The 576,716-nt window shown below is 47.3% G+C and overlaps 3 protein-coding genes across 7 annotated transcripts; 1 reads left to right on the forward strand and 2 right to left on the reverse strand.

The window, feature by feature from the left end:
* Nucleotides 1-17,940: 17,940 nt before the first annotated feature.
* TSNARE1 (t-SNARE domain containing 1) lies at nt 17,941-366,855 on the reverse strand. Of its 5 annotated transcripts, XM_069731986.1 has the most exons (13): nt 366,771-366,853; nt 310,418-310,500; nt 269,351-269,476; nt 247,421-247,498; nt 245,152-245,221; nt 222,790-222,880; nt 221,843-221,917; nt 220,108-220,164; nt 188,785-188,940; nt 182,859-182,931; nt 178,575-178,657; nt 170,852-171,299; nt 169,739-170,551 (listed from the first exon to the last, which is right to left on the reverse strand). In XM_069731986.1, exons 3-13 carry the CDS (start codon nt 269,433-269,435, stop codon nt 169,986-169,988), a joined length of 1,782 nt encoding a protein of 593 aa, XP_069588087.1. In that variant the 5' UTR covers nt 269,436-269,476; nt 310,418-310,500; nt 366,771-366,853; the 3' UTR covers nt 169,739-169,985. The 5 variants fall into 5 exon arrangements, with proteins under 5 accessions (XP_069588090.1, XP_069588091.1, XP_069588087.1 ...); XM_069731989.1 differs by lacking the exons at nt 169,739-170,551; nt 170,852-171,299 and adding an exon at nt 17,941-18,245 and having other exon boundaries at nt 366,771-366,849; XM_069731987.1 differs by lacking the exon at nt 310,418-310,500 and having other exon boundaries at nt 169,745-170,551; nt 366,771-366,855.
* On the forward strand, nt 280,448-286,950 carry LOC138643472 (filaggrin-like). Its single transcript, XM_069732378.1, has 3 exons — nt 280,448-280,465; nt 282,252-282,970; nt 283,020-286,950. The coding sequence occupies exons 1-3, from the start codon at nt 280,448-280,450 to the stop codon at nt 286,948-286,950; spliced, it is 4,668 nt and encodes a 1,555-aa protein (XP_069588479.1).
* A 3,604-nt stretch (nt 366,856-370,459) lies between the features above and the next one.
* On the reverse strand, nt 370,460-372,169 carry LOC138643473 (collagen, type I, alpha 1a-like). Its single transcript, XM_069732379.1, has one exon. It carries the CDS (start codon nt 372,167-372,169, stop codon nt 370,460-370,462), a length of 1,710 nt encoding a protein of 569 aa, XP_069588480.1.
* Between the last annotated feature and the right edge of the window lie 204,547 nt (nt 372,170-576,716).

Here is a 576,716-nt window from a genome sequence, read left to right on the forward strand (position 1 = left end):
AGCCTCTGCTGCTATATGTGTCCCTATTACTGCCCCTGATACCCCAATACTGAGCCGCTGCTGCCGTATGTGTCCCTATTACTACACCTGATACCCCAATACTGAGCCGCTGCTGCCGTATGTGCCCCTATTACTGCACCTGATACCCCAATACTGAGCCGCTGCTGCCGTATGTGTTCCTATTACTGCACCTGATACCCTAATACTGAGCCTCTGCTGCTATATGTGTCGCTATTACTGCCCGATACCCCAATACTGAGCCGCTGCTGCCGTATGTGCCCCTATTACTGCACCTGATACCCCAATACTGAGCCGCTGCTGCCGTATGTGTCCCTATTACTGCCCCTGATACCCCAATACTGAGCTGCTGCTGCCGTATGTGTCCCTATTACTGCCCCTGATACCCCAATACTGAGCCGCTGCTGCCGTATGTGTCCCTATTACTGCCCCTGATACCACAATACTGAGCCGCTGCTGCCATATGTGTCCCTATTACTGCCCCTGATACCCCAATACTGAGCTGCTGCTGCCGTATGTGTCCCTATTACTGCCCCTGATACCCCAATACTGAGCCGCTGCTGCCGTATGTGTCCCTATTACTGCCCCTGATACCCCAATACTGAGCCGCTGCTGCCGTATGTGTCCCTATTACTGCCCCTGATACCCCAATACTGAGCCGCTGCTGCCGTATGTGTCCCTATTACTGCCCCTGATACCCCAATACTGAGCTGCTGCTGCCGTATGTGTCCCTATTACTGCCCCTGATACCCCAATACTGAGCCGCTGCTGCCGTATGTGTCCCTATTACTGCCCCTGATACCACAATACTGAGCCGCTGCTGCCATATGTGTCCCTATTACTGCACCTGATACCCTAATACTGAGCCGCTGCTGCCGTATGTGTCCCTATTACCGCACCTGATACCCCGATACTGTGCCGCTGCTGCCGTATGTGTCCCTATTACTACACCTGATACCCCAATACTGAGCCGCTGCTGCCGTATGTGTCCCTATTACTGCCCCTGATATCCCAATACTGAGCTGCTGCTGCCGTATGTGTCCCTATTACTGCACCTGATACCCCAATACTGAGCCGCTGCTGCCGTATGTGTCCCTATTACTGCACCTGATATCCCAATACTGAGCTGCTGCTGCCGTATTTGTCCCTATTACTGCACATGTTACCTCAATAATGAGCCGCTGCTGCCGTATGTGTCCCTATTACTGCCCCTGATATCCCAATACTGAGCCGCTGCTGCCGTATGTGTCCCTATTACTGCACCTGATACCCCAATACTGAGCCACTGCTGCCGTATGTGTCCCTATTACTGCCCCTGATACCCCAATACTGAGCCGCTGCTGCCGTATGTGTCCCTATTACTGCACCTGATATCCCAATACTGAGCCGCTGCTGCCGTATGTGTCCTTATTACTGCACCTGATACCCCAATACTGAGCCGCTGCTGCCTTGTGTCCCTATTACTGCACCTGATACCCCAATACTGAGCCGCTGCTGCCGTATGTGTCCCTATTACTTCACCTGATACCGCAATACTGAGCCGCTGCTGCCGTATGTGTCCCTATTACTGCCCCTGATACCCCAATACTGAGCCGCTGCTGCCGTATGTGTCCCTATTACTGCCCCTGATATCCCAATACTGAGCCTCTGCTGCCGTATGTGTCCCTATTACTGCACCTGATACCCCAATACTGAGCCGCTGCTGCCGTATGTGTCCCTATTACTGCACCTGATACCCCAATACTGAGCCACTGCTGCCGTATGTGTCCCTATTACTGCCCCTGATATCCCAATACTGAGCCACTGCTGCCGTATGTGTCCCTATTACTGCACCTGATACCCCAATACTGAGCCGCTGCTGCCGTATGTGTCCCTATTACTGCCCCTGATACCCCAATTCTGAGCCGCTGATGCCGTATGTGTCCCTATTACTACCCCTGATACCCCAATACTGAGCCGCTGCTGCCTTATGTGTCCCTATTACTGCACCTGATATCCCAATACTGAGCTGCTGCTGCCGTATGTGTCCCTATTACTGCACCTGATACCCCAATACTGAACTGCTGCTGCTGTATGTGTCCCTATTACTGCACCTGATACCCCAATACTGAGCCACTGCTGCCTTATGTGTCCCTATTACTGCCCCTGATGCCCCAATACTGAGCCGCTGCTGCCTTATGTGTCCCTATTACTGCACCTGATACCCCAATACTGAGCCACTGCTGCCGTATGTGTCCCTATTACTGCACCTGATACCCCAATACTGAGCCACTGCTGCCGTATGTGACCCTATTACTGCACCTGATACCCCAATACTGAGCCGCTGCTGCCGTATGTGTCCCTATTACTGCCCCTGATACCCCAATACTGAGCCGCTGCTGCCATATGCGTCCCTTTTACTGCACCTGATACCCCAATACTGAGCCGCTGCTGCCGTATGTGTCCCTATTACTGCACCTGATACCCCAATACTGAGACGCTGCTGCCGTATGTGTCCCTATTACTGCTCCTCATACCCCAATACTGAGACGCTGCTGCCGTGTGTCCCTATTACTGCCCCTGATATCCCAATACTGAGCCGCTGCTGCCGTATGTGTCCTATTACTACACCTGATACCCCAATACTGAGCCGCTGCTGCCGTATGTGTCCCTATTACTGCACCTGATACCCCAATACTGAGCCGCTGCTGCCGTATGTGTCCCTATTACTGCACCTGATACCCCAATACTGAGACGCTGCTGCCGTATGTGTCCCTATTACTGCTCCTCATACCCCAATACTGAGACGCTGCTGCCGTGTGTCCCTATTACTGCCCCTGATACCCCAATACTGAGCCGCTGCTGCCATATGTGTCCCTATTACTGCACCTGATACCCCAATACTGAGCCGCTGCTGCCATATGCGTCCCTATTACTGCACCTGATACCCCAATACTGAGCCGCTGCTGCCGTATGTGTCCCTATTACTGCACCTGATACCCCAATACTGAGCCGCTGCTGCCATATGCGTCCCTATTACTGCACCTGATACCCCAATACTGAGCCGCTGCTGCCGTATGTGACCCTATTACTGCCCCTGATACCCCAATACTGAGCCACTGCTGCCGTATGTGTCCCTATTATTGCACCTGATACCCCAATACTGAGCCGCTGCTGCCATATGCGTCCCTATTACTGCACCTGATACCCCAATACTGAGCCGCTGCTGCCGTATGTGTCCCTATTACTGCACCTGATACCCCAATACTGAGACGCTGCTGCCGTATGTGTCCCTATTACTGCTCCTCATACCCCAATACTGAGACGCTGCTGCCGTATGTGTCCCTATTACTGCACCTGATACCCCAATACTGAGCCGCTGCTGTCGTATTGGGGTATCATGACATACCTCATTACAAAGAATGAGGTATATACAATAGCCAAACAAATAGATATAATAGTCATGAGATCGTATAGCATAGGAAAATGTGGGAAAATATAAACACATTGCTCAAAGCCACAATAAACAGGCGTTATGCTTTACAGAAATCAGAAAAAATGTTTTTCCAAAAAATTTCAAAACAAGGGTTTTGGTACGTAATGTCAGGGAGGGAGAGATGAAGAAGGAGAACAAACACCTACCAGACTGCACAGTATGTGCGTAGTCTTGTCCAATTTAGTGAGTTGAGCAGTGGTAAAAGGATCTATAGAGAAGATGGTATAATTATTTAATATTAAATAATATTAATATTAGTGGCCACACATAGTTAGAAGCAAATATAGCTTCAAAAATTATAGACAAAAAAAGTGGCCTACACTTTAAATGAGCGCTGTGGAAACTGTGACTAGATCCTCTTACCACTGTCCGACTCACTAAATTGGACAAGACTACGCACATAGTGTGCAGTCTGGTAGGTGTTTGTTCTCTTCCTCTCTCCCTCCCTGACATTAGGTACTAAAACCCTTGTTTTGAAATGTTTTGACATTTTTTTTTCAGATTTCTGTAAAGCCTAACGCCTGTTTATTGTGGCTTTGAGCAATGTACCGATTTGTATTTTCTCACATTTTCCTATGCTATACGATCTCATGACTATTATATCTATTTGTTTGGCTATTGTATATACCTAATTTTTTGTCATTTTGTTATTTATTTTTGTTTCACTTTATTCTAATTTATGTATTATGAATTTCCATTTTGTAGTAACTGATGAAGGCCAAACCAGGCTGAAACGTCTTGATTTCTGACTGGATTAAACACAAAATAATCTTCCAAAGTTGAGTGCCAAGTATACTTCTTAATAGTATACGGTGTGGGAACCTACCTGAGCACCTTCCCTAGTAGTGCATACAGTATTCTCTTCACTGTGTAGTATAATGCACCCCCATTAGGCAGCCTGTATAGTATAATGCACCCCCATTAGGCAGCCTGTATAGGATAATGCACCCCCATTAGGCAGCCTGTATAGTATGATGCACCCCCATTAGGCAGCCTGTATAGTATAATGCACCCCCATTAGGCAGTCTGTATAGTATAATGCACCCCCATTAGGCAGCCTGTATAGTATAATGCACCCCCATAGGCAGCTTGTTTCCTTCAATTGCAACCAGTCGTCCTGTCCCTGCAGCTGAAAAACACCTCCATAGCATGATGCTGCCACCACCATGTTTCACTGTTGGGATTGTATTGGTCAGGTGATGAGCAGTGCCTGGTTTTCTCCACCCATACTGCTTAGCATTATCACCAAAAAGGTCTATCATTGTCTCATTAGACTAGAGAGTCTTATTTCTCATAGTCTGGGAGTCCTTCATGTGTTTTTTAGCAAACTCTATGTGGGCTTTCATATGTCTTGCACTGAGGAGAGTCTTCCGTCGGTCCACTCTGCCATAAAGGCCCGACTGGTGGAGGGCTGCAGTGATAGATGACATTGTGTAACTTTCTCCCTACTCCATCTCTGGAGCTCAGCCACAGTGATCTTGGGGTTCTTCTTTACCTCTCTCACCAAGGCTCTTCTCCCACGATTGCTCAGTTTGGCAGGACGGCCAGGTCTAGGAAGACTTCTGGTGGTCCCAAACTTCTCCCATGTAAGGATATGGAGGCCACTGTGCTCTTAGGAACCTTGAGTACTGCAGAAATTCTTTTGTAACCTTGGCCAGATCTGTGCCTTGCCACAATTCTGTCTCTGAGCTCCTTGGCCGGTTCCTTTGACCTCGTGATTCTCATTTGGTCTGACATGCACTGTGAGCTGTGAGGTCTTATATAGACAGGTGTGCGCCTTTCCAAATCAAGTCCTATCAGTTTAATTACACACAGCTGGACTCCAATGAGGGAGTAGAACCATCTCAGGGAGGATCACAAGGTAATGGACAGCATGGGACTTCAATATGAGTGTCTGAGCAAAGGGGCTGAATACTTATGTGATATTTCAGTTTTTCTTTTTTAATAAATTTGCAAAAATTTCTACATTTCTGTTTTTTTCAGTCAAGATGGGGTGCAGAGTGTACATTAATGAGAAAAAAATGTTCTTTTTTGAATTTACCAAATGACTGCAATGAAACAAAGAATGAAAAGTTTAAAGGGGTCTGAAGACTTTCCGTACCCACTGTACTTATATTTATTAGTGTAGTATCTCCATATTTATTATTCTCAATATATCGGCTTCCACTTATCACCGTAGTACGATGCTACATTATTTTGTGGTACATTTTTTGTATGCAAAGACATGATGTCACATTATGTATTCTTTTTAGAAAAAAAACATTGCATTGCTTTCACACTTAGTGCATGTCAGAGGAAGGTCGGCAAAAGCGAAACATCAATAACTGTACAGGGTGATTCAGGCAAAAATAATATATTTATCATTATCCAATCACAGACTGACCTGCTACATAGACTGTGACCTCACTGCTCTCACTGTGACATCATCCAATCACAGACTGACCTGCTACATAGACTGTGACCTCACTGCTCTCACTGTGACATCATCCAATCACAGACTGACCTGCTACATAGACTGTGACCTCACTGCTCTCACTGTGACATCATCCAATCACAGACTGACCTGCTACATAGACTGTGACCTCACTGCACTCACTGTGACATCATCCAATCACAGACTGACCTGCTACATAGAATGTGACCTCACTGCTCTCACTGTGATATCATCCAATCACAGACTGACCTGCTACATAGACTGTGACATCACTGCTCTCACTGTGACATCATCCAATCACAGACTGACCTGCTACATAGACTGTGACCTCACTGCTCTCACTGTGACATCATCCAATCACAGACTAACCTGCTACACAGACTGTGACCTCACTGCTCTCACTGTGACATCATCTAATCACAGACTGACCTGCTACATAGACTGTGACCTCACTGCTCTCACTGTGACATCATCCAATCACAGACTGACCTGCTACATAGACTGTGACCTCACTGCACTCACTGTGACATCATCCAATCACAGACTGACCTGCTACATAGACTGTGACCTCACTGCTTTCACTGTGACATCATCCAATCCCAGACTGACCTGCTACACAGACTGTGACCTCACTGCTCTCACTGTGACATCATCTAATCACAGACTGATCTGCTACATAGACTGTGACCTCACTGCTCTCACTGTGACATCATCCAATCACAGACTGACCTGCTACATAGACTGTGACCTCACTGCTCTCACTGTGACATCATCCAATCACAGACTGACCTGCCACATAGACTGTGACCTCACTGCTCTCACTGTGACATCATCCAATCACAGACTGACCTGCTACATAGACTGTGACCTCACTGCTCTCACTGTGACATCATCCATTCACAGACTGAGCTGCTACATAGACTGTGACCTCACTGCTCTCACTGTGACATCATCCAATCCCAGACTGACCTGCTACATAGACTGTGACCTCACTGCTATCACTGTGACATCATCCAATCACAGACTGACCTGCTACATAGACTGTGACCTCACTGCTCTCACTGTGACATCATCCATTCACAGACTGAGCTGCTACATAGACTGCGACCTCACTGCTCTCATTGTGACATCATCCAATCACAGACTGACCTGCTACATAGACAGCGACCTCACTGCTCTCACTGTGACATCATCCAATCACAGACTGACCTGCTACATAGACAGCGACCTCACTGCTCTCACTGTGACATCATCCAATCCCAGACTGACCTGCTACATAGACTGTGACCTCACTGCTCTCACTGTGACATCATCCAATCACAGACTGACCTGCTACATAGACTGTGACCTCACTGCTCTCACTGTGACATCATCCATTCACAGACTGAGCTGCTACATAGACTGCGACCTCACTGCTCTCACTGTGACATCATCCATTCAAAGACTGACCTGCTACATAGACAGCGACCTCACTGCTCTCACTGTGACATCATCCATTCACAGACTGACCTGCTACATAGACAGCGACCTCACTGCTCTCACTGTGACATCATCCAATCACAGACTGACCTGCTACATAGACTGTGACCTCACTGCTCTCACTGTGACATCATCTAATCACAGACTGACCAGCTACATAGACTGTGACCTCACTGCTCTCACTGTGACATCATCCAATCACAGACTGACCTGCTACAGACTGTGACCTCACTGCTCTCACTGTGACATCATCCAATCACAGACTGACCTGCTACATAGACTGTGACCTCACTGCTCTCACTGTGACATCATCCAATCACAGACTGACCTGCTACAGACTGTGACCTCACTGCTCTCACTGTGACATCATCCAATCACAGACTGACCTGCTACATAGACTGTGACCTCACTGCTCTCACTGTGACATCATCCAATCACAGACTGACCTGCTACAGACTGTGACCTCACTGCTCTCACTGTGACATCATCTAATCACAGACTGACCAGCTACATAGACTGTGACCTCACTGCTCTCACTGTGACATCATCCAATCACAGACTGACCTGCTACAGACTGTGACCTCACTGCTCTCACTGTGACATCATCCAATCACAGACTGACCTGCTACATAGACTGTGACCTCACTGCTCTCACTGTGACATCATCCAATCACAGACTGACCTGCTACAGACTGTGACCTCACTGCACTCACTGTGACATCATCCAATCTCAGACTGACCTGATACATAGACTGTGACCTCACTGCTCTAACTGTGACATCATCCAATTAGACTGACCTGCTACATAGACTGTGACCTCACTGCTCTCACTGTGACATCATCCAATCTCAGACTGACCTGCTACATAGACTGTGACCTCACTGCACTCACTGTGACATCATCCAATCTCAGACTGACCTGCTACATAGACTGTGACCTCACTGCACTCACTGTGACATCATCCAATCTCAGACTGACCTGCTACATAGACTGTGACCTCACTCCTCTCACTGTGACATCATCCAATCACAGACTGACCTGCTACATAGACTGTGACCACTGCTCTCCCTGTGACATCATCCAATCACAGACTGACCTGCTACATAGACTGTGACCTCACTGCTCTCACTGTGACATCATCCAATTAGACTGACCTGCTACATAGACTGTGACCTCACTGCACTCACTGTGACATCATCCAATCACAGACTGACCTGCTACATAGACTGTGACCTCACTGCTCTCACTGTGACATCATCCAATCACAGACTGACCTGCTACATAGACTGTATACTATACTATTGTATAATCACATTACTCTATCATAATGACTTTTATGATTAAGCTTATGTTATTTTATATAAACAATTGATATAGTAACACCACTGAGACTATGTTGTCCGTTTTATATTGTGCTATGTACCTATTATTATACTGTTTATGGTTATATATTATGTGCTATCTATAGTGTGATTTATGGCATGCGCAGCCCGATACACCTCTGTCATCTATCCCTTTTGGCCTGGTACGTGGTGGTGTCTGGGCGTCAGCCTCTCCGGCGTGACCAGCCCCTTAGGGTGGGTGTATGGGTATGTGTGCCCCATTGCAGGCTGTGTCTGCCATTAAATATTTGAACAATGGATGAGTTCTTGATATCTATGCTGGACTCTTTTCTGTCCCGGTTCTACTCATTGACATACATCATCTTATGATTAACTACATTTTGCATCTCTGATGCTGTTTTTATATTATTATATTGTGGCCATGCGCTTTAGGCCCTTGTGTCTGCTTACTTTCGCTCTCCAGTGTATCTTCTCCGCTTGCTCTGCCCTGGAGCGGGTCTTGATGCCGGCCGTCCCATGAGACTTTGCAGCAGTGACGGTGATGTGGATGAGGGGCTGCTTGCTGGTGCTGGGTGGTGCACCTGTGGAGCGCCCCCAGACACAGGGCCCCGGGTTACACGGTACTGGTCCTCACTGTCTCAGTTCTGGGGTTGTCACGGTGGCGGGAACCAGTCTGTGACCCTGCTAAGGGGCGTCCAATGAAAGGGTTGATGGTAGTTGGTCAAGGGTTCGTGACGCCACCTGTGGTGTTCGGTCAGGGCGACCGACGCTGCTTCGGGGTCTGCTGGGGTGATGGAATGGCAGCTAGATGGTATATCTTCCCATAGGTGAAGTATGTCCTCAGGGCTTCCCAGTAGTGTAGGTGGCGATGGTGTGAGGCGCAGTTAATAACGAGGACACAGTGTTGCAGTCTCTTTACTGAAGACTTCGGGGTCCTCAATCCAGAGCACTGCTAACAGGGCTGTCTGAGACCGGCCGGTCCGAAAGCACATCCAGAGTTCCCTTTGCAGGTGGAAATCAGTGCCTACCAACTAGCACCTGTGTGTTGCAGTCCTTCCCTGCTGAGCATTCGGGATAGTCCTCACAACTGTCATTTCTATTCTGATGTTCTGCTTCGTCCCCCTGTTTGTTATGGCTAGGACGCACCCGTTTGACGGGAAGGCTCGGAGCTATTCTGGGACCCTAGAGACGCCCCTCTCCACGCTTGCCTCCTATGTCTTCTTAGGTGATGTATGTTAGACAGCCAACCTGTAATCAACTGTCCTGCCTCTGTTTGAAGTAATGCTTGGAGTCAGTTACTTCCTCGGCGTTCTGGCCACCAGCTACGCGCCTCAGTAGGATGTTGCCGATCTCGGGGCACGACTCCTATTGGTTCTCCTTTGTGCTTTGATCTCGTTTCTCACTTCTCCACAATATACTTCGCTTCATGTCCTTCCTTTAGATGCCGCCGCAAGGTAGTGCAGGCGCGGCTCTGTAACGATCTATCCTTGTCGCTAAGTCACTGCCAGGTTACCACGCCTGACAGGGACCCCTCTGAATCTTCCCCGCAACACCCCCTGCCACGGGATGTTGCCTGGACAAAACCCAGCCAGCTTCTGCCTAACGTCCTATCCAACCCCAAGTTTTACCAAAGTGTGAGGAGTGGCCTAGTAAATAGTGCCTTTTGCTCCCCCTGGTGGCCGGAGTGTGAAGTGTAATGTGTGCTTGTGATACCTGGTCAGGTGAACTCCTTTAGTGCCATCAGACGTACCATCACTCCCCTTAGTGGCAGAGCGACATTACTGCAACGACCAGGTCTCTGGGGTGCTGCACTCCCCCCCGGTTAAATCCAGTACTCCTGGACTGGGAACAACAACAATACATGTTAGCAAAAGACATGCAAATTTTTGAAATGCAAGGAACAAATAAATATAACAATGCTTCCCTTTATGGGAGGTGAGAACACTTGAACGTTACAAATGAAAACAAGGTTAAATATCTTAAATAACACTCTGACTATAAATAACTTCTGGTACCCTGCCGGGTATTCTACTAAGTGCAAATTCTGAACAATAATTTAACTCCTCCTTTAAGGGCGTATAGCCTGAACCCACTAAAGGCTTACTATAAAATAGTATAATGCAAACTTAACTTTTTCTTTATTTTTCTGACTTCACAAATGCAGGACCGCCTAGCTCCTTGTCTGGGCCTACTGCCATTGTTCTTCTATCAGCGCAATCAACCATCTCTCTATGGTTCTCAGGAGGATGCTCTAACCCCTACGGGTTCACTGTGTTGAAATCCGGCTTCCAACTTTTCCTGTCCTCAATCTCTAGTAACATTATTAACATTTCCTAAGTCTCAACACTATTACAATTTAACTTTCTTAAGGCAACATTATAATTAAGTGCAACACGTGAACATTCCCTTTAAGAGGGAACTAAGTCTCTTTGAGGTAGTGCAGATTCTCTCTATCTACAAGTCCTTTGGAAAGCAAGAACTTCTATGCTGTATTCAGAAACAGTCTCTTCACAAAGTCTTCTTTCTTTTGTAAAACCAGTAGAGGGCACCTTTAAGAAGGTGCAAACTATTTACAAAACCAGTTTGTGAATCATTCACCGTCCATGATTCGGCAGTCTTTGGAAACATTGATGAACTTTGTACAAAAGAAAACATAAAACAATAGGGATCCCGGGTCAACGAAGGGAACCCGTTAAGAAATAACCCTAGACGGGTTTAAGGCAGCAAAAGCAGGAAACAGTTAACTATGTACAGTTGTCAGGGTTTCGAGGTTTATTCTCATAGTAGATGACACAACATCAGTCGGAAGTGAACACTTCCTGGCCGGGGAAGGTCTGGATCCGTGCTCTCATCTGATGCCGTGTGGACGTCTCTGGATTGTCGCTTAGGCACAATCAAGTCATTAGTGGTCTGGGTACGGACGGCAGTGTCAGTGGCAGCCTCCGCCAGCAGGATGCTACACGCAGGGGTAGTAGTACTGGGTCCCGCGGGTTCGGGGATCGTCGGGATACCGTCATTAGTTTCGGACGTGACAGTAGATGGCGCTACCACAGGCTCATATAGTCTGACTCTCTTGGCATACCATCCCCGCTCACTCCAGTGGCGGGTGTAGGTCACATGGTCCCCTCTGTACAAGTTTCGAATAGGGGGTACGCTGTAGAATTGGGCTTCCACATTACAGCTAGTAACAAAGACTTCGGTCGGCAGCCCGGGTTCCAGTATGAAGCCGCAACCTCTTCTGGGGTGAAAGGCTAATACTATGCCCTGTTTCACTGCTCTCTCAGGGCAACAGCTGCAGGGGAACAATTGCACCTCTGGTCGGGCGGTCTGTTCAGCTCGTTCCCGGTCTTTCCATTGTGAAATTAAGCATCGTCTATACTGTTCCCAGGTGAGCCTGACGTAGGAGCCCTCCTGTCTGGACCCGTCTGGTTGGATCCTCGGAGCATCCCATTCAAAGATCACCCCCTCGGGACTCACGTCTAACGGTTCACCCATAGATGTCGGTAGCGGGGGCAGTATCCCCTTCATGGCGTAAAGGGCTGCTACCACGATCTTGACAGCAGGAGGCCGGTTATAGGAGGGATGGGGAGCGGTCGCTGAAGCTGGATCGGTCGGCAGAGCAGGGTCGTTTTTGGTACCTGCGTCTGATGTGGTTCCACCGATGTCGATCGACTCCACTGACGAGGACACTGGAGTCTGCTGCGGCTCTGACCACGGTTCTCCCTGTGCTATCTTCTTGCACAGCTCCGACTTCCATTTCTTCGCCGTCGCCGACCCCACGTCCGGAGTTGGGTGGTCTGGCGCCTCCAGCAGCGGCAGGCTCTGGTTCGCCTCCGGTGAGCATGAGCGATCCTGGATCACTCCGTCGTCATCCTGGCACCCGCTGGTCGTCATCTCTGCTCCTTGATCTGCGGTGGCACACACACGCTGCTCCTCCATTTTCTGGGGTTTGAACTCCTGCATTCCTGAACTCGTCATCCTGTAGCTGTAGTCGGAGAGGGCGGTCGTCACTTTTGGCGCCTCTTTGGCAGTCTCCTCCCATGGGACGCCCTCCTTCTTCTCCTGCGCTCCTCGTGGCACGGCAATGGCAGCGGTTTTGGCGGGAATCTTCGCGGCAGTTAGCAATACAGTCTTTGCACTAAATCACAGTTCAAACACGTTTCAATCACAGTTCCAAGGCACACATGACCCAATTCTTCAGGCTTAAGTACGATCCTGTTCGTGACTCCAAGTTGGAGCGCCCCCAGACACAGGGCCCTGGGTTATTCGGTACCGGTCCTCTCTACCTTAGTTCTGGGGTTGTCACGGTGGCGGGACCCGGTCCGTGACCCTGCTAAGGGGCGTCCAATGAAAGGGTTGATGGTAGTTGGTCAAGGGTTTGTGACGCCACCTGTGGTGTTCGGTCAGGGCGAACGACGCTGCTTCGGGGTTCGCTGGGGTGATGGAATGGCAGCTAGATGGTATAGCTTCCCATAGGTGAAGTATGTCCCCAGGGCTTCCCAGTAGTGTAGGTGGCGATGGTGTGAGGCGCAGTTAATAACGAGGACACAGGGTTGCAGTCTCTTTACCTCTTTACTGAAGACTTCAGGGTCCTCAATCCGGAGCACAGTTAACAGGGCTGTCTGAGACCTGCCGGTCCGATGGGCACATCCAGAGTTCCCTTTGCAGGTGGAAATCAGTGCCTACCACTAGCACCTGTGTGTTGCAGTCCTTCCCTGCTGAGCATTCGGGATAGTCCTCACAACTGTCGTTTCTATTCTGATGTTCTGCTTCGTCCCCCTGTTTGTTATGGCTAGGACGCACCCGTTTGACGGGAAGGCTCGGAGCTATTCTGGGACCCTAGAGACGCCCCTCTCCACGCTTGCCCCCTATGTCTTCTTAGGTGATGTATGTTAGACAGCCAACCTGTAATCAACTGTCCTGCCTCTGTTCGAAGTAATGCTTGGATTCAGTTACTTCCTCGGCATTCTGGCCACCGGCTACGCGCCTCAGTAGGATGTTGCCGATCTCGGGGCACAACTCCTACTGGTTCTCCTTTGTGCTTTGATCTCGTTTCTCACTTCTCCATAATATACTTCGCTTTGTGTCCTTCCTTTAGATGCCGCCGCAAGGTAGTGGAGGCGCGGCTCTGTAACAATCTATCCTTGTCGCTAAGTCACTGCCAGGTACCCAGGCCTGACAGGGACCCCTCTGAATCTTCCCTGCAACACCCCCTGTCATGGGATGTTGCCTGGACAAAACCCAGCCAACTTCTGACTAACTTCCTATCCAACCCCCAGTTTTACCAAAGTGTGAGGAGTGGCCTAATAAATAGTGCCTTTTGCTCCCCCTGGTGGCCGGAGTGTGAAGTGTAATGTGTGCTTGTGATACCTGGTCAGGTGAACTCCTTTAGTGCCATCAGACGTACCATCACTCCCCTTAGTGGCAGAGCGACATTACTGCAACGACCAGGTCTCTGGGGCACTGCACCTGTGCTATTTGATGATCTGTATTTACATTGCTGGGTCACTGTCAGCGCTGTGTGCGCACTGAGACACTCTGTAGGCGCATGCGCGTCATACTTTTACACTTATGAGCCGCCGCTCTCCGGTGTGTCCTCTCCGCTTGCTCTGTTGTGGGGCGGGTGTTGGCGCCGGCCGCCCCACATGACTGCAGCGGCGATGATGACGTGGATAAGCGGCTGCCTGTTCCTATTGGTTTGTGCAACAGCGTCAATACTTTATTTCTATTGGTACAATTGTACCACATGATCATCTATGCCGGATATATAGGGAGGGTGTATTTACCATCAAAACCACGCCCCCTGAAGAAGGTATACCCGCACCGAAACGTGCGTTGGGGAGTTAGGTCCGATCACGCCAGCCTGTCACACTATGGGTAACTACTGTTTGTAATCTTCCTGCTACTGTGGTTTACTTTGTGGATGTTAGTAGTCCTTATCAGAATGGCTATTACTGTCTTTGATATGCTTTGGGCTGTTTGGAGTGGGTAAGATTAGGAGCGACAGAGGTCACTGAGACCTGTTTTGCTCTCAAACCCCTCCCTTCCCTCTATGCAGTATATGATTCAGCCTCTTTTACTAATATAACTGCATACATCTATGCTGTACATATTGTACCACAGTTACTTAGGATACTTTGTTCACTATATTCTACTATGAAAACCCATCTGTGCAGGCATGCTGTATCGGTACCTATTTAATTGGAGTTCTGTCCTACACCTCTTACTGTCATGTTGTTACATTATACATTGATTGCTCTAAGAACTGTATATATGTACATTAACAGTTCTGTTTTTATCTATTTTGATATTTAATAAAGTTTGTTCACTTTTGTAAAATACTAGCAGTTTTGACTCATTTTCCTCCTTTATTAATAGACTGTGACCTCACTGGGACATCATCCAGTCACAGACTGACCTGCTACATAGACTGCGACCTCACTGCTCTCACTGCGACATCATCCAATCCCAGACTGACCTGCTACATAGACTGTGACCTCACTGCTCTCACTGTGACATCATCCAATCACAGACTGACCTGCTACATAGACTGTGACCTCACTGCTCTCACTGCGACATCATCCAATCCCAGACTGACCTGCTACATAGACTGTGACCTCACTGCACTCACTGTGACATCATCCAGTCACAGACTGACCTGCTACATAGACTGTGACCTCACTGCTCTCACTGTGACATCATCCAATCACAGACTGACCTGCTACATAGACTGTGACCTCACTGCTCTCACTGTGACATCATCCAATCACAGACTGACCTGCTACATAGACTGTGACCTCACTGCTCTCACTGTGACAACATCCAATCACAGACTGACCTGCTACATAGACAGCGACCTCACTGCTCTCACTGCGACATCATCCAATCCCAGACTGACCTGCTACATAGACTGTGACCTCACTGCTCTCACTGCGACATCATCCAATCACAGACTGACCTGCTACAGACTGTGACCTCACTGCTCTCACTGTGACATCATCCAATCCCAGACTGACCTGCTACATAGACTGTGACCTCACTGCACTCACTGTGACATCATCCAATCACAGACTGAGCTGCTACATAGACTGTGACCTCACTGCTCTCACTGTGACATCATCCAATCACAGACTGACCTGCTACATAGACTGTGACCTCACTGCTCTCACTGTGACATCATCCAATCACAGACTGACCTGCTACATAGACTGTGACCTCACTGCTCTCACTGTGACATCATCCAATCACAGACTGACCTGCTACATAGACTGTGACCTCACTGCTCTCACTATGACATCATTCAATCACAGACTGAGCTGCTACATAGACTGTGACCTCACTGCTCCCACTGTGACAGCATCCAATCACAGACTGACCTGCTACATAGACTGTGACCTCACTGCTCTCACTGTGACATCATCCAATCCCAGACTGACCTGCTACATAGACTGTGACCTCACTGCACTCACTGTGACATCATCCAATCACAGACTGAGCTGCTACATAGACTGTGACCTCACTGCTCTCACTGTGACATCATCCAATCACAGACTGACCTGCTACATAGACTGTGACCTCACTGCTCTCACTGTGACATCATCCAATCACAGACTGACCTGCTACATAGACTGTGACCTCACTGCTCTCACTGTGACATCATCCAATCACAGACTGACCTGCTACATAGACTGTGACCTCACTGCTCTCACTATGACATCATCCAATCACAGACTGAGCTGCTACATAGACTGTGACCTCACTGCTCCCACTGTGACAGCATCCAATCACAGACTGACCTGCTACATAGACTGTGACCTCACTGCTCTCACTGTGACATCATCCAATCACAGACTGACCTGCTACATAGACTGTGACCTCACTGCTCTCACTGTGACATCATCCAATCACAGACTGACCTGCTACATAGACTGTGACCTCACTGCTCTCACTGTGACATCATCCAATCACAGACTGACCTGCTACATAGACTGTGACCTCACTGCTCTCACTGTGACATCATCCAATCACAGACTGACCTGCTACATAGACTGTGACCTCACTGCTCTCACTGTGACATCATCCAATCACAGACTGAGCTGCTACATAGACTGTGACCTCACTGCTCCCACTGTGACAGCATCCAATCACAGACTGACCTTCTACATAGACAGCGATCTCACTGTGACAACATCCAATCACAGACTGACCTGCTACATAGACTGTGACCTCACTGCTCTCACTGTGACATCATCCAATCACAGACTGACCTGCTACATAGACTGTGACCTCACTGCTCTCACTGTGACATCATCCAATCACAGACTGACCTGCTACATAGACTTTGACCTCACTGCAATCACTGCGACATCATCCAATCACAGACTGACCTGCTACATAGACTGTGACCTCACTGCTCTCACTGTGACATCATCCAATCACAGACTGACCTGCTACATAGACTGTGACCTCACTGCTCCCACTGTGACAGCATCCAATCACAGACTGACCTTCTACATAGACAGCGATCTCACTGTGACAACATCCAATCACAGACTGACCTGCTACATAGACTGTGACCTCACTGCTCTCACTGTGACATCATCCAATCACAGACTGACCTGCTACATAGACTGTGACCTCACTGCTCTCACTGTGACATCATCCAATCACAGACTGACCTGCTACATAGACTGTGACCTCACTGCTCTCACTGTGACATCATCCAATCACAGACTGACCTGCTACATAGACTGTGACCTCACTGCTCCCACTGTGACAGCATCCAATCACAGACTGACCTTCTACATAGACAGCGATCTCACTGTGACAACATCCAATCACAGACTGACCTGCTACATAGACTGTGACCTCACTGCTCTCACTGTGACATCATCCAATCACAGACTGACCTGCTACATAGACTGTGACCTCACTGCTCTCACTGTGACATCATCCAATCACAGACTGACCTGCTACATAGACTGTGACCTCACTGCTCTCACTGTGACATCATCCAATCACAGACTGACCTGCTACAGACTGTGACCTCACTGCTCTCACTGCGACATCATCCAATCACAGACTGACCTGCTACATAGACTGTGACCTCACTGCTCTCACTGTGACATCATCTGAGCATCAGTTACTTGTGATTTCTGGTGATGGATATTTTCTTGACTCAGAGACAAATATCATTTTATCTATTTTTATTATTTTTAATGCAAACTTCACACACAGATTCATGAGACACAGATAGTAGTATATTCAGTCACCGCGAGCAGGCGGCTGCGTATCACAGTGCAGGCGGAGGTGTAGGAAAGCTGAGAGGCTGCGGGAGACACCACAGGCCGAGGATACATTCACTCCAGCGGGAAGCGTGGAAGAGAATCTTCATATTTGTCTATTTTCTAACGCAGACAACAATGATGATTATAACCACCAAAACTACGACGATCCCGGTGGAGATGAGACAACACTTCACCTTCCTGGCACGTCTCTGAAAACACAAAAGAGACAGTTACACATACTGCGAGACCATCTTTACATATTCCTTGTGAAGAGAAGTACATACAGTACAGAACAAAAGTTTGGACACACCTTCTCATTTAAAGATTTTTCTGTATTTTCATGACTATGAGAATTGTACATTCACACTGAAGGCATCAAAACTATGAATTAACACATGTGGAATTATATACTTAACAAAAAAGTGTGAAACAACTGAAATTATGTCTTATATTCTAGGTTCTTCAAAGTAACCACCTTTTGCTTTGATGACAGCTTTGCTCACTCTTGGCATTCTCTTGAGCTTCAAGAGGTAGTCACCGGGAATGGTCTCCAACAATCTTGAAGGAGTTCCCAGAGATGCTTAGCACTTGTTGGCCCTTTTGCCTTCACTCTGCGGTCCAGATCACCCCAAACCATCTTGATTGGGTTCAGGTCTGGTGACTGTGGAGGCCAAGTCATCTGGTGTAGCATCCCATCACTCTCCTTCTTGGTCAAATAGCCCTTACACAGCCTGGAGGTGTGTTTGGGGTCATTGTCCTCTTGAAACAAAAATGATGGTCCAACTAAACGCAAACCGGATGGAATAGCATGCCGCTGCAAGATGCTGTGGTAGCCATGCTGGTTCAGTATGCCTTCAATTTTGAAAAAATCCCCAACAGTGTCACCAGTAAAGCACCCCGACACCATAACACCTCTTCCTCCATACTTCACGGTGGGAACCAGGCATGTAGAGTCCATCCGTTCACCGTTTCTGCATCGCACAAAGACACGGTGGTTGGAACCAATGATCTCAAATTTGGACTCATCAGACCAAAGCACAGATTTCCACTGGTCTAATGTCCATTCCTTGTGTTCTTTAGCCCAAACAAGTCTCTTCTGCTTGTTGCCTGTCCTTAGCAGTGGTTTCCTAGCAGCTATTTTACCATGAAGTCCTGCTGCACAAAGTCTCCTCTTAACAGTTGTTGTAGAGATGTGTCTGCTGCTAGAACTCTGTGTGGCAGTGACCTGGTCTCTAATCTGAGCTGCTGTTAACCTGCGATTTCTGAGGCTGGTGACTCGAATAAACTTATCCTCAGAAGCAGAGGTGACTCTTGGTCTTCCTTTCCTGGGGCAGTCCTCATGTGAGCCAGTTTCTTTGTAGCGCTTGATGGTTTTTGCAACTGCACTTGGAGACACTTTCAAAGTTTTCCCAATTTTTCGGACTGACTGGCCTTCATTTCTAAGGCTGTGTGCACACGTTGCTGATTTTTCGCAGCTTTTTCGCTATAAAAAGGCTATAAAACCACAAAAAAAGCATACATTATGCATCTCATCATTTAGAATGAATTCCGCAATTTTTGTGCACATGGTGCGTTTTTTTCTGCGAAAAAAACGCATCGCGGTAAAAAAACACAGCATGTTCATTAATTGATGAACGCAGCATGTTCATTGATTTTTTGCGGATTTCCCACTAAACAATGCATTGGGAAATGTCCGGAAAAAAAAAACGCACCAAAAAGGTGGTAAAAATGTGCAAAAAACGCATGCAGATTTCTTGCAGAAAATTTCAGGTTTTTCTCAGGAAATTTCTGCAAGAATTTCTGAACATGTGCACATAGCCTTAAAGTAATGATGGCCACTCATTTTTCTTTACTTAGCTGCTTTTTTCTTGCCATAATACAAATTCTAACAGTCTATTCAGTAGGACTATCAGCTGTGTATCCACCAGACTTCTGCACAACACAACTGATGGTCCCAACCCCATTTATAAGGCAAGAAATCCCACTTATTAAACCTGACAGGGCACACCTGTGAAGTGAAAACATTCCCGGTGACTACGTCTTGAAGCTCATCAAGAGAATGCCAAGAGTGTGCAAAGCAGTCATCAAAGCAAAAGGTGGCTACTTTGAAGAACCTAGAATATAAGACATATTTTCAGTTGTTTCACACTTTTTTGTTAAGTATATAATTCCACGTGTTAGTTCATAGTTTTGATGCCTTCAGTGTGAATGAAGAAATTTTCATGGTCATGAAAATACAGAAAAATCTTTAAATGAGAAGATGTGTCCAAACTTTTGGTCTGTACTGTAGGTGTCCCTGAATCCATGCTGAGGTGTAACTTCAGTCTTGTGGGCCTCAATGTAAATGCTCCGAAAAGACCCCATCTATCTAAAGGCTTTAGTGGAAGTGAAATCCACCATAGATATACCTCTAATGCCGTGGCCAAGGCTGAATAGTTCTCTGATGCCCCTCCCCTTTCCACACCCTCATGCATGGACCGCCTCCCTCTAGTTACACCCCTGAGGATCTTGATCTGGTTTATCTTGTCCTGTTAAGTTGTTACAATTTCTGCCTTAAAGGGGAGTTGCCGTCTCAGGGTTGACTGCTAAGAATCCCACCATCCTGGAGGGGCTTTGGTGTGCTGTGGCCCCTGACAAAGGAGCGAGCTGCAGTATGGCCACATTTCATGTGAATGAGGCTGTGCTGATACACAGCGTAACAGTGGGAGTGATGCTATACTGGAAGATACAGCATCTGGGACGAATACCCCTAAATTGTAAGATCGTGGGGGTCCTGACAGTCTTCCAATTATAAAGGCTTCTTAGCAAAATGGGAACCCTTTATTCATTTTGAAGTGTTTTCCATTTCTTTTTCCAAATATCTGTTTCTACCATTGTGACTTCACCAAGACAAGCTGAACTTTTCCGTTACGGAGCTCGAAACTCTCTAAACAGTCAATAGATTTACATGCTAGCATTCTCATTGCTTACATCCACCACTAGGGGGAGCTCACTGAACAGTGGTGTACACAGATTCCGCTGTACTCTTCAGGATGTCTTCAGTAAGCTCTAAGGCTCCCTCTAGTGGTGGCTGCACTCAGCCAGAACTTTATCATGTTACTCTAGCTAGCTGTAGGAAGGAAAACAGGAGATATTTAGATGTCTCAGAAAATTAGAGCATTGCACCCTATAAAAAAATATAAACTAAATCCATTTCCGGATTAGGTCTTAAAGGGCTCATTACATATTCTGCAACATCAGCTACAGCCCAAGTCCATGGCTGAAGCGTAAAAAGGCCGCGAGTGCTGATTTCACTGCTCGGAGGGAATGATTTCTGTGCACATTACTGCCATGTAGCGGATGAGAATGTAAATCAGCAATGTGCGATGTTTATGACGGGAGACAATAAACCTTATGTCACCTCCAAATTGGTTCTGCCTCCGCAGCAGTAGCTACAGTGCAGGGGACATACGTCTCCATAAATCCCCGTTATAGGCGCTGAGTGGGACTATGATGGGGTCACCACCTGTTCCCGGCTCAGTTATTTCGGAAACTGCGGCCGTTTGTTGTTGTTGCTTGCGTTAATTATGATTTGGCACGCAAGGGGTGAACCTGTGAGTCATCGTAGACCCCAGTATTCAGGACGCCTACGGGCATTTATACACTCAGCAGCTGCCAAGATGTTAAAGGGGGTTTCCAGGTTTTATAAAGAGCAGGGAATGGGTTAAATAAAATAAAAACAACAACAACAAAAAAAAACATCTATACTTTATGCTGACTTCCTTCTGTGAAGGCTGCACTCAATCACTGATCTCACTTAGCAATGATTGGCTGCAGTGGTCTGCAAGCAGACCGTGATGGCAGCAGAGGGTCGGAGGGTCGAAGAGGTAAGTTCAGTCTCTTGGCAAAAATCTGTATAAATCCCTGAGAGCCCCTTTAATATGGCCATACGCTTCAGATCGATTTTGGACTACAGCTATTAATCCCAACGCTCTAGCGCAAATGGACGCTCACATCTGGTGTGTAGTGAATGAGGAAAGTAAGTCACTGCCACAAGGCAGCTCTGGGGGCAGCTTATCTCCCTTGAGCAGCAAACGAACGGGCATGTTGAAATCCAACTGACCGATCCTCCTCTTCCATCAAGGAACAGTGAGGAGGTCCTCATACATTGGATGGTCTTAACTGGCCCACTGATTTTGGACTACAGCTATCAATCCCAACCCTCTAGTGCAAATGGACGCTCACATCTGGTGTGTAGTGAATTAGGAAAGTAAGCCACTGCCACAAGGCAGCTCTGGGGGCAGCTTATCTCCCTTGAGCAGCAAACGAACGGGCATGTTGAAATCCAACTGACCGATCCTCCTCTTCCATCAAGGAACAGTGAGGAGGTCCCCATACATTAGATGGTCTTACCTGCCCCACTGATTCTTTTCCTACAGTGCTATCATATAACTACTGCTCCTAACATGCCCCCGGGGTCACTGCTTCATTGGGCAGATCACTTGTGTTTAAAGGGGTTTCCCGTTGGCACCACCATAAGGGATGGTGGTGGCAAGTGGCAAACCCGTTACATTCTAAGGTTTTGAGCATGAAGTCTCTCCATTGGGTGGCTCTGAATCACTAGTTAACCCCTTTAATTGAATCAGCATTTAAACCACTGAACGGCTAATGTATGGCCATCCGCGTCTTCCCCTGGGGTTCCTTTATATAAGGCAGGGTTGTCCACAAGTGGGAACTATACTTTTCTCATTGCTTTGCTCGTAACCCTCTAAGATGTCTAGATTTTTCCCAATTTTGAGGCATCAATTTTTATTTTTTTGATATTTCCCAAAAACGTTTATGCTAAAGGTCTTGTTGACTAAGTCTCCCCCATGTTAGTCAGAAATGGAGTGGGCAACTAGTACAGCGATTTGTCTCCGAGATAAGGAGGATGGAGACTTGGTCCTCTTGGCATGGTGGCCCTCTCTACTCTATGTCACCGGTTCACCCAGTTTTGCGGTATTTAGGGCAGCCAATCTATGATAATTCAGATGTTCCAGGAGGATAAATGTACATGTCTAAGTTCTCTCTTCCTCGTAGTCATCTTTTTAAAGACCTCGAGAATTGCTCCATCAGCTGAAAAAAAATAAATTACCATTTTAGACGTGAAGCGCTGCCATATGAAAGGCTTTTATCAGTCCGGGGGAGGACGGTGACTTTCTGGATTAAGCATCGAATCCCTCATGAAAGTAGGGCTGGAGAATAAGTTATTTATCCTGTAACTCTTTCTAATCAGCGACTTTGTTATCGCGGCTCCTCAGGCGTCTTTAAGTGATAAGCGGTTAGCATCTCCTTATCCCTCCGGTCTTGAACTCATTGATACGTGGACATTCGGGAAGGCGCAGCGTGGAAGGGGCTCGCGGCTGAGTGACGTCGGCTTTGTGAATGACAAGTTGGAATGGAAGGATTCGTGGATGTAGGGGACTCCTGCAACTCACAAAGATCCCCTGACCCAATTTTCCTCTCTTAGGTATAGCAAGGAAACTGGAGGCTCAGAGAAGATTTAAGGTGGACGCCGTGGTCCATGGAGAGTGATGAATTATCTACAGTTTTCTGGTTTTGTTTCTTTCTCTCCTTCAGCCAAGAATCATATTTTTTTTTTTGTTCCGACTGGTTTCTACCATATTGAAAAATAAAATTTGAATTGAAAAAATGCAAAAATGGAATTCTGCCATTGTCTTTGGGTTTTATGTTTATGGCGTTCATTATGCAGTGAAAATGACCTGACGACATGATTGTCCCGGGGAGTAAATTATGGCGATACCAAACATGGGTATTTTTTTATTACATTTTAGTGGTTAACAAAAAATTTGAACTTTATGAAAAACAATGTGCTTTGTGTTACCGCAACTTCTTAATTTTTTCGCTGATGGATTTGCGTCCTGAGCTGATGGGTCTTTGGCGGGACTATTTTGTGGTGTATGTGATGATTTTGATTTAATTTTGGGGGGGGGAAGCTACGGTGACCGAAAAGCAACAATTCTGTCGGTTACATTTTTTTTTTCTGCTTTTAAGCTCTAAATCATTTTAAATTTTTATATTGAAGATTGTACAATTATAATAGGGAATATTTATTCAGTTTTTTTTAAATTGTTTTTTTAATCTTTGAATTTGGAAAAGGGCAAGATTTAAACTTTTATCCTTTTTTAATATTTCTTAAAACATTATTTTTTGTTTTACTTATATTCTTAGTCTCCTTAGGGGACTTGAACCTGTGGTCTTTTGCACGTTTGTACTAAACCGCAAATCAATGGCATTACAGTAAATAGTTAAATTGACGTTCTCCTGCAGACTGGGACTTAAAGAAGGACCAACGTGACAGCAATGCTCAGTGCCTGACGATACCAACAAATTGCAGGATAATTGGGTTTTCTCCTTCATGATGATTCACAGAGGTGAAGGGAACATTTCCCTTTTTATTATCCAGAGACTGATTGTAGTGATTCGATTTTATTGCTACATGAACAGTTGTGATGACGAAGATCCAAAAAGCAGAACTCACGAATGAGACCTGCCTTAGGGTTGACCACCCTGGACAATCCTTTTAAGTGATGTCATAATGCAGGTGTGGTCATGTTTTTTGAACAGGTCAGGTTGCTCAAGCATCCAGAAGCTAAACTGTATAATGGAGCATCTCACCTACTATGGGTCACTTCTAACACTAGACCCCAGGGTTTGGGGGGGGAAATGGCTACCTCTTTAACCACCCAAAGTTACATTCCTACTAAAACGAGTGGATCTCCTGTCAGGGTTAGAAGACTTCTCTTCTGTTTTTCTTGTAGGGGCTTTATGCTCTTCAGGACTTCGATAGGTGTCTACTTACTCTTCGAAAGTCGTCTCGAAAGCTTGCAATTTGTTACCATCTTTTCAGTTAGCCATTAAAAGGTATCAACCACTGAGGACTCTCAATTCTAAATATTTTTCCATCTACTGGCTAACACGGTACCAAGATATATATCTTTCCTGTACTTACTCTTCAGCACCAGAGGAGAAGCAAGGCCATCCTGACTAATGGACCAAAGAAGACAAAGACGTAGGTAGAGGGAGCAAAAATAATCAAACAGTAGAAAGCTTAAAGTGGGTCATGGCCGTCGCAACGGATGGACAATAGAAAATAAATATAAGACCTCCTAGTGATCTTGGACCTTAAAATCTTGACCTTAAAATCAATTTTTTGACCTTGAAGCTGACAAGTCAATTTTCTATGCAGTTGGGCTAAGCTGCGTTCTGGGAGAGCGCCATTATTCTCCATAAAGTTGGCAGTTCTGTCCCCGAGCGAGCACCGTATGTTACCGCAGGTAGCAATCATCAGGAATATCGCCGCCATCAGCTCACCTCCGTGTATAATGAAACCGTTACACCCGCCGTCCCCTCGCGTCTGACAATGCAAAGCTGACATTAATTGGGCTACAATCAAGACAGTAATTTGGGATAATTGGATTTCCGCAGTCAGAAGCTATAAAGCTGTTACGTTATGACATCGTTACGGTACAACAATAAACCGCCAAATGTCGGAGATACGTGGAATTTACAGCACTGGGGGAGGAGGGGACGACGGGTCCGGTCCCTGGGTAGCTTAGAAGGATGACATAATGTAGAAAAGAGAAAAAAGTTCACCGGATTGCCAACATGTCCAAATTTAGTCCTTCACCGCCTGGAACAAAGCCGCTGCAGGGCGGTAATCAGAGGAAAGGATGAGTGGTTGTCCAGTCTAGTCCAAGAAAATAAAATCACTTGTTTATTTGAAACAATTGAAATCCATATTAAAGAGGGGAATGAAAAATGCTCATCAACGCGTTTCACATGCTGTGTGAGTTCCTAAGCATGAGGAGACCTCAGTTTCTCGCCTTTTGACCATGCCGTCAATATCCGCTCTGACCGCCGTCATGAGAGCCTTGACTTATCTGCTCTTGATCTGACGATTAATGCTTAGTTTGGCGTTCCAGCCTCCAGGTGGGAGTTGCAGCTTCTCAAGAGAAGGCGAGATCATCTATCAAATTTTTGTCTCCTTTCTATCTCCCTTGACCTCCTAGATTAGTCCCATGACTGTCCTCTGGTCTTTCTCCTTGACCTTTCATTCTTCCATTCTTGGCCTAACCTCAGGTATTGCCCAACTATACTTTTTCTCCTGCCTCCTGAATTCACTCAGAAAACTGCTAAAATCCATCCTGCTAACTGTAAGATCAGGTAACAGCTGTTTATTGCAGACTATGGAATTGGGAGGATTAGTAGAGAGAAAGAAAGAGGCATAAGGAGGCAGACATGCAGAGATTTTGCTGCAATTTTCTAGTGATTATTTTATCTCACCCCAGAGCAGGATTCACAGCTACATTCCTCACTACTGCTGTATACTGCACTCCCAGCTGTAGTTTTCTAGTAAGTTTGTTACCTCTCCTGAAAGCTGCATTTATAACTGTACTGCTCATTACTTCTGTATAATGTTCTGCATTGTAGTGGAGTGCTTTATATCAACCTCCCTGTCACGATTCCCCTGACCGCTGTCACCAATTGGTCAGGATTCCCACCGTGACCGTCACCCCTACGTCACGGATTGAGGTGACTTTAGGCCAACAGACGCCTATCACATGTGCAGGGGGGCTTATCTTAGTTATCCCTCCACTCCACGATGTGATGAAAAAACAAACACAAGGCTATTGACCTCTTAGTTTACAACAGGGGCTTATTCTAGGTATCCCACTGCTTTCAATATACCACAAACTGCAGGGATTTATGTATATCCCACTTACAGTTCCACTTAACACTTGCAGCTCTCTGGCGCCCCCCTTACTCTCAGGTCAGATTAGGTACTGCACCCTGGGTAATTAGTCGCCAGAAAGGCTGCCTTCTATGTACTGGCTATTGGGCACGCTGCAGCGACGCGATAACTACTCCCACTCAGGCAGGAACAATAATTATCAACGCCGCAGTCACTGCAGCATCACTCAACAGTCTGCACACGGTATCGCCGCCACCAGCTTCGATTAAACGGGTCCGAAGCTAACCCAACACAACAGTAACAGTAGCGTATTTTCCCTTCAAGAGACTTAGGGTACGGTTTAGAACAGGAGAACGGACTAATATATAATATTATATCCCATAAAAAATCAGGCAGTGCTTTATCAAAAATATTTTATAAAGATGTTATAAATGAGACAATTGCAAATATGTACAAGGGTAATTATGAAATAAACAGGGAGTAAATAAGAAAAGGTAACACTCACATGTTCTCAGTTCAGGTCAGGCAAAACCATGCTGCAGGCAGACCCCCAGATGTCCCAATGCATAGTACAGATCAAGTCCTCAGGCAACAAAACTCCAACTGCTGGCTGGGTTAAGTGTGGGGGCTTATATACTCCAGCCTTGGGGCATCACTAATGATATTCACTGAGGTCTCCGAGATATTTACGTTGTGAGACTCTCAGGACAAAGACATTCCTGACTAAGAAGGGAGGGACCACAGGTGGCTTTGCATGATTGGTCACCTGCAATGTAAGGCCACACCCTGCTCACACACAGCTTCAGGTTACCCAGTGTTTGTCCTAGGGCTGATTGGTTGTATTCAGGAAGGGAAAAAAGAGGGGGGGGGGTTTACAGCGACCATGTGTTTCACAGCACCATGGTTAGCGGTGCCGAATTCCCTCAGCTATGGTGCTAAAAGGCAGAGAAACTACTACCGATTTTATACATTGTCCTCACACCTCCCCCTTTTGGTCTGCGCTAGGGAGGCAGAACCCCACGGTATGCCTCCATGAGCACCTCAGTAGGTTCACCCTGGCGGGACAGTCCATCTGCATTCCCATGCTCTTTGCCCGTTTTGTGTTCAATGGTGAAGTCAAACTGCTGAAGGGCAAGGCTCCAGCGTAGCAACCTGCCGTTGGTTCCACACATGGCGTTTAGCCAGCGCAGAGGGTTGTGGTCGGTCACCACAGTGAAGGGGCGACCGTACAAGTAGGGCTGCAAGCGCTGCAGGGCCCAGACTATGGCCAGGCACTCCTTCTCGATGGTGGAGTAGGCCACTTCCCTCGGCAAAAGCTTCCGGCTCAGGTATAACACGGGGTGTTCTTGGTCCTTCGAGTCAACCTGGCTGAGCACAGCACCAAGGCCAAACTCGCTAGCGTCGGTCTGCACCATGTACGGTCGACTGCTGTCGACTGCTTTCAACACAGGGGCGTTGCACAGTGCGGTTTTCAATGCCTGGAAGGCCCCCTCACAGCCATCTGTCCAGTTGACGATGTGGGGTAGCTTCTTCCTGGTGAGGTCCGTCAAAGGTTTTGCCAGGCTACTATAGTGCTGTACGAAGCGCCTATAGTACCCTGCAGTGCCCAAGAAGGACATCACCTGTTTCTTGGTCACGGGAGTGGGCCAGTTCACGATCACTCCCACTTTGTCAGGCTCTGGCTTCAGGGTGGTCCCGCCTACCCGGTGCCCCAGGTGGTGAACCTCCCTCATGCCCATCTGGCACTTTCCGGGCTTGATAGTCAGTCCTGCTTGGTGAATTCGCCTGAGCACCTCCTCGAGATGCTGCAGGTGTTCCTTCCAGGAGGGACTGAAGATGGCAATGTCATCCAAGTACGCCACGGCGTACGTCTCCAGTCCCTGAAGCAGGAGGTTGACCATCCGCTGGGAAGTGGCAGGGGCATTCTTCATGCCGAAGGGCATGACCGTGGACTCGTACAGTCCGAAGGGCGTGATAAAGGCGGACTTCTCCTGCGCCTCGGGGCTCAGGGGAATCTGCCAGTATCCTCTACTCAAATCCATTATTGTCAGGTATTTTGCGCCAGCTAACTTCTCAAGCAGCTCCTTGATGCGCGGCATGGGGTGCGCGTCAGAGGCTGTGATGGCGTTGAGCCCCCTGTAGTCCACGCAGAAACGGGTGGTCCGGTCCTTCTTTGGCACGAGAACTACAGGTGAGGCCCACGCACTCTTTGACCGTCGAATCACCCCCAGCTGTAACATCTCATCAATCTCTTGGCGCACAATCTGCTGCACCTGGTCAGAGATTCGATAGGGTGTTCGCCGTAGTGGGGCGTGATTCCCGGTGTCCACCTCGTGGACTGCTAACTCAGTCCTCCCAGGTCGGTTGGAGAACACGAAGTGGAAAGGTTCCAGTGTGGTTTGCAACTGCACCCGCTGGGGTTCAGTTAACGAGGCGCTTACCTCCATATCCTCGATGGACCCATTGGCCTTGGCTTGGGCCAGCAAGTCCAGGAGGATGTCTTCCTCACCGTTTTCGGGCAAGCTGCAGACCGGTAGGACGAAAGGTTCATGTTCGTGATGAGCCTTCATCATGTTGACGTGAAAGGCCTTTCGCCTACCCCGAGCGTGGTCAAGCGTGACCACGTAAGTGACCGGGTTGAGCTGTTGGTGGACGACGTACGGGCCCTCCCAGGCGGCCTGAAGCTTATCCGTTGGTACGGGGACCAGCACCCACACCTTTTGACCCACGTGGTAGGTCCGCTCCCGGGCGTTCTGGTCGTACCAGTGCTTCTGATCAGCCTGAGCCTGCGTCATGTTGTCATGCACCAACTGCGTCAAGGTCTGCATCTTGTCACAGAAGTGCATGACATACTCCACTATGGACACTTCAGAAGGGTTCAGCTCCTCTTCCCAGGATTCTCTTACCAACCCAAGGGGTCCCCGGACTCGCCTGCCATACAGGAGCTCGAAGGGGGAGAACCCTGTCGAGGCCTGCGGAACCTCTCGGTAAGCGAACAGCAGGTGTGGGAGGTACCGCTCCCAGTCGCGCCCTTGAGTCTCAACCAGCATGCGTAGCATCTGTTTGAGGGTACCATTGAAGCGTTCACACAGGCCATTGGTCTGTGGGTGATACACACTCGATACCAGGTGCTTCACCTGCATTCTCTTACAGAGAGCCTCCATTAGGCGAGACAAAAATTGGGTCCCTTGATCAGTAAGCATTTCCCTGGGAAACCCTACACGTGAAAAGATGGCCAACAGGGCATCCGCCACCTTATCTGCCCTAGTTGACGACAGAACTACTGCCTCTGGGTACCGGGTAGCATAGTCTACCACAGTAAGGATGTATTGCTTTCCAGAGCTGCTGGGGACGGCCAGCGGGCCCACAATGTCCACCGCGATCCTCTGGAAAGGCTCCTCTATCACTGGCAAAGGGATCAGGGGAGCCTTAATAGCAGGTCCCGCCTTCCCCACTCTTTGACAGGTGACACAGGAGCGGCAGTAGTTTGACACATCTGTCCCCATCTTAGGCCAATAGAAGTGTTGAGACAGCCGGGCCTTAGTTTTGCTGATCCCCAAGTGTCCAGCTAGCGGGATCTCATGGGCAATCCGCAACAACTCACCCCGGAATTGCTGTGGGACGACCAGCTGTCTTTCCCTCAACCACTCCTTTTGTGATTCTCCGGGTACTGTCTCCCGGTACAACCTTCCTCGTTCCCAGAACACCTTCTCCTTATCAGCCTCGGAGAAGTGCGTCCCGGCAAGCTGTCTCAAACTCTCTAGGCTCGCATCTGTGTGCAGAGCGGCCTTAAACTCCTGGCTAGGGGAAGCCAGAAGCGATGTCAGGGTCCCTTCCCCACGGGAACCCTCTTGGACCTGCTCTGGGTCCACCTCTGGGTCAGTCACAGTGGTGACTGAGGAGGGTCCGGAAGGCAGACAGCTATCTGCGTTCCAGGCACTCTGACTGCGGGTGACAGCAGCTACGTAGGCTGTCTCCCCGGGGGTTTCTACAGACCCATCAGCCGGCGCTGCTATGGGCTCTACCTCCCCATCCACCCCCAACACTCCAGGGGCAGTGCTACTTATGGGCCAGTTACCTTCCTCGGTGGCACTGGTCACTTTCATGGCATCACCTTCCTCACGGTTCCCATGCATCTCCCCATTTCCTGTAGCACCGATACTTGCCCCTGTTAGGGGTTCCTCAGCCGTCTCACTCCGCAGAGCGACGTGGCTGGGCACGCCTGTACCTATGGACACATTAACCTTCACAGAAAAATCATTATCAGGTTCAGCTGGCACAGGTACAACATTTTCACCATCAATCCTAGGGAAAAAATGGTTATTAGATGCATCATTACAAGATAAAGCATGGTCAGGTAACACATGCGATCTCCCATCATCATCATCAGGGTTAACGTTACCCTTATTAGTAGATTGGGGAGGGGTATCAGTGACGTAGTGGGCAACCAACCTCCCCAAATCAGTCCCCAACAAAACATCAGTGGGCAAATTATCCGACAGCCCCACTTCCTTCACCCCGCTCCCAGCACCCCAATCAATAAAAACCCGGGCCATCGGTAAGGGACAGCTGATGCCCCCAATCCCAGTGACAGTTAGGGTTTTCCCCGGAATGATTTCTTCAGGGGCCGCCAGTTCGGGTCGGATGAGGGTTCGTTCAGCCCCGGTGTCCTTGAGGCCTGTAGCAACATGGGCTCCCACAGTGACGGGCTGTACGTTGTCACACACCCTCCCAACCACACCACCCACCAAAAGAACTGCTGCATTAGGCCCTGGGGCCTTGGCTGGGGTGTTCTTCTGCTTGGTTGGGCAGGAGGGACTGATATGACCAGTCTGATGGCAGGTGAAACACGTGCGAGGTTCGGTGGTAGGTCTGGTGCTGTTGGCTACAGGGCCAGGACCTCTGGTGTGTTGGCTGGCAGGGATACTGGCGTTGGTTGCAGGCTTACCCCCTCTCCAGCTGGTGGTGACTGGCTTCCGCCCTTCCGATCTACGGTTGGCCTCATAGGCATCGGCAATCTGCGCTGCTTTCGTCACATCTTTGGGTTCTCTGTCCATCACGAACTGTCGCACCTCAGCTGTGCAAAGATGAAAGAACTGGTCTTTGATCATCAGGTCTCGCAGCTGTGCAAAGGTGGTCACTGACAGTCCTTGGGTCCACTGGTCAAAGTGGGTCCCCAGTCCATGCACCACATCACTGTAGCTGTCGTGTGGGCCACGTTGGAGGGTCCGGAACTTTCTACGGTACACCTCGGGTGTAAGCTGGTACTTGGCTATCAGAGCCTGCTTGATGGCCTCATAGTCACCATCTTGTTCTTGAGGGAGGGCAGCAAACGCCTCCAGAGCTTTACCTCTCAGCCCTGGTGTCAGGTATCGTGCCCATTCATCTGTAGGCAGCCGGTACTGTCTGCAGGCTTTCTCAAAGGCCCGCAGAATAGTGTCCAAGTCTCCGTCCTTCTCCATAACAGGGAAGTGATCGGGCCGGAGCTTCGGTATCTGAGCGCTGCTGGGCTCACGTCTCTGGGCGGTGGAGGGCATCCCCCCCTGCCGGAGCATCTCCAATTCATGTGCTCGCTGGGCTTGGCGCTCGGCTCTCTCAGCCTCCCGCTCGGCTCGGGCCTCTCTCTCGGCTCGCTCCTGGTATTGCTGGATCAGCTGCAGACATCTCTCTAGGTCATCTGCGGAGCATTGTTGCAGAACCAGCTGCAGGAGGAGGTCTGCACCCCCCTGGTTGCCAGTAGGGCCCGTATTCAGTGGTTGGACCTCTGCTGCAGCACCATGTTCGCTTGTGCTGGCTTCTGCGGCCTCTGGGCTCTGTGGCCTGGCTTGGTCTGCTTCAAATTGCACCAGTTCAGCGACCATTTGAGTCTTGGTCTTGCCCTGGGGGTTCAGGCCATGGCACGTGCATATCCCAGCAAGAAAGTCCTTCTTCTGCTGGTTGTACCAGGCTTCCCCTTTCGCAGCCATGGTTGCCAAATAAAAGATAGGATAGAAAAACGAAGAGAAAGGGAAGGGATAATTACCAGTACGCAATTGACTCACAACTAAAAAGCACTGAGTTCGTTCTCCAAACTTATTTGCGCGGAGTCCTCGCAAGAACTTTCTGCAAGTTTTTAGTGAGAGGAATGATTACTCAAACCAAATCACTAATGCTCTAAGATATCCCACCGCCTTGCCACCAATTGTCACGATTCCCCTGACCGCTGTCACCAATGGGTCAGGATTCCCACCGTGACCGTCACCCCTACGTCACAGATTGAGGTGACTTTAGGCCAACAGACGGCTATCACATGTGCAGGGGGGCTTATCTTAGTTATCCCTCCACTCCACGATGTGATGAAAAAACACACACAAGGCTATTGACCTCTTAGTTTACAGCAGGGGCTTATTCTAGGTATCCCACTGCTTTCAATATACCACAAACTGCAGGGATTTATGTATATCCCACTTACAGTTCCACTTAACACTTGCAGCTCTCTGGCGCCCCCCTTACTCTCAGGTCAGATTAGGTACTGCACCCTGGGTAATTAGTCGCCAGAAAGGCTGCCTTCTATGTACTGGCTATTGGGCACGCTGCAGCGACGCGATAACTACTCCCACTCAGGCAGGAACAATAATTATCAACGCCGCAGTCACTGCAGCATCACTCAACAGTCTGCACACGGTATCGCCGCCACCAGCTTCGATTAAACGGGTCCGAAGCTAACCCAACACAACAGTAACAGTAGCGTATTTTCCCTTCAAGAGACTTAGGGTACGGTTTAGAACAGGAGAACGGACTAATATATAATATTATATCCCATAAAAAATTAGGCAGTGCTTTATCAAAAATATTTTATAAAGATGTTATAAATGAGACAATTGCAAATATGTACAAGGGTAATTATGAAATAAACAGGGAGTAAATAAGAAAAGGTAACACTCACATGTTCTCAGTTCAGGTCAGGCAAAACCATGCTGCAGGCAGACCCCCAGATGTCCCAATGCATAGTACAGATCAAGTCCTCAGGCAACAAAACTCCAACTGCCGGCTGGGTTAAGTGTGGGGGCTTATATACTCCAGCCTTGGGGCATCACTAATGATATTCACTGAGGTCTCCGAGATATTTACGTTGTGAGACTCTCACTACAAAGACATTCCTGACTAAGAAGGGAGGGACCACAGGTGGCTTTGCATGATTGGTCACCTGCAGTGTAAGGCCACACCCTGCTCACACACAGCTTCAGGTTACCCAGTGTTTGTCCTAGGGCTGATTGGTTGTATTCAGGAAGGGAAAAAAGAGGGGGGGGGGTTTTACAGCGACCATGTGTTTCACAGCACCATGGTTAGCGGTGCCGAATTCCCTCAGCTATGGTGCTAAAAGGCAGAGAAACTACTACCGATTTTATACATTGTCCTCACACTCCCCCACAGAGCTGGATGCACAGTAACACTGCTCAGTGTTGCTGAATCATATCCTACATGCTGCTGCTACAGAGCATACAGTACATAGAGACAGTAGGGCAGGAATCCTTGGTGTCTGTGTGTTTTGGAGACATCATAGCAGCTGTTCTCCACCCACTAGCTCAGACACAACTGAAAATCAGAGATGGAATCAGCAGAGGGGAGAACTGGTGAAACATGCAGGATACAAGTCATATAATGGCCAGATAGAGTGTTATATGATGATGTAGAAATAGTGTTAGTCTTCATCCACACACAATAACTTAATTTTAAAATCTCCAGGTTCCGTTTAACTCTTGAGTGACGGCTGCAGTCATATTCAGTGTATTCCTTTGAATTGAAGATGTATTTCCATAGTTAAATCGGTCAAAAATTCTATATAAAGCCTTAGCCCTTGTCTAAAAGTCTAAAACTCCCATGAAGGGTCAACGCTGAAGGCTTGGGAATCCTGTAGCAAATGTAGATCAGGCAGGCACATCAATACCGAGCTATGGGACTGTATGGAGATATCCCTTCCCCCGAGGTAAGAGCTGGCGCATACGAGCCCTGGTCTATGTGCGGCCGCCGTCTGGCTGTGTTCAGGTTTACTGCCTTTCATTCATGGCCTGAAGCAAAGAGCTCCGAGCACAAAGAGAATAATTCCCTGACAGAAGAGGGATCGTTTAACCTGTGTGCAGCCGCCAGAGCTTCCTCCGTCGCCATTTCTCTAGAATGTCTAAATTAATAGCGAGGAATCGCCGTCTGAAATCATTGGCACCGCGCTCTGGTTCTGGATTTTGACAGTTCTGTATTGATGCAGGGTTTGTAGCTCCAGCAGGAGTGGAGCACGGGCTTCAATGACTCCCTAGATAGAAGCCAGGCTCCTCGGGGGCGGGTCTAAAAGGGCAGGGCGTAAAGAGGAGGCTTCAACAGACTCAATTTCGTCATGTCTGGAGCTGCATTTACAATTCTGCTTTTTGCTGCCGACTTTTCTCTAGAGGCAGCTGTCATGTGACCAAATACGAACCAATAAAAAACACTCCCTTGGGATTTGGGTCACGTGGCTTCCAGGACTTGAAATGCGAGGTCACGGCAGACTGCACTCACGTAGCGCCAGGCTTTACGCAGCCTCCTGACATCTTTATTTTCCATTCAGAAATACAAGTTTCTTATTTGATTTTTTTTTGTTTCTTTCGCCGTCCGATCGACGTCTCAGAAGAGAAAACGAGGCAATCCATCATCCACTTACCCGAGGAAAGAAAAAAAAAACGGAAAGAACACAGAGAAGTAATTGCGCCAATTTAAGCGTTCCAGTTGACGACCATTTGCATAATAAGGTGTTTGCCGCCATCAGATTGGTAATTTTCAGCCGGGCGGGCGGAGAGGATGGCGGTTTCGGAGCAGGTCGCTCGCGGTTCTCTGCTGGGTAATGGATTCTGTCAGTCTGGATGGCGGCGGCCGTTCTGCGTCCTGAATATAAAGCTGCAGTCACTTCTTATTACGAGAGGAGACGCATTTCCATCCGAAGCTTTCAGACACTTCCGAGCTTCGCTCACCTCGTCAACGCCAATTGATCCGTCCGTCAGATTCCTTGTACGAAGACGTTTCATCTCCTGAGCGGTTGCATTTTTTTTTTAAAGGTGACGGTGATGTCAGGTTGTCTGATACAGGACACCGGAAACGGGGGAGAAACAGTGCAGGATCTCGGGGAACGGTCATTTTGGTAACAGGTCTGAATTCGGCAGCGGATAATAGTCCAGGGGCGACATAAGCCGTTATCTCAGGGGCACAGGAAAATGGCAATGTCTCAGCCGGGCAGAGTAGGAGTAATGGATTGTAGTCTCCTACCCCAGTAATGGCTGATAACAGGGAGTCATAGATTGGAGTCACTGATCTTGGGCACAATTTATTTCTTGGATTTCACAAGGTTCCAATGCAGCGCCGTGCTCCCTATGATCCCCCCGTGCCTCCAGCAGATGGTCCTGCGCCTTGTAGAGTTCATGGAGGTCACATCATTACTAAACCGTAACACTAAATAATTGATGCATTTCAATTGTAATACCACATCTGGCCATCGGGAGTGCTGCAGAGAAAGAGTCAATCCTATCGGCGCCGATCTGATCAGTGATCTCGGGGGAGGAATCCATGGTAGACCTCCATTTCTCCAGGTGGGGAGATGGGTAATTGGCATGCCCAGAACTCACCCCATCCAAGAATATGGAGACAGACAAGTTCTTCTGATAGATGGGGTCACAGAGAGGGAATTCCTACCTACCAGATATTGCTATTATGTATATATAATGGTATATAGATACATCTATATTGTATTAAGGGTTGTAAACGCTTATCCAAGAGATAAGTACAGCCTGGTCACGTGTAACTCTGCAAGATTCTATTACTTTGTCTTAATCTTGGTCACTTTCAACTCATCATGTAATAACTAATAATCAAACTAGGGCATTTGCTAAACTTAACTTGCAGTACCACTAATAATCAAACTAAGGCATTTGCTAAACTTAACTTGCAGTACCACTAATAATCAAGCTAGGGCATTTGCTAAACTTAACTTGCAGTACCGTGCCTGACCACATGGTGTGCTGATAAAAAGGTTGGGCGTGCCATAAATATCTTAAAGCTCCACCTAGTGGTGGAAACATGTAGTGCGGCAATTTACATGATTTCACCCTATGAATTACAAACACTTCAATGAGAATTTTTTTTTAATTATTCCCCAAATATCTGCAATTATAAATCAGAACGTTTCCCTTTGTTCAAGATGCTGAATTCTATGCATGTTCGTATCTAACAACCAATAGGGCGGCTGCGACGCAGGGTTGTCCCCAAGCCTTACTGGACGCCTATATGGGAAAACACTGCAAAATTAATGAAACCTATAATCATTTTCAATTACTATTTTCCAAAAGCAAATCATAAATGTGATCTAATTAACCTAATGCCTGGCGGATCATCAATGGATCTGTCAATTGTTCGATCGTCCGCCCGCTGTGCTCAGCGTCTGCTTCCATGATGTGGAGTTTGCACTTTCTTTTTCAGATCAGTTTGATCTCATTACAATGTTCCCATTTCCAGTAGCGATGAGAAAATGGTCAACAAGCTGCTGTTGATGGATCTGAGTCTGAACGGCTGCTATGGAACATTTCACTGTCTGTGATTGATTGTCCACTATGAGTTAACCCCTTCACCCCAGAGCTTTTTCCGCTTTTTCCGCTTTTTCATTTTCGTTTTTTGTTCCCCTATTTCCCAGAGCCATAACTTTTTTATTTTTCCGTCAATATGGCCATGTGAGGGCTTATTTTTTGCGGGACGAGATGTACTTTTGAACGATACCATTGGTTTTACCATGCCATGTAACAGAAAACGGGAAAAAAATTCCAAGTGTGATGAAATTGCAAAAAAAGTACAAAAACTTGTTTTTTGTTTGGCTTTTTTGCTATGTTCACCAAATGCTAAAACTAACCTGCCATTATGATTCTCCAGGTCATTACGAGTTCATAGACACCAAACATGTCTAGGTTATTTTTTATCTAAGTGGTGAAAAAAAAATCCAAAATTTGCTTAAAAAAAAAACAAAAAAGAAAACACGATTTTCCGATACCCGTAGCGTCTCCAATTTTCGTGATCTGGGGTCAGGTGAGGGCTTATTTTTTGCGTGCCGAGCTGGCGTTTTTAATGATACCATTTTGGTGTAGATATGTTCTTTTGATCGCCCGTTATTGCATTTTAATGCAATGTCGTGGCGAACAAAAAAACGTAATTTTGGCGTTTTGATTTTTTTTCTCGCTACGCCATTTAGCGGTCAGGTTAATCCTTTGTTTTTATTGATAGATCAGGCGATTCTGAACGCAGCGATACCAAATATGTGTATGTTTGATTTTTTTTTAATTGTTTTATTTTGATTGGGGCGAAAGGGGGGTGATTTGAACTTTTATATATATATATATATATTTTTTTATATTTTTAATCACTTTTTTTTTTTAAATTTTGGCATGCTTCAATAGCCTCCATGGGAGGCTAGAAGCATGCACAACTCGATCGCCTCTGCTACATAGAGGTGATGCACAGATCACCTCTATGTAGTAGAAATGCAGGGTTGCTTTGAACGCCGACCACAGGGTGGCGCTCAAAGCAATCGGCCATCAACAACCATAGAGGTCTCAAGGAGACCTTTGGTTCTTATGGCAATGCACTGCTGACCTCCGATCATGTGATGGGGGTCAGCAGCGCGAGGCGTCCCGGCCGCGCGGCCGGGAGCGCTAGTTAAATGCCGCTGTCAGCGCTTGACGGCAGCATTTAACTAGTTAATGGGCGCGGGCGGATCGCGATTCCGCTCGCGCTCATTGCGCGCACATGTCAGCTGTACAAAACAGCTGACATGTCGCAGCTTTGAGGTGGGCTCACCGTCGGAGCCCACCTCAAAGCAGGGGATCTGCCAGCTGATGTACTATTCCGTCAGCTGGCAGAAAGGGGTTAAACTTAATGGGCCAATGGCGGTAAACAAAAAAAGAACATTAGACTCACCACCTGGACTGCCCCTCCGCACTGGTCCACCAAAATCAAACTCCCCTAGGGTCATCACGTGATCACAGTAACCAATCATTTGTGATGGAATGTGAAGGCTGCAGACAATCAGCAGCTGCAGCAGTCACTAAACCTCCTATACTGGTGGGAGACACAATATGGAGTGTGAAAAAGTGGTACTTTACCAGGAGGGGCGTATACATTTTTTTCTTACGCTGCCATGAGCCCATTAAGTTTAACTCAAATAGCAATGGATAGAATGGGAGGAATAGAACTAAGCAACGGCACGTGTGAAAAAGACTTGGGTATATTATTAGATAACAGACTACACATGAGTCAACAGTGTGATGCAGCAGCAAAAAGGCAAACAAAGTTCTAGGATGTATTAAGAGAAGCGCAGAGTCTAGATCACATGAAGTCATTATCCCCCTCTACTCCTCCTTGGTCAGGCCTCATCTGGAATACTGTATCCAGATCTGGGCACCAAAGTTTTAAAAAGGCATAAAAACTGGAGCAAGTTCAGAGAAGAGCGACCAGAATGGTGACCGGTCTGCAAACCATGTCCTATGAGGAGTGGTTAACGGATCTGGGAATGTTTAGCTTGCAAAAAAAGAAACCGAGAGGAGACTTAATAGCTGTGTACAAATATCTGAAGGGACGTCACAGTGTAGAGGGATCATTATTCTCATTTTCACATGGAAAGACGAGAAGCAATGGGATGAAACTGAAAGGAGGAGATACAGATTAGATATTAGAAAAAACTTGTTGTCAGTGAGGGTGATCAACGAGTGGAACAGGCGGCCACGAGAGGTGGTGAGTAGGGTTGAGCGAAACGGATCGTTCATTTTCAAAAGTCGCCGACTTTTGGCAAAGTCGGGTTTCATGAAACCCGACCCGATCCCTGTGTGGGGTCGGCCATGCGGTACGCGACTTTCGGAGGGGACGGAGCCCGATCCCTGTGTGGGGTCGGCCATGCGGTACGCGACTTTCGGAGGGGAGGGGAGGGGAGGGGAGGAGAGAGAGAGAGAGAGAGAGAGAGAGAGAGAGAAAAAAAAAAAAAAATTCCCATTGACTTTGCATTGGGTTTCGGTCGATCCCCGACTTAACGCCATAATCGGCCGATTTCACTCGACTCGACTTTAGAGATAGTCGGGTTTTGCGAAACCGGACTCGACCCTAAAAAAGTAAAAGTCGCTCAACCCTAGTGGTGAGTTCTCCGTCATTGGAAGTCTTCAAGCAGAAGCTGGACAGATAATCTGTCTGAGATGGTTTAGTGAATCCTGCATTGGGCAGGGGGGGTTGGACACGATGATCATCCAATCTTAAAGCGGCTCTCTCTCGCCAACACCTTTGTACAAACTGGACAATGACAATAAACTTGCAGATGTAGATACTAGAGTGGAGGGCGGCCTGGCCGGGCGCTTATTGGCCATGGCTTTGTCTATGTAGGTCTGCAGACTCTGGGTAACGGGACGATAAATCCTGCGCCGGACACAGTGTTTCACTCTTTGTGCCTAATTACGAATTTCATCATATATTGAAATGTCTCCCAATGATTTGTAAATGGCAAGTGATCCATCTCGATGAAAGGTTGATGTGTCCGGGGCCAATATCTTCACCCCTCGCCGTGCCAATAAAAACATTCCTCCTGATTTATTTGCTGCAGTTTACGGCCATCGGCATCGGGACAAACATGTCTGCTCTGAACCGTAGGATGAAGGAGAGATTGCCAGGAGCGCTTCATCTTCCTGTCTCCTGCGACGCGCTCACACGTGTCTCACAAGCCAGGTTGGGTCGGTTTTGTCTTCTTCAATCAATGAAATTTGCCCATGAACCAAATTCTAGTCTCGGCATTGCGCCAAGTTGTTGGGAGCAGTTCTCCGGGAAGCACCTAACGTAGGACCCCACCTAAAAGGTCAAGACAGCCATATAATGCGACAGACCAGGGGTCCGTGCGACTCAAGATTGTCCCCACAACCACAAGACGTCAGAATTCTTGTCAATGTTGGGATTTGCCAATAATTTTTTGCCTCCATAGCAAAAAATGCGATTGGTGGACAGTGGTGGAAACTCATCAAATTAACAACATTGTCACAAAGTCACCATGGAGTCCTGGCCTTAAACAATCTGTGCACCTTTTCCTTTTCCAAAAGAAGCAGCAGCTGCAGCATCTTTGTCTTGTTTTTCTTCCTTAGCGTCACTTAAAGTGGGCACACGTGGATTCTGCTGGAGTGGACTACATGGTGGTGAACATTGCTGGATTCTGCTGGAGCGGATTACAGACTACAGGATTCTCATATAGACCATGTCAATGCATTCTCCCCTAGTGGCCTAAAAATGGAAAATATTTCTATAATTCGTGTGAATAGATCCTGCTGGAGTGGACTACAGAGTACAAAATATTTTCAAAGACTATGTTAGAGGATTCTGCTGAAGCGGACTACAGGACCTAGTGCAGTATGACCCTATAGTCCATACCAATGTTTCTCCTGGAGCGGATTACCAAGGGCAGAACATTCCTATAATCCATGTCATTGGATTCTGCTGGAACGATCTACATAGTGGAGAACATTCTTAATGGCCAAGCCTGTGGATCCTGCTGGAGTGGACTACAGTACCTAGCGCAGAATACTCTTATAGTACATAGCAGTAGTTTCTATTGGTACGGACCGCATAGTGCAGAAATCTCCTGTAGTTCACTCCATGCCGTTGTATTCTGCTGGAGCAGACTATATAGCATAGAAATTCCTACAGACCACGGCAAGTGATCCTGCTGGCATGGATGACATGCAGAACATTTCTACTAGTCAAGACTATGGATCCTGCTGAAGTGGACAGTACAGAGTCAATACAGAACATTCCTATCGACCATTTTAGCGGTTTATGTTGAAGCGGACTACATCAGAACAGTCTTACAGATTACGCCAGTGGATTCTGCTGGAGTGAACTAATGAACATTCCTATAGACCACACAGGTATATCCTGCTGAAACGGACTACAGTTCATAGTGCAGAACACTTCTATAGTCCATATCTTTGGTTTCTGCTGGATTGGACCACAGAATGCACATTTCTGTAGACAACACAGTGTTCCTACTGGAAAGGACTACACAGAGCAGAACATTCCTATAGACAACACAGTGGATCCTACTGGAATGGACTACACAGAGCAGAACATTCTTATAGATAACACAGTGGATCCTACTGGAATGGACTACACAGAGCAGAACATTCCTACAGTTCACAGTGCATCCTACTGGAACGGACTACACAATGCAAAATAATCCTATTGACCACACAGTGGATCCTACTGGAAAGGACTATGCAGAGTCTCATTCCTATAGACTACACAGTGGATCCTACTGCAAAGGACTACACAGAGCAGAACATTCCTATAGACCACCCAGTGGATCCTACTGGAACGGACTACACAGTGCAGAACATTCCTATAGACCACACAGTGGATCCTACTGGACCGGATTACACAGTGCAGAACATTCCTATAGACCAAATAGTGCATCCTACTGGAACGGACTACACAGTGCAGAACATTCCTAGAGACCACACAGTGGATCCTACTGGAACGGACTACGCAGAGGAGAACTTTCCTATAGACCCCACAGTGAATCCAACTGGAACGGACTACACAGAACAGAACCTTCCTATAGACCATACAGTGGATCCTACTGGAATGGACTACACAGTGCAGAACATTCCTATAGACCACACAGTGGATCCTACTGGAACAGACTACACCATGCAGAACATTCCTATAGACCACACAGTGGATCCTACTGGACCGGACTACACAGTGCAGAACATTCCTATAGACCACGCAGTGGATCCTACTGGAACGGACTACACAGAGCTGAACATTCATATAGACCACACAGTGGATCCTACTGGAAAGGACTACACAGTGCAGAACATTCCTATAGACCACACAGTGGTTCCTACTGGAACGGACTACACAGTGCAGAACATTCCTATAGACCACACAGTGGTTCCTACTGGACCGGACTACATAGTGCATAACATTCCTATAGACCAAATAGTGCATCCTACTGGAACAGACTACACAGTGCAGAACATTCCTATAGACCACACAGTGGATCCTACTGGAATGGACTACACAGAGGAGAACATTCCTATAGACCACACAGTGGATCCTACTGGACCGGACAACACAAAGCAGAACCTTCCTATAGACCAAACAGTAGATCCTACTGGAACGGACTACACAGTGCAGAACATTCCTATAGACCACACAGTGGATCCTACTGGAACAGACTACACCATGCAGAACATTCCTATAGACCACACAGTGGATCCTACTGGACCGGACTACACAGTGCAGAACATTCCTATAGACCACACAGTGGATCCTACTGGAACGGACTACACAGAGCAGAACATTCCTATAGACCACACAGTGGATCCTACTGGAACGGACTACACAGAGCAGAACATTACTATAGACCATGGTAATGGATCCTGCTGGAACGGACTACACAGAGCAGAACATTACTATAGACCACACAGTGGATCCTACTGGAACAGACTACACAGAGCAGAACATTACTATAGACCACGGTAATGGATCCTGCTGGAACGGACTACACAGAGCAGAACATTACTATAGACCACGGTAATGGATCCTGCTGGAACGGACTACACAGAGCAGAACATTACTATAGACCACAGTAATGGATCCTGCTGGAACAAGCTATATATTACTGGTGCTGTTCCGCCATTAATTTATATAAGGGATTTACAGCCTTTGGCAATGATGTCTTCGTTTACGGCGAAGCATAAAAGAAGGTAAGCAACATTAATAGCAGCTGGGACAATATATTTCATAAAAATGTAAGAAATCATAGCAGCAGATGGCTGGAGCGGCTGCGCAGAGAATGACGGCACCAGATGGGGCAGTATATTACCTGGAAAGACTCAGACACCAGGCAGAACATCAGTCAATATCAAAATGTTAATAATGTGAAAAAGTCATTGGTGAATTGTATACAAAAACAGTTACAGCGTGAGAGATGTGGTGGCCGGGGTCAAGAGGATCTCTGACATCCAAAGCTGTCCACATCTGAGCTAGTGGCAACTGAAGCCCTCAACATCTGGCTCCGGCCATAGCAAGTGTTGGCTGTAAGAATCCAAATGGCCGGCATGCTTGACGGGGACGATGTGTTGGATTATCAGACATTCCAATCTCCTGTTCCTCAGGTTTCTACTAGAGATCCAGCCATTGGTGGACACTCATTGTCATCTTGGTGGACACGTGTATTGTGACTTGGCTAGTCAGCCTCAACTTAAAGCCATGGTCAAAGCCATGATCAATCCAGATACGGATGCATGTGGCCTTCACAACATCTAGACCTTTCCACCAGGACGACGCAGCACATGTGGTCACATAAAGTATCCTTAGATATGGAGTGGAGACCAATGTGGTCTTCTGTTGCTGGAGTCCATCTTCTTGTTTTTGGAAAGATGTCTTAGGTTGCATTTCTTCCTCCTTCTAGGGTCTAAGCAATGACTAACGTTCTTGACCATGTCCATAGCTTTCATGGACGGGTCGATCAGACCCCGGCAGGTGCTTAGTTAGGTGGTCGTAGAACAATTAACCATAGTGATTGTACATCTGCACATTCTCCTGTTCATCACACTAGTCCCGCGAAGTGGAGAACATCCATCTTGATTTCGTACAGAGCGCGTTCAGCTTGATACGCGGGGCCGCGAGTCTCCTTCTAATGACACCGGCCGGGTATTATTGGGTCTGCAATATGTTTGTATAGAAGAGACAAGGCATATTAATCATCGCTCTCCCTTGTAGAAATGAATATGATAATGCAAAAGATGTATTCATTACAGGAAGGGAGATGTCAGAGACGTTCCCTGCAACAATGGATCGATGAGCCGGCATTTCTCCGATGAAGCCGGCGCTGCTGAGCGCGACAAGAAAAAAAGCCTTTTTTAATATTTTTTTTTTTTTAACAAAACAGCATTATTTACTGTGTAAGAGTTCCGGGGGATAAAGGTCTCTACAAGAAAAGGGATTGACGTTAATATATTGTGTTCTTCACTTGCAAGTCAGGGGAGCACGGGAGGGGAAACGAAAAAAAAAAAAGACTCGTTCAAGGATTTCTGAGAGTCTGGAAGGAAAAAAAAATGTTATCGCAGATTAACCCCGCGTGCTTCCGAGGCGTAGGAATAAGTAAAAAGTAGGACAGCAGGAAAGAAATGACCCAATTGGTACAGAACTATAGCAAAAACTGTGTTCACAACGAGGCCCCAAGCCTGGGGTGCCCCATGTAGGAGAATAATCGGTTCCAGGACACCAGCTAAGGTCAATAACCTACGTGTTCTAAGCTGGTCCCATGTTTGACCCCATGATAAGGTCCAGTGGAGGTGGAAGAAGAATAAACTGGAATGGGTTGGAAGTTATGAGGGGCTACGACAACATCAAGTCAATATTAGGAAAGTATCAAGGAGAAAGAAACCAGAGATTCTCAGGGGCAATGGTGGGTAACGGAGGGCAGGCATTACCGTGGAAAAGTAACAAGGTAAGAGTCTGGTAACGGAGCTAAGTCACTACCATATCAAAGATGGATCCTTAATCCAAAGAGAGGACAATGTAACTATATCAGAAAAGAGCAAAAAGATTTGGCAGAACATGGCCGCCGGACCAGAGCCCTGGAAACCTTCTACTGCCTGCGGCATCCCCGGTTCCTCTTCTCGTTAGTAGACCCAGAAAAGTCATTAATTTGCAGCATGACACACGCATGATGCGCCTACTAATGAGAGGAGGCACCATGGGTGACGCAGGTGGGAGAAGGTTCTAAGTGCTACAGATTTCCAACGTGGCCGCTGGACCAGGGACCTGTGAAGCTTTTTGCCCAACTCTATGTATTTTAGGAGAACATTCTTAGCAACATGTATAAATGGTGTCATTCCAAGTGTTCAATTAAACATAGAAATAGCATGACTTCTTCATGCTCCAGTTTTAGGAAACATGACTGGACGACATGAAGGATCTGAAGCTTCTTAGTTGACCACCTTAGTTGAAGACATCTTAAAGGAGGATTCATGGTCAAATATTGCCTTTTTTGTATCACAGCAGTCATATTAATAGTATTTTTCCAAGTCTCAGTCTTCTTGATGGTCTCCATCCGTATTCTTGTTTGTTATGCTCTTCCATCGATCCTCGATTCTTCTCATACTATGCCCAGCATTAGCTAAAGTTTCAGTTTGAGAGGGATTCATGGCTTCTCACCTGACACCAAAGTTCAGAGGCATCAGTGCTCTTTCTTTATTGTCCATCTTTATAACTGTGCAGTAGCTCTTACATCTTGGCAGATTGGTATTGTGCATTTTTCACCAGTTTTCCCCTCTTCAGGCTGCTACCTTTAATTTTCGGTTATCTCTGAGCTAGTGGGAAGACTAGCTGCTATAATGTCTCCCATACACAGCATCTACAGACATGAGATATTCCTGCTCTCTTGTCTCTAAGTAGCTCATTTTCAGAAGTATCATCTGCATGGATGACATTTTATAGCAGTACAGAGCAGTGTAGCTGTGAAGTTATCTCCAGAGCACGATAAAAGACTTACTAGAAAGCTGCAGCTCTTCTGTTTGTGTCTTTCTCACTTTGTAACTACTGCCTTCCTCCACCAAGATCAGGCAACAGGAGAGAGAAGAAGTGGCTTATAAGTGGAGAAAAACACACACGCATTTCTCTGTTAAGATAAAGCTTCTTATATTCACTTGTACTACTGATTTATATAAAGCTTGTTGAAATTATGGAAACTTATCTGGGGCTTATAATTATGCAAGGTTTGTTATGCTGATCTGTTCACTGTATGGCCATATAAAGAGGAAGTGGAGTGCAAACAAAGGGGACCGCAAAGGGCACCATCTCCAATGCCAGTTTGGATACCAAAAACATTTTAAAGTTCCAGTCTGTGACATGATTATATTATAGCAGAAAATAAGAAATAGGAAAGAGAATCACACACATCCCGATGGTGAAAAATACAAATCTTCTCCACATGGGACTCTGAGGGGGCAATCAGTGGCATAAACTCAAAGATGCTGCTGCCAGTTTTGGGCTTCCATGACCAAGATTGGGGATTGACTTTGGAAACACTGGACCCTTTGGTGTCTTTGTAGCTGTGCAAATAGGAAAAATTTTTCCTACTGTAACAATTTCCTTACGGTTAGATACAAAAAATGTTTATTTTTGTGCAAACACTTATTTGAACAGGGAATGAGTCAGTTGGTGGATTTACATATCTAACTTTTAGTCCATATGTGGCAATTGTACGGGATTAGTCTTCTGAAGACATGTTCTGGCATTTATGTGCGGCGCTATCATTATTATCACAGATGAAACATTCGCGAAACACAAAAGATGATAATCGCAGCCATTTGTGATCTTGGAAACATTAGAGCGCTGACTCGAAGGATACCTCCAGCGAAGCTGTTGTGCCGAGCAGCCACAGCCGTAATTATCTACTCTGCACAGATGCCATTGTGTGCGCTCTGTCTGATATCCCCCTCTCCTACCAAACCCCGAAATGTGTGGTCTAGACAGAGAAAATGCACTGGGCAATAGTGGGAAGAGCACGGAACGCTACAAAGCGTCTCCTTCATGCTGCATAATAGGCCTGCCGCGCTACTGAACCCTCCCAACGACAACGTACGACATACTGTGCATTAAGGTGCGTTCGTTCGCTCTTTAATATGCTCCCCGCTGCGCCATATTGTCGCTTTGAGAAGCCTCAGAAGCATGAGAACAAAAAAATTTAAAAAAAATAAAAATAATAAAAAAATGAACGTCTTGCCTTCGGAAATGTTTTCTTTCCAGATAAAGCGAGCTTCTCATCAAACTTACGTCAAAGGATCGCGCAGAGACGGCTGATGTAACCGCCAGCTCCTGCAACCAAATGACCAAATTCGTAACGACAAAAATAATAAAACAAAATCATGGGTAATGTGCAAAAGCAAAAAGAGACGTCATCCGTAGGAATACAACTTACTGTTCCAAGGAGATCAGCTTCTAATACTGTAGCTATATACTTACATCAATGGAAAAGCAATTTGAAGCAATAGTATTCATAAAAAGGTAAAAAAAAATTTTATTTTTTTTTGTCATTTTTAATGGATATTTTTATTTTTGCATTATCAGGGGAAAAAAATGTTGAACATCAAAAACAACTTGTCTGTTTTCACATCATTTTAGCTTTTCTTACACATATTGCTCGTGCAATAACTTCATAAAATACATTTTTGGACATTTTAAGATATTTTTTCATTGCTGATTTACTATACCCACTACACCTGGGGTAGGCATATCATCTTGTCTTATGAGCACTGGGTCCAGCTACTGATTGCAGGGACTAAATCAACTTTCTGAACTTTAAACGTTCCACTAATTACTAAAGATGTCCAGGTCTAGACTAATATGGCTGCCTTATTTCAGCTGTAATATTTTTTAGCTGCCATGTTTTCCTTGCACAGTCTTCACAGATATGACAAATTCATGTTCTCTTGTATCTATGTAGAACATGTTTAAAATCAGCTGCATGGAAAGTATTATACAGCATTGTTAATCAGTGTAGCTGTGAATCCAGCACTGGGTGCAATAATATACTAGAAAGCAACAGCTGGGAGGGCACTATAGAGCAAAACTGAGCACTGAAACTTTGAAGCCAGCACTGGGATGTGATAAAACACTAAGAATTCAGCACTCGGATAAGACAAAAACATTTACTAGAAAGCAGCAATGCAAGCTAAATTAGAGGACTGAGCATTGTAGCTATGAATGAGGCTCGGGAGCGAGATAAAATGCTAGAAAGTTACAGGACAGAGAAAAGTTATACAGCAGAACAAAGCAGTGTATCAGCAAAACTGAGCACTGAAACTTTGAAGCCAGCACTGGGATGTGATAAAACACTTACAGGATAGAGGAAAGTTATACAAAAAGTACAAAGCAGTGTATCAAGGAATTCAACACTTGGATAAGATAAGTTTTGAGAAAATTACACAGCAATATTGAGCAGTGTAGCTGTGAATTTATCTCTAGGTGAAATAAAATAGTTAAAAGAAATCAGGAGTATGAAAGGACATTACACGGCAGTAAGGAGCAGTGTAGCTGTGAATACAGCTCTGAGGACAAAAAAATACTTAACAGAGTACAAAACCAACTCCTCTCTCCATAGACTTTAATAAACAGCTGTAATCTGATCTCTCAGTTCTCTTTTTATTTTTTTGCAAAATAGATTTTAACAGTTTTTCTGAGTGAATGGGGTTCAGGTGTCAGTCTCTACTGTAGGATTAGGATTGTATTCGCCATTCAGGATACTACAGCTATAGAGCTGAGCTATAATGGGACTGCATGGTGGCAGAGGCCGCATACAGGTGGTAATCTACAGTCATTGTATCACCTATAATGTACGGGGCCCCTGGGAATAGCCCGAGAAGTAACGCACTGAATGAAGCAGATATGGAGCCTTGAATATTTTTACTTCCAGCATTGGTAAAAATGAATGATTTCATCTGTGGCCCGGGGGGACGGGCGGTGGGGGTCACCTGCTATTCTGCATTTCCAAACATTTGGAAGGGTTTTATATTCACTGTTGTTTCCTTCTGGAGAATCAATGGGAATCGATTTATACAAACAGTGAACACGGACGAGATGAATGCGGGAAGAATCTGAATGCGATGGCGCACAATGAACCGTTCCGCTGTGTCATTTCTGTGGCAACATGGGCGCTGTCACCGAACAAGCCGAATGCATTCAAAGCCCCTTATATTGTGCGCGGGTCAATGCTGGCACCCTGTGCTCGGGGGGGCATCCTCCTGTACAGCCCTGCAAATCAGAAGCACGGGGGCAACGGGGCAAAACAAGAAACATGGGACCCCTGTGCCTCACAGACCACCAACCACTGCGCGTACCCCCATATTCAGGATCGCTGTAAGTGAATAGATACATGTCTGTCCTGGATCATATAACTTTGGGGTTAGATACTATTGTGTCCAGCGGAGACAATGCTCTGTGATACAATGTAACAAACCAGCAGTACAGGACACACATACAAAATGTCAGCAAGTATCTGAGCGCCGCTGCGTCTCCTGGATCTCCATATTACAGGCAGTCTGCTTGTGTCTATACATTATCTCTATCCATCTCTGCAGGGTTTACACTGGGGGGCTTACACATAGGGTCCCACAGACCAATAACATTAGCTATAAGTGTATTCTCCCAGCACAGGACCTGATTGCTGCCCCCCGTCATTAATAAACCACGCAGCATCTATCACTCAGCGGTCTCTCGCTGTGGATCAGCGGAGGATGATGTGACAGTTCTTGGCTTATAAGCTCTGGAAGTCCTCGGCCGAGAACTAAGAACTAAAAGGGTTAACACAGTCCTGGATTTTGCTTTCTCCTCTGCCTCTTCTCTATGACTTCATCACAAGGCTGAGTCATGTAGCACGCACCCACCAGCCACCAGCCAAAAAGAAGAATCAGCGCCGCGGAGGTTGGTTAGGAGAGGTGAGTATTTTTTTTTTCTTAATACCAAGTGAGAGGCTGTGGGGGTCATCATACTGAGTGGGGGACTGTGGGGACAATAATACAGAGTGCGGAGGCATCATACTGAATGAGAGGCTGTGGGGGTCATCATACTGAGTGGGGGACTGTGGGGACAATAATACAGAGTGAGGAGGCATCATACTGAATGAGAGGCTGTGGGGGTCATCATACTGAGTGGGGGACTGTGGGGACAATAATACAGAGTGAGGAGACATCATACTGAATGAGAGGCTGTGGGGGTCATCATACTGAGTGGGGGACTGTGGGAACAATAATACAGAGTGAGGAGGCATCATACTGAATGAGAGGCTGTGGGGGGTCATCATACTGAGTGAGGACTGTAGGGACAATAATATAGAGTGAGGAGGCATCATACTGAATGAGGGGCTGTGGGGGTCATCATGCTGAGTGGGGGACTGTGGGGACAATAATACAGAGTGCGGAGGCATCATACTGAATGAGAGGCTGTGGGGGTCATCATACTGAGTGGGGGACTTTGGGGACAATAATACAGAGTGAGGAGACATCATACTGAATGAGAGGCTGTGGGGGTCATCATACTGAGTGGGGGACTGTGGGGACAATAATACAGAGTGAGGAGGCATCATACTGAATGAGAGGCTGTGGGGGTCATCATACTGAGTGGGGAACTGTGGGGACAATAATACAGAGTGAGGAGACATCATACTGAATGAGAGGCTGTGGGGGTCATCATACTGAGTGGGGGACTGTGGGGACAATAATACAGAGTGCGGAGGCATCATACTGAATGAGAGGCTGTGGGGGTCATCATACTGAGTGGGGGACTGTGGGGACATTAATACAGAGTGAGGAGACATCATACTGAATGAGAGGCTGTGGGGGTCATCATACTGAGTGGGGGACTGTGGGGACAATAATACAGAGTGAGGAGGCATCATACTGAATGAGGGGCTGTGGGAGTCATCATACTGAGTGGGGGACTGTGGGGACAATAATACAGAGTGAGGAGACATCATACTGAATGAGAGGCTGTGGGGGTCATCATACTGAGTGGGGGACTGTGGGGACAATAATACAGAGTGAGGAGGCATCATACTGAATGAGAGGCTGTGGGGGTCATCATACTGACTGGGGGACTGTGGGGAAAATAATACAGAGTGAGGAGACATCATACTGAATGAGAGGCTGTGGGGGTCATCATACTGAGTGGGGGACTGTGGGGACAATAATACAGAGTGAGGAGACATCATACTGAATGAGAGGCTGTGGGGGTCATCATACTGAATGGGGGACTGTGAGGACAATAATACAGAGTGAGGAGACATTATACTGAATGAGGGGCTGTGGGGGTCATCATACTGAGTGGGGGACTGTGGGGACAATAATACAGAGTGAGGAGACATTATACTGAATGAAGGGCTGTGGGGGGTCATCATACCGAGTGGGGGACTGTGGGGACAATAATACAGAGTGAGGAGGCATCATACTGAATCAGGGGCTGTGGGGGTCATCATACTGAGTGGGGGACTATGGGGACAATAATACAGAGTGAGGAGGCATCATACTGAATGAGAGGCTGTGGGGATCATCATACTGAGTGGGGGACTGTGGGGACAATAATACAGAGTGAGGAGACATCATACTGAATGAGGGGCTGTGGGGGTCATCATACTGAGTGGGGGACTGTGGGGACAATAATACAGAGTGAGGAGGCATCATACTGAATGAGAGGCTGTGGGGGTCATCATACTGAGTGGGGTACTGTGGGGACAATAATACAGAGTGAGGAGATATACTGAATGAAGGGCTGTGGGGGTCATCATACTGAGTGGGGGACTGTGGGGACAATAATACAGAGTGAGGAGACATCATACTGAATGAGGGGCTGTGGGGGTCATCATACTGAGTGGGGGACTGTGGGGACAATAATACAGAGTGAGGAGACATCATACTGAATGAAGGGCTGTATGTATTGTATTTATTTTCTGAAAACAAGAAATGGTCAAAATGACAAATAAATGCATTGCTTACAACCTCAAATAATGCAAAGAAAACAAGTTCATAATCATTTAGAAACAACAATATTAATGTTTTAACTCAGGAAGAGTTCAGGAATCAATATTTTGTGGAATAACCATGATTGTTAATTCCAGCTTTCATGCGTCTTGGCATATTTTCCACCAGTCTCTCACACTGCTTTTGGGTGACATTATGCCACTCCTGGTACAATATTGTAAGCAGTTCTTCTTGGTTTGATGGCTTGTGACTATCAATCATCCTCTTGATTACATTCCAGAGGTTTTCAATGGGGTTCAGGTCTGGAGATTGGGCTTCCCATGAGAAGGTTTTGATCTGGTGGTCTCTTAATTTTTGCCAGAGCTGTAGTTAGGGGGCTATCATACTGAGTAGGCGACTATCATGCTGAGTGAGAATCTGTGGGGATCATCATACTTAGGGGATGAGGGGGCTATCACGCTGAGTAGGAGACTATGGAGGCCATAAACATTAATGAGGGGCTGTGGGGGTCATCATATTGAAGGGTTATGGGGACTATCATATCAAATAAAGGCTTTTGGGTTTATCATATTTATTGGGGCATCATACATAGTGTGGGACTGTGGGGGCCATAATACTGAGAAAATGGGCTATGGGAGCCATCATACTGAGTGGTGGACTGTGGGGGATATCATACTGAGTGGGAGACTATGGGAAGCATCATACTGAGTGAGGGTTGTGGGGGGCATCAAACTGAGTGAGGGTTGTGGGGGGCATCATACTGAGTGAGGGTTGTGGAGGGCATCATACTGAGTGAGGGTTGTGGGGGGCATCATACTGAGTGAGGGTTGTGGGAGGGCATCATACTGAGTGAGGGTTGTGGGAGGCATCATACTGAGTGAGGGTTGTGGGAGGGCATCATACTGAGAGGGTTGTGGGAGGGCATCATACTGAGTGAGGGTCGTGGGAGGGCATCATACTGAGTGAGGGTTGTAGGGGGCATCATACTGAGTGAGGGTTGTGGGGGGCATCATACTGAGTGAGGGTTGTGGGAGGGCATCATACTGAGTGAGGGTTGTGGGAGGGCATCATACTGAGTGAGGGTTGTGGGAGGGCATCATACTGAGTGAGGGTTGTGGGAGGGCATCATACTGAGTGAGAGTTTTGGGAGGGCATCATACTGAGTGAGGGTTGTGGGGTGCATCATACTGAGTGAGGGTTGTGGGAGGGCATCATACTGAGTGAGGGTTGTGGGGGGCATCATACTGAGTGAGGGTTGTGGAGGGCATCATAATGAGTGAGGGTTGTGGGAGGGCATCATACTGAGTGAGGGTTGTGGGGGGCATCATACTGAGAGAGAGGGTTGTGGGGGGCATCATACTGAGTGAGGGTGGTGGGAGGGCATCATACTGAGTGAGGGTTGTGGGGGGGCATCTGTTGTGAATTCCACTCTTGGGCTCCCTCCGGTGGTTGTAAGTTGCACTTTTGTGAGTTCTGCTCTTGGGCTCCCTCTTGTGGTTTCTAGTGGTATGGCTGCTCCTTGGAGATAGCTGTCATCAGCTGCCTCCACTTATCGTCTCTTCTGCTCTGCTATTTAAGTCTGGCTCTATCTTCAGCCAGTGCCACTTGTAAATGGTTCCTGGTTGGATTCACATCTCTTTGGAGTTCCCTGTTATCCTGACCAGTTCAGCTAAGCTAAGTTTTTGCTTGCCCTTTTCTGTTCATAGATTGTGGACTTATCCATTCTGTGCTTTCTATGTTTGTCCAGCTTTTCAGTGTGAATTAATTCTGTCTTGCTGGAAGCTCTGGGAGGCAGATTTGCCCTCCACACCTTTAGTCAGGTGTGGAGATTTTTTGTAAACTCTGCGTGGATTTTTGTAGTGCTTTATACTGACCGCACAGTATTCCATCCTGTCCTATCTATTTAGTTAGACTGGCCTCCTGTGCTCATCCTGGTTTCATTCTGTGTATGTCTTTTCCCTCTCCATTCACAGTCATTATTTGTGGGGGGCTAATCTATCCTTTGGGGATTTTCTCTGAGGCAAGATAGCTTTCCTGCTTCTATCTTTAGGGGTAGTTAGCTCTTAGGCTGTGACGAGATGCCTAGGGAGAGTTAGGAGCATTCCACGGCTACTTCTAGTGTTGTGTTGAGCTTAGGGACTGCGGTCAGTACAGTTACCACTTCCTTCAGAGCTCGTTCCATGTTGCTCCTAGACCACCGTGTCATAACAGTACAAGTGGCCAAAAATGAATTAAATGCATCTCAAAAGAAGGAAAAGAAAGTTCTGAACCATTTTTTTTTCTGTGCTCTAGTTTGTCTTTTTTTTTCTTTTCCTCTTGATATCTGGGTGGTTCAGGATATATGCTTTGGCATGGATGTTCAGGGTTTGTTTTCTCGTGTGGATCAACTTGCTGCAAGAGTACAGAGTATCCAGGACTATGTTTGTCATGATTCCAATGGCAGAGAATCACAAAAGGACAAGCACCAACGAGCTCTAGGGTGATGGAACCTGAGCTGACCGCGACCCTAAACCTGAACACACAAATAACAATAGCCGGGGAACGTGCCTACGTTGATCCTAGACGTCTCGCACCAGCCGAAGATCTAACTTCCCCTATTAGAAGAAACACAGACCTCTCTTGCCTCCAGAGAAATACCCCACAGAAATAGCAGCCCCCCACATATAATGACGGTGAAATGAGAGGAAGGCACATACACAGTATGAAAACAGATTCAGCAAAATGAGGCCCGCTAAAACTAGATAGCAGAGGATACAAAAGTAAACTGCGCGGTCAGCAAAAAACCCTTCAAAAAACCATCCTGTAATTACTTGAACTCATGTTCCAACTCATGGAACATGAGGAGCAATTACAGCCCACTAGAGCAACCAGCAGCAAAGAAACAATTACATGCAAGCTGGACAAGACAAAAATAAAGCAAAACGTGGAACAAGAAAATCAAAAACTTAGCTTGTCCTGAAGATTACTGAAGCCAGAAGCTGAGGTAACAAAACACTCTGATAACCTTGATAGCCGGCGGGGAAATGACAAGAAAGCCCGGTTAAATAGGAAACTCCCAAATCCTAATAGAACAGGTGGACACCAGAGACAGCAGAACACAAATCACCCAGTACCATCAGTAACCACCAGAGGGAGCCCAAAAACAGAACTCACAACAGTACCCCCCCCTTGAGGAGGGGTCACCGAACCCTCACGAGAACCACCAGGGCGACCAGGATGAGCCCTATGAAAAGCGCGGACCAAATCATCAGCATGAACATCAGAGGCAAACACCCAAGAATTATCCTCCTGACCATAACCCTTCCACTTGACCAAATATTGGAGTTTCCGTCTGGAAACACGAGAATCCAAGATCTTCTCCACAACATACTCCAATTCTCCCTCCACCAGCACCGGAGCAGGAGGCTCAAGCGAAGGAACAACAGGTACCTCATACCTCCGCAACAACGACCGATGGAACACATTATGAATAGCAAACGATGCCGGGAGATCCAAACGAAACGACACAGCGTTAAGAATTTCCAAGATCCTATAAGGACCGATGAACCGAGGCTTGAACTTAGGAGAAGAGACCTTCATAGGAACAAAACGAGAAGACAACCACACCAAGTCCCCAACACGAAGTCGAGGACCCACGCAGCGACGGCGATTAGCAAACTGCTGAGCCTTCTCCTGGGACAACTTCAAATTGTCCACCACATGACTCCAAATCCGATGCAACCCATCCACCACCATGTCCACTCCAGGACAATCAGAAGGCTCCACCTGACCAGAGGAAAAACGAGGATGAAAGCCCGAATTACAAAAGAAAGGAGAAACCAAGGTAGCAGAACTAGCCCGATTATTAAGGGCAAACTCGGCCAGCGGCAAAAAGGTAACCCAGTCATCCTGATCAGCAGAAACAAAACACCTCAAATAAGTTTCCAAGGTCTGATTAGTTCGCTCCGTCTGGCCATTCGTCTGAGGGTGGAATGCAGACGAAAAGGACAAATCAATGCCCATCTTAGCACAGAACGTCCGCCAAAATCTAGACACAAACTGGGATCCCCTGTCAGAAACGATATTCTCCGGAATCCCATGCAAACGAACCACGTTCTGGAAAAACAGAGGGACCAACTCAGAGGAGGAAGGCAACTTAGGCAAGGGTACAAGATGAACCATTTTAGAAAAGCGGTCACACACAACCCAGATGACGGACATTTTTTGAGAGACAGGGAGATCCGAAATAAAGTCCATGGAAATGTGCGTCCAAGGCCTCTTCGGGATAGGCAAAGGTGACAACAATCCACTGGCTCGAGAACAGCAAGGCTTAGCCCGAGCACAAACCTCACAAGACTGCACAAAAGAACGCACATCCCTCGACAAGGAAGGCCACCAAAAAGACCTGGCCACCAAGTCTCTAGTACCAAATATTCCAGGATGACCTGCCAACGCAGAAGAATGGACCTCGGAGATGACTCTACTGGTCCAACTATCCGGAACAAACAGTCTCTCAGGCGGACAACGATCGGGTTTACCCGCCTGAAACTCCTGCAAAGCACGTCGCAAGTCTGGGAAGACGGCCGACAAAATCACCCCATCCCTAAGGATACCAGTGGGCTCAGAATTTCCAGGGGAGTCAGGCACAAAACTCCTAGAAAGAGCATCCGCCTTCACATTCTTTGAACCTGGCAGGTATGAAACCGCAAAATTGAAACGAGAGAAAAACAGTGACCAACGAGCCTGTCTAGGATTCAGACGCCTGGCAGACTCAAGGTAAATCAGATTTTTGTGATCAGTCAAGACCACCACACGATGTCTAGCACCCTCCAGCCAATGACGCCACTCCTCAAATGCCCACTTCATGGCCAAAAGTTCCCGATTACCCACATAATAATTCCGCTCAGCGGGTGAAAATTTTCTAGAAAAGAACGCACATGGCTTCATCACCGAGCAATCGGAGCTTCTCTGTGACAAAACCGCCCCCGCTCCAATCTCGGAAGCATCAACCTCAACTTGGAAAGGAAGCGAAACATCAGGCTGACGCAACACAGGAGCAGAAGAAAACCGGCGTTTAAGTTCCTGAAAGGCCTCCACAGCCGCAGGAGACCAATCAGCAACATCAGCACTCTTCTTAGTCAAATCCGTCAAAGGCTTAACAACACTAGAAAAATTAGTTATAAAACGACGATAGAAATTAGCAAAGCCCAAGAACTTCTGCAGACTCTTAACCCTGCTGTTCTGTTGGTCAAAAATGACCGACTTTGAACTTCAATATTCTTTAAAATATTCAAGATGCGGCTCTGAAACCCGTGGCCGACCGACCCATCCTCATTTAAGTCAATCAACCACAAGTTTCAGAACCGCATCTTGAACACCCCAAAAAATACCAAAGTTCAAAATAGGTCTCCCCAGACCGAACAGAACAGCAGGGTTAAGAGATGCAGGCTGCGTCCAGTCACAAATAGCCCGAACCTTGACGGGATCCATCTCAATAGTAGAAGGGGAAAAAATATACCCCAAGAAAGAAATCTTCTGGACTCCAAAGAGACACTTTGAGCCCTTTACAAACAAGGAATTAGCCCGCAGGACCTGAAACACCTTCCTGACCTGCTGAACATGAGACTCCCAGTCATCAGAAAAAACCAAAATATCATCCAAATACACAATCATAAATTTATCCAGATATTCACGGAAAATATCGTGCATAAAGGACTGGAAGACTGAAGGAGCATTAGAAAGTCCGAAAGGCATTACCAAATACTCAAAATGGCCCTCAGGCGTATTAAATGCGGTTTTCCACTCATCACCTTGCTTTATTCGTATAAGATTATACGCACCCCGTAGATCAATCTTAGTGAACCATTTAGCCCCCTTAATGCGAGCAAACAAAAAACGAAAAAAAAACCTGCTCCCAAAGGGGACGAAGATGGACGGATATGTCCCTTTTCCAAGGACTCCTTAACATAATCCCGCATAGCAGTATGCTCTGGCACTGACAGATTGAACAAACGACCTTTAGGAAATTTACTACCAGGAATTAAATCTATAGCACAATCGCAATCCCTGTGAGGAGGAAGCGAACTGAGCTTAGGCTCCTCAAAAACATCCCGATAATCAGACAAAAATACAGGAACCTCAGAAGGAGTAGATGAAGCGATAGAAATCGGAGGTGCATCATCATGAACCCCCTGACATCCCCAGCTTAACACAGACATTGTTTTCAAGTCAAGGACTGGATTATGAGTTTGTAACCATGGCAGACCAAGTACTAGAACATCATGTAAATTATACAATACCAGGAAGCGAATCACCTCCTGATGAACGGGAGTCATACGCATGGTCACTTGTGTCCAGTACTGAGGTTTATTCATAGCTAAAGGTGTAGAGTCAATTCCCTTCAAAGGAATAGGGACTTCCAGAGGCTCAAGACTAAACCCACATCGCTTGGCAAATGACCAATCCATAAGACTCAGGGCAGCGCCTGAATCTACATAGGCATCGACGGAAATGGATGATAATGAGCAAATCAGAGTCACAGACAGAATGAACTTAGACTGTAACGTACTAATGGCAACAGACTTATCAACCTTTTTTGTGCGTTTAGAGCATGCTGATATAACATGAGCTGAATCACCACAATAAAAGCACAACCCATTTTTCCGCCTATAGTTTTGCCGTTCACTTCTAGACTGAACTCTATCACATTGCATTGTCTCAAGTGCCTGTTCAGAAGACACCGCCAAATGGTGCACTGGTTTGCGCTCCCGTAAACGCCGATCAATCTGAATAGCCATAGTCATAGACTCATTCAGACCCGTAGGCGCAGGGAACCCCACCATAACATCTTTAATGGCCTCAGAAAGGCCATCTCTGAACTTTGCAGCCAGGGCGCACTCATTCCACTGAGTAAGCACTGACCATTTCCGAAATTTTTGACAATATATTTCTGCTTCATCTTGCCCTTGAGAGAGAGCTAATAAAGCTTTTTCAGCCTGAATCTCCTGGTTAGGTTCCTCATAGAGCAAACCCAATGCCAGAAAAAACGCATCCACATTAAGCAACGCAGGATCCCCTGGTGCCAATGCAAATGCCCAATTTTGAGGGTCACCCCGCAGGAAAGATATAATAATCTTAACTTGCTGAGCAGGGTCTCCAGAGGAGCGAGATTTCAAAGAAAGGAACAGCTTGCAATTGTTCCTAAAATTCAGAAAACTAGCTCTATCTCCAGCAAAGAACTCTGGAATAGGAATTCTAGGTTCAGATATAGGAGCATGTACAACAAAATCTTGTATATTTTGAACCTTAGCAGCAAGATTATTCAAGCTGGAAGCTAAACTCTGGACGTCCATGATAAACAGCTAAGGTCAGAGCCATTCAAGGATTAAGAGGAGGAAAAAAAAAATCAGCCAGGCTGCAATTAAGGCTAGGCAGCAACTTCAGAGGAGAGAAAAAAAAAAAAAAAAAAACTTCCTCAGACTACTTTTCCTCCTACTTCAGCCCAAACATTTTGGCCAGCTATACTGTCATGATTCCAATGGCAGAGAATCACAAAAGGACAAGCACCAACGAGCTCTAGGGTGATGGAACCTGAGCTGACCGCGACCCTAAACCTGAACACACAAATAACAATAGCCGGGGAACGTGCCTACGTTGATCCTAGACGTCTCGCACCAGCCGAAGATCTAACTTCCCCTATTAGAAGAAACACAGACCTCTCTTGCCTCCAGAGAAATACCCCACAGAAATAGCAGCCCCCCACATATAATGACGGTGAAATGAGAGGAAGGCACATACACAGTATGAAAACAGATTCAGCAAAATGAGGCCCGCTAAAACTAGATAGCAGAGGATACAAAAGTAAACTGCGCGGTCAGCAAAAAACCCTTCAAAAAACCATCCTGTAATTACTTGAACTCATGTTCCAACTCATGGAACATGAGGAGCAATTACAGCCCACTAGAGCAACCAGCAGCAAAGAAACAATTACATGCAAGCTGGACAAGACAAAAATAAAGCAAAACGTGGAACAAGAAAATCAAAAACTTAGCTTGTCCTGAAGATTACTGAAGCCAGAAGCTGAGGTAACAAAACACTCTGATAACCTTGATAGCCGGAGGGGAAATGACAAGAAAGCCCGGTTAAATAGGAAACTCCCAAATCCTAATAGAACAGGTGGACACCAGAGACAGCAGAACACAAATCACCCAGTACCATCAGTAACCACCAGAGGGAGCCCAAAAACAGAACTCACAACATATGTTGTCCAGACTCCGGCTTTAGAGCCCAGAATTCCTACTCCTGATTTGTTCTTTGGGGACAGATCCAAGTTTTTGAACCTTAAAAATAACTGCAAATTGTTTTTTGCTTTGAAACCCCGTTCTTCTGGTGATCCCATTCAGCAAGTAAAAATCATCATATCCTTGCTGCGTGGTGACCCTCAAGACTGGGCTTTTTCTCTTGAAACAGGGGATCCGGCATTATTGAATGTAGATGCATTTTTTCAAGCGCTCGGATTATTGTATGACGAACCTAATTCTGTGGATCATGCAGAAAAAACCCTGTTGGCCTTGTGTCAAGGTCAGGAAGCGGCAGAGTTATACTGCCAGAAATTTAGAAAATGGTCTGTGCTCACTAAATGGAATGAAGAGGCTCTGGCTGCTATTTTCAGAAAAGGTCTTTCTGAAACCCTTAAAGATGTTATGGTGGGCTTTCCTACGCCTGCCGGTTTGAGCGAATCTATGTCTCTAGCCATTCAGATTGATCGGCGTCTGCGCGAGCGCAAAGCTGTGCACCATATGGCAGTATCCTCTGAGCAAAGTCCTGAACCTATGCAATGTGATAGGATTTTGACTAGAATAGAACGACAGGAATTCAGACGTCAGAATAGGCTGTGTTTTTACTGTGGTGATTCGGCTCATGTTATCTCTGATTGCCCTAAGCGTACTAAGAGAGTCGCTAGGTCTGTTACCATTAGTACTATACAGCCTAAATTTCTCTTATCTGTGACCCTGATTTGCTCATTGTCGTCCTTTTCTGTTATGGCATTTGTGGATTCAGGCGCTGCCCTGAACTTAATGGACTTAGAATTCGCCAGGCGCTGTGCTTTTTCCTTGCAGCCTTTGCAGATCCCTATTCCTTTGAGGGGCATTGATGCTACACCCTTGGCCAAGGATAAACCTCAGTACTGGACACAGATGACTATGTACATGGCTCCTGCACATCAGGAAGATTGCCGTTTTCTGGTGTTGCATAACCTGCATGATGTTGTTGTACTGGGATTTCCATGGTTACAGGAACATAATCCGGTGCTGGATTGGAAAACTATGTCGGTGACTAGTTGGGGTTGTCGAGGAGTACATAGTGACGTTCCTTTGATGTCAATTTCCTCTTCCCCCTCTTCTGAGGTCCCTGAGTTTTTGTCGGATTTCCAGGATGTATTTGATGAGCCCAAGTCCAGTTCCCTTCCTCCGCACAGGGACTGTGATTGTGCTATTAACTTGATTCCTGGTTGCAAGTTCCCTAAGGGCCGACTTTTCAATCTGTCTGTGCCAGAGCATGCCGCCATGCGGAGCTATGTTAAGGAATCTTTGGAGAAAGGGCATATTCGGCCCTCTTTGTCACCATTGGGAGCGGGTTTCTTTTTTGTTGCTAAGAAGGATGGCTCCTTGAGACCCTGTATTGATTATTGTCTTCTTAATAAGATCACGGTCAAATTCCAATACCCCTTGCCTTTGCTTACTGATTTGTTTGCTCAGATTAAGGGGGCTAGTTGGTTTACTAAGATTGACCTCCGAGGGGCATATAATCTTGTTCGTATTAAACAGGGTGACGAATGGAAAACTGCATTTAATACGCCCGAAGGCCATTTTGAATACCTTGTGATGCCATTCGCGCTCTCTAATGCTCCATCTGTGTTCCAGTCTTTCATGCATGATATTTTCCGCAATTATCTTGATAAATTCATGGTCGTATATTTGGATGATATTTAGATTTTTTCCGATGATTGGGAGTCTCATGTGAAGCAGGTCAGGATGGTGTTCCAGATCCTTCGTGATAATGCTTTATTTGTGAAGGTGTCTAAGTGTCTATTCAGAGTTCAGAAGGTCTCTTTTTTGGGTTTTATTTTTTCTCCCTCGTCTATAGAAATGGATCCTGTTAAGGTCCAAGCTATTCATGACTGAATCCAACCCACATCTGTGAAGGGTCTTCAAAAATTTTTGGGTTTTGCTAATTTCTATCACCGTTTCATTGCCAACTTTTCCAGTGTGGTTAAGCCCCTTACTGATTTGACGAAGAAAGGCGCTGATGTGACGAATTGGTCCTCTGAGACTGTTGAGGCCTTTCAGGAGCTTAAACGCCGATTTACTTCTGCCCCTGTGTTGCGTCAACCGGATGTTTCTCTTCCTTTTCAGGTTGAGGTCGACGCTTCTGAGATTGGGGCAGGGGCCGTTTTGTCTCAGAGGGAGTCTGATGGTTCTTTGATGAAACCGTGTGCTTTTTTTTCCAGAAAGTTTTCGCCTGTGGAACGCAATTATGATGTTGGCAATCGGGAGTTGTTGGCTATGAAGTGGGCGTTTGAGGAGTGGCGACATTGGCTTGAGGGAGCTAAACACCGTGTTGTGGTCCTGACCGATCATAAGAATCTGATTTACCTCGAGTCGGCCAAGCAGCTGAATCCTAGACAGGCTCGATGGTCCCTGTTTATCTCCCGTTTTGATTTTGTGGTCTCGTATCTTCCGGGATCTAAGAATGTTAAGGCTGATTCCCTCTCTAGGAGTTTTTCGCCTGATTCTCCTGGAGTCCTTGAGCCGGTTGGCATTCTTAAGGAGGGGGTGAATCTTTCTGCTATCTCCCCTGATTTGCGACGGGGGCTTCAGGAATTTCAGGCTGATAGGCCTGACCGCTGTCCAGTGGGGAAGCTGTTTGTTCCTGATAGATGGACAAGTAAGGTAATTTCTGAGGTTCATTGTTCAGTGTTGGCTGGGCATCCTGGGATTTTTGGTACCAGAGATTTGGTTGCTAGGTCCTTTTGGTCGCCTTCCTTGTCGCGCGATGTGCGTGCTTTTGTGCAGTCCTGTGGGACTTGCGCCCGGGCCAAGCCTTGCTGTTCCCGCGCTAGTGGGTTGCTTTTGCCTTTGCCCGTCCCTGAGAGGCCCTGGACGCATATTTCCATGGATTTTATTTCGGATCTTCCTGTTTCCCAGAAGATGTCTGTTATTTGGGTTGTTTGTGACCGGTCCTCTAAAATGGTCCATCTGGTACCTTTGCCTAAGTTGCCTTCCTCCTCAGATTTGGTTCCATTATTTTTTCAGCATGTGGTTCGTTTGCATGGCATTCCGGAGAATATTGTTTCTGACAGAGGTTCTCAGTTTGTCTCTAGGTTTTGGCGGGCCTTTTGTGCTAGGATGGGCATTGATTTGTCTTTTTCTTCGGCGTTTCATCCTCAGACTAATGGCCAAACTGACCGAACTAATCAGACCTTGGAGACCTATTTGAGATGCTTTGTGTCTGCTGATCAGGATGATTGGGTGTCTTTCTTGCCGTTGGCCGAGTTTGCCCTTAATAATCGGGCTAGTTCGGCTACTTTGGTTTCACCTTTCTTTTGTAATTTTGGTTTTCATCCTCGTTTTTCTTCTGGGCAGGTTGAGCCTTCTGATTGTCCTGGTGTTGATTCTGTGGTGGACAGGCTGCAGCAGATTTGGACTCATGTGGTGGACAATTTGACGTTGTCTCAGGAAAGGGCTCAACGTTTTGCCAACCGCCGTCGGTGTGTTGGTCCCCGGCTTCGTGTGGGGGATTTGGTTTGGTTGTCTTCTCGTCATGTTCCTATGAAGGTTTCTTCTCCTAAGTTTAAGCCTCGGTTTATTGGTCCTTATAAAATTTCTGAAATTATTAATCCGGTGTCTTTTCGTTTGGCTCTTACTGCCTCTTTTGCCATTCATAATGTTTTCCATAGATCTTTGTTGCGGAGATATGTGGTGCCCGTTGTTCCCTCGGTTGACCCTCCTGCTCCGGTGTTGGTTGAGGGAGAGTTGGAATATGAGGTTGAGAAGATTTTGGATTCTTGTTTCTCGAGGCGGAGGCTTCAGTATCTTGTCAAGTGGAAGGGTTATGGCCAGGAGGATAATTCTTGGGTTGTTGCCTCCGATGTCCATGCTACCGATTTGGTTCGTGCTTTTCACTTGGCTCGTCCTGATCGGCCTGGGGGCTCTGGTGAGGGTTTGGTGACCCCTCCTCAAGGGGGGGTACTGTTGTGAATTCCGCTCTTGGGCTCCCTCCGGTGGTTGTAAGTGGCACTTTTGTGAGTTCTGCTCTTGGGCTCCCTCTTGTGGTTTCTAGTGGTATGGCTGCTCCTTGGAGTTAGCTGTCATCAGCTGCCTCCACTTATCATCTCTTCTGCTCTGCTATTTAGGCCTGGCTGTTCCTTCAGCCAGTGCCACTTGTAAATGGTTCCTGGTTGGATTCACATCTCTTTGGAGTTCCCTGTTATCCTGACCAGTTCAGCTAAGCTACGTTTTTGCTTGCCCTTTTCTGTCCATAGATTGTGGACTTATCCATTCTGTGCTTTCTATGTTTGTCCAGCTTTTCAGTGTGAATTAATTCTGTCTTGCTGGAAGCTCTGGGAGGCAGATTTGCCCTCCACACCTTTAGTCAGGTGTGGAGATTTTTTGTAAACTCTGCGTGGATTTTTGTAGTGTTTATACTGACTGCACAGTATTCCATCCTGTCCTATCTATTTAGTTAGACTGGCCTCCTGTGCTCATCCTGGTTTCATTCTGTGCGTGTCTTTTCCCTCTCCACTCACAGTCATTATTTGTGGGAGGCTATCTATCCTTTGGGGATTTTCTCTGAGGCAAGATAGCTTTCCTGCTTCTATCTTTAGGGGTAGTTAGCTCTTAGGCTGTGACGAGATGCCTAGGGAGAGTTAGGAGCATTCCACGGCTACTTCTAGTGTTGTGTTGAGCTTAGGGACTGCGGTCAGTACAGTTACCACTTCCTTCAGAGCTCGTTCCATGTTGCTCCTAGACCACCGTATCATAACAGGCATCATACTGAGTGAGGGTTGTGGAGGGCATCATACTGAGTGAGGGTTGTGGAAGGGCATCATACTGAGTGAGGCTTGTGGGGGCATCATACTGAGTGAGGGTTGTGGTGGACATCATACTGAGTGAGGGTTGTGGGGGGGCATCATACTGAGTGAGGGTTGTGGGAGGGCATCATACTGAGTGAGGGTTGTGGGAGGGCATCATACTGAGTGAGAGTTGTGGGAGGGCATCATACTGAGTGAGGGTTGTGGGGTGCATCATACTGAGTGAGGGTTGTGGGGGGCATCATACTGAGTGAGGGTTGTGGGGGGCATCATACTGAGTGAGGGTTGTGGGGGGCATCATACTGAGTGAGGGTTGTGGGAGGGCATCATACTGAGTGAGGGTTATGGAGGGCATCATACTGAGTGAGGGTTGTGGGGGGCATCATACTGAGTGAGGGTTGTGGGGGGCATGATACTGAGTGAGGGTTGTGGGAGGACATCATACTGAGTGAGGGTTGTGGGGGGCATCATACTGAGTGAGGGACTAAGGGGCAATCATTCTGAGTGGGTCTATTATACTCTGAGAAGACCATCATATTGTGTTGGGTCTGTGGAGCCATCATACTACGTAGGGGCTATGATACTGTGTTGGGGCCATTATATTGTGTGTTATACTGTAGCGACATCATACTTTTGGGAGCACTTCAGTGGCATCATCCTATGAGGGCATTATACTGTGTGGGGGGCACTGTGGGGGTGTTTTACTTTGCTGGAGGCTCAGTGAAGTAATCATCCTCTACGTGTGGTGAGCAGCGGGGTATGTGGGGGGCTCACTGTGCGGATACCTTATGTGTGTGAGTGGGGGGCTTTTTTAGGAGCCTCATACGCTATAACAGCCATGAAATGGGTATCGGTGGTGAGATCACTAATGGTCCCCAATAGGGGGCACAATACACGTCCCTTTCCCTGCAGTTGGGAGATAACACCCCGCCCTACACCTCCAAATTTTTTTTACAGGAGAGGGGTCCCAATTAGAACTTTTGCGATGGGGCTCCATGATCTATATTTTTGCCCCGGGGGCACTCGCAAAGAATTGTGGACGGGAGAAAGGACACAGGACAGGACATGTACTGAATTCTGGGGCAGAGTCCCAGCGGCTGATGAATGTGGGGGTATTACTGGGTGGTGGACAAGTAACTGATGGGGCACAGCGCCGGCTCCGCACTGTATACTGGGAATGGTGCCTGGCTGATTGTAGACACCAATCTCTCTCCTGCCCTGATGTTGCGTTACAGTGTGTCAGTGCAGAGTCCTGGCTGTTGGTCTCGCAGAGCATTGCCGGCACTGGACACTTCCATATTCCATCTTTATGGGTTTAAGAATATTATATCAGAAATCTTCAGAACAGAGCGTTGTAGAGCGCCGCTGCGATCATGGCTCCGCTCACCCGCGTCACCAGAGACATATAGGAAAGGCAAAATAAATCCGCTAAAATGCCAACATGGGGACGGAGAAATACCAAGTGGCCCCCAGCAGACAGCTGATATATGGCCAGCAGGGCCGCAGCGTCAGTGCGCAGCGGAGCAGAGAGCACACGTAACTGCCTGCCCCATACAGCACCCGCCGCCTGTCAGCACCGACAATGTAGGGAAGCGAGAAATCCATCATCAGCATCAGCATCCATACTGCACCGGCCACAGCTTCTCCAGACAGTCCGGGGAGAACGGCAGTCCCATGTAACACCACAGAGAACACAGTGATCGCTCTCCGAGTACAGATGTCACCTGCAGTCCTATGTAACACCACAGATAACACAGTGATAGCTCTCTGAGTACAGATAATGTAGTAGATGTCACCTGCAGTCCTATGTAACACCACAGATAACACAGTGATAACTCTCTGAGTACAGATAATGCAGTAGATATAACATGCAGTCCTATGTAACACCACAGATAACAGTGATAACTCTCTGAGTACAGATAATGCAGTAGATGTCACCTGCAGTCCTATGTAACACCACTGATAACACAGTGATAACTCTCTGAGTATAGATAATGTAGTAGATGTCACCTGCAGTCCTATGTAACACCACAGATAACACAGTGATATCTCTCTGAGTACAGATAATGTAGTAGATGTCACCTGCAGTCCTATGTAACACCACAGATAACACAGTGATAACTCTCTGAGTACAGATAATGTAGTAGGTGTCACCTGCAGTCCTATGTAACACCACAGATAACACAGTGATATCTCTCTGAGTACAGATAATGTAGTGTATGTCACCTGCAGTCCTATGTAACACCACAGATAACAGTGATAACTCTCTGAGTACAGATAATGTAGTAGGTATCACCTGCAGTCCTATGTAACACCACAGATAACACAGTGATAACTCTCTGAGTACAGATAATGTAGTAGATATCACCTGCAGTCCTATGTAACACCACAGATAACACAGTGATATCTCTCTGAGTACAGATAATGTAGTAGATGCCACCTCCAGTCCTATGTAACACCACAGATAACAGTGATAACTCTCTGAGTACAGATAATGTAGTAGGTATCACCTGCAGTCCTATGTAACACCACAGATAACACAGTGATAACTCTCTGAGTACAGATAATGTAGTAGATATCACCTGCAGTCCTATGTAACACCACAGATAACACAGTGATAACTCTCTGAGTACAGATAATGTAGTAGATGCCACCTGCAGTCCCATGTAACAGCAGATAACACATTGCTGAGCTATGTTTCAGCCTCCATGCCGTCGCTCTTTCCACTCGCAGATGTAGAAAAGCTTTTGAGGCTTTGTCATGATAATGCGATGGTTTTATCTGCAGTCCTATGTAAATTCCCAGATAACACCTTGCATTAGCAGCGTGAGTTGTGCTCGGTGACAATCCCAGCTCTGCTACACCCCGCGGTGCTGATGGGGCGGACACGCTTACAATGAGGCTATAATTGCGGTGAGGGCAGCGACGCGGCTGCGGAGGAGATAAGGAGTCGAGCGGTTCTGGATACGAAAATCAATTTGCTCGCGCTCCTCCCTCCGTCTTTTCATTTCCCCATTTGTCCTGTCCTTCCTTTCCTACACGGGCAGCGTCTCGTCGCGGTTCTCGGGCTCCGGCGCAAAAAGGAAACATTCACAAAACTGCGGCTTTAAAAGAAAATCCCCTACGGCTTATTCGGCTACTTTCACACTTGCGTCGGTACGGGCCCGTCACAATGGAGGCAAGTGCGCGGCTTATCAGCACAACGTCTCCAACCCTCCGAGCTTACATGCTCTGTGCTGCGGCCGAAAACTCCCGCCAAATCCTGAGAGCAGAGCGGTCATGGCGCCACTTCACAAGAGAAAAGCATAGAAATAGCGCCACTACTGTTTACAGGTCATGTGTGGTATTGCAGCTGTGCCCCGAGCTAACAAAGATAAACCGTAATACCAAACCCAACCTGTGGTCAGGCGTGGCGCTGCTCCTAAAGCAAAAACTAAAATAATCTACACACACAAATCCGACCCCCATCTATCTGCCAGAATAAAGAGACGCTACGAGGAGGGTCTCTCCCGCTCCATTCACCCAGGCAGCCCATTGATTTTCATCTTTATAGTGTAATACTTTTTCTACCCTGTGGAGGCGCTGCAGTAAACGTAAATAGTTGTATTAATTACAGACAAATCACTGATGTTCATATTTACAGTGTAATACCTATTTTCCCCAGCGGAGGCAGTGCAAGAAAACTGAACACTTGGACGTATCACAGACTGTTATGCACCTGTCCCGGATCTGTGGCTTGTCTTACTTTCCCCGGTCCTCTAGACTCTGTTGTGCTCCACGTCGGGCTTTGCTGTTGACCCAGCGTGATCCCATGTGAGCGTCAACCTGGGGCTTTATAAGGCCCCCTTCACATGCCCGTGTGGTATCCTCAGGCTCACTGAGACACACCCTGGAGTCTTGGTATTGCATTAAGACCTCCATTTTCCTGGACCTTGCTTGGCTATACACCTGTGCCTCCAGCCTGCAGTTTCATGATATTCTCCACCTGCCTACCATTTCTTGACGTCCTCCGCCTGACTGCGGTTCCCTGTAATTCTCCACATGCTTACGGATTTCTGACATTCTACACTTTCCTGCGGTTTCCCAGAGCCCTCCACCTGCCTGCAGTTTCCTAACATTATCCGCTTGCCTGCGGTTTCCTGACGTCCACCACCTGCATGTGGTTTCCTGTACCACCTGCTTGCGGCTTTCTGACGTTGTATGCCTGCCTGCAGTTTCTTGGAGTCCTCCACCTGCCTGCAGTTTTCTGATGTACTCCACCTGCCGGCGGTTTTCTGTAGTCCAACACCTGCTTGCAGTTTTCTGACGTTCTCCACCTGCAGTTTCTTAACATTCTCCACCTGCCTGTGGTTTCCTGTTGTCCTCTGACTGGCTGCAGTTTCCTGACATCCTCCACCTGCCTGCGGTTTCAGACGTTCTCCGCCTTCCTGTGGTTTCCTGACGTCCTCCACCTGCCTGAGGTTTCCTGACGTCCTCCGCCCCCCTGCGGTTTCCTGACATTCTACACCTGTCTGTGGCTTCCTGATAACCTCCACCTGCCTGAGGTTTCCTGACGTCCTCCTCCTGCCTGCGGTTTCCTGACGTCCTCCACTTGCCTGAGGTTTCCTGACGTCCTCCACCTGCCTAGGGTTTCCTGACATCCTCTGCCTGCCTGCGGTTTCCTGACATCCTCCACTTGCCTGAGGTTTCCTGACGTCCTCCACCTGCCTAAGGTTTCCTGACGTCCTCCGCCTGCCTGCGGTTTCCTGACATTCTACACCTGTCTGCGGCTTCCTGATGACCTCCACATGCCTGCGGTATTCTGCTGTTCTACTCCTGCCTGCAGTTTCCTCATATCTTCCACCTGCCTGTGGTTTCCTGACATTCTCCAACTGCCTGCTGTTTTCTGATGTTCTAAGCCTTCTTCCAGTTTCCTGATGCCTTGCACCTGACTGTGGTTTCCTGACAAGGTCCGCCTGCCTGCAGCTTCCTGATGTACTCTACCTGCCTTCAGTTTACTGACATTCTGTGCCTGTCGTGTCCTGACGTCCTCTGCCTGCTTGCGGTTTCCTGACGTTCTACGCTTGCCTGCAGTTTACAGATGTCTACGTCTACCTGCCTATGGTCTTTTGTCCCTTGGCTAGCCATATCCTGTTTGCCCCGCCTTCTGGCTGTGCTGACGCCAGTGTTCTGCGTGCCCACCCGGACCTGGTGCCTAGAGGATCCACTTCATCTGGTGACAGCCAACTGATTTTCATTTTTATACTGTGATACCTTTTTTTTACCCTGCAGAGGTGCTGCAGGAAAACAGAACACTTCAAAGCATTACAGGCAGCCCATGTTTATAGTGTAATACCTTTCTGTCCCCTGTGGAGGCGCTCCAGGAAAGTTGCACAGTTGGCAACATTACAGGCAGCCCATTCACTTTCATATTCACAGTGTAATACCTTTTTTACCCTGCGGAGGCACTATAGGAAAGTGAAATACTTGTAAACATTATAAGCAGACTATTGACTTTCATATTTACGGTGTAATACCTATTCTCCCCTGTGGAGGCACTGCAGGAAAGTTGCATACTTGGAAGCATTACAGGCAGCCCTTTATTTCATATTTATAGTGTAATATTTTTTTGACCCTGCGGAGGCGCTGCAGGAAAACTGAACATTTGTTGCCAGTTTCATTAACAGATTAGAGCAAATCTCTTTGGATCCCAGAAGAAGAGGATCTGGCGCAGCACAGAGACCAGAAGTTAACACTTTGTTAATTAGAACCTGTGCAGATGTACCGAAGTCAGCGTTTGTCACAATGTGTCAGGATATCACAACGTATGCACTGGTCTCTGTACACACAGGTCTATGACTAAGACTACAGACGTCTTCTAAGTGTTCGTCTCCTTTCAATGCAGTGAAAATATGGCACGCCGTCACTTTAAGAGTCGGCTCCAAGCCGGTGAATGGCTTAAAAGACATCATGTGAAGTGGCAGCTGGAAAGTGCAATCAACCTCTGTGCCCCGGCCGCGTCTTACGTGCACACACAAATCCGCGTTCCATCGAGCCGCCGCTGTTTGAAGGCTATATCTGTCACTTATGGCCAAAGCTTTAACATTCGGACCTCGTGTAATTATTACGTTTGGTCTCGGCGACTACAGCGCGGCTGACTCGAGGTGAAACCATTTAAGCAGGATGTATAATGCGCGGCTCTATTACTCTATCTTAATGGAAAATCAAACATGGCTCACAGCTCGAAAACGTCTGGGTTCTACCCAATCCCTTCAAGAAAGAAAAATGGGTCTTAAAGTGCGTAGACCTCATCCGAACCGATTCTTGGGATTACGTCTCCAGGGGCAGGAAAAGAGATTCTTCAAATGTACAAAAAAAAAGTAAAAATAAAATGTATCATTTACTGAGTAAATGTAAAATGAATTTGTAAAATATATGTTTGTATTTTATGAAGAAGTCCACCATTTTGCCACGCGGTTTCTCAGCACCTTGCTTGGAATCATTTCTGAGGCCTCCATAAAGGCTTTCACCTCCGACCTTTTTGGAAGACGTTTTTCCAAGGCTGATTAAGAATTTTGAAGCTATTTGCACACAGGCTATTTCTTGAGTTTTGGGAGCAGAAACTTGAGCTAAATCTTTCCAAATCTTGCTCTCAAAACTCTTCAAAAACGTTCTGCTCCGAAAACTCAGCAAAAAGCTTGGTGTGCACATACCCTTACATTAGGTGATCTGTATCTGATCAATGGGGGACTGACTCACATTTTTATTTATTATTATTATTTAATGGCCTTCAGCTCGATCTCGAGCCATGGCGCCTTGATGGATGAATGCTGTGTAGAAAGAACGATCTTGTACAAGCCTAGATAGGTCCACCAAGGTCTTCTCTGCCGTTATCTTGATAGTATCAAGCCATCTTGTTACTGGTCTTCCTCTTCGCCTTGTTCCTTCTATGCTTCTGACCATGATGTCCCTCTCTGGTGATTGCGCTCTTCATACAATATGTCCACGGTAGGTAAGTCGTAGCTTGGTGATCCCTGCATCCAGGGACTTCTCTGGCTTTACAGCCAATTACACAGGTATGGCCAAGACTGTTTGCGTGGCCCAAAAGGATCCTTTAGTCACCTGATCAGAGGGTGTCAGAAGTTTGATGCCCACGGATCAGAAACTGACGACCAGTTTAGCCGTATGGTAGATGTTGGTTAAAACCAGGGTTGCGATTTCAGAACTTGTTACTGGGGGTTAGCATGAACATGTTTTTATACCGAGGCAACCCCAGGAATAACTGGGGTCATACTGGTCCGCTGGACACTTGTATGGCTGACCGCTATTCCTCCCAACTAGGGATTAATGGACCCGTGGATGTTCGGGTTAGACAAGAACTCTACCCGAACTTGAACCCGAACCTCAAAGAAGTCTCTCACTTGGCATCCGAAACGGATATCTGGGTGAAGTCTGTGTTCAGAATTTTCCGGTACGAAAACCTAAAGTTTACAGTTCTGTCAGCTCTCCTCCCAACCACTTTCTATACACGTGCACACTCACTTCAGCTGAGCATGCATATGTCCTCAGTAGGAGAGGAGAACATTTTTGTATCTACCATCAGAACACAGAATAGGCCATACCGAAATTCAATATACCCGATCCTTTTTCTTTCTCTTGCTGAAACAGTACATTGAACTTGCCCTACTGGGTACTGGATGTATTCAGGATGGCTGCAGTTGATTGTTATTGCCCTAAAAACAAGTAGCATCACTGCCCCCGAAGGAAAGACCAGCAAGAGTCACAAACTATCCATAGAGACAAAATAATTACAAATAAAGTCACATTTTTAGACTACCACTGGACCACATCATCGAATAACTGAGGCACCTTGTGGGTTGGCCGATAGTTTACTCCACCTTTAAGAAAGCACTTTATACAATTATTTTTTTTATTGGCCGTTTCATTGACCAAGTCATGTCCAGAAGTAACGACAAGTCTTCACTTGAATGAAACTGATCTCCTAAAATGGAAAAGAGTTACTTTCACACTGTCGAGCCAAGAAGTAGGGAGGGACCTCATGGGCCATCAGATGGTTGACTCTGCCCTTGAGGAACTACAATTATGTTTTTCGCTGGCCGTTACATTGAACAAATTGTGTCCTGAAATGGGACAAGCCATGTCTCAATGAAGTTTGATCATTCATGGTGAGAAAGTGGAAGCACCGTCCTCCATGAGGATCAAGATAGCTTAATGGATGCAGAGTACTGCTTAATTTTAGCGCATAGAGATTGTTAAGGAGTCGTTGAAATTGTCTGGAGTGGTGACTACTTGGTTAACCAGCTGAGTGAATGAAAAATTATCATCTTCAATGATTGCGTCAGTAGATGCACCATGGCTTGGCTCTTGGAGCAATGAGAAGTTGACTTGATTGACTATTGAAGGGTCAGAACCTGTTCCTGGAATGGAAGTAATCCTTCCCACTAGGCCTCAAAACTCCAGTGTGGACCTCATGGGCTTTCTGATATTTGACTCAGCCCCCGAGGAAGAACAAATATATATTTTTTTTCCTCGCTGTTCCAGTCAACAAAATGTGCCCAGAACAAGGACAAACCATCTCCCAATATAAACTGATTTATTGTCGTGCAAAAGTGGGAACTCCATAGATGTATTGAATAGTTTTAAGATATGGTGACTGCCTTGGAGCAAGTGAGCTACAAATATTTGGTTGAAGAGGTGAGTGAATGGAAAATAATCATCCGCAGTGATGGTATCAGTAAACTGACCATCATGTGTCTCCAGCTCCACCGATAAGAAGGACCTTAATCCACCACAGAAGCAGTGAGAAGTTAACTTCAAAGACTTGGTATTAAACCACAACTGAGCTTCATCTCTCTAGAAGGGAGAGACCTCCTAGGCTGTCTGATGATTGACTCCACCCCTGAGGACCAACAGTTACAGTTTTTCTTGGTTCTTTCATTGTGTCTCAAAGTGGGGAAATCTATCTCTTGCTCCATCAACCCTGATAACTTGATGATCCAGGTAGTATAATTGGATGTTTGGGAATGTACACTTTTACGACATGGAGATTACTTTGAAACAAGGGACATCACCTAAAGTGGTGACTACTGGAGAAATGAAATATTGACTTGATCGACTAGTTGAGGATCAAAAAACGTCTGTGGAATGGAAAATAATAGTTTCCAGTAACTATCACTATGCCTCATCACTTAAATAACAAATGAGCTAGGGGAGTGTCTGATGGTTGACTCCACCCCTGAGGAAGCACAATGAAAAGTTTTCCACTGACCAAATTGTGTCCAGAAGTGGACGTTTCCTCCACCCCGCTTACCCAGATAATATAATTAGACCCCTGGTATTACATTGTTATGAAAGGCAATTCAGAATCACAATGGACATGGAGGTCAGAGCACATACAGTGAACTGACAATAACCCAAAATAATAGAACGAGCTCTGAGACGTGGGAACTCTGCAGACCGCAATCCCTAAGCCTATCAAACCACACTAAAGGTAGCCGTGGAGCGCTCCTGACCAGAACCTAGGCGCCTCGTCACAGCCTGAGAAACTAGCTAATCCTGAAGATAGAAAAATAAGCCTACCTTGCCTCAGAGAAATTCCCCAAAGGAAAAGGCAGCCCCCCACATATAATGACTGTGAGTAAGATGAAAACACAAACATAGAGATGAAACAGATTTAGCAAAGTGAGGCCCGACTAGCTGAACAGAACGAGGATAGGGAAGATAACTTTGAGGTCAGCACAAAAACCTATAAAAAACCACGCAGAGGGGACAAAAAGACCCTCCGCACCGACTAACGGTACGGAGGTGGTCCCTCTGCGTCTCAGAGCTTCCAGCAGGCAAGAAAAACCAATAAAGCAAGCTGGACAGAAAAATAGCAACAAAATAACATAAGCAAAACTTAGCTTTGCAGAGCAGCAGGCCACAGGAATGATCCAGGGAAAAAACAAGTCCCACACTGAAACATTGACAGGAAGCATAGATCAAAGCATCAGGTGGAGTTAAGAAGAAGAAGAAGCTAACGAGCTCACCAGATCACCTGAGGGAGGAAACTCAGAAGCTGCAGTACCACTTTCCTCCACAAACGGAAGATCCCAGAGAGAATCAGCCGAAGTACCACTTGTGACCACAGGAGTGAACTCTGCCACAGAATTCACAACAGTACCCCCCCCTTGAGGAGGGGTCACCGAACCCTCACCAGAGCCCCCAGGCCGACCAGGATGAGCCACATGAAAGGCACGAACAAGATCGGGAGCATGGACATCAGAGGCAAAAACCCAGGAATTATCCTCCTGAGCATAACCCTTCCATTTAACCAGATACTGGAGTTTCCGTCTTGAAACACGAGAATCCAAAATCTTCTCCACAATATACTCCAATTCCCCCTCCACCAAAACCGGGGCAGGAGGCTCAACAGATGGAACCATAGGTGCCACGTATCTCCGCAACAATGACCTATGGAATACGTTATGTATGGAAAAAGAATCTGGAAGGGTCAGACGAAAAGACACAGGATTAAGAACCTCAGAAATCCTATACGGACCAATAAAACGAGGTTTAAACTTAGGAGAGGAAACCTTCATAGGAATATAGTAACATAGTAACATAGTTAGTAAGGCCGAAAAAAGACATTTGTCCATCCAGTTCAGCCTATATTCCATCATAATAAATCCCCAGATCTACGTCCTTCTACAGAACCTAATAATTGTATGATACAATATTGTTCTGCTCTAGGAAGACATCCAGGCCTCTCTTGAACCCCTCGACTGAGTTCGCCATCACCACCTTCTCAGGCAAGCAATTCCAGATTCTCACTGCCCTAACAGTAAAGAATCCTCTTCTATGTTGGTGGAAAAACCTTCTCTCCTCCAGACGCAAAGAATGCCCCCTTGTGCCCGTCACCTTCCTTGGTATAAACAGATCCTCAGCGAGATATTTGTATTGTCCCCTTATATACTTATACATGGTTATTAGATCGCCCCTCAGTCGTCTTTTTTCTAGACTAAATAATCCTAATTTCTCAAATCTATCTGGGTATTGTAGTTCTCCCATCCCCTTTATTAATTTTGTTGCCCTCCTTTGTACTCTCTCTAGTTCCATTATATCCTTCCTGAGCACCGGTGCCCAAAACTGGACACAGTACTCCATGTGCGGTCTAACTAGGGATTTGTACAGAGGCAGTATAATGCTCTCATCATGTGTATCCAGACCTCTTTTAATGCACCCCATGATCCTGTTTGCCTTGGCAGCTGCTGCCTGGCACTGGCTGCTCCAGGTAAGTTTATCATTAACTAGGATCCCCAAGTCCTTCTCCCTGTCAGATTTACCCAGTGGTTTCCCGTTCAGTGTGTAATGGTGATATTGATTCCCTCTTCCCATGTGTATAACCTTACATTTATCATTGTTAAACCTCATCTGCCACCTTTCAGCCCAAGTTTCCAACTTATCCAGATCCATCTGTAGCAGAATACTATCTTCTCTTGTATTAACTGCTTTACATAGTTTTGTATCATCTGCAAATATCGATATTTTACTGTGTAAACCTTCTACCAGATCATTAATGAATATGTTGAAGAGAACAGGTCCCAATACTGACCCCTGCGGTACCCCACTGGTCACAGCGACCCAGTTAGAGACTATACCATTTATAACCACCCTCTGCTTTCTATCACGAAGCCAGTTACTAACCCATTTACACACATTTTCCCCCAGACCAAGCATTCTCATTTTGTGTACCAACCTCTTGTGCGGCACGGTAACAAACGCTTTGGAAAAATCGAGATATACCACGTCCAATGACTCACCGTGGTCCAGCCTATAGCTTACCTCTTCATAAAAACTGATTAGATTGGTTTGACAGGAGCGATTTCTCATAAACCCATGCTGATATGGAGTTAAACAGTTATTCTCATTGAGATAATCCAGAATAACATCCCTCAGAAACCCTTCAAATATTTTACCAACAATAGAGGTTAGACTTACTGGCCTATAATTTCCAGGTTCACTTTTAGAGCCCTTTTTGAATATTGGCACCACATTTGCTATGCGCCAGTCCTGCGGAACAGACCCTGTCGCTATAGAGTCCCTAAAAATAAGAAATAATGGTTTATCTATTACATTACTTAGTTCTCTTAGTACTCGTGGGTGTATGCCATCCGGACCCGGAGATTTATCTATTTTAATCTTATTTAGCCGGTTTCGCACCTCTTCTTGGGTTAGATTGGTGACCCTTAATATAGGGTTTTCATTGTTTCTTGGGATTTTACCTAGCATTTCATTTTCCACCGTGAATACCGTGGAGAAGAAGGTGTTTAATATGTTAGCTTTTTCCTCGTCATCTACAACCATTCTTTCCTCACTATTTTTTAAGGGGCCTACATTTTCAGTTTTTATTCTTTTACTATTGATATAGTTGAAGAACAGTTTGGGATTAGTTTTACTCTCCTTAGCAATGTGCTTCTCTGTTTCCTTTTTGGCAGCTTTAATTAGTTTTTTAGATAAAGTATTTTTCTCCCTAAAGTTTTTTAGAGCTTCAATGGTGCCATCCTGCTTTAGTAGTGCAAATGCTTTCCTTTTACTATTAATTGCCTGTCTTACTTCTTTGTTTAGCCACATTGGGTTTTTCCCATTTCTAGTCCTTTTATTCCCACAAGGTATAAACCGCTTACACTGCCTATTTAGGATGTTCTTAAACATTTCCCATTTATTATCTGTATTCTCATTTCTGAGGATATTGTCCCAGTCTACCAGATTAAGGGCATCTCTAAGCTGGTCAAACTTTGCCTTCCTAAAGTTCAGTGTTTTTGTGACTCCCTGACAAGTCCCCCTAGTGAAAGACAGGTGAAACTGCACAATATTGTGGTCGCTATTTCCTAGATGCCCAACCACCTGCAGATTTGTTATTCTGTCAGGTCTATTAGATAGTATTAGGTCTAAAAGTGCTGCTCCTCTGGTTGGATTCTGCACCAATTGTGAAAGATATTTTTTCTTGGTTATTAGCAGAAACCTGTTGCCTTTATGGGTTTCACAGGTTTCTGTTTCCCAGTTAATATCCGGGTAGTTAAAGTCCCCCATAACCAGGACCTCATTATGGGTTGAGACTTTCCATGGTTTCTGTTATATTTGGGGGTTTGTAACAGACCCCAATGAGAATTTTGTTACCATTTTTCCCTCCATGAATTTTGACCCATATGGACTCGACATCCTCATTCCCTTCGCTAATATCCTCCCTTAAAGTGGACTTTAGACAAGACTTTACATAGAGACAAACCCCTCCTCCTCTCTGATTTTTACGATCCTTTCTAAACAGACTGTAACCCTGTAAGTTAACTGCCTAGTCATAGCTTTCATCTAACCATGTCTCGGTTATTCCCACTATGTCAAAGTTACCTGTAGATATTTCTGCTTCTAGTTCTTCCATCTTGTTTGTCAGGCTTCTGGCGTTTGCGAGCATGCAGTTTAGAGGATTTTGTTTTGTTCCAATCTCCTCGCTGTGGATTGTTTTAGAAATGTTCTTACCTCCCTTCTGACGAGAAGATGACGAGAAGATAACCAAACCAGATCCCCAACACGAAGTCGGGGACCCACACGGCGTCTGCGATTAGCGAAAAGTTGAGCCTTCTCCTGGGACAAGGTCAAATTGTCCACTACCTGAGTCCAAATCTGCTGCAACCTGTCCACCACAGTATCCACACCAGGACAGTCCGAAGACTCAACCTGTCCAGAAGAGAAACGAGGATGGAACCCAGAATTGCAGAAAAACGGTGAAACCAAGGTAGCCGAGCTGGCCCGATTATTAAGGGCGAACTCAGCCAAAGGCAAAAAGGACACCCAGTCATCCTGATCAGCAGAAACAAATCACCTCAGATATGTTTCCAAGGTCTGATTGGTTCGCTCAGTCTGGCCATTAGTCTGAGGATGGAAAGCCGAGGAAAAAGACAAGTCAATGCCCATCCTACCACAAAAGGCTCGCCAAAACCTCGAAACAAACTGGAAACCTCTGTCAGAAACAATATTCTCTGGAATGCCATGCAAACGAACCACATGCTGGAAGAACAAAGGCACCAAATCAGAGGAGGAAGGCAATTTAGACAAGGGTACCAGATGGACCATCTTAGAAAAGCGATCACAGACCACCCAAATGACTGACATCTTTTGAGAAACGGGAAGGTCAGAAATAAAATCCATAGAGATATGTGTCCAAGGCCTCTTCGGGACCGGCAAGGGCAAAAGCAACCCACTGGCACGAGAACAGCAGGGCTTAGCCCGAGCACAAATCCCACAGGACTGCACAAAAGCACGCACATCCCGCGACAGAGAGGGCCACCAAAAGGATCTAGCCACTAACTCTCTGGTACCAAAGATTCCAGGATGACCAGCCAACAACGAACAATGAAGTTCAGAGATAACTCTATTCGTCCACCTATCAGGGACAAACAGTTTCTCCGCTGGGCAACGATCAGGTTTATTAGCCTGAAATTTTTGCAGCACCCGCCGCAAATCAGGGGAGATGGCAGACACAATTACTCCTTCCTTGAGGATACCCGCCGGCTCAGATAAACCCGGAGAGTCGGGTACAAAACTCCTAGACAGAGCATCCGCCTTCACATTTTTAGAGCCCGGAAGGTACGAAATCACAAAGTCAAAACGGGCAAAAAACAACGACCAACGAGCCTGTCTAGGATTCAAGCGCTTGGCAGACTCGAGATAAGTCAAGTTCTTATGATCAGTCAATACCACCACGCGATGCTTAGCTCCTTCAAGCCAATGACGCCACTCCTCGAATGCCCACTTCATGGCCAGCAACTCTCGATTGCCCACATCATAATTACGCTCAGCGGGCGAAAACTTCCTGGAAAAGAAAGCGCATGGTTTCATCACTGAGCAACCAGAACCTCTCTGCGACAAAACAGCCCCTGCTCCAATCTCAGAAGCATCAACCTCGACCTGGAACGGAAGAGAAACATCTGGCTGACACAACACAGGGGCAGAAGAAAAACGACGCTTCAACTCTTGAAAAGCTTCCACAGCAGCAGAAGACCAATTGACCACATCAGCACCCTTCTTGGTCAAATCGGTCAATGGTTTAGCAATACTAGAAAAATTGCAGATGAAGCGACGATAAAAATTAGCAAAGCCCAGGAACTTTTGCAGACTTTTCAGAGATGTCGGCTGAGTCCAATCATGGATGGCTTGGACCTTAACAGGATCCATCTCGATAGTAGAAGGGGAAAAGATGAACCCCAAAAATGAAACCTTCTGCACAGCAAAGAGACACTTTGATCCCTTCACAAACAAAGAATTAGCACGCAGGACCTGAAAAACCGTTCTGACCTGCTTCACATGAGACTCCCAATCATCCGAGAAGATCAAAATGTCATCCAAGTACACAATCAGGAATTTATCCAGGTACTCTCGGAAGATGTCATGCATAAAGGACTGAAACACTGATGGAGCATTGGCAAGTCCGAACTGCATCACGAGATACTCAAAATGACCCTCGGGCGTATTAAATGCAGTTTTCCATTCATCACCTTGCTTAATTCGCACCAGATTATACGCACCACGAAGATCTATCTTTGTGAACCAACTAGCCCCCTTAATCCGAGCAAACAGATCAGATAACAATGGCAAGGGGTACTGAAATTTAACCGTGATCTTATTAAGAATGCGGTAATCTATACAAGGTCTCAGCGAACCATCCTTCTTGGCTACAAAAAAGAACCCTGCTCCTAATGGCGACGATGACGGGCGAATATGCCCCTTCTCCAGGGATTCCTTCACATAACTGCGCATAGCGGTGTGCTCAGGCACGGATAAATTAAACAATCGACCTTTTGGGAATTTACTACCAGGAATCAAATTGATAGCACAATCACAATCCCTATGCGGAGGTAGGGTATCGGACTTGGGCTCATCAAATACATCCTGGTAATCAGACAAGAACTCTGGAGCCTCAGAAGGGGTGGATGACGAAATTGACAGAAATGGAACATCACCATGTACCCCCTGACAACCCCAGCTGGACACCAACATGGAATTCCAATCCAATACTGGATTATGGGCTTGTAGCCATGGCAACCCCAACACGACTACATCATGCAGATTATGCAACACCAGAAAGCGAATAACCTCCTGATGTGCAGGAGCCATGCACATGGTCAGCTGGGTCCAGTATTGAGGCTTATTCTTGGCCAAAGGCGTAGCATCAATTCCTCTCAATGGAATAGGACACTGCAAGGGCTCCAAGAAAAACCCACAACGCTTAGCATATTCCAAGTCCATCAAATTCAGGGCAGCGCCTGAATCCACAAATGCCATGACAGAATATGATGACAAAGAGCAGATCAAGGTAACGGACAGAAGAAATTTTGACTGTACCGTACCAATGGTGGCAGACCAAGCGAACCGCTTAGTGCGCTTAGGACAATCAGAGATAGCATGAGTGGAATCACCACAGTAGAAACACAGACCATTCAGACGTCTATGTTCTTGCCGTTCAACTCTGGTCAAGGTCCTATCACACTGCATAGGCTCAGGTTTAAGCTCAGGTAATACCGCCAAATGGTGCACAGGTTTACGCTCACGCAAGCGTCGACCGATCTGAATGGCCAAAGACATAGACTCATTCAAACCAGCAGGCATAGGAAATCCCACCATGACATCCTTAAGGGCTTCAGAGAGACCCTTTCTGAATATTGCTGCCAGCGCAGATTCATTCCATTGAGTGAGCATTGACCACTTTCTAAATTTCTGACAATATACCTCTATCTCATCCTGAGCCTGACACAGAGCCAGCAAATCTTTTTCTGCCTGATCCACTGAATTAGGCTCATCGTACAGCAACCCAAGCGCCAGGAAAAACGCATCGATATTACTCAAAGCAGGATCTCCTGACGCAAGAGAAAACGCCCAGTCCTGAGGGTCGCCGCGCAAAAAAGAAATGACGATCCTAACCTGTTGAATTGGGTCACCAGAAGAGCGAGGTTTCAAAGCCAGAAATAGTTTACAATTATTTTTGAAACTCAGAAATTTAGTTCTATCTCCAAAAAACAAATCTGGAATAGGAATTCTCGGTTCAAGCAAAGAATTCTGGACCACAAAATCTTGAATATTTTGAACTCTTGCCGTGAGCTGATCCACACATGAAGACAGACTTTTAATGTCCATTGCTACACCTGTGTCCTGAACCACCCAAATGTCTAGGGGAAAAAAAAGACAAAACACAGTGCAAAGAAAAAAAAATGGTCTCAGAACTTCTTTTTTCCCTCTATTGAGAATCATTAGCACTTTTGGCTTCCTGTACTGTTATGATAAGGTAATTCAGAATCACAATGGACATGGAGGTCAGAGCACATACAGTGAACTGACAATAACCCAAAATAATAGAACGAGCTCTGAGACGTGGGAACTCTGCAGACCGCAATCCCTAAGCCTATCAAACCACACTAAAGGTAGCCGTGGAGCGCTCCTGACCAGAACCTAGGCGCCTCGTCACATCCTGAGAAACTAGCTAATCCTGAAGATAGAAAAATAAGCCTACCTTGCCTCAGAGAAATTCCCCAAAGGAAAAGGCAGCCCCCCACATATAATGACTGTGAGTAAGATGAAAACACAAACATAGAGATGAAACAGATTTAGCAAAGTGAGGCCCGACTAGCTGAACAGAACGAGGATAGGGAAGATAACTTTGCGGTCAGCACAAAAACCCATAAAAAACCACGCAGAGGGGACAAAAAGACCCTCCGCACCGACTAACGGTACGGAGGTGGTCCCTCTGCGTCTCAGAGCTTCCAGCAGGCGAGAAAAACCAATAAAGCAAGCTGGACAGAAAAATAGCAACAAAATAACATAAGCAAAACTTAGCTTTGCAGAGCAGCAGGCCACAGGAATGATCCAGGGAAAAAACAAGTCCCACACTGAAACATTGACAGGAAGCATAGATCAAAGCATCAGGTGGAGTTAAGTAGAGAAGAAGCTAACGACCTCACCAGATCACCTGAGGGAGGAAACTCAGAAGCTGCAGTACCACTTTCCTCCACAAACGGAAGATCCCAGAGAGAATCAGCCGAAGTACCACTTGTGACCACAGGAGTGAACTCTGCCACAGAATTCACAACATTACATAGTCTTAGGATAAAACGTGCTTAGGAATTAGTGACATTACCAGCTCAGGAGTGGTTACTATTTTATTGACCAGCTGACTGAATGGGAAAAAGAAAGAATTTACAGTGAGACCATAGGTTGGCTCCATCTCTAGCTTCATGATGGACATCAGCTTACTGGACCTCTTGATGACTGCCCATGAGGATATCATCACTCTTGTATAATCATACTATATTTACCGGATTGTAATGATGCGGGCGATCAGCCATTAGTATTTATCCCGCTGACATCTGGTTAGCCTTTACCATGAGGAACATTGCTCACGCACATCAATTCTAACTTGTTTAGTAGACATCATCTAATGACATCGGGCCATTTACGTAGTGATCTAGTATGACTGGTGAGAATTGCTCTGGGCCTCTTCTTCAGAGCATCTACTAAATATTCATCTGGAGAGCTTATTAACCTTTATTTTGCTGTAGTGTGCAGATCGATGGCAGTGCCGGCTATAAATCTTAGTGAAGGTGCATGCTTATATAATTGTTTGCGCCGAGTATAAATGAGAATGGAGGATGCACATTAAACCTTGAATGTCTGCATTAGATCTGCACCTCACTGCTGCAGTAACCGAATGTGAATCTACTGTTACAGTTTTCTAAATAGATCCTAAATACATTTTTATAAAGTTTGGAGCTCTGGCCTTCTGTTACAAATCCCCTGAATAAACAGAGCTAAATGATTAAATGAAGGTTATCTGCAGCCACCACTAGGGGGAGCTCACTGAAGACAGATGTATTATTGTGGTCAGCAGGACTTGTATACATCAGTATGCAGTGAGCTCCCCCTAGTGGTGACTGTAGGCAGGCTCAATTTTTTTTCACTGTATTTTATGCAGGAGATGCTGCACTGATTCAGCTGGAAGGGTAGCATGCGAGCAACTTCAGAGAGGAGCCAAGACGGAGAATGCGACCTCCCACAATGACACTATGTGCGCTTGGCCTGGCTCAGGCAGTGTCAATCACAAAAGGGAGAGGTATGCAAAATGCAAATCAACTTGGTCCCAATTAGTATACCGAAGCCTCCTTCATTTGCATTTTACATTAAAAGTACCGTAATTTTATTAAAAAAAAACCATAACACTAACAGATACAGTGCTAGTATAATTTTTAAGTCCCCCTATATCACTGCACAGCTAGTTTAATATACTTTTTGGGGGGTGACAGGCTCCCTTTAATCTCAGCACTTTACAAATATATATTATTTAACGAATCAGCAGAGAATTTTGTACTTATTTCAATAAAAAAAAAAATTGAAACAACAGGGGCAGACACGGACAGTTCAGAAAGCTTGACATGAAATGAAATAATACAATTATATATTCCTGCAGCCACCACTAGAGGGAGCACAAGAGCTTACTGTATACTGTCCCCATACCCCGTATTGAATTCATTGTATATAGAGGGTGCACTAAGGCTTCTCTCACACTAGTGTCCGACGCTAGCGTTTAGCGCATTGCACAATGGAGGCAGCGGATGCATTTCTCCGGCGCATCCGCTGCCCCATTGTAAGGTGCGGGGAGGTGGGGGCGGAGTTCCGGCCGCGCATGCCCGGTCGGAAAAAGCGGTCCGTCAGGAGCAAAAAACGTTACATGTAGCGTTTTTTGATCCCGACGGTCCGCAGAAGCACGACGCATCCGTCGCTCGACGGATGCGACGTGTGGTAATCCGTCGCATATGCGTCGTCAATGCAAGTCTATGGGGAAAAAACGCATCCTGCAAGCACTTTTGCAGGATGCGTTTTTTCTGCAAAACGATGCATTGTGATGGATTGCAAAACACGCTAGTGTGAAAGTAGCCTAAGCTCCCCCTGGTGGCGACTCCAGGTACATAGAAAGTTATCTATGTCTATTTGTACACAGAAACAGGACACTAAAAATCCAATAAAGTTACAGGAATTTATTAGGAAATTGAAAGGTGTAGAGCTTTTGAGCTATTTAGGCTAACCCCCTTTCACCTGTATTGTGTACATGCCCTTTAAGGTCAGAATTTGTATATATGTTATATATAATGAAGGTGACCCCTAGAGTTGTCTAGAGGACCAGGTCACTCAATGGTTATTTCATAGAGGCTTCTTCAGAGAAAATAACAGCCCCCCATCCTCCAGATTCCAATCCCTAAAATTCCTGCAGAACATCAGTCTGTTCTTGATGGTTTCCTTGGAAAGAAGTGTCATTTTTGCTAGAAGCCTCACTCCACCTGAAGATACACCCCCCTGCTGCCATTCCGGAGCAAGCTCTGCACTTGGGCTCAAACAATCCCGTAACAATCTGTTTTAGGAGTCGGTCATTGCACTTGCTGGATTTTCTTGGCTCCCTTGAAGTTTCTTTCAAAGCAATTCAACCTCTCTCTTCGAAGTTCTTGATTATTCGATACATTGTTGTTGACTGGTAATCTCACAAGCAGCAATGTCCTTGCCTGTAAAGCCTTTTTGATGACGTGCTTCCTTGGAGGTGACCATGGTTAACAGAGGAAGACTGTTTACGAAATCTCAATGAATGATGGTCTGGAGAATAGAATGTGAGCGCTACTAGAAATCCTGTTCATGCGTGGGGGCTTCTCAAGCATGGAGGGGGTTCACCCACAATTTTGCCTAAGAATACGACCATTAATAAAGAATGTGGTGTTTTACTTGACATGTGCGTGACTCTATTGGGAGCCAATAAATCCAAAAAAGGTGCTCGTTCAAGAAAACAAGGGGGTAGGAAATGGAGAAGCACAGCAATTGTTTTCAAAATAGCAAAAGTATCCCGACATTCTACTCCACATAAATAAGAACTGATTAGACACATTGGTTTGAAACGCGTAGGTTCAACCATTGTTATTTCTTCAGGAGGTCCCGTGTTTGTTTTGACACTATTTTTTTAATAACATTTTTCCATTTTAATTCGTTGTGGAGTGCCGGACCACTTAGTCTTGGTCTCTTGGTAACAATTTACAATCTAAACATCCTCCAAGAGCAACTCCTCCCATCATCCAGGACAAAATGGTGGTGATGATGGACATGATGGAGACCGTGTCACAAGGCAAAAGTGACAACTAAGTGGCTCGGTGAGCAAAACAGTGTCATTTTGGGTCAACGGCCAGGTCTCAGTCCCATTGAGAACCTCCGGTCAATCCTCAAATAGCAACAAACAAAATCCAGAAACTGTGATACATTCCAATGTCTGATGAGACAAGAAGGGGCAGCCAACACTCAGGATCTGCCAGGAGCCGGAATCCAGCTGCCGGGGCGAAGGGCAGAAGTCTGAAGAATAAGGGGCAGAATTCTGGAGAATAAGGCGCAGAAGTGTGGAGAATAAGGGGCAGAATTCTGGAGAATAAGGGGCAGAAGTCTGAAGAATAATGGGCAGAAGTCTAGAGAAAAAGGGGCAGAAGTCTGGAGAATAAGGGGCAGAAGTCTGGAGAATAAGGGGCAAAAGTCTAGAGAAAAAGGGGCAGAAGTCTGAAGAATAAGGGGCAGCATTCTGGAGAATAAGGGGCAGAAGTCTAGAGAAAAAGGGGCAGAAGTCTGGAGAATAAAGGGCAGAAGTCTGGAGAATAAGGGGCAGAAGTCTAGAGAAAAGGGGGCAGAAGTCTGGAGAATAAGGGGCAGAAGTCTGGAGAATGAGGGGCAGGAGTCTGGAGAATAAGGGGCAGACGTCTGGAGAATAGGGGGCAGGAGTCTGGAGAATAAGGGGCAGAATTCTGGAGAATAAGGGGCAGAAGTCTGGAGAATAAGGGGCAGAAGTGTGGAGAATAAGGGGCCGAAGTCTGAAGAATAAGGGGCAGAATTCTGGAGAATAAAGGGCAGAAGTCTGGAGAATAAGGGGCAGAAGTCTGGAGAATAAGGGGCAGACGTCTGGAGAATAAGGGGCAGGAGTGTGGAGAATAAGGGGCAGAAGTCTGGAGAATAAGGGGCAGATGTCTGGAGAATAAGGGGCAGGAGTCTGGAGAATAAGGGGCAGACGTCTGGAGAATAGGGGGCAGGAGTCTGGAGAATAAGGGGCAGAATTCTGGAGAATAAGGGGCAGAAGTCTGGAGAATAAGGGGCAGAAGTCTGAAGAATAAGGGGCAGAATTCTAGAGAATAAAGGGCAGAAGTCTGGAGAATAAGGGGCAGAAGTCTGGAGAATAAGGGGCAGGAGTCTGGAGAATAAGGGGCAGGAGTGTGGAGAATAAGGGGCAGACGTTTGGAGAATAAGGGGCAGAAGTCTGGAGAATAAGGGGCAGATGTCTGGAGAATAAGGGGCAGGAGTCTGGAGAATAAGGGGCAGACGTCTGGAGAATAGGGGGCAGGAGTCTGGAGAATAAGGGGCAGAATTCTGGAGAATAAGGGGCAGAATTCTGGAGAATAAGGGGCAGAAGTGTGGAGAACAAGGGGCCGAAGTCTGAAGAATAAGGGGCAGAAGTCTGGAGAATAAGGGGCAGAAGTCTGGAGAATAAGGGGCAGAAGTGTGGAGAACAAGGGGCCGAAGTCTGAAGAATAAGGGGCAGAAGTCTGGAGAATAAGGGGCAGAAGTCTGGAGAATAAGGGGCAGAAGTCTGGAGAATAAAAGGCAGAAGTCTGGAGAATAAGGGGCAGAAGTCTGGAGAATAAGGGGCAGAAGTCTGGAGAATAAGGGGCAGAAGTCTGGAGAATAAAAGGCAGGAGACTGGAGAATAAGGGGCAGAAGTCTGGAGAATAAGGGGCAGAAGTCTGGAGAATAAGGGGCAGACGTCTGGAGAATAAGGGGCAGACGTCTAGAGAATAAGGGGCAGAAGTCTGGAGAATAAGGGGCAGGAGTCTGGAGAATAAGGGGCAGACATCTGGAGAATAAGGGGCAGAAGTCTGGAGAATAAGGGGCATAATTCTGGAGAATAAGGGGCAGAAATCTGGAGAATAAGGGGCAGACATCTGGGGAATAAGGGGCAGAAGTCTGGAGATTAAGGGGCAGAAGTCTGGAGAATAAGGGGCCGACATCTGGAGAATAAGGGGCAGAAGTCTGGAGAATAAGGGGCAGAATTCTGGAGAATAAGGGGCAGAAGTCTGGAGAATAAGGGGCAGAAGTCTGGAGAATTAAGGGCAGAAGTCTGGAGAATAAGAGGCAGAAGCCTGAAGAATAAGGGGCAGAAGCCTGGAGAATAAGGGGCAGAAGTCTGGAAAATAAAGGGCAGAAGTCTGGAGAATAAGGGGCAGACGTCTGGAGAATAAGGGGCAGAAGTCTGGAGAATAAGGGGCAGAAGCCTGAAGAATAAGGGGCAGAATTCTAGAGAATAAGGGGCAGAAGTCTGGAGAATAAAGGGCAGAAGTCTGGAGAATAAGGGGCAGACCTCTGGAGAATAAGGGGCAGAAGTCTGGAGAATAAGGGGCAAAAGTCTGGAGAATAAGGGGCAGAAGCCTGAAGAATAAGGGGCAGAAGTCGGGAGAATAAGGGGCAGAATTCTGGAGAATAAGGGGCAGAAGTCTGGAGAATAAGGGGCAGAAGTCTGGAGAATAAAGGGCAGAAGCCTGAAGAATAAGGGGCAGAAGTCGGGAGAATAAGGGGCAGAATTCTGGAGAATAAGGGGCAGAAGTCTGGAGAATAAGGGGCAGAAGTCTGGAGAATAAGGGGCAGAAGCCTGAAGAATAAGGGGCAGAATTCTAGAGAATAAGGGGCAGAAGTCTGGAGAATAAAGGGCAGGAGTCTGGAGAATAAGTGGCAGAATTCTGGAGAATAAGGGGCAGAAGTCTGGAGAATAAGGGGCAGAAGTCGGGAGAATAAGGGGCAGAATTCTGGAGAATAAGGGGCAGAAGTCTGGAGAATAAGGGGCAGAAGTCTGGAGAATAAAGGGCAGAAGCCTGAAGAATAAGGGGCAGAAGTCGGGAGAATAAGGGGCAGAATTCTGGAGAATAAGGGGCAGACGTCTGGAGAATAAGGGGCAGAAATCTGGAGAATAAGGGGCAGAAGCCTGAAGAATAAGGGGCAGAATTCTAGAGAATAAGGGGCAGAAGTCTGGAGAATAAAGGGCAGAAGTCTGGAGAATAAGGGGTAGACGTCTGGAGAATAAGGGGCAGAAGTCTGGAGAATAAGGGGCAGAAGCCAGAAGAATAAGGGGCAGAAGTTGGGAGAATAAGGGGCAGAATTCTGGAGAATAAGGGGCAGAAGTCTGGAGAATAAGGGGCAGAAGTCTGGAGAATAAGGGGCAGAAGTCTGGAGAATAAAAGGCAGAAGCCTGAAGAATAAGGGGCAGAATTCTGGAGAATAAGGGGCAGAAGTCTGGAGAATAAAGGGCAGAAGTCTGGAGAATAAGGGGCAGAAGTCTGGAGAATAAGGGGCAGGAGTGTGGAGAATAAGGGGCAGAAGTCTGGAGAATAAGGGGCAGAAGTCTGGAGAATAAGGGGCAGACGTCTGGAGAATAAGGGGCAGACGTCTGGAGAATAAGGGACAGAAGTCTGGAGAATAAGGGGCAGACGTCTAGAGAATAAGGGGCAGAAGTCTGGAGAATAAGGGGCAGACGTCTGGAGAATAAGGGGCAGGAGTGTGGAGAATAAGGGGCAGAAGTCTGGAGAATAAGGGGCAGAAGTCTGGAGAATAAGGGGCCGAAGTCTGAAGAATAAGGGGCAGAAGTCTGGACAATAAGGGGCAGAAGTCTGGAGAATAAAGGGCAGAAGTCTGGAGAATAAGGGGCAGACGTCTGGAGAATAAGGGGCAGAAGTCTGGAGAATAAGGGGCAGAAGTCTGGAGAATAAGGGGCAGAAGTGTGGAGAATAAGGGGCAGAAGTCTGGAGAATAAGAGACAGAAGCCTGAAGAATAAGAGGCAGAATTCTGGAGAATGAGGGGCAGAAGTCTGGAGAATTAGTGGCAGAATTCTGGAGAATAAGGGGCAGAAGTCTGGAGAATAAGGGGCAGAAGTCTGGAGAATAAGGGGCAGAAGCCTGAAGAATAAGGGGCAGAAGTCGGGAGAATAAGGGGCAGAAGTCTGGAGAATAAGGGGCAGAATTCTGGAGAATAAGGGGCAGAAGTCTGGAGAATAAGGGGCAGAAGTCTGGAGAATAAGGGGCAGAAGCCTGAAGAATAAGGGGCAGAATTCTAGAGAATAAGGGGCAGAAGTCTGGAGAATAAAGGGCAGGAGTCTGGAGAATAAGTGGCAGAATTCTGGAGAATAAGGGGCAGAAGTCTGGAGAATAAGGGGCAGAAGTCGGGAGAATAAGGGGCAGAATTCTGGAGAATAAGGGGCAGAAGTCTGGAGAATAAGGGGCAGAAGTCTGGAGAATAAAGGGCAGAAGCCTGAAGAATAAGGGGCAGAAGTCGGGAGAATAAGGGGCAGAATTCTGGAGAATAAGGGGCAGACGTCTGGAGAATAAGGGGCAGAAATCTGGAGAATAAGGGGCAGAAGCCTGAAGAATAAGGGGCAGAATTCTAGAGAATAAGGGGCAGAAGTCTGGAGAATAAAGGGCAGAAGTCTGGAGAATAAGGGGTAGACGTCTGGAGAATAAGGGGCAGAAGTCTGGAGAATAAGGGGCAGAAGCCAGAAGAATAAGGGGCAGAAGTTGGGAGAATAAGGGGCAGAATTCTGGAGAATAAGGGGCAGAAGTCTGGAGAATAAGGGGCAGAAGTCTGGAGAATAAGGGGCAGAAGTCTGGAGAATAAAAGGCAGAAGCCTGAAGAATAAGGGGCAGAATTCTGGAGAATAAGGGGCAGAAGTCTGGAGAATAAAGGGCAGAAGTCTGGAGAATAAGGGGCAGAAGTCTGGAGAATAAGGGGCAGGAGTGTGGAGAATAAGGGGCAGAAGTCTGGAGAATAAGGGGCAGAAGTCTGGAGAATAAGGGGCAGACGTCTGGAGAATAAGGGGCAGACGTCTGGAGAATAAGGGACAGAAGTCTGGAGAATAAGGGGCAGACGTCTAGAGAATAAGGGGCAGAAGTCTGGAGAATAAGGGGCAGACGTCTGGAGAATAAGGGGCAGGAGTGTGGAGAATAAGGGGCAGAAGTCTGGAGAATAAGGGGCAGAAGTCTGGAGAATAAGGGGCCGAAGTCTGAAGAATAAGGGGCAGAAGTCTGGACAATAAGGCGCAGAAGTCTGGAGAATAAAGGGCAGAAGTCTGGAGAATAAGGGGCAGACGTCTGGAGAATAAGGGGCAGAAGTCTGGAGAATAAGGGGCAGAAGTCTGGAGAATAAGGGGCAGAAGTGTGGAGAATAAGGGGCAGAAGTCTGGAGAATAAGAGACAGAAGCCTGAAGAATAAGAGGCAGAATTCTGGAGAATGAGGGGCAGAAGTCTGGAGAATTAGTGGCAGAAGTCTGGAGAATAAAGGGCAGAAGTCTGGAGAATAAGGGGCAGACGTCTGGAGAATAAGGGGCAGACGTCTGGAGAATAAGGGGCAGAAGTCTGGAGAATAAGGGGCAGAAGTCTGGAGAATAAGGGGCAGACGTCTGGAGAATAAGGGGCAGGAGTCTGGAGAATAAGGGGCAGGAGTCTGGAGAATAAGGGGCAGGAGTCTGGAGAATAAGGGGCAGAAGTCTGGAGAATAAGGGGCAGGAGTCTGGAGAATAAGGGGCAGAAGTCTGGAGAATAAGGTGCAGAAGTCTGGAGAATAAGGGGCAGAAGTCTGGAGAATTAGGGGCAGACGTCTGGAGAATAAGGGGCAGAAGTCTGGAGAATAAGGGGCAGAAGTCTGGAGAATAAGGGGCAGACGTCTGGAGAATAAGGCGCAGACGTCTGGAGAATAAGGGGCAGAAGTCTGGAGAATAAGGGGCAGACGTCTGGAGAATAAGGGGCAGAAGTCTGGAGAATAAGGGGCAGAAGTCTGGAGAATAAGGGGCAGAAGTCTGGAGAATAAGGGGCAGACGTCTGGAGAATAAGGGGCAGAAGTCTGGAGAATAAGGGGCAGGAGTCTGGAGAATAAGGGGCAGGAGTCTGGAGAATAAGGGGCAGAAGTCTGGAGAATAAGAGGCAGAAGCCTGAAGAATAAGGGGCAGAATTCTGGAGAATAAGGGGCAGAAGTCTGGAGAATTAGGGGCAGAAGTCTGGAGAATAAGGGGCAGAAGTCTGGAGAATAAGGGGCCGAAGTCTGAAGAATAAGGGGCAGAATTCTGGAGAATAAGGGGCAGAAGTCTGGAGAATAAGGGGCAGAACTCTGGAGAATAAGGGGCAGAAGTCTGGAGAATAAGGGGCCGAAGTCTGAAGAATAAGGGGCAGAATTCTGGAGAATAAGGGGCAGAAGTCTGGAGAATAAGGGGCAGAAGTCTGGAGAATAAGAGGCAGAAGCCTGAAGAATAAGGGGCAGAATTCTGGAGAATAAGGGGCAGAAGTCTGGAGAATTAGGGGCAGAAGTCTGGAGAATAAAGGGCAGAAGTCTGGAGAATAAGGTGCAGAAGTCTGGAGAATTAGGGGCAGAATTCTGGAGAATAAGGGGCAGAAGTCTGGAGAATAAGGGGCAGAAGCATGAAGAATAAGGGGCAGAATTCTGGAGAATAAGGGGCAGAAGTCTGGAGAATAAAGGGCAGAAGTCTGGAGAATAAGGGGCAGAATTCTGGAGAATAAGGGGCAGAAGTCTGGACAATAAGGGGCAGAAGTCTGGAGAATAAAGGGCAGAAGTCTGGAGAATAAGGGGCAGACGTCTGGAGAATAAGGGGCAGAAGTCTGGAGAATAAGGGGCAGACATCTGGAGAATAAGGGGCAGAAGTCGGGAGAATAAGGGGCAGACATCTGGAGAATAAGGGGCAGGAGTCGGGAGAATAAGGGGCAGACGTCTGGAGAATAAGGGGCAGGAGTCTGGAGAATAAGGGGCAGGAGTCTGGAGAATAAGGGGCAGAAGTCTGGAGAATAAGGGGCAGAAGTCTGGAGAATAAGGGGCAGACGTCTAGAGAATAAGGGGCAGGAGTCTGGAGAATAAGGGGCAGAAGTCTGGAGAATAAGGGGCAGACGTCTGGAGAATAAGGGGCAGACGTCTGGAGAATAAGGGGCAGGAGTCTGGAGAATAAGGGGCAGAAGTCTGGAGAATAAGGGGCAGAAGTCTGGAGAATAAGAGGCAGACGTCTAGAGAATAAGGGGCAGGAGTCTGGAGAATAAGGGGCAGAAGTCTGGAGAATAAGGGGCAGACGTCTGGAGAATAAGGGGCAGACGTCTGGAGAATAAGGGGCAGACGTCTGGAGAATAAGGGGCAGAAGTCTGGAGAATAAGGGGCAGAAGTCTGGAGAATAAGGGGCAGCGCTGGAAATATGGAGGCGTCACAGAAACTTCATGAATTTGTCTCTAAAATGTAACAACCGTTGGAATGTTTATAATTGTAAGTAACCTGGAGGATGCATAGTGGAAGCAGCACAGAGTATTTCAGGAGAGGAGTGTGCAGATCTTGTGTTAGGTCACAGACTTAATGGCAGGAGCAGAGTCTCCAGCAGTGCAGAGTATTTCAGGAGAGGAGTGTGTTGATCTTGTGTTAGGTCACTGACATAGTGGAAGGTGCAGAGTCTCCAGCAGCACAGAGTGTTTCAGGAGAGGAGTGTGCTGATCCTATAGGAGGACACATTGTGGAAGATGCAGATTCCGCCAGCAGCACAGAGTATTTCAGGAGAGGAGTGTGCTGATCCTATAGGAGGGTACATTGTGGAAGGTGCAGATTCCACCAGCAGCACAGAGTATTTCAGGAGAGGAGTGTGCTGATCCTATAGGAGGGTACATTGTGGAAGGTGCAGATTCCACCAGCAGCACAGAGTGTTTCAGGAAAGGAGTGTGCTGATCCTATAGGAGGGTACATTGTGGAAGGTGCAGATTCCACCAGCAGCACAGAGTATTTCAGGAGAGGAGTGTGCTGATCCTATAGGAGGGTACATTGTGGAAGGTGCAGATTCCCCCCAGCAGCACAGAGTGTTTCAGGAGAGGAGTGTGCTGATCCTATAGGAGGGCACATTGTGGAAGGTGCAGATTCCTCCAGCAGCACAGAGTATTTCAGGAGAGGAGTGTGCGGCTCTTGTGTTAGGTCACTGACATAGTGGAAGGAGCAGAGTCTCCAGCAGTGCAGAGTATTTCAGGAAAGGAGTGTGCAGATCTAGTGTTAGGTCACTGACATAGTGGAAGGAGCAGAATTCCCAGCAGTGCACAGTATTTCAGGAGAGGAGTGTGCAGATCTAGTGTTAGGTCAGTGACATAGTGGAAGGGTCAGAATTCCCAGCAGCGCAGAGTATTTCAGGAGAGGAGTTTGCAGATCTAGTGTTAGGTCATTGACATAGTGGAAGGAGCAGAATTCCCAGCAGTGCACAGTATTTCAGGAGAGGAGTGTGCAGATCTAGTGTTAGGTCAGTGACATAGTGGAAGGAGCAGAATTCCCAGCAGTGCAGAGTATTTCAGGAGAGGAGTGTGCAGATCTAGTGTTAGGTCATTGACATAGTGGAAGGAGCAGAATTCCCAGCAGTGCATAGTATTTCAGGAGAGGAGTGTGCAGATCTAGTGTTAGGTCAGTGACATAGTGGAAGGAGCAGAATTCCCAGCAGTGCAGAGTATTTCAGGAGAGGAGTGTGCAGATCTAGTGTTAGGTCAGTGACATAGTGGAAGGAGCAGAATTCCCAGCAGTGCAGAGTATTTCAGGAGAGGAGTGTGCAGATCTAGTGTTAGGTCATTGACATAGTGGAAGGAGCAGAATTCCCAGCAGTGCAGAGTATTTCAGGAGAGGAGTGTGCAGATCTTGGGTTAGGTCAGTGACATAGTGGAAGGATAGGAGTGGGATGATTTTGTGGGAGGTATCAGAGTACGAGTTACATAGAGAAAGGAGGATCCTTAGCAGCACAGAGGATTTCAGTAGTGGGTTGTGGTGATTTTGTGAGAGATCACAGTGAAAGTTACACAGTGGTTGGATGTTGGGCCTTTCAGCAGTACAGAGGATTTTGGAAGCGGAGTGTGCAGGGAGCCGTCCATACGTGAGACCGGCTTATTTTATGGAGCTGTTCCCTGTAGTTGTGCAGGGCAATAAACCACAGCCGCTCAATCTCTTCAGGCCTTAAATCCGGACAGATTTTTATTTTATTATGCAATTTTTCTTTTTCATCCAAAAAAAAAATTATTTTTAAAAAAAGTAGTGTCCTTAGCCGTGTGCAGTATGGAGCTCCTGCCCAGAAATATTGCGCCTGCTGCAGCAACACAGAGAACAACAGTGCGAGACAGGAGGATCCTGCGAAGATCCCAGATCTGGTGAGCAAATATGGCTCCTGGAGGGGAATAAGGAAAGTCACAAGAGTCTACAGGCCTGTAAACATGTGCACATAGGGGAGAGAGACCGCACACACTGACTGCGCAGGAGGAAAAGACTGCACACACTGACTGCGCAGGAGGAAAAGACTGCACACACTGACTGCGCAGGAGGAAAAGACTGCACACACTGACTGCGCAGGAGGAAAAGACTGCACACACTGACTGCGCAGGAGGAAAAGACTGCACACACTGACTGCACAGGAGGAAAAGACTGCACACACTGACTGCGCAGGAGGAAAAGACTGCACACACTGACTGCGCAGGAGGAAAAGACTGCACACACTGACTGCGCAGGAGGAAAAGACTGCACACACTGACTGTGCAGGAGGAAAAGACTGCACACACTGACTGCGCAGGAGGAAAAGACTGCACACACTGACTGCACAGGAGGAAAAGACTGCACACACTGACTGCGCAGGAGGATAGAGACCGCACACACTGACTGCGCAGGAGGAAAAGACTGCACACACTGACTGCGCAGGAGGAAAAGACTGCACACACTGACTGTGCAGGAGGAAAAGACTGCACACACTGACTGCGCAGGAGGAAAAGACTGCACACACTGACTGCACAGGAGGAAAAGACTGCACACACTGACTGCGCAGGAGGATAGAGACCGCACACACTGACTGCGCAGGAGGAAAAGACTGCACACACTGACTGCGCAGGTGGAAAATACTGCACACACTGACTGCGCAGGAGGAAAATACTGCACACACTGACTGCGCAGGAGGAAAAGACTGCACACACTGACTGCGCAGGAGGAAAAGACTGCACACACTGACTGCGCAGGAGGAAAAGACTGCACACACTGACTGCGCAGGAGGAAAAGACTGCACACACTGACTGCGCAGGAGGATAGAGACCGCACACACTGACTGCGCAGGAGGAAAAGACTGCACACACTGACTGCGCAGGAGGAAAAGACTGCACACACTGACTGCGCAGGAGGAAAAGACTGCACACACTGACTGCACAGGAGGAAAAGACTGCACACACTGACTGCGCAGGAGGAAAAGACTGCACACACTGACTGCGCAGGAGGAAAAGACTGCACACACTGACTGCGCAGGAGGAAAAGACTGCACACACTGACTGTGCAGGAGGAAAAGACTGCACACACTGACTGCGCAGGAGGAAAAGACTGCACACACTGACTGCACAGGAGGAAAAGACTGCACACACTGACTGCGCAGGAGGATAGAGACCGCACACACTGACTGCGCAGGAGGAAAAGACTGCACACACTGACTGCGCAGGAGGAAAAGACTGCACACACTGACTGTGCAGGAGGAAAAGACTGCACACACTGACTGCGCAGGAGGAAAAGACTGCACACACTGACTGCACAGGAGGAAAAGACTGCACACACTGACTGCGCAGGAGGATAGAGACCGCACACACTGACTGCGCAGGAGGAAAAGACTGCACACACTGACTGCGCAGGTGGAAAATACTGCACACACTGACTGCGCAGGAGGAAAATACTGCACACACTGACTGCGCAGGAGGAAAAGACTGCACACACTGACTGCGCAGGAGGAAAAGACTGCACACACTGACTGCGCAGGAGGAAAAGACTGCACACACTGACTGCGCAGGAGGAAAAGACTGCACACACTGACTGCGCAGGAGGATAGAGACCGCACACACTGACTGCGCAGGAGGAAAAGACTGCACACACTGACTGCGCAGGAGGTAAAGACTGCACACATTGACTGCGCAGGAGGAAAAGACTGCACACACTGACTGCGCAGGAGGATAGAGACCGCACACATTGACTGCGCAGGAGGAAAAGACTGCACACACTGACTGCGCAGGAGGAAAATACTGCACACACTGACTGCGCAGGAGGAAAAGACTGCACACACTGACTGCGCAGGAGGAAAAGACTGCACACATTGACTGCGCAGGAGAAAAAGACTGCACACACTGACTGCGCAGGAGGAAAAGACTGCGCAGACTGACTGCGCAGGAAGACTGCACACACTGACTGCGCAGGAGGAAAAGACTGCACACACTGACTGCGCAGGAAGACTGCACACAGTGACTGCACGGGAAGAAGATTGCACATTGATTGCAGATAATGATGCCGGAGCAGCCACTCTTGTTTTGCCAGTAGATATTAATGACATCTTCAGAGTCACGGGGTGGATGAGACGTCACCTCGGTTCTGTGCACGGAGGAGACATTACGTTACTTGTATCTATTAATATAATGCGACCCGGCTTGTTTTGTGCGTCGATAGATCCAGCGAGTAAACAATGTGACGGGCCACGTCCCGGCCGGTGGGGGTCAGACCCTCCAATAGCCGATGCAAGTTCTGGCTGCGAAAAAAAGACAACGCAAATCTTCAGTGTCTCCGGTGTAAGACTCACATCCGGAGCCGATACACCATCAGTGACAAGAGCGCCCAGAACCTCATGGGGGTACCGGCCCGATCCTCCAATACTGGTCTTGAGGAGGTGAGCTGGAGCCAGACGCACCCGATTCATTACGAGGGGCGCGTTTCTTAATGAATCAGTCGCGTGTACACAGTGGTGTGCGCCTCCGTGCCTGTGTCCGAGACTGGAGAAAGGTTTCTGGAGTTCAGAAACGCCACCACTTTAGAGGAGCTTTGACGCCCCCATCTCATTTTGCCAGAACTGGAACTTGTGCAAAAATGTAACAACTTTAGAAAAATGGCAAAATTTGAAAAAAAAACTTTTTTGCAACTCCCTGTTGTGAATATAGTTTGCAACTTTCCAAAGTGATTTGCGCCACAATTCCGGCAGAATCGCTTTGATGAATTGATGCCACAGAACCAATGGCAGAATCCCTGAGTCCTGCTCCACCCTTTACATCAGTTTTATGGTGCCAAATGTTGCGACAATGGAAAGGAACGTGAGATACTGTGGAAGCTTTCTTTAAGGACTTCGACAAAGCCACCATAAAGCTAATGTTATGTCCACTGAAAGAGACCATTATTGGGCACCATTCCTTCGCCCCCAGCCAGACTGACACTGTCCTTGGTTGAGCGGTTTTCAGAAATTATGAGAATGGTGCTCTGCAAAGCCTGGTCTGAATGGAGCAGAGGTCAAGCATGTGCATCTCTGCACCACTCCTTGCCTATGGGATTGCCGGAGGTACCCAAGTACAACGCTCATCTACAGGAACCTATCTCATCTCCTACCATGTAAGAAGCCCAGATGATTGATCATAGGTTCTTCAAGCCCGCTGCTCTCAGCTGAAGGACACTACTCAACTTCGTGCACCCACCCGTACCTTCATCTGTAGCCACATCTGGTGTCCTCACAGAGACCATCAAAGACCAGATATTATGCAACTCTTCTCAGTCCAGCTACTCCCAGCTACAAACTCTTGCTCCTGCCTACCATCTGAGCCATCTAGCCATCTCTGGTGACATTGGACCAAGTGGTGGACTGAAGAAGGTCGAATACTTCTATATTGCGCTCTCTCTCTGACATTTGAAGTCCTTGAGCTGGATGAGATGAGTCCTGCATTGAGCAGGAGGTTGGACACGATGACCCTGGAGGTTCCTTCCATCTCTAACATTCTAGGATTCCTTTCCACTTGTTATTGACCTCTTGTTTAAGTCTTGGGTCATTCCTCTGGCTTGTCGCATCCTCTATTCTGGAGACTTCTAGGTTGAAGATGGAGATTTCTCCCATTCTACATCTTGCGGTTTCGCAGTCCACACCTCCGGTGAAAGCTATTGAACCAGAATTCTACTTCCAGGGGACCATGTATCACATGCAGATTTACGTCGAGTCCTCTATAACCTCTTATAACTTGGCTTAAAAGCTTAAACAAAAGCAAGTAGACGAAGAAAGTTGTCGAGAAAGGCTTAATTACAAAGTGTATAATTCTGGTAACGTACAGGAGAATTTTTTGCATGGGGTAAATGAGATCAGGTTTAATCAGGACTTTTCTCCCGCTGAGTATAAGATTTCGCCAATTTCCTCCCCTCTTTGCTATTCTTGTAATGATTGGTTCATAATTACATTCATACAAATTTTCCAAATTAAGCAGAGTGCTAACAAGTCGGTAACAAATAGCTCTGAGTGCCCTTGTAAGCGGCACAGGAATATTACATTGATTAACCGGCTGACTCCGACAAAACCTTTGAATTTTTGTTGTTTTTTGAGACGAGGAATAAAACTGGAGAAGTGGGACATGAATGACAGAACATTTCTGAGTTCAAAGAAACATTTCCTAAGATATTGGCTACAGAAATGGCGGCCCATCCGCGGTTCTGACCTCTCGTAAGGGCTTTGTCTCATGAGTTGCCCCTTTGTACTCATCACACAAGTATATTTGGCCGGACGGTTTTCTGTGTCAGGAGAGGGGAGTTATGTGATGCCAGACAACTCTTGCAGGAGGTGACCAAAAAGACTGGACATGTTGAAAGCCAACCGCCCCATCCTACTCCCTTGATATCTGTCTACAAAGGAGAGCTGGGAGGCCCTCATGCGCATTAGATGGTCGTACGATTATGCAACCACTGGAAGGATTGTCTGTCGTTAATCTAATGTGTGTGCAAAAAATAGACATGGCCTTTGTTAATTTCTCTTACTCAGCACCTCCAAATGGTTGAGCAAAATGGGAAATCTCTTCCCAAAAAGAAGCTATCCTCCAGCTCTGATCAGGCTGCCCAAATTCCCCATCTATGTGGCCAATCAAAAGAACTGGAGAGCAGTAAATACATGACTCCGTTGGGTCTGTCTGTGTAGATGCAGTTTGACATGTTTCTGGGAAATGCTATTGTGATTTTTCATAGGGTTTTAGAAAATCTTACAGGTATTTATGGCCAATATTCAACCATGTACAAAGAGAGAATCCAACCACTGGCCTGAATCTATGGCTGTGCTGTGGACTGAATCTATGGCTGTACTGTGGACTGATTCTATGGCTGTACTGTGGACTGATTCTATGGCTGTACTGTGGACCGACTCTATGGCTGTACTGTGGACCGAGTCTATGGCTGTACTGTGGACCGAATCTATGGCTGTACTGTGGACTAAGTCTATGGCTGTACTGTGGACTGAGTCTATGGCTGTACTGTGGACTGAGTCTATGGCTGTACTGTGGACTGAGTCTATGGCTGTACCGTGGACCGAATCTATGGCTGTACTGTGGACTGAATCAATGGCTGTACTGTGGACTGAGTCTATGGCTGTACTGTGGACTGAATCTATGGCTGTTCTGTGGACTGAATCTATGGCTGTACTGTGGACTGAATCAATGGCTGTACTGTGGACTGAGTCTATGGCTGTACTGTGGACTGAGTCTATGGCTGTACTGTGGACTGAGTCTATGGCTGTACCGTGGACCGAATCTATGGCTGTACTGTGGACTGAATCAATGGCTGTACTGTGGACTGAGTCTATGGCTGTACTGTGGACTGAGTCTATGGCTGTACTGTGGACTGAATCTATGGCTGTACTGTGGACTGAATCAATGGCTGTACTGTGGACTGAGTCTATGGCTGTACTGTGGACTGAGTCTATGGCTGTACTGTGGACTGAGTCTATGGCTGTACTGTGGACTGAGTCTAAGGCAGTACTGTGGACTGAGTCTAAGGCTGTACTGTGGACTGAGTCTATGGCTGTACTGTGGACTGAGTCTATGGCTGTACTGTGGACTGAGTCTAAGGCTGTACTGTGGACTGAGTCTATGGCTGTATTGTGGACTGAGTCTAAGGCTGTACTGTGGACTGAATCAATGGCTGTACTGTGGACTGAGTCTATGGCTGTACTGTGGACTGAATCTATGGCTGTACTGTGGACTGAATCAATGGCTGTACTGTGGACTGAGTCTATGGCTGTACTGTGGACTGAATCAATGGCTGTACTGTGGACTGAGTCTATGGCTGTACTGTGGACTGAATCTATGGCTGTACTGTGGACTGAATCAATGGCTGTACTGTGGACTGAGTCTATGGCTGTACTGTGGACTTAGTCTATGGCTGTACTGTGGACTGAGTCTATGGCTGTACTGTGGACCGAGTCTATGGCTGTACTGTGGACCGAGTCTATGGCTGTACTGTGGACTGAGTCTATGGCTGTACTGTGGACTGAGTCTATGGCTGTACTGTGGACTGAATCTATGGCTGTACTGTGGACTGAGTCTATGGCTGTACTGTGGACTGAATCTATGGCTGTACTGTGGACTGAGTCTATGGCTGTACTGTGGACTGAGTCTAAGGCTGTACTGTGGACTGAGTCTATGGCTGTACTGTGGACTGAATCTATGGCTGTACTGTGGACTGAATCAATGGCTGTACTGTGGACTGAGTCTATGGCTGTACTGTGGACTGAATCTATGGCTGTACTGTGGACTGAATCAATGGCTGTACAGTGGACTGAGTCTATGGCTGTACTGTGGACCGAGTCTATGGCTGTACTGTGGACTGAGTCTATGGCTGTACTGTGGACTGAATCAATGGCTGCACTGTGGACTGAGTCTATGGCTGTACTGTGCACTGAGTCTATGGCTGTACTGTGGACTGAGTCTAAGGCTGTACTGTGGACTGAGTCTAAGGCTGTACTCTGGACTGAGTCTATGGCTGTACTGTGGACTGAATCTATGGCTGTACTGTGGACTGAGTCTAAGGCTGTACTGTGGACCGAATCAATGGCTGTACTGTGGACTGAGTCTATGGCTGTACTGTGGACCGAATCAATGGCTGTACTGTGGACTGAGTCTATGGCTGTACTGTGGACTGAGTCTAAGGCTGTACTGTGGACTGAATCAATGGCTGTACTGTGCACTGAGTCTATGGCTGTACTGTGGACTGAGTCTAAGGCTGTAGTGTGGACTGAGTCTAAGGCTGTACTGTGGACTGAGTCTAAGGCTGTACTGTGGACTGAGTCTATGGCTGTACTGTGGACCGAATCTATGGCTGTACTGTGGACTGAGTCTATGGCTGTACTGTGGACTGAGTCTATGGCTGTACTGTGGACTGAGTCTATGGCTGTACTGTGGACTGAGTCTAAGGCTGTACTGTGGACTGAGTCTAAGGCTGTACTGTGGACTGAGTCTAAGGCTGTACTGTGGACTGAATCAATGGCTGTACTGTGGACTGAGTCTAAGGCTGTACTGTGGACTGAGTCTAAGGCTGTACTGTGGACTGAGTCTAAGGCTGTACTGTGGACTGAGTCTATGGCTGTACTGTGGACCGAATCTATGGCTGTACTGTGGACTGAGTCTATGGCTGTACTGTGGACTGAGTCTATGGCTGTACTGTGGACTGAGTCTATGGCTGTACTGTGGACTGAGTCTAAGGCTGTACTGTGGACTGAGTCTAAGGCTGTACTGTGGACTGAGTCTAAGGCTGTACTGTGGACTGAATCAATGGCTGTACTGTGGACTGAGTCTATGGCTGTACTGTGGACTGAGTCTATGGCTGTACCGTGGACCGAATCTATGGCTGTACTGTGGACTGAATCAATGGCTGTACTGTGGACTGAGTCTATGGCTGTACTGTGGACTGAGTCTATGGCTGTACTGTGGACTGAATCTATGGCTGTACTGTGGACTGAGTCTATGGCTGTACCGTGGACCGAATCTATGGCTGTACTGTGGACTGAATCAATGGCTGTACTGTGGACTGAGTCTATGGCTGTACTGTGGACTGAGTCTATGGCTGTACTGTGGACTGAATCTATGGCTGTACTGTGGACGGAATCAATGGCTGTACTGTGGACTGAGTCTATGGCTGTACTGTGGACTGAGTCTATGGCTGTACTGTGGACTGAGTCTATGGCTGTACTGTGGACTGAGTCTAAGGCAGTACTGTGGACTGAGTCTAAGGCTGTACTGTGGACTGAGTCTAAGGCAGTACTGTGGACTGAGTCTAAGGCTGTACTGTGGACTGAGTCTATGGCTGTACTGTGGACTGAGTCTATGGCTGTACTGTGGACTGAGTCTAAGGCTGTACTGTGGACTGAGTCTATGGCTGTACTGTGGACTGAGTCTAAGGCTGTACTGTGGACTGAATCAATGGCTGTACTGTGGACTGAGTCTATGGCTGTACTGTGGACTGAATCTATGGCTGTACTGTGGACTGAATCAATGGCTGTACTGTGGACTGAGTCTATGGCTGTACTGTGGACTGAATCAATGGCTGTACTGTGGACTGAGTCTATGGCTGTACTGTGGACTGAATCTATGGCTGTACTGTGGACTGAATCAATGGCTGTACTGTGGACTGAGTCTATGGCTGTACTGTGGACTTAGTCTATGGCTGTACTGTGGACTGAGTCTATGGCTGTACTGTGGACTGAGTCTATTGCTGTACTGTGGACCGAGTCTATGGCTGTACTGTGGACTGAGTCTATGGCTGTACTGTGGACTGAGTCTATGGCTGTACTGTGGACTGAATCTATGGCTGTACTGTGGACTGAGTCTATGGCTGTACTGTGGACTGAATCTATGGCTGTACTGTGGACTGAGTCTATGGCTGTACTGTGGACTGAGTCTAAGGCTGTACTGTGGACTGAGTCTAAGGCTGTACTGTGGACTGAGTCTATGGCTGTACTGTGGACTGAATCTATGGCTGTACTGTGGACTGAATCAATGGCTGTACTGTGGACTGAGTCTATGGCTGTACTGTGGACTGAATCTATGGCTGTACTGTGGACTGAATCAATGGCTGTACAGTGGACTGAGTCTATGGCTGTACTGTGGACCGAGTCTATGGCTGTACTGTGGACTGAGTCTATGGCTGTACTGTGGACTGAATCAATGGCTGCACTGTGGACTGAGTCTATGGCTGTACTGTGCACTGAGTCTATGGCTGTACTGTGGACTGAGTCTAAGGCTGTACTGTGGACTGAGTCTAAGGCTGTACTGTGGACTGAGTCTATGGCTGTACTGTGGACTGAATCTATGGCTGTACTGTGGACTGAGTCTAAGGCTGTACTGTGGACCGAATCAATGGCTGTACTGTGGACTGAGTCTATGGCTGTACTGTGGACCGAATCAATGGCTGTACTGTGGACTGAGTCTATGGCTGTACTGTGGACTGAGTCTAAGGCTGTACTGTGGACTGAATCAATGGCTGTACTGTGCACTGAGTCTATGGCTGTACTGTGGACTGAGTCTAAGGCTGTAGTGTGGACTGAGTCTAAGGCTGTACTGTGGACTGAGTCTAAGGCTGTACTGTGGACTGAGTCTATGGCTGTACTGTGGACCGAATCTATGGCTGTACTGTGGACTGAGTCTATGGCTGTACTGTGGACTGAGTCTATGGCTGTACTGTGGACTGAGTCTATGGCTGTACTGTGGACTGAGTCTAAGGCTGTACTGTGGACTGAGTCTAAGGCTGTACTGTGGACTGAGTCTAAGGCTGTACTGTGGACTGAATCAATGGCTGTACTGTGGACTGAGTCTAAGGCTGTACTGTGGACTGAGTCTAAGGCTGTACTGTGGACTGAGTCTAAGGCTGTACTGTGGACTGAGTCTATGGCTGTACTGTGGACCGAATCTATGGCTGTACTGTGGACTGAGTCTATGGCTGTACTGTGGACTGAGTCTATGGCTGTACTGTGGACTGAGTCTATGGCTGTACTGTGGACTGAGTCTAAGGCTGTACTGTGGACTGAGTCTAAGGCTGTACTGTGGACTGAGTCTAAGGCTGTACTGTGGACTGAATCAATGGCTGTACTGTGGACTGAGTCTATGGCTGTACTGTGGACTGAGGCTAAGGCTGTACTGTGGACTGAATCAATGGCTGTACTGTGGACTGAGTCTATGGCTGTACTGTGGACTGAGTCTATGGCTGTACTGTGGACTGAGTCTATGGCTATACTGTGGACTGAGTCTATGGCTGTACTGTGGACCGAATATATGGCTGTACTGTGGACTGAGTCTAAGGCTGTACTGTGGACTGAGTCTAAGGCTGTACTGTGGACTGAATCAATGGCTGTACTGTGGACTGAGTCTATGGCTGTACTGTGGACTGAGTCTATGGCTGTACTGTGGACTGAGTCTATGGCTGTACTGTGGACTGAGTCTATGGCTGTACTGTGGACTGAGTCTATGGCTATACTGTGGACTGAGTCTATGGCTGTACTGTGGACCGAATCTATGGCTGTACTGTGGACTGAGTCTAAGGCTGTACTGTGGACTGAGTCTAAGGCTGTACTGTGGACTGAGTCTAAGGCTGTACTGTGGACTGAATCAATGGCTGTACTGTGGACTGAGTCTATGGCTGTACTGTGGACTGAGTCTATGGCTGTACTGTGGACTGAGTCTATGGCTGTACTGTGGACTGAGTCTATGGCTGTACTGTGGGCCGAATCTATGGCTGTACTGTGGACTGAGTCTAAGGCTGTACTGTGGACTGAGTCTATGGCTGTACTGTGGACCGAATCTATGGCTGTACTGTGGACTGAGTCTAAGGCTGTACTGTGGACTGAGTCTAAGGCTGTACTGTGGACTGAGTCTAAGGCTGTACTGTGGACTGAATCAATGGCTGTACTGTGGACTGAGTCTATGGCTGTACTGTGGACTGAGTCTATGGCTGTACTGTGGACTGAGTCTATGGCTGTACTGTGGACTGAGTCTATGGCTGTACTGTGGACCGAATCTATGGCTGTACTGTGGACTGAGTCTAAGGCTGTACTGTGGACTGAGTCTATGGCTGTACTGTGGACTGAATCAATGGCTGTACTGTGGACTGAGTCTATGGCTGTACTGTGGACTGAGTCTATGGCTGTACTGTGGACTGAGTCTATGGCTGTACTGTGGACTGAGTCTATGGCTGTACTGTGGACCGAATCTATGGCTGTACTGTGGACTGAGTCTAAGGCTGTACTGTGGACTGAGTCTATGGCTGTACTGTGGACTGAGTCTATGGCTGTACTGTGGACTGAGTCTATGGCTGTACTGTGGACTGAGTCTATGGCTATACTGTGGACTGAGTCTATGGCTGTACTGTGGACCGAATCTATGGCTGTACTGTGGACTGAGTCTAAGGCTGTACTGTGGACTGAGTCTAAGGCTGTACTGTGGACTGAGTCTAAGGCTGTACTGTGGACTGAATCAATGGCTGTACTGTGGACTGAGTCTATGGCTGTACTGTGGACTGAGTCTATGGCTGTACTGTGGACTGAGTCTATGGCTGTACTGTGGACTGAGTCTATGGCTGTACTGTGGGCCGAATCTATGGCTGTACTGTGGACTGAGTCTAAGGCTGTACTGTGGACTGAGTCTATGGCTGTACTGTGGACCGAATCTATGGCTGTACTGTGGACTGAGTCTAAGGCTGTACTGTGGACTGAGTCTAAGGCTGTACTGTGGACTGAGTCTAAGGCTGTACTGTGGACTGAATCAATGGCTGTACTGTGGACTGAGTCTATGGCTGTACTGTGGACTGAGTCTATGGCTGTACTGTGGACTGAGTCTATGGCTGTACTGTGGACTGAGTCTATGGCTGTACTGTGGACCGAATCTATGGCTGTACTGTGGACTGAGTCTAAGGCTGTACTGTGGACTGAGTCTATGGCTGTACTGTGGACTGAATCAATGGCTGTACTGTGGACTGAGTCTATGGCTGTACTGTGGACTGAGTCTATGGCTGTACTGTGGACTGAGTCTATGGCTGTACTGTGGACTGAGTCTATGGCTGTACTGTGGACCGAATCTATGGCTGTACTGTGGACTGAGTCTAAGGCTGTACTGTGGACTGAGTCTATGGCTGTACTGTGGACTGAATCTATGGCTGTACTGTGGACTGAGTCTAAGGATGTACTGTGGACTGAGTCTAAGGCTGTACTGTGGACTGAATCTATGGCTGTACTGTGGACTGAGTCTAAGGATGTACTGTGGACTGAGTCTAAGGCTGTACTGTGGACTGAATCAATGGCTGTACTGTGGACTGAATCAATGGCTGTACTGTGGACTGAGTCTATGGCTGTACTGTGGACTGAGTCTATGGCTGTACTGTGGACTGAGTCTATGGCTGTACTGTGGACTGAGTCTATGGCTGTACTGTGGACTGAGTCTATGGCTGTACTGTGGACCGAATCTATGGCTGTACTGTGGACTGAGTCTATGGCTGTACTGTGGACTGAGTCTATGGCTGTACTGTGGACTGAGTCTAAGGCTGTACTGTGGACTGAGTCTAAGGCTGTACTGTGGACTGAGTCTAAGGCTGTACTGTGGACTGAGTCTAATGCTGTACTGTGGACTGAGTCTATGGCTGTACTGTGGACTGAGTCTATGGCTGTACTGTGGACTGAGTCTATGGCTGTACTGTGGACTGAGTCTATGGCTGTACTGTGGACTGAATCAATGGCTGTACTGTGGACTGAGTCTATGGCTGTACTGTGGACTGAGTCTATGGCTGTACTGTGGACTGAGTCTAAGGCTGTACTGTGGACTGAGTCTAAGGCTGTACTGTGGACTGAGTCTAATGCTGTACTCTGGACTGAGTCTATGGCTGTACTGTGGACTGAGTCTATGGCTGTACTGTGGACTGAGTCTATGGCTGTACTGTGGACTGAGTCTATGGCTGTACTGTGGACTGAGTCTAAGGCTGTAGTGTGGACTGAGTCTAAGGCTGTACTGTGGACTGAGTCTAAGGCTGTACTGTGGACTGAGTCTATGGCTGTACTGTGGACCGAATCTATGGCTGTACTGTGGACTAAGTCTATGGCTGTACTGTGGACTGAGTCTATGGCTGTACTGTGGACTGAGTCTATGGCTGTACTGTGGACTGAGTCTATGGCTGTACCGTGGACCGAATCTATGGCTGTACTGTGGACTGAATCAATGGCTGTACTGTGGACTGAGTCTATGGCTGTACTGTGGACTGAATCTATGGCTGTACTGTGGACTGAATCTATGGCTGTACTGTGGACTGAATCAATGGCTGTACTGTGGACTGAGTCTATGGCTGTACTGTGGACTGAGTCTATGGCTGTACTGTGGACTGAGTCTATGGCTGTACTGTGGACTGAGTCTAAGGCAGTACTGTGGACTGAGTCTAAGGCTGTACTGTGGACTGAGTCTAAGGCTGTACTGTGGACTGAGTCTATGGCTGTACTGTGGACTGAGTCTATGGCTGTACTGTGGACTGAGTCTAAGGCTGTACTGTGGACTGAATCAATGGCTGTACTGTGGACTGAGTCTATGGCTGTACTGTGGACTGAATCTATGGCTGTACTGTGGACTGAATCAATGGCTGTACTGTGGACTGAGTCTATGGCTGTACTGTGGACTGAATCTATGGCTGTACTGTGGACTGAATCAATGGCTGTACTGTGGACTGAGTCTATGGCTGTACTGTGGACTGAGTCTATGGCTGTACTGTGGACCGAGTCTATGGCTGTACTGTGGACTGAGTCTATGGCTGTACTGTGGACTGAGTCTATGGCTGTACTGTGGACTGAGTCTATGGCTGTACTGTGGACTGAATCTATGGCTGTACTGTGGACTGAGTCTATGGCTGTACTGTGGACTGAATCTATGGCTGTACTGTGGACTGAGTCTATGGCTGTACTGTGGACTGAGTCTAAGGCTGAACTGTGGACTGAGTCTAAGGCTGTACTGTGGACTGAGTCTATGGCTGTACTGTGGACTGAATCTATGGCTGTACTGTGGACTGAATCAATGGCTGTACTGTGGACTGAGTCTATGGCTGTACTGTGGACTGAATCTATGGCTGTACTGTGGACTGAATCAATGGCTGTACTGTGGACAGAGTCTATGGCTGTACTGTGGACCGAGTCTATGGCTGTACTGTGGACTGAGTCTATGGCTGTACTGTGGACTGAGTCTATGGCTGTACTGTGGACTGAGTCTAAGGCTGTACTGTGGACTGAGTCTAAGGCTGTACTGTGGACTGAATCAATGGCTGCACTGTGGACTGAGTCTATGGCTGTACTGTGGACTGAGTCTAAGGCTGTACTGTGGACTGAATCAATGGCTGCACTGTGGACTGAGTCTATGGCTGTACTGTGCACTGAGTCTATGGCTGTACTGTGGACTGAGTCTAAGGCTGTACTGTGGACTGAGTCTAAGGCTGTACTGTGGACTGAGTCTATGACTGTACTGTGGACCGAATCAATGGCTGTACTGTGGACTGAGTCTATGGCTGTACTGTGGACCGAATCAATGGCTGTACTGTGGACTGAGTCTATGGCTGTACTGTGGACTGAGTCTAAGGCTGTACTGTGGACTGAATCAATGGCTGTACTGTGGACTGAGTCTATGGCTGTACTGTGGACTGAGTCTAAGGCTGTACTGTGGACTGAATCTATGGCTGTACTGTGGACTGAGTCTAAGGCTGTACTGTGGACTGAGTCTAAGGCTGTACTGTGGACTGAATCAATGGCTGTACTGTGGACTGAATCAATGGCTGTACTGTGGACTGAGTCTATGGCTGTACTGTGGACTGAGTCTATGGCTGTACTGTGGACTGAGTCTATGGCTGTACTGTGGACTGAGTCTATGGCTGTACTGTGGACTGAGTCTATGGCTGTACTGTGGACCGAACCTATGGCTGTACTGTGGACTGAGTCTATGGCTGTACTGTGGACTGAGTCTAAGGCTGTACTGTGGACTGAGTCTAAGGCTGTACTGTGGACTGAATCAATGGCTGTACTGTGGACTGAATCAATGGCTGTACTGTGGACTGAGTCTATGGCTGTACTGTGGACTGAGTCTATGGCTGTACTGTGGACTGAGTCTATGGCTGTACTGTGGACTGAGTCTATGGCTGTACTGTGGACTGAGTCTATGGCTGTACTGTGGACCGAATCTATGGCTGTACTGTGGACTGAGTCTATGGCTGTACTGTGGACTGAGTCTATGGCTGTACTGTGGACCGAATCTATGGCTGTACTGTGGACTGAATCTATGGCTGTACTGTGGACTGAGTCTATGGCTGTACCGTGGACCGAATCTATGGCTGTACTGTGGACTGAATCTATGGCTGTACTGTGGACTGAGTCTAAGGCTGTACTGTGGACTGAATCAATGGCTGTACTGTGGACTGAGTCTATGGCTGTACTGTGGACTGAATCTATGGCTGTACTGTGGACTGAATCAATGGCTGTACTGTGGACTGAGTCTATGGCTGTACTGTGGACTGAATCTATGGCTGTACTGTGGACTGAATCAATGGCTGTACTGTGGACTGAGTCTATGGCTGTACTGTGGACTGAGTCTATGGCTGTACTGTGGACTGAGTCTATGGCTGTACTGTGGACTGAGTCTATGGCTGTACTGTGGACTGAGTCTAAGGCTGTACTTTGGACTGAGTCTATGGCTGTACTGTGGACTGAGTTTATGGCTGTACTGTGGACTGAGTCTAAGGCTGTACTGTGGACCGAATCAAAGGCTGTACTGTGGACTGAGTCTATGGCTGTACTGTGGACCGAATCAATGGCTGTACTGTGGACTGAGTCTATGGCTGTACTGTGGACTGAGTCTATGGCTGTACTGTGGACTGAGTCTAAGGCTGTACTGTGGACTGAATCAATGGCTGTACTGTGGACTGAGTCTATGGCTGTACTGTGGACTGAGTCTAAGACTGTACTGTGGACTGAGTCTAAGGCTGTACTGTGGACTGAGTCTATGGCTGTACTGTGGACCGAATCTATGGCTGTACTGTGGACTGAGTCTATGGCTGTACTGTGGACTGAGTCTATGGCTGTACTGTGGACTGAGTCTATGGCTGTACTGTGGACTGAGTCTAAGGCTGTACTGTGGACTGAGTCTATGGCTGTACTGTGGACTGAGTCTATGGCTGTACTGTGGACTGAGTCTAAGGCTGTACTGTGGACTGAGTCTAAGGCTGTACTGTGGACTGAATCAATGGCTGTACTGTGGACTGAATCAATGGCTGTACTGTGGACTGAGTCTATGGCTGTACTGTGGACTGAGTCTATGGCTGTACTGTGGACTGAGTCTATGGCTGTACTGTGGACTGAGTCTATGGCTGTACTGTGGACTGAGTCTATGGCTGTACTGTGGACCGAACCTATGGCTGTACTGTGGACTGAGTCTATGGCTGTACTGTGGACTGAGTCTAAGGCTGTACTGTGGACTGAGTCTAAGGCTGTACTGTGGACTGAATCAATGGCTGTACTGTGGACTGAATCAATGGCTGTACTGTGGACTGAGTCTATGGCTGTACTGTGGACTGAGTCTATGGCTGTACTGTGGACTGAGTCTATGGCTGTACTGTGGACTGAGTCTATGGCTGTACTGTGGACTGAGTCTATGGCTGTACTGTGGATCGAATCTATGGCTGTACTGTGGACTGAGTCTATGGCTGTACTGTGGACTGAGTCTATGGCTGTACTGTGGACCGAATCTATGGCTGTACTGTGGACTGAATCTATGGCTGTACTGTGGACTGAGTCTATGGCTGTACCGTGGACCGAATCTATGGCTGTACTGTGGACTGAATCTATGGCTGTACTGTGGACTGAGTCTAAGGCTGTACTGTGGACTGAATCAATGGCTGTACTGTGGACTGAGTCTATGGCTGTACTGTGGACTGAATCTATGGCTGTACTGTGGACTGAATCAATGGCTGTACTGTGGACTGAGTCTATGGCTGTACTGTGGACTGAATCTATGGCTGTACTGTGGACTGAATCAATGGCTGTACTGTGGACTGAGTCTATGGCTGTACTGTGGACTGAGTCTATGGCTGTACTGTGGACTGAGTCTATGGCTGTACTGTGGACTGAGTCTATGGCTGTACTGTGGACTGAGTCTAAGGCTGTACTTTGGACTGAGTCTATGGCTGTACTGTGGACTGAGTTTATGGCTGTACTGTGGACTGAGTCTAAGGCTGTACTGTGGACCGAATCAAAGGCTGTACTGTGGACTGAGTCTATGGCTGTACTGTGGACCGAATCAATGGCTGTACTGTGGACTGAGTCTATGGCTGTACTGTGGACCGAATCTATGGCTGTACTGTGGACTGAGTCTATGGCTGTACTGTGGACTGAGTCTATGGCTGTACTGTGGACTGAGTCTATGGCTGTACTGTGGACTGAGTCTAAGGCTGTACTGTGGACTGAGTCTAAGGCTGTACTGTGGACTGAGTCTAATGCTGTACTGTGGACTGAGTCTATGGCTGTACTGTGGACTGAGTCTATGGCTGTACTGTGGACTGAGTCTATGGCTGTACTGTGGACTGAGTATAAGGCTGTAGTGTGGACTGAGTCTAAGGCTGTACTGTGGACTGAGTCTAAGGCTGTACTGTGGACTGAGTCTATGGCTGTACTGTGGACCGAATCTATCGCTGTACTGTGGACTGAGTCAATGGCTGTACTGTGGACTGAGTCTATGGCTGTACTGTGGACTGAGTCTATGGCTGTACTGTGGACTGAGTCTAAGGCTGTACTGTGGACTGAATCAATGGCTGTACTGTGGACTGAGTCTATGGCTGTACTGTGGACTGAGTCTAAGGCTGTACTGTGGACTGAGTCTAAGGCTGTACTGTGGACTGAATCTATGGCTGTACTGTGGACTGAGTCTATGGCTGTACTGTGGAATGAGTCTATGGCTGTACTGTGGACTGAGTCTAAGGCTGTACTGTGGACTGAGTCTATGGCTGTACTGTGGACCGAATCTATGGCTGTACTGTGGACTGAATCTATGGCTGTACTGTGGACTGAGTCTATGGCTGTACCGTGGACCGAATCTATGGCTGTACTGTGGACTGAATCTATGGCTGTACTGTGGACTGAATCAATGGCTGTACTGTGGACTGAGTCTATGGCTGTACTGTGGACTGAGTCTATGGCTGTACTGTGGACTGAGTCTATGGCTGTACTGTGGACTGAGTCTATGGCTGTACTGTGGACTGAGTCTAAGGCTGTACTATGGACTGAGTCTAAGGCTGTACTGTGGACTGAGCCTATGGCTCTACTGTGGACTGAGTCTATGGCTGTACTGTGGACTGAGTTTATGGCTGTACTGTGGACTGAGTTTATGGCTGTACTGTGGACTGAGTCTATAGCTGTACTGTGGACTGAGTCTATGGCTGTACTGTGGACTGAGTCTATGGCTGTACTGTGAACTGAGTCTATGGCTGTACTGTGGACCGAGTCTATGGCTGTACTGTGGACTGAGTCTATGGCTGTACTGTGGACTGAGTCTATGGCTGTACTGTGGACTGAGTCTGTGGCTATACCGTGTACTGAATCTATGACTGTACCAAGTAGTAAATCTATGGCTACAGGGTGGACTGAATCTATGACTGTACCTTGGACTGAATCTATGGCTTTACCATGGACTGAGTCTATTGCTGTACCGTGGAGTAAATCTATGACTGTAGGGTGTATCTAATCTATGGCTGTACCTTGGCCTGAAGCTATGGCTGCGTTAACACGAGCATAAGTGAGATGCACAAAAACATTCATTTCGGCAAACCCCGTCTATACAACTTGGCTACAGGTGGCACCTGATGGAGCACTCTTGTGAGCACGGTGGTTGTTGGTGACCCTGTAGCCAGAGGGCTGGTATTGCTCATATCTAGAGTTAATGCCTTACTCATGTTCTGTACTTCAGCCAAACCCAAAAGTGAAGAAAGAAGCCCAAATACCCGTACCGCACTGAGCTTACAACATTCGGCACTATGGACATCTGATATGCCGAGTCTCTGAAATGCGTCAGTGCATCTGAACCTACCAACCACCCAAAGGGCTCTGCCTCCGGCAATCAGGCGTCTTTTCTTACTGATGATCATGCCTTGCCTTGACTGAATCTATGTGTCACTTTCGTTAACATTCGGCAAAATGCCCGGCTTTGCCTCTGTTGGCATTCGCACATGGTGCTGCCATAGGTCATGGGAAGGATACGGCTATTGCGATGCGCGGCTCGGAGAGAAGCTTTCACATACAGTGTGTAATTTCTCATCTATCAGCTTTATATAAATCTCATTGTGACTGTTCCACTGTGTCAGATCGTATCTCCGAGCGGTGCAGAGTTTAAGTCAAGAGCTGCCAGATTCTCTCTTGTCTCTCTTGTTGCTCCGGAGGACGTTTTGGTTTTTCCCCGACGCGCAATGTGACTGCTTCACCCCTGGTCATATCTTTTGTCTTAATGACACAAAATGTGCTTTTCACGTGAGCTTCTATAACGTGGAGGATTCGCGTTAATCTCGCTAAATAAACCCACGGAACACTGGAGATATTTTTAACACGCGTTTCAGTCATTTCTGAAGCGCTCTCTGCTGTCTGTCACATTGACAACCCTTTTTATCTTGAATATTTATTTCTAATACTAAAGGATTCGTAGGAGAAGAAGAAAAAAAAAATATTCGCGGGAACAAAACGTCCTTCTAAATATATCGCGGTGAGAGGAGAATTTTCAACATCAAACACTAAATTCAATTGAGTACGTAAAATATGATAATGGGAGGAATGGAGGACGGGTGCGCAGGGAGAAAAATTCAGGCGGAACATAAAGGTAACACTCGATGCCCATAATAAAAAAAATCCTCAATCTTATTACATGACTCATGTTCCGGGCCGGCATCGTGTGATCTTCAGAAGTGCTAGTAGTCCAAACATGTACAGCCAGATCTCTCAAGAACGTGGACATCCATTATTGTCACTTCTCGCTAAAGGGGCTTTTACCCCGGGCGATAATTGATCGTTGCGAAGTGTAAACAGGTCAAGAATAATAATTCTCTCGTTCGTCATCGATAGCGTCTTTTACGATGGCTTCAAAGTCATTGTGTATTGGTAGCACAAGCCCTGTTCACTTCATTAGGAACTGAGCTTGATATCTGAGAATTCCCACTACGCAGTGTACGGAGTTATGCAGTTGTTTCACCCCAAACACTGTACACATCCAGCTTCTCCCGGCAGTGTAAACACCCGAGATGTGTGGGATCCCGGACCCCCACTGATCGGATATTGATGCGCTATCCTAGGTAGTGGACAGCCTCGTTAAGCATAGTGGGTGCGCATCTATTAAAAGCGTCTTTCCCACGCGTTTCAAGCCATTTCAAAGTCCAATTTAATTCGGTGTAAACTTTTCTGAAAAGTAAGTGATCACTGGAGAATAAATAGCAAAATATACAAAACTATTTCTCCACTTTGAAGCCACGTCTTCGCCTCTCCCTTGTCTGCCGAATACATCGTTCTCAGCTAAAATCCATTTTGTTCAACAAAAATGACTGCCAGCTCACTGGGCGATCAGGTTACAGTCCCCTACTGAAGTCTGAGAAAAGTGGGATGAGCATAATGAAAACTTAAACTTAGTGTTTATTTCGAACCGCAAAGCTGGATTCACAGCTACACTGCTCAGTACTCATGTATATTGCTTGATGCTACTTCTGAACATGATCTGCATAGAGACAGGGGAATATGAATCTCTAAGGTCTGTGTGTGCTGTTTATAGGAGACATCATTGAAGCTTGTCTACACTCACTAGCTCAGAGACAGCTGAAAATAGGAAAGAGAGAATGCAGAGGGGAAAAAATGACAGATACAAGTCATCTCATGGCCAGAAATAGTGTTATTACTTGTGAAATGACAGATATACTTTACCAAAGTGACTGCACATGGGAAACATACAATGTATGATCGGAAAGCAATCAAATTACAATAAAACAACTTAAAACAATAGCCTAAAGAGTTCGGGAAAATACATAGAGACAGGAGAGTAAAAAACTGAAGCAGGGACACACAGAGACAGTGCTGCTCTATAGTAAGATTCACAGCTGGATTCACAGCTACACTGCTAATGTCCTCCATGCTTCTGCTGCACATGTATTATATGGAGAATAGATGGTGGCCCGATTCTAACGCATCAGGTATTCTATAATATGTATGTAGCTTATATATGAAGATTTAAGAATAATGCAATGAATACACAGGATTTTCCGGGTAAAATATATACATTATCAGTGAAGTGGTGTTTAAATCCCGCGCCAATATCACTGGTCGCGGCTGGCCGGGCGCGACCAATCAGCACAGCGGGGTTTAAATCCCGAACCAATATCGCTGATTGGTCGTGGCCGGCCGGGCACAACCAATCAGCGAAGCGTGGTTCAAATCCCGCGCCAATTCACGGCCGGACTGCGCCTGTCGCTGATTGGTCGCGTCCGGCCTGGCACAACCAATCAGCGCAGCGGGGTTTAAATCCCGAGCCAATATCGCTGATTGGTCGCGGCCGGCCGGGAAGTGTGGTTCAAATCCCGTGCCAATTCGCAGCCGGACTGCGCCTGTCGCTGATTGGTTGCGGGCAGCTGTTGATACCAATCGGTAACACGGGTTTTCCGTTACAGACAGACAGAATTAGACGATTATATAGTAGATACCCGATGCGTTAGAATTTGGCCACCATCTAGTATTCATATAAACATTGGTGCTTACATTTATGTTTTAACTTATTGGACACAGTGCCATTGTTTTTCTCCTGTCTTTATTTTAAGAGTCAAAACTTTATTAGTCATCTATCACTGTATGACAGCTTGTTTTCTACAGGATGACTAAGGCCGGGTTCACACTGCGTTAACAGCAGCCCGTTCAATACATATGTTAACGAGCTGCTGTTAACGCAAGTGCCGATGTGTCATCACACTAGCGCAGATAGAGCTAGCAGATGCTCTATTTGCGCTAGCGGTGACCCGGAAACGCTGCAGCCCGCGTCTCAGGGTCAGTCACTCAATGACGGCACATCGCTAGCACACGCCCACTAGCGATGCGTCCGACATAGGACATAATGGCGGTGTTAACGGACTGAGTTACACCGCGGTGTAACGTAGTCCGTCTAACAAACGCCACAGACGCAGTGTGAACCCAGCCTTATAGTTTTCAAAGGCAACATTTATTTTACCATATGATAAACTTAAAAACGGGGAAAATTTTTATTCTCTCCCTTACACACTGTCCTCCATGTTGTTCTCTCCCTCACACACTTTCCTCCATGTTGTTCTCTCTCTCACACACTGTCCTCCATGTTATTCTCTCCCTCACAGACTGTCCTCCATGTTATTCTCTCCTTCACAGAATGTCCTCCATGTTATTCTCTCCCTCACAGACTGTCCTCCATGTTATTCTCTCCCTCACAGACTGTCCTCCATGTTATTCTCTCCTTCACAGAATGTCCTCCATGTTATTCTCTCCCTCACAGACTGTCCTCCATGTTATTGTCTCCCTCACAGACTGTCCTCCATGTTATTCTCTCCTTCACAGACTGTCCTCCATGTTATTCTCTCCCTCACAGACTGTCCTCCATGTTATTCTCTCCCTCACAGACTGTCCTCCGTTATTCTCTCTCTCACACTGTCCTCCATGTTATTCTCTCCCTCAGATTTTCTTTCAAGTTATTCTCGCCCTCAAAGACTGTCCTCCATGTTATTCTCTCCCTCACACACTGTCCTCCATGTTATTCTCTCCCTCACAGACTGTCCATGTTATTCTCGCCCTCACAGACTGACCTCCTTGTTATTCTCTCCCTTACAGATTGTCCCCCATGTTATTCTCTCCATCACAGACTCTTTTCCATGTTATTCTCTCCCTCACAGACTGTCCTCCATGTTATTCTCTCCCTCACAGACTGTCCTCCATGTTATTCTCTCCCTCACAGACTGTCCTCCATGTTATTTTCTCCCTCACACACTGTCCTCCATGTTATTCTCTCCCTCACGCACTACCCTCCATGTTATTCTCTCCATCACACACACTGTCCTCCATGTTATCCTCTCCCTCACAGACTATCCTTCATGTTAATCCCACCCTCTAAAACTGTCATTCATGTAATTCTCTCCCTCACACACTGTCCCCCATGTTATTCTCTCCCTCACAGACTGTCCTCCATGTTATTTTCTCCCTCACACACTGTCCTCCATGTTATTTTCTCCCTCACACACTGTCCTCCATGTTATTCTCTCCTTCACACACTGTCCTTCATGTTATTCTCACCCTCACAGACTGACCTCCATGTTATTCTCTCCCTCACAGACTGTCCTCCATGATATCCTCTCTCTCACACACTGTTCTCCATGTTATTCTCTCCCTCATAGACTGTCGATGTTATTCTCGACCTGACAGACTACCCTCCATATTATTCTCTCCCTCAGACTGTCCTCCATGTTATTTGCTCCCTCACACACTGTCCTCCATGTTATTCTCTCCTTCACACACTGTCCTCCATGTTATTTGCTCCCTCACACACTTTCCTCCATGTTATTCTCTCCTTCACAGACTGTCCTTGATCTTATTCTCACCCTCACAGACTGAGTTCCATGTTATTCTCTATTCTCTCCCTCACAGACTGTCCTCCATGTTATTCTCTCCCTCACAGACTGTCCTCCATGTTTTCTTCATCACACACTGTCCTCCGTGTTATTCTCTCCCTCAGACTGTCCTCCATGTTATTCTCTCCCACAGACTGTCCTCCATGTTATTCTCTCCCTCACACACTGTCCTCCATGTTATTCTCTCCCTCAGAGACTGTCCTCCATGTTATTCTCTCCCTCACAGACTGACCTCCATGTTATTCTTTCCCTCACACACTGTCCTCCATGTTATTCTCGCCCTCACAGACTGACCTCCTTGTTATTCTCTCCCTCACACACTGTCCTCCATGTTATTCTCTCCCTCAGAGACTGTCCTCCATGTTATTCTCTCCCTCACACACACTGTCCTTCATGTTATTCTCTCCCTCACAGACTATCCTTCATGTTATTCTCGCCCTCACAGACTGTCCTCCATGTTATTCTCTCCCTCACACACTGTCCTCCATGTTATTCTCTCCCTCACAGACTGTCCTCCATGTTATTTTCTCCCTCACACACTGTCCTCCATGTTATTCTCTCCCTCACACACTGTCCTCCATGTCATTCTCTCCCTCACAGACTGACCTCCATGTTATTCTCTCCCTCACAGACTGTCCTCCATGATATTCTCTCTCTCACACACTGTTCTCCATGTTATTCTTTCCCTCATAGACTGTCCATGTTATTCTCGCCCTCACAGACTGACCTCCATATTATTCTTTCCCTCAGACTGTCCTCCATGTTATTTGCTCCCTCACACACTGTCCTCCATGTTATTCTCTCCCTCACGCACTGTCCTCCATGTTATTCTCTCCCTCACACACACTGTCCTCCATGTTATTCTCTCCCTCACAGACTGTCCTCCATGTTATTTTCTCCCTCACACACTGTCCTCCATGTTATTCTCTCCCTCACACACTGTCCTCCATGTCATTCTCTCCCTCAGAGACTGTCCTCCATGTTATTCTCTCCCTCACAGACTGACCTCCATGTTATTATTTCCCTCACACACTGTCCTCCATGTTATTCTCTCACTCACAGACTGTCCATGGTATTCTCGCCCTCACAGACTGACCTCCTTGTTATTCTCTCCCTCACAGACTGTCCTCCATGTTATTCTCTCCATCAAAGACTGTTCTCCATGTTATTCTCTCCCTCACAGACTGTCATCCATGTTATTCTCTCCCTCATAGACTGTCCTCCATATTATTCTCTCCCTCACAGACTGTTCTCCATGTTATTCTCTCCCTCACAGACTGTCCTCCATGTTATTCTCTCCCTCATAGACTGTCCTCCATATTATTCTCTCCCTCACAGACTGTTCTCCATGTTATTCTCTCCCTCAGACTGTCCTCCATGTTATTCTATCCCTCACAGACTGTCCTCCATGTTATTTTCTCCCTCACACACTGTCCTCCATGTCATTCTCTCCCTCACAGACTGACCTCCATGTTATTCTCTCCCTCACAGACTGTCCTCCATGATATTCTCTTTCACACACTGTTCTCCATGTTATTCTTTCCCTCATAGACTGTCCATGTTATTCTCTCCCTCAGACTGTCCTCCATGTTCTTCTATCCCTCACACACTGTCCTCCATGTTATTCTCTCCCTCACACACACTGTCCTCCATGTTATTCTCTCCCTCACAGACTGACCTCCATGTTATTCTCTCCCTCACAGACTGTCCTCCATGTTATTCTCTCCCTCACAGACTGTCCTCCATGTTATTTTCTCCCTCACACACTGTCCTCCATGTTATTCTCTCCCTCACACACTGTCCTCCATGTCATTCTCTCCCTCACAGACTGACCTCCATGTTATTCTCTCCCTCACAGACTGTCCTCCATGATATTCTCTCTCACACACTGTTCTTCATGTTATTCTTTCCCTCATAGACTGTCCATATTATTCTCTCCCTCAGACTGTCCTCCATGTTATTTGCTCCCTCACACACTGTCCTCCATGTTATTCTCTCCCTCACGCACTGTCCTCCATGTTATTCTCTCCCTCACACACTTTCCTCCATGTTATTCTCTCCCTCACAGACTATCCTTCATGTTATTCTCGCCCTCACAGACTGTCCTCCATGTTATTCTCTCCCTCACACACTGTCCTCCATGTTATTCTCTCCCTCACAGACTGTCCTCCATGTTATTTTCTCCCTCACACACTGTCCTCCATGTTATTCTCTCCCTCACACACTGTCCTCCATGTCATTCTCTCCCTCACAGACTGACCTCCATGTTATTCTCTCCCTCACAGACTGTCCTCCATGATATTCTCTCTCTCACACACTGTTCTCCATGTTATTCTTTCCCTCATAGACTGTCCATGTTATTCTCGCCCTCACAGACTGACCTCCATATTATTCTTTCCCTCAGACTGTCCTCCATGTTATTCTCTCCCTCACGCACTGTCCTCCATGTTATTCTCTCCCTCACACACACTGTCCTCCATGTTATTCTCTCCCTCACAGACTGTCCTCCATGTTATTTTCTCCCTCACACACTGTCCTCCATGTTATTCTCTCCCTCACACAGTGTCCTCCATGTCATTCTCTCCCTCAGAGACTGTCCTCCATGTTATTCTCTCCCTCACAGACTGACCTCCATGTTATTATTTCCCTCACACACTGTCCTCCATGTTATTCTCTCCCTCACAGACTGTCATCCATGTTATTCTCTCCCTCATAGACTGTCCTCCATATTATTCTCTCCCTCACAGACTGATCTCCATGTTATTCTCTCCCTCACAGACTGTCATCCATGTTATTCTCTCCCTCATAGACTGTCCTCCATATTATTCTCACCCTCACAGACTGTTCTCCATGTTATTCTCTCCCTCACAGACTGTCCTCCATGTTATTCTATCCCTCACAGACTGACCTCCATGTTATTTTCTCCCTCACACACTGTCCTCCATGTCATTCTCTCCCTCACAGACTGACCTCCATGTTATTCTCTCCCTCACAGACTGTCCTCCATGATATTCTCTTTCACACACTGTTCTCCATGTTATTCTTTCCCTCATAGACTGTCCATGTTATTCTCTCCCTCAGACTGTCCTCCATGTTCTTCTATCCCTCACACACTGTCCTCCATGTTATTCTCTCCCTCACACACACTGTCCTCCATGTTATTCTCTCCCTCACAGACTGACCTCCATGTTATTCTCTCCCTCACAGACTGTCCTCCATGTTATTCTCTCCCTCACAGACTGTCCTCCATGTTATTTTCTCCCTCACACACTGTCCTCCATGTTATTCTCTCCCTCACACACTGTCCTCCATGTCATTCTCTCCCTCACAGACTGACCTCCATGTTATTCTCTCCCTCACAGACTGTCCTCCATGATATTCTCTCTCACACACTGTTCTCCATGTTATTCTTTCCCTCATAGACTGTCCATATTATTCTCTCCCTCAGACTGTCCTCCATGTTATTTGCTCCCTCACACACTGTCCTCCATGTTATTCTCTCCCTCACGCACTGTCCTCCATGTTATTCTCTCCCTCACACACACTGTCCTCCATGTTATTCTCTCCCTCACAGACTATCCTTCATGTTATTCTCGCCCTCACGACTGTCCTCCATGTTATTCTCTCCCTCACACACTGTCCTCCATGTTATTCTCTCCCTCACAGACTGTCCTCCATGTTATTTTCTCCCTCACACACTGTCCTCCATGTTATTCTCTCCCTCACACACTGTCCTCCATGTCATTCTCTCCCTCACAGACTGACCTCCATGTTATTCTCTCCCTCACAGACTGTCCTCCATGATATTCTCTCTCTCTCACACACTGTTCTCCATGTTATTCTTTCCCTCATAGACTGTCCATGTTATTCTCGCCCTCACAGACTGACCTCTATATTATTCTCTCCCTCAGACTGTCCTCCATGTTATTTGCTCCCTCACACACTGTCCTCCATGTTATTCTCTCCTTCACACACTGTCCTCCATGTTATTTGCTCCCTCACACGGTCCTCCATGTTATTCTCTCCCTCACACACTTTCCTCCATGTTATTCTCTCCTTCACAGACTGTCCTTGATGTTATTCTCACCCTCACAGACTGAGTTCCATGTTATTCTCTCCCTCCCAGACTGTCCGCCATGTTATTCTCTCCCTCACACACTGTCCCCCATGTTATTCTCTCCCTCACAGACTGTCCTCCATTTTATTCTCTCCCTCACAGACTGACCTCCATGTTATTCTCTCCCTCACAGACTATCCTCCATGTTATTCTCTCCCTCACAGACTGACCTCCATGTTATTCTCGCCCTCACAGACTGTCCTCCATGTTCTTCTATCCCTCACAGACTGTCCTCCATGTTATTTTCTCCCTCACACACTGTCCTCCATGTTATTCTCTCCCTCACACACTGTCCTCCATGCTATTCTTTCCCTCACACACACTGTCCTCCATGTTATTCTCTCCCTCACAGACTATCCTTCATGTTATTCTCGCCCTCACAGACTGTCCTCCATGTTATTCTCTCCCTCACACACTATCCTCCATGTTATTCTCTCCCTCACAGACTGTCCTCCATGTTATTTTCTCCCTCACACAGTCCTCCATGTTATTCTCTCCCTCACACACTGTCCTCCATGTCATTCTCTCCCTCACAGACTGACCTCCATGTTATTCTCTCCCTCACAGACTGTCCTCCATGATATTCTCTCTCACACACTGTTCTCCATGTTATTCTTTCCCTCATAGACTGTCCATATTATTCTCTCCATCAGACTGTCCTCCATGTTATTTGCTCCCTCACACACTGTCCTCCATGTTATTCTCTCCCTCACGCACTGTCCTCCATGTTATTCTCTCCCTCACACACACTGTCCTCCATGTTATTCTCTCCCTCACAGACTATCCTTCATGTTATTCTCGCCCTCACAGACTGTCCTCCATGTCATTCTCTCCCTCACACACTGTCCTCCATGTTATTCTCTCCCTCACAGACTGTCCTCCATGTTATTTTCTCCCTCACACACTGTCCTCCATGTTATTTTCTCCCTCACACACTGTCCTCCATGTCATTCTCTCCCTCACAGACTGACCTCCATGTTATTCTCTCCCTCACAGACTGTCCTCCATGATATTCTCTCTCTCACACACTGTTCTCCATGTTATTCTTTCCCTCATAGACTGTCCATGTTATTCTCGCCCTCACAGACTGACCTCTATATTATTCTCTCCCTCAGACTGTCCTCCATGTTATTTGCTCCCTCACACACTGTCCTCCATGTTATTCTCTCCTTCACACACTGTCCTCCATGTTATTTGCTCCCTCACACACGGTCCTCCATGTTATTCTCTCCCTCACACACTTTCCTCCATGTTATTCTCTCCTTCACAGACTGTCCTTGATGTTATTCTCACCCTCACAGACTGAGTTCCATGTTATTCTTTCCCTCACAGACTGTCCTCCATGTTATTCTCTCCCTCACACACTGTCCCCCAAGTTATTCTCTCCCTCACAGACTGTCCTCCATGTTATTCTCTCCTTCACAGACTGACCTCCATGCTATTCTCTCCCTCACAGACTATCCTCCATGTTATTCTCTCCCTCCCAGACTGTCCTCCATGTTATTCTCTCCCTCACACACTGTCCCCCATGTTATTCTCTCCCTCACAGACTGTCCTCCATGTTATTCTCTCCCTCACAGACTGACCTCCATGTTATTTTCTCCCTCACAGACTGTCCTCCATGTTATTCTCTCCCTCACATACTGTCCCCCATGTTATTCTCTCCCTCACAGACTGTCCTCCATGTTATTTTCTCCCTCACACACTGTCCTCCATGTTATTCTCTCCCTCACACACTGTCCTCCATGTCATTCTCTCCCTCACAGACTGACCTCTATGTTATTCTCTCCCTCACAGACTGTCCTCCATGATATTCTCTCTCTCACACACTGTTCTCCATGTTATTCTTTCCCTCATAGACTGTCCATGTTATTCTCGCCCTCACAGACTGACCTCCATATTATTCTTTCCCTCAGACTGTCCTCCTTGTTATTTGCTCCCTCACACACTGTCCTCCATGTTATTCTCTCCCTCACGCACTGTCCTCCATGTTATTCTCTCCCTCACACACACTGTCCTCCATGTTATTCTCTCCCTCACAGACTGTCCTCCATGTTATTTTCTCCCTCACACACTGTCCTCCATGTTATTCTCTCCCTCACACAGTGTCCTCCATGTCATTCTCTCCCTCAGAGACTGTCCTCCATGTTATTCTCTCCCTCACAGACTGACCTCCATGTTATTATTTCCCTCACACACTGTCCTCCATGTTATGCTCTCACTCACAGACTGTCCATGGTATTCTCGCCCTCACAGACTGACCTCCTTGTTATTCTCTCCCTCACAGACTGTCCTCCATGTTATTCTCTCCATCACAGACTGTTCTCCATGTTATTCTCTCCCTCACAGACTGTCATCCATGTTATTCTCTCCCTCATAGACTGTCCTCCATATTATTCTCTCCCTCACAGACTGTTCTCCATGTTATTCTCTCCCTCACAGACTGTCCTCCATGTTATTCTCTCCCTCATAGACTGTCCTCCATATTATTCTCTCCCTCACAGACTGTTCTCCATGTTATTCTCTCCCTCACAGACTGTCCTCCATGTTATTCTCTCCCTCACAGACTGTCCTCCATGTTATTTTCTCCCTCACACACTGTCCTCCATGTTATTCTCTCCCTCACACACTGTCCTCCATGTCATTCTCTCCCTCACAGACTGACCTCCATGATATTCTCTCTCACACACTGTTCTCCATGTTATTCTTTCCCTCATAGACTGTACATATTATTCTCTCCCTCAGACTGTCCTCCATGTTATTCTCTCCCTCACGCACTGTCCTCCATGTTATTCTCTCTCTCACACACACTGTCCTCCATGTTATTCTCTCCCTCACAGACTATCCTTCATGTTATTCTCGCCCTCACAGACTGTCCTCCATGTTATTCTCTCCCTCACACACTGTCCTCCATGTTATTCTCTCCCTCACAGACTGTCCTCCATGTTATTTTCTCCCTCACACACTGTCCTCCATGTTATTCTCTCCCTCAAACACTGTCCTCCATGTCATTCTCTCCCTCACAGACTGACCTCCATGATATTCTCTCTCTCTCACACACTGTTCTCCATGTTATTCTTTCCCTCATAGACTGTACATGTTATTCTCGCCCTCACAGACTGACCTCTATATTATTCTCTCCCTCAGACTGTCCTCCATGTTATTTGCTCCCTCACACACTGTCCTCCATGTTATTCTCTCCTTCACACGCTGTCCTCCATGTTATTTGCTCCCTCACACACGGTCCTCCATGTTATTCTCTCCCTCACACACTTTCCTCCATGTTATTCTCTCCTTCACAGACTGTCCTTGATGTTATTCTCACCCTCACAGACTGAGTTCCATGTTATTCTCTCCCTCCCAGACTGTCCTCCATGTTATTCTCTCCCTCACACACTGTCCTCCATGTTATTCTCTCCCTCACACACTGTCCTCCATGTTATTCTTTCCCTCACACACACTGTCCTCCATGTTATTCTCTCCCTCACAGACTATCCTTCATGTTATTCTCGCCCTCACAGACTGTCCTCCATGTTATTCTCTCCCTCACACACTATCCTCCATGTTATTCTCTCCTCACAGACTGTCCTCCATGTTATTTTCTCCCTCACACAGTCCTCCATGTTATTCTCTCCCTCACACACTGTCCTCCATGTCATTCTCTCCCTCACAGACTGACCTCCATGTTATTCTCTCCCTCACAGACTGTCCTCCATGATATTCTCTCTCACACACTGTTCTCCATGTTATTCTTTCCCTCATAGACTGTCCATATTATTCTCTCCCTCAGACTGTCCTCCATGTTATTTGCTCCCTCACACACTGTCCTCCATGTTATTCTCTCCCTCACGCACTGTCCTCCATGTTATTCTCTCCCTCACACACACTGTCCTCCATGTTATTCTCTCCCTCACAGACTATCCTTCATGTTATTCTCGCCCTCACAGACTGTCCTCCATGTCATTCTCTCCCTCACACACTGTCCTCCATGTTATTCTCTCCCTCACAGACTGTCCTCCATGTTATTTTCTCCCTCACACACTGTCCTCCATGTTATTTTCTCCCTCACACACTGTCCTCCATGTCATTCTCTCCCTCACAGACTGACCTCCATGTTATTCTCTCCCTCACAGACTGTCCTCCATGATATTCTCTCTCTCACACACTGTTCTCCATGTTATTCTTTCCCTCATAGACTGTCCATGTTATTCTCGCCCTCACAGACTGACCTCTATATTATTCTCTCCCTCAGACTGTCCTCCATGTTATTTGCTCCCTCACACACTGTCCTCCATGTTATTCTCTCCTTCACACACTGTCCTCCATGTTATTTGCTCCCTCACACACGGTCCTCCATGTTATTCTCTCCCTCACACACTTTCCTCCATGTTATTCTCTCCTTCACAGACTGTCCTTGATGTTATTCTCACCCTCACAGACTGAGTTCCATGTTATTCTTTCCCTCACAGACTGTCCTCCATGTTATTCTCTCCCTCACACACTGTCCCCCAAGTTATTCTCTCCCTCACAGACTGTCCTCCATGTTATTCTCTCCCTCACAGACTGACCTCCATGCTATTCTCTCCCTCACAGACTATCCTCCATGTTATTCTCTCCCTCCCAGACTGTTCTCCATGTTATTCTCTCCCTCACACACTGTCCCCCATGTTATTCTCTCCCTCACAGACTGTCCTCCATGTTATTCTCTCCCTCACAGACTGACCTCCATGTTATTCTCTCCCTCACAGACTGTCCTCCATGTTATTCTCTCCCTCACAGACTGTCCTCCATGTTATTTTCTCCCTCACAGACTGCCCTCCATGTTATTTTCTCCCTCACAGACTGTCCTCCATGTTATTCTCTCCCTCACATACTGTCCCCCATGTTATTCTCTCCCTCACAGACTGTCCTCCATGTTATTTTCTCCCTCACACACTGTCCTCCATGTTATTCTCTCCCTCACACACTGTCCTCCATGTCATTCTCTCCCTCACAGACTGACCTCCATGTTATTCTCTCCCTCACAGACTGTCCTCCATGATATTCTCTCTCTCACACACTGTTCTCCATGTTATTCTTTCCCTCATAGACTGTCCATGTTATTCTCGCCCTCACAGACTGACCTCCATATTATTCTTTCCCTCAGACTGTCCTCCATGTTATTTGCTCCCTCACACACTGTCCTCCATGTTATTCTCTCCCTCACGCACTGTCCTCCATGTTATTCTCTCCCTCACACACAATGTCCTCCATGTTATTCTCTCCCTCACAGACTGTCCTCCATGTTATTTTCTCCCTCACACACTGTCCTCCATGTTATTCTCTCGCTCACACAGTGTCCTCCATGTCATTCTCTCCCTCAGAGACTGTCCTCCATGTTATTCTCTCCCTCACAGACTGACCTCCATGTTATTATTTCCCTCACACACTGTCCTCCATGTTATTCTCTCACTCACAGACTGTCCATGGTATTCTCGCCCTCACAGACTGACCTCCTTGTTATTCTCTCCCTCACAGACTGTCCTCCATGTTATTCTCTCCATCACAGACTGTTCTCCATGTTATTCTCTCCCTCACAGACTGTCATCCATGTTATTCTCTCCCTCATAGACTGTCCTCCATATTATTCTCTCCCTCACAGACTGTTCTCCATGTTATTCTCTCCCTCACAGACTGTCCTCCATGTTATTCTCTCCCTCATAGACTGTCCTCCATATTATTCTCTCAATCACAGACTGTTCTCCATGTTATTCTCTCCCTCACAGACTGTCCTCCATGTTATTCTATCCCTCACAGACTGTCCTCCATGTTATTTTCTCCCTCACACACTGTCCTCCATGTCATTCTCTCCCTCACAGACTGACCTCCATGTTATTCTCTCCCTCACAGACTGTCCTCCATGATATTCTCTTTCACACACTGTTCTCCATGTTATTCTTTCCCTCATAGACTGTCCATGTTATTCTCTCCCTCAGACTGTCCTCCATATTCTTCTATCCCTCACACACTGTCCTCCATGTTATTCTCTCCCTCACACACACTGTCCTCCATGTTATTCTCTCCCTCACAGACTGACCTCCATGTTATTCTCTCCCTCACAGACTGTCCTCCATGTTATTCTCTCCCTCACAGACTGTCCTCCATGTTATTTTCTCCCTCACACACTGTCCTCCATGTTATTCTCTCCCTCACACACTGTCCTCCATGTCATTCTCTCCCTCACAGACTGACCTCCATGATATTCTCTCTCACACACTGTTCTCCATGTTATTCTTTCCCTCATAGACTGTACATATTATTCTCTCCCTCAGACTGTCCTCCATGTTATTTGCTCCCTCACACACTGTCCTCCATGTTATTCTCTCCCTCACGCACTGTCCTCCATGTTATTCTCTCCCTCACACACACTGTCCTCCATGTTATTCTCTCCCTCACAGACTATCCTTCATGTTATTCTCGCCCTCACAGACTGTCCTCCATGTTATTCTCTCCCTCACACACTGTCCTCCATGTTATTCTCTCCCTCACAGACTGTCCTCCATGTTATTTTCTCCCTCACACACTGTCCTCCATGTTATTCTCTCCCTCAAACACTGTCCTCCATGTCATTCTCTCCCTCACAGACTGACCTCCATGATATTCTCTCTCTCTCACACACTGTTCTCCATGTTATTCTTTCCCTCATAGACTGTACATGTTATTCTCGCCCTCACAGACTGACCTCTATATTATTCTCTCCCTCAGACTGTCCTCCATGTTATTTGCTCCCTCACACACTGTCCTCCATGTTATTCTCTCCTTCACACACTGTCCTCCATGTTATTTTCTCCCTCACACACGGTCCTCCATGTTATTCTCTCCCTCACACACTTTCCTCCATGTTATTCTCTCCTTCACAGACTGTCCTTGATGTTATTCTCACCCTCACAGACTGAGTTCCATGTTATTCTCTCCCTCCCAGACTGTCCTCCATGTTATTCTCTCCCTCACACACTGTCCCCCATGTTATTCTCTCCCTCACAGACTGTCCTCCATGTTATTCTCTCCCTCACAGACTGACCTCCATGTTATTCTCTCCCTCACAGACTATCCTCCATGTTATTCTCTCCCTCACAGACTGACCTCCATGTTATTCTCGCCCTCACAGACTGTCCTCCATGTTCTTCTATCCCTCACAGACTGTCCTCCATGTTATTTTCTCCCTCACACACTGTCCTCCATGTTATTCTCTCCCTCACACACTGTCCTCCATGTTATTCTTTCCCTCACACACACTGTCCTCCATGTTATTCTCTCCCTCACAGACTATCCTTCATGTTATTCTCGCCCTCACAGACTGTCCTCCATGTTATTCTCTCCCTCACACACTATCCTCCATGTTATTCTCTCCCTCACACACTGTCCTCCATGTCATTCTCTCCCTCACAGACTGACCTCCATGTTATTCTCTTCCTCACAGACTGTCCTCCATGATATTCTCTCTCACACACTGTTCTCCATGTTATTCTCTCCCTCATAGACTGTCCATATTATTCTCTCCCTCAGACTGTCCTCCATGTTATTTGCTCCCTCACACACTGTCCTCCATGTTATTCTCTCCCTCACGCACTGTCCTCCATGTTATTCTCTCCCTCACACACACTGTCCTCCATGTTATTCTCTCCCTCACAGACTATCCTTCATGTTATTCTCGCCCTCACAGACTGTCCTCCATGTCATTCTCTCCCTCACACACTGTCCTCCATGTTATTCTCTCCCTCACAGACTGTCCTCCATGTTATTTTCTCCCTCACACACTGTCCTCCATGTTATTTTCTCCCTCACACACTGTCCTCCATGTCATTCTCTCCCTCACAGACTGACCTCCATGTTATTCTCTCCCTCACAGACTGTCCTCCATGATATTCTCTCTCTCACACACTGTTCTCCATGTTATTCTTTCCCTCATAGACTGTCCATGTTATTCTCGCCCTCACAGACTGACCTCTATATTATTCTCTCCCTCAGACTGTCCTTCATGTTATTTGCTCCCTCACACACTGTCCTCCATGTTATTCTCTCCTTCACACACTGTCCTCCATGTTATTTGCTCCCTCACACACGGTCCTCCATGTTATTCTCTCCCTCACACACTTTCCTCCATGTTATTCTCTCCTTCACAGACTGTCCTTGATGTTATTCTCACCCTCACAGACTGAGTTCCATGTTATTCTTTCCCTCACAGACTGTCCTCCATGTTATTCTCTCCCTCACACACTGTCCCCCAAGTTATTCTCTCCCTCACAGACTGTCCTCCATGTTATTCTCTCACTCACAGACTGACCTCCTTGCTATTCTCTCCCTCACAGACTATCCTCCATGTTATTCTCTCCCTCCCAGACTGTCCTCCATGTTATTCTCTCCCTCACACACTGTCCCCCATGTTATTCTCTCCCTCACAGACTGTCCTCCATGTTATTCTCTCCCTCACAGACTGACCTCCATGTTATTCTCTCCCTCACAGACTGTCCTCCATGTTATTCTCTCCCTCACAGACTGTCCTCCATGTTATTTTCTCCCTCACAGACTGCCCTCCATGTTATTTTCTCCCTCACAGACTGTCCTCCATGTTATTCTCTCCCTCACATACTGTCCTCCATGTTATTCTCTCCCTCACAGCCTGTCCTTCATGTTATTCTCATTCTAGCATATGTATGTAGCTTATTTATGAACGCGCATCTGATTGGTCGAGGCCGCCAGGTCATCTCCCTTATATATAGTATACACCTGTATGTCATCTCCTGTATATAGTATATACCTGTATGTCATCTCCCCTGTATATAGTATATACCTGTATGTCATCTCCTCCTATATATAGTATATACCTGTATGTCATCTCCTCCTATATATAGTATATACCTGTATGTTATCTCCTCCTATATATAGTATATACCTGTATGTCATCTCCTTCTATATATAGTATATACCTGTATGTCATCTCCTCCTGTATATAGTATATACCTGTGTGTCATCTCCCCTGTATATAGTATATATCTGTGTGTCATCTCCTCCTGTATATAGTATATACCTGTATGTCATCTTCTATATATAGCATATACCTGTATGTCATCTCCTCCTGTATATAGTATATACCTGTAGGTAATCTGCTCCTGTATATAGTATATACCTGTGTGTCATCTCCTCCTGTATATAGTATATACCTGTATGTCATCTCCTCCTGTATATAGTATGTACCTGTATGTCATCTCTTCCTTTATATAGTATATACCTGTGTGTCATCTCTCCTGTATATAGTATATATCTGTGTGTCATCTCCCCTGTATATAGTATATACCTGTGTGATCTCCTGTATTAGACCTCGTTAACACGTTATTTGCTCAGTATTTTTACCTCAGTATTTGTAAGATAAATTGGCAGCCTGATAAATCCCCAGCCAACAGGAAGCCCTCCCCCTGGCAGTATACAGGTCCTTCTCAAAAAATTAGCATATAGTGTTAAATTTCATCTGTGGGATATTGTGAAGAGAAAGTTGAGAGACGCAAGACCCAACACTCTGGATGAGCTTAAGGCCGCTATTGAAGCATCCTGGGCCTCCATAACATCTCAGCAGTGTCACAGGCTGATTGCCTCCATGCCACGCCGCATTGAAGCAGTCATTTCTGCCAAAGGATTCCCGACCAAGTATTGAGTGCATAACTGAACATTATTATTTGTTGGTTTTTTTGTTTGTTATTAAAAAACATTTTATTTGATTGGATGGGTGAAATATGCTAATTTATTGAGACAGGTTTTTTGGGTTATCATAATAATAATAATAATAATTTTTATTTATATAGCGCCAACATATTCCGCAGCGCTTTACAAATTATAGAGGGGACTTGTACATACAATAGACATTACAGCATAACAGAAATACAGTTCAAAACAGATACCAAGAGGAGTGAGGGCCCTGCTCGTAAGCTTACATACTATGAGGAAAAGGGGAGACACGAGAGGTGGATGGTAACAATTGCTATAGTTATTCGGACCAGCCATAGTGTAAGGCTTGGGTGTTCATGTAAAGCTGCATGAACCAGTTAATTAATTTTTTTTTTTTTTTTTTTTTTTAATATAGGCCACACAGGGATTGTTAGGTTAATGCATTGAGGCGGTAGGCCAGTCTGAACAAATGAGTTTTTAGGGCACGCTTAAAACTGTGGGGATTGGGGATTAATCGTATTATCCTAGGTAGTGCATTCCAAAGAATCGGCGCAGCACGTGTAAAGTCTTGGAGACGGGAGTGGGAGGTTCTGATTATTGAGGATGCTAACCTGAGGTCATCAGCGGAGCGGAGGGCACGGGTAGGGTGGTAGACTGAGACCAGAGAGGAGATGTAGGGTGGTGCTGAGCCATGGAGTGCTTTGTGGATGAGGGTAGTAGTTTTGTACTGGATTCTTGAGTGGATGGGTAACCAGTGTAATGACTGGCACAAGGTAGAGGCATCGGTGTAACGGTTGGTGAGGAATATGATCCTGGCAGCAGCATTCAGGACAGATTGGAGCGGGGAGAGTTTGGTAAGAGGGAGGCCGATTAGTAGAGAGTTACAATAGTCCAGACGAGAATGAATAAGTGAAACAGTAAGAGTTTTTGCAGAGTCGAAAGTAAGAAAAGGGCGAATTCTAGAAATGTTTTTGAGATGCAGGTAAGAAGAGCGAGCCAGTGATCGGATGTGGGGGGTGAATGAAAGGTCAGAATCAAGGATGACCCCAAGGCAGCGGGCATGTTGCTTTGGAGTAATGGTGGAACCGCAAACGGAGATGGCAATGTCAGGCAAAGGTAGGTTAGTAGAGGGAGAAAACACGAGGAGTTCAGTTTTTGACAGGTTTAGTTTCAGATAGAGGGAGGACATGATGCTAGAGACAGCGGTAAGACAATCACTGGTGTTTTCTAATAAGGCAGGCGTGAGATCAGGAGAAGAAGTGTATAGTTGGGTGTCGTCAGCATAGAGATGGTACTGGAAGCCAAATCTACTGATTGTTTGTCCAATAGGGGCAGTATACAAAGAGAAGAGGAGGGGGCCTAGGACTGATCCTTGAGGAACCCCAACAGTAAGGGGAAGGTGAGAGGAGGAGGAACCAGCGAAACATACAGTGAAGGATCGGTCAGAGAGATAGGAGGAGAACCAGGAGAGAACGGTGTCCTTGAGGCCGATGGAGCGGAGCATAGTGAGGAGGAGCTGATGATCCACAGTATCAAATGCTGCAGAGAGATCCAAGAGAATTAGCATGGAGTAGTGACCATTAGATTTAGCTGTTAGTAGGTCATTAGAGACTTTAGTGAGGGCAGTTTCAGTAGAGTGTAAAGAGCGGAAACCAGATTGAAGAGGGTCGAGAAGAGAGTTATCTGAGAGATAGCGGGTAAGACGGGAGTGGACCAGGCGTTCGAGGAGTTTAGAGATGAAGGGAAGATTAGAGACAGGTCTATAATTAGCGGCACAGTTTTGGTCGAGGGATGGTTTTTTAAGTAATGGATGTATGATGGCATGCTTAAATGAGGAGGGAAAAATACCGGAAGTGAGGGAAAGGTTGAATATTTTTGTTAGGTGAGAGGTGACAGCCGGGGAAAGGGACTGGAGGAAATGTGACGGAATGGGGTCACTGGTGCAAGTGGTCGGGCGAGAAGATGCAAGGAGCCTGCTTACTTCTTCTTCTGTAACTGGTTCAAAGTCAGAGAGTGAACTAGATGCAGTGGGGGAGGGAGGACAGTGCATGGTATGAAGAGATTGGGAGATGATTTCCTGTCGAATATGGTCAATTTTTTCTTTGAAGTAATTGGCCAGATTGTCAGCACGGAGATCCGTGGTTGGGGCCTGCGCTCTTGGGTTGAGTAGGGACTGGAACGTGTCAAAGAGACGTTTAGGGTTATTGGACAGGGAGGTGATGAGGGTGTTGAAGTAGGTTTGTTTGGAGAGGTGAAGGGCAGAATTGTATGTCTTTAGCATGAACTTATAATGGATGAAATCTTCGGGTAGATTATATTTTCTCCACAGACGTTCTGCGCACCTGGAGCACCGCTGCAGGAAACGTGTTTGCAGCGTGTGCCACGGTTGTTGCCGTCTGTGCCGAGTTCTTTTATGTATAGGAGGAGCAGCTTCATCCAGGGCACTTTGCAGGGTTTCATTGTAATGCTTCAGAGCAGAATCAGGACATGAGATGGAGGAGATTGGGGCCAATGAGGACTGCAAGTTCTTCATAAGTTCCTGGGTCTTAATGGCCTGTATGTTTCTATAAGTGTGGAAAGTGGGGGTGACCTGAGCGGGATGGCAGTTCTTGATAGAGAATGAAAGAAGGTGGTGGTCAGAGAGTGGGAGAGGGGAGTTTGTGAAATCATCCACTGAGCAAAGCCGGGAGAAGACCAAGTCAAGGGAGTTTCCATCTTCATGTGTTGGCGAGTTAGTATGCTGCGAGAGGCCGAAAGAGGAGGTTAGAGCCAAAAGGTGAGAAGCAGATGGGGAGAGGGGAGAGGCAATAGGGATGTTGAAATCACCCATGATAAGGGTGGGGGTGTCACAGGAAAGAAAGTGTGGAAGCCAGGTGGCAAAGTGATCCAGGAACTGATGAGAGGGGCCGGGAGGACGATACACCACCACCACTCGCATGGAGAAGGGGACGTAGAGTCTGACCACATGGACCTCAAAGGAAGGGAAGACAAGTGAGGGTACTTGGGGGATAACTTGGAAAGTACATTTTGGTGAAAGGAGCAGACCAACGCCTCCACCTGCTCTGTTGTCCGATCTTGGGGTATGAGAAAAGTGTAGTGCACCATATGAAAGAGCAGCAGCAGCGGTGGTGTCTGACTGCTGGATCCAGGTTTCAGTAAGAGCCAGGAGATTAAGAGAATTAGAAAGGAAGAAGTCATGGATGAAGGAGAGTTTATTACACACAGAGCGAGAATTCCAAAGGGCACAATTCAAAGAGACAGAAGGCATGCAGGGAATATTAATAAGGTTAGAGGGGTTTCTGGGTGTAGCAATTGGGAGGTTTGACTGGCTATAACATGGGGGGCCGGGGTTTGGAGAGATGTCTCCAGCAACTAGGAGGAGGAGGATCGAAAGAGTGAGCAGATGGTTAAGTGATTTGTGAGAGCGTCTCTCTTATCAGGAGTTGTATGCCAAAATCATCAGTATTAAAACAATAAAAGACCTGACAAATTTCAGTTGGTGGATAATGAATCTATAATATATGAAAGTTTAATTGTAATCATTAGATTATGGTAAATAATGAAATTTAACACTATATGCTAATTTTTTGAGAAGGACCTGTATATTAGCTCACATATACACATAATAGACAGGCCATGTGACTGACAGCTGCCGTATTTCCTATATGGTACATTTGTTGCTCTTGTAGTTTGTCTGCTTATTAATCAGATTTTTATTTTTGAAGGATAATACCAGACTTGTGTGTGTTTTAGGGCGAGTTTCGTTTGTCAAGTTGTGTGTGTTGAGTTGTGTGTGGCGACATGCATGTAGCGACTTTTGTGAGATGAGTTTTGTGTGGCAACATGCGTGTAGCAACTTTTTGTATGTCGAGTTGCATGTGACAGGTTAGTGTAGCAAGTTGTGTGCAGCAAGTTTTGCGCATGGCGAGTTTTGCGCGTGGTGAGTTTTAAGTCTGGTGCCTTTTGAGTATGTGCAAGTTTTGTGTGAGGCAACTTTTGCATGTGTTGCAAATTTTGTGCATGTGGCAATTTTTCCGCATGTGCAAGTTTTGCTTGTGGCGAGTTTTCCATGAGGTGAGTTTTGCACTTGTGGCGAGTTTTGCGTGAGCCTATTTTTTGCATGTGGCGAGTTTTGCGCGTGGTGAGTTTTGAGCGGCGACTTTTGTGTTTCGACTTTTATGTGGCGAGGTTGGTGTATGTGTGGTGAAATGTGTGCTGAGGGTGGTATATGTGTTCAAGCACGTGGTAGTGTGTGGCGCATTTTGTGTGTGTTCATATCCCCGTGTGTGGTGAGTATCCCATGTCGGGGTCCCACCTTAGCAACTGTCCGGTATATACTCTTTGGCGCCATCGCTCTCATTCTTTAAGTTCCCCTTGTTCACATCTGGCAGCTGTCAATTTGCCTCCTACACTTTTCCTTTCACTTTTCCCCATTATGTAGATAGGGGAAAAATAGTTTGGTGAATTGGAAAGCGCGGGGTTAAAATTTCACCTCACAACGTAGCCTATGACGCTCTCAGGGTCCAGACGTGTGACTGTGCAAAATTTTGTGGCTGTAGCTGCGACGCCTCCAACACTTTTCCTTTCACTTTTTTCCCCATTATGTAGATAGGGGCAAAATTGTTTGGTGAATTGGAACGCGCGGGGTTAAAATTTCGCCTCACAACATAGCCTATGACGCTCTCAGGGTCCAGACGTGTGACTGTGCAAAATTTTGTGGCTGTAGCTGCGACGGTGCAGATGCCAATCCCGGACATACACACATACACACACACATTCAGCTTTATATATTAGATAGATGGGAAAGCATGAACCACTCACGTCTACGTGATCTGACCAGGAGAGACATTATAGCAGCAAGTCTTTCCCCACCAGCTCAGAGACAATGGAAAATTAAGGATTGAAAGTGCTTCATCAAGAATAATTCATTCCCATATAATTTACTTTGAGGGCATATAACAAATCCACATATTGTGGTGGAAGGGTAATAAGTAACCACAAATTTGCAGTGGAGTCCATGAAGCTCAGGTCCTTATACAAGACAGTGGTGGTAAGAGCCATAAATCATCGACTGGTCTTCTAGGCAAGGTGACGGACTATTATTGGAGTTTTTGTAGGAGATTTTGCCTCACTGATGTATTACATCACTCGGGTGATACCAGGACTTCTGACAAGCACTTAAATCTTACTAGGTCTGAATGTGCCCTAGTCAATGTCACGGGAAGGTACAGAGACATCTCTGCGCTGGGGCTGGGGGGGGGGGATATAAACAAACACGGGCTGTAAATTGTTCCGTCAAGACCGAGACAAGACTTTCATGGCGGCGTGACAGTCGGCGTGAAGAGCTGTCACACCTGAAAAACTCATTTACCTGACAAAAAGAAGATTAGAAGAAAAAACAACCCAAAACAACATAAAAATAAATAATAATAAAAAAGCTTCAGATGATCGAACCTCAAACAAAAATGACGGGAAGAGATTGGGAAGGAAAAGAGAGAATAATAACAGCAAAACTCCAGCTCCCAGCATGCTCAGAAAAAAACCCAGGCTATCAGAGCATGCTGGGAGTTGTAGTTCTGCAACCGCTGGTGAGCCACAGGTTAAAGACAAAAATAAGAAAGGAACTCTGGTGGAAAAGTCACAATACGGAGTCACACGGAGGAACACAACTCACTCTGCAGGATGTGATACTCGGCGCGGGGCGCGGTCTGCGCTTCTCATTCAGGTGCCGCCGTATCACCGCGAAGACGAACAGAGCGCACAAATTACATTTCGATACTTTCTTTCATTTAGTCGTCTGTGACTATGAGAAAGAGAGTGCAAATAGTGACATTCTGCAAAGGTCGCGCGCTTCATAAAGTGGCCGCTAATTTACCAAGAGAAAAGGTCTCAGCTTTAATACATGCGTCCCCCCCAATCCTGTGCTCAGAGGCTGTGTGATGGGGACTGTCATCTAAAGAAATTACTAACCTGCACTCATTATACTCCAGAGCTGCATTCATAAATCTGCATAATTAAGCATTGATCTCTCCTAGCCCTCCTTACTTGTAATTCTACAAAGAAACTCTAAGAATAAAGCTGTAATAATGTAATGTAATGTATATACACAGTGACTGCACCAGCAGAATAGTGAGTGCAGCTCTGGAGTATAATACAGGATGTAACTCAGGATCAGTAATGTAATGTATATACACAGTGACTGCACCAGCAGAATAGTGAGTGCAGCTCTGGAGAATAATACAGGATGTAACTCAGGATCAGTAATGTAATGTATGTACACAGTGACTGCACCAGCAGAATAGTGAGTGCAGCTCTAGAGTATAATACAGGAGGTAACTCAGGATCAGTAATGTAATGTATGTACACAGTGACTGCACCACCAGAATAGTGAGTGCAGCTCTGGAGAATAATACAGGATGTAACTCAGGATCAGTAATGTAATGTATGTACACAGTGACTGCACCAGCAGAATAGTGAGTGCAGCTCTGGGGTATAATACAGGATGTAACTCAGGATCAGTAATGTAATGTATGTACACAGTGACTGCACCAGCAGAATAGTGAGTGCAGCTCTGGAGTATAATACAGGATGTAACTCAGGATCAGAAATGTATGTACACAGTGACTGTACCAGCAGAATAGTGAGTGCAGCTCTGGAGAATAATACAGGATGTAACTCAGGATCAGTAATGTAATGTATGTACACAGACACTGCACCACCAGAATAGTGAGTGCAGCTCTGGAGTATAATACAGGATGTAACTCAGGATCAGTAATGTAATGTATGTACACAGTGACTGCACCAGCAGAATAGTGAGTGCAGCTCTGGAGTATAATACAGGATGTAACTCAGGATCAGTAATGTAATGTATGTACACAGACACTGCACCACCAGAATAGTGAGTGCAGCTCTGGAGTATAATACAGGATGTAACTCAGGATCAGTAATGTATGTACACAGTGACTACACCAGCAGAATAGTGAGTGCAGCTCTGGAGTATAATACAGGATGTAACTCAGGATCAGTAATGTAATGTATGTACACAGTGACTGCACCAGCAGAATAGTGAGTGCAGCTCTGAGGTATAATACAGGATGTAACTCAGGATCAGTAATGTAATGTATGTACACAGTGACTGCACCAGCAGAATAGTGAGTGCAGCTCTGGAGTATAATACAGGATGTAACTCAGGATCAGTAATATAATGTATGTATACAGTGACTGCACCAGCAGAATAGTGAGCGCAGCTCTGTATATGTTGATATCTGGTGATATACAGCTGACAGCCTATTGTTTGGCCAGGATCAGCGCTAGTCTGAGGTGTTGTCCAGGTTTGTGATGTGACTGCAGATTTCTGAAGCCTCACAGTGCATGCACCGCGCGCTGTCAGGATTCTGCAATGCCGGCGGTCATGTATAAGTAAGCAATATGCATAGCACGTGGCGCCCGCACTGTGAGGATGCAGAAGTCCGCAGTCATATAGACCCTTTACATCCTATTTATGCCTCAGTAGTTAAACAGCGCAATGGGCATCATGGTCGCACGGTGCCAACTGGTATTCATGGCTGCCGAGGGCCACATGAAGGTTCTACACTGGAACTTTAAAAAAAAAGGCAGAGCTACTGCTTCCAAAGAATAAAATGCAACAAAAAAAATGTAAACCATTAAACTTGGCACCGCCTCCCCCCCGCACCCCAAAAAAAACAAAAAAATAAGGCAAAAAACAATTCCTCATTGGGCTCGGTCTGGGGGCCATAAAAAACAAAAAGTTCAGAGTTTCAGATTGCACGGATACAAATAAATAAATAGATACAAATTGCTGCATCTTGGGGGCCAAAACTATCTGTGATACTACTGTTATGTTTTTCGTGTCAGTTACTAAAATAAAAAAAAAAATCCTTCAGAGCTGATGTCTGGACTGCAGGATGTTTGGATAATCCCCCCCCGTTTTCTTGATTTCCAGCTCCTCATTTAATTTCTGCAGTGAACACATTGATTCTGGTACGGCCTCAGGACTGTTTAGCTTTTCGTCAGGCTAATAATGGATTTTGCACAAGGTGCAATGGGGGACGGAGGAAGACGAGGAGATAGGATTAACCCTTCTCATGTTGTTGCATAGTAGAAAGATTTTCTTATGCCGTGCATCCGAGGTAAGAACAGGGAGAATCAGAAAAAAAGGATAACATGCGATAACTTCAATAAAGTGAATGAAGGTAGCCTATAATACCACACACAACCTTGGAACAAGTGTGGCGCTGTTCCGAGAAGAAAGCCCTCGCGCATAGTTTATTTTTGCATGTGCGCCTATTTTGTGTATTTTTTTCCCCCCATTTTATGGATCGAGTCAAATTTTTCTTTTAAGTCGCGCCTAAGCCTGTTTTTTTTTTTTCTCTAGACAACACTGTGGGAGCATTTTTGGGGAATCCAGATGTTTGCAAGCAATACAATATTTGCAACGTTTTACTACGAAGTCGCAACATTGCATTTCCCATCTTTTATCTCCCACCGAGTGGGAAATTCTTGCTTAAATATTAAAGTTGTGTTTAATAAATATTAAAGTTGTGTTTAACAAATATTAAAGTTGTGTTTAACAAATAATGTAACTTTTTTCTTTCGAAAAGGCGCAAAAAACAAAAATGGGGATAATTTTTAATCTTGCGCAAAATTCATGAACCAACATTTTTAAGAATGTGGGGTAAAAAACGAAAAAAAAAAAGAACAAGACAAAAAATGAAAGCTACTTAAAAAAAACACGCCAATTATGAACCGGGCACAATGTTTCGCAGCCTCGGACAATCCTATAGCCGAGTGTTCTAGCTTGCAGTTTATCACTTTTTTTAAAATTTCGCCCTCGGTATCGGATCGATGTCGTGATTTTTAATAAACCCCGTGGTAGCGGCAGATTGTACAAGACTCTATTTGCGCACATCCGTGATTTGTTTAACTGGAAGGAAAAAAAAATCCATTTACAGAAAAAGCCTGAAAGTCGTTTTGTTTAGCCGCAAACATTATTCGACTGACGAAAGGGAAAGTCAGCGGAGCGTTTCGTGATAATCTGACACAGAACGCACGAGCCATTTATGCTCTTTGTAACTGTAACAGGAAAGGACGGGAGCGGCTGCAGACAGAAGGTTACATTGTTTTTTGTTTTTTTTTCAGATGCAAGAAAATCTTATGGAAGCAGAAAGTTTCTGGAAAAGTAACGGATGAATAAGAAATAAGACGCTCGATGGACTTTCATCGCTCGATGCTCTTCTAGGTTAGGTCATCACTGCAGACGACGATAACTTCCCAGAAATCACTCCGAAACGTTGTTGTCGTAGAATAGTTTCCTCTAATGGAAGTAAATTGTAGCGTCGGGGTAACTGAGAGCCAAGTGTTATCTCCTCCCAGAGATTGTGTCTCCAAGGTGTGAGGTTCTTATCCGGCACTTGTGAAAATTTACCTGTAAATAACTATATACAGTCATGGCCATGGTGGCCCTAAGGGTGGAGCCAGGACATGGTGTCCATGCATTTCTCATTGGAAGCCTGGAAATATGGGGCGCTCAAGACATTGTTCAGAAGAACAGCGTACACTGATTACAAAGTTGATTGGCTCGGGAAAAACTTATAAAGAAGTGCAGACAATGATCGGCCGTTGCTTTATAATGGAAAACCAAACCAGAGAGACGAGGAAGAAAGCAGAAGACGACCATTCTAATGGATGGAACAATGGCCAGAATGGCAAAGGCTGAGCCAACAATCGGCTCCAGGATGATCACAGACAGTCTCACGTTACCTGTGAGGGCTGTGACAGAAGATGCCTGTGTGACGCTCATCTCTTAACTAGAAGTCCCCCCAAAGTCCCACTGTAAAAAGAAAGACGTACCGAAGAGGGTACAATGTGCCAAAGAACACATCACCTGGCCTATAGTGAGGCGGAGAATCATTTTGTGGACTGATCAAAGTAAAATTGTTCTTTTTCGGTCTAAGGGCCGTAGAGAATTCATCAGACGACCCCAAAAGTCTGCATTCAGGCCACAGTACACCCTGCACACAGTGAAGCATGGTGGTAAAGCATCGGGTTATGGGCAGGTTTCTCTTACAGTGGTGCCCAGACCTATTTACCAGATACCAGGGATCATGGACCAGTCTGCAGATATAATACCTGAAGAGGTCATGTTCCCTTACGCTGAAGAGGATATGCCCTTGAAATGGGGGTTTCAACAAGACAACGACTCTAAACACAATAGTAAACTAGCAAAATCTTGTTTCTAATCCAACAAAATTGAGGTTATCGAGCGGCCGGCCCAAACCCCGGACCTTCATCCGATAGGACACTTATGGGGTGACATCAAAAATGACAAAAAATTGTGGGATGTAGCCCGAGCATCCTGGGCTGGAATAATAGGTGACCGCGGCCAGACGTTGGTGACTCCGTGCAACATAGATGAGAAGCTGATCTAAAAACTTTGGGCAACAACTAAATATTAGGTCAGTGATTCACAGAAATGAGAGACCGCTATAAAAATAGTAAAGACAAATGCAGACAGTATTTATTATAACAGCAATGTTCATTATTTATTATCTGTAAAGTAGGTAAAATTCTATACATTTCTCTTCATGAATTACAGAACAGTGTGCAGTGCCCCAATGCTGGAAACAAAAACTAGGAGAAAGATTGTTTCCTTAACTCATGATTATGAACACAACTGTAATTACACAGAAAACCCCCAAACCGGCGAAGCAACACCACAAATACGTGAAAGGCACGATAGGATCTCATCAAGTCTGTCAGCGACATTTGGTGTGCGTTATCTTCTCGCATAACCTGGGTATCTCCTGTATCTATAATATAACGCCGGGAGCGTCACTCTGTCCGAAGCCTTTATAGACTGCGCAAGCGCCGGCGCAGTCTGGGCCTCACAGAGTGACGCTCCCAGGAGATCGCGGTATGCGTTAACACTGAACGCACACCGCGATCTCCAACAGAGAAGCAGGGACCGCCAGGAGGGTGAGTATCGGCTATATTCACCTGGCCCCGTTCCACCGCTGCGCGCCGCCATCTTCCCGGTCCTCTGCTGTGACCTTCAGTTCAGAGGGCGCGATGACGCGCTTAATACGCGCCGGCGCCGCCCTCTGACTGACCAGTCACAGCCAGAGGACCGGGAAGATGGCGGCGCGCAGCGGTGGAACGGGGCCAGGTGAATATGGTAAGTGTTGGGGGGCCTGAGCTGGCGGCGATACCGGCACCTGACCCCCACAGCACGCCGGTGTCCCCGCCTGCTCAGGCCCCCCAGCACTCAGCGCCCAGCAACGATAGGTGAGTATGTTATTTTATTTTTTTATATATTGCAGCAGCATACGGGGCATATATAATGGAGCATCTTATGGGGCCATCAACCATAATGGAGCAGCATACAAGGCATATACTATGGAGCATCTTATGGGGCCATAAACCATAATGGAGCAGCATATGAGGCATATACTATGGAGCATCTTATGGGGCCATAAACCATAATGGAGCAGTGTACGGGGGCATATACTATGGAGCATCTTATGGGGCCATAAACCATAATGGAGCAGCATATGAGGCATATACTATGGAGCATCTTATTGGGCCATCAACCATAATGGAGCAGTGTACGGGGGCATATACTATGGAGCATCTTATGGGGGCCATAAACCTTTATGGAACAGCGTACGGGGCATACACTATGGAGCATCTTATGGGGGCCATAAACCATAATGGAGCAGTGTACGGGGGCATATACTATGGAGCATCTTATGGGGCCATAAACCATAATGGAGCAGTGTACGGGGGCATATAGTATGGAGCATCTTATGGGGGCCATAAACCTTTATGGAACAGCGTACGGGGCATACACTATGGAGCATCTTATGGGGGCCATAAACCATAATGGAGCAGTGTACGGGGGCATACACTATGGAGCATCTTATGGGGGCCATTAACCTTTATGGAACAGCGTACGGGGGCATATACTATGGAGCATCTTATGGGGGCCATCAACCTTTATGGAGCAGTGTACGGGGGCATATACTATGGAGCATCTTATGGGGGCCATCAACCTTTATGGAGCAGTGTACGGGGGCATACACTATGGAGCATCTTATGGGGGCCATTAACCTTTATGGAACAGCGTACGGGGGCATACACTATGGAGCATCTTATGGGGGCCATAAACCTTTATGGAGCAGCGTATGGGGCATATGGATGAAAGCAGCAAATTAAAGAACGGTGGCGCAGGATGGGGGCAGCACATGACAGAACAGGGCAGCACATGACAGAACGGGGGCACAGGATAGGAGCAGCACATGACAGAACAGGGGCGCAGGATGGGAGCAGCAAATGTCAGAATAGGGCAGCACATGACAGAACGGGGGCGCAGGATGGGAGCAGCACATGTCAGAATAGGGCAGCACATGACAGAACGGGGGCGCAGGATGGGAGCAGCACATGACAGAACGGGGGCGCAGGATGGGAGCAGCACATGACAGAACGGGGGCGCAGGATGGGAGCAGCACATGACAGAACGGGGGCGCAGGATGGGAGCAGCACATGACAGAATAGGGCAGCACATGACAGAACAGGGGTGCAGGATGGGAGCAGCACATGTCAGAATGGGGGCGCAGGATGGGAGCAGCACATGACAAGATTAGGGCGCAGGATGCAGCAGCACATACCAGGAAGGAGACCATATACCAATATAAATGCTCGCCACCCGGGCGTAGAACGGGTTCAATAGCTAGTATAATTATATATGTACAGCTGGTATAACCTGGGTATCTCCTGCCTGTATATAATTATATATGTACAGCTGGTATAACCTGGGCATCTCCTGTATATAATTATATATGTACAGATGGTATCACCTGGGCATCTCCTGTATATAATTATATATGTACAGCTGGTATAACCTGGGCATCTCCTGTATATAATTATATGTGTATAGCAGGTATAACCTGGGCATCTCCTGTATATAATTATATATGTACAGCTGGTATAACCTGGGCATCTCCTGTATATAATTATATATGTATAGCAGGTATAACCTGGGCATCTCCTGTATATAATTATATATGTACAGCTGGTATAACCTGGGCATCTCCTATATATAATTATATGTGTATAGCAGGTATAACCTGGGCATCTCCTGTATATAATTATATATGTACAGCTGGTATAACCTGGGCATCTCCTATATATAATTATATGTGTATAGCAGGTATAACCTGGGCATCTCCTGTATATAATTATATATGTACAGCTGGTATAACCTGGGCATCTCCTGTATATAATTATATATGTACAGCTGGTATAACCTGGGCATCTCCTATATATAATTATATGTGTATATCAGGTATAACCTGGGTATCTCCTGTATATAATTATATGTGTACAGCTGGTATGACCTGGGCATCTTCGGTATATAATATATATGTACAGCTGGTATAACCTGGGCATCTCCTGTATATAATTATATATGTACAGCTGGTATAACCTGGGCATCTCCTGTATATAATTATATATGTACAGCTGGTATAACCGGGCATCTCCTGTATAGAATTATATATGTACTGCTGGTATAACCTGGGCATCTTTTGTATACAGTTATTCTTCTTGTATGTAGTGATATATCAGGAGTATATATATATTCCTGGTACTAGCACAGTATGCCCGGTCTCACTTGCCCGGTTAGGATGGAGGCCGCTGTGGATATAAATCACTGAGATCGGGAAACCTTTCAGCGAGTCAATCTGAGAATCTAGATACAATCGGACTGGAGCCGGCGCTCGGCCATTACCGTGCATCAGTGATTGGTTCCCGGCCCCAACCTTCTGCTCTTTACTCCCCTAATCCACCATGATAGATATATACACCCCGATAAGGGCCGCGCCGGGTCGTCAGAAAAAAACATGTTGTGGCTGTAGGGCTCTAAATACGCTCTAAAAATAAACACACATAATAGCATCGAAAACCCGGGGAAATGGGATTTACAACATTCTATTACTCAGACTGTAAGAATAAGGTCGAAAGCGAGAGACATTGTGCAAAGACACAAGAAAAAGAAAAACAAAGTAGTTACAATACATACGATCAGAATATTATCAGAAAGTGAATTTATTTCAGTTCTTCAATACAAAAAGTGAATCTCATATATTCTATAGAGTCATTACAGAGTGATCTATTTCACGTGTTTATTTCTGTTAATGTTGATGATTATGACTTACAGCCAACGAAAACCCAAAAGTCATTATCTCAGTAAATTAGAATACTTTATAACACCAGCTTGAAAAATGATTTTAAAATCCGAAATGCTCCCTACTGAAATGTATGTTCAGTAAATGCCCTCAGTACTTGGTCAGGGCTCCTTTTGCATCAATTACTGCATCAATGCGGCGTGGAGGCGATCAGCCTGTGGCGCTGCTGAGGGGTTATGGAAGCCCAGGTTGCTTTGTTAGCAGCCTTCAGCTCGTCTGCATTGTTGGGTCTGGTGTCTCATCTTCCTCTTGACAATACTCCATAGATTCTCTATAGGGTTAAGGTCAGGAGAGTTTGCTTCCGATCAAGCCCAGTGATACTGTTGTGTTTACACTAGGTATTGGTACTTTTGTGAGTGTGGACAGGGGCCAAGTCCTGCTGGAGAATGACATTTCCATCTCCAAAAAGCTTGTCGGCAGAGGGAAGCATGAAGTGCCCTAAAGTGTCCTGGTAGACGGCTGCGCTGACTTTGGTCTTGATAAAACCCAGTGGACCTCCACCAGCAGATGACATGGCTCCCAAACCATCACTGATTGTGGAGACTTCACACTAGACCTCCAGCAGCTTGGATTGTGGCCTCTCCACTCTTCCTCCACACTCTGGGACCTTCATTTCCAAATGAAATGCAGAATTTACTTTCATCTGAAAACATCTTGGACCACTGACAACAGTCCGGTTCTGTTTCTCCTTGGCCCAGGTAAGAGGCTTCTGGCGTTGTCTATTGGTCATGAGCGGCCGGACACAAGGAATGTGACACTTGTAGCCCATGTCCTGGAGACGTCTGTGTGTGGAGGCTCTGGAAGCAATGACTCCAGCAGCAGTCCACTCCTTGTGAATCTCCCCCACATTACTGAATGGCCTTTTCTTAACAATCCTTTCCAGGCTGCGGTTATCCCAGTTGCTTCTGCACCTTTTTCTACCACACTTTTTCCTTCCACTCCACTTTCCATTAATCTGCTTGGATACAGCACTGTGTGAACAGCCAGCTTCTTTAGCAATGACCTTTTGTGGCTTCCCCTCCTTGTGGAGTGCGTCAGTGACGCCTTCTGGACATCTGTCAGGTCAGCAGTCTTCCCCATGATTGTGGAGCTACTGAAACAGACTAAGGGACCTTTATAAACGCTTAGAATTATTCTAATTTCCTGAGACAATGACTTTTGGGTTTTCATTGGCTGTAAGCCATAATCATCAACATTAACAGAAATAAAGACGTGGAATAGATCACTCTGTGTGTAATAGCTTTGTATAATATAGGGGTTTCACTTTTTGTATTGAAGAACTGAAATAAATTAACTTTTTGATGATATTCTAATTTAGTGAGAAGCATTTGTAGACCTGGTGCGTGATACAGATCAATGAGGAAAAAGATCTGCAGGACCCTGGTCCAGTATCCACATCCGTGGCCTCCGGATCAGTGCCCTGCAAGCCTCCTCAAACCCGCTGGCATCTTTGGCTATCGCGGGGAACTGATGTGGTATCATGACAGCCGAGGTCTTGCTGAACGCCCCCAAAACTGTCATGTTACGCTTCGTGTTAAGCTCATTCAGAAGCACTGCGGTAAGTAGTAGAAGAGATAAAAAAAAGTCCTTGGTAGGGTCAGAAAAATACATTAAAAAATAAAACGATAATATGTTCGAGGGTTTGAATCTGTTCCCCTTTTTCCAAAAGTGGTTTATATCTCTCCAAAAAGTAATGAGACTTTCCTGTTGATAAAGATACATTTGTGCTTCTCATTCCCCATTGGTGTGATGACCGCGTGCTCCCATGGTGTTTAGTGCGCTCACCTCTAGGAGACAGAACGCGTTTCCTTCCTGAACGGTGTGATGACCGCGTGCTCCCATGGTGTTTAGTGCGCTCACCTCTAGGAGACAGAACGCGTTTCCTTCCTGAACAGTGTGATGACCGCGTGCTCCCATGGTGTTTAGTGCGCTCACCTCTAGGAGACAGAACGCGTTTCCTTCCTGAACGGTGTGATGACCGCGTGCTCCCATGGTGTTTAGTGCGCTCACCTCTAGGTGACAGAACGCGTTTCCTTCCTGAACGGTGTGATGACCGCGTGCTCCCATGGAGTTTAGTGCGCTCACTTCTAGGAGACAGAACGCGTTTCCTTCCCGAACGGTGTGATGACCGCGTGCTCCCATGGTGTATAGTACGCTCACCTCTGGCAGACAGAACGTGTTTCATTCCTGAACGGTGTGATGGCCGCTTGCTCCCATGGTGTTTAGTGCGCTCACTTCTAGGAGACAGAACGCGTTTCCTTCCCGAACGGTGTGATGACTGCGTGCTCCCATGGTGTATAGTGCGCTCACCCCTAGGAGACAGAACGCGTTTCCTTCCTGAACGGTGTGATGGCCGCGTGCTCCAATGGTGTTTAGTGCGCTCACCTCTAGGAGACAGAACGTGTTTCCTTCCCGAACGGTGTGATGGCTGCGGGCTCCCATGGTGTTTAGTGCGCTCACCTTTAGGAGACAGAGCGCGTTTCCTTCCTGAACGGTGTGATGACCGCGTGCTCCCATGGTGTTTAGTGCGCTCACCTCTAAGAGACAGAACGCGTTTCCTTCCTGAACGGTGTGATGGCCGCGTGCTCCCATGGTAACATAGTAACATAGTAACATAGTTAGTAAGGCCGAAAAAAGACATTTGTCCATCCAGTTCAGCCTATATTCCATCATAATAAATAAATACCCAGATCTACGTCCTTCTACAGAACCTAATAATTGTATGATACAATATTGTTCTGCTCCAGGAAGACATCCAGGCCTCTCTTGAACCCCTCGACTGAGTTCGCCATCACCACCTCCTCAGGCAAGCAATTCCAGATTCTCACTGCCCTAACAGTAAAGAATCCTCTTCTATGTTGGTGGAAAAACCTTCTCTCCTCCAGACGCAAAGAATGCCCCCTTGTGCCCGTCACCTTCCTTGGTATAAACAGATCCTCAGCGAGATATTTGTATTGTCCCCTTATATACTTATACATGGTTATTAGATCGCCCCTCAGTCGTCTTTTTTCTAGACTAAATAATCCTAATTTCGCTAATCTATCTGGGTATTGTAGTTCTCCCATCCCCTTTATTAATTTTGTTGCCCTCCTTTGTACTCTCTCTAGTTCCATTATATCCTTCCTGAGCACCGGTGCCCAAAACTGGACACAGTACTCCATGTGCGGTCTAACTAGGGATTTGTACAGAGGCAGTATAATGCTCTCATCATGTGTATCCAGACCTCTTTTAATGCACCCCATGATCCTGTTTGCCTTGGCAGCTGCTGCCTGGCACTGGCTGCTCCAGGTAAGTTTATCATTAACTAGGATCCCTAAGTCCTTCTCCCTGTCAGATTTACCCAGTGGTTTCCCGTTCAGTGTGTTTAGTGCGCTCACTTCTAGGAGACAGAACGCGTTTCCTTCCTGAACGGTGTGATGACCGCGTGCTCCCATGGTGTTTAGTGTGCTCACCTCTAGGAGACAGAACGCGTTTCCTTCCTGAACAGTGTGATGGCCGTGTGCACCCACGGTGTATAGTGCGCTCACTCCTAGGATACAGAACGCGTTTCCTTCCTGAACAGTGTGATGACCGAGTGCTCCCATGGTGTTTAGCGCGCTCACCTCTAGGAGACAGAACGCGTTTCCTTCCTGAACAGTGTGATGACCGCGTGCTCCCATGGTGTTTAGTGCGCTCACTCCTAGGATACAGAACGCGTTTCCTTCCTGAACGGTGTGATGACCGCGTGCTCCCATGGTGTTTAGTGCGCTCACCTCTAGGAGACAGAACGTGTTTCCTTCCTGAACGGTGTGATGACCGCGTGCTCCCATGGTGTTTAGTACGCTCACCTCTAGGAGACAGAACGCGTTTCCTTCCTGAACGGTGTGATGACCGCGTGCTCCCATGGTGTTTAGTGCGCTCACCTCTAGGAGACAGAACGTGTTTCCTTCCTGAACGGTGTGATGACCGCGTGCTCCCATGGTGTTTAGTGCGCTCACCTCTAGGAAACAGAACGCGTTTCCTTCCTGAACGGTGTGATGACCGCGTGCTCCCATGGTGTATAGTACGCTCACCTCTAGGAGACAGAACGCGTTTCCTTCCTGAACGGTGTGATGGCTGCGTGCTCCCATGGTGTTTAGTGCGCTCACCTCTAGGAGACAGAACGCGTTTCCTTCCTGAACGGTGTGATGACCGTGTGCTCCCACGGTGTTTAGTGCGCTCACCTCTAGGAGACAGAACGCGTTTCCTTCCTGAACGGTGTGATGACCGCGTGCTCCCATGGTGTTTAGTACGCTCACCTCTAGGAGACAGAACGTGTTTCCTTCCTGAACGGTGTGATGGCCGCGTGCTCCCATGGTGTTTAGTGCGCTCACCTCTAGGAAACAGAACGCGTTTCCTTCCTGAACGGTGTGATGACTGCGTGCTCCCATGGTGTTTAGTGCGCTCACCTCTAGGAGACAGAACGCGTTTCCTTCCTGAACGGTGTGATGACCGCGTGCTCCCATGGTGTATAGTACGCTCACCTCTAGGAGACAGAACACGTTTCCTTCCTGAACGGTGTGATGACCGCGTGCTCCCATGGTGTTTAGTGCGCTCACCTCTAGGAGACAGAACGTGTTTCATTCCTGAACGGTGTGATGACCGCGTGCTCCCATGGTGTATAGTACGCTCACCTCTAGGAGACAGAACGCGTTTCCTTCCTGAACGGTGTGATGGCCGCGTGCTCCCATGGTGTTTAGTGCGCTCACCTCTAGGAGACAGAACGCATTTCCTTCCTGAACGGTGTGATGACCGCGCGCTCCCATGGTGTTTAGTGCGCTCACCTCTAGGAGACAGAACACGTTTCATTCCTGAACGGTGTGATGACCGCGTGCTCCCATGTTGTTTAGTGCGCTCACCTCTAGGAAACAGAACGCGTTTCCTTCCTGAACGGTGTGATGACCGCGTGCTCCCATGGTGTATAGTACGCTCACCTCTAGGAGACAGAACGCGTTTCCTTCCTGAACGGTGTGATGGCCGCGTGCTCCCATGGTGTTTAGTGCGCTCACCTCTAGGAGACAGAACGCGTTTCCTTCCTGAACGGTGTGATGACCGCGCGCTCCCATGGTGTTTAGTGCGCTCACCTCTAGGAGACAGAACACGTTTCATTCCTGAACGGTGTGATGACCGCGTGCTCCCATGTTGTTTAGTGCGCTCACCTCTAGGAAACAGAACGCGTTTCCTTCCTGAACGGTGTGATGACCGCGTGCTCCCATGGTGTTTAGTGCGCTCACCTCTAGGAGACAGAACACGTTTACTTCCTGAACGGTGTGATGACCGCGTGCTCCCATGGTGTTTAGTGCGCTCACCTCTAGGAGACAGAACACGTTTCCTTCCTGAACGGTGTGATGACCGCGTGCTCCCATGGTGTTTAGTGCGCTCACCTCTAGGAGACAGAACGCGTTTCCTTCCTGAACGGTGTGATGACCGCGTGCTCCCATGGTGTTTAGTGCGCTCACCTCTAGGAGACAGAACACGTTTCCTTCCTGAACGGTGTGATGGCCGCGTGCTCCCATGGTGTTTAGTGCGCTCACCTCTAGGAGACAGAACACGTTTCATTCCTGAACGGTGTGATGACCGCGTGCTCCCATGGTGTTTAGTGCGCTCACCTCTAGGAAACAGAACGCGTTTCCTTCCTGAACGGTGTGATGACCGCGTGCTCCCATGGTGTTTAGTGCGCTCACCTCTAGGAAACAGAACGCGTTTCCTTCCTGAACGGTGTGATGACCGCGTGCTCCCATGGTGTTTAGTGCGCTCACCTCTAGGAGACAGAACGCGTTTCCTTCCTGAACGGTGTGATGACCGCGTGCTCCCATGGTGTTTAGTGCGCTCACCTCTAGGAGACAGAACGCGTTTCCTTCCTGAACAGTGTGATGGCCGTGTGCACCCACGGTGTATAGTGCGCTCACTCCTAGGATACAGAACGCGTTTCCTTCCTGAACAGTGTGATGACCGAGTGCTCCCATGGTGTTTAGTGCGCTCACCTCTAGGAGACAGAACGCGTTTCCTTCCTGAACAGTGTGATGACCGCGTGCTCCCATGGTGTTTAGTGCGCTCACCTCTAGGAGACAGAACGCGTTTCCTTCCTGAACAGTGTGATGACTGCGTGCTCCCATGGTGTTTAGTGCGCTCACCTCTAGGAAACAGAACACGTTTCCTTCCTGAACGGTGTGATGACCGCGTGCTCCCATGGTGTTTAGTGCGCTCACCTCTAGGAGACAGAACGCGTTTCCTTCCTGAACGGTGTGATGACCGCGTGCTCCCATGGTGTTTAGTGCGCTCACCTCTAGGAAACAGAACGCGTTTCCTTCCTGAACGGTGTGATGACCGCGTGCTCCCATGGTGTTTAGTGCGCTCACCTCTAGGAGACAGAACGCGTTTCCTTCCTGAACAGTGTGATGACCGCGTGCTCCCATGGTGTTTAGTGCGCTCACCTCTAGGAGACAGAACGCGTTTCCTTCCTGAACAGTGTGATGACTGCGTGCTCCCATGGTGTTTAGTGCGCTCACTCCTAGGATACAGAACGCGTTTTCTTCCTGAACAGTGTGATGACCGCGTGCTCCCATGGTGTTTAGTGCGCTCACCTCTAGGAGACAGAACACGTTTCATTCCTGAACGGTGTGATGACCGCGTGCTCCCATGGTGTTTAGTGCGCTCACCTCTAGGAGACAGAACACGTTTCCTTCCTGAACGGTGTGATGGCCGCGTGCTCCCATGGGGTTTAGTGCGCTCACCTCTAGGAGACAGAACGCGTTTCCTTCCTGAACAGTGTGATGACCGCGTGCTCCCATGGTGTTTAGTGCGCTCACCTCTAGGAGACAGAACGCGTTTCCTTCCTGAACGGTGTGATGACCGCGTGCTCCCATGGTGTTTAGTACGCTCACCTCTAGGATACAGAACGCGTTTCCTTCCTGAACGGTGTGATGACCGCGTGCTCCCATGGTGTTTAGTACGCTCACCTCTAGGATACAGAACGCGTTTCCTTCCTGAACGGTGTGATGACCGCGTGCTCCCATGGTGTTTAGTGCGCTCACTCCTAGGATACAGAACGCGTTTCCTTCCTGAACGGTGTGATGACCGCGCGCTCCCATGGTGTTTAGTGCGCTCACCTCTAGGAGACAGAACACGTTTCATTCCTGAACGGTGTGATGACCGCGTGCTCCCATGGTGTTTAGTGCGCTCACCTCTAGGAGACAGAACGCGTTTCATTCCTGAACGGTGTGATGACCGCGCGCTCCCATGGTGTTTAGTGCGCTCACCTCTAGGAGACAGAACACGTTTCATTCCTGAACGGTGTGATGACCGCGTGCTCCCATGGTGTTTAGTGCGCTCACCTCTAGGAGACAGAACGCGTTTCCTTCCTGAACGGTGTGATGACCGCGTGCTCCCATGTTGTTTAGTGCGCTCACCTCTAGGAGACAGAACACGTTTCCTTCCTGAACGGTGTGATGGCCGCGTGCTCCCATGGGGTTTAGTGCGCTCACCTCTAGGAGACAGAACACGTTTCCTTCCTGAACGGTGTGATGGCCGCGTGCTCCCATGGTGTTTAGTGCGCTCACCTCTAGGAGACAGAACGCGTTTCCTTCCTGAACGGTGTGATGACCGCGTGCTCCCATGGTGTTTAGTGCGCTCACCTCTAGGAGACAGAACGCGTTTCCTTCCTGAACGGTGTGATGACCGCGTGCTCCCATGGTGTTTAGAGCGCTCACTTCTAGGAAACAGAACGCGTTTCCTTCCTGAACGGTGTGATGACCGCGCGCTCCCATGGTGTTTAGTGCGCTCACCTCTAGGAGACAGAACACGTTTCATTCCTGAACGGTGTGATGACCGCGTGCTCCCATGGTGTTTAGTGCGCTCACCTCTAGGAGACAGAACACGTTTCATTCCTGAACGGTGTGATGACCGCGTGCTCCCATGGTGTTTAGTGCGCTCACCTCTAGGAGACAGAACGCGTTTCATTCCTGAACAGTGTGATGACCGCGTGCTCCCATGGTGTTTAGTGCGCTCACCTCTAGAAGACAGAACGCGTTTCCTTCCTGAACAGTGTGATGACCGCGTGCTCCCATGGTGTTTAGTGCGCTCACCTCTAGGAGACAGAACGCGTTTCCTTCCTGAACGGTGTGATGACCGCGTGCTCCCATGGTGTTTAGTACGCTCACCTCTAGGATACAGAACGCGTTTCCTTCCTGAACGGTGTGATGACCGCGTGCTCCCATGGTGTTTAGTACGCTCACCTCTAGGATACAGAACGCGTTTCCTTCCTGAACGGTGTGATGACCGCGTGCTCCCATGGTGTTTAGTGCGCTCACTCCTAGGATACAGAACGCGTTTCCTTCCTGAACGGTGTGATGACCGCGCGCTCCCATGGTGTTTAGTGCGCTCACCTCTAGGAGACAGAACACGTTTCATTCCTGAACGGTGTGATGACCGCGTGCTCCCATGGTGTTTAGTGCGCTCACCTCTAGGAGACAGAACGCGTTTCATTCCTGAACGGTGTGATGACCGCGCGCTCCCATGGTGTTTAGTGCGCTCACCTCTAGGAGACAGAACACGTTTCATTCCTGAACGGTGTGATGACCGCGTGCTCCCATGGTGTTTAGTGCGCTCACCTCTAGGAGACAGAACGCGTTTCCTTCCTGAACGGTGTGATGACCGCGTGCTCCCATGTTGTTTAGTGCGCTCACCTCTAGGAGACAGAACACGTTTCCTTCCTGAACGGTGTGATGGCCGCGTGCTCCCATGGGGTTTAGTGCGCTCACCTCTAGGAGACAGAACACGTTTCCTTCCTGAACGGTGTGATGGCCGCGTGCTCCCATGGTGTTTAGTGCGCTCACCTCTAGGAGACAGAACGCGTTTCCTTCCTGAACGGTGTGATGACCGCGTGCTCCCATGGTGTTTAGTGCGCTCACCTCTAGGAGACAGAACGCGTTTCCTTCCTGAACGGTGTGATGACCGCGTGCTCCCATGGTGTTTAGAGCGCTCACTTCTAGGAAACAGAACGCGTTTCCTTCCTGAACGGTGTGATGGTTTTAGGCATTTGAAAATTGTTCCCAAGGACCTATCAGACTTGCGGCGGTCCACTGACGTCTTTTGGATTGTCTGTATGTTTTTATCTTCCCACGATGTCAAGCAACGAGGCAAGTTGACCTTGAGGACAAACCTTAAATACTGCCCCCTGTAGCTCCAATTAACCCAATTTATGCCAGATCAAAGCAGTGTTCACATGCTGCGATCATAACGCTGTTTCTTGCTGCAACCCGTAGAGCTGGCTACAAAACTAAAAAACATTACATTTTTAACATGATTTTTTAATTTTGTAGCCAGCTGCCATGGACCCTGTATTTAACCCCAAAGTTTTAATACCTTTGGGCGATTTCTTCGCTATTTAAAGTGGGAACAGTTCTGTTCCAGTGTCCCCTGAAGCCACATGCGAAACTTGTGTCGGCGTACTGGACAGCATGGTTATACTGAGCCAGCATGGCGGGTTTTTTCAGTACAGGATCTGATTAGTCCCCATTATAAGTTGTTTTCTGAGCACCGATACTTAGCTTATTGGTTACATTTTTGGTTTTTTTGCATGTACACCTGCCCACCTGTACTATGTGTAATATGGTTTGTATTAGTTAAAGGTGCGATTTTCTAGGTTTGCAATGTGTACAATGTTCACCTATTGTGAATGGTGGATCCTGTGCTTTCTACTGTATATAGAGGTGTTATCAGTCATTGTACAGGAGGAGGTGAGCTGTGACATCAGCTATTGTGAATGGTGGATCCTGTGTTATCTACTGTATAAAGAGGTGTTATCAGTCATTGTACAGGAGGAGGTGAGCTGTGACATCACCTATTGTGAATGGTGGATCCTGTGTTATCTACTGTATATAGAGTTATCAGTCATTGTACAGGAGGAGGTGAGCTGTGACATCACCTATTGTGAATGGTGGATCCTGTGTTATCTACTGTATATAGAGGTATTATCAGTCATTGTACAGGAGGAGAAGGAGGTGAGGTGTGACATCACCTATTGTGAATGGTGGATCCTGTGTTATCTACTGTATATAGAGGTGTTATCAGTCATTGTACAGGAGGAGGAGGTGAGCTGTGACATCACCTGTTGTGAATGGTGGATCCTGTGTTATCTACTGTATATAGAGGTGTAATCAGTCATTATACAGGAGGAAGAGGTGAGCTGTGATATCACCTATTGTGAATGGTGGATCCTGTGTTATCTACTGTATATAGAGGTGTTACCAGTCATTGTACAGGAGGAGGAGGTGAGCTGTGATATCACCTATTGTGAATGGTGGATCCTGTGTTATATACTGTATAGAGAGGCGTTATCGGTCATTGTACAGGAGGAGGTGAGCTGTGACATCACCTATTGTGAATGGTGGATCCTGTGTTATCTACTGTATATAGAGTTATCAGTCATTGTACAGGAGGAGGAGGTGAGCTGTGACATCACCTGTTGTGAATGGTGGATCGTGTATTATCTACTGTATATAGAGGTGTTATCAGTCATTGTACAGGAGGAGGAGGTGAGCTGTGACATCACCTGTTGTGAATGGTGGATCCTGTGTTATCTACTGTATATAGAGGTGTAATCAGTCATTATACAGGAGGAGGAGGTGAGCTGTGATATCACCTATTGTGAATGGTGGATCCTGTGTTATCTACTGTATATAGAGGTGTTATCGGTCATTGTACAGGAGGAGGTGAGCTGTGACATCACCTATTTTGAATGGTGGATCCTGTGTTATCTACTGTATATAGAGGTGTTATCGGTCATTGTACAGGAGGAGGAGGTGAGCTGTGACATCACCTATTGTGAATCGTGGATCCTGTGTTATCTACTGTATATAGAGGTGTTATCAGTCATTGTACAGGAGGAGGAGGTGAGCTGTGACATCACCTATTTTGAATGGTGGATCCTGTGTTATCTACTGTATATAGAGGTGTTATCGGTCATTGCACAGGAGGAGGAGGTGAGCTGTGATATCACCTATTGTGAATGGTGGATCCTGTGTTATCTACTGTATATAGAGGTATTATCAGTCACTGTACAGGAGGAGGAGGTGAGCTGTGACATCACCTATTGTGAATGGTGGATCCTGTGTTATCAATGTACCGGAGGTGTTGATTCACAAATTCTGCCTCTGCTGGTTCTGCTTTCTAATAAAAGGATAGATATATTATATTGGCAATGTTTTATCTATCTATATATATTTTTAGATAATTTTTTAACCAATACGTCATTTTCCAAGGATAGCGTCCTTGTAAATCCGGTTTGCTCAATCCCATTATCTTATTTGCAGTGACGAGCATCTTCCTGACACTGAGATTTACAATTTACCATCTGTTAATATCCACTTTTCTATTTTAATTTTACAATTGAATTGTTGAAATTCTTCCAGTGTTCCCAAGAGCTTTTTCACGCGTGGTCTCCTATGATATAACTTGGCTTTAGCAGCAGCTGCCTGACACTGAGGATTAACGCTCACTTTGCCATCTACAAACACGGAGAAGCATTTTCTAGATTCATTTTACCATGTGAAGAGTTGACATTGTTTCCGTATTCCCAAGAGCTTTTTCAGTTGTTGTATCTCATAATCAGATTTAGCTTCGCGGCATCGTCCTGACACTGAGCACTACACTTACATTGCGATCTAGTATCAGCTTTAGGTCTTTTCAGTGTTGATTTTTCCATAAAATATGTGTAACATTGACATTTTCAGCAGTCTCTCGCGCATTTCATCTCTTGTATCCTGTGATATTACTTGGCTTTACAGCAGCCGCCTGGCATTGATTGCTACAGATATTATAGTTGCGCCTAATTTTTATCTATTTTTTTAATTTTGCGTTAAATTATTCTTTTAAAATTGCGCCTATTTTGAAGACTAATCACTTTTCTTTTGTTCTGTTCGCCATTGAGGGAGTGATTTTTGTATTTCACCTGTTTACGGACTATTTATTATTTGCATTTTTTTTTTTTTTTACAAAATTGCCGAATTTTTGCACAATTTTCTACGAAAAAAACACAATGAAAAAAAAAAAGACAAAAAAAAAAAAAAAAGATGTTCTTTCCGGGTAGATTTTTTGCCATTAAATGAGTATTATCTGAAATGTCTTTATTTTTCCGGAATGACTATAATTACATTTTTATATATAAAACTTCAATTATCGTGGAATTGTATTCACTACTGATACAAGAAGCCAAAGTTCAAGTCTGAGACCGAAGTCATCATGGATTTCATGTAAATGCAATTATCGTGCCGAGACCCCAATTAGTGGGAACAAACTTTATCCATTCTATCAGTAAGAATGTAAAAGCATCAAAAAAGGTCAAGTAATGGGTATTTGGGTGGTCCAATATCAGACCCTGTGACTCCGTTTGGTGTGGACGCTGGTGGACAGTGGGCGACGTGGTCGAGGTTCCGTCACCACATTAGGTCTTAATGTCTGGGCAAAATATAGAGGATTAATGAAAAGAAGCATCAGGGTTCCGTGCTTAGGAATCGCGTTTGTCCTTGTGTTACATTGTTACAAAAAGTAGCATTTTTATTTTTTCATAGACATTTTCCCCTTCCTGGACCCTCATGCTCAGAACCTGAGCATGAGAATCGCCCATCACTATTTCACATCCTTCACAATCGTGAATTGTTACATCACTATTGATGGGAAGTGACTATTAGAAATCCAGGGAGAAATACCAAATGTAACACTATCGGTAAAGATGTTTTTTTTTAATCAGTTTTAAAGGGGAACGACTGGCTCTCCTTAAAGGGAATGTGTCATTAAACAATGATTTATTGCTTAAGTCATTTTTTTTTTGTTAAGCAGTGTAGAGGTGAATCCAGCTCTGAGGTTCATTATTACACTTACAAGAATGCTGCAGCATGGAAGACACTGCACATCAGTGCTGAACAGTACAGCTGTGAATCCAGCAGAGGTTTACTATAACACTTATGAGAATGCTGCATAATGGATGACATTGCACAGCAGTGCTAAGCAGCATATCTGTGGATTCAGTACTCAGAATACTGCCGGCTGGATGACATTGCCCAGAAGTGCAAAGCAGTACAGCTGTGAATCCAGGAGTGAGGTTTGCTATAACACTTCTGAGAATGCTGTAGTATGGAGGACATTGCACAGCAGTCCTAAGCGGTATAGCTGTGGATCCAGCACTGCGAATGCTGCAGCAAAGAGGACATTGCACTGCAGTGCTAAACAGTATAGCTGTGAATCCAGCACTGAGGTTTACTATAACAGTTATGAGAACGTTGCCGGATGGATGACATTGCACAGGAGTGCAAAGCAGTACAGCTTTAAGTCTAGCACTGAGGATTACTATAACACGAGAGAGCTAGAGCCTGGAGGACATCACACGGCAGTGCTAAGCAGTATACATGTGGATCCAGCACTAAGAATGCTGCAGCATGAAGGACATTGCACAGCAGTGCCAAGCAGCATAGATGTGGATCCAGCACTGAGGTTCCTTATAACACTTAGCAGAAATCATGCAAGGTGGAGCACACTGCACAGCAGGGCTAAACAGTATAGCTGTGGATGAAGCACTGAGGTGTACTATAACACTTATGAGAATGCTGCAGCAAGGAGGACATTGCACTGCAGTACTAAGCAGTATAGCTGTGGATCCAGCACTAAGAAAGCTGCAGCATGGAGGACATTGCACTGCAGTGCTAAGCAGTACAGCTGAGGATCCAGCACTGTGGTTTTCTATTACACTTACAAGAATGCTGCAGCATAGAGGTTATTACATACCAGTGCTGAGCAATGTAGCTGTAAATCCAGCACCTGGGTTGAGATAAAACAATGACTAGAAATCTGAAGAACAATGTGTTTCTTGGCTTCAGCATCTCTCTGCTAACTCCTCTCTATAGCCTAATAGGAGCTGTAATCTGATACTTCAGTGATCTAGCAGTGTGTTGAGCGGTTTTTCATAATGTATTTCAGAGTGAAAGATAAGTTTTGGAAGCAGCGTCTGGAGAAGAGGCTCATAAGTGGAGTGAGAGGCATATTTCTCTCAAAAGATATTAAAAAGTTTCTTATTCTCCTGCAATATGGATTTCTTCAATGTTTGCTGGAAGGACAGTGACCAAGGGGAATAAATCTCCAGCAAAGCTGCATAAAGGGCATCCACTAAGCCAAGAAAACCCGGCTGTACACTGATAAGGGCAGCACACTCAGACATTCACAGTGATCATCATATGGAATTTAAATCTACAATTTATTGTTGATCGATTTATTTACAAGGCTTGTAGATTTTTTCCATGATAGATAACCAACTTAACAGAAATATACAGTCAGGCTACATGCTACAACTATCAGGTGGAGTTTAGAAGCTTACAGAAGGCACATTATGGACTTCAATGGGAACTAAATCTCCCCTAGTGGTGGATGCAGACAGGATCTTATCATGTATCTCTGTATACAGGGAGCTCCCCCTAGTGGTGACTGCAGACAAGATCTTATCATGTATCTCTGTATACAGGGAGCTCCCCCTAGTGGTGGCTGCAGACAGAATCGTATCATGTATCTCTGTATACAGGGAGCTCCCCCTAGTGGTGACTGCAGACAAGATCTTATCATGTATCTCTGTATACAGGGAGCTCCCCCTAGTGGTGGCTGCAGACAGAATCGTATCATGTATCTCTGTACACAGGGCGCTCCCCCTAGTGGTGGCTGCAGACAGGATCTTATCATGTATCTCTGTATACGGGGAGCTCCCCCTAGTGGTGGCTGCAGACAGGATCTTATCATGTATCTCTGTATACAGAGAGCTCCCCCTAGTGGTGACTGCAGACAAGATCTTATCATGTATCTCTGTATACAGGGAGCTCCCCCTAGTGGTGACTGCAGACAAGATCTTATCATGTATCTCTGTATACAGAGAGCTCCCCCTAGTGGTGACTGCAGACAAGATCTTATCATGTATCTCTGTATACAGGGAGCTCCCCCTAGTGGTGGCTGCAGACAGAATCGTATCATGTATCTCTGTACACAGGGCGCTCCCCCTAGTGGTGGCTGCAGACAGGATCTTATCATGTATCTCTGTATACGGGGAGCTCCCCCTAGTGGTGACTGCAGACAGGATCTTATCATGTATCTCTGTATACGGGGAGCTCCCCCTAGTGGTGGCTGCAGACAGGATCTTATCATGTATCTCTGTATACGGGGAGCTCCCCCTAGTGGTGGCTGCAGACAGGATCTTATCATGTATCTCTGTATACAGGAGCTCCCCCTAGTGGTGGCTGCAGACAGGATCTTATCATGTATCTCTGTATACAGGAGCTCCCCCTAGTGGTGGCTGCAGACAGGTTCTTATCATGTATCTCTGTATACAGGGAGCTCCCCCTAGTGATGGCTGCAGACAGGATCTTATCATGTATCTCTGTATACAGGGAGCTCCCCCTAGTGGTGGCTGCAGACAGGATCTTATCATGTATCTCTGTATACAGGAGCTCCCCCTAGTGGTGGCTGCAGACAGAATCTTATCATGTATCTCTGTATACAGGGAGCTCCCCCTAGTGGTGGCTGCAGACAGGTTCTTATCCTGTATCTCTGTATACAGGGAGCTCCCCCTAGTGGTGGCTGCAGACAGAATCTTATCATGTATCTCTGTATACAGGGAGCTCCCCCTAGTGGTGACTGCAGACAGGATCTTATCATGTATCTCTGTATACAGGGAGCTCCCCCTAGTGGTGGCTGCAGACAGGATCTTATCATGTATCTCTGTATACAGGGAGCTCCCCCTAGTGGTGACTGCAGACAGAATCTTATCATGTATCTCTGTATACAGGGAGCTCCCCCTAGTGGTGACTGCAGACAGGATCTTATCATGTATCTCTGTATACAGGGAGCTCCCCCTAGTGGTGGCTGCAGACAGGATCTTATCATGTATCTCTGTATACAGGGAGCTCCCCCTAGTGGTGGCTGCAGACAGGATCTTATCATGTATCTCTGTATACAGGGAGCTCCCCCTAGTGGTGGCTGCAGACAGGATCTTATCATGTATCTCTGTATACGGGGAGCTCCCCCTAGTGGTGGCTGCAGACAGGATCTTATCATGTATCTCTGTATACAGAGAGCTCCCCCTAGTGGTGACTGCAGACAAGATCTTATCATGTATCTCTGTATACAGGGAGCTCCCCCTAGTGGTGACTGCAGACAAGATCTTATCATGTATCTCTGTATACAGAGAGCTCCCCCTAGTGGTGACTGCAGACAAGATCTTATCATGTATCTCTGTATACAGGGAGCTCCCCCTAGTGGTGGCTGCAGACAGAATCGTATCATGTATCTCTGTACACAGGGCGCTCCCCCTAGTGGTGGCTGCAGACAGGATCTTATCATGTATCTCTGTATACGGGGAGCTCCCCCTAGTGGTGACTGCAGACAGGATCTTATCATGTATCTCTGTATACGGGGAGCTCCCCCTAGTGGTGGCTGCAGACAGGATCTTATCATGTATCTCTGTATACGGGGAGCTCCCCCTAGTGGTGGCTGCAGACAGGATCTTATCATGTATCTCTGTATACAGGAGCTCCCCCTAGTGGTGGCTGCAGACAGGATCTTATCATGTATCTCTGTATACAGGAGCTCCCCCTAGTGGTGGCTGCAGACAGGTTCTTATCATGTATCTCTGTATACAGGGAGCTCCCCCTAGTGATGGCTGCAGACAGGATCTTATCATGTATCTCTGTATACAGGGAGCTCCCCCTAGTGGTGGCTGCAGACAGGATCTTATCATGTATCTCTGTATACAGGAGCTCCCCCTAGTGGTGGCTGCAGACAGAATCTTATCATGTATCTCTGTATACAGGGAGCTCCCCCTAGTGGTGGCTGCAGACAGGTTCTTATCCTGTATCTCTGTATACAGGGAGCTCCCCCTAGTGGTGGCTGCAGACAGAATCTTATCATGTATCTCTGTATACAGGGAGCTCCCCCTAGTGGTGACTGCAGACAGGATCTTATCATGTATCTCTGTATACAGGGAGCTCCCCCTAGTGGTGGCTGCAGACAGGATCTTATCATGTATCTCTGTATACAGGGAGCTCCCCCTAGTGGTGACTGCAGACAGAATCTTATCATGTATCTCTGTATACAGGGAGCTCCCCCTAGTGGTGACTGCAGACAGGATCTTATCATGTATCTCTGTATACAGGGAGCTCCCCCTAGTGGTGGCTGCAGACAGGATCTTATCATGTATCTCTGTATACAGGGAGCTCCCCCTAGTGGTGGCTGCAGACAGGATCTTATCATGTATCTCTGTATACAGGGAGCTCCCCCTAGTGGTGGCTGCAGACAGGATCTTATCATGTATCTCTGTATACAGGGAGCTCCCCCTAGTGGTGGCTGCAGACAGGTTCTTATCATGTATCTCTGTATACAGGGAGCTCCACCTAGTGGTGACTGCAGACAGGATCTTATCATGTATCTCTGCATACAGGGAGCTCCCCCTAGTGGTGGCTGCAGACAGGTTCTTATCATGTATCTCTCTATACAGGGAGCTCCCCCTAGTGGTGGTTGCAGACAGGATCTTATCATGTATCTCTGTATACAGGGAGCTCCCCCTAGTGGAGGCTGCAGACAGGTTCTTATCATGTATCTCTCTATACAGGGAGCTCCCCCTAGTGGTGGTTGCAGACAGGATCTTATCATGTATCTCTGTATACAGGGAGCTCCCCCTAGTGGTGGCTGCAGACAGGTTCTTATCATGTATCTCTCTATACAGGGAGCTCCCCCTAGTGGTGGTTGCAGACAGGATCTTATCATGTATCTCTGTATACAGGGAGCTCCCCCTAGTGGTGGCTGCAGACAGGATCTTATCATGTATCTCTGTATACAGGGAGCTCCCCCTAGTGGTGGCTGCAGACAGGATCTTATCATGTATCTCTGTATACAGGGAGCTCCCCCTAGTGGTGGCTGCAGACAGGTTCTTATCATGTATCTCTCTATACAGGGAGCTCCCCCTAGTGGTGGCTGCAGACAGGATCTTATCATGTATCTCTGTATACAGGAGCTCCCCCTAGTGGTGGCTGCAGACAGGATCTTATCATGTATCTCTGTATACAGGGAGCTCCCCCTAGTGGTGGCTGCAGACAAGATCTTATCATGTATCTCTGTATACAGGAGCTCCCCCTAGTGGTGGCTGCAGACAGGATCTTATCATGTATCTCTGTATACAGGAGCTCCCCCTAGTGGTGGCTGCAGACAGTATCTTATCATGTATCTCTATACAGGAGCTCCCCCTAGTGGTGGCTGCAGACAGGTTCTTATCATGTATCTCTGTATACAGGAGCTCCCCCTAGTGGTGGCTGCAGACAGGTTCTTATCATGTATCTCTGTATACAGGGAGCTCCCCCTAGTGGTGGCTGCAGACAGGATCTTATCATGTATCTCTGTATACAGGGAGCTCCCCCTAGTGGTGGCTGCAGACAGGATCTTATCATGTATCTCTGTATACAGGAAGCTCCCCCTAGTGGTGGCTGCAGACAGGATCTTATCATGTATCTCTGTATACAGGGAGCTCCCCCTAGTGGTGACTGCAGACAGGATCTTACCATGTATCTCTGTATACAGGGAGCTCCCCCTAGTGGTGGCTGCAGACAGGATCTTATCATGTATCTCTGTATACAGGGAGCTCCCCCTAGTGGTGGCTGCAGACAGGATCTTATCATGTATCTCTGTATACCGGGAGCTCCCCCTAGTGGTGACTGCAGACAGGATCTTATCATGTATCTCTGTATACAGGGAGCTCCCCCTAGTGGTGGCTGCAGACAGGATCTTATCATGTATCTCTGTATACAGGGAGCTCCCCCTAGTGGTGGCTGCAGACAGGATCTTATCATGTATCTCTGTATACAGGGAGCTCCCCCTAGTGGTGGCTGCAGACAGGTTCTTATCATGTATCTCTCTATACAGGGAGATCCCCCTAGTGGTGGTTGCAGACAGGATCTTATCATGTATCTCTGTATACAGGGAGCTCCCCCTAGTGGTGACTGCAGACAGAATCTTATCATGTATCTCTGTATATTGGGAGCTCCCCCTAGTGGTGACTGCAGACAGGATCTTATCATGTATCTCTATATACAGGGAGCTCCCCCTAGTGGTGGCTGCAGACAGGATCTTATCATGTATCTCTGTATACAGGGAGCTCCCCCTAGTCGTGGCTGCAGACAGGATCTTATCATGTATCTCTGTATACAGGGAGCTCCCCCTAGTGGTGGCTGCAGACTGGATCTTATCATGTATCTCTGTATACAGGGAGCTCCCCCTAGTGGTGACTGCAGACAGAATATTATCATGTATCTCTGTATACAGGGAGCTCCCCCTAGTGGTGGCTGCAGACAGGATCTTATCATGTACCTCTTTATACAGGGAGCTCCCCCTAGTGGTGGCTGCAGACAGGATCTTATCATGTATCTCTGTATACGGGGAGCTCCCCCTAGTGGTGGCTGCAGACAGGATCTTATCCTGTATCTCTGTATACAGGGAGCTCCCCCTAGTGGTGACTGCAGACAGGATCTTATCATGTATCTCTGTATACAGGGAGCTCCCCCTAGTGGTGGCTGCAGACAGGATCTTATCATGTATCTCTGTATACAGGGAGCTCCCCCTAGTGGTGGCTGCAGACAGGATCTTATCCTGTATCTCTGTATATAGGGAGCTCCCCCTAGTGGTGACTGCAGACAGGATCTTATCATGTATCTCTGTATACAGGGAGCTCCCCCTAGTGGTGGCTGCAGACAGGATCTTATCATGTATCTCTGTATACAGGGAGCTCCCCCTAGTGGTGGCTGCAGACAGAATCTTATCATGTATCTCTGTATACAGGGAGCTCCCCCTAGTGGTGGTTGCAGACAGGATCTTATCATGTATCTCTGTATACAGGGAGCTCCCCCTAGTGGTGGCTGCAGACAGGATCTTATCATGTATCTCTGTATACAGGGAGCTCCCCCTAGTGGTGGCTGCAGACAGGATCTTATCATGCATCTCTGTATACAGGGAGCTCCCCCTAGTGGTGGCTGCAGACAGGATCTTATCATGTATCTCTGTATACAGGGAGCTCCCCCTAGTGTTGGCTGCAGGTAGTGATAATTTTATCATGTACCTGGTACCAGGTAGATTTCGCACCTTCTCATGCAATATAGAATTAAACTAATAAAGCCCAGAATAGTCATATAAAGCACTAAGAAGCGGCACTGCAGGTTCCAACAAGCCATACAATGTACTTTATTTTAATTACAAAAAAAAGTGTAAAAACATTTTATTTTCAATCGTTAACTTTCAAAATAATCAAAAACAAAAGAAAAAAAAAAACACTAAAGAAATATCACTCTCCCAATAATGAAAGACCCCCAAAGTAATCATTAAACAGAAAAAAATAAAAAAAATACAGTGCACCATGGGAGAGAATATTGTGGATATGTCATAAGGTTAAATACTAGGGGAAGAGAAAATAAAGAGACAGGAAAGAAGAGTAAACGTAAAAAATAAAATAGAAAAAAAAAAGAAAGTAATTTATATACAGGAGCATAAAGATTATTATAGATCTGGGGAGATCCTAACCGCATTCATTGGTCGATAGAAGGTGGCAGCGGGGGCAGGGCATATATATATATATAATATATATATAATATATATATATATATATATATATATATATATATATATATATATATATATATATATATATAGCCGGAGCCGCGGAGATACATCACCCTCCTGCACCCATAAACCTCTTGTTCTGCCACACTGGACACCAATATTGAATATTTCGAGGGGGTTTCCACCTTTTTTTTTTTGTAACAGATCTTGAAGACCGACCACAAGAATGCGATCTGCACCGTGCAACGATGAAAATAATACAGGGATATTCAACGGAGGAAAAAAAAGGGATAAAAGGTGCAACATGATTTCCTGCGTGAATTATTAAGAAATAATTTGCACTAATATTGTACATTTCTCGTTATTAACCCAAACCAGGATGGAAAATGCCATCGCTTACATTTATAAATAATTTGCTTTTAATACTGTGAAACCCACTGGCTAAACCAGTGATCACAAGCTCAACGTAACGTTAAAAGGAATATTCCCATCTCCAAGTTCCCAACCGATATGTAGTAGGTGTAATAATAATAATATTAGCAAATACCTCCAATTAGAAATATAGTATAGTTCTTCTGATAAGCAGTGTTGCTTAAATCATGTGCAGGGCAATAGGTATCTATGGTTACAACCACTAACAACTAACTGTCACTATACGAGTGGACGCAACCATGGATACCTGAGCTACTGCGCATGGGGTAAGCAACATAGCTAATCAGGAGAACTACGCTACATTTCTAAATGGAGGTATTTGCTAATATTATTATTTTTACGCCTACTACATATCAGGATAGGATCTTGGGGATGGGAATACCCATATACAGGGGGCTGAGTGGGTCTGATGACTTTACATCTGCAGATATCAGCCCGTTCTTACAGATATCTGCAGACAAGACATCACCGGCTATGCTCAACTCAGCGGAAATGGATGACCCCTTTAAGGCTTCATTCAGACAGGCACACGGCAATCACAGTTAAAGCGACAGTACGCTATTGATTTAAGTCTAGGGCAATGTTCACACGTTGTGGTTTTCTTTACGCATTTTCTTCATGCAGATCTTTTTACAGTAGCGGCAAAAGCTGTGAGATTTCAGAAATCTCCCGCACGGGACTAATTGCTTGTTAATTGGGAAAGTGCTGCTTCTTTAAAAGACGCAGCGTCAATTTTTTAAGTGTTTTTAAGTGTTCTTGCAGCATTTTTTTTTTTTTTTTTACCATAGAAAATAGTGAGAAACTGCAAAAACCCGGCAAAAAAAAAACTTTAGACATGTAATCTGCACAAAAAAAAAAAAAAAAAATGAGAAAAGCCAAGTAATAAAATCAGCTTTTTGTAAGCATAAAATGCAACGTGTGAACATAACCTAACACTTCCTTTTTGCCTCCATTGACCGCGTCGGTTTTTTTTTTTTTTTTTTTTGGGGGGGGGGGAAGGATTAGGGGCAAAAATACTTTAAAGCGGGTGGTCCTAAATTAGCAAGTTATGTACGAGGTGAGTGATCTTCTGGGGTCCGAGGCTCCCCCCATAACACCGGAGAACTGGTGCTCCTATAGACCAACACCGCGCTTAACTCGCCAAGCTGGGACAACCCCTTTAACAATTCCTTAAGGCATTTCTATAGAAGATGAACACGAAGATCTTAGATGTTTCTAAAAAAAAAAAAAAAAGGGTTTTCTACCCCCAAAACGTCTGATCCCAAATATGGGTGCAAGGTGCCAGTCCAAACTGGGCATTGCATATAAATAAAGGACGGCAAGGTGGACTGTCATCGGGACCTGACCTGTGTGTTTGGAGGTCAAAAAAGTTGTTTTTAATATCAAAAAAATTGTAAAAAAAAAAAAAAATCAGAGTCTCTGAATATATATATATATATATATGTAACCCTCCAGGAGACGAGTCATATTGCTAGGAAATGGCGTCAGTCCCGTAACGCTTACGGGTTCGGTTGGACTTACTTATTCAGCAGGATAAAATACGTTTGGGTACAATATTTTTTTTTTCTTACTTTTCTTAATTTTTTTTTTTTTTTAAATTTATGTATGAAAAAATATTATCTGAGAATAAAAAGAACAAATACAAAATATATTCTCGCAAAAAAAAAACGATAAATCCTGATAGAAAATACGAGCGGGGTATCTCACGACCTATAAAAATGTCTCAATATATGCAATGTATAAGGAAAGTATCTAGCAAAAAAAAAAAAATGTCAATTGTCCGTGAATACAAAAATTGTTCTAAAAAGTCTTTTTTTTTCCATAGGACAAAAAAAAAAAAGTTTACAATTCTTCTTCAACTTTCAAGATCATACCGGAGTATGCTTCCACTCCCGATGGACCTCCTGACTCGCCGCCGGCTCCTCGGGGGTTGGGCCGAGCGGCAGGAGGAGGAGCTTGCTTACGTTCCTGTACGAAATGAACAGTCTCCCTGTGTAAATGGTTACCGTCCACCATTTTTTCCAAGGTCCGGTTTAAGAGCTCCACGTTGTCGGCCAAGCGTCGGCTCTGCTCCACCAGGTTCTCCAGTATGAGGTTCTGCTGGACCATGAGGGACGTCTGCTGCTGGTACCAAGACGTCAAAAGCGCGTTCTGTTGTATCTGACTTTCCATCAGTTGTTTTTCAAAGTCGGAGATTTCGTGATTCCTCCGCGGGTGGTGAGGGGCGCCTGCGGAAAGTCTCCTGGCGTAGGTCGACTTCGTCCGGTTCTGAGGGGAAGACGGAGGAGACGGAGAAGACGCGGAGGTCTGAATGATCACCGGATGATCAGACACGTCGGGCTCGTGAATAGCCATTTCTATTGTTTTTAGAGGTACCCATGTACAACCAGGGCCATTTTCCTCTTCATCTGTGGGAATTAAAAATATAAAATAAAATTACTAACTTAAAAAAATAAAAATAAAAATGCACCCCCCCCCCCCCTCCCGCCAAAAAAAAGTTGGGTCCAAAAAGAGGACCAACGCAAAATCACTATCCAAAAGTAACTAAATTACAAATTTATGGAACCCGACTATTACACCTCCCAACGCACAATATGACGTTAAAATAGAGCTATGACAAAAAAAGAAGCGCAAAAACCACTCGAAAGGTCTAACCCTTTGCCACCATCTGTAAGTCCAAGAGCTTTGGTTGCTCCAGACGTTTTTACCTGACTGAAGCTCCAGAGCTATATGTGGGGCGTCAAGTTCCACATCGATTTCGTCGTGGTCGTCATCGTCGTCGTCGATTCCATATCCGGGATAAACGTCACTATTTGTGTCATTATGGAGGGCGGAAGGGCTACAGTTCCGGGTCATACCACCTGAAGACACCACTGACCGTTTAATGATGGCCAGTTTCTCCTTAGTCCGTCTTTTCATGTCATCCCACCGCCTCCTCAAGTCTCTAGTGGTTCTCGGAGATCGGGCCACGGCGTTGATTTTCTTGGCGATTTCTAACCAGATCCTTTCCCGGGCTGGCTGGCTCAGGTTCACCCTTTCGCTTCCGTAGAGTTTCGAGTGATTTTTTGTTACTTCGGCTACCAAAATTTCAAGTTCGAGTGGAGAAAATTTCTCCTTCCTCTTCCGGGGTGCGCAGGCCATTCTAAAGTTGCGCCTCTTGTAAAAAAAAATAAAAAAAACGAAACAAGAAGGGCTGTTTGAGAACTTCATTCCAAAAAAAAAGTATCACCAAAAAAAAAAAAAAAGAACAAAACAAACTTCAAAACTTTCAGCATTCTTTTTAAAAAGTTTACCACAAAGGCAAAACTTTTTGAAAGTTGAGGTTTATGAAACCTAGCAGAACAAGAATTCCCTTAGTCTGGCATCCGCAGCCAAAAAGCTGACGACGGACCGTCAGATTGTTCCAAATATTTGGCTATTAAAACAAGGGTCATATCTAGGGGAAAAGATTGGCCCTGTCCATGTCCGTCACCCAACGGATCAAACACTTACTAGTCTGTCGTCACCGCTTCCGCAAACCGGTTTCATGGTGACGGCAGACTTTTCGATGCCAGATTAGTGGAATATTCCTGAAGACTTGTAAGTCATGCTTAGCCCTCAAAAATATCTGCCCATCCCCCATTTTTTTATTTTTTAATCAAAGTATAAAAACAACAAAAAACAACCGTTCTCTACACAGACTATCACTGAATCATCTTAAGAGTTTCCTTACTTTATGGAATGACCCGTAGGAAAAAAAAAAATTAAACAAAATACTCACCATCCTAAGGGCCGAGATATTGTCTACTCTATTTTACGGGCGGCTAATAACCGTTTACGACGTCTTTTTATTGGACGAACTTATGTGTTTTATAAACAGATTTAGCCACAAAAATGATGAAGGAAGGCTGCACTGCGGCACTAAAATCCATCACGGCCGGAGCAATTAAAAGGCATTAAGGAGGCTGTTAATTTCTAGGAATGTCTGGCGTCTCCAGCTACATTATTTAGTGAGCACTTAATAATGCCTTAAGATATGATGTTGGAAGGACGGAGCTTACGATGTGCAGATCCGAGGAGGCGTCCGCCAGGCCAAACGTCAAGATCAACTCTACCCAATGTATATTACTATTAGATCGTACAATCAATCGTCTGATAAATCAGAGGCCATGACATCTCCCCTCATCTAGACAATTCTACTGATAAACATTGACTTCATTCTCACCAGTAGTAATGGCCCAACTGGGTCAGTGGGCATCGCAAGTGCAAGAGAACAGCAGCTGGAGGGGGTTCTCAAACTATGAATCTATGACAGATCAGAAAAAAAGACCTTATTTAAAAGTACTTATAGTTTGGTAACTTTTCACAACAAGTTGTAGTGTGTGTACACAATGATGTTCCAACTGCATTTTTGCCCTTCACAGGCTCTCTCTCTCTAATCAGTTGTCTCTGAGCTAGTGAGTAGATACTATTTGCTATGTTGCCTCCTATACACAGCACACACAGACATGAGGGATTCCTGTCTTTACACAGCACATATTCAATAGCAACAGCAGCATGGAGGACATTATCGGCAGCACTGAGCAGTGTAGATGTGAATCCAGCACTGAGCCATGTAGTTGTGAATCTAGCACTGAGCAGTGTAGATGTGAATCCAGCACTGAGCAGTATAGATGTGAATCCAGCACTGAACAGTGTAGATGTGAATCCAACACTGAACAGTGTAGATGTGAATCCAGCACTGAACAGTGTAGATGTGAATCCAGCACTGAACAGTGTAGATGTGAACCCAGCACTGAACAGTGTAGATGTGAACCCAGCACTGAACAGTGTAGATGTGAACCCAGAACTGAGCAGTGTAGATGTGAATCCAGCACTGAGCAGTGTAGATTTGAATCCAGCACTGAGCAATGTAGATGTGACTAGTACTAAGCAGTGTAGATGTGAACCCAGCACTGAGCCGTGTAGATGTGAATTCAGCACTGAGTCGTGTAGAAGTGAATTCAGCACTGAGCCGTGTAGAAGTGAATTCAGCACTGAGCCGTGTAGAAGTGAATCCAGCACTGAGCCGTGTAGAAGTGAATCCAGCACTGAGCAGTGTAGATGTGAACCCAGAACTGAGCCGTGTAGAAGTGAATCCAGCACTGAGCAGTGTAGATTTAAATTCAGCACTGAGCAATGTAGATGTGAACCCAGCACTGAGCCGTGTAGAAGTGAACCCAGAACTGAGCAGTGTAGATGTGACTAGCACTGAGCAGTGTAGATGTGAACCCAGCACTATGGTGATACTAATGTAGTAGAAAGCAGCAGCTCTGTCTTTTAGTGTATATGTCCCTCTCTCTATAAAGCTCAGTAACCACCATTTTTTCCTGCACAGCAGAGCTCTTGGCTACAGATGGTTGCAACACAGCTTCATCTTTAAGAGTGACAGTGCTGCAGAACTACTTGTTCACGGTTTCCGTTTAGCACAACATAAGAATATAGGACAGATTTTGCCGATTACAGAGTGAATAGGTTTTGAAGATGACACTTTTCCATAAGTATGACAGGCGTGAGCTTTACACACGGAGAGGAGGAGTAAAAGTTAGAAAAACGAACCTTCAACTCCTTGTTCCTCTCAATTGGAACAACAAGCACCTCCCCTAGAAAGGATCCGTCTCAGGTTCTCAGGATTCTATCATAATGTAAGTAACAAGATGACTGCCACAACTAAACGGGGATAAAGGGGGCGATCCATCCCAGAATATTCCTGGGTGACAGTATTAATGTATCCGCTCACTTTTGGGGAGTATTTTTGTTTAGTGCATGTATTTCGCACCGTTTTTACATTGCCGGCTGCAGAATGAGTTTAGGAAAATCAGTGAGCTCTTTCCGATTTAATTTCAGCAGCTTTCTTACCACTTCACATCTTCAATTTGATGTTGTCAGAAATCGGCTAAAGAAAAAAAAAAATAAAGACGGAATCCCAAGTTCCACGTTAGTAGGAGCTCACTGATGGATCCTCATGTAACTCATTCTGCAGCCAGTGATGCAGGAGACAGTCTGGAAAAGCCAAACTGTGACTTTTTTTTATTTTTATTTTTTAAAGAACTGTAGCTGGCATCACTCCTACTGACGTTTTACAGCCATGTCTCATAAAATAGTATCTGGACACAAACCTAAAGTAAAACGGAGTTGATCCTGCTCAAACTTTCTGAGCCATAATGAGCCGACTGAAGGGGCCTGAATCTAATCAACCCCAAATGGGCCTGTGGAAAGGAACCGTATGGAAACCATCAGGGGGATCATCTGAGGTTACCCGGGCAGCCACGGAGGTCCCGTTCACTCACTCGATTTTGTATACTAAATGATAAAGCAACATCTGGTGCATTAGTTCCCTCCAGAGCAGAAATCAAAATTCTCCTGGTTACTATTTGCTCTAAGTACTGAGGACCCGAATGCTTTAATAGACCCTCTGGTTTCCCAAGCGGAGCCCTGATACCCCCCTCTTGGATCACAAAAAAAAAAAAAAAAAAAAAATGATATCAAACGGATGGCATCCAACTCAAGAGATTATCTATCATGATAAACAGGTTAGTGTGCAGACACTGAACCTGAAGGGTCGCTGAAAGATGTGAGCTACGAACAGAAACAAAAAAAATATATATCTGAATTGTGAATGTAAATGGAGCAACAAAAACGATAAAAAGAAATATAAATCTCCATGTACTGTTACCCAAATGGACATAAATATATATATTGATACATTGTATCACCCTTTAAAAACAAATAAACAAAACATCGCGCCGATGCCCCGACGGAGCGGCCCGGGCTCCCAGAATCACTGAATATGGAAATATCAGGAGCGTCATATATTTTTCGATAAAGTAAACTAAAGTGACAAGGACTTCAAACGAGCGACCTTTCCAGGAGCAGATGGTGGCGTCTCCCGAGGAGCGCGCATGTATAATTCACGGAGTGAAGGCTCCAGGTAGGCGCTTTCATCTCCGCTGCTCGGCCACTAAACCCCGACATATGATAAGTGTAGGGGGGAGGAGGAGGAGGAGGAGGAGGCTTCTTTCTTCTTCGTTCGTTAATGAATTTTAATTACTTTATATTGAGCCGATCTGATTGTTTCACCGGCGCCCGGAACATCTGCAGCCGCTTATTAAATATCAACGTTACAAAGTCGGATAAAGCCACACTCCCTCTACTAGGACTTAGAGGGGACAGATATTGCTCCTCTTTTTTCTGTTGCCCCCCAAATATTCAGGTTTATTTTTTTTTAGTTTTCCAATGCACCATACGGTTCCGGAGATAAGGACCTTCTTATTTACAGTTATGAAGGAGGCGGGGCTCGTAGGATCCTCGGGGGCGGGTCTTTAGATTCTCTGTAAGCCACACCCCTGGATAAAAATCATAAAAAAGAGTAATAAACAAAAATGCTCATTTCTCTGGAACTCTATGGCAGATTTATATATATATATAAAATAAAACTCAGAGAACAGTGGGAATAAAATAAGAGCAAACATTGCCCATGTCTGAGCAGGTGACGGAGTCTCCTAATTAATGTTGGTAAACCGAGAGTCCGGTCACAACACGAACCCCCCAAAAATGGTGGATCCTGATACAAGCTTTGAAACTGCAGCAAATAAAATAAAAAAAAGCCAATGTGACAGACGGGCTGAGGGCTGCGCCTCCTCTGTATGTCAGGCACAGAAGTTTACACAAACTTCATCTAAACTTTACTCAACCTAATCAGAAAGTTCTACAGACGAAAACATAACCGCATTGTAAAATATAAAAAGGGAACAACATTTTATCCTGGTAGAAAAAAAAAAAGGAAAAAAATCCACACCTGTTTCCAACAAAATAAAATCTCTCATCTTCTAACAAACCAAGTCTTGTGTTCAGAATGAAAAGTGCGGCCTAAGAAACGTGAGCCGGGCCGCAGCCACGGAGCAGAGGACGACCGCGGGCTCCGAAATCCAGGGGGACATGGTCTACACTGTCAAATGGGGCTACTCCTGGATCAAACATAACATGGAGGGTGATGGGTGACAAGTGATGGAGAATTCCTCTAAGTCACCAGGGAGGAGGAGTAAGAGGAAGAGCAAGAGGAAGAAAGAGGAAGAAGAGGAAGAAGAAGAAGAGGGAGAAGAGGAAGAAGAAGGGGAAGAAGAGGAAGAAGAAGAAGAGGAGGAAGAAGAGGAGGAAGAGGAAGAACAAGAGGAAGAGGAAGAAGAGGAAGAAGAGGAAGAGGAAAAAGAGGAAGAGGAAAAAGAGGAAGAGGAAAAAGGGGAAGAGGAAAAAGAGGAAGAGGAAAAAGAGGAAGAGGAAAAAGAGGAAGAGGAAAAAGAGGAAGAGGAAGAAGAGGAAGAAGAGGAAAAAGAAGAGGAAGAAGAAGAGGAAGAAGAAGAGGAAGAAGAAGAGGAAGAAGAGGAGGAAGAAGAAGAGGAAGAGGAGGAAGAAGAAAAGGAGGAGGAAGAAAAGGAGGAAGAAAAGGAAGAAGAGGAAGAAGAAAAGGAGGAAGGAGGAAGAGGAGGAAGAGAAGGATGAAGAAGAGGCAACAGGCGGCACATAGCAAGTGCCAGAGTACAGCATCTGCTACGCATCACTGATCCTCTGTATACTGCTGTCACTACACAGTACAGCACCGTCTACACCATCACTGACCCTCTGTATACCGCTTTCCCCCATAGTACAGCACTTTCTACACCATCACTGACCCTCTGTATACAGCTCTCCCTCCATAGTACAACACCGTCTACACCAGGGGTGTCAAACTGCATTCCTCGAGGGCTGCAAACAGGTCATGTTTTCAGGATTTCCTTGCATTGCACAGGTGATAATCACCTGCAGAGAATGATTGCAGCACCTTGTGCAATGCTAAGGAAATCTTGAAAACACGCATGGTTTGAGGCCCTCGAGGAATGCAGTTTGACACCCCTGGTCTACACCATCACTGACCCTCTGTATACCGCTCTCCCCCATAGAACAGCACCTTCTACACCATCACTGACCCTCTGTATACCGCTCTCCCCCATAGAACAGCACCTTCTACACCATCACTGACCCTCAGTATACTGCTCTCCCCCATAGTACAGCACTTTCTACATCACTGACCCTCAGTATACTGCTCTCCCCCATAGTACAGCACTTTCTACATCACTGACCCTCAGTATACCGCTCTCCCTCCATTTATGATTTTAGTGCTCACAACGAACACCATTTTTATTAGCAGAAATTTTATTTTTTTTGTTATTAATGCAGCTACAGAAAAACGTGTAGATGAAAAAAGTAAGTACCCCCTGTATATTTGGCCACATCTGGTAAACACCTTGGAAGCGGACTCCAGTCCTGTGTCCTCATATCTGGCCTTCCTGAATTATTCCTAATGGTAGAGCCGCCCGCATCTGGCACCTTGGCGGAATCGCCCATAGGACGTTCGCCGCCACAGGGCAAGGCCTGTAAATCTGGTCACCGAGTGGCGTCCGTGCCGTGGGAATCCTTTCATCGGGTTATCGATTGGTCGCTCTGCACTGACGCCGGGTTATCGATCGGTCGCTCTGCACTGATGCCGGGTTATCGATCTGTCACTGGTTATAGAGACATTTATTCTTATGGTAAATCATAGAACAAACGCGGCAGCACTCACCGGTCCTGTAGTCAGAAGTTCCTTTATTCAAATATAGACAAACATCTTCACGGCTCGGGGGAACAGGGCAGTGAGAGGAGTGTGCAGGAGGAGACGACGGCCGTTTCGCGCTTGAAACAGCACTTCTACGGGACCTGTAGAAGCGCTGTTTCAAGCGCGAAACGGCCGTCGTCTCCTCCTGCACACTCCTCTCACTGCCCTGTTCCCCCGAGCCGTGAAGATGTTTGTCTATATTTGAATAAAGGAACTTCTGGCTACAGGACCGGTGAGTGCTTCCGCGTTTGTTCTATGATTTACCATGATTTGATCTCTCATTTTCACGCGAGCACCTCCGTTTATGTATTGGATTACCACTTACTGAAAGTCTCCATTCAGCGTCTCTTTGGATTCTGCAGCTGTGCAGCTCACTTTTTTTCTTTTTGTTTTATTGGACATTTATTCTTATGCAAAAAAAGTGGTGACAATATGGAGTGATGGCGATTTAGCGGCCGGTCTACGAGCACCATGTCTAATATTACTGAGCCAACACCCCCATATAGCCATAATGCAGCCCCCTAATAAGATTGCGGACAGTCGGGTTCACCCCTTGGCTCTCGTGGTCCCCAATCAGCGGCTAATGAGCTGAAGACCCCAATCCCACCCGTTCCAAGACCTGTAATCATGGACAGGAGATGCTCTGCAGCTGTATGGAGGGGACAATTTCACATATTTCATGTCACAATGAGGATTTTTTTTGGCAGCGAGGAAGGACTAAGCAGCTTGTGTGGTGTATTGTGCCTGCGCGGCACTGATACCGCGGCTCTAATCTTACTTACTTGGTGCTGACTTGCTTTGGCCAAGTGGCGATTGGCAGATTCTACATGAGATGACGCCGTCTCAATATTGGCTTCAATGCTATCTGTAAAAATCCAGGACAGAGCGTTAGACGTGAGCGTATCTGCGGCACGATAGGACAGTGACGAGAGACGCCGGACGCCGCTAATACCATTAATGTGGAGCGTGGATTCTCGCCCCCTCAATCTATTGCCACCATATCAATTAGCGCGAAGGAGACGGAGCGACGTCCGACCCTGCGCCTTCCCAGCGGGCTCCGACCTGCGAGGGGGACGTCCTGAGCGCCACTTGTGACCAGCATGCCACAGGTTAAATTACAAACAAGCAGCGTCAGCCCTGGCAAATATTTTGCTTTTATTATTTTGATCCGACCTGTAGTAATACTGTTTATACTCTAGTCACATTCAAAGCTGCAAAAAAATGCTACCTGTCGATTGTAATTTGTGGGAAGTCTGCACAATAGGCTTATGGCTCCATCACCTGTGCTAAATCATCTAATGGTGTAATCACAAGAAAAAGGCTGTCACAGCGACAGCACTCTCCGAAACCATCACCGAGCATGCCCACAAGTGGCCCATAATGTGGCAGAGCATGATCACCAGCACTCTCCGAACCATCACCGAGCATGCCCACAAGTGTCCCATAATGTGGCAGAGCATGCCCACCAGCACTCTCCAAACCATCACCGAGCATGCCCACAAGTGTCCCATAATGTGACAGAGCATGCCCACCAGCACTCTCCGAACCATCACCGAGCATGCCCACAAGTGTCCCATAATGTGGCAGAGCATGCCCACCAGCACTCTCCAAACCATCACCGAGCATGCCCACAAGTGGCCCATAATGTGGCAGAGCATGCCCACCAGCACTCTCCAAACCATCACCGAGCATGCCCACAAGTGGCCCATAATGTGGCAGAGCATGCCCACCAGCACTCTCCGTGCATGCCCACAAGTGTCCCATAATGTGGCAGAGCATGCCCTCCAGCACTCTCCGAACCATCACAGAGCATGCCCACAAGTGTCCTATAATATGGCAGAGCATGCCCACCAGCACTCTCCGAGCATGCCCACAAGTGTCTCATAATGTGGCAGAGCATGCCCACCAGCACTCTCCGTGCATGCCCACAAGTGTCTCATAATGTGGCAGAGCATGCCCACCAGCACTCTCCGCGCATGCCCACAAGTGGCCCATAATGTGGCAGAGCATGATCACCAGCACTCTCCGAACCATCACCGAGCATGCCCACAAGTGTCCTATAATATGGCAGAGCATGCCCACCAGCACTCTCCGTGCATGCCCACAAGTGTCTCATAATGTGGCAGAGCATGCCCACCAGCACTCTCCGAACCATCACAGAGCATGCCCACAAGTGTCCCATAATGTGGCAGAGCATGCCCACCAGCACTCTCCGAACCATCACCGAGCATGCACACAAGTGTCCCATAATGTGGCAGAGCATGCCCACCAGCACTCTCCGAACCATCACCGAGCATGCCCACAAGTGTCCCATAATGTGGCAGAGCATGATCGCCAGCACTCTCCGAACCATCACCGAGCATGCCCACAAGTGTCCCATAATGTGACAGAGCATGCCCACCAGCACTCTCTGAGCCATCACCGAGCATGCCCACAAGTGTCCCATAATGTGACAGAGCATGCCCACCAGCACTCTCTGAGCCATCACCGAGCATGCCCACAAGTGTCCCATAATGTGACAGAGCATGCCCACCAGCACTCTCCGAAACCATCACCGAGCATGCCCACAAGTGTCCCATAATGTGAGAGCATGATAATCAGCACTCTCCGAAACCATCACTGAGCATGCCCACAAGTGTCCCATAATGTGGCAGAGAATGCCCTCCAGCACCCTCCAAACCATCACCACGCATGCCCACAAGTGGCCCATAATGTGGCAGAGGATGATCGCCAGCACGCTCCGAAACCATCACCGAGCATGCCCACAAGTGTCCCCTAATATGGCAGAGCCTGCCCACCAGCACCCTCCAAACCATCACCTTGCATGCCCACAAGTGTCCCCTAATGTGGCAGAGCCTGCCCACCAGCACCCTCCAAACCAACACCATGCATGCCCACAAGTGTCCCATAATGTGGCAGAGCCTGCCCACCAGCACCCTCCAAACCATCACCATGCATGCCCACAAGTGTCCCATAATGTGGCAGAGCATGCCCTCCAGCACGCTCCGAAACCATCACCATGCATGCCCACAAGTGTCCCATAATGTGGCAGAGCCTGCCCACCAGCACCCTCCAAACCATCACCATGCATGCCCACAAGTGTCCCATAATGTGGCAGAGCCTGCCCACCAGCACCCTCCAAACCATCACCATGCATGCCCACAAGTGTCCCATAATGTGGCAGAGCCTGCCCACCAGCACCCTCCAAACCATCACCATGCATGCCCACAAGTGTCCCATAATGTGGCAGAGCCTGCCCACCAGCACCCTCCAAACCATCACCATGCATGCCCACAAGTGTCCCATAATGTGGCAGAGCATGCCCTCCAGCGCACTCCGAAACCATCACCATGCATGCCCACAAGTGTCCCATAATGTGGCAGAGCATGCCCACCAGCACTCTCCGAAACCATCACCATGCATGCCCACAAGTGTCCCATAATGTGGTAGAGCATGATCGCCAGCACTCTCCGAAACCATCACCATGCATGCCCACAAGTGTCCCATAATGTGGCAGAGCCTGCCCACCAGCACCCTCCAAACCATCACCATGCATGCCCACAAGTGTCCCATAATGTGGCAGAGCCTGCCCACCAGCACCCTCCAAACCATCACCATGCATGCCCACAAGTGTCCCATAATGTGGCAGAGCCTGCCCACCAGCACCCTCCAAACCATCACCATGCATGCCCACAAGTGTCCCATAATGTGGCAGAGCATGCCCACCAGCACTCTCCGAAACCATCACCATGCATGCCCACAAGTGTCCCATAATGTGGTAGAGCATGATCGCCAGCACTCTCCGAAACCATCACCATGCATGCCCACAAGTGTCCCATAATGTGGCAGAGCCTGCCCACCAGCACCCTCCAAACCATCACCATGCATGCCCACAAGTGTCCCATAATGTGGCAGAGCCTGCCCACCAGCACCCTCCAAACCATCACCATGCATGCCCACAAGTGTCCCATAATGTGGCAGAGCCTGCCCACCAGCACCCTCCAAACCATCACCATGCATGCCCACAAGTGTCCCATAATGTGGCAGAGCCTGCCCACCAGCACCCTCCAAACCATCACCATGCATGCCCACAAGTGTCCCATAATGTGGCAGAGCCTGCCCACCAGCACCCTCCAAACCATCACCATGCATGCCCACAAGTGTCCCATAATGTGGCAGAGCATGCCCACCAGCACTCTCCAAACCATCACCATGCATGCCCACAAGTGTCCCATAATGTGGCAGAGCATGCCCACCAGCACTCTCCGAAACCATCACCATGCATGCCCACAAGTGTCCCATAATGTGGCAGAGCATGCCCACCAGCACTCTCCAAACCATCACCATGCATGCCCACAAGTGTCCCATAATGTGGTAGAGCATGATCGCCAGCACTCTCCGAAACCATCACCATGCATGCCCACAAGTGTCCCATAATGTGGCAGAGCATGCCCACCAGCACTCTCCAAACCATCACCATGCATGCCCACAAGTGTCCCATAATGTGGTAGAGCCTGCCCACCAGCACTCTCCGAAACCATCACCATGCATGCCCACAAGTGTCCCATAATGTGGCAGAGCCTGCCCACCAGCACCCTCCAAACCATCACCATGCATGCCCACAAGTGTCCCATAATGTGGCAGAGCATGCCCACCAGCACTCTCCGAAACCATCACCATGCATGCCCACAGCACTCTGCCATCCAACTGACGTTTCTTACATCCAGATGTCATTCCCAGAGCAGAGCAGTTCAGCTAAGATTTCAGCTTCCACAATCAAGTAAAAATTAGAATAAAAAATGCAGAATTAGTAAAAAAAAAAATGTTGATTATTTACTAAAAAAAAAAAGAATGCTTTACATTCCAAACATTTCAATGCAGCTCTGGATGTGATTGGATTAAAATCCTTATTGTAAAGCAAAATATATGCAACGTTTCTCAGCCGCACACAGACGGCAATGAGGACCGGAAGAAAATGTGCATTTATCTCAGAAAATATCGGCCACTAAATCAGGTGAATAATAAAACACATAATAAACCCGTAATAAAGCAGATTGTACACGTACCTATATCCTGACCTTGATCATACACTATAGATGCCAAATCTTTCATTATCTGATTGACATCCAACATATCACTCTGCAAAAAAGAAAAGAAAAACATAACCAACGGGATGAGAAGAGGCGATTAGTGACGGAGTCGGAATGCAGCTCTACATGTAACGGAACCGACAGGGTCGCTGCCCTCTGTGATACAAAGGTCCGGTACCGGGCACGTCCTGCGATGTGATGGGGCGATGGACCCGGAGTGACTACGGAGACCTCACACTGAGAAACCAGTAAGGGGTCTAATGTACGGTGATGTGGGGGCGAAGCCTGGCATCGACCATCATGGGGCACACAGCTCTATAGGTCACCATTACTAGCACGACCAAACTATAAAGGAGGGGCAGCACCGGGACTCCGAAAACCCAACCAAAAACGTCCTGCAAAGCATCGACGTCAGAGACCACGAAAGCAGAAAAGGTGAGTGAGGGGGGGAAGCGGGGGGGGGGGGGGGGGGTTAATGGCCAAATCTAATCTATTAACCCCCCACCCACTTACTAATATCCTGATGGGATATGAATCTCACATTTAAAGGGAACGTGTGGTGAGAGAATAACCAATTATTTACATCAGGTTTTAGTGTTATTTGTCTTTTTATAAAAATATAATTTGGACATGTTTTATTTTTCATGTGACAAGCTTTATTAACAATACAATTAGTAATCTTGCAACGTTCACACTGGCCACAGGGATTATTCTAGACTCGTACTTCCTGCACTTTAAGGCAGCATTATCAGCAGAGGCAGGGTAACAATGATTGATATCAGCAGGATATAGAGGTGTTAAATAACAGAACCCTCCATTTACAATAGGTGATGTCACAGCTCACCTCCTCCTCCTGTACAATGACTGATAACAAATCTATATACAGTAGATAACACAGGATCCACCATTCACAATAGGTGATGTCACAGCTCACCTCCTCCTCCTGTACAATGATCGATAACACCTCTATATACAGCAGATAACACAGGATCCACCATTCAAAATAGGTAATGTCACAGCTCACCTCCTCCTGTACAATGACTGATAACACGTCTATATACAGTAGATAATAAAGGATCCACCATTCACAATAGGTGATATCACAGCTCACCTCCTCCACCTGTACAATAACTGATATCTACTGTATATAGAGGAGTTAACACAGGATCCACCATTCAAAATAGGGGATGTCACAGCTCACCTCCTCCTCCTGTACAATGACTGATAACACCTCTATATACAGTAGATAACAGAGGATCCACCGTTCACAATAGGTGATATCACAGCTCACCTCCTCCTCCTGCACAATGACTGATAACACCTCTATATACAGTAGATAATAAAGGATCCACCATTCACAATAGGTGATGTCACAGCTCACCTCCTCCTCCTAGTATATAATGACTGATAACACCTCTATATACAGTAGATAACACAGGATCCACCATGCACAATAGGTGATGTCACAGCTCACCTCCTCCTCCTGTACAATAACTGATAACACCTCTATATACAGTAGATAACAGAGGATCCACCATAATACTATATGGAGGACTATGTGGTGCCCGTAATACTATATGGAGGACTATGTGGTGCCCGTAATACTATATGGAAGACTATGTGGTGCCCATATTTCTGTATGGAGGACTATATGGTGAACATAATACTGTATGGAGAATTATGTGGTGTCCATAATACTTTATGGAAGACTATGTGGTGCCCAAAATACTATATGGAGGACTATGTTGTGCCCATATTTCTGTATGGAGGACTATATGGTGCCTATAACACTGTATGGAGGACTATGTGGATAATACTGTATGGAGGACTATGTGGTGTCCATAATACTGTATGGAGGACTATGTGGTGCCCATAATACTGTATGGAGGACTATGTGGTGTCCATAATACTGTATGGAGGACTATGTGGTGCCCATAATACTGTATGGAGGACTATTTGGTGCCCATAATACTGTGCGGTGGACTATATGGTGCCCATAATACTGTATGGAGGACTATGTTGTGCCCATATTTCTGTATGGAGGACAATGTGGTGCCCATAATACTGTATGGAGAATTATGTGGTGCCCATATTTCTGTATGGAGGACTTAAGGTACCGTCACACTAGACGATATCGCTAGCGATCCGTGACGTTGCAGCGTCCTGGCTAGCGATATCGTCCAGTGTGACAGGCAGCAGCGATCAGGCCCCTGCTGTGCTGTCGCTGGTCGGGGAAGAAAGTCCAGAACTTTATTTCGTCGCTGGACTCCCCGTAGACATCGCTGAATCGGCGTGTGTGACACCGATTCAGCGATGTCTTCGCTGGTAACCAGGGTAAACATCGGGTAACTAAGTGCAGGGCCGCACTTAGTAACCCGATGTTTACCCTGGTTACCATCGTTAAAGTAAAAAAAACAACCACTACATACTTACCTACCGCTGTCTGTCCTCGGCGCTCTGCTTCTCTGGTCTGGCTGTGAGCGCCGGGCAGCTGGAAAGCAGAGCGGTGACGTCACCGCTCTGCTTTCCAGCCGCTGTGCTCACAGCCAGACCAGAGAAGCAGAGCGCCGAGGACAGACAGCGGTAGGTAAGTATGTAGTGGTTGTTTTTTTTACTTTAACGATGGTAACCAGGGTAAACATCGGGTTACTAAGTGCGGCCCTGCGCTTAGTTACCCGATGTTTACCCTGGTTACCGGCATCGTTGGTCGCTGGAGAGTTGTCTGTGTGACAGCTCTCCAGCGACCAAACAGCGACGCTGCAGAGATCCGGATCGTTGTCGGTATCGCTGCAGCGTCGCCAAGTGTGACGGTACCTTAAGTGGTGCCCATAATACTGTGTGGAGGACTATGTGGTGGCCATAATACTGTATGGAGGACTATGTGGTGCCCATAATACTGTATGGAGGACTATGTGGTGAACATAATACTGTATGGAGGACTATGTGGTGAACATAATACTGTATGGAGGACTATGTGGTGAACATAATACTGTATGGAGGACTATGTGGTGCCCATAATACTGTATGGAGGACTATGTGGTGCCCATAATACTGTATGGAGGACTATGTGGTGAACATAATACTGTATGGAGGACTATGTGGTGAACATAATACTGTATGGAGGACTATGTGGTGAACATAATACTGTATGGAGGACTATGTGGTGGCCATAATACTGTATGGAGCAATATGTGGTGCCCATAATACTGTATGGAGGACTATGTGGTGAACATAATACGGTATGGAGGACTATGTGGTGAACATAATACTGTGTGGAGGACTATGTGGTGAACATAATACGGTATGGAGGACTATGTGGTGCCCATAATACTGTGTGGAGGACTATGTGGTGAACATAATACGGTATGGAGGACTATGTGGTGCCCATAATACTGTGTGGAGGACTATGTGGTGGCCATAATACTGTATGGAGCAATACGTGGGGCTCATTATCCTGTATAGAGAACTTCACTGTCCAGTTCCTGACCCATTGTAGAGTTTACGATAGAGATCACTCATGTGATGTGAGGAGTGAAATCTTTGGCATTGTACTACACCTGTACTTCTCTGCTGTATCTGTGCACCATGGACTGTGGTAAGTGTTAAAGGGGCCACTGAGACTCTTTTGCTCGGAGCCCACAAATATCTGAAGCCTGCTCTGCCCCTTTTCCCAATGCTTTACACTGCATCTCTGCTCTTATAGGACACAATCAAAGTGGCAGCACTATTGGCATTGGAGACAGTCTGAGGTCATCCGTCATTTGGGTCCCTATAGAGCAGTGCTGCAATGTAAAGTACTGATAAGCAGAATTAGCAGCAGACGGGAGGAATAATAACAGTTTTCCATAACTTTATGGTCGGAGACGGCCCCTGATCCTGATGACTATAGGAGTGGGGACACAGTAAGCTGTTCTGCGAGTGTCAGTCTCAACTGCAGGCGTAGAATTCTATTCCTGAAGCAGGAGGCCCAGGATGAGCCGGGTAATATTAACATCTCCAGGGCCATGACTGATATCAGGAAATCTCATTTTCGTGGCACCATTAAGTCTTTCAACCCTCAACAATTCTTTCTTCTTTTCGACTCAACTTTCTGCCCTCAATTCCTCTCCTTCTTAGCGAGATCTGAACCATCGTCTGGATGGATTCAATTTTGTTTGTAGATTGAATTTGGGATTCTCCGGGGCTGTAAATCTCCTGATATTGCGGCTGTGACACCGGCCGGCGAGAAACGTCCCCGTGTCAAACAATGGCCTTATTGTCAACGGAGCCGGAGAGGAGAAAAATGAGGTTCAACTCCATTAGAGGTCTGTGCAGGTGGAGGGGTGGGGTGCAGCTCCCCAGCAGTACGGGGGGCCGCAGGCATGAAGCCAGAGATAAGACACCCCAAAGGGGGGGACAAGTGGTGGGTTGCACCTCGGCTCTGCAGGGGACAGGTGATGGGTTGCACCTCGGCTCTGCAGGGGACAGGTGATGGGTCGCACCTCGGCTCTGCAGGGGACAGGCGATGGGTCGCACCTTGGCTCTGCAGGGGACAGGCGATGGGTCGCACCTTGGCTCTGCAGGGGACAGGTGATGGGTCGCACCTCGGCTCTGCAGGGGACAGGCGATGGGTCGCACCTTGGCTCTGCAGGGGACAGGTGATGGGTCCCACCTCGGTTCTGCAGGGGACAGGTGATGGGTCGCACCTCCGCTCTGCAGGGGACCGGTGATGGGTCGCACCTCGGCTCTGCAGGGGACAGGTGATGGGTCGCACCTCGGCTCTGCAGGGGACAGGCGATGGGTCGCACCTTGGCTCTGCAGGGGACAGGCGATGGGTCGCACCTTGGCTCTGCAGGGGACAGGTGATGGGTCCCACCTCGGTTCTGCAGGGGACAGGTGATGGGTCGCACCTCCGCTCTGCAGGGGACCGGTGATGGGTCGCACCTCGGCTCTGCAGGGGACAGGCGATGGTCGCACCTCGGCTCTGCAGGGGACAGGCGATGGTCGCACCTCGGCTCTGCAGGGGACAGGGGATGGTCGCACCTCAGCTCTGCAGGAGACAGGTGATAGGTCGCACATCCGCTCTGCAGGGGACAGGTGATGGGTCGCACCTCCGCTCTGCAGGGGACCGGTGATGGGTCCCACCTTGGCTCTGCAGGGGACCGGTGATGGGTCGCACCTTGGCTCTGCAGGGGACAGGCGATGGTCGCACCTCGGCTCTGCAGGGGACAGGGGATGGTCGCACCTCAGCTCTGCAGGGGACAGGTGATGGGTCGCACATCCGCTCTGCAGGGGACAGGTGATGGGTCGCACCTCGGCTCTGCAGGGGACAGGCGATGGGTTGCACATCGGCTCTGCAGGGGACAGGTGATGGGTTGCACCTCGGCTCTGCAGGGGACCGGTGATGGGTCGCACCTTGGCTCTGCAGGGGACAGGTGATGGGTCGCACCTCGGCTCTGCAGGGGACAGGTGATGGTCGCACCTCGGCTCTGCAGGGGACAGGTGATGGTCGCACCTCGGCTCTGCAGGGGACAGGTGATGGGTCGCACCTCGGCTCTGCAGGGGACAGGTGATGGGTTGCACCTCGGCTCTGCAGGGGACAGGTGATGGGTCGCACCTCGGCTCTGCAGGGGACAGGTGATGGGTCGCACCTCGGCTCTGCAGGGGACAGGCGATGGGTTGCACCTCGGCTCTGCAGGGGACAGGCGATGGGTTGCACCTCGGCTCTGCAGGGGACAGGTGATGGGTTGCACCTCGGCTCTGCAGGGGACAGGTGATGGGTTGCACCTCGGCTCTGCAGGGGACAGGCGATGGGTTGCACCTCGGCTCTGCAGGGGACAGGTGATGGGTTGCACCTCGGCTCTGCAGGGGACAGGTGATGGGTCGCACCTCGGCTCTGCAGGGGACAGGCGATGGGTCGTACCTCAATTAGCTTTACAGCCTCCTCTTTCTGATGGATCTGCTCAAGATCTTCCTCTGTGATCTCAGACACGTCCTGGTCCCGGCTCGGCCACTGCTCATCATCACCATTAAAGATATTCTCATCGTCCTCAATGTCAGAGAAAGGGGAGCGAGGGCTCTGCAGGGAGAGGAGAGGAAGGGGTTAACACCAATATATCTGCCACTGGGGGCCGCGCCCGGCGCCAGCTATATGGCTCATAATATGGCATACACCGCCAGCGATACGGCTCATAATACGGCATACACCGCCAGCGATACGGCACATAATATGGCATACACCGCCAGCGATACGGCACATAATATGGCATACACCGCCAGCGATACGGCTCATAATATGGCATACACCGCCAGCGATACGGCTCATAATATGGCATACACCGCCAGCGATACGGCTCATAATATGGCATACACCGCCAGCGATACGGCACATAATATGGCATACACCGCCAGCGATACGGCACATAATATGGCATACACCGCCAGCGATACGGCACATAATATGGCATACACCCCCAGCGATACGGCACATAATATGGCATACACCGCCAGCGATACGGCACATAATATGGCATACACCGCCAGCGATACGGCACATAATATGGCATACACCACCAGCGATACGGCACATAATATGGCATACACCACCAGCGATACGGCTCATAATATGGCATACACCGCCAGCGATACGGCACATAATATGGCATACACCGCCAGCGATACGGCACATAATATGGCATACACCGCCAGCGATACGGCACATAATATGGCATACACCGCCAGCGATACGGCACATAATATGGCATACACCGCCAGCGATACGGCACATAATATGGCATACACCACCAGCGATACGGCTCATAATATGGCATACACCGCCAGCGATACGGCTCATAATATGGCATACACCGCCAGCGATACGGCACATAATATGGCATACACCGCCAGCGATACGGCACATAATATGGCATACACCACCAGCGATACGGCACATAATATGGCATACACCGCCAGCGATACGGCACATAATATGGCATACACCGCCAGCGATACGGCACATAATACGGCATACACCGCCAGCGATACGGCTCATAATATGGCATACACCGCCAGCTATATGGCTCATAATATGGCATACACCGCCAGCGATACGGCACATAATATGGCATACACCGCCAGCGATACGGCACATAATATGGCATACACCGCCAGCGATACGGCTCATAATATGGCATACACCGCCAGCTATATGGCTCATAATATGGCATACACCGCCAGCGATACGGCACATAATATGGCATACACCGCCAGCGATACGGCACATAATATGGCATACACCGCCAGCGATACGGCTCATAATATGGCATACACCGCCAGCGATACGGCTCATAATATGGCATACACCGCCAGCGATACGGCACATAATATGGCATACACCGCCAGCGATACGGCACATAATATGGCATACACCGCCAGCGATACGGCTCATAATATGGCATACACCGCCAGCGATACGGCTCATAATATGGCATACACCGCCAGCGATACGGCACATAATATGGCATACACCGCCAGCGATACGGCTCATAATATGGCATACACCGCCAGCGATACGGCACATAATATGGCATACACCGCCAGCGATACGGCACATAATATGGCATACACCACCAGCGATACGGCACATAATATGGCATACACCGCCAGCGATACGGCACATAATATGGCATACACCGCCAGCGATACGGCACATAATACGGCATACACCGCCAGCGATACGGCTCATAATATGGCATACACCGCCAGCTATATGGCTCATAATATGGCATACACCGCCAGCGATACGGCACATAATATGGCATACACCGCCAGCGATACGGCACATAATATGGCATACACCGCCAGCGATACGGCTCATAATACGGCATACACCGCCAGCTATATGGCTCATAATATGGCATACACCGCCAGCGATATGGCTCATAATATGGCATACACCGCCAGCGATACGGCATATAATATGGCATACACCGCCAGCGATACGGCTCATAATACGGCATACACCGCCAGCGATACGGCACATAATATGGCATACACCGCCAGCGATACGGCATATAATATGGCATACACCGCCAGCGATACGGCACATAATATGGCATACACCGCCAGCGATACGGCATATAATATGGCATACACCGCCAGCGATACGGCATATAATATGGCATACACCGCCAGCGATACGGCATATAATATGGCATACACCGCCAGCGATACGGCACATAATATGGCATACACCGCCAGCGATACGGCTCATAATACGGCATACACCGCCAGCGATACGGCATATAATATGGCATACACCGCCAGCGATACGGCACATAATATGGCATACACCGCCAGCGATACGGCACATAATATGGCATACACCGCCAGCGATACGGCACATAATACAGCATACACCGCCAGCGATACCGCATATAATATGGTATACACCGCCAGCGATACGGCACATAATATGGCATACACCGCCAGCGATACAGCACATAATACGGCATACACCGCCAGCGATACGGCACATAATACGGCATACACCGCCAGCGATACGGCACATAATACGGCATACACCGCCAGCGATACGGCACATAATATGGCATACACCGCCAGCGATACGGCACATAATACGGCATACACCGCCAGCGATACGGCACATAATACGGCATACACCGCCAGCGATACGGCACATAATACGGCATACACCGCCAGCGATACGGCACATAATACGGCATACACCGCCAGCGATACGGCAATTAATATGGTATACACCGCCAGCGATACGGCACATAATACGGCATACACCGCCAGCGATACGGCAATTAATATGGTATACACCGCCAGCGATACGGCACATAATACGGTATACACCGCCAGCGATACGGCATATAATATGGCATACACCGCCAGCGATACGGCATATAATATGGCATACACCGCCAGCGATACGGCACATAATACGGCATACACCGCCAGCGATAGGGCACATAATACGGCATACACCGCCAGCGATACGGCACATAATACGGCATACACCGCCAGCGATACGGCACATAATACGGCATACACCGCCAGCGATACGGCACATAATATGGCATACACCGCCAGCGATACGGCACAAAATACGGCATACACCGCCAGCGATACGGCACATAATACGGCATACACCGCCAGCGATACCGCATATAATACGGCATACACCGCCAGCGATACGGCACATAATATGGCATACACCGCCAGCGATACGGCTCATAATACGGCATACACCGCCAGCGATACGGCAATTAATATGGTATACACCGCCACTTTTCAGCCACCGAGCCGAGATCCTGAGATGTTGGAGGAACTGTAAAGTATATTGGAAGTAGCAGAACTTTCCGGCATATAATGGGCCCAGATGAGGAGGGTGGTCCCGGGTCGCCCCCCGCACACCTGTCCTCCGCATTCAGTAACGCCATGTTGTGCCGGCGCGCTACAGACTGGTAATGACGCGGCGGCCGCTCCTGGCAACCATCAGCCATTGTACAACGGAGACAATTAAGCTAATTAAACAATTAAACCAGCGGGGACCTTTTAGCTGTTAATCTGCACAAAGCCGCGGCCCCCCGTCCAAACTCTGCTTTAATTAATGGAGGCTTTGTGCTCCGTGTAAGCGGCTGGATAGGGGACCGGAGGGAAGAGCCCACCGCCTCCGACATACGGGGTCACCGACGGGCACTGGGTGCTATACCCTCTTAAAGGGGACTGGACCTAGGCATTGTCTGAGCGAGCGGTGGGCTTCTAGGCCCCTTTAGTGCCGGGAAGGGAGTATAAGTGGCCATGATTATCCGAGAGGAAAGATGGAAGACAGTCGTGCTGACACCTGGGAGCCTGGAGACACCACTTTTGGTCAATGGTGGGAGTCGGACCCCCAATAATTCCAACCTAAGGAACACGTCGCAAACACCGATGCAACTGTCACAAAATATCAGCGAGGGCACCAACTACAAGAAATCCAGACATCTTATGACTTGAATGTCTCAGGGAAGGTTCACGCGGCCATTTCCAGCCCGATGGGAGTCTTGGACGTGCAGTTGTAGATTTGCTCATCCTGAGCTCCCAGATTCATGACCGGCATGCCGACGCTGCAGTGAAGACTGGCACAAGGAAAGAGCACAGAGATTGTATCTGGAGAACAAGGTGGGAATATATCTGACTACACCATCTACAATCTTCTGCTCATCCAGTTCATCTGCTCATCCTGAGCCTCCTGATTCACCGAACAGAACGCAAACACTAGGCGGTCCGGACTGACGCGTGCAGATAGACTGGCGGTATTCAGGGACTCTAGAAAACTGGGTGACAAGCGGTAAATGAAAACGAGAGAGTGAAGGGCGCAGTCCGTTATCTGAGCTCCCGTCAGGAGCCGCCATGACGAAGATCCTTGGTCTTAAGGATTCGGCTCGCAGCACAGACCAGCCGGAGAGCGGCACCCGGAGCCACAGACATGGCGGCCTCGTCCGGGGAAAGCTTGTCGGGGGCTCCATCGTTATATAGATGTGCAGAGACGTCCCACCTGCGAAAGCCACCAGAACAGCGCCATCACCCAGCTTTCCTACACTCCTGTACGGCAGCACTCAGCTGTAAAGGCGGACCTACCTAACGGTGTCACCCAGATAGAGCGAAGAAAGAGGGCTCCAAAACCGGGGCCTCAGAAGGGGGCAGAGGTGACGTCCTACTCTCCCCTACGATCCCTGGCAGTTAGACGTGAAGCACTCTCAGCTGTACAGGAGACTGCCTCTCCGGGGCGACACAGACTTCATTCAAGTTCTTCACACTGATGCCATAAAATTTTGCAACTTCAGTAAGACAACATCCCAGGGACCTGTCATTGTGGCCTAACCCTGTAGACAGAAAGTTGTATCTGCCGTACAGGATACTGCCTCTCTACGGAACACAAACGTTTCACGTTCTTTCCCCCAATGTCGATAACTGCTGAAATTTACAGCAAAACAAGAGGGAAACATTGTAGGAGCGACAATGCTATTATTACGGGCCAGTACTGTACTGACTGGGAGACAGGACTGCATCTGCTGTATAGCAGACTACCGCCCCATGTAACACAGACTTGTCTCAAGTCATAAAGGAACGTTGCAACTTCAGAAGAACAAAAGTAAGAAAAAAGCGACAGGGACAGGAACACACAAATTATTTTGTTGTGCTCCCTTTTAAATGAGACAGAACGTTTTATCTGCCGTACAGGAGACTGCCTCTAAAAAAAAAAAAAAAAAAAGAAGAAGAAAAATGGAAGCTATTATTCTGGCCCACCCTGTACAGAGACAGATGCAGCACAGCAGGTGTAGACAGGCTAATCTCGGCGTGGAGCTCCCCTTTAACAGGCACATGACGGGCAGCAAAGACCAGAGTGTCGGCCATGACGAGCAGCCGCTTCCTCCCAACCTGTCCTCTAGCGCAGACATCCTTGCCGGCTTGAGAGATTTACGGTGGCGAATCCCAGTGCCGGGACCGATGCAATCAGGCGCAGAAGGCTGCCGCATCCGAGGAGCCGCCGACACCGAAATCTATAGGGAAGGTGAGAAGGCGTTTAAGTGTGAACACGCACCATGTCAGGATGAGGCCGCTAATCCGATAGGCAGATGATAAAATGGCAACTTAGAACTATAGAGATGTAACTGCATATTCCCATGGCGGAGCGGTGTGTGCTCCGCAGCGGCGCGGGGACTGGCGACGAATCCAGAAGACCATAGAAACAAACGGAGTGACATCCTACAAGGCGGTGGATCAGAAGAGTTCCCGGGGAAGGGAAAGAGCAGATCAAAAGTAATCTATGATCATTGATGGAGAGCTGACAGCGCCACCACTTCCTCTGACTGTGCTTGGTACTGCAGCCTAAGCCATCAGACAATAGATATTGATCCGGAGGGGTGAGGGGCGCAGATGCTTGGGCCAGGAGGTGCACGTTACTTGATCTGATGTAGATAGGGGAGCGGACTCTCAATCCAAGAGGTGCTCGCTCCTCCATCTAAGAGGGTGGTGGCGGGTCTGCAAAACTCAAGAAGTACACGATCATAGATCCAAAGACGTGGGAGTGCGGAGACTCAAACTGAGGGGAAGGAGCAGACATACAATCTAAGAGGTGCACGTTTGTCGATATGAGGAGCGTGGGGTTGTGGACCCTCGATCCGAGGGAGTGCAGACACTCAATCCAAGAGGTGCACATTCGTTGATCCGAGAGTGTAGGCCGTGGGTTGCTGATCCAAGGGTGTGGGGTCGTGGGCCATCGTTGCAAGGGAGTGGGAGCACAAACACTCAATCCAACAGGTGCACATTCATAGATCCGAGGGTGTGGGGTCGCGGGCCATCATTCCAAGGGTGGGAGGTCGCGGGCCAACGTTCCAAGGGTGTGAGGTCATGGGCCATCGCTCCAAGGGAGTGGGAGCACAAACACTCAATCCAACAGGTGCACATTCATAGATCCGAGGGTGTGGGGTCGCGGGCCATCATTCCAAGGGTGGGAGGTCGCGGGCCAACGTTCCAAGGGTGTGAGGTCATGGGCCATCGCTCCAAGGGAGTGGGAGCACAAACACTCAATCCAACAGGTGCACGTTCATAGATCCGAGGGTGTGGGGTCGCGGGCCATCGTTCCAAGGGAGTGGGAGCGCAAACACTCAATCCAAGAGGTGCACGTTCATAGATCCAAGGGTCTGGGGTTGTGCGCCATCGTTCCAAGGGAGTGGGAGCGCAAACACTCAATCCAAGAGGTGCACGTTCATAGATCCAAGGGTGAGGGGTCGCGGGCCATCGTTCCAAGGGTGTGAGGTCGTGAGCCATTGTTCCAAGGGAGTGGAAGCACAAACACTCAATCCAAGAGGTGCACGTTCATACATCCGAGGGTGTGGGGTTGTGGGCCATCGTTCCAAGGGAGTGGGAGCACAAACACTCAATCCAAGAGGAGCACATTCATAGATCCGAGGGTGTGGGGTCGCGGGCCATCGCTCCAAGGGTGTGAGGTCATGGGCCATCATTCCAAGGGTGTGGGAGCGCAAACACTCAATCCAAGAGGTACACATTTATGGATCCGAGGGTGTGGGGTCGCGGGCCATCGTTCCAAAGGTGTGGGAGCGCTAACACTCAATCCAAGAGGTACACATTTATGGATCCGAGGGTGTGGAGTCGCGGGCCATCGTTCCAAGGGAGTGGGGTCGTACTCAATCCAAGAGGTGCACGCTACTCTATTCTAAGGGGTTGTGGCCCAAATGCTCCATCTGAAAAGGGGCGCAGACACTAGATACAAGAGCTGCACGCTCCTCATTCTGAGGAGGGGGAGCGCTCCTCAAACGATGGCGGACTTGGAGATGACTGTGGGGGCATTCATAGATCTGAGGAGGGTGTGGACACTTACTGATCTCAGGGAGGGGGGTGCGCTTCAAAATGAGGAAGGTCCTTGATTAAAAAGGGTAGGTGGTCGATTTGAGGGAGGTGGGTCAGGGCCTGGTCATAGTGAGGAGGCGAGAGGGTGGGGATAGCCTGAATATTTTGGTCCATGAATTCACTGGCTGAATATTTAGGTGGAAGGAGTATCATGGACCTCTCATTGTGCCCCCCACCTGTATGGACAGTCCGTCAGCGCTGAGGTCCCGGTACATCCCGTTACTATCCTGTGGATTTCTTGAGTGCTCGGATCTGGTAAATATGGCGGCTCCTCGTCAGCCGAGTGGCGGTGCGCTCCCATGTCAGAGCTGCTCATTCTGCTTCTATTCCTGTCCTCTCGCACAAACTGCTCAGATGAAAATGTACAAGGAAATGTCACGCTGTATTTGCCTTTATCATTCCTGCGCAGACGGCTCCAAAGGACGGAAACTTTCCTATTTGTTCCAGAAGCACTTAGCAAAATGGACAGCAACGTTTGCTATTCTGAGACATGAAGGGGGGGAAGTAAAGTAAATGGTGACGGCGTGCTGCAAGGAGCGGAGCCCGGACAGAGCGCTACAAGGAGCGGAGCCCGGACAGCGCGCTGCAAGGAGAGGAGCCCGGACGGCGCGCTGCAAGGAGTGGAGCCCGGACGGCGCAATGCAAGGAGAGGAGCCCGGACGGCACGCTGCAAGGAGAGGAGCCCGGATGGCACGCTGCAAAGAACGGAGCGCTCAAGGAGCGGAGCCCGGACGGCGCGCTGCAAGGAGAGGAGCCCGGACGGCGCGCTGCAAGGAGAGGAGCCCGGATGGCACGCTGCAAGGAACGGAGCGCTCAAGGAGCGGAGCCCGGACGGCGCGCTGCAAGGAGAGGAGCCCGGATGGCACGCTGCAAGGAACGGAGCGCTCAAGGAGAGGAGCCCGGACGGCGCGCTGCAAGGAGTGGAGCCCGGACGGCGCAATGCAAGGAGAGGAGCCCGGACGGCGCTCTGCAAGGAGAGGAGCCCGGATGGCACGCTGCAAGGAACGGAGCCCATACGGAGCGGAGCCCGGACGGCGCGCTGCAAGGAGAGGAGCCCGGACGGCGCGCTGCAAAGAGAGGAGCCCGGATGGCGCGCTGCAAGGAGAGGAGCCCGGACGGCGCGCTGCAAGGAGTGGAGCCCGGACGGCGCAATGCAAGGAGAGGAGCCCGGACGGCGCGCTGCAAGGAGAGGAGCCCGGATGGCACGCTGAAAGGAACGGAGCCCATACGGAGCGCTCAAGGAGCGGAGCCCGGACGGCGCGCTGCAAGGAGAGGAGCCCGGACGGCGCGCTGCAAAGAGAGGAGCCCGGATGGCGCGCTGCAAGGATAGGAGCCCGGACGGCGAGCTGCAAGGAGAGGAGCCCAGATCCGCATCAAGCATACAGGGCTGTCCTGCCAAGACTAGGAGATGGTTCCCATAAAAGCGGCTGTCCGAAAACAGGGGCAGCGCAAAAGCCACACATTTACTATTTCCAGCAGAAGAAAACCATGAGGTTCTCCAACTGCTGTCATCAGGGAGTTCAAATCTTTTCTGTGGTCTGATACAAAGCTCCAAACCCTCTGCACAGTCAGAGAGGGGAAAGATAAGTCATCATTGGGGGAGTCCACTTTACAATATTCTATAAGGCTACTTTCACACTAGCGTTTTCTGCAATCCGTCACAATGCGTCGTTTTGCAGAAAAAACGCATCCTGCAAAAGTGCTTGCAGGATGCGTTTTTTCCCCGTAGACTTGCATTGACGACGCATTTGCGACGGATTGCCACACGTCGCATCCGTCGAGCGACGGATGCGTCGTGCTTTTGCGGACCGTTGGGAGCAAAAAACGCTACATGTAACGTTTTTTGCTCCTGACGGACCGCTTTTTCCGACCGCGCATGCGCGGCCGGAACTCCGCCCCCACCTCCCCGCACCTTACAATGGGGCAGCGGATGCGCCGGAGAAATGCATCCGCTGCCTCCATTGTGCAGTACGTTAAACGCTAGCGTCGGAATCTCTCCCCAACGCATTGCGACGAGGAGATTCCGACGCTAGTGTGAAAGTAGACTAAGAAAGAAATAAGGATATTCATGGCACCCAAACGACAGGTGGCGAAAAGGGGAGCGGGGCACTGGGGTGAGAAGAAAAGAAAAGAGTGCCCAAGGGGCTGAAAGGAAAAGTGGTCGCTCCAGGAATCAAAAGGAGTCAAGAAGGAGGAGCGCAGTGAGTGGAAAAGGAGGGCATTGAGCGTAGGAGGGGGTCAGTGAGCGGAGGAGGGGGTCAGTGAGCGGAGGAGGGGGTCAGTGAGCGGAGGAGGGGGTCAGTGAGCGGAGGAGGGGGTCAGTGAGCGGAGGAGGGAGTCAGTGAGCGGAGGAGGGGGTCAGTGAGCGTAGGGGGGAGTCAGTGAGCGGAGGAGGGAGTCAGTGAGCGGAGGAGGGAGTCAGTGAGCGGAGGAGGGGGTCAGTGAGCGTAGGAGGGGGTCAGTGAGCGTAGGAGGGGGTCAGTGAGCGGAGGAGGGGAGCATTGAGCGTAGGAGGGAGTCAGTGAGCGGAGGAGGGGGTCAGTGAGCGGAGAAGGGGAGCATTGACCGTAGGAGGGAGTCAGTTAGCGGAGGAGGGGGTCAGTGAGCGGAGAAGGGGGTCAGTGAGCGGAGGAGGGGGTCAGTGAGCGTAGGAGGGGGTCAGTGAGCGGAGGAGGGGAGCATTGAGCGTAGGAGGGGGTCAGTGAGCGGAGGAGGGGGTCAGTGAGCGGAGGAGGGGAGCATTGAGCGTAGGAGGGAGTCAGTGAGCGGAGGAGGGGGTCAGTGAGCGGAGGAGGGGAGCATTGAGCGTAGGAGGGGGTCAGTGAGCGTAGGAGGGGGTCAGTGAGCGTAGGAGGGGGTCAGTGAGCGGAGGAGGGGAGCATTGAGTGTAGGAGGGAGTCAGTGAGCGTAGGAGGGGGTCAGTGAGCGGAGGAGGGGAGCATTGAGCGTAGGAGGGGGTCAGTGAGCGTAGGAGGGGGTCAGTGAGCGGAGGAGGGGAGCATTGAGCGTAGGAGGGAGTCAGTGAGCGGAGGAGGGGGGCAGTGAGCGGAGGAGGGGGGCAGTGAGCGAAGGAGAGGCTCAGTGAGTAGAGGAAGGGCACAGTGAGCAGAGGTGGGACAGTTAGTAGAGGAAGGGCGCAGTGAGCGGAGGCAGTTAGCAGAGGAAGGGCGCAGTGAGCGGAGGAGGGGCGCAGTGAGCGGAGGAGGGGTGCAGTCAGGGCCGGCTCCAGGTTTTCGAGGGCCCCGGGCGAAAGAGTCTCCCCTCCCCCCCCTTTAACACATACCCCGATTTATGATGCCCAGATACGGCAGAGAAATGTATAGTACAATGCCAGATTTCACTTCTTACATGAGTGACAGCTATTGTAGATTCTGCAGTGTATATATACAGGAGGAAAGGTGCTGTGCATTGTATATATACAGGAGAGGTGCTGTGCAATGTATATATACAGGAGGAAAGGTGCTGTGCAGTGTATATATACAGGAGAGGTGCTTTTCTGTTTTGAGTTTTTCTATGAAACAAAGACTTTTCTACATAAACAACTTTGTTTGGTTTTGCGGCCCCAACAGATCTGTGCTACAAAGTAACAGGCGGCTCGGGCATTAATGAGGGACCTGATGCTGAATCCTTTCCACAAACCCTAATGACCCAATTAGTGCCCTGTCATTAGAAGCTCATTAAACACCTCCCTGTCCCGAGCAGTCATGTACAGTATGGGGGGATCCTGCAGCCCACCCCCTGACTGCTCCATACCATACACTGCCCTATGTCGCGCTATTATCCTGTGCATTTCTCCGTCATCGTTACCCCATGTTACACTTGTCACCCCCCACTACAGAGTAGCAGGGCAGCCAATGTCACCCCCTCCCGGACCCTAATGGCAGCAGGAAATGTCTGCTCCTCTATTGGGTTGGAACCTGATTTAATCAAGGAATAATGTGGATTTGTTGCCGGTGGCTGCAGGGGAAGGGTTAAGTGATGCCATGTCCTTGGTGGGAGCAGTGGCAGCTGCTGGGACCTGGACAGACACAACCAATGTTGCTGTGACTGCAGTGTGACCTGGAGGAGAGAAGCTGAGACTCCGGAGCAGAAATCACCCACATGCCAGCACTGGGCAGAGTCCCTCCAGTCACCAGCCTGGGGCCACGGGGCCCCAACGTACAGCCCACAGCTCAGATTTATCCATGGCAGCAGCTCCCCTTCCTCCTGGCATCTGGTTAACCCCATTTATGCGGGTCGGATTGTTATCTTTAAGGTTCAGCAATAACCTTCATACAGATGGGAAGGGGTTAAGCTTCTTCCTATCCCACTGGTGCAGGTTTGGTGCAGCATGCATGTATTCTGGGTGAGCTGGGCGGCTACAGGCTGCACCCCACCAGCTGCTCCTCCAGACATCACCCACATTTTTAGGCAGCGGAGACAGACAGCAGCAGACTGAGCCACAACTGCAACCACTGCTGGATACCATAACACTCACTCAGGCACTGGTAGGACCGAGCTCCTCCGGAATCTGCCTGATAAACTTCAGCACTGTCTGCAGCCACCCAGGGGGGAGAACAGAGATCGTGCTCTCTCCGCCCACAATGTCACACTGGCTGCCTTCTGTTAACCCCTATGTGTGCCTGCCTGGCTGCACTGACTGAGTGAGAAGATGCTTGTGTCAGAGCTGGCACATAGGGGTTAAGAGAACGCAGCCAGCAGTGACTTTGTGGGGGGAGAGAGCATGTTATCTCCTGCTCTGCTCTCCATGGGTCCCCCCCTCTCCCCAGGGCCCCGGCATTTGCCCGCTGTGCCGGGGGCTGACGCCGGCCCTGGGTGCAGTGAGCGGAGGAGAGGCTCAGTGAGTAGAGGAAGGGCGCAGTGAGCAGAGGTGGGGCAGTTAGTAGAGGAAGGGCGCAGTGAGCGGAGGCAGTTAGCAGAGGAAGGGCGGAGGAGGGGTGCAGTGAGCGGAGGAGGGGTGCAGTGAGCGGAGGAGGGGCGCAGTGAGTGGAGGGGGGGGGGGCAGTGAGCGGAGCACTTCAGGCTTTAGGCCATGTTCACACGTTCCTGATTTCCCTGCTATTTTTTCTGCACTAAAAACCGCAGCTCTTGGCAGAAAACGCAGGTCCTTTTTTTGGTGCGTTTTTTGATGCGTTTTTTAATGCAGTTTTCTATGCAGAGTCTGTGTGTTTTCTAGGAAGTTTTTTAGGGTTAAAATGGCTGAAAATACCCTACCCCTACCCTTACCCCTAACCCTACCCCTATTCTAACCTTAGTGGGAAAAAAAAATTTCTTTATTTTTTTATTGTCCCTACCTATGGGGGTGACAAAGGGGGGGGGGTCATTTACTATTTTTTTTATTTTGATCACTGAGATAGGTTATATCTCAGTGATCAAAATGCACTTTGGAACGAATCTGCCGGCCGGCGCACTGCGCATGCGCCCGCCATTTTGGAAGATGGCGGCGCCCAGGGAGAAGACGGACGGACGGACACCGGGAGGCCGGGTAAGTATAAGGGGGGGAGATGAGGGCACGGGGGTGGGGGGGGGAGGGAGGTATTACCTGCATGGAAAACAGCTGCGGACCCGCAGCGGCAAAATCGCGGTGGTTCCGCAGTAAAAAATGCACTGTGTGAACATGGCCTTAGTCTCCTGGAAGGTTCCCCTTAAAGGGATTGTCTGCTTTTCTACCCATATTTTCAAATATCCTATTAGGCTTTTGCACTGAGGAGACCCCTTTTTGTTCAGGACCTGTCTATAAACCACAGCAGAGAGCGGTCTCTTCACAGTCAGACGGAGCTGTGCAATGATTGATTTGTCTTCTGGTGGTGCCGCAAGCGAAATGAACACTATCTGCACAAATGACCGCGGATCACTGGAGGTTTCATCGGAGGGATACCTTGTGACCAGCTCAATTTCAAGGGTCCATAATCACAAAAGTGGAAGCCGCCTCCGCTCCTCTCTCTCGGTCTCGTGCTGGTGGAGGATCAGTATGTTTATACATAAATGCATGTCTCGCCTTCAGCCTTCAGGGGTCTCGGGGAGATTCGGCTGCATCGGGGCAGAATGTCCATTTCAGTCACAGCCACTTTCAGAAATCCATCTTCAGTCTGTTGATCAAATGATTGCAGTCCCCTCGTTACCCACCCAGCTGCCCTGACCTCCAAGCACCAGGAAGGGGCGTTATTGTGTGAGGGTTCAGAGCATTTGTGCCCCAGGCCTGGAGGAGAGGTGACAGGGCCCCCCTTTGATCTCTGAGCACCAGGAAGGGGCACCATTGTGTGAGGCTTCACCGCATTTGTGGCCTCATGTCGGAGGAGAGGCGACAGGAACCCCACTGACCTCCAAGCACAAGACACGGAGCATTTCTGTCCCGGGCCCTGAGGAGAGGCGACAGGGGCCCCGCTGACCTCCAAGCACAAGGAACTGGGCACCATTTTGTGAGGCTTCAGAGCATTTCGGGCCCCACTGACCTCTCCTTTCTTCTGTGTAATACATTCTTTTATGGGTTATTTTATCCTCTGACTTATTACAGAGAGGACGACCAGGTATTATGTGCCATGGACAATGCCCTTTGGTTAATCGGGGACAGCTCATCCCCTCGACACCGAACCTGGGACAGTCCATCTAAGCACTGGATCCGGGGACAGTCCATCCCCTCAGCACCAAACCCGGGGACAGTCCATCCCACACTACTGGACCAGGGAAAAGTCCATCCCCTCAGCACTGGACCCGGGGACAGTCCATCTCCTCAGCACTGGACCCGGGGACAGTCCATCTCCTCAGCACTGGACCCGGGGACAGTCCATCTCCTCAGCACTGGACCCGGGGACAGTCCATCTCCTCAGCACTGGACCCGGGGACAGTCCATCTCCTCAGCACTGGACCCGGGGACAGTCCATCTCCTCAGCACTGGACCCGGGGACAGTCCATCTCCTCAGCACTGGACCCGGGGACAGTCCATCTCCTCAGCACTGGACCCGGGGACAGTCCATCTCCTCAGCACTGGACCCGGGGACAGTACATCTCCTCAGCACTGGACCCGGGGACAGTCCATCTCCTCAGCACTGGACCCGGGGACAGTCCATCTCCTCAGCACTGGACCCGGGGACAGTCCATCTCCTCAGCACTGGACCCGGGGACAGTCCATCTCCTCAGCACTGGACCCGGGGACAGTCCATCTCCTCAGCACTGGACCCGGGGACAGTCCATCCCCTCAGCACTGGACCAGGAGACAGTCCATCTCCTCAGCACTGGACCAGGAGACAGTCCATCTCCTCAGCACTGGACCAGGAGACAGTCCATCTCCTCAGCACTGGACCTGGGGACAGTCCATCCCCTCAGCACTGGACCTGGGGACAGTCCATCCCCTCAGCACTGGACCCGGGGACAGTCCATCCCCTCAGCACTGGACCCGGGGATAGTCCATCTCCTCAGCACTGGACCCGGGGACAGTCCATCTCCTCAGCACTGGACCCGGGGACAGTCCATCCCCTCAGCAGCGGACCTGGGGACAGTACATCCCCTCAGCAGCGGACCCGGGGACAGTCCATCCCCTCAGCACTGGACTCGGGGACAGTCCATCCCTCACCTCAGCACCAGACTCTGGGACAGTCCATCCCCTCAGCACTGGACTCGGAGACAGTCCATCCGTCAGCACCAGACCCGGGGACAGTCCATCCCTCAACACTAAACTCGGGGACAGTCCATCCCCTCAGCACTGGACATGGGGACAGTCCATCCCTCCAGCACCAGACCCGAGGACAGTCCATCCCCTCAACACTGGACCTGGGGACAATCCATCCCCTCAGCACTGGACCCAGACAATCCATCCCCTCAGCACTGGACCCAGACAGTCCGTCCCCTCAGCACTGGACTTGGGGACACTCCATCCCTCAGCACTAAACTCGGGGACAATCCATCCCTCAGCACCAGACTCGGGGACAGTCCGTCCCCTCAGCACAAGACTCGGGGACAGTCCGTCCCCTCAGCACCAGACCCGAGGACAGTCCACCCCTCAGCACCAGACTCGAGGACAGTCCGTCCCTCAGCTCCAGACTCGGGGACAGTCCGTCCCTCTGCACCAGACTCGTGGACAGTCCGTCCCTCAGCACCAGACCCGGGGACAGTCCGTCCCTCAGCACCAGACCCGGGGACAGTCCGTCCCTCAGCACCAGACTCGGGGACAGTCCATCCCTCAGCACTAGACTCGAGGACAGTCTGTCCCTCAGCACCAGACCCGGGGACAGTCCGTCCCTCACCACCTGTCCCAGGCACAATCCATCCTTCTTGCCCATTCCACTTAAGGACTTGAGAAACGAGCGGCTTTCCCTGGAAGAAATTACCACAGCTCGATAACGTCACCTCTCCGGGACCATGCTCTGTAAATAACATTTTAAAGCCCTGGTCATGTGTAGTTTTGCTCTGACCTCCCCAAGGACATAGTTTGTAAGGATGGGGGGGGGGGGGGAGTGGATGATTAACTGCAGCCTTCACTCAAGTCACCTCCGTGTCCAGTCATATCAAACACACGGCAGACCTGGCGACATAAATGAAAACACATATTGTGTGTACGGCTGAGAAATGTTTACCGCTGCAATGACAAAAAGGGCAAGAGTAACTGGAAGAGGCTTATTGCTTTTGTTCCTAGGTTCCTTCCTTTCGGAGAATGTAATCACATCGGTGTACGTGCCCTCAGCGCGCCGCTTCCCTCCGAGGTGTGTGGAATCAGTGATGAGGCAGAGCCACGGGCAGCGGCACGAAACGGGGAACAACGCCAGCAACGAACCCAAAAAGCAAAGAGTGCATTGCTTAGGAAAGAACAAAAAAGTCAGAGGCGCACAATAACACACCTTCACTGAAAGCCAAAAATCCCAATCCCCAGAAATACCAAAAGGGTCTGCAGTACTTAGACATGTATTGGCGATTGTCGGACCCCCCGCAGCGCTGCTGCTCAGTGTCACTGGAGACGGCGCAGCCCCCTCAAACAGCTCAGAATAAGACCCCTATGATCTGATATTGATTGCCTACACTATTAACGTGTACCTGTTGTTTCAGGACAAGCTGTTGTGTGGAGTGTGAACATGAGGAACGATGCTATGACTGGAGCATTTCATGACTTACATTTTTCAGTTTTTGCAGGTGCTCTCTAATTATTCTCTAAGATTATTGGTGTAGACTATACACAGCACACAAAGACACTAGGGCCTCCTGCTCTTCTGTTCCTATGCAGTACATGTTCAAAAGCAGCAGCCTGTGACATTGTACAACAGTACAGAGCAGTGTAGCTGTGAATCCAGCTCTAGGGTGAGATAAGACTTGCTAAGAAGAAGCAGTATGCAGGACACTGTACAGTTGTACTGAGCAGTGTAGCTCTAAATTCAGCAATGAGATGGGATCAAGCTTACTAGAAAGCAGTAACAGCTGCCTGGAGGACATTGTACATCAGTACTTAGCAGTGTAGCTCTGAATCCAGCTCTGGGTGAAATAAGACTTTGCTAAGAAGAAGCAGTATGCAGGATACTGTATTGCTGAACTGAGTAGTGAAGCTCTAAATTCAGCAATGGGATGGGATCACGTTTACTAGAAAGCAGCAACAGCAGAATGGAGGACATTATATTACACTGAGAAGTGGAGCTGTGAATTCAGCTCTGGAGTGAAAAAACTTCCTGGAGAGCAGCCCCTCATATCTGTACTCTGATCCAATTCTCGGACAAAATATGACCTACTAATAAGCTGCAGTATGGAGGACACTATAAAGCAGTACTGAGCATTGTAGCTCTGAATGCAGAACTGGAATATGGTAAAAATGTTGTAACAGCAGCATGGAAGATATTAAACAGCAGCATGGAGCAGTGCAACTTTAAATTCAGCTCGGGGGTGAAATAAAACTTGCTAAGCAGCAGCAGCAGCATGGAGGACATCATAGAGCAGTACTGAGCAGTGTAGCTGTGAATTCAGCTCTGGAATGTGATACAATTTATTAACAGCGGCAGCATGGAGAAAATTACACATCAGCATTGGGCAGCGCCCTTGTGAATTCCGCTCTGGGTTGAGACACAAAGGGTCTCGTAGTAATCAGGTGGTCTTCCTTTGTGGTCAGCCCTCCCCTGGAGAGATGTGATTGAAAACGACAAGTCGCTATGGACAACTTTCCTCTAGAGATGGTCGTACAGTCTTCTTTTAACGATGGGGTGGCGTGAATTTGTGAGGACCGTACTGCTTTTACTACTTCCGTATGGCCATGAACGTACAAGAGAATGGTCCAACGGGTGCAGGAGAAGGTCCCCGGGCACACGCCATCACTCTCGACACCATTGCAAAATCCAAATAAATGTATCTCCTCCGATTCCTTTGCATCATTATTCCATCTTAATGTTAGTACTTATGTGTCACGGGTGGCGGAATGATTAATACGCTTGGGGGGAAAGCAGTCGCTTTGATATTTGGCCGGTGACTACTCGCTATGATTAATGACGGTGACTGTTCCCAAACGTGCACGTGTCCAATATCGGGGTGTCATCCTCCAACTCTGCTGCTCGTGAGCACCGACACCGCGCAGCTGCTGCCTCGTCACCGCGCTGCCTTCAGCTCCAGCCTACGTTTTCCAGGATGATCTTACAAGCTGTGTGGATGCAAAATTACTAAAGTATGTGTCTACATACATATATATATATATGTATGCAATTTGCAGCAATTTGCTGCAAACTCTGCATGTGCCCTGCGGGTCTGCAGCAATCCCGCCGCGTCTGGAATAAATCTTTCCAATCGAGTTGCACAAGTCAGAAAGTGATGCCAAATCCACGTTAAATCCTGTCGAGTCCGACGTTCAGTGCACGTCAATTGGGAATTTGTGACCCCGCTCGCAAAGCATCGGAGAGAAAACCATGAGGATTTCACCATGGCTTGGCAGAAAGACGCCAATCTCACCATAAAGCAAACCACCTGCTGCACCCAGGGTTCACATGTTTCTCCCATGTCGTCGTGATCCAAGAAGCAGAGAAAGAAGTTGCCGTTTGCCAGGACCTGACTATTTTACAAATGGGTGAGGAGCAACACCCATTGATAAAATGCTCAGGGATGGCAGCTCTCCATCATGGGCGACCTCTCAGCGTACACTGGGGGGTTGTAGCTGCTGAACATGGGGCCAAGTAATAGGGAATGGGTGGTCACGGCCGTCCAATGTTGACTCCAATCTCTTCAACTTGACTCCTGAACATTCGCTTTGACTTTTACGGTAATGGCATTTGTATAAACTCTTGCGTCGTCTCGCGTCCTCTAAATCCATGTATCTGCGGGAAGGAGACGAGGACAGGACATGACTCCGCTCGCATCATCCTATTATTTCGCTCTAGAAGAAATCCTTATGTTTTTCCTCACTTCACCCCCCGATCCTTGCTAATATCTCTCAAGGTCAGGAAGCCCGGGCCGAGCGCTCGCCTTAATCTGATTAGCGACGCAGCCATCTCGCCGAATCCAATGTCAGCTCCTTTTGTCTCTAGAAAGTCGCTGCGGAGGCTCGAAATGATGAAATATCTGGTATACAGACACTTCCCCTCCGCAAGGTGACATGTCGGATAAACCTCTCCATTTATTCTATCACAATGGGTTTACCAATGCCGGGGGCCAGGGGAGGACGAGCGAGAATTAGAGGGGGCAGCCATCATCAAAATATGGTGACAAGTCCCAACACACAGGCCCAAAACTAAGGAGGAGGTCACAACATACAGACCCAAAACAAAGGTCCAGATATAAGGCAGCCAAAACACACAGGCCGAAACCAAGGTGAAGATAAAAGGAGGTCAAAATACATAGGACTGAAATCAAGGTTCAGATATGAGGTTACAACACACAGGACCAAAACCAAGGTCCTTATATAAGGAGGCCACAATACACAAGCCCGAAACCAATGTCCAAATATAAGAAGGCCAAAACACACAGGCCCAAAACCAAGGTGAAGATAAAAGGAGGTCAAAACACATAGAACTGAAACCAAGGTTCAGATATAAGGAGGTCCTAACACACAGGACCGAAACCGAGGTCCATATATAAGGAGGCCACAATACATAAGCCCAAAACCAATGTCCAAATATAAGAAGGCCAAAACACACAGGACTGAAACCAAGGTGAAGATAAATGGAGGTCAAAACACACAGGACTGAAACCAAGGTGAAGATAAAAGGAGGTCAAAACACATAAGACTGAAAACAAAGGTTCAGATATAAGGAGGTCCCAACACACAGGACCGAAACCAAGGCCCATATATAAAGAGGCCACAATACACAAGCCCAAAACCAATGTCCAAATATAAGAAGGACCAAACACAGGACCGAAACCAAGGTGAAGATAAATGGAGGTCAAAACACACAGGACCAAAACCAAAGTCCAGATATACAGAGGCACAGGACCGAAACCAAGGTCAAGATATAAGCAGCTCACAACACACAGGACCAAAACTAAGGTGGAGGTCACAACACACAGGCATAAAACTAAGGTCCAGATATAAGGAGGTAGTCACAAGGCACAGGACCCAAACCAAGGTCCAGATATAAGGGGGCCAAAACATACAGGACAGAAATCAAGGTTCAGATATGAGGCGGTCACAACACACAGGATTGAAACCAAGGTCAAGATATAACAAGGTCACAACACACAGTACCGAAACTAAAGGACAAGGTCACAACAAACAGGCCCAAAACTAAGGTCCAGATATAAGGAGGTCACAACATACAGGACTAAAACCAAGGTTCAGATATAAGGAGGCCACAACACACAAGCCCAAAACCAAGGTACAGATATAAGGACAACACACAAGCCCGAAACCAAGATCCAGATATAAGGAAGTCACAAAACACTGGACCAAAGCCAAAGTCCAGATATAAGGAGGTCACAAAGCAGGACTGAAATCAAGGTCCAGATATAAGGAAGCCACAACCGACGCGTTTCAACACTGCGGTCTTAATCATGGTTGCTTGCCAAACCATGATTAAGACCGGAGTGTCGAAACGTGTCGGTTGGTAGCTCTCTGGGATCTATATGTTGTCCGCATTATGCCTGTTTTTTAAATTTTCCCATTAAAGACGAAGTTTTATATTTTCCTACGCTGGAGTAACTTTTTTTCTTCACTGTTTAGAACTTGCACGCCCAGGCAGCTCCGTGCGTGGAACTCATTCTTGGAAAGAGACTCTAAATGGCGAGCTGACTTCCCCCGTTTCTTATTCCTTCTTTGTATATGATTTTCATATTTCCCACACCTGTTACTTGCCGCAGGCGAGTCTGAAGGAGCATCACATGCTTCAAACTAAGTTGCTTACCCACAATTTTGCAAAGGTGCCAACAATTTTGTCAGGTCCATTTTTGAGATTGCGTGAAAAATTACCGTATGTCAAATTTGCCTAATTTTCCTCAATTTTTAAATGTTGTTCCAATACACACAAAGAAAATAAACATGTGTATAACAACATATATAAATGCAATAATTTTCTTGGAGAAATATTTCATTTTCTGGGACAATTTTTAAGTGTGCCAACACTCTTTGCCATGACTGCATAAGCAGGAGGTCACAACAAACAGGCACAAAACTAAGAAGGAATCACAACCCAGAACAGAATCCAAGGTCCAGATATACAAGAAGGAGGACACAATACACAGGCCTGAAACTAAGTAGAAGGTCACAATACACAGGATAATAAAGTCACAACACACAGGCCAGATACCAAGGTCCAGATACAAGGAGGCGGCCACAACACAGTCGGGAAACTAAAGGTCCCAATATAAGGATGAGGTTACAACATACATGATCAAAACCAAAAAAGGACGTCACAACACACAGGACCTAAATCATGAAGAAGATCACACAACACAGGACCTAAATCATGGAGGAGATCACAAAACACATGTCCAAAAAATGAGGTTACAACACACAGGCTCAAACCAAGGTCCAGATACAAAAAGGAGGCAACAAAACACAGACCCAAAACCAAGAAGGAGGCCACAACACAAAGGTTCAAAATGAAGGTAAAACAACAAGGAGGATGCCACAACACAGGTCCACAAACCAGCTACATATAAAAGGAGCAGGCCACAACACACAAGCCCGAAACCAAGGTCTAGATATAAGGAGGCCACAACACAAAGGCTGGAAACCAAGGAGAAGGTCAAAGCACACAGGCCCAAAACCAAGTAGGAGGTCATAACACACAGGCTCAAAACCAAGATCCAACAACAAGGAGAATGCCACAACACAGGCCCAAAAACAAGCTCCAGATAAAAGGAGGAGGTCACAACACAAAGGCCCGAAACCAAGGAGAAGGTCAATGCACACAGGCCCAAAACCAAAGAGGAGGTCATAATACACAGGTTCAAAATCAAGGTCCAGATACAAGGAGAAGGCCACAACACACAAGCCCGAAACAAAGGTCCAGATATAAGGAGGAGGCCACAACACCAAGGCCCGAAACCAAGAAGAAGGTCAAAACACACAGGCCCAAAACCAAGGAGGAGGTCACACAACACACAGGCTCAAAATCAAGGTTCAGATACAAGGAGGCCACAATACACAAGCCCGAAACAAAGGTCCAGATACAAGGAGGAGGCCACAACACAGGTCCGAAAACCAGCTCCAGATAAAAGGAGCAGGCCACAGCACACAAGCCCGAAACCAAGGTCTAGATATAAGGAGGAAGCCACAACACAAACGCCAGAGACCCAGGAGAAGGTCAAAGCACACAGTCCCAAAACCAAGGAGGAGGGGTCAAAACTCACAGGTCCGAAACCAAGGAGTAGGTCAGAGAACAGGTAAAAAACCAAGGAGGAGGACACAACACACAGGCTCAAAATCAAGGTCCAGACAATCAAAGAGTAGGTCAGAGCACACATGTCCAAAACCAAGGAGGAGGTCATAACACAGGCTCAAAAGCAAGATCCAACAACAAGGAGGATGCCACAACACAGGCCCAAAAACAAGCTCCAGATAAAAGGAGGAGGTCACAACACACAGGCCCGAAACCAAGGAGAAGGTCAAAACAAACAGGCCCAAAACCAAAGAGGAGGTCATAACACAGGCTCAAAATCAAGGTCCAGATACAAAGAGGAGGCCACAACACACAAGCTCGAAACAAAGGTCCAGATATAAGGAGGAGGCCACAACACACAGGCTCAAAATCAAGGTCCAGGCATAAGGATCTCCAATTCTGTGAACACAGAACGTTATAACAATCCAGGTTATGTGGCTCCTCTAACAAGACGCTAGCTCCGGATTGCCGACTATTTTAATGAGACAATTAATCGGCTTTTATAAACTTGCGGGCCATCACGTGAAGAACTAGCAGAACGCTCGTTTGTTTGGATGGATGATGCAGACATTACAATCATCCTTTTCAGCAGCACCTCGCCCCGTTTCCCTTCTCTGGAAGTACAATAAATAGAACACCCGCATTCTCTGACAGCAAACAGAGATCTCGCACTTTTTTCCCATGCATAAAGAAGATTTGTTTAGATTAAAACATATTTCAGCTTCAATTTCTCACTATTAAAAAAAAAAACGGCTTATAGGGAAAATAAAAAATAAACCTTATAATTACATTGGAAAATAGAAAACTCACAGCTGAAGGCTTGTTACAATGTGTCGGAGTGCGGATACGCAGCGCTCTCCTTTTTCTGATTGATAAAATGTATCATGCAGGTGAGATCTAACAGGCTGGAGACTGAAGATAGCCGCCACGGCAAACAACGGTAACAAAGCCTCAGCTGTGACAAGTAACTGCGCAGTAAAGCATTTAGGGGGGTGTACAAGTGAATAAAACATTTCCCAACACTTCCAGAGATATTGCACTGAATACAGTAAGGAGCGATAATGTGGTTTTATATCGGTGCCGCAGAGCAACGACCAGCAGAGACGGCGGCGCTGAGCTCCATCTTCGCTGCTGATCTCCCAGGTACACATTACATTAGGCCTGCCAGACTCTGCATGAATCAGGAGGCCCAGGATGAAAAATGGTATAAGGACAGCTAACACAGGCTGACTCCAGGACACGGATAAAAGAAATGGAAATAGAAAGAAAGATTCATAACATGAAACAACTCGGAGCTCGTCAGCCGCTTGCTCTTCCGCAGGACGCCGATTTCTGCTTACACTGAGGGGATGATATTATAGAAGAGAACATTTACTTTAGAGGTGACAACGCAGTAAATGTCAGCGTCCATCCTCTGTACACACAGATCAGCCGCGGCTCAGATCCGAGAGCCAACGGGGAGCAGCACAACAGTACAAGACGAGGAGGAAGAGGAGGAGGAGGAGGAAGACTCTGCAGTCACTGAATATCAGCTCCACCAGCAAGGTATAAGAAAGGAAAACTGCCAGAGCGCAAAAGTGAGGAGAAACAACGGATCCAACAGAAAAACGCACACGTGTCACACATCGACTAAAGAATCTACTGCCCCCATGTACTAAAATATTACTACTATAATACTGCTCCTATATACAAGAATATAACTACTATAATACTGCTCCTATATACAAGAATATAACTACTATAATACTGCTCCTATGTACAGGAATATAACTACTATAATACTGCTCCTATGTACAAGAATATAACTACTATAATACTGCTCCTATGTACAAGAATATAATTACTATAATACAGCCCATATGTACAAGAATATAACTACTATAATACTGTCCCTATGTACAAGAATATAACTACTATAATACTGCTCCTATGTACAAGAATATAACTGCTATAATACTGCCTCCTATGTACAAGAATATACTTACTATAATACTGCCCCTATGTACAAGACTATAACTACTATAATACTGCTCCTATGTACAAGAATATAACTACTATAATACTGCCCCTATGTACAAGAATATAACTACTATAATACTGCCCCCTATGTACAAGAATATAACTACTATAATACTGCCCCCTATGTACAAGAATATAACTACTATAATACTGCCTCTATGTACAAGAATATAACTACTATAATACAGCCTCTATGTATAAGAATATAACTACTATAATACTGCTCCTATGTACGAGAATATAACTACTATAATACTGCCCCTATGTACAAGAATATAACCACTATAATACTGCCCCTATGTGCAAGAATATAACTACTATAATACAGCCTCTATGTATAAGAATATAACTACTATAATACTGCCCCCTATGTACAAGAATATAACTACTATAATACTGCCCCCTATGTACAAAAATATACCTACTATAATACTGCCCCCTATGTGCAAGAATATAACTACTATAATACAGCCTCTATGTATAAGAATATAACTACTATAATACTGCTTCTATATACAAGAATATAACTACTATAATACTGCTCCTATGTACAAGAATATAACTACTATAATACTGCTCCTATGTACAAGAATATAACTACTATAATACAGCTCCTATGTACAAGAATATAACTACTATAATACTGCCCCTATGTACAAGAATATAACTACTATAATACTGCTCCTATGTACAAGAATATAACTACTATAATACAGCTCCTATGTACAAGAATATAACTACTATAATACTGCCCCTATGAACAAGAATATAACTACTATAATACTGCTCCTATGTACAAGAATATAACTACTATAATACTGCTCCTATGTACAAGAATATAACTACTATAATACTGCCCCTATGTACAAGAATATAACTACTATAATACTGCCCTCTATGTACAAGAATATAACTACTATAATACTGCTCCTATGTACAAGAATATAACTACTGTAATACTGCTCCTATATACAAGAATATAACTACTATAATACTGTCCTCTATGTACAAGAATATAACTATTATTATTATTATTATTATAATATTTATTGTTATAGCGCCATTTATTCCATGGCGCTTTACATGTGAGGAGGGGTATACTTAATGAAAACAAGTACAATAATCTTAAACAATACAAGTCATAACTGGTACAGGAGAAGAGAGGACCCTGCCCGCGAAGGCTCACAATCTACAAACTACTATAATACTGCTCCTATGTACAAGAATATAACTACTATAATACTGCCCCAATGTACAAGAATATAACTACTATAATACTGCTCCTATGTACAAGAATATAACTACTATAATACTGCTCCTATGTACAAGAATATAACTACTATAATACTGCCCCTATGTACAAGAATATAACTACTATAATACTGCCCCTATGTACAAGAATATATCTACTATAATACTGCTCCTATATTCAAGAATATAACTACTATAATACTGCTCCTATGTACAAGAATATAACTAATATAATACTGCTCCTATGTACAAGAATATAACTACTATAATACTGCTCCTATATACAAGAATATAACTACTATAATACTGCCCCTATGTACAAGAATATAACTACTATAATACTGCTCCTATATACAAGAATATAACTACTATAATACTGCTCCTATGTACAAGAATATAACTACTATAATACTGCTCCTATGTACAAAAATATAGCTACTATAATACTGCCCCTATGTACAAGAATATAACTACTATAATACTACCCCTATGTACAAGAATATAACTACTATAATACTGCCCCAATGTACAAGAATATAACTACTGTAATACTGCTCCTATATACAATATAACTATTATAATACTGCTCCTATATACAAGAATATAACTACTATAATACTGCTCCTATGTACAAGAATATAACTACTATAATACTGCTCCTATGTACAAGAATATAACTACTATAATACTGCTCCTATGTACAAAAATATAACTACTATAATACTGCCCCAATGTACAAGAATATAACTACTATAATACTACCCCTATGTACAAGAATATAACTACTATAATACTGCCCCAATGTACAAGAATATAACTACTGTAATACTGCTCCTATATACAAGAATATAACTACTATAATACTGCCCCAATGTACAAGAATATAACTACTATAATACTGCTCCTATGTACAAGGATATAACTACTATAATACTGCTCCTATGTACAAGGATGTAACTACTATAATACTGCTCCTATGTACAAGAATATAACTACTATAATACTGCCCCTATGAACAAGAATATAACTACTATAATACTGCTCCTATATACAAGAATATAACTACTATAATACTGCCCCCTATGTACAAGAATATAACTACTATAATACTGCCCCCTATGTACAAGAATATAACTACTATAATACTGCTCCTATGTACAAGGATATAACTGCTATAATACTGCTCCTATGTACAAGAATATATCTACTATAATACTGCTCCTATGTACAAGGATATAACTACTATAATACTGCTCCTATGTACAAGGATGTAACTACTATAATACTGCCCCTATGTACAAGAATATAACTACTATAATACTGCCCCTATGTACAAGAATATAACTACTATAATACTGCTCCTATGTACAAGAATATAACTACTATAATACTGCTCCTATATACAAGAATATAACTACTATAATACTGCTCCTATATACAAGAATATAACTACTATAATACTGCTCCTATATACAAGAATATAACTACTATAATACTGCTCCTATGTACAAGAATATAACTACTATAATACTGCTCCTATATACAAGAATATAACTACGATAATACTGCCCCTATGTACAAGAATATAACTACTATAATACTGCTCCTATATACAAGAATATATCTACTATAATACTGCTCCTATGTACAAGAATATAACTACTATAATACTGCTCCTATGTACAAGAATATAAATACTATAATACTGCTCCTATGTACAAGAATATAACTACTATAATACTGCTCCTATGTACAAGAATATAACTACTATAATACTGCTCCTATGTACAAGAATATATCTACTATAATACTGCTCCTATGTACAAGGATATAACTACTATAATACTGCTCCTATGTACAAGGATGTAACTACTATAATACTGCCCCCTATGTACAAGAATATAACTACTATAATACTGCCCCTATGTACAAGAATATAACTACTATAATACTGCTCCTATGTACAAGAATATAACTACTATAATACTGCTCCTATATACAAGAATATAACTACTATAATACTGCTCCTATATACAAGAATATAACTACTATAATACTGCTCCTATGTACAAGAATATAACTACGATAATACTGCTCCTATATACATAATATAACTACGATAATACTGCTCCTATGTACAAGAATATAACTACTATAATACTGCTCCTATGTACAAGAATATAACTACTATAATACTGCTCCTATGTACAAGAATATAATTACTATAATACTGACCCCTGTGTACAAGAATATAACTACTATAATACTGCCCCTATGTACAAGAATATAACTACTATAATACTGCTCCTATGTACAAGAATATATCTACTATAATACTGCTCCTATGTATAAGAATATAACTGCTATAATACTGCTCCTATGTGCAAGAATATAACTACTATAATACTGCTCCTATGTACAAGAATATAACTATTATAATACTGCTCCTATGTACAAGAATATAACTATTATAATACTGCTCCTATATACAAGAATATATCTACTATAATACTGCTCCTATGTATAAGAATATAACTGCTATAATACTGCTCCTATGTGCAAGAATATAACTACTATAATACTGCTCCTATGTACAAGAATATAACTATTATAATACTGCTCCTATGTACAAGAATATAACTATTATAATACTGCTCCTATATACAAGAATATAACTACTATAATACTGCTCCTATATACAAGAATATAACTATTATAATACTGCTCCTATGTACAAGAATATAACTACTATAATACTGCCCCTATATACAAGAATATAACTACTATAATACTGCTCCTATATACAAGAATATATCTACTATAATACTGCTCCTATGTACAAGAATATAACTACTATAATACTGCTCCTATGTACAAGAATATAAATACTATAATACTGCTCCTATGTACAAGAATATAACTACTATAATACTGCTCCTATGTACAAGAATATAACTACTATAATACTGCTCCTATGTACAAGAATATATCTACTATAATACTGCTCCTATGTACAAGGATATAACTACTATAATACTGCTCCTATGTACAAGGATGTAACTACTATAATACTGCTCCTATGTACAAGAATATAACTACTATAATACTGCTCCTATATACAAGAATATAACTACTATAATACTGCTCCTATATACAAGAATATAACTACTATAATACTGCTCCTATGTACAAGAATATAACTACTATAATACTGCTCCTATATACATAATATAACTACGATAATACTGCTCCTATGTACAAGAATATAACTACTATAATACTGCTCCTATGTACAAGAATATAACTACTATAATACTGCTCCTATGTACAAGAATATAATTACTATAATACTGACCCCTGTGTACAAGAATATAACTACTATAATACTGCCCCTATGTACAAGAATATAACTACTATAATACTGCTCCTATGTACAAGAATATATCTACTATAATACTGCTCCTATGTATAAGAATATAACTGCTATAATACTGCTCCTATGTGCAAGAATATAACTACTATAATACTGCTCCTATGTACAAGAATATAACTATTATAATACTGCTCCTATGTACAAGAATATAACTATTATAATACTGCTCCTATATACAAGAATATAACTACTATAATACTGCTCCTATATACAAGAATATAACTATTATAATACTGCTCCTATGTACAAGAATATAACTACTATAATACTGCCCCTATGTACAAGAATATAACTACTATAATACTGCTCCTATGTACAAGAATATATCTACTATAATACTGCTCCTATGTATAAGAATATAACTGCTATAATACTGCTCGTATGTGCAAGAATATAACTACTATAATACTGCTCCTATGTACAAGAATATAACTATTATAATACTGCTCCTATGTACAAGAATATAACTATTATAATACTGCTCCTATATACAAGAATATAACTACTATAATACTGCTCCTATATACAAGAATATAACTATTATAATACTGCTCCTATGTACAAGAATATAACTACTATAATACTGCTCCTATGTACAAGAATATAACTACTATAATACTGCTCCTATATACAAGAATATAACTACTATAATACTGCTCCTATGTACAAGAATATAACTACTATAATACTGCTCCTATATACATAATATAACTACGATAATACTGCTCCTATGTACAAGAATATAACTACTATAATACTGCTCCTATGTACAAGAATATAACTACTATAATACTGCTCCCATGTACAAGAATATAACTACTATAATACTGCTCCTATATACAAGAATATAACTACTATAATACTGCCCCCTATGTACAAGAATATAACTACTATAATACTGCTCCTATGTACAAGAATATAATTACTATAATACTGACCCCTGTGTACAAGAATATAACTACTATAATACTGCTCCTATGTACAAGAATATAACTACTATAATACTGCTCCTATGTACAAGAATATAACTACTATAATACTGCTCCTATGTACAAGAATATAATTACTATAATACTGACCCGTGTACAAGAATATAACTACTATAATACTGCTCCTATGTACAAGAATATAACTATTATAATACTGCCCCTATGTACAAGAATATAACTACTATAATACTGCTCCTATATACAAGAATATAACTACTATAATACTGCTCCTATATACAAGAATATAACTACTATAATACTGCTCCTATATACAAGAATATAACTACTATAATACTGCTCCTATGTACAAGAATATAACTACTATAATACTGCTCCTATATACATAATATAACTACGATAATACTGCTCCTATGTACAAGAATATAACTACTATAATACTGCTCCTATGTACAAGAATATAACTACTATAATACTGCTCCTATGTACAAGAATATAATTACTATAATACTGACCCCTGTGTACAAGAATATAACTACTATAATACTGCCCCTATGTACAAGAATATAACTACTATAATACTGCTCCTATGTACAAGAATATATCTACTATAATACTGCTCCTATGTATAAGAATATAACTGCTATAATACTGCTCCTATGTGCAAGAATATAACTACTATAATACTGCTCCTATGTACAAGAATATAACTATTATAATACTGCTCCTATGTACAAGAATATAACTATTATAATACTGCTCCTATGTACAAGAATATAACTACTATAATACTGCTCCTATGTACAAGAATATATCTACTATAATACTGCTCCTATGTATAAGAATATAACTGCTATAATACTGCTCCTATGTGCAAGAATATAACTACTATAATACTGCTCCTATGTACAAGAATATAACTATTATAATACTGCTCCTATGTACAAGAATATAACTACTATAATACTGCTCCTATGTACAAGAATATAACTATTATAATACTGCTCCTATGTACAAGAATATAACTACTATAATACTGCTCCTATGTACAAGAATATAACTATTATAATACTGCTCCTATGTACAAGAATATAACTACTATAATACTGTCCCTATGTACAAGAATATAACTATTATAATACTGCTCCTATGTACAAGAATATAACTACTATAATACTGCTCCTATATACAAGAATATAACTACTATAATACTGCCCCTATGTACAAGAATATAACTACTATAATACAAGAACATGAACAGTATAGAATCTTGATGTGACGGGTGAGATTTTCGGGTCGTACAGTGGCGCTCGGCAGTCCCTCTGGTGGTTGTCATCACGGTATGTTTTGTGCAGTTTATTGTATGATTACACCGTGTTACTTACTTGCTTCGGTCTTTTCTGGCCGCTGCTGATTAACAACTTGGATTTATCCGCTATTTTCTGTGGGTTGGAAAGAACAGAGAGAAAGGCGTCAGCTCCTGAACACATTCCATGACTCTCTCATTACATGATGGGGCTGAGCGCTGGCTGCAGGGTACACAGTATATAAGTATCCAGCATTATTTAAAATGGCAGCAATAATTATTTAGGGGAGAGAATAAAATATTTCAGGATTTTATTTCTCTTTTAATATTTCTCGCTGCCTTCCAGTCACATCCATCTCCTGTGCTACATGGCATTGCTGTGCTGGTGAACACAAATGCAGATTAAAGGATGAAAAACCAACACTATTTCTATACAAATTAATCGTGTAAATGTGTTATTTTCCTTTTTTTGCAGCAAATTGCAGTGAGATTAAGGTTAACTACTTAAACTGTTTCGCAAATAAAGGTGAAAAGGTTATATTATATGTATGTGTGTGTATGTATGTATCTCTCTATCTATATATATATATAAACACAGTACAGAGCAAAAGTTTGGACACACCTTCTCATTTAAAGATTTTTCTATATTTTCATGACTATGAAAATTGTACATTCACACTGTAGGCATCAAAACTATGAATTAACACATGTGGAATTATATACTTAAAGGGCCACCGTCACCCCCCTCCAGCCGTTATAAACTAAAAGAGCCACCTTGTGCAGCAGTAATGCTGCATTCTAACAAGGTGGCTCTTTTAGTTCTTTGTTCATGTATTCCCAAAATAAAGCGCTTTGAGACTTATCTAAAATACCTGTCTTTATCCAGGGAGGCGGGTCCTCAATCCCCAGCTTGAAACGCCACTCTGCCGTCACTCCAATCTTCAGGGGCTCCGGACGCCGCCCCCTCCGCGCTGTTTTAGCTTCCCTGCCTATGAATCCCAGCCCCGCACTGTGCATAATGCATAACACACTGCGGGGCTGGGATTCCCAAGGTGGGTGGCCGCCTGCCCCACACAGTTGTACACAGCGCAGGCGCCGGTTTTGAACCTAAAACAGCGCGGAGGGGGCGGCGCCAAAAGGTATTTTAGATAAGTCTCAAAGTGCTTTATTTTGGGAATACATGAACAAAGAACTAAAAGAGCCACCTTGTTAGAATGCAGCATTACTACTGCACAAGGTGGCTCTTTTAGTTTATAACGGCTGGAGGGGTTGACAGTGTCCCTTTAAGAAAAAAAGGGTGAAACAACTGAAAATATGTCTTATATTCTAGGTTCTTCAAAGTAGCCACCTTTTGCTTTGATAACTGCTTTGCACACTCTTGGCATTCTCTTGAAAGGGACGTGACGCAGGGGGACACGACGCAGGGGGACACGACGCAGGGGGACACGACGCAGGGGGACACGACGCAGGGGGACACGACGCAGGGGGACACGACGCAGGGGGACACGACGCAGGGGGACACGACGCAGGGGGACACGACGCAGGGGGACACGACGCAGGGGGACACGACGCAGGGGGACACGACGCAGGGGGACACGACGCAGAGAGGAGTGATGCAGGGGGACGCGACGCAGGGGGACGCGACGCAGGGGGACGCGACGCAGGGGGACGCGACGCAGGGGGATGCGACGCAGGGGGACGCGACGCAGGGGGACGCGATGCAGGGGGACGAGTCACGGCGGGTCGCAACGCGGAAGAAAGTGATGCGGGGTACGTGACGCGGGAGGACGCGGTGATGGCTGCTCACGTCTTACCTTCTGCACGGCCCCGTAGCGCTGGACGGACTCCGACAACTGGCTCTTCAGTCTGTCCAGCTGCAGACGATCTTGCTGGAAGATCAGAACAAGGAGGAGAAAAATAAATAATAAAAATGAATAATAATAATAATAATAATAAAACTGCATCAATCAGAGGAACACAACACCGTATCACTGGTGTCAGAACATGATGGACATAGCACAAAACCGTGCCCACGTTCAGGAGTGTACGCAGAATTTTCCTGAGCAAATCCAGACTCCTTTCGCAGGAAATCCTTTTTTTTTTCGCAGATTTTTCGCATTTTTTTTTCCAGAGGATCTCAATGCAATAATATAGTGGCAAATCCGCAGGTTTTCTGCAAAATTATTGAATATGCTGCGTTTTGTTCCGCGATGCATTTTATTCGCGTAAAAAAATGCAGCATGGGCACAAAAATTACGGAATGCAATAAAATTATGGGATGCTTACTGTAAGCGTTTTCTAAGCAGTTTTGCAGCGGAAAATTGCCGAAAAAACGTGGGGGGAAAAAAAAACGCGAAAAATCCTGAACGTGTGCACATAGCCTAATTGGTTTCTTCGGAGCATTCAGGGGCCACATGTCTCTGGGGGGCGGCAGACGCGCCAACGTTACACTTTTGCTAAAGATAATGCTAACGTTCAAAGGGAGTTGTCTATAATCACAATAACACGGCCGCTTTCTATCACAAACAGCGCCGCAGCCACGCGTTCAGGCGCCATCAGATATGAGCAGTCCGCTCGTGCAGAGCTGCAGTACCAGACGCGTCCTGTAGACAGAGGGGGTGCCGTTTAATCAGCAGCAGGTGCCCATGTTTTTCCATCAGTATGAAGCTAATTTATCGTCCTGCACCTTTTCTATAAATCAGAGTAAGGGACAGGGGGCTGGATAAGAATGAAGCGTTCGGCTGCGGGGGTCCGCACTCACCCGGGTGGACTCTCTCACAACCTCCGAGAGCTGGCGGATGGATTTGGTGCAGGAGGTTATGGTGACATTGGTCTCCTGCTGCGTCACATGCCTGAGAACACAGGAACGAGGGAACATTAAAACAAGGATAAAGCTTCTAAAAAAAGAGTAAAAAAGAGAGTAATAAAATAAATAAAAATATTTTCGGCCATTGTGGTCTCCAGTATAAATCTTATCCTTCATGTTAGATCCGCCTGCACGTCACTTATAAGATCACACGAGGATGTCTTATCCTCCGGCCACATCCAGAGCTGCATCCACAATTCTGCAGGAGCTTCTCACAAAATTAGAATATCATCAAAAAGTGAATTTATTTCAGTTCTTAAATTCAAAAAGTGAATCTTATATTATATAGAGTCGTTACACATAGAGTGATCTATTTAAAGCGTTTATTTCTGTTAATGTTGATGATTATGGCTTACAGCCAATGAAAACCCAAAAGTCATTATCTCAGTTAATTAGAATACTTTATAACACCGGCTTGAAAAATTATTTTAAAATCTGAAATGTTCCCTACTGAAATGTATGATCAGTAAATGCTCTCAATACTTGGTCGGCTCCTTTTGCATCAATTACTGCATCAATGCGGCATGGCATGCAGGCGATCAGCCTGTGGCGCTGCTGAGGGGCTATGGAAGCCCAGGTTGCTTTGATAGCAGCCTTCAGCTCGTCTGCATTGTTGGGTCTGGTGTCTCATATTCCTCTTGACAATAGATTCTCTATGGGATTACGGTCAGGTGAGTTTGCTGCCAATCAAGCCCAGTGATACTGTTGTGTTTACACCAGGTATTGGTACTTTTGGCAGTGTGGACAGGGGCCAGGTCCTGCTGGAGAATGACATTTCCATCTCCATAAAGCTTGTCGGCAGAGGGAAGCATGAAGTGCTCTACAATGTCCTGGTAGACGGCTGCGCTGACTGACTTCAGAGCGCCCCATGGGGGATAAGAGCCTATTCTGGTGATCGGTGCCGCTCCCCGAGCTTAGACCTCCACTGATCAACAAGTTGTCATGTACCCTAAGGAAAGGTGATAACGTATCTTGAATGGAGAACCCTTTTTAGGCTATGTGCACACGGCCGGGAATTGCCGTGGAAATTTCAGCGGCATTTCCAGAACTCCCTGCCGCGGGTATATCGCATGCGTTTTCCCGCTAAACACTAGCGTTTTACAAGCGATCTGCAGCATCGCTTGGAAAACTGATTGACAGGTTGGTCTCACTTGTCAGGCATAGTGTTTGACATATGTGACCAACTTTTTACTATTGATGCTGCCTATAATAGTAAAAAGATCTAATGTTAAAAATAATTAAAAAAAATAATAAATCGTGATATTCTCACCTTCCGGTGTCCCCCGCAGCGTTCCCGCTCCTCGCGATACTCCCGTTCCCAATAATGCCTAGCGGCAATGACCCCAGATGACGTAGCATCACGCGAGACCGCTACGTCATCACAGGTCATTTTCGCAATGCATTATTGGGAACGGAAGCATCGCGAGGAGCGGGGGACGCCGGAAGGTGAGAATATCACGATTTTTAATTTTAATTCTTTTTTTTGAACAATTATATGGCCCGATCCTTCTTTCCTAGGTATCGAATTTCAGGGGAGAAATCCTATACCCCTACACAAGACATCCGTCAGGTGCACATGGCACCAAGCTGGACCGACCTATACCCAGCACAGCCGCCATAACCGAAGCCCTCCGGCCCGGCTGTGAAGGACGCCAGCCGGGAACATTATCCACGGATGTTCCTTCCAATGCAGCAAGTGTTAATCTGCTGCTTTCCAGGCGTCCGCCATTCATTGTCTGGGAGCGCGGTATCTGCTCTGCAGCCGCTGGAGGCTCGCGGGGGATGGAGAGGATTGTCAGCAGTGCTGCAGAGCATTTGCAAGCCATATGATTAGTGCATTGTACAGATAAGGAGGGGAGGCGAGATAAGGGGGCACACACAAGCTCTTTGGCCAGAGGACTGCTGTGTAAGCACACGCTTTTCTGCTCCGCTGGCTTTTGAATAGATTTACCAGAAAATGGATTTATTTTCTAATTTTGAGAGTAAAAAGGTGCGTCGATGGCTCAACATTAATCATTTTATGTAGTATTTGCATCCACGATGAAGCCGTTACATCCAGCGCATCGGCCCCGATATTCAACCTGCGGAGGGAATGGAAAGCCCCCAATACCTGGATACAGGACGATGGGTATTCTCCAAAGTGCAGAGCTCTGACAGCGCCGCCTCCATGCAGGCGATAGAGAGCCCCCTCTAGAGGGGTGTCCTCATATGTAAGCTAAATGCACACTGCTTGGGGATGGCATCGCTATGATCAATGGTGGTCCGACCTTTGTAAATAAAGGTGCAGTGATGGGGTTCTCCGTCCATTCCTTCGCTGCACAGCAATACTCCTGGATGGGGCCTCGCTGCACTGTGGGTGGGCAAGGGGCCTGCATGTAAGAAAAAGGAGGACGAGACACCGCTTCATCATCAACAGGTCGGACCACCCGAATATACGCAAAGTTTGCAACAAATGGTGTTAAAGTTAATACATCATCACTTTCCAGCAGTGGCAGGAAGGAGGGGGATGCAGCTGCAGAGTCTCTCGCTCTATACATGTGTAAGAGGGAAGATGCAGGAGGGAGAGACGTGATTGGCTAAGAGCACCGGCCCAGCAGTGACATCACAACAAGAGGCCAATCAGGTGGAATGGAGAGAGGAAACAACAAAAGCGTGCTGCCGAGTCCTGACCTACATATATTGAGATAAGAACCCACGCCCGCTTCATATACAGAGATAAAAATACGCCCCCGCTTCCTGTACAGAGATAAGAACCCGCCCCCGCTTCCTGTACAGACATAAGAACCCACCCCCGCTTCATATACAGACATAAGAACCCGCCCCCACTTCCTGTACAGAGATAAGAACCCGCCCCCGCTTCATATACAGAGATAAGAACCCACCCCCGCTTCCTGTACAGAGATAAGAACCCGCCCCCGCTTCCTGTACAGAGATAAGAACCCGCCCCCGCTTCATATACAGAGATAAGAACCCGCCCCCGCTTCCTGTACAGACATAAGAACCCGCCCCCACTTCCTGTAGAGATAAGAACCCACCCCCGCTTCCTGTACAGAGATAAGAACCCGCCCCCGCTTCCTGTAGAGATAAGAACCCGCCACTGCTTCATATACAGAGATAAGAACCCGCCCCAGCTTCCTGTAGAGATAAGAACCCGCCACTGCTTCATATACAGAGATAAGAACCCACCCCCGCTTCCTGTACAGAGATAAGAACCCGCCCCCGCTTCCTGTACAGAGATAAGAACCCGCCCCCGCTTCATATACAGAGATAAGAACCCGCCCCCGCTTCCTGTACAGACATAAGAACCCGCCCCCGCTTCATATACAGAGATAAGAACCCGCCCCCGCTTCATATAGAGATAAGAACCCGCCCCCGCTTCCTGTACACACATAAGAACCCGCCCCCGCTTCATATACAGAGATAAGAACCCGCCCCCGCTTCCTGTACAGACATAAGAACCCGCCCCCACTTCCTGTAGAGATAAGAACCCACCCCCGCTTCCTGTACAGAGATAAGAACCCGCCCCCGCTTCATATACAGAGATAAGAACCCGCCCCCGCTTCCTGTACAGACATAAGAACCCGCCCCCACTTCCTGTAGAGATAAGAACCCGCCACTGCTTCAAATACAGAGATAAGAACCCGCCCCCGCTTCCTGTACAGAGATAAGAACCCGCCCCCACTTCCTGTAGAGATAAGAACCCACCCCCGCTTCATATACAGAGATAAGAACCCGCCACCGCGTCATATACAGAGATAAGAACCCGCCCCCGCTTCATATACAGAGATAAGAACCCGCCCCCGCTTCATATACAGAGATAAGAACCCACCCCCGCTTCATATACAGAGATAAGAACCCACCCCCGCTTCCTGTATAGAGATAAGAACCCGCCCCCGCTTCATATACAGACATAAGAACCCGCCCCAGCTTCCTGTAGAGATAAGAACCCGCCACTGCTTCATATACAGAGATAAGAACCCGCCCCCCTCCATATACAGAGATAAGAACCCGCCCCTGCTTCATATACAGAGATAAGAACCCGCCCCACTTCATATACAGAGATGAGAACCCGCCCCCGCTTCCTGTAGAGATAAGAACCTGCCACTGCTTCATATACAGAGATAAGAACCCACCCCCGCTTCATATACAGAGATAAGAACCCACCCCTGCTTCATATACAGATAAGAACCCGCCCCCGCTTCATATACAGAGATAAGAACCCGCCCCCGCTTCATATACAGAGATAAGAACCCACCCCTGCTTCATATACAGATAAGAACCCACCCCCGCTTCATATACAGAGATAAGAACCCGCCCCCGCTTCATATACAGAGATAAGAACCCGCCCCCGCTTCATATACAGAGATAAGAACCCGCCACTGCTTCATATAGAGATAAGAACCCACCCCCGCTTCATATACAGAGATAAGAATACGCTCCCGCTTCATGTACAGAGATAAGAACCCGCCCCCGCTTCATATACAGAGATAAGAACCCGCCCCCGCTTCATGTACAGAGATAAGAACCCGCCCCTGCTTCATATACAGAGATAAGAACCCACCCCCGCTTCATGTACAGAGATAAGAACCCGCCCCCGCTTCCTGTAGAGATAAGAACCCGCCACTGCTTCATATACAGAGATAAGAACCCACCCCCGCTTCATATACAGAGATAAGAACCCGCCCCTGCTTCATATACAGAGATAAGAACCCGCCCCCGCTTCATATACAGAGATAAGAACCCGCCCCCGCTTCATATACAGAGATAAGAACCCGCCCCCGCTTCATATACAGAGATAAGAACCCGCCCCCGCTTCATATACAGAGATAAGAACCCGCCCCCGCTTCCTGTAGAAATAAGAACCAGCCACTGCTTCATATACAGAGATAAGAACCCACCCCCGCTTCCTGTAGAGATAAGAACCCGCCACTGCTTCATATACAGAGATAAGAACCCAACCGCACTTCATATACAGAGATAAGAATACGCTCCCGCTTCCTGTACAGAGATAAGAACCCGCCCCCGCTTCCTGTAGAGATAAGAACCCGCCACTGCTTCATATACAGAGATAAGAACCTGCTCCCGCTTCATATAGAGATAAGAACCCACCCCCGCTTCATATACAGAGATAAGAATACGCTCCCGCTTCATGTACAGAGATAAGAACCCGCCCCCGCTTCCTGTAGAGATAAGAACCCGCCACTGCTTCATATAGAGATAAGAACCCACCCCCGCTTCAAATACAGAGATAAGAATACGCTCCCGCTTCCTGTACAGAGATAAGAACCCGCCCCCGCTTCCTGTAGAGATAAGAAACCGCCACTGCTTCATATACAGAGATAAGAACCCACCCCCGCTTCATATACAGAGATAAGAACCAGCCCCCGCTTCCTGTACAGAGATAAGAACCCGCACCAGCTTCCTATAGAGACAAAGACCCACCCCCGCTTCATGTACAAAGATAAGAACCCGCTTCCTATAGAGACAAAGACCCACCCCCGCTTCATGTACAGAGATAAGAACCCGCCCCCGCTTCCTGTACAGAGATAAGAACCAGCCCCCGCTTCCTGTACAGAGATAAGAACCCGCACCAGCTTCCTATAGAGACAAAGACCCACCCCCGCTTCATGTACAAAGATAAGAACCCGCCCCCGCTTCCTATAGAGACAAAGACCCACCCCCGCTTCATGTACAGAGATAAGAACCCGCCCCCGCTTCCTGTACAGCGATAAGAACCCGCCTCCTGTACAGAGATAAGAACCCACCCCGCTTCCTGTAGAGATAAGAACCCACCCCAGCTTCCTGTACAGAGATAAGAACCAGCCCCCGCTTCCTGTACAGAGATAAGAACCCGCACCAGCTTACTATAGAGACAAAGACCCACCCCCGCTTCATGTACAAAGATAAGAACCCGCCCCCGCTTCCTATAGAGACAAAGACCCACCCCCGCTTCATGTACAGAGATAAGAACCCACCCCTGCTTCCTGTACAGCGATAAGAACCCGCCTCCTGTACAGAGATAAGAACCCGCCCAGGCTTCCAATAGAAACAAAGACCCACCCCCGCTTCCTGTACAGAGATAAGAACCCGCCCCCGCTTCCTATAGAGACAAAGACCCACCCTCGCTTCATGTACAGAATTAAGAACCCGTCCCCGCTTCCTATAGAGACAAAGACCCACCCCCTCTTCATGTACAGAATTAAGAACCCACACCAGCTTCCTATAGAGACAAAGACCCACCCCCTGCTTCCTGTACAGAGATAAAAACCCACCCCCGCTTCCTATAGAGACAAAGACCCACCCTCGCTTCATGTACAGAATTAAGAACCCGTCCCCGCTTCCTATAGAGACAAAGACCCACCCCCTCTTCATGTACAGAATTAAGAACCCACACCAGCTTCCTATAGAGACAAAGACTCACCCCGCTTCCTGTAGAGATAAATACCCGCCCCCGCTTCCTATAGAGACCAAGACCCAACCCCGCTTCGTGTACAGAGATAAAAACCCGCCCCCGCTTCCTATAGAGACAAAGAGCCAACCCCCGCTTCATGTACAGAAATAAGAACCCGCCCCTGCTTCCTAGAGAGACAAAGACCCACCCCCACTTCATGTACAGAGATAAGAACCCGCCCCTGCTTCCTATAGAGACAAAGACCCACTTCCTGTACTGAGACAGAGACCCTCTCCCACTTCTTGTAGGGACAGAGACCCTCTCCCACTCCATGTATGGAGACAGAGACCCTCCCCCACTTCCTGTAGGGACAGAGACCCTCCTCCACTCCATGTATGGAGACAGAGACCCTCCCCCACTTCCTGTAGGGACAGAGACCCTCCTCCACTCCATGTATGGAGACAGAGACAGAGAAGACAGAGCTTCCTGTAGAGATAAGAACCCGCCACTGCTTCATATACAGAGATAAGAACCCACCCCCGCTTCATGTACAGAGATAAGAACCCGCCCCCGCTTCCTGTACAGAGATAAGAACCCGCCCCCGCTTCATATACAGAGATAAGAACCCGCCCCCGCTTCCTGTACAGACATAAGAACCCGCCCCCACTTCCTGTAGAGATAAGAACCCACCCCCGCTTCCTGTACAGAGATAAGAACCCGCCCCCGCTTCATATACAGAGATAAGAACCCGCCCCCGCTTCCTGTACAGACATAAGAACCCACCCCCACTTCCTGTAGCGATAAGAACCCGCCACTGCTTCAAATACAGAGATAAGAACCCGCCCCCGCTTCCTGTACAGAGATAAGAACCCGCCCCCACTTCCTGTAGAGATAAGAACCCACCCCCGCTTCATATACAGAGATAAGAACCCGCCACCGCGTCATATACAGAGATAAGAACCCGCCCCCGCTTCATTTACAGAGATAAGAACCCGCCCCCGCTTCATATACAGAGATAAGAACCCACCCCCGCTTCATATACAGAGATAAGAACCCACCCCCGCTTCCTGTATAGAGATAAGAACCCGCCCCCGCTTCATATACAGACATAAGAACCCGCCCCAGCTTCCTGTAGAGATAAGAACCCGCCACTGCTTCATATACAGAGATAAGAACCCGCCCCCCTCCATATACAGAGATAAGAACCCGCCCCTGCTTCATATACAGAGATAAGAACCCGCCCCCGCTTCATATACAGAGATAAGAACCCGCCCCACTTCATATACAGAGATGAGAACCCGCCCCCGCTTCCTGTAGAGATAAGAACCTGCCACTGCTTCATATACAGAGATAAGAACCCACCCCCGCTTCATATACAGAGATAAGAACCCACCCCTGCTTCATATACAGATAAGAACCCGCCCCCGCTTCATATACAGAGATAAGAACCCGCCCCCGCTTCATATACAGAGATAAGAACCCACCCCTGCTTCATATACAGATAAGAACCCACCCCCGCTTCATATACAGAGATAAGAACCCGCCCCCGCTTCATATACAGAGATAAGAATACGCTCCCGCTTCATGTACAGAGATAAGAACCCGCCCCCGCTTCATATACAGAGATAAGAACCCGCCACTGCTTCATATAGAGATAAGAACCCACCCCCGCTTCATATACAGAGATAAGAATACGCTCCCGCTTCATGTACAGAGATAAGAACCCGCCCCCGCTTCATATACAGAGATAAGAACCCGCCCCCGCTTCATGTACAGAGATAAGAACCCGCCCCTGCTTCATATACAGAGATAAGAACCCACCCCCGCTTCATGTACAGAGATAAGAACCCGCCCCCGCTTCCTGTAGAGATAAGAACCCGCCACTGCTTCATATACAGAGATAAGAACCCACCCCCGCTTCATATACAGAGATAAGAACCCGCCCCCGCTTCATATACAGAGATAAGAACCCGCCCCCGCTTCATATACAGAGATAAGAACCCGCCCCCGCTTCATATACAGAGATAAGAACCCGCCCCCGCTTCATATACAGAGATAAGAACCCGCCCCCGCTTCATATACAGAGATAAGAACCCGCCCCCGCTTCATATACAGAGATAAGAACCCGCCCCCGCTTCCTGTAGAAATAAGAACCAGCCACTGCTTCATATACAGAGATAAGAACCCACCCCCGCTTCCTGTAGAGATAAGAACCCGCCACTGCTTCATATAGAGATAAGAACCCACCCGCACTTCATATACAGAGATAAGAATACGCTCCCGCTTCCTGTACAGAGATAAGAACCCGCCCCCGCTTCCTGTAGAGATAAGAACCCGCCACTGCTTCATATACAGAGATAAGAACCTGCTCCCGCTTCATATACAGAGATAAGAACCCACCCCCGCTTCATATAGAGATAAGAACCCACCCCCGCTTCATATACAGAGATAAGAATACGCTCCCGCTTCATGTACAGAGATAAGAACCCGCCCCCGCTTCCTGTAGAGATAAGAACCCGCCACTGCTTCATATAGAGATAAGAACCCACCCCCGCTTCAAATACAGAGATAAGAATACGCTCCCGCTTCCTGTACAGAGATAAGAACCCGCTTCCTGTAGAGATAAGAACCCGCCACTGCTTCATATACAGAGATAAGAATACGCTCCCGCTTCCTGTACAGAGATAAGAACCCGCCCCCGCTTCCTGTAGAGATAAGAAACCGCCACTGCTTCATATACAGAGATAAGAACCCACCCCCGCTTCATATACAGAGATAAGAACCAGCCCCCGCTTCCTGTACAGAGATAAGAACCCGCACCAGCTTCCTATAGAGACAAAGACCCACCCCCGCTTCATGTACAAAGATAAGAACCCGCCCCCGCTTCCTATAGAGACAAAGACCCACCCCCGCTTCATGTACAGAGATAAGAACCAGCCCCCGCTTCCTGTACAGAGATAAGAACCCGCACCAGCTTCCTATAGACAAAGACCCACCCCCGCTTCATGTACAAAGATAAGAACCCGCCCCCGCTTCCTATAGAGACAAAGACCCACCCCCGCTTCATGTACAGAGATAAGAACCCGCCCCCGCTTCCTGTACAGCGATAAGAACCCGCCTCCTGTACAGAGATAAGAACCCACCCCGCTTCCTGTAGAGATAAGAACCCACCCCAGCTTCCTGTACAGAGATAAGAACCAGCCCCCGCTTCCTGTACAGAGATAAGAACCCGCACCAGCTTACTATAGAGACAAAGACCCACCCCCGCTTCATGTACAAAGATAAGAACCCGCCCCCGCTTCCTATAGAGACAAAGACCCACCCCCGCTTCATGTACAGAGATAAGAACCCACCCCTGCTTCCTGTACAGCGATAAGAACCCGCCTCCTGTACAGAGATAAGAACCCGCCCAGGCTTCCAATAGAAACAAAGACCCACCCCCGCTTCCTGTACAGAGATAAGAACCCGCCCCCGCTTCCTATAGAGACAAAGACCCACCCTCGCTTCATGTACAGAATTAAGAACCCGTCCCCGCTTCCTATAGAGACAAAGACCCACCCCCTCTTCATGTACAGAATTAAGAACCCACACCAGCTTCCTATAGAGACAAAGACCCACCCCCTGCTTCCTGTACAGAGATAAAAACCCACCCCCGCTTCCTATAGAGACAAAGACCCACCCTCGCTTCATGTACAGAATTAAGAACCCGTCCCCGCTTCCTATAGAGACAAAGACCCACCCCCTCTTCATGTACAGAATTAAGAACCCACACCAGCTTCCTATAGAGACAAAGACTCACCCCGCTTCCTGTAGAGATAAATACCCGCCCCCGCTTCCTATAGAGACCAAGACCCAACCCCGCTTCGTGTACAGAGATAAAAACCCGCCCCCGCTTCCTATAGAGACAAAGAGCCAACCCCCGCTTCATGTACAGAAATAAGAACCCGCCCCTGCTTCCTAGAGAGACAAAGACCCACCCCCACTTCATGTACAGAGATAAGAACCCGCCCCTGCTTCCTATAGAGACAAAGACCCACTTCCTGTACTGAGACAGAGACCCTCTCCCACTTCTTGTAGGGACAGAGACCCTCTCCCACTCCATGTATGGAGACAGAGACCCTCCCCCACTTCCTGTAGGGACAGAGACCCTCCTCCACTCCATGTATGGAGACAGAGACCCTCCCCCACTTCCTGTAGGGACAGAGACCCTTCTCCACTCCATGTATGGAGACAGAGACCCTCTCCCACTTCCTGTAGGGACAGAGACCCTCCTCCATTCCATGTATGAGACAGAGACCCTCTCTCACTTCCTGTAGGGAAAGAGACCCTCCTCCACTCCATGTATGGAGACAGAGACCCTCCCCCACTTCCTGTAGGGACAGAGACCCTTCTCCACTCCATGTATGGAGACAGAGACCCTCTCCCACTTCCTGTAGGGACAGAGACCCTCCTCCATTCCATGTATGAGACAGAGACCCTCTCTCACTTCCTGTAGGGAAAGAGACCCTCCTCCACTCCATGTATGGAGACAGAGACCCTCTCCCACTTCCTGTAGGGACAGAGACCCTCCTCCACTCCATGTATGAGACAGAGACCCTCTCTCACTTCCTGTAGGGACAGAGACCCTCCTCCACTCCATGTATGGAGACAGAGACCCTCTCTCACTTCCCTTCCTGTAGGGACAGAGACCCTCCTCCACTCCATGTATGGAGACAGAGACCCTCTGTCACTTCTTGCAGTGACAGAGACCCTCCCCCATTTCCGGTAATCCATCTTGCTGTCTCTGCTGATAGTTGACATCATGCCGTGGACAACAAGTTTCACAGAACAGAGAAACCAACTGGCCGGCACTATGGATGCATTTGGGTTAAGTGTAGGTTATTACGATCATGCCATGGCCACCAGATGACCCCGACCTCACTACTAGTGCCGTGACCATTCAGTGGTCAGGGGCTGGCCACGGCTGAGAAGGCGTGTCCTTCTGAACAGGCAGAGTGAACACTATTCATGTTGCTGGCGGAGGTGCTTTCGGATGGTGGAGGAGTCGCTCCAGTACACGGGTTATTTTCAGCCTATTTTCTTTGCCCACACAACTTGGCAGAAGGTGACTGGCAAGAAGGGAATTTCAGGTGCTAAATAATAAGATTTCCTGCAGATTTATACTCCCAGCACATGAGAGCCGATGTGAATGCACGCTCTGCCCTGCGATAAGTCTATGGACCTGGCATCACATGCATGAACCAGGAGGACCAGGATGTGCAGTACCACAGCTGCCTTGTGGATTACAGGACAGCCTTTACGGTGAACACACACTGTATACAGTGCGATGCTCTGCGGCCAGCAGGCTCTGTAAAATGACAGTAGGCGGGAAGTATTTTTAGTCCGGGAAATGTGTGACACTTAGCCATTTTCGTCTCATATGTGTCAAGGGGAGCAATTACACGGAAGCCGTTAAGGACATGGAGGGAGTCAGATTCATGACGGGCGAGGACACGGGATCATAAGCTTTAAGTGCAGGAACAAAAGTGTCCCCCGCTGGACAGGAGGGCGCCGCGCAGAGCGGACCTCTTCACCTGCGCCCGGATCCGCGTCCAGCACCTGACGAGTACAGCCTTTATTAATAGGACTTCTGAGCCGCCATAATGACGCCGCTCTTCTAACACATGCAGCCAGCGCTGTACTGTCCCTCTGTAACCCTTCCTGGACACGTATGAATAGTCTGACAACTAAGTGCTTCTCTATACGGTCACCGCTGATCGGCTGGTGACACTGCGCGAACAAGCTCAGCCAGAACACAGTTACTCATTCATTTCCAGGAGGCGCAACAGAGGAAAAGTGTAATGCAAGGAAAAAAATGTCACCGACTTATCGCAGAAAATGGTGGAGGCCAAAGTGGCCAGAGGCCAAAGCGGAGAGGGACGGGAGGCCAAAGGGGCGAGGGGCGGGAGGCCAAAGCGGAGAGGGGCGTGAAGCCAAAGGGGCGAGAGGCCAAAGGGGCGAGAGGCCAAAGCGGATAGGAGCGGGAGGCCAAAGGGGCGAGGGGCGGGAGGCCAAAGGGGCGAGGGGCGGGAGGCCAAAGGGGCGAGGGGCGGGAGGCCAAAGGGGCGAGGGGCGGGAGGCCAAAGCAGAGAGGGGTGTGAGGCCAAAGCGGAGAGGGGCGTGAGGCCAAAGCGGAGAGGGGCGTGAGGCCAAAGCGGAGAGGGGCGTGAGGCCAAAGGGGCGAGGGGCGGGAGGTCAAAGGGGCGATGGGTGTGAGGTCAAAGCGGATAGGGGCATGAGGCCAAAGGGGCGAGGGGCGGGAGACCAAAGGGACGAGGGGCGGGAGGCCAAAGCGGAGAGGGGCGGGAGGCCAAAGCGGAGAGGGGCGGGAGGCCAAAGCGGAGAGGGGCGGGAGGCCAAAGCGGAGAGGGGCGGGAGGCCAAAGCGGAGAGGGGCGGAAGGCCAAAGCGGAGAGGGGCGGAAGGCCAAAGCGGAGAGGGGCGGGAGGCCAAAGCGGACAGAGGCGGGAGTCCAAAGGGGCGGGAATCCAAAGGGGCGGTAGGCCAAAGGGGCGGGAGGCCAAAGGGGCGAGGGGCAGGAGGCCAAAGCGGAGAGGGGTGGGAGGCCAAAGCGGAGAGGGGCGGGAGGCCAAAGGGGCGGGAATCCAAAGGGGCGGTAGGCCAAAGGGGCGAGGGGCGGTAGGCCAAAGGGGCGAGGGGCGGGAGGCCAAAGCGGAGAGGGGTGGGAGGCCAAAGTGGACAGGGGCGGGAGGCCAAAGCGGAGAGAGGCGGGAGGCCAAAGCGGAGAGGGGTGGGAGGCCAAAGTGGACAGGGGCGGGAGGCCAAAGTGGACAGGGGCGGGAGGCCAAAGCGGAGAGAGGCGGGAGTCCAAAGGGGCGGGAATCTAAAGGGGCGGTAGGCCAAAGGGGCGAGGGGCGGTAGGCCAAAGGGGCGAGGGGCGAGGGGCGGTAGGCCAAAGGGGCGAGGGGCGGGAGGCCAAAGGGGCGAGGGGCGGTAGGCCAAAGGGGCGAGGGGCGGGAGGCCAAAGCGGAGAGGGGCGGGAGGCCAAAGTGGACAGGGGTGGGAGGCCAAAGCGGAGAGAGGCGGGAGTCAAAGGGGCGGGAATCCAAAGGGGCGGTAGGCCAAAGGGGCGAGGGGCGGGAGGCCAAAGGGGCGAGGGGTGGGAGGCCAAAGCGGAGAGGGGTGGGAGGCCAAAGTGGACAGGGGCGGGAGGCCAAAGCGGAGAGAGGCGGGAGTCCAAAGGGGCGGGAATCCAAAGGGGCGGTAGGCCAAAGGGGCGAGGGGCGGGAGGCCAAAGGGGCGAGGGGCGGGAGGCCAAAGCGGAGAGGGGTGGGAGGCCAAAGCGGAGAGGGGCGGGAGGCCAAAGCAGAGAGGGGCGGGAGGCCAAAGCGGAGAGGGGTGGGAGGCCAAAGCGGAGAAAGGAGGAAGGCCAAAGTGGACAGGGGCGGGAGGCCAAAGCGGAGAGAGGCGGGAGTCCAAAGGGGCGGGAATCCAAAGGGGCGGTAGGCCAAAGGGGCGAGGGGCGGTAGGCCAAAGGGGCGAGGGGCGGTAGGCCAAAGGGGCGAGGGGCGGGAGGCCAAAGGGGCGAGGGGCGGGAGGCCAAAGCGGCGAGGGGCGGGAGGCCAAAGCGGAGAGGGGCGGGAGGCCAAAGCAAAGAGGGGCGGGAGGCCAAAGCGGAGAGGGGCGGGAGGCCAAAGCGGAGAGGGGCGGGAGGCCAAAGCGGAGAGGGGAGGGAGGCCAAAGCGGAGAGGGGAGGAAGGCCAAAGTGGACAGGGGCGGGAGGCCAAAGCGGAGAGAGGCGGGAGTCCAAAGGGGCGGGAATCCAAAGGGGCGGGAGGCCAAAGGGGCGAGGGGCGGGAGGCCAAAGGGGCGAGGGGCGGGGGGTGGGAGGCCAAAGCGGAGAGGGTGGGAGGCCAAAGTGGAGAGGGGCGGGAGTCCAAAGGGGCGAGGGGCGGTAGGCCAAAGGGGCCAGGGGTGGGAGGCCAAAATGGAGAGGGGCGGGAGGCCAAAGTGGCCAGGGGTGGGAGGCCAAAGTAGAGAGGGGCGGGAGACCAAAGGGGCCAGGGGCGGGAGGCCAAAAGGAAATCAAAACCAAGTCCTGCTTTCATACAGCGGTAATTTGCTGCAATGTGTCAGAGAAGGTGACATGTACATGTGTGATGTCTAGGACTGGAGGACGTTCCGCTCGCAGAGGACTGCCGACACTGGATGGAAAAACTAAGTACAAACAAGACAGGATGAAGGTGCGACAGGAAAAGGTCTCATTCAATGACAGCAAGCAGAGATTCAGAGAACTGTACAGATTTGTAAAGATAATTCTTCTAAGCAGCATTACAGGATGAACTGCAAACACCGAATATTAGAGGGAAAATAACAGAGCAGAATATTCACCAACAATGGAGGAGACACGAGAGAGCGAATGATCAGGACATGACAAAGAAATGGTGGATTAATGTTCATATCCTGAAATGAAAGATGGCAGTAACCATGGAAATACAATGGGTGGAAGCAGAGCTGCCTCATTCCACATAACGAGGAAAGAAGAAAAATAAATAAATATGGCAAATCCATACAAAGTCACAGACAAGACAGGAGACAAAATAATAACAGAGGAACAGAAGAACTCATCCCCGTCCTCAGCGGAGGTCACACATCACAGCAAAAACCGGGGTCTGACCGCCGAGAGGAAAGAGGAGGCCGAGCAACAGACTGTTCTCTACATTCACTGCATGGGGAACAGAGATACGACGAGGAAAGAGATCAGTGTACCACAAAGTCCGAGGAGAACTAAATTACAACACTGCCCCCTATGTACAAAAATATAACTGCTATAATACTGCCCCTATGTACAAAAATATAACTGCTATAATACTGCCCCTATGTACAAGAATATAACTACTATAATACTGTTCCTATATACAAGAATATAACTACTATAATACTGCTCCTATGTACAAGAATATAACTACTATAATACTGCTCCTATGTACAAGAATATAACTACTATACTACTGCTCCTATGTACAAGAATATAACTACTATAATACTGCTCCTATGTACAAGAATATAACTACTATACTACTGCTCCTATGTACAAGAATATAACTACTATAATACTGCCCCTATGTACAAGAATAAAACTACTATAATACTGCCCCTATGTACAAGAATAAAACTACTATAATACTGCTCCTATGTACAAGAATATAACTACTATAATACTGCCCCTATGTACAAGAATAAAACTACTATAATACTGCCCCTATGTACAAGAATAAAACTACTATAATACTGCTCCTATGTACAAGAATATAACTGCTATAATTCAGCCCCTATGTACAAGAATATAACTACTATAATACTGCCCCCTATGTACAAGAATATAACTACTATAATACTGCCCCCTATGTACAAGAATATAACTACTATAATACTGCCCCATGTACAAGAATATAACTACTATAATACTGCCCCATGTACAAGAATATAACTACTATAATACTGTCCCTATGTACAAGAATATAACTACTATAATACTGCTCCTATGTACAAGAATATAACTACTATAATACTGCCCCATGTACAAGAATATAACTACTATAATACTGCTCCTATGTACAAGAATATAACTACTATAATATTGCCCCTATGTACAAGAATATAACTACTATAATACTGCCCCATGTACAAGAATATAACTACTATAATACTGTCCCTATGTACAAGAATATAACTACTATAATACTGCTCCTATGTACAAGAATATAACTACTATAATACTGCCCCATGTACAAGAATATAACTACTATAATACTGCTCCTATGTACAAGAATATAACTACTATAATATTGCCCCTATGTACAAGAATATAACTACTATAATACTGCCCCATGTACAAGAATATAACTACTATAATACTGTCCCTATGTACAAGAATATAACTACTATAATACTGTCCCTATGTACAAGAATATAACTACTATAATACTGCCCCCTATGTACAAGAATATAACTACTATAATACTGCTCCTATGTACAAGAATATAACTACTATAATACTGCCCCTATGTAGAAGAATATAACTACTATAATACTGCCCCATGTACAAGAATATAACTACTATAATACTGCCCCTATGTAGAAGAATATAACTACTATAATACTGCCCCATGTACAAGAATATAACTACTATAATACTGCTCCTATGTACAAGAATATAACTACTATAATACTGCTCCTATGTACAAGAATATAACTACTATAATACTGCTCCTATGTACAAGAATATAACTACTATAATACTGCAGGGTGACGCGTTCCCCTCACATATAAGTTTCCTGGAGTTATACCGCTCCTCAGTTCTCTGCACTTTGATGGATTGAGTCAAAGGTTGGAAGCGTTTAACTAATGGCGGTTTAATGAAGAGCTCATACCCCGGCAGAGCCTGTGTGCGGCTTTTAGTGCCAGGTTGTCTCATTGAGGCCTTTCATGGCGTCTCCTGTATATTTCTTACAGGACATTGAGGAAGTGTTGGGGGGAGAGGAGGCGATTTCCATAAACGTTTTGACACGTCGTTTAGAGTCATGCTAATGTGCTAATCCCTTCAAAGTAATACCATGAATGCACAGCTACAGTCCGGAGCTTAACTCGCACTGCGCTCTCGCCATTTATTCCTGCAGCTCTGTAATCCGGACATGAAAGCGCTGCTCTGAGAGTAAAGAGATTACGAGATTTGAATATTTACTTTTTTATGGTGAAGGATTTTTTTATGTTCTCAGTAAAACATCTACATCATGACTTTACTTTGTCAACTGTTTTTACAGATGGAAATAGCTGAGCAGAAGCACAATATTAACTTTTACATGGTCGTCTATCCCACAGGAGATATTCCTGTATATTCACATGCGGTATTAAACTCCAGAGCTGCACTCACTATTCTGCTGGTGCAGTCACTGTGTACATACATTACATTACTGATCCTGAGTTACATCCTGTATTACACTCCAGAGCTGCACTCACTATTCTGCTGGTGCAGTCACTGTGTACATACATTACATTACTGATCCTGAGTTACATCCTGTATTATACCCCAGAGCTGCATTCACTATTCTGCTGGTGCAGTCACTGTGTACATACATTACATTACTGATCCTGAGTTACATCCTGTATTATACTCAAGAGCGGCACTCATTATTCTGCTGGTGCAGTCACTGTGTACATACATTGCTCATCCTCCTGTGTTACCTCCTGTATTACACCCCAGAGCTGCACTCACTATTCTGCTGGTGCAGTCACTGTGTACATACATTACATTACTGATCCTGAGTTACCTCCTGTATTACACCCCAGAGCTGCACTCACTATTCTGCTGGTGCAGTCACTGTGTACATACATTACATTACTGATCCTGAGTTACATCCTGTATTATACCCCAGAGCTGCATTCACTATTCTGCTGGTGCAGTCACTGTGTACATACATTACATTACTGATCCTGAGTTACATCCTGTATTATACTCAAGAGCGGCACTCATTATTCTGCTGGTGCAGTCACTGTGTACATACATTGCTCATCCTCCTGTGTTACCTCCTGTATTACACCCCAGAGCTGCACTCACTATTCTGCTGGTGCAGTCACTGTGTACATACATTACATTACTGATCCTGAGTTACCTCCTGTATTACACCCCAGAGCTGCACTCACTATTCTGCTGGTGCAGTCACTGTGCACATACATTACATTACTGATCCTGTATTACATCCTGTATTATACCCCAGAGCTACACTCACTATTCTGCTGGTGCAGTCACTGTGTACATACATTACATTACTGATCCTGAGTTACATCCTGTATTATACCCCAGAGCTGCACTCACTATTCTGCTGGTGCAGTCACTGTGTACATACATTACATTACTGATCCTGTATTACATCCTGTATTATACCCCAGAGCTGCACTCACTATTCTGCTGGTGCAGTCACTGTATACATACATTACATTACTGATCCTGTATTACATCCTGTATTATACCCCAGAGCTGCACTCACTATTCTGCTGGTGCAGTCACTGTGTACATACATTACAGATCCTGAGTTACATCCTGTATTATACCCCAGAGCTGCACTCACTATTCTGCTGCTGCAGTCACTGTGTACATACATTACATTACTGATCCTGAGTTACATCCTGTATTATACCCCAGAGCTGCACTCACTATTCTGCTGGTACAGTCACTGTGTACATACATTACTGATCCTGTATTACATCCTGTATTATACCCAGAGCTACACTCACTATTCTGCTGGTGCAGTCACTGTGTACATACATTACATTACTGATCCTGAGTTACATCCTGTATTATACCCGAGAGCTGCACTCACTATTCTGCTGGTGCAGTCACTGTGTACATACATTACATTACTGATCCTGAGTTACCTCCTGTATTATACTCCAGAGCTGCACTCACTATTCTGCTGGTGCAGTCACTGTCTACATACATTATATTACTGATCCTGAGTTACATCCTGTATTATACCCCAGAGCTGCACTCGCTATTCTGCTGGAGCAGTCACTGTGTACACACATTACATTACTGATCCTGAGTTACATCCTGTATTATACCCCAGAGCTGCACTCACTATTCTGCTGGTGCAGTCACTGTGTACACACATTACATTACTGATCCTGAGTTACATCCTGTATTATCCTCCAGAGCTGCACTCACTATTCTGCTGGTGCAGTCACTGTGCACATACATTACATTACTGATCCTGAGTTACATCCTGTATTATACCCCAGAGCTGCACTCACTATTCTGCTGGTGCAGTCACTGTGCACATACATTACATTACTGATCCTGAGTTACATCCTGTATTATACCCCAGAGCTGCACTCACTATTCTGCTGGTGCAGTCACTGTGTACATACATTACATTACTGATCCTAAGTTACATCCTGTATTATACTCCAGAGCTGCACTCACTATTCTGCTGGTGCAGTCACTGTCACAGGTGGTTTGGTTTGATCATACCTCAGCTGAGCAGAGCTTGAAAAAAGCTACATAAAAGAGTTATAAACTCTCCCATTGGAAGATCAGACTTAGCTCACTGACAGATTCTCAGTTCAACCATTCTGCAGCCAGCAATAGACAGCGCAACCCAGAGGCTACAGAAGTCAGACAGCGCAACATTTGTAATGGAACCTAATGGCAGACATGATTGGCAGCTTCAGTTGCTGCTTGTGGATATATACTGACAACTGGGTGTTATTTCCTTTGTCACCAGGGCGTGTCCCAATGCTCCGACTGTGTATCCTGTACCGAACTATCAATGTGTCACACATTTTCAAGAGGAATAAAACAACATGAATGTCCAGGAGACGCTTATGATACATTTATTGTGCACTGTGCCTGAAGGAAGCGCCGGCTCCGTCCATCATCCCCGAGAGCGGAGCAGTGGCGTGGCAGTAGGTGTACGCGGAGGGGTCGTTGCGCTCGCACACCCTTTGTTCTCTGTTCCCACGCTCCGTACGTGTCGGCGGGTGTACGCGGAGGGGTCGCTGCGCTCACACATCTTTTGTCCCGTGTTCACGAACGCTGTACGTGTCGGCGGGTGTACGCGGAGGGGTCGCTGCGCTCTCACACCCTTTGTTCCGTGTGAGTCGGCGGGTGTACGCGGAGGGGTCGCTGCGCTCTCACAGCCTTTGTTCCGCGTGAGTCGGCGGGTGTACGCGGAGGGGTCGCTGCGCTCTCACAGCCTTTGTTCCGCGTGAGTCGGCGGGTGTACGCGGAGGGGTCGCTGTGCTCTCACAGCCTTTGTTCCATGTGTCGGCGGGTGTACGTGGATGGGTCGCTGCGCTCTCACTGCCTTTGTTCCGTGTGAGTCGGCGGGTGTACGCGGAGGGGTCGCTGCGCTCTCACTGCCTTTGTTCCGTGTGAGTCGGCGGGTGTACGCGGAGGGGTCGCTGCGCTCTCACACCCTTTGTTCCGTGTGAGTCGGCGGGTGTACGCGGAGGGGTCGCTGCGCTCTCACTGCCTTTGTTCCGTGTGTGCCGGCGGGTGTACGCGGAGGGGTCGCTGCGCTCTCACAGCCTTTGTTCCATGTGAGTCGGCGGGTGTACGCGGAGGGGTCGCTGCGCTCTCACACCCTTTGTTCCGTGTGAGTCGGCGGGTGTACGTGGATGGGTCGCTGCGCTCTCACACCCTTTGTTCCGTGTGAGTCGGCGGGTGTACGCGGAGGGGTCGCTGCGCTCTCACAGCCTTTGTTCCGTGTGAGTCGGCGGGTGTACGCGGAGGGGTCGCTGCGCTCTCACAGCCTTTGTTCCGCGTGAGTCGGCGGGTGTACGCGGAGGGGTCGCTGTGCTCTCACAGCCTTTGTTCCGTGTGAGTCGGCGGGTGTACGCGGAGGGGTCGCCGCGCTCTCACAGCCTTTGTTCCGCGTGAGTCGGCGGGTGTACGCGGAGGGGTCGCTGTGCTCTCACAGCCTTTGTTCCGTGTGAGTCGGCGGGTGTACGCGGAGGGGTCGCTGCGCTCTCACAGCCTTTGTTCCGTGTGAGTCGGCGGGTGTACGCGGAGGGGTCGCTGTGCTCTCACAGCCTTTGTTCCGTGTGAGTCGGCGGGTGTACGCGGAGGGGTCGCTGCGCTCTCACAGCCTTTGTTCCGTGTGAGTCGGCGGGTGTACGCGGAGGGGTCGCTGTGCTCTCACAGCCTTTGTTCCGTGTGAGTCGGCGGGTGTACGCGGAGGGGTCGCTGCGCTCTCACAGCCTTTGTTCCGCGTGAGTCGGCGGGTGTACGCGGAGGGGTCGCTGCGCTCTCAGAGCCTTTGTTCCGCGTGAGTCGGCGGGTGTACGCGGAGGGGTCGCTGTGCTCTCACAGCCTTTGTTCCGTGTGAGTCAGCGGGTGTACGCGGAGGGGTCGCTGTGCTCTCACAGCCTTTGTTCCGTGTGAGTCGGCGGGTGTACGCGGAGGGGTCGCTGCGCTCTCACAGCCTTTGTTCCATGTGTCGGCGGGTGTACGCGGAGGGGTCGCTGTGCTCTCACAGCCTTTGTTCCGTGTGAGTCGGCGGGTGTACGCGGAGGGGTCGCTGTGCTCTCACAGCCTTTGTTCCGTGTGAGTCGGCGGGTGTACGCGGAGGGGTCGCTGCGCTCTCACAGCCTTTGTTCCATGTGTCGGCGGGTGTACGTGGATGGGTCGCTGCGCTCTCACTGCCTTTGTTCCGTGTGAGTCGGCGGGTGTACGCGGAGGGGTCGCTGCGCTCTCACAGCCTTTGTTCCGTGTGAGTCGGCGGGTGTACGCGGAGGGGTCGCTGTGCTCTCACAGCCTTTGTTCCGTGTGAGTCGGCGGGTGTACGTGGATGGGTCGCTGCGCTCTCACTGCCTTTGTTCCGTGTGAGTCGGCGGGTGTACGCGGAGGGGTCGCTGCGCTCTCACAGCCTTTGTTCCGTGTGAGTCGGCGGGTGTACGCGGAGGGGTCGCTGCGCTCTCACAGCCTGTGTGTCCTGTTGATGAGCTCACGGTTTCTCCTCCTGACGGCCGGGCCCCGGCGCTGAGATGTGGGGACCTGTTTGTGTGACTTGGCTCATACTTTCCTGTGGCGGTTTTGTATAACGAGCGCTGATCGATTGTTTACACTGCTCGGCGCTTGTACATGAGCATGGAATGATGGCGAGACGGCTGCGCGGCCCCAATAAAGCCTCCATATTGTCAGCAGCACGTGTGCTGCCGAGATCGATGCCTCTGGGGATGTAATCGGCCCAATGAGCGAGGACCTAATAATCTGACCTGCGGAGGCAGGAGATGCAGATCGCAGACATTGTCCTTATCCCCCCGATACATCCAGCAAACACATGACAGAAAATAGCGGTGACTTACAGGCGGTCTCTGAGCTCGGGTGTATCACTGGCAGTCCCCAAGGAGCGCAGCTGTCTCTCCAGAGACTGCACTGTCAACAAGAGACACAAGAAGAAACTGAATACACACAACCCGCTCTACATTTACATGGGACTGCAGGTAAGAACTAACAGGAAGATCTAATACAGAAAAGTAAATAAAAACGCTAATGTATAGTTTTTTCACTTCTATCCCTATGACAACACTTCTTGTGACTAAACTGACATTATCATACAATGCAAAACAGCAACCAATCTCAATCCAGAGAGAGAAGAGACTGTTAACCAGCGGCATTCCCTATGATAACTACAGGAGAAAGCAGGAAGTGTTGTCATGGGACACTGGTATAGGATGCTAGCTCTGATGCATGGAGTAATTCAGATCTTCAGGTGGCTCGTCTGCAGAGCAGCTGACAAATCATGCAGCGCGGACGTCGCAAACTCGGCTCTGCTAGATCTAATGTGAATATACACACATGCAAACATCGGCCATTGTCAGAAAACTGCACTAACAGCTACGGTCTGTGCATCCTGGCTGGTGGCACTACACTGGGACTAAAGTCACCCGTCCTGCCCACGACCCCCGATCCTGCCAGCGACCCCCAATCCTGCCCGCAACCCCAGATCCTGCCCGTGACCCCCGATCTTGCCCGCGACCCCCGATCTTGCCCGCGACCCCCGATCCAGCCCGCAACCCCCAATCCAGCCCCCAATCCTGCTTGCGACCCCCAATCCAGCCCACAACCCCAGATCCTGCCCCCCAATCCTGCCTGCGATCACAATCCAGCCCGCAACCCCCAATCCAGCCCCCAATCCTGCTTGCGACCCCCAATCCAGCCCACAACCCCCGATCCTGCCTCTCAATCCTGCCCACGATCCCCAATCCTGCCCGCGACCTCCGATCCTGCCTGCAACCCCCAATCCTACCCACAACCCCCAGTCCTACCCACAACCCCCAATCCAGCCCGCAACCCCCGATCCTGCCCCCAATCCTGCTCGCGACCCCTGATCCTGCCCCCAATCCTGCCCGCGACCCCCAATCAAGCTCACAACCCCCGATCCTGCCCCCCAATCCTGCCCGTGACCCCCAATCTTGCCCGCGACCCCCAATCCAGCCCGCAACCCCCAATCCAGCCCCCAATCCTGCTTGCGACCCCCAATCCAGCCCACAACCCCAGATCCTGCCCCCCAATCCTGCCTGCGACCCCAATCCAGCCCACAACCCCCGATCCTGCCCCTCAATCCTGCCCACGATCCCCAATCCTGCCCGCGACCTCCGATCCTGCCTGCAACCCCCAATCCTACCCACAACCCCCAATCCAGCCCGCAACCCCCAATCCAGCCCCCAATCCTGCTCGCGACCCCCAATCTAGCCCACAACCCTCGATCCTGCCCCCCAATCCTGCCCGCGACCCCCAATCAAGCCCACAACCCCCGAACCTGCCCCCAATCCTGCTCGCGACCTCCGATCCTGCCTGCGACCCCAATCCTACCCACGACCCCCAATCCAGCCCGCGACCCCCAAATCCTGCCCCCCAATCTTGCCCGTGACCCCCAATTCTGCCCGTGACCCCCAATCCTGCCCGCGACTCCTCTGGACTACTGAAATAAAGCTTAACCAATATGAAGATGACAACTTTTGCAACTTTAAGTACATAGTTTGTTTTTTATATTAGCGATTTTTAAAGATTTCTGCCTGCCATCAGTGAATGAAAACTGAAATCTTGCCTTATTCCTGCACCCATCATAAGGTGAAGGTTTGTTACAATGTGTCAGTGCATTCAGGAGCATGCATTCATTCAAGACAATCTTGTAGAGATAATATGCGGCACTGATACATTGTGACAAACTATCAGAAGAGCTGGTGTCAACTGACAGCAGATTTCCCATACTGATGCATTGTAACAAACCTTCAGGACATGAGGGGCGTTAGGATGGTTTAGACTGTAAAAAACCCTCACGAAAGCTCAGCTGCTGGGCTCTGGACTGTGCACTGTAACACTGTAACAACTGCTCAGTAACACCAAGCCTGGTGCGATACACTAATAAACCCTCCGGACATTGCTGAACTAGCTCGTCTACACTGTAACAAACCCTGGAGAAAGAACTACACTGACACACTGCAACAAACATTCCTAACAGGTGAGGGCTTTGTGGCGCTGCCATCTTCAGCTCATATAAAGCAGCCTGCCTAGTGACCCAGCGCTCAGGGCAGCACCCGGGTATGGACTAGCGGAGGACGTGATACCCACCGTTGGCATTTATTTTAAACACATCATCCGAAGTGATCTGGAACAGCTCTTCAAGGTCATTGGGATCAATCTGAGTGGCTGTTAAAGGAAAAAAAAAAAGTATTACAGACATCTAGAAGGAGACTGGAGATAGGGGGCGCCGCAGGCCAGGTAGGGAGGGGAGCAGCAGACAGGGGTGAAAGGGGAGCCGCAGGCCAGGGAGGGAGGGGAGCCGCAGGCCAGGGAGGGAAGGAAGCCGCAGGCCAGGGAGGAAAGGAAGCCGCAGGCCAGGGAGGAAAGGAAGCCGCAGGCAAGGGAGGAAGGGGAACGGCAGGCAAGGGTGGAAGGGGATCCGCAGGCAATGGAAGGGAGGAAGGGGAGCCGCAAGCAAGGGAGGAAGGGGAGCGGCAGGCAAGGGAAGAAGGGGAGCGGCAGGCAAGGGAGGAAGGGGAGCGGCAGGCAAGGGAGGAAGGGGAACGGCAGGCAAGGGAGGAAGGGGAACGGCAGGCAAGGGAGGAAGGGGAGCGGCAGGCAAGGGAGGAAGGGGAGCGGCAGGCAAGGGAGGAAGGGGAGCGGCAGGCAAGGGAGGAAGGGGAGCCGCAGGCAAGGGAGAAAGGGGAGCGGCAGGCAAGGGAGGAAGGGGAGCGGCAGGCAAGGGAGGAAGGGGAGCGGCAGGCAAGGGAGGAAGGGGAGCGGCAGGCAAGGGAGGAAGGGGAGCGGCAGGCAAGGGAGGAAGGGGAGCGGCAGGCAAGGGAGGAAGGGGAGCGGCAGGCAAGGGAGGAAGGGGAGCGGCAGGCAAGGGAGGAAGGGGAGCGGCAGGCAAGGGAGGAAGGGGAGCCGCAGGCAAGGGAGGAAGGGGAGCCGCAGGCGACTCATTCTAGGGGGCCGGACGGGGCCGGCGACTCATTCTAGGGGGCCGGACGGGGCCGGCGACTCATTCTAGGGGGCCGGACGGGGCCGGCGACTCATTCTAGGGGGCCGGACGGGGCCGGCGACTCATTCTAGGGGGCCGGACGGGGCCGGCGACTCATTCTAGGGGGCCGGACGGGGCCGGCGACTCATTCTAGGGGGCCGGACGGGGCCGGCGACTCATTCTAGGGGGCCGGACGGGGCCGGCGACTCATTCTAGGGGGCCGGACGGGGCCGGCGACTCATTCTAGGGGGCCGGACGGGGCCGGCGACTCATTCTAGGGGGCCGGACGGGGCCGGCGACTCATTCTAGGGGGCCGGACGGGGCCGGCGACTCATTCTAGGGGGCCGGACGGGGCCGGCGACTCATTCTAGGGGGCCGGACGGGGCCGGCGACTCATTCTAGGGGGCCGGACGGGGCCGGCGACTCATTCTAGGGGGCCGGACGGGGCCGGCGACTCATTCTAGGGGGCCGGACGGGGCCGGCGACTCATTCTAGGGGGCCGGACGGGGCCGGCGACTCATTCTAGGGGGCCGGACGGGGCCGGCGACTCATTCTAGGGGGCCGGACGGGGCCGGCGACTCATTCTAGGGGGCCGGACGGGGCCGGCGACTCATTCTAGGGGGCCGGACGGGGCCGGCGACTCATTCTAGGGGGCCGGACGGGGCCGGCGACTCATTCTAGGGGGCCGGACGGGGCCGGCGACTCATTCTAGGGGGCCGGACGGGGCCGGCGACTCATTCTAGGGGGCCGGACGGGGCCGGCGACTCATTCTAGGGGGCCGGACGGGGCCGGCGACTCATTCTAGGGGGCCGGACGGGGCCGGCGACTCATTCTAGGGGGCCGGACGGGGCCGGCGACTCATTCTAGGGGGCCGGACGGGGCCGGCGACTCATTCTAGGGGGCCGGACGGGGCCGGCGACTCATTCTAGGGGGCCGGACGGGGCCGGCGACTCATTCTAGGGGGCCGGACGGGGCCGGCGACTCATTCTAGGGGGCCGGACGGGGCCGGCGACTCATTCTAGGGGGCCGGACGGGGCCGGCGACTCATTCTAGGGGGCCGGACGGGGCCGGCGACTCATTCTAGGGGGCCGGACGGGGCCGGCGACTCATTCTAGGGGGCCGGACGGGGCCGGCGACTCATTCTAGGGGGCCGGACGGGGCCGGCGACTCATTCTAGGGGGCCGGACGGGGCCGGCGACTCATTCTAGGGGGCCGGACGGGGCCGGCGACTCATTCTAGGGGGCCGGACGGGGCCGGCGACTCATTCTAGGGGGCCGGACGGGGCCGGCGACTCATTCTAGGGGGCCGGACGGGGCCGGCGACTCATTCTAGGGGGCCGGACGGGGCCGGCGACTCATTCTAGGGGGCCGGACGGGGCCGGCGACTCATTCTAGGGGGCCGGACGGGGCCGGCGACTCATTCTAGGGGGCCGGACGGGGCCGGCGACTCATTCTAGGGGGCCGGACGGGGCCGGCGACTCATTCTAGGGGGCCGGACGGGGCCGGCGACTCATTCTAGGGGGCCGGACGGGGCCGGGGACTCATTCTAGGGGGCCGGACGGGGCCGGCGACTCATTCTAGGGGGCCGGACGGGGCCGGCGACTCATTCTAGGGGGCCGGACGGGGCCAGCGACTCATTCTAGGGGGCCGGACGGGGCCAGCGACTCATTCTAGGGGGCCGGACGGGGCCAGCGACTCATTCTAGGGGGCCGGACGGGGCCAGCGACTCATTCTAGGGGGCCGGACGGGGCCAGCGACTCATTCTAGGGGGCCGGACGGGGCCAGCGACTCATTCTAGGGGGCCGGACGGGGCCAGCGACTCATTCTAGGGGGCCGGACGGGGCCAGCGACTCATTCTAGGGGGCCGGACGGGGCCAGCGACTCATTCTAGGGGGCCGGACGGGGCCAGCGACTCATTCTAGGGGGCCGGACGGGGCCAGCGACTCATTCTAGGGGGCCGGACGGGGCCAGCGACTCATTCTAGGGGGCCGGACGGGGCCAGCGACTCATTCTAGGGGGCCGGACGGGGCCAGCGACTCATTCTAGGGGGCCGGACGGGGCCAGCGACTCATTCTAGGGGGCCGGACGGGGCCAGCGACTCATTCTAGGGGGCCGGACGGGGCCAGCGACTCATTCTAGGGGGCCGGACGGGGCCAGCGACTCATTCTAGGGGGCCGGACGGGGCCAGCGACTCATTCTAGGGGGCCGGACGGGGCCAGCGACTCATTCTAGGGGGCCGGACGGGGCCAGCGACTCATTCTAGGGGGCCGGACGGGGCCAGCGACTCATTCTAGGGGGCCGGACGGGGCCAGCGACTCATTCTAGGGGGCCGGACGGGGCCAGCGACTCATTCTAGGGGGCCGGACGGGGCCAGCGACTCATTCTTGGGGGCCGGACCTGGCCAGCGACTCATTCTAGGGGGCCGGACGGGGCCAGCGACTCATTCTAGGGGGCCGGACGGGGCCAGCGACTCATTCTAGGGGGCCGGACGGGGCCAGCGACTCATTCTAGGGGGCCGGACGGGGCCAGCGACTCATTCTAGGGGGCCGGCGACTCATTCTAGGGGGCCGGACGGGGCCAGCGACTCATTCTAGGGGGCCGGACGGGGCCAGCGACTCATTCTAGGGGGCCGGACGGGGCCAGCGACTCATTCTTGGGGGCCGGACCTGGCCAGCGACTCATTCTAGGGGGCCGGACGGGGCCGGCGACTCATTCTAGGGGGCCGGACGGGGCCAGCGACTCATTCTAGGGGGCCGGCGACTCATTCTAGGGGGCCGGACGGGGCCAGCGACTCATTCTAGGGGGCCGGACGGGGCCACCTACTCATTCTAGGGGGCCGGACGGGGCCACCGACTCATTCTAGGGGGCCAAATGGGGCCACTGACTCATTCCAGCCAGGGGGTCGGACGGGCAACGGATTCACTCTAGGGGGGCCGGAAGGGGTCGCTGACTCACTCTAGGGACCGGACAAGGTTGTCGACATTCTAGGGGGCTGGACGGGGTCGCCGACTCATTCTAGGGGGCCAGATGGGGCCACCGACTCACTTTAGGGGGCCGGACGGGGCCACGGACTCACTCTAGGGGGCCGGACAGGGTCGTCGACATTCTAGGGGCTCGGACAGGGTCGCCGACTCATTCTACAGGGCCGGATGGGGTCGCCGACTCATTCCAGGGGGCTGCACGGGGTCGTCAACATTCTAGGGGGCCGCACGGGGTCGCTGACTCATTTTAGGGGGCCGAACAATCATCTGATGAAGAAACAGAACTGCCTTGTAATATAGGGACTTCAGGTAAGATGGGAAGAGAGTGGCTGACAAACTCGCTGATTGTTTCCAGTCAACAATAGCAGTAAATATCTACAGGTTAAGTAATGCATGTAAACCGTGACAGCAGAATAGCGAGTGCAGCTCTGGAGTAAAATACAGGATGTAATTCAGGATCAGTATTATAATGTATGTACACAGTGACTGCACCAGCAGAATAGTGAGTGCAGCTCTGGAGTATAATACAGGATGTAACTCAGGATCAGTAATGTAATGTATGTACACAGTGACTGCACCAGCAGAATAGTGAGTGCAGCTCTGGGGTATAATACAGGATGTAACTCAGGATCAGTAATGTAATGTATGTACACAGTGACTGCACCAGCAGAATAGTGAGTGCAGCTCTGGGGTATAATACAGGATGTAACTCAGGATCAGTAATGTAATGTATGTAGACAGTGACTGCACCAGCAGAATAGTGAGAGCAGCTCTGGGGTATAATACAGGATGTAACTCAGGATCAGTAATGTAATGTATGTACACAGTGACTGCACCAGCAGAATAGTGAGTGCAGCTCTGGAGTATAATACATGACATTGGAATAGTCGATCCTCGAGGGTGCGTAACCTTTGCCCAGCCCCCATAACCCGAAGATCCCCCTTTTAAACCCATAAACGACACCAAAACCATTTTTGGATAAATTTGGCCACAGCAGCCTAACATAAATAACCATAAATAAAATCGGGGGTGGGTCCTTGAAGCTTGAAATCTGGCGATTAAATAAACCATAACAACAGTGGATGAACCAACCGTAACTTACTCCCAGCCGGCTCGGGAGCACCAAATCACCCCGAAGGGTGCCATCGTCCACTGAACCCCAGAGGATCAAGCCACCGCTGGGCGAAATCCCCCCAAAATCACCAGACCAAATAACCACCACATAAGACCAACTGAGGAATCCATATACCCACGGACCCCTAGCACAATTTAGCACCAACTTCAAGGACCCCTCCCAGCCGCCACAACGAGGGTCTCTTGACCACCTCAAAGACCCGAGACCCCACCACACCGAATTGCCATGGCCCTCTCGATACCTTGTTGTAAACAGAGTGCCCATAAATCAATGCCCACTGCATTTAAGTGCACACCGCCACCCAACAAAAATTCCTCGTCCCCGTCCTCCTGCTCCACATGCTGCACCGCCACTCACCCATTCCGCTGTACAAAATCGGACACAGCGCGATTAAGCTTGATACGAGCCTTATTCTTGACAACCGATCTCGCGTGGCGCCAACACCTGCGCGGCACAATATCTGACCAAACCACCGTTATGCCACTACATGTCAACCACAACCGTAAGAGGTCATGTTTTATGTCCCTTACCAATTCCCGGAAAGGATGAACACCCAAATCGTTACCTCCCGCGTGGAGCACCAGAATGTTTGGAGGCCTGTCAAGCCGAGCACTGTTGTGCACCTCCTGGCTGACCCTGCTCCACTCCATGCCCCGGAAACCTAACCAACGAACGACCGCCACGTCCCGATGGAAACCGAGCTGCCGTCCGTCTCGCCGCATATCAGCCCGTCGAGCGCCCCACCAATGGACACAAGAATGTCCCAATATCCAGACCAAGAGGGGTTTGGCACCTACAACAAAAGAGAAAACTTAACATTGAACACCGCACAAACAACACCCTAAACCCCGTAACAACCCCCATCCCTTCAGGGCCGAATGTAACTCCTGTAACGGTTTGACTCCCATCTCCCGATTCTCTGCACCACCTCGGGCAACAAACCACCCGAAGCCGCCTCAGTCGCTGCCCCGATCCGAAAAGAATGTGAGGCAAACCGAGACGTGTCCAAACTCATCAGCGCTAAGCCCTGTCTAAAAACCGCTACGAACTGAAACTTTGAAAGAAATGAGCCATCCGCATGGTACAATAAAGGACCAGACTTCTCCGGTTCAAAAACAAGGAACCCCCGAAAGCAACGAACGAGGCACATCAAAGAATCAACCACTGCACCCAGCACCACCCTTCGTCCCCTCCCCAGCTGATCCGTTTTAGACCGCCAAATCCAGAATTCCAACTGGCCATTAGCCAGTAAAACGTCCTTGGCCAGCAAACCTCCACGTCTGCACCTGCTCGGAGCCACCAGCTCCCCGATCCGTAACGCCCCGAAAAAAGCTAAAGAGAAAGCCAAACGGAAAAGAGCAACTTCAAAATCCGAAACGCAAACTTCCGGCAACCGCTCCCCCAACGATTCAAACATGTGAAAAGAAACCGGGCATCTGCGGTCCCCAAAACCGCTCTGTTGACCAAACCCCTTAAAAGCCTGCCGGACCAGAAACACTTTAGTCAAATCTCTAAGCCGCCGAATTTTAAAGCCGAAAGCCAAACCTGCACAAATACGCCCCGCCTTAGCGGCAGACCAGCCCTCCCTAGCCCCGTTACTCAGCCACAACAATAAGGCTCCCACCCGGTCCTCCGCAGAACCCCCACCCTGGCAGGATTCCAACTACCCTTCCCATGATCCCCATACTGACTGATAAGCGGCCCAAGTTCTGGGAGCCAAGGAAGCCCGTATCAATTGGTCTGCTGCCCTGAGACCACGCTCCAGAGTTCCGGTGGGCATTCCAAACCCAGTTCCTCCGCCACCGGAGCCAGCAAACGAAATTGATCCCACTGCAAACGAGACAGAGTCAGCAATGGAATTCTGAACCCCAGGAACATGAGTGGTGGTAACATGCGCATTTAATGACAGGCAAGACAACACTAGCCGCCGCAAAACCCGTATCACCGGAGGTGAAGATGCTGATAGGCTATTGATAGCACACACCACGCCCATATTGTCGCAATTGAACCGGATTCTCCTATTACGAAACTCAGCCTTCCACAAGTGCACAGGCACCAGGATAGGAAAAATCTCCAGCAAGGTCACATTTTTTACCCAGCCGTTCGTGAACCATTCAGCAGGCCACCTCATAGCGCACTATTGTCCTCTGAAGTAGGCCCCAAAACCTACACCGCCAGAAGCATCTGTAAACAGATCCAACTCTGTGTTAACCACAACGTCCTCCATTATCAAAGATCTACCATTGTAATCTGCCAAAAACTGATCCCAAACCTCTAGATCAGCCCTGTGTTCAGCTGTCTCGTGGCGGCTGCCAACCTACGGGAAAAAACCCTCCCCATCGGAACACTGCGGCACGCAAAATTCAATTTACCAAGCAGTGACTGAACCTCACATAAGTGCAACTTCTTCACCCACCTCGCCCTTGCGACCACATTCTCTTCCGGTAACCGAAATTCCCAGTTCACTGTGTCAATAACAATGCCTAAGAAGGAAAGGCACGTACAAGGCCCTTCAGTCTTGCCCGAGCCAACGACACGCCAAAGAGCTCTGCCACCCAACAAACCGATCGCAAAATGAACTCACAACACCTCGAATCCGCAGGACCAATGCACAAAAAATCATCCAGGTAATGGATCAAGGAATCAAAACCCGATGTGTCCCGTACAACCCACTCAATGAAAGAACTAAACTCTTCGAAGTACGAACATGACAAGGAACAGCCCATCGGCAAGCATCTGTCCACAAAAAACCCGCCGTACCAAAATCACCCCAATAACCTCGAACGCTCAGGGTGAACCGGTAGTAAGCGGATTCAATGTCCGTTTTCGCCAAAAGCGCTCCCCTACCACAACGACGAACCCAAGGAGCTGCCTCATCAAACGACGTGTAAACAAACGAGCAGAGTTCAGGGTCAATCCCATCATTGACAGATCTACCCCGAGGATACGACAAATGGTGAATCAGCTTAAACTTATTAGGTTCTTTTTTAGGCACAACACCCAAAGGGGAGACCACCAAATCCACCAAAGGGGGGTCTTGCAACGGCCCCGACATTCTGCCAATTGCAACTTCCTTCAACAATTTCTCGGTGACCACACCAGCATATTCCTCAGCAGACCTGAGGTTTTTCAAAGACCTAGGATTAACAAACGGGGGAACCGGTATCTTAAAACCATCCCAAAAACCAGACCGTAAAAGTTCGGCCCCTTTACTGTCAGGGTACCTACTTAGATAAGGGGCCATCACGCCCAGCTTCACCGGCGTCACCCCCTTTTGAATTACCGGTCTTTGACTTGTTCTTTTTAAAACATCTTGCGGAACCATGGGAGGAACCAATGCAGTGTGAACACACGTGCTTAAACTTGCACATAGAGCCGAATCTGCACTGGCCCTCGTTAAATTGCCAGCATAAGCCATGCTTCTGCCCCCCGACTGACTCCCGGCCCCCACAGCGTTCCCTTGAGACGCAGACTGGCTGATGCCCCCGGCCCCACCCTGAAAGGGTTGGCCCAACCGCGTGGGTGCCATCACCCGAAGCCATAAGCCAACATCCTTTTGATCCCAACGTATAGCCGGCCGTATCGTCTTTCTCTGCCTAAACTGCTCATCATATCGCAGCCACGCCTGACCCCCATATACCCGGTGAGCTTCCCCAATCGAATCCATGTAGCAGAAAAGGCCAGAACAATTCTAAGGCGCTTTCTCACCCACTGGATAGCAAACGCCTGCAACTAATTCACGAAAGTCTGCGGTATAAGCCGCCACCTACACTTCTCTTCCTCTTCCTTCTTTTTCCCCTTATCCAAATTAAACTTTTCTAGCGGGAGAAGGGAAAAGATTTCCACATATTCGTCCTTCCAGATCTTTTCCCTCACTTCCTTCTTCAAATGAACCCCAAGCGGGCCCTCGAAGCAAACGTATACTTCGCCATGCGCCCTGTCATCTAAATGATTCCTGCATTCTTTCTCTTTCTCAGTCTGCACCGATACGGACACTGGCGCAGAAGCACTGCTATGCGCCAATAAGCCCCAACCCGGACACACGTGCCCGGCCTCCCGCGGCCCTACCCACGCAGCCAGCTGACCAGGCATTGACCTGCCACTATCCCAACGCGCAATCAAATTTCTCACATTACCCAGCAACTCGCTAACACCAGCTTCCCCTACACCGGCCGCCGCCGACACTCCCTGACTAGCTACTACCGACGCCCCCACCTGACCGACCCCTACAGACTGAGATAACACCGTAGACGAACTAGACATAGAGCTGTACTCACCAGGCTGCGAGAGAGCTGTGATCCCTCCAGCCGCTGAGCGTGCGTCTATCCCGTCGATTGATGACTTCGGGACTCCCCCAGGACCCTCCGGGAGAGGAGGTCCGCTAATCACCGACCCCACAGATCCGGATGACGATAAGGTCGCCGAGGGCCCGACCGCCCTGGAATCAGTGAGTCTGTTGCCTGCAGGTGAGCCAGCGGGCCCAGATATTGGGGCGTCCCTGCTGAATCCAGACCCCCTGCCCGCTCTAAGATGAGAAGGATGCTGAGACCCACCGCCAGCAATCCTGTGCTGACGCGCGCCGGAAGCTCCATCTACTGGCCGGTCCAGCAACCCCGTATCCACTGAGGCGCTACCTGCCGCTGCATCGGTCGCATGACTCCAACGCTGACTCCTACCCGGCGACGTAGCAGGACGCCTGCCAGGCGAGCTGCCCCGGCGGCCTGCTGTGACGGCACTGGCATCTTCTGCAGCCCCAGCACACGCCGGCTCCGCCCCCGGCACAGAGCGGGAAGGCCAACGCGACGCTGTAGGCCTCAGCCCGGCTGGTGGATTCCTCCCGGACCGGGGCCTGCTGGGACGCTTGCATGCAGGCACCCGGCTCGGAGGGTCCCCGGAGGGGCTCCTGCGCCGGCGCTGAGGCCTAGAAGGAACATCCGGCGACAGCCGCTCGGGGGGACATACCCGACGAGACCGCCGCGGTCCTCCAGAGTCCGCGGCCATCGATGCGCTGACACCGCCGATGATCCCAGCCACCTGGGCTTCAAGCCAACCCGGCGGCTGCCTCTCCGCTGCCCGCCGGAGGGCCTCCAGGACCTGCGCTACTGAGGCGCTACCATAAAAAGTAAATATTCACATCTATTATTGTATATATTCTGACGCATATGCTTCATGGAGAGCTAAATGTAATGTGTACAGAGCCTTCTACAGTTGTTGCTGAAAGTGTTGGCGCCCTTGAAATTGTTCCAGAAAATGAAGTAGGTCTCCCACAAAATGTTTGAAATTACACATTTTGTTATACACATGTTTATTTCTTGTGTGTGTATTAAAATATGGAAATAATGGATATTGGAAATCATTTCACATAAAATCATGAACAGGGTCCAGACAAAATTGTTGTCACCTTTCCAAAATAGTGTGTAAACAACTTTATTTCAAGCATGCGATGCTTGTTTACACTCACCTGTGGCAAGAAACAGGTGTGGGAAATATTAAAATCACACCTGAATGCAGATAAAAAAGGGAGAAGTTGACTCAATCTTTGCATTGTGTGTTGGTGTCTGCCACACTAAGCACAGAGAACAGAAAGAGGAGACGAGAACTGTCTGAGAACATGAAAATGAAATGAATGAAAAATATCAACAATCTCAAGGTTACAAGTCCATCTCCCGAGATCTTGATGTTCCTTTGCTCACAGTGCGCAACACAATCAAGAAGTTTACAAACCATGGCGCTGCAGCTAATCTCACTGGATGGAGATGACAGAGAAAATTGATGAAAGGTTGGAGCACAGGATAGTCCGGATGGAAGATAAGCAGCCTCAATCAAGGTTCAAAGAAATTCAAGCTGTCCTGCAGGCTCAGGGTGCATCATTGTAAGTGCGAACTAACTATTGGCATGAAATGAAATACTATGGCAGAAGGACCCCACTGATGAGATGGAGACATTTAAAAGCTAGACTGCAGTTTGCTAAATTGTACGCGAGAAAGCCACAATCCTTGTGGGAAAGCGTCTTGTGGACAGACTAGACCAAGATGGAGCTTTTTGGTAACAGACATTATTCTACTGTTTACCGAAAATGGAACAGGGCTTACAAAGATAAGAACATACTACCTACAGTCAAATATGGTGGAAGTTCAAAGAAGTTTGTGTTTGTATTGCTGCCTCTGGCACTGGGAGCCTTGACAGTGTGGAAGGTTTCATTAAATTTGAAGATTCCCAAAGAATTTTGGGTCGCAATGCTGTGTCAGAAAGCTGGTTTTCCATCCCAGGTCATCGATCTTCAAGCAGGAAAATGACCCCAAACTTATTTCACGAAGCCCCCAGAAATGGATGGAAACAAAGCACTGGAGAGTTCTGAAGTGGCAGCAAAGAGTCTGGATCTAAATCCCTTTGATCACAGTTGGAGAGATCTTAAAACTTATAACCAAATAAGTTGAGGGTGCCAACAATTTTGTCCGGCCCATTTTTGGGATTTTGAGTGAAATTAAGTCCAATTTGCCTCTTTTTCCTTTTTTTTGTGTTGATCCAATACACACAATGAACAAACAGAACAGAACTTGTTTAATTAAATGATTCTCTGGAAGAAATACTTAATTTTCTGGAACAGTTTTTAGGGTGCCAACACGTTCGGCCATGAGTGTACATATTCCTAAACAACAGACGCGTCATGATACATCTCCCTGCTCAGTGTGAGAGATCCGTGGGTTAACCACAGAGACATCATGTGAATCCCCCGCACGTCACCCGTATACGCCGGCGTCACCCGCAGTATACATCATCCATCTCCCTACACGCAACCTGCTGCTCCACCAGACAGTCTCCAAGTAAGGAACAGAAGGAAAATCCCCTTCCCCTTGTGAGACCCCGCTCTGCCGCCCACCTGGCTCGGAGTCACGAGCGCAGCTCCGCGCGTCCCACTCACACACTGCAGCAGCCGCTCAGACACATTCTTGGAAAGCATTTCACAACACACAGATTTCCATCAGAGAAAGCAGATCTCCTCCTCCATGACCCGATCATCCTTCCCGGACCCTACCGCCCGCTGATGGTGGCGACTGCGCTACTGGCGGCCATATTGGCGGATCTGAGCCTGTGATGCTGCGAGGGGCAGAGCTGCTGCGGCGCCTCCTTTGATTGACGAGGGCCACAAGGGCTTTAGGTTCAAAGAACAAAACCGTCTCTGAGGAGCGTCGGTGCGATTATTAAACAAGAGGTTGATGGCGAATGCGAGTAACGACGCAGGACGGAGCGAGACCCGATAGACCCCGGCCCAGAGTCCGCGCTGCACTGGGGACTGTTTCTTGGTTGGTTTCTCTGTTACTTTTTGTCTCGTCTAACGTCCATCTTCTCGGTTTCCGCTGCTCGCCATTATGGGCGGTTTGGCTTCTCTAGATGTATTTATGTAATTCATCAAGTTTCTCCATTTTTGCATAAAGTCTGCTCTGTTATAGCAGAGCAAGAGTTTTTAGGCTAATAAGTTGCAAAAAAAAAAAAAGGGGGCCGTTAAAGACAAAAAATGAAAAGTATTTATTATTTTGCATAAAATTCTTGAACTGAGCACTGGAGAGGCAAGGGACATGCAAGGGACAGCCGAGGAGGCCGAGAGCGCCAGGGGAGGCTGCAGAGAGCAGGGGAGGCCGCAGAGAGCCGGGGGAGGCCGAGAGCGTCAAGGGAGGCCACAAAGACCAGGGAGGCCCCAGAGAGACGGGGGAGGCCGCAGAGAGACGGGGGAGGCCGCAGAGAGACGGGGGAGGCCGCAGAGAGACGGGGGAGGCCGCAGAGAGACGGGGGAGGCCGCAGAGAGACGGGGGAGGCCGCAGAGAGACAGGGGAGGCCGCAGAGAGCAGGGGAGGCCGCAGAGAGCAGGGGAGGCCGCAGAGAGCCGGGAGAGGCCGCAGAGAGCCGGGAGAGGCCGCAGAGAGCAGGGGAGGCCGCAGAGAGCAGAGGAGGCTGCAGAGAGCCGGGAGAGGCCGCAGAGAGCAGAGGAGGCCGCAGAGAGCAGGGGAGGCCGCAGAGAGCAGGGGAGGCCGCAGAGAGCCGGGAGAGGCCGCAGAGAGCCGGGAGAGGCCGCAGAGAGCAGGGGAGGCCGCAGAGAGCAGGGGAGGCTGCAGAGAGCCGGGAGAGGCCGCAGAGAGCAGAGGAGGCCGCAGAGAGCAGGGGAGGCCGCAGAGAGCATAGGAGGCTGCAGAGAGCAGGGGAGGCCGCAGAGACGGTGGAGGCCACAGATAACCAGGGAATGCCGCAGAGAGCCGGGGGAGGCTGCAGAGAGCAGAGGCCGCTGAGAGACGGGGAGGCCGCAGAGAGCCCGGAGGCTGCAGAGAGCAGAGGCCGCAGAGATCTGGGGGAGGCCACAGACTGGCTGCAGCGGTCAGGTGACTAGTGATGGTGACATCATCATCCTATGGGAGCGTCGGAGGGGTCCAGTGAAAAGTATGATTTCTAACCTTTATGAACTTTGGTAAAGTGGAGTGCACCCCTTAAGTCAGGACAGGTATTTAGTCTTAAAGGGATAGCACATTCATGGGTCCCGGCGAGATGGAACGGCTTTACACAGTGGTGCTGCCCTGCTGCACTGTATCAGTATCAGGCCGGCGTCACACTGGTGTTGTAAACGGCCGAGTGCAATGAGATATAAAATCGCATTGATTTTCCTCGGCCAGCATGCTGCGATTGTCTCGGACCGAGGAAAACGCTCGGCTCACTCGCACCCATATAAGCCTATGAGTGAGACAGCGCTCACCACTGGGATATCATCCGAGTGCTGTGCGCTATAAGCAATGGAGGAGATGGAGAAATTCACCTCTCCGCCTCCTCCGCAGCCGTGCTCCGATCCTCCCTGTGCGAGCAGGAGCCGAGGGTCATTAGCATATCGCATCCGATGCAATACGCCAGTGTGACGCCGGCCTAATACTACAAGTCTCAGCATGTCCTCCGCAGCACAGACTAGAGCATGCTGGGAGCTGCACGCTCTAGCATAGAGCCGTAGGCTGCAGACAGTCGCTCTATATGAACGCTGCAGACCGTCGCACAGCCTTAGTTCCAGTCTATTGCTGTAATCTGAGATGCCAATAATCCAGCACAGAGGAGGACGGAACCAGCGGACGATGAGCGTCTGATAATCCGGAATATCTGTAATCTAGCGCTTCCAATCAGCTTGTCCCCTCCTGGTAATAAGACGACTTCTCTGCAGAGCGCAGCTGTGAGGGGTCCGCGCCGTGTAATGTCTGCCCCGTCCCCGGGGGTCTCGGTGACTCAGTGACTGCAGCGTCTGCTCTAATGAGGTAGAAGACGCTGCCGTACACCAATCACCCCCAACACAGGGCCTGCCCAACAACTACCACCCCCAACACAGGGCCTGCCCAACAACTACCACCCCCAACACAGGGCCTGCCCAACAACTACCACCCCCAACACAGGGCCTGCCCAACAACTACCACCCCCAACACAGGGCCTGCCCAACAACTACCACCCCCAACACAGGGCCTGCCCAACAACTACCACCCCCAACACAGGGCCTGCCCAACAACTACCACCCCCAACACAGGGCCTGCCCAACAACTACCACCCCCAACACAGGGCCTGCCCAACAACTACCACCCCCAACACAGGGCCTGCCCAACAACTACCACCCCCAACACAGGGCCTGCCCAACAACTACCACCCCCAACACAGGGCCTGCCCAACAACTACCACCCCCAACACAGGGCCTGCCCAACAACTACCACCCCCAACACAGGGCCTGCCCAACAACTACCACCCCCAACACAGGGCCTGCCCAACAACTACCACCCCCAACACAGGGCCTGCCCAACAACTACCACCCCCAACACAGGGCCTGCCCAACAACTACCACCCCCAACACGGGGCCTGCCCAACAACTACCACCCCCCAACACGGGGCCTGCCCAACAACTACCACCCCCAACACGGGGCCTGCCCAACAACTACCACCCCCAACACGGGGCCTGCCCAACAACTACCACCCCCAACACGGGGCCTGCCCAACAACTACCACCCCCAACACGGGGCCTGCCCAACAACTACCACCCCCAACACGGGGCCTGCCCAACAACTACCACCCCCAACACGGGGCCTGCCCAACAACTACCACCCCCAACACAGGGCCTGCCCAACAACTACCACCCCCAACACAGGGCCTGCCCAACAACTACCACCCCCAACACACGGCCTGCCCAACAACTACCACCCCCAACACACGGCCTGCCCAACAACTACCACCCCCAACACAGGGCCTGCCCAACAACTACCACCCCCAACACACGGCCTGCCAACAACTACCACCCCCAACACAGGGCCTGCCCAACAACTACCACCACCAACACAGAGCCTGCCCAACAACTACCACCCCCAACACACGGCCTGCCCAACAACTACCACCCCCAACACAGGGCCTGCCCAACAACTACCACCCCCAACACAGGGCCTGCCCAACAACTACCACCCCCAACACAGGGCCTGCCCAACAACTACCACCCCCAACACACGGCCTGCCCAACAACTACCACCCCCAACACACGGCCTGCCCACAACTACCACCCCCAACACACGGCCTGCCCAACAACTACCACCCCCAACACACGGCCTGCCCAACAACTACCACTCCCAACACACGGCCTGCCCAACAACTACCACTCCCAACACACGGCCTGCCCAACAACTACCACTCCCAACACACGGCCTGCCCAACAACTACCACTCCCAACACACGGCCTGCCCAACAACTACCACCCCCAACACACGGCCTGCCCAACAACTATCACCCCCAACAGCTGCTCCCCGGCAGCACAACTCCCAGCCCCTGATCATTAGGACATTTGTTGCATTGAGATTTTAAGTAACTCAAACAACTACAAGTTTCAGCATGCCCTCCCGGACTGCGCGCTGCACAGAGGAACCAGGGTCACTTGGTTTACTGCGGCAGAGGACACAGAGCAGCAGAAGAGAAAACCACATCATAGAGCCAATAAAACGGGGAAATTCTCCAGTCACAGCCAAAGCTGCATTCACCATTCCCTTCAGCAATTAACCACAGCCTACATCATACAGATATATCTGATTATACTCCAGTCACAGCCAAAGCTGCATACAAGACATTACCAAGCAATGAAAAAAGGGGATTTCTAAGAAGTTGATGTGAAAGCAGAATTGTGATCTCAGCTCTGGAGTATAAGAACATAAATATTTCCTTCATGGTCTCTTCATCAGTCACATCCAGAGCTGCAAGTAACTTTGGAGTTGGAGTTCACCATTTATCACTTTTACGCTACTGTGAAATCTTGCGGCATCAAGAAACCAGCAGAACTTTGAATGCAGCTCTGGATGCGACTGGAGTAAAACAATATCAGTTTGGAGACACGAGTGGAAAAATAACTGAACCGTTTTACTCCAGGCACATCCAGATCTGCGAGTATTTTCAGAGACGCAGTTTACCCTTTCTCATCTTATTGAACAGTGAAACAACAATGGAATGCAGAACTTTGAATGCAGCTCTGGATGTGACAGGAGTATGGGCTATGATAAGTAAAGCAAACTATCGGTGAGCGCGTCTGTTGGTCCCGTAGGGGGCAGCAGAATTATATAGGTTCCTGAATCTTGACTGAGAAGAGAAAACTGGCAGAACTGTGATTGCAGCTCTGGATGTAACAAAGAGGAAACAAGCACAACTGTGATTGCAGCTCTGGATGTGACATAACATATTAGAAACCTTTCGGTGATTTTTTAAAAACTTTTTTGGCCACGTGTCAGATCCAGGGGTGAAACTTGGGGCCTCTGTTCATGTCCGCCGTGACGCTTTATGGGCAGAGCGCTGCTGTCCGCGCTCGGTGCAAATCCTCGGAGCGGCGCTCCGTACGTACCACAGAACAGACGGGAGGAAATAATAATAAATCTCTGCAGGAAGTATACCGGAGGGGGCACTAAATATAGACCCCATAAATCTCTCACCGGAGGCGGCGGCTGCCGGCGCGGAGGCTCATTTATAATACTTAGACATTACATTTTTACAAAACCATTACCGACAAAGTGCGGCCGGCCGACGAGGCACGTGGGAGCGCGAGCCCCGATGGTCCCCGGGCAGAGGACAGATGAATGGCGCTGCTGATGAGTGATAATCACACCTCGTGGGACCCCCGGTCCACACCGCGCCATTTATCTCAGATTCTCTAGAAGTATCGGTATATTTATATAAAATGTGCTTATAAATGATTGAGGCCGACGACAAACCGAGAACCGTAGAACTGAAGCCCAACCCGTCCACAGACTGCCGGGATAACGCCGCCATACCAAGCCCACATAATGCAGCGCACAGAAGACTAACACATAGTTTATGGATACCAAGTATTATTTGGGCACTAAGAAACCACAAAGCAGTGCCAGAGCAAGAGGGGGCGGGCCTCGCCTACCATGCCAGAGCAAGAGGGGGCGGGCCTCGCCTACCATGCCAGAGCAAGAGGGGGCGGGCCTCACCTACCATGCCAGAGCAAGAGGGGGCGGGCCTCACCTACCATGCCAGAGCAAGAGGGGGCGGGCCTCACCTACCATGCCAGAGCAAGAGGGGGCGGGCCTCACCTACCATGCCAGAGCAAGAGGGGGCGGGCCTCACCTACCATGCCAGAGCAAGAGGGGGCGGGCCTCACCTACCATGCCAGAGCAAGAGGGGGCGGGCCTCGCCTACCATGCCAGAGCAAGAGGGGGCGGGCCTCACCTACCATGCCAGAGGAAGAGGGGGCGGGCCTCACCTACCATGCCAGAGCAAGAGGGGGCGGGCCTCGCCTACCATGCCAGAGCAAGAGGGGGCGGGCCTCACCTACCATGCCAGAGCAAGAGGAGGCGGGCCTCACCTACCATGCCAGAGCAAGAGGGGGCGGGCCTCACCTACCATGCCAGAGCAAGAGGGGGCGGGCCTCACCTACCATGCCAGAGCAAGAGGGGGCGGGCCTCGCCTACCATGCCAGAGCAAGAGGGGGCGGGCCTCACCTACCATGCCAGAGCAAGAGGGGGCGGGCCTCACCTACCATGCCAGAGCAAGAGGGGGCGGGCCTCACCTACCATGCCAGAGCAAGAGGGGGCGGGCCTCGCCTACCATGCCAGAGCAAGAGGGGGCGGGCCTCACCTACCATGCCAGAGGAAGAGGGGGCGGGCCTCACCTACCATGCCAGAGGAAGAGGGGGCGGGCCTCACCTACCATGCCAGAGGAAGAGGGGGCGGGCCTCACCTACCATGCCAGAGGAAGAGGGGGCGGGCCTCACCTACCATGCCAGAGAAAAAGGGGGCGGGCCTCACCTACCTTGCCAAAGAGGGGGCGGGCCTCACTTATCATGCCAGAGGAAGAGGGGGCGGGCCTCACCTACCATGCCAGAGGAAGAGGGGGCAGGCCTCACCTACCAGGCCAGAGGAAAAGGGGGCGGGCCTCACCTACCTTGCCAAAGAGGGGGCGGGCCTCACTTACCATGCCAGAGGAAGAGGGGGCGGGCCTCACCTACCATGCCAGAGGAAGAGGGGGCGGGCCTCACCTACCATGCCAGAGCAAGAGGGGGCGGGCCTCACCTACCATGCCAGAGCAAGAGGGGGCGGGCCTCACCTACCATGCCAGAGGAAGAGGGGGTGGGCCTCACCTACCATGCCAGAGGAAGAGGGGGCGGGCCTCACCTACCATGCCAGAGGAAGTGGGGGTGGGCCTCACCTACCATGCCAGAGGAAGAGGGGGCGGGGCTTACCTCCCCAGCTAAGGAAGAGGGGGCGGGCCTTACCTCCCCGGCCAGAGGAAGAGGGGGCGGACCTCATCTACCCTGCCAGAGGAAGAGGGGGCGGGACTCACCTACCCTGCCAGAGGAAGAGGGGGCAGGCCTCACCTACCATGCCAGAGGAAAAGGGGGCGGACCTCACCTACCTTGCCAAAGAGGGGGCGGGCCTCACTTACCATGCCAGAGGAAGAGGGGGCGGGCCTCACCTACCATGCCAGAGGAAGAGGGGGCGGGCCTCACCTACCATGCCAGAGGAAGAGGGGGTGGGCCTCACCTACCCTGCCAGAGGAAGAGGGGGTGGGACTCACCTACCCTGCCAGAGGAAGAGGGGGCGGGCCTCACCTACCATGCCAGGGGAAGAGGGGGCGGGCCTCACCTCCCCGGCCAGAGGAAGAGGGGGTGGGACTCACCTACCCTGCCAGAGGAAGAGGGGGCGGGCCTCACCTACCATGCCAGAGGAAGAGGGGGTGGGCCTCACCTACCCTGCCAGAGGAAGAGGGGGTGGGACTCACCTACACTGCCAGAGGAAAAGGGGGCGGGCCTCACCTACCATGCCAGGGGAAGAGGGGGCGGGCCTCACCTCCCCGGCCAGAGGAAGAGGGGGTGGGACTCACCTACCATGCCAGAGGAAGAGGGGGTGGGACTCACCTACCCTGCCAGAGGAAGAGGGGGTGGGCCTCACCTCCCGGCCAGAGGAAGAGGGGGTGGGCTTCACCCCCCCGGCCAGAGGAAGAGGGGGTGGGCTTCACCCCCCCGGCCAGAGGAAGAGGGGGCGGGCCTCACTTCCCCGGCCAGAGGAAGAGGGAGCGGGCTAGTCTGCAGTCGGGGAGCGGAGCACTTGGCAGAGGGGTGAAGTGTGCGTGGTGAGGGAAACAGAGTATGATCCGCCATGTGCCTAGGCAAAAGGGGGTGTACACCGATCGTGAATGCTCAGGGGGGACAGCAGCCATGAATGCTCTGTGAGATGCAGGAGGGAGGTTACAACTTCTCTACTGTGCAATCACCAATATGGCATCTACTATTACCCCCAACGGAGCTGTCACCCACCGCTGTTTGAAGAATGAAAGTTTGCAGACACACTGCCCTCTTAGAAGCGGAGCGAATAGGGGCTGTGTGGGTGAGAGCGTGGTGGTAAGGCTACTTTCACACTAGCGTCGGCCCGTCGCAGTGCGTCGGGCCGACGCATCCTGTGACAACGCAGCACAACGGGGGCAGCGGATGCATTATTACAACGCATCCGCTGCCCCATTGTGAGTTGCGGGGAGGAGGGGGCGGAGTTCCGGCCGCGCATGCGCGTTCGGAAATGGCGGACACAACGCACCAAAAAACGTCAGTTGCAACGTGTGGCAACGCATCGCTGATACAAGCCTATGGAGAAAAAACGCATCCTGCAAACAACTTTGCCAGATGCGTTTTTTCTGCAAAACGACGCATTGCGACGTGCGTCGTACGACGCTAGTGAGAAAGTAGCCTAAGGGGAAGAAGATGAAGAACCACTGGCCCCAGGGACTATGCTCCACTGTCGGCTGCAACACTGTAACGTATCACTACTAGGAAAACATCCTCAAAGTGAAGATAGTGGAGCGCCAAGACTGTGAGGAGCCCCTGCGACACTGTCCAGCTTGTCCCGGCAGATGTATCTGCTCCTGGAAAACAATACTGTGATCAGACGCACAGGTGCTTCTCAAATCAGATAATCAAAAAGTGAAACTTGTATATTATGTAGAGTCATTACACACAGCGTGATCTATTTCACCTGTTTATTTCTGTTAATGTTGAGCCTTTACAGGTGTTTTTTGATAATTATTCTAATTTACTGAGATAATGACTTTTGGGTTTTCATTGGCTGTAAGCCATAATCATCAACATTAACAGAAATAAACACGTGAAATAGATCACTCTGTGTGTAATGACTCTATAGAATATAGGAGATTCACTTTTCGTATTGAAGAACTGAAATAAATTATCATTTTGATCATATTCTAATTTTTTTGAGAACTTGTATATTACCAGAGTTCCCATAATGCACTGCAAAGGAGACATCGGCATTACAGAGAATGCAGCTCTGGGTGTGACTGGAGCAAAATAATGTAACTCTGGCTCAGTAGGGGGAAAAAAAAAAAACAAAAAAAAATTATTTTGAAAAGCAGTGAGTGCACAAACCAAAAAAACTCAGAAATCATTAAAATATGGAGGAAAAAAAAAAGGTGGACGTGTTACATAATATTATATAGTATACAGGGGTATAAAAGAGTGTCACACCGCAGGGGAACCTGTGCACGATACCGGCCGTGCGTCCCGACTGCGGGAAATCAGACGAACCGCACATCATGTGATATGGGGATGAGCGGCGTTGGCGTGACCCCTTTAAGGGCGATTAGTGCCGCAGTAGTGGCACAGTAGGAGACATCTCGGTGCTGCGCCGACGGGACTTTCCTCCTCCACGACAAGCCTTGTAATATACAGAGGAGCCGCGGCTGCGCTACACACGTAGGAACGGTTGGTTTGTTGTCTGTTACTATGGAGACGCATGGATCTGCACAAGGGCTGTATACCGAGACATGTGTGTATGGCCGGATTGGTCTCATCACGGCCATCCAGGATCAGACCAATGAATGTCATGGACGGGTTCACTGTTCCTCTCGCCGCCCACCCTGCGGAGTCTGGTAGGGACGCAAACAGCAGGAGAACGCACGGCTCTGCTACATGTGGGCAATGATAGGAGCTGTAGTCCCTGCACTGGGATGTGACGGCCGGCGCTGGAGCTGCGTGCCGCATGTGACCAGATCCTCTGCAGATCCCACACGATGGAGATTTATGGAATCGCAGTGACAAGAACAATTAAGAGATGGGGAGACCTGGACTAACGAACGGGGGGGCAATGCTGAACCTACGATTACACGCGGAGACCCCCGTCATAGAGGGAGGGCTTCAGATCACACACAGCCGCCCTGAAATCAGGATCTGCTATGAGATTGTGGGGCTGTGGGTCTATACTGGATCCCCCATAGGCAGGGCATGCTGAGTGTTGTAGTTCCGCAGGTTGCCATGTGGTTGTCACACAGGGCAGTTGGGAGTCGCCCCTCTGTACACTGCAGAGCTGCCCGTGCCCCCCGCACCTGGGTATGGAGGGGCAGCAGGGAGCCGAGCCTTGCTCGTACCTAGGGGTTGATATCCTTGAGCCGAGGGTCCGCCAAAGGGGTTCCTGCTTCCAAATCCACTGCCATCAACAGAGCCATACGACATGTTGGAAAACCGGATTCAGGCTGGGAGGAGGCGCAGGAGAGCTGGAAAACAAGGAGAAAGAAGTGAGGATGACTCCGGTCCTGTCCCACAATACAGCTCATATATTCACAATAGCACCGCAAACAACAACAACACCACCACAGGGGGCCGACAGAAGGGGCGCCCGAGAGATCAGTGCCCCCATACACTGCATACAGTAAGGCCTCTCAGTATGGAGGTCCGGGGCACGTACAGACAGAAGTGACTGCACACCATGAAAAACACAACATGGGGAAAAAACCCGACTACCCCACATTAGGGAAAAATGCCTTCCCGACCCCACATGCCGCAAACAGATGAGATCGATGATCAACATCACAGAACCCATCACCGGTGACGTACTTATCGAGACCAACATCCCCGGCCGCCTTGTATCAGCGAGTGCAACAACATGTGGCAGAAAATACCAGCCATACTGCTCGTACAGCGAAGAATCCATGGTCTCACTGCTCGTACAGCGAAGAATCCATGGTCTCACTGCTCGTACAGCTAAGAATCCAAAGTCTCACTTCTCGTACAGCGAAGAATCCAAAGTCTAACTGCTCTTACAGCGAAGAATCCATAGTCTCACTGCTCGTACAGCGAAGAATCCATAATCTCACTGCTCGTCCAGTGAAGAATCCATAGTCTCACTGCTCAACCAGTGAAGAATCCATAGTCTCACTGCTCGCACAGTGAAGAATCCATAGTCTCACTGCTCACACAGTGAAGAATCCATAGTCTCACTGCTCACACAGTGAAGAATCCATAGTCTCACTGCTCGCACACAGCGAAGAATCCATAGTCTCACTGCTAGTACAATGAAGAATCCATAGTCACACTGCTCGTACAGTGAAGAATCTAATCACACTGCTCGTAAAGTGAAGAATCCTTAGTCACACTGCTCGTACAGTGAAGAATCCATAGTCTCACTGCTCGTACAGCGAAGAATCCATAGTCACACTGCTCGTACAGTGAAGAATCCAAAGTCTCACTGCTCGTACAGCGAAGAATCCATAGTCACACTGCTCGTACAGTGAAGAATCCATAGTCACACTGCTCACACTGTAAAGAATCCATAGTCTCACTGCTTGCACTATAAAGAATCCACAGTCACACTGCTCATCCAGTCAAGAATCCATAGTCTCACTGCTTGCACTGTAAAGAATCCATAGTCACACTGCTCGTACAGCGAAGAATCCATAGTCTCACTACTCGTCCAGTGAAGAATCCATAGTCTCACTGCTCGTCCAGTGAAGAATCCATAGTCTCACTGCTTGCACAGTGAAGAATCCATAGTCTCACTGCTCGCACAGCGAAGAATCCATAGTCTCACTGCTCGTACAGTGAATAATAATAATAATAATCTTTATTTTTATATAGCACTAACATATTCCGCAGCGCTTTACAGTTTGCACACATCATCATCACTGTCCCAGTTGGGGCTCACAATCTAAATTCCCTATCAGTATGTCTTTGGAATGTGGGAGGAAACCGGAGTACCCGGAGGAAACCCACGCAAACACGGAGAGAACATACAAACTCTTTGCGTACAGTGAAGAATCCATAGTCTCACTGCTCGTACAGTGAAGAATCCATAGTCTCACTGCTCAAAGTAAATAATCACTGCCTGCGATGAAGGAAGTTTTCCTCTGCTCCATGTCACAGTAATAGTTGTAAAAATATCATTATACAGAGGTATTTCTACATTGCAAAAACAGCACCCAGAAGACTTTGTTTTTGCAAACTGAACAACCCCGGTGTTAGATCACAGTCTTCAGCAGCTCAGCCCGTCCTCTATATACAGCAGATACAATGTATCCTCTATATACAGCAGATACAATGTATCCTCCTCTATATACAGCAGATACAATGTATCCTCCTCTATATACAGCAGATACAATGTATCCTCCTCTATATACAGCAGATACAATGTATCCACCTCTATATACTGCAGATACAATGTATCCTCCTCTATATACTGCAGATACAATGTATCCTCTTCTATATACAGCAGATACAATGTATCCACCTCTATATACAGCAGATACAATGTATCCTCTATATACAGCAGATACAATGTATCCTCCTCTATATACAGCAGATACAATGTATCCTCCTCTATATACAGCAGATACAATGTATCCTCCTCTATATACAGCAGATACAATGTATCCACCTCTATATACTGCAGATACAATGTATCCTCCTCTATATACAGCAGATACAATGTATCCTCTTCTATATACAGCAGATACAATGTATCCACCTCTATATACAGCAGATACAATGTATCCTCCTCTATATACAGCAGATACAATGTATCCTCTTCTATATACAGCAGATACAATGTATCCTCCTCTATATACAGCAGATACAATGTATCCTCTTCTATATACAGCAGATACAATGTATCCTCCTCTATATACAGCAGATACAATGTATCCTCCTCTATATACAGCAGATACAATGTATCCTCCTCTATATACAGCAGATACAATGTATCCTCCTCTATATACAGCAGATACAATGTATCCTCTTCTATATACTGCAGATACAATGTATCCTCCTCTATATACTGCAGATACAATGTATCCACCTCTATATACAGCAGATACAATGTATCCTCCTCTATATACAGCAGATACAATGTATCCTCTTCTATATACAGCAGATACAATGTATCCTCCTCTATATACAGCAGATACAATGTATCCTCTTCTATATACTGCAGATACAATGTATCCTCCTCTATATACAGCAGATACAATGTATCCTCCTCTATATACTGCAGATACAATGTATCCTCCTCTATATACAGCAGATACAATGTATCCTCTTCTATATACTGCAGATACAATGTATCCTCCTCTATATACTGCAGATACAATGCATCCACCTCTATATACAGCAGATACAATGTATCCTCCTCTATATACTGCAGATACAATGTATCCACCTCTATATACAGCAGATACAATGTATCCTCCTCTATATACAGCAGATACAATGTATCCTCTTCTATATACAGCAGATACAATGTATCCTCCTCTATATACTGCAGATACAATGTATCCTCCTCTATATACAGCAGATACAATGTATCCTCCTCTATATACAGCAGATACAATGTATCCTCCTCTATATACTGCAGATACAATGTATCCTCCTCTATATACAGCAGATACAATGTATCCTCCTCTATATACAGCAGATACAATGTATCCTCCTCTATATACAGCAGATACAATGTATCCTCCTCTATATACTGCAGATACAATGTATCCTCCTCTATATACTGCAGATACAATGTATCCTCCTCTATATACAGCAGATACAATGTATCCTCCTCTATATACTGCAGATACAATGTATCCTCCTCTATATACAGCAGATACAATGTATCCTCCTCTATATACAGCAGATACAATGTATCCTCCTCTATATACAGCAGATACAATGTATCCACCTCTATATACAGCAGATACAATATATCCTCCTCTATATACTGCAGATACAATGTATCCTCTATATACTGCAGATACAATGTATCCTCCTCTATATACAGCAGATACAATGTATCCTCCTCTATATACAGCAGATACAATGTATCCTCCTCTATATACAGCAGATACAATGTATCCTCCTCTATATACAGCAGATACAATGTATCCTCCTCTATATACAGCAGATACAATGTATCCTCCTCTATATACAGCAGATACAATGTATCCTCCTCTATATACAGCAGATACAATGTATCCTCCTCTATATACAGCAGATACAATGTATCCTCCTCTATATACAGCAGATACAATGTATCCTCCTCTATATACAGCAGATACAATGTATCATCCTCTATATACTGCAGATACAATGTATCCTCCTCTATATACAGCAGATACAATGTATCCTCCTCTATATACAGCAGATACAATGTATCCTCCTCTTTATGCAGCAGATACAATGTATCCTCTATATACAGCAGATACAATGTATCCACCTCTATATACAGCAGATACAATGTATCCTCCTCTATATACTGCAGCTACAATGTATCCTCCTCTATATACTGCAGATACAATGTATCCTCCTCTATATACAGCAGATACAATGTATCCCCCTCTATATACTGCAGATACAATGTATCCTCCTCTATATACTGCAGATACAATGTATCCTCCTCTATATACAGCAGATACAATGTATCCCCCTCTATATACTGCAGATACAATGTATCCTCCTCTATATACAGCAGATACAATGTATCCTCCTCTATATACTGCAGATACAATATATCCTCCTCTATATACAGCAGATACAATGTATCCTCTATATACAGCAGATACAATGTATCCTCCTCTATATACAGCAGATACAATGTATCCTCCTCTATATACAGCAGATACAATGTATCCTCCTCTATATACAGCAGATACAATGTATCCTCCTCTATATACAGCAGATACAATGTATCCCCCTCTATATACTGCAGATACAATGTATCCTCTTCTATATACAGCAGATACAATGTATCCTCCTCTATATACAGCAGATACAATGCATCCTCCTCTATATACAGCAGATACAATGTATCCTCCTCTATATACAGCAGATACAATGTATCCTCCTCTATATACAGCAGATACAATGTATCCTCCTCTATATACAGCAGATACAATGTATCCTCCTCTATATACAGCAGATACAATGTATCCTCCTCTATATACAGCAGATACAATGTATCCTCTTCTATATACAGCAGATACAATGTATCCTCCTCTATATACAGCATATACAATGTATCCTCCTCTATATACAGCAGATACAATGTATCCTCCTCTATATACAGCATATACAATGTATCCTCCTCTATATACTGCAGATACAATGTATCCTCCTCTATATACAGCAGATACAATGTATCCCCCTCTATATACAGCAGATACAATGTATCCTCCTCTATATACTGCAGATACAATGTATCCCCCTCTATATACAGCAGATACAATGTGTCCCCCTCTATATACAGCAGATACAATGTATCCTCCTCTATATACAGCATATACAATGTATCCTCCTCTATATACTGCAGATACAATGTATCCCCCTCTATATACAGCAGATACAATGTGTCCCCCTCTATATACAGCAGATACAATGTATCCTCCTCTATATACAGCATATACAATGTATCCCCCTCTATATACAGCAGATACAATGTATCCTCCTCTATATACTGCAGATACAATGTATCCTCCTCTATATACAGCAGATACAATGTATCCTCCTCTATATACAGCAGATACAATGTATCCTCCTCTATATACTGCAGATACAATGTATCCTCTCTATATACAGCAGATACAATGTATCCTCCTCTATATACAGCAGATACAATGTATCCTCCTCTATATACTGCAGATACAATGTATCCACCTCTATATACAGCAGATACAATGTATCCTCCTCTATATACAGCAGATACAATGTATCCTCCTCTATATACAGCAGATACAATGTATCCTCCTCTATATACAGCAGATACAATGTATCCTCTTCTATATACAGCAGATACAATGTATCCTCCTCTATATACTGCAGATACAATGTATCCTCCTCTATATACAGCAGATACAATGTATCCTCCTCTATATACAGCAGATACAATGTATCCTCCTCTATATACAGCAGATACAATGTATCCTCCTCTATATACAGCAGATACAATGTATCCTCTTCTATATACAGCAGATACAATGTATCCTCCTCTATATACTGCAGATACAATGTATCCTCCTCTATATACAGCAGATACAATGTATCCTCCTCTATATACAGCAGATACAATGTATCCACCTCTATATACAGCAGATACAATGTATCCTCCTCTATATACAGCAGATACAATGTATCCTCTTCTATATACAGCAGATACAATGTATCCTCCTCTATATACTGCAGATACAATGTATCCTCCTCTATATACAGCAGATACAATGTATCCTCCTCTATATACTGCAGATACAATGTATCCTCCTCTATATACAGCAGATACAATGTATCCTCCTCTATATACTGCAGATACAATGCATCCTCCTCTATATACAGCAGATACAATGTATCCTCCTCTATATACAGCAGATACAATGTATCCCCCTCTATATACTGCAGATACAATGTATCCTCTTCTATATACAGCAGATACAATGTATCCTCCTCTATATACAGCAGATACAATGCATCCTCCTCTATATACAGCAGATACAATGTATCCTCCTCTATATACAGCAGATACAATGTATCCTCCTCTATATACAGCAGATACAATGTATCCTCCTCTATATACAGCAGATACAATGTATCCTCTTCTATATACAGCAGATACAATGTATCCTCCTCTATATACAGCATATACAATGTATCCTCCTCTATATACTGCAGATACAATGTATCCTCCTCTATATACAGCATATACAATGTATCCTCCTCTATATACAGCAGATACAATGTATCCTCCTCTATATACAGCAGATACAATGTATCCCCCTCTATATACAGCAGATACAATGTATCCCCCTCTATATACAGCAGATAAAAATAAAAAATCTTTATTTTTATATAGCGCTAACATATTCCGCAGCGCTTTACAGTTTGCACACATTATCATCACTGTCCCCGATGGGGCTCACAGTCTAGATTCCCTATCAGTATGTCTTTGGAATGTGGGAGGAAACCGGAGTACCCGGAGGAAACCCACGCAAACACGGAGAGAACATACAAACTCTTTGCAGATGTTGTCCTGGGTAGGATTAGAACCCAGGACTCCAGCGCTGCAAGGCTGCTGTGCTAACCACTGCGCCACCGTGCCGCCGATACAATGTATCCCCCTCTATATACAGCAGATACAATGTATCCTCCTCTATATACAGCAGATACAATGTATCCTCCTCTATATACAGCAGATACAATGCATCCACCTCTATATACAGCAGATACAATGTATCCTCCTCTATATACAGCAGATACAATGCATCCACCTCTATATACAGCAGATACAATGTATCCTCCTCTATATACAGCAGATACAATGTATCCACCTCTATATACTGCAGATACAATGTATCCTCCTCTATATACAGCAGATACAATGTATCCTCCTCTATATACAGCAGATACAATGCATCCACCTCTATATACAGCAGATACAATGTATCCTCCTCTATATACAGCAGATACAATGTATCCTCCTCTATATACAGCAGATACAATGTATCCTCCTCTATACACAGCCGATACAATGTATCCCCCTCTATATACAGCAGATACAATGTATCCTCCTCTATATGCAGCAGATACAATGTATCCCCCTCTATATACAGCAGATACAATGTATCCACCTCTATATACAGCAGATACAATGTATCCTCCTCTATATACAGCAGATACAATGTATCCTCCTCTATATACAGCAGATACAATGTATCCTCCTCTATATACAGCAGATACAATGTATCCCCCTCTATATACAGCAGATACAATGTATCCACCTCTATATACAGCAGATACAATGTATCCTCCTCTATATACAGCAGATACAATGTATCCTCCTCTATATACAGCAGATACAATGTATCCACCTCTATATACAGCAGATACAATGTATCCTCCTCTATACACAGCCGATACAATGTATCCTCCTCTATATACAGCAGATACAATGTATCCTCCTCTATATACAGCAGATACAATGTATCCTCCTCTATATACAGCAGATAATAATAATAATTAATAATAATAATTTTTATTTATATAGCGCCAACATATTCCGCAGCGCTTTACAAATTATAGAGGGGACTTGTACAGACAATAGACATTACAGCATAACAGAAATACAGTTCAAAACAGATACCAGGAGGAGTGAGGGCCCTGCTGCTCGCAAGCTTACAAACTATGGGGAAAAGGGGAGACACGAGAGGTGGATGGTAACAATTGCTTTAGTTATTCGGACCGGCCATAGTGTAAGACTCAGGTGTTCATGTAAAGCTGCATGAACCAGTTATCTGCCTAAGTATGTAGCAGTACAGACACAGAGGGCTATTAACTGCATAAAGTGTATGAGAACATGATGCGAGGAACCTGATAGTTTTTTTTTTTTTTTTTTTATAAATAGGCCACACAGGGATCGTTAGTTTAATGCATTGAGGCGGTAGGCCAGTCTGAACAAATGGGTTTTTAGGGCACGCTTAAAACTGTGGGGATTGGGGATTAATCGTATTAACCTAGGTAGTGCATTCCAAAGAATCGGTGCAGCACGTGTAAAGTCTTGGAGACGGGAGTGGGAGGTTCTGATTATTGAGGATGCTAACCTGAGGTCATTAGCGGAGCGGAGGGCACGGGTAGGGTGGTAGACTGATACCAGGGAGGAGATGTAGGGTGGTGCTGAGCCATGGAGTGCTTTGTGGATGAGGGTAGTAGTTTTGTACTGGATTCTGGAGTGGATGGGTAGCCAGTGTAATGACTGGCACAGGGTAGAGGCATCGGTGTAACGGTTGGTGAGGAATATGATCCTGGCAGCAGCATTCAGGACAGATTGGAGCGGGGAGAGTTTGGTAAGAGGGAGGCCGATTAGTAGAGAGTTACAAAACCTACTTCTCATCTCTCATATCCTCTCTCTCACAACCCTAAACAGTTATTCAACACCTTCAATTCTCTCCTCCGTCCCCACTTATCTCCGCTGAAGACTTTGCCTCATTTTTCAAGCAGAAGATTGATAGCATTAGAGACAGTTTTGGTCAACAACCCCCAGAGCCCTTCCTCACGATTTCCCAGCCCTCCACCTCCAAAACCAACTTCTCCACCATTACAGAAGATCAACTCTCCACTTTACTCTCAAGATCGCATCTCAGCACCTGTGCACTTGACCCACTCCCATCCCACCTCATCCCAAACCTCACCACAGTCTTCATCCCAACCCTAACCCATCTCTTCAACCTATCACTAACTGGTGTTTTCCCCTCAAGCTTTAAACATGCCTCCATCACACCTATTCTCAAAAAGCCTTCTCTTGACCCATCCTCTGTATCTAGCTATTGCCCTATATCACTTCTCCCCTATGCCTCCAAACTACTGGAACAACACGTTTACCTTGAACTGTCCTCCCATCTCTCTTCTTGCTCCCTCTTTGACCACCAACAATCTGGCTTCCGGTCACACCATTCCACCGAAACTGCCCTAACTAAAGTCACCAATGACCTCTTAACCGCCAAGAGCAAGCAATACTACTCTGTCCTCCTCCTCCTCGACCTGTCGGCTGCCTTTGACACAGTGGACCATTCCCTATTATTACAGACCCTCTCATCCCTTGGCATCGCAGACTTGGCCCTATCCTGGATCTCATCATACCTAACAGACCGGACATTCAGCGTCTCCCACTCACACACCACCTCCTCACCTCGCCCCCTATCTGTCGGAGTCCCACAAGGTTCAGTCCTTGGGCCCTTGCTCTTCTCCATTTACACCTTTGGCCTGGGACAGCTCATAGAATCTCATGGCTTTCAGTATCATCTCTATGCTGATGACACACAGATCTACATCTCTGGACAAGATATCACCTCCCTACTCACCAGAATCCCTCAATGTCTGTCCACTATTTCATCCTTCTTCTCCGCTAGATTTCTAAAACTTAACATGGACAAAACAGAATTCATCATCTTTCCCCCATCTCACGTGACCCCCCCAACGAACCTATCCATTACAGTAAATGGCTGCCCACGCTCCCCAGTCCCACAAGCTCGCTGCCTCGGGGTAATCCTTGACGCTGATCTCTCCTTCAAACCACATATCCAAGCCCTTTCCACTTCCTGCCGACTTCAACTCAAAAATATTTCACGAATCCATTCATTCCTCAATTATGAATCTGCAAAAACCCTAGTCCATGCCCTCATCATCTCTCGCCTCGACTACTGCAACCTCCTGCTCTGTGGCCTCCCCTCTAACACTCTTGCACCCCTCCAATCTATTCTAAACTCTGCTGCCCGACTAATCCACCTGTCCCCCCGCTATTCCCCGGCCTCTCCCCTCTGTCAATCCCTTCACTGGCTCCCCATTACCCAGAGACTACAGTACAAAACCCTAACCATGACGTACAAAGCCATCCACAACCTGTCTCCTCCATACATCTGCGACCTCGTCTCCCGGTACTTTCCTGCACGCAACCTCCGATCCTCACAAGATCTCCTACTCTACTCCCCTCTTATCTCCTCTTCCCACAATCGCATACAAGATTTCTCTCGTGCATCCCCCCTACTCTGGAACCCTCTACCACAACACATCAGACTCTCGCCTACCATCGAAACCTTCAAAAAGAACCTGAAGACCCACCTCTTCCGACAAGCCTACAACCTGCAGTAACCACGGATCGACCAAACCGCTGCATGACCATCTCTACCCTCACCTACTGTATCCTCACCCATCCCTTGTAGATTGTGAGCCCTCGCGGGCAGGGTCCTCTCTCCTCCTGTATCCTCACCCATCCCTTGTAGATTGTGAGCCCTCGCGGGCAGGGTCCTCTCTCCTCCTGTACCAGTTGTGACTTGTATTGTTCAAGATTATTGTACTTGTTTATTATGTATACCCCTCCTCACATGTAAAGCGCCATGGAACAAATGGCGCTATACTAATAAATAATAATAATAATAATAGTCCAGACGAGAATGAATAAGTGAAACAGTAAGAGTTTTTGCAGAGTCGAAAGTAAGAAAAGGGCGAATTCTAGAAATGTTTTTGAGATGCAGATAAGAAGAGCGAGCCAGTGATCGAATGTGGGGGGTGAATGAAAGGTCAGAATCAAGGATGACCCCAAGGCAGCGGGCATGTTGCTTTGGAGTAATGGTGGAACTGCACACGGAGATGGCAATGTCAGGCAAACGTAGGTTAGTAGAGGGAGAGAACACGAGGAGTTCAGTTTTTGACAGGTTCAGATTCAGATAGACATGATGTTAGAGACAGCGGTAAGACAATCACTGGTGTTTTCTAAAAAGGTCGGTGTGATATCAGGAGAAGAAGTGTATAGTTGGGTGTCGTCAGCATAGAGATGGTACTGGAAACCAAATCTACTGATTGTTTGTCCAATAGGGGCAGTATACAACGAGAAGAGTAGGGGGCCTAGGACTGATCCTTGAGGAACCCCAACAGTAAGGGGAAGGTGAGAGGAGGAGGAACCAGCAAAACATACAGTGAAGGATCGGTCAGAGAGATAGGAGGAGAACCAGGAGAGAATGGTGTCCTTGAGGCCGATGGAGCGGAGCATAGTGAGGAGGAGCTGATGATCCACAGTGTCGAATGCTGCAGAGAGATCCAAGAGAATTAGCATGGAGTAGTGACCATTAGATTTAGCTGTTAGTAGGTCATTAGAGACTTTAGTGAGGGCAGTTTCAGTAGAGTGTAAAGAGCGGAAACCAGATTGAAGAGGGTCGAGAAGAGTTATCTGAGAGATAGCGGGTAAGACGGGAGTGGACCAGGCGCTCGATGAGTTTAGAGATGAAGGGAAGATTAGAGACAATGTATCCTCCTCTATATACTGCAGATACAATGTATCCCCCTCTATATACTGCAGATACAATGTATCCTCCTCGATATACTGCAGATACAATGTATCCTCCTCTATATACAGCAGATACAATGTATCCCCCTCTATATACTGCAGATACAATGTATCCTCCTCTATATACTGCAGATACAATGTATCCCCCTCTATATACTGCAGATACAATGTATCCTCCTCGATATACTGCAGACACAATGTATCCCCCTCTATATACTGCAGATACAATGTATCCTCCTCGATATACTGCAGATACAATGTATCCTCCTCTATATACAGCAGACACAATGTATCCCCCTCTATATACTGCAGATACAATGTATCCTCCTCTATATACTGCAGATACAATGTATCCTCCTCTATATACAGCAGATACAATGTATCCTCCTCTATATACTGCAGATACAATGTATCCTCCTCTATATACAGCAGATACAATGTATCCTCCTCTATATACAGCAGATACAATGTATCCTCCTCTATATACAGCAGATACAATGTATCCCCCTCTATATACTGCAGATACAATGTATCCTCCTCTATATACAGCAGATACAATGTATCCTCCTCTATATACAGCAGATACAATGTATCCTCCTCTATATACAGCAGATACAATGTATCCTCCTCTATATACAGCAGATACAATGTATCCTCCTCTATATACAGCAGATACAATGTATCCTCCTCTATATACAGCAGATACAATGTATCCTCCTCTATATACTGCAGATACAATGTATCCTCCTCTATATACAGCAGATACAATGTATCCTCCTCTATATACAGCAGATACAATGTATCCTCCTCTATATACTGCAGATACAATGTATCCTCCTCTATATACTGCAGATACAATGTATCCTCCTCTATATACAGCAGATACAATGTATCCTCCTCTATATACAGCAGATACAATGTATCCTCCTCTATATACTGCAGATACAATGTATCCTCCTCTATATACAGCAGATACAATGTATCCTCCTCTATATACAGCAGATACAATGTTTCCCATCTTGGAATCAGAATTCTGATCATTTTAGCGCTCGGCCGATAAGTTGTGACGTTTATTGAGTGTAACCCGAGTGCCTGATTTATGAGGCGAGATCCCGCTCCCCTCCAGCAGGAGCCGACCGAAGAGGAATGGAGGGAAATTCAATAGCTAATATTAACTACGGACTGGTGAGAAGAGCGGCCGCGTGAGGAGCGCAGATTTACTGTGCAGTCAGGGCGAGCGGCCGGCTCTACACCTTCAGGCCAGATTCCTAGAAAGCTCCGGAGATACCGAAGAAAAACGCACCGCACGTCACAACCGAGAGCAGAACCGCAGCTCCAGCAGGGACACAACGTATCACAGGGGCACCCGAGAGCAGAACCGCAGCTCCAGCGGGGACACAACGTATCACAGCGGCACTCGAGAGCAGAACCGCAGCTCCAGCGGGGGCACAACGTATCACAGCGGCACCCGAGAGCAGAACCGCAGCTCCAGCGGGGACACAACGTATCACAGCGGCAACCGAGAGCAGAACCGCAGCTCCAGCGAGGACACAACGTATCACAGCGGCACCCGAGAGCAGAACCGCAGCTCCAGCGAGGACACAACGTATCACAGCGGCATCCGAGAGCAGAACCGCAGCTCCAGCGGGGACACAACGTATCACAGCGGCAACCGAGAGCAGAACCGCAGCTCCAGCGAGGACACAACGTATCACAGCGGCACCCGAGAGCAGAACCGCAGCTCCAGCGAGGACACAACGTATCACAGCGGCATCCGAGAGCAGAACCGCAGCTCCAGCGGGGACACAACGTATCACAGCGGCACCCGAGAGCAGAACTGCAGCTCCAGCGAGGACACAACGTATCACAGCGGCACCCGAGAGCAGAACTGCAGCTCCAGCGAGGACACAACGTATCACAGCGGCACCCACCGCAGCTCCAGCGGGGACAACGTATCACAGCGGCACCCGACAGCAGAACCACAGCTCCAGCGGGGACACAATGTATCACAGCGGCACCCACCGCAGCTCCAGCGGGGACACAACGTATCACAGCGGCACCCGAGAGCAGAACCGCAGCTCCAGCGGGGACACAACGTATCACAGCGGCACCCGAGAGCAGAACCGCAGCTCCAGCGAGGACACAACGTATCACAGCAGCAACCGAGAGCAGAATTGCAGCTCCAGCGAGGACACAACGTATCACAGCGGCACCCGAGAGCAGAACCGCAGCTCCAGCGGGGACACAACGTATCACAGCGGCACCCGAGAGCAGAACCGCAGCTCCAGCGGGGACACAACGTATCACAACGGCACCCGAGAGCAGAACCGCAGCTCCAGCGGGGACACAACGTATCACAGCGGCACCCGAGAGCAGAACTGCAGCTCCAGCGGGGACAGAACGTATCACAGCGGCACCCGAGAGCAGAACTGCAGCTCCAGCGAGGACAGAACGTATCACAGCGGCACCCGGGAGCAGAACCGCAGCTCCAGCGAGGACACAATGTATCACAGCAGCAACCGAGAGCAGAATTGCAGCTCCAGCGGGGACACAACGTATCACAACGGCACCCGAGAGCAGAACCGCAGCTCCAGCGGGGACACAACGTATCACAACGGCACCCGAGAGCAGAACCGCAGCTCCAGCGGGGACACAACGTATCACAGCGGCACCCGAGAGCAGAACTGCAGCTCCAGCGGGGACAGAACGTATCACAGCGGCACCCGAGAGCAGAACTGCAGCTCCAGCGGGGACAGAACGTATCACAGCGGCACCCGGGAGCAGAACCGCAGCTCCAGCGAGGACACAATGTATCACAGCAGCAACCGAGAGCAGAATTGCAGCTCCAGCGAGGACACAACGTATCACAGCGGCACCCGAGAGCAGAACCGCAGCTCCAGCGGGGACACAACGTATCACAGCGGCACCCGAGAGCAGAACCGCAGCTCCAGCGGGGACACAACGTATCACAACGGCACCCGAGAGCAGAACCGCAGCTCCAGCGGGGACACAACGTATCACAGCGGCACCCGAGAGCAGAACTGCAGCTCCAGCGGGGACAGAACGTATCACAGCGGCACCCGAGAGCAGAACCGCAGCTCCAGCGGGGACACAACGTATCACAGCGGCACCCGAGAGCAGAACTGCAGCTCCAGCGGGGACAGAACGTATCACAGCGGCACCCGAGAGCAGAACCGCAGCTCCAGCGGGGACACAACGTATCACAACGGCAACCGAGAGCAGAACCGCGGCTCCAGCGGGGACACAACGTATCACAGCGGCACCCGAGAGCAGAACTGCAGCTCCAGCGGGGACAGAACGTATCACAGCGGCACCCGAGAGCAGAACTGCAGCTCCAGCGAGGACACAACGTATCACAGCGGCAACCGAGAGCAGAACCGCAGCTCCAGCGGGGACACAACGTATCACAGCGGCACCCGAGAGCAGAACCGCAGCTCCAGCGGGGACACAACGTATCACAGAGGCAACCGAGAGCAGAACCGCAGCTCCAGCGAGGACACAACGTATCACAGCGGCACCCAAGAGCAGAACCGCAGCTCCAGCGAGGACACAACGTATCACAGCGGCACCCGAGAGCAGAACCGCAGCTCCAGCGGGGACAGAACGTATCACAGCGGCACCCGAGAGCAGAACTGCAGCTCCAGAGGGGACACAATGTATCACAGCGGCACCCACCGCAGCTCCAGCGGGGACACAACGTATCACAACGGCACCCGAGAGCAGAACCGCAGCTCCAGCGGGGACACAACGTATCACAGCGGCACCCGAGAGCAGAACCGCAGCTCCAGCGGGGACACAACGTATCACAACGACAACCGAGAGCAGAACCGCAGCTCCAGCGGGGACACAACGTATCACAGCGGCACCCGGGAGCAGAACCGCAGCTCCAGCGGGGAGACAATGTATCACAGCGGCACCCGAGAGCAGAACCGCAGCTCCAGCGGGGACACAACGTATCACAGCGGCACCCGAGAGCAGAACCGCAGCTCCAGCGGGGACACAACGTATCACAACGACAACCGAGAGCAGAACCGCAGCTCCAGCGGGGACACAACGTATCACAGCGGCACCCGGGAGCAGAACCGCAGCTCCAGCGGGGAGACAATGTATCACAGCGGCACCCGAGAGCAGAACCGCAGCTCCAGCGGGGACACAACGTATCACAGCGGCACCCGAGAGCAGAACCGCAGCTCCAGCGGGGACACAACGTATCACAGCGGCACCCGAGAGCAGAACCGCAGCTCCAGCGGGGACACAACGTATCACAGCGGCACCCGAGAGCAGAACCGCAGCTCCAGCGGGGACAGAACGTATCACAGCGGCACCCGAGAGCAGAACCGCAGCTCCAGCGGGGACACAACGTATCACAGCGGCACCCGAGAGCAGAACTGCAGCTCCAGCGGGGACAGAACGTATCACAACGGCAACCGAGAGCAGAACCGCGGCTCCAGCGGGGACACAACGTATCACAGCGGCACCCGAGAGCAGAACTGCGGCTCCAGCGGGGACAGAACGTATCACAGCGGCAACCGAGAGCAGAACCGCGGCTCCAGCGGGGACACAACGTATCACAGCGGCACCCGAGAGCAGAACTGCAGCTCCAGCGGGGACAGAACGTATCACAACGGCAACCGAGAGCAGAACCGCAGCTCCAGCGGGGACACAACGTATCACAGCGGCACCCGAGAGCAGAACCGCAGCTCCAGCGGGGACACAACGTATCACAGCGGCACCCGAGAGCAGAACCGCAGCTCCAGCGAGGACACAACGTATCACAGCGGCACCCGAGAGCAGAACCGCAGCTCCAGCGGGGACACAACGTATCACAGCGGCACCCGAGAGCAGAACCGCAGCTCCAGCGGGGACAGAACGTATCACAGCGGCACCCGAGAGCAGAACCGCAGCTCCAGCGGGGACACAACGTATCACAGTGGCACCCGAGAGCAGAACCGCAGCTCCAGCGGGGACACAACGTATCACAACGACAACCGAGAGCAGAACCGCAGCTCCAGCGGGGACACAACGTATCACAGCGGCACCCGGGAGCAGAACCGCAGCTCCAGCGGGGACACAACGTATCACAGCGGCACCCGAGAGCAGAACCGCAGCTCCAGCGGGGACACAATGTATCACAGCGGCACCCGAGAGCAGAACCGCAGCTCCAGCGGGGACACAACGTATCACAGCGGCACCCGAGAGCAGAACCGCAGCTCCAGCGGGGACACAACGTATCACAGCGGCACCCGAGAGCAGAACTGCAGCTCCAGCGGGGACACAACGTATCACAACGGCAACCGAGAGCAGAACCGCGGCTCCAGCGGGGACACAACGTATCACAGCGGCACCCGAGAGCAGAATCGCAGCTCCAGCGGGGACACAACGTATCACAGCGGCACCCGAGAGCAGAACCGCAGCTCCAGCGGGGACACAACGTATCACAGCGGCACCCGAGAGCAGAACCGCAGCTCCAGCGGGGACACAACGTATCACAGCGGCACCCGAGAGCAGAACCGCAGCTCCAGCGAGGACACAACGTATCACAGCGGCACCCAAGAGCAGAACCGCAGCTCCAGCGGGGACACAACGTATCACAACGGCAACCGAGAGCAGAACCGCGGCTCCAGCGAGGACACAACGTATCACAGCGGCAACCGAGAGCAGAACCGCAGCTCCAGCGGGGACACAACGTATCACAGCGGCACCCAAGAGCAGAACCGCAGCTCCAGCGGGGACACAACGTATCACAACGGCAACCGAGAGCAGAACCGCGGCTCCAGCGAGGACACAACGTATCACAGCGGCAACCGAGAGCAGAATCGCAGCTCCAGCGGGGACACAACGTATCACAGCGGCACCTGCTCCTCAATGTAAGATTGGGGGAAGGAACTCCCTGTTATTACAAGACGAGATCAGTCTGCTCCCAAATTATACATCTCCTGTGTTTCCTCCGCTTACTGGATAAAAGAGGACAATTGTCTCCTGGTATCAGCCATTACTGGAGGAGGTGATTACAAGCTATTACTCCCTGTTATCAGCCATTACTGGAGGAGGTGATTACAGTCTATTACTCCCTGTTATCAGCCATTCCTGGGGAGGAGACTACAGTCTATTACTCCCTGTTATCAGCCATTACTGGAGGAGGTGATTACAAGCTATTATGTCAAGGTGAAAATATATTTATCTTTATACTTTTTGTACTTTAATATATACTTATGCTGTGAAACAATAAGTTTTTCTTTTTCATGCTTGCTGATGCAAATTTAACTGTATTTAAGATGGCTCCCACTATTCACCTTTGCCCCACTTTCACTCGGCTGAAGGAACAAGCTACACATTCCAGAAGGACAAGTATCATTTCTCTGGAAATTATACTTAAAGCGATGTGGACAAGATGTGGACAAAGGAAGATTCATCAGATGACGTCAGGACCAACCAGAAGGACTGAATACTAGATACATTGCTTAACCCCCGCCTAACCCCGCCCTCTGCACACCTTCCCCCAATAGATCATGTAATATTGTGTTTTCGGAAATAAAGTCAGCTGTTGCTGTGACGTTCCCCCTACGTGTGGACACACGAGCATGCTATGAGTTTGAACCAGCATTGTGTCTGACTCATTCTTATCCGGTACCAACATGCTCCTAATCTGATTTGGAATGACTGGTGGATGAAGGGTATTGTCGTGACGACCCCAACAATTACTCCCTGTTATCAGCCATTCCTGGGGAGGCGACTGATCTATCCCATACCCCTCAGACTGGGCTCCTCTGGGGACATTTCCATCTTCTGTGTGACTTATCCTTCGCTCCTCTTACTCCTCTCCTCCAGGGTTCGGCCCCCGTCGGCCATCACCGGGTCTTGCTTACAATTCTAGCATCTTCTATTACTCAAAAGCTTAATTGGCTGATAACGAGCTTCCTCACTGGACAGACAGGTTTATGGGGAAAAATTAAGTAAAGATGCTGCTCGTATAATCTTAGTGAGACGCTTTGTGGGCTGAGAAAATTAAGAAGAAAAAAAAAAAAAACTTGTGTTCATCTATTAACAGGACGATCAATATTCAATTAAGATGGTATTTCTAAGCAGCATAATGCCAGCGCGGCATTACTGGAGGATCACAATGATGGGGGCTGTAGTACAAGCTACACCGCACGGCGCAGGACTCGTATCCCCAGGCCGCCTCCATCTTCACCAATAATCTTAAAAAATAACCAAATTCAGAAGTAACGCAGCGAAGAATAAAGTCTCCATTACATTGTCCCCTCGTTTTGTGTTCGCAGCTCCTGTGCAGACGCGGGCTTTCTTCAATTAATCGCAGGCATAAAAAGGACAGACATCGGACGGATTCATCATCGCTTCCTTCATTACTACTTTCTGCATCTCGAAACTAATGTGCAACATTCTGCAGCTAATTACAAGGATCCTGCAACATTTTACTGTAAGAGGGAAAGAAAAGAGCAAAGGGAAAATAATTTCAAACTTTGTGCGTCATTTTAATGAATTTGTTACAAATTCCATCAGTGAAAACAGAAAGACCAGAGAAAGGTTGTGGGAATCTCGGCACTTTCAGCAGTTTCAGACAGATCCGGCAAAATGGGGGGAGACAAGGAGCCGGGCCAGGAGGAGGCTAATGACACAGAATTACTAATATCAATGGTGGTACTCCGGTCCCTGACCAGAATAATTCTAGAGGAGGATGGAGGAGCGAGGGATGGAGGAATGGAGGAGCGAGGGAAGGAGGAGTGAGGAGCGGAGGAGCGAGGAGCGGAGGAGCGAGGGATGGAGGAGCGAGGGATGGAGGAGCGAGGGATGGAGGAGCGAGGGACGGAGGAGCGAGGGACGGAGGAGCGAGGGACGGAGGAGCGAGGGGCGGAGGAGCGAGGGGCGGAGGAGCGAGGGATGGAGGAGCGAGGGGTGGAGGAGCGAGGCGCGGAGGAGCGAGGGACGGAGGAGCGAGGGACGGAGGAGCGAGGGACGGAGGAGCGAGGGGTGGAGGAGCGAGGGGTGGAGGAGCGAGGCGCGGAGGAGCGAGGCGCGGAGGAACGAGGCACGGAGGAACGAGGCACGGAGGAACGAGGCACGGAGGAACGAGGCACACGGTGCAGTATGGTATGGACAAGATAGGCGCACGGAGGGGCGGAGAGTGTTCCTCACATGGACACCAGGTCCTTTTATGAAGTCCCTCAGTGACTTATTCTCCCCGTCCTGCATCGGGAGTCTCGCACTGACTACAATGTATCAGTCTAGAGTGGATTCTCTACGCTGGCTGCAAGTGTAACAAACCCCCAACTGTGACAAGTATTAGGTCCTAATATCCAACCTTGGGATAAAAGCAAAAATGTTTCTATTCAATGAGCGAAAACAAACATTGAAAATGCTGAAGAATGAAAAGTTATCATGCGCCATCTCACTGCATGTTCCTGGAAGTATGTCCTCTCCAGCGGAGGCCACCGGAGCATGGTGAGAGTTGTAGTACTACCACCCTGACTACGGTGGTCTCCGCACACTTGGGGTCAGAGCACGGGAGCCTCACACAGGAGCGGAGGGGCCGTGTACATTACCAGCCGACATGGAAATCCAATGACAAGTGCTGGGGGCGGCAGAGCGATCAGTGTGATCGGGGCGCACAGTAATGAGTGTTGGGCCTGTAATCAGCGGGCGGCCGCCATCCTCCTCACAGACCGAGACAATAAGTGTTGATTGAGTCCACATTTGTCAGACGAGGAAAGGGCACAAGCCGGAGACCGCAGGAGACAGCCAGCAGCGTCACCATGGAGACTGCACCTAGCCTCCGAGCGGGGGGGCGAGATATAGAGGGCGATATATGTACAACGTACGGGGGGCCGCACATCATCCACGGGGAGCAGAGACCCCAGACCAAGCACACCGCCCTGTGTAACCCCAGGGAAAAGGGTCATCACCACATTACAGTCATGGCCAAAAGTATTGACACCCCTGCAATTCTGTCAGATAATACTCAGTTTCTTCCTGAAAATGATTGCAAACACAAATTATTTGGTATTATTATCTTCATTTCATTTGTCTTAAATGAAAAAACATAAAAGAGAATGAAGCAAAAAGCAAAACATTGATCATTTCACACAAAACTCCAAAAATGGGCCAGACAAAAGTATTGGCACCCTCAGCCTAATACTTGGTTGCACAACCTTTAGCCAAAATAACTGCGACCAACCGCTTCCGGTAACCATCAATGAGTTTCTTACAATGCTCTGCTGGAATTTTAGACCATTCTTCTTTGGCAAACTGCTCCAGGTCCCTGATATTTGAAGGCTGCCTTCTCCAAACTGCCATTTTTAGATCTCTCCACAGGTGATCTATGGGATTCAGGTCTGGACTCATTGCTGGCCACCATAGAAGTCTCCAGTGCTTTCTCTCAAACCACTTTCTAGTGCTTTTTGAAGTGTGTTTTGGGTCATTGTCCTGCTGGAAGACCCATGACCTCTGAGGAGACCCAGCTTTCTCACACTGGGCCCTACATTATGCTGCAAAATTTGTTGGTAGTCTTCAGACTTCATAATGCCATGCACACGGTCGAGCAGTCCAGTGCCAGAGGCAGCAAAGCAACCCCAAAATATCAGGGAACCTCCGCCATGTTTGACTGTAGGGACCGTGTTCTTTTCTTTGAATGCCTCTTTTTTTTGTCCTGTAAACTCTATGTTGATGCCTTTGCCCAAAAAGCTCTACTTTTGTCTCATCTGACCAGAGAACATTCTTCCAAAACGTTTTAGGCTTTTTCAGGCAAGTTTTGGCAGTCTCCAGCCTGGCTTTTTTATGTCTCGGGGTAAGAAGTGGGGTCTTCCTGGGTCTCCTACCATACAGTCCCTTTTCATTCAGACGCCGACGGATAGTACGGGTTGACACTGTTGTACCCTCGGACTGCAGGGCAGCTTGAACTTGTTTGGATGTTAGTCGAGGTTCTTTATCCAACATCCACACAATCTTGCGTTGAAATCTCTTGTCAATTTTCCTTTTCCGTCCACATCTAGGGAGGTTAGCCACAGTGCCATGGGCTTTACACTTCTTGATGACACTGCGCACGGTAGACACAGGAACATTCAGGTCTTTGGAGATGGACTTGTAGCCTTGAGATTGCTCATGCTTCCTCACAATTTGGTTTCCCAAGTCCTCAGACAGTTCTTTGGTCTTCTTTCTTTTCTCCATGCTCAATGTGGTACACACAAGGACACAGGACAGAGGTTGAGTCAACTTTAATCCATGTCAACCGGCTGCAAGTGTGATTTAGTTATTGCCAACACCTGTTAGGTGCCACAGGTAAGTTACAGGTGCTGTTAATTACACTAATTAGAGAAGCATCACATGATTTTTCCAACAGTGCCAATACTTTTGTCTACCCCCTTTTTTATGTTTGGTGTGGAATTATATCCAATTTGGCTTTAGGACAATTCTTTTTGTGTTTTTTCATTTAAGACAAATTAAATGAAGATAATAATAACAAAGAATTTGTGATTGCAATCATTTTCAGGAAGAAACTGAGTATTATCTGACAGAATTGCAGGGGTGTCAATACTTTTGGCCATGACTGTATATCTACATTATACTCGAGAGCTGCGCTCACTATTCTGCTGGTGCAGTCACTGTGTACATACAATACATTACTGATCCTGAGTTACATCCTGTATTATACACCAGAGCTGCACTCACTATTCTGCTGGTGCAGTCACTGTGTACATACAATACATTACTGATCCGGAGTTACCTCCTGTATTATACTCCAGAGCTGCACTCACTATTCTGCTGGTGCAGTCACTGTGTACATACATTACATTACTGATCCTGAGTTACATCCTGTATTATACCCCAGAGCTGCGCTCACTATTCTGCTGGTGCAGTCACTGTGTACATACATTACATTACTGATCCTGAGTTACATCCTGTATTATACTCCAGAGCTGCACTCACTATTCTGCTGGTGCAGTCACTGTGTATATACATTACATTACTGATCCTGAGTTACATCCTGTATTATACCCCAGAGCTGCACTCACTATTCTGCTGGTGCAGTCACTGTGTACATACATTACATTACTGATCCTGAGTTACATCCTGTATTATACCCCAGAGCTGCACTCACTATTCTGCTGGTGCAGTCACTGTGTACATACATTACATTACTGATCCTGAGTTACATCCTGTATTATACTCCAGAGCTGCACTCACTATTCTGCTGGTGCAGTCACTGTGTACATACATTACTGATCCCGAGTTACATCCTGTATTATACACCAGAGCTGCACTCACTATTCTGCTGGTGCTGTCACTGTGTACATACATTACATTACTGATCCTGAGTTACATCCTGTATTGTACTCCAGAGCTGCACTCACTATTCTCACCCCGTAAACTTTTCCACATTTTTTTCACATTACACCCACAAAGTTTGCGTGCATATACCAACACTAAGTAACACGCATGTGACGTGTAAAGAAGTGACACATGGTTTTCTAAAAATTCTAATCTAAGATTTGTGAGGTGCATTAGTATTCAGACCTCTGTAGTCAAACAAAATCTTGAGTGACCAATCGCCTGCAGAAGTCACATAATTAGCACATCGAGTCCACCTGGGTGTGATCTCTTTTCGATATAACTCCAGCTGTTCTGTGAAGACCTCAGAGGTTTGTGTGAGAACATTAGGCATCAATCTACATCATGAAAACCAAGGAGCCCACCAGACAGGTCAGGGATAAAGTTGTAGAGAACAGTAAAGCAGGGTCAGGTTACAGAAAACAATAGCCCGAGCTCAGAACATCTCAGGGAACACTGTTCAATCCACCAATAATGACAAGACCGTCCGCCTACACCAACATCCTAAGCAAGGAGAGCGCCAATTAGAGAAGCAGCCGACAGGCCCACGGTCACAGTGGAGGAGCTGCAGACATCCACAGCTCAGGTGGGAGAATCTGTCCACAGGACACCATTAGTCTTATACTCCACAAGTCTGGACTTTATGGAATAGTTGCAAGAACAAAGACATTTTTGAAAGAAAGCCATAAGTCGTCCCATTTGAATTTTGCAAAAAGCCCTGTATGGGACACAGCGAGCATGTGGAAGAAGGGGCTCTGGTCAGATAAGACCAAAGGAGAAATTCTCGGGCTAATAGCAAAATGCTATGTGCAGTGGAAAACCAACATTGCGCGTCACCCTGAAAACACCATCCCCACTGTCACACACGGTTGTGGCAGCATCATGCTGTGGGGAGGCTTTTCTTCAGCAGGGGCAGGGAAGACAGATGGTAGTCCTGGAAGAAAACGTGTTACAGGCTTCACACGACTTGTGACTGGATTGTAAGTTCACCTTCCAGCAGGACATGGACCCTAAACATCTTGCCAGAGCTACGATGGATGGTTTCGATCACAGCATATTCAGGAGTATGAAGACCGAAAACCCAGAATCTGATACAAGGCTTGAAAATTAATGTTCTCCGACGTCTCCATCCTGTCTTACTGAGCGACAGAGAGTGTGCAAAGAAGAAGGAGCAAAAATGTCACCTCTGGATTTGCAAAGCTGGGAGAGACCCCAAAACACTGCAGCTTATAAGTTTGGGGGTGTAACGTGACAAAATGTGGAAAAGTTCCTGGGGTATGAATACTTTTTCAAGGCACTGTGCATAGTGTTAATTACATGATGAATACACGCGGTGCGGAGGCTGCGAGATGTTTATTTCCCGCTTGCCATCAGCTTCCTTACCTTGTTACCGCCATTGTTTTGTTTTGTGCGATTGTTTCGGTAATTTAATTAGAACTTGTAGGAGGAAACTCTTCCGATAGCTCCGATTCCTGAGATTAGGTAGAAGGAGAAGGAGAAGGCTCATAGATGCTGCAAAGTGCTGAGCCGAGGCTGACAATTACCATCGAGATCATTGTGCAGACAGACTGTGAATTAGGACCCCGCTCAGCAGAGGAAGACCCCGGAATGGTGATCGCTGTGTTAAAGAGGCTTTGTGGGGGCTCATACTGTATACAGGAGACTATGTGGGAGCTTCTGCTGTATATAGGAGGCTATGTGGGGGCACATACTGTACATAGCCTCTATGTGTGGGCTCATAATATAAATAGAGGCCATGTTGGGGCTCATTGTACATAGGCGGCTATGTGTGGACTCATGCTATATATAGAGGCTATTTGGGGGCTCATACTGTATACAGGAGGCTATGTGAGGGCTAATACTGTATAAGAGGCTATGTAGGGCTCATGCTGTATATAAGAGGCTATGTGAGGCTCATGCTGTATATAAGAGGCTATGTAGGGAACATGCTGTATATAAGAGGCTATGTGGGGCACATGCTGTATATAAGAGGCTATGTGGGGCTCACGCTGTATATAAGAGGTTATGTAGGGAACATGCTGTATATAAGAGGCTATGTGGGGCTCATGCTGTATATAAGAGGCTATGTGGGGCTCATGCTGTATATAAGAGGCTATGTGGGGCTCATGCTGTATATAGGAGGCTATGTGGGGCTCATGCTGTATATAAGAGGCTATGTGGGGCTCACGCTGTATATAAGAGGCTATGTGGGGCTCACGCTGTATATAAGAGGCTATGTGGGGCTCACGTTGTATATAAGAGGCTATGTGGGGCTCATGCTGTATATAAGAGGCTATGTGGGGCTCATGCTGTATACAAGAGGTTATGTGGGGCTCATGCTGTATACAAGAGGCTATGTGGGGCTCATACTGTATATAAGAGGCTATGTGGGGCACATGCTGTATATAAGAGGCTATGTGGGGCTCATGCTGTATACAAGAGGCTATGTGGGGCTCATGCTGTATATAAGAGGCTATGTGGGGCTCATGCTGTATATAAGAGGCTATGTGGGGCTCATGCTGTATATAAGAGGCTATGTGGGGCTCATGCTGTATATAAGAGGCTATGTGGGCTCATACTGCATACAGGTAGCTATGTTGGGTTCACACTGTACACAAGGGGCTATGTGAGGGCTCATACTGTATGTAGGGGGACTGTGTGGACTCTTATGGTATATAGGGGCTGTGTGTAGGCTCATACTCCTTAACGGCCACGGTCTCTCATGGGCCCCTCGGGAAGATTAATTGCCCACCCCTGCTCTGGATGCTCTCCTAGGTCACAGCAGCTCCTATTCAAGGCATCTTCTTGGCCTATGACTGCTGAAGTGTCTGGGAGCTACTGCTTATTTCAACAGCTAAGCCAGCCCCCTCACACACATAACAAATGAAGAAAGAGGGGGCCTGATAGTAAAATGGATACCTGGCAAGTACCGGATACATCACAGTCAGAATCGCAGCAGTCTGTATCCAGATGTAACAAGGCGATTGCACCTTAAGCGATTGCCTCTTGCATTCTGCACGGAGACTCTACAGCCACACTTGTCTCACCAATTGGCCTCATCGCATGAATAATAGAAGGAAATTAAAATATTCCAAGTGGAGTCAAAAGTTTGCTGGTGGATGGCGAGAAGCGGTAATTGCTGCCGGTGTGACTGAAGTGACGCTCGCTCCTGTCTTCAAAGCGCCATTTCTACCTTTTTAGAAGAGGGGGGAGAATGGACGCGTCAGTTCCCAGACCGACCCATAACACCACCTCATACAGGCCCAAGAGGCTCCTGGTTACGGACCCGGGAAGCACTGTGGGTTCATTAGCCCAGGAGCTGTGCCATGTGGCTCCCGCCGTGCGCCCTCACATCGCTCAGTGGGCATCTCTCTCCTGGTCCCTCATCCATATGCACACTCAGCCGAGCGTGCACGCATTTTCAATGTTGGTGGTCGTTCATCTTCTGGGCGCTGTGATAACATACGGGGGCTTCTCACCAAATTAGAATATCATCAATGCTTCATTAATTTCAGTTCTTCAATACAAAAAGTGAAACTCATATTCTATAGAGTCATTACAGAGTGATCTATTCCAAGTGTTTATTTCTGTTAATGTTGATGATTACGGCTTACAGCCAATGAAAACCCAAAAGTCATTATCTCAGTAAATTAGAATAATTAACAATAAACATCTGTAAAGGCTTCCTAAGTGTTTATAAACGTCATTCAGTTTGTTTCAGTAGCTCCACAATCATGGGGAAGACTGCTGACCTGACAGATGTCCAGAAGGCGTCACTGATACACTCCACAAGGAGGGGAAGCCACAGAAGATCATTGATAAAGAAGCCGGCTGTTCACAGAGCGCTGGATCCAAGAATATTAATGGAGAGTGGAGTGGAAGGGAAAAGTGTGGTAGAGAAAGGTGCACAAGCAACCGGGATAACCGCAGCCTGGAAAGGATTGTTCAGAAAAGGCCATTCAGTAATGTGGGGGAGATTCACAAGGAGCGGACTGCTGCTGGAGTCATTGCTTCACCACACACAGACGTATCCAGCCAATGGACTACAAGTGTCACATTCCTTGTGTCCGGCCGCTCATGACCCATAGACAACGCCAGAAGCCTCTTACCTGGGCCAAGGAGAAACAGAACCGGACTGTTGTCAGTGGTCCAAGGTGTTGTGTTCAGAGGAAAGTACATTTTTTATTTCATTAGGAAATCAAGGTCCCAGAGTCTGGAGGAAGACTGGAGGCCACAATCCAAGCTGCTGGAGGTCTAGTGTGAGGTCTCCACAATCAGTGATGGTTTGGGGGGCCATGTCATCTGCTGGTGGAGGTCCACTGGGTTTTATCAAGACCAAAGTCAGCGCAGCCATCTACCAGGACATTTTAGAGCACTTCATGCTTCCCTCTGCCGACAAGCTTTTTGGAGATGGAAATGTCATTCTCCAGCAGGACTTGGCCCCTGTCCACACTGCCGAAAGTACCAATACCTGGTGTAAAAACAACAGTATCACTGGGCTTGATTGGCAGCAAACTCACCTGACCTTAACCCTATAGAGAACCTATGGAGTATTGTCAAGAGGAAGATGAGGGACACCAGACCCAACAATGCAGACGAGCTGAAGGCCGCTATCAAAGCAACCTGGGCTTCCATAACCCCTCAGCAGCGCCACAGGCTGATCGCCTCCATGCCACGCCGCCTTGATGCAGTAATTGATGCAAAAGAAGCCGACCAAGTATTGAGTGCATTTACTGAACATACATTTCAGTACTGAGATAATGACTTTTGGGTTTTTATTGGCTGTAAGTCATAACTAACAGAAATAAACATAGATCACTGTGTGTAATGACTCTATAGAATGCATGAGATTCACTTTTTGTATTGAGGAACTGAAATAAATTCACTTTTGGATGATATTCTAAGGTAGTGAGAAGCTCCAGTATGTAAGAGACTATAACTATTGTTCTCTGGTATCAGTCACTTCAGGGTAAGGAGAGGCCGACTAGCAGAATGAGTGACACAAAGCAGAGATTTTGCCTTCATACCCAGAGATATTTGCACACGTGTAACCGATGTGAAGTTTTGGACTTTCGCTCCCCGACTCCCCTGGTAAGCCTCTCCAGCACCCGCCTCCCCCGGAGCGCTCTCAGCCATCGTCTCCTCTTGACTTTCGACCGTAATTGCGCTCTGGACGAGGAAGGAGGGAAGCACAGTCCGGAGCCGTCTTCCTCTTTGTCATCCCTCCCGGAAGTCTCGGCACGTTTGGCGCAATCAGGGGGATATTCATCGGCCGCCGTGTCCCTGGCTCGTGAACGTCACTGCATTTACCGCGCTAACACCAATTATCGCTCTCAGGCAGAGCATTCATGTGGGTAAATAGACGGCTGATTACAGTTTTAATTCTGGGGATGAAAGGAAGAGCGAATCTGGGCAGCGTACGGGAAACGGAACATCGACAGGTGCCGAGGCGAGAGGAAGAAAGGAACAGGTGCCGGGAACATCGCACCGCAAGACGGAGAAGAGCTGACGATCAACAATGGCTTCATATAAAGCCACAGAGGGGAACATCGAAGAGGTGTCACAGCGTAACCAGCGGGATAAACCAGTAACCCTCCATGGCTCACTGGTGGAAGGCGACCGTGACACGTCTCACCTGCCAGTAACCCTTCCTACCTCAACAGCTCCTCCACAAAGGCTGTGTGTGAACAGAACCAAAGGTTGGCAAATTCACCTAAAGCCTAAATCCATAAAGGTGGCACAACTAGACGCAACGACGACGTAGATCCGAGTGATACATGCTGTGACGGCTCCTCGGGGGCGGGGCTAAAGCCACCAAAAAAACCTTTAAGGCTAATTAGCGGCCGCTGACGGGGCTTGGTTTTCTGTCCTACGTTAATGAGATCTATAATAGGCGCAAGCTCAGCGATACCAGAAAAAAAAAAAGCCTCCGAACGGAAAATTATTGTATCCGTGATTTCAGAACTGGATGGAGCTACAATATCAGAGCATAATGGCAGCAGCTGTACGTGCTGCCTCCATAGAACAGGCGGTTTGTGTCAGATGTTTGCATACGCTTCTGCAGACTTTTAATAAACGAATGGAAAAATGTCAACTTTTTTTTACAAACCAGAACGAATAAAAGAATGACAAAAATGTACTTTAAAGGATTAACTTCATTAGTAAAGAGAAAGACACAAAGATCTCCAGCTTCTCACAGTGCTGAATTCACATCTACACTGCTCAGTACTGCTGTCGAGTGTCCTCCATGATTCTCCTTTATAGCAACTGTTGAATTCACATCTACACTACAGATTGCTGCTATTAATGTAATCCAAGCTGCTGCTTTCTAGTGTTTTAAATCACTCCAGAGCTGAATTCACATCAACACTGCTCAATACTGCTGTATAAGATCATCCATACTATTGCTTTCTACTTAGAACTTTTCACTCCAGAGCAGGATTTATAACAACACTGCTCAGTAGTGCTATACAAGGTCATCCATGCTGCTGCTTTCTAGTTAGTATTTTTTCACTCCAGAGCTGGACTCTCAGCTATTCTGCTCAGTACTGCTGTTGAGTGTCCTCCATTCATCTCCTTTCTAGCAACTGTTGAATTCACATCTACACTACAGCGGGCTGCTATTAATGTAATCCAAGCTTCTGCTTTCTAATGTTTTAAATCACTCCAGAGCTGAATTCACATCTACACTGCTCAATACTGCTGTATAAGATCATCCATACTATTGCTTTCTAGCAGGATTCATAACAACACTGCTCAGTACTGCTCAACAAGGTCAACCATACTGCTGCTTTCTAGTTAGTATTTTTTCACTCCGGAGCTGGACTCTCAGCTACACTGCTCAGTACTGCCGTTTAATATTTTCCATGCTGCTACAGCTTCTGAAAATGTGCTACACGGAGATGGCAGAGCAGGAATCCCTTATGACTGTGGGTGCGGTGTATGAGGGACATCATAAAGCTGCTCTCCCAGTCACTAGCTCAAACATAATTGAAAATTAGAGAAAAAAAAAAGTCTGCAAATGGGAAACTGGTTAAAATGCTTTAAGCGAGTTAATTAATGGCCAGAAATAGTCCAAAAAAGCACAAACAGCTTATTCTGAAATGTCACCTGAAATGACAGGAACACTTGACGTCAATACGACTTACAAAACATGAAAGCTGAATCTTCCAAATGTGCCTGCAGATTTGGAAACATTCTGCTCTCAGGAAATAAAAAGACACAAATCTGTAAATTATTCTGTTTAGGATGTTGTCAGAATATTAATATTTAAAGAGGAACAGCGGAAACGTATTAGCTGGAGAGAGAGCGCAGCGCTGCTACGGTACATGGAGAGAGATGTCGGGACTAACATGTATTTCTGCTGGCCACTAGGTGGCAGCACTATCAAGACAAAACTACGGTAATTATAAGATTATAATTAACTGCAATAGAACTAATACCAACAACGGGAAGATCTAACGATATCACCGAGGGTACCGCATCCGCACCCACTGAAATATTGTGCTGACTTTTAACAAATTTCAAGTAAGCCAAGTAATAGTAAATGTATCAGACACTGAGCGCCGCTGTGACAAAATGGTTTTATTTTCTGCCGATTGATCTGGTTTTCGAAGGATAGATCACTTGCTAAGGTTGCCAAGTCTGGGATATATACAGATCCCAAAAATGAGGTTCTGAAGCAGCTGGGCCTTTAGTGATCCGCAAATCCTCAAAAATAAAAATTAAAGTTGGAACAACCCGAGGGTTTGACGCAGAAACTGAACCAAAATCTCAAAACTCCTCAAACACTTGGAGTTTCCGCTCCAAAAACTCAGCAAAAAAGACTGGAGCTGAGCTGCAGTACCCGAGAACGGCCACTATGCGGTGTATGGAGCTCAGCTGCAGTACCCGAGAACGGCCACTATGCGGTGTATGGAGCCGAGCTGCAGTACCCGAGAACGGCCACTATGCGGTGTATGGAGCTGAGCTGCAGTACCCGAGAACGGCCACTATGCGGTGTATGGAGCCGAGCTGCAGTACCCGAGAACGGCCACTATGCGGTGTATGGAGCTGAGCTGCAGTACCCGAGAACGGCCACTATGCGGTGTATGGAGCTGAGCTGCAGTACCCGAGAACGGCCACTATGCGGTGTATGGAGCTCAGCTGCAGTACCCGAGAACGGCCACTATGCGGTGTATGGAGCCGAGCTGCAGTACCCGAGAACGGCCACTATGCGGTGTATGGAGCTGAGCTGCAGTACCCGAGAACGGCCACTATGCGGTGTATGGAGCTGAGCTGCAGTACCCGAGAATGGCCACTATGCGGTGTATGGAGCTGAGCTGCAGTACCCGAGAACGGCCACTATGCGGAGTATGGAGCTGAGCTGCAGTACCCGAGAATGGCCACTATGTGGAGTATGGAGCTGAGCTGCAGTACCCGAGAATGGCCACTATGTGGAGTATGGAGCTGAGCTGCAGTACCCGAGAATGGCCACTATGCGGTGTATGGAGCTGAGCTGCAGTACCCGAGAACGGCCACTATGCGGAGTATGGAGCTGAGCTGCAGTACCCGAGAATGGCCACTATGTGGAGTATGGAGCTGAGCTGCAGTACCCGAGAATGGCCACTATGCGGTGTATGGAGCTGAGCTGCAGTACCCGAGAACGGCCACTATGCGGAGTATGGAGCTGAGCTGTGTAAATCCAGCTGCAAACACCTGAACAAGAGGTGAAAGACAACAAGTACGGCCAAAGGAAGGAGATGAAAAAAAACCTGACCTTTGAAGCAATATACCAGGGTACAATACATCCTGCGGGAAGCCCCCCACATAGACACTGCAGCACGCTAATGAGCCAGCAGAGAGATGGCAGCAAACTGGAAACCAGCAGCGATCAGAGCTGGGCCCCATCATCAGAACCTACAGCTCAATGGGAAACAGCAGATATCGGCTGATAACTGGTTAATCTCTGCACAAATCCCACACCAGATTACAGACATCGCCTTTGATCATGGAAAGTGTGAACGTCAGAGGATTGTTCCCGAGCAGAGAGACAACAATCATCCTCCAGCACAAGTGGCCACGGTGCGCACATCACTGGGCATTGTGTGGCAGCTGTTCTGTAGAGCTCTTCACATGTGGTGCTGGGGGTGTACTTACTAAAAGAAGCTAAAACATGTCCCCCGGCTGCAGAAAGATCACGGATTACACATGAAGTTCTCCATGAACATGTACAAACCCCCCTGACCCTGCAGAGCCCGGACCTTACCGCCATCAATAGCGAATACCTAATACCTGCACAGTGGGAGCCGGCCGCCGGCCCAGTCCCTGGAGAGGGGGGAGCCTGCCGCCAGCCCAGCCCCTGGAGAGGGGGGAGACCGCTTCCAGCCCAGTCCCTGGAGAGGGGGGGAGGCCGCAGCCAGCCCAGCCCCTGGAGAGGGGGGAGCCTGCCGCCAGCCCAGCCCCTGGAGAGGGGGGAGCCTGCCGCCAGCCCAGCCCCTGGAGAGGGGGGAGCCTGCCGCCAGCCCAGCCCCTGGAGAGGGGGGAGCCTGCCGCCAGCCCAGCCCCTGGAGAGGGGGGAGCCTGCCGCCAGCCCAGCCCCTGGAGAGGGGGGAGCCTGCCGCCAGCCCAGCCCCTGGAGAGGGGGGAGCCTGCCGCCAGCCCAGCCCCTGGAGAGGGGGGAGCCTGCCGCCAGCCCAGCCCCTGGAGAGGGGGGAGCCTGCCGCCAGCCCAGCCCCTGGAGAGGGGGGAGCCTGCCGCCAGCCCAGCCCCTGGAGAGGGGGGAGCCTGCCGCCAGCCCAGCCCCTGGAGAGGGGGGAGCCTGCCGCCAGCCCAGCCCCTGGAGAGGGGGGAGCCTGCCGCCAGCCCAGCCCCTGGAGAGGGGGGAGCCTGCCGCCAGCCCAGCCCCTGGAGAGGGGGGAGCCTGCCGCCAGCCCAGCCCCTGGAGAGGGGGGAGCCTGCCGCCAGCCCAGCCCCTGGAGAGGGGGGAGCCTGCCGCCAGCCCAGCCCCTGGAGAGGGGGGAGCCTGCCGCCAGCCCAGCCCCTGGAGAGGGGGGAGCCTGCCGCCAGCCCAGCCCCTGGAGAGGGGGGAGCCTGCCGCCAGCCCAGCCCCTGGAGAGGGGGGAGCCTGCCGCCAGCCCAGCCCCTGGAGAGGGGGGAGCCTGCCGCCAGCCCAGCCCCTGGAGAGGGGGGAGCCTGCCGCCAGCCCAGCCCCTGGAGAGGGGGGAGCCTGCCGCCAGCCCAGCCCCTGGAGAGGGGGGAGCCTGCCGCCAGCCCAGCCCCTGGAGAGGGGGGAGCCTGCCGCCAGCCCAGCCCCTGGAGAGGGGGGAGCCTGCCGCCAGCCCAGCCCCTGGAGAGGGGGGAGCCTGCCGCCAGCCCAGCCCCTGGAGAGGGGGGAGCCTGCCGCCAGCCCAGCCCCTGGAGAGGGGGGAGCCTGCCGCCAGCCCAGCCCCTGGAGAGGGGGGAGCCTGCCGCCAGCCCAGCCCCTGGAGAGGGGGGAGCCTGCCGCCAGCCCAGCCCCTGGAGAGGGGGGAGCCTGCCGCCAGCCCAGCCCCTGGAGAGGGGGGAGCCTGCCGCCAGCCCAGCCCCTGGAGAGGGGGGAGCCTGCCGCCAGCCCAGCCCCTGGAGAGGGGGGAGCCTGCCGCCAGCCCAGCCCCTGGAGAGGGGGGAGCCTGCCGCCAGCCCAGCCCCTGGAGAGGGGGGAGCCTGCCGCCAGCCCAGCCCCTGGAGAGGGGGGAGCCCGCTGCAAGCCTAGCTCCTGGAGAGGGGGGAGACCACCGCCAGCCCAGTCCCTGGAGAGGGGGAAGGCCACCACAGGGGGAGATAACTGCTGGCCAAGTCACAGGACGGGGAGATAACCGCTGGCCCAGTCACAGGACAGAGGGAGATGATTGCTGGCCCAGTCACAGGACAGGGGGAGATAACTGCTGGCCCTTTCACAGGACAGGGGGAGATGACTGCTAGACCAGTCACAGGACAGGGGGAGATAACTACTGGCCCAGTCACAGGACAGAGGGAGATAACAGCTGGCCCAGTCACAGGACAGGGGGAGATAACTGCTGGCCCAGTCACAGGACAGGGGGAGATAACTGCTGGCCCTTTCACAGGACAGGGGGAGATAACTGCTGGCCCAGTCACAGGACAGGGGGAGATAACTGCTGGCTCAGTCACAGGACAGGGGGAGATAACTGCTGGCTCAGTCACAGGACAGGGGGAGATAACTGCTGGCCCAGTCACAGGACAGGGGGAGATAACTGCTGGCCCAGTCACAGGACAGGGGGAGATAACTGCTGGCCCAGTCACAGGACAGGGGGAGATGATTGCTGGCCCAGTCACAGGACAGGGGGAGATGATTGCTGGCCCAGTCACAGGACAGGGGGAGTTAACTGCTGGCCCAGTCACAGGACAGGGGGAGATAACTGCTGGCCCAGTCACAGGACAGGGGGAGATAACTGCTGGCCCAGTCACAGGACAGGGGGAGATAACTGCTGGCCCAGTCACAGGACAGGGGGAGATAACTGCTGGCCCAGTCACAGGACAGGGGGAGATAACTGCTGGCCCAGTCACAGGACAGGGGGAGATGACTGCTGGCCCAGTCACAGGACAGGGGGAGATGATTGCTGGCCCAGTCACAGGACAGGGGGAGATGATTGCTGGCTCAGTCACAGGACAGGGGGAGATGACTGCTGGCCCAGTCACAGGACAGGGGGAGATAACTGCTGGCCCAGTCACAGGACAGGGGGAGATAACTGCTGGCCCAGTCACAGGACAGGGGGAGATAACTGCTGGCCCAGTCACAGGAGAAGGGGGAGATAACTGCTGGCCCAGTCACAGGACAGGGGGAGATAACTGCTGGCCCAGTCACAGGACAGGGGGAGATAACTGCTGGCCCAGTCACAGGACAGGGGGAGATAACTGCTGGCCCAGTCACAGGACAGGGGGAGATAACTGCTGGCTCAGTCACAGGACAGGGGGAGATAACTGCTGGCTCAGTCACAGGACAGGGGGAGATAACTGCTGGCCCAGTCACAGGACAGGGGGAGATGATTGCTGGCCCAGTCACAGGACAGGGGGAGATAACTGCTGGCCCAGTCACAGGACAGGGGGAGATAACTGCTGGCCCAGTCACAGGACAGGGGGAGATAACTGCTGGCCTAGTCACAGGAGAAGGGTCCTTGAAGCCAATGCTGAAGTCCTTCATACACACGTCATGAGTGCGGCTCTTGCACAGTTGAACACCGTCACATTCATGGACATTTACATCACAGACTCAATAGATAATCAGACATTAGTAATGAGCTTAGAGGATACATGGAACGGGTAATGCAAAAATAACATGTGCAAGTCAAAAATCTGGAAAATCTACAAAGAAAGTAAGCGAGCAGCGCTAAGGGTGACAGGCGTCTCTCATGTCTCAGTCTCGGCATTTAAGCCGTCAGTAAATGACAAACCCCACAAGAGTGTGAAAGCGCAGACAAATCCCCCCGGCGAATATGTGCCGACATGAACTGTGAGCTCTGAGACAGCACCAAAGAACAAACGTCAGGACGGACGAAGGAATAAAAGAGACTGACGGCAGACAATGTAGTAATGTGCGCCAAAGTGGAGGGAATTATAGTTAAAGAAATCCGTCAGTAAAATCAACACCCCCCCAAACCCTACATCTGGGACCTTCACATCTGTCTGTCGGACATCCAAGAAACTAGCATATAATTCATATGCAAATACGGTGTTAGGTGCTCTGGGAAAGAGAGAGCACTTAAGGAGCCACTGTCTCCCCAGGCTGCTTCATCACCCAGACCCGGCCTGTATAGCTCCACAGCTCACGGATTCCCTGCCTGGCACGGAATGTCACTGCCTAAAGAAGCTGGTGACGGGGGGAAGAAAGACCCAGGGAAGGAGAGAGTCCTCAAGTGCCCAGTCACACCCAGAGCACTCAACACATCATTTGCATAATAAAACACTAACTTTGTTATTAATAATGTAGAAACAGAGAAAAGATGTAAAGGTGACGATCAGCACGATCTCCATGTCTAGATACGCAATTGGGAGGAGGTGGGGTAATCTTACTGGCAGATCGCATATCTGTCACCTCCTTTTTCACATATAAGCTGCGGCCACCGCCATTAGGGGCTTATCTACAGCATTCTGTAATGTAAGCCCTGATGTAACCTGAAAGATAAGAAAAACAAGTTATCTTATACTCACCAATGGGGCGGTCCGGTCCGGTCTGAGGGGCGTCACGGTCCAGTTCTGGCGCCTCCTATCTTCATACGATGAAATCCCCTTTCTTTCTGCGCAGGCGTCCTGATATGTCCTCTTGAGGGCAGAGCAAAGTACTGCAGTGCGCAGGTGTCGGGCCTCTCTGACTTCTCCCAGAACCTGCGCACTGCAGTACTTTGCTCTGCCCTCAAGAGGACATATCAGGACGCCTGCGCAGAAAGAAAGGGGATTTCATCGTATGAAGATAGGAGGCGCCAGAACTGGACCGTGACGCCCCTCAGACCGGACCGGACCGCCCCATGGGTGAGTATAAGATAACTTGTTTTTCTTATCTTTCAGGTTACATCAGGGCTTACATTACAGAATGCTGTAGATAAGCCCCTAATGGCGGTGGCCGCAGCTTATATGTGAAAAAAAAGAGGTGACAGATTCCCTTTAAGAACTTATAAAAGAATCCCGCATAACTACTATAATACTGCCCCTATGTACAGGAATATAACTACTATAATACTGATACTATGTACAAGAATATAACTACTATAACACTGATCCCTATATACAAGAATAGAACTACTATAATACTGCTCCTATGTACAAGAATATAACTACTATAATACTGCCCCTATGTACAAGAATATAACTACTATAATACTGCTCCTATGTACAAGAATATAACTACTATAATACTGCCCCTATGTACAAGAATATAACTACTATAATACTGCCCCTATGTACAAGAATATAACTACTATAATACTGCCCCTATGTACAAGAATATAACTACTATAATACTGATCCCTATATACAAGAATATAACTACTATAATACTGCTCCTATGTACAAGAATATAACTACTATAATACTGCTCCTATGTACAAGAATATAACTACTATAATACTGCTCCTATATACAAGAATATAACTATTATAATACTGCTCCCTATATACAAGAATATAACTACTATAATACTGCCCCTATGTACAAGAATATAACTACTATAATACTGCCCCTATGTACAAGAATATAACTACTATAATACTGCCCCTATGTACAAGAATATAACTACTATAATACTGCCCCTATGTACAAGAATATAACTACTATAATACTGCCCCTATGTACAAGAATATAACTACTATAATACTGCTCCTATGTACAAGAATATAACTACTATAATACTGCCTCCTATGTACAAGAATATAACTACTATAATACTGCCCCTATGTACAAGAATATAACTACTATAATACTGCTCCTATGTACAAGAATATAACTACTATAATACTGCCCCCTATATACAAGAATATAACTACTATAATGCTGCTCCCTATATACAAGAATATAACTACTATAATACTGCTCCTATGTACAAGAATATAACTACTATAATACTGCCCCCATGTACAAGAATATAACTACTATAATACTGCCCCTATGTACAAGAATATAACTACTATGATACTGCCCCTATGTACAAGAATATAACTACTATAATACTGCTCCTATGTACAAGAATATAACTACTATAATACTGCCCCCTATGTACAGGAATATAACTACTATAATACTGCCCCTATGTACAGGAATATAAGTACTATAATACTGCCCCCTATGTATAATAACTACTAGAATACTGCCCCCTATGTATAATAACTACTAGAATACTGCCCCCTATGTATAATAACTACTATAATACTGCCCCCTATGTATAATAATATAACTACTATAATACTGCCCCCTATGTATAATAATATAACTACTATAATACTGCCCCCCTATGTATAATAACTACTATAATACTGCCCCCTATGTATAATAACTACTATAATACTGCCCCCTATGTATAATAACTACTATAATACTGCCCCCTATGTATAATAACTACTATAATACTGCCCCCTATGTATAATAACTACTATAATACTGCCCCCTATGTATAATAACTACTATAATACTGCCCCCTATGTATAATAACTACTATAATACTGCCCCTATGTATAATAACTACTATAATACTGCCCCCTATGTATAATTACTAGAATACTGCCCCCTATGTATAATAACTACTATAATACTGCCCCCTATGTATAATTACTAGAATACTGCCCCCTATGTATAATAACTACTATAATACTGCCCCCTATGTATAATAACTACTATAATACTGCCCCCTATGTATAATAACTACTATAACTACTATAATACTGCCCCCTATGTATAATAATATAACTACTATAATACTGCCCCCCTATGTATAATAACTACTATAATACTGCCCCCTATGTATAATAACTACTATAATACTGCCCCATATGTATAGTAACTACTATAATACTGCCCCCTATGTATAATATAACTACTATAATACTGCTCCTATGTATAGTAACTACTATAATACTGCTTCTATGTATAGTAACTACTATAATACTGCTCCTATGTATAGTAACTACTATAATACTGCTCCTATGTACAAGAATATAACTACTATAATACTGCTCCTATGTACAAGAATATAACTACTATAATACTGCTCCTATGTACAAGAATATAACTACTATAATACTGCCCCTATGTACAAGAATATAACTACTATAATACTGCTCCTATGTACAAGAATATAACTACTATAATACTGCCCCCTATGTATAATAATATAACTACTATAATACTGCCCCCTATGTATAGTAACTACTATAATACTGCCCCCCTATGTACAGGATTATGCCTTCTCGCGCCCCCAGTCTTTCCCCGGCGGCTCCTGATACGGTACGGATGTGTAGTGCCGCCTGGTGCTGGGTTTGTACAGCCGTGCCGTCTTCGCTGCGACCTCCGGGCTGAGCTTGGGTGAGCGTACTTTTCTCGTTTCACGGCTCTGTAAGTTGTGGCCGCTCCTCATAATGCCGTCTCTTATGACTAACACATTTCTTGTTGGGTCTGTTACACTCACATTCCCGCTGACACTAATTTGTACATGTGGGAGGTATGAAATAAATTTCTGCAACAGATTCCCATGCATATTAATAAAACAGGAAAGAATGGGCTGTATGAAGCCCCGCGATCTTCTCCACTTCATCTGGAGGGGCGGGGGGGCACTGACTACTTACTGTATATACGTGAGCTGCAATCATGGGGGGCTGACGGTACATCGCGGATAACCAATATGGTTTCTCGTCCCGGGTTGGTCTTTTAATCTTCCCTGTCTCGGGAGCTACAGGGCATCTTGCTGTCCTGGAGAGATAAAACGCCAAGTGGAGCCGGGCCGAGGTATTATTCAAATCAGTCGTCACGTCGGCGGCTGGAAAGGTTGCCTGGTTTAATTGGTATGCTTTATGGCCACCTCAATTAGGGAGAAGGACACCGGCGGCCGGTAAGCTCCGAGGCTGGCCATTTGATACTTTGCATTCTCGGCAGTAAACATTCTCGAGATGCGGGCGACCTCTCCAAAAGGCAAGAGCGAAAGGGACGTCGTATCTCTCCTGCCAGCAGCTGTAACCGCTGACAGCCGGGGGTAATTAGAAGATAGGACTTTCTCGTTAATGCTCCTCATTGCCCAAGTGAACGTGATCGATAGTCCTGGACGGCTCGCTAAGGCAGCCAGAAACAGACCCGCTTTATTTAGGGCTCACGATACACGATGTTCTACTCTAAAACCATATGCACCAGCAGACTTGGCCAAGCCTTCAGGAGGAAGCGAGAAGACACTGCTACTTCCCAAAAGAACACAGGTTTGGGTTATAACTCTACCAAGAAAAAAAAAACAATTGCTGATCGTCAGGACCTCCAGTGATCCCAGGATCGAGAGTATGGAGCTCCTGGTTCCACGGAGAGCGGAGATCCACATCCTTCTGTCACTGTCCTGGAGGACTTCTGTAGACTTTGGCCAACTTTTGCCTAATGTGAACTCCTACCCTAAACAAGAGTCGATGACCTTGCGTTCTACGAAAATTTCAGTCTGCAGGAAAGGTATAGGTTTTCCAATAAGGACAGATATCAATCCGATACAGGCCAGAGACAGTCGCCCAGAGGAATCGGAGACAAGCCGCGGGGCACGGTAATAAGAAACGTGCTCCGAATAAGAGGGATGGATCTCAACTGGTCAAGAATACTCTTACGAGATTCTACAAAAATCGGCACAATCGAGAGATTCTAACACTGCACCAACAGGGCCGACGTATAGGGGCCGAGGTCCATGGTCCAATGAAAAGGTGCAAGATTTCTAGGACAACGGAGAGACAACTGTCCTTCATCTACCGTCTCAGACATACCTTCTAAAAGTGACCGCCAGGGCCAAACGTCATCTAGTTAGGAACCAAAAGACCTCTCGCTATGAAATTGGAGATCCTATTAACAGAAAGGAGCATTGGGACCGGATCAGAGCCTACAGCCCAAAATACTACAAAACCCTCAATAAATAAAGCCGTTATTACGGCCCAAACTCCCCAAGAGACCGGTCTGCTAACAGGGGTATTATACGTAACAGATTTGCTATATTTTGCCCAAACTGGCAGCCCCATGTACAGATATCTCTTAACAGGAACGTTTACGATGCCCGTCCAAATAGATACCCAGACAAGAGTGGAGACCTCCGCTACCGCCAAGATCTGACCCGCACTGTAGGTACAATGGCGGCACCTGTGCAGGATAGCACCTCGGCTGGTTGGAAGTTCTCCATTTCTCTTCTAAGGAGCCAATTTACAGCCCAAATAAAGACCAGGATTCTCAGCACTAAGCGTTCAGCAATGACCATGGGATCAGATGAAGTAACGCGGCAGCAGGACTCGGGATGTGACCTCACCTCACAATAGAAGAACTCCCTCTCGGGTCGGTGGGTGGAGGCCACTGGCCGCTTCTTGCGATAGAGATCAAATCCACTGGAATCTGTGAAATACAATACCACAGAAGACCATGAATATAGGATGGTAACCCCCAATACAGGCACACGCCATCATCATCAGTCCTCTCCATTATCAATAGTCTATATTACTAGGTGTCCCTCAAAGCCCCGGACACACGTCTCACATTTCACCAAGTCTAAATCTGCAACACAAGAAGGAAACAAAGCCATCATGATAGGTCACGAGATTTCATTATAAAAACTGCATACATATTACTTAATAGACCTGATGAGCCTGGTGTACTTAGTATGAAAATCCTTGTCAGAAAGGCGGTAAAATCCTTTATGAAAGGATAACTTCATCTCCCCCACCTAGCCTGATTGACCGCTCCTAACTGCCCCTCCACCCTGTTGCTGCTGAATCTCTGCCACCAAACCTGATTGACAGTTTCTCCGTATACCTCCTCCCTGCTGCATAATCTCCACACACATAGCCTCAGTTCCTCAGTGTCCCTCTACCCTGCTTTTAAATTGTTGCTTTTTTGACAGCTCCTGTCCCGCTTCCCTGCTCCTGAAAGCTCCTCACTGCTCTTGCTCCTGAATATTTGCCTACTAGACAGCTCCTCAGTGTCCCTCCTCCCTGCTGAATATCTGCCTACTAGACAGCTCCTCAGTGTCCCCTCCTCCCTACTGAATATCTGCCTACTAGACAGCTCCTCAGTGTCCCTCCTCCGTGCTGAATATCTGCCTACTAGACAGCTCCTCAGTGTCCCCTCCTCCCTACTGAATATCTGCCTACTAGACAGCTCCTCAGTGTCCCTCCTCCCTGCTGAATATCTGCCTACTAGACAGCTCCTCAGTGTCCCTCCTCCGTGCTGAATATCTGCCTACTAGACAGCTCCTCAGTGTCCCCTCCTCCCTACTGAATATCTGCCTACTAGACAGCTCCTCAGTGTCCCTCCTCCCTGCTGAATATCTACCTACTAGACAGCTCCTCAGTGTCCCTCCTCCCTGTTGAATATCTGCCTACTAGGCAGCTCCTCAGTGTCCCTCCTCTCTGCCCTTGCTACTGAATATCTCCCTACTAGACAGCTCCTCAGTATCCCTCCTACCTGCTGAATATCTGCCTGCTAGACAGCTCATCAGTGTCGCTGCTGTTGCTGCTGACTATCTGCCTACCTAGACTTACTCACAGCCACAGTGTCTGTCCTTGTTAGTGCTGAATCTACACCCAGATTTTTTGACAGTTCCTCAGAGTCACTCCTCCCTGCTGCTGCAGAGAGCTCACACTACTCAGTACAAGCTGCAGCTGACTGTCAGGCTGCATACACTTGGACTCCTGATTAATTTCACTCTACAGCTGTACTCAAAAGGCTCATCTTAATATGAGGATTATACAGAAATTCTGATATGGATTTTCAAAGCAAGTACTGCAGCCTCATCAGGTCTAATATCTGTTTAATAATTAATCGTGAAATCTGGTGGCAGTTACGACAATGGGTAGGGGGTGTTCTGCCAAAATCTGCTCCCCCGCAGGGTGCACTGCAATAGCGGAGAACGTATTTCCAGCCCTTGGATACCAGGACGCGGTTGCAAAAGTTACCAAGATGAGAAGATTTACAAATTACCGTGAGTTTAGGTGAATAAAGACCTGGAATCCTGAGATTATAAACCCTTCACCTACAGATCCGGCACAGCCGCCGCTGACTCACCACATTCTGATTACTAGCTGTGGACCCGGCAGAGATCCGACTGCATATTTTTCCTAAATTTTCACTAGCCTGCAGCATATTAAATAAAGCGTGGTGAGAAGGCGGCAAGAGCGGGCAGGAACGGGGAGAACGACGGCGGCAGCGAGGAGACACTGCCAGAAGGCCACAGTCTGCATGGATGATGTGTGCCGTAATTCAGGTGAATGCCGAGAGCTACTGATCGACAAGAACACTGCAGAAGAGACTAAATGACCTACACGGGACTCTCAGGTGCTGCTGTTCACTGTTATCAGCCACTTCAAGCTCGGGATACTGTAGAGTTTTAGCATAGAGATGAAAGGAAACACTCAGCAATTGTTTGTCGGTGTAAGGGTCCAGGACCTACGGTGCTCACGATATCTCAACTCTCGATTAAACATGAAAGATCGACTCCAAAAAGGCGCAAAACACATAGAATGAAACCTGGAAGGAAGGGAAGGACTCAACTGAGGGAATTTCAATGGCCGAATCTTTTGTCTCCAGGGGAGATAAACCGCTGCCAGATAAGGCTTTCTCCTATCTCCCTGTCCAAAACACAAGCCAAGGACTCAAGTAGGTAGAGCACTTTCTGCCATCTGAAAGTTTGCCCAAAAGCTATTGAATGAGTGTGGTCAACTAAAGTTGCTGCCAGGATCCTCTGGCATCGACTTCTCAACTAGTTTCCAATCCTTACCACCCCCGACACGGCGACCAATCCTTACCACCCTCGACACGGCGACCAATCCTTACCAACCATGATTCTTACCAAACCCGACACGGCTACCAACCCCGACGTGGTGCCCAATCCCTATCACCGATGCGCCGAACAATCCTTACCAACCCTGCCACGGCGACCAACCCTTACCAAACCTGACACGGCTAGCAATCCTTAACAAACCAGACGTGGTGCCCAATTCTTATCACCGATGCGCCGACCAATCCTTACCACCCCTAACACGGCGACCAATCCTTACCAACCCTGATCCTTACCAAACCCGACACGACTACCAATCCTTACCAACCCAGACGTGGCGCCCAATCCTTATCACCGATGCGCAGAACAATCCTTACCAACCCTGTCACGGTGACCAACCCTTACCAAACCTGATGTGCCGCTCGATCCTTACTACCCCCGATATGCCACCCGATTCTTACCACCCTTGACACTGCAACCAATCCTTATCTCCCTTAAAAACTTTAATCTAATGTGTATGGGAGGGGAGCTAAGATGTAAATAGTGCAATAATGGGCAGCACGGTGGCTCAGTGGTTAGCAGTGGATCCTTGAAACGCAGGGGTCCTGGATTCAAATCCAACCAAGGACAACATCTGAATGGAGTTTTATGTTCTCCTCGTGACTGTGTGGGTTTCCTCCCATACTCAAAAAAAAAAACACTCCACATTTGTGAGCCCCAGTGAGGAGAGTGTGGATAGTGTCTGTAAAGCGCTGCGGAATTAATGGCGCTATAGAGGTAAAATAAAAAAAAAATAGTGCAAAGGTTATCTCCCTTGAAGGCCTAGTATCCTTTTAACAATACCCTCGCCACAATCTTTGTTCTAGACTACTATTGCATTTTCATAAATTAAGCCAAGAATATTCTAAAGACTTCCAAAGGCCTACACAACATTACACTATAACTGTCCCAACCGACCAGCGCATAGGTGGCCACCTGTGAGCCTCATATACATCTTTCTGGAGTCACAGGGGTCATAAGACCCCATTCTGCCTAATCTTATGGGGAACACCGATGACCTTCTCTTCTTTGTTTTGGAAACTACATGCAAACAGAGGATTAATTCTGTGACCTGATGGCTGGGGGCCGCACAGCATGGCATAATGGGCCACACGTAGCCCCGCCGGCCACTGGTTGTGAACCCCTGATGTAAAGTATGTAGGTATCTTACCAGCGCTGCAGGAAACAAACCCTTCCCTAGAAATAGGAACACGAATAAATCAACCACATCCACAGACAAATCACTTATAAATGGGATTTTACTGTAACGATCCGCAAGATTTGCTCGGTTGTACAGAGCGTCAGAGCAGGAAAGAGTCGGCTGAAGGACAAAGATTGACAGGAGAAAGTGGAAAAAAAAAAAAAACTTGTAAGAGATAAGAAAACACCGCTGCCGACTACAAGATCCAGAAATCATGCATTTAAAATAGAGTACGACCGTCAATTTATTTGCTGGAAAATCGGCAAAAATAGAAAATCTCTCGCCGGTGGAAGTTTCCATTATTCCATCAGAGTTTCTCCAATTCCAAATGCATTGGGATCTCGCAGGCAGAGATGGGGGGCTTAGTTTTTGTAAAACTTTGCAATCTTTTTCCAATACCACCGCCCGAGCTCGAGTTTATCCTCGGTTTAACTCTGGAAATGATTTCATTGCTGGACCCAAGTGCACTCTTTCTTTTTTTCCCCAAAAATCTTTTATTTTCCACAAATACTCAAAGCTCGGGGGTGGGAATGAAGCTCACTCTTCCATATCTGTGACTGCTCGGTAGCACGGCCCGTGGATAGAGCCGGCGCCTCGGAGGAAAGAGGCATCTGCTCCAAGATTAGCTCCACGGGGCGGTTAGTGTCTGCTCTGGAGACACCGACGGGGATGGGTGGGAGGTGTCGTCCCAAAGAAAAGAAGAGATTTTGTGAACGCTTGAGAATATATGTGAACTCGGCATTAGAAATGTTGTTTGCAACCATCAGACGATCATCAAGCTTAACAAGGGAGAGGAGGTCCACAACGCCTTTCGTTGACTGATCGGGACCCCCAATGGACGAAGGGTGGTCTCAGGGCTCCTTGTATGTGGACCATATTTGCACTATGCACATCTTCTGGAGTCCTAAAAGTCTAAATTCGCAAACTACTACTCACCAAAGCGAGATGAAGACATGAGGACGACGTGACAAACAGACGTCAGGCGTAATGACGTCGTTTCATCCGTCGTAGAACTATGAGTGATATAGGATCAGTCGGGCATATGTGGCAGATCTGACGTCCACAGACCAGTTTGGAGACGACGGAGCCGGTGCTCGATCACGTCCTTCTCCCTAAAACCATGCCCTGTGCACACCAAGGAAGACAGGAGCCTCCCCGGTAATTATCTCACACGTCATATCACGGTCATGCCCGTGGTTTTCAGCAGTCTTGCAACGCCCCGCAGATTATTGAGAGATGACACATTGTCTACAATATGCCCCTAATTTGACTAAACTGCTAATTACTTTAATGAGTTTTGACAGACTGCAAATAATTTGACTGCTCCGCTCCGGAGGAAACGCTGCAAGAATCAGGCTTCTGAATCTCACGTAAGGATCTCCAGGTGTCCAACTCTAGATCAGAGCGATCCGATCACGTGGGTGCAAAAAGTCCCATCGTTCATCCTCAAGTCTTACAACTCTTCATCCCCAAGGTCCGATTGACTGAGGTCAATCTTCTGTGCGCACGAAGGGGCCAGAATGGCGACCTCTTCCACGAAGGGTCGGAGAGATTATTCTGCAGTCTGTTCACGGGTACAAACAAATGGACTGAGCGATTCACCTGGCGGCAGCTTTCTCCTCTCTCCCCACTGAAAACACATGATCATATGCAAGGTAGTCAGGACAGATAGGTAGGTCTGAAGTCATCTCTCCATCAGAATGCAGGTGTCCAGCACTGACACTGGCCATGGGCTCCCCGCACTGCGTTCCCAATCATCGTCCTGTGTAAACAAGTCACCGATTACCCGAGCTAGCTCGTCCATAAGCTGCTTGGATTGTTTGTGCTGGCCAATAAATCATCGCTTTCGGCAGCACAATGCCTCTTGCCGCCAACAATGTGACCGGGCCATAAATGTACAGAGATCGACTTCTATACGGTGGATGTCAAGAAATCTGAGGTCTAAATGCACCATGACAAAAACATCTGCATCAGTCTGAAGGCGCGTGGCTGTTCCTGGCCATGGTGGCTGGGATCATGCACGTGGCCTTGGGATGGATGATTTCAATAGTTAATCAGCTCAGCTGTCGTTTGCATGAGCACACGAGCCCCGGAGAAGAAAATTTCCTTTGCAGATGGGGCCATTTCTTATAGTTCAAAGGAGCTAAAGCAAATCCATTGGCACAAATGGAAGACGTGTAAGTGGAGGGTCGGTGCGGAGCGGCTCTGCTGATGCAGTCATGTATGCTCTCCATACAAGTGGAATATCATTAGTGGAGATCTGAACACATTCTCCTTCAAGGAAATTCAAGTGAAAGACTAAACAGACAGAATTATTAACTATTATTGGTTGTTAGAAAACACTGAGCGACGAGTGGAGAATGTCAATCCGTCGGTGAGAGGAAGGACACGCGAGCGACTGATCATTAGAGTAATGGGAAATGTAAAAGCAGAAAATCACCGAGCAAAATCTAATGTAGAAAGTTCACGGAAAGCAAAAGTTGTGGTGACAATGGCAGCCAGCATAGGGAAGGGGGAAACCGCAGAATAGCAGCATACACAGCGGGTGGCGCGGTGCAGCAGTCTGCATAGGTAGAGGAAGCTACAGACTAGCAGCATACACAGGGGGTGGAGCGGTGCAGCAGTCTGCATAGGTAGAGAAAGCTACAGACTAGCAGCGTGATCGGGGGTGGAGCAGTGCAGCAGTCTGCATAGGTAGAGAAAGCTGCAGACTAGCAGTGCACAGGGGGTGGCGCAGTGTAGCAGTCTGCATAGGTAGGGGAAGCTGCGGACTAGCAGTGTACATGGGGGGTGGCGCGGTGTAGCAGTCTGCGTAGGTAGAGAAAGCTGCAGACTAGCAGTGTACAGGGGTGGCGCAGTGTAGCAGTCTGCATGGGTAGGGGAAGCTGCGGACTAGCAGTGTACATGGGGGTGGCGCGGTGTAGTAGTCTGCATAGGTAGGGGAAGCTGCAGACTAGCAGTGTACATGGGGGTGGCGCGGTGTAGCAGTCTGACTTTGCATAGATAGTGGAAACAGCAGACTAGCAGCATGCACTGGAGATGGTGCGGTGCAGCATTTTGCATATGTAGGGTAAGCTGCTGACTAGCTCCGCTGAACTCAGACAGAACCTCCATAATCACAAGAGCTGACACTTGCCATCACCATCCCCCGCTGGGTCACAGTTTGCTCTACAGACTATCGTTAGGGGCGTGCAAACGTTTGTTAAAACATACGGTAATTTTGCAAATAGTTTTAATTAACAATCCATCATTTTCTCTCTAGATTTCAAATGCAGACCATTGCATGTCCATAGCCACAGACTACAGGCGAGACTCGAGCACACGTGGCCCGGGAACAGACCAGCCTCGAGCAGACGTGGCCCGGGAACAGACCAGCCTTGAGCAGACGTGACCCGGGAACAGACAAGCCTCGAGCAGACGTGACCCGGAAACAGACCAAACTCAAGCAGACGTGGCCCGGGAACAGACCAGCCTCGAGCACACCAGCCTCGAGCAGACGTGGCCCGGGAACAGACCAGCCTCGAGCAGACGTGGCCCGGGAACAGACCAGCCTCGAGCAGACGTGACCCGGGAACAGACCAGCCTCGAGCAGACGTGGCCCGGGAACAGACCAGCCTCGAGCAGACGTGGCCCGGGAACAGACCAGCCTCGAGCAGACGTGACCCGGAAACAGACCAAACTCAAGCAGACGTGGCCCGGGAACAGACCAGCCTCGAGCACACCAGCCTCGAGCAGACGTGGCCCGGGAACAGACCAGCCTCGAGCAGACGTGGCCCGGGAACAGACCAGCCTCGAGCAGACGTGACCCGGGAACAGACCAGCCTCGAGCAGACGTGGCCCGGGAACAGACCAGCCTCGAGCAGACGTGACCCGGAAACAGACCAGCCTCGAGCAGACGTGACCCGGGAACAGACCAAACACAAGCAGACGTGGCCCGGGAACAGACTAGCCTCGAGCAGACGTGGCGCAGGAACAGACCAGCCTCGAGCAGAAGTACCCCGGGAACAGACCAGCCTCGAGCAGACGTGCCCCAGGAACACAGTCCAGCCTCGAGCAGATGTGGCCCGGGAACAGACCAGCCTCGAGCAGACATGACCGGGTAACAGACAAGCCTCGAGCAGACCAGCCTCGAGCAGAAGTGGCCTAGGAACATATCAGCCTCGAGCAGACGTGGCCCGGGAACAGACCAGTCTCGAGCAGACGTGCCCCGGGAACAGACCAGTCTCGAGCAGACCAGCCTCATGCCGACGTGGCATGGGAACACAGACCAGCCTCGAGCAGAAGTGGCCCAGAAACAGACGAGCCTTGAGCAGATGTGGCCTGGGAATAGACCAGCCTCGAGCAGATGTACCCTGGGAACACAGACCAGCCTCGAGTAGACCAGCCTTGAGCAGAAGTGCCCCGGGAACAGACCAGTCTCAAGCAGACCAGCCTCGAGCAGACGTGGCCCGGGAACAGACCAGCCTCGAGCAGACGTGGCCCGGGAACAGACCAGCCTCGAGCAGACATGACCCGTGAACAGACCAGTCTCAAGCAGACCAGCCTCGAGCAGACGTGGCCCGGGAACAGACCAGCCTCGAGCAGACGTGGCCCGGGAACAGACCAGCCTCGAGCAGACGTGGCCCGGGAACAGACCAGCCTCGAGCAGACGTGGCCCGGGAACAGACCAGCCTCGAGCAGACGTGGCCCGAGAACAGACCAGCCTCGAGCAGACGTGGCCCGGGAACAGACCAGCCTCGAGCAGACGTGGCCCGGGAACAGACCAGCCTCGAGCAGACGTGGCCCGGGTACAGACCAGCCTCGAGCAGACGTGGCCCGGGAACAGACCAGCCTCGAGCAGACGTGGCCCGGGAACAGACCAGCCTCGAGCAGACGTGGCCCGGGAACAGACCAGCCTCGAGCAGACGTGGCCCGGGAACAGACCAGCCTCGAGCAGACGTGGCCCGGGAACAGACCAGCCTCGAGCAGACGTGGCCCGGGAACAGACCAGCCTCGAGCAGACGTGGCCCGGGAACAGACCAGCCTCGAGCAGACGTGGCCCGGGAACAGACCAGCCTCGAGCAGACGTGGCCCGGGAACAGACCAGCCTCGAGCAGACGTGACCCGGGAACAGACCAGCCTCGAGCAGACGTGGCCCGGGAACAGACCAGCCTCGAGCAGACGTGACCCGGAAACAGACCAGCCTCGAGCAGACGTGACCCGGGAACAGACCAAACACAAGCAGACGTGGCCCGGGAACAGACTAGCCTCGAGCAGACGTGGCGCAGGAACAGACCAGCCTCGAGCAGAAGTACCCCGGGAACAGACCAGCCTCGAGCAGACGTGCCCCAGGAACACAGTCCAGCCTCGAGCAGATGTGGCCCGGGAACAGACCAGCCTCGAGCAGACATGACCGGGTAACAGACAAGCCTCGAGCAGACCAGCCTCGAGCAGAAGTGGCCTAGGAACATATCAGCCTCGAGCAGACGTGGCCCGGGAACAGACCAGTCTCGAGCAGACGTGCCCCGGGAACAGACCAGTCTCGAGCAGACCAGCCTCATGCCGACGTGGCATGGGAACACAGACCAGCCTCGAGCAGAAGTGGCCCAGAAACAGACGAGCCTTGAGCAGATGTGGCCTGGGAATAGACCAGCCTCGAGCAGATGTACCCTGGGAACACAGACCAGCCTCGAGTAGACCAGCCTTGAGCAGAAGTGCCCCGGGAACAGACCAGTCTCAAGCAGACCAGCCTCGAGCAGACGTGGCCCGGGAACAGACCAGCCTCGAGCAGACGTGGCCCGGGAACAGACCAGCCTCGAGCAGACATGACCCGTGAACAGACCAGTCTCAAGCAGACCAGCCTCGAGCAGACGTGGCCCGGGAACAGACCAGCCTCGAGCAGACGTGGCCCGGGAACAGACCAGCCTCGAGCAGACGTGGCCCGGGAACAGACCAGCCTCGAGCAGACGTGGCCCGGGAACAGACCAGCCTCGAGCAGACGTGGCCCGAGAACAGACCAGCCTCGAGCAGACGTGGCCCGGGAACAGACCAGCCTCGAGCAGACGTGGCCCGGGAACAGACCAGCCTCGAGCAGACGTGGCCCGGGTACAGACCAGCCTCGAGCAGACGTGGCCCGGGAACAGACCAGCCTCGAGCAGACGTGGCCCGGGAACAGACCAGCCTCGAGCAGACGTGGCCCGGGAACAGACCAGCCTCGAGCAGACGTGGCCCGGGAACAGACCAGCCTCGAGCAGACGTGGCCCGGGAACAGACCAGCCTCGAGCAGACGTGGCCCGGGAACAGACCAGCCTCGAGCAGACGTGGCCCGGGAACAGACCAGCCTCGAGCAGACGTGGCCCGGGAACAGACCAGCCTCGAGCAGACGTGGCCCGGGAACAGACCAGCCTCGAGCAGACGTGGCCCGGGAACAGACCAGCCTCGAGCAGACGTGGCCCGGGAACAGACCAGCCTCGAGCAGACGTGGCCCGGGAACAGACCAGCCTCGAGCAGACGTGGCCCGGGAACAGACCAGCCTCGAGCAGACGTGGCCCGGGAACAGACCAGCCTCGAGCAGACGTGGCCCGGGAACAGACCAGCCTCGAGCAGACGTGGCCCGGGAACAGACCAGCCTCGAGCAGACGTGGCCCGGGAACAGACCAGCCTCGAGCAGACGTGGCCCGGGAACAGACCAGCCTCGAGCAGACGTGGCCCGGGAACAGACCAGCCTCGAGCAGACGTGGCCCGGGAACAGACCAGCCTCGAGCAGACGTGGCCCGGGAACAGACCAGCCTCGAGCAGACGTGGCCCGGGAACAGACCAGCCTCGAGCAGACGTGGCCCGGGAACAGACCAGCCTCGAGCAGACGTGGCCCGGGAACAGACCAGCCTCGAGCAGACGTGGCCCAGGAACACAGCCCAGCCTCGAGCAGATGTACCCTGGGAACACAGACCAGCCTCGAGTAGACCAGCCTTGAGCAGAAGTGCCGCGGAAACAGACCAGCCTCGAGCCGACGTGGCCTGGGAACAAAGACCAGCCTTGAGCAGAAGTGGCCCGGAAACAGACTAGCCTTCAGCAGATGTGGCCTGGGAACAGACGGGGCCCGGGAACAGACCAGCCTCGAGCAGTGCACCCTAAGGAGGGTTTACAGGATACACTCTGCTTTCCCAGAAACAAGCTGTAGAGCTTAGAGCGCTGCAAGAAAAGCTTCTTCCTAGGAGTCAGAGGTTCCTCAGGGTCAGATTGCTGTGCAGTCAGGCAGGGGTTAAAGCAGTGAGTGCAGACGCTACGTTAGTGTGCACTGGGACTAATGACTGCTTTATAAAGTGGTAATCGGCCGTCGGGGGTGAAGGTAACAGTTTTCTTCCATAATAACTTCATTTGCAGCTTGTAGGGAGGGATGACCTCATCGCATTACCCGTCTAATCACTGCTGATGCTGCCGCTCTGAAACGCGCTGCTATTCGATTACCGGGTTATCAAGCACTTTCTGCCTGCAGCCCATCCCGTCAGCCGCTGTAACGCAATTATCCCGGCTTCTCAGAACTTCTGCAGCCCGCACCACAACAAACCCTTAAAGGGAAACTCCAGAAACACTCATTATCAACGGATGTAATTTTAGTATCGCATTTCACATTTTAACCAATTACTACTGATAAGCGAATGTGCTGGGAAATGGTGTTATCTGAGCATGCTCGGGTGCTAATCGAGAGGCTTTGGCGTGCTCGAATAATATGCTCGACTCCCAGCGGCTGCATGTCTCGCTGCCCAATAAACATGTAATCCCTGCATGTGCTGCGGATTTCAGACAGCCACAAGGCATGAAGCGACGGGGACTCACACATATCTAGAGCACACCGAAGACAGCGTCAGCAGAATAGTGAGTGCAGCTCTGGGGTATAATACAGGGTGTAACTCAGGATCAGTAATGTAATGTATGTACACAGTGACTGCACCAGCAGAATAGTGAGTGCAGCTCTGGGGTATAATACAGGATGTAACTCAGGATCAGTAATGTAATGTATGTACACAGTGACTGCACCAGCAGAATAGTGAGTGCAGCTCTGGAGTATAATACACGATGTAACTCAGGATCTGTAATGTATGTACACAGTGACTGCACCAGCAGAATAGTGAGTGCAGCTCTGGAGTATAATACAGGATGTAACTCAGGATCTGTAATGTATGTACACAGTGACTGCACCAGCAGAATAGTGAGTGCACCTCTGGGGTATAATACAGGATGTAACTCAGGATCTGTAATGTAATGTATGTACACAGTGACTGCACCAGCAGAATAGTGAGTGCAGCTCTGGAGTATAATACAGGATGTAACTCAGGAACAGTAATGTAATGTATGTACACAGTGACTGCACCAGCAGAATAGTGAGTGCAGCTCTGGAGTATAATACAGGATGTAAATCAGGATCTGTAATGTATGTACACAGTGACTGCACCAGCAGAATAGTGAGTGCAGCTCTGGAGTATAATACAGGATGTAACTCAGGATCTGTAATGTAATGTATGTACACAGTGACTGCACCAGCAGAATAGTGAGTGCAGCTCTGGGGTATAATACAGGACGTAACTCAGGATCAGTAATGTAATGTATGTACACAGTGACTGCACCAGCAGAATAGTGGGAGCAGCTCTGGAGTATAATACAGGATGTAACTCAGGATCAGTAATGTATGTACACAGTGACTGCACCAGCAGAATAGTGAGTGCAGCTCTGGGGTATAATACAGGATGTAACTCAGGATCAGTAATGTAATGTATGTACACAGTGACTGCACCAGCAGAATAGTGAGTGCAGCTCTGGGGTATAATACAGGATGTAACTCAGGATCAGTAATGTAATGTATGTACACAGTGACTGCACCAGCAGAATAGTGGGTGCAGCTCTGGAGTATAATACAGGATGTAACTCAGGATCAGTAATGTAATGTATGTACACAGTGACTGCACCAGCAGAATAGTGACTGCAGCTCTGGAGTGTAATACAGGATATAACTCAGGATAAGTAATGTAATGTAGGTACACAGTGACTGCACCAGCAGAATAGTGAGTACAGCACTGGGGTATAATACAGGATGTAACTCAGGATCAGTAATGTAATGTATGTACACAGTGACTGCACCAGCAGAATAGTGAGTGCAGCTCTGCAGTTTAATATAGGATATAACTCAGGTTCAGTAATGTAATGTATGTACACAGTGACTGCACCAGCAGAATAGTGAGTGCAGCTCTGGAGTATAATACAGGATGTAACTCAGGATCGGTAATGTATGTACACAGGGACTGCGCCAGCAGAATAGTGAGTGCAGCTCTGGGGTATAAAACAGGATGTAGCTCAGGATCAGTAACGTAATGTATGTACACAGTGACTGCACCAGCAGAATAGTGAGCGCAGCTCTGGAGGATAATACAGTATATAACTCAGGATCAGTAATGTAATGTATGTACACAGTGACTGCACCAGCAGAATAGTGAGTGCAGCTCTGGGGTATAATACAGGATGTAACTCAGGATCAGTAATGTAATGTATGTACACAGTGACTGCACCAGCAGAATAGTGACTGCAGCTCTGGAGTATAATACAGGATATAACTCAGGTTCAGTAATGTAATGTATGTACACAGTGACTGCACCAGCAGAATAGTGAGTACAGCTCTGGGGTATAATACAGGATGTAACTCAGGATCAGTAATGTAATGTATGTACACAGTGACTTCACCAGCAGAATAGTGAGTGCAGCTCTGCAGTATAATATAGGATATAACTCAGGTTCAGTAATGTAATGTATGTACACAGTGACTGCACCAGCAGAATAGTGAGTGCAGCTCTGGGGTATAATACAGGATTTAACTCAGGATCAGTAATGTAATGTATGTACACAGTGACTGCACCAGCAGAATAGTGACTGCAGCTCTGCAGTATAATATAGGATATAACTCAGGTTCAGTAATGTAATGTATGTACACAGTGACTGCACCAGCAGAATAGTGAGCACAGCTCTGGGGTATAATACAGGATGTAACTCAGGATCAGTAACGTAATGCATCTACACAGTGACTGCACCAGCAGAATAGTGAGTGCAGCTCTGGAGTATAATACAGGATGTAACTCAGGATCAGTAATGTATGTACACAGGGACTGCGCCAGCAGAATAGTGAGTGCAGCTCTGGGGTATAAAACAGGATGCAACACAGGATCAGTAATGTAATGTATTTACACAGTGACTGCACCAGCAGAATAGTGAGTGCAGCTCTGGAGTGTAATACAGGATGTAACTCAGGATCAGTAATGTAATATATGTACACAGTGACTGCACCAGCAGAATAGTGAGTGCAGCTCTGGAGTGTAATACAGGATGCAACACAGGATCAGTAATGTATTTACACAGTGACTGCACCAGCAGAATAGTGAGTGCAGCTCTGGGGTATAATACAGGATGTAACTCAGGATCAGTAATGTAATGTATGTAGACAGTGACTGCACCAGCAGAATAGTGAGTGCAGCTCTGGGGTATAATACTGGATGTAACTCAGGATCAGAAATGTAATGTATGTACACAGTGACTGCACCAGCAGAATAGTGAGTGCAGCTCTGGGGTATAATACAGGGTGTAACTCAGGATCAGTAATGTAATGTATGTACACAGTGACTGCACCAGCAGTATAGTGAGTGCAGCTCTGGAGTATAATACAGGATGTAACTCGGGATCAGTAATGTATGTACACAGTGACTGCACCAGCAGAATAGTGAGGGCAGCTCTGGAGTATGAAACAGGATGTAACTCAGGATCAGTAATGTAATGTATGTACACAGTGACTGCACCAGCAGAATAGTGCGTGCAGCTCCGGGGTATGATACAGGATGTAACTCAGGATCAGTAATGTAATGTATGTACCCGGTGACTGCACCAGCAGAATAGTGAGTGCAGCTCTGGAGTATAATACAGGATGAAATTCAGTATCAGTAATGTAATATATGTACACAGTGACTGCACCAGCAGAATAGTGAGTGCAGCTCTGGAGTATAATACAGGATGTAACTCAGGATCAATAATGTATGTACACAGTGACTGCACAAGTAGAATAGTGAGTGCAGCTCTGGAGTATAATACAGGATGTGACTCAGGATCAGTAATGTAATGTATGTAGACAGTGACTGCACAAGCAGAATAGTGAGTGCAGCTCTGGGGTATAATACTGGATGTAACTCAGGATCAGAAATGTAATGTATGTACACAGTGACTGCACCAACAGAATAGTGATGCAGCTCTGGGGTATAATACAGGATATAACTCAGGATCAGTAATGTATGTACACAGGGACTGCACCAGCAGAATAGTGAGTGCTGCTCTGAAGTATAATACAGGAGGTAACTCAGGATCAGTAATGCAATGTATGTACACAGTGACTGGACAAGTAGAATAGTGAGTGCAGCTCTGGGGTATAATACAGGAGGTAGCTCAGGATCAGTAATGTATTGTATGTACACAGTGACTACACCAGCAGAATAGTGAGTGAAGCTCTGGAGTATAATACAGGATGTAACTCAGGATCAGTAATGTAATGTATGTACACAGTGACTGCACCAGCAGAATAGTGAGTGCAGCTCTGGAGTATAATACAGGAGGTAGCTCAGGATCAGTAATGTAATTTATGTACACGGTGACTGCTCCAGCAGAATAGTGAGTGCAGCTCTGGAGTATAATACAGGATGTAACTCCGGATCAGTAATGTAATGTATGTACACAGTGACTGCACCAGCAGAATAATGAGTGCAGCTCTGGAGTATAATACAGGATGTAACTCCGGATCAGTAATGTAATGTATGTACACGGTGACTGCACCAGCAGAATAGTGAGTGCAGCTCTGGGGTATAATACAGGAGGTAACTCAGGATCAGTAATGTAATGTATGTACACAGTGACTGCACCAGCAGAATAGTGAGTGCAGCTCTGGGGTATAATACAGGATGTAACTCAGGATCAGTAATGTAATGTATGTACACAGTGATTTCACCAGAATAGTGAGTGCAGCTCTGGGGTATAATACAGGAGGTAACTCAGGATCAGTAATGTAATGTATGTACACGGTGACTGCACCAGCAGAATAGTGAGTGCAGCTCTGGGGTATAATACAGGAGGTAACTCAGGATCAGTAATGTATGTACACAGTGACTGCACCAGCAGAATAGTGAGTGCAGCTCTGGGGTATAATACAGGATGTAACTCAGGATCAGTAATGTAATGTATGTACACAGTGACTGCACCAGAATAGTGAGTGCAGCTCTGGGGTATAATACAGGAGGTAACTCAGGATCAGTAATGTAATGCATGTACACAGTGACTGCACCAGCAGAATAGTGAGTGCAGCTCTGGGGTATAATACAGGATTTAACTCAGGATTAGTAATGTAATGTATGTACACAGTGACTGCACCAGCAGAATAGTGAGTGCAGCTCTGGAGTATAATACAGGATGTAACTCAGGAACAGTAATGTAATGTATGTACACAGTGACTGCACCAGCAGAATAGTGAGTGCAGCTCTGGGGTATAATACAGGATGTAACTCAGGATCAGTAATGTAATGTATGTACACAGTGACTGCACCAGCAGAATAGTGAGTGCAGCTCTGCAGTATAATACAGGATATAACTCAGGTTCAGTAATGCAATGTATGTGCACAGTGACTGCACCAGCAGAATAGTGAGGGCAGCTCTGGGGTATAATACAGGATGTAACTCAGGATCAGTAATGTAATGTATGTACACAGTGACTGCACCAGCAGAATAGTGAGTGCAGCTCTGGGGTATAATACAGGATGTAACTCAGGATCAGTAATGTAATGTATTTACACAGTGACTGCACCAGCAGAATAGTGAGTGCAGCTCTGGAGTGTAATACAGGATGTAACTCAGGATCAGTAATGTATGTACACGGACTGCATCGGCAGAATAGTGAGTGCAGCTCTGGGGTAGAATACAGGATGTAGCTCAGGATCAGTAACGTAATGTATGTACACAGTGACTGCACCAGCAGAATAGTGAGCGCAGCTCTGGAGTATAATACAGTATATAACTCAGGATCAGTAATGTAATGTAATGTATGTACACAGTGACTGCACCAGAATAGTGAGTGCAGCTCTGGGGTATAATACAGGATGTAACTCAGGATCAGTAATGTAATGTATGTACACAGTGACTGCACCAGCAGAATAGTGAGTGCAGCTCTGGGGTATAATAATACAGGATGTAACTCAGGATCAGTAATGTAATGTATTTACACAGTGACTGCACCAGCAGAATAGTGAGTGCAGCTCTGGAGTGTAATACAGGATGTAACTCAGGATCAGTAATGTATGTACACGGACTGCATCAGCAGAATAGTGAGTGCAGCTCTGGGGTAGAATACAGGATGTAGCTCAGTATCAGTAACGTAATGTATGTACACAGTGACCCGCACCAGCAGAATAGTGAGCGCAGCTCTGGAGGATAATACAGGAGGTAACTCAGGATCAGTAATGTAATGTATGTACACGGTGACTGCACCAGCAGAATAGTGAGTGCAGCTCTGGGGTATAATACAGGAGGTAACTCAGGATCAGTAATGTAATGTATGTACACAGTGACTGCACCAGCAGAATAGTGAATGCAGCTCTGGGGTATAATACAGGATGTAACTCAGGATCAGTAATGTAATGTATGTACACAGTGACTGCACCAGAATAGTGAGTGCAGCTCTGCAGTATAATACAGGATATAACTCAGGTTCAGTAATGTAATGTATGTGCACAGTGACTGCACCAGCAGAATAGTGAGGGCAGCTCTGGGGTATAATACAGGATGTAACTCAGGATCAGTAATGTAATGTATGTACACAGTGACTGCACCAGCAGAATAGTGAGTGCAGCTCTGGGGTATAATACAGGATGTAACTCAGGATCAGTAATGTAACGTATTTACACAGTGACTGCACCAGCAGAATAGTGAGTGCAGCTCTGGAGTGTAATACAGGATGTAACTCAGGATCAGTAATGTATGTACACGGACTGCATCGGCAGAATAGTGAGTGCAGCTCTGGGGTAGAATACAGGATGTAGCTCAGGATCAGTAATGTAATGTATGTACACAGTGACTGCACCAGAATAGTGAGTGCAGCTCTGGGGTATAATACAGGATGTAACTCAGGATCAGTAATGTAATGTATGTACACAGTGACTGCACCAGCAGAATAGTGAGTGCAGATCTGGAGTGTAATACAGGATGCAACACAGGATCAGTAATGTAATGTATTTACACAGTCACTGCACGAGCAGAATAGTGAGTGCAGCTCTGGAGTGTAATACAGGATGCAACACAGGATCAGTAATGTAATGTATTTACACAGTCACTGCACCAGCAGAATAGTGAGTGCAGCTCTGGAGTGTAATACAGGATGCAACACAGGATCAGTAATGTATGTAGACAGTGACTGCACCAGCAGAATAGTGATGCAGCTCTGGGGTATAATACAGGATGTGACTCAGGATCAGTAATGTATGTAGACAGTGACTGCACCAGCAGAATAGTGATGCAGCTCTGGGGTATAATACAGGATGTAACTCAGGATCAGTAATGTATGTACACAAGGACTGCACCAGCAGAATAGTGAGTGCTGCTCTGGAGTATAATACAGGAGGTAACTCAGGATCAGTAATGCAATGTATGTACACAGTGACTGGACCAGCAGAATAGTGAGTGAAGCTCTGGAGTATAATACAGGATGTAACTCAGGATCAGTAATGTAATGTATGTACACGGTGACTGCACCAGCAGAATAGTGAGTGCAGCTCTGGGGTATAATACAGGATGTAGCTCAGGATCAGTAATGTATGTACACAGTGACTGCACCAGCAGAATAGTGAGTGCAGCTCTGGGGTATAATACAGGATGTAACTCAGGATCAGTAATGTAATGTATATACACGGTGACTGCACCAGCAGAATAGTGAGTGCAGCTCTGGAGTATAATACAGGATGTAACTCAGGATCAGTAATGTATGTACACAGGGACTGCACTGGCAGAATAGTGAGTGCAGCTCTGGGGTAGAATACAGGATGTAGCTCAGGATCAGTAACGTAAGGTATGTACACAGTGACTGCACCAGCAGAATAGTGAGTGCAGCTCTGGAGTATAATACAGGATGTAACTCAGGATCAGTAATGTATGTACACAGGGACTGCACTGGCAGAATAGTGAGTGCAGCTCTGGGGTAGAATACAGGATGTAGCTCAGGATCAGTAATGTAATGTATGTACACAGTGACTGCCCCAGAATAGTGAGTGCAGCTCTGGGGTATAATACAGGATGTAACTCAGGATCAGTAATGTAACGTATGTACACAGTGACTGCACCAGCAGAATAGTGAGTGCAGATCTGGAGTGTAATACAGGATGCAACACAGGATCAGTAATGTAATGTATTTACACAGTGACTGCACGAGCAGAATAGTGAGTGCAGCTCTGGAGTATAATACAGGATGTAACTCAGGATCAGTAATGTAATGTATGTACACAGTGACTGCACCAGCAGAATAGTGAGTGCAGCTCTGGGGTATAATACAGAATGTAACTCAGGATCAGTAATGTAATGTATATACACGGTGACTGCACCAGCAGAATAGTGAGTGCAGCTCTGGAGTATAATACAGGATGTAACTCAGGATCAGTAATGTATGTACACAGGGACTGCACCAGCAGAATAGTGAGTGCTGCTCTGGAGTATAATACAGGAGGTAACTCAGGATCAGTAATGCAATGTATGTACACAGTGACTGGACCAGCAGAATAGTGAGTGAAGCTCTGGAGTAGAATACAGGATGTAACTCAGGATCAGTAATGTAATGTATGTACACGGTGACTGCACCAGCAGAATAGTGAGTGCAGCTCTTGGGTATAAAACAGGAGGTAGCTCAGGATCAGTAATGTAAAGTATGTACACAGTGACTGCACCAGCAGAATAGTGAGTGCAGCTCTGGGGTATAATACAGGATGTAGCTCAGGATCAGTAACGTAATGTATGTACACAGTGACTGCACCAGCAGAATAGTGAGTGCAGCTCTGGAGTGTAACACAGGATGTAACTCAGGATCAGTAATGTATGTACACAGGGACTGCACCGGCAGAATAGTGAGTGCAGCTCTGGGGTATAATACAGGATGTAACTCAGGATCAGTAATGTAATGTATATACACGGTGACTGCACCAGCAGAATAGTGAGTGAAGCTCTGGAGTAGAATACAGGATGTAACTCAGGATCAGTAATGTAATGTATGTACACGGTGACTGCACCAGCAGAATAGTGAGTGCAGCTCTTGGGTATAAAACAGGAGGTAGCTCAGGATCAGTAATGTATGTACACAGTGACTGCACCAGTAGAATAGTGAGTGCAGCTCTGGGGTATAATACAGGATGTAACTCAGGATCAGTAATGTAATGTATATACACGGTGACTGCACCAGCAGAATAGTGAGTGCAGCTCTGGAGTATAATACAGGATGTAACTCAGGATCAGTAATGTATGTACACAGGGACTGCACCAGCAGAATAGTGAGTGCAGCTCTGGGGTATAATACAGGATGTAGCTCAGGATCAGTAACGTAATGTATGTACACAGTGACTGCACCAGCAGAATAGTGAGTGCAGCTCTGGAGTGTAACACAGGATGTAACTCAGGATCAGTAATGTATGTACACAGGGACTGCACCGGCAGAATAGTGAGTGCAGCTCTGGGGTAGAATACAGGATGTAGCTCAGGATCAGTAACGTAATGTATGTACACAGTGACTGCACCAGCAGAATAGTGAGCGCAGCTCTGGAGGATAATACAGTATATAACTCAGGATCAGTAATGTAATGTATGTACACAGTGACTGCACCAGAATAGTGAGTGCAGCTTTGGGGTATAATACAGGATGTAACTCAGGATCAGTAATGTAATGTATGTACACGGTGACTGCACCAGCAGAATAGTGAGTGCAGCTCTTGGGTATAAAACAGGAGGTAGCTCAGGATCAGTAATGTATGTACACAGTGACTGCACCAGTAGAATAGTGAGTGCAGCTCTGGGGTATAATACAGGATGTAACTCAGGATCAGTAATGTAATGTATATACACGGTGACTGCACCAGCAGAATAGTGAGTGCAGCTCTGGAGTATAATACAGGATGTAACTCAGGATCAGTAATGTATGTACACAGGGACTGCACCAGCAGAATAGTGAGTGCAGCTCTGGGGTATAATACAGGATGTAGCTCAGGATCAGTAACGTAATGTATGTACACAGTGACTGCACCAGCAGAATAGTGAGTGCAGCTCTGGGGTATAATACAGAATGTAACTCAGGATCAGTAATGTAATATATATACACGGTGACTGCACCAGCAGAATAGTGAGTGCAGCTCTGGGGTATAATACAGAATGTAACTCAGGATCAGTAATGTAATGTATATACACGGTGACTGCACCAGCAGAATAGTGAGTGCAGCTCTGGGGTATAATACAGGATGTAGCTCAGGATCAGTAAGGTAATGTATTTACACAGTGACTGCACCAGCAGAATAGTGAGTGCAGCTCTGGGGTATAATACAGGATGTAACTCAGGATCAGTAATGTAATGTATGTACACAGTGACTGCACCAGCAGATTAGTGAGTGCAGCTCTGGAGTATAATACAGGAGGTAACTCAGGATCAGTAATGTATGTACACAGGGACAGCACCAGCAGAATAGTGAGTGCAGCTCTGGAGTATAATACAGGATGTAACTCAGGGTGAGTAATGTAATGTATGTACACAGTGACTGCACCAGCAGAATAGTGAGTGCAGCTCTGGGGTATAATACAGGATGTAACTCAGGATCAGTAATGTAATGTATGTACACAGTGACTGCACCAGCAGAATAGTGAGTGCAGCTCTGCAGTATAATACAGGATATAACTCAGGTTCAGTAATGTAATGTATGTGCACAGTGACTGCACCAGCAGAATAGTGAGGGCAGCTCTGGGGTATAATACAGGATGTAACTCAGGATCAGTAACGTAATGTATGTACACAGTGACTGCACCAGCAGAATAGTGAGTGCAGCTCTGGGGTATAATACAGGATGTAACTCAGGATCAGTAATGTATGTACACAGTGACTGCACCAGCAGAATAGTGAGTGCAGCTCTGGGGTATAATACAGAATGTAACTCAGGATCAGTAATGTAATGTATATACACGGTGACTGCACCAGCAGAATAGTGAGTGCAGCTCTGGGGTATAATACAGGATGTAACTCAGGATCAGTAATGTATGTACACAGGGACTGCACCAGCAGAATAGTGAGTGCAGCTCTGGGGTATAATACAGGATGTAGCTCAGGATCAGTAATGTAATGTATTTACACAGTGACTGCACCAGCAGAATAGTGAGTGCAGCTCTGGGGTATAATACAGGATGTAACTCAGGATCAGTAATGTAATGTATGTACACAGTGACTGCACCAGCAGAATAGTGAGTGCAGCTCTGGAGTGTAATACAGGATGCAACACAGGATCAGTAATGTAGGTACACAGTGACTGCACCAGCAGAATAGTGAGTGCAGCTCTGGGGTATAATACAGGATGTAACTCAGGATCAGTAATGTAATGTATGTACACAGTGACTGCACCAGCAGAATAGTGAGTGCAGCTCTGGTGTATAATACAGGATGTAACTCAGGATCAGTAATGTATGTACACAGGGACTGCACCAGCAGAATAGTGAGTGCAGCTCTGGGGTATAATACAGGATGTAACTCAGGATCAGTAATGTAATGTATGTACACAGTGACTGCACCAGCAGAATAGTGAGTGCAGCTCTGCAGTATAATACAGGATATAACTCAGGTTCAGTAATGCAATGTATGTGCACAGTGACTGCACCAGCAGAATAGTGAGGGCAGCTCTGGGGTATAATACAGGATGTAACTCAGGATCAGTAATGTAATGTATGTACACAGTGACTGCACCAGCAGAATAGTGAGTGCAGCTCTGGGGTATAATACAGGATGTAACTCAGGATCAGTAATGTAATGTATTTACACAGTGACTGCACCAGCAGAATAGTGAGTGCAGCTCTGGAGTGTAATACAGGATGTAACTCAGGATCAGTAATGTATGTACACGGACTGCATCGGCAGAATAGTGAGTGCAGCTCTGGGGTAGAATACAGGATGTAGCTCAGGATCAGTAACGTAATGTATGTACACAGTGACTGCACCAGCAGAATAGTGAGCGCAGCTCTGGAGTATAATACAGTATATAACTCAGGATCAGTAATGTAATGTAATGTATGTACACAGTGACTGCACCAGAATAGTGAGTGCAGCTCTGGGGTATAATACAGGATGTAACTCAGGATCAGTAATGTAATGTATGTACACAGTGACTGCACCAGCAGAATAGTGAGTGCAGCTCTGGGGTATAATACAGGATGTAACTCAGGATCAGTAATGTAATGTATGTACACAGTGACTGCACCAGCAGAATAGTGAGTGCAGCTCTGGGGTATAATACAGGATGTAACTCAGGATCAGTAATGTAATGTATTTACACAGTGACTGCACCAGCAGAATAGTGAGTGCAGCTCTGGAGTGTAATACAGGATGTAACTCAGGATCAGTAATGTATGTACACGGACTGCATCAGCAGAATAGTGAGTGCAGCTCTGGGGTAGAATACAGGATGTAGCTCAGTATCAGTAACGTAATGTATGTACACAGTGACCCGCACCAGCAGAATAGTGAGCGCAGCTCTGGAGGATAATACAGGAGGTAACTCAGGATCAGTAATGTAATGTATGTACACGGTGACTGCACCAGCAGAATAGTGAGTGCAGCTCTGGGGTATAATACAGGAGGTAACTCAGGATCAGTAATGTAATGTATGTACACAGTGACTGCACCAGCAGAATAGTGAATGCAGCTCTGGGGTATAATACAGGATGTAACTCAGGATCAGTAATGTAATGTATGTACACAGTGACTGCACCAGAATAGTGAGTGCAGCTCTGCAGTATAATACAGGATATAACTCAGGTTCAGTAATGTAATGTATGTGCACAGTGACTGCACCAGCAGAATAGTGAGGGCAGCTCTGGGGTATAATACAGGATGTAACTCAGGATCAGTAATGTAATGTATGTACACAGTGACTGCACCAGCAGAATAGTGAGTGCAGCTCTGGGGTATAATACAGGATGTAACTCAGGATCAGTAATGTAACGTATTTACACAGTGACTGCACCAGCAGAATAGTGAGTGCAGCTCTGGAGTGTAATACAGGATGTAACTCAGGATCAGTAATGTATGTACACGGACTGCATCGGCAGAATAGTGAGTGCAGCTCTGGGGTAGAATACAGGATGTAGCTCAGGATCAGTAATGTAATGTATGTACACAGTGACTGCACCAGAATAGTGAGTGCAGCTCTGGGGTATAATACAGGATGTAACTCAGGATCAGTAATGTAATGTATGTACACAGTGACTGCACCAGCAGAATAGTGAGTGCAGATCTGGAGTGTAATACAGGATGCAACACAGGATCAGTAATGTAATGTATTTACACAGTCACTGCACGAGCAGAATAGTGAGTGCAGCTCTGGAGTGTAATACAGGATGCAACACAGGATCAGTAATGTAATGTATTTACACAGTCACTGCACCAGCAGAATAGTGAGTGCAGCTCTGGAGTGTAATACAGGATGCAACACAGGATCAGTAATGTATGTAGACAGTGACTGCACCAGCAGAATAGTGATGCAGCTCTGGGGTATAATACAGGATGTGACTCAGGATCAGTAATGTATGTAGACAGTGACTGCACCAGCAGAATAGTGATGCAGCTCTGGGGTATAATACAGGATGTAACTCAGGATCAGTAATGTATGTACACAAGGACTGCACCAGCAGAATAGTGAGTGCTGCTCTGGAGTATAATACAGGAGGTAACTCAGGATCAGTAATGCAATGTATGTACACAGTGACTGGACCAGCAGAATAGTGAGTGAAGCTCTGGAGTATAATACAGGATGTAACTCAGGATCAGTAATGTAATGTATGTACACGGTGACTGCACCAGCAGAATAGTGAGTGCAGCTCTGGGGTATAATACAGGATGTAGCTCAGGATCAGTAATGTATGTACACAGTGACTGCACCAGCAGAATAGTGAGTGCAGCTCTGGGGTATAATACAGGATGTAACTCAGGATCAGTAATGTAATGTATATACACGGTGACTGCACCAGCAGAATAGTGAGTGCAGCTCTGGAGTATAATACAGGATGTAACTCAGGATCAGTAATGTATGTACACAGTGACTGCACCAGCAGAATAGTGAGTGCAGCTCTGGAGTGTAATACAGGATGTAACTCAGGATCAGTAATGTATGTACACAGGGACTGCACTGGCAGAATAGTGAGTGCAGCTCTGGGGTAGAATACAGGATGTAGCTCAGGATCAGTAACGTAAGGTATGTACACAGTGACTGCACCAGCAGAATAGTGAGCGCAGCTCTGGAGGATAATACAATATATAACTCAGGATCAGTAATGTAATGTATGTACACAGTGACTGCCCCAGAATAGTGAGTGCAGCTCTGGGGTATAATACAGGATGTAACTCAGGATCAGTAATGTAACGTATGTACACAGTGACTGCACCAGCAGAATAGTGAGTGCAGATCTGGAGTGTAATACAGGATGCAACACAGGATCAGTAATGTAATGTATTTACACAGTGACTGCACGAGCAGAATAGTGAGTGCAGCTCTGGAGTATAATACAGGATGTAACTCAGGATCAGTAATGTAATGTATGTACACAGTGACTGCACCAGCAGAATAGTGAGTGCAGCTCTGGGGTATAATACAGAATGTAACTCAGGATCAGTAATGTAATGTATATACACGGTGACTGCACCAGCAGAATAGTGAGTGCAGCTCTGGAGTATAATACAGGATGTAACTCAGGATCAGTAATGTATGTACACAGGGACTGCACCAGCAGAATAGTGAGTGCTGCTCTGGAGTATAATACAGGAGGTAACTCAGGATCAGTAATGCAATGTATGTACACAGTGACTGGACCAGCAGAATAGTGAGTGAAGCTCTGGAGTAGAATACAGGATGTAACTCAGGATCAGTAATGTAATGTATGTACACGGTGACTGCACCAGCAGAATAGTGAGTGCAGCTCTTGGGTATAAAACAGGAGGTAGCTCAGGATCAGTAATGTATGTACACAGTGACTGCACCAGCAGAATAGTGAGTGCAGCTCTGGGGTATAATACAGGATGTAGCTCAGGATCAGTAACGTAATGTATGTACACAGTGACTGCACCAGCAGAATAGTGAGTGCAGCTCTGGAGTGTAACACAGGATGTAACTCAGGATCAGTAATGTATGTACACAGGGACTGCACCGGCAGAATAGTGAGTGCAGCTCTGGGGTATAATACAGGATGTAACTCAGGATCAGTAATGTAATGTATATACACGGTGACTGCACCAGCAGAATAGTGAGTGAAGCTCTGGAGTAGAATACAGGATGTAACTCAGGATCAGTAATGTAATGTATGTACACGGTGACTGCACCAGCAGAATAGTGAGTGCAGCTCTTGGGTATAAAACAGGAGGTAGCTCAGGATCAGTAATGTATGTACACAGTGACTGCACCAGTAGAATAGTGAGTGCAGCTCTGGGGTATAATACAGGATGTAACTCAGGATCAGTAATGTAATGTATATACACGGTGACTGCACCAGCAGAATAGTGAGTGCAGCTCTGGAGTATAATACAGGATGTAGCTCAGGATCAGTAACGTAATGTATGTACACAGTGACTGCACCAGCAGAATAGTGAGTGCAGCTCTGGAGTGTAACACAGGATGTAACTCAGGATCAGTAATGTATGTACACAGGGACTGCACCGGCAGAATAGTGAGTGCAGCTCTGGGGTATAATACAGGATGTAACTCAGGATCAGTAATGTAATGTATGTACACAGTGACTGCACCAGAATAGTGAGTGCAGCTTTGGGGTATAATACAGGATGTAACTCAGGATCAGTAATGTAATGTATGTACACGGTGACTGCACCAGCAGAATAGTGAGTGCAGCTCTTGGGTATAAAACAGGAGGTAGCTCAGGATCAGTAATGTATGTACACAGTGACTGCACCAGTAGAATAGTGAGTGCAGCTCTGGGGTATAATACAGGATGTAACTCAGGATCAGTAATGTAATGTATATACACGGTGACTGCACCAGCAGAATAGTGAGTGCAGCTCTGGAGTATAATACAGGATGTAACTCAGGATCAGTAATGTATGTACACAGGGACTGCACCAGCAGAATAGTGAGTGCAGCTCTGGGGTATAATACAGGATGTAGCTCAGGATCAGTAACGTAATGTATGTACACAGTGACTGCACCAGCAGAATAGTGAGTGCAGCTCTGGGGTATAATACAGAATGTAACTCAGGATCAGTAATGTAATATATATACACGGTGACTGCACCAGCAGAATAGTGAGTGCAGCTCTGGGGTATAATACAGAATGTAACTCAGGATCAGTAATGTAATGTATATACACGGTGACTGCACCAGCAGAATAGTGAGTGCAGCTCTGGGGTATAATACAGGATGTAGCTCAGGATCAGTAAGGTAATGTATTTACACAGTGACTGCACCAGCAGAATAGTGAGTGCAGCTCTGGGGTATAATACAGGATGTAACTCAGGATCAGTAATGTAATGTATGTACACAGTGACTGCACCAGCAGATTAGTGAGTGCAGCTCTGGAGTATAATACAGGAGGTAACTCAGGATCAGTAATGTATGTACACAGGGACAGCACCAGCAGAATAGTGAGTGCAGCTCTGGAGTATAATACAGGATGTAACTCAGGGTGAGTAATGTAATGTATGTACACAGTGACTGCACCAGCAGAATAGTGAGTGCAGCTCTGGGGTATAATACAGGATGTAACTCAGGATCAGTAATGTAATGTATGTACACAGTGACTGCACCAGCAGAATAGTGAGTGCAGCTCTGCAGTATAATACAGGATATAACTCAGGTTCAGTAATGTAATGTATGTGCACAGTGACTGCACCAGCAGAATAGTGAGGGCAGCTCTGGGGTATAATACAGGATGTAACTCAGGATCAGTAACGTAATGTATGTACACAGTGACTGCACCAGCAGAATAGTGAGTGCAGCTCTGGGGTATAATACAGGATGTAACTCAGGATCAGTAATGTATGTACACAGTGACTGCACCAGCAGAATAGTGAGTGCAGCTCTGGGGTATAATACAGAATGTAACTCAGGATCAGTAATGTAATGTATATACACGGTGACTGCACCAGCAGAATAGTGAGTGCAGCTCTGGGGTATAATACAGGATGTAACTCAGGATCAGTAATGTATGTACACAGGGACTGCACCAGCAGAATAGTGAGTGCAGCTCTGGGGTATAATACAGGATGTAGCTCAGGATCAGTAATGTAATGTATTTACACAGTGACTGCACCAGCAGAATAGTGAGTGCAGCTCTGGGGTATAATACAGGATGTAGCTCAGGATCAGTAACGTAATGTATGTACACAGTGACTGCACCAGCAGAATAGTGAGTGCAGCTCTGGAGTGTAACACAGGATGTAACTCAGGATCAGTAATGTATGTACACAGGGACTGCACCGGCAGAATAGTGAGTGCAGCTCTGGGGTATAATACAGGATGTAACTCAGGATCAGTAATGTAATGTATATACACGGTGACTGCACCAGCAGAATAGTGAGTGAAGCTCTGGAGTAGAATACAGGATGTAACTCAGGATCAGTAATGTAATGTATGTACACGGTGACTGCACCAGCAGAATAGTGAGTGCAGCTCTTGGGTATAAAACAGGAGGTAGCTCAGGATCAGTAATGTATGTACACAGTGACTGCACCAGTAGAATAGTGAGTGCAGCTCTGGGGTATAATACAGGATGTAACTCAGGATCAGTAATGTAATGTATATACACGGTGACTGCACCAGCAGAATAGTGAGTGCAGCTCTGGAGTATAATACAGGATGTAACTCAGGATCAGTAATGTATGTACACAGGGACTGCACCAGCAGAATAGTGAGTGCAGCTCTGGGGTATAATACAGGATGTAGCTCAGGATCAGTAACGTAATGTATGTACACAGTGACTGCACCAGCAGAATAGTGAGTGCAGCTCTGGAGTGTAACACAGGATGTAACTCAGGATCAGTAATGTATGTACACAGGGACTGCACCGGCAGAATAGTGAGTGCAGCTCTGGGGTAGAATACAGGATGTAGCTCAGGATCAGTAACGTAATGTATGTACACAGTGACTGCACCAGCAGAATAGTGAGCGCAGCTCTGGAGGATAATACAGTATATAACTCAGGATCAGTAATGTAATGTATGTACACAGTGACTGCACCAGAATAGTGAGTGCAGCTTTGGGGTATAATACAGGATGTAACTCAGGATCAGTAATGTAATGTATGTACACGGTGACTGCACCAGCAGAATAGTGAGTGCAGCTCTTGGGTATAAAACAGGAGGTAGCTCAGGATCAGTAATGTATGTACACAGTGACTGCACCAGTAGAATAGTGAGTGCAGCTCTGGGGTATAATACAGGATGTAACTCAGGATCAGTAATGTAATGTATATACACGGTGACTGCACCAGCAGAATAGTGAGTGCAGCTCTGGAGTATAATACAGGATGTAACTCAGGATCAGTAATGTATGTACACAGGGACTGCACCAGCAGAATAGTGAGTGCAGCTCTGGGGTATAATACAGGATGTAGCTCAGGATCAGTAACGTAATGTATGTACACAGTGACTGCACCAGCAGAATAGTGAGTGCAGCTCTGGGGTATAATACAGAATGTAACTCAGGATCAGTAATGTAATATATATACACGGTGACTGCACCAGCAGAATAGTGAGTGCAGCTCTGGGGTATAATACAGAATGTAACTCAGGATCAGTAATGTAATGTATATACACGGTGACTGCACCAGCAGAATAGTGAGTGCAGCTCTGGGGTATAATACAGGATGTAGCTCAGGATCAGTAAGGTAATGTATTTACACAGTGACTGCACCAGCAGAATAGTGAGTGCAGCTCTGGGGTATAATACAGGATGTAACTCAGGATCAGTAATGTAATGTATGTACACAGTGACTGCACCAGCAGATTAGTGAGTGCAGCTCTGGAGTATAATACAGGAGGTAACTCAGGATCAGTAATGTATGTACACAGGGACAGCACCAGCAGAATAGTGAGTGCAGCTCTGGAGTATAATACAGGATGTAACTCAGGGTGAGTAATGTAATGTATGTACACAGTGACTGCACCAGCAGAATAGTGAGTGCAGCTCTGGGGTATAATACAGGATGTAACTCAGGATCAGTAATGTAATGTATGTACACAGTGACTGCACCAGCAGAATAGTGAGTGCAGCTCTGCAGTATAATACAGGATATAACTCAGGTTCAGTAATGTAATGTATGTGCACAGTGACTGCACCAGCAGAATAGTGAGGGCAGCTCTGGGGTATAATACAGGATGTAACTCAGGATCAGTAACGTAATGTATGTACACAGTGACTGCACCAGCAGAATAGTGAGTGCAGCTCTGGGGTATAATACAGGATGTAACTCAGGATCAGTAATGTATGTACACAGTGACTGCACCAGCAGAATAGTGAGTGCAGCTCTGGGGTATAATACAGAATGTAACTCAGGATCAGTAATGTAATGTATATACACGGTGACTGCACCAGCAGAATAGTGAGTGCAGCTCTGGGGTATAATACAGGATGTAACTCAGGATCAGTAATGTATGTACACAGGGACTGCACCAGCAGAATAGTGAGTGCAGCTCTGGGGTATAATACAGGATGTAGCTCAGGATCAGTAATGTAATGTATTTACACAGTGACTGCACCAGCAGAATAGTGAGTGCAGCTCTGGGGTATAATACAGGATGTAACTCAGGATCAGTAATGTAATGTATGTACACAGTGACTGCACCAGCAGAATAGTGAGTGCAGCTCTGGAGTGTAATACAGGATGCAACACAGGATCAGTAATGTAGGTACACAGTGACTGCACCAGCAGAATAGTGAGTGCAGCTCTGGGGTATAATACAGGATGTAACTCAGGATCAGTAATGTAATGTATGTACACAGTGACTGCACCAGCAGAATAGTGAGTGCAGCTCTGGTGTATAATACAGGATGTAACTCAGGATCAGTAATGTATGTACACAGGGACTGCACCAGCAGAATAGTGAGTGCAGCTCTGGGGTATAATACAGGATGTAACTCATGATCAGTAATGTAATGTATATACACGGTGACTGCACCAGCAGAATAGTGAGTGCAGCTCTGGAGTATAATACAGGATGTAACTCAGGATCAGTAATGTAATGTATGTACACAGTGACTGCACCAGAATAGTGAGTGCAGCTCTGGGGTATAATACAGGATGTAACTCAGGATCAGTAATGTAATGTATGTACACAGTGACTGCACCAGCAGAATAGTGAGTGCAGCTCTGGAGTGTAATACAGGATGTAACTCAGGATCAGTAATGTATGTACACAGGGACTGCACCGGCAGAATAGTGAGTGCAGCTCTGGGGTAGAACACAGGATGTAGCTCAGGATCAGTAACGTAATGTATGTACACAGGGACTGCACCAGCAGAATAGTGAGCGCAGCTCTGGAGGATAATACAGTATATAACTCAGGATCAGTAATGTAATGTATGTACACAGTGACTGCACCAGAATAGTGAGTGCAGCTCTGGGGTATAATACAGGATGTAACTCAGGATCAGTAATGTAATGTATGTACACAGTGACTGCACCAGCAGAATAGTGAGTGCAGATCTGGAGTGTAATACAGGATGCAACACAGGATCAGTAATGTAATGTATTTACACAGTGACTGCACCAGCAGAATAGTGAGTGCAGCTCTGGAGTGTAATACAGGATGTAACTCAGGATCAGTAACGTAATGTATGTACACAGTGACTGCACCAGCAGAATAGTGAGTGCAGCTCTGGGGTATAATACAGAATGTAACTCAGGATCAGTAATGTAATGTATATACACGGTGACTGCACCAGCAGAATAGTGAGTGCAGCTCTGGAGTATAATACAGGATGTAACTCAGGATCAGTAATGTATGTACACAGAGACTGCACCAGCAGAATAGTGAGTGCAGCTCTGGGGTATAATACAGGATGTAACTCAGGATCAGTAATGTAATGTATGTACACAGTGACTGCACCAGCAGAATAGTGAGTGCAGCTCTGGGGTATAATACAGGATGTAACTCAGGATCAGTAATGTAATGTATGTACACAGTGACTGCACCAGCAGAATAGTGAGTGCAGCTCTGGGGTATAATACAGGATGTAACTCAGGATCAGTAATGTAATGTATGTACACAGTGACTGCACCAGCAGAATAGTGAGTGCAGCTCTGGGGTATAATACAGAATGTAACTCAGGATCAGTAATGTAATGTATATACACGGTGACTGCACCAGCAGAATAGTGAGTGCAGCTCTGGAGTATAATACAGGATGTAACTCAGGATCAGTAATGTATGTACACAGAGACTGCACCAGCAGAATAGTGAGTGCAGCTCTGGGGTATAATACAGGATGTAACTCAGGATCAGTAATGTAATGTATGTACACAGTGACTGCACCAGCAGAATAGTGAGTGCAGCTCTGGGGTATAATACAGGATGTAACTCAGGATCAGTAATGTAATGTATGTACACAGTGACTGCACCAGCAGAATAGTGAGTGCAGCTCTGGGGTATAATACAGAATGTAACTCAGGATCAGTAATGTAATGTATATACACGGTGACTGCACCAGCAGAATAGTGAGTGCAGCTCTGGAGTATAATACAGGATGTAACTCAGGATCAGTAATGTATGTACACAGAGACTGCACCAGCAGAATAGTGAGTGCAGCTCTGGGGTATAATACAGGATGTAACTCAGGATCAGTAATGTAATGTATGTACACAGTGACTGCACCAGCAGAATAGTGAGTGCAGCTCTGGGGTATAATACAGGATGTAACTCAGGATCAGTAATGTAATGTATGTACACAGTGACTGCACCAGCAGAATAGTGAGTGCAGCTCTGGAGTGTAATACAGGATGCAACACAGGATCAGTAATGTAATGTAGGTACACAGTGACTGCACCAGCAGAATAGTGAGTGCAGCTCTGGAGTGTAATAGAGGATGTAACTCAGGATCAATAATGTATGTACACAGTGACTGCACCAGTAGAATAGTGAGTGCAGCTCTGGAGTATAATACAGGATGTGACTCAGGATCAGTAATGTAATATATGTAGACAGTGACTGCACCAGCATAATAGTGAGTACAGCTCTGGAGTATAATACAGGATGTAACTCAGGATCAGTAATGTAATGTATGTAGACAGTGACTGAACCAGCATAATAGTGAGTGCAGCTCTGGGGTATAATACTGGATGTAACTCAGGATCAGTAATGTATATACACGGTGACTGCACCAGCAGAATAGTGAGTGCAGCTCTGGGGTATAAAACAGGATGCAGCTCAGGATCAGTAACGTAATGTATGTACACAGGGACTGCACCAGCAGAATAGTGAGCGCAGCTCTGGAGGATAATACAGTATATAACTCAGGATCAGTAATGTAATGTATGTACACAGTGACTGCACCAGAATAGTGAGTGCATCTCTGGGGTATAATACAGGATGTAACTCAGGATCAGTAATGTAATGTATGTACACAGTGACTGCACCAGCAGAATAGTGAGTGCAGATCTGGAGTGTAATACAGGATGCAACACAGGATCAGTAATGTAATGTATTTACACAGTGACTGCACCAGCAGAATAGTGAGTGCAGCTCTGGAGTGTAATACAGGATGTAACTCAGGATCAGTAATGTAATGTATATACACGGTGACTGCACCAGCAGAATAGTGAGTGCAGCTCTGCAGTATAATACAGGATATAACTCAGGTTCAGTAATGTAATGTATGTGCACAGTGACTGCACCAGCAGAATAGTGAGTGCAGCTCTGGAGTGTAATACAGGATGTAACTCAGGATCAGTAATGTAATGTATATACACGGTGACTGCACCAGCAGAATAGTGAGTGCAGCTCTGCAGTATAATACAGGATGTAACTCAGGATCAGTAACGTAATGTATGTACACAGTGACTGCACCAGCAGAATAGTGAGTGCAGCTCTGGAGTATAATACAGGATGTAACTCAGGATCAGTAATGTAATGTATTTACACAGTGACTGCACCAGCAGAATAGTGAGTGCAGCTCTGGAGTGTAATACAGGATGTAACTCAGGATCAGTAACGTAATGTATGTACACAGTGACTGCACCAGCAGAATAGTGAGTGCAGCTCTGGGGTATAATACAGAATGTAACTCAGGATCAGTAATGTAATGTATATACACGGTGACTGCACCAGCAGAATAGTGAGTGCAGCTCTGGAGTATAATACAGGATGTAACTCAGGATCAGTAATGTATGTACACAGAGACTGCACCAGCAGAATAGTGAGTGCAGCTCTGGGGTATAATACAGGATGTAACTCAGGATCAGTAATGTAATGTATGTACACAGTGACTGCACCAGCAGAATAGTGAGTGCAGCTCTGGGGTATAATACAGGATGTAACTCAGGATCAGTAATGTAATGTATGTACACAGTGACTGCACCAGCAGAATAGTGAGTGCAGCTCTGGGGTATAATACAGGATGTAACTCAGGATCAGTAATGTAATGTATGTACACAGTGACTGCACCAGCAGAATAGTGAGTGCAGCTCTGGGGTATAATACAGAATGTAACTCAGGATCAGTAATGTAATGTATATACACGGTGACTGCACCAGCAGAATAGTGAGTGCAGCTCTGGAGTATAATACAGGATGTAACTCAGGATCAGTAATGTATGTACACAGAGACTGCACCAGCAGAATAGTGAGTGCAGCTCTGGGGTATAATACAGGATGTAACTCAGGATCAGTAATGTAATGTATGTACACAGTGACTGCACCAGCAGAATAGTGAGTGCAGCTCTGGGGTATAATACAGGATGTAACTCAGGATCAGTAATGTAATGTATGTACACAGTGACTGCACCAGCAGAATAGTGAGTGCAGCTCTGGGGTATAATACAGAATGTAACTCAGGATCAGTAATGTAATGTATATACACGGTGACTGCACCAGCAGAATAGTGAGTGCAGCTCTGGAGTATAATACAGGATGTAACTCAGGATCAGTAATGTATGTACACAGAGACTGCACCAGCAGAATAGTGAGTGCAGCTCTGGGGTATAATACAGGATGTAACTCAGGATCAGTAATGTAATGTATGTACACAGTGACTGCACCAGCAGAATAGTGAGTGCAGCTCTGGGGTATAATACAGGATGTAACTCAGGATCAGTAATGTAATGTATGTACACAGTGACTGCACCAGCAGAATAGTGAGTGCAGCTCTGGAGTGTAATACAGGATGCAACACAGGATCAGTAATGTAATGTAGGTACACAGTGACTGCACCAGCAGAATAGTGAGTGCAGCTCTGGAGTGTAATAGAGGATGTAACTCAGGATCAATAATGTATGTACACAGTGACTGCACCAGTAGAATAGTGAGTGCAGCTCTGGAGTATAATACAGGATGTGACTCAGGATCAGTAATGTAATATATGTAGACAGTGACTGCACCAGCATAATAGTGAGTACAGCTCTGGAGTATAATACAGGATGTAACTCAGGATCAGTAATGTAATGTATGTAGACAGTGACTGAACCAGCATAATAGTGAGTGCAGCTCTGGGGTATAATACTGGATGTAACTCAGGATCAGTAATGTATATACACGGTGACTGCACCAGCAGAATAGTGAGTGCAGCTCTGGGGTATAAAACAGGATGCAGCTCAGGATCAGTAACGTAATGTATGTACACAGGGACTGCACCAGCAGAATAGTGAGCGCAGCTCTGGAGGATAATACAGTATATAACTCAGGATCAGTAATGTAATGTATGTACACAGTGACTGCACCAGAATAGTGAGTGCATCTCTGGGGTATAATACAGGATGTAACTCAGGATCAGTAATGTAATGTATGTACACAGTGACTGCACCAGCAGAATAGTGAGTGCAGATCTGGAGTGTAATACAGGATGCAACACAGGATCAGTAATGTAATGTATTTACACAGTGACTGCACCAGCAGAATAGTGAGTGCAGCTCTGGAGTGTAATACAGGATGTAACTCAGGATCAGTAATGTAATGTATATACACGGTGACTGCACCAGCAGAATAGTGAGTGCAGCTCTGCAGTATAATACAGGATATAACTCAGGTTCAGTAATGTAATGTATGTGCACAGTGACTGCACCAGCAGAATAGTGAGGGCAGCTCTGGGGTATAATACAGGATGTAACTCAGGATCAGTAACGTAATGTATGTACACAGTGACTGCACCAGCAGAATAGTGAGTGCAGCTCTGGAGTATAATACAGGAGGTAACTCAGTATCAGTAATGTATGTACACGGACTGCATCAGCAGAATAGTGAGTGCAGCTCTGGGGTATAATACAGGATGTAACTCAGGATCAGTAATGTATGTACACAGGGACTGCACCAGCAGAATAGTGAGTGCAGCTCTGGGGTATAATACAGGATGCAGCTCAGGATCAGTAACGTAATGTATGTACACAGGGACTGCACCAGCAGAATAGTGAGCGCAGCTCTGGAGGATAATACAGTATATAACTCAGGATCAGTAATGTAATGTATGTACACAGTGACTGCACCAGAATAGTGAGTGCAGCTCTGGGGTATAATACAGGATGTAACTCAGGATCAGCAATGTAATGTATGTACACAGTGACTGCACCAGCAGAATAGTGAGTGCAGCTCTGGGGTATAATACAGGATGTAACTCATGATCAGTAATGTAATGTATGTACACAGTGACTGCACCAGCAGAATAGTGAGTGCAGCTCTGGGGTATAATACAGGATGTAACTCAGGATCAGTAATGTAATGTATGTACACAGTGACTGCACCAGCAGAATAGTGAGTGCAGCTCTGGGGTATAATACAGAATGTAACTCAGGATCAGTAATGTAATGTATATACACGGTGACTGCACCAGCAGAATAGTGAGTGCAGCTCTGGAGTATAATACAGGATGTAACTCAGGATCGGTAATGTATGTACACAGAGACTGCACCATCAGAATAGTGAGTGCAGCTCTGGGGTATAATACAGGATGTAACTCAGGATCAGTAATGTAATGTATGTACACAGTGACTGCACCAGCAGAATAGTGAGTGCAGCTCTGGGGTATAATACAGGATGTAACTCAGGATCAGTAATGTAATGTATGTACACAGTGACTGCACCAGCAGAATAGTGAGTGCAGCTCTGGAGTGTAATACAGGATGCAACACAGGATCAGTAATGTAATGTAGGTACACAGTGACTGCACCAGCAGAATAGTGAGTGCAGCTCTGGAGTGTAATACAGGATGTAACTCAGGATCAATAATGTATGTACACAGTGACTGCACCAGTAGAATAGTGAGTGCAGCTCTGGAGTATAATACAGGATGTGACTCAGGATCAGTAATGTAATATATGTAGACAGTGACTACACCAGCATAATAGTGAGTGCAGCTCTGGAGTATAATACAGGATGTAACTCAGGATCAGTAATGTAATGTATGTAGACAGTGACTGAACCAGCATAATAGTGAGTGCAGCTCTGGGGTATAATACTGGATGTAACTCAGGATCAGAAATGTAATGTATGTACACAGTGACTGCACCAGCAGAATAGTGAGTGCAGCTCTGGAGTATAATACAGGATGTAACTCAGGATCAGTAATGTATGTACACAGGGACTGCACCAGCAGAATAGTGAGTGCTGCTCTGGAGTATAATACAGGAGGTAACTCAGGATCAGTAATGCAATGTATGTACACAGTGACTGGACCAGCAGAATAGTGAGTGCAGCTCTGGGGTATAATACAGGAGGTAGCTCAGGATCAGTAATGTATTGTATGTACACAGTGACTACACCAGCAGAATAGTGAGTGAAGCTCTGGAGTATAATACAGGATGTAACTCAGGATCAGTAATGTAATGTATGTACACGGTGACTACACCAGCAGAACAGTGAGTGCAGCTCTGGGGTATAATACAGGATGTAACTCAGGATCAGTAACGTAATGTATGTACACATCGACTGCACCAGCAGAATAGTGAGTGCAGCTCTGGAGTATAATACAGGATGTAACTCAGGATCAGTAATGTAATGTATGTACACGGTGACTACACCAGCAGAACAGTGAGTGCAGCTCTGGGGTATAATACAGGATGTAACTCAGGATCAATAATGTAATGTATGTACACAGTGACTGCACAAGCAGAATAGTGAATGAAGCTCTGCAGTATAATACAGGATGTAACTCAAGATCAGTAATGTAATATATGTACACAGTGACTACACCAGCAGAATAGTGAGTGCAGCTCTGGAGTATAATACAGGATGTAACTCAGGATCAGTAATGTATGTACACAGTGACTGCACCAGAATAGTGAGTGCAGCTCTGGTGTATAATACAGGATGTAACTCAGGATCAGTAATGTATTGTATGTAGACAGTGACTGCACCAGCAGAATAGTGAGTGCAGCTCTGGGGTATAATACAGGATGTAACTCAGGATCAGTAACGTAATGTATGTACACAGTGACTGCACCAGCAGAATAGTGAGAGAAGCTCTGGAGTATAATACAGGATGTAACTCAGGATCAGTAATGTAATGTATGTACACGGTGACTACACCAGCAGAACAGTGAGTGCAGCTCTGGGGTATAATACAAGATGTAACTCAGGATCAGTAACGTAATGTATGTACACAGTGACTGCACCAGCAGAATAGTTAGTGCAGCAATGGAGTATAATACAGGATGTAACTCAGGATCAGTAATGTAATGTATGTACACGGTGACTACACCAGCAGAACAGTGAGTGCAGCTCTGGGGTATAATACAGGATGTAACTCAGGATCAATAATGTAATGTATGTACACAGTGACTGCACAAGCAGAATAGTGATTGCAGCTCTGGGATATAATACACGATGTAACTCAGGATCAGTAATGTAATGTATGTACACAGTGACTGCACCAGCAGAATAGTGAGTGCAGCTCTGGAGTATAATACAGGATGTAACTCAGGATCAGTAATGTAATGTATGTACACAGTCACTGCACCAGCAGAATAGTGATTGCAGCTCTGGGATATAATACAGGATGTAACTCAGGATCAGTAATGTAATGTATGTACACAGTGACTGCACCAGCAGAATAGTGATTGCAGCTCTGGGATATAATACAGGATGTAACTCAGGATCAGTAATGTAATGTATGTACACAGTGACTGCACCAGCAGAATAGTGAGTGAAGCTCTGGAGTATAATACAGGATGTAACTCAGGATCAGTAATGTAATGTATGTACACGGTGACTGCACCAGCAGAATAGTGAGTGCAGCTCTGGGGTATAATACAGGATGTAACTCAGGATCAGTAATGTAATATATGTGCACAGTGACTGAACCAGCAGAATAGTGAGTGCAGCTCTAGGGTATAATACAGGATGTAACTCAGGATCAGTAATGTAATGTATGTACACGGTGACTGCACCAGCAGAATAGTGAGTGCAGCTCTGAGGTATAATACAGGAGGTGGCTCGGGATCAGTAATGTAATGTATGTACACAGTGACTGCACCAGCAGAATAGTGAGTGCAGCTCTGGGGTATAATACAGGATGTAGCTCAGGATCAGTAATGTAATCTATGTACTCAGCGACTGCACCAGCAGAATAGTGAGTGCAGCTCTGGAGTATAATACAGGAGGTAACTCAGGATCAGTATTGTAATGTATTTACACAGTGACTGCACCAGCAGAATAGTGAGTGCAGCTCTGGAGTATAATACAGGAGGTAACTCAGGATCAGTAATGTAATGTATGTACACAGTGACTGCACCAGCAGAATAGTGAGTGCAGCTCTGGAGTATAATACAGGAGGTAACTCAGGATCAGTAATGTAATGTATGTACACAGTGACTGCACCAGCAGAATAGTGAGTGTAGCTCTGGAGTATAATACAGGAGGTAACTCAGGATCAGTATTGTAATGTATGTACACAGTGACTGCACCAGCAGAATAGGGAGTGCAGCTCTGGAGTATAATACAGGATGTAACTCAGGATCAGTATTGTAATGTATGTACACAGTGACTGCACCAGCAGAATAGTGAGTGCAGCTCTGGAGTATAATACAGGAGGTAACTCAGGATCAGTAATGTAATGTATGTACACAGTGACTGCACCAGCAGAATAGTGAGTGCAGATCTGGAGTGTAATACAGGATGCAACACAGGATCAGTAATGTAATGTATTTACACAGTGACTGCACCAGCAGAATAGTGAGTGCAGCTCTGGAGTGTAATACAGGATGTAACTCAGGATCAGTAATGTAATGTATGTACACAGTGACTGCACCAGCAGAATAGTGAGTGCAGCTCTGGGGTATAATACATTACTGATCCTGAGTTACATTCTGTATGATACCCCAGAGCTGCACTCACTATTCTGCTGGTGCAGTCTCTGTGTACATACATTACTGATCCTGAGTTACATCCTGTATTATACTCCAGAGCTGCACTCACTATTCTGCTGGTGCAGTCACCGTGTATATACATTACATTACTGATCCTGAGTTACATTCTGTAATATATATACACGGTGACTGCACCAGCAGAATAGTGAGTGCAGCTCTGGAGTATAATACAGGATGTAACTCAGGATCAGTAATGTATGTACACAGAGACTGCACCAGCAGAATAGTGAGTGCAGCTCTGGGGTATAATACAGGATGTAACTCAGGATCAGTAATGTAATGTATGTACACAGTGACTGCACCAGCAGAATAGTGAGTGCAGCCCTGGGGTATAATACAGGATGTAACTCAGGATCAGTAATGTAATGTATGTACACAGTGACAGCACCAGCAGAATAGTGAGTGCAGCTCTGGGGTATAATACAGGATGTAACTAAGGATCAGTAATGTATGTACACAGTGACTGCACCAGCAGAATAGTGAGTGCAGCTCTGGGGTATAATACAGAATGTAACTCAGGATCAGTAATGTAATGTATATACACGGTGACTGCACCAGCAGAATAGTGAGTGCAGCTCTGGAGTATAATACAGGATGTAACTCAGGATCAGTAATGTATGTACACAGGGACTGCACCAGCAGAATAGTGAGTGCAGCTCTGGGGTATAATACAGGATGCAGCTCAGGATCAGTAACGTAATGTATGTACACAGGGACTGCACCAGCAGAATAGTGAGCGCAGCTTTGGAGGATAATACAGTATATAACTCAGGATCAGTAATGTAATGTATGTACACAGTGACTGCACCAGAATAGTGAGTGCAGCTCTGGGGTATAATACAGGATGTAACTCAGGATCAGTAATGTAATGTATGTACACAGTGACTGCACCAGCAGAATAGTGAGCGCAGATCTGGAGTGTAATACAGGATGCAACACAGGATCAGTAATGTAATGTATTTACACAGTGACTGCACCAGCAGAATAGTGAGTGCAGCTCTGGAGTGTAATACAGGATGTAACTCAGGATCAGTAATGTAATGTATGTACACAGTGACTGCACCAGCAGAATAGTGAGTGCAGCTTTGGGGTATAATACAGAATGTAACTCAGGATCAGTAATGTAATGTATATATACGGTGACTGCACCAGCAGAATAGTGAGTGCAGCTCTGGAGTATAATACAGGATGTAACTCAGGATCAGTAATGTAATGTATGTACACAGTGACTGCACCAGCAGAATAGTGAGTGCAGCTCTGGGGTATAATACAGGATGTAACTCAGGATCAGTAATATAATGTATGTACACAGTGACTGCACCAGCAGAATAGTGAGTGCAGCTCTGGGGTATAATACAGAATGTAACTCAGGATCAGTAATGTAATGTATATACACGGTGACTGCACCAGCAGAATAGTGAGTGCAGCTCTGGAGTATAATACAGGATGTAACTCAGGATCGGTAATGTATGTACACAGAGACTGCACCAGCAGAATAGTGAGTGCAGCTCTGGGGTATAATACAGGATGTAACTCAGGATCAGTAATGTAATGTATGTACACAGTGACTGCACCAGCAGAATAGTGAGTGCAGCTCTGGGGTATATTACAGGATGTAACTCAGGATCAGTAATGTAATGTATGTACACAGTGACTGCACCAGCAGAATAGTGAGTGCAGCTCTGGAGTGTAATACAGGATGCAACACAGGATCAGTAATGTAATGTAGGTACACAGTGACTGCACCAGCAGAATAGTGAGTGCAGCTCTGGAGTGTAATACAGGATGTAACTCAGGATCAATAATGTATGTACACAGTGACTGCACCAGTAGAATAGTGAGTGCAGCTCTGGAGTATAATACAGGATGTGACTCAGGATCAGTAATGTAATATATGTAGACAGTGACTGCACCAGCATAATAGTGAGTGCAGCTCTGGAGTATAATACAGGCTGTAACTCAGGATCAGTAATGTAATGTATGTAGACAGTGACTGAACCAGCATAATAGTGAGTGCAGCTCTGGGGTATAATACAGGATGTAACTCAGGATCAGAAATGTAATGTATGTACACAGTGACTGCACCAGCAGAATAGTGAGTGCAGCTCTGGAGTATAATACAGGATGTAACTCAGGATCAGTAATGTATGTACACAGGGACTGCACCAGCAGAATAGTGAGTGCTGCTCTGGAGTATAATACAGGAGGTAACTCAGGATCAGTAATGCAATGTATGTACACAGTGACTGGACCAGCAGAATAGTGAGTGCAGCTCTGGGGTATAATACAGGAGGTAGCTCAGGATCAGTAATGTATTGTATGTACACAGTGACTACACCAGCAGAATAGTGAGTGCAGATCTGGGGTATAATACAGGATGTAACTCAGGATCAGTAATGTAATGTATGTACCCAGTGACTGCACCAGCAGAATAGTGAGTGCAGCTCTGGAGTGTAATACAGGATGCAACACAGGATCAGTAATGTAATGTAGGTACACAGTGACTGCACCAGCAGAATAGTGAGTGCAGCTCTGGAGTGTAATACAGGATGTAACTCAGGATCAATAATGTATGTACACAGTGACTGCACCAGTAGAATAGTGAGTGCAGCTCTGGAGTATAATACAGGATGTGACTCAGGATCAGTAATGTAATATATGTAGACAGTGACTGCACCAGCATAATAGTGAGTGCAGCTCTGGAGTATAATACAGGATGTAAGTCAGGATCAGTAATGTAATGTATGTAGACAGTGACTGAACCAGCATAATAGTGAGTGCAGCTCTGGGGTATAATACTGGATGTAACTCAGGATCAGAAATGTAATGTATGTACACAGTGACTGCACCAGCAGAATAGTGAGTGCAGCTCTGGAGTATAATACAGGATGTAACTCAGGATCAGTAATGTATGTACACAGGGACTGCACCAGCAGAATAGTGAGTGCTGCTCTGGAGTATAATACAGGAGGTAACTCAGGATCAGTAATGCAATGTATGTACACAGTGACTGGACCAGCAGAATAGTGAGTGCAGCTCTGGGGTATAATACAGGAGGTAGCTCAGGATCAGTAATGTATTGTATGTACACAGTGACTACACCAGCAGAATAGTGAGTGAAGCTCTGGAGTATAATACAGGATGTAACTCAGGATCAGTAATGTAATGTATGTACACAGTGACTGCACCAGCAGAATAGTGAGTGCAGCTCTGGAGTATAATACAGGATGTAACTCAGGATCAGTAATGTATGTACACAGTGACTGCACCAGAATAGTGAGTGCAGCTCTGGTGTATAATACAGGATGTAACTCAAGATCAGTAATGTAATGTATGTACACAGTGACTGCACCAGCAGAATAGTGAGTGCAGCTCTGGGGTATAATACAGGATGTAACTCAGGATCAGTAACGTAATGTATGTACACGGTGACTACACCAACAGAACAGTGAGTGCAGCTCTGGGGTATAATACAGGATGTAACTCAGGATCAATAATGTAATGTATGTACACAGTGACTGCACAAGCAGAATAGTGATTGCAGCTCTGGGATATAATACACGATGTAACTCAGGATCAGTAATGTAATGTATGTACACAGTGACTGCACCAGCAGAATAGAGAGTGAAGCTCTGGAGTACAATACAGGATGTAACTCAAGATCAGTAATGTAATATATGTACACAGTGACTACACCAGCAGAATAGTGAGTGCAGCTCTGGAGTATAATACAGGATGTAACTCAGGATCAGTAATGTAATGTATGTACACAGTCACTGCACCAGCAGAATAGCGATTGCAGCTCTGGGATATAATACAGGATGTAACTCAGGATCAGTAATGTAATGTATGTACACAGTGACTGCACCAGCAGAATAGTGATTGCAGCTCTGGGATATAATACAGGATGTAACTCAGGATCAGTAATGTAATGTATGTACACAGTGACTGCACCAGCAGAATAGTGAGTGAAGCTCTGGAGTATAATACAGGATGTAACTCAGGATCAGTAATGTAATGTATGTACACGGTGACTGCACCAGCAGAATAGTGAGTGCAGCTCTGGGGTATAATACAGGATGTAACTCAGGATCAGTAATGTAATATATGTGCACAGTGACTGAACCAGCAGAATAGTGAGTGCAGCTCTAGGGTATAATACAGGATGTAACTCAGGATCAGTAATGTAATGTATGTACACGGTGACTGCACCAGCAGAATAGTGAGTGCAGCTCTGAGGTATAATACAGGAGGTGGCTCGGGATCAGTAATGTAATGTATGTACACAGTGACTGCACCAGCAGAATAGTGAGTGTAGCTCTGGGGTATAATACAGGATGTAGATCAGGATCAGTAATGTAATTATGTACTCAGCGACTGCACCAGCAGAATAGTGAGTGCAGCTCTGGAGTATAATACAGGAGGTAACTCAGGATCAGTATTGCAATGTATTTACACAGTGACTGCACCAGCAGAATAGTGAGTGCAGCTCTGGAGTATAATACAGGAGGTAACTCAGGATCAGTAATGTAATGTATGTACACAGTGACTGCACCAGCAGAATAGTGAGTGCAGCTCTGGAGTATAATACAGGAGGTAACTCAGTATCAGTAATGTAATGTATGTACACAGTGACTGCACCAGCAGAATAGTGAGTGCAGCTCTGGAGTATAATACAGGAGGTAACTCAGGATCAGTATTGTAATGTATGTACACAGTGACTGCACCAGCAGAATAGGGAGTGCAGCTCTGGAGTATAATACAGGATGTAACTCAGGATCAGTATTGTAATGTATGTACACAGTGACTGCACCAGCAGAATAGTGAGTGCAGCTCTGGAGTATAATACAGGAGGTAACTCAGGATCAGTAATGTAATGTATGTACACAGTGACTGCACCAGCAGAATAGTGAGTGCAGCTCTGGAGTATAATACAGGAGGTAACTCAGGATCAGTAATGTAATGTATGTACACAGTGACTGCACCAGCAGAATAGTGAGTGAAGCTCTGGAGTGTAATACAGGATGCAACACAGGATCAGTAATGTAATGTAGGTACACAGTGACTGCACCAGCAGAATAGTGAGTGCAGCTCTGGAGTATAATACAGGAGGTAACTCAGGATCAGTATTGTAATGTATGTACACAGTGACTGCACCAGCAGAATAGGGAGTGCAGCTCTGGAGTATAATACAGGATGTAACTCAGGATCAGTATTGTAATGTATGTACACAGTGACTGCACCAGCAGAATAGTGAGTGCAGCTCTGGAGTATAATACAGGAGGTAACTCAGGATCAGTAATGTAATGTATGTACACAGTGACTGCACCAGCAGAATAGTGAGTGCAGCTCTGGAGTATAATACAGGAGGTAACTCAGGATCAGTAATGTAATGTATGTACACAGTGACTGCACCAGCAGAATAGTGAGTGCAGCTCTGGAGTATAATACAGGAGGTAACTCAGGATCAGTAATGTAATGTATGTACACAGTGACTGCACCAGCAGAATAGTGAGTGCAGCTCTGGAGTATAATACAGGAGGTAACTCAGTATCAGTAATGTAATGTATGTACACAGTGACTGCACCAGCAGAATAGTGAGTGCAGCTCTGGAGTATAATACAGGAGGTAACTCAGGATCAGTATTGTAATGTATGTACACAGTGACTGCACCAGCAGAATAGGGAGTGCAGCTCTGGAGTATAATACAGGATGTAACTCAGGATCAGTATTGTAATGTATGTACACAGTGACTGCACCAGCAGAATAGTGAGTGCAGCTCTGGAGTATAATACAGGAGGTAACTCAGGATCAGTAATGTAATGTATGTACACAGTGACTGCACCAGCAGAATAGTGAGTGCAGCTCTGGAGTATAATACAGGAGGTAACTCAGGATCAGTAATGTAATGTATGTACACAGTGACTGCACCAGCAGAATAGTGAGTGAAGCTCTGGAGTGTAATACAGGATGCAACACAGGATCAGTAATGTAATGTAGGTACACAGTGACTGCACCAGCAGAATAGTGAGTGCAGCTCTGGAGTATAATACAGGAGGTAACTCAGGATCAGTATTGTAATGTATGTACACAGTGACTGCACCAGCAGAATAGGGAGTGCAGCTCTGGAGTATAATACAGGATGTAACTCAGGATCAGTATTGTAATGTATGTACACAGTGACTGCACCAGCAGAATAGTGAGTGCAGCTCTGGAGTATAATACAGGAGGTAACTCAGGATCAGTAATGTTATGTATGTACACAGTGACTGCACCAGCAGAATAGTGAGTGCAGCTCTGGAGTATAATACAGGAGGTAACTCAGGATCAGTAATGTAATGTATGTACACAGTGACTGCACCAGCAGAATAGTGAGTGCAGCTCTGGAGTATAATACAGGAGGTAACTCAGGATCAGTAATGTATGAACATTTCTAAAACAATGCACAGTGAGGAGATTGGAACAAAACAAAATCCTCTAAACTGCATGCTCGCAAACGCCAGAAGCCTGACAAACAAGATGGAAGAACTAGAAGCAGAAATATCTACAGGTAACTTTGACATAGTGGGAATTACCGAGACATGGTTAGATGAAAGCTATGACTGGGCAGTTAACTTACAGGGTTACAGTCTGTTTAGAAAGGATCGTAAAAATCGGAGAGGAGGAGGGGTTTGTCTCTATGTAAAGTCTTGTCTAAAGTCCACTTTAAGGGAGGATATTAGCGAAGGAAATGAGGATGTCGAGTCCATATGGGTTGAAATTCATGGAGGGAAAAATGGTAACAAAATTCTCATTGGGGTCTGTTACAAACCCCCAAATATAACAGAAAGCATGGAAAGTCTACTTCTAAAGCAGATAGATGAAGCTGCAACCCATAATGAGGTCCTGGTTATGGGGGACTTTAACTACCCGGATATTAACTGGGAAACAGAAACCTGTGAAACCCATAAAGGCAACAGGTTTCTGCTAATAACCAAGAAAAATTATCTTTCACAATTGGTGCAGAATCCAACCAGAGGAGCAGCACTTTTAGACCTAATACTATCTAATAGACCTGACAGAATAACAAATCTGCAGGTGGTCGGGCATTTAGGAAATAGCGACCACAATATTGTACAGTTTCACCTGTCTTTCACTAGGGGGACTTGTCAGGGAGTCACAAAAACACTGAACTTTAGGAAGGCAAAGTTTGACCAGCTTAGAGATGCCCTTAATCTGGTAGACTGGGACAATATCCTCAGAAATGAGAATACAGATAATAAATGGGAAATGTTTAAGAACATCCTAAATAGGCAGTGTAAGCGGTTTATACCTTGTGGGAATAAAAGGACTAGAAATAGGAAAAACCCAATGTGGCTAAACAAAGAAGTAAGACAGGCAATTAACAGTAAAAAGAAAGCATTTGCACTACTAAAGCAGGATGGCACCATTGAAGCTCTAAAAAACTATAGGGAGAAAAATACTTTATCTAAAAAACTAATTAAAGCTGCCAAAAAGGAAACAGAGAAGCACATTGCTAAGGAGAGTAAAACTAATCCCAAACTGTTCTTCAACTATATCAATAGTAAAAGAATAAAAACTGAAAATGTAGGCCCCTTAAAAAATAGTGAGGAAAGAATGGTTGTAGATGACGAGGAAAAAGCTAACATATTAAACACCTTCTTCTCCACGGTATTCACGGTGGAAAATGAAATGCTAGGTGAAATCCCAAGAAACAATGAAAACCCTATATTAAGGGTCACCAATCTAACCCAAGAAGAGGTGCGAAACCGGCTAAATAAGATTAAAATAGATAAATCTCCGGGTCCGGATGGCATACACCCACGAGTACTAAGAGAACTAAGTAATGTAATAGATAAACCATTATTTCTTATTTTTAGGGACTCTATAGCGACAGGGTCTGTTCCGCAGGACTGGCGCATAGCAAATGTGGTGCCAATATTCAAAAAGGGCTCTAAAAGTGAACCTGGAAATTATAGGCCAGTAAGTCTAACCTCTATTGTTGGTAAAATATTTGAAGGGTTTCTGAGGGATGTTATTCTGGATTATCTCAATGAGAATAACTGTTTAACTCCATATCAGCATGGGTTTATGAGAAATCGCTCCTGTCAAACCAATCTAATCAGTTTTTATGAAGAGGTAAGCTATAGACTGGACCACGGTGAGTCATTGGACGTGGTATATCTCGATTTTTCCAAAGCGTTTGACACCGTGCCGCACAAGAGGTTGGTACACAAAATGAGAATGCTTGGTCTGGGGGAAAATGTGTGTAAATGGGTTAGTAACTGGCTTAGTGATAGAAAGCAGAGGGTGGTTATAAATGGTATAGTCTCTAACTGGGTCGCTGTGACCAGTGGGGTACCGCAGGGGTCAGTATTGGGACCTGTTCTCTTCAACATATTCATTAATGATCTGGTAGAAGGTTTACACAGTAAAATATCGATATTTGCAGATGATACAAAACTATGTAAAGCAGTTAATACAAGAGAAGATAGTATTCTGCTACAGATGGATCTGGATAAGTTGGAAACTTGGGCTGAAAGGTGGCAGATGAGGTTTAACAATGATAAATGTAAGGTTATACACATGGGAAGAGGGAATCAATATCACCATTACACACTGAATGGGAAACCACTGGGTAAATCTGACAGGGAGAAGGACTTGGGGATCCTAGTTAATGATAAACTTACCTGGAGCAGCCAGTGCCAGGCAGCAGCTGCCAAGGCAAACAGGATCATGGGGTGCATTAAAAGAGGTCTGGATACACATGATGAGAGCATTATACTGCCTCTGTACAAATCCCTAGTTAGACCGCACATGGAGTACTGTGTCCAGTTTTGGGCACCGGTGCTCAGGAAGGATATAATGGAACTAGAGAGAGTACAAAGGAAGGCAACAAAATTAATAAAGGGGATGGGAGAACTACAATACCCAGATAGATTAGCGAAATTAGGATTATTTAGTCTAGAAAAAAGACGACTGAGGGGCGATCTAATAACCATGTATAAGTATATAAGGGGACAATACAAATATCTCGCTGAGGATCTGTTTATACCAAGGAAGGTGACGGGCACAAGGGGGCATTCTTTGCGTCTGGAGGAGAGAAGGTTTTTCCACCAACATAGAAGAGGATTCTTTACTGTTAGGGCAGTGAGAATCTGGAATTGCTTGCCTGAGGAGGTGGTGATGGCGAACTCAGTCGAGGGGTTCAAGAGAGGCCTGGATGTCTTCCTGGAGCAGAACAATATTGTATCATACAATTATTAGGTTCTGTAGAAGGACGTAGATCTGGGGATTTATTATGATGGAATATAGGCTGAACTGGATGGACAAATGTCTTTTTTCGGCCTTACTATGTTACTATGTTACTATGTAATGTATGTACACAGTGACTGCACCAGCAGAATAGTGAGTGCAGCTCTGGGGTATAATACAGGAGGTAACTCAGGATCAGTAATGTAATGTATGTACACAGTGACTGCACCAGCAGAATAGTGAGTACAGCTCTGGAGTATAATACAGGATGTAACTCAGGATCAGTAATGTAATGTATGTACACAGTGACTGCACCAGCAGAATAGTGAGTACAGCTCTGGAGTATAATACAGGATGTAACTCAGGATCAGTAACGTAATGTATGTACACAGTGACTGCACCAGCAGAATAGTGAGTGCAGCTCTGGAGTATAATACAGGATGTAACTCAGGATCAGTAATGTAATGTATGTACACAGTGAGTGCACCAGCAGAATAGTGAGTGCAGCTCTGGGGTATAATACAGGATGTAACTCAGGATCAGTAATGTAATGTATGTACACAGTGACTGCACCAGCAGAATAGTGAGTGCAGCTCTGGGGTATAATACAGGATGTAACTCAGGATCAGTAATGTAATGTATGTACACAGTGAGTGCACCAGCAGAATAGTGAGTGCAGCTCTGGGGTATAATACAGGATGTAACTCAGGATCAGTAATGTAATGTATGTACACAGTGACTGCACCAGCAGAATAGTGAGTGCAGCTCTGGAGTATAATACAGGATGTAACTCAGGATCAGTAACGTAATGTATGTACACAGTGACTGCACCAGCAGAATAGTGAGTGCAGCTCTGGGGTATAATACAGGATGTAACTCAGGATCAGTAATGTAATGTATGTACACAGTGACTGCACCAGCAGAATAGTGAGTGCAGCTCTGGGGTATAATACAGGATGTAACTCAGGATCAGTAACGTAATGTATGTACACAGTGACTGCACCAGCAGAATAGTGAGTGCAGCTCTGGGGTATAATATAGGAGGTAACTCAGGATCAGTAATGTAATGTATGTACACAGTGACTGCACCAGCAGAATAGTGAGTGCAGCTCTGGGGTATAATACAGGATGTAACTCAGGATCAGTAATGTAATGTATGTACACAGTGACTGCACCAGCAGAATAGTGAGTGCAGCTCTGGGGTATAATACAGGATGGATAATGACATATTTAGTGACTTGAGCATGGAGTGATCTTCTATGTATCAGTGTAAAGCCGATGATCTATGATTCTTACACTACGTCACATTACAAATCTCAGGGAACGACTGACAATCGGAAATAATAACCACCAAATTCTCCTGGACTAGAGATCTCCTCATTATGACCAGGACGGTGGTTTGCAGGATTTAGACGGACAGATCTTTGAATGCGTCTTATAAACTTGATATTTCACATCATGTTCCACTGTATAAAATGGAAAAAATAAAAGGAAATGAAACTGCAACTTCGACCACAGGTTTATATGAAAGTCGTATCCAGCAGGTGAGGGGTTACTCAGTGTCCAACAATAAAGAGTGAGACAACTCTGAAAACGACGGTGCTGATGTGAGACCTTCTATGCTTTGTGTATACAGCAATTATGTAAGCCAATACATCTCCATGGTTACAGACTACAAACAAACCTTGTGCAGTCTGAATGGAGACCTACAGAGGCCATCATGATTTTACACTCATAGGCACAGCGCTCTAGGAGGAGGGTGACGTCAGTGATCAGCGCTCTAGGAGGAGGGTGATGTCACCGATCAGCGCTCTAGGAGGAGGGTGATGTCACCGATCAGCGCTCTAGGAGGAGGGTGACGTCAGTGATCAGCACTCTAGGAGGAGGGTGACGTCACTGATCAGCGCTCTAGGAGGAGGGTGACGTCACTGATCAGCGCTCTAGGAGGAGGGTGACGTCACTGATCAGCGCTCTAGGAGGGTGACGTCACTGATCAGCTCTCTAGGAGGAGGGTGACGTCACTGATCAGCGCTCTAGGAGGAGGGTGACGTCACTGATCAGCGCTCTAGGAGGAGGGTGACGTCACTGATCAGCGCTCTAGGAGGAGGGTGACGTCACTGATCAGCTCTCTAGGAGGAGGGTGACGTCACTGATCAGCGCTCTAGGAGGACGGTGACGTCACTGATCAGCTCTCTAGGAGGAGGGTGACGTCAGTGATCAGCGCTCTAGGAGGAGGGTGACGTCAGTGATCAGCGCTCTAGGAGGAGGGTGACGTCACTGATCAGCGCTCTAGGAGGAGGGTGACGTCAGTGATCAGCGCTCTAGGAGGAGGGTGACGTCACTGATCAGCTCTCTAGGAGGAGGGTGACGTCACTGATCAGCGCTCTAGGAGGAGGGTGACGTCACTGATCAGCGCTCTAGGAGGAGGGTGACGTCAGTGATCAGCGCTCTAGGAGGAGGGTGACGTCAGTGATCAGCGCTCTAGGAGGAGGGTGACGTCACTGATCAGCGCTCTAGGAGGAGGGTGACGTCACTGATCAGCGCTCTAGGAGGAGGGTGACGTCACTGATCAGCTCTCTAGGAGGAGGGTGACGTCAGTGATCAGCGCTCTAGGAGGAGGGTGACGTCACTGATCAGCGCTCTAGGAGGAGGGTGACGTCAGTGATCAGCGCTCTAGGAGGAGGGTGACGTCAGTGATCAGCTCTCTAGGAGGAGGGTGACGTCAGTGATCAGCGCTCTAGGAGGAGGGTGACGTCACTGATCAGCTCTCTAGGAGGAGGGTGACGTCACTGATCAGCGCTCTAGGAGGAGGGTGACGTCACTGATCAGCGCTCTAGGAGGAGGGTGACGTCACTGATCAGCGCTCTAGGAGGAGGGTGACGTCACTGATCAGCGCTCTAGGAGGAGGGTGACGTCAGTGATCAGCGCTCTAGGAGGAGGGTGACGTCACTGATCAGCGCTCTAGGAGGAGGGTGACGTCACTGATCAGCGCTCTAGGAGGAGGGTGACGTCACTGATCAGCTCTCTAGGAGGAGGGTGACGTCACTGATCAGCTCTCTAGGAGGAGGGTGACGTCACTGATCAGCGCTCTAGGAGGAGGGTGACGTCAGTGATCAGCGCTCTAGGAGGAGGGTGACGTCACTGATCAGCTCTCTAGGAGGAGGGTGACGTCACTGATCAGCGCTCTAGGAGGAGGGTGACGTCAGTGATCAGCGCTCTAGGAGGAGGGTGACGTCACTGATCAGCTCTCTAGGAGGAGGGTGACGTCACTGATCAGCGCTCTAGGAGGAGGGTGACGTCACTGATCAGCGCTCTAGGAGGAGGGTGACATCACTGATCAGCGCTCTAGGAGGAGGGTGACGTCAGTGATCAGCGCTCTAGGAGGGTGACGTCAGTGATCAGCGCTCTAGGAGGAGGGTGACGTCACTGATCAGCGCTCTAGGAGGAGGGTGACGTCACTGATCAGCGCTCTAGGAGGAGGGTGACGTCAGTGATCAGCGCTCTAGGAGGAGGGTGACGTCAGTGATCAGCTCTCTAGGAGGAGGGTGACGTCAGTGATCAGCGCTCTAGGAGGAGGGTGACGTCACTGATCAGCTCTCTAGGAGGAGGGTGACGTCACTGATCAGCGCTCTAGGAGGAGGGTGACGTCACTGATCAGCGCTCTAGGAGGAGGGTGACGTCACTGATCAGCGCTCTAGGAGGAGGGTGACGTCACTGATCAGCGCTCTAGGAGGAGGGTGACGTCAGTGATCAGCGCTCTAGGAGGAGGGTGACGTCACTGATCAGCGCTCTAGGAGGAGGGTGACGTCACTGATCAGCGCTCTAGGAGGAGGGTGACGTCACTGATCAGCTCTCTAGGAGGAGGGTGACGTCACTGATCAGCTCTCTAGGAGGAGGGTGACGTCACTGATCAGCGCTCTAGGAGGAGGGTGACGTCACTGATCAGCGCTCTAGGAGGAGGGTGACGTCACTGATCAGCGCTCTAGGAGGAGGGGGACGTCACTGATCAGCTCTCTAGGAGGAGGGTGACGTCACAGATCAGCGCTCTAGGAGGAGGGTGACGTCACTGATCAGCGCTCTAGGAGGAGGGTGACGTCACTGATCAGCGCTCTAGGAGGAGGGGGACGTCACTGATCAGCGCTCTAGGAGGAGGGTGACGTCACTGATCAGCGCTCTAGGAGGAGGGTGACGTCAGTGATCAGCGCTCTAGGAGGAGGGTGACGTCAGTGATCAGCGCTCTAGGAGGAGGGTGACGTCACTGATCAGCGCTCTAGGAGGAGGGTGACGTCACTGATCAGCACTCTAGGAGGAGGGTGACGTCACTGATCAGCGCTCTAGGAGGACGGTGACGTCAGTGATCAGCGCTCTAGGAGGAGGGTGACGTCAGTGATCAGCGCTCTAGGAGGAGGGTGACGTCAGTGATCAGCGCTCTAGGAGGAGGGTGACGTCACTGATCAGCGCTCTAGGAGGACGGTGACGTCAGTGATCAGCGCTCTAGGAGGAGGGTGACGTCAGTGATCAGCTCTCTAGGAGGAGGGTGACGTCAGTGATCAGCGCTCTAGGAGGAGGGTGACGTCACTGATCAGCTCTCTAGGAGGAGGGTGACGTCACTGATCAGCGCTCTAGGAGGAGGGTGACGTCAGTGATCAGCGCTCTAGGAGGGTGACGTCACTGATCAGCGCTCTAGGAGGAGGGTGACGTCAGTGATCAGCGCTCTAGGAGGAGGGTGACGTCAGTGATCAGCACTCTAGGAGGAGGGTGACGTCAGTGATCAGCGCTCTAGGAGGAGGGTGACGTCACTGATCAGCTCTCTAGGAGGAGGGTGACGTCAGTGATCAGCGCTCTAGGAGGAGGGTGACGTCACTGATCAGCGCTCTAGGAGGAGGGTGATGTCACTGATCAGCGCTCTAGGAGGAGGGTGACGTCACTGATCAGCGCTCTAGGAGGAGGGTGACGTCACTGATCAGCGCTCTAGGAGGAGGGTGACGTCACTGATCAGCGCTCTAGGAGGAGGGTGACGTCAGTGATCAGCTCTCTAGGAGGAGGGTGATGTCACTGATCAGCGCTCTAGGAGGAGGGTGACGTCACTGATCAGCACTCTAGGAGGAGGGTGACGTCACTGATCAGCGCTCTAGGAGGAGGGTGACGTCACTGATCAGCGCTCTAGGAGGAGGGTGACGTCAGTGATCAGCGCTCTAGGAGGAGGGTGACGTCACTGATCAGCTCTCTAGGAGGAGGGTGACGTCACTGATCAGCGCTCTAGGAGGAGGGTGACGTCACTGATCAGCTCTCTAGGAGGAGGGTGACGTCACTGATCAGCGCTCTAGGAGGAGGGTGACGTCACTGATCAGCGCTCTAGGAGGAGGGTGACGTCACTGATCAGCGCTCTAGGAGGAGGGTGACGTCACTGATCAGCGCTCTAGGAGGAGGGTGACGTCAGTGATCAGCGCTCTAGGAGGAGGGTGACGTCAGTGATCAGCGCTCTAGGAGGGTGACGTCACTGATCAGCACTATAGGAGGAGGGTGACGTCACTGATCAGCGCTCTAGGAGGAGGGTGACGTCACTGATCAGCGCTCTAGGAGGAGGGTGACGTCACTGATCAGCGCTCTAGGAGGAGGGTGACGTCAGTGATCAGCGCTCTAGGAGGAGGGTGACGTCAGTGATCAGCGCTCTAGGAGGAGGGTGACGTCACTGATCAGCGCTCTAGGAGGAGGGTGACGTCACTGATCAGCGCTCTAGGAGGAGGGTGACGTCACTGATCAGCGCTCTAGGAGGAGGGTGACGTCACTGATCAGCGCTCTAGGAGGAGGGTGACGTCACTGATCAGCGCTCTAGGAGGAGGGTGACGTCACTGATCAGCTCTCTAGGAGGAGGGTGACGTCAGTGATCAGCGCTCTAGGAGGAGGGTGACGTCAGTGATCAGCGCTCTAGGAGGAGGGTGACGTCAGTGATCAGCGCTCTAGGAGGAGGGTGACGTCACTGATCAGCGCTCTAGGAGGAGGGTGACGTCAGTGATCAGCGCTCTAGGAGGAGGGTGACGTCAGTGATCAGCGCTCTAGGAGGAGGGTGACGTCACTGATCAGCGCTCTAGGAGGAGGGTGACGTCACTGATCAGCGCTCTAGGAGGAGGGTGACGTCACTGATCAGCGCTCTAGGAGGAGGGTGACGTCACTGATCAGCGCTCTGACGTCACACGCTCCCCCCACTAGTGGCGCCGCACAGACCCCAGTCGGAGCACGTGGCCCCCGCGTGCAGGCGCACATCACGTGATGCAGGAGGACGCGACCACCAATGACTTATACAGGGGGTTTCAGAACATGACTGCAGCAAGGCTGTCAGTGCCAGCAGTAGGCGGACTCCACGCTGGGACTTGTAGTGCCGTCACCGCTGAGCGCACACCTCACAGGCCGCCTCTGCTCACACAGCCTCCAGGCCGGAGCGGCCTTTTCCCAGGCAGAGGCCTCGCTCTCAGCTCCAGGAGCCCGGGTGAGCAGAGCTAAAGGCGCCGGAGAACAGGGCGGAGCGCCCGCTACCGCGGACCGGGCGTCCGATGTGACCCTACCTGGCGGCGGGAGCGCGGGATGACCGGGCTGCGTGAAGGGGGGGCGGAGCCGGTGTCACGTGACACGCGGCTGGTTCCTTGTCACGTGATAACGCGCGCGGCGTCCTGGCGTCATCACGCTGGTCAACCACTGGCAAGTCACAACGTGCCCCGCCCCCAGCGCAGGTCATAGCTCCGCCTACCGGCGCCGTAAATAAGTCTGGTGGCAGAGTGGGATCTATGGGCGATATATCGCCGATATCACAGTGATTATCGGCCGACGGCGGCACCAGGGTGGTCAGCTGCCTGCAGGCCAGGAGGCTCGGGGGCGGTGTGGTGATAATGGCTGCTGTGTCCACAGGGAAACCGTCAGCAAGGAGAGCAGTCAGCCAGGGGGCTGTGGGTCCTACAGAGCAAGCCGCCCCCCACAGCTCTGCCCGGTGACCGGGAGCTGCTTACTGACGGTTTCCGTGTCCTTGTAGGCTTCAGCGTGAAACTTAGCTGCGTCCTTAAAGGGTTAAAAAAACACACCCACGTGTACCTTCCTTCTGGTTTTAACAATCATTAACCCCTTCATGACCGGGGGATTTTTCGTTTTTCCGTGTTCGTTTTTCACTCCCCTCCTTCCCAGAGCCATAACTTTTTTATTTTTCCGTCAATTTGGCCATGTGAGGGCTTATTTTTTGCGGGACGAGTTGTACTTTTGAACGACATCATTGGTTTTAGCATGTCTTGTACTAGAAAACGGGAAAAAAATTCCAAGTGCTGTGAAATTGCAAAAAAAGTGCAATCCCACATTGGTTTTTTGTTTGGCTTTTTTGCTAGGTTCACTAAATGCTAAAACTGACCTGCCATTATGATTCTCCAGGTCATTACGAGTTCATAGACACCAAACATGTCTAGGTTATTTTTTATCTAAGTGGTGAAAAAAAATTCCAAACTTTGCTAAAAAAAAAAAAAAAAATTGCGCCATTTTCCGATACTCGTAGCGTCTCCATTTTTCATCATCTGGGGTCGGTTGAGGGCTTATTTTTTGCGTGCCGGGATGACGTTTTTAATGATAGCATTTCGGTGCAGATACGTTCTTTTGATCGCCCGTTATTGCATTTTAATGCAATGTCGCGGCGACCAAAAAAACGTAATTCTGGCGTTTCGAATTTTTTTCCCGCTACGCTGTTTAGCGATCAGGTTAATACTTTTTTTTAATTGATAGATCGGGCGATTCTGAGCGCGGCGATACCAAATATGCGTAGATTTGATATTTTTTTTATTGATTTATTTTGATTGGGGCGAAAGGGGGGTGATTTAAACTTTTATGTTTTTTTTATTTTTTTCACATTTTTTTAAACTTTTTTTTTTAACTTTTGCCATGCTTCAATAGCCTCCATGGGAGGCTAGAAGCAGGCATAGCACGATCGGCTCTGCTACATAGCAGCGATCTGATGTTCGCTGTTATGTAGCAGAATTGCACGTGTGCTGTGAGCGACGGGCAATCAGTAACCATAGAGGTCTCGAGGACCTCTATGGTTACCATCCTGACGCATCGCCGACCCCCGATCATGTGACGGGGGTCGGCGAAGACGTCATTTCCGGCCGCCCGGCCGGAAGCGGTAGTTAAATGCCGCTGTCTGCGTTTGACAGCGGCATTTAACTAGTTAATAGGTGCGGGCAGATCGCGATTCTGCCCGCGCCTATTACGGGCACATGTCAGCTGTTCAAAACAGCTGACATGTCCCGGCTTTGGTGCGGGCTCACCGCGGAGCCCTGCATCAAAGCAGGGGAGCCGGCATCGGACGGTATAGTACGTCCGATGCCGGTAAGGGGTTAAAAGTTGCAATTTACACAAATTTCTGCATTCCGCTGCTCTCACACATCAGTGTTTTGCCGTCAGGATCAATCAGGCGAATTTTGAAAAAAAACGGAAGCGGCGACTCGTATTAGCGACTCATGGCCTCACTTTTCATCCGTCATTCGCCGGATCCAGGCAAAAATTGTTTATCCGCCGGCCGGAAAGAAAGGACAAAGTAATGTTTATTGTCTGCGGCAAAAAAACGGACGGCGTCATGATAATGAATAAAATGGAGTAGGATTTTTCATTTTCTCTGGTATCCTGCAGGATGTGGGCTCTGACCCCCTTCTCTCTTTGCTTCTGTGTGTGTGTGAAGCTATTCTTCTAAACGCTCTGCCCTTCCCCCTAGCCAGGAATGTTATTGCCCTTGTAGAGGCACAAATCTCCCTCCAGATGTAACTGGTCTAGTTTCTGTCTTCAGACATGAGGTTCTTTGTTCTGTCATAGTTAGATATTGGGCCACCGATTTGGGCTAGAAAAATAATAAGTACATATTGCTAACTTCCATCGGTCTATCTGTCCATCACTGTAAGCGCGAGCAGCTAAACACAACAAGTACAAAGTGCGGATTTCTCCGGAACCGTGTGGAACATCTAGGACGAATTTGGTACCAATAGAACGCTAATTTTAATACAAGATGGATGAGGTGTGGGTTATGACTCTGCCAGATTCTTCAGGGAAGATATGAGAGTTATAAGAATTGGAGAAAACTTACAGCTGAGGAGAGGGGAGGGCGATGGTAACTCAACCCCTTTAGTGACAAGGCTGCAGTTAGGCTGGTTTCACACTTGCGTTTCAAAACGCATGCGTTTAAAAAAAAACGCATGGTGAAAAAACGCGTGCAAACGCTGCGTTTTTTTTTACGCATGCGTTTTTGCATGTGGTGAAAAAAAACGCGGCGTTTTGACACGTTTACATGCGTTTTTTCATGCGTTTGCGTTTTTTAAACGCATGCAGATAAATGTGTGACAGCTGCCAATCATCAAAATAAAGTTAAAAACTCACTATAAACAGAAAGAGCTAGGGGTAGGGATCCTAACCCAAAAGGGATCCTAACCCTAAAGGGATCCTAACCCTACCCTTAAAGGGGTTAGGGGTAGGATCCCTTTATCAATTTTATGGTGTGGGGTAGTTTATCAGTGTGTTTTGTTTTTTTTTTTAAACGCATGCGTTTATAACGCATGCAAACGCATGTGGTTAAAAACGCATGCGTTTACATAGACAGCAATGCATTTTTTTGCCGCAAAAAAACGCATGCGAGAAATACGTCTGAGTCTCGCGTTGGTAATACCCAGCATTGCCGCCGTCACTCGGGAGCGGAGCGTCGGCCGCATAGCAATACATGCAGCCGCACGCTCTGCCGGGTATTACTATGCAAGACTCGGACGTATTTCTCGCATGTGTGATCCCGGCCTAACAAAGAGAAGCGGGCCCCGAGTGGATCTTCGGGAACGCAGGAGCAGATATAAATATGCCCGAGCCCTGTCGTTCCTCCAGCCAACGATGGTGAGCCGAAGGTAAATATTACCCACCACATTTAAAATGTTTACATGTCTAACACTTTTTTTTGTTTCAGCCAGGGCCAAGCAACATCAATATATTAATTACATTTTTTCTCTTTGTTTCACAGCACCGTCGGCAGCACTCGGGAGCCTGCAGAGTTGAACCCTTCTGGGGCGATACCTCAGGAGACCACCACCGCGGGACACTGCGACATTCCTGCCCCCTCTGCACCTTCCCAGCCTTCCCTCACATCTGGTCCCATACACCAGTGCTGGAGCATCCTGGCCGGCTGCATTGCATGAAGCTGCTGGTGGGGATATAGGTTTTCCTTTACCCCACCCCTCTGCTGCTGCCACCTCTAGTACACCTGTGGGCTCTGGGCAGCATTGGCAGAGGGGTCAGGTACAGAGCTATGCACCCAAGTTCTTGCACCCTGCCACGTAGCAGCCTCCTGCCCCGTAGCAGCCTCCTGCCCCATAGCATCCTCCTGTTCCGTACCAGCCTCCTGTTCCGTACCAGCCTCCTGTTCCGTACCAGCCTCCTGTTCCGTACCAGCCTCCTGTTCCGTACCAGCCTCCTGTTCCGTACCAGCCTCCTGTTCCGTACCAGCCTCCTGTTCCGTACCAGCCTCCTGTTCCGTAGCAGCCTCCTGTTCCGTAGCAGCCTCCTGTGCCGTAGCAGCCTCCTGTCCCGTAGCAGCCTCCTGTCCCATAGCAGCCTCCTGTCCCGTAGCAGCCTCCTGTTCCATACCAGCCTCCTGTCCCGTAGCAGCCTCCTGTCCCGTAGCAGCCTCCTGTTCCGTACCAGCCTCCTGTCCCGTAGCAGCCTCCTGTGCCGTAGCAGCCTCCTGTCCCGTAGCAGCCTCCTGTCCCATAGCAGCCTCCTGTTCCGTACCAGCCTCCTGTCCCGTAGCAGCCTCCTGTCCCGTAGCAGCCTCCTGTGCCGTAGCAGCCTCCTGTTCCGTAGCAGCCTCCTGTTCCGTAGCAGCCTCCTGTCCCGTAGCAGCCTCCTGTCCCGTAGCAGCCTCCTGTCCTGTAGCAGCCTCCTGTCCCGTTTCAGCCTCCTGCCGAGTAGCAGCCTCCTGCCCCGTAGCAGCCTCTTGCCCCGTAGCAGCCTCCTGTCCCGTTTCAGCCTCCTGCCCCGTAGCAGCCTCCTGCCCCGTAGCAGCCTCCTGCCCCGTAGCAGCCTCCTGTCCAGTAGCAGCCTCCTGCCCCGTAGCAGCCTCCTGTCCAGTAGCAGCCTCCTGCCCCGTAGCAGCCTCTTGCCCCGTAGCAGCCTCTTGCCCCGTAGCAGCCTCCTGCCCCGTTTCAGCCTCCTGCCCCGTAGCAGCCTCCTGCCCCGTAGCAGCCTCCTGTCCCGTAGCAGCCTCCTGCCCCGTAGCAGCCTCCTGTCCTGTACCAGCCTCCTGCCCCGTAGCAGCCTCCTGTCCCGTAGCAGCCTCCTGTCCCTGTCCCGTAGCAGCCTCCTGCCCAGTAGCAGCCTCTTGCCCCGTAGCAGCCTCTTGCCCCGTAGCAGCCTCCTGCCCCGTAGCAGCCTCCTGCCCTGTAGCAGCCTCCTGTCCCGTAACAGCCTCCTGCCCCGTAGCAGCCTCCTGCCCCGTAGCAGCCTCCTGCCCCGTAGCAGCCTCCTGCCCCGTAGCAGCCTCCTGTCCTGTACCAGCCTCCTGCCCAGTAGCAGCCTCCTGCCCCGTAGCAGCCTCCTGTCCCGTAACAGCCTCCTGCCCCGTAGCAGCCTCCTGCCCCGTAGCAGCCTCCTGTCCCGTAGCAGCCTCCTGCCCCGTATCAGCCTCCTGTCCCGTAGCAGCCTCCTGCCCCGTAGCAGCCTCCTGTCCCGTAACAGCCTCCTGCCCCGTAGCAGCCTCCTGCCCCGTAGCAGCCTCCTGTCCCGTAGCAGCCTCCTGCCCCGTAGCAGCCTCCTGTCCTGTACCAGCCTCCTGCCCCGTAGCAGCCTCCTGCCCCGTAGCAGCCTCCTGTCCCGTAGCAGCCTCCTGCCCCGTAGCAGCCTCCTGTCCTGTGCCAGCCTCCTGCCCCGTAGCAGCCTCCTGCCCCGTACCAGCTCCCAACCACATCATCTGTGCCTCCACTTCCTGCCCACTACCACCAGTCTCCTTCCACACCCATCATGCCCCAAACACAACCCTCTTCTCCACCCACCACCTCTTCTGCCTCCCAATCCCTCCACTCCACCCCTCCAAACTTCCAAATTCCCCCCCTCTACTCCCGGTTTTACGTCCACATGTTCTTTCTTTCTCCACCCCTTCACCTTCTGTTTTACCTTCTGATCCGTCACCACCAGCACAATCCTCTCTCCACACTCCCACTGTCCCAATCTGGCAGCCCCTCCAGTCTTATCTCCACCCCACACTACATAAATTTATAAATATATATATAAGTTGTAAATAAAAAAAATCCTTGTTTTCGTTTAAACATTTTTGTCTTTTTATTTAATTATCAGGTTTAATACTTTGGGTAAAACCCAACCAGGTCGAATACTTTGGGTAAAGAAGGTCCAAAACTAATTTTTCCCACTCTCTCATCCCGACAGTGTTCTCTTCATTGAGGTGAAATAAAGTATTCAGCAAATTTGTCCCTCGTTCTGGGAACTGACACAGAACTTCTATACGTAATGTTGTGATAATCGGCCAAGGTGGTTTCTTCTGAGTGGTCATCAGTGGAAATCTGTTCCTTGCATATAACAAAATTGTGAAGGACCACACAAGCTTTCACCACCTCGTCCACAGTGTCAGTCTTCAGGTTGAAAGCGGTCAATGGAACTCGCCATTTGGTTGTTAGGATCCCAAAAGCGCACTCCACCATTCTTCGTGCTTGTGTGAGGCGGTAATTAAACACTCTTTTAGTTGGCGTCAATCCACTACTGGAGTATGGCTTCAGCAGGTGTTCCGAGGGTTGGAAGGCTTCATCTCCAACACAAACAAATGACATTGGTGGCCCCGAGGTTTCAGGCAGCGGTCTAGGTGGTGGAAATTGGAAGGTGTTTCCATAGAAATGAAGCCCCATTCCAGCCAACTCTCCGTTGTGGGATAAACCCGCCATGTAGTGAGTCCCACAATGCACGGCAGGTGTGCTTCACCATCCCCGATATGGTGGAAATCCCAAGTCTGAACTGGAAATGGAGTGAGGTAAGGGATTCCCCAGTTGCAAGGAACCTGAAAAAAAAGGAAGACAAAAATGAGTGCAAAATACCAGCAAAAACATTACAGTTATAAATGTGCTTTAACAGGAGGAGAAACAATAAAAATGGCTTACCGAAGAGTCACCATCAGACGCTCCGCCGGTGAAATGGAGAAGCGGAAATATGTGTGACTTCTTGCGATGAGGTGTCCAATTCGTTATACCAAAAAATCTTAAGTTCTCTGATGATGCGCTGTCTCTCTGGCGCAGACGCATGATGCGCTGTCTCTCTGGCGCAGACGCATGATGCGCTGTCTCTGGCGCAGAAGCATGATGCGCTGTCTCTCTGGCGCAGACGCATGATGCGCTGTCTCTGGCGCAGACGCATGATGCGCTGTCTCTCTGGCGCAGACGCATGATGCGCTGTCTCTCTGGCGCTGACGCATGATGCGCTGTCTCTCTGGCGCAGACGCATGATGCGCTGTCCCTCTGGCGCAGACGCATGATGCGCTGTCTCTCTGGCGCAGACGCATGATGCGCTGTCTCTCTGGCGCTGACGCATGATGCGCTGTCTCTCTGGCGCAGACGCATGATGCGCTGTCCCTCTGGCACAGACGCATGATGCGCTGTCTCTCTGGCGCAGACGCATGATGCGCTGTCCCTCTGGCACAGACGCATGATGCGCTGTCTCTCTGGCGCAGACGCATGATGCGCTGTCTCTCTGGCGTAGACGCATGATGCGCTCTCCTTCTGGCGCAGACGCATGATGCGCTGTCTCTCTGGCGCAGACGCATGATGCGCTGTCTCCCTGGCGCAGACGCATGATGCGCTGTCTCTCTGGCGCAGACGCATGATGCGCTGTCCCTCTGGCGCAGACGCATGATGCGCTGTCTCTCTGGCGCAGACGCATGATGCGCTGTCTCTGGCGCAGACGCATGATGCGCTGTCTCTGGCGCAGACGCATAATGCGCTGTCTCTCTGGCGCAGACGCATGATGCGCTGTCTCTCTGGCGCAGACGCATGATGCGCTCTCTCTGGCGCAGACGCATGATGCGCTGTCTCTGGCGCAGACGCATAATGCGCTGTCTCTCTGGCGCAGACGCATGATGCGCTGTCTCTCTGGCGCAGACGCATGATGCGCTGTCCCTCTGGCGCAGACGCATGATGCGCTGTCTCTCTGGCGCAGACGCATGATGCGCTGTCTCTCTGGCGCTGACGCATGATGCGCTGTCTCTCTGGCGCAGACGCATGATGCGCTGTCTCTCTGGCGCAGACGCATGATGCGCTGTCTCTCTGGCGCAGACGCATGATGCGCTGTCTCTCTGGCGCAGACGCATGATGCGCTGTCCCTCTAGCACAGACGCATGATGCGCTGTCTCTCTGGCGCTGGCGCATGATGCGCTGTCTCTCTGGCGCAGACGCATGATGCGCTGTCTCTCTGGCGCAGATGCATGATGCGCTGTCTCTCTGGCGCAGACGCATGATGCGCTGTCTCTCTGGCGCAGACGCATGATGCGCTGTCTCTGGCGCAGACGCATAATGCGCTGTCTCTCTGGCGCAGACGCATGATGCGCTGTCTCTCTGGCGCAGACGCATGATGCGCTGTCCCTCTGGCGCAGACGCATGATGCGCTGTCTCTCTGGCGCAGACGCATGATGCGCTGTCTCTCTGGCGCTGACGCATGATGCGCTGTCTCTCTGGCGCAGACGCATGATGCGCTGTCTCTGGCGCAGACGCATGATGCGCTGTCTCTCTGGCACAGACGCATGATGCGCTGTCTCTGGCGCAGACGCATGATGCGCTGTCTCTCTGGCGCAGACGCATGATGCGCTGTCCCTCTGGCGCAGACGCATGATGCGCTGTCTCTCTGGCGCAGACGCATGATGCGCTGTCTCTCTGGCGCTGACGCATGATGCGCTGTCTCTCTGGCGCAGACGCATGATGCGCTGTCTCTCTGGCGCAGACGCATGATGCGCTGTCTCTCTGGCGCAGACGCATGATGCGCTGTCCCTCTAGCACAGACGCATGATGCGCTGTCTCTCTGGCGCTGGCGCATGATGCGCTGTCTCTCTGGCGCAGACGCATGATGCGCTGTCTCTCTGGCGCAGATGCATGATGCGCTGTCTCTCTGGCGCAGACGCATGATGCGCTGTCTCTCTGGCGCAGACGCATGATGCGCTGTCTCTCTGGCGCAGACGCATGATGCGCTGTCCCTCTGGCGCAGACGCATGATGCGCTGTCTCTCTGGCGCAGAAGCATGATGCGCTGTCTCTCTGGCGCAGACGCATGATGCGCTGTCCCTCTGGCGCAGACGCATGATGCGCTGTCTCTCTGGCGCAGACGCATGATGCGCTGTCTCTCTGGCGCTGACGCATGATGCGCTGTCTCTCTGGCGCAGACGCATGATGCGCTGTCTCTCTGGCGCAGACGCATGATGCGCTGTCTCTCTGGCGCAGACGCATGATGCGCTGTCCCTCTAGCACAGACGCATGATGCGCTGTCTCTCTGGCGCTGGCGCATGATGCACTGTCTCTCTGGCGCAGACGCATGATGCGCTGTCTCCCTGGCGCAGACGCATGATGCGCTGTCTCTCTGGCGCAGACGCATGATGCGCTGTCCCTCTGGCGCAGACGCATGATGCGCTGTCTCTCTGGCGCAGACGCATGATGCGCTGTCTCTGGCGCAGACGCATGATGCGCTGTCTCTGGCGCAGACGCATAATGCGCTGTCTCTCTGGCGCAGACGCATGATGCGCTGTCTCTCTGGCGCAGAAGCATGATGCGCTGTCTCTCTGGCGCAGACGCATGATGCGCTGTCTCTGGCGCAGACGCATGATGCGCTGTCTCTCTGGCGCAGACGCATGATGCGCTGTCTCTCTGGCGCTGACGCATGATGCGCTGTCTCTCTGGCGCAGACGCATGATGCGCTGTCCCTCTGGCGCAGACGCATGATGCGATGTCTCTCTGGCGCAGACGCATGATGCGCTGTCTCTCTGGCGCTGACGCATGATGCGCTGTCTCTCTGGCGCAGACGCATGATGCGCTGTCTCTCTGGCGCAGACGCATGATGCGCTGTCTCTCTGGCGCAGACGCATGATGCGCTGTCCCTCTAGCACAGACGCATGATGCGCTGTCTCTCTGGCGCTGGCGCATGATGCGCTGTCTCTCTGGCGCAGACGCATGATGCGCTGTCTCTCTGGCGCAGATGCATGATGCACTGTCTCTCTGGCGCAGACGCATGATGCGCTGTCTCTCTGGCGCAGACGCATGATGCGCTGTCTCTCTGGCGCAGACGCATGATGCGCTGTCCCTCTGGCGCAGACGCATGATGCGCTGTCTCTCTGGCGCAGAAGCATGATGCGCTGTCTCTCTGGCGCAGACGCATGATGCGCTGTCTCTGGCGCAGACGCATGATGCGCTGTCTCTCTGGCGCAGACGCATGATGCGCTGTCTCTCTGGCGCTGACGCATGATGCGCTGTCTCTCTGGCGCAGACGCATGATGCGCTGTCCCTCTGGCACAGACGCATGATGCGCTGTCTCTCTGGCGCAGACGCATGATGCGCTGTCTCTCTGGCGCAGACGCATGATGCGCTGTCTCCCTGGCGCAGACGCATGATGCGCTGTCTCTCTGGCGCAGACGCATGATGCGCTGTCCCTCTGGCGCAGACGCATGATGCGCTGTCTCTCTGGCGCAGACGCATGATGCGCTGTCTCTGGCGCAGACGCATGATGCGCTGTCTCTGGCGCAGACGCATAATGCGCTGTCTCTCTGGCGCAGACGCATGATGCGCTGTCTCTCTGGCGCAGACGCATGATGCGCTCTCTCTGGCGCAGACGCATGATGCGCTGTCTCTGGCGCAGACGCATAATGCGCTGTCTCTCTGGCGCAGACGCATGATGCGCTGTCTCTCTGGCGCAGACGCATGATGCGCTGTCCCTCTGGCGCAGACGCATGATGCGCTGTCTCTCTGGCGCAGACGCATGATGCGCTGTCTCTCTGGCGCTGACGCATGATGCGCTGTCTCTCTGGCGCAGACGCATGATGCGCTGTCTCTCTGGCGCAGACGCATGATGCGCTGTCTCTCTGGCGCAGACGCATGATGCGCTGTCCCTCTAGCACAGACGCATGATGCGCTGTCTCTCTGGCGCTGGCGCATGATGCGCTGTCTCTCTGGCGCAGACGCATGATGCGCTGTCTCTCTGGCGCAGATGCATGATGCGCTGTCTCTCTGGCGCAGACGCATGATGCGCTGTCTCTCTGGCGCAGACGCATGATGCGCTGTCTCTCTGGCGCAGACGCATGATGCGCTGTCCCTCTGGCGCAGACGCATGATGCGCTGTCTCTCTGGCGCAGAAGCATGATGCGCTGTCTCTCTGGCGCAGACGCATGATGCGCTGTCTCTGGCGCAGACGCATGATGCGCTGTCTCTCTGGCGCAGACGCATGATGCGCTGTCTCTGGCGCTGACGCATGATGCGCTGTCTCTCTGGCGCAGACGCATGATGCGCTGTCCCTCTGGCACAGACGCATGATGCGCTGTCTCTCTGGCGCAGACGCATGATGCGCTGTCTCTCTGGCGTAGACGCATGATGCGCTCTCCTGGCGCAGACGCATGATGCGCTGTCTCTCTGGCGCAGACGCATGATGCGCTGTCTCCCTGGCGCAGACGCATGATGCGCTGTCTCTCTGGCGCAGACGCATGATGCGCTGTCCCTCTGGCGCAGACGCATGATGCGCTGTCTCTCTAGCGCAGACGCATGATGCGCTGTCTCTGGCGCAGACGCATGATGCGCTGTCTCTGGCGCAGACGCATAATGCGCTGTCTCTCTGGCGCAGACGCATGATGCGCTGTCTCTCTGGCGCAGACGCATGATGCGCTCTCTCTGGCGCAGACGCATGATGCGCTGTCTCTGGCGCAGACGCATGATGCGCTGTCTCTCTGGCGCAGACGCATGATGCGCTGTCTCTGGCTCTGACGCATGATGCGCTGTCTCTCTGGCGCAGACGCATGATGCGCTGTCTCTCTGGCGCAGACGCATGATGCGCTGTCCCTCTGGCGCAGACACATGATGCGCTGTCTCTCTGGCGCAGACGCATGATGCGCTGTCTCTCTGGCGCAGACGCATGATGCGCTGTCCCTCTGGCGCAGACGCATGATGCGCTGTCTCTCTGGCGCAGACGCATGATGCGCTCTCTCTGGCGCAGACGCATGATGCGCTGTCTCTGGCGCAGACGCATGATGCGCTGTCTCTCTGGCGCAGACGCATGATGCGCTGTCTCTCTGGCGCTGGCGCATGATGCACTGTCTCTCGCGCTGACGCATGATGCGCTGTCTCTCTGGCGCAGACGCATGATGCGCTGTCTCTTTGGCGCACACGCATGATGCGCTGTCTCTCTGGCGCAGACGCATGATGCGCTGTCCCTCTGGCGCAGACGCATGATGCGCTGTCTCTCTGGCGCAGACGCATGATGCGCTGTCTCTCTGGCGCAGACGCATGATGCGCTGTCTCTGGCGCAGATGCATGATGCGCTGTCTCTCTGGCGCAGACGCATGATGCGCTGTCTCTCTGGCGCTGACGCATGATGCGCTGTCTCTCTGGCGCAGACGCATGATGCGCTGTCCCTCTGGCGCAGGCCCATGATGCGCTGTCTCTGGCGCAGACGCATGATGCGCTGTCTCTGGCGCAGACGCATGATGCGCTGTCCCTCTGGCGCAGACGCATGATGCGCTGTCTCTCTGGCGCAGACGCATGATGCGCTGTCCCTCTGGCGCAGACGCATGATGCGCTGTCTTTCTGGCGCAGACGCATGATGCGCTGTCTCTCTGGCGCAGACGCATGATGCGCTCTCTCTGGCGCAGACGCATGATGCGCTGTCTCTGGCGCAGACGCATGATGCGCTGTCTCTCTGGCGCAGACGCATGATGCGCTGTCTCTCTGGCGCTGGCGCATGATGCACTGTCTCTCGCGCTGACGCATGATGCGCTGTCTCTCTGGCGCAGACGCATGATGCGCTGTCCCTCTGGCGCAGACGCATGATGCGCTGTCTCTCTGGCGCAGACGCATGATGCGCTGTCTCTCTGGCGCAGACGCATGATGCGCTCTCTCTGGCGCAGACGCATGATGCGCTGTCTCTGGCGCAGACGCATGATGCGCTGTCTCTCTGGCGCAGACGCATGATGCGCTGTCTCTCTGGCGCTGGCGCATGATGCACTGTCTCTCGCGCTGACGCATGATGCGCTGTCTCTCTGGCGCAGACGCATGATGCGCTGTCTCTCTGGCGCGGACGCATGATGCGCTCTCTCTGGCGCAGACGCATGATGCGCTGTCTCTCTGGCGCAGACGCATGATGCGCTGTCTCTCTGGCGCAGAAGCATGATGCGCTGTCTCTCTGGCACAGACGCATGATGCGCTGTCTCTCTGGCGCAGAAGCATGATGCGCTGTCTCTCTGGCGCAGAAGCATGATGCGCTGTCTCTCTGGCACAGACGCATAATGCGCTGTCTCTCTGGCACAGACGCATGATGCGCTGTCTCTCTGGCACAGACGCATGATGCGCTGTCTCTCTGGCACAGACGCATGATGCGCTGTCTCTCTGGCGCAGAAGCATGATGCGCTGTCTCTCTGGCGCAGACGCATGATGCGCTGTCTCTCTGGCGCAGACGCATGATGCGCTGTCTCTCTGGCGCAGAAGCATGATGCGCTGTCTCTCTGGCGCAGAAGCATGATGCGCTATTTCTCTCACTCCTTCTCTAGAACAATCGATTTCAAACAATTCGCCTCAAAAGTAAAATCCACGTAAATCTTCAGAATATTTGCCATCACGCCTTCCATCTTCACCACTTGCTCTACAACCTGTCGCTCATTGGCTGCAGAAACTCTGTATATGGAGGTTTTCAGCAGCCAATAAGGTTTGGGAGACTCCCATGGGCATTTCTAAAAAACAGATCCGTCGTAAAACTGATAAAAAAACGGAAGAAACGGATGGAAAACTGATGCGACAGATCCGTCGAGCAACCGGATTGAGCCTGACGGCAAAAAACTGATGTGTGAAAGTAGCCGTATCGTTCCCTCCCCGAAGCGCATCAGACCCATGGCCATTATTAACCCTTCCCGTCGCTGACGTCTGCCCCGTGGCCACCATTAACCCTTCCCGTCGGTGACGTCTTCCCCATGGCCACCATTAACCCTTCCCGTCGCTGACATCTGCCCAGTGGCCATCATTAACCCTTCGCATCACCGCCATCTGCCCCATGGCCACCATTAAGGCTACTTTCACACTTCCGTCTTTTGCCCTGCGTCGCAATCCATCAGTTTGGGGAAAAAACGGATCCTGCAAATGTGCTCGCAGGATGCGTTTTTTGCCCATAGACTTGTATTAGCGACGGATGGCCACACGTCGCGTCCGTTGTGCGACGGATCCGTCGTGTTTTGGAGGTCGCGATGCACAAAAAAACGTTCAATGTAACGTTTTTTTGTGAGTCGTGTCCGCCATTTTCGACCGTGTATGCGCTGCCGAATCTCCGCCCCCTCCTCCCGGACTGCAGAATGGGCAGCTGATGCGTCGAAAAACTGCTTCCGCTGCCCACGTTGTGCAGTAATTTCACAACGTCCGTCGGCCCGACGCATAGTGACGGACCCGTACCGACGGAAGTGTGAAAGTAGCCTAACCCTTCCCGTCACTGACGTCTGCCCCGTGGCCATCATTAACCCCTCCAGTCACTGACTTCTGCCCCCTGGCCACCATTAACCCTTCCCGTTACGGACACCTGCCCCATGGCCATCATTAAACCCTCCCGTCACTGGCGTCTGCCCCATGGCCACATTAACCCTTCCCGTCACTGACCTCTGCCCCATGGCCACCATTAATCCCTTTCCGTCTCTGTCTAGTTCACGTTCTGTGCTTTTATTCTTCTTCTTTTCGTTTTCTTTCCGCTGACGGTTGTGTCGCTTCTTTTCTGCAGGATGCCATTCACATTACCTGATAATGAAAAGCAGGTATAATACTCCTGAGTTTGCCATTTTCGGGCACATATGATATATTTATCGCTTTTTATCATGTTTTTAAAGGAAGTGCAGCAAGAAAAGTCCGTGCTGCGATCTGCTCATTATTTCTCCTTGCTCTGGTGTTGGACGTGTGAGGTGATACGCTTATATGTGATTGATCGCGGCAGATCTGCTCGCAGCGTCATCACGGGTTCCGTCTTTAGATTCCACGTGTGGAGAGATGGGGGGGTTGGATCTAAATGTTTATATATTTAGAATTTTTTAAGGTTTTATTAATCCTGTAATGCCTCATCCACACTCTGGTTGTCATGTACAGTACAGAGCAAAAGTTTGGACACACCTTCTCATTTAAAGATTTTTCTGTATTTTCATGACTATGAAAATTGTACATTCACACTGAAGGCATCAAAACTATGAATTAACACACCTCCAGGCTGTGTAAGGGCTATCTGACCAAGAAGGAGAGTGATGGGGGCTACACCAGATGACCTGGCCTCCACAGTCACCAGACCTGAACCCAATCGAGATGGTTTGGGGTGAGCTGGACCGCAGAGTGAAGGCAAAAGGGCCAACAAGTGCTAAGCATCTCTGGGAACTCCTTCAAGATTGTTGGAAGACCATTCCCGGTGACTACCTCTTGAAGCTCATCAAGAGAATGCCAAGAGTGTGCAAAGCAGTCATCAAAGCAAAAGGTGGCTACTTTGAAGAACCTAGAATATAAGACATATTTCAGTTGTTTCACACTTTTTCGTTAAAGGGACACTGTCACCTGAATTTGGAGGGAACAATCTTCAGCCATGGAGGAGGGGTTTTGGGGTTTTTGATTCACCCTTTCCTTACCCGCTGGCTGCATGCTGGCTGCAATATTGGATTGAAGTTAATTCTCTGTCCTCCATAGTACATGCCTGCACGGGGGCAATCTGGCCTTGCGCAGGCGTGTACTACGGAGGACAGAGAATGAACTTCAATCCAATATTGCAGCCAGCATGCAGCCAGCGGGTAAGGAAAGGGTGAATCAAAAACCCCAAAACCCCGCCTCCATGGCTGAAGATTGTTCCCTCCAAATTCAGGTGACAGTGTCCCTTTAAGTATATAATTCCACATGTGTTAATTCATAGATTTGATGCCTTCAGAGTGAATGTACAATTTTCATAGTCATGAAAATACAGAAAAATCTTTAAATGAGAAGGTGTGTCCAAACTTTTGGTCTGTACTGTATAGCGCTCCTACCTATTAGAGTCTGTGCGGCTTTCATATGGCCGTGTAGCTTTGCAGACAGACTGATCAGACGCAGCAGTGCAAGTCTATGGGTCCATGGAAAAAATCGGACTGCACTTGTATGCCATCGGTGTGCCATCTGTGTGCCATCCTTGTGCTGTCAGTCCACTGTCCATGATACATCCATGTGCTTTCAGTGTTCCATTTATGTTCTAATTGTGTTCCATCCGTGTGTCATCCATGTGCTATCGGTGTGCTCAGAACTGTGGAGTCAGTAAGCCAAACCCCCGACTCCTCAATTTCCATGACACCGACTCCACCAAAATGGGCTCTGACTCCATAGCCCTGGATGTGCTATCGTTGTGCCATACATGTGCTATCAGTGTGCCACCGGTGTGTCGTCCGTGTGCTCTCGGTGTGCTGTCTTCTACGTGCTATCTGTGTGCCGTCCATGTGCTATCGATGTGCTATCCGTTTGCCATCCTTGTGCTGTCAATCCACTGTCCGTGTTACATCCATGTGCTCTCAGCGTTCCATCTATATTCTAATTGTGTTCCATCCGTGTGCCATCCATGTGCTATCGGTGTGCCCAGGATTGTGTAGTCAGTAAGCCAAACCTCCGACTCCTCAATTTCTATGACACCGACTCCACCAAAATGGGCTCTGACTCCACGACTCCGGCTCCACAGTCGTGGGTTTGCTGTCCATGTGTTATTGGTATGCCGTCCGTGTGCTGTTCATGTGCTATCAGTGTGCCATCCATTTTCCATCCTTGTGCCATCCATTTTCCATCCTTGTGCTATTGGTGTGCTGTCTACGTGCTATCGGTGTGCTATCTACGTGCTATCGGTGTGCCGTCCATGTGCTATTGGTGTGCCATACATGTGCTATCGGTGTGCCGCCCGTGTGCTATCGGTGTGTTGTCCGTGTGCTATCGGTGTGCTGTCTATGTGCTATCAGTGTGCCGTCCGTGTTCTATTGGTGTGCTGTCTACGTGCTATCGGTGTGCTGTATACGTGCTATCGATATGCCGTCCATATGCTATCAGTGTGCCGTCCGTGTTCTATTGGTGTGCTGTATACGTGCTATCGATATGCCGTCCATATGCTATCAGTGTGCCGTCCGTGTTCTATTGGTGTGCTGTATACGTGCTATCGATATGCCGTCCATATGCTATCAGTGTGCCGTCCGTGTGCTATTGGTGTGCTGTCTACGTGCTATCGGTGTGCTCTCTACGTACTATCGGTGTGCCGTCCATGTGCTATTGGTGTGCCATACATGTGCTATCGGTGTGCCGCCCGTGTGCTATCGGTGTGTTGTCCGTGAGCTATCGGTGTGCTGTCTACGTGCTATCGGTGTGCCGTCCGTGTGCTATCGGTGTGCCACCAGTGTGCTATCGGTGTGCTGTATACGTGCTATCGATGTGCCGTCCATGTGCTATTGGTGTGCCCTTCGTGTGCTATCGGTGTGCCGTCCGTGTGCTATCGGTATGCCGTCCATGTGGAGCCCACATGCTATCGGTGTGCCATACGTGTGCTGTCTGTGTGCCGTCCGTGTGCTATTGGTGTGCCGCTATCAGTGTGCCGTCCACGCGCTATTGTTGTGCCATCCACGCGCTATTGGTATGCCATCCACATGCTATCGGTGTGTCATCCACACATGCTATCGGTGTGCCGTCGAAGCACTATCGGTGTGCCGTCCATGTACTATCGGTGTGCCATCTGTGTGCTATCGGTGGGTCATCCGTGTGCTATCTGTGGGCCGTCCGTGTTCAGCCATGTGCTATTGGAGTGCCGTCTGTGTGCAGCCTACGTGCTATCGGTGTGCCATCGCACTATCCGCGTTCCATGCGTGTGTCGTCCATTTGTTGTCCATGTGCCTCAAATGTACCAGTTGTGACACTTAGCACAAAAAACTGCAAAGCAGCCACAGAGAATAGTGACCAGTAAAGCCCCCTAGTAACTCCCCCCAGGTGTAAATGTCACATATCCATCCTGAATTCCTGTGAATTTGCTCCTTTTTTCTTCAGTTCCCTGCCACACTTTCCAGAGTTAAAGAGCTTATTGTGCATATTGCTCAGAACTTTGGGTGCAAAGTGTGTTTTTACATGGGGCTGCATGAGACCCTACCACCTCATCGGCACTTCTCATTACACACTCGGCTCTGCTGCATCTGCTCCTCTCTGCCGGCTCCCGTAAGGCCGTTTATATTGCTTGTTTATATTTTTTATTTTTCCCTCGGTATAATTTAAGCTTTTGTACACTCGGATCCCCGGCGCCCTCTCGGTTCACCGATCTCATTAGTATTCATTAAATATTGAAATTTGCGTTCTCGCCTTTTGTACTTTGCAGTCCGGGAGTCTGAACGCTGCACAGGTGAGAAATGCAGCGGAGACTTATAGGGTCGAATGAGCAGAAATAGACCCCACAGAAAGTAAGGAGTGGAGCGCCCCCTATTGTGGGCCCCCACTATTGATAGAGGTTTCATCTGATAGGAGGGGGCGCACGATTTGCAAATGTAAAAATTGGTCATTTGAATAATCTCAAAAGTAAGCGGCCTGACTACTGAGACCCCTCCTTCCCAACACATTGATGCTCCGGGTCCTGATCCATTCTGCGTTGGAACCTAATGTGGCATCCTGGCAATGGACGCCATCAGGACCCAGAGCAATACTGCCCAGATCTGAGCTCGTTGCTGACATTTCATCAAAATTTGCATAACTCGATATTACTAATATATCCTACTAGGGAAATCGTCTTCTGCCTCCTCACTCTGAGCTCATCATTCACTCTGGAAAAAAAAACAGCTAAAATCCATCCTGCTCAAGACAAGATGGACTACCGTGTCACTGAGGAATCAGGCTACATCTGCCTTTTGGTGCCTTTCTCTCACAGAGAGAGACACAGATGATGCAACTGTTTCTAAAAAGTACTGGATTCGCAGCTACACCGCGTAGTGCTCTATAATATTGCTACTTTTTATCTCACAACAAAGCTGTATTAACAAATAAACTGCTAAGGAATCTGATATAGATATAACTAGATGGTTGCCCGATTCTAATGCATCGGGTATTCTAGAATATGTATGTATGTATGTACGTCGCACTTAGCACAGCCACGTGGTATATAACACAGCCACGTAGTATATTACACAGCCACGTAGTATATAACACAGCCACGTAGTATATAGCACAGCCACGTAGTATATAGCATAGCCACGTAGTATATAGCACAGCCACGTAGTACATAGCAGCCACATAGTGTATAGCACAGCTCACGTGACACAGACAGCCACGTAGTATATAGCACAGCCACGTAGTATATAGCAGCCACGTAGTATATAACACAGCCCACGTAATATATAGCACAGCCCACGTAATATATAGCACAGCCCACGCAGTATATAACACAGGCCATGTAGTATATAACACAGCCCACGTAGTATATAGCACATCCATGTAGTATATAGCACAGCCACGTAGTATATAGCAGACACGTAGTATATAGCACAGCCACGCAGTATATTGCAGCCACGTAGTATATAGCACAACGACATAGTATATAGCACGGTGACATAGTATATAGCACAGCCCACGCAGTATAAAACACAGCCCACTCAGTATATAACACAGCCCACGTAGTATATAGCACAGCCATGTAGTATATAGCACAGCCACGTAGTATATAGCAGACACGTAGTATATAACACAGCCACGCAGTATATTGCAGCCATGTAGTATATAGCACAATGACATGTAGTATATAGCACAGTGACATAGTATATAGCACAGCCCATATAGTATATAGCAGCCACGTAGTATATAGCAGCCACGTAGTATATAACACAGCCCACGTAGTATATAACACAGCCCACGTAATATATAACACAGCCACGTAGTATATAGCACAGCCACATAGTATATAGCAGCCACATAATATACAGTGGGGCAAAAAAGTATTTAGTCAGTCAGCAATAGTGCAAGTTCCACCACTTAAAAAGATGAGAGGCGTCTGTAATTTACATCATAGGTAGACCTCAACTATGGGAGACAAACTGAGAAAAAAAAATCCAGAAAACCACATTGTCTGTTTTCTTAACATTTTATTTGCATATTATGGTGGAAAATAAGTATTTGGTCAGAAACAAAATTTCATCTCAATACTTTGTAATATATCCTTTGTTGGCAATGACAGAGGTCAAACGTTTTCTGTAAGTCTTCACAAGGTTGCCACACACTGTTGTTGGTATGTTGGCCCATTCCTCCATGCAGATCTCCTCTAGAGCAGTGATGTTTTTGGCTTTTCGCTTGTCAACACGGACTTTCAACTCCCTCCAAAGGTTTTCTATAGGGTTGAGATCTGGAGACTGGCTAGGCCACTCCAGGACCTTGAAATGCTTCTTACGAAGCCACTCCTTCGTTGCCCTGGCGGTGTGCTTTGGATCATTGTCAGCCACGTTTCATCTTCAATGCCCTTGCTGATGGAAGGAGGTTTGCACTCAAAATCTCACGATACATGGCCCCATTCATTCTTTCATGTACCCGGATCAGTCGTCCTGGCCCATTTGCAGAGAAACAGCCCCAAAGCATGATGTTTCCACCACCATGCTTTACAGTAGGTATGGTGTTTGATGGATGCAACTCAGTATTCTTTTTCCTCCAAACACGACAAGTTGTGTTTCTACCAAACAGTTCCAGTTTGGTTTCATCAGACCATAGGACATTCTCCCAAAACTCCTCTGGATCATCCAAATCCTCTCTAGCAAACTTCAGACGGGCCCGGACATGTACTGGCTTAAGCAGTGGGACACGTCTGGCACTGCAGGATCTGAGTCCATGGTGGCGTAGTGTGTTACTTATGGTAGGCCTTGTTACATTGGTCCCAGCTCTCTGCAGTTCATTCACTAGGTCCCCCCGCGTGGATCTGGGATTTTTGCTCACCGTTCTTGTGATCATTCTGACCCCACGGGGTGGGATTTTGCGTGGAGCCCCAGATCGAGGGAGATTATCAGTGGTCTTGTATGTCTTCCATTTTCTAATTATTGCTCCCACTGTTGATTTCTTCACTCCAAGCTGGTTGACTATTGCAGATTCAGTCTTCCCAGCCTGGTGCAGGGCTACAATTTTGTTTCTGGTGTCCTTTGACAGCTCTTTGGTCTTCACCATAGAGAAGTTTGGAGTCAGACTGTTTGAGGGTGTGCACAGGTGTCTTTTTATACTGATAACAAGTTTAAACAGGTGCCATTACTACAGGTAATGAGTGGAGGAAAGAGGAGACTCTTAAAGAAGAAGTTACAGGTCTGTGAGAGCCAGAAATCTTGATTGTTTGTTTCTGACCAAATACTTTTTTTCCACCATAATATGCAAAAAAATGATAAAAAAACAGACAATGTGATTTTCTGGATTTTTTTTTCTCAGTTTGTCTCCCATAGTTGAGGTCTACCTATGATGTAAATTACAGACGCCTCTCATCTTTTTAAGTGGTGGAACTTGCACTATTGCTGACTGACTAAATACTTTTTTGCCCCACTGTATAACACAGCCCACGTAGTATATAACACTGCCCACGCATTATATAACACAGCCCACATAGTATATAGCAGTGTGGGCACCATATCCCAGTTAAAAAAAAGTTTAAATAAAAAATAGTTATATACTCACCTTCCGGCGTCCAGCAAAGCTGTGCCGATGCGCGCAATGCTGCCGCCAGCTTCCATTCCCAGTGATGCATTGCAAAATTACCCAAATGACTTAGCGTTCTCGCTGGGTAATTTTGCAATGCATCACTGGGAACGGTAGCTGGCGGCAGCATCGCATGCATCGGTGGACTGCGGAAGGTAAGAATAACACAATTTTTTATTTTTTTTATTATTTTTAACATATCTTTTTACTATTGATGCTGCATAGGCAGCATCAATAGTAAAAAGTTGGTCCGGGATAGGGCGACACACTGGCGCTGACTGGAGGGGAGTAGGGAGGGGGCACGGACTGGAGGAGAGTAGGGAGGGACCAATTCGCGGCCGGACTAAGCCTGTCGCTGAATGGTCAGCGACGCGGGATTTCCGTTACGGAAGTTGCAGACAGACAGACAAACGGACGGAAGTACCCCTTAGACAATTATATATATAGATTGCAAATCTTATTAGTTATCATAGCGAATACTGAAGCAAGGCTAACACTTTATATATGACCCTTTAACTGTGGCTGAGGACTTCTAGCCCCCTCCTATGCAAACAGGTAATTTAAGAGGCTCCTCTAATGCATAGCAGATGCAGTCCTGTCCTCAGCTTGGCTAAGCTGACAGATTTATGCATCAGCTCTTCTTTTAGAGATTATGAATTGAGTTTTTTATGAATGGCATAGGTATGACAGATAAGAAAGTCATCTTTTCGGAGTCCTGACGAAGCAGTGAACGTAATGCATTGTCTTACATCACTGTGCAGTGACCATAACACCTCCAAACGAAGTATCGGTCAGATGGATGATGCTATCCATGCCATGTTTCCTATCTACAGTCATGGACAAAAGTGATGGCACCTTTGAAATCGTTCCAGAAAATGAAAAATTTCACCCAGAAAATTATTACAGTTACACTTATTTTTATTTTCTTTGTGTGTATTGGATCGACACAAAAAAACAGAGAAAAAAAGGCAAATTGGACATTTCACGCAAAACTCCTAACATAGGCTGGACAGAACTCAATATCTGGTTGAATAACTGCGATCAATCACTTCCTATAACCATCCACAAGCTTCTCACATCTCTCAGCCGGGATTTTGGACCTCTCGTCTTCTGCTATCTGCTCCCGGTCTCTCATATGTGAAGGTGTCTTCTCCCAACAGAAATATTAAGATCTCTCCATAGGTGATCAATGGGATCTAGATCTGGACTCATTGCCTCTAGCTCCCAGCCGTCCCGGATTCATCGCTCCTCCTCCACAGGCGGGGCTGCTCTGCAGAAATTAAATTGTATTATTCTTTTTTTTTTTTTATTCCTTCTGTGGTCAGTCTCCACAGACTTTTTTCAAGCTTTTTTTTCTGAAGCCTATAGGGAAATAATGCCCCAACACCGCAGAGTTCAGCAGGGTCTTCAGAGCACAGAGGGCAGCGATTTCATGGAATCACGTCCGCTTTGTTTTGGACATTTAGGCCGTGTTCACATGTAGCGACAAAAAAGTCAGATGTCATATAGCGACGTTACAGAAAGATGAGAACGTTCTCGCAGCTCCAAGGAACAAAAAATAATCCACACAAAAACTAATCCACAGGTCCCAACTAAAGATGAGCCGGACGCACAGATGATGCCGCACTGCCCGGACTAATCAAAAGCCGCCAGGGACGCCGGAAGGTCAGAGATTAACCAGCCTCCCATCCAGCTGCTAGGTACCACTGACCTGGACGCTGGACCAGAAACCCATGAATCGCTCCACTCATCTCTAGTCCCAACTGTCCCAGATAAAGCGGACAGTCCTGGATTTGGGTCTACACCCTGCAGTTTCGGGCGTTTGCTGAATTTCCCCCACTGACAGTGCCCCTCTGACAACTCCTCCAGCCGGGGGGAGAAAGAAGTGGTAAATGGGCGTGGATTGGGTAGTGATCATCCTCTGTTCCTCTTTCTGTTCTTAAAGTTGGGAGGTATGTCATTGCTGGCCACTGTTCAGCGCTTTGTTTCCATCCACTTCTGGGAGCTTCTTGAAGTATGTTTGGCGTCATTGTTCTGCTGGAAGACTCAAGACCTAGGACACAAACACAGTTTTCTAACACTGGGCACTACATTACGACCCAAAATCCCATGGTAATCTTCAGATGTGATGATGGCTTGTGCACAGTCAAGGTTCCCAGTGCATGAGGGGGCAAAACAACCCTAAAACATCTTTGACCCTCCACCATATTTGACTGTAGGTACTGTGTTGTTTTCTTTTTAGGCCTCATTCCATTTTTGGTAAACAGGACCAAGCTCTGTCTTGGTCTAATCTGTCCACAAGAGGCGTTCCCAGAAGGATTTACATATTGGCAAACTGCAGTCTAGCTTTTTTATGTCTGTCTCCCCAATAGGATCCTCCTGGGTCTCCGGCCATAGCGTTTCATTTCATTCAAATGTCGACAAATAGTTCTTGCTGACACTGATGTACTCTGAGCCTGCAGGACAGCTTGAATTTCTTTGGACCTGGATTGGGGCTGCCTATCCACCAATCGGACTATCCTGCGTTGCAACCTTTCATCAATTTTTCTTTGCCGTTCACGTCCAGGGAGATTAGCTGCAGTTCCATGGGTTGTAAATTTCTTGATTGTGTTGTGCACCGTGGACAAACGAACATCAAGATCTCTGGAGATGGACTTGTGAAATTGAGATGGTTGATTTTTTCCAACAATTTTGGTTCTCAAGTCCTCAGACAGTTCTCTTCTCCTCTTTCTGTTCTCCATGCTTAGACACAGACACACAATGCTAAGATTCAATCAATTTCTCTTCTTATCTGGTTTCAGGTGTGATTTTCATATTTCCCACACCTGTTACTTGCCACAAGTGAGTGTGAACGAGCATCACATGCTTGAAACAAAGTTTATCTACATTTTTGGAAAGGTGTCAACAATTTCGCCCGGCTCATTTTGGGGGTTTTCTGTGAAATTATGTCTGATTTGCCTTTTTTTCTCTATTTTTTTGTGTTGTTCCAATACACACAAAGGAAATAAACATCATATGTGTAACAAAACATATGTAATTTCAATCATTTTCTGTGAGAAATACTTCATTTTTTGGAACAATTTCAAGGGTGTCAACACTTTTGCCATGACTGCATATAAAGGTCCAGATCCTGGACTGAAACCTCGCACATGGGCCAATAAATCACTTTTATTTATTTTTTCTATTGGAGTGCTGCCTTCATTTTTTTGGACAATAGTATGAGGTTTGGTACATGCCTGGAAGGATTTTTTGCACCCTTTGTTTTCTTTTGGTGCTGCTTTTTGTTTTCTTTTTCTGCATATATAAAGGTAGTGATAGCAAACATGACAGTAATATCTCCCGCCTGGGGCCTCCAGGGGTGAAGATATTGTGGAATTTGGGAATCTCAGAATTTTCGAAGACTTTAAGCCACATCCAATGGTTTTCTGAAGACCAGTCCTGTTACAAGTCACCAGAAGGGAGGTATGTAGGCATAACTTGTGTTAATAAAAACAAATGCAAAATTAGAATCTTTGTCCGTCCCGGGAGATACAGTTTACTGCAGTTCTGTCCATTACCCCAAAAAACGAAGAGCTCCCCTTCATAAAAGCGAGAGCCAGCCATACAACATCAGGGATCGGGTTTGGTTCATTTCTTCGGTTTATCTTTTTTATTTTATGTAATTGTATATCATATTGTTTTGTCCATTTTATATATTTTTTATACACACTGCCTACTTTGTACATTAAATATATATCATTAAACAACTTTGTTCCTCTTGTTCTATAAACCGCACCATGAAGCCATACGCTACCTGTAACAGGTGTCCAATCAGCCTATATAGAGTATATATATTGTGAGGTGCCAAGGGGAGAAGTACTAGAAAACAGATATGTTTCTCCCCGTTTCATTTCATATGTATCACGGTATTGATTGTGAAGCTGTTTATTTCTCTGTAATCTGGTCCTGGTTTCTTTAGTGATCAGCCTGAAAGCTCTGGTGCTTCCCTTCCACACATACGATCCAGCTTTTGCTTCAGCTGATATAATCAAGGAACTGCTGGGAACTCAGTCTCTCATCTGCTGGTCTGGGAGCTGACACAGTAAGGTTGCACAAACTTCTTTCTTGTTGTATAGGTTTATTTTGCAGTTAGTATCTTGTTGTTAGTTAGTGGCCAGACGGCCTTAGACATTTTATTTCATGTTTGGCACGTGTAACATTGTACGGCAAATGTGTACAATAAATACACCTGACACCTACCTGTGTGGAACTCGCTAGCCTGCTATTGTTCGTTGTGACTCCATAGCCACCTGCTTGGGCCAAAGCAGAGATCCCTGATGAGCTATATCTCCACAAATGGTGGAGAATGCGGGCATAGTGGCTGTTGGACTGTGACTGCAGATAAAGTGCTCTGTGTATGTCCTGGCTGAAAGCTCATGTGCTTTTGAAGAGCCAAGAGTCCAGTAATATGGAGGAACTAGTGAAACAGTTATTGCAAGCAAATGTGCAACAACAGCAGACCAATACTTACTTCCAGCAAGCCCTGGACCAGCAAAACCAGATTCAGCAAGAGCAGTTGAATGCAATAAAGCAGGCTTTGATTCGGCAGCCCCGAGATGAGAGGGATCATGCACAAAGTGTTGCTGGTGCACGGAAAGCCGTACAAAAAACCCTGCTTAAAATGACTGCTGACGATGATGTAGAAGCGTATCTCACCGTATTTGAACGTATTGCAGAACGTGAGCATTTACCGGTGGACACGTGGGCTGAAGTGGTTGCGCCATTTCTGAGTGGAGATCCACAAAAGGCCTATTATGATTTAAGTGGAGTGGATGCTATGGACTATACCAAATTAAAAAGCGAAATCCTGGCAAGGCTGGGAGTAAACACATATGTACGAGCACAGAGGGTACATTTATGGAATTTTGTGGAAGATCAGCCAGCCCGCTCACAAATGCATGATCTTATCCATCTAGTAAAAAAATGGCTGCAACCAGAGATTTTGACATCTGCAGAGATGGTGGAACGTGTTGTTCTAGACAAGTACCTGCGGTCCTTGCCCCCTAAGTTACAGAGGTGGGTTGGACAAGGTGACCCATATACAGCCGACCAGTTGGTGAATATGGTCGAACGCTACAATGCTTCCGAAAGCCTACTCCAAGGGACGTTATCACCTCGCTGGGCTCCCAAGAAATCGCCAGAAAATACTGCGAGACCTACTTCATCTTCAAAAGAAGAGAACGTTGCAATAAAGGGTAGCAGACCCACAAAGAACTATGGAGGTGGTACAGTCTCACAGCAATTCAGCAGACCCTATCAGGCGTCTCCGGCGAGGAAGCAAGGACCTATACAATGTTGGCGATGTCGCGGGCTTGGCCATGTAGCAGCTAACTGCCCAATGACTACAGAGCCAATGGACTGTAACGCTATGAGACGCCTTTCGTTATATGTACAGTCAGTCTGTGTTGCAGAGGTCCTCACAGGAAATGAACGACACGTGTGTTGCCTCGAGGTCGACAGCCATAGTGTGAATGCCGTCTTGGATTCCGGCAGTCAAGTAACTCTGGTACATGCCAGTTTGGTGGACCCTAGAGCCCTAACGAACTCAACCCTGGGCATTAGTTGCATCCATGGCGATATAAAAAACTACCCCACTGCCTGGGTCACCCTTGCACACGCCAGTAGAAACCAAAAGACATCAAGCGGCAGTCCTAAAGTCTATGGGACATGATGTAATATTGGGGAGAGACTTTCCCTTATTTTGGGACTTGTGGAACCTTAAAAATGGCATGAGCACTCTAGTTGAGGAGGGTGCCGTGGGGCTAACCCCTGAGCTATTGCAGCAAGAGGGGGGGGAGTCCATCTCAGAGGTAACTCCAGAATCTGTAGACTCACCTCTGGCTGTATATGCAGGCGACGCAAGTGAACTAGAGGAGGCTATAGAAATGCCAGGTCTTGAGGTGGCCCGTGGTAAGTTCGGGACCGCTCAACACCAGGACCCTACTCTGGCAAGGGCATGGGAAAATGTAAAGGTCTCTGAGGGAAGACCATTGTACCCAGGGGCTCAAAATGAGTTCCCACACCTAGCTGTGCAACAGGGTATGCTGTATCATATAGACAAAGTGCGGGGGGTGGCGGTAGAGCAACTAGTGGTGCCCAAGTCCTTTCGCCAGGTAGTTTTGGAACTGGCACATAAACATCCCTTGGGGGGACACCTGGCCGGAGAAAAAACAAAACACCGTATTCTGCAGCATTTCTTTTGGCCGGGTCTAGGGGGGGACGTGACCCGGTATTGTCAGTCCTGTCCTACGTGTCAATTGACCACACCTATGTCACATTTTAGAAGCCCCCTTGTGCCCTTACCAATAATAGAAGTGCCCTTCGAGAGGATAGCAATGGATATAGTGGGTCCATTGGTTAAATCTGCCAGGGGACATCAGTACATTTTGGTAGTACTAGATAATGCCACTCGTTACCCTGAAGCAGTGCCTCTGCGGAATGCCAATGCGAAAGCAATTTCAAAGGAGCTTGTTAATATGTTTTCTCGCACCGGCATTCCGAAAGAAATACTAACAGATCAGGGAACCCCCTTTATGTCTCGAATACTTAAGGACTTGTGTAAGCTACTAAAAATCTCCCACTTGCGTACTTCAGTATATCACCCTCAGACTGACGGGTTGGTGGAGCGATTTAATAAAACCCTGAAGGGAATGTTGAAAAGGGTGGTAGATAAGGACGGGAGGGATTGGGACGCTCTCCTACCATATCTCCTGTTCGCTATACGGGAAGTACCCCAATCCTCCACAGGCTTTTCGCCTTTTGAGTTAGTTTACGGGCGATGTCCTAGAGGCCTGTTAGATATTGCTAAAGAGACTTGGGAACAAGAGGTGACTTCTTATCGCAGTGTAATTGAACACGTAATGCTTATGCAAGATAGAATTGAGGCGGTCATGCCAATAGTTAAAGAATGTTTAGAACGTGCGCAACAGGCCCAAAGCACGGTATATAACCGAGCGGCTAAAACACGAGTCTTTCAACCCGGAGACAGGGTGTTAGTATTAGTACCCACTGTAGAAAATAAATTTCTTGCGGAGTGGCAGGGCCCATACGAGGTGTTGGAGAGAATAGGTGAAGTGAATTATAAGATATATCAACCAGACAAGAGGAAAACCGAACAAATCTACCACATAAACTTGCTTAAGGCCTGGCGGGATAGGGAGAGTCTAATGACAAAAGCGTCCCTTAATGATGGACCTCGTAGGGCACCCCCATCTGTGGTAAATGACCCCCAGGTAGCATTGCCAGAGGTGGGTATTGCAGAGACACTATCCGAAAGTCAGAAACGAGAGACTAAGGAATTTATACAGAAAAACGCAGAGGTTTTTTCAGAGCTTCCTGGTCGTACTCACTTAATTAAACACGACATTGTTACTGATCCACAGGTCCGTGTACGACTAAAACCATATCGAATTCCGGAGGCTCGGAGACAAGCCATTGCCCAGGAAGTCAAGAAAATGTTAGAACTTGGTGTCATTGAAGAGTCCCGGAGTGATTGGGCTAGCCCAATCGTGCTAGTGCCCAAACCCGATGGGACTATTAGGTTTTGTAATGATTTTCGGAAATTAAATGAGGTATCAAAATTTGATGCCTACCCGATGCCGAGAGTTGATGAACTTATAGAGAGACTGGGTTCGGCCAGGTACATATCTACTATCGACTTAACAAAAGTTTATTGGCAGATTCCCCTCACGGATTCAACCAAAGAGAAAACGGCCTTTGTAACGCCCCAGGGACTGTTCCAGTACCGTGATATGCCATTTGGGTTGCATGGTGCTGCAGCCACCTTCCAACGTCTAATAGATATTGTCCTTAAACCCCACGTCCGGTATGCGTCCGCATACTTGGACGATATCATTGTCTTTAGTGATGACTGGGACACACATTTGTCAAAAGTACAAACCGTCTTAGACTTGATAAAAACTGCTGGGTTAACTGCCAATCCTAAGAAATGTACCTTGGGATTGGAAGAGGCTCGATATCTGGGATATAGCATAGGGCGAGGAGTCGTAAAGCCACAGACCAATAAAGTGGACGCTATTCAGAATTGGCCACGACCGGTCAACAAAAAACAGGTCGGAGCCTTTTTAGGGATCGTTGGCTATTATAGGCGCTTCATTAAAAATTTTGCCACCATCGCGGCTCCTCTCACAGAGCTTACCAAGGGCTCAAAATCTATCACAATAAAGTGGAACGCAGAAGCAGAGAAGGCCTTTCAGTATTTGAAAACGGTCCTCTGTGACCAACCAGTGTTGGTTGCCCCTGACTTTAAACGGGAGTTTATTGTCCAAACGGACGCCTCTGGTGTCGGCCTCGGTGCAGTGTTGTCACAGGAAGTGAATGGCGAGGAACACCCAGTAAGCTATCTGAGTAGGAAGCTTACCAGGGCAGAAAAGAATTATAGCGCGGTTGAGCGCGAAGCCCTGGCTGTGAAATGGGCCCTATTCACGTTACGCTATTATTTACTAGGTCGCCAATTTAGGCTAGTAACGGACCATTCACCCCTAACATGGATGTCCCGCGCAAAAGAGGGCAATGCGAGGGTGACACGCTGGTTCATGGCATTACAACCTTTTAACTTTTCCGTTGAGCACAGGGCAGGCGCAGCGCACGGGAATGCAGATGCGTTATCCAGAACACACTGCTTAGTGACTCCTCGTGTCCGACCCTACAGGCTCGAACAAAGGAAGGGGGTATGTGAGGTGCCAAGGGGAGAAGTACTAGAAAACAGATATGTTTCTCCCCGTTTCATTTCATATGTATCACGGTATTGATTGTGAAGCTGTTTATTTCTCTGTAATCCGGTCCTGGTTTCTTTAGTGATCAGCCTGAAAGCTCTGGTGCTTCCCTTCCACACATACAATCCAGCTTTTGCTTCAGCTGATATAATCAAGGAACTGCTGGGATCTCAGTCTCTCATCTGCTGGTCTGGGAGCTGACACAGTAAGGTTGCACAAACTTCTTTCTTGTTGTATAGGTTTATTTTGCAGTTAGTATCTTGTTGTTAGTTAGTGGCCAGACGGCCTTAGCCATTTTATTTCATGTTTGGCACGTGTAACATTGTACGGCAAATGTGTACAATAAATACACCTGACACCTACCTGTGTGGAACTCGCTAGCCTGCTATTGTTCGTTGTGACTCCATAGCCACCTGCTTGGGCCAAAGCAGAGATCCCTGATGAGCTATATTCCCACAATATATCTATATTCCATGATTTGTAATTGGAGATGTATATACCATACGATCACTGTGAGTTCCCGAATATCCGGCCTAATAGTGGAAGCAGTTGTAGCCTCGTCCATCACTCGTCAGTCAATTGCGTAATTGTCCTGATAACTGGAGGCGGCAGTGTGTTGGTCCCTGACATATTGGTGTTCTTCCTGAAATAATCCTGTATAATGTCCATGATGCTTCTTTCTTGCAAGTTTTTCCTCTCACTCTAGTGTTGAATTAACAAATACATTGCTCAGTACAGAAGTAAAATGTCCTCCACGCTACTGTTTTCTAGTAAGTGTTTTATCACACCCCAGAGCTGGTTTCCCAACCACAATACTCAATATTGTTGTATAATGTCCTCCATGCTGCTACTGATTTTTAGAAAGGGTTTTATATTAGTGCAGGATTCACAGCTACACTGCTCAGCACTGTTGTATAATGTCTTTTTTTTCTAATAAGTGTTTTATCTCACATCAAAGCTGGATTAACAAATACACTGCTCAGTGAAAATGTACAATGTCCTCCATGGTGCTGTTTTTGACTAGGTATTTTATTTTTGTAAAGATGGATTCAGAACTACACTGCTGCCAAAATCAGTCCAGCTCAAGACAAGAAAGACTGCCATCTCACTGAGGCATCAGATTATAGGTGCTTATTGAAGGCTATGAAGAATGGAGATGAAGCAGGAGAAGGGAGCACACAGTGGAAGAGGCAAAAACACAGTCTGTTCCACTGGGTTTTAGCAGAGGTTTTATCTCACTCAATTATGTATTCACAGCTACACTGCTCAGTACTGCTGTTACGATGTCATCTATGCAGCTGCTGCTTTGAAAACGTGCTACACAGACAGGAGAGCAGGAATCAATCATGTCTGAATGTGCTGTGTATAGAAGATATTATAGGAGCTCGTTTCCACCCACTAGCTCAGAGACAACTGAAAATTCGAGATAGACCCTGCAGGGGGGAGGGGGAAATGGTGGATACAAGTCATATAATGGCAAGAAATATCCACACTCGACAGTTTATTCTGAAAAATGAGCTGAATGGACAGGTGCACTTTAATATACACCTCTCTACAAGACCACCTCTTAGAGACGACCGCTCCTGATCTACAGCAGATCTTTCATTGCCTTGTTCCCTATACGTGCTGACCCACTCTTCAGTGGTCTGTAGGGGATGGTAGCAGGTATTTGGGGGTCAAGATGCGCGGTCTTCAACCCAGGGCCGGCTCCAGGTTTTCGAGGGCCCCAGGCGAAAGAGTCTCAGTGGGCCCCCCCTTTAACACATACCCCGATTTATGATGCACAGATACGGCAGAGAAATGTATAGTACAATGCCAGATTTCACTTCTTACATGAGTGACAGCTATTGTAGATTCTGCAGTGTATATATACAGGACAGGAGGAGTGGTACTGTGCAGTGTATATATACAGGAGGAAAGGTGCTGTGCAGTGTATATATACAGGAGAGGTGCTGTGCAGTGTATATATACAGGAGTGGTGCTGTGCAGTGTATATATACAGGAGAGGTGCTTTTTTTGAGTTTTTCTATGAAACAAAGACTTTTCTACATAAACAACGTTGTTTGGTTTTGCGGCCCCAACAGATCTGTGCTACAAAGTAACAGGCGGCTCGGGCATTAATGAGGGACCTGATGCTGAATCCTTTCCACAAACCCTAATGACCCAATTAGTGCCCTGTCATTAGAAGCTCATTAAACGCCTCCCTGTCCCGAGCAGTCATGTACAGTATGGGGGGATCCTGCAGCCACCCCCTGACTGCTCCATACCATACACTGCCCTATGTCGCTCTCACTATTATCCTGTGCATTTCTCCTTCATCGTTACCCCATGTTACACTTGTCACCCCCCCACTACAGAGTAGCAGGGCAGCCAATGTCATAGGTCACCCCCTCCCGGACCCTAATGGCAGCAGGAAATGTCTGCTCCTCTATTGGGTTGGAACCAGATTTAATCAAGGAATAATGTGGATTTGTTGCCAGTGGCCGCAGGGGAAGGGTTAAGTGATGCCATGTCCTTGGTGGGAGCAGTGGCAGCTGCTGGGACCTGGAGAGACACAACCAATGTTGCTGTGACTGCACAGTGTGTGACCTGGAGGAGAGAAGCTGAGACTCCGGAGCAGAAATCACCCACATGCCAGCACTGGGCAGAGTCCCTCCAGTCACCAGCCTGGGGCCACGGGGCCCCAACCTACAGCCCACAGCTCAGTTTTATCCATGGCAGCAGCTCCCCTTCCTCCTGGCATCTGGTTAACCCCATTTATGCGGGTCGGTCGGATTGTTATCATTAAGGTTCAGCAATAACCTTCATACAGATGGGAAGGGGTTAAGCTTCTTCCTACCCCACTGGTGCAGGTTTGGTGCAGCATGCATGTATTCTGGGAGAGCTGGGCGGCTACAGGCTGCACCCCACCAGCTGCTCCTCCAGACATCACCCACATTTTTAGGCAGCGGAGACAGACAGCAGCAGACTGAGCCACAACTGCAACCACTGCTGGATACCATAACACTCACTCAGGCACTGGTAGGATGGAGCTCCGGAATCTGATAAACTTCAGCACTGTCTGCAGCCACCCAGGGGGGAGAGCAGAGAACGTGCTCTCTCCGCCCACAATGTCACACTGGCTGCCTTCTGTTAACCCCTATGTGTGCCTGCCTGGCTGCACTGACTGAGTGAGAAGATGCTTGTGTCAGAGCTGGCACATAGGGGTTAAGAGAACGCAGCCAGCAGTGACTTTGTGGGGGGAGAGAGCATGTTATCTCCTGCTCTGCTCTCCCAGCTGTATCTATGACAGCATGAGTGGGCCCCCCCCCTCTCCCCAGGGCCCCGGCATTTGCCCCTGTGCCGGGTGCTGACGCCGGCCCTGCTTCAACCATCCGCTCTCTAGCAGTCTCCACCAGGTGTTAGTGGCATGCTGGGAGTTGTAGTCCTGCAGCAGCTTTACAGCCGCAGATTATGTGTGTGTCAGGGCAGCGCTCCAATATGCTGTGCCTGAATGCTTTAATATTGCCGTATTCTACATGAATCGGCTGGTACAGGAAGCGTTAACAAGCCCCGCTCTCTAATTATAATTCCCAGCCTGTTATACCATGACGCTGTCACATTCACTGAGCACTAAAAATGCCGAAAATGAGATCTTTCTGTTCCGAGCTCCGCAGCTCTCATTGATTTCATCCCTCCGGTTGTTGACATGTCTCACACTTAAAAAGGCCAATAAAGACGAATTCACTGCAGAAACCTCATTCTCCGACACATATGGCGGTAAACTCCGGGGCCCCGTGCACAATTGGTGGCAGAACCCTTACTACCATGCATGTGGCAGGGGAGCCATTGTGCCCCATCATCAGTGCTGGGGTACAACCGCTGCCTCGGGACCCCCACAGCTGGGCCTCCTCCACCCCATAAAGGAAGAAAAAACGCCCTGGAGGAAGATACTAATGCAGAGAACTAGTTCACAGCCATAATAAGGACGAATGATATCAGGAAACATCGATATGCCGCCCATTAGGAATCATTACATTATGAGACCCGAGAGCGGCCATTACTCCGCTCACTCAGACTATTCCTGGAAGGAATATTGGACGGATAATTGCAGCAGAAATGATTAAGTAAGATGAAAAGCCTGAACTCAGGTGAAGACATGATGTAAAGAGAACAGTCAGTACTATCTTCTAAACCAAGGTTTAACTATATGTGGAACATTGTAGCCCATAGGGGGTGCACATCATGTAGGTGAACCGTGGATGTCCTAGCCCCCCAAATAATGGATATTCCTCTCCCATGATATCATTCTGACTCGCCACCTGTAGTAAGGTCACATGAAAATCAACCATCTGTAGTGGCTCCTTTAAATAATATGGTTGCACCGGGCCTCTTTGGACAGCGTGGTCTCCCCACTAAGAGATACCAAAAGCAATGGTCAAGTAACTATTACTGACTATGAGTCAAAGAGGCTGGTTATGATAACATAATTGAAGAAACGAGGGAATTTGGTTTAGTTCAACAAGCTACTTTCTACATTCTGCTGGCAAACACTTCAGCTGCACTTTCTTCACACAAGCCCAATCTCTATATCTCCATAGTGCTGCACAGCACACAACCGCAGTGCTGGTTAAGTGCTTTGGTCACAGTCACATCTTGGTGGTGATACTCTACAGCAGTTCTCATCTGGAAACTTGTGGCCTTTTTTCTCAGTTACCACCTCACAATTCCCGAAATACAGTGTCACGAGTGTGTCACATCCTCCTGGGAGATCTGGGCTTAGGCAATCATTACACATTGTGAATCGCAGGTCTTCCATTTAGCCTGTGTGTTTTGTTTCTCATATTAAATGGACTTTGTTTCTTTGGTGCTGCAGAGGTTAACGACTCTTTGTATGCTGCTTAGAGACATGCAGCTCTATCTCACAGGTGCTCCTGACCTGCTCATTTTCTCTCTCTATAAAACCTGGATAGACCTTATCCCTGCCTGTGAAAGTTTTCTTCCTTCCTGGCTTGCTGAAGTTGGTGTGCTGAAGTTGGAGATCATAGTTGCTGCTGGAGATTGCTGTTTTTGGGTGTATGCTTTCTCCATTATCCTATTCCCATTTAGTTTGTACCTTCCTATCCTTACCTTTATTCCTCTCTATCCATGGTGAGTGTTTTTGTATGTCAGTTGCTTTTTGTTATCCCTGTTTGTCTTAGCTTAAGACATTAGCAGGAGCATAGTAAGGTCAGAGACTCGGGCCTTCTACCTTCTAGAGTACCCACAGGACAGGGATAGGGAGGGTCCCATCTCCAGGGACAGTTTGAGATCCCCCCTCCTTACCGAAGACCATCACAGTGTGACATGCTGACACTGGTATCTGGTTGTCTCTGATGGTGTACTTCTCTTCATACTTAGGATACAGATACTACTTATGTGCTATACTTCACTGTAAGGAATAAACTTCTGTGCTCCCCTATGCTTTTCTTTATCTTCACCCTTAAGGTGCTTTGTCATGTCAGCGGATGTACTCTTCACCCACTGTCATTTCTGCTACAAATTGTATTGATGCAATCCCACTTGCAGAAGTTATCTAGATCTGTAGGACAGTGGTGGCAGCATAGGAATAAATACATGGCATGGTATAAAAACATTACATATATAAAGATAGATATGTAGATAGATAGCCATGAGATAGCTATTATATAAGAGGCAGTGAGATTGATAATTACAATTTCTCTTTAAGAGAAAACAGGTTTGATGAAAGAAGCAAATTTAGTTTACTTGCAACACTTCGCTCATACTTTTGATAAACTGCTGGCAAACACTTCAGCAGCACTTCCTTCATTCAAACGCAAATTCTTTGTCTCTTTTATTGTCTCATGCTTGCTCCTCTGTAGCCCTGGCTAACCAGGACTGCTAGGGTGACAGATTAATTGATATGTGTTACTCTTTACTAGTAAACTTACTATCTAGGCTTCTTCCTGCTTCTGTCTGCTAACTCCAGAGCTCAAACAAAACTGTCTGTAAACATTCCATTCATAGGGCATGGGTAGAGATACTAAGGCTAGCTCCACATTCCCAGTAACTCAGTGTCACGATTCACACCGTGACCGTCACCCCCACGTCACGGATCGGGGTGACTTTAGGCCAACAGACGGCTATTATATGTGCAGGGGCTTATCTTCGTTATCCCTCCACTCCACAATGTGATGAAAAACACACACAAGGCTATTGACCTCTTATTTTACAGCAGGGGCTTATTTTAGGTATCCCAATGCTCTGCAATATACCACGAACTGCAGGGATTTATGTATATCGCACTTACAGTTCCACTTGAAATTTGCAGCTCTCTGGCGCCCCCCTTACACTCAGGTCAGATTAGGTACTGCACCTATGGTAATTCGTCGCCAGAAAGGCTGCCTGCTATGTACTGGCTATTGGGCACGCTGCAGCGACACGATTGACTACTCCCACTCAGGCAGGAACAATAATTATCAACGCCGCAGTTGCTACAACGTCACCCAAAGGCCCGCACACAGTATGCTGCCACCAGCTTCGATTAAACGGGTCCGAAGCTAACCCAAAACAGTAGCGTAATTCCCTTCAGAAGACTTAGGGTACGTTTTAGAGCATGAAGAACGACTCTAGTATTAAATATTATACTCCGTCAAAGGTTTATGGCAGTGTTTATAAAAAGTCGTATAAAGATGTTACAATATGAGACAATTGAAAATATGAACAAGGTAATAATAAAAATAACAGGGGTTAAATGAGAAATCAACACTTACATGTGTTCAGAGCATTGCAGGCAACCAGGCTAGTTGGTGGAGTTTCCATCTGTCCCAGTGCATTAGGACTCTGGTTAGGAACAGCTCTTCAAGTCAGGCTCACATAGGTTCCAGCAGACAGACTCACTGCTGGGGTCTGGCCAAAAACTTATAAATCGCAGCCTGTGACATCACCAACAGGGCTGGCTTACCCAGACCCTCCTCTTTCTTCAGTTTAACTAAATTTAACCTAAATTTGTCTAATGCCTGTAACTCCGCTACAGAACATGTCATAGTCATAAAAAACCCAGCATTCATCTCACATTACCATTGGCATTCTAATGAGATCAAATATGTCCCATTTGTGATGCATAACTACAGAGAAATCCCTACTTTTTACCTGATGGAGTTAGAAGCTCATGTTTAGAGTGGCTGACAGAATCGCCGACGAATATTAACAATATGTATTTTTCCTTTTTCTAGCCTAAATCGTTGGCCCAATATCTTACAATAATGGAACAAAGGACTTCTTGCATTTACAGAAGGGAATCAGACCAGTTTTAGCTAGCACAACTTTCCACTGCAGCTATGCAAGTCGTAAATACCTTTCTTCAATAAAACTCCCCCACATACATTGATGAGGCAAGCTCTTGCCTGAGTGAAAGGGAAGGGGGTTTTTAGCCCACAGCCTGGGCTAACAAGAGAAACTAAACTTATATGATATTTCATACAATATCGTGACACTCAGCATTTAACACAGCAGCTCAGTGGTTTAACTTTTTATGCTCTGCATTCATCAGAGTATTGTTAATCTGTAATACTTTTTCCATGAGGAGAACGTTATCTGTGTTCCTGTCAGACACCACGTCTCGCTGTTCCCAGGTGGAAGCTCTGTCACTTGTGATTATACCAGATGCTCCACATTACACAGAGATAGTAGCAAGCTTCAGTTCTAGAAGGTTTTCTTATTGCTTGCCGCTTTGGTCTTTGTAAAATCCCACAGTGCCGGATGTTTTGGCCAGTGGCAGATACCAGATATCTGACAAATAGGTTTTTACACTTCACACAGATTTCTAGGGAAGGATGGAATTTGAGAAATGTGATACGATGATGTGTTACCTCGATTCCCGGATTTGACAATCTTCATTATTTTCACCAAAATAATATTTTTCTTTATTAGTAAAAATAGGATTGTCAAAAAGAAGGACATCGTGGCTAAAGACCTACGGCGCCTTTTCAAGTCTTTGACGTCCATTGGGCACTGGCAGTACCTATTGTACAACAGATCTGACACAGCATTGTTATTTGTTCAACAAATCTTCCATGTGTGACAATACTATTAAAAGATGGCACACGTCAACCAGCAATACGCTGCACCCAAGAATACACTATACTCAGGAGCGCAATGCACCCAAAAATGCACTATACTCAGTAGCACAATGCACCCAAGAATGCACTATACTCAGTAGCACAATGCACCCAAGAATGCACTATACTCAGTAGCACAATGCACCCAAGAATGCACTATACTCAGAAGTACAATGCACCCAGGAGTTTATTGCACCTCGGAGTATACTGCACTGAAGAGTACACCAGATCCAGGAGAACACTGCACACAGGAGTACACTACATCCAGGAGTACACTACATCGAGGATTACACTAGATCCAGGAGTACACTACACCCAGGAGTACACTACACCCAGGAGTACACTACACCCAGGAGTACACTACACCCAGGAGTACACTACACCAAGGAGTACACTACATCCAGGAGTACACTACATCGAGGATTACACTAGATCCAGGAGTACACTACACCCAGGAGTACACTACACCCAGGAGTACACTACATCCAGGAGTACACTACACCAAGGAGTACACTACATCCAGGAGTACACTACATCCAGGAGTACACTACATCCAGGAGTACACTACACCAAGGAGTACACTACATCCAGGAGTACACTACACCAAGGAGTACACTACATCCAGGAGTACACTACATTCAGGAATACACTACATCCAGGAGTACACTACACCAAGGAGTACACTACATCCAGGAGTACACTACACCAAGGAGTACACTACATCCAGGAGTACACTACATTCAGGAGTACACTACATTCAGGAATACACTACATCCAGGAGTACACTACATCCAGGAGTACACTGCACCCAGGAGTACACTACACCCAGGAGTACACTACACCCAGGAGTACACTACACCCAGGAGTACACTACACCCAGGAGTACACTACATTCAGGAATACACTACATCCAGGAGTACACTACACCCAGGAGTACACTACATCCAGGAGTACACTACACCAAGGAGTACACTACATCCAGGAGTACACTACATTCAGGAATACACTACATCCAGGAGTACACTACACCAAGGAGTACACTACATCCAGGAGTACACTACACCAAGGAGTACACTACATCCAGGAGTACACTACATTCAGGAATACACTACATCCAGGAGTACACTACATTCAGGAATACACTACATCCAGGAGTACACTACACCCAGGAGTACACTGCACCCAGGAGTACATTACACCCAGGAGTACACTACACCCAGGAGTATATTACACCCAGGAGTACACTACACCCAGGAGTACACTACATTCAGGAATACACTACATCCAGGAGTACACTACACCCAGGAGTACACTGCACCCAGGAGTACACTACACCCAGGAGTATATTACACCCAGGAGTACACTACACCCAGGAGTACACTACATTCAGGAATACACTACATCCAGGAGTACACTACACCCAGGAGTACACTACATTCAGGAATACACTACACCCAGGAGTACACTACACCCAGGAGTATATTACACCAAGGAGTACACTACATCCAGGAGTACACTACATTCAGGAATACACTACATCCAGGAGTACACTACACCAAGGAGTACACTACATCCAGGAGTACACTACACCAAGGAGTACACTACATCCAGGAGTACACTACATTCAGGAATACACTACATCCAGGAGTACACTACATCCAGGAGTACACTACATTCAGGAATACACTACATCCAGGAGTACACTGCACCCAGGAGTACACTACATCCAGGAGTACACTACATCCAGGAGTACATTACACCCAGGAGTACACTACACCAAGGAGTACACTACATCCAGGAGTACATTACACCCAGGAGTACACAGCCCCCAGGAGTACACTACACCCAGGAGTACACTACACCCAGGAGTATATTACACCCAGGAGTACACTGCACATTTGAGCACAATAGATACAAAATTAATAGAAATCTATCCATGCACCAGAATGAGCAGGATGAGCAGTGACAGCCTCTGGAGTTCCTATAATACAGGGAGACCTGGTGTCTTGTTTGTGTCTCCCGCAGTGAGGTGGATACATTGTATCAGGCAGAGCAGGCGATAATGATCTCATTATAATTCACCTCTGCTCATGAATATTATAATGAAAAGTGATTCTGTAATAACAATAGATTTATAATCTTTATTATTACATTATAATCATTCTGTAATATATAATTATATTACCCTGCTATTTACCCCCCGAGTGTGCGGAGCAGCAACACAATGTGTGTGGGATTCCCTCCTGTTATATCCATGTAGTACTGAGAGGCGTGGAATTATGAAGTAGTCAGCGCTTATAATATCCGGGCTTCAATCTGCCTTCATTACACCGATAATGCCACCGAGGTTGTTATTTAATCCTGGAGGCGGCAGATTCATGGATCAACCTGGGAAGGAAAAACGGAGAAATGCCATAAATGTGGTAAAGCCGCCTTATCAGGTGTATATAGCGCCAACATATTCCACGGCGCTGTACAGAGTGCAGTGTCGCCAGTCATCCTGCAGTGACTCATCGCACACAACGCATTGAAAATGTTCTTATTATAATCTCTCCTACTCTGATCCCATATCCAACTCCTACTCCCATCAAGCGAACCTCCTGCTCCGAGCGGAGCTGTCACAATCAGGAATAATTGGGCTCTAGGTATTAAAGCGACAGTCACCAGCCTGCAGCGCTATTTCCTCTATGAAGATATTACTGTCTGCTTCATGCATTATAGGACTGCATGTGGAGATTCAGGATTTTGGAGATGCTCTAGAACAGGCTCGCTCCTGCATCTCCTGGGGTCACAGATTTAGCTTTTTTTTTTTTTTACAGATTGCATTAAAAGTAACCATAGAGTCACACATTCCACAATAATGAAATTGTAACACCAAGAAGAAAAAGTCATGAAATAAAGATCACATGATGGAGACGTCACCGATCTGCAAATGTTTACAACATGGAACCATTTTCAAAACGTGGATTTCTGGAGCCTGAGCCACGTATAGATATTCTGGGCACTGCCGGCCTCGACTGAGGATAGTACGGTAATCGTCCATTGCTCAATTCCAGGTTCCGTTGCTCCATTCCAGACTCCGTTGCTCCATTCCAGCCTCCGTTGCTCCATTACAGGCTCCGTTGCTCCATTCCAAGCTCTGTTGTTCCATTCCACCCTCCATTGTTTATTCCAGCCTCCATTGCTCCATTACAGGCTCCATTGCTCAATTTCAGGCTCCGTTTCTCCATTCAAGGCTCCATTGCTCCATTCCCGGCTCCATTGCACCATTCCAGGCTCCGTTGCTCCATTCCAGGCTCCATTGTTCTATTCCAGGCTCTGTTGTTTCATTCCAGGCTCCATTGTTCCATTCCAGGATCCATTGCTCCATTCCAGGCTCCATTGTTCCATTCTAGGCTCCACTGCTCTACTCCAGGTTCCATTGCTCATTCCAGGCTCCATTCCCCCATTCCATGCTCCGTTGGTCCATTTCAGGATCTGTTGTTCCATTCCAGGCTCTGTTGTTCCATTCCAGGCTGCATTACTCCATTCCAGCCTCCATTGTTCCATTCCAGGCTCCATTGCCCAATTCCAGGCTCCGTTGCTCCATTCCAGGCTCCGTTCTTCCTGGGGCCGCGCGTGCACAGATCGAGTGCTCTGCTGCACGGGGCTTCAGGAAAATGGTGCGCATTAGAGATCGCGGCGGCCATTTTCCCAAAGCCGAGATGCAAACTCGGCTTTGGGAAAATGGCCGCCGCGATCTCTAATGCGCACGCGCGGCATCCCGCGGCCATTTTCCTGAAGCCCCGTGCAGCAGAGCACTCAATCTGCGCATGCGCGGCCCCAGGAAGATGGCCGCCCCCACAGACGAAAGGGATGACAGCGCAGATCGCGCGCTGTGTCTTCACCACTACGCCACTACGCCACCAACGTAAAGCTGAGGAAGAACCAGCGATGTCACCACGCCCTCCCGACCTGACCAGCCTGATTGACAGGCGAAAACGGCGACTTTGGTAAGTTATTTCTCAGCATACATGGGGAATCGGGGTACACTACATACACTATAGGAACACACAGCGCAGGCCCTATTTAACAGTATTTATAGCTCAATCACAAAAAACGGGGTGACAGGTTCCCTTTCAGCCTCCAATGCTCCATTCCAGGCTCCATTGCTCCATTCCAGGCTCCATTGTTCCACGCTAGGCTCGACTGCTCCATTCCATGCTCCTTTGCTCCATTCCAGGCTCCATTGCTCCATTCCAGACTCTGTTGCTCCATTCCAGGCTCCATTGCTCCATTCCAGGCTCCATTGTTCCACGCTAGGCTCGACTGCTCCATTCCATGCTCCTTTGCTCCATTCCAGGCTCCATTGCTCCATTCCAGACTCTGTTGGTCCATTCCAGGCTCCACTGCTCCATTCCAGGCTCCGTTGCTCCATTCCAGGCTCTGTTGCTCCATTCCAAGCTCTGTTGCTCCATTCCAGCCTCTGTTGCTCCATTACAGGCTCCTTTGTTCCATTTCAGGCTCCTTTGTTCCATTCCAGGCTCCGTTGCTCCATTCCAGGCTCAGTTGCTCCATTCCAGGCTCCTTTGCTCCATTCCAGCTTTGGTTGCTCCATTCCAGGCTCCATTGTTCCATTCCAGGCTCCTTTGTTCCATTCCAGGCTCCGTTGCTCCATTGTTCCATTCCAGGCTCCGTTGCTCCATTCCAGGCTCCATTGTTCCATTCCAGGCTCCGCTGTTCTATTCTTCCAGGCTCCGTTACTCTATTCCAGCCTCCATTGTTCCATTTTAGGCTCTGTTGCTCCATTTCTGCTTCCATTGCTCCATTCGAGGCTCCATTGTTCCATTCCAGCCTCCACTGCTCCATTAAAGGCTCTGTTTCAACATTCCAGGCTCCATTGATCCATTCCCGCTTCATTGCTCCATTACAGGCTCCGTTGCTCCATTCCAGGCTCCATTCTTCTATTTCAGCCTCCAATGCTCCATTCCAGGCTCCATTGCTCCATTCCAGGCTCCATTGTTCCACGCTAGGCTCGACTGCTCCATTCCATGCTCCTTTGCTCCATTCCAGGCTCCATTGCTCCATTCCAGACTCTGTTGCTCCATTCCAGGCTCCATTGCTCCATTCCAGGCTCCATTGTTCCACGCTAGGCTCGACTGCTCCATTCCATGCTCCTTTGCTCCATTCCAGGCTCCATTGCTCCATTCCAGACTCTGTTGGTCCATTCCAGGCTCCACTGCTCCATTCCAGGCTCCGTTGCTCCATTCCAGGCTCTGTTGCTCCATTCCAAGCTCTGTTGCTCCATTCCAGCCTCTGTTGCTCCATTACAGGCTCCTTTGTTCCATTTCAGGCTCCTTTGTTCCATTCCAGGCTCCGTTGCTCCATTCCAGGCTCAGTTGCTCCATTCCAGGCTCCTTTGCTCCATTCCAGCTTTGGTTGCTCCATTCCAGGCTCCATTGTTCCATTCCAGGCTCCTTTGTTCCATTCCAGGCTCCGTTGCTCCATTGTTCCATTCCAGGCTCCGTTGCTCCATTCCAGGCTCCATTGTTCCATTCCAGGCTCCGCTGTTCTATTCTTCCAGGCTCCGTTACTCTATTCCAGCCTCCATTGTTCCATTTTAGGCTCTGTTGCTCCATTTCTGCTTCCATTGCTCCATTCGAGGCTCCATTGTTCCATTCCAGCCTCCACTGCTCCATTAAAGGCTCTGTTTCAACATTCCAGGCTCCATTGCTCCATTCCCGCTTCATTGCTCCATTACAGGCTCCGTTGCTCCATTCCAGGCTCCATTCTTCTATTTCAGCCTCCAATGCTCCATTCCAGGCTCCATTGCTCCATTCCAGGCTCCATTGTTCCACGCTAGGCTCGACTGCTCCATTCCATGCTCCTTTGCTCCATTCCAGGCTCCATTGCTCCATTCCAGACTCTGTTGCTCCATTCCAGGCTCCATTGCTCCATTCCAGGCTCCATTGTTCCACGCTAGGCTCGACTGCTCCATTCCATGCTCCTTTGCTCCATTCCAGGCTCCATTGCTCCATTCCAGACTCTGTTGGTCCATTCCAGGCTCCACTGCTCCATTCCAGGCTCCGTTGCTCCATTCCAGGCTCTGTTGCTCCATTCCAAGCTCTGTTGCTCCATTCCAGCCTCTGTTGCTCCATTACAGGCTCCTTTGTTCCATTCCAGGCTCCGTTGCTCCATTCCAGGCTCAGTTGCTCCATTCCAGGCTCCTTTGCTCCATTCCAGCTTTGGTTGCTCCATTCCAGGCTCCATTGTTCCATTCCAGGCTCCATTGTTCCATTCCAGGCTCCGCTCTTCTATTCCAGGCTCCGTTACTCTATTCCAGCCTCCATTGTTCCATTCCAGGCTCCGTTGCTCCATTTCTGCCTACATTGCTCCATTCCAGGCTCCATTGTTCCATTCCAGCCTCCACTGCTCCATTAAAGGCTCTGTTTCTCCATTCCAGGCTCCATTGCTCCATTCCAGGCTCCATTGCTCCATTCCAGGCTCCATTGCTCCATTCCAGGGTCCATTGTTCCATTTCAGCCTCCAGTGCTCCATTCCAGGCTCAATTGCTCCATTCCTGGCTCCATTGTTCCACTCTAGGCTCGACTGCTCCAATCCATGCTCCTTTGCTCCATTCCAGGCTCCATTGCTCCATTCCAGGCTCCGTTGCTCCATTCCAGGCTCCGTTGCTCCATTCCAGGCTCCGATACTCTATTCCAGCCTCCATTGTTCCATTCCAGGCTCCATTGCTCCATTAAGGGCTCTGTTGCTCCATTCCAGCCTGCATTGCGCCATTCCAGGCTTCATTGCTCCATTCCAGGCTCTACTGTTCCATTCTAGGCTCCACTGTTCCATTCTAGGCTCCACTGTTCCATTCTAGGCTCCACTGCTCCATTCCAGCCTCCGTTGTTCCATTCCAGACTCCATTGCTCCATTCCAGGCTCCGTTGGTCCATTCCAGGCTCCATTGCTCCATTCCAGCCTCCGTTGTTCCATTCCAGACTCCATTGCTCCATTCCAGGCTCCGTTGGTCCATTCCAGGCTCCATTGCTCCATTCCAGGCTCCACTGCTCCATTCCAGGCTCCGTTGCTCCATTCCAGGCTCTCTTGCTCCATTTCAGCCTCCATTGCTTCATTTCAGGCTTCGCTGCTTCATTCCAGGATCAGTTGCTCCATTTCAAGCACTGTTGCTCCATTCCAGCCTCTGTTGCTCCATTCCAGGCTCCTTTGTACCATTCCAGGCTCCATTGCTCCATTAAAGGCTCTGTTGCTCCATTCCAGGCTCCATTCCAGGCTGGATAAGTTGGAAACTTGGGCTGAAAGGTGGCAGATGAAGTTTAACAATGATAAATGTAAGGTTATACACATGGGAAGAAGGAATCAATATCACCATTCCACCTGAACGTGAAACCACTGGGTAAATCTGACAGGGAGAAGGACTTGGGGATCCTAGTTAATGATAAACTTACCTGGAGCAGGCAGGAGCTGCCAAGGCAAACAGGATCATGGGGTGCATTAAAAGAGGTCTGGATACACATGATGAGAGCATTATACTGCCTCTGTACAAATCCCTAGTTAGACCGCACATGGAGTACTGTGTCCAGTTTTGGGCACCGGTGCTCAGGAATGATATTATGGAACTAGAGAGAGTACAAAGGAGGGCAACAAAATTAATAAAGGGGATGGGAGAACTACAATACCCAGATAGATTAGCGAAATTAGGATTATTTAGTCTAGAAAAAAGACGGCTGAGGGGCGATCTAATAACCATGTATAAGTATATAAGGGGACAATACAAATATCTCGCTGAGGATCTGTTTATACCAATGAAGGTGACGGGCACAAGGGGGCATTCTTTGCGTCTGGAGGATCGAAGGTTTTTCCACCAACATAGAAGAGGATTCTTTACTGTTAGGGCGGTGAGAAACTGGAATTGCTTGCCTGAGGAGGTGGTGATGGCGAACTCAGTCGAGGGGTTCAAGAAAGGCCTGGATGTCTTCCTGGAGCAGAACAATATTGTATCATACAATTATTAGGTTCTGTAGAAGGACGTAGATCTGGGGATTTATTATGATGGAATATAGGCTGAACTGGATGGACAAATGTCTTTTTTTCTCCATTCCAGGCTCCATTCCTCCATTCCAGGCTCCATTGTTACATTCAAGGCTCCACTGCTCTATTCCAGCCTCTGTTGCTCCATTCCAGGCTCCGTTGGTCCATTCCAGGCTCCTTTGCTCCATTCCAGGCTCCACTGCTCCATTCCAGGCTCAGTTGCTCCATTCCAGGCTCTGTTGCTCCATTTCAGCCTCCTTGCTCCATTTCAGGCTCAGTTGCTCCATTTCAAGCTCTGTTGCTCCACTCCAACCTCCGTTGCTCCATTCCAGGCTCCTTTGTTCCATTCCAGGCTGCGATGCTCCATTCCAGGCTCCGTTGCTCCATTCCAGGCTCCATTGCTCTATTCCAGGCTCCATTGCTCCTTTCCAGTCTCTGTTGCTCCATTCCAGCCTCTATTGCTCCATTCCAGGCTCCCTTGTTCCATTTCAGGCTTTGTTGCTCCATTCCAGACTCCGTTGCTCCATTCCAGCCTCCGTTGCTCCATTTCAGGCTCCATTGCTCCATTCCAGGATCCGTTGCTCCATTTCAGGCTCTGTTTCTCCATTCCAACCTCCATTGCTCCATTCCAGCCACCATTGCGCCATTCCAGGCTCCATTACCATTTTTTGGCACCATGGTAGACCTTGACAGTGGTGGTGTGAGGTCAATAGAGATCTCTTCCGCAGCCTGAAGTCTGGCTTGTTGATCAAACCTGTTCAAATGTCTTCTGGTGGAACCAGTGGTCCAGCCATTTCTCCCAAGTGTCCCAGAAGCCGTTTTTCCAAACAACACTGTAGGCCACATGTTCCTCTTGCCACTGTGAGCTGCCTGCATGATTGAAAGCTGCTCCAATTGCTTCAGTGTCTTCGGATTTGTCTCCATTGAGCACATCGGGGACGTGGTTGGTGATTAAACAGGAGCTGCCGAATATGAATGAAATGAATAACAATGCAAAATAAGAAACTGCAGAACTTTCCATTGGAAAAAGAATTTGGCTTTGCCTGGCAAACTCCTCAGCTGGCATGGTTCCTCCAAAGTTACTAGATCTGCAGCTTACTGATCAGGACGATAATATGCAGACCACAAAGTATCATCAAGAATGATCAGCGAGCCAGTAAATGGCTGCAATCTCAGGACAGTATTTATCTTCTACATGACATATGGATCCCGCCCTCCCATTGTCACCTCCGTGCACTTATCAGGTAACAACTCATACAAGAACATTCAGGATAAAAACCTCCGATAATTCAGGCTGATTACTGAGGGTAAAGTCAGATCTCGGGGAGGACGGTGCGGAGGTGAGAGGTGCGTTCTTACAAGAAATAGAATAAATGCCCGCTGATAGATACATTATAATACATCCGCACAAGACATTCTGATGTCTGAGTCAAATAGGAAAAAAATACCCTACATCTCCAAATTACAAATCAGGTAGTGAGCAACTGATTCATAAGCTCCACCCCATGCCCCTGAGTACCGTCCTCACACACCCCTGCACTTCTGAGCACCCTCCTCACACACCCGAATACTCTGTTCTCAAACCCCTGAGTACTCTCTTCACACCCCTGAGTACTGTTCTCACACACCCCTGAATACTCTTTTCTCACACACCCCTGAAAACTCCTCTCATGCACCCTGCATGCAATCTGTTCTCACACCCCTGAGTAATCTGTTCTCACACCCCTGAGTAATCTGTTCTCACACCCCTGAGTAATCTGTTCTCACACCCCCGAGTACTCTGTTCTCACACCCCTGAGTATTTTCCTCACACACCCCTGAATACTCTGTTTTCACACACCCCTGAGTATTGTCCTTACACACCCTTGAGTACAATGTTTACAGGCCCCTGAGTACTCTCCTCTCAGGCCACTGCACTCCTGCGTACTCTCCTCACACACCCAAATTCTATGTTCTTAAACCCCTGAGTACTCTCTTCACACCCCTGATTACTCTTCTTACATACCCCTGATTACTCTTCTCACACACCCCTGATTACTCTTCTTACACACCCCTGATTACTCTTCTCACACACCCGATTACTCTCCTCACACACCCCTGAGTACTGTTCTCACACACCCCTGAGTACTCTTCTTACACACCCCTGAGTACTCTTCTCACACACCCCTGAGTTCTGTTCTCACACACCCCTGAGTACTCTGTTCTCACATACCCCTGAATACTCTGTTCTCACACACCCCTGAGCACTGTTCTCACACACCCGATTACTCTTCTCACACACCCCTGATTACTCTTCTTACATACCCCTGAGTACTCTTCTCACCCACCCCTGAGTACTCTGTTCTCACATACCCCTGAATACTCTGTTCTCACACACCCCTGAATACTCTGTTCTCACACACCCCTGATTACTCTTCTTACACACCCCTGAGTACTCTTCTCACACACCCCTGAGTACTCTTCTCACACACCCCTGAGTACTCTGTTCTCACATACCCCTGAATACTCTGTTCTCACATACCCCTGAATACTCTGTTCTCACACACCCCTGAGCACTGTTCTCACACACCCCTGATTACTCTTCTCACACACCCCTGAGTACTGTTCTCACCCACCCCTGAGTACTCTGTTCTCACATACCCCTGAATACTCTGTTCTCACATACCCCTGAATACTCTGTTCTCACATACCCCTGAATACTCTGTTCTCACACACCCCTGAGCACTGTTCTCACACCCCTGATTACTCTTCTCACACACCCCTGATTACTCTTCTCACACACCCCTGATTACTCTTCTCACACAACCCTGATTACTCTTCTCACACACCCCTGAGTACTCTTCTCACACACCCCTAAATACTCTTTTCAAACACTTCTGAGTACTCTGTTCACACCCCTCTGAGTACTCTGTTTAAACATCTTAGTAGTTTATTATCAAACAGATGTGAGCTCTATTCATACACCCCAAGTAATAAATTCTCGTTCCTTGAGTTCTCTATTCACAAGTCTCTAAGTACTCTATTCACACACATCAATTAGTTCTCTATTCACACACACCACCCCAGATTACTCTCTTCCCAAACCGGTAGGTACTCTATTCTCACCCTGAGTACTATAGTTAAGTCGCCCACCACGGCCGTGGGGTACTCGTAACCGGGTCCGATACTTAAAGGGGATGTCACGATGGCTGCGACCCAGTCCGTGGCCCTGGTGCCCAAGTAAAAGGGATAGGTGTTTAAAAGGGGTTTTGAATAAAGTTTGTGTTCGTGATGCCACCTGTGGTATTCGGTCAGTGGGGATCGACGCTGCTTAAAGGGGTCCGCTGGGGTGATGTTATGGCAGCTAGATGGTATAACTTACCACAGGGGAAGTAGGTCCCCAGGGCTCCCGGTGTATAGATGAGGATGGTGAGTGGTGCAGTAAAGAACGGAGGACACAGGTGTGCAGTCTCTTTACCTGGTTTACTGGAGACTTCAGGTATCCACAGTCCAGTGCACCAGATCACAGGTACAGGCAGGCAATGGCCAGCTTGGAAGTGAATTCAGATTCCCCTTTACCTTTAGCGCGGTGGTGTTGTAGTCCCTAACTGCATATGGCTTCTGGCAAGGTCCTCACAGTTTTCCCTGTCCTGGGACACAAACCCGTATGACAGGTAGCTCGAGTTTTTTTATAGGGTCTCTATCATGACCCAGGCTCTATGTGCCACTGAGTCTCATGGATGTTATGGCAGACAGGTTATGTGTACTCTGCTGTCCTGCCGGTTTCTGTTGTGCCACTTAGAGTCCGACACAACCTCGGTCTTCCGGCTACCGGTATCTGCGCTCTGCCAGGGAGGTAGCCCAGTCGCAGCTGTCTTCCCCTGGTGTCACTCGCCTGTGCTTGGTTCTTCTGCACGCTCTCTACAAACTGTTCTTTCTTTCTTTAAGTCACTATCCAGGAGATGCAGCACTTTCTCGTGGCTGCACGGCCCCTCTGCTTCCTTCCCCTCTGTCTCTCAGACAGGAACTAACTCCCTTTCCCGCCAAACCAGAATGTATATATATATATATATAGGGGAGCCACCCATAAACTGGATCAGGGCTCCCCCTTCTGGCCTGGAGCGTGAACATGTTTCATGTATATGTTTACCTGATAGAAGAGATCTTCCCCTGCTTCTAAGCATGACATCCCTCTCCCCGTGAGTAAAGCAATGTCACTGTAACAACCAGGACCCTGGGGTGTTACATAGTCATACACCCTTATGTATTGTATTCACACACCCTAAGTACTTTATTGTCAGACCCCTGAGTATTCTGTTCATTCCCCCAGGAGTGCTCTAATCACACACTCCTGAGTATTCTGTTCTCACACCCAAGTATAATTCTTCACACACCCTTAAGTACTCTACTCATACACCTCTAGCACTACATCCACACAACTTAGATTATTATGTTCAGACATAATCTGGTCACACATCACAGAGTAATCTGGTCACACTCCCCTGAGTACTCTGTTTTCACACACCCCTGAGTAATCTGTTCTCACACACCCCTGAGTAATCTGTTCTCACACACCCCTGAGTAATCTGTTCTCACACACCCTTGAGTACTGTTTAAACACCTTAGTACTTTATTCTCAAACAGTTGTGTACTCTATTCTCACATACCCCTGAATACTTTGTTCTCACACACCCCTGAGTACTGTTCGCACACACCGCTGAATACTCTGTTCTCACACACCCCTGAGTAATCTGTTCTCACACACTGCTGAATACTCTGTCCTCACACACCCCTGAGTACTCTCCTCACACACCCTTGAGTACTATTTAATCACCTTAGTACTTTATTCTCAAATAGTTGTGCACTCTGTTCTCACACACCCCTGAATACTGTTCTCACACACCCCAGATTACTCTAATCACACACTCCTGAGTACTATTCTCACACACCCCTGAGTATTCTGTTCTCACACACCCCTGAGTATTCTGTTCTCACACACTCCTGAATACTCTGTTCTCGCACACCCCTGAATACTCTGTTCTCACACACCCCTGAATACTCTGTTCTCACACACCCCTGAGTAATCTGTTCTCACACACCCCTGAGTACTGTTCTCACACACCCCTGAGTAATCTGTTCTCACACACTCCTGAGTCCTTTTCTCACACACCCTTGAGTACTGTTTAAACACCATAGTACTTTATTCTCAAACAGTTGTGTACTCTGTTCTCATATACCCCTGAATACTCCGTTCTCACACACCCCTGAATACTCTGTTCTCACACACCCCTGAGCACTGTTCTCACACACCCCTGAATACTCTCTTCTCACACACCCCTGATTACTCTAATCACACACCCCTGATTACTCTAATCACACACTTCTGAGTATTCTGTTCTCAAACCCAAGTATAATTATTCGCATTCCCCTAAGTACTCTACTCATACACCTCTGAGCACTACATTCGCACACCTTAGATTATTATGTTCAGATATAATCTGGTCACACACCCCTGAGTAATCTGTTCACAGACCTCTGAGTAATCTGGTCATACACCTTGGAGTAATCTGCTCATGGACCTCTGAGTACTCTGATCATGCACTCTAAGAACTCTATCTATACCTCCCTCGAGTATTGTGTTCAAATACAAAGTATAAAAATCACACACCCCTGAGTAACCTAATAATTTAATGACACACCCCTGAGTAACCCAATCATCTAATTACACACCCCTGAGTTCTTGCTTCTCACACCCCTGAATACTCTATGTTTAAAGTCCTGAGAAATCTAATCTCACACCACTGAGTACTCTTTTTCACACAGATCTGAAGACTTTTAGCATACCCATAGCTACTCCATTCATTCACCCCTGAGTATTCTTCACGTACACCAAAGTAAAGTTTTCACACACCCCTGAGTATTTCATTCAGACCCCCCCCGAGTACTTTACTGAGTACACACCCCTGAGTATTCTGCTCAGTCCCTCTTAAATTATCTATTCTCACACCCCTGATTACTCTTTTCTGGTGGCATTATGACTGGCTATATTATGATGACTTTATAATGGAGTCACTGGGTGTCATTGTTATAGGGGAAAAAGAGAGTGCTATTCTTATGGTCGAGATGGTGGGTGCCATTGTTATGGGGCACAATAGGTGAACTGGGGAACAATGAATTATTATGGGGGGCACATTGAGTGTCATTATAATGGGGACACAGTGGATTTCATTTTTTATAGGTGTTCATTATGTGCTATTGTAATGAGGTCACAGTGAGTGGCAAGTGGGTGTCATAAGGAGGAAACATTTGGTACCACTGTTATAGGGGCCCATTGGATGCCATTGTTATAGGGGTACAGCAGTTGCCTTTGTTATAGGGGAGCATTCAATTCCATTTTTATGGGGACACAGTGGGTGTCATCATAATGGGGGCACATTGGATGCCATTGCTATGGGGATTCAATGGGTATCATCATAATTGGGGCACATTGGATGCTATTGTTTTGGGGACACATTGGGTGTCATTGTTATGGGAGGCACTGTGGGGTTCATCATAATGGGATCACTTGGGATGCCATTTTTCTGGGGGCACATTGGATGCCATTGTTCAGTAGATTTCATCATAATGAGGGCCCATTGGATGTCATTGTTATGGGAGCACATTGGGTTTAATTGTAATGGGAGAATATTGGCTGCCATTGTTATTGGGGAAGATTGGGTGCCATTGTTATGTGAGCATATTGGGTGTCATCATAATGGGCGACCATTGGGTGCCATTTTTATGGAGGCACATTGGGTGCTATTTTTATGGGGGCACATTGGGTGCCTTGTTCTTTTTTGTTCCAGCTATACAGCAGCTTTACAGCAGGCAACTGCCTCTAACAGCATAGGCCAGAGCAGCTCCGATTGCTGCTGTTTAACCATTTAGATGCTGCTGTCCATATCTGAAAGTGGCATCTAAGTGACACAATCCCAGTAGTGGAGTCAATTTTGGCAACAATGGACCAATCTTGGGGTGCCAGTGAGATGCAATAGCAACCGGGTTTCATAGGAGATCGAAAAAACAATCACAGGTCCATAGTAACTGAAAAAAAAAGTCTAAAATGAAAATGAAAAATGTCTTAAAAAATTAAGCAAAAAAAAAATAAAACCCAACAACTTGAATCACTCCATCTCATCCCAATACAAAAAATATACAGTAATAAAAAATAAGCAGATTTGGTATCACCAATGTCACAAAAAAAAATTAAATGCCAGAATTGCTGTTTTCTGTTGCCAAACCTCCAAAAAATAGCAATGGAAAAAGTGGTCAAAACATTGATTATCCCTGAAAAATGGTAAATAAAAACTTCAGCTGAGCACGCAATGGAACGAGTTCCAAATATGAAAGTTTTGGGTGTCAGACTCTGTTCACGGAAAGTTGCAATAAATACCAACTTCACCGTGAGAATCCGGCTGAAAGAGAAGCCACCAGCCGTGAGCAGCAGATCTCCAGCCCTCCATCACGGCGACGATAGACCTGGGACATGTTACAGCCGCTTCCACCGATCTGCAGAAGGAAACTGTGAGGACGGTGACAAAAGACATCAATAATCAAATAGCCGGCGGGACGAAGACAACAACAATTACAAATGAAGACGATCGATGCAAAGTGATTGGGAAAGAAACAAGAAGACAAGATAACAATAATGAAAGTTACCACTAAGGTAACACTTAAAGGGATCCTCCGCTCTATGCAATCTCTCCTTATTAGAAGAGTCCGAAAATGTTCATCACAAAGTGTCCTCCTTGCTGGGACCTCTATAAATGTGGTAGTCAGTGTTTGATTGCCCTACAGCGCCACCACAGGGGAAATTAAGTATTACACAAGGTCCTTTTAATGTCACTGAATTGTCTGTGTTAAGCAGGATGGGTCGGGTCCTCTAGAGACTCTTTGCAGCCACTGGCCATAATGGCCATAACTTTAAGATCCTTTACTTTTTTAAGATTTTCCTAAAAATCTTCTTGTTGTTTCTTTTCAGGTATCTTATCTGAGAGATAAAAGTCTGAACAGTGACCTGCAAATCACTTCATTTATAACTTGTCATCACGTCCTCTAAATATTCATCTAAAATACCGCCCCTATGTGTCTCCCTTCTGTGTAACTTGCTGCTCACTGCCTGCTGCCAAGTGTAATCAGCCTCCAGCAGTAGGATAAAGGGGCGGGTCCTTGTCTCCACAGGAAGTGGAGGCGGGTCTTTATCACACTCTACAGGAAGTGGGGCGTGTATTAGTCTCCACACAAAGTGGGGGCGGGTCCTTATCTCTCTACAGGAAGTGGGCTGGGCATTAGTCTCCACAGGAAGTGGGATGCCGTCCTTATCTCTCTACAGGAAGTACAGGTAGGCATCAGTCTCCACAGGAAATGGGTGGGGGCTTTATCTCTCTACAGGAAGTGGGCTGGGTATTAGTCTCCACAGGAAATGTAGGCCAGTATTAATCTCCACAGGAAGGGCAGGTGGGCCTTTTGTATCGCTCTACAGAATGTGAGAGCAGGACTTTTTCTCTACAAAAAGTGTGGACAACCTTTTGCCTGTACAGGAAATGGGACCAGATCTTTGTTGATCTACAACTTGGATGAGTCATTGGACGTGGTATATCTCGATTTTTCCAAAGCGTTTGATACCGTGCCGCACAAGAGGTTGGTACACAAAATGAGAATGCTTGGTCTGGGGGAAAATGTGTGTAAATGGGTTAGTAACTGGCTTAGTGATAGAAAGCAGAGGGTGGTTATAAATGGTATAGTCTCAAACTGGGTCGCTGTGACCAGTGGGGACCGCAGGGGTCAGTATTGGGACCTGTTCTCTTCAACATATTCATTAATGATCTGGTAGAAGGTTTACACAGTAAAATATCGATATTTGCAGATGATACAAAACTATGTAAAGCAGTTAATACAAGAGAAGATAGTATTCTGCTACAGATGGATCTGGATAAGTTGGAAGCTTGGGCTGAAAGGTGGCAGATGAGGTTTAACAATGATAAATGTAAGGTTATACACATGGGAAGAAGGAATCAATATCACCATTACACACTGAACGGGAAACCACTGGGTAAATCTGACAGGGAGAAGGACTTGGGGATCCTAGTTAATGATAAACTTACCTGGAGCAGCCAGTGCCAGGCAGCAGCTGCCAAGGCAAACAGCATCATGGGGTGCATTAAAAGAGGTCTGGATACACATGATGAGAGCATTATACTGCCTCTGTACAAATCCCTAGTTAGACCGCACATGGAGTACTATGTCCAGTTTTGGGCACCGGTGCTCAGGAAGGATATAATGGAACTAGAGAGAGTACAAAGGAGGGCAACAAAATTAATAAAGGGGATGGGAGAACTACAATACCCAGATAGATTAGCGAAATTAGGATTATTTAGTCTAGAAAAAAGATGACTGAGGGGCGATCTAATAACCATGTATAAGTATATAAGGGGACAATACAAATATCTCGCTGAGGATCTGTTTATACCAAGGAAGGTGACGGGCACAAGGGGGAATTCTTTGCGTCTGGAGGAGAGAAGGTTTTTACACCAACATAGAAGAGGATTCTTTACTGTTAGGGCGGTGAGAATCTGGAATTGCTTGCCTGAGGAGGTGGTGATGGCGAACTCAGTCAAGGGGTTCAAGAGAGGCCTGGATGTCTTCCTGGAGCAGAACAATATTGTATCATACAATTATTAGGTTCTGTAGAAGGACGTAGATCTGGGGATTTATTATCATGGAATATAGGCTGAACTGGATGGACAAATGTATTTTTTCGGCCTTACTAACTATGTTACTATGTTACTATGTTACATGAAGTGGGGTGGGTCTTCGTCTCTCCAAATTGGGCACAGGTCTATGTCTCTCCACAGTAAATAGAGCAGGTCTATGTCTCTCCACAGTAAATAGGGCAGGTCTATGTCTCTCCACAGTAAATAGGGCAGGTCTATGTCTCTCCACAGTATATAGGGCAGGTCTATGTCTCTCCACAGTAAATAGGGCAGGTCTATGTCTCTCCACAGTAAATAGGGCAGGTATATGTCTCGCCTCAGTAAATAGGGCAGGTCTATGTGTCTCCTCAGTAAATAGGGCAGGTCTATGTCTCTCCACAGTAAATAGGGCAGGTCTATGTCTCTCCACAGTAAATAGGGCAGGACTATGTGTCTCCTCAGTAAATAGGGCAGGTCTATGTCTCTCCACAGTAAATAGGGCAGGACTATGTGTCTCCTCAGTATATAGGGCAGGTCTATGTTTCTCCACAGTAAATAGGGCAGGACTATGTCTCTCCACAGTAAATAGGGCAGGTCTATGTGTCTCCTCAGTAAATAGGGCAGGACTATGTCTCTCCAGAGTAAATAGAGCAGGTCTCTGTCTCTCCACAGTAAATAGGGCAGGTCTATGTCTCTCCTCAGTAAATAGGGCAGGTCTCTGTCTCTCCACAGTAAATAGGGCAGGTCTATGTCTCGCCTCAGTAAATAGGGCAGGTCTATGTGTCTCCTCAGTAAATAGGGCAGGTCTATGTCTCTCCACAGTAAATAGGGCAGGTCCATGTCTCGCCTCAGTAAATAGGGCAGGTCTATGTGTCTCCTCAGTAAATAGGGCAGGTCTATGTCTCTCCACAGTAAATAGGGCAGGTCTATGTCTCTCCACAGTAAATAGGGCAGGACTATGTGTCTCCTCAGTAAATAGGGCAGGTCTATGTCTCTCCACAGTAAATAGGGCAGGACTATGTGTCTCCTCAGTATATAGGGCAGGTCTATGTTTCTCCACAGTAAATAGGGCAGGACTATGTCTCTCCACAGTAAATAGGACAGGTCTATGTCTCTCCTCAGTAAATAGGGCAGGTCTATGTGTCTCCTCAGTAAATAGAGCAGGTCTATGTCTCTCCACAGTAAATAGGGCAGGACTATGTGTCTCCTCAGTAAATAGGGCAGGTCTATGTCTCTCCACAGTAAATAGGGCAGGACTATGTGTCTCCTCAGTATATAGGGCAGGTCTATGTTTCTCCACAGTAAATAGGGCAGGACTATGTCTCTCCACAGTAAATAGGACAGGTCTATGTCTCTCCACAGTAAATAGGGCAGGACTATGTGTCTCCTCAGTATATAGGGCAGGTCTATGTTTCTCCACAGTAAATAGGGCAGGACTATGTCTCTCCACAGTAAATAGGACAGGTCTCTGTCTCTCCTCATTAAATAGGGCAGGTCTCTGTCTCTCCACAGTAAATAGGGCAGGTCTATGTGTCTCCACAGTAAATAGGGCAGGTCTATGTGTCTCTACAGTAAATAGGGCAGGTCTATGTTTCTCCACAGTAAATAGGGCAGGTCTATGTGTCTCCACAGTAAATAGGGCAGGTCTATGTGTCTCCACAGTAAATAGGGCAGGTCTATGTCTCTCCTCAGTAAATAGGGCAGGACTATGTCTCTCCACAGTAAATAGGGCAGGTCTATGTCTCTCCTCAGTAAATAGGGCAGGTCTATGTCTCTCCACAGTAAATAGGGCAGGTCTATGTGTCTCCACAGTAAATAGGGCAGGTCTATGTCTCTCCACAGTAAATAGGGCAGGACTATGTCTCTCCTCAGTAAGTAGGGCAGGTCTCTGTCTCTCCACAGTATATAGGGCAGGTCTATGTCTCTCCACAGTAAATAGGGCAGGTCTATGTCTCTCCTCAGTAAATAGGACAGGTCTCTGTCTCTCCACAGTATATAGGGCAGGTCTATGTCTCTCCACAGTAAATAGGGCAGGTCTATGTCTCTCCACAGTAAATAGGGCAGGACTATGTCTCTCCACAGTAAATAGGGCAGGTCTATGTCTCTCCACAGTAAATAGAGCAGGACTATGTGTCTCCTCAGTAAATAGGACAGGTCTATGTCTCTCCACAGTAAATAGGGCAGGTCTATGTCTCTCCACAGTAAATAGGGCAGGACTATGTCTCTCCACAGTAAATAGGGCAGGTCTATGTCTCTCCACAGTAAATAGGGCAGGTCTATGTCTCTCCACAGTAAACAGAGCAGGTCTATGTCTCTCCACAGTAAATAGGGCAGGTCTATGTCTCTCCTCAGTAAATAGGGCAGGTCTCTGTCTCTACACAGTAAATAGGGCAGGTCTATGTCTCTCCACAGTATATAGGGCAGGTCTATGTCTCTCCACAGTAAATAGGGCAGGACTATGTCTCTCCACAGTAAATAGAGCAGGTCTATGTCTCTCCACAGTAAATAGGGCAGGTCTATGTCTCTCCACAGTATATAGGGCAGGTCTATGTCTCTCCACAGTATATAGGGCAGGTCTATGTCTCTCCACAGTAAATAGGGCAGGTCTATGTTTCTCCACAGTAAACAGAGCAGGTCTATGTCTCTCCACAGTATATAGGGCAGGTCTATGTCTCTCCACAGTATATAGGGCAGGTCTATGTCTCTCCACAGTAAATAGGGCAGGTCTCTGTCTCTCCACAGTAAATAGGGCAGGTCTATGTCTCTCCACAGTAAATAGGGCAGGTCTATGTCTCTCCAGAGTAAATAGGGCAGGTCTATGTCTCTCCACAGTAAATAGGGCAGGTCTCTGTCTCTCCACAGTAAATAGGGCAGGTCTATGTCTCTCCACAGTAAATAGGGCAGGTCTATGTCTCTCCACATTAAATAGGGCAGGTCTATGTCTCTCCACAGTAAATAGGGCAGGTCTCTGTCTCTCCACAGTAAATAGAGCAGTTCTAGGTCTCTCCACAGTAAATAGGGCAGGTCTAGGTCTCTCCTCAGTAAATAGGGCAGGTCTATGTCTCTCCACAGTATATAGGGCAGGTCTATGTCTCTCCACAGTAAATAGAGCAGGTCTAGGTCTCTCCACAGTAAATAGGGCAGGTCTATGTGTCTCCACAGTAAATAGGGCAGGTCTATGTCTCGCCTCAGTAAATAGGGCAGGTCTATGTGTCTCCTCAGTAAATAGGGCAGGTCTATGTCTCTCCACAGTAAATAGGGCAGGTCTATGTCTCTCCACAGTAAATAGGGCAGGACTATGTGTCTCCTCAGTAAATAGGGCAGGTCTATGTCTCTCCACAGTAAATAGGGCAGGACTATGTGTCTCCTCAGTATATAGGGCAGGTCTATGTTTCTCCACAGTAAATAGGGCAGGACTATGTCTCTCCACAGTAAATAGGGCAGGTCTATGTGTCTCCTCAGTAAATAGGGCAGGACTATGTCTCTCCAGAGTAAATAGAGCAGGTCTCTGTCTCTCCACAGTAAATAGGGCAGGTCTATGTCTCTCCTCAGTAAATAGGGCAGGTCTCTGTCTCTCCACAGTAAATAGGGCAGGTCTATGTCTCGCCTCAGTAAATAGGGCAGGTCTATGTGTCTCCTCAGTAAATAGGGCAGGTCTATGTCTCTCCACAGTAAATAGGGCAGGTCCATGTCTCGCCTCAGTAAATAGGGCAGGTCTATGTGTCTCCTCAGTAAATAGGGCAGGTCTATGTCTCTCCACAGTAAATAGGGCAGGTCTATGTCTCTCCACAGTAAATAGGGCAGGACTATGTGTCTCCTCAGTAAATAGGGCAGGTCTATGTCTCTCCACAGTAAATAGGGCAGGACTATGTGTCTCCTCAGTATATAGGGCAGGTCTATGTTTCTCCACAGTAAATAGGGCAGGACTATGTCTCTCCACAGTAAATAGGACAGGTCTATGTCTCTCCTCAGTAAATAGGGCAGGTCTATGTGTCTCCTCAGTAAATAGAGCAGGTCTCTGTCTCTCCTCATTAAATAGGGCAGGTCTCTGTCTCTCCACAGTAAATAGGGCAGGTCTATGTGTCTCCACAGTAAATAGGGCAGGTCTATGTGTCTCTACAGTAAATAGGGCAGGTCTATGTTTCTCCACAGTAAATAGGGCAGGTCTATGTGTCTCCACAGTAAATAGGGCAGGTCTATGTGTCTCCACAGTAAATAGGGCAGGTCTATGTCTCTCCTCAGTAAATAGGGCAGGACTATGTCTCTCCACAGTAAATAGGGCAGGTCTATGTCTCTCCTCAGGTAATAGGGCAGGTCTATGTCTCTCCACAGTAAATAGGGCAGGTCTATGTGTCTCCACAGTAAATAGGGCAGGTCTATGTCTCTCCACAGTAAATAGGGCAGGACTATGTCTCTCCTCAGTAAGTAGGGCAGGTCTCTGTCTCTCCACAGTATATAGGGCAGGTCTATGTCTCTCCACAGTAAATAGGGCAGGTCTATGTCTCTCCTCAGTAAATAGGACAGGTCTCTGTCTCTCCACAGTATATAGGGCAGGTCTATGTCTCTCCACAGTAAATAGGGCAGGTCTATGTCTCTCCACAGTAAATAGGGCAGGACTATGTCTCTCCACAGTAAATAGGGCAGGTCTATGTCTCTCCACAGTAAATAGAGCAGGACTATGTGTCTCCTCAGTAAATAGGACAGGTCTATGTCTCTCCACATTAAATAGGGCAGGTCTATGTCTCTCCACAGTAAATAGGGCAGGACTATGTGTCTCCTCAGTAAATAGGGCAGGTCTATGTCTCTCCACAGTAAATAGGGCAGGACTATGTGTCTCCTCAGTATATAGGGCAGGTCTATGTTTCTCCACAGTAAATAGGGCAGGACTATGTCTCTCCACAGTAAATAGGACAGGTCTATGTCTCTCCTCAGTAAATAGGGCAGGTCTATGTGTCTCCTCAGTAAATAGAGCAGGTCTCTGTCTCTCCTCATTAAATAGGGCAGGTCTCTGTCTCTCCACAGTAAATAGGGCAGGTCTATGTGTCTCCACAGTAAATAGGGCAGGTCTATGTGTCTCTACAGTAAATAGGGCAGGTCTATGTTTCTCCACAGTAAATAGGGCAGGTCTATGTGTCTCCACAGTAAATAGGGCAGGTCTATGTGTCTCCACAGTAAATAGGGCAGGTCTATGTCTCTCCTCAGTAAATAGGGCAGGACTATGTCTCTCCACAGTAAATAGGGCAGGTCTATGTCTCTCCTCAGTAAATAGGGCAGGTCTATGTCTCTCCACAGTAAATAGGGCAGGTCTATGTGTCTCCACAGTAAATAGGGCAGGTCTATGTCTCTCCACAGTAAATAGGGCAGGACTATGTCTCTCCTCAGTAAGTAGGGCAGGTCTCTGTCTCTCCACAGTATATAGGGCAGGTCTATGTCTCTCCACAGTAAATAGGGCAGGTCTATGTCTCTCCTCAGTAAATAGGACAGGTCTCTGTCTCTCCACAGTATATAGGGCAGGTCTATGTCTCTCCACAGTAAATAGGGCAGGTCTATGTCTCTCCACAGTAAATAGGGCAGGACTATGTCTCTCCACAGTAAATAGGGCAGGTCTATGTCTCTCCACAGTAAATAGAGCAGGACTATGTGTCTCCTCAGTAAATAGGACAGGTCTATGTCTCTCCACAGTAAATAGGGCAGGTCTATGTCTCTCCACAGTAAATAGGGCAGGACTATGTCTCTCCACAGTAAATAGGGCAGGTCTATGTCTCTCCACAGTAAACAGAGCAGGTCTATGTCTCTCCACAGTAAATAGGGCAGGTCTATGTCTCTCCTCAGTAAATAGGGCAGGTCTCTGTCTCTACACAGTAAATAGGGCAGGTCTATGTCTCTCCACAGTATATAGGGCAGGTCTATGTCTCTCCACAGTAAATAGGGCAGGACTATGTCTCTCCACAGTAAATAGAGCAGGTCTATGTTTCTCCACAGTAAACAGAGCAGGTCTATGTCTCTCCACAGTATATAGGGCAGGTCTATGTCTCTCCACAGTATATAGGGCAGGTCTATGTCTCTCCACAGTAAATAGGGCAGGTCTCTGTCTCTCCACAGTAAATAGGGCAGGTCTATGTCTCTCCACAGTAAATAGGGCAGGTCTATGTCTCTCCAGAGTAAATAGGGCAGGTCTATGTCTCTCCACAGTAAATAGGGCAGGTCTCTGTCTCTCCACAGTAAATAGGGCAGGTCTATGTCTCTCCACAGTAAATAGGGCAGGTCTATGTCTCTCCACATTAAATAGGGCAGGTCTATGTCTCTCCACAGTAAATAGGGCAGGTCTCTGTCTCTCCACAGTAAATAGAGCAGTTCTAGGTCTCTCCACAGTAAATAGGGCAGGTCTAGGTCTCTCGTCAGTAAATAGGGCAAGTCTATGTCTCTCCACAGTATATAGGGCAGGTCTATGTCTCTCAACAGTAAATAGAGCAGGTCTAGGTCTCTCCACAGTAAATAGGGCAGGTCTATGTGTCTCCACAGTAAATAGGGCAGGTCTATGTCTCGCCTCAGTAAATAGGGCAGGTCTATGTGTCTCCTCAGTAAATAGGGCAGGTCTATGTCTCTCCACAGTAAATAGGGCAGGTCTATGTCTCTCCACAGTAAATAGGGCAGGACTATGTGTCTCCTCAGTAAATAGGGCAGGTCTATGTCTCTCCACAGTAAATAAGGCAGGTCTATGTCTCTCCACAGTAAATAGGGCAGGACTATGTGTCTCCACAGTATATAGGGCAGGTCTATGTCTCTCCACAGTAAATAGGGCAGGACTATGTGTCTCCTCAGTATATAGGGCAGGTCTATGTTTCTCCACAGTAAATAGGGCAGGACTATGTCTCTCCACAGTAAATAGGGCAGGTCTATGTCTCTCCTCAGTAAATAGGGCAGGTCTATGTGTCTCCTCAGTAAATAGGGCAGGTCTATGTCTCTCCACAGTAAATAGAGCAGGTCTCTGTCTCTCCACAGTAAATAGGGCAGGTCTATGTCTCTCCTCAGTAAATAGGGCAGGTCTCTGTCTCTCCACAGTAAATAGGGCAGGTCTATGTGTCTCCACAGTAAATAGGGCAGGTCTATGTGTCTCTACAGTAAATAGGGCAGGTCTATGTTTCTCCACAGTAAATAGGGCAGGTCTATGTGTCTCCACAGTAAATAGGGCAGGTCTATGTGTCTCCACAGTAAATAGGGCAGGTCTATGTCTCTCCTCAGTAAATAGGGCAGGACTATGTCTCTCCACAGTAAATAGGGCAGGACTATGTCTCTCCACAGTAAATAGGGCAGGTCTATGTCTCTCCTCAGTAAATAGGGCAGGTCTATGTCTCTCCACAGTAAATAGGGCAGGTCTATGTGTCTCCACAGTAAATAGGGCAGGTCTATGTCTCTCCACAGTAAATAGGGCAGGACTATGTCTCTCCTCTGTAAGTAGGGCAGGACTCTGTCTCTCCACAGTATATAGGGCAGGTCTATGTCTCTCCACAGTAAATAGGGCAGGTCTATGTCTCTCCTCAGTAAAAAGGGCAGGTCTCTGTCTCTCCACAGTATATAGGGCAGGTCTATGTCTCTCCACAGTAAATAGGGCAGGTCTATGTCTCTCCACAATATATAGGGCAGGTCTATGTCTCTCCACAATAAATAGGGCAGGTCTATGTCTCTCCACAGTAAATAGGGCAGGACTATGTCTCTCCACAGTAAATAGGGCAGGTCTATGTCTATCCACAGTAAATAGAGCAGGACTATGTCTCTCCACAGTAAATAGGGCAGGACTATGTCTCTCCACAGTAAATAGGGCAGGTCTATGTCTCTCCACAGTAAACAGAGCAGGACTATGTGTCTCCTCAGTAAATAGGGCAGGTCTCTGTCTCTCCACAGTAAATAGGGCAGGTCTATGTCTCTACACAGTATATAGGGCAGGTCTATGTCTCTCCACAGTAAATAGGGCAGGACTATGTCTCTCCACAGTAAATAGAGCAGGTCTATGTTTCTCCACAGTAAACAGAGCAGGTCTATGTCTCTCCACAGTATATAGGGCAGGTCTATGTCTCTCCTCAGTAAATAGGGCAGGTCTCTGTCTCTCCACAGTAAATAGGGCAGGTCTATGTCTCTCCACAGTATATAGGGAAGGTCTATGTCTCTCCACAGTATATAGGGCAGGTCTATGTCTCTCCACAGTAAATAGGGCAGGACTATGTCTCTCCACAGTAAATAGGGCAGGTCTCTGTCTCTCCACAGTAAATAGGGCAGGTCTATGTCTCTCCTCAGTATATAGGGCAGGTCTATGTCTCTCCACAGTAAATAGGGCAGGTCTATGTCTCTCCACAGTAAATAGGACAGGTCTCTGTGTCTCCTCAGTAAATAGGGCAGGTCTAGGTCTCTCCACAGTAAATAGGGCAGGTCTATGTCTCTCCACAGTATATAGGGCAGGTCTATGTCTCTCCTCAGTAAATAGGGCAGGTCTCTGTCTCTCCACAGTAAATAGGGCAGGTCTATGTCTCTCCACAGTATATAGGGAAGGTCTATGTCTCTCCACAGTATATAGGGCAGGTCTATGTCTCTCCACAGTAAATAGGGCAGGTCTATGTCTCTCCTCAGTATATAGGGCAGGTCTATGTCTCTCCACAGTAAATAGGGCAGGTCTATGTCTCTCCTCAGTATATAGGGCAGGTCTCTGTGTCTCCTCAGTAAATAGGGCAGGTCTATGTCTCTCCACAGTAAATAGGGCAGGTCTATGTCTCTCCACAGTAAATAGGGCAGGTCTCTGTCTCTCCACAGTAAATAGGGCATGTCTATGTCTCTCCACAGTATATAGGGCAGGTCTATGTCTCTCCACAGTAAATAGGGCAGGTCTATGTCTCTCCACAGTAAATAGGGCAGGACTATGTGTCTCCACAGTATATAGGGCAGGTCTATGTCTCTCCACAGTAAATAGGGCAGGTCTATGTCTCTCCACAGTATATAGGGCAGGTCTATGTCTCTCCACAGTATATAGGGCAGGTCTATGTCTCTCCACAGTAAATAGGGCAGGTCTATGTCTCTCCACAGTATATAGGGCAGGTCTATGTCTCTCCACAGTAAATAGGGCAGGTCTATGTCTCTCCACAGTATATAGGGCAGGTCTATGTCTCTCCACAGTAAATAGAGCAGGTCTAGATCTCTCCACAGTAAATAGGGCAGGTCTATGTCTCTCCACAGTAAATAGGGCAGGTCTATGTCTCTCCACAGTAAATAGGGCAGGTCTATGTCTCTCCACAGTATATAGGGCAGGTCTATGTCTCTCCACAGTAAATAGGGCAGGTCTATGTCTCTCCACAGTAAATAGGGCAGGTCTATGTCTCTCCACAGTAAATAGGGCAGGACTATGTGTCTCCTCAGTAAATAGGGCAGGTCTATGTCTCTCCACAGTAAATAGGGCAGGACTATGTGTCTCCTCAGTATATAGGGCAGGTCTATGTTTCTCCACAGTAAATAGGGCAGGACTATGTCTCTCCAGAGTAAATAGAGCAGGTCTCTGTCTCTCCACAGTAAATAGGGCAGGTCTATGTCTCTCCTCAGTAAATAGGGCAGGTCTCTGTCTCTCCACAGTAAATAGGGCAGGTCTATGTCTCGCCTCAGTAAATAGGGCAGGTCTATGTGTCTCCTCAGTAAATAGGGCAGGTCTATGTCTCTCCACAGTAAATAGGGCAGGTCCATGTCTCGCCTCAGTAAATAGGGCAGGTCTATGTGTCTCCTCAGTAAATAGGGCAGGTCTATGTCTCTCCACAGTAAATAGGGCAGGTCTATGTCTCTCCACAGTAAATAGGGCAGGACTATGTGTCTCCTCAGTAAATAGGGCAGGTCTATGTCTCTCCACAGTAAATAGGGCAGGACTATGTGTCTCCTCAGTATATAGGGCAGGTCTATGTTTCTCCACAGTAAATAGGGCAGGACTATGTCTCTCCACAGTAAATAGGACAGGTCTATGTCTCTCCTCAGTAAATAGGGCAGGTCTATGTGTCTCCTCAGTAAATAGAGCAGGTCTATGTCTCTCCACAGTAAATAGGGCAGGACTATGTGTCTCCTCAGTAAATAGGGCAGGTCTATGTCTCTCCACAGTAAATAGGGCAGGACTATGTGTCTCCTCAGTATATAGGGCAGGTCTATGTTTCTCCACAGTAAATAGGGCAGGACTATGTCTCTCCACAGTAAATAGGACAGGTCTATGTCTCTCCACAGTAAATAGGGCAGGACTATGTGTCTCCTCAGTATATAGGGCAGGTCTATGTTTCTCCACAGTAAATAGGGCAGGACTATGTCTCTCCACAGTAAATAGGACAGGTCTCTGTCTCTCCTCATTAAATAGGGCAGGTCTCTGTCTCTCCACAGTAAATAGGGCAGGTCTATGTGTCTCCACAGTAAATAGGGCAGGTCTATGTGTCTCTACAGTAAATAGGGCAGGTCTATGTTTCTCCACAGTAAATAGGGCAGGTCTATGTGTCTCCACAGTAAATAGGGCAGGTCTATGTGTCTCCACAGTAAATAGGGCAGGTCTATGTCTCTCCTCAGTAAATAGGGCAGGACTATGTCTCTCCACAGTAAATAGGGCAGGTCTATGTCTCTCCTCAGTAAATAGGGCAGGTCTATGTCTCTCCACAGTAAATAGGGCAGGTCTATGTGTCTCCACAGTAAATAGGGCAGGTCTATGTCTCTCCACAGTAAATAGGGCAGGACTATGTCTCTCCTCAGTAAGTAGGGCAGGTCTCTGTCTCTCCACAGTATATAGGGCAGGTCTATGTCTCTCCACAGTAAATAGGGCAGGTCTATGTCTCTCCTCAGTAAATAGGACAGGTCTCTGTCTCTCCACAGTATATAGGGCAGGTCTATGTCTCTCCACAGTAAATAGGGCAGGTCTATGTCTCTCCACAGTAAATAGGGCAGGACTATGTCTCTCCACAGTAAATAGGGCAGGTCTATGTCTCTCCACAGTAAATAGAGCAGGACTATGTGTCTCCTCAGTAAATAGGACAGGTCTATGTCTCTCCACAGTAAATAGGGCAGGTCTATGTCTCTCCACAGTAAATAGGGCAGGACTATGTCTCTCCACAGTAAATAGGGCAGGTCTATGTCTCTCCACAGTAAATAGGGCAGGTCTATGTCTCTCCACAGTAAACAGAGCAGGTCTATGTCTCTCCACAGTAAATAGGGCAGGTCTATGTCTCTCCTCAGTAAATAGGGCAGGTCTCTGTCTCTACACAGTAAATAGGGCAGGTCTATGTCTCTCCACAGTATATAGGGCAGGTCTATGTCTCTCCACAGTAAATAGGGCAGGACTATGTCTCTCCACAGTAAATAGAGCAGGTCTATGTCTCTCCACAGTAAATAGGGCAGGTCTATGTCTCTCCACAGTATATAGGGCAGGTCTATGTCTCTCCACAGTATATAGGGCAGGTCTATGTCTCTCCACAGTAAATAGGGCAGGTCTATGTTTCTCCACAGTAAACAGAGCAGGTCTATGTCTCTCCACAGTATATAGGGCAGGTCTATGTCTCTCCACAGTATATAGGGCAGGTCTATGTCTCTCCACAGTAAATAGGGCAGGTCTCTGTCTCTCCACAGTAAATAGGGCAGGTCTATGTCTCTCCACAGTAAATAGGGCAGGTCTATGTCTCTCCAGAGTAAATAGGGCAGGTCTATGTCTCTCCACAGTAAATAGGGCAGGTCTCTGTCTCTCCACAGTAAATAGGGCAGGTCTATGTCTCTCCACAGTAAATAGGGCAGGTCTATGTCTCTCCACATTAAATAGGGCAGGTCTATGTCTCTCCACAGTAAATAGGGCAGGTCTCTGTCTCTCCACAGTAAATAGAGCAGTTCTAGGTCTCTCCACAGTAAATAGGGCAGGTCTAGGTCTCTCCTCAGTAAATAGGGCAGGTCTATGTCTCTCCACAGTATATAGGGCAGGTCTATGTCTCTCCACAGTAAATAGAGCAGGTCTAGGTCTCTCCACAGTAAATAGGGCAGGTCTATGTGTCTCCACAGTAAATAGGGCAGGTCTATGTCTCGCCTCAGTAAATAGGGCAGGTCTATGTGTCTCCTCAGTAAATAGGGCAGGTCTATGTCTCTCCACAGTAAATAGGGCAGGTCTATGTCTCTCCACAGTAAATAGGGCAGGACTATGTGTCTCCTCAGTAAATAGGGCAGGTCTATGTCTCTCCACAGTAAATAGGGCAGGACTATGTGTCTCCTCAGTATATAGGGCAGGTCTATGTTTCTCCACAGTAAATAGGGCAGGACTATGTCTCTCCACAGTAAATAGGGCAGGTCTATGTGTCTCCTCAGTAAATAGGGCAGGACTATGTCTCTCCAGAGTAAATAGAGCAGGTCTCTGTCTCTCCACAGTAAATAGGGCAGGTCTATGTCTCTCCTCAGTAAATAGGGCAGGTCTCTGTCTCTCCACAGTAAATAGGGCAGGTCTATGTCTCGCCTCAGTAAATAGGGCAGGTCTATGTGTCTCCTCAGTAAATAGGGCAGGTCTATGTCTCTCCACAGTAAATAGGGCAGGTCCATGTCTCGCCTCAGTAAATAGGGCAGGTCTATGTGTCTCCTCAGTAAATAGGGCAGGTCTATGTCTCTCCACAGTAAATAGGGCAGGTCTATGTCTCTCCACAGTAAATAGGGCAGGACTATGTGTCTCCTCAGTAAATAGGGCAGGTCTATGTCTCTCCACAGTAAATAGGGCAGGACTATGTGTCTCCTCAGTATATAGGGCAGGTCTATGTTTCTCCACAGTAAATAGGGCAGGACTATGTCTCTCCACAGTAAATAGGACAGGTCTATGTCTCTCCTCAGTAAATAGGGCAGGTCTATGTGTCTCCTCAGTAAATAGAGCAGGTCTCTGTCTCTCCTCATTAAATAGGGCAGGTCTCTGTCTCTCCACAGTAAATAGGGCAGGTCTATGTGTCTCCACAGTAAATAGGGCAGGTCTATGTGTCTCTACAGTAAATAGGGCAGGTCTATGTTTCTCCACAGTAAATAGGGCAGGTCTATGTGTCTCCACAGTAAATAGGGCAGGTCTATGTGTCTCCACAGTAAATAGGGCAGGTCTATGTCTCTCCTCAGTAAATAGGGCAGGACTATGTCTCTCCACAGTAAATAGGGCAGGTCTATGTCTCTCCTCAGGTAATAGGGCAGGTCTATGTCTCTCCACAGTAAATAGGGCAGGTCTATGTGTCTCCACAGTAAATAGGGCAGGTCTATGTCTCTCCACAGTAAATAGGGCAGGACTATGTCTCTCCTCAGTAAGTAGGGCAGGTCTCTGTCTCTCCACAGTATATAGGGCAGGTCTATGTCTCTCCACAGTAAATAGGGCAGGTCTATGTCTCTCCTCAGTAAATAGGACAGGTCTCTGTCTCTCCACAGTATATAGGGCAGGTCTATGTCTCTCCACAGTAAATAGGGCAGGTCTATGTCTCTCCACAGTAAATAGGGCAGGACTATGTCTCTCCACAGTAAATAGGGCAGGTCTATGTCTCTCCACAGTAAATAGAGCAGGACTATGTGTCTCCTCAGTAAATAGGACAGGTCTATGTCTCTCCACATTAAATAGGGCAGGTCTATGTCTCTCCACAGTAAATAGGGCAGGACTATGTGTCTCCTCAGTAAATAGGGCAGGTCTATGTCTCTCCACAGTAAATAGGGCAGGACTATGTGTCTCCTCAGTATATAGGGCAGGTCTATGTTTCTCCACAGTAAATAGGGCAGGACTATGTCTCTCCACAGTAAATAGGACAGGTCTATGTCTCTCCTCAGTAAATAGGGCAGGTCTATGTGTCTCCTCAGTAAATAGAGCAGGTCTCTGTCTCTCCTCATTAAATAGGGCAGGTCTCTGTCTCTCCACAGTAAATAGGGCAGGTCTATGTGTCTCCACAGTAAATAGGGCAGGTCTATGTGTCTCTACAGTAAATAGGGCAGGTCTATGTTTCTCCACAGTAAATAGGGCAGGTCTATGTGTCTCCACAGTAAATAGGGCAGGTCTATGTGTCTCCACAGTAAATAGGGCAGGTCTATGTCTCTCCTCAGTAAATAGGGCAGGACTATGTCTCTCCACAGTAAATAGGGCAGGTCTATGTCTCTCCTCAGTAAATAGGGCAGGTCTATGTCTCTCCACAGTAAATAGGGCAGGTCTATGTGTCTCCACAGTAAATAGGGCAGGTCTATGTCTCTCCACAGTAAATAGGGCAGGACTATGTCTCTCCTCAGTAAGTAGGGCAGGTCTCTGTCTCTCCACAGTATATAGGGCAGGTCTATGTCTCTCCACAGTAAATAGGGCAGGTCTATGTCTCTCCTCAGTAAATAGGACAGGTCTCTGTCTCTCCACAGTATATAGGGCAGGTCTATGTCTCTCCACAGTAAATAGGGCAGGTCTATGTCTCTCCACAGTAAATAGGGCAGGACTATGTCTCTCCACAGTAAATAGGGCAGGTCTATGTCTCTCCACAGTAAATAGAGCAGGACTATGTGTCTCCTCAGTAAATAGGACAGGTCTATGTCTCTCCACAGTAAATAGGGCAGGTCTATGTCTCTCCACAGTAAATAGGGCAGGACTATGTCTCTCCACAGTAAATAGGGCAGGTCTATGTCTCTCCACAGTAAACAGAGCAGGTCTATGTCTCTCCACAGTAAATAGGGCAGGTCTATGTCTCTCCTCAGTAAATAGGGCAGGTCTCTGTCTCTACACAGTAAATAGGGCAGGTCTATGTCTCTCCACAGTATATAGGGCAGGTCTATGTCTCTCCACAGTAAATAGGGCAGGACTATGTCTCTCCACAGTAAATAGAGCAGGTCTATGTTTCTCCACAGTAAACAGAGCAGGTCTATGTCTCTCCACAGTATATAGGGCAGGTCTATGTCTCTCCACAGTATATAGGGCAGGTCTATGTCTCTCCACAGTAAATAGGGCAGGTCTCTGTCTCTCCACAGTAAATAGGGCAGGTCTATGTCTCTCCACAGTAAATAGGGCAGGTCTATGTCTCTCCAGAGTAAATAGGGCAGGTCTATGTCTCTCCACAGTAAATAGGGCAGGTCTCTGTCTCTCCACAGTAAATAGGGCAGGTCTATGTCTCTCCACAGTAAATAGGGCAGGTCTATGTCTCTCCACATTAAATAGGGCAGGTCTATGTCTCTCCACAGTAAATAGGGCAGGTCTCTGTCTCTCCACAGTAAATAGAGCAGTTCTAGGTCTCTCCACAGTAAATAGGGCAGGTCTAGGTCTCTCGTCAGTAAATAGGGCAAGTCTATGTCTCTCCACAGTATATAGGGCAGGTCTATGTCTCTCAACAGTAAATAGAGCAGGTCTAGGTCTCTCCACAGTAAATAGGGCAGGTCTATGTGTCTCCACAGTAAATAGGGCAGGTCTATGTCTCGCCTCAGTAAATAGGGCAGGTCTATGTGTCTCCTCAGTAAATAGGGCAGGTCTATGTCTCTCCACAGTAAATAGGGCAGGTCTATGTCTCTCCACAGTAAATAGGGCAGGACTATGTGTCTCCTCAGTAAATAGGGCAGGTCTATGTCTCTCCACAGTAAATAAGGCAGGTCTATGTCTCTCCACAGTAAATAGGGCAGGACTATGTGTCTCCACAGTATATAGGGCAGGTCTATGTCTCTCCACAGTAAATAGGGCAGGACTATGTGTCTCCTCAGTATATAGGGCAGGTCTATGTTTCTCCACAGTAAATAGGGCAGGACTATGTCTCTCCACAGTAAATAGGGCAGGTCTATGTCTCTCCTCAGTAAATAGGGCAGGTCTATGTGTCTCCTCAGTAAATAGGGCAGGTCTATGTCTCTCCACAGTAAATAGAGCAGGTCTCTGTCTCTCCACAGTAAATAGGGCAGGTCTATGTCTCTCCTCAGTAAATAGGGCAGGTCTCTGTCTCTCCACAGTAAATAGGGCAGGTCTATGTGTCTCCACAGTAAATAGGGCAGGTCTATGTGTCTCTACAGTAAATAGGGCAGGTCTATGTTTCTCCACAGTAAATAGGGCAGGTCTATGTGTCTCCACAGTAAATAGGGCAGGTCTATGTGTCTCCACAGTAAATAGGGCAGGTCTATGTCTCTCCTCAGTAAATAGGGCAGGACTATGTCTCTCCACAGTAAATAGGGCAGGACTATGTCTCTCCACAGTAAATAGGGCAGGTCTATGTCTCTCCTCAGTAAATAGGGCAGGTCTATGTCTCTCCACAGTAAATAGGGCAGGTCTATGTGTCTCCACAGTAAATAGGGCAGGTCTATGTCTCTCCACAGTAAATAGGGCAGGACTATGTCTCTCCTCTGTAAGTAGGGCAGGACTCTGTCTCTCCACAGTATATAGGGCAGGTCTATGTCTCTCCACAGTAAATAGGGCAGGTCTATGTCTCTCCTCAGTAAAAAGGGCAGGTCTCTGTCTCTCCACAGTATATAGGGCAGGTCTATGTCTCTCCACAGTAAATAGGGCAGGTCTATGTCTCTCCACAATATATAGGGCAGGTCTATGTCTCTCCACAATAAATAGGGCAGGTCTATGTCTCTCCACAGTAAATAGGGCAGGACTATGTCTCTCCACAGTAAATAGGGCAGGTCTATGTCTATCCACAGTAAATAGAGCAGGACTATGTCTCTCCACAGTAAATAGGGCAGGACTATGTCTCTCCACAGTAAATAGGGCAGGTCTATGTCTCTCCACAGTAAACAGAGCAGGACTATGTGTCTCCTCAGTAAATAGGGCAGGTCTCTGTCTCTCCACAGTAAATAGGGCAGGTCTATGTCTCTCCACAGTATATAGGGCAGGTCTATGTCTCTCCACAGTAAATAGGGCAGGACTATGTCTCTCCACAGTAAATAGAGCAGGTCTATGTTTCTCCACAGTAAACAGAGCAGGTCTATGTCTCTCCACAGTATATAGGGCAGGTCTATGTCTCTCCTCAGTAAATAGGGCAGGTCTCTGTCTCTCCACAGTAAATAGGGCAGGTCTATGTCTCTCCACAGTATATAGGGAAGGTCTATGTCTCTCCACAGTATATAGGGCAGGTCTATGTCTCTCCACAGTAAATAGGGCAGGACTATGTCTCTCCACAGTAAATAGGGCAGGTCTCTGTCTCTCCACAGTAAATAGGGCAGGTCTATGTCTCTCCTCAGTATATAGGGCAGGTCTATGTCTCTCCACAGTAAATAGGGCAGGTCTATGTCTCTCCTCAGTATATAGGGCAGGTCTCTGTGTCTCCTCAGTAAATAGGGCAGGTCTAGGTCTCTCCACAGTAAATAGGGCAGGTCTATGTCTCTCCACAGTATATAGGGCAGGTCTATGTCTCTCCTCAGTAAATAGGGCAGGTCTCTGTCTCTCCACAGTAAATAGGGCAGGTCTATGTCTCTCCACAGTATATAGGGAAGGTCTATGTCTCTCCACAGTATATAGGGCAGGTCTATGTCTCTCCACAGTAAATAGGGCAGGTCTATGTCTCTCCTCAGTATATAGGGCAGGTCTATGTCTCTCCACAGTAAATAGGGCAGGTCTATGTCTCTCCTCAGTATATAGGGCAGGTCTCTGTGTCTCCTCAGTAAATAGGGCAGGTCTATGTCTCTCCACAGTAAATAGGGCAGGTCTATGTCTCTCCACAGTAAATAGGGCAGGTCTCTGTCTCTCCACAGTAAATAGGGCAGGTCTATGTCTCTCCACAGTATATAGGGCAGGTCTATGTCTCTCCACAGTAAATAGGGCAGGTCTATGTCTCTCCACAGTAAATAGGGCAGGACTATGTGTCTCCACAGTATATAGGGCAGGTCTATGTCTCTCCACAGTAAATAGGGCAGGTCTATGTCTCTCCACAGTATATAGGGCAGGTCTATGTCTCTCCACAGTATATAGGGCAGGTCTATGTCTCTCCACAGTAAATAGGGCAGGTCTATGTCTCTCCACAGTATATAGGGCAGGTCTATGTCTCTCCACAGTAAATAGGGCAGGTCTATGTCTCTCCACAGTATATAGGGCAGGTCTATGTCTCTCCACAGTAAATAGAGCAGGTCTAGATCTCTCCACAGTAAATAGGGCAGGTCTATGTCTCTCCACAGTAAATAGGGCAGGTCTATGTCTCTCCACAGTAAATAGGGCAGGTCTATGTCTCTCCACAGTATATAGGGCAGGTCTATGTCTCTCCACAGTAAATAGGGCAGGTCTATGTCTCTCCACAGTAAATAGAGCAGGTCTAGGTCTCTCCACAGTAAATAGGGCAGGTCTATGTCTCTCCACAGTATATAGGGCAGGTCTATGTCTCTCCACAGTAAATAGGGCAGGTCTATGTCTCTCCACAGTATATAGGGCAGGTCTATGTCTCTCCACAGTAAATAGGGCAGGTCTATGTCTCTCCTCAGTATATAGGGCAGGTCTATGTCTCTCCACAGTAAATAGGGCAGGTCTATGTGTCTCCATAGTAAATAGGGCAGGTCTATGTCTCTCCTCAGTAAATAGGGCAGGTCTATGTCTCTCCACAGTAAATAGGGCCGGTCTATGTTTCTCTGCTCTCCTGAAATACTCCTTATAGGCATTTAGGGTAATTCAGCACCCTACATGCTGGGCTGCACATAGACTATAGCATAGTGCCATTCACTTGGCTGGTGCTTGGGCAGAGGTGACACTGTGTAATCTCAGGATCAGTTTCTCTACTGCATATTGGTCAGATAAATCTTCTCCATTGTTCTTTGTTTAATCCCCCTGTACTCGGGAGCTGAGATTCTACTACTTAATAGTAAATGATAATGTGGCCATTAGAATGGTCGTCTTCCGGGTCTCCCTGGTTTGGTTTTCCATTATACAGCATTGTAGACTATTTTACCTGATCGGCCGGTCATTGTTTGCACTTCTTTATAAGTTTTACCCGCTCCAATCAACTTATTAATCAGTGTATGCTGTTCGTCTGAACAATGCCTTGAACGCCCCATATTTCCAGGCTTTCAGGAAGAAATGCATGGACTGTGATGGGGTATGTGACAGAGTAGGAAGAGACATCAGGCCGATGATCAATCCAAAGGGATTTATTGAGGCAGGGAACACAGAACGTAAAATATCAATAGCATCTCTTAGAGTCCACAGTGAGTCCACACCAAGAGGGGAACAGTTCTGGGGCATCACCCAGTAACCCAACGCCAGGGAAAAGACAGAAATAATCTTGGGATAAGTTCACTGGACCCAACCGATGAGGGACATAACACCATTCTAGCGGTAGCTCTTAACCCTCCACACACGGGAACCAAGATCTCGCCTTAGCAATAGATCCTAGCCCCTGGCCCGTCAACACCCAACTCCCTGGGCCAAACCATGTGTCTATTGTTCTGTGTCCTGGGATCCCATATAGGGAGAGGATTCCCACCTACTTTTGACTATGTGGCTAACTTAAGAAGTTTTCAGAAGCTACAAGCTTGTGTTGGATAAGTCCTATGCTGAGGACAACAAAGACAAACTCCCCCCACTGGTTGTTGACTCAAGCCTGATTACATTGCAGTCCAGGGACACAGGCCGGGAGAAGGACATGCTGTTACATGGACAACATGTCCTGTTAGCTTCACCCTACGTAAAGGCCACACTGTGATCCCCACACTGCTATCATTTTGAACACCGCCTTTCTGTGTTTTTAAGCAATCTGTAGGTGGAATATATTAGCACTATGTGGCTGTATTATTGCAGAATAATTTACCCCCCGTTATTCAGCAGCTCTTTCCTTGCATGTTGCTGATTATATATGAACATTGTATCACAGTGCTACATATGCGATTCTGGATTCTTTTGGATCTTTATTTGCATTTTTCTCAATCTTTCCCCACTGCAGTCTTTATTTTTAATGTTCAGTTGTCTCTGAGCTGGAGGAATAAGACTAGCTGCTATGATGCCTTCCATCCACAGCACACGCAGACGTGAGTGAAGGATCATTTTCTGGTAGCACAGAAGCAGCAGAGGTATTAACCCCTTCACGACATGCGCCACATATGTACGGTGCAAGTCGGAAGCTCCCGCAGCGAGCCCACCCCATCGTTGTATTACAGCCAGGACCTACCCCTAACAATCGCGGGTGAAGCAGTGTCATCGCTTTATATAGCACAGGCGATGGCAGTGAAAAATAAAAAAAAGTGATTAAAAAAATATGAATTTTTTTTTTTAAAAAAAAAAGCTAATTTCAAATGCACATATTTTGTATTCCACGTTCAGAAAAGTCTGAGCTATCAAAATCTAAAAAACAATTAACCCTATCAGTAAATACCGTAAACGGAAAAAAAATCAAGAATGCCAAAATTTACTTTTTTTGGTCTTTGCAATTTCACAAAAATTGCTATAACAAGCGATCAAAAAATCCCATCGCTCCCCAAATGATATTAATAAATATGTTGCTCGCCCTGCAAAAAATAAGACATCACACAGCTCCATCAGCAGAAAAATAATAATGTCACTGGTCTTGGAAAATGGCGACACAACCCCCCAAATTTTATTTTGCAAATTTCCAATATTTTTTCACCACTAAAATAATAATATGTTTGGTATCGCCATAATCGTTCTGATGAGGAGAATCAAATATCAAGGTCATTTTTACCACAAATCTACGCTGTAAAAATAATTCCCAAAGACAATGTCAGAATTGTTGGGTTTTTTTTTTCACAATTTCACCGTACTTGACATTTTTTACCCGTTTTGCGAGTACACTATATGGTAAAATGAATGGTGTCACTCAAAAGTACAACTCTTCCTGCAATAAAACAAACCCTCATATGTCAATGTGGACATAAAAATAAAAGAGTTATGGCTTTGGGAGGAAATAAGAGAAATGCAAAACCGGAAATTGTCTGCGAAGTGAATGGGTTAAGCAGTGTAGCTGTGAGTCCAGCTCTGGAATAAGGGGCATATAACTTGCTAGAGAAGCTTCAACACTTTTTTTTTTTTGCCTCTGTCATTGCCTCTCCCTGCTCCCTCCCTCTCCCTCAGTGACCCGGCAATTGGGATTTTGGCAGTTTTTCGGAGTTAATGATGTGTTCAGAAGGCAGAGGGGAGGGGAAGAGGTGGCTCATAAGTGGAGAATGAAGCAGATTTCTGTAATATGATATTACGTATGGAAATCATTATCACTTGGGGCATGTACAGAGCTTTTTTTGCGTGGATGGCTTGAGTCTGCCAGACAACTATGCTCGCATGCATGATTTTGCAGGTAAATTGAACGGGTCCTATCATCAGGAGCACAGCGCTCCCCAGCCTCCCGGCTTCCTGATTTGAGGGGTGGTGCACTTCTGATGATTGACAGTTGAGGATGTCAACATAGGTCACTTGGCCTCATTCACTATCATCAGATGCAGTGCTGCAGTGCGACACTGCAATCTTCGCGTTGCGCGCCGACGCCTCGCCACAATATCTTCCACGGAGAGGAGTTTCCATCTGATACACTAACGCCTCCCGCTACATATAAATATGTGGGTGCGGCCTGGAGTTATGTTATTATATCTTTTTTTTTCTGTAGGAAACAATTATCAAGTGGAAACAATTATTTATTGCCGGCGAGCACCGGAGGCCGCGGCGACGGCTCAGTGAATCCAGACGTTGCGTTGACAATGATTATAATACAACGGTTTATAGAAACAATCAGTAAATGTACAACAAACAACGTGCGAGATGAATAATTAAACTGCAAGTTCATTAAACTGCATTGTGTAAGGACAACGATGTAACGAGCACAATTGTAAAAATAAACAGAAGCCCAATTATATCCTGGTGTTTAACTCAGCAGAAGCCCAGGTTGTACCAGCAGCATCCTCCATATAATAAGCAAATGCAAGAAGATGAAGAATGTATTCCAGCATTGCTATTATATACAGAAGACGCCCAGGTTGTACCAGCCGTACGTACAGTGCTCAACATAAATGAGTACACCCCAACGGATTAGTCAGAAAGTGTTTAGATTCCTTTCCGAATTAACATTTTCTAAGGGATACCACATAACAAATATAAAAAATACTCTAAAAAATGTGGACCATCAATTGCAAACAGGATTTGTTGTTTTGCACACTCAGAAAAGTAAATTTTCCTAACAAATTCATTCAAGATCATGTTCTAAAAAAGAATATACCCCAATGAAAGTCGTAGGAGCAAAGCAAAATATTTCTAATTAATAAGAATTCAACCACAGTTGAGTCTAATTCTTCATTACACCAATGTCCAGCAGACTCTAAGTGCGAGGTATGTCATAAAGAAAACCGCTTCCCATTTCATTGCAGTAAAGCTTTGCTGATTTTCTTGCAACCTTCACCTTTCTTGTGTAAAGAAATTGTTTTCTTGTGGCATTTCTCTTCCATGTGGTGCCATTGCTGCAATGGCACCACATGGAAGAAAAATGCCACAAGAGCTAAGAAAGAAAACAATTTTTTTTACACAAGAAAGGTTAAGGTTACAAGAAAATCAGCAAAGCTTTACTGATCAGTCAGATAGCGGGGAAATAGTGACAGCGAAATGTAACAAAGATGGAACTGCAGCATCTCACAGAGACCTCCAGGCGACCACTGAAGTAACCACATATACAGGAGCTTCTTCTGATGAGAAGGGTTAAAGAAAATCCACATGCAAGTTCTCTGCAGTTTTCTAGAGTAGAAAGCCAAACTAGGGTGACCATTACCCGTGATACATTACAACATTCACTGATGAGGATCGGCATGCATGAGTGTTGTCCACGAATGAAGCTGCACCTAAAGCTCATGCACAAAAAGGCCACCTCCCTGTGCCAGGGCCCATGCTGAAATGTATGAAGACTCCTGGGACTCTACATTCTGGAGTGCTGAGACTAAGAGATAGATTTTTGGAAATGATGGCTGCAAAACTGTATGGTGTCTCAAAGATGAAGACTACAAAGAAAAATGCCTTATGCCTACAGTGAGACATGGTGGTGGCCCTGTCCTTATGTAGAGCACATGAGCTGCTGGTGTCGGGGGCCATATGTCATTGATGGGATCATGAATTCATGGATGTACCGCTCTATAGTGACAGAGAAGATGCCGCCATCACTCCGTGACCTTGATAGACGAACACTTTTCCAACATGACAATGATACAAAACACACATCTGCTGCATTTCTGAAGAAGAACATGGCGACAGTGACTCAGTGGCCAAATGTCTCCTGATCTGAGCACAACCAAACACCTTTGGTGAATTCTTCCTTCGGGGATAGACACTATCCCCCACGGAAGAAACTAAATGCGAAACACACACTGGGGCCAAAACTGCTACCACTCAGGGTGTGACATGCTATGCATTGTCTTCATGTCCTATACAACCTCATTTCTAATGGATCTTTTATGGTATTCTCCCTATTCGTCGTGTGTGCACACTATGTCAGTGTGATTTTTTGCACAGCATCCTATGACTGTCTTTATATGAACCTGCCATGGTGAGGTGCCTGCGCTCACTATTTTTGTGAATACACTTTTTTTGTTCCGCATTTCATTATGTCTTCTGCACTGTAGCACTTTATGTTGCACTTTATACGTTGTGTTATTCTTATACCTTTTATACAGGAGGGGTTTGTACAAATAGGTTTTCCCTCAGGAAGGCAATTTAATTCCTGCATTATAGCTATAAACGCTGGATCACTGGGATCTTTATCGAATACATATAAACTGTGTAAAATTATGCACAAGACGTATCCAGGTTATACCAGCTGTACATACTGTATATAATTATATACAGGAAATACCCAGGATATACCAGCTATACATATATAATTATATTTGCCAGGAGGAGAAACTGAGCATCGATGAACAATATAAATCAACTTTATTCAAAAGCTACACATAACATATAATTACATTTCAAAGATATTCAAGTAATATGAACAAAGATGACTGTTAATGATAAGCTGAAAACATAACCCCCACACCCCTATTCCCTCTCCCTATGATATCTACCCACCTGGGTATCTATCATACCCCTGCCCACCCTCCCGAAATAAACTAAGGGAGGGAAAGAAAGGAAAGTAAGGCACTGAACACTAATAGGGATCCCAATAAAGCCACAAGTGTGTCCACCCGGAGAAACATGGGCCCCCATGTGCCATGTGAGATAGTATATTAGGACCCGATAGGGTACCAAAAGTCATAAGGCTAACATGGGGATAGTACCAAAGTTACACCGGTCTAGAGGCAAATGAAAAAGGTTCCAGTGACACTAACCTAACAGGTAAGCACCCATGCACACAACGGTGCCATAGCTGCTGGCAGCATAACAAACAGGTAAAAAGATCATAAAACGCCAGCAAAATAACAGGGGCTTACCATATACTAGGGCAGGGTGGAGGGGCAGTCGGGAGGTGGTCCCCGACGCGCGTTTCGCGGCTACAAACCGCCGCTTTCTCAAGGGGATAGCTCTGAAATGCTCTGGAGGACCTTGAAATAGCCCCTGACCCAGGTCACATGGCGCCCAGCAGCCAATAACAGTAGCGCTATCGGCGCATGCGCACTGCGTCCGGCAGGTCCCGGCAGTGCAAACAGGCGTCACAGCAGGCCCGCAGATGCAGGAGAAGCCTGCAATCTGCGAACGAGCCACACAGACGCCCGTGCACACCGGGAGAAGGCGGCACACAGCGCGATGCGCACTGCCACTGACATTAATACAAGGAGGTAATTCTAGGCAGTCAGATGTAAATGCACCTGATCCAAAGTCCGCCCGCCTCACCCCCCCAGATCAAATAAAGACACCCATCAGACTCCCATCCCACAGATCACACATATGGGACACGGAGACACACAGAAAAACATACATAACATAATTGTTAGAAAAATCAAAAAGTATATAAAGAAAACATGAAAAATAATAAACAAATAATATAATTTCTGTGCGATAGTTGACTGATACGGCCAGCTTGTTCCTTGCTTCATGCATATATAGTCCAAGAATGCTGGATGGGGAACATCATGTTCACTTGCGCCGTGATGACAGTCAATGGGGTCTTTACATCATCGGAGGGATGGTCATAGAAATTAGCAGGGCCACAGGGCAATATAACAAGGGACACCTCTAGGCATCACATCACTCCGGTTCATTATTAATATGAATATGTAGAAAAAAACACATGTTAAAATACATAAAAAGAATTTCTAAAACAACATAAAAACAACCACCCGACTACAAACGGGTATGGGAGACCGGGCAGTGAGGATTATAGATACCGTACTAGCCTCAGGAGCGCTTAGGAGGTACATAATACAGACAAACACACCAAGAGCAGAGAGTGGGGCACTAATCATAGAAAAGAGGAGAAGCTCAGTGCCTCATTTAGGCCATTTGGTGCCAAGGTGCCCAGTTGCACTATCCATTTTGTTTCTTTTTGTGCCAATAATTTCTTATTGTCTCCACCCCGAACTCCCAGATGTAAAACATCAATACCTCTCACCTTTAATAATTTCGCATCACATTTGTGGTGCAATCTAAAATGGCGGGGCATTGATTTAAGTTCAGCAATGTCAGGCACCGTCCTGGCCGCACCAATGTCCCGCACATGCTCACGGACCCTGACTCTCAATTCCCGAGTGGTTAAACCCACGTACACCATGGGACAAGGGCACGTGGCATAATAAACCACATTGGTTGTGCCACAGGAAATCCACTCTCTGATGTCATATTTTTTAGTCCCATCCGTGGACATGAAGCTAGAGCATCGCAGGACATTGGTGCAGGCAAGACAGTGCCCACAGGGGAAACATCCCACATTAGGCCCCCTTGTTCCAAATGGGTTGTTCGGGGTGGGGACATAATGGCTACGCACCAATAGATCATTTAAATTTTTACACCTCCTTGATGTCATCTGTGGGTTAGGACCAAGGGAGGTCGCCAGGGAGGGCTCCGTCTTCAAGACCGACCAATGTTTAGCAAGGATGGAGCGCATGTTGCCCCACTCGTGGTTGTAGGTTGAAATAAAACGAATGGGATTGGCCCCATCCCTGCCAGTCCGCTTGGTGGACGGATGTAAAAGAGTCTCACGTGGAGTTCTTCTGGCGCGATCATAGCCGTGTTTAATAGATCGCCGGCTATAGCCCCGGGCCAGAAAACGATCTTTCAGATCAGAGGCCTGTGCCTCAAATCTGGGCTCAGAGGAACAGATTCGCTGCATCCTGAGGAACTGTCCGACCGGGACGGCCCTCACCGTGGATGGGTCATGTGCTGACGACGCATGTAAAAGCGAATTAACGGAGGTCGACTTTCTGAAGACATCCGCCTGGATACGCCGAGAATGGTCGACCTCCAGGCGGATGTCCAGAAAATCGACCGCAACATCACTGTACACATATGTCAATTTTATGTTAAACATATTGTTATTCAGAGTACCCATAAAGTCCTCGAGCTGCCGGACGGTCCCGTCCCACAATGCCTACAGTGAGACATGGTGGTGGCCCTGTCCTTATGTAGAGCACATGAGCTGCTGGTGTCGGGGGCCTCATGTCATTGATGGGATCATGAATTCATGGATGTACTGCTCTATAGTGACAGAAAAGATGCCGCCATCACTCCGTGACCTTGATAGACGAGCACTTTTCCAACATGACAATGATACAAAACACACATCTCCTGCATTTCTGAAGAAGAACATGGCGACAGTGACTCAGTGGCTAAATGTCTCCTGATCTGAGCACAACCAAACACCTTTGGTGAATTCTTCCTTCGGGGATAGACACTATCCCCCAAGGATGAAACTAAATGCGAAACACACACTGGGGCCAAAACTGCTACCACTCAGAGTGTGACATGTTATGCATTGTCTTCATGTCCTATACAACCTCATTTCTAATGGATCTTTTATGGTATTCTCCCTATTCGTCGTGTGTGCACACTATGTCAGTGTGATTTTTTGCACAGCATCCTATGACTGTCTTTATATGAACCTGCCATGGTGAGGTGCCTGCGCTCACTATTTTTGTGAATACACTTTTTTTGTTCCGCATTTCATTATGTCTTTTGCACTGTAGCACTTTATGTTGCACTTTATACGTTGTGTTATTCTTATACCTTTTATACAGGAGGGGTTTGTAGAAATAGGTTTTCCCTCAGGAAGGCAATTTAATTCCTGCATTATAGCTATAAACGCTGGATCACTGGGATCTTTATCGAATACATATAAACTGTATAAAATTATACACAAGACATACCCAGGTTATACCAGCTGTACATACTGTATATAATTATATACAGGAGATGCTCAGGTTATACCAGCTATACATATATAATTATATACAGAACATACCCAGGTTATACCAGCTGTACATATATAATTATATACAAGATGCCCAGGTTATACCAGCTGTACATATATAATTATATACAGGAGATGTCCAGGTTATACCAGCTGTACATATATAATTATATACAGGAGATGCCCAGGTTATACCAGCTGTACATATATAATTATATACAGAAGATGCCCAGGTTATACCAGCTGTACATATATAATTATATACAGAAGATGCCCAGGTTATACCAGCTGTACATATATAATTATATAAAGGAGATACCCAGGTTATACCAGCTGTACATATATAATTATATACAGGAGATGCCCAGGCTATACCAGCTGTACATATATAATTATATACAGAAGATGCCCAGGTTATACCAGCTGTACATATATAATTATATACAGGAGATGTCCAGGTTATACCAGCTGTACATATATAATTATATACAGGAGATGCCCAGGTTATACCAGCTGTACATATATAATTATATACAGAAGATGCCCAGGTTATACCAGCTGTACATATATAATTATATACAGAAGATGCCCAGGTTATACCAGCTGTACATATATAATTATATAAAGGAGATACCCAGGTTAAACCAGCTGTACATATATAATTATATACAGGAGATGCCCAGGCTATACCAGCTGTACATATAGAATTATATACAGGATATACCCAGGTTATACCAGCTGTACATATATAATTATATACAGGAGATGCCCAGGTTATACCGGCTGTACATATATAATTATATATAGGAGATGCGCAGGTTATACCAGCTGTACATATATAATTAAGTACAGGAGATGCCCAGGTTATACCAGCTGTACATATAGAATTATATACAGGAGATACCCAGGTTATACCAGCTGTACATATATAATTATATACAGGAGATGCCCAGGTTATACCAGCTGTACATATATAATTATATACAGGAGATGCCCAGGTTACACCAGCTGCACATATATAATTATACATAGGAGATGCGCAGGTTATACCAGCTGTACATATATAATTATATACAGGAGATGCCCAGGTTATACCGGCTGTACATATATAATTATATATAGGAGATGTGCAGGTTATACCAGCTGTACATATATAATTATATACAGGAGATACCCAGGTTATACCAGCTGTACATATATAATTAGATACAGGAGATGCCCAGGTTATACCAGCTGTACATATATAATTATATACAGGAGATGCCCAGGTTATACCAGCTGTACATATATAATTATATACAGGAGATGCCCAGGTTACACCAGCTGCACATATATAATTATATACAGGAGGTGCCCAGGTTATACCAGCTGTACATATATAATTATATATAAGAGATGCCCAGGTTTTACCAGCTGTACAAATATAATTATATACAGGAGATGCCCAGGTTATACCAGCTGTACATATATAATTATATACAGGAGGTGCCCAGGTTATACCAGCTGTACATATATAATTATATACAGGAGATGCCCAGGTTATATCAGCTGTACATATATAATTATATACAGGCGATACCCAGGTTATACCAGCTGTTCATATATAATTATATACTGGAGATGCCCAGGTTATACTAGCTGTTCATATATAATTATATACAGGAGATGCCCAGGTTATACCGGCTGTACATATATAATTATATACAGGAGATGCCCAGGTTATACCGGCTGTACATATATAATTATATACAGGAGATACCCGGGTTATACCAGCTGCACATATATAATTATATACAGGAGGTGCCCAGGTTATACCAGCTGTACATATATAATTATATATAAGAGATGCCCAGGTTATACCAGCTGTACATATATAATTATATACAGGAGATGCCCAGGTTATACCAGCTGTACATATATAATTATATACAGGAGATGCCCAGGTTATACCAGCTGCACATATATAATTATATACAGGAGGTGCCCAGGTTATACCAGCTGTACATATATAATTATATATAAGAGATGCCCAGGTTTTACCAGCTGTACAAATATAATTATATACAGGAGATGCCCAGGTTATACCAGCTGTACATATATAATTATATACAGGAGGTGCCCAGGTTATACCAGCTGTACATATATAATTATATACAGGAGATGCCCAGGTTATATCAGCTGTACATATATAATTATATACTGGAGATGCCCAGGTTATACTAGCTGTTCATATATAATTATATACAGGAGATGCCCAGGTTATACCGGCTGTACATATATAATTATATACAGGAGATGCCCAGGTTATACCGGCTGTACATATATAATTATATACAGGAGATACCCGGGTTATACCAGCTGCACATATATAATTATATACAGGAGGTGCCCAGGTTATACCAGCTGTACATATATAATTATATATAAGAGATGCCCAGGTTATACCAGCTGTACATATATAATTATATACAGGAGATGCCCAGGTTATACCAGCTGTACATATATAATTATATACAGGAGATGCCCAGGTTATACCAGCTGCACATATATAATTATATACAGGAGGTGCCCAGGTTATACCAGCTGTACATATATAATTATATATAAGAGATGCACAGGTTATACCAGCAGTACATATATAATTATATACAGGAGGTGCCCAGGTTATACCTGCTGTACATATATAATTATATTCAGGAGATACCCAGGTTATACCTGCTGTACATATATAATTATATACAGGAGATACCCAGGTTATACCAGCTGTACATATATAATTATATATAGGAGATACCCGGGTTATACCAGCTGTACATATATAATTATATATAAGAGATACCCAGGTTATACCAGCTGTACATATATAATTATATACAGGAGATGCCCGGGTTATACCAGCTGTACATATATAATTATATATAAGAGATACCCAGGTTATACCAGCTGTACATATATAATTATATACAGGAGATGCCCGGGTTATACCAGCTGTACATATATAATTATATATAAGAGATACCCAGGTTATACCAGCTGTACATATATGTGTATGGGTTCACAAGTGCAGGTTCGGGTTCAGTCCACACAATATAACATTTATTAGAGTTGATGTAAATGCCGGCACTATAAAGCTGATTCGCTGAGTGGGAGCCGTCTGGTTGCACGACTCCTGTGTTAGTAATGTGTGTGGAGGAGGAGGCAGCCTTCATTCACTGTGTGGGGCGGCAAATGGGGCAACATGATTGTCAAATGCAGAGAGGACAGAGAAAAGAGGCCAGCAACCACAGACAGGAAGAAGCAGATGAATGTCCCTATCAAGGACAGATACATTGTATCACGTCAGTATGGATGGGAGGAAAGAGGAAACCTGACTATGGCATTCACATAAGGAATTCTCCTAGGGATGAGTGATACTTGGATATCACTCGCGTATCTGGGTGCTCGGATATACTCAGCACTCGGTGAGGATTGGGCGATGTTTGATTTAAAACCGGAATCCCAGCACCACATATTTTTGCACAGCCAGTAAGCAAGCGGGGATTGCCTGCCAGTCACTGTAATCCCGCAGCCATCTTGGCCATGTTGTGTGACATCATCAGAGGTTATAAGTGAACAGGCGCTGCCCGGTTCAGCACCCTAATACCATTGCACAGCTCAGGGACAGTTCTGATTGGATGGAGAGAACAGTTATCCAGGCCTGGGTGTGCGCATTTTAATATATCAGCGTCCTCTAGTGTTGATACTGGTGTTAAAGCTGAACCATCATGCTAACAGCTTTTCTAAGAGCTAATTGTTTGCTTTGCTTTTTGCATCAGATACTTTCTGCTTTTAGCCTAGGGATAGTTGCAGGAGCAGGAAGAGTGGAAGAATACAGCCTCTAGGCATGGCTTAGGTTTTGCAGTCCAATGCTAAACAGTACACATACAGTATTGTGTGCTGTGGTACATTTCTGTGTTACATAACACTCCAAAAAAGTGTTGTAAATTTTTTCTGGATTCAATTAGTCATCCATGTTGTGTAACATGCTTAGTGGGCCACAAACATAGGAGAATCATGAGAGATTCTCGAAGATTGACCAGAGGAATATTGGAGCCAGAGAAAGGTGGCGCAACAGTGAAGGCAGCAGGGGCCTTTGGTTCAGAACCGGCCGTTTTACCGGAACCACCAAGGCTAAGTGTAGAAGTACAGCAACTACACTTTAAAATATATTTGAATGAGGCTGTACATTGTTTTTTTTCCTTGGGTTTATGGATGACTGGATTACCCTCCTTATAATTTTTTAATTCTTTATCAGTGTGCCATAACAGCAACGAAACTTTCAAAATATTTACATTCATTTTTTTTCTGGATTCAATTACTAATACATACAGTATTACTTGCTTTGTGTTAAATTTCAGTGGTATATAACACACTAAAAAAGCATTGAAAAATTTGTCTGGATTTAATTAGTCATCCATACAGTATTATGTGCCTTCTATTAAATTTTGATGACATATAATAATCCAAAAAAGAGTAGAAAAATTTGTCTGGATTCAATTAGTCATCCATAGAGTATCAGTTGCTTTCTGTGACATTTTGGTGGGATATAACACTCCAAAAAAGCATTAAAAAATTTGTCTTGATTCAATTACTCATCCACACAGAATTGCATGCTTTATGTTAAATTTCAGTGGTATATAACACTCCAAAAAAAAGTAAAAATTTCTAATGGATTCAATTAGTGATTCATAGAGTTTAACGTGGTTCTTGTTATATTATGGTGGTATATAAAACTGCCAAAATCCCCTCCAATCATTTTTATGTATTCAATTATTCATCCATACAGTTTAATGTGGTTCTTTTTACATTATGGTGATATATAAAACACCCCAAAAACCTTCCAAAACTTTTTATGGGTTCAATTGTTTACCCTTCTAATTTATGGTGTTTCTTCTTACATTGCGGGGGTATATAAAACTTCCAAAAAAACTTCCAAAATTTTTTATGGATTCAGTCAGTCATCCATACAGTTTAACGTTCTCTGTGTAAAATTACAGGGTACATTCAAATTTTGAAAAACTACTTGGCCTGATTCAGTTCACACAGTATTACATGCTTTGTGATAAATTTTGTTTGTGTATAACACATCAAAAGAAGTTCCAAAATTTATGGATTCAATTAGTCATCCAAACAGTTTAACGTAGTTCTTGTTACATTACGATGGTACATAAAAACTAAAAAAACCCTTCCAAGAATTGTTATCAATGCAATTATTCATCCATACAGTTTAAGGCAGTTTTTGTTACATTACGATCTTCCAAATATTGTTTATGGATTCAATCAGTCATCCATACAGTTTAACATGGTGCTTTATGTAAAATTATGGTGGATTAAAATTCTCAAAAAACGCTTGACCTGGTACAGTTCTCAAAATATTTTTGTTAAAAAAATTGACTATTGTCATATATATGTAATACTATTGTAGGAACTCGAGGATTCTGGTAGCGTGAGGCAAGGAACAGACAGAGACGGGTTTCTTTAGTGCAAATAGTGTATTTGTACAACAACAATAACACCCAAAACAATATACTGCTAACCCACAATGAAACAAGTCCTTGAAACATATACAGCAAATCGGCAGAGTTCTTAAGGCAGAGTCCTCGGCAAGGTGATCAACAGGAGAGTGTGACAGGTCACGTGGTGCAGATCCAAAACACTGTCGGTGCAGAAAGAGTCAAATCCAGGTATGTAGTAAACACAGGGAAGTCCAGAACAAGTCCACAGGTTAATCCCAGGTGTGGCATGAACATGGGTAAATCCAGAAACTAGTTCACAAGTTGATCTCAGTTGTGACATAAACACGGGTAAGTCCAGAAACAAGTTCACATTAAAGTATTATACTGGTGTTGTTTCCAACAGCTCCCACCGGGGGGAGTAAATAAAGGATTAAATAGCAAAACACAGTTCAGCAACTTAGTTCAAAAACACAGTTCAGAAACAGAGTTCTACAAGGAGGAGTGAACCAAGGGTTAAGTTCCAAGTCAGCAGACTAAAGATAACTTAGAGAACGCAGCTTACATACGCAGAGAATGTCCAGAGCCACGAGTAGAAGCACAGTAGAACAAGCAGCTGAGCTGAAGGGTAACGGAAGCAGAATACTCCAGCAAAGAAGCTGACACCTGAGCCGGGATTTAAACAAACGAACAGGAAATAGGGCAGATAAAAACAGCAAACTCCATCTTAACAAAGGGCAAGATCATTCACAAGGTGACTTGGAAAACCTGGAATACTGTAGAACAATATACTGTAGAACCAGCTTTGTGTGAAATTTTGTTGGCTTGAAATAAAAACCAAAATTGGCCTGCTACAGGTGTACAAATTTAGTCCCTCGGTACTCAGTCCCCAGCCACCACTATTTCTCCCACTGTGGCATCCCCGGCTTGTACCAGCATGTGTCCAGGAACATCACCCATGTCCTTACCAACACGGTTACTGGTATTGTCTACTTAATGAACAAAGCATGGACAAGCGCTTGTTGCCAGGGACACTACATTTCACTGATGGCACACTGGATGAATATTGTGGACATCGAGGATTGCTGGCTATACTTCTATGAGGGTTTCTTCCACCTCCTACACCAGTTCCTGCAGCCACTCCTGCTCATCCTCATTTTCAATCTCCGACGTCCTTTTCCAGCGCACACATCAGCTGGAAGCTCTGTAGCACTGCCTCAGCGAAACGACAAGAGGCTCTGCTGAAGCTAATTAGTCTAGGAGACAAACTGCGGCAGAGTTACTTAAAGAAATAACAGACCAGACAGATCTGTGTCTCTCACCGCTGAACCTACAACTAGGCATGGTCGTGTATGATAATGACCATAACTGGTGGCGGATTTGAAGCTTGGCTAGCTCACACACGTACCATGCTTGAACCACATGCTCAGCTTGATAGCTCAGTGATTTCTGAAAACATACCCAGATTTTCCAGAGCTTTTAGTCGAGGTACCCCACATCAGAGCCAATTTACGCAAGTCAGCTACAGCTGCTGCCACTCTGGCAGTGCTGCAGCAGCTCATGCAAGTGCCAGTTCACCGACTAGTCTGTGACATGACCACGTGCTGTAACTCCACACTGCACATGCTAGCAAGACTTTGTGAGCAGCAGAGGCCAATTATAGAAAACCAGCTTCAACATGCCTGTCGGTATTCTGGTCAGCCTCTGCAAATAACAACTGAAGAGTGGGCATGGATGTCTGACATTTATGCAATTTTTCAAGACTTTGAGGACTCCAGAAAGATGGTGAGTGGTGATGACGCCATCATCACCACAACATTCCCGCTTCTGTGCCTATTTAAACAGTTGTGGGTGACAATTAAATATGAAGCTTTATATGCAGACCAGGTGGAGATGTAGGAAGACATGAAACAGGCAGATACTACTCAGCCTCATCTCATCTGCTCATCTAAGATTGGGTAACAATGAGGACGTTAAGGCTGAGAAGAAGGAGGAACAGGAGCTGGTTGCTTGAACTAAAGAGGCTAGTACCAACACAAGCTTCGTCCTGTCTCTCCTACGTGGATAGGCTGAGGAGGAAGAGAGGGAGGAGGAGAATGAGGAGATGTCGAGTTGTCATCATGGTGGAGACAGGGAAGTGTTGGCTGCACGGACCTTGGCACATATGGCAGACTTTATGTACTGTCTGGGCAAATGAATGAGTGGAAAGACAGGTACTACTGTGACGCCTGCAGCCAACTTGCAGATCCGTTAGCTGAAAGCTGTTAACACCTTGTCCTTGTAATCTCCGCTGCTCACCATTAGAAAAAACAGTTCAGATAATGTCCATAAACAAGGAAAAAAGGTGCAGCTCACCATTCCATAAAAGGATTCCTTTAATTAGTTCAATTTTAAAACACACCAGCAGGAAGGTATTCATGTGGTACACACTGGACGATGGCCGTTTTGCGCCTTCTGCTCTTCAATGGGTCCACATGAGACCAACAAGTTGGTGCTTTCAAGAGTCTGTGGATGACTGTATTATCCACCTTATCATTTTTTCATGGATGAGCCTGCTTATAATTTTTTCCTGGCTTTGCACTGTATGCAGAGCCTTTATGAGTGTAGGAGTACCACAACTACACTTTGTTCACAATATTTCAATGAGGTACTATAATTGGTGCCTTCAAGAGTGTATGGATGTCCCTGCTTGTAATTTTCAGCAGTCTTTTATGAGTGTAGGAGCACCACAACTATATTTTGCTCATAATTTTTGAATGAGGCAATACAGTTGGTGCCTTTAAGGGTAAATGGATGACCCTGCTTGTAATTTTTTGCAGGCTTTCCACTCAGTGCCTTTATGAGTCTAGGAGTACCACTACATGACAATTTGCACAGAATGTGTATGAGGCTCTCCTTTATGTCTAATATAGGGTATATCTGAGTCTCTCTGAGTCCCTAATTTTTGGCAGCTCTTGCTTCCTTCATAAACTACACTGAAATTTCCAATTTTTTTTATAAAAATTTCAATTTTGGTTTGATTAAATAATTAAAAAAATAAAAAACCTTTTTAAATTTTGCCTTAATTAGAAGGCATTATACAGGAAAGAATGTTTCTCAACATTTTTCGTCGATTTTGAATGTTCTGCAGCTTTAGACCTAAAAATGTAGGTATAATAATCTTTATTTTTTTATATAGCGCTAACATATTCCGCAGCGCTTTACAGTTTGCACACATCATCTTTGGGCTCACAATCTAGAATCCCTATCAGTATGTCTTTGGCATGTGGGAGGAAACCCACGCAAAAGCGGAGAGAACATACAAACTCTTTGCAGATGTTGTCCTGGGTGGGATTAGAACCAAGGCAAGGCTGTAGTGCTAACCACTGCGCCACCGTGCAGGATGTAACTCAGGATCAGTACAGGATCAGTAATGTAATGTATGTACACAGTGACTGCAGCAGCAGAATAGTGAGTGCGCTCTGGGGTATAATACAGGATGTAACTCAGGATCAGTAATGTATGTACACAGGACTGCACCAGCAGAATAGTGAGCGCAGCTCTGCAGTATAATACAGGATGTACTGTATTATATATACTGACTATATAGGCTGTGTACATCCAGGCTATAGATGTCATGTGGACAGTTATCACATTTATTTTCCTGTAACCCCTTTTCCACCTATTGCTCCACATGTTCTGAGTTTTACCCTTCTCTAGGACAGTGAGAATAACAGGACCGTTTTATATGGAAAAAAAGGAAAAATAAATAAAAAGAAACAAGCCTGAGATTTATCTCCCATTGTTCAGCAGTGAAGATGAACGTGCGAATCCTCGGCGAGCCGCGTCCGCCTCATCTATCAGGCACAGTGATAAGAGTGTTCTTTTGGATATGAGAACAGTCAGAGGTGTGAATTGTGGTCACCGGTGATACTGTCCTCGCTTTATCTGCTGCATGATGGAAAATGGAAATTAACAATTCTGCTTTTTGACTCTGTAAACAAGTAGTAAATGTGAAGTGCTGGCCCCCACACCGGATGATGTCACCGCGCTGACATTGACAGCCACCCTGTCCTCAGCCCATACCTGCAGGACACAATATCACACTACAACCAAGAATAATAGGAAAACAGAAGATATATGGTGATTCTGGGGCCAAAAAGTGGATTTAATAATACAAATAGTTATACACTCCTCCAATATCCTTTCTGCATAATTGTTCACATTTCTAGATCTCTGCTTGCTGATCATTGTCCATCCGGACACAGCTGTGATTACTGCAGAGCAGCGAACCGTACACCTCTGTGCCCATCACAACACCAGGACAAGTGAGAAAAGAAGGGCTTGGAAAGACAACAAGTGGAGATTTTATAAATCGTGAGGAATTGATGCAGAATATAAACTGGAAAATTGTAGGCAGCAAATTAGTTATTTTTTTACGATCTCTGCTTACTTACAATCAATCAATAAGAAGTATACCTATTATAATTGCACTGCAACAGTAACGAACCCTGCAGAGGTGTTACCATCATATCAGCGGAATACCCCTTTATAAGGAAAAATGTTTATGCTATACTGTGTGTTGGTAAAGCTCTCTGGCACCGTGTACCTGTGGGTAAAGCTCTCTGGCACCATGTACATGTGGGTAAAGCTCTCCAGCACCGTGTACATGTGGGTAAAGCTCTCCAGCACCGTGTACCTGCGGGTAAAGCTCTCCAGCACCATGTACATGTGGGTAAAGCTCTCCAGCCCCGTGTACCTGCGGGTAAAGCTCTCCAGCACCGTGTACCTGCGGGTAAAGCTCTCCAGCACCATGTACATGTGGGTAAAGCTCTCCAGCACCGTGTACATGTGGGTAAAGCTCTCCAGCACCGTGTACCTGCGGGTAAAGCTCTCCAGCACCATGTACATGTGGGTAAAGCTCTCCAGCACCGTGTACCTGCGGGTAAAGCTCTCCAGCACCGTGTACCTGCGGGTAAAGCTCTCCAGCACCATGTACATGTGGGTAAAGCTCTCCAGCACCGTGTACCTGCGGGTAAAGCTCTCCAGCACCGTGTACCTGCGGGTAAAGCTCTCCAGCACCGTGTACCTGTGGGTAAAGCTCTCCAGCACCATGTACATGTGGGTAAAGCTCTCCAGCCCCGTGTACCTGCGGGTAAAGCTCTCCAGCACCGTGTACCTGCGGGTAAAGCTCTCCAGCCCCGTGTACCTGCGGGTAAAGCTCTCCAGCACCATGTACCAGTGGGTAAAGCTCTCCAGCACCGTGTACCTGCGGGTAAAGCTCTCCAGCACCGTGTACCTGCGGGTAAAGCTCTCCAGCACCATGTACATGTGGGTAAAGCTCTCCAGCACCGTGTACCTGCGGGTAAAGCTCTCCAGCCCCGTGTACCTGCGGGTAAAGCTCTCCAGCACCGTGTACCTGCGGGTAAAGCTCTCCAGCACCGTGTACCTGCGGGTAAAGCTCTCCAGCACCATGTACATGTGGGTAAAGCTCTCCAGCCCCGTGTACCTGCGGGTAAAGCTCTCCAGCACCGTGTACCTGCGGGTAAAGCTCTCCAGCCCCGTGTACCTGCGGGTAAAGCTCTCCAGCACCATGTACCAGTGGGTAAAGCTCTCCAGCACCGTGTACCTGCGGGTAAAGCTCTCCAGCACCGTGTACCTGCGGGTAAAGCTCTCCAGCACCATGTACCTGTAGGTAAAGCTCTCCCCACCGTGTACCTGCGGGTAAAGCTCTCCAGCACTGTGTATGTCGCGATAATATGATAGTATGTCCCGATAATATGATAATATGAATATGCAATGTTTTGAGTATATCCCAAAAAGGCCTATAGCTTTTCAGACACATGCCTGTGGGTGATGTCAGCCCCCATTCGCCTGAGGAAAAAACAGCTTTTCTCCTCACTCTGCCTGCATGTGTAATCCTAAACTTCTTCCCCCCTCCTTCAAGAATTTAAATGGCCCTGTGCTGCGAACTAACACAGTCTCTCCCTACATCCTTCCTCCCACCTGATACTGGCTAAAACTGGTACAGCAAGCATGGGATGCTATCGTTCTTTTAAGGTTATGTATATTGGCACCGATCCGGGCTAGAGATATAAGGAGTATATATGTCCATCGAGAGATCTTTTTCTCACGGAAATCACTAGGAGCTAAATTCAACGAGTGCAAGGAGCGGGTTTCTCTGAAGCGGGTCATGTAACTATGTCGTGTTTACACTTTAGAGATTCCCCCCGATGTGGTGCACATCCTGATCCTTGTGTCATTCGTATGCGAGGTTCATACAGCGAGCTATGTATAAAAAATGATTTGTCACAGCTCTAAGAAAGGGGAGGATTCAGCCCTGAGTGAGGTCACCTCAGGGGGAGTGCCTTGGTTTTAGGTTGGGAAATAAGTGAGTGAAGCAGCAGTCTTCAGTGTTTTTTTGTCCGGGGTCTAATTGCTGTACAGATGCGTGATGCATCTTTATGTGTCCCCTGAGCACATGGTTAGCCAGGTGATGAAATAATCTGAACCAAATGTAACTGTCTTTTCAACTTTAAACCCATTTTATTTGTAAGTGTTTGTACATACAATTTGTCTACTTTTATGATATATTTTACCTTTCTGTAAACACTTCCTACCTTTTTTTGAGTAAGATATATATAATTACTAGCTTTGTCTCTCCTTGCTCTATAGCGAACTGTCACGTCCTCTGAAGTAAATTATGCTACTAATACGTACGAATGCTACTACGTACGAAATCAGAGCTGGTGGCAGTGGAGTTGTCCTGTGCATTTGGGAGGCGTTGTATTGATGGCGGCATTGATAATTATTGTTCCCGCCTGAGTGGGAGTAGTTATATCGCCCTCGCTGCAGCTTGCCCATTAACCTGTACAAAGTAAGGCGGCCTTTCTGGTGACTAAATTTCCTAGGTGCAGTACCTAGTCTGACTTGAAGGTATGGGGGTGCCAGAGAGCTGCTAGTTCCAAACTGGAGCTGGGAAGTGGGATACAGATAAATCCCCTTCAGAAAGGGACCAGGGGCAATCAAACAACCCCAGTTCATGACAAATTGGTGTGTGTGGTGGGGAAGATAAAGGTATCCTCCCCCTGAACCGTGACAGTATACATGTGGGTAAAGCTCTCCAGCACTGTGTACCTGTGGGTAAAGCTCTCCAGCACTGAATACCTGTGGGTAAAGCTCTCCAGCACCATGTACGTGTGGGTAAAGCTCTCCAGCACCATGTACCTGTGGGTAAAGCCTTCTGGCACCGTGTACACGTGGGTAAAGCTCTCCGCCACCGTGTACCTGTGGGCAAAGCTCTTCAGCACCGTGTACCTGTGGGCAAAGCTCTCCAGCACCATGTACCTGTAGGTATAGCTCTCCAGCACTGTGTGCCTGTGGGTAAAGCTCTCCGGCACTGTGTACCTGTAGATAAAGCTCTCCAGCACCATGTTCCTGTGGGTAAAGCTCTCTGGCACTGTGTACCTGTGTGTAACCCTCTCCAGCACTGTGTATATGTGGCTAAAGCTCTCTAGCACCATGTACCTGTGGGTAACCCTCTCCAGCACTGTGTACCTGTGGGTAAAGCTGTCCGGCACCATGTACCTGTGGGTAAAGCTCTCCAGCACTGTGTGCATGTGGGTAAAGCTCTTCAGCACCGTGTGCATGTGGGTAAGCTCTCCAGCACCGCATACCTGTGGGTAAAACTCTCCACCATTACTGACTGTTGATTGTTCATACATGGTTTTATAATTGCATATAGAAAGGGGGTGGTTAGTTAATTACCATATTGTCAAGCTCCTCTGTTATTTGTTATCTAAATATATATGGAATATTATGAGTAATGCACATATGAATGATGATTAAGCAATTAAAGTGTAGCTATCTCCGTTTTCTGCATCTAGGACAAACTTGAGACATCTGATCATCACTTAGTACATCTGGTGCTGTTCTGCTTTTGCATTGAAAGCCCCAAACAGTCCGTCTGGCTTTTATCAGTATATGTCAGCCATTTTAAGCAATAGATTATAGTGTATATATTAGCTGTGAGTATATATGAGTTTATATATATATTTCCATCACAATCCCCCCTTTGATATCACTTGCCCTAATCCTAACCTCCTGTCCCAAAGTGCTGCAACTCTTTAGTGCTGCCGGTGAGCTGATGCATGCCTAGCGCATACACACCACTCCATACAGACTTTCACAAATGGGCGGTCAGGAGATCTGTCCCTAACGGGGGGGTTCATGGCATTGTAATTATAGTCTCATAGTCAACAGCATGTGTAGTCAGTGGTGTGTATTCTTTAACAGGTAGGTTATCTATCTGGTCAGGCAGGGCATCCACAACATCATTCTGGCTTGGGTGTATCTTCTGGTATGGGAGCTTTCTTGCAGTGCGATGCGTGGATCCAAGTGGGTCTTCTCTCTAGTTTCACAGAGGTTGGTGTCATCAGCAGCACTTGGAAAGGACCATCAAATCTGGGATCGAGTGGTCTGGTATTCTCCTTACAAACTTTTTTCACCAACAACCAGTCTCCTGGCTTCAAGGAGTGCGTACCGTATACTGAATCTGGATCTGGCAATGAAGAAAAAACTCTAGAATGAATATTAGCAAGTTTCTTGGTGAGTTCAATTACATAATCCTGATAATGGACCTGTTCTCTTCAACATATTGGGACCTTTTCTCTTCAACATATTCATTAATGATCTGGTAGAAGGTTTGCACAGTAAAATATCGATATTTGCAGATGATACAAAACTATGTAAAGCAGTTAATACAAGAGAAGATAGTATTCTGCTACAGATGGATCTGGATAAGTTGGAAACTTGGGCTGAAAGGTGGCAGATGAGGTTTAACAATGATAAATGTAAGGTTATACACATGGGAAGAAGGAATCAATATCACCATTACACACTGAACGGGAAACCACTGGGTAAATCTGACAGGGAGAAGGACTTGGGGATCCTAGTTAATGATAAACTTACCTGGAGCAGCCAGTGCCAGGCAGCAGCTGCCAAGGCAAACAGGATCATGGGGTGCATTAAAAGAGGTCTGGATACACATGATGAGAGCATTATACTGCCTCTGTACAAATCCCTAGTTAGACCGCACATGGAGTACTGTGTCCAGTTTTGGGCACCGGTGCTCAGGAAGGATATAATGGAACTACAATACCCAGATAGATTAGCGAAATTAGGATTATTTAGTCTAGAAAAAAGACGACTGAGGGGCGATCTAATAACCATGTATAAGTATATAAGGGGACAATACAAATATCTCGCTGAGGATTTGTTTATACCAAGGAAGGTGACGGGCACAAGGGGGCATTCTTTGCGTCTGGAGGAGAGAAGGTTTTTCCACCAACATAGAAGAGGATTCTTTACTGTTAGGGCAGTGAGAATCTGGAATTGCTTGCCTGAGGAGGTGGTGATGGCGAACTCAGTCAAGGGGTTCAAGAGAGGCCTGGATGTCTTCCTGGAGCAGAACATTATTGTATCATACAATTATTAGGTTCTGTAGAAGGACGTAGATCTGGGGATTTATTATGATGGAATATAGGCTGAACTGGATGGACAAATGTCTTTTTTCGGCCTTACTACTATGTTACTATGTTATAATCATACAAAGTATCATATTGCATAGTCAGCTGCTGAGGGAAGAATATCCCTAACCTGGGACTAGACCCAAACAAAATTTCATATGGTGACAGCTTTAATGGGCCTCTGGGAGTGTGCCTTACACTAAATAGTACGATCGGGAGTGTCTCATTCCATGGTTTGATTGTCTCTTGGGCAACTTTAAACAGTGTTCTTAAGTGTTCCGTTTAGTCTTTCCACTTTCCTGCTACTCTGCTAAATCTGACCCTACTGCTGACCTGATTTCTCATGTTAGGTTTGCTGTGAATGCGGGTCCCTGATCATTCTCTATCACTTCTGGAACCCCATATCTGCACACTATCTCTGAGAGTAGCTTCTTTGCAGTAGTCTTTGCCGACTGGTTTCTTGCTGGGAAAGCTTCTGGCCATCCTGAGAACACGTCCACGACCACAAGGGCGTATTCAAAACCTCCACTTGGAGGCATCTTCATGTTCTCGATCTTAATATTAATCCCCTAGAAGGGGTACAGCAGTCTGGCAAGATGATGTGTGGGAACTTTCTCCATTCTTCCAGGGTTGCATTTGCCGCAGGTCAAACAGCTGCTAGTGAATTTGGCTGTTAGGGTGGAGATCCCTGGAACGAACCAGTAAGCAGCTATCAGATTATTCATCTGTGTCTTTGATCTGTGTGTGGGCCCATGTGCCCATTGATCCACCATAGGATACATGCTTCGGGGTAAACAGGGTTTGTAGTCCATTGAGTATACTCCTCCTTCTTGATGTGTTGCCCCCTTCCACATCCAGCTTTCCTTCTCCTCCTTTGGAGCTTGCTCCTGCAACTTCTTAAACAGGTCCCAGGACGTCATCTTGTCAGGTGTCTTGTCCTCAGTTGCCATGTAGTAGCCGTCCGGCTCTACGACCTCTCCCACTTCTCCATATTGCCTTCCTTTAGCTGCTTCTTTGGCTGCCATATCTGCTATGTTGTTGCCCCGTGCCTCCACTGTGTTCAGTTTTCCATGCGCTTTAACTTTTAGTACTGCCACCATTTTTGGAAGTTGGAGTGCATCCAGCAGGTCCCTGATGGCTCCATGATGCTTTACAGTTGTTCCGCTTGCTGTGATGAAGTCTCTTGCAGCCAGATTGTTCCAAAGTCATGTGCTATGCCATGCGAGTACCTTGAATTGGTATATATGTTCTGCAATCTGACAGGCCTTCATCAGTGCTATCAGTTCTGCTTCCTGGGCTGACAGGCTAGGCGGCAGACTTCTGGACCACAGGATTTCTTGATTGCTGGTTACTGCACATCCCATGTGGAATCTTCCTTCATCATCTGCAAATCTGGAGCCATCTACGTAGAGGATCAACTCTGGGTTGGTCAGTGGCTTATCCGCCACATTGGGTAATCCTGCGGTTTCCTGTTGCATGATGCTGAAGCAATCATGGTCATCAGTCTGGAGCAAATCCAGATCCTTGTGAAAGGTATCATGCAGATTTTGATCTGAAGAGTCCATATCTGCATCCCCTTGGGAGTGGGAGAAGAGTGGCCGGGTTGAGGACTATGCATCTGGAGATGGTGACATTGTCAGACAAGAGCAGAGAGCACTGGAAGTGAAGATGCCTGGTGGTGCAGAGATGTTTTTGGCTGGGTTTGTTTCAGGATTGCTGAGATGTCATGCAGAGCCAGGATCTCCAGTGGATGTCCAAGAATTTTGTCAGCAGTCTTGTCTAGGAGGGCGTGCACTGCAAGTACTGCCCTCGTGCAGGAGGGGGCTCCCCTTGCAGCTGGATCCAGGTGAGCTGAAAAGTAAGCTAGAGGTCTCTGCTTTCTCTCGTGAATCTGTGTCAGGACTCCACTGGCATGGCCTTCTTTTTCCATCAGGTATAGATGAGATGGCTTCTCGTAGTTAGGTAGGCCTAGTGCTGGCACTGAGACTATGGAATCTTTCAGTTTCCTGAATGAGTTGAAGGCCGCATCCGAGAGAAGGAACGGGGTTGCATTGATGCAATCGTACAGAGGCTGCATTAAGACTGAGGGATGAAGGATCCAAGTTCTGCAATATGAAACTAGACCAAGGAAGGCCTGTAGCATCTTTGGAGTTGTTGGGGGAGCCATCTTCTCCACTGTGGTCTTCCGGTCATCTGTCAGGTGTTTCGTCTGGTGAGCAATACAGTGTCCCAGGAACGTAACTCGCTTCTGACTCCACTGGGCTTTGTTTTTCGAGACCTTGCATTGCTGCTCTGCCAAGTAGAGTAGGAGCGACAAGGAATGTGCTGTGCAGGTATCGATATCAGCTGCACAAAGGAGATCATCCACGTATTGTAGTGAAGTGATCTCCGCATGTTCTGAAATCCAGTTGGCAAGGATGGAGGACATTGCTTTGGTGAACTGTGAAGGGTTGTTCTGAGCCCCTTGGGGCATCACATTCCATGTGTACTGTGCTACCTGGTGCATGAAGGTGAACAGATACTGGCCGTCTGGGTGAAGGGGAACACTGAAGAAAGCCTTAGCCAAATCTACCACTGTGAACACTGTTGCTGTGGCTGACACATTTGAGAGCAGAGTGTGCGGATTTGGCACAATTGGGATTTCAAATACCATAGCCTTGTTCACAGCCCTCAGGTCATGCACCATTCTGAACTTGGCTGGCTCCCCTTTCACAGTCTTTTTCTTGACCGTGAAAATTGGGTATTGCAAGGCGATGTGCAAGGAATAATGACTCCTATTTCCAGTAAGACCTTCAGTTGGTCAGAGACAGCTTGACTCTAGGTGATGGACAGGGGATACTGCGCCTTATGAGGATATGGGGTACCAAGCTTGAGTGACACCCGTACTGGAGCAACTTGGAGTTTTCCCACGTCCTGGGGTCCCTTAGACAATAGAATTTCTAGTACTACATCCAGTACCTCCTTGGTTAGGCTTCCATCAGTTGTTTGAGGTTCTTGTAGGGCCACCAGCATGATTGATTCTTCTTGGGTCAGGGGTGAAGAAAGTGTCACGGTCCCATCTTCCTAGAACACTATGGTCACCTTCAGCTTCTGCAGTAGGTCCGCCCCCATCAGGTTGAGTGGACAGGTCCTTGACACCATGAATTGGTACAGAATAGAGTGTCCTGCTGAGTCCACATGCTCAGGGGCTTTGTAAGCTGGGAATGTCTGACTTGACCATCAATCCCAATGAGAAACAGAGGATTCTGATAGGCAGGTGGGATCGAGGAGTTCCACATGTCTCATCACACTTCTGGCTGCACCCATGTCCACAAGAAAAGATCTTACAGCTCTACTCACTTTCAGGGTAATTTGAGGTATTTGTCCCACCGGTGGCGTTTTGCATGTCAGGAGTGTGGTGTCTTGTGGACCTGGCTTGCCCCTGTCCTATGGGCGGAGCTCTTCACCGATTTCTGTACTTCTTTCTTGGCCTGTTTCTCTGGGCCAACTCTTGGGTTGCGTGGGTGCTCTGCACTGGTTCCAGAAATGACCAAACTTGCCACAGTTGTAACACTTGACACTTCTTCTGTAAAATAGCATGGGGTGCATCTATGGGTCTGGCAGATTATTCAGAATGCTGGTCACCTGACTTGGGGTGAAGTGCACATAGTGAAAGGGTATTGCCTCTATCTGCCCCTGCATTCTTGGTGCCTGTGGGTTTCTTTTCCTAGTACTAGGCAGCATGCATGACGTTCCCTCTTCATCTTCATAAGAGGAATAGTTGTAATAGCGAGTACTGGGGTCATGCACTGGCTGATATTTGGACTTATTTGGACTCCCCCCTTGCTGAAGCTGTGGTGGATTATAGTTCCATGTTGGTGTGAATGTTGGCAGCTCTGACCGGTGCTGAAGTAATTATTATTATTATTTATTATTATTATTTTTTATTGTTATAGTGCCATATATTCCATGGCGCTTTACATGTGAGGAGGGGTATACATAATAAAAACAAGTAAAATAATCTTAAACAATACAAGTCATAACTGGTACAGGAGGAGTGAGGACCCTGCCCGCGAAGGCTCACAATCTACAAGGGATGGGTGAGGGATACAGTAGGCGAGGATAGAGCTGGTCGTGCAGCAGTTTGGTCGATCGGTGGTTACTGCAGGTTGTAGGCTTGTCGGAAGAGGTGGGTCTTCAGGTTCTTTTTGAAGGTTTCGATGGTAGGTGAGAGTCTGATGTGTTGTGGTAGAGGGTTCCAGAGTAGGGGTGATACGCGAGAGAAATTTTGTATACGATTGTGGGAAGAGGAGATAAGAGGGGAGTAGTTGTACATTATCAGCAGATGGTGATGTCTGCCCTCCCCACTCTGCACCCGGGGCTGAGCTGTCTGCTTCCTGATGTGTCTGGTGGCTACCTGCTGTGGTTTGGGTAGTAGGGAGATTTTCACCTTCTTCCACTGATATCACAACTGGCAATGGCTGGACTGTGCCTGGGACATAGAAGGTGCCTTGTGCTGTAAGCACTGGATACAGAGACACCACATTGTTTGAATTGGGCATTGGCCCAGATGGCAACAAAGAAGAAGAGTGTGTAAAAGGATGAGATAGCTGTGGCAGAGAAGAAAGAGGAGGAGTGAGGTGTGGTGAAGAAAGAGGAGGTCAAGGAGAGAGGTGTGGTGAAGAAAGAGGAGGAGAGAGGTGTGGAGAAGGAGGAGCAGGAGGAGATAGGTGTGGCAGAAAAGGAGGAAGAGAACAGAGGTGTGGAGAAGGAGGAGCAGAAGGAGATAGGTGTGGCAGAGAAGGGGGAGGAGGAGAAGAGAGGTGTAGAGGAGTGAGAAGGAGGAGATAAGAGGTGTGGCAAAGGAGGAGGAGGAGTGGAGGGGAGAGGGAGAAGGAGGAATGGCATGGTGCGCCACATACTGCGCAAGTCTCCCTATACAATGGATTCTGCTGAGAGCAGACTGCACATGTCAAGTATCTCCTGTCCCCGTATGGGGGAGGGGCTGATGGCTTAACACCTTTTCCCATCTTGTACACATAAAAATCACTTCCTGGATGGTTCACATATTTAACACCTTCTTGTTTCTTGTTCTGCCACTATCTGGGGTGCTGTTTTCTCATCAGGAAGTAAGAGACCCTCTTGCAGCTTGGCCAGCTTATTCCCCATGGCAAAAATAAAAATGTAAAACAAACAAAAAAAAGGAAAAACAACAACAAAAACTTCAAAAAGGTTGGTATTAAAAATAAAAAATAAAAAAAGGTTCGGTACAAAAAAGACAAAATTAAAAGTTTGGTACAGAAAGAAAAACTTCAAAAAGTAAAAAGTTGAAACAGCTCCTAACACTTCTGTCTGTGCTCAGATGCAGTCAGACACATACACTTCCCCTTTCTTATGCTGGTATATCCAAAGTCTTGTATCTAAAAACAGGTATCAGTAGTCACAGACACCACTCAGTTTCACTTCCTCAAAATTCCTACACTGTAGTTAACACTTATCTCAGAATGCAAGAACAGGAAACAGAGCAAAACCAGATGTGACAGTGTGATTTACAAGGGATATTTCCCTGCTAAAGGAGAAGTGTAGACAAGAGAAAAAACATTCTTCTGCAACTTTATGCACTTAAAGCAACAGTACGTGACATAAACAAGAACAGATAAACAGACAGAGAAATCGACACGTGCAGGCCATCCTGGTAACAGACAACTGTCAATCGCACTGAGCATGCAAATGCTCGGGCTGCCTGCGTGACAGGTGAGGATCCTACCACCCTCCGCTCCGGTCGTCCTGCTTGGCTCACCGGCTAGGGGAATCTGTGGTAGCCCTCTAAATTATCACCATATGAGCCTGGGCACTTGGGACCTCCTGTCCCTCCTATGCACGGGAATCTGTGATAACTTATTGAGCGATTTGACTTCCTGTTATCTGTTTCCCAGCAACCATAAACAAAACAGTCACTGTTCCAACTATCTCCCAGATCTACACAGGCATAGGACCCATACACGGCACACAGCAGACACCTTGGCTTATTTCCCAGGGTTTGGACTTTTTAGACTACCTGGGAATGCGGTGGTGACCACATCTGTCCGGCAAGAGGAATAGTCTCTGTTCCGTGAGCCAAGGCCGCGTCTGACACCTCCGTCTCTCCGGTCAGCAGGGTCCCCGTGCGTTTCGTCCACTGCCCCACATTGGGCGCCAGATGTTATGGAAATTTGGTTTGGATAAATCTATCTCTGTGTGTGCTGCGGCCGTTCCCAAATAAGACTGAGTATTTTGAGCGCTCATCAAGAATGAGACTGTACACCATGGCAACAGAATAACATTCCACCAATACTGACTGTTTATTGTACATACACGGTTTTATAATTGCATATAGAAAGGGGGTGGTTAGGGGTGGTTAGTTAATTACCATATTGTCAAGCTCCTCTGTTATTGGTTATCTAAATATATATGGAATATTGTGAGTAATGCACATATGAATGCTGATTAAGCAATCAAAGTGTAGCTGTCTCCGTTTTATGCATCTAGGACAAAGTTGAGACATCTGATCATCACTTAGTACATCTGGTGCTGTTCTGCTTTTCCCTGGAAAGCCCCCAAACAGTCTGTCTGGCTTATATCAGTTTATGTCAGCCATTTTAAGCAATTGATTATGGTGTATACAGTATATTGGCTGTGAGTATATATGAGTTTATATGCAAGTGAAATCTATATAAAATATATATATATTTACATCACATTGTATGGCGCTATTATTTATTCTTCATATGGCAATATTGTATGGGAACTGAATTGCAATGTTATTCAGGTATTGTATAGCAGTATTGTGAGAAAACCTTATTACAGTATAGTGTGTAGTGGTATTGTGTGAAAATTGTATGGCAGCATTTGATAGACTGTATTGTGGCATTGTATGGGGACTATCTGTATTATTTAGGGTTTGTGTGGCAGTATTGTGTGGTATGATCTAGACATGGTGTGACAGTATGGTGATGATATTTATGGTTTTTGATGGCAGTATTGTGTGGGAACTGTATTGCAATGTTGCTCAGCTATTGTATAGCAAAATTGTTTAAAAAAAACTATATTACAGTATATTATAAAGCAGTGCTATTTGAAAATTGTATTGCAGTATTATTTATACATTGGATAGTGTCAGTGTGTGGAAACTGTATGGCTTTTTATTTAGCACTTGCATGGCAGTATTGTGTGGATTCTGTATAGTGGTATTATTTAGATATTGTATGGCACTATTGTGTGGAAACTGTATAGCAATTTTAAGTGGTACTTGTATGTCAGCATTGTATGTGGTGGTATTTTTTTGCCATTGTATGGTGAAATTTGTGGGAATTGTATTTTTAAGTATTGTATGTTGGTATTGTAAGACAACTGCATGCTTTTCATTGAGCTGGGCAGTTCATATACTGTATGTGCACACATTGTATTTTCTTTGGTTTTGTTAGTATTAATAACATGTGGCAGTGCAGTATTATTTAGGCACTACATGGTGGTATTATTTAGGTGTTGCGTGCTAGAACAATATAGGAATTGTATGGTATGTGTGTTCTGTAGAGACTGGTATGTGTGTATTCTGTAGAAACTGTATGATAGTATTAGTAACATGTGGCACCATGGCAACAGAATAACATTCCACCAATACTGACTGTTTATTGTACATACATGGTTTTATAATTGCATATAGAAAGGGGGTGGTTAGGGGTGGTTAGTTAATTACCATATTGTCAAGCTCCTCTGTTATTGGTTATCTAAATATATATGGAATATTGTGAGTAATGCACATATGAATGCTGATTAAGCAATCAAAGTGTAGCTGTCTCCGTTTTATGCATCTAGGACAAAGTTGAGACATCTGATCATCACTTAGTACATCTGGTGCTGTTCTGCTTCTCCCTGGAAAGCCCCCAAACAGTCTGTCTGGCTTATATCAGTTTATGTCAGCCATTTTAAGCAATTGATTATGGTGTATACAGTATATTGGCTGTGAGTATATATGAGTTTATATGCAAGTGAAATCTATATGAAATATATATATATTTACATCACATTGTATGGCAGTATTATTTATTCTTCATATGGCAGTATTGTATGGGAACTGAATTGCAATGTTATTCAGGTATTGTATAGCAGTATTGTGAGAAAACCTTATTACAGTATAGTGTGTAGTGGTATTGTGTGAAAATTGTATGGCAGCATTTGATAGACTGTATTGTGGCATTGTATGGGGACTATCTGTATTATTTAGGGTTTGTGTGGCAGTATTGTGTGGTATGATCTAGACATGGTGTGACAGTATGGTGATGATATTTATGGTTTTTGATGGCAGTATTGTGTGGGAACTGTATTGCAATGTTGCTCAGCTATTGTATAGCAAAATTGTTTAAAAAAAACTATATTACAGTATATTATAAAGCAGTGCTATTTGAAAATTGTATTGCAGTATTATTTATACATTGGATAGTGTCAGTGTGTGGAAACTGTATGGCTGTTTTATTTAGCACTTGCATGGCAGTATTGTGTGGATTCTGTATAGTGGTATTATTTAGATATTGTATGGCACTATTGTGTGGAAACTGTATAGCAATTTTAAGTGGTACTTGTATGTCAGCATTGTATGTGGTGGTATTTTTTTGCCATTGTATGGTGAAATTTGTGGAAATTGTATTTTTAAGTATTGTATGTTGGTATTGTAAGACAACTGCATGCTTTTCATTGAGCTGGGCAGTTCATATACTGTATGTGCACACATTGTATTTTCTTTGGTTTTGTTAGTATTAATAACATGTGGCAGTGCAGTATTATTTAGGCACTACATGGTGGTATTATTTAGGTGTTGCGTGCTAGAACAATATAGGAATTGTATGGTATGTGTGTTCTGTAGAAACTGGTATGTGTGTATTCTGTAGAAACTGTATGATAGTATTAGTAACATGTGGCATTGCAGTATTATTTAGGCATTATATGTTGGTATTATTTAGGTGTTGTATGCTAGAACGGTTTAGGAATTGTATGGTATGGGGTTTTCTGTTGAAATTGTATGATAGTATTAACAACATGTGGTATTGCATTATTATTTAGGCATTGCATGGTGGTATTATTTAGGCGTATGCTAGAACAGTATAGGAATTGCATGGTGTGAGGGATTCTGTAGAAACTGTATAACAGTATTAGGTAACATGTAGTATTCCAATATTATTAAGGTAATACATGATGGTATTATTTAGGTGTTGTATGCAAGAACAGTATAGGATTTCTAAGGTCTGGGGGTATTCTGTACAAACTGTATGATAGTGTTAGTAACGTATGGTATTGCAGTATTATTTAGGCATTACACGGTGGTATTATTTTGGCATTTGCTAGACCAGTATCGGAATTGTATGGTATGGGGGATTCTGTAGAAACTGTAAAATAGTATTAGTAACTGTCATGAATATACACTGAGCTCGTGCATCTCTCTGCTAGTGTGACACATGCAGCAGTTGTGGTTTTCCCCCACAGACCCCCTCTTCACACTGCCTAGAAAGCTCTCCTTCTCACTTACCTGCATGTAATTCTAAACCCCTCATCCCCCCTCCCGTCTGATACCAGCTATAACAGGTACACCAACTTTCAAACCGCATGGGACTCTTGTTCTTGAAAAGTTATATATAATGGCACCGATCAGTTACGTATTCTGAATGTCCACCGAGAAATCAATAACTCACTGAAATTGCTAGGCTCTAAACCCAACGTCATATATCTACTCCGTGTTTATAATTACAGGAACCCCCATGACGTGGTGAGTGAGTTATGTATAGAAATTGCTTGTCATATCTCTAAGAAAGGGGAGTATTCAGCCTCTGAGTGAGGTCACCACCGGGGGAGTGCCTTGGTTTTGGGCACGGAGATAAGTGAGTGAGACATCAGTTTTCACTAGTCTTTTGTCCAAGGAACAAGCTGAGAGTCCCATCTGTCATGCATTAGATATATGTTCGCCTTTTCTCGGAGCCACATGGTTTGCCATGATCTGAAATGATGTGAGAGAACTGTAAGTGTTTTTTCAACTTTAATCCCTTTTTATTTGTAATTGTTTGTACATGCAATACTCGTCTACTTTTATAATATCTTTTTATACTTTTATAAACACTGCCTACCTTTTTGGAGTAAAATATGTAAAATTACTAGCTTTGTTTCTCCTTGCTCTATAACGTACTGTCACATCCTCTGAATTAAATTATGCTACTAATTTGGGATGGCTCCAGACCCTTTATTAATTTAGAAATCGGAGCTGGTGACAGCGGATTTGTTCTGTGCATTTGGGAAATCTGGTAGTGACGGCGGCATTGATAATTATCATTCCTACCTGAGTGGGAGTAGTTATATCGCCCTTTCTGCAGCGTCCCCAGTAGCCAGTACATAGCAGGCAGCCTTTCCGGTGATTAATTACCCTAGGTGCATTACCTAATCTGACCTGAGGGTAAGGGGGGCGTCAGAGAGCTGAAAGTTCCAAACCGGAACTGGGAAGTGGGATATAGATAAAACCCCTTCAGAAAGAACTGAGGCAACCAAACAACCCCGGTTCATGACATATTGGTGTGAGCGGTGGGGATGATAAAGTTATCCTCCCTGTGATTCGTGACAGTAGCATGTGGTATTACAGTATTATTTAGGCATTACATGGTGGTTTTATTTAGGCGTTGTACGAGTGTCATGGAAAATACAGAAGACACTAATTAGTGCACATTGTGAATTTTTTATTTTTGATGTCAGTGTTTTCCAGGCAGCACTTGGACTGACAATACGGTGGTGTGAATGTGTTCTTAGGGTGCATCCATGCGTTCTGCGGCCATTCTTCCCTTCGTTACCCTCAGCTTCTGACATTGCGGAGCTCGGTTTATCCTAGTATTTACATTCCCTTGTTGGTTATTTATCATATGTGGATAAGCGCCGTATAAATACTATTTGTCTGGAGACGCTCTCGGAGCCTGTAGTCTGCGCTCCGCTGCGAGCTCGGTGGCGTCGGCCGCGATCCTGAGCTCTTTCATATGTTAATCTCTTGTTTGTTGCTGTTCGGCTTTGTAGATGTTGGATCAACAATGATAAAATAACAATGTGGCAGTGTGATTCCTTCCCCATCGCGTTTTGTCCTCACAGTTAATTATCTGACTGTGTGCAGCTCTACAAGTGCAAATTCCCTGCAAGACGGAAAAAATATTCATCAGCTCCACGGGTCTGCACGCAGCGCGGGATCATCACGGATTCAAGGTTGTCATCCAGAAGAATTCATTCATGTTTCCTACCTGTTGTTGAAAATGAAGATTTTACGGATTGCCGTTCGATGTGGGTGTCGAATCACAATGCAGGATTCCATTTCTATAAATCCCATCTACTTTGCAGAAACTGTGTTTTTTGTGCAGCATCAAAAGCTCATCAAGGAACCTTAAAGGGGTTGTCCACTACTAGGACAACCCATTCTTGACCAAAATGTTTCGCCCCCATAAAATAATAAAACTTATAATCACCTCCAGTGTTGGCACCGTTCCCACGGTGTCGGCACTTGCTCTTCCCGGTGCTCCCGTGCGGTTGTTCTGGCATGTGGTCACGCCTTCGGACAAGTTGACCAGGAAGACGAAGTCTGGGCTGCAGCTTTGACTTCCTTTTCCTGTTTAATTCAACAGGAGGCGGGGTCAGTGACTCCGATGCTGATTGGGCACCAGAGTCACGTGTCACAACAACAGCGCGGGAACCCTGGGAAATATAATGCAGACACCACGAGAACGGTGCTGGCACGGGAGGGGAATATAGGGATTTATTATATTATGGGGGACCAAGTGTGGAGTAGGAGAAGGAGGTGTCCAAGTAGCGTTCAACGTCTTTAACAGAGGCATAACTGAGCTGCTGCCGTATGTGTCCCCATTACTACACCTACTGTGCGGTACAATAACCGTGCTCCTCTTACTGCCTCACATAATAATGCCACCACTGTGCCCCTTGCAAAGTGTAACAACTCTGCTGGCATCACGGCATGGGCTCTCATCTCTCACACTATCTTACCCACTGCTCCAGGCCATGATGTGGTTTCTGTTTCTTGCCAGCTCCATATTCTGTCCCTCTGCTCTCTGCATGCTTCCTGGCTGTGTGCATAGGAGGGCGGCGCCTGAACTCTCTGGTTCTTATAGGAATCCGGTGCACCTGTCTAATCTGTTCCTGACCAATTACCAAGAGGCCTCCAGTATTTAGTGCAGCTCCACCCAGTGGACTGGGCCTGTGCAATGTGTTAGCTCAGTTTGTGTTTAGCTTCTGAGTTTGCCAGGCCTTGCTCTGTGTTACTCCCTCTCTAGAGGCTTTTCTCCTTGCCTTGCCTTGACCTTGCTTTCCGCCCTCCAGGAGGCAGAATATCCTGGTCCCTGTGTCTTTGTTCTTGTCTTATTCCATTTCCTTGACTGAACTTAGTCTTATCTCGGTCTCCTTGTCTGTGGCTTCCTTCCCTGTTGTGTCTTTCCTTGTGTTCTCAGTCTGCTTATGCTCCACACTCTTGCGGCTCTGCCTGCTCTGTACCTTTGTGGCTTTACCTCTGCTCCGCACTCCTGCGGTTCTGCTCCGTTCTACTCTGCTTAGCTTCTGCTGCTGCAGTAATCTCTTGCTGCATCTCCTCTCTGCATTCCTTGCGGTTCTGCTCTGCTTTGCTGCTGCAGAAACCTCTTGCTGCAGCTCCTCTCCAGATTCATTGTGGCTCCGCTCTGCTTAGCTTCTGCTGCTGCAGTAATCTCTTGCTGCAGCTCCTCTCCACATTCCTTGTGGCTCCGCTCTGCTTCTGCAGAAATCTCTTGCTGCAGCTCCTCTCCGCATTCCTTGCGGTTCTGCTCTGCTTAGCTTTTGTTGCTGCACTATCTCTTGCTGCTCTTCCGCTCCTATCTGCAGCCTTGCACTTCTCTTCCTGTGTGAACAGGTCCGAACCTGTTCCTTCACTCTCCTTTCCTTCTGGCTTGTTTCCGTACCTGCATCTCCTGTGTGAACAGGTCCCAACCTGTTCCTTCATACTTCTTTCCTTTCTGCTTGTTTCCTTACCTGCACCTCCAGTGTGAACAGGTCCCTACCTTTTCCTTCATACACCACACCAACCAGCTCTGTGTTCTCTGCCGTGCCTGCCAGCCCTGCGTTCTCTGCCGTGCCTGCCAGCCCTGTGTTCTCTGCCGTGTCTCTGCCAGCCCTGTGTCTCAGCCGTGCCATCCTACTTGTCTGAGTTTCAGCCGTGCTCTTCTGCCAGTCCTGCGTGATGCCCGCACCTATCCTTGTGTTCCTGTTTTCCAGATGGGATCAGCAGCCACAGCCAGACACCACCCTGGAGTAACACCTGGCAGCTGCCTGCTGCACAAGCCTGACCTCACCATCAGAGGCTCCAGTGAAAACCCAGGCAGCTGTCATAGTCATGCCCCTTCCAGGGTAGTCTGGTTTGTGGCACAGTGGGGCCACAAACCCCCCGAGCTCACGCCCACCAGTCAAGGCGTGAGCGTGACACAAAGTATATTCCCTCCTTTGTGCCCTCTGGTAAAATTGCTCCCTATAAAATATTAATGTACTGTGCAAGTGCCCTAGAAAACAATGTTCGCATTTTGCCAACAGAAAATAATAATCCCCATGTGCACCTTTGACAGTAACAATACTCTGAGTGCCCCTATAACAATAATGCTTCTGAAGTGCACACTTAACATCTAATAATGTTCCCTGAGTCTCCCCTGCACAATGTGATGTTCCCACAGCTCCCTATACACAGTATGATTGGCCCACAACTCCAATGTACAAAGTATGATATCCTCACAGTTGTGCTCCCACTGTATAATTGCCCTACAGTGGTCCCCACACTGTATGAGGACCCCCACAGTAGTCCCCACACTGTATGAGGACCACCACAGTAGACCCCACACCATATATTGGTACCCATATATTAGCTTCCTGTTATGATTAGGCAATTCAGTACCACAGTGAACATAGAGGTCGGAGCACACACAGTGATCTGACAATAATCCAAAAACATAGAACGAGCTCTGAGACGTGGGAACTCTGTTGACCGCAATCCCTGATCCTCACCAACAACACTAGAGGCAGCCGTGGATTGCGCCTAACGCTACCTATGCAACTCGGCACAGCCTGAGAAACTAACTAGCCTGAAGATAGAAAATAAGCCTACCTTGCCTCAGAGAAATACCCCAAAGGAAAAGGCAGCCCCCCCACATAAAATGACTGTGAGTTAAGATGAAAAGACAAACGTAGAGATGAAATAGATTTAGCAAAGTGAGGCCCGACTTTCTGAACAGAGCGAGGATAGGAAAAGTAAGTTTGCGGTCAACACAAAACCCTAAAAACCACGCAAAGGGGGCAAAAAGACCCTCCGTACCGAACTAACGGCACGGAGGTACACCCTCTGCGTCCCAGAGCTTCCAGCAAACAAATAGATAAGCTGGACAGAAGAAAAGCAAACAAAATAGCAAAGGAAAACTTAGCTATGCAGAGCAGCAGGCCACAGGAACGATCCAGGAGGAAAACAAGTCCAATACTGGAACATTGACAGGAAGCCAGGATCAAAGCACTAGGTGGAGTTAAGTAGAGCAGCACCTAACGACCTCACCACATCACCTGAGGGAGGAAACTCAGAAGCCGCAGTACCACTTCCCTCCACCAACGGAAGCTCACAGAGAGAATCAGCCGAAGTACCACTTGTGACCACAGGAGGGAGCTCTGCCACAGAATTCACAACAGTACCCCCCCTTGAGGAGGGGTCACCGAACCCTCACCAGAGCCCCCAGACCGACCAGGATGAGCCACATGAAAGGCACGAACAAGATCGGGACCATGGACATCAGAGGCAAAGACCCAGGAATTATCTTCCTGAGCATAACCCTTCCACTTAACCAGATACTGGAGTTTCCGTCTAGAAACTCGAGAATCCAAAATCTTCTCCACAATATACTCCAACTCCCCCTCCACCAAAACCGGGGCAGGAGGGTCAACAGATGGAACCATAGGTGCCACGTATCTCCGCAACAATGACCTATGGAATACGTTATGTATGGAAAAAGAATCTGGAAGGGTCAGACGAAAAGACACAGGATTAAGAACCTCAGAAATACTATACGGACCAATGAAACGAGGTTTAAACTTAGGAGAGGAAACCTTCATAGGAATATGACGAGAAGATAACCAAACCAGATCCCCAACACGAAGTCGGGGACCCACACAGCGTCTGCGATTAGCAAAACGTTGAGCCTTCTCCTGGGACAAGGACAAATTGTCCACTACCTGAGTCCAAATCTGCTGCAACCTGTCCACCACAGTATCCACACCAGGACAGTCCGAAGACTCAACCTGTCCTGACGAGAAACGAGGATGGAACCCAGAGTTGCAGAAAAATGGCGAAACCAAGGTAGCAGAGCTGGCCCGATTATTAAGGGCGAACTCAGCCAAAGGCAAAAAGGACACCCAGTCATCCTGATCAGCAGAAACAAAACATCTCAGATATGTTTCCAAGGTCTGATTGGTTCGTTCGGTCTGGCCATTAGTCTGAGGATGGAAAGCCGAGGAAAAAGACAAGTCAATGCCCATCCTACCACAAAAAGCTCGCCAAAACCTCGAAACAAACTGGGAACCTCTGTCAGAAACGATATTCTCTGGAATGCCATGTAAACGAACCACATGCTGGAAGAACAATGGCACCAAATCAGAGGAGGAAGGCAATTTAGACAAGGGTACCAAATGGACCATCTTAGAGAAGCGATCACAGACCACCCAAATGACTGACATCTTTTGAGAAACGGGAAGATCTGAAATAAAATCCATAGAGATATGTGTCCAAGGCCTCTTCGGGACTGGCAAGGGCAAAAGCAACCCACTGGCACGAGAACAGCAGGGCTTAGCCCGAGCACAAATCCCACAGGACTGCACAAAAGTACGCACATCCCGCGACAGAGATGGCCACCAAAAGGATCTAGCCACTAACTCTCTGGTACCAAAGATTCCAGGATGACCAGCCAAGACCGAACAATGAACCTCAGAGATAAGTTAATTCGTCCACCTATCAGGGACAAACAGTTTCTCCGCTGGACAATGATCAGGTTTATTAGCCTGAAATTTTTGCAGCACTCGCCGCAAATCAGGGGAGATGGCAGACACAATTACTCCTTCCTTGAGGATACCCGCCGGCTCAGGCAAACCCGGAGAGTCGGGCACAAAACTCCTAGACAGAGCATCCGCCTTCACATTTTTAGAGCCCGGAAGGTACGAAATCACAAAGTCAAAACGGGCAAAAAACAGCGACCAACGAGCCTGTCTAGGATTCAACCGCTTGGCAGACTCGAGATAAGTCAAGTTCTTATGATCAGTCAATACCACCACGCGATGCTTAGCTCCTTCAAGCCAATGACGCCACTCCTCGAATGCCCACTTCATGGCCAGCAACTCTCGGTTGCCCACATCATAATTTCGCTCAGCAGGCGAAAACTTCCTGGAAAAGAAGGCGCACGGTTTCATCACTGAGCAATCAGAACCTCTCTGCGACAAAACAGCCCCTGCTCCAATCTCAGAAGCATCAACCTCGACCTGGAACGGAAGCGAAACATCTGGTTGACACAACACAGGGGCAAAAGAAAAACGACGCTTCAACTCTTGAAAAGCTTCCACAGCAGCAGAAGACCAATTGACCACATCAGCACCCTTCTTGGTCAAATCGGTCAATGGTTTAGCAATACTAGAAAAATTGCAGATGAAGCGACGATAAAAATTAGCAAAGCCCAGGAACTTTTGCAGACTTTTCAGAGATGTCGGCTGAGTCCAATCATGGATGGCTTGGACCTTAACAGGATCCATCTCGATAGTAGAAGGGGAAAAGATGAACCCCAAAAATGAAACCTTCTGCACACCAAAGAGACACTTTGATCCCTTCACAAACAAAGAATTAGCACGCAGGACCTGAAAAACCGTTCTGACCTGCTTCACATGAGACTCCCAATCATCCGAGAAGATCAAAATGTCATCCAAGTACACAATCAGGAATTTATCCAGGTACTCTCGGAAGATGTCATGCATAAAGGACTGAAACACTGATGGAGCATTGGCAAGTCCGAATGGCATTACTAGATACTCAAAATGACCCTCGGGCGTATTAAATGCAGTTTTCCATTCATCTCCTCGCCTGATTCGCACCAGATTATACGCACCACGAAGATCTATCTTGGTGAACCAACTAGCCCCCTTAATCCGAGCAAACAAATCAGATAACAACGGCAAGGGGTACTGAAATTTAACCGTGATCTTATTTAGAAGGCGGTAATCTATACAAGGTCTCAGCGAACCATCCTTCTTGGCTACAAAAAAGAACCCTGCTCCTAATGGCGACGATGACGGGCGAATATGCCCCTTCTCCAGGAACTCCTTCACATAACTGCGCATAGCGGCGTGCTCAGGCACAGATAAATTAAACAATCGGCCTTTTGGGAACTTACTACCAGGAATCAAATTGATAGCACAATCACAATCCCTATGCGGAGGTAGGGCATCGGACTTGGGCTCATCAAATACATCCCGGTAATCAGACAAGAACTCTGGAACCTCAGAAGGGGTGGATGACGAAATTGACAGAAATGGAACATCACCATGTACCCCCTGACAACCCCAGCTGGACACCGACATGGATTTCCAATCTAATACTGGATTATGGACTTGTAGCCATGGCAACCCCAACAAGACCACATCATGCAGATTATGCAACACCAGAAAGCGAATAACCTCCTGATGTGCAGGAGCCATGCACATGGTCAGCTGGGTCCAGTACTGAGGCTTATTCTTGGCCAAAGGCGTAGCATCAATTCCTCTCAATGGAATAGGACACTGCAAGGGCTCCAAGAAAAACCCACAACGCTTAGCATACTCCAAGTCCATCAAATTCAGGGCAGCGCCTGAATCCACAAATGCCATGACAGAATACGATGACAAAGAGCAGATCAAGGTAACGGACAGAAGAAATTTTGACTGTACTGTACCAATGGTGGCAAACCTAGCGAACCGCTTAGTGCGCTTAGGACAATCAGAGATAGCATGAGTGGAATCACCACAGTAGAAACACAGCCCATTCAGACGTCTGTGTTCTTGCCGTTCAACTCTGGTCAAAGTCCTATCGCACTGCATAGGCTCAGGTTTAAGCTCAGGTAATACCGCCAAATGGTGCACAGATTTACGCTCACGCAAGCGTCGACCAATCTGAATGGCCAAAGACATAGACTCATTCAAACCAGCAGGCATAGGAAATCCCACCATGACATCCTTAAGAGCTTCAGAGAGACCCTTTCTGAACATAGCTGCCAGCGCAGATTCATTCCATAGAGTGAGCACGGACCACTTTCTAAATTTCTGACAATATAACTCTATCTCATCCTGACCCTGACAAAGAGCCAGCAAATTTTTTTCTGCCTGATCCACTGAATTAGGTTCATCGTACAGCAATCCGAGCGCCAGGAAAAACGCATCAATATTACTTAATGCAGGATCTCCTGGCGCAAGAGAAAATGCCCAGTCCTGAGGGTTGCCACGCAAAAAAGAAATAATGATCAAAACCTGTTGAACTGGATCACCAGAGGAGCGAGGTTTCAAGGCCAGAAATAGTTTACAATTATTTTTGAAACTCAGAAACTTAGTTCTATCACCAAAAAACAAATCAGGAATAGGAATTCTTGGTTCTAACATAGATTTCTGATCAATAGTGTCTTGAATCTTTTGTACTCTTGCCGAGAGCTGATCCACACATGAAGACAGACTTCTAATATCCATTGCTACACCTGTGTCCTGAACCACCCAAATGTCTAGGGGAAAAAAAAGGCAAAACACAGTGCAGAGAAAAAAAAATGGTCTCAGAACTTCTTTTTTCCCTCTATTGAGAATCATTAGTACTTTTGGCTTCCTGTACTGTTATGATTAGGCAATTCAGTACCACAGTGAACATAGCGGTCAGAGCACACACAGTGATCTGACAATAATCCAAAAACATAGAATGAGCTCTGAGACGTAGGAACTCTGTTGACCGCAATCCCTGATCCTCACCAACAACACTAGAGGCAGCCGTGGATAACGCCTAACGCTACCTATGCAACTCGGCACAGCCTGAGAAACTAACTAGCCTGAAGATAGAAAATAAGCCTACCTTGCCTCAGAGAAATACCCCAAAGGAAAAGGCAGACCCCCACATATAATGACTGTGAGTTAAGATGAAAAGACAAACGTAGAGATGAAATCGATTTAGCAAAGTGAGGCCCGACTTTCTGAACAGAGCGAGGATAGGAAAGGTAACTTTGTGGTCAACACAAAACCCTAAAAACCACGCAAAGGGGGCAAAAAGACCCTCCGTACCGAACTAACGGCACGGAGGTACACCCTCTGCGTCCCAGAGCTTCCAGCAAACAAATAGATAAGCTGGACAGAAGAAAAGCAAACAAAATAGCAAAGGAAAACTTAGCTATACAGAGCAGCATGCCACAGGAACGATCCAGGAGGAAAACAAGTCCAATACTGGAACATTGACAGGAAGCCAGGATCAAAGCACTAGGTGGAGTTAAGTAGAGCAGCACCTAACGACCTCACCACATCACCTGAGGGAGGAAACTCAGAAGCCGCAGTACCACTTCCCTCCACCAACAGAAGCTCACAGAGAGAATCAGCCGAAGTACCACTTGTGACCACAGGAGGGAGCTCTGCCACAGAATTCACAACAGCTTCCATGCTGTATAATGACGTCACACTTAAAGAACGGCCCCAAACTGTATGAGTGCCATCACAGTAGTCTTTATAATGCATGGGGGTCCTCCCACACTGTATAAGTTCCCCCACAGTCGACCTCACACTGTAGGAGGGTCCCCCATTCTTTATGCGACCCCCACATTCACACCACAATTAAAATAGCAAACACTGTATACTCACCTAATTGAGGATCCTGTCGAGTCCACTGGCAAAGCATGGGCAAACCAGCGAGCTGCCATCGCGCCGGCACAGGCACAGCACGTGAGACCTGGTGCAGCATAATAACGTCACTTAGCACCCTCTGCCTCCACATCACTTAGCACCCTCTGCCTTCACATCACTTAGCACCCTCTGCCACCACGTATCTTTGCACCCCCTGCCCCCACGTCATTTAGCACCCTCTGCCCCTACGTCACTTAGCACACTCTGCCCCATGGTTGCTTAGCACCCTCTACCCCACGTCATGTAGCACCCGTTGCTCCCACATAGCTTAGCATCCTCTTCCCCCACGTAGCTTAGCACCCTCTGCCCCACATCATTTAGCACCCTCTGCCTCCACATCATGTAGCACCCTCTGCCCCAACGTAGATTAGCACCCTCTGTCCAAACCAAAAGTCGCTTAGAACTCTGCCACCATGGAAGCTTTTGCACCCTCTGCCCCATGTCACTTAGCACCCTCTGCCCCCATATAGCACCCTGTGCCCCCCGTCACTTAGCACCCTCTACCCCAGATTACTTAGCACCCTCTGCCCTCACATCACTTAGCACCCTCTGCCCCCAAGTAGCTTAGCACCATCTGCCCTGACGTCACTTAGCACACTCTGCCCCCATGGTTGCTTAGCACCCTCTGCCCCACGTCATGTAGCACCCGCTGCCCCCACATAGCTTAGCATCCTCTGCCCCCACGTAGCTTAGCACCCTCTGCCCCACATCACTTAGCACCCTATATCCCCACGTCACTTAGCACCCTCTGCCTCCACTGTTATGACCTGGTGGTTAGGAGCACCCGGAATGACCTGATAGTTAAACCTCATACAGGACGAGCTCTGGGATGTGGGAGCTCTGCTGACCGCAAGCCCTAATCCTATCACACACACTAGAAATAGCCGTGGAGCGCTCCTGACCAGACCTAGGCGCCTCGTCACAGCCTAAGAACTATCTAGCCCTAGAGATAGAAAATAAAGCCTACCTTGCCTCAGAGAAATTCCCCAAAGGTAAAGGAAGCCCCCCACATATATTGACTGTGAGTAAAGATGAAAGTCACAAACGCAGAAATGAAACAGGTTTCAGCAAAGGGAGGCCAGACTTACTAAATAGACAGAGGATAGGAAAGGTAACTTTGCGATCAGCACAAAAACCTACAAAAGACCACGCAGAGTGTGCAAAAAGGACCTCCGCACCGACTCACGGTGCGGAGGGGCCACTCTGCATCCCAGAGCTTCCAGCTAGCAAGAGAAAATCATGATAACCAGCTGGACAAGAAAACAGTGAACAAATAATGACTATCAGGAACTTAGCTTCTGCAGGAGAAGGCAGGTCACCAGAGAGATCCAGGAGCGAACTGAACCAATGCAAAACATTGACAGCTGGCATGGAGTAACGATCTGAGAGGAGTTAAATAGAGCAGCCAACCAAAGGATAAACCACGTCACCTGTGTAAGGAACCTCAGAAGCAGCAGCTTCACTCATAGCCACCAGAGGGAGCCCATAGACAGAACTCGCCGAAGTACCATTCACGACCACAGGAGGGAGTTCGACAACAGAATTCACAACACTCCACATCATGTAGCACCCTCTGCCCCCACGTAGATTAGCACCCTCTGTCCAAACCAAAAGTCGCTTAGTACTCTGCCACCATGGTAGCTTAGCACCCTCTGCCCCCACATCACTTAGCACCCTTTGCCCCCACCTCATATAGCACCCTGTGCCCCCATGTCACTTAGCACCCTCTACTCCCACATTACTTAGCACCCACTGCCCTCATGTCACTTAGCACCCTCTGCCCCCAAGTAGCTTAGCACCGTCTGCCCTGACCTCACTTAGCACACTCTGACCCCATGGTTGCTTAGCACCCTCTGCCCCACGTCATGTAGCACCCGCTGCTCCCATGTAGCTTAGCACCCTCTGCCCCCACGTAGCTTAGCACCCTCTGCGCGACATCACTTAGCACCCTATACCCCCACATCACTTAGCACCCTCTGCCTCCACGTCATGTAGCACCCTCTTCCCTCACATAGATTAGCACACTCTGTCCAAACCAAAAGTCGCTTAGCACTCTGCCACGATGGTAGCTTAGCACCCTCTGCCCCCACGTCACTTAGCACCCTCTACCCCACATTACTTAGCACCCTCTATCCTCACGTCAGTTAGCACCCTCTGCCCCCAAGTAGCTTAGCACTGTCTGCCCTGACGTCACTTACCATCCTCTGTCCCCATGTAGCTTAGCACCCTCTGCCCCCACGTAGGTTAGCACCCTCTACCCCCACGTCAGTTAGTACCCTCTGCCCCCAAGTCACGTCACTTAGCACACTCTTCCCCCAGGTCACTTAGCACCCTCTGCCCCCAGGTCACTTAGCACCCTCTGCCCCCAGGTCACTTAGCACCCTCTGCCCCCAGGTCACTTAGCACCCTTTGCCCCCACGTTACTTAGCAACCTCTGCCCCATGTAGCTTAGCACCCTCTGCCCCCACGTCACTTAGTACCCTCTGCCCCACGTCATATAAGAAGGAAAAATATAGGAAATCGTTTGTGCCAACTGCTATGGGAATGTACAACAATAACATTAGGGTTAAACCACGAAGGTGAATGTCTACTTATCTCTCTACATTTCAGTTCACTCGTTGTGTATGTCCTATTCTAATGTATAATGTATAATGTTCTCCTGTCAACTCCACTGTCATGTCAACTATGTAATTCTTTTATGATTTTTATGATTTGATTTTAGTTGTGCTGCTGTGATACAATAATTTCCCACGGGATCAATAAAGTGTATCGTATCGTATCGTATATAGCACCATCTGCCCCCACGTCACGTCATTTAGCACCCTCTGCCCCCATGTAGCTTAGCACCCTCTGCCCCCACGTCATGTAGCACACTCTGCCACCACGTCGCTTAGCACCCTCTGTCCAAAAGTCGCTTAGCACTCTGCCACCACGTCGCTTAGCACCCTCTGCCTCCACGTAGCTTAGCACCCTCTGTCCAAAAGTCGCTTAGCACTCTGCCACTACGTCACTTAGCACCCTCTGCCCCCACATCACTTAGCACCCTCTGCCCCCACGTAGTTTAGCACCCTCTGCCCCCACGTCACTTAGCACCCTCTGCCCCCACGTAGTTTAGCACCCTCTGCCCCCACGTCACTTAGCACCCTCTGCCCCCACTTAGTTTAGCACCCTCTGCCCCCACATCACTTAGCACCCTTTGCCCCCACGTGGTTTAGCACCTTATGCCCCCATCTCACCCTATGCCCCCATGTCACTTAGCACCCTCTGCCCTGACGTTACTTAGCATGCTCTGCCCCTATGTTGCTTAGCAACCTCTGCCCCTATGTAGCTTAGCACCCTCTGCCCCCACGTCACTTAGCACCCTCTGCCCCCACGTCATGTAGCACCCTCTGCCATCACATCACTTAACACCTTCTGCCTCCACGTAGCTTAGCACCCTCTGTCCAAAAGTCGCTTAGCACTCTGCCACCATGGTAGCTTAGCACCCTCTGCCCCCACGTCACTAAGCACCCTTTACTCCCACATCACTTAGCACACTCTGCCCCACCTCATATGGCACCCTGTGCCCCCACGTCACTTAGCACCCTCTAACCCACATTACTTAGCACCCTCTGCCCCAATGTAGCTTAGTACCCTCTGCCCCACATTATATAGCACCCTCTGCCCCCACATCATGTCATTTAGCACCCTCTGCCCCCACGTAGCTTAGCACCCTCTGCCCCCACGTCACTTAGCACCCTCTGCCCTGAGGTTACTTAGCACCCTCTGCCCTGACATTACTTAGCACCCTCTGCCCTGACATTACTTAGCACCCTCTGCCCTGACATTACTTAGCACCCTCTGCCCTGACATTACTTAGCACCCTCTGCCCTGACATTACTTAGCACCCTCTGCCCCCACATAGCTTAGCACCCTCTGCCCCCACATCACTTAGTACCCTCTATCCCACGTCATATAGCACCTTCTGCCCCCACGTCACGTCATTTAGCACCCTCTGCCACCACGTAGCTTTGCACACTCTGTCCCCATGTCATTTAGCACACTCTTCCATCATGTCACTTAGCACCCTCTGCCCCACGTAGCTTAGCACCCTCTGCCCCCACATCACTTAGCACCCTCTGCCCCCACGTCACTTAGCACCCTCTGCCCCCACGTCACTTAGCACTCTCTGCCCTGATGTCACTTAGCACCCTCTGCCCCCACGTCACTTAGCACCCTCTGCCCCGACGTCACTTAGCACCCTCTGCCCCGACGTCACTTAGCACCCTCTGCCCCGACGTCACTTAGCACCCTCTGCCCCAAGTAGGTTAGCACCGTCTGCCCTGATGTCATTTAGCACCCTTTAGCCCCACATCACTTAGAACCCTCTGCCCCCACGTCACTTAGCACCCTCTGCCCCCACGTCACTTAGCACCCTCTTCCCCCACGTCACTTAGCACCCTCTGCCCCCACGTCATGTAGCACCCTCTGCCCCCACGTCATGTAGCACCCTCTGCCATCACGTCACTTAACACCTTCTGCCTCCACGTAGCTTAGCACCCTCTGTCCAAAAGTCGCTTAGCACTCTGCCACCATGGTAGCTTAGCACCCTCTGCCCCCACGTCACTCTGCACCCTTTACTCCCACATCACTTAGCACACTCTGCCCCACCTCATATAGCACCCTGTGCCCCCACGTCACTTAGCACCCTCTAACCCACATTACTTAGCACCCTCTGCCCCAATGTAGCTTAGTACCCTCTGCCCCACATTATATAGCACCCTCTGCCCCCACGTCACTTAGTACCCTCTGCCCCACGTCATATAGCACCCTCTGCCCCCACATCATGTCATTTAGCACCCTCTGCCCCCACGTAGCTTAGCACCCTCTGCCCCCACGTCACTTAGCACCCTCTGCCCTGACATTACTTAGCACCCTCTGCCCCCACGTAGCTTAGCACCCTCTGCCCCCACATCACTTAGTACCCTCTGCCCCCACGTCATATAGCACCTTCTGCTCCCACGTCACGTCATTTAGCACCCTCTGCCACCACGTAGCTTTGCACACTCTGTCCCCACGTCATTTAGCACACTCTTCCATCATGTCACTTAGCACCCTCTGCCCCACGTAGCTTAGCACCCTCTGCCCCCACATCACTTAGCACCCTCTGCCTCCACATCACTTAGCACCCTCTGCCCTATGTCACTTAGCACTCTCTGCCCCCACGTTACTTAGCACTCTCTGCCCAGACGTTACTTAGCACCCTCTGCCCTGATGTCACTTAGCACCCTCTGCTCCACATTACTTAGGACCCTCTGCCCCCACGTCACTTAGCAACCTCTACACCCACATCACATAGCACCCTCTGCCCCCACGTCGCTTAGCACCCTCTAACCCCAAGTAGCTTAGCACCCTCTTCCCCGACATCACTTAGCACCCTCTGCCCCCACGTAGCTTAGCACCCTCTGCCCCCACGCAGCTTAGCACCCTCTGCCCCCACGCAGCTTAGCACCCTCTGCCCCCACGCAGCTTAGCACCCTCTGCCCCCACGCAGCTTAGCACCCTCTGCCCCCACGCAGCTTAGCACCCTCTGCCCCCACGCAGCTTAGCACCCTCTGCCCCCACGCAGCTTAGCACCCTCTTCCCCGACATCACTTATCACCCTCTGCCCCCACGTAGCTTAGCACCCTCTTCCCCGACATCACTTATCACGCTCTGCCCCCACGTAGCTTAGCACCCTCTGCCCCCACGTAGCTTAGCACCCTCTGCCCCCACGTAGCTTAGCACCCTCTTCCCCGACATCACTTATCACGCTCTGCCCCCACGTAGCTTAGCACCCTCTGCCCCGACATCACTTAGCACCCTCTTCCCCGACATCACTTAGCACCCTCTGCCCCCACGCAGCTTAGCACCCTCTTCCCCGACATCACTTATCACGCTCTGCCCCCACGTAGCTTAGCACCCTTTGCCCCCACGTAGCTTAGCACCCTTTGCCCCCACGTAGCTTAGCACCCTTTGCCCCCACGTAGCTTAGCACCCTTTGCCCCCACGTAGCTTAGCACCCTCTGCCCCCAAGTACACATACTTTCTATTTCTCCCTTTTGAGTTTTTTTAAAAAAAAACGTTTTCAGGAGAAAAAAGCTCAAAAAAACTCTTCATATGAATAGCAAAGTTCATTTATAATAGAAATGATTTGTGTGATTTTTATTTTGTGGTAATTTCCAGAGCATTTGTTAGCAGGCATTTTTCCGACTTTTTTTTACATAGGGTCTCCAGAATTTTGTAAAGTCTTTTTTTACTGTCACTTTCCAGTAGGTTTTTTTCCACTCCATTGAATAATCTAGAAACTGCTGACATTTTTTTTAAGCAAATACGATGGCAAAACGCTCCAAAAATCATCCAGTCAGCTACCGGGCATCTTTTGATCTTTCCCATTGACTTGTCTCACAAAGTACCAAGCGCGTTTTCAACACTTTTTTTTCATGAATTTTTTTTACTAGGGTTTTCAGTGGAGACACCCTCCAAAAAATTCTATATTTATATGCCCCATACAATAATTAAAAATGCATAAAAACTCAAGTAAATGGAACCTGAGCAGAAAAAAAGGCACCTGAAAATAAAATAAAAAAAACATCTCAGGAAAACGATTGTGCTCGGTTATTTCTGGCTCTAGATATCAGTTTATTGTGAGCGGCGAGTTCTTAGGAACATTTCTCATCTGTGGAGTTATTCCCCAGTTACTACACATGTGATAACCAGGAGGACAAATCCTTGCACTGGAATTACATTTTCTGGCTTTATATAAAAAAATATCATAAAGTTCCACAACTTTCAAGTAGAATTTTTGTTTCACTTCTTGACTATTTTCAAGATCTCTGTTAGATGTCAGAGAATAAATACACTCGTGTTTCCATTCAGAGGCAGTAAACCTGTACAGGACGAGTCCTTCTCTCACCTGAGAAGTGGACACAATTGCATCCAGTGCAGACAATGCTCTGTGAGCGGATACATCAGCGGCTGCACACGTTGCGTCGGTCTGGAGGATGTTGAGCTCACAGAGCATTGACACAAGTGTTTCCTGTGCAGACAATGCTCTGTCAGCTGAACACATCAGCAGTAGCTGCCATTCATTGTTTCAGTCTGGAGGATGTTGAGCTCACAGAGCATTGATACAAGCGTAACCAGAGCAGACAATGCTCTGTGGGCTGAACACATCTGCAGCTGCACACATTTTATCAGTGCAAAGAATATTTAGCTTACAGAGCATTGATACAAGTGTTACCTGTGCAGACAATGCTCTGTGACCTCAACACATCAGCAGTAGCTGCACACATTGTTTCAGTCTGGAGGATGTTGAGCTCACAGAGCATTGATACAATTGTATCCAGTGCAGACAATGCTCTGTGGGCTGAACACATCTGCATCAGCACACAATTTATCAGTATGAAGGATGTTGAGCTTACAGAACATTGATAGAAGTGTATCCAGTGCAGATATGCTCTGTGAGATGAACACACCAGCAGCAGCATCACACATTGTAAAATTCGGAAGGATGTTGAGCTTACAGAGCATTGATACAAGTAAATCCAGTGCAGACAATGCTCTGTGAGATGAACACATCAGCAGCAGCATCACACATTGTAAAATTCTGGAAGATGTTGAGGTTACAGAGCATTGGTACAATTGTATACAGTGCAGACAATGCTCTGTGAGATTAACACATCAGTAGCAGCTGCACACATTGTATCAATTTGAAGGATGTTGAGCTTACAGATGATTGATATAACTGTATCCAGTGCAGACAATGCTCTGTGGGCTGAACAGATCAGCAGCAGCTGCACATATACGGCTGTGCTCAAAAGTTTACATACCCCGGCAGAATTTTTGCTTTCTTGTCCTTTTTTCAGAGAATATGAATGATAACAGCAAAACTTTTTCTCCACTCATGGTTAGTGGTTGGGTGAAGCCATTTATTGTCACACTACTGTGTTTTCTTTTTTTAAATCATAATGACAACCCAAAACATCCAAATGACCCTGATCAAAAGTTCACATACCCCATTTCTTAATACCGTGTATTGCCCCCTCTAACATCAGTGACAGCTTGAAGTCTTTTATGGTAGTTGTGGAAGAGGTTCTTTATTTTCTCAGATGGTAAAGCTGCCCACTCTTCTTGGCAAAAAGCCTCCAGTTCCTGTAAGTTCCTGGGCTTTCTAGCATGAACTGCACGCTTGAGATCTCCCCAGAGTGGCTCAATGATATTGAGGTCAGGAGACTGAGATGGCCACTCCAGAAACTTCACTTTGTTCTGCTGTAGCCAATGACAGGTCGACTTGGCCTTGAGTTTTGGATCATTGTCATGTTGGAACGTCCAAGTACGTCCCATGCACAGTTTCTGGGCTGATGAGTGCAAATTTGTCTCCAGTATTTGCTGATAACGTGCTGCATTCATCTTTTCTTCAACTTTGACCAAGTTTCCTGTGCCTTTGTAGCTCACACATCCCCAAAACATCAGCGATCCACCTCCATGCTTTACAGTAGGAATGGTGTTCCTTTCATCATAGGCCTTGTTGACCTCTCTCCAAATGTAACGTTTATGATTGTGGACAAAAAATTAAATTTTTGTCTCATAACTCCAAATTACCTTGTTTCAGAAGTTTGAAGGCTTGTCTCTGTGCTGTTTTTTGTATTGTAGGTGAGATACTTTGTGGCATTTGTGCAGTAAAGGCTTTTTTCGGGCGACTCAACCATGCAGCCCATTTTTCTTCAAGTGTCTCCTTATTGTGCATCTTGAAACAGTCACACCGCTAGTTTTCAGAGAGTCCTGTATTTCAGCTGATCTTATTTGTGGATTTTTCTTTGCATCCTGAACAATTTTCCTGGCAGTTGTGGAGGACATTTTTGTTGGTCTACCTGACCGTTGTTTTGTTTTTACAGAGCCCCTGATTTTCCATTTGTTAATCACAGTTTGAACGCTGCTGACTGGCATTATCAATTCCTGGGATATCTTTTTGTATCCCTTTCCTGTTTTATACAGTTCAACTACCTTTTCCTGTAGATCCATTGAAAATTCTTTTGCTTTCCCCATGACTCACAATCCATAAACATCAGTGGCTGGATGAAAGATGCCAGAGTCTGTCTGGATCCCAGAAACTCACTCAGCTTTTATGCACACACTGATTACAAGCAAACAGGTCACAGGTGAGAATGTTACCTTTACTAGCCATTCACACCCATTTGTGTCAACTTCTGTGCATGTTATCAGGCCATAATCACCAGGGCGTATGATCTTTTGATCAGGGTCATTTGGATGTTTTGGGTTGTCATTATGATTTAAAAAGAGAAAACACAGTATTGAGAATAAATGGCTTCACCCAACCACTAACCATGAGTGGAAAAAAAGTTTTAGTGTTATCATTCATATTCAGCATACTTTAGTCTGCTGTGTGATTCCTATAAGTGTGTCCTAGAAGTGTGAAGATTAATTTAGAATTTAAACCAGAATTGAACCAGAAGGGAACTGAAGGTAACTGGACACAGTCACTGTAAACAATGTTTCTGTTTGTTTTCACTTTCACCCCTATAATTCTTCACTTTCTGCAAACTCCCCTAATCCCTACTCCTAGTAAAGAACTGTTCATCTCCTCTTTAATCCTCCCCATCCATCTCACCTCCTCCTCAGAACTGTTCCCTAACATACAATCCTCTTTCTCCACTCCAACGAGCACTTCATCGCATTCAAACAGTCCCTCACTACTTTCAAGACCACACTCGCCACAGGTAAACTAACCTACTTCTCATCTCTCATATCCTCCCTGTCTCACAACCCTAAACAGTTATTCAACACCTTCAACTCTCTCCTCCGTCCCCCAGCACCTCCTCCCTCCCCACTCATCTCAGCTGAAGACTTTGCCTCATTTTTCAAGCAGAAGATTGATAGCATCAGAGACAGTTTTAGTCGACAACCCCCAGAGCCCTTCCTCCCGACTTCCCAGCCCTCCACCTCCAAAACCAACTTCTCCACCATTACAGAAGATCAACTCTCCACTCTACTCTCAAGATCGCATCTCACCACCTGTGCACTTGACCCAATCCCATCCCACTTCATTCCAAACCTCGCCACAGTCTTCATCCCAACTCTAACCCATCTCTTCAACCTATCACTAACAACTGGTGTTTTCCCCTCAAGCTTTAAACATGCCTCCATCACACCTATCCTCAAAAAGCCCTCTCTTGACCCATCCTCTGTATCTAGCTATCGCCCTATATCACTTCTCCCCTATGCCTCAAAACTACTGGAACAACACGTCCATCTTGAACTGTCCTCCCATCTATCTTCCTGCTCCCTTTTTGACCGCTTACAATCAGGCTTCTGGTCACACCACTCCACTGAAATTGCCCTAAGGTCACCAATGACCTATTATCCGCCAAGAGCAAGCGACACTACTCTGTCCTCCTCCTCCTGGACCTGCCTTTGACACAGTGGACCATTCCTTATTACTACAGACCCTCTCATCCCTTGGCATCGCAGACTTCGCCCTATCCTGGATCTCGTCATACCTAACTGACCGGACATTCAGCGTCTCCCACTCACACACCACCTCCTCACCTCGCCCCCTATCTGTCGGAGTCCCACAAGATTCTGTCCTAGGACCCCTGCTCTTCTCCATTTACACCTTTGGCCTGGGACAGCTCGTAGAATCTCATGGCTTTCAGTATCACCTCTATGCTGACGACACACAGATCTACATCTCTGGACCAGATATCACCTCCCTACTAACCAGAATCCCTCAGTGTCTGTCCACTATTTCATCCTTCTTCTCCACTAGATTTCTGAAACTTAACATGGACAAAACAGAATTCAACATCTTTTCCCCATCTCACACGACCCCCCCAACGAACCTATCCATTACAGTAAACCGCTGCCCATTCTCCCCAGTCCCACAAGCCCGCTGCCTCGGGGTAATCATTGACGCTGATCTCTCCTTCAAACCACATATCCAAGCCTTTTCCACTTACTGCCGCCTTCAACTCAAAAATATTTCACGGATCCGTACATTCCTAAACCAAGAATCTGCAAAAACCCTAGTCCATGCCCTCATCATCGCCCGCCTTGACTACTGCAACCTCCTGCTCTGTGGCCTCCCCTCTAACACTCTCGCACCCCTCCAATCTATTCTAAACTCTGCTGCCGACTAATCCACCTGTCCCCCCGCTATTCCCCGGCCTCTCTCCTCTGTCAATCCCTTCACTGGCTCCCCATTACCCAGAGACTCCAGTACAAAACCCTAACCATGATGTACAAAGCCATCCACAACCTGTCTCCTCCATACATCTGTGACCTCGTCTCCCGATACTTTCCTACCCGCAACCTCCGATCCTCACAAGATCTCCTACTCTACTCCCCTCTTATCTCCTCTTCCCACAATCGCAAACAAGATTTCTCTCGCGCATCCCCCCTACTCTGGAACTCTCTACCCCAACACATCAGACTCTCACCTACCATCGAAACCTTCAAAAAGAACCTGAAGACCCACCTCTTCCGACAAGCCTACAACCTGCAGTAACCACCGATCGACCAAACCGCTGCATGACCAGCTCTACCCTCACCTACTGTATCCTCACCCATCCCTTGTAGATTGTGAGCCTTCGCGGGCAGGGTCCTCTCTCCTCCTGTACCAGTTATGACTTGTATTGTTTAAAATTATTGTACCTGTTTTTATTATGTATACCCCTCCTCACATGTAAAGCGCCATGGAATAAATGGCGCTATAATAATAAATAATAATAATAATAATAATATTCTCTGAAAAAAAGGCCAAGAAAGCAAAATTCTGCCGGGGTATGTAAACTTTTGAGTACAGCTGTATCTGTTAGCTTGTTATTATGCATCAGTCTGGAGGATGTTTAGCTACAATTGTATCCAGGTCTCAGATGAGAACATGACAAGCCGTGTGCAGCGTTAAGGCCTCTGAATGTAAACAAATGTGTTTTCATTCACTGACAGCAAACAGAGATATTGGAAATAGTGAGAGACTGAAATGTAAGCTTTATTAGAAAATTGCAGAACTTTTTTATTTATCCACTGATTACGCATTCCTTAAATCCAGGTAACGTGTCATCTTTCATTGATGAGTGACAAAATTCTATCCACGTCCTTGAGACTGAACCTGTTTTCAGGATATCAATTAATGAGACGTCTCAGAAGATTTCCCGACACATGGAAAAAAATATATACAAATGTGGTCAAAATTGTTGGTGCCCCTCGTTTAATGACAGAAAAACCCACAAAGGTCACAGAAATAACTTGAATCTGACAAAAATAACAATAAATAAAAGATCTATGAAAATGAAAGTCAGACATTGCTTTTCAGCCATGCTTCCGCAGAATGTAAAAACCCTAAGGGTATGTGCACACGTCTGGATTTTTACCGTTTTTTTTGCGGAATTTTGCTATAAAAACGCTATAAATCTGCATAAAAAACGCTAAAATTATGCATCCTATCATTTAGAAAGCATTCCGCATTTTTTGTGCAGATGTTAGCGTTTTTTTCCGCAAAAAAAACGCAGACCGCAAAAAATCCGGACATGCTCTATCTTTTTGCGGATTTTTTGCGGATTTCCCATCAAAAAGGTCATTCCGGAAAAATCCGCAAAAATTCCGCAAAAAATCAGCGCAAAATCCGCGCAAAAAACGCGCAAAATCTGCGAGAAATCCAAAAAAAAAAAAAAAAAACGCGGATTTCTGGCAGAGTTCTCAGGATTTTGTCAGGAAAAAAACCTGACGTGTGCACATACCCTAAAACTCATGAAATTGGCCTGGACAGAACTTAATATTTTGTTGCACAACCTTTTGAGGAAATCACTGCAATCACACGATTCCTGTAACCGTTAATAAGACTTCCGCGCCTCTCGACAGGTATTTTGTCCGCTCCTCAGGAGCAAACTGCTCCAGTTGTCTCATGTGTGAAGGTCGCCTTTTCCACACGGCAGGTTTCAGCTCTTTCCAAAGATGCTCAATAGGATTTAGGTCAGGGCTCATAGAAGGCCACTTCAGAATAGTCCAATGTTTCCCTCTTAGCCATTCTTGGGTGATTTTAGCTGTGTGTTTTGGGTCATTAGCCTGTTTCAAGACCCATGACCTGCGACTGAGACCAAGCTTTCTGACACTGGGCAGCACATTTCTCCCTTGATAGTCTTGAGATTTCATTGTACCCAGCACATATTCTAGACCCCCTGTGCCAGATGCAGCAAAGCAGCCCCAGAACATAACAGAGCTTCCTCCATGTTTCACAGTAGGGACAGTGTTCTTTTCTTGTTATGCTTCATTCTTCCATCTGTGAACATAGAGCTGATGTGCATTGCCAAAAAGTTCCATTTTTGTCTCATCTGTCCATAGGACATTCTCCCAGAAGCTTTGGGGCTTGTCAACATGTAGTTTGGCTAATTCCAGTCTGGATTTTTTATGATTTTTTTTCAACAATGGTGACAGATTGCCCTGATTGGTGAAAGGTTGCCCTGATTGGTGACAGATTGCCCTGTTTGATGATGGATTGCCCTGATTGGTGATTTATTGCCCTGTTTGGTGATGGATTTTCCTGATTGGTGACAGATTGCCCTGATTGGTGACAGATTGCCCTGATTGGTGGTGGATTATCCTGATTGGTGATGGATTGCCCTGATTGGTCACATATTGCCCTGATTGGTGATGGATTGACCTGTTTGATGATAGATTACCCTGATTGGTGACAGATTGCCCTGATTGGTGATGGATTGCCCTGATTGGTGACAGATTGCCCTGATTGGTGATGGATTGACCTGTTTGATGATAGATTGCCCTGATTGGTGACAGATTGCCCTGATTGGTGATGGATTGCCCTGATTGGTGACAGATTGCCCTGATTGGTGATGGATTGACCTGTTTGATGATAGATTGCCCTGATTGGTGACAGATTGCCCTGATTGGTGATGGATTTAATTTCTTTGAAGTCACGGTGGTGATCTCAGTCCCATCATATGAGATGTTCAGATTATTTCCATTCAGCTGCTTCTTCTTCATACGTCCCCATGAAATCTAAAGTTGTCCACAGTTTGCGGCAAACTAACCAAGTGTCCTGAGTGCGGCTGGAACATGTAGACATCGGCGTCATCATCCTTCACATCTGATGTCTTCCACTCTATCACATGACGTTCTGGGCAATCGGCTCAATGCTTCATTACTATACCATACAGGTATTTTTAGATGTTCTTCACATGAATGATAATTACCTTTGTCAACAATCAGGACTGGAATCCAGGAAACAGATATTTTTCTTAGTAGCGATAATCAGGCGATAAGTCAGACGTGAGTCATTGGTGCTGGCGAGGAAATCTCTAAACATGAGGACATTACTGAGGTCCTAAAGTGAATCACATCAGCTGCCGGCTCAGGCGCGTGGACACTGGTTTTTATAGACGTGTTAGTCTGAAGAACAGTTGTGGACTCAATGTGCAGGAATTGTCCAACCAGGAGCCACCGCAGTGTCTTTCCTACCAGGTAGACTGTGAGTTTGCCCATCCAGGGGCATGGTGCCATCATTTCATAGCTGTCTTCTACTTACAAAGCATGGATCCGACCAAAGAACTAGAACCAAGACCACCGTCCTCTTGCACCAAAAGCCAATGGTCCTAGTTTCAGTGCTTGGTTATCCAGTCCCTAACCCACTCTGGTCTTTTCCCTCTGCCTTGAGTTACCATTTTGGATGTGACTGTTATTATCCCGAATCTGTCTTGACTATGCTTCCAGTACAACCACTATCTGTTGTCCATTCGGGTCTCCTACCGGTAAAGTCCACATTTTCTTGCAGGGTTTAAAGTGAGTCTGTCAACCCCAAAGTGTCTCATACTGCACTCATACGGGACTTGTACTGCACCCATACAGGAATCATACTGCAGCCATACAGGACGCACACTGCACCCATATAAGACTCATACTGCACCCATACAGGACGCACACTGTACTCATAAAGGACTCATACTGCACCCATATAAGACTCATACTGCACCCATACAGGACTCATACTGCACCCATACAGGACGCACACTGCACCCATATAAGACTCATACTGCACCCATACAGGACTCATACTGCACCCATACAGGACGCACACTGCACCCATATAAGACTCATACTGCACCCATACAGGACTCATACTGCACCCATACAGGACGCACACTGCACCCATATAAGACTCATACTGCACCCATACAGGATTCATACTGCACCCATACAGGACGCACACTGCACCCATATAAGACTCATACTGCACCCATACAGGACTCATACTGCACCCATACAGGACGCACACTGTACCCATACAGGACTCATACTGCACCCATACAGGACTCATACTGCACCCATACAGGACACACACTGCACCCATACAGGGCTCGCACTGCACCCATACAGGACTCATACTGCACCCATACAGGACTCATACTGCACCCATACAGGACGCACACTGTACCCATACAGGACTCATACTGCACCCATACAGGACTTATACTGCACCCATACAGGACGCACACTGTACCCATACAGGACGCACACTGCACCCATATAGGACTCACACTGTACCCATACAGGACTCATACTGCACCCATACAGGACGCACACTGCACCCATATAGGACTCTCTCCTCCGTCCCCCAGCACCTCCTCCCTCCCCACTCATCTCAGCTGAAGACTTTGCCTCATTTTTCAAGCAGAAGATTGATAGCATCAGAGACAGTTTTAGTCGACAACCCCCAGAGCCCTTCCTCCCGACTTCCCAGCCCTCCACCTCCAAAACCAACTTCTCCACCATTACAGAAGATCAACTCTACCGTTTTTTTTGCGGAATTTTGCTATAAAAACGCTATAAATCTGCATAAAAAACGCTAAAATTATGCATCCTATCATTTAGAATGCATTCCGCATTTTTTGTGCAGATGTTAGCGTTTTTTTCCGCAAAAAAAACGCAGACCGCAAAAAATCCGGACATGCTCTATCTTTTTGCGGATTTTTTGCGGATTTCCCATCAAAAAGGTCATTCCGGAAAAATCCGCAAAAATTCCGCAAAAAATCAGCGCAAAATCCGCGCAAAAAACGCGCAAAATCTGCGAGAAATCCAAAAAAAAAAAAAAAAACGCGGATTTCTGGCAGAATTCTCAGGAAAAAAACCTGACGTGTGCACATACCCTAAAACTCATGAAATTGGCCTGGACAGAACTTAATATTTTGTTGCACAACCTTTTGAGGAAATCACTGCAATCACACGATTCCTGTAACCGTTAATAAGACTTCCGCGCCTCTCGACAGGTATTTTGTACGCTCCTCAGGAGCAAACTGCTCCAGTTGTCTCATGTGTGAAGGTCGCCTTTTCCACACGGCAGGTTTCAGCTCTTTCCAAAGATGCTCAATAGGATTTAGGTCAGGGCTCATAGAAGGCCACTGCAGAATACTCCAATGTTTCCCTCTTAGCCATTCTTGGGTGATTTTAGCTGTGTGTTTTGGGTCATTAGCCTGTTTCAATACCCATGACCTTTGACTGAGACCAAGCTTTCTGACACTGGGCAGCACATTTCTCCCTTGATAGTCTTGAGATTTCATTGTACCCAGCACATATTCTAGACCCCCTGTACCAGATGCAGCAAAGCAGCCCCAGAACATAACAGAGCTTCCTCCATGTTTCACAGTAGGGACAGTGTTCTTTTCTTGTTATGCTTCATTCTTCCATCTGTGAACATAGAGCTGATGTGCATTGCCAAAAAGTTCCATTTTTGTCTCATCTGTCCATAGGACATTCTCCCAGAAGCTTTGGGGCTTGTCAACATGTAGTTTGGCTAATTCCAGTCTGGATTTTTTATGATTTTTTTTCAACAATGGTGACAGATTGCCCTGATTGGTGAAAGGTTGCCCTGATTGGTGACAGATTGCCCTGTTTGATGATGGATTGCCCTGATTGGTGATTTATTGCCCTGTTTGGTGATGGATTTTCCTGATTGGTGACAGATTGCCCTGATTGGTGACAGATTGCCCTGATTGGTGGTGGATTATCCTGATTGGTGATGGATTGCCCTGATTGGTCACATATTGCCCTGATTGGTGATGGATTGACCTGTTTGATGATAGATTACCCTGATTGGTGACAGATTGCCCTGATTGGTGATGGATTGCCCTGATTGGTGACAGATTGCCCTGATTGGTGATGGATTGACCTGTTTGATGATAGATTGCCCTGATTGGTGACAGATTGCCCTGATTGGTGATGGATTGCCCTGATTGGTGACAGATTGCCCTGATTGGTGATGGATTGACCTGTTTGATGATAGATTGCCCTGATTGGTGACAGATTGCCCTGATTGGTGATGGATTTAATTTCTTTGAAGTCACGGTGGTGATCTCAGTCCCATCATATGAGATGTTCAGATTATTTCCATTCAGCTGCTTCTTCTTCATACGTCCCCATGAAATCTAAAGTTGTCCACAGTTTGCGGCAAACTAACCAAGTGTCCTGAGTGCGGCTGGAACATGTAGACATCGGCGTCATCATCCTTCACATCTGATGTCTTCCACTCTATCACATGACGTTCTGGGCAATCGGCTCAATGCTTCATTACTATACCATACAGGTATTTTTAGATGTTCTTCACATGAATGATAATTACCTTTGTCAACAATCAGGACTGGAATCCAGGAAACAGATATTTTTCTTAGTAGCGATAATCAGGCGATAAGTCAGACGTGAGTCATTGGTGCTGGCGAGGAAATCTCTAAACATGAGGACATTACTGAGGTCCTAAAGTGAATCACATCAGCTGCCGGCTCAGGCGCGTGGACACTGGTTTTTATAGACGTGTTAGTCTGAAGAACAGTTGTGGACTCAATGTGCAGGAATTGTCCAACCAGGAGCCACCGCAGTGTCTTTCCTACCAGGTAGACTGTGAGTTTGCCCATCCAGGGGCATGGTGCCATCATTTCATAGCTGTCTTCTACTTACAAAGCATGGATCCGACCAAAGAACTAGAACCAAGACCACCGTCCTCTTGCACCAAAAGCCAATGGTCCTAGTTTCAGTGCTTGGTTATCCAGTCCCTAACCCACTCTGGTCTTTTCCCTCTGCCTTGAGTTACCATTTTGGATGTGACTGTTATTATCCCGAATCTGTCTTGACTATGCTTCCAGTACAACCACTATCTGTTGTCCATTCGGGTCTCCTACCGGTAAAGTCCACATTTTCTTGCAGGGTTTAAAGTGAGTCTGTCAACCCCAAAGTGTCTCATACTGCACTCATACGGGACTTGTACTGCACCCATACAGGAATCATACTGCAGCCATACAGGACGCACACTGCACCCATATAAGACTCATACTGCACCCATACAGGACGCACACTGTACCCATAAAGGACTCATACTGCACCCATATAAGACTCATACTGCACCCATACAGGACTCATACTGCACCCATACAGGACGCACACTGCACCCATATAAGACTCATACTGCACCCATACAGGACTCATACTGCACCCATACAGGACGCACACTGCACCCATATAAGACTCATACTGCACCCATACAGGACTCATACTGCACCCATACAGGACGCACACTGCACCCATATAAGACTCATACTGCACCCATACAGGATTCATACTGCACCCATACAGGACGCACACTGCACCCATATAAGACTCATACTGCACCCATACAGGACTCATACTGCACCCATACAGGACGCACACTGTACCCATACAGGACTCATACTGCACCCATACAGGACTCATACTGCACCCATACAGGACACACACTGCACCCATACAGGGCTCGCACTGCACCCATACAGGACTCATACTGCACCCATACAGGACTCATACTGCACCCATACAGGACGCACACTGTACCCATACAGGACTCATACTGCACCCATACAGGACTTATACTGCACCCATACAGGACGCACACTGTACCCATACAGGACGCACACTGCACCCATATAGGACTCACACTGTACCCCAAAAAAGGACTCATACTGCACCCATACAGGACGCACACTGCACCCATATAGGACTCATAGTGTTCCCATACAGGACTCGTACTGCACCCATACAGGACTCGTACTGCACCCATACAGGACTCATACTGCACCAATACAGGACACACACTGCACCCATATAAGACTCATACTGCACCCATACAGGACTCATACTGCACCCATACAGGACACACACTGCACCCATATAAGACTCATACTGCACCCATACAGGACTCATACTGCACCCATACAGGACGCACACTGCACCCATATAGGACTCAGTGTACCCATACAGGACTCATACTGCACCCATACAGGACGCACACTGCACCCATACAGGACGCACACTGCACTCATAAAGGACTCATAGTGAACCCATACAGGACTCTTACTGCACCCATACAGGGCTCGCACACTGCATCTATACAGGACCCATACTGCACCCATGCAGGACTCATACTGCACCAATACAGGACTCATACTGCACCCATACAGGGCTCGCACACTGCATCTATACAGGACCCATACTGCACCAATACAGGGCTCGCACTGCACCCATACAGGACTCATACTGCACCCATACAGGACTCATGCTGCACCAATACAGGACTCATTCTGCCCCCATACAGGACTCATACTGCACCCATACAGGGCTCGCACACTGCACCCATACAGGACTCATACTGCACCCATACAGGACTCATACTGCACCAATACAGGACTCATACTGCACCCATACAGGACTCATACTGCACCAACACAGGACTCATACTGCACCCATACAGGACTCATACTGCACCCATACAGGACTCATACTGCACCCATACAGGACTCATACTGCACCCATACAGGGCTCGCACATTGCATCTATACAGGACTCATACTGCACCCATACAGGACTCATACTGCACCCATACAGGGCTCGCACACTGCATCTATACAGGACTCATACTGCACCCATACAGGACTCATACTGCACCCATACAGGGCTCGCACACTGCATCTATACAGGACTCATACTGCCCCCATACAGGACTTATACTGCACCCATATAGGACTCATACTGCCCCCATACAGGACTTATACTGCACCCATATAGGACTCATACTGCACCCATACAGGACTCATACTGCACCAATACAGGACTCATACTGCACCCATACAGGACTCATACTGCACCAACACAGGACTCATACTGCACCCATACAGGACTCATACTGCACCCATACAGGACTCATACTGCACCCATACAGGACTCATACTGCACCCATACAGGGCTCGCACATTGCATCTATACAGGACTCATACTGCACCCATACAGGACTCATACTGCACCCATACAGGGCTCGCACACTGCATCTATACAGGACTCATACTGCACCCATACAGGACTCATACTGCACCCATACAGGGCTCGCACACTGCATCTATACAGGACTCATACTGCCCCCATACAGGACTTATACTGCACCCATATAGGACTCATACTGCCCCCATACAGGACTTATACTGCACCCATATAGGACTCATACTGCACCCATACAGGACGCACACTGCATCTATTCAGGATATTGGACACATACAAGACCCATACAGTATGTACACAAAACTCTTGCTTGCACCCATACATATCTAATACTGTACCCATACAGAGCCCATAGAGTACCCATACATCACCCATACTATATTCATGCTGTAAAAAAGGGTATATCTACAACCAAAAAATTAAGTGTCCTAATTTGTTTGGCATGGATCATCCACCTCTTGGACGAAGTTCTTGACTAGAGAGTTAAAGTAGCCCAAGTTTTGCACTGAACCCATACAGGACTCATACTGCACCCATACAGGACTCATGCTGCACCAATACAGGACTCATTCTGCCCCCATACAGGACTCATAATGCACCCATACAGGGCTCGCACACTGCACCCATACAGGACTCATACTGCACCAATACAGGACTCATACTGCACCAATACAGGACTCATACTGCACCCATACAGGACTCATACTGCACCAACACAGGACTCATACTGCACCCATACAGGACTCATACTGCACCCATACAGGACTCATACTGCACCCATACAGGGCTCGCACACTGCATCTATACAGGACTCATACTGCCCCCATACAGGACTTATACTGCACCCATATAGGATTCATACTGCACCCATACAGGACGCACACTGCACCCATACAGTACTCATACTGCACCCATACAGGGCTCGCACACTGCATCTATACAGGACTCATACTGCATCCATACAGGACTCATACTGCACCCATACAGGACTCGTATTGCACCCATACAGGACTCATACGGCACCCATACAGGACTCATACTGCACCCATACAGGACTCATACTGCACCCATACAGGGCTCGCACACTGCATCTATACAGGACTCATACTGCCCCCATACAGGACTTATACTGCACCCATATAGGATTCATACTGCACCCATACAGGACGCACACTGCACCCATACAGTACTCATACTGCACCCATACAGGGCTCGCACACTGCATCTATACAGGACTCATACTGCATCCATACAGGACTCATACTGCACCCATACAGGACTCATATTGCACCCATACAGGACTCATACTGCACCCATACTGGGCTCGCACACTGCACCCATACAGGACTCATACTGCCCCCATACAGGACTTATACTACACCCATATAGGATTCATACTGCACCCATACAGGACGCACACTGCACCTATTCAGGATATTACACACATACAAGACCCATACAGTATGTACACAAAACTCTTGCTTGCACCCATACATATCTAATACTGTACCCATACAGAGCCCATAGAGTACCAATACATCACCCATACAGGACTCATACTGCACCAATACAGGACTCATACTGCACCAATACAGGACTCATACTGCACCCATACAGGACTCATACTGCACCAACACAGGACTCATACTGCACCCATACAGGACTCATACTGCACCCATACAGGACTCATACTGCACCCATACAGGGCTCGCACACTGCATCTATACAGGACTCATACTGCCCCCATACAGGACTTATACTGCACCCATATAGGATTCATACTGCACCCATACAGGACACACACTGCACCCATACAGTACTCATACTGCACCCATACAGGGCTCGCACACTGCATCTATACAGGACTCATACTGCATCCATACTGGACTCATACTGCACCCATACAGGGCTCGCAGACTGCATCTATACAGGACTCATACTGCATCCATACAGGACTCATACTGCCCCCATACAGGGCTCGCACACTGCACCCATACAGGACTCATACTGCCCCCATACAGGACTTATACTACACCCATATAGGATTCATACTGCACCCATACAGGACGCACACTGCACCTATTCAGGATATTGCACACATACAAGTCCCATACAGTATGTACACAAAACTGTTGCTTGCACCCATACATATCTAATACTGTACCCATACAGAGCCCATACTATATTCATGCTGTAAAAAGGGTATATCTACAACCAAAAAATGCAGTGTCCTAATTTGTTTGGCATGGATCATCCACCTCTTGGACGAAGTTCTTGACTAGAGAGTTACAGTAGCCCAAGTTTTGCAGAGGGGAAAAGAGAAAATTTGTGAGCTGAAGTCATTGTGAAACACTCGGCCTATCAGGGCATGGGAGTTCCTATGGTGGAGCGTTTGATGAATCCAGTGTCACCCCGGCCATGCTTATAAATCAATGGCTGCTCCTCATGAAGCTCCCGACCCCAGGGCGACATCTGCATCAGGGCCCCAGCTATTATTTTTAGTACTGGCATTTGGGGTCCCGTTAGGCTCCGGGGCTTGGTAACGACTACAGTTCTTTCTGCATTATATCTATGGGGTACTGGAAAGCTCGTCCTTCAGTCATTCTCATGAAGGCAATTTACCAATTCGTTACCTCTGGAAATCCTGTATCAATTTGTATCGATCAGTGAAACCAATCGTCATCCTGAGACAAGAACACATTGTGCCGAGTTCCAGCTGTAAGTAGTGCCAGGGAATTTCTGCCGTCTCCTCTGCGACACCTCTATATTCTCCTTAGTCACACTTTCTAAATAAAACCTTCAGAAGGCAATGGTGAGAAACAGAAAATCATATTAAACATTTCATGACTTCCAAGTAACACGTCTGCAAGAAGAAAAAAGTCAGATAAAATACTTTGCCACTTGTTAAAGTCACTGTTCTGCCCTGGAAATTGCTGATGTATCAGTTCCAAACACTTGTAAAGTAGGATACAATTTGTCGGAATATTTCAGAACGTTCCCAGTGCAAATATTAGGTTGTACAAAGGTGAAACCCGGTAATGAAATCTTATAAACTCCACAACCCTGAGGAAATATCTGTATCAGGTTCTGGGTGTTTCTGATCCGTTTATGTCACTGATACTAATCCCATCAAAATGTTCATACACTATCTGTGTAATGTTAGAAGAAAACTCTGTACAGCTATTGTATGAGAAAATCAACAGAACTCAATCTCCACCAGGTAGAGCACATACTATATGGGTATAAACTCATGGCACCCGATCTAGTCGGTATCTATATGGGACTCATACATTACCCAATTCATCCTATCTGGATATGGTGCTGTATGGACTGCACCCACACATGCTCATTCAGTACCCTACAAAACTCATACTGTGCCCATACTGATCTCATACTGCACCCACACATGCTCATTCAGTACCCTACAAAACTCATACTGTACCCATACAGATCTCATACTGCACCCACACATGGCTCATTCAGTACCCTACAAAACTCATACTGTACCCATACTGATCTCATACTGCACCCACACATGGCTCATTCAGTACCCTACAAAACTCATACTGTACCCATACTGATCTCATACTGCACCCACATATGGCTCATTCAGTACCCTACAAAACTCATACTGTGCCCATACTGATCTCATACTGCACCCACACATGCTCATTCAGTACCCTACAAAACTCATACTGTACCCATACAGATCTCATACTGCACCCACACATGGCTCATTCAGTACCCTACAAAACTCATACTGTACCCATACTGATCTCATACTGCACCCACACATGGCTCATTCAGTACCCTACAAAACTCATACTGTACCCATACTGATCTCATACTGCACCCACATATGGCTCATTCAGTACCCTACAAAACTCATACTGTGCCCATACTGATCTCATACTGCACCCACACATGCTCATTCAGTACCCTACAAAACTCATACTGTACCCATACAGATCTCATACTGCACCCACACATGGCTCATTCAGTACCCTACAAAACTCATACTGTACCCATACAGATCTCATACTGCACCCACACATGGCTCATTCAGTACCCTACAAAACTCATACTGTACCCATACAGATCTCATACTGCACCCACACATGGCTCATTCAGTACCCTACAAAACTCATACTGTACCCATACTGATCTCATACTGCACCCACACATGGCTCATTCAGTACCCTACAAAACTCATACTGTACCCATACAGATCTCATACTGCACCCACACATGGCTCATTCAGTACCCTACAAAACTCATACTGTACACATACTGATCTCATACTGCACCCACACATGGCTCATTCAGTACCCTACAAAACTCATACTGTACCCATACAGATCTCATACTGCGCCCACACATGGCTCATTCAGTACCCTACAAAACTCATATTGTACCCATACTGATCTCATACTGCACCCACACATGGCCCATTCAGTACCCTACAAAACTCATACTGTACCCATACTGATCTCATACTGCACCCACACATGGCTCATTCAGTACCCTACAAAACTCATACTGTACCCATACTGATCTCATACTGCACCCACACATGGCTCATTCAGTACCTTACAAAACTCATACTGTACCCATACTGATCTCATACTGCACCCGCACATGGCTCATTCAGTACCCTACAAAACTAATAATGTTCCCATACTGATCTCATATTGCGCCCACACATGTTTCATTCAGTACCATACAAAACTCATATTGTACCCATACAGATCTCATACTGCACCCACACACGGTTCATTCAGTACCCTACAAAACTCATACTGTACCCATACTGATCTCATACTGCACCCACACATGGCTCATTCAGTACCCTACAAAACTCATTCTGTACCCATACAGATCTCATACTGCGCCCACACATGGCTCATTCAGTACCCTACAAAACTCATACTGTACCCATACAGATCTCATACTGCACCCACACATGGCTCATTCAGTACCCTACAAAACTCATACTGTACCCATAAAGATCTCATACTGCGCCTACACATGGCTCATTCAGTACCCTACAAAGCTAATAATGTTCCCATACAGATCTCATACTGCACCCACACATGGCTCATTCAGTACCCTATGTCACGATTCCCCTGACCGCTGCCACCAATGGGTCAGGAGTCACACCGTGACCGTCACCCCTACGTCACGGATCAGGGTGACTTTAGGCCAACAGACGGCTATCACATGTGCAGGGGGGCTTATCTTAGTTATCCCTCCACTGCTAACAATGGGATGAAAAACCACACACAAGGCTATTGACCTCTTAGTTTACAGCAGGGGCTTATTCTAGGTATCCCACTGCTTTTCTATATACCACGAACTGCAGGGATTTATGTATATCCCGCTTACAGTTCCACTTAACACTTGCAGCTCTCTGGCGCCCCCCTTACTCTCAGGTCAGATTAGGTACTGCACCCTGGGTAATTAGTCGCCAGAAAGGCTGCCTGCTATGTACTGGCTATTGGGCACGCTGCAGCGACGCGATAACTACTCCCACACAGGCAGGAACAATAATTATCAAACCCGCAGTTGCTTCAGCATAATCCAACCGTCAGCACACTTTCGCTGCCACCAGCTTCGATTAAACGGGTCCGAAGCTAACCCAACTCAACAGTAACAGTAGCGTATTTCCCTTCAGAGACAGGGTACGGCTTTTAGAGCATGGAGAAGAACTAATATATAATAGTATATCCCATTCAAAATAACTAGGCAGTGCCTTATCAAAAATAGTTTATAAAGATGTTATACATGAGACAATTGCAAATATGTACAAGGGTAATTATAACATAAAGGGAATAAATGAGAAAAGATAACACTCACATATTAAAAGCATTGCAGGCATCCAGGCTAGTGCAGTTTCCATACATCCCAGTCCATGGGATGTACTCAGCTCTTCCAGGACAATAGGACAAAGCAGTCCAGAAGGAGAAATCAGCAAAAAGTGACTCCTCAGAGCCTGCCAGACACTTAAAACATTAAGGCTGTGACATCACAGAAAGGCTGGCTTATCCAGACCCTCCTCTCTCTACATTCTGAGGAAACTTTAAACTATTTCCTCTGATTTCTATAACTTCACTACAAAACATGTCAGCGTCCTAAAAAGCTCATCATTCATCTCAGATTAACGTGAGCATTCTAATGAGATCAAATATGTCCTATCTGTGATACCTATTTACAGAGAAATCCCTACTTCTTTACCAGATGGAGTTAGAAACCCGAGTTTAAAGGGATGGGTACCTACACCGAGTGGGACTACGAATATATATTTTCGTATTTCTAGCTTAAATCGTTTGCCTAATATCTAACAAAAACTAAACAAAGAATCTTTCATGAATTTTTGGAGCCATTTTTCCTGTTCTAGCTGGACAAGAGCTTACACAGGAAATGCCAGTCGTAAATTCCGTTCGGCCATAAAACTTCTACCCCCACACTCTCTGAGAAGGAAAGCCAGGAATTTGCAGCTACAAACTGTTACTCCAAGAAGGGGGGCTTAGCCCACACAGGCTAGAGAACTACTTATGATATTTCATACCATATCGTGACACCTCCCCCTTTTGGCGTGCGCTAGGGAGGCAGTACCCCACGGTATGCCTCCATGGGCACCTCAGTAGGTTCACCCTGGCGGGAGAGTCCATCTGCATTCCCATGCTCTTTGCCCGTTTTATGTTCAATGGTGAAGTCAAACTGCTGAAGGGCAAGGCTCCAGCGTAGCAACCTGCCGTTGGTTCCACACATGGCGTTTAGCCAGCGAAGAGGGTTGTGGTCGGTCACCACAGTGAAAGTGTGACCATACAAGTAGGGCTGCAAGCGCTGCAGGGCCCAGACTATGGCCAAGCACTCCTTCTCAATTGTGGAGTAGGCCACTTCCCTCGGCAAAAGTTTCCGGCTCAGGTATAACACGGGGTGCTCTTGGTCCTCCGAGTCAACCTGGCTGAGCACAGCACCAAGGCCAAACTCGCTGGCGTCGGTCTGCACCAAGAACGGTCGACTGCTGTCGACTGCTTTCAACACAGGGGCGTTGCACAGTGCGGTTTTCAACGCCTGGAAGGCCCCCTCACAGCCATCTGTCCAGTTGACAATGTGAGGTAGCTTCTTCCTGGTGAGGTCCGTCAAAGGTTTTGCCAGGCTACTATAGTGCTTTACGAAGCGCCTATAGTACCCTGCAGTGCCCAAGAAGGACATCACCTGTTTCTTGGTCACGGGAGTGGGCCAGTTCACGATCACTCCCACTTTGTCAGGCTCTGGCTTCAGGGTGTTCCCGCCTACCCGGTGCCCCAGGTAGTGAACCTCCCTCATGCCCATCTGGCACTTTCCCGGCTTGATAGTCAGTCCTGCTTGGTGGATTCGCCTGAGCACCTCCTCGAGATGCTGCAGGTGTTCCTCCCAGGAGAGACTGAAGATGGCAATGTCATCCAAGTACGCCACGGCGTACTTCTCCAGTCCCTGAAGCAGGAGGTTGACCATCCGCTGGAAAGTGGCAGGGGCATTCTTCATGCCGAAGGGCATGACCGTGGACTCGTACAGTCCAAAGGGTGTGATAAAGGCGGACTTTTCCTGCGCCTCGGGGCTCAGGGGAATCTGCCAGTATCCTCGACTCAGATCCATTATTGTTAGGTAATTTGCGCCAGCTAACTTCTCAAGCAGCTCCTCGATGCGCGGCATTGGGTGCGCATCCGAGGCTGTGATGGCGTTGAGCCCCCTGTAGTCCACGCAGAACCGTGTGGTCCGGTCCTTCTTTGGCACGAGAACTACAGGCGATGCCCACGCGCTCTTTGACCTTCGAATCACCCCCAGCTGTAACATCTCATCGATCTCTTGGCGCATAGTCTGCTGCACCTGGTCAGAGATTCGATAGGGTATTCGCCGTAGTGGGGCGTGATTCCCGGTGTCCACCTCGTGGACTGCTAACTCAGTCCTCCCAGGTCGGTTGGAGAACACGACCCGGAAAGGTTCCAGTGTGGTTTGCAACTGCACCCGCTGGGGTTCAGTTAACGAGGCGCTTACCTCTACATCCTCGATGGACCCATTGGCCTTGGCTTGGGCCAGCAAGTCCAGGAGGGTGTCTTCCTCACCGTCTTCGGGCAAGCTGCAGACCGGTAGAACGAAAGGTTCACGTTCGTGATGAGCCTTCATCATGTTGACGTGAAAGGCCTTTCGCCTACCCCGAGCGTGGTCAAGCGTGACCACGTAAGTGACCGGGTTGAGCTGTTGGTGGACGACGTACGGGCCCTCCCAGGCTGCCTGAAGCTTATCCGTTGGTACGGGGACCAGCACCCACACCTTTTGACCCACGTGGTAGGTCCGCTCCCGGGCGTTCTGGTCGTACCAGTGCTTCTGATCAGCCTGAGCCTGCGTCATGTTGTCATGCACCAACTGCGTCAAGGTCTGCATCTTGTCACGGAAGCGCATGACATACTCCACTATGGACACTTCAGAAGGGTTCGGCTCCTCTTCCCAGGATTCTCTTACCAACCCAAGGGGTCCCCGAACTCGCCTGCCATACAGGAGCTCGAAGGGGGAGAACCCCGTCGAGGCCTGCGGAACCTCTCGGTAAGCGAACAACAGGTGTGGGAGGTACCGCTCCCAGTCGCGCCCTTGAGTCTCAACCAGCATGCGTAGCATCTGTTTGAGGGTACCATTGAAGCGTTCACACAAGCCATTGGTCTGTGGGTGATACGCACTCGATACCAGGTGCTTCACCTGCATTTTCTTACAGAGAGCCTCCATTAGGCGAGACATAAATTGGGTCCCTTGATCAGTAAGCATTTCCCTGGGAAATCCTACACGTGAAAAGATAGCCAACAGGGCATCCACCACCTTATCTGCCCTAGTTGACGACAGAGCTACTGCCTCTGGGTACCGGGTAGCGTAGTCTACCACAGTAAGGATATATTGCTTTCCAGAGCTGCTGGGGACGGCCAGCGGGCCCACAATGTCCACCGCGATCCTCTGGAAAGGCTCCTCTATCACTGGCAAAGGGATCAGGGGAGCCTTAAGAGCAGGCCCCGCTTTCTCCACCCTTTGACAGGTGACACAGGAGCGGCAGTAGTTTGACACATCTGTCCCCATCTTAGGCCAATAGAAGTGTTGAGACAGCCGGGCCTTAGTTTTGCTGATCCCCAAGTGTCCAGCTAGCGGGATCTCATGGGCAATCCGCAACAACTCACCCCGGAATTGCTGTGGGACGACCAGCTGTCTTTCCCTCAACCACTCCTTTTGTGATTCTCCGGGTACTGTCTCCCGGTACAACCTACCTTGTTCCCAGAACACCTTCTCCTTATCGGTCTCGGAGAAGCGCGTCCCGGCGAGTTGTCTCAAACTCTCTAGGCTCGCATCTGTGTGCAGAGCGGCCTGAAACTCCTGGCTAGGGGAAGCCAAAAGCAACGTCAGGGTCCCTTCCCCACGGGAGCCCTCTTGGACCTGCTCTGGGTCCACCTCTGGTTCAGTCACAGTGGGGACTGAGGAGGGTCCGGAAGGCAGACAGTTATCTACGTTCCGGGCACTCTGACTGCGGGTGACAGCAGCTACGTAGGCTGTCTCCCCGGGGATTTCTACAGGCCCATCAGCCGGCGCTGCTATGGGCTCTACCTCCCCCTCCACCCCCAACACTCCAGGGGCAGTGCTACTTATGGGCCAGTTACCTTCCTCGGTGGCACTGGTCACTTTCATGGCGTCACCTTCCTCACGGTTCCCATGCATCTCCCCATTTCCTGTAGCACCGACACTTGCCCCTGTTAGGGGTTCCTCAGCCGTCTCACTCCGCAGAGCGACGTGGCTGGGCACGCCTGTACCTATGGACACATCAACTTTCACAGAAAAATCATTATCAGGTTCAGCTGGCACAGGTACAACATTTTCACCATCAATCCTAGGAAAAAAATGGTTATTAGATGCATCATTACAAGATAAAGCATGGTCAGGTAACACATGCGATCTCCTATCATCATCATCATCAGGGTTGACTTTACCCTCATTAGTAGATTGGGAAGGGGTGTCAGGAACGTAGTATGCAACCAGTCTCCCCAAATCAGTCCCCAACAACACATCAGTGGGCAAATTATCAGACAGCCCCACTTCCTTCACCCCGCTCCCAGCACCCCAATCAATAAAAACCCGGGCCATTGGTAAGGGACATTGGTAATTTTCCCCGGAATGATTTCTTCAGGGGCCGCCAGTTCGGGTCGGATGAGGGTTCGCTCAGCCCCGGTGTCCTTGAGGCCTGTAGCAACATGGCCTCCCACCGTGATGTGCTGTACGTTGTCACACACCCTCCCAACCACCCCCCCCCACCAAAAGAACTGCTGCATTAGGCCCTGGGGCCTTGGCTGGGGTGTTCTTCTGCTTGGTTGGGCAGGAGGGACTGATATGACCAGTCTGATGGCAGGTGTAACACTTGCGAGGTTCGGTGGTAGGTCTGGTGCTGTTGGCCACGGGGACAGGACCTCTGGTGTGTTGGCTGGCAGGGGTACTGGCGTTGGTTGCAGGCTTACCCCCTCTCCAGCTGGTGGTGACTGGCTTCCGCACTTCCGATCTACGGTTGGCCTCATAGGCATCGGCAATCTGTGCTGCTTTCGTCACGTCTTTGGGTTCTCTGTCCATCACGAACTATCGTACCTCAGCTGGGCAAAGATGAAAGAACTGGTCTTTGATCATCAGGTCTCGCAGCTGTGCAAAGGTGGTCACTGACAGTCCTTGGGTCCACTGGTCAAAGTGGGTCCCCAGTCCATGCACCACATCACTGTAACTGTCGTGTGGGCCACGTTGGAGGGTCCGGAACTTTCTACGGTACACCTCGGGTGTAAGCTGGTACTTGGCTATCAGGGCCTGCTTGATGGCCTCATAGTCTCCATCTTGTTCTTGAGGGAGGGCAGCAAACGCCTCCAGAGCTTTACCTTTCAGCCCTGGTGTCAGGTATCGGGCCCATTCATCTGTAGGCAGCCGGTACTGTCTGCAGGCTTTCTCAAAGGCCCGCAGAAAAGTGTCCAAATCTCCGTCCTTCTCCATAACAGGAAAGTGATCAGGCCGGGGCTTCGGTGTCTGAGCGCTGCTAGGCTCACGGTTGGTCTGGGACAACCCCTGCATTTGCAGTCGGGCTAACTGCAGCTGGTACTCCCGCTCAGCTTGCCGCTCGGCTTGCTGGGCCTGTGCCTCTCTCTCAGCTCGGGCCTCTCTCTCAGCTCGGGCCTCCTGCCGGTATTGCTGAATCAGCTGCCGACGTCCCTCATGGTCGTCAATGGGGAATTCTTTCAAGGCCGCCTGCAGGTGGGGGTCCAATTCGCCCGGATTGCTAACAGGGCCAGCATTCAGTGGTTGGACCTCTGCTGCAGCACCATGTTCGCTTGTGCTGGCTTCTGCGGCCTCTGAGCTCTGAGATTGGTCTCGAGCGGCTTCCCATTGCACCAGATCTGCGACCAGTTGGGCTTTGTTTTTGCTTGCAAAGTCAATGTGCTGTGACTTGCATAAGGCGACAAGGGTGTCTCTGGTCTGCTGCTCATAGAAGGTTTCTCCCAGCACAACCATGGTTGCCAAATAAAAGATAGGATAGAAAAACGAAGAGAAAGGGAGGGGATAATTACCAGTACGCAATTGTCTCACAACTAAAAAGCACTGAGTTCGTTCTCCAAACTTATTTGCGCAGAGTCCTCGCAAGAACTTTCTGCAAGTTTTTAGTGAGAGGAATGATTACTCAAACCAAATCACTAATGCTCTAAGATATCCCACCGCCTTGCCACCAATTTGTCACGATTCCCCTGACCGCTGCCACCAATGGGTCAGGAGTCACACCGTGACCGTCACCCCTACGTCACGGATCAGGGTGACTTTAGGCCAACAGACGGCTATCACATGTGCAGGGGGGCTTATCTTAGTTATCCCTCCACTGCTAACAATGGGATGAAAAACCACACACAAGGCTATTGACCTCTTAGTTTACAGCAGGGGCTTATTCTAGGTATCCCACTGCTTTTCTATATACCACGAACTGCAGGGATTTATGTATATCCCGCTTACAGTTCCACTTAACACTTGCAGCTCTCTGGCGCCCCCCTTACTCTCAGGTCAGATTAGGTACTGCACCCTGGGTAATTAGTCGCCAGAAAGGCTGCCTGCTATGTACTGGCTATTGGGCACGCTGCAGCGACGCGATAACTACTCCCACACAGGCAGGAACAATAATTATCAAACCCGCAGTTGCTTCAGCATAATCCAACCGTCAGCACACTTTCGCTGCCACCAGCTTCGATTAAACGGGTCCGAAGCTAACCCAACTCAACAGTAACAGTAGCGTATTTCCCTTCAGAGACAGGGTACGGCTTTTAGAGCATGGAGAAGAACTAATATATAATAGTATATCCCATTCAAAATAACTAGGCAGTGCCTTATCAAAAATAGTTTATAAAGATGTTATACATGAGACAATTGCAAATATGTACAAGGGTAATTATAACATAAAGGGAATAAATGAGAAAAGATAACACTCACATATTAAAAGCATTGCAGGCATCCAGGCTAGTGCAGTTTCCATACATCCCAGTCCATGGGATGTACTCAGCTCTTCCAGGACAATAGGACAAAGCAGTCCAGAAGGAGAAATCAGCAAAAAGTGACTCCTCAGAGCCTGCCAGACACTTAAAACATTAAGGCTGTGACATCACAGAAAGGCTGGCTTATCCAGACCCTCCTCTCTCTACATTCTGAGGAAACTTTAAACTATTTCCTCTGATTTCTATAACTTCACTACAAAACATGTCAGCGTCCTAAAAAGCTCATCATTCATCTCAGATTAACGTGAGCATTCTAATGAGATCAAATATGTCCTATCTGTGATACCTATTTACAGAGAAATCCCTACTTCTTTACCAGATGGAGTTAGAAACCCGAGTTTAAAGGGATGGGTACCTACACCGAGTGGGACTACGAATATATATTTTCGTATTTCTAGCTTAAATCGTTTGCCTAATATCTAACAAATACTAAACAAAGAATCTTTCATGAATTTTTGGAGCCATTTTTCCTGTTCTAGCTGGACAAGAGCTTACACAGGAAATGCCAGTCGTAAATTCCGTTCGGCCATAAAACTTCTACCCCCACACTCTCTGAGAAGGAAAGCCAGGAATTTGCAGCTACAAACTGTTACTCCAAGAAGGGGGGCTTAGCCCACACAGGCTAGAGAACTACTTATGATATTTCATACCATATCGTGACACCCTACAAAACTCATACTGTACCCATACAGATCTCATACTGCACCCACACATGGCTCATTCAGTACCCTACAAAACTAATAATGTTCCCATACAGATCTCATACTGCACCCACACATGGTTCATTCAGTACCATACAAAACTCATACTGTACCCATACAGATCTCATACTGCACCCACACATGGCTCATTCAGTACCCTACAAAACTCATACTGTACCCATACAGATCTCATACTGCGCCCACACATGGCTCATTCAGTACCCTACAAAACTAATAATGTTCCCATACAGATCTCATACTGCACCCACACATGGCTCATTCAGTACCCTACAAAACTCATACTGTACCCATACAGATCTCATACTGCACCCACACATGGCTCATTCAGTACCCTACAAAACTCATACTGTACCCCTACAGATCTCATACTGCACCCACACATGGCTCATTCAGTACCCTACAAAAATAATAATGTTCCCATACTGATCTCATACTGCACCCACACATGCTCATTCAGTACCCTACAAAACTCATACTGTACCCATACTGATCTCATACTGCACCCAAACATGGCTCATTCAGTACCCTACAAAACTCATACTGTACCCATACAGATCTCATATTGCACCCACACATGCTCATTCAGTACCCTACAAAACTCATACTGTACCCATACTGATCTCATACTGCACCCAAACATGGCTCATTCAGTACCCTACAAAACTCATACTGTACCCATACTGATCTCATACTGCACCCACACATGGCTCATTCAGTACCCTACAATACTCATACTGTACCCATACAGATCTCATACTGCGCCCACACATGGCTCATTCAGTACCCTACAAAACTCATACTGTACCCATACTGATCTCATACTGCACCCACCGATGCTCATTCAGTACCCTACAAAACTCATACTGTACCCATACTGATCTCATACTGCGTCCACACATGGCTCATTCAGTACCTTACAAAACTCATACTGTACCCATACTGATCTCATACTGCACCCACACATGGTTCATTCAGTACCCTACAAAACTCATACTGTACCCATACTGATCTCATACTGCACCCAAACATGGCTCATTCAGTACCCTACAAAACTCATACTGTACCCATACTGATCTCATACTGCACCCACACATGGCTCATTCAGTACCCTACAATACTCATACTGTACCCATACAGATCTCATACTGCGCCCACACATGGCTCATTCAGTACCCTAGAAAACTCATACTGTACCCATACTGATCTCATACTGCACCCACATGTGCTCATTCAGTACTCTACAAAACTCATACTGTACCCATACTGATCTCATACTGCGTCCACACATGGCTCATTCAGTACCTTACAAAACTCATACTGTACCCATACTGATCTCATACTGCACCCACACATGGTTCATTCAGTACCCTACAAAACCCATACTGTACCCATACAGATCTCATACTGCGTCCACACATGGCTCACTCAGTACCCTACAAAACTCATACTGTACCCATACTGATCTCATACTGCACCCACACATGGCTCATTCAGTACCCTACAAAACTCATACTGTACCCATACTGACCTCATACTGCACCCACACATGGCTCATTCAGTACCCTACAAAAATAATACTGTACCCATACTGATCTCATACTGCACCCACACATGGCTCATTCAGTACCCTACAAAACTCATACTGTACCCATACAGATCTCATACTGCACCCACACATGCTCATTCAGTACCCTACAAAACTCATACTGTACCCATACTGATCTCATACTGCACCCACACATAGCTCATTCAGTACCCTACAAAACTCATACTGTACCCATACAGATCTCATACTGCACCCACACATGCTCATTCAGTACCCTACAAAACTCATACTGTACCCATACTGATCTCATACTGCGCCCACACATGGCTCATTCAGTACCCTACAAAACTCATACTGTACCCAAACTGATCTCATACTGCACCCACACATGGCTCATTCAGTACCCTACAAAACTTATACTGTACCCATACAGATCTCATACTGCACCCACACATGCTCATTCAGTACCCTACAAAACTCATACTGTACCCATACTGATCTCATACTGCACCCACACATAGCTCATTCAGTACCCTACAAAACTCATACTATACCCATACAGATCTCATACTGCACCCACACATGCTCATTCAGTACCCTACAAAACTCATACTGTACCCATACTGATCTTATACTGCACCCACAAATGGCTCATTCAGTACCCTACAAAACTCATACTGTACCCAAACTGATCTCATACTGCACCCACACATGGTTCATTCAGTACCCCACAAAACTAATAATGTTCCCGTACTGATCTCATACTGCACCCACACATGGCTCATTCAGTACCCTACAAAACTCATACTGTACCCATACTGATCTCATACTGCACCCACACATGCTCATTCAGTACCCTACAAAACTCATACTGTACCCATACTGATCTCATACTGCGCCCACACATGGCTCATTCAGTACCCTACAAAACTCATACTGTACCCAAACTGATCTCATACTGCACCCACACATGGCTCATTCAGTACCCTACAAAACTTATACTGTACCCATACAGATCTCATACTGCACCCACACATGCTCATTCAGTACCCTACAAAACTCATACTGTACCCATACTGATCTCATACTGCACCCACACATAGCTCATTCAGTACCCTACAAAACTCATACTGTACCCATACAGATCTCATACTGCACCCACACATGCTCATTCAGTACCCTACAAAACTCATACTGTACCCATACTGATCTTATACTGCACCCACAAATGGCTCATTCAGTACCCTACAAAACTCATACTGTACCCAAACTGATCTCATACTGCACCCACACATGGTTCATTCAGTACCCCACAAAACTAATAATGTTCCCGTACTGATCTCATACTGCACCCACACATGGCTCATTCAGTACCCTACAAAACTCATACTGTACCCATACAGATCTCATACTGCACCCACACATGCTCATTCAGTACCCTACAAAACTCATACTGTACCCATACTGATCTCATACTGCGCCCACACATGGCTCATTCAGTACCCTACAAAACTCATACTGTACCCAAACTGATCTCATACTGCACCCACACATGGCTCATTCAGTACCCTACAAAACTTATACTGTACCCATACAGATCTCATACTGCACCCACACATGCTCATTCAGTACCCTACAAAACTCATACTGTACCCATACTGATCTCATACTGCACCCACACATAGCTCATTCAGTACCCTACAAAACTCATACTGTACCCATACAGATCTCATACTGCACCCACACATGCTCATTCAGTACCCTACAAAACTCATACTGTACCCATACTGATCTCATACTGCACCCACACATGGCTCATTCAGTACCCTACAAAACTCATACTGTACCCAAACTTATCTCATACTGCACCCACACATGGTTCATTCAGAACCCCACAAAACTAATAATGTTCCCGTACTGATCTCATACTGCACCGACACATGGCTCATTCAGTACCCTACAAAACTAATAATGTACCCATGCTGGTCTCATACTGCACCCACACATGCTCATTCAGTACCCTACAAAACTCATACTGTACCCAAACTGATCTGATACTGCACCCACACATGGTTCATTCAGTACCCTACAAAACTAATAATGTTCCCATACTGATCTCATACTGCACCCACACATGGCCCATTCAGTACCCTACAAAACTCATACTGTACCCAAACTGATCTCATACTGCACCCACACATGGTTCATTCAGTACCCCACAAAACTAATAATGTTCCCGTACTGATCTCATACTGCACCCACACATGGCTCATTCAGTACCCTACAAAACTAATAATGTACCCATACAGATCTCATACTGCACCTACACATGCTCATTCAGTACCCTACAAAACTCATACTGTACCCAAACTGATCTGATACTGCACCCACACATGGTTCATTCAGTACCCTACAAAACTAATAATGTTCCCATACTGATCTCATACTGCACCCACACATGGCCCATTCAGTACCCTACAATACTCATACTGTACCCATACTGATCTCATACTGCACCCACACATGGCTCATTCAGTACCCTACAAAACTCATAATGTACCCATTCTAATCTCATACTCCACCCACACATGCTCATTCAGTACCCTACAAAAATAATACTGTACCCATACTGATCTCATACTGCACCCACACATGCTCATTCAGTACCCTACAAAACTCATACTGTACCCAAACTGATCTCATACTGCACCCACACATGGCTCATTCAGTACCCTACAAAACTTATACTGTACCCATACAGATCTCATACTGCACCCACACATGCTCATTCAGTACCCTACAAAACTCATACTGTACCCATACTGATCTCATACTGCACCCACACATAGCTCATTCAGTACCCTACAAAACTCATACTGTACCCATACAGATCTCATACTGCACCCACACATGCTCATTCAGTACCCTACAAAACTCATACTGTACCCATACTGATCTTATACTGCACCCACAAATGGCTCATTCAGTACCCTACAAAACTCATACTGTACCCAAACTGATCTCATACTGCACCCACACATGGTTCATTCAGTACCCCACAAAACTAATAATGTTCCCGTACTGATCTCATACTGCACCCACACATGGCTCATTCAGTACCCTACAAAACTCATACTGTACCCATACAGATCTCATACTGCACCCACACATGCTCATTCAGTACCCTACAAAACTCATACTGTACCCATACTGATCTCATACTGCGCCCACACATGGCTCATTCAGTACCCTACAAAACTCATACTGTACCCAAATTGATCTCATACTGCACCCACACATGGCTCATTCAGTACCCTACAAAACTTATACTGTACCCATACAGATCTCATACTGCACCCACACATGCTCATTCAGTACCCTACAAAACTCATACTGTACCCATACTGATCTCATACTGCACCCACACATAGCTCATTCAGTACCCTACAAAACTCATACTGTACCCATACAGATCTCATACTGCACCCACACATGGTTCATTCAGTACCCTACAAAACTAATAATGTTCCCATACTGATCTCATACTGCACCCACACATGGCCCATTCAGTACCCTACAATACTCATACTGTACCCATACTGATCTCATACTGCACCCACACATGGCTCATTCAGTACCCTACAAAACTCATAATGTACCCATTCTAATCTCATACTCCACCCACACATGCTCATTCAGTACCCTACAAAAATAATACTGTACCCATACTGATCTCATACTGCACCCACACATGCTCATTCAGTACCCTACAAAACTCATACTGTACCCAAACTGATCTCATACTGCACCCACACATGGCTCATTCAGTACCCTACAAAACTTATACTGTACCCATACAGATCTCATACTGCACCCACACATGCTCATTCAGTACCCTACAAAACTCATACTGTACCCATACTGATCTCATACTGCACCCACACATAGCTCATTCAGTACCCTACAAAACTCATACTGTACCCATACAGATCTCATACTGCACCCACACATGCTCATTCAGTACCCTACAAAACTCATACTGTACCCATACTGATCTTATACTGCACCCACAAATGGCTCATTCAGTACCCTACAAAACTCATACTGTACCCAAACTGATCTCATACTGCACCCACACATGGTTCATTCAGTACCCCACAAAACTAATAATGTTCCCGTACTGATCTCATACTGCACCCACACATGGCTCATTCAGTACCCTACAAAACTCATACTGTACCCATACAGATCTCATACTGCACCCACACATGCTCATTCAGTACCCTACAAAACTCATACTGTACCCATACTGATCTCATACTGCGCCCACACATGGCTCATTCAGTACCCTACAAAACTCATACTGTACCCAAATTGATCTCATACTGCACCCACACATGGCTCATTCAGTACCCTACAAAACTTATACTGTACCCATACAGATCTCATACTGCACCCACACATGCTCATTCAGTACCCTACAAAACTCATACTGTACCCATACTGATCTCATACTGCACCCACACATAGCTCATTCAGTACCCTACAAAACTCATACTGTACCCATACAGATCTCATACTGCACCCACACATGCTCATTCAGTACCCTACAAAACTCATACTGTACCCATACTGATCTCATACTGCACCCACACATGGCTCATTCAGTACCCTACAAAACTCATACTGTACCCAAACTTATCTCATACTGCACCCACACATGGTTCATTCAGAACCCCACAAAACTAATAATGTTCCCGTACTGATCTCATACTGCACCGACACATGGCTCATTCAGTACCCTACAAAACTAATAATGTACCCATGCTGATCTCATACTGCACCCACACATGCTCATTCAGTACCCTACAAAACTCATACTGTACCCAAACTGATCTGATACTGCACCCACACATGGTTCATTCAGTACCCTACAAAACTAATAATGTTCCCATACTGATCTCATACTGCACCCACACATGGCCCATTCAGTACCCTACAAAACTCATACTGTACCCAAACTGATCTCATACTGCACCCACACATGGTTCATTCAGTACCCCACAAAACTAATAATGTTCCCGTACTGATCTCATACTGCACCCACACATGGCTCATTCAGTACCCTACAAAACTAATAATGTACCCATACAGATCTCATACTGCACCTACACATGCTCATTCAGTACCCTACAAAACTCATACTGTACCCAAACTGATCTGATACTGCACCCACACATGGTTCATTCAGTACCCTACAAAACTAATAATGTTCCCATACTGATCTCGTACTGCACCCACACATGGCCCATTCAGTACCCTACAATACTCATACTGTACCCATACTGATCTCATACTGCACCCACACATGGCTCATTCAGTACCCTACAAAACTCATACTGTACCCATACTAATCTCATACTGCACCCACACATGCTCATTCAGTACCCTACAAAAATAATACTGTACCCATACTGATCTCATACTGCACCCACACATGCTCATTCAGTACCCTACAAAACTCATACTGTACCCAAACTGATCTCATACTGCACCCACACATGGCTCATTCAGTACCCTACAAAACTTATACTGTACCCATACAGATCTCATACTGCACCCACACATGCTCATTCAGTACCCTACAAAACTCATACTGTACCCATACTGATCTCATACTGCACCCACACATAGCTCATTCAGTACCCTACAAAACTCATACTGTACCCATACAGATCTCATACTGCACCCACACATGCTCATTCAGTACCCTACAAAACTCATACTGTACCCATACTGATCTTATACTGCACCCACAAATGGCTCATTCAGTACCCTACAAAACTCATACTGTACCCAAACTGATCTCATACTGCACCCACACATGGTTCATTCAGTACCCCACAAAACTAATAATGTTCCCGTACTGATCTCATACTGCACCCACACATGGCTCATTCAGTACCCTACAAAACTCATACTGTACCCATACTGATCTCATACTGCACCCACACATGCTCATTCAGTACCCTACAAAACTCATACTGTACCCATACTGATCTCATACTGCGCCCACACATGGCTCATTCAGTACCCTACAAAACTCATACTGTACCCAAACTGATCTCATACTGCACCCACACATGGCTCATTCAGTACCCTACAAAACTTATACTGTACCCATACAGATCTCATACTGCACCCACACATGCTCATTCAGTACCCTACAAAACTCATACTGTACCCATACTGATCTCATACTGCACCCACACATAGCTCATTCAGTACCCTACAAAACTCATACTGTACCCATACAGATCTCATACTGCACCCACACATGCTCATTCAGTACCCTACAAAACTCATACTGTACCCATACTGATCTTATACTGCACCCACAAATGGCTCATTCAGTACCCTACAAAACTCATACTGTACCCAAACTGATCTCATACTGCACCCACACATGGTTCATTCAGTACCCCACAAAACTAATAATGTTCCCGTACTGATCTCATACTGCACCCACACATGGCTCATTCAGTACCCTACAAAACTCATACTGTACCCATACTGATCTCATACTGCACCCACACATAGCTCATTCAGTACCCTACAAAACTCATACTGTACCCATACAGATCTCATACTGCACCCACACATGCTCATTCAGTACCCTACAAAACTCATACTGTACCCATACTGATCTCATACTGCGCCCACACATGGCTCATTCAGTACCCTACAAAACTCATACTGTACCCAAACTGATCTCATACTGCACCCACACATGGCTCATTCAGTACCCTACAAAACTTATACTGTACCCATACAGATCTCATACTGCACCCACACATGCTCATTCAGTACCCTACAAAACTCATACTGTACCCATACTGATCTCATACTGCACCCACACATAGCTCATTCAGTACCCTACAAAACTCATACTGTACCCATACAGATCTCATACTGCACCCACACATGCTCATTCAGTACCCTACAAAACTCATACTGTACCCATACTGATCTCATACTGCACCCACACATGGCTCATTCAGTACCCTACAAAACTCATACTGTACCCAAACTTATCTCATACTGCACCCACACATGGTTCATTCAGAACCCCACAAAACTAATAATGTTCCCGTACTGATCTCATACTGCACCGACACATGGCTCATTCAGTACCCTACAAAACTAATAATGTACCCATGCTGATCTCATACTGCACCCACACATGCTCATTCAGTACCCTACAAAACTCATACTGTACCCAAACTGATCTGATACTGCACCCACACATGGTTCATTCAGTACCCTACAAAACTAATAATGTTCCCATACTGATCTCATACTGCACCCACACATGGCCCATTCAGTACCCTACAAAACTCATACTGTACCCAAACTGATCTCATACTGCACCCACACATGGTTCATTCAGTACCCCACAAAACTAATAATGTTCCCGTACTGATCTCATACTGCACCCACACATGGCTCATTCAGTACCCTACAAAACTAATAATGTACCCATACAGATCTCATACTGCACCTACACATGCTCATTCAGTACCCTACAAAACTCATACTGTACCCAAACTGATCTGATACTGCACCCACACATGGTTCATTCAGTACCCTACAAAACTAATAATGTTCCCATACTGATCTCATACTGCACCCACACATGGCCCATTCAGTACCCTACAAAACTCATACTGTACCCATACTGATCTCATACTGCACCCACACATGGCTCATTCAGTACCCTACAAAACTCATACTGTACCCATACTAATCTCATACTGCACCCACACATGCTCATTCAGTACCCTACAAAAATAATACTGTACCCATACTGATCTCATACTGCACCCACACATGCTCATTCAGTACCCTACAAAACTCATACTGTACCCAAACTGATCTCATACTGCACCCACACATGGCTCATTCAGTACCCTACAAAACTTATACTGTACCCATACAGATCTCATACTGCACCCACACATGCTCATTCAGTACCCTACAAAACTCATACTGTACCCATACTGATCTCATACTGCACCCACACATAGCTCATTCAGTACCCTACAAAACTCATACTGTACCCATACAGATCTCATACTGCACCCACACATGCTCATTCAGTACCCTACAAAACTCATACTGTACCCATACTGATCTCATACTGCACCCACTCATGGCTCATTCAGTACCCTACAAAACTCATACTGTACCCAAACTTATCTCATACTGCACCCACACATGGTTCATTCAGTACCCCACAAAACTAATAATGTTCCCGTACTGATCTCATACTGCACCGACACATGGCTCATTCAGTACCCTACAAAACTAATAATGTACCCATGCTGATCTCATACTGCACCCACACATGCTCATTCAGTACCCTACAAAACTCATACTGTACCCAAACTGATCTGATACTGCACCCACACATGGTTCATTCAGTACCCCACAAAACTAATAATGTTCCCGTACTGATCTCATACTGCACCGACACATGGCTCATTCAGTACCCTACAAAACTAATAATGTACCCATGCTGATCTCATACTGCACCCACACATGCTCATTCAGTACCCTACAAAACTCATACTGTACCCAAACTGATCTGATACTGCACCCACACATGGTTCATTCAGTACCCTACAAAACTAATAATGTTCCCATACTGATCTCATACTGCACCCACACATGGCCCATTCAGTACCCTACAAAACTCATACTGTACCCAAACTGATCTCATACTGCACCCACACATGGTTCATTCAGTACCCCACAAAACTAATAATGTTCCCGTACTGATCTCATACTGCACCCACACATGGCTCATTCAGTACCCTACAAAACTAATAATGTACCCATACAGATCTCATACTGCACCTACACATGCTCATTCAGTACCCTACAAAACTCATACTGTACCCAAACTGATCTGATACTGCACCCACACATGGTTCATTCAGTACCCTACAAAACTAATAATGTTCCCATACTGATCTCATACTGCACCCACACATGGCCCATTCAGTACCCTACAAAACTCATACTGTACCCATACTGATCTCATACTGCACCCACACATGGCTCATTCAGTACCCTACAAAACTCATACTGTACCCATACTAATCTCATACTGCACCCACACATGCTCATTCAGTACCCTACAAAAATAATACTGTACCCATACTGATCTCATACTGCACCCACACATGCTCATTCAGTACCCTACAAAACTCATACTGTACCCATACTGATCTCATACTGCACCCACACATGGCTCATTCAGTACCCTACAAAACTCATACTGTACCCATACTGATCTCATACTGCACCCACACATGCTCATTCAGTACCCTACAAAACTAATAATGTTCCCATACAGATCTCATACTGCACCCACACATGGCTCGTTCAGTACCCTACAAAACTCATACTGTGCCCATACAGATCTCATACTGCACCCACACATGGCTCATTCAGTACCCTACAAAACTCATACTGTGCCCATACAGATCTCATACTGCACCCACACATGCTCATTCAGTACCCTACAAAACTCATACTGTACCCAAACTGATCTCATACTGCACCCACACATGGTTCATTCAGTACCCTACAAAACTAATAATGTTCCCATACTGATCTCATACTGCACCCACACATGGCTCATTCAGTACCCTACAAAACTCATACTGTACCCATACAGATCTCATACTGCACCCACACATGCTCATTCAGTACCCTACAAAACTCATACTGTACCCATACAGATCTCATACTGCACCCACACATGCTCATTCAGTACCCTACAAAACTCATACTGTACCCATACTGATCTCATACTGCACCCACACATGGCTCATTCAGTACCCTACAAAACTCATACTGCACCCACACATGGTTCATTCAGTACCCTACAAAACTAATAATGTTCCCGTACTGATCTCATACTGCACCCACACATGGCTCATTCAGTACCCTACAAAACTAATAATGTACCCATGCTGATCTCATACTGCACCCACACATGCTCATTCAGCACCCTACAAAACTCATACTGTACCCAAACTGATCTGATACTGCACCCACACATGGTTCATTCAGTACCCTACAAAACTAATAATGTTCCCATACTGATCTCATACTGCACCCACACATGGCCCATTCAGTACCCTACAAAACTCATACTGTACCCATACTAATCTCATACTGCACCCACACATGCTCATTCAGTACCTTACAAAAATAATACTGTACCCATACTGATCTCATACTGCACCCACACATGCTCATTCAGTACCCTGCAAAACTCGTACTGTACCCATACTGATCTCATACTGCACTCACACATGGCTCATTCAGTACCCTACAAAACTCATACTGTACCCATACTGATCTCATACTGCACCCACACATGCTCATTCAGTACCCTACAAAACTAATAATGTTCCCATACAGATCTCATACTGCACCCACACATGGCTCGTTCAGTACCCTACAAAACTCATACTGTGCCCATACAGATCTCATACTGCACCCACACATGGCTCATTCAGTACCCTACAAAACTCATACTGTGCCCATACAGATCTCATACTGCACCCACACATGCTCATTCAGTACCCTACAAAACTCATACTGTACCCAAACTGATCTCATACTGCACCCACACATGGTTCATTCAGTACCCTACAAAACTAATAATGTTCCCATACTGATCTCATACTGCACCCACACATGGCTCATTCAGTACCCTACAAAACTCATACTGTACCCATACAGATCTCATACTGCACCCACACATGGCTTATTCAGTACCCTACAAAACTCATACTGTACCCATACTGATCTCATACTGCACCCACACATGGCTCATTCAGTACCCTACAAAACTCATACTGTACCCATACTAATCTCATACTGCACCCACACATGCTTATTCAGTACCCTACAAAACTCATACTGTACCCATACTGATCTCATACTGCACTCACACATGGCTCATTCAGTACCCTACAAAACTCATACTGTACCCATACTGATCTCATACTGCACCCACACATGGCTCATTGAGTACCCTACAAAACTCATACTGTACCCATACTGATCTCATACTGCACCCACACATGCTCATTCAGTACCCTACAAAACTAATAATGTTTCCATACAGATCTCATACTGCACCCACACATGGCTCATTCAGTACCCTACAAAACTCATACTGTACCCATACTGATCTCATACTGCAAACACACATGGCTCATTCAGTACCCTACAAAACTAATAATGTACCCAAACTGATCTCATACTGCACCCACAGATGGCTCATTCAGTACTCTACAAAACTTATACTGTGCCCATACAGATCTCATACTGCACCCACACATGCTCATTCAGTACCCTACAAAACTCATACTGTACCCATACTGATCTCATACTGCACCCACACATGGCTCATTCAGTACCCTACAATACTCATACTGTGCCCATACTGATCTCATACTGCACCCACAGATGGCTCATTCAGTACCCTACAAAACTCATACTGTACCCATACTGATCTCATACTGCGCCCACACATGGCTCATTCAGTACCCTACAAAACTCATACTGTGCCCATACAGATCTCATACTGCACCCACACATGCTCTTTCAGTACCCTACAAAACTCATACTGTACCCATACTGATCTCATACTGCACCCACACATGGTTCATTCAGTACCCTACAAAACTAATAATGTTCCCATACTGATCTCATACTGCACCCACACATGGCTCATTCAGTACCCTACAAAACTCATACTGTACCCATACTGATATCATACTGCACCCACACATGGTTCATTCAGTACCCTACAAAACTCATATTGTACCCATACTGATCTCATACTGCACCCACACATGGCTCATTCAGTACCCTACAAAACTCATACTGCACCCATACATGACTCATGCTATGCACATAATTAACGCATACAAATAAAGAGCTCATACTGCACCTATACATGACTTATGCTATGCACATACTTAACGCATACAAATAACAAACTCATACTGCACCCATACATGACTCATGCTATGTGCATACTACCCATATACAAATAACGAACTCATACTGCACCCATACAAAATTCACACAAAACTTACACTGCGCCTATGCAGAAGTCATACTGCACCCACACAGAATATTATAGTAGTATTGATGCTTACTTACAGGTCCCTAATTTCTTCTATATACAGCCAGGACCTGCGTAGCAAGCTCAATATCCACGGATGCGGCGCAGCCCCTCACTGTATGAGGATACACGCAGCCCCCCTGTGCAGGCTGTGATACATTGTATCTATACTGTAGGGCTGAGTGACAAAGTATCTGCTGATCCCCTCCTCCACTCCTGTAGGCCACAGACTTTAGGTGTTCTGTCTCTTTAAATTATTTTTTTTCACCCCCAGAACTGAGTTAAACGCAATTAATTCCCAGGCAGCCGAGCAGCAGATCCGGCCCTGATCCTGCGCGCGTCCAGCATTCTCCTTGGGATTTGCAGAAACAACATCACAGTGTCTAAGACATTAGGATTTGCCATATGTAGCCGGTCCCAAGTCCTGGAGACCACCCCTCCCCCCCGGCTCAATTATTATATATACATTTATACGCTCCAAGAAAATAAAGCTCCTAATGGTCTAAACTTCCACGCAATCTCTTTCCAGGATTCTGCATCCAAACTGGTTATTTTGGATTTTCAGCAAAGATCCTATTTAAATGCAAATGACACATCAGCTTCTGAGCCGACGCATTAAAAGCTGCTGTGGCTTTCTGTTCCCCGGAGAGAAGTTTAAACCTATAAATCTGATGTCATCTGGATCCTATCATGTGCGGATATTATTGTAGAAAAATGCAGATTTACACAACAACAACAAAAAAAAAGAAAATTTACCAAAATTGTCCAAAATAATTAATAATCGATGTTTCCGATTGTATCAACGTTGGAATGCTCAGATTTTCTTTCTTTTGCTCCGCCAGCCCCATTTTGACTCTTTGACAATTTTACTAGCGCGGTTGAACGTGTCCCCGCGCGGAGAGAGCGAGAGGGAACAGCCGTAAATCAACGGACAAAATAAATTGAAATTTTATTACGAGCCACTGGCAAGGTGTAGTCCTTGCTTAAGCAATTAGAACAACATAACGCAGCTCTTCTCCGCCAGCGATCCAACAGCAGCTGAAACATCGGGAGAAATATCTGGTAATGATTCTCCGCGGCTGCCAAGGACTTGTTGGACTTCCATTACCGGCGGTGCCAGGACCGCCATCGCAGCGAAGCTCTCCGCAATCTATTACATGTCTGGGGGAATATTGTAAATTATCGCCGTCCACCAATTACTCTTTAATTTCATGGTAGTGGGTGTGAAGGCACTACCAGCCATAAAAGGGCCGAACGTGGGAGTTTCGGGACCGGAGGGGGCAATTATCTAATTTTTCAATTAAAGGCCAACCCAGAGGTGGTAGAGAGAAATAAAAAGCCGTACACTCGCAGCACACGTGGGCGATTACCGACCTCTACAGGATGTTTAGAGACCACCTGTCTGGGTGAAGACATTGAGCTACAAGTACCATAGAGATCATTGGAAATTCTGCCTGCTGTACAGGAGACTGCACCTTCAGGCTGCACAGACTTGTTTCAGAATAGTGCTTCAAAATAAAACAAACAAGAGAAGTTGAAAGTGCTGGGACAAGAAGGATTTTTAGCTTTTTTAAAGTGGAATTTCAGCATATTTATCAGTTGTGTCATTGAAACAATTAGCAAAACTGGACCCCCAAATGTGCCAACATGCATTATTAATAATAGTGGGGTCTTCTTATCAGGCACCAGCATGTGGGTGTTCCTTTTGCAGCACCTTGTGAAGACGAACTAGTTCAGCTCTCACGCTGCTCTGCTGCTGGGTCATATTCATTTACCAGCTTCCCTCTTACAGGACCAATTCACATTAATATGCTCCTGAGTTTGGGCAATCCCTGTGAGCGTGAAGAATTATAAGGCTCCATGCATACAGAGAGATACATGATAAGATCCAGTCTGCAGACACCACTAGGGGGAGCTCCCCGTATACAGAGATACATGATGAGATCCTGTCTGCAGCCACCACTAGGGGGAGCTCCCCGTATACAGAGATACATGATAAGATCCTGTCTGCAGCCACCACTAGGGGGAGCTCCCTGTATACAGAGATACATGATAAGATTCTGTCTGCAGCCACCACTAGGGGGAGCTCCCTGTATACAGAGATACATGATAAGATCCTGTCTGCAGTCACCACTAGGGGGAGCTCCCTGCATACAGAGATACATGATAAGATCCTGTCTGCAGCCACCACTAGGGGAGCTCCCTGTATACAGAGATACATGATAAGATCCTGTCTGCAGCCACCACTAGGGGAGCTCCCTGTATACAGAGATACATGATAAGATCCTGTCTGCAGCCACCACTAGGGGAACTCCCTGTATACAGAGATACATGATAAGATTCTGTCTGCAGCCACCACTAGGGGGAGCTCCCTGTATACAGAGATACATGATAAGATCCTGTCTGCAGTCACCACTAGGGGGAGCTCCCTGTATACAGAGATACATGATAAGATCCTGTCTGCAATCACCACTAGGGGGGGCTCCCTGTATACAGAGATACATGATAAGATCCTGTCTGCAGCCACCACTAGGGGGAGCTCCCTGTATACAGAGATACATGATAAGATCCTGTCTGCAGCCACCACTAGGGGGGGCTCCCTGTATACAGAGATATATGATAAGATCCTGTCTGCAGCCACCACTAGGGGGAGCTCCCTGAATACAGAGATACATGATAAGGTCCTGTCTGCAGTCACCACTAGGGGAAGCTCCCTGTATACAGAGATACATGATAAGATCCTGTCTGCAGCCACCACTAGGGAGAGCTCCCTGAATACAGAGATACATGATAAGGTCCTGTCTGCAGTCACCACTAGGGGGAGCTCCCTGTATACAAAGATACATGATAAGATCCTGTCTGCAGCCACCACTAGGGGGAGCTCCCTGAATACAGAGATACATGATAAGGTCCTGTCTGCAGTCACCACTAGGGGGAGCTCCCTGTATACAGAGATACATGATAAGATCCTGTCTGCAGTCACCACTAGGGGGAGCTCCCTGTATACAGAGATACATGATAAGATCCTGTCTGCAGCCACCACTAGGGGGAGCTCCCTGTATACAGAGATACATGATAAGATCCTGTCTGCAGCCACCACTAGGGGGAGCTCCCTGTATACAGAGATACATGATAAGATCCTGTCTGCAGCCACCACTAGGGGGAGCTCCCTGTATACAGAGATACATGATAAGATCCTGTCTGCAGCCACCACTAGGAGGAGCTCCCTGTATACAGAGATACATGATAAGATCCTGTCTGCAGTAACCACTAGGAGGAGCTCCCTGTATACAGAGATACATGATAAGATCCTGTCTGCAGTCACCACTAGGGGGAGCTCCCTGTATAGAGATACATGATAAAATCTTGTCTGCAGTCACCACTAGGGGGAGCTCCCTGTATAGAGATACATGATAAGATCCTGGCTGCAGCCACCACTAGGGGGAGCTCCCTGTATACAGAGATACATGATAAGATCCTGGCTGCAGCCACCACTAGGGGGAGCTCCCTGTATACAGAGATACATAATAAGATCCTGTCTGCAGTCACCACTAGGGGGAGCTCCCTGTATAGAGATACATAATAAGATCATGTCTGCAGCCACCACTAGGGGGAGCTCCCTGTATACAGAGATACATGATAAGATCCTGTCTGCAGTCACCACTAGGGGGACCTCCCTGTGTACAGAGATACATGATAAGATCCTGTCTGCAGCCACCACTAGGGGGAGCTCCCTGTATAGAGATACATGATAAGATCCTGTCTGCAGCCACCACTAGGGGGAGCTCCCTGTATACAGAGATACATGATAAGATCCTGTCTGCAGCCACCACTAGGGGGAGCTCCCTGTATACCGAGATACATGATAAGATCCTGTCTGCAGCCACCACTAGGGGGAGCTCCCTGTATACAGAGATACATGATAAGATCCTGTCTGCAGCCACCACTAGGGGGAGCTCCCTGTATACAGAGATGCATGATAAGATCCTGTCTGCAGCCACCATTAGGGGTATCTCCCTGTATACAGAGATACATGATAAGATTCTGTCTGCAGCCACCATTAGGGGGAGCTCCCTGTATACAGAGATACATGATAAGGTCCTGTCTGCAGCCACCACTAGGGGGAGCTCCCTGTATACAGAGATACATGATAAGATTCTGTCTGCAGCCACCATTAGGGGGAGCTCCCTGTATACAGAGATACATGATAAGATCCTGTCTGCAGCCACCACTAGGGGGATCTCCCTGTATACAGAGATACATGATAAGATTCTGTATGCAGCCACCACTAGGGGGAGCTCCCTGTATACAGAGATACATGATAAGATTCTGTATGCAGCCACCACTAGGGGGAGCTCCCTGTATACAGAGATACATGATAAGATTCTGTATGCAGCCACCACTAGGGGGAGCTCCCTGTATACAGAGATACATGATAAGATCCTGTCTGCAGCCACCACTAGGGGGAGCTCCCTGTATACAGAGATACATGATAAGATCCTGTCTGCAGTCACCACTAGGGGGAGCTCCTTGTAAAAAGAGATACATGATAAGATCCTGTCTGCAGCCACCACTAGGGGGAGCTCCCTGTATACAGAGATACATGATAAGATTCTGTCTGCAGTCACCACTAGGGGGAGCTCCCTGTATACAGAGATACATGATAAGATCCTGTCTGCAGCCACCACTAGGGGGAGCTCCCTGTGTACAGACATACATGATAAGATCCTGTCTGCAGCCACCACTAGGGGGAGCTCCCTGTATACAGAGATACATGATAAGATCCTGTCTGCAGCCACCACTAGGGGGAGCTCACTGTATACAGAGATACATGATAAGATCCTGTCTGCAGCCACCACTAGGGGGAGCTCCCTGTGTACAGACATACATGATAAGATCCTGTCTGCAGCCACCACTAGGGGGAGCTTCCTGTGTACAGAGATACATGATAAGATTCTGTCTGCAGCCACCACTAGGGGGAGCTCCCTGTATACAGAGATACATGATAAGATCCTGTCTGCAGTCACCACTAGGGGGAGCTCCCTGTATACAGAGATACATGATAAGATCCTGTCTGCAGTCACCACTAGGGGGAGCTCCCTGTATACAGACATACATGATAAGATCCTGTCTGCAGCCACCACTAGGGGGAGCTCCCTGTATACAGAGATACATGATAAGATCCTGTCTGCAGTCACCACTAGGGGGAGCTCCCTGTATACAGAGATACATGATAAGATCCTGTCTGCAGTCACCACTAGGGGGAGCTCCCTGTATACAGAGATACATGATAAGATCCTGTCTGCAGCCACCACTAGGGGGAGCTCACTGTATACAGAGATACATGATAAGATCCTGTCTGCAGTCACCACTAGGGGAGCTCCCTGTATACAGAGATACATGATAAGATCCTGTCTGCAGTCACCACTAGGGGGAGCTCCCTGTATACAGAGATACATGATAAGATCCTGTCTGCAGCCAACACTAGGCGGAGCTCCCTGTATACAGACATACATGATAAGATCCTGTCTGCAGCCACCACTAGGGGGAGCTCCCTGTATATAGAGATACATGATAAGATCCTGTCTGCAGCCACCACTAGGGGGAGCTCCCTGTATACAGAGATACATGATAAGATCCTGTCTGCAGTCACCACTAGGGGGAGCTCCCTGTATACAGAGATACATGATAAGATCCTGTCTGCAGTCACCACTAGGGGGAGCTCCCTGTATACAGAGATACATGATAAGATCCTGTCTGCAGTCACCACTAGGGGGAGCTCCCTGTATACAGAGATACATGATAAGATCCTGTCTGCAGTCACCACTAGGGGGAGCTCACTGTATACAGAGATACATGATAAGATCCTGTCTGCAGCCACCACTAGGGGGAGCTCCCTGTATACAGAGATACATGATAAGATCCTGTCTGCAGCCACCACTAGGGGGAGCTCCCTGTATACAGAGATACATGATAAGATCCTGTCTGCAGCCACCACTAGGGGGAGCTCTCTATATACAGCTATATCTACAGTGTTCTCCCCCTATTGGTGAATTTCATCATGTGCCTATGATTTTATGATGAAATACAGGGGATTTGGAGGTTTGTATCAGAAAATCGTTGCTTCTAGTGACATATCTATAAAATGTTTGCATTCCATATTTTGGGCCTAAAATAGTAACTTTGGTTAAAGATGGCGATTGAGTCAAAAAACAAATGAAAAACAAACCAATAACGTCCATTTCCATGGTTATGTCTGTTCGCACTGACGCTCCCGTCTACAAATCCCCATGGTCTTTACTTTAAACCTCTCCGGCCATAAAACAATATCTTCTCAGAATGCGGCTGATTGCTTGACTGGAAATGAATGTATCAGGATTTTATGGAGTGTGATCGTTAAACCAGTCTACGGCACAAAGATTCTCTTCACTTGGGCAATCCAATAGTAATGGATTCTGATTTCCATTTTAAATAGTGCCGATAACTTGTGCAGAAATATTGGCATTTGTTAGAGGAGGCTACTGGCCTGGCGGGGACGCCTTCCATACACTTACAGGGCTCGATTGATTCCTGGAGGCGGCTATAAAATAGAATTTCTCGTGTATCGTGCGGTAAAAGAGGTTTGCAGGAGACGGATCAATCTCTGGACTCCATGAAACAACAGGAATCCCGTCTTTTAGGTGCGGGGAGGTCAAGTCGCTGGGATCCTCACGGATGTAGCAGAGCTGAGTTAGTTTTTGGGGTTGCATTACCTTATATTGCCTATAGGACTGCTGATGAAAATGGTCGAAGATATAAAGACTCTCCCACATTAATTATTTATTGGTGAGAAATATTTATTAGGAATATTATTGGTTTGCATAGAGGCAAGGTTTTTTTTTTTAATGATTTTTTAATAATTTTTTTAATAATAATTTTTGAACAATGTTTTTTAATAGCAACTCAACAGAAATCGGCTTCACTCATTTTATTTTCGGTATGGACGTAGATAAGCCAAACTTGCCTATTTTGGGGGGGAACGGCCAACCGTCTAATATGGAGAGACCCAATTATCCCCCTAGATGTTGGAGGTAAAGAAGGATTGGGCAGATAGTTTTTAATCTGCCTGATCCTTCTAACTCTCTCTCCAAAAGGTAGGTCGGGAGGAATAACCGATGGCTAAGTGTTTGCCCAACATCTAAAGCCAACGTTAGATTTATGCGAGTAGGAGACTGATTGTTCTTTTCTTGTTTGTTTGTTTTTTTAATTTCCTTTTGTTTTTATTTTTTTTTTATTTTTGAAAACAAATCAGTAAAAAGTGACACAGATCAAAAAGATTGGGAGGTGAAGGATTAAATCGTTTTCTGTTCACGTCTCATTTTTCAGGCATAAGCCCAAATTCAGACCCCTGACATGGATTGCCAACGTTCATCAGAAGAGTTTCCTTTTTACGTAACTTTTTCTCGGCCGGTGAAGACAACGTTTCCGGTTCTTCTTGTTTTCTAATGTTCTCTAATTCGGGAGATTTACCAATTCTTCCTTGATGACAACTGTTTCAGGATATTTGCTCCTCATCAGCACAGAGTTGGCTACTCCTTTACTGGTTAAGAGATCTTCTATGAATTTCGGGGGGAGTTTCTATTGGCAAAAACTCCAAACTAAAGGTACTGTTACCCTGTTCAAGACTAACAAAGGCACAAAATCTCCAAAACAGCTGGCTGTATATCGATGTCTTTTTCGGAGGCGACCCTGACATGGTGTTACACACACGTCCTGGGTGTCCTATGCTCTTCTTCCTTCACCTCAGTCACCTGCACTCTGTTGTGCTCCGCGTTGGGTTTTCAGGTTGCCTGTTGCAGCTCAGAGACGTCATCTCCCTAATCCTACCTAGGACCCATTAGGACACACACCTGTGTTTTAGGATGAGACTCCAGACTTCTGCTTGGTGTCCTCCACCTTCTGTGCGGGCAGTGTTTCACCTTTCTTCCATCCCTGCTAGGCTCCACTTCATCCGTCCTGAGATTCCTGAGTGTGTCGCGTCCTCTCTTCCCTTGGCTCTGCGGTGCCCTGTTCTCGGGATCGCAGCAGGTCCCAGTGGTCAGACCCCAGTTTTCAGGTTGCCTGTTGCAGCTCAGAGACGTCATCTCCCTAATCCTACCTTGGACCCATTAGGACACACACCTGTGTTTTAGGATGAGACTCCAGACTTCTGCTTGGTGTCCTCCACCTTCTGTGCGGGCAGTGTTTCACCTTTCTTCCATCCCTGCTGGGCACCACTTCATCCGTCCTGAGATTCCTGAGTGTGTCGCGTCCTCTCTTCCCTTGGCTCTGCGGTGCCCTGTTCTCGGGATCGCAGCAGGTCCCAGTGGTCAGACCCCAGCGACCAGTAAGTTATCGCCTATGCTTTGGATGTATACATTAAAAGGACAAATACACCTTTCCAACATCTGTACGCTACGTTCAGCATGACTGTGTGGATACCGTCTCCGGATAATCACTTCTCGTACCTGAGTAATTCCCGGCTGTGAGCAGAACGTATGATGAATGCTGCCATGCCGTCTTGTTGCCCTCATTCCGAATCTCTGTCTTTCTCTCCGAGCTCAGATGTGAGGAACAGATTTGCAAAATGTGGGATTTAGCTGGGTTGAAGACGTCTCAAATCAACTTATGAGCCGAATCACAGCAAGTTCCCCAGGGGAATATTGAATGAGTGGAAAAAAAAAAAAAAAAACAAGCATGCGTTTAAGCAGCAAATTGCACCTAACCAGCTGCAATATGTAACGTGGACTGGGGCGGTGGCTGTGGGCGAGGTGTAAGGAAGAAGATCGGGCTGTAGGTACTGGCAGAGCACTGGGTCCGGAACAGCTGGGGCCGCGCCTCTTGTTGCAGGGGGGAATGAAATTGGAGACAGAGGACCGGTGACCTCCTGGGAGGGGCGTGGTAGGCGAGAGGAAGACTGGGGATTTTGGCGGGAACAGGAGGTGACTTCCTCCCAGAGGAGGGAAAGGAAGGACCTGCTGGGAAAGTTAATCTGCACACTAATGAGAGGGAATGAAGGCAGCAAACAAGGGGGAGAGTGTTGTGCTGGACGCACGCCGAGCGGGAGATTGTGGTAAAAGACCCTCGGCTGCAGAGCAGCTGTACGGACTAGGGGCTCAGTGGGCAAAACTAGTGACTGCCCACTGCTGCCAGAAGTAGGACTGTTTGTCGCAGGCTTGGAGACCAGATGACTCAGCACCGGCCACCGCCGACAGCCAGACAGCCATCAGACTCTAGAGAGAAACGGACAATCGAGTCACGATAAGCGAAACTGATAGACTGTTACATTTGAAGAACTGTAATTCTGTTTAACCCTCATCCCTTTAACTATATTTCCGTGTGAGGAGAATCCCTCCTCTGTTAATAAATACAGTAACACCCCTGTTAACCCTTGCTCTGCGCCTCTGTGTTACTGCATCCATTTACCTGCTTTACAGAGGAACACTGTATGAAGATGGGGGTCCTGGCTTGGTGTGTGGACTTTGTCTATGGTGGGTGAGGTACTCGTCTCTTACACCCCAGCAAGCTGCATGATCCTGGCTGGGTGTGTGGACTTTTTCTATGGTGGGCGACATACTCTTCTTTAACGCCTCAGCATGCTACATGAAGATGGGGGTCCTGGCTGGGTGTGTGGAGAGTCCGGTTAGAGAATCCTATTCTCAACCCGCGGTTCTGCCTCCTCTTCCCTCTTAACTAGTTTGCCAATATGGCTGGCACTTTGCTTCTCTGCTTCTGACGCCTCGGAACTTCTGCTTGGGGCACTCTCTTCTTCTCACGGTCTCTATTACATCCTGGCCTGTTACATCTCTGAGTTATAAACTAGGGGCCGCACTGCTAGGCGTCCAGTCTCAGGACCCGTCTCCAGTTGATCACTCTGTCCTTCAGTCACTTCTTTCTTTCTATACCTCAGACCTTGCTATACACTGCCTCAGTCTCCACTCACAACAGGAACACCCATGTCACGTGGCTCTGCTGACTAGTCAGACAGTAGGTTTGCTTCTGTGGCACCCCAGGCCCTGTCTGCCATCTTAACAGGAAACTGTCTCTGCCCATTCACCTTAGACCCTTCCAGTCTGGGCTAATCCCACCAATTAATTCTAATTTTCCCTCCTGTCAGGCAGAACACAACACCATCACTAATAACACATATCACAATTCACATTGCCCATCAAAATACTTTTGCAACAATACACATGTCTTCAAGGAGGAACGTGGGCAGTGTGTCAATCCCCTTACAATACACACAATTAGTAGTTGTAATACATAAACTTATTGAGAAGTTGATATCTTTTCATGAAGGCACAGAACATCGTTTAAGTTGTTTTCTACCCATGCTTCTCCTCAGTTATGAGAAGGCACCAAGAGCAGAAAATGGCAATATGAAGCATGGCGCTGATGGGTGGGCAGATACCACCTTGGAGCGCCTTTGAGGTTGAGAAAAGAATGCTTTGACTCATCCAAAAGGTTGGGTTGATGGTCGAAATTAGTCAAAAAGGTATCAATGTTATTTGACCAAGCAAGTAACTAGAATGAGAAGAAAAGTTGTAACCATGGAGAAGATTGAGCTGGAGAGGCACAGAGAAAATCCAGAAATGAATAGTCAGGAACATTTATGGTCGAAGGGTTAAATCCACTGTTGCCACCGAGCATTGGCACTGGTCAAAAATTGGTGAGGAACTTATGAGTAGGTTGATGCACCAAGGGTTTCTTTGGGACATTTAGGGGGATACATCGGGTTCCAGGCTATTACGTAGATCAATGACATTTTCTGGATTTATTGATGTACCCAAAAGACAGAAGAACACTTATGATATACTGAAAGGAGATATTGGCGAGAGCCATAATAAGGAGTTGAACTGTGGTTTGGGCAAACACTTGGAGAGTGAGAAGAGGAACGGATTGACCTACAAATTTTCTTATGTGTCAAAGCTATAAATGACTGGTGGAGAATGAAAAAAAAATCATCTGGCCCAAAATTATGTAGGAATGAAGAGCAAAAGTGTAACCATAGAAGAAATGGATCAAGCTGGAACAACAGAATACAAAATCCAGAAATGAGTAGGAACATTTCAAAGTCCAAAGGTGATTCCACAGATGCCACTGAGGATTGGCACTGGCCAAAACTTGGTGTGGAACTATAGAAGGGGAATGCATTGGGTTCCATATTATGTCACTTATCAGATGGGTGTTATAGATCGACCGATGCAGAAGATAGATCGAGGAATGCTGATAACATGCCAGAAACAGTGAATTATCTGGTGAAACAAAATATCGTCACTGCTCCAAATAAGGCGCAGAACTGATGCTTGACCAGATGTGACCTAGGTGCCTATTGAAGCATGAAGAAGGTAAAGCATTGACCTTCAAACTCCCCTAATGGTAGAAGCTCCAGACAAGTCGTCTTGGCTAAAATCGGTGCAGAATTTTGTTACAATGAGAAGTGGTGACATAAGGAAAACTCAGAGAAACAGAAGAATACTGAGGAACGAACCAAGTCTAAAAGTCAATCTTCTGATGCCAACAGGGATGGACACTGGTCAAAAACTGGTAAAACTGATGGGATAAAGAGGAGAATGCATTAGGATGCAGAGGTTATAGCCCTCATTCTTGGCTCTTCGGAGAGGAAAATACATAACGTCACTAGTAAGTTCTTGTTGACAAACAAAATGGTAAAATGCAAAGAAATAATATACGGTAGGTATACGTCAAACAGGAAAAACCTAGAGAAAATTCACAATCGCGAACTCAAAAGCCAGAAGAATTGTCAGGGACAATTAAAAGTCTAAATCTGAATTAACTAGATCTCTAATTGTTGTGGTCAAAGTATGGGGCGGATCTGATGACCAAGACCACCATCATGTCACATTATGTTCAGAGTGGGAACATCTGAGGTGGTGGAGAATGGGCAGATTAACGTTTTAGAGGGCATGGCCTATGAAAGGATCATGGTGGCTCCATAATCATCGGCATCACACGTCTTCCTGTCCCCTGGATGTCATCTGCTCTAGGACCCAGATGTAGTTGCTACCACCATATGGTGATCCCGAGATAGAGAAAAGAGGTTCTGCAGATTCTATACATTCTAAGAGATATCAGAAGTCAGGAATGAGTTGAGCTTCCAGTTTACAGCAGAGATGCGAGAGCGAATATATATGCTTGTGATACATTGTATACAGCATGTATCTGCCCATGTTATATCTTGTGTGTATGTGTACGAATGTGACCATAAACCTCCTGTACCGATCTCTCACTCTCAATTCATTGAGGACAGATTTTTCCCATTGCTGAGATAGGAGATGACAGTTGGTTCTTATGAAATCCTATGGAGTATGGAGGCGGCAGAGGAGGGGAGCTCATGGCAGACTCAAACGTTCTGCTGCTGGTTCTCTTGAGTTGAAAGTTAGGGTATGTTCGCACGTCGTGTCTTTGCAACGTTTTTTATTGGGTGAGTTTTCCTCTGCAGCAAAAACGCTTAAAAACCCTGCTGTTGTCTTCGGTCAAAAACGACCGACCTTGAACTTCAATATTCTTTAAAATATTCAAGATGCGGCTCTTGAAATCCGTGGCCGACCGACTCATCCTCATTTAAGTCAATCAACCACAAGTTTCAGAACCGCATCTTGAACACCCCCAAAAAATACCAAAATTCAAAATCGGTTTCCCCAGACCGAAGACAAGAGCAGGGTTTTAATGTGATTTCAAAAATCTCATTCACACACTGCATTTTTTTTCTTTTTTTTTTTTCATTATTTTTTTTTCTAGCTACAGGATATTTTTTTTAAATCTGCAGCATGTCAATACTTTCATCGTTTTTGCATAAAAATGCAAAAATATAAAAATGCGTAAAAAAAGTGGCAAAAATGTGTGTATCGTACGCCTTATTTTTACTGCCACATCTGCAGAAAAAAATGCTTCTCCGTAGAGCTTTATGAGCACTAACTGTCACTACGTCAGTAATGGGAAAGTCTGTATTCTGTGAAGATTCGCTTTACCTGTGAGTTGAGAATTTTCAGTCTAGGAGGAGAAAGAAGCAGATTTCTGTGATAAAATAAGTTACAAAATTTCTTATTTTTACATTTATTATTGATTTATGGAGAAAAAAAATGAAAACGACGGCGACTCTTTAAAGGCGTTTTTTAATGCATTTTTCATCCCATGATTGCTAAAATAAGAACGATTTCAGTAAAAACCAACTCCGTCCCCAGTGCGTCCATCATTCAGCCGGGTAATACGCCGCCTTTCATCAATATTATCCGGGAATGGCGGACCGTTTACCTTTTAATATAGCGCAAATGAAAAATATCCACTTTAAAATAAGGAATATTTCGGTGAAAACGCGGCTGGCGAGGGATCCACATTACTCACTTACGGAGAGATTGTGATCGGAGGTAATTCATTTTCCTTATCCTGATGTGAAGATTGTCTCATTTGATACAATTGTATGAAACAATCTATTACCGCCATTCGGCGCCATTAGCGTCCGCTTCCTCCTCAATCCCTGTGTATGTAAATGTGATTGCAAAGAAAATCTAGAAGTAACCTTCATGAGATGTTATACATGGCTGGAATATTCCTCGGCCGGGTCTTTTTCTTTTTTTTTTTTGTGTCTTTTTTTTTTTTCCCCTCTGGGAGTTTTTAATTGCTGCTCAGTGCAGATTCTTAGTAATATTCTCACGGGGGTAAAGCCTACAAGAATATTTAGTAGGAGGAATGCTATCTCTTAATTAACGATCTCCTTCATGCTAAGTGGACTTGATTCAATGCTTGAAAATCTCAAATTTTCTATATTTATCGGTTACGTGGATTTTTAGTGAGATCATAGAGGAAAAGAATCAAATGGAAACTTTGGATGTAATATGTTCAATTAAAACGGACGGAAGAGTCATACAGTTCAAAACATGGTGGGTGTTTTTTGTTTTTTTATTCACAATTTTTTATTTATTAATTAATTTATTTTAATTTATTAATTCAGTTATTTTTTTGAATAAACAGTAATCAGTGTATAAACCAAAAATTCTGCAACTTTTTAAAAGAGAATTTGGCGGATTTATCCATACAGTCTAACACGATTTATCATATTTTAGGACTATGGTGATGAGCGGACTTGCTCAGATAAGGTGTTATGCGAGCTTGCCCGGGTGTTAGCCGAGTGTCCTCGGCGTGCTCTAAGCCAGAGAAGCCAAGGAAAGACCTGACCACGGGCTGACCCGAAACACAAACATGATCCCCATCATAGAGACACACTGTTCTTTTTTTAGGGAGCGGACTTAAAAACATAGAATGAACCCAAAATAAATGACCAGGGCGGAGGTCCAAGTGGAGGAGGAAGTGGAAGATGTTGAGGTGTAGGTGGAAGAGGCGGAGAGGGAGGTACGAATGCAATCTTTTCGGGATTTTTAATTGGGGAGGAGGCACCCCACCAAAAACAAAACGATGGCATATACTGACTGGGTGCAGCTGGGATCCACAACTGGTTAATTTTAATGAATGTTAGATTCTCCATGTTGGATGTGGACAGGCAGCTGTGCCTCTCTGTGATGACACCTCCTGCCATGCTAAACACACGATCCAGCACTACACTTGCCTCAGGGCAGGTCAACACCTCCAAGGCATAAAGGGCAAGCTCAGGCCATGTGTCCAATTTGGACACATAGATTATAATTGGGGCAGCACCATGTGTTAGTTCGTGGAGACGTGTGGGCACCAACTCTTCCACCATGTTGTTGTAATGCTGCCTCCTGCTAATACGGGCCCTATCAGGTGGTATCACTGGATGTTGTGGCATACTGAGACAGTTTTGCCACATTTCGGCCACGATAACCCTGCCTTCAGGTTGGGGTGGTGGTGCCACAGCTGCCTTGGTGACTTCCTCCCTCACCTCTGCCTTATTGTTCCACTGAACCCCCCACTGTCAGATGGGAAAGCCATTAGTAGTTTCCCTTCCAGCGCATGCTTGTATTCACGCGATCCTGCACCAGTGACGGAAGTAATGATGGTACTTCGTCCTTATGGCGTGAATCCAGTCTGGTGGCCACCCAGTAATGTGCACTGGTAACAATACGGGGAACTCGGCGGTCATTGCGCAGCACTGCAGCATATATTGGCTTATGTGTGCCAGGCTGGCCAGAGGAAACGACAAGCTGTCCTCGATGAGAGATGTCTGGTCTAGGTACTCTGCATACCCTCAGCCACACTCCACTGATGCCTGTAAGCTGATCTGAGTGCCACCCAGCTGTGAGCATGGTTGTTCCTCCTCCCCTACCTCCTTCTCCTACTCATCATCATCTTCCCAAACTGTCCCATGGCTGTACAGTTGGGTACATGGCCGATGTTGGGACAGTAACCCACCTCTCGAGCAATGTCTGGATGATAGGCTTGATAACCGAGTGACTTGGCTTTGCTCCTCCTGCTCCTCTTCCTCCGGTGCCACCACCTCATCCATGATGGCCTGAATTGATTTTCCAGCAGGCATATAAGTGGTATAGTAATGCTCATGATTACGTCATGAGAGCTGGCCATATTGGGGGAATATTTGAAGTAGTGTAACATGGCACACATGTCATGCATGGACGCTCACTCATTGGTGGTGAAGTGGCGTTGCTCTGAAGAGCGACACATCCGTGCGTGCTTCAGCTGAGCCTCCACTATTACCTGCTGCTGCTCGCACAGTCTCTCCAGCATATGCAGGGTGGAGTTTCATGTTGTTGGTATGTCACATATCAACCGGTTATCGGGAAGGCAGAAATGGCGGAGCAGCACAAGCAGCAAGGTGAGAATGATGAAAGTGCGTGCACACTGTTCACAGTTTCAGCAGCAGCTCTGACATATGTGGGTAGGTTTTCGGGAAGTTATGCACCAGTTCAGCACATGCGCCAGGCATTGGATATGCATCAAACCGGCTAGGCCCAGAGCTGCTACGAGATTTCGCTTGTTATTGCACACCACCAGGTTGGGCTTGAGGTTCACTGCAACCACTCATCTGTCTGCTGTTTGATCCCAGTCCACAGCTCCTGCGTGTTATGGGATTTGTCCCCCACCAGGAAGAAGCATTCGCGAAACGTGCGTCGGGGCTTTGGAGGTGCAGCCTGTCACTCGGCACTACATGTGGGAAGCTGTACATAAACCCAGGTAATATGTATTGATTAGGTTTGCAACCCTTATATCTGTGCAAATTTCTTAGTGCGGTTCATGATCGGTGGTGGTACGGTAAACTTTGGAACTCTGTGGGGATTTGCCTGCAAAATTCAGCTGCTACTTACTCACATTAGCTTGCCATATTTTGGACGTATCCGCACATTAGATATGACGCTCCTGTGTTGGTTCAAATTGCTCCTTGTAATTCTGTACAAAGTGATTGGTAGATTCTACTTTTGAGGCATTTGTATTTTGGATTACAGATTTACCCAAAATTAATATTTACTCTCTGGGTGAGATATGAATATCTTTAATATTTAGAGCAATTATGTTGTATTTCCTTAGGAGTAGTTAGTCATAATACTGCTCCTATGTACAAGGATATACAGTGGGGCAAAAAAGTATTTAGTCAGTCAGCAATAGTGCAAGTTCCACCACTTAAAAAGATGAGAGGCATCTGTAATTTACATCATAGGTAGACCTCAACTATGGGAGACAAACTGAGAAAAAAAAATCCAGAAAATCACATTGTCTGTTTTTTTAACAATTTATTTGCATATTATGGTGGAAAATAAGTATTTGGTCAGAAACAAACAATCAAGATTTCTGGCTCTCACAGACCTGTAACTTCTTCTTTAAGAGGCTCCTCTTTCCTCCACTCATTACCTGTAGTAATGGCACCTGTTTAAACTTGTTATTAGTATAAAAAGACACCCGTGCACACCCTCAAACAGTCTGACTCCAAACTCCACTATGGTGAAGACCAAAGAGCTGTCAAAGGACACCAGAAACAAAATTGTAGCCCTGCACCAGGCTGGGAAGACTGAATCTGCAATAGCCAACCATCTTGGAGTGAAGAAATCAACAGTGGGAGCAATAATTAGAAAATGGAAGACATACAAGACCACTGATAATCTCCCTCGATCTGGCGCTCCACGCAAAATCCCACCCCGTGGGGTCAGAATGATCACAAGAATGGTGAGCAAAAATCCCAGAACCACGCGGGGGGACCTAGTGAATGAACTGCAGAGAGCTGGGACCAATGTAACAAGGCCTACCATAAGTAACACACTACGCCACCATGGACTCAGATCCTGCAGTGCCAGACGTGTCCCACTGCTTAAGCCAGTACATGTCCGGGCCTGTCTGAAGTTTACTAGAGAGCATTTGGATGATCCAGAGGAGTTTTGGGAGAATGTCCTATGGTCTGATGAAACCAAACTGGAACTGTTTGGTAGAAACACAACTTGTCGTGTTTGGAGGAAAAAGAATACTGAGTTGCATCCATCAAACACCATACCTACTGTAAAGCATGGTGGTGGAAACATCATGCTTTGGGGCTGTTTCTCTGCAAAGGGGCCAGGACGACTGATCCGGGTACATGAAAGAATGAATGGGGCCATGTATCGTGAGATTTTGAGTGCAAACCTCCTTCCATCAGCAAGGGCATTGAAGATGAAACGTGGCTGGGTCTTTCAACATGACAATGATCCAAAGCACACCGCCAGGGCAACGAAGGAGTGGCTTCGTAAGAAGCATTTCAAGGTCCTGGAGTGGCCCAGCCAGTCTCCAGATCTCAACCCTATAGAAAACCTTTGGAGGGAGTTGAAAGTCCATGTTGCCAAGCGAAAAGCCAAAAACATCACTGCTCTAGAGGAGATCTGCATGGAGGAATGGGCCAACATACCAACAACAGTGTGTGGCAACCTTGTGAAGACTTACAGAAAACGTTTGACCTCTGTCATTGCCAACAAAGGATATATTACAAAGTATTGAGATGAAATTTTGTTTCTGACCAAATACTTATTTTCCACCATAATATGCAAATAAAATGTTAAAAAAAAACAGACAATGTGATTCTCTGGATTTTTTTTTCTCAGTTTGTCTCCCATAGTTGAGGTCTACCTATGATGTAAATTACAGATGCCTCTCATCTTTTTAAGTGGTGGAACTTGCACTATTGCTGACTGACTAAATACTTTTTTGCCCCACTGTAACTACTATAATACTGCCCCTATGTACAAGAATATAACTACTATAATACTGCTCCTATGTACAATAATATAACTACTATAATACTGTCCCTATGTACAAGAATATAACTACTATAATACTGCTCCTATATACAATAATATAACTACTATAATACTGCTCCTATGTACAAGAATATAACTACTATAATACTGCTCCTATGTACAATAATATAACTACTATAATACTGCTTCTATGTACAAGAATATAACTACTATAATACTGCTCCTATGTACAAGAATATAACTACTATAATACTGCTCCTATGTACAATAATATAACTACTATAATACTGTCCCTATGTACAAGAATATAACTACTATAATACTGCTCCTATATACAATAATATAACTACTATAATACTGCTCCTATGTACAAGAATATAACTACTATAATACTGCTCCTATGTACAATAATATAACTACTATAATACTGCTTCTATGTACAAGAATATAACTACTATAATACTGCTCCTATGTACAAGAATATAACTACTATAATACTGCTCCTATGTACAATAATATAACTACTATAATACTGTCCCTATGTACAAGAATATAACTACTATAATACTGCTCCTATATACAATAATATAACTACTATAATACTGCTCCTATGTACAAGAATATAACTACTATAATACTGCTCCTATGTACAAGAATATAACTACTATAATACTGCTCCTATGTACAAGAATATAACTACTATAATACTGTCCCTATGTACAAGAATATAACTACTATAATACTGCTCCTATATACAATAATATAACTACTATAATACTGCTCCTATGTACAAGAATATAACTACTATAATACTGCTCCTATGTACAAGAATATAACTACTATAATACTGCTCCTATGTACAAGAATATAACTACTATAATACTGCCCCTATGTACAAGAATATAACTACTATAATACTGCTCCTATGTACAAGAATATAACTACTATAATACTGCTCCTATGTACAAGAATATAACTACTATAATACTGCTCCTATGTACAAGAATATAACTACTATAATACTGTCCCTATGTACAAGAATATAACTACTATAATACTGCTCCTATATACAATAATATAACTACTATAATACTGCTCCTATGTACAAGAATATAACTACTATAATACTGCTCCTATGTACAAGAATATAACTACTATAATACTGCTCCTATGTACAAGAATATAACTACTATAATACTGCCCCTATGTACAAGAATATAACTACTATAATACTGCTCCTATGTACAAGAATATAACTACTATAATACTGCTCCTATGTACAATAATATAACTACTATAATACTGCTTCTATGTACAAGAATATAACTACTATAATACTGCTCCTATGTACAAGAATATAACTACTATAATACTGCTCCTATGTACAATAATATAACTACTATAATACTGTCCCTATGTACAAGAATATAACTACTATAATACTGCTCCTATATACAATAATATAACTACTATAATACTGCTCCTATGTACAAGAATATAACTACTATAATACTGCTCCTATGTACAAGAATATAACTACTATAATACTGCTCCTATGTACAAGAATATAACTACTATAATACTGTCCCTATGTACAAGAATATAACTACTATAATACTGCTCCTATATACAATAATATAACTACTATAATACTGCTCCTATGTACAAGAATATAACTACTATAATACTGCTCCTATGTACAAGAATATAACTACTATAATACTGCCCCTATGTACAAGAATATAACTACTATAATACTGCTCCTATGTACAAGAATATAACTACTATAATACTGCTTCTATGTACAAGAATATAACTACTATAATACTGCTCCAATGTACAAGAATATAACTACTATAATACTGCTACTATGTGTAAGAATATAACTACTATAATACTGCTCCTATGTACAAGAATATAACTACTATAATACTGCTCCTATATACAAGAATATAACTACTATAATACTGCCCCTATGTACAAGAATATAACTACTATAATACTGTCCCTATGTACAAGAATATAACTACTATAATACTGCTCCTATGTACAAGAATATAACTACTATAATACTGCTCCTATGTACAAGAATATAACTACTATAATACTGCTCCTATATACAAGAATATAACTACTATAATACTGCCCCTATGTACAAGAATATAACTACTATAATACTGTCCCTATGTACAAGAATATAACTACTATAATACTGCTCCTATGTACAAGAATATAACTACTATAATACTGCTCCTATGTACAAGAATATAAGTACTATAATACTGCTCCTATGTACAAGAATATAACTACTATAATACTGCTCCTATGTACAAGAATATAACTACTATAATACTGCTCCTATGTGTAAGAATATAACTACTATAATACTGCTCCTATGTACAAGAATATAACTACTATAATACTGCTCCTATGTGTAAGAATATAACTACTATAATACTGCTCCTATGTACAAGAATATAACTACTATAATACTGCTCCTATGTACAAGAATATAACTACTATAATACTGCTCCTATGTACAAGAATATAACTACTATAATACTGCTCCTATGTACAAGAATATAACTACTATAATACTGCTCCTATGTACAAGAATATAACTACTATAATACTGCCCCTATGTACAAGAATATAACTACTATAATACTGCTCCTATGTACAAGAATATAACTACTATAATACTGCTCCTATGTACAATAATATAACTACTATAATACTGCTCCTATGTGCAAGAATATAACTACTATAATACTGCTTCTATGTACAAGAATATAACTACTATAATACTGCTCCTATGTACAAGAATATAACTACTATAATACTGCTCCTATGTACAATAATATAACTACTATAATACTGTCCCTATGTACAAGAATATAACTACTATAATACTGCTCCTATATACAATAATATAACTACTATAATACTGCTCCTATGTACAAGAATATAACTACTATAATACTGCTCCTATGTACAAGAATATAACTACTATAATACTGCTCCTATGTACAAGAATATAACTACTATAATACTGTCCCTATGTACAAGAATATAACTACTATAATACTGCTCCTATATACAATAATATAACTACTATAATACTGCTCCTATGTACAAGAATATAACTACTATAATACTGCTCCTATGTACAAGAATATAACTACTATAATACTGCCCCTATGTACAAGAATATAACTACTATAATACTGCTCCTATGTACAAGAATATAACTACTATAATACTGCTTCTATGTACAAGAATATAACTACTATAATACTGCTCCAATGTACAAGAATATAACTACTATAATACTGCTACTATGTGTAAGAATATAACTACTATAATACTGCTCCTATGTACAAGAATATAACTACTATAATACTGCTCCTATATACAAGAATATAACTACTATAATACTGCCCCTATGTACAAGAATATAACTACTATAATACTGTCCCTATGTACAAGAATATAACTACTATAATACTGCTCCTATGTACAAGAATATAACTACTATAATACTGCTCCTATGTACAAGAATATAACTACTATAATACTGCTCCTATATACAAGAATATAACTACTATAATACTGCCCCTATGTACAAGAATATAACTACTATAATACTGTCCCTATGTACAAGAATATAACTACTATAATACTGCTCCTATGTACAAGAATATAACTACTATAATACTGCTCCTATGTACAAGAATATAAGTACTATAATACTGCTCCTATGTACAAGAATATAACTACTATAATACTGCTCCTATGTACAAGAATATAACTACTATAATACTGCTCCTATGTGTAAGAATATAACTACTATAATACTGCTCCTATATACAAGAATATAACTATTATAATACTGCCCCTATATACAAGAATATAACTACTATAATACTGCCCCTATATACAAGAATATAACTACTATAATACTGCCCCTATATACAAGAATATAACTACTATAATACTGCCCCTATATACAAGAATATAACTACTATAATACTGCCCCTATATACAAGAATATAACTGCTATAATACTGCCCCTATATACAAGAATATAACTGCTATAATACTGTCTCTATCTATAAGAATATATCTTGTATTACAAGCATGTTCTTAGTGTTAACGCTTTGGAAGTAATGTGTAGAAGTAATATTCATGGAGTGAGGCTTCGATGTATTAATAACTGTACTTTACAATTAGACTGATGCTCGGACTGTGCTATTAATGATAAACTTCCCCGTCTGATGTTACTTCTCCACTTTACACTGACATTATTGTTGCTGCATATTAGAAGTTAGTGATGTGCGGCTGGAAATTACAGAGCGCACGTTATGATTTTCTCCTTTGCGTCTACGTGAGTGACTGAGCCGCGCGCTCGCTCATCCGTCTCATACACCCGGTGATTATTAAGCGCGTTCCGCTCGCTGCTCCTCCAGCAGTGGATTAAACCGTGGAAAAGATTTGCGATTCATGAGAAAAGCGACAAATGCTTCTCGCTAAACACGTCCCAATAACACGCGGCGATTTCCAAAACATTTCCGTGTGATCAGTGATTGATGACAGCATCTGCGTTTTTCCCCATTTCTTCAATTGTCTTATCTTTATTTAGGCCGGAGATGAGAGCGGTGGCTTTTACCGGTGATTTATAAGCTCTCAGCTCGCAGGGATTGTGCATCTTTCACAGACGTGTTTATCTCCCTGATGGCTGAGGAATAACCTTGGCAGGACTCGTATCTCTGGAAATCAGAAGACAATTTGATGCTTGGTGGCTATTCATTATCGGAGAAGGAGCTCCAGCGAGGAAAGAGTTAACCGTTGCATCCCAACTGATCCCAGTCTGATAAGAAAGTAAAAATATTTGCCGTATTTCTCTTATACAATGGGGCAAAAAAGTATTTAGTCAGTCAGCAATAGTGCAAGTTCCACCACTTAAAAAGATGAGAGGCGTCTGTAATTTACATCCTAGGTAGACCTCAACTATGGGAGACAAACTGAGAAAAAAAAATCCAGAAAATCACATTGTCTGTTTTTTTAACATTTTATTTGCATATTATGGTGGAAAATAAGTATTTGGTCAGAAACAAAATTTCATCTCAATACTTTGTAATATGTCCTTTGTTGGCAATGACAGAGGTCAAACGTTTTCTGTAAGTCTTCACAAGGTTGCCACACACTGTTGTTGGTATGTTGGCCCATTCCTCCATGCAGATCTCCTCCAGAGCAGTGATGTTTTTGGCTTTTCGCTTGGCAACACGGACTTTCGACTCCCTCCAAAGGTTTTCTATAGGGTTGAGATCTGGAGACTGGCTAGGCCACTCCAGGACCTTGAAATGCTTCTTACGAAGCCACTCCTTCGTTGCCCTGGCGGTGTGCTTTGGATCATTGTCATGTTGAAAGACCCAGCCACGTTTCATCTTCAATGCCCTTACTGATGGAAGGAGGTTTGCACTCAAAATCTCACGATACATGGCCCCATTCATTCTTTCATGTACCCGGATCAGTCGTCCTGGCCCCTTTGCAGAGAAACAGCCCCAAAGCATGATGTTTCCACCACCATGCTTTACAGTAGGTATGGTGTTTGATGGATGCAACTCAGTATTCTTTTTCCTCCAAACACGACAAGTTGTGTTTCTACCAAACAGTTCCAGTTTGGTTTCATCAGACCATAGGACATTCTCCCAAAACTCCTCTGGATCATCCAAATGCTCTCTAGCAAACTTCAGACGGGCCCGGACATGTACTGGCTTAAGCAGTGGGACACGTCTGGCACTGCAGGATCTGAGTCCATGGAGGCGTAGTGTGTTACTTATGGTAGGCCTTGTTACATTGGTCCCAGCTCTCTGCAGTTCATTCGCTAGGTCCCCCCGCGTGGCTCTGGGATTTTTGCTCACCGTTCTTGTGATCATTCTGACCCCACGAGGTGGGATTTTGCGTGGAGCCCCAGATCGAGGGAGATTATCAGTGGTCTTGTATGTCTTCCATTTTCTAATTATTGCTCCCACTGTTGATTTCTTCACTCCAAGCTGGTTGACTATTGCAGATTCAGTCTTCCCAGCCTGGTGCAGGGCTACAATTTTGTTTCTGGTGTCCTTTGACAGCTCTTTGGTCTTCACCATAGTGGAGTTTGGAGTCAGACTGTTTGAGGGTGTGCACAGGTGTCTTTTTATACTGATAACAAGTTTAAACAGGTGCCATTACTACAGGTAATGAGTGGAGGAAAGAGGAGACTCTTAAAGAAGAAGTTACAGGTCTGTGAGAGCCAGAAATCTTGATTGTTTGTTTCTGACCAAATACTTATTTTCCACCATAATATGCAAAAAAAATGATAAAAAAACAGACAATGTGATTTTCTGGATTTTTTTTTCTCAGTTTGTCTCCCTTAGTTGAGGTCTACCTATGATGTAAATTACAGACACCTCTCATCTTTTTAAGTGGTGGAACTCGCACTATTGCTGACTGACTAAATACTTTTTTGCCCCACTGTATGTGGTGGAAATCACTAATTTGTTTCAAAGGTTTTTTCCCAATACGTTGGTGTTATTATGGGTCATGGCTTGCGGTTCGGTGGAAATTTGACTGGTTGGTCTCCACGCTGTGAAATGCCCTATTACAATGGAGTGGTGGCCACTTCTGCTCCCCACTGTTACATACTCTATGGACTTCTAGAAAAAGCTGGGCACTGTACTTGCCAACCTCCATCAGTCTCAGAAAATTAATTTAGCAGTTGCGAGCATGCATGGACACCAGTCTGTTCAGCAGAACATTTTAGAGTCCAATTCTTGGAATCGATGGTGGTTTTTCCCCCGCCGTTCTCCAAGTTTTGACCGTAACATAGGTAGTAACTTTATGGGTCTTCCAATCTCGGTTATTCCAACCTAATTTTCAGTTCCGAAAACTATCAGTTAAAATGCTTTAACAATGTTCCAAATAACTTTTAACATTTGTTTGACCATTTCTCTTGGTAATTAAGAATCTCCGGTATCATCCAACTGAAGCCAGCTCCTTTTGTCTGCGAGTTCCAATATACAAAGCTTGCGGGCTGTGGTGGAAAATGTCAAAGGCCTACTTCTTCTACTTTGCATCCAAATGTTAATGACGTCACTAGTGATAACCATATTCACAGGAAGTTGTAAACTTTGCAAAAAGTTCTAAAATCACTGGTGATGAGAGTCTTATGGGCGACGCTGCCATCTAGAAACAACATCTTAAGTTTTGAATAAATCGAGCAAAGCTTTTCAAAGCCTACCCAAAGCACTGACAGTAAATGTCTGATAGATGCAGGTACCAATTTGAGAACGCTTTGTCAGAAATGGATTGTTGGATGCGCATACGCAGCTCCACACTGTTAGGGCTGGCGGAACGCACCGAGTATATTTAGATATAATTATTGGTGCGTTCGCAGCCTGGGGTCCACCGTGCAGGAGACGAACCTGCTGCTAGCAAATGTTGGCACAATATGGCGGTATAAGCAAACTCTGTTACTTCTCAGAGTCGAACAGAAGGGAAAACGCTGTGCCCTGTGTTAGCGTCACAGGGGAACACAGCTGCCTAAAAGAGCAGAAGCAATCAGTGGTCAGGGAGTAGCAAACACACAAACACCTCCTCTCCGGTGGAGCCGGAATTCTAATGGCTTTACGCCAGCCCTGAATTCACCATACAAAACTCCTCACCGGAGGTGCCGGTATTCTACTGGATTTTTTCAGCCGGACCCTGACCACAAGCGGACAAGACCAATGAATAGCAAAAGCTCATGACATAAGCTGATCCTAGCGCATGGCATGGCCGTGCGGCCATGCAAACCTTTTACAGCTGCAGCAACTTCAGGACCTTCCTAGGAGACCAATGGGAGCTGCCACAGTACCTGAGCAACTTCAGGACCTTCCTGGAGGACCAATGGGAGCTGCCGCAGTACCTGAGCAACTTCAGGACCTTCCTAGAGGACCAATGGGAGCTGCTGCAGTACCTGAGCATGTGACCCCTGACCTCCAACGAGAGGTCTTACCTTGGGCATGCTCAGAAGGGGAAAAGCAGGACTTAGTCCCAGAGACGTCTGCTAGCCGCTGACCAGTGCTGGCTACAACGGCTGAGCCTGGAAAGGCAGCAGTAACCATCCGCATAGTATCAGGCTGAGCCAGACGCTGGGACCGACGTCTCTGCTGAGCAGGCTCCACTGCGGCTGGAGAAGAATGGGAGACCGCAGCGGAGATGGCTTGAGATTCCCACTGGGCAGAGGCAGGAACTAGACCCCTAACACACACTTTTATATATTTAGGAGTTCATCAATTTTCTCAATTCCCATACATGTCAGTAAAGAAATCACCTGTTACGATGACAAGTAAAGGGAGTCTGTTCTCAAGTCTCAATGATGGCACCAGCTTCTGTTAGACATTTATGACATTTTATGACATATTCTGAGTGTATACCATAAATGTTCATGATGATAATAACCCTCTGAGAAAATGTAAGTTGCCTTTTCAGTGCTCTGCATCATCAGAAACAAGTAATGATGTTTGAATGACCCGAGTTTGGCATTCAATAGCCTCTTTCAGAATTTTTTTTTTTTTAAATAATGTCATACCGAGATTCACTACCAATATGTGAGGCTAATATATTGATTTGAATGTTACAAGTTCTTTGGTTTTGGAGCTAGACTGTGTAGAGCGCTAAGGATGGCTAGTGTTAAGTTGGAGCAATTGTGGAGAGACTTGTGAGTGGGTAATGTTACATTGATTTCTAGTGGAGCTGATGCCGCGCTTGAGGATATAAGAACCGTGAAAAGACATACAAGAGAAAAATCCACCCACTATATCCACTGATTTGTGCCCAGAGTGTGTCTCATATAGCAAACTCTGCACACTGGGAGGTGTAAATATGTGGTGTGTGTGTTACCTTGCACGGCGTTAAAAGTTACATATACCGGTCAATCCGGCTGTAAACTCACCAAGGGACGAATGTGTGGTGGATGAGAAGATGTCGCACTGAGTGGCTTGCCTGTCGGGTCCTGAGGTGGCGGTCCTGGCATGCGGTGGGTAGGAAGGCAGGCTGGTAGCAGCCGCGGCACAGCAGGGATGCAGAGGAGCAGCGCAGAGCCAGGGAACTTCCTGGCCGGTGGCATCCCTGGATACGGGCAAGCGAGGGAAAAGATGGTCGGCGGGGATGCCTGGCGTATGACGCCACAGAGGCTACGGAGCGGCACTGGGACCAAAAAGGTTACCGACGCGTTTCGAAGGAGCTGCGTCCTTCTTCATCAGGCATCAGGGTTGTTACATTGAATATAGAGCATGGGTCACTGTGGATGGGTAGTGTTGTGTTGGAGCTGGTGTGGAGCACTGTGGATGGGTAGTGTTGTGTTGGAACTGGTATGTGGAGAACTGTGGATGGGTAATATTGTGTTAGAGCTGGTGTGTGGAGCACTGTGGATGGGTAGTAATGTGTTAGAGCTGGTGTGTGGAGCACTGTGGATGAGGAGTGTTTTGCTGATGGTGTGTGGAGCACTGTGGATGAGGAGTGTTGTGTTGGCACTGGTGTGTGGAGAACTGTGGATGGGTAGTATTGTGTTGGAGCAGGTGTGTGGAGCACTGTGGATGGGTAGTATTGTGTTGGAGCTGGTGTGGAGCACTGTGGATGGGTAGTATTGTGTTAGAGCTGGTGTGTGGAGCACTGTGGATGGGTAGTAATGTGTTGGAGCTGGTGTGTGGAGCACTGTGGATGGGTAATATTGTGTTGGAGCTGGTGTGGAGCACTGTGGATGGGTAGTATTGTGTTGGAGCTGGTGTGTGGAGCACTATGGATGGGTAATATTGTGTTGGAGCTGGTGTAGAGCACTGTGAATGGGTAGTCTTGGTTTGGAGCTGGTGTGTGGAGCACTGAGGATGGGTAATATTGTGTTGGAGCTGGTGTGGAGCACTGTGGATGGGTAGTATTGTGTTGGAGCTGGTGTGTGGAGCACTGAGGATGGGTAGTATTGTGTTGGAGCTGGTGTGTGGAGCACTGTGGATGGGGAATATTGTGTTGGAGCTGGTGTGTGGAGCACTGTGGATAGGTAATATTGCGTTGGAGCTGGTGTGGAGCACTGTGGATGGGTAGTATTGTGTTGGAGCTGGTGTGTGGAGCACTGTGGATGGGTAATATTGTGTTGGAGCTGGTGTGGAGCACTGTGGATGGGTAATATTGTGTTGGAGCTGGTGTAGAGCACTGTGGATGGGTAGTGTTGTGTTGGAGCTGGTGTGGAGCACTGTGGATGTGTAATATTGTGTTGGAGCTGGTGTGTGGAGCACTGTGGATGGGTAGTGTTGTGTTGGAGCTGGTGTGTGGAGCACTGAGGATGGGTAGTATTGTGTTGGAGCTGGTGTGTGGAGCACTGTGGATGTGTAATATTGTGTTGGAGCTGGTGTGTGGAGCACTGAGGATGGGTAGTATTGTGTTGGAGCTGGTGTGTGGAGCACTGTGGATGTGTAATATTGTGTTGGAGCTGGTGTGTGGAGCACGGCGGATGGGTAGTATTGTTTTGGAGCTGGTGTGGAGCACTATGGATGGGTAGTATTGTGTTGGAGCTGGTGTGGAGCACTGTGGATGGGTAGTATTGTTTTGGAGCTGGTGTGGAGCACTATGGATGGGTAGTATTGTGTTGGAGCTGGTGTGGAGCACTGTGGATGGGTAGTATTGTGTTGGAGCTGGTGTGGAGCACTGTGGAAGGGTAGTGTTGTGTTGGAGCTGGTGCATGGAGCACTGAGTATGGGAAGAATTGTATAGTAGCTGGTGTTTGGAGTACTTTGAATGTGGAATGATGTGCTAGAGCTGGTGTGGATCACTGTGAATGGGTAGTATTGTGTTGGAGGTGGTGTGTGGAGCACTGTGGTTGAGGAGTGTTGTTTTGGAACTGATGTGTAGAAGACTGTGAATGGATAGTGTTGGTTTGAAGCTGTTGTGTAGGAAACTATGGATGCGGAGTGTTGTGTTGGAGCTGGTGTGTGGAGCAGTGTGGATGGGTAGCATTGTGTTGGAGCTGGTGTGTGGAGCACGGTGGATGGGTAGCATTGTGTTGGAGCTGGTGTGTGGAGCACGGTGGATGGGTAGTGTTGTGTTGTAGCTGGTGTGGAGCACGGTGGATTGGTAGTGTTGGTTTGAAGCTGGTGTGTAGGACACTATGGATGAGGAGTGTTGTGTTGGAGCTGGTGTGTAGAACACTATGGATGGGTAGCATTGTGTTGGAGCTGGTGTGTGGAGCACGGTGGATGTGTAGTGTTGAGTTGTAGCTGGTGTGTAGGACACTATGGATGGGTAGTGTTGTGTTGGAGCTGTTGTGGAGCACTGTGGATGAGGAGTGTTGTGTTGGATCTGGTGTGTAGAGCACTGTGGATGTGGAGTGTTGTGTTGGATCTGGTGTGTAGAGCACTGTGGATGGGTAGCATTGTGTTGGAGCTGGTGTGTGGAGCACGGTGGATGGGTAGTGTTGAGTTGTAGCTGGTGTGTAGGACACTATGGATGGGTAGTGTTGTGTTGGAGCTGGTGTGGAGCACTGTGGATGAGGAGTGTTGTGTTGGATCTGGTGTGTAGAAAACTGTGAATGGGTAGTGTTATGTTTGAGGTGGTGTGGAGCTAACAACACTCAGACGACATTGCGGCACCACTGTGTAATTTTAGGGTGCTAACCTTCATGGTCAGTCTGTATAGAAACTGAACATCTTTCCTGGTTTGTTCATCCCTGTGTGAGTGTTAGGGTTCATACATAACATTATCACCAGCCCATTTAGTGTGTTCTAGGACTTAAGTATTGCAGCACCACTAGAAAACCTTGTCCCTCAAGGTTATAGAGATTAAGGAACACCTACAGCATGTAAAGTATACATCCTTTTACGTCCGGTAACTTCTGGGTCCGAGAGTCAACAAGTAGGCATTATCTTCTCTTTACTCCTTGGAGATCCACAGGTCTGGGATTTTCTTGGCCTGAGGATTCTCCGGAGTTAGCCTCTGTAGACGCATTTGTCTTGGCTCTCAGTCTCATTTATGTCAAGGTCACTGTAGCAAAATCTAAGACCTGTACATTGGTTCAGGGAAGATGTAGAGCTGAGGATTGCCACTTTAAGTTCGGACTGAAGGAAAAGTGATCCTAACAACCAAGAAGAGGTCAGACTGGGCACTTCCACTTGAACGCAACCCTCATTTGGATAATTATATAGACTCCTTCAGACATTTGATAAAATCCAACAACATAGACACTAACAGGACACAAGCATCCAACATCAGTGCCCAGGTGAGAAAGGCCATACAGTCTCTGAAAACCAGCAAAGAAATCATCATCAAACCTGCTGACAAGGGAGGTGCAATAGTCATGATGAACCCATCAGACTATATGAAGGAAGCAAACAGACAACTTATGGACACACGCTATTACAAAGAATCGGAGTCGGATCCTACCCAGGACTATCACAAGGAACTAAACAAGTTGGTATCTTGTCTGCCCGACGAATTCATAAGAGCCGATGACCTGATACCAGGAAGTCCAAGAACAGGGACATTTTACATGCTCCCAAAATCCACGTCTGGAAATCCAGGAAGACCAATAATCTCATGTGTGGGCACCCTTACTGAGCAGATATCTGGATGGGTAGAGGGTATTCTTAAACCCCTGGTAAAGGAGACACCCAGCTTCATTCAGGACACAACTGACCTATTGAATAAACTATCAGCAATAGGTCCTCTACCAGAAGGAACCATCCTGGCCACCATGGATGTGGAATCTCTGTACTCCAATATCCCACACCAGGATGGATTAAATGCCTGCAAATTCTTCCTGGAAAACACGGGGACTGATGCTGATTCTGTGGTGAAACTTATAAAATTCATCCTCACCCACAATTACTTTGAGTTTGACAAGAAGATCTATCTCCAGGAGACTGGCACAGCAATAGGAAGTAAAATGGCTCCACAGTATGCAAATCTTTCCATGGCCAAGCTTGAAAGTGACTTTTTGTCCTCATGTCCCATCAGGCCTCTGGCGTACTACCGCTACATTGATGATATTTTAATCATGTGGACAGAGTATGAGAAAATAACTCCAAGGTTAATTTGGAGGATCTTCATGCTGATCACCTAATAAGAAAGTTCCATCACCGTTGTCAGAGGAAGGGAGTTTCTGAGGATCCGAAGGCACCTAGTTGAGGGGGGATTTCTGTCATGGCTCGACCCCGGGACTCAATCTGTTGACCCCTGGCTGTGGGTTAGTGTCCCTCTGTTGGACAACAGACTGTGTTGTCTCTGTCTAACTGCGGATAATGCTCTCATCTTTTTTTTCTTTGCTTTGCTTCCTTTTTGAATTCCTTTCTTTTTCGGTGTGAACATGGTCTAAGCCCTTTATCAGTGTGCACTACGTTCTGTTATTGTTTGTCAAGAATACATAGCTATTGTTATGTTTTCCTCAAAGGATCACGGCTCTGATGGTTCCAATCACCAGGACAATTACAGAAATGTCTGATGAGTGATGGACGAGACCGCGGCTGCTTCCACTGCTAGACAAGTTCATGGGTAACTCACAGTGCGCGTATGGTATATACACCTCTCATTCCAACTTATGGAATATATATACAGTTGTTCTCAAAAGTTTACATACCCTAGAAGAATTTTTGTTTTCTTGGCCTTTTTTCAGAGAATATGAATGATAACACCAAAACTTTTTCTCCACTCATGATTATGTGGTTGGGTGAAGCCATTTATTGTCAAACTACTGTGTTTTCTTTGAGTCAGATCTCTGCACTCGTTATTGTCCATAAATGGGTCCTTCCCATGTGATCACGTGCATAGGCTCTCGCTGGCCTAAGCTTTAGTCAGAGGGAGTTCATGGAGCCTATGCACGTGATCACATGGGAAGGACCCTTTTATGGACAATAGTCAAGTGCAGGGATCTGACTCAGGTGTATGTTAGGAGGTGACCCCTTCTTCCCTCTCCCTATGTCACTGGTGTGTCAGGTGTAACAGACAATCGCCCTGGATCCGGCTGTAGAAAGTCTTTGTGATTAGCTAAAGCACCTTCTTGATTTTTGTATCTCTATTGTGGAGCAATATCCTTCTCCCTTTAGGACCCAAAGTTACCTCCACTTTCTGCTGCTAATTAAGACACCTTTGCTGAAGGTTTATATTAATTCAGTTGCTGTAGCATGTTTCTGGTGTTAGCTCTTACATGTCTCTGTCTAGTTGGATATACCAACAGTTGGTTAGTTCCCACTCAGAGGATTCTAGAAGGATTGCTGGCATGATATCTCAGTTGTGTTCTCAAGCTAAGTGTCTCCTTGCTTGTCTACCCTCTTTGTCTTTAGTTGTAGTGGGGACTGACTAGTGCTCACCACATCCGTCAGGCAGGGATTAGGTTTCTGTTCGGCGACAGGTGCAGAACCTATATAGGGACGGTTAGGGCAGTCAGGGTGATTTTAGATATGCCTAGTGGTCTCCACTCCCCACTTCTCTAGTGTTTGGACCCCCCTCTCCCTTTCCCCTTTGTTGTGCACTTACTTATCCGTCACACCTTAACACCAGGGACTTCCTATTGCATCTTGCCTGGTGTTTCCTTTGTGTTCTGATATTATTATTTATTATTATAGCAACATTTATTCCATGGTGCTTTACATGTGAGGAGGGGTATACATAATAAAAACAAGTACATTAATCTTAAACAATACAAGTCACAACTGGTACAGGAGGAGAGAGGACCCTGCCCGCGAAGGCTCACAATCTACAAGTGATGGGTGAGGATACAGTAGGTGAGGATAGAGCTGGTCATGCAGCGGTTTGGTCGATCGGGGGTTACTGCAGGCTGTAGACTTGTCAGAAGAGGTGGGTCTTCAGGCTCTTTTTGAAGGTTTCGATGGTAGGCGAGAGTCTGATGTGTTGTGGTAGAGAGTTCCAGAGTAGGGGTGATACGCGAGAGAAAGGAGATCTTGTGAGGATCGGAGGTTGCGTGCAAGTAAGTACCGGGAGACAAGGTCACAGATGTATGGAGGAGACAGGTTGTGGATGGCTTTGTACGTCATGGTTAGGGTTTTGTACTGGAGTCTCTGGGTAATGGGGAGCCAGTGAAGGGATTGACAGAAGGGAGAGGCCGAGTAATACCGGGGGGACAAGTGGATTAGTCGGGCAGCATAGTTTAGAATAGATTGGAGGGGTGCGAGAGTGTTACAGGGGAGGCCACAGAGCAGGAGGTTGCAGTAGTCAAGGCGAGAGATGATGAGGGCATGGACTAGGGTTTCTGCAGATTCTTGGTTGAGGAATGTGAGGATCCGGGAAATATTTTTGAGTTGAAGGCGGCAGGAAGTGGAAAGGGCTTTGCTATGTGGTTTGAAGGAGAGATCAGAGTCAAGGATTACCCCGAGGTAGTGAGCTTGTGGGACTGGGGAGAGTGGGCAGCCATTTACTGTAATGGATAGGTTCGTTGATGGAGTCTCGTGAGATGGGGAAAGATGATGAATTCTGTTTTGTCCATGTTAAGTTTCAGAAATCTAGCAGAAATGAAGATGAAACAGCGGAAAGACATTGAGGGATTCTGGTTAGTAGGGTGGTGATATCTGGTCCAGAGATGTAGATCTGTGTGTCATCAGCATAGAGGTGATACTGAAAACCATGAGATTCTAGGAGCTGTCCCAGGCCAAAGGTGTAAATGGAGAAGACCAGGAGCCCTAGGAATGAACCTTGCGAGACTCCGACAGTTAGGGTTGAGGTGAGGAGGTGGTGTGTGAGTGGGAGACGCTGATATATACAATATAAACATAAGGATGAATGACCTCGGGGAGATCAAAACATCCAACACCACGGAGACACCATCACGTGTTTCTCAATGCAGTGATCCAGAACACTGCCCCCATGCCTTATGGGAAATATGCAAATGCATGTAGAAAAGCTGCGGAGACACCATCACGTGTTTCTCAACGTAAGCAATAAATAGCCAGGTCTTTCACCGTTAAGGAACAACCATGGGAAGGGCAGCATCCAAAAAGGAAAACCACCTATGCCAAAACATGGTATTCATCCACAGACAGCTGTTTCGGGGTATTTGCCCCTCATCAGTGTGGAGTAGGAAACTGGCTATTAGGAGCAGTGCGTAGTAAAAGGACTATAAACATAAGGATGAATGACCTCGAGGAGATCAAAACATCTGATGAGGGGCAAATACCCCGAAACAGCTGTCTGTGGATGGATACTATGTTTTGGCATAGGTGGTTTTCCTTTTTGGATGCTGCCCTTCCCGTAGTTGTTCCTTCCTGGGGAAAGGCCTGGCTATTCACTGCTTGCGTTGAGAAACACCTGATGGTGTCTCCACAGCTTTTCTACATGCATTTGCATATTTCCCATAAGGGATGGGAGCAGAGTTCTGGATCACTACGTTCAGAAACACGTGATGGTGTCTCCGCGGTGTTGGATGTTTTGATCTCCCCGAGGTCATTCATCCTTATATTTATAGTCCTTTTACTAGGCACTGCTCCTACTAGCCAGTTTTCTACTCCACACTGATGAGGGGCAAATACCCCGAAACAGCTGTCTGTGGATGGATACCATGTTTTGGCATAGGTGGTATTCCTTTTTGGATGCTGCCCTTCCCGTGGTTGTTCCTTCCCGGTGAAAGACCTGGCTGATATATACAATTACATAAAATAAAAAGGAATAACAAAAAAAAGTCTCTAAACCTGGTCACGGAAATGGACCAGATTTATGGAGGGAAGAACTCCAAGTAAAACATCCGATGAAAATGTGGAACGTGGATCAATCCTACACAGCAATGAATCTTCCCGGCATTGAACAAGGATCATAATTATCATTGGCTTTTTATTAGTACAAGTTACACCGACATGCCTCCCCTCTGGTGACATAACAGGCCTGGACTTCAGAGAACTACAGGATGTGTCTTAGTCTTAAAAAATTATGAGATTCTCTGCTGTTACAAATTCTTTCCACTCAAGGTGAAAGACATTACTGTCATCTTTCCTATCACCAAAACAAGATAAAATAAAACATGTCTAAAAATTGGCTGTGCTGTGGAAAGAAAGAAATATTCTTAGAAGGTTCTTTATTGTCGCGTTTCAATGCCGTACCAGCATCTTTATCAAGTGTCAAAGAAAGAACAGGTTACACACTGGTACATGGAGAAATTTGTAGACCAAAATGGACACCATAAAGCCTGGGGGACCACCCACTGAGGGGTGGAATTTCATATTCAGATGGATGCTTGGAATACAGTTAAAAGGAGGAAGAGGGGAAAAAATGTGAGCAAAGTACTAGATATACTACCACAAAGAGTTGATAGGACACGTAAGGAAGCAGAGAGTGTGTAACTATAGAAAATTAAGGAATAGAAATACCAGTAATGGAAAATTGATTAAAAATGAATAAAAGAATACATGAAGGAAGCGGAATTAGAACATAACATATAAAGCATGAAAGAGAAAGGGAGGACTAATACATAAAGCCATGTCAGGCATTGAAACACGTAAAGGACAATAAAGAACCTTCTAAGAATATTGCGTCAAGAGACTTCTTTCCAGCAGCGGGGCCAATTTTTAAACTTGTATTTATCCTGTTTTGGTAATTTCCATATGGCGGATCTGTCCCCCGGCCACGGGCAGCGACAGCTGGCTAACCCTTTATAGTGGTTGTGTCTTCATACAACCACCCATTGTTTTTACTGTCTTCTATATTAGCGTTTTACCCTACTGTGCGCTTCTCCCTTCACAGTCACTATTTACTCATCTTTCCTATCACAATTTTATCTGTTCATAGGAGACATGGCATAGATATTTTCATCATCTACCTGGCCAATACACCTTTGGCAGCACGCCGGTCATTATCCACTGACATGAAACCGTGCTTTGTATTCGCCATTTCATCCTGTTTCCGAATATATGACTTTCCTGTCTATTATATCAATGCAGTTAATAAAAACCTTATTTTATAACATCTGTAAAGTACACAAAGGGATTTTAAATTTCCTCTTTAGCTCCCTGCCTGGTGGTAAATCTGCCCTTCTCCACAATCCTGTTCATTCTTGTGGGTCCATCTGAGCCTGGTCTCACATCTGCTGGCCACTAGGATTTTCCTTAATTACCTATTTCCAATGGAGAGGGTCAGCTGCATGGGGGTCATGTGAAGGTGAGTTGTAGATTACAAGCTCTGGTTTAATTATGAGACTTCTTATATATTTGCAGTCAAAACTATAGTGTTGTTGTGAGTTACGCTCTGTGTATAGTAGAAGGTGCAGTTAAGTACACTCAGGGTCAGCCAATTTTGAGTGGGGGCGCCATTGTGTAATTTTAGGGTGCAAACATCTGCGGCAAGGCAAGGACAAATCAGAATCCAGTTAAGGATTTGCCTAGTCTGTAAAGGAACCGGTGGTGCGCAGGTTGTACATCTTCCCTGGTTTGTCCATCTCCATGCAGATGTTAGGGCTCATCCATAACAGTTGGTATTTGGAGCACTGAGGATGAGTAGTGTTGTATGGGAGCTGGTACGTGGAGCACTGAGTGTGGGGAGCATTGTATGGGAGCTGGTGTTTGGAGAACTTTGAATGTGGAATGATATGTTAGAGCTGGTGTGGATCACTGTGGATGGGTAGCGTTGTGTTGGAGCTGTTGTGGAGCACTGTGGATGGGTAGTATTCTGTGGGAGCTGGTGTGGAGCACTGTGGATGGGTAGTATTGTGTTGGAGCTGGTGTGGAGCACTGTGTATGGGTAGTGTTGTGTTGGAGCTGGTGTGTGGAGCACTGTGGATGGGTAGTGTTGTGTTGGAGCTGGTGTTGAGCACTGTGGATGGGTAATATTGTGTTGGAGCTGGTGTGGAGCACTGTGGATGGGTAGTATTGTGTTGGAGCTGGTGTGGAGCACTATGGATGGGTAGTGTTGTGTTGGAGCTGGTGTGGAGCACTGTGGATGGGTAGTATTGTGTTGGAGCTGGTGTGGAGCACTGTGGATGGGTAGTATTGTGTTGGAGCTGGTGTGTAAAGCACTGTGGATGGGTAGTGTTGTGTTTGAGCTGGTGTGGAGCACTGTGGATGGGTAGTATTGTGTTGGAGCTGGTGTGTGGAGCACTGAGGATGGGTAGTATTGTGTTGGAGCTGGTGTGGAGCACTGTGGATGGGTAGTATTGTGTTGGAGCTGGTGTGTAGAGCACTGAGGATGGGTAGTAATGTGTTGGAGCTGGTGTGTAGAGCACTGTGGATGGGTAGTATTGTGTTGGAGCTTGTGTGTGGAGCACTGTGGATGGGTAGTATTGTGTTGCAGCTGGTGTAAAGCACTGTGGATGGGTAATATTGTGTTGGAGCTGGTGTGTGGAGCACTGTGGATGGGTAGTATTGTGTTGGAGCTTGTGTGTGGAGCACTGTGGATGGGTAGTATTGTGTTGGAGCTGGTGTAAAGCACTGTGGATGGGTAATATTGTGTTGGAGCTGGTGTGAAGCACTGTGGATGGGTAGTAATGTGTTGGAGCTGGTGTGTGGAACACTAAGGATGGGTAGTATTGTGTTGGAGCTGGTGTGTGGAGCACTGTGGATGGGTTGGAATGTGTTGGACCTGGTGTGTAGAGCACTGTGGATGGGTAGTATTGTGTTGGAGCTGGTGTGTGGAGCACTGTGGATGGGTAGTGTTGTGTTGGAGCTGGTGTGTGGAGCACTGAGGATGGGTAGTGTTGTGTTGGAGCTGGTGTGGAGCACTGTGGATGGGTAGTGTTGTGTTGGAGCTGGTGTGGAGCACTGAGGATGGGTAGTGTTGTGTTGGAGCTGGTGTGGAGCACTGTGGATGGGTAGTACTGTGTTGGAGCTGGTGTGGAGCACTGTGGATGGGTAGTAATGTGTTGGAGCTGGTGTGTGGAGCACTGTGGATGGGTAGTACTGTGTTGGAGCTGGTGTGGAGCACTGTGGATGGGTAGTAATGTGTTGGAGCTGGTGTGTGGAGCACTGTGGATGGGTAGTATTGTGTTGGAGCTGGTTTGTGGAGCACTGTGGATGGGTAGTACTGTGTTGGGGCTGGTGTGTGGAGCACTGAGGATGGGTAGTATTGTGTTGGAGCTGGTGTGTGGAGCACTGAGGATGGGTAGTATTGTGTTGGAGCTGGTGTGTAGAGCACTGAGGATGGGTAGTATTGTGTTGGAGCTGGTTTGTGGAGCACTGTGGATGGGTAGTACTGTGTTGGGGCTGGTGTGTGGAGCACTGAGGATGGGTAGTATTGTGTTGGAGCTGGTGTGTGGAGCACTGAGGATGGGTAGTATTGTGTTGGAGCTGGTGTGTGGAGCACTGTGGATGGGTAGTGTTGTGTTGGAGCTGGTGTGGAGCACTGAGGATGGGTAGTGTTGTGTTGGAGCTGGTGTGGAGCACTGTGGATGGGTAGTAATGTGTTGGAGCTGGTGTGAAGCACTGTGGATGGGTAGTGTTGTGTTGGAGCTGGTGTGGAGCACTGTGGATGGGTAGTGTTGTGTTGGAGCTGGTGTGGAGCACTGTGGATGGGTAGTATTGTGTTGGAGCTGGTGTGTGGAGCACTGAGGATGGGTAATATTGTGTTGGAGCTGGTGTGTGGAGCACTGTGGATAGGTAATATTGTGTTGGAGCTGGTGTGTGGAGCACTGAGGATGGGTAATATTGTGTTGGAGCTGGTGTGTGGAGCACTGTGGATGGGTAATATTGTGTTGGAGCTGGTGTGTGGAGCACTGAGGATGGGTAATATTGTGTTGGAGCTGGTGTGTGGAGCACTGTGGATGGGTAGTATTGTGTTGGAGCTCGTGTGTGGAGCACTGAGGATGGTTAGTATTGTGTTGGAGCTGGTGTGTGGAGCACTGAGGATGGGTAGTATTGTGTTGGAGCTGGTGTGTGGAGCACTGTGGATGAGTAATATTGTGTTGGAGCTGGTGTGTGGAGCACTGTGGATGAGTAATATTGTGTTGGAGCTTGTGTGTGGAGCACTGTGGATGGGTAGTGTTGTGTTGGAGCTGGTGTGTGGAGCACTGAGGATGGGAAATATTGTGTTGGAGCTGGTGTGTGGAGCACTGCGGATGGGTAGTATTGTGTTGGAGCTGGTGTGTGGAGCACTGTGGATGGGTGATATTGTGTTGGAGCTGGTGTAGAGCACTGTGGACGGGTAGTATTGTGTTGGAGCTGGTGTGGAGCACTGTGGATGGGTAGTATTGTGTTGGAGCTGGTGTGTGGAGCACTGTGGATGGGTAGTATTGTGTTGGAGCTGGTGTGGAGCACTGTGGATGGGTAGTATTGTGTTGGAGCTGGTGTGTGGAGCACTGTGGATGGGTGATATTGTGTTGGAGCTGGTGTGTGGAGCACTGAGGATGGGTAGTGTTGTGTTGGAGCTGGTGTGGAGCACTGAGGATGGGTAGTGTTGTGTTGGAGCTGGTGTGTGGAGCACTGTGGATGGGTAGTGTTGTGTTGGAGCTGGTGTGTGGAGCACTGTGGATGGGTAGTATTGTGTTGGAGCTGGTGTGTGGAGCACTGAGGATGGGTAGTATTGTGTTGGAGCTGGTGTGTGGAGCACTGTGGATGGGTAGCATTGTGTTGGAGCTGGTGTGGAGCACTGTGGATGAGTAACATTGTGTTGGAGCTGGTGTGTGGAGCACTGTGGATGAGTAGTATTGTGTTGGAGCTGATGTGGAGCACTGTGGATGGGTAGTATGGTGTTGGAGCTGGTGTGGAGCACTGAGGATGGGTAATATTGTGTTGGAGCTGGTGTGTGGAGCACTGTGGATGGGTAGTATTGTGTTGCAGCTGGTGTAAAGCACTGTGGATGGGTAATATTGTGTTGGAGCTGGTGTGTGGAGCACTGTGGATGGGTAGTATTGTGTTGGAGCTTGTGTGTGGAGCACTGTGGATGGGTAGTATTGTGCTGGAGCTGGTGTAAAGCACTGTGGATGGGTAATATTGTGTTGGAGCTGGTGTGAAGCACTGTGGATGGGTAGTAATGTGTTGGAGCTGGTGTGTGGAACACTAAGGATGGGTAGTATTGTGTTGGAGCTGGTGTGTGGAGCACTGTGGATGGGTAGTAATGTGTTGGAGCTGGTGTGTAGAGCACTGTGGATGGGTAGTATTGTGTTGGAGCTGGTGTGTGGAGCACTGAGGATGGGTAGTGTTGTGTTTGAGCTGGTGTGGAGCACTGTGTATGGGTAGTGTTGTGTTGGAGCTGGTGTGGAGCACTGAGGATGGGTAGTGTTGTGTTTGAGCTGGTGTGGAGCACTGTGGATGGGTAGTACTGTGTTGGAGCTGGTGTGGAGCACTGAGGATGGGTAGTGTTGTGTTTGAGCTGGTGTGGAGCACTGTGGATGGGTAGTATTGTGTTGGAGCTGGTGTGGAGCACTGAGGATGGGTAGTGTTGTGTTGGAGCTGGTGTGGAGCACTGTGGATGGGTAGTACTGTGTTGGAGCTGGTGTGGAGCACTGTGGATGGGTAGTAATGTGTTGGAGCTGGTGTGTGGAGCACTGTGGATGGGTAGTGTTGTGTTGGAGCTGGTGTGTGGAGCACTGTGGATGGGTTGTACTGTGTTGGAGCTGGTGTGGAGCACTGAGGATGGGTAGTATTGTGTTGGAGCTGGTGTGTGGAGCACTGTGGATGGGTAGTGTTGTGTTGGAGCTGGTGTGGAGCACTGAGGATGGGTAGTGTTGTGTTGGAGCTGGTGTGGAGCACTGTGGATGGGTAGTAATGTGTTGGAGCTGGTGTGAAGCACTGTGGATGGGTAGTGTTGTGTTGGAGCTGGTGTGGAGCACTGTGGATGGGTAGTGTTGTGTTGGAGCTGGTGTGGAGCACTGTGGATGGGTAGTATTGTGTTGGAGCTGGTGTGTGGAGCACTGAGGATGGGTAATATTGTGTTGGAGCTGGTGTGTGGAGCACTGTGGATGGGTAATATTGTGTTGGAGCTGGTGTGTGGAGCACTGAGGATGGGTAATATTGTGTTGGAGCTGGTGTGTGGAGCACTGTGGATGGGTAGTATTGTGTTGGAGCTCGTGTGTGGAGCACTGTGGATGGGTAGTATTGTGTTGGAGCTGGTGTGGAGCACTATGGATGGGTAGTATTGTGTTGGAGCTGGTGTGTGGAGCACTGAGGATGGGTAATATTGTGTTGGAGCTGGTGTGTGGAGCACTGAGGATGGGTAGTGTTGTGTTGGAGCTGGTGTGTGGAGCACTGTGGATGGGTAGTATTGTGTTGGAGCTGGTGTGTGGAGCACTGAGGATGGGTAGTATTGTGTTGGAGCTGGTGTGGAGCACTATGGATGGGTAGTATTGTGTTGGAGCTGGTGTGTGGAGCACTGAGGATGGGTAGTATTGTGTTGGAGCTGGTGTGTGGAGCACTGTGGATGAGTAATATTGTGTTGGAGCTGGTGTGTGGAGCACTGTGGATGAGTAATATTGTGTTGGAGCTTGTGTGTGGAGCACTGTGGATGGGTAGTGTTGTGTTGGAGCTGGTGTGTGGAGCACTGTGGATGGGTAGTGTTGTGTTGGAGCTGGTGTGTGGAGCACTGTGGATGGGTAGCATTGTGTTGGAGCTGGTGTGGAGCACTGAGGATGGGTAGTGTTGTGTTGGAGCTGGTGTGGAGCACTGTGGATGGGTAGTATTGTGTTGGAGCTGGTGTGGAGCTCTGTGGATGGGTAGTATTGTGTTGGAGCTGGTGTGTGGAGCACTGAGGATGGGTAATATTGTGTTGGAGCTGGTGTGTGGAGCACTGCGGATGGGTAGTATTGTGTTGGAGCTGGTGTGTGGAGCACTGTGGATGGGTGATATTGTGTTGGAGCTGGTGTAGAGCACTGTGGACGGGTAGTATTGTGTTGGAGCTGGTGTGGAGCACTGTGGATGGGTAGTATTGTGTTGGAGCTGGTGTGTGGAGCACTGTGGATGGGTAGTATTGTGTTGGAGCTGGTGTGAAGCACTGTGGATGGGTAGTATTGTGTTGGAGCTGGTGTGTGGAGCACTGTGGATGGGTGATATTGTGTTGGAGCTGGTGTGTGGAGCACTGAGGATGGGTAGTGTTGTGTTGGAGCTGGTGTGGAGCACTGAGGATGGGTAGTGTTGTGTTGGAGCTGGTGTGTGGAGCACTGTGGATGGGTAGTGTTGTGTTGGAGCTGGTGTGTGGAGCACTGTGGATGGGTAGTATTGTGTTGGAGCTGGTGTGTGCAGCACTGAGGATGGGTAGTATTGTGTTGGAGCTGGTGTGTGGAGCACTGTGGATGGGTAGCATTGTGTTGGAGCTGGTGTGGAGCACTGTGGATGAGTAATATTGTGTTGGAGCTGGTGTGTGGAGCACTGTGGATGAGTAGTATTGTGTTGGAGCTGATGTGGAGCAATGTGGATGGGTAGTATGGTGTTGGAGCTGGTGTGGAGCACTGAGGATGGGTAATATTGTGTTGGAGCTGGTGTGTGGAGCACTGAGGATGGGTAGTGTTGTGTTGGAGCTGGTGTGTGGAGCACTGTGGATGAGTAGTATGGTGTTGGAGCTGGTGTGGAGCACTGAGGATGGGTAATATTGTGTTGGAGCTGGTGTGTGGAGCACTGAGGATGGGTAGTATTGTGTTGGAGCTGGTGTGGAGCACTGTGGATGGGTAGTATTGTGTTGGAGCTGGTGTGGAGCACTGGGGATGGGTAATATTGTTTTGGAGCTGGTGTGGAGCACTGAGGATGGGTAGTAATGTGTTGGAGCTGGTGTGTGGAGCACTGAGGATGGGTAGTGTTGTGTTGGAGCTAGTGTGTGGAGCACTGTGGATGGGTAATATTGTGTTGGAGCTGGTGTGGAGCACTGGGGATGGGTAATATTGTGTTGGAGCTGGTGTGGAGCACTGAGGATGGGTAGTAATGTGTTGGAGCTGGTGTGTGGAGCACTGTGGATGGGTAGTATTGTGTTGGAGATGGTGTGTGGAGCACTGAGGATGGGTAGTGTTGTGTTGGAGCTGGTGTGGAGCACTGTGGATGGGTAATATTGTGTTGGAGCTGGTGTCGAGCACTGTGGATGGGTAATATTGTGTTGGAGATGGTGTGTAGAGCACTGTGGATGGGTAGTATTGTGTTGGAGCTGGTGTGGAGCACTGTGGATGGGTAGTATTGTGTTGGAGCTGGTGTGCAGCACTGTGGATGGGTAGTGTTGTGTTGGAGCTGGTGAGTGGAGCACTGAGGATGGGTAGTATTGTGTTGGAGCTATTGTGTGGAGCACTGTGGATGGGTAGTGTTGTGTTGGAGCTGGTGTGTGGAGCACTGTGGATGGGTAGTGTTGTGTTGGAGCTGGTGTGGAGCACTGTGGATGGGTAGTATGGTGTTGGAGCTGGTGTGGAGCACTGAGGATGGGTAGTGTTGTGTTGGAGCTGGTGTGTGGAGCACTATGGATGCGTAGTATTGTGTTGGAGCTGGTGTGGAGCACTATGGATGGGTAGTATTGTGTTGGAGCTGGTGTGGAGCACTGAGGATGGGTAGTATTGTGTTGGAGCTGGTGTGTGGAGCACTGTGGATGGGTAATATTGTGTTGGAGCTGGTGTGTGGAGCACTGTGGATGAGTAATATTGTGTTGGAGCTGGTGTGTGGAGCACTGTGGATGGGTAGTATTGTGTTGGAGCTGGTGTGTGGAGCACTGTGGATGGGTAGTATTGTGTTGGAGATGGTGTGTGGAGCACTGAGGATGGGTAGTGTTGTGTTGGAGCTGGTGTGGAGCACTGTGGATGGGTAATATTGTGTTGGAGCTGGTGTCGAGCACTGTGGATGGGTAATATTGTGTTGGAGATGGTGTGTAGAGCACTGTGGATGGGTAGTATTGTGTTGGAGCTGGTGTGGGGCACTGTGGATGGGTAGTATTGTGTTGGAGCTGGTGTGCAGCACTGTGGATGGGTAGTGTTGTGTTGGAGCTGGTGAGTGGAGCACTGAGGATGGGTAGTATTGTGTTGGAGCTATTGTGTGGAGCACTGTGGATGGGTAGTATGGTGTTGGAGCTGGTGTGGAGCACTGAGGATGGGTTGTGTTGTGTTGGAGCTGGTGTGTGGAGCACTGTGGATGGGTAGTGTTGTGTTGGAGCTGGTGTGGAGCACTGTGGATGGGTAGTATGGTGTTGGAGCTGGTGTGGAGCACTGAGGATGGGTAGTGTTGTGTTGGAGCTGGTGTGTGGAGCACTGTGGATGGGTAGTGTTGTGTTGGA

The sequence above is a fragment of the Ranitomeya imitator genome, chromosome 6 (genome assembly GCF_032444005.1).
Source record: "Ranitomeya imitator isolate aRanImi1 chromosome 6, aRanImi1.pri, whole genome shotgun sequence".
NCBI lineage: Eukaryota > Metazoa > Chordata > Amphibia > Anura > Dendrobatidae > Ranitomeya > Ranitomeya imitator.

What these genes read in the sequence shown, in the direction of transcription:
- LOC138643473 (XM_069732379.1), bottom strand. Translation starts at nt 372,169, where the DNA reads ATGTGGTTGGGAGCTGGTACGGGGCAGGAGGCTGCTACGGGGCAGGAG.
- LOC138643472 (XM_069732378.1), top strand. An exon ending in AGCTCCAGCGAGGACACAAC is followed by an intron (nt 282,971 to 283,019) that starts GTATCACAGCGG and finishes AACGTATCACAG; the next exon opens with CGGCACCCGACAGCAGAACC.
- TSNARE1 (XM_069731986.1), bottom strand. Translation starts at nt 269,435, where the DNA reads ATGTCGTATGGCTCTGTTGATGGCAGTGGATTTGGAAGCAGGAACCCC. An exon ending in GCTACGGGGCCGTGCAGAAG is followed by an intron (nt 220,165 to 221,842) that starts GTAAGACGTGAG and finishes TCCAACCCACAG; the next exon opens with AAAATAGCGGATAAATCCAA. An exon ending in TGATCAAGGTCAGGATATAG is followed by an intron (nt 178,658 to 182,858) that starts GTACGTGTACAA and finishes GGATTTTTACAG; the next exon opens with ATAGCATTGAAGCCAATATT.